Source organism: Uranotaenia lowii, chromosome 2 (assembly GCF_029784155.1).
Source record: "Uranotaenia lowii strain MFRU-FL chromosome 2, ASM2978415v1, whole genome shotgun sequence".
Classification (NCBI taxonomy): domain Eukaryota; kingdom Metazoa; phylum Arthropoda; class Insecta; order Diptera; family Culicidae; genus Uranotaenia; species Uranotaenia lowii.
Window position 1 is genome coordinate 178,098,387 of NC_073692.1, and position 533,757 is coordinate 178,632,143.

General features: G+C 34.0%; 5 protein-coding genes across 7 annotated transcripts; 3 read left to right on the top strand and 2 right to left on the bottom strand.

Moving 5' to 3' along the window:
• Positions 1-4,900: 4,900 nt before the first annotated feature.
• LOC129742336 (uncharacterized) lies at positions 4,901-395,721 on the bottom strand. 3 transcript variants are annotated; one of them, XM_055734228.1, is made up of 7 exons: positions 393,819-395,721; positions 251,796-252,091; positions 223,425-223,541; positions 198,985-199,006; positions 41,365-41,892; positions 20,299-20,545; positions 4,901-6,676 (listed from the first exon to the last, which is right to left on the bottom strand). In XM_055734228.1, the coding sequence occupies exons 5-7, from the start codon at positions 41,890-41,892 to the stop codon at positions 6,372-6,374; spliced, it is 1,080 nt and encodes a 359-aa protein (XP_055590203.1). In that variant the 5' UTR covers positions 198,985-199,006; positions 223,425-223,541; positions 251,796-252,091; positions 393,819-395,721; the 3' UTR covers positions 4,901-6,371. The 3 variants fall into 3 exon arrangements, with proteins under 3 accessions (XP_055590203.1, XP_055590204.1, XP_055590202.1); XM_055734229.1 differs by lacking the exon at positions 198,985-199,006; XM_055734227.1 differs by lacking the exons at positions 198,985-199,006; positions 223,425-223,541; positions 251,796-252,091; positions 393,819-395,721 and adding an exon at positions 42,035-42,226.
• On the top strand, positions 293,654-298,957 carry LOC129742123 (uncharacterized). The gene has a single exon (XM_055733968.1). The coding sequence runs from the start codon at positions 293,654-293,656 to the stop codon at positions 298,955-298,957; it is 5,304 nt and encodes a 1,767-aa protein (XP_055589943.1).
• LOC129742125 (uncharacterized) lies at positions 304,107-328,839 on the bottom strand. Its single transcript, XM_055733969.1, has 2 exons — positions 325,093-328,839; positions 304,107-304,241 (listed from the first exon to the last, which is right to left on the bottom strand). The coding sequence occupies exons 1-2, from the start codon at positions 328,837-328,839 to the stop codon at positions 304,107-304,109; spliced, it is 3,882 nt and encodes a 1,293-aa protein (XP_055589944.1).
• Positions 395,722-425,832: 30,111 nt separating the features above from the next.
• Positions 425,833-438,634, top strand: LOC129741000 (uncharacterized). The gene is made up of 3 exons (XM_055732686.1): positions 425,833-426,307; positions 437,856-438,055; positions 438,118-438,634. The coding sequence occupies exons 1-3, from the start codon at positions 426,176-426,178 to the stop codon at positions 438,179-438,181; spliced, it is 396 nt and encodes a 131-aa protein (XP_055588661.1). The 5' UTR covers positions 425,833-426,175; the 3' UTR covers positions 438,182-438,634.
• A 9,142-nt stretch (positions 438,635-447,776) lies between these two features.
• LOC129742126 (uncharacterized) lies at positions 447,777-453,125 on the top strand. Its single transcript, XM_055733970.1, has one exon. The coding sequence runs from the start codon at positions 447,777-447,779 to the stop codon at positions 453,123-453,125; it is 5,349 nt and encodes a 1,782-aa protein (XP_055589945.1).
• The last annotated feature ends 80,632 nt before the right edge of the window (positions 453,126-533,757 follow it).

The following is a 533,757-nucleotide window of genomic DNA, read 5'->3' on the forward strand; positions in this document are numbered from 1 at the left end:
ATCTGTACCTGTGGCTTGAAAAGCAGCATTTTCTTAGCTTCCGGAACTGTCAACCAAGAAATTTACGTGAAAAAGTGTTTGAATAAACGTCTGCTGCCTTTCCTGAAGAAACACAGTTGTTCCGGCCGAAGTTTTGGCCGGATTTGGCATCTTGCCATTACGGTAAAAAAGCCATGGAGTGCCAACAACGTGCAGGTGGTTCCCAAGGACAACAACCCTCCCAACACGCCAGAGCTCCGCCCAATTGAGACATACAGGGCTATTGTCAAGCGGAACCTAAAGAAGACCAAAAAAACTGCTAAGCACGAGCAGCAGTTCAAGGCAAACTTTCTTTCTGCGGCGAAGAAGGTGGCTGTACAAAATCTGATGGCAGGGGTTAAGCGTAAGGCCCGGCAATTCGGATTTGGAAAAGTGGAAACCTAACTGAATATTTTTCCTGAATTTTATACTAGATTAACTTGAAAAGGAAATTTAATTTGATTTTTTAAGTAAACGATTTCACCGATTTACGCGCGTTTTACCTTGACCAAATTTTGACCGTATCACCCTTTAGAAATATAGAAAAGGTTTCGTATGGAGTAGAGTGTAAAAATCTTAATTTAAAATTTTTCCCTGAATCCCGAGAATTCCCACGAAAAGGATCGCCAAATTTCCCGATCCCCTGGAATGCTAAAATGGACACTCTCTCCCCTTAAGTTAAATTAGAGTGAAACTTCTCTAGATCTGATTTCACAGAGGCACCCTGAACTGTTCTATTCACGTTTTAATTTCGATTTTCTAGTTTCAATCTCCTTTCCCATTTCCCATCTAGGACCCTCTTTATCCGGCCTTGGGACTAGCAGTAGATAAGTATCCATTAAAATAAAATCACTTATAATACAAATTAGAGATGTACCGAATAGTGGTATTCGGCGAACGGCCGAATACCGATTATTGGCCTTTTCAACTATTCGGCCAAACGAATATTCGGTCCAATATTCTATTGAGTTTTTAATAAAAAAAAAACTAAGGCAATTATTTCAATGCTTTCTATTTCTTCCATATCAATGCCCCTCATGTTTTTTGTCGATTATTTTCAACCAGATGTTATTATCGGATGATGTGTTACAAGATATTTTTTAAGAAGGGGTCTTTCTGATTTTTAAAATGTCACCAATAACTGAAAAGACATCAGATGACTAGTCGCTTTTAGGGCGTTTATCACCAAAGATATTGCGTCCCTGTGAAATCTGGGATAAAATATGTCGAAACAGGTGCCAAGCTATTTCAAATTGCTTCTCTGACATTGAAATAGATAAAGGTCGAATTCGAGCAAAATATCTTCGTATAGTTGTTGAAAAGATAGATAACCCAAGCAACCAAAAGACTCATATCTACTCAAACTCGTGTCTTCAAAGTTCGAATTTCGCTGAACAAAGGTTCCAAAGGGAATTGGTACCGAATTTTCTCAAATGTGAACATGAAAGTTACAAAAGGTTCCTCAAATAGCCTTCTATGGACTTGAAGTTCCAAAAAGTTCCTCAAATAGCTTTTTTTTGAGACATGTCAAACGCATCCACACAGTATAAAAGTTACAAATTAGGTCTCAAATAGTCTTCTGTGAACTTCAAGTTAAAAGAAGTTCCTCAAATAGCCTTCTGTGAACTTCAAGTTCCAAAAAGTTACTCAAATAGCCTTTTTTGAGACATGTCCGCCATTTCATGAATTTGAAATGTGAACGAACATCACAAAAGGGCATATACTAAATAAATTATTTTTTGGAGCTTGGAAATAGTTGAAATGTATAATTTATTTTGAAACTTCAACTCAGAACAACTTAAAGCTAACTTGCAAATGATTTTTTTTTAATAGAGTAAATATTTTGACATTATAAAATTTCGTCCAACTATATTTACTTACTACGAATTTATCACACGTAGTAAGTCAGTTGAAGCAATTCATTAATTAAATATCAAGATAAACTCAAGAATTTGTATAATTTTATGTTTAACAGTTATAAACATGAAATTCCATTTTTTTTAAACCGTTATTGTTTTAACGGATGATTGATTTATATGCCATTTCGTAATGTTTATAAGTACGATAATCAACATGCGTCTTTGCTGCTGGCCGCTGGCTGCCCTTGCGGGTATTCTAGGAAGCTTATAACCACTTCGAATTTTAGCTGCTGACAAGGCAACATCTAGGCGTGGGGTCGTGGCAGCGTGTTTGGCTATCATCTCGGAGGATCGGGTTCAAATCTGGTAATGGTTTTTCCATTAGGTTGTTTGATTGCTTGAGTAAGCGAATCAAATATTTGTATAGCAGAACTGGCAGTACGCACGTATCGGCATGTATCGAAGATAGTTAAAACAAAGCAATTAAGAAAGATCAATTGTGGAAGGTGATGGGAAGAAAAAAGATGGATGCCGAGAAACCGGCAGCACCACATGGGCTGGTTGGTGGTGACCAAAGTAAGAGAGGAGAGGAGCATTTTTTTTGTTTTTGCTGATTAAACGTTTACTTGTGGGCTGAATAGAAGGACGTTCAAATTTGTAATGGAACTTCAAAGTTTCAATGAGAACTTAAATTTTGAGCTGAATAAAACGAACTTCAGCACATTGATTATGCTGATTAAGCTGTGTTCGACCTTTTTAACGAGACTTTTGGTAGCTGGGGAATCTTTAACCTTAACTTAAGGTCCTTAAGCATACCATACTTTCAACCACACGTATCCACACGGTCTACACGGAATTTGCTCTGCGACGTAGTTCCACCTCCCCGTAGTGCAGAGTGGAAACGTGTCTGCAAGTCCGGCGTATTGCAGATGTACGGCCAAGAGAACTACACCAAACCCACTAGAGGCCATCGACGGGTCAGCCAAACCCGCGCGGAAGAAGTGGTGCACCCGGGTACTTAGGTACCAGTACTTGGGTGTGTGCGTGATGGTCCAACACGCTTTCGGGGGGTCATGACCCTGATATGCGGATGCCACCGGAGGGAGAGCGATCGCCAACTTGTTTTGCGCTTCGGTGGGTATAGACCCGACTCGCAAAATGAGTAGATGCGCAAAGTGGTGGCCAATGGTGGGCCGATCACTTAGGGACGTGTTTACACGTCAGTGTCCGAGAGGCACATTTTGCCGGAGGTGTCAGGGTTCGACACGCGTTTCGGAAATTGATGCGCCTGAACCGCGAGTGTGACCTGAGTGATGAGGGCGTTCTATAGCTCGATTTGCGCTTCGGGTGGTCAAGCGCCCGACTTGAAGATCGGGTAGTTGCGCTGAGTGGTGACTTAAGTCAACAATATTTGAGAGTTCGGAGGAGTCTGAGTCCTACACGTGGCTTAGGGGGCTTACTCCTCCTACCCGCGTGTTTGAACAGAGAAAGTGTCGTCGACAACTCGCTTTGTGTTTCTGGATCTTGGACTGGATTCACAAAGTTAGTAGTTGCGCTGTGTGGGGACCTCATTCACACGATGAGACGTCGGATCCTAACTCGTCAGAGGAGGGATTGAGCATCGAGTTGTGTTAGAATGAGGCATTGCTGGTAGAGGATTCGGAAACGAGTATTGCCTTGGAGCGCACTAGCGCGAATTGACCTCCCACTATTGAAGTAAAGTGTGTCAAACAGTTCGAGGTGGGAACAAAGGTCAGTGGCCCCAGGTGGACTTTATGGCGTAGGGGGTACAGTGTTCCTTAGCATTGTATCATGAGTCGTCCAATTGCACCCATGGACCCAGAGTAGCAAACTGGGGGGACGCGGTGGCTCGCCGTGCCTTGGAATGCAATCCGTAAATTGGATTTACCACCTGGGTTAACAACTAATAAAAAAGGCATCTAGGACGACAAAACGGCAAAATTAATGTATACACATTTTGAAATTTTTGAAAAATCGTTATTGAACGCAAAATCTAAAAAAAAATTGAAAGAGGAATTAGGGTTGATTTTGCAAATAATCTGAATAAACCCGAGCAAAACTCGGGACGTTTTAAACAATATCTGGACATCCCGGCAAGATTTGACTTATCTTAATACTTAATTGGATTTATGGGCCAGCCTGAATATTTATATCCAGAAAATCTGGAATAGACTATGATCAAAGTATTAAGCGATACCGTTCAGCATTCTCCTGAACGATCTACAGTGAAAGATATGTGGATACACCTTAGATGTTTTGCTGAAACCATAAGTTTTAATGATTGTGTAGCATCTACAACATTTCTTTTGGATATTTTATGAACTATCCAAAATTATTTGAAAAAAATTACAACTGTATAGTAAATATTCGGCTTATTTGGCCGAATACTTAGCTCATCTATTCGGTGAGCAGAGTATTCGGCTTAACAGTTTTTCGACGGTATTCGGCGCCGAATATTTGGCCTACCGGTACATCTCTAATACAAATACAATCAATCAACCAAATTAACTGACGTTAAGCTGCCGACGTTAATTTGTGTTTTGAAATTTTACCGAAACATTTTTCAATTTTAAAATCCAAAATACAGGTACATTTCAATAACATTCCATAATCGCCTCGAACAAACGTTTGGGAGAAAACGCTCAACTGGTACTGCGCTCTGCCGGTCACTAGGTGTACTAACATCGTACAAGCTCTGGCTTGGATGCAAGCAACCGTTACGCTGTCAGCCGCCATTGGAAAATGCTGGAAAACGTAGCTAGTAGAAGAAATTTATCAAATGAGACATTAGGGATTTTCTTTAGCAGTAAATGTTTCATGATTAAAATATTTATGAAGAATGTTTCAGGAAACTTTTTCTTTACATCCAATAAACAGCGATGTGATAAAGCTATTAAAAACGCAAACAAGATGAACCAAAAACGGAATGGGAAAATTTATGCACAGATTCAATCGAGAAAATCCTTTAGTTGCTTGTGATATCTATGATTTGATGTTCTTCATTTGGTTCACATATTTTTCTTTATTTCAGAATTGATCAACTTACATGAGGAAAACGGTTATTTACACGTGTGTTTTGTTGTTGTTGGGGTAGTGAGGGTGTAAGACCAAATTTATAGGCTAACGTTAAAACTTGCGAATTTGTTGTGGCTTTATGTTTTTTTAGTTAAACTTAAATAAGAACCATTTTGAGTCGACTTATGACGTACAAATAGCTTTCTTCCTTAAACTCTACTCATCGTTTAGATGACTGTTCATTTTTTTTCTTCTTGATGCATACGAAACTTCAACATTCAATCCTCGGATTTCACTAATGTTTTGAAAATGTGCTCTGTTCCGACAAAAGTTAAAAAAAAACTTTTGTTACCTATCGGTGTGAAAATAAATAACATAGATTGAAAATGTTTCAGTTTTTAACGCATTTATTTGCTTTTCAATTATGAATTGACATCCTCACTTCTACTGGTTTCTTCCAACGTTGCTGAAGAATCCCTTTCATCAGTCATTATAATATTTATTTGTTTGAGGATACAGGTTAAACTTCAATGAAGTGTAACACACTACTGCTAAAAGGGAGTGAAAGTGCAATTTTATGAAGGAAATAGTTAAAACTCACAATTGAAGATTTTTTTTGTGGTCATATTTTTGACAATGAATTTGATTGATAATATTTTATCTACGAAAAGTGAGAATGGGATCTGAACGAGTTAGCTTCGGCTGATTCGTTTATACTCTTTTGATTTAGCTATTAGTGATGTTTGTGATTTGTGTAAACTTTTGTTCATATCTTCCAATTTATCATTATCACAGACACAATATTTACAATTTGTTGTATTTCAATTCATTCTTCTGTCGTCATTAAATCGAAACCATTTGAAGAGTCGAAAATAAAAGTTGTAATTTGGATTTTTGATTCAATTCATATTCTTGAAAAATTTGTTAAAGGTTTACATTTCTTCAAGGTTAAATAAAAATGGACATTTGATATTAAATAAAAGTTTGGATCGCATTATGTTGATATTCGTTGTTTCATTTACAATGTGAATAAAATATTGTTGGGAAGATCTGTAACTTCCAAGTTATTTTTTATTTATGACACTCACCCTTTGAAACAAATTTCTTAAAATCACGTCCTATTTTTCCATTTATTCTTCGGACGGTAACATTTTCATCAGCTTCTAACAATGTTAATTACCTTCATATTTATGACAATTCTTTATATTAAAATCATAAATTAAATAAAGATTCAATATTTTTGGAAACATTAATCAGTGATGCTTCTTATCTAACGCATTGCATTCGCTAAATCTACTATTTCTTGGAATCATTTCCAGAGACCTGATTGTTCTTAAAATCTACAGCTTTAAAACCACGCTCTCTCTCTCTTCTTTTCACAGACTTTCCACGTGCTCCCATTTGAATCCATCAACCATTTCCGTTGGGATCGCCCCGCCATTGGGATGGCCACCACCCTCAGGGAGCCGGAATCGGACGTTTTACGGGTGGAGCCACAAACGCTTGGAGGCTGAAGTATCGCTCCGTATCGTCTGCCGTAACACTGGTCACGTGGTGGAACTGACAGGGCTGGGAGATCTGAGACTTCGGAGGAAGTACCAGCGGTTTCTGTTTGGTGGATTTCTTCTTCTTGGATTTCCGCTTCCGGCCCGGCGCTGACAGGGCAATGTTTTCCGGATTGCTGATCAGCTCTTCGACCCGGACCCACATCTCCCGGGCGGCCTGGTTCGAGTCGAAGCTGAAGCCGATCACCTTGCGGTGGTCTGAAATGGAAGAATTTCATGCTATTGGTTAGTCTGTTTAAACCATAATTTTATTTCTAGGAAGAAATGATAAATGAAGTTGTTCAAATGTGAGTTTAAAAAAATCAAAACTGTCCCGTTGAAGGTTTTCAAGGATAATGAAGTTTGATTTCATAATAAATTCAAATAGAAGACATTTCAGCTTTTCCGTAGAACAGATGATTCTTATCGCTTAGTTATACTTTTTCGTTAAATTCTAATAATTTTTTTTCTTATATTTGATTCACTTAGATTTTTTTTTTCAGTGCTTATATGCTAATCGTTAACAAGTCCGCTAATTTTCGATTTTTTTTTTCATTGAGTTTTGGTGAACTTATAGATAAACAAACTCCACGACCGGAAGTAAAGTAGATTCGACTATTTCGGGGGCACATTAGTTTTGCGAAACTGTGGAAAATTCCCAACAAACATTATATCGTATTACAAATGCTACTTCAAGTCGTAAAAATAGTTATTTGAAATCGGAAGCTCATCATGCAATATTGAAGTTGTATGTGTATCGTAAAAGTATCCCTAAATGAAATGTTTTGTATTTGTATAACGATTTCCTTAGTACATTCGTAAAAGAGTTCGGATAGTGGAAAATAGAATCGCAAATAGTAATATTATGATTTCATCGTGTATATCGGTTCGTAATTGCCTGTCATAGATCGTAATCAATTGAAAACATAGCACTCTTTTCACGAGATAGGCGCACATCAACCGTTTGAATAAATTTAAAGGTAAATTTATCAAAATCTTCGAAAAAAGTTCCTGAAAAATATTATTGGATATGTTTTTACTGTTATAAATATTGTGGATATGTTCTCGAACGCTGATTTATTGAAAAGAAGTGCCATAATTAAAATAATGAAAAGTGGAACATACAGTCACTTACTGAAAAAATATAGCGAAATCTGGAATGCCAGTGATTCTGCGGAGCTGACGACCCCGGCCAATACGGACTCAATATCAGATGATCGAAATGAAAACAACATCCCGGTCCCATTTTGTGTCGCTTCAAACGAAACCGCTGTGGTTCTCAAGTTGAAAAGTGTTCCAAGTAAGTAACACATTACAATACGGTACCATATAGCACGTAAAAAGTCTGACTTTTGAATCTTCCAGACGGACAACATCCCCTAGCTAGTTCTCTCCGTGAGTGGGCGATTCACCATAGAATAACCCAAGCAGCTCTGAAACCTTTGGTGTCTATTCTGAATTTGAATTTGAATTTTCATCAATATATACATGAAATAATGAAAATTGTTATCGAACAGCAAAAATTTTTGTTCTTGAATGTAAACTTCCATTAACATTTGGAGTTAAAAAACATGTTCGAATTGTTTGGGTTTCACTTAATAAAGTATTAATTAAATTCAACAACTTAATAAAGAATGAAATCATTAACTTAATCGTTACGATGTAAAATTTGGCAACCAACTCAAGAAGTTGCCAGGTACGTGATGATGTACGATCGGGTTCCAAAATATACGATATTATATAGGCAATCTAGAATCATAATGGCGTGTTGAAGAAATACCGAAACTATACCGTTTATTATGCTATACATCGTAATATTGTACGAGTAACTTGATAAATTGTTCGTAGATAAGACGAAATACTTTATTTACGATTTTATTGAATGATTTACGAGGCAAATAACTTAATATACGATACAGTCGAATGGTTTTAAATCATTCGACACTATAGCACAATTGGTCAAGTTATATGTACACTGTGCCATGATTTCTATAGAGAATGCTGTATATTGTGAAATAATGGATTTGAACTAACGAAAAAGTATGTATATTGCCTCCACTTTTATGGCTATATGACCTTTTTTAAACTTATATACGACTATTTTTGATGGTATATATATTTGAATACGTCTTTTGAGTCTCTTATATTCCAACTGAAATGTTTGCTGGGTTACTAATAGGGCAGAGAGCGAGGTTGACGAAGGCCCTCTCGAGGACCATTGGAATACCATCAAGACATCCATCAACAGCGTTGCGGAGAACGTCATCGGGAGTGTGGAACGATCTCGATGGAACGACTGGTTCGACGAGGAGTGTAGGAGGGTGATGGACGAAGAACGCCTCGTCAGCTGCAGTAGTGCAAAGAAGCACCCGTCAAAACGTGGAAAACCACCGACAGCGGAAGAGGCAGTAAGTCCGAATTTTCCAGGAGAAAAAGCACCGCCTGGAGGAGGAGGAGCTCAAAGAGGCAGCTACATCGTTCCCAAGAAACACGAAAGTACTATCAGAAACTTAACGCATCCCGCAAAGGCTTCGTGCCGTAAGCCGAAATGTGCCGGAATAAGGACTGAGGCAGCCTGACGGACAATCTTGAGGTTATCAAAAGGTGAAAGCAGCACTTTGATGAACACCTGAACGGCGCACAAGCAGGAGACCAAGACGGTGACCGGTTGATGGTCCGGATCTGGGACATAGAACATCTACTGGAGGAGTGGAAAGAGGGAGTAAGCCTCGTCTACAGGATGGGCGAAATATAGATTGTGAGAACTACCGAGCGATCACTGCACTCAATGTCGCCTAAACATATTCGTGGAAATTCATCAGGCTGGCTTTGGCGAGGGACGGTCCACTGGGGACCAGATCTTCGCTTTACGGCAAACCCTCCAAAAATGCCGTGAACATCAAGTCCACCGTCTTTTCATCGACTTCAAAGTCGCATACGACACGATTGACCGTGACGAGCTATGGAAAATCATGGATGAGAACGGCTTTTCCGGGAAGCTGACCAAACTGATCAAGGCGACGGTGGATGGAACGCAATTCTGTGTGCGGATTTCGGGTGAATTGTCGAGTTCATTCAAAGTACGCAGAGGGCTTCGACAGGCGATGATCTATCCTGCATTATGTTCAACAAGGCCCTAGAAGGTGTTATTCATCGAGCGATTTTCTTCAGATCCAGTAAACTTATCTGCTTTGCCGATGAACGTAGTCGGCACATGATCTGCGGCGGTAGAGGAGATCTACCGCAAACTTAAACGCGAAGCAGGAATGATTGGGTTAATGATCAGTACGTCTAAGACGAAGTATATGCTGGTCTTGCTCTGAGCTGGTAGTTCCACCTCCTCGTGGTCCATGGCGGAAACGTGTCTGCAAGTCCGGCGTATTGCAGATGTACGGCCAAGAGAACTATCACTAAACCCACTAGAGGCCGTCGACGGGTCTTCCAAATCCACTGCAACGGGAGGCAGTTGGGCGTGGGAGTAATCAAGGTGCTAAGCGGATGATTTAGATGCGCCACTCCGAAGAGACCATCCCCCTGTTTAGTGCTTGCCCGGCCAAGAGACCCATCAATAGGGTGGGTGTATTTTGTTTGGCCCTGGATTACCGATCACCCCACTGTTCCTCAAACCGTCGACTCCAACGAAAGACCTCTGAACAAGCTACTTGGAAAATAATAACAACTTCGAAGATAAGGTCTTTGTTGGTCACAAAAATACTAACGCAAATTCCTTAGAACCGCTTAGGAGGGAGAATTGGGGGCTGAAAAACATCGGAAGTAAACCCAATCTTCCAGTAAAAACAACGAAACCCGAAAAAAAAAACGAAATCTTCAACTCATAAATAAAAGCTACTGCAACAAAGTTTCATTTGACTTGTAGATCTATTGTATTAAGCCATCAGAATAGTTTGGTGGTTAGTGGGTGGGTTTACATTTCAGATTTTCGATTTTCCAACTGCTAGCTGCTACATTTTATTTGGGTGTTTCCCCCTAACTCTAAGCGCTCGCAAGCGCTTCCTGGCTTATTTAATTTCCCTCAGAATTAACGGTGGTAGAGTGCTATTTTCAGAATGGCCAATCTAAGAATTTTTCCTAGGAAATTCTCATAGTGCGATTTTTGGGGTTTGGTTTTGGTGGGTTCAATTAATTAACGATCGTTATGTCATCATCAAATTTACATCCGGATCGATCTCAGATCCGCTCAAACGAGTTTGGTGGAGTTGCAAAGCAACACAAAAAAAATGGTAATTCAACGGGATTCGAACTCGTGATCTCACGATTGCTGGGTTCGAATACTGCAGCGACCCAACCGACTGAGCTATCGCAGTTCGTTGATCACTTGATGACCTAGATAGGTAGAAGAAAATGCGGCGGTTGATTTCGATAATGAGTACTCACTCGTTTGTCAGTTGCTCAAACCTTATTTTTACCCGGAAGAAGCTCGGTTTCCGGGAAAATCCTGGTCGTGGGTTCTCTTGGCGATAGGTCGGTTCACTAAGCTGCCAAGTTGCCGTCTCGCGTATGCCGCTTCGCCGAACCTACGGTGTTCTTGTCGGTCGAAACGTTCCACGTGTTGTTGGGTGGCTCTCGCAAGTCGGTATCGCTTTCCTGTGAACTGCTCGTACGGAATTGCAGGACAATCGGCACCTCCGGTGATCTGAGAATACAATTAATTGAACCACTACGCACTTTCATCTAAATTAAAAACCAATTACCCTTTCTTCAAATTCTGATCGCACTTAAAAACTAGCACTAATATGGGATGCACTCGGAGGGAAAACTGAGGGAAAAAAGTAACTTTTAATACTTGTTGAAGACCTAGTTTTTAAATTAGTACCTTTTTGTACTAATGCACGCGCGAATATCCAAATTATTTCCGATCCTTCCTGCTTCACAGTCCAAAGAAAAGTGGACGAGAAAAGAATCAGCCCTCAGATCAAACTGGTTATTGATCTTCGTGTTCGGGTGGAGCGATATCGACAAGCAGGTTCACCACTACATTCATACTATCCCCGTGCTGGGGTTGTTAACCGGGCGCCTACCAACCAGTTGGTGACAACAGGCTTCACCTAAACCATACGCTAGCGCTCACACCCCAGTTGCTAAAAATATCTCATTCCAAAATTCCTGCATGACGTCATAGATGGAATTCCCTCGGAAGGAGGGTTGACGCCGTCGAGTGCCTCGGTAGGCAGCACTCTCGTGAGTTCCTTGAGTTGGAGACCTCTCTCTGAAGCAGAACTCGCAATCTAATTTTAGATTGAGTAAAACGGGGTTGCTCAAGTAAAATATGTTCTTTGAAGTCGATATTTATCGAAATGAAATCGGGATGTTCAAGAAGAATATTTTTAGCAAAGTCGATACTGTTACACCACGCAGTGGTGCACCCGGGTACTTAGCTACCAGTACTCGGGTGTGAGGGTGAGGGTTCAACACGCGTTCGGGGGGTCATGGCCCTGAAATGCGGACGTGACCGGAGGGAGAGCGATCGCCAACTCGTTTTGAGCTTCGGTGGGTATAAACCCGACTCGCAAAATAAGTAGATGCGCAAAGGTGGGCCGATCACTTAGGGACGTGTTTTGCACGTCAGTGTCAGAGAGGCACAGTTTTATGCCGGAGGTGTCAGAGTTCAACACGCGTTTCGGGAATTGATGCGTCCGAACCGCAAAGGGCGGTCTACAGCTCGATCTGCGCTTCGGGTGAGTAAAGCACCCGACTTGAAGATTGAGTAGTTGCTCTGAGTGGTGACTTAGGTCAACACTATTTGTGAGTTCGGAGGAGTTTGAGTCGTACACGTGGCTTAGGAGGCTTTCCCCCCTGATCCGCGTGACCAAACAGAGAAAGTGTCGTCGACAACTCGCTTTGTGTTTCTGGACTTCCTGGACTAGATCCACAAAATTAGTAGTTGCGCCATATGGGGACCTCATTTACACGATGAGATGTCGGGTCCTAACTCGTCAAAGGAGGGGTTGCGCATCGAGTTGTGTAAGAATGAGGTATTGCTGACAGAGGATTCGGAAACGAGTATTGCCTTGGAGCGCACTAGCGTGAATTGACCTCCTACTATTGAAGCAAAGTGTGTCAAACAGTTCGAGGTGGGAACAAAGGTCAGTGGCCCCTGGTGGACTTTATGGCGTAGGGAGTACAGTGTTCTTTAGTATTGTATCATAATTGTATCATATCCAATTGCACCCATGGACCCAGTGTAGCAAACTGGGTGGACGCGGTGGCTCGTCGTGCCTTGGAATGGAGTCCGTAAATGGATTAACCACCTGGGTTAGCAACTAATAAAAAAAATATGCTGGTCTACGGATCTGTGACCGACCGAACCCGCTTGTTCAGTAATGAAAAAAGTCACGATCGACGGCGACGAGCTGGACATAGTCAAAGACTTAGTTTTTCTCGGCTTACTGGTGACTGCAGACAATAACATCAGCCGTGAGACCCGACAGCGATTGATAAGCGGAAGTCGAGCCTACTACGGACTCCACAAGCAATTGCGGTCAGAATTAACCCTCGCACGAAGTGTAACCTGTACATGACGCTCATTAGATCGGTTGTCCTCTAGGGGCAATACACGTTGATATCGCTCGAAAAGGACCTGCGCACACTCGGAGTATTCGAGTGACGAGTGTTTAAAACCACCTTGGTGGCCTGCAAAAGAACGGAGTGTGGAGGCTAAGGATGAAGGTGGTGAAGGCTGGCCGGATACGCTGTTGTGAGAATGCCGGACAACTGTCCTGAAAAACAGGTGCTCTCTGCAAATCCTGTGTAAACGAGAGGAGCAGGGGTTAGATAAAGTGGAGTGGGTATCTGGCTGTTGCGGGTATCCGTCGATGCTGCCGAACACTACCGTGCTGAAACTAGCTGCCGTGGTATCACGTGGACTCGGCTGGCAAGATTTGCCTGGTTGTCCGGGATAGTGGACGCCCTGGTGCGTGGTTGTATTTCTTGCCTGCCTTAAGCTTCAAGGTTTAGCCTCGGATTCCTTCCGACTCTTGAAGAGTTTTGCTATGAGAACCGCAGTCTCAATGGTTTCCTGAACCGTTTGTTGTCGTGGTTCAGGAAATGTACTCGCCTTCTTGGGACGCGGGCAGCTTTTAATGGATACTGTATCTTGCACTTAACGCACTTATTGATACAACCAAGGTCCAAATTCGAACCGACTACCGAAACTACCGAGCGAAAATCGGACACGTTCCCAAAGGATAAGCGGACGGTTTGACGTAACAGCAGAAAATTGGAGGCGTGTTGCAAAAATACTCAATCTGTTTTCGAGATGATTAATCTGATCTTTCAGATATAATTTGTTTTCATTTAATCACGTTGCAATTATAATCAGTTTATCTCAAGAAGTATTGATCGTATCATTCAAGAACGATATTTTATCCGTTTGAGCAAAAGCACATTGGGTGGTATGAAAAAAACTTAGTAATTGCTTTTGCTAAACTGAATCTAGCAGTCGAGCAGTCGCTTAAAGCAATTGCTTCGGTTGTTATGAATAAAGTTTATTTGACAGCTGTTTTCTCAGTCAGGAGCTTTTACTTTTAGAACAAGCTAGTTTGGTATGAATAAAGCTAAAATCTGAAGCAATTGCTCGACAAATCTCATAGCAATTGCTTTATTTTCTAAGCATGCTCGGTAGCAGACTTTTCCAATAAAAAATTCTTCAATAACGTCATGAACTTATCAAATTAGCAATATTTCACTTCAAAACAATTCAAAAAGGTATTTTCGACATGGATAAAGAAAAGTCGAAGTGATAACCCAACTTTTTTCATATTCTTGTCGTTATAAAATCCGTATAAAATCATTCGTCTAAGATGACAATAAACAAATCAATTAGGAAATATTTCAAATTAAAAAAAAAATCCGGCTATAGTGGAAGAAGTCCCAATTGGCTCAAAGTAAGAAATAAATTGTAATAATTTAAAACATTATACAGATCTCTCATTTTATATAATTTTTTATAATCCTAAGATTTAAAAAAAAATCTAAATTAAAATGCGCGCCTATTGCCTATTTTTTTATACATCGGATTATCCCGATCCGAATACATGTGGGAGAGCTTATGATAAATATTAAATTTAGGCCATTTTTTGTTTGACAATATTCGAATATGTATTCATTTTTCTTTAAACATCAACATACGAGCACGCATTAACAAAAAATTCCGGTCGTTCTTACACCCACCACCCGCTTCGTCGACTTCAAGGCTGCTTTAGCCGTACTTTTCAATTTTCTGATCGTCTTCTTTCATTTTACTTTAGAAAACTTCAGATTCTGCTGGTTGGATAGCTCTATTATTCGAAGCAAAAGCTATGTTCTAAGACTTTAGTACACATCCGCTAAGCAAATATTTATTCATACCAAACTAAGCAAATGCTTTGGACTTTTGCTTTGATTGATTTCGAGCTAAGTAAAAGCTACCAAAGCAATTGCTAAACCTTATTCATACCACTAATTGAGCCAAGACGAAACGTGAAACAATAAGATAAATGTTATCAGGAAGGAATAATATTGAAGATTCAGCCTATCATATTTTACTATGCGGGAACCTACACTGAAAAAAATCAATGAAAAAATTGAAAAATATTTCAATTTCAAAGCCCAATTTTATATATATTTTTATTGTACTTTATATAATTTCAAATATTTACTGTGTGTAAATTAACATTTACTGACATTAAGTATTCAGGACAAAACTACCACCGAAATGCCCAAAACAACAGTTGTAACCGAGTACGAGGTTACAATACAGCCCTGCTCATTCCAAATGACGTTTAAACAGCTGATTTTTGCTGGGTGTTGTTGTTTACAGTTTAACTTAAAACTCTGTGTATCGTAAGGTCCACTGTCCAAATTTTCGTGATAATGAGAAGCATATTCCTGGAGAAGAGCAAAAATATCGTGTACAAATGGTGTATTATCCCCAATATTTCTCTAATTCAGTTGGCGAAAATGGAAGAAGTAAGCATTAGAGAGGTCTGAAATTCAATTTCGGAACCATGGATAGAAAAGAAAATTCGTGAACAAAAAAAATTGGGTAGAAACTGAGTCCCGTGGACAAAACTTTAGACCGGAAGGTCATGGGTAATTCCGCCAGTAAGAAAACTGCCTCAGTTCAGGATGTGCGATCAATCGTGCCAAGGTAAGATTGGGAAGCAGAAGAAGCCGAAGCAGAGTCAAAAACAAGCTGCTTCCGTCATACCTAGAGCTCGTAAATTACATGATCAACTGTTGTTTGAAGAATTGGTGTACATTATCATCGATTATTACAAACCCTTTCCGGGTGACCAGTAAAGAGTGTTCGGAATCAAATTGCGACACACGAAAATTTTCGGCAAAATTCACCCGTTCAACCAAACACCTTCAAACTTTCAGGGGGTAAAGAAATGGTTTTATTCAATTTCAATTCCATATCCAACTGCACAAACCTTCTTCTCTACACTACTCATAAAGTCCTGTACAACATTTAGACCAACTTTTTTTTGCGTTGCAATCCATGTTTTCTTCATATCTTCTTCCAATTTCACTTCCTTAGGATGCTTCCAAAATGTCTGCTTCATGATGGCCCAGTACTTTTCAATTGGCCGCAGTTCCGGTGCGTTCGGGAGGTTGAGATGCTTCGGCACATCTGCCCATTGACCGTTCCAGTTGTTACGAATGGGGTGCTCTGCTTTGCACAAAACAAATTGCTGGCCAAATTATGTATTTTTTGCAAACTTTGGCATCTTCTGCTTTCTAACGTCCTCAGGGACATCGAACTTATGAAGAACGGTGGAAAACTGGAGCCCAGGAAGCTACCGGTAGTCTGCTTTTATTATCCATAACGAGGCAATGTGGTTTCGACAACATCTGGGTGTAGAACTTCCGTGCACTTGTTTACCTAACATATTCTGCCGTTCATCTCGATTAGGCGCCTTTTGGACTTTGTACGTGTGTAGTCCTTTACGTTTGTCGCATCTTGCATGAAAGTTTTGGTTAGATTCAGTTTCTTCGCCACATCTCGAACTGAACTGTTGGGATTCCTCTTGAAAGCCTGAACTACCCGCTTGTGATCCTTAACATTATACGGAGGTCCCTTTTTTTTTTTACTTTTTTCCTTTCCAATCGAAGGTCAAACGTTCGTGGTACCGATTTAAAACACAAGACACCGTGGGATGTAACATTCCCAGATTCTTTCAGATGGCACGATGAGAAAGATCCGGATTTTCGAGGTACGTGCGCAAAATTTCTTTGCGCTGCTGCTGTTCTTCCGACTTCATCTTCGCAACGACTGCACATCTGCTAGTGAAACTTACACAGCATAAACAAATACACATTGAACTAATTCCACCCAAAATTTCAATTGAAAATACTCAATGGGTAAAAAGTAACAGCTATTTGAAAGCACTGAAAATCGAAAATACCCAAACTTGAGAACTGCCACCCGCCAAACCTAAGTTCAAGATTGACAACTTAAGTTTGTGAAAAACTCACAGCTTGCCAATACGCCAAACTTGTCCTTCAAGCGGAGAACTGTTTTTTTGGGGGGGTTTTGTTGTAAGCGCATCTTATTCTGTTACCTCCATCGTGGCAGATTTTGGTTTGGGGGGTAAGTTCAAAGCGAAGAACTGTTTTTTTTGGGGGATAACTTTTATTCCCGCTTCATTCGCAGAAAGTTTCGCATATACGATGATGCAGCTGCCTCTCTCAACAACTCTTCGGTGGTCGAGCGGTTAGCATCCTGAGATGGTAATCGCAGAGCCATTGCAGGTATGGGTGTGATTCCCGTACCTGCAGTAATTTTTTTTATTTTGATTTCCATTTTATTGCGGTGTCAGATTTTGGGGGATGAGTTCTCCTTTAAAAGCTTAACTTTGGGTTATGCCACCAATAGCCAAACCTGTAGGGAGGGAGTTTCATTCGGGTTGGCGGAGAAAGTTCTCAAGTTTGGGTATTTTTGAGGTTCAGTGAGTGATGCAATTTAATTCCGTACATTCTTTACTACACTGTTCGGGATGGCCATAGTATTGACGAGACGGAGACTTCAATTTTCACCGAAGAATTTGGTATAAAGGCAATGGTTTGTCAAGCCATATGTTAGTGAGGCATGCTTTCTGAGCCTTTCGTGACCACTGATGCAATGAATACAGCTGTTTTCGTTCGAAAGTGCCTAAACCACCGCCTGCTCCCCTAATCCGCAAGCGTGATGACCTAGTTAAGTCTGTTTCACATAGAATCTGGTCGCATCTTTTCATTTACTGCAGCGCCCCTAGTTGTCACATCGCAAATCTATTGACATGATCCGGTTGGTTTGTTTACTTAGTGGTGAAAATTTCATCAAGATTGAAGCAGTTAGTCAAAAGTTATCGACGACGGAACGCGAAAGGCGAGAGAAAATTCTGCACACACACGTAGAGAAACCGACGTGGTCAGGGGTAAAGATCGCGAAATTCCTGAAATGTCCAAAATCGACTGTGAATTCGCTGCTGCAACGTTACCGGGAGACCCTTACGGTGGATCGAGCAAAACAAACCAGGCGTAAAAGTGGAACATATGACCGGAAGCTGCGAGCAAAGGTAATTCTATCAGTTCACAATAATCCTGGAATCTCCTTGCGTGATTTGGCGAAAAAGTTCAAGACGAACCACAGTATGTACAGCTCGACGAATTTGTTTGTGAGAAGGCTTGCGGTCGTATCTTGCAAGCAAACACCCCAACAGGACGCTGAAACAAAACCTGGTTGCCAAAACCAGGGCAAGAAAGTTGTACGAGAAAGTGTTGACCAAGTACAACGGATGCATTTTGATGGACGACGAAACTAACGTCAAAATGGATTTTGGACAAATACCCGGTATCAAATTTTACCTTGCGAAGCATAAAGGGAATGTTGCGGGTAGATTCAAGTTTGTTTTTGCAGATAAATTTGCTCGAAAGTTGATGATTTGGCAAGGGATCTGTAGTTGTGGGAAGAAGACTAAGATTTTCATCACTAGGGACACAATGAATGGAAATGTTTACAAAGAAGAATGTCTCCAGAAGAGGGTTTTGCCATTCATTCGGTTCCACAAAGGTCCGGTGAAGTTCTGGCCGGACCTGGCAAGCTGCCTCTACAGCCGGGATGTCGTTAAGTGGTATAAGGAGAACAAGATCGATTTTGTTGAAAAAAGTATCAATCCACCAAACTGTCCGGATTTTCGTCCCATCGAGAAATATTGGGCGATAGTTAAGGGCAAACTAAAAAAATGTGGCTGAACCATGAAAAAACCTGCTCAAATGGAAAAGTGGTGGAACAAGATGGCGAATGAGGTTACTAGCAGTACTGTGCAGAAAAAGATGGGTGGAATCACAAAAAAAGTTCGAAAATCCGAATCCGAAAAGCGGATGAAGATTTTAATGTTTTTTTTTCCTTAAAGTGCAATAAAAACCCTTCAAAATGACATTTTTACTTTTGTTGTGCGTTATTTCTTTGCGGTGAAATTATCTATTTTAATCGACCAGATTCAATGTGAAACAGACATTAGCCAATTCATTAATCGAGTACGCCAGTCTAGATTGTTTAGTGTTACCTAATTGCTTATTATAGATCCTTATATCAAATTCATTCAAAAAAATATGTTCGATGAATAAAACTTAATAAGAATATTTTTTTTTTCCAAGACACGAACGCCACAAATGTGTCTATAATTATGGATTTTTTTTTTAATTATAGAGATTGGCAGGAAATTTGAAAATAAATCAAAGTTTGTGAAACGTTGTATAAGTCTTTACTTGTTTTTTTTCGGTGTGGAGGGGAGATGTGTAGCCAATAATTATTGGTATTCTTGACCCTAAAGTTCAAAAAGCGAAAAACAACAGCCTTTTCAAATGACAATTGTCGATTTTGCGGAATTCGTATAGTTTCTGAGTTGTGCATGGCTTCAGTACGTTGATGCTGAACTGTTAGTAGTATTGTTCTTGAAGTTACACTCAAAAATAACAGTACAGGAGAAATTTTCAAGATTTTTCTTTGCTGTAGGATTTTTCTGCTGGATCTCGTTGATGTTGAGGAAATCAACATCATTTTTGGTTCTTCTGTGGAACCAAGCCAGCTAACAGTTGTGGTGCCAATTTATAAATTCTCTTAATGAAAATACCGATTAACATTTTTAACGAAGACTGTAACTTCGTATCTTATTAGGCAAAAAAAATATTAGCGGATTAACAGGGGTATGTCTTTTAGCATTGAAAATCTTTAAATTCAATTGACATCACCGCTGAGGCTTCGCGAATATTCCACGCAAAATAGTCATGCAATACCTCGCAACCAGCAGTGATGTCAATTGAATTTATAGTTAAACGATGTCAAAAGACATACCTATCTTAAACAGGCAATAATGCTTTGCCTAATAAGATACGAAGATACGATCTACGACAAAGTTGTTCAGCAAAAATTTGCATGAGAGAATTTATAAATTTGCACCAAAACCATTAGCAGGCTCGATCGGTTCCACAGAAGAAACGAAAATGATGTTGATTTTTTATTATAAAATATTCAATTTTCCCATACACAAAAAAGTTCAAATTTACTCATGAAAACGTAGATTCTGCAAATAAACCATGCATGATTTTTGAACCAATACGAAGCTTTTTAGACCCCAGGGTTTGAGAAATTCAAAAATGACCCCAAATCGGCTTAGTCTAATATGTGATGGCTTTTTTTTGTAACAGGGTTTAAAGTGTCTTGAACTGATAATAAGAATTTCACATTAATTACAGCTAATGTTTGGAATTGCTGAAAAGGCACAACAAAGCTGAAATCTTTCTAAAAAGGCTAATGCGTTCTGAATGAATGAGCTCCTTAACAATGCAACACTTACCTGCCGAGAGATACATGGTGTGAAATGCGGCCGCCGCCACCTTGTAGTCCGACAGGTTGTCGATGGTGTCCTTCCAGAGGGCAAAACAGGTCCCACGTTCGGCCAGAACGAAGCTTACCCGGGGCGTACACCGGGACCGGGTACATCCCTTGTCGTGCAGCAGCACCGGAATCCCTGTGTAGATTAGGCGCCAGTCATCCTTGCCCAGACTCTCGTACAGATTCGCCAGCGATGTGCTCACGTAGACCTGCGAGGTGGAATTAATGAGATATTTGTTAAAGGAGTTTAGTTTATCAAGTATTTTATAAGCGTTTTAAAAAATTTCTACAAGAGAATGATTCACCCAAAAATAAAAACCGACTTTCAGAAAATTCAATTCAGTTTTTCATTGCGTTCAAAATTCAAAAAGTGAAATTTTATCACATGAAACAAGAAAAGCTGTTATCAAAGAGCATTTCCTGTACTTGCTTTCATACCCTAACACACTTTTCGCGAATCGGAAACTGTTGGGATTCATCTTTCAAAAAGTGATGTTCGTTGTTTTTCTCGGTAATTGACGAGTGTTTCAGTAAACAACTTCCCCATCACATCTGAGCTGTTTGGATGACATCAGATTTCAATCGAATGGGCGACAATTGATGATGTGATATAGGGGATAGATTTTTTCCGATGATTTGTCTATTTTCGGATGATAATCATTTAAACATGCACAAAATCTGTACAAAGTTTAGCTAACGTTTTGTTCCCAAGAAACGAGAAGGATTGATCAAACTGATTGGATAATTGAATCTTAATTTGCAAATTATACACTCATCAAGTTGCGATTTTAATTGAATTCATCTGTGCAGCAAGCAGCCAATCTACATAGCTTTGATCTCTACCCGGCAACCAATTGGGTCCGCACTGTTTGTGATTTGAATGTCGTCCTCGCCCCGGGTTCATTCATCAGATTTCCAGACAACCTAGAGCTGCAGTTAAGTCATCAGTTCAGACTGATGACGGGGTCACGCCGCCGCCCGGAATAATCTTTCCGTAATGAGACACGTGACAAAATGCGCAATACTCTTGAAGACGGTGTTTTTTTTCTTCAAAGACTTGACAGTGGTTAAGAGTTTTATGTCAATGAATGGTTCTTACTTATTTGAACTTAAAATTTCAACTTCTTTTAAGATACACAATTGCTCTGGTACAAAAAAAAAACACAACGTATAGTTTTCTTCTAATACTATTTTGAATGAGACTAAGTTCCATCGAGAGACAATGAAGTAACAGAACAATTCTAATTAACGCTTTCATTGTTTTGTTCTGGCAGAAATTGTTTGCCCACCCAGAGGGTGTAGTTTTTCTCCAAGACGTAGCGCTTAGTTCTGTACTAGCATGAGCGATATGACTTTTGTGGCACGTGTTTCAGCGAGATTGTGCAAATTAGAAACGGTACTGTTACGCTAATTCACATATCGTTTCGTTGCATTTGAAAACATGTGACTTAACACGTTCGTCGCCAAGCGTCACCCACATAAAAAATGTCTGACTTTGAGCCAAATCATCATCAGGGAATACCGTTTCGGCTTCAAATTTTTGATAGGGAACAGTTAAGGATGTGCTTATAATCCTAGATAGTTTTGGCTAAAAAAAATCCATATTGGTGATTTGACTTTTCAAATTTGGACGTAGGTACTTTACGTCACTCACTCTTGTCGACAAAGGTGTTAAATGATGCAGGTGAGCTTTTGAATAACGTATGTTGATTGGATTGACCCATACGCACTTGAAAAACATTCTCGAAAATGTATTTTTAAGTGTAAAATGTTCAATTATTGGTCTATATTTTTCAAACTCAATGTACATAGGTACAACCCCGCAATTTTCAAATCTCTAAATATTGATTCCATTCGTATATTTACAAACTCGATGTTGGAATAACTTCAACTTCAACTTCGTTGGAGTGTTGTTTTCACATTGAGCTTTTCTATATATCTGAAATAATTTTAATAAAATTAAATAGATTTTTATACATTTTAAACCTTTTTTTTCTAATCATTTTATACGCCTGTTTTCATACGGGTTCTCGCAATCAGAACGATTATGAGGGCAGTTTCGTAAAGTTTCCAATTACTGGGCAAAAATTTTCATTTTAGTTTTACTTGTTACGAAGAATAAATCGTCCATTTTCATGAAAGTTTTTTGACAAATTTAAGCAATGTTTTGAACACTTTTAAAACCTTGCTTGTTTTGTTTATAATGTGTTCCACTTTTGTCGAACGTTTCATTTTTTTATTCCATTTGAAGTTTTTTTTGTCATTTTTTTTTACCCATGATGATTTAATCTCACGCGGATAATTAAGAACGTTTTTTCGGAATGAATAAGTTGATTTCACATATCAGAAACATTTTTTATGGATAAGAAAATGCAGAAAATAAATATAGTTTTTTTATGAATAATATAAAAATTGGATTTCTTATTCAGCGTTTAATATTACGATTGTTTGTTAATGATTCGGCCACCGGTAAAAACGACGAAATGGCTGAGAGAGCGCAGAATTTTAAGGCTGCAGCTACGAAAAACGATAACGATATTTATTCAGGCCGAGCTTATTCAAGCAAAATGTGTTTGAAAGAGTTTTGAGCCACTCAAAATCGAACAGTTTCGTGAAATACGCTTGATAAAAATATTCAAACTGAGACGAGTAAGATTGGAAAAACTAAGAAAAAATAGCTGTTTTCGAACACCTTTAGCTTTCTAGTTCGGATGATTTCGGGTAATTTTTTGGTTGCATTAGAATCAGGTAGGTTTCAACGTTATAAAAACATGGAGTTTACAATGGTAAGTTGTTTCTTTTGTAGCTTTATAAATTATTAAAGTTAGCTATTTTAAAGGAATTTAGAGGAATTTTTTTTGCAATTAAAATTAGCTTACCTAAAAACAAACACGTCAAATATATTGTATTCTAAGTGATAAGATAGATTGTAAGGTTCGTCAATAGAGTCTAATGAATGACATATACGAGCAAGAAAATGAATTGAAAAGTTTCGCCAAAATAAAAACGGTTGGCAATTATCAGTTTAAATAAACTTGGAATTCGCTTCAGATTCCTTGAAAATAGGTAACTTTAATCGTTTAAAAAGCTACAAAATAAAAAACTTATCATTGCAAACGCCATATTTTTATAATGTTAAAACTTGCTTAATTCTAATTCAGAAAAAAAAAACCGAACTCATCCGAACTTCACAGATACAGGTGTTCGATAACAGCTATTTTTTCTTAGTTTTTCCAATCTAAATTGTTTCAGTCTGAATATTTTTTTTAAGCGTGTTCCACAATACTGTTCGATTTTGAGTGACTCAAAACTCCTTCAAACATATTTTGCTTGAATAAGTTCAGCCTGGGAAAACCTCGGCGTTAAAATACTGAAAATTTTGATTAAAACATTTTTTTTATATTTTGAACCCTTCTTACTTTTTTGGGTTAGCTTCTACGATGTTGACGTATTGAAAAAATTGCTACATTTTTACAATCTAAAAACTTGTCAAAAACATAAGTGCTCTAATATGAAAAATACAAAAAAATATTTTTCTTTCGCACTGCAAAGTGATTCAATCATTTTTATCAATAGCTCATTGTAAAGTGCTTTAAATGTAGGTAAAATGTCCCGAAGACACTTTGAGTCTAAAACGATCCGTTTTGGCACAATCAATTTTGATCACCTTTTTACATAGTTTTCCCCTGTGCGCACCGTTAAAAAAGCGGATTGGCTCAAGGAGCGCAGATTTTCAAGGCTGCTGCTACGATTGTTTGTTTATGTTCCGGCTCTGGTAAACAAATTCAGACCAAGCAAACGTGAAATTGTTTCAGAAATCATAACTTGAGTCGTTTAAAGTGGTGCTACGAATCGCAATTCCAACTGTATAGTGAAAAGATCGTATAAAATGTTATTTGAAGTCAGTTTAAATCGGATATGATACAAAGTCCGTCATTCTTGTAAAATTTAAAATGATTTTGCGCCTGCGCCAAGTGAAAAAATCATCATTATGTTCTCTCTACAACCAGCAGTGCATCCAGATGGCTTAAAATCAGATGGGAATTGAGTAATATTGACCATTGAGAGAACTTGAGAATATTGTCGCTGGCAACGATTTGAAGGTAATAAGAGAAAAATCTTGCGCTCTCTTGCGTTCTTTCGATTAGTACGAATAAGATAGCGGATAGCACCCAATTGGTGTAGTTTTCTTCGCTTTTGGAAGAAATGAAATTTATGTATGTTTTTTGCCTCCACTTTGGTAGGTAAATGCTATTTTTTCAACTTTCATAAGATCGTTCTATAATGTATATGAAATGTTTATCAAAATAGCAGAAGAATATAGCTTAAAAAATGTTTGCTGAGGAGCGGCAAAAAGTGCAGATTGGAATGGCTGTTGCAAAAATGTTACTTCTATTTTTCCGGCTCTGGTAAACAAAGACAGAGCGGCTGGTTAGCAGATTAGAATGGCTGTTGCTGAGAATGTTTTCAGATTATTTCAACTTTGGTAAAAAAAAAGACAGAGTGGCCGAAAAAGTACAGATTTGAAAGGTTTTTGCTGAAAATTGGATGTAGAAATAAGATGAAGAATAATTGGGAAAATAAACAGCAGTTTTTGCTAAGAATGGAATATGAAATTAAGATGAAGTGTATTTGAAAAATTGAAATTTTGTTTTAAACTTCTATGGCAATTAAAACGAAGTCATTCATTGATCTATTCTTGTGAGCAACAGACGTGTCTGAGTTAATATCAAAATTGAGATTAGTAAGAATCTTAAAATCATGACAATTTTGTCAACTCACTCGAACGTAGATACTCGATAGAACCTGAATTGCCGTTAGTAGACCGTCCGGAATATTCGAAACGATTGAAGAAGGGAACAATGTAACTCCAGGAAAGGACCAGATATTCACATCTCATGTTTCAAGTCGTATATTTCACAACCCCTTCTTTTTTTTATATAACACTATAGCTGACCCTGCATGTTTTGCTGACCATTCCATGGTAAAATAAGGTTCGTTAAAATTACTATGGGTGAAATATACTCTGTTTTAAATTTTTTCGACATTATTCAAAAGCAAACTTTTTTTCTTGGCATCTGAGTTTCAAGATTGTCTTGAGTTTTAACGTGACTTAAAGCACAGAGAACAGACGTACAAGCTAGCCCACGAAACTTGTGTAAAATTTCCAACGAACATTTGGAACCAATTTTTGTTTTTTGGCTGGGCCACCAGATGTCTCAGAACATGCCAAAGAGAACCGTCAGAACAAAACTGAGAAAAATGTACAATATTTTGGTCAGTTTTGAACAGGTCGTATGAATTCTTCGGCATGTTACGAGAAAATCGTTGATGAAGTTCCGTAACACTTTCGTCACGTTGCATAATAAAAAAATATCTTAAAAGTTAATCGCTATTCCCTTCAAGCTAGAAGTACTAAATTATGAACAATTATGATATTTACTTGGAAATAATCCGCTTCGAGATGTCATCAGTTCTGATGGGTGAGACTGATCGTCAAAAATGTTCCTAATTGACTGGATATAGTCGATTCGTTCTCTGACCGTTCATGAAGTGCAGAAACTTATTCCATAACTTTTCGTTATTTTGATTGCCTCAGTAGTGCAAAAAAAAAGGAAGTGAAATTCCATCCAGTCAAAAGCAACTCTTATTGCATTTAACTAGCAATAAATTTGACCTGTCTATTATAGAGCGGCATTATTTAATTTATTATTGAGTTCATATACGATTACGCCTTTTCGATAACTGAGCTCTTAGAAATTTGATCTGTAACTTTTGAACGGCGCAACAGATGGCACTGTATCAAGTCAATTTTCAACGTATTTTTAGGTGTCAGCATTTGAAATTTTACACACTTTTTTGAAGATTTTTTGTTCGAGCTTGTACGTCTGTTTTCTGTGCCTAAAGGTTGAAGGTTGAAGCACCAGCCCTTTAGAAATAAAATTGATGGATCTTCCACCTTTAAATTGAAAAAAAAAATCGCCTCTATTGAAGCGAGAAGAGTATTCAAATGCAAGCAAATTTTTACATAATCAATAAGTGTGCCAAAATTCACGAAAACACAAAGACATTGGATTTGTGAATAAAATTTATGTTAAATTTAATAAATATGAGAGTCTTCATTAGTTAAAATGGGAAGCGTCTATCAGTACAATATCTCATAAAATTTTGTTTAAACTTATGAGTCAATTAAAAAAATCATCTCATTATGTCAAAACGCTTACGTTCATCAATTTTTAACACAAATTCTTCGTTAAAATTTTGTTTTTTTTTCTTGAGAATTTGTAATTTTCCTTATTGGATTCGGAGGGATTTGAATGTATTATAGAAACTTTTCCCGGTCTTAAACACGCCAAATTCCGCGTTTATCGGTTCATTAGTTTCCAAAAATTGTTTTAAACGTTTTAATTTTTTGTTAATTTTGTATGAAAGCCCTACCCTCATTTTTTCCCGAGATGTTTTATAGTGTTATAGACACCTTTCCTGGTCTTGAAAAAGACTAGACACCAAATTCACGTTTATCGGTTCAGAAGTTTCCGGAAACTGTTCGAATTTGTCATATTTTTATAAATTTGGAATGGTAGCCTCCCTTCTTTCAAGTTGAAGCGGTTTGAAAGCATTTTAGAAACCATCTCTGATTTAAAAAATCAAACAAACCATATTTCAAATTGATCGGTTCAGTAGTTTTCGCGTTGATAAGGACAAACATTTATTTTTATCTATATAGATACATTCTCATTTCTTCAGTTTCACGTCTTCGATCTCACATCACTCCTTCTCACATTTCACTTTTAACTCTCACATATTATACTCACACCTTGCTTCTTTTTGTCACATCTTTCGTTTCTCATCTTAAATCATATCTGGTTTAATCACGTCTCACGATTTCACATCTTTTGTCTCACATCTAACGCCTTGGGTTCCACGTTTCACAACTCACCTTTCAAGACTTACAAACATCTTGTTTTACACATCTAACGTCTCACATGCGCGTCTCACATCTCACGATTCGTGTCTCATATTTTTACGTCTCACAACGATTGGAAAAAAGAAATGCTGAAATTTTATCAGTCAGCGCAGTCTGGTTTGACATTAAACTTTAAATGTAAATCATGAAAAATTACAAAATACTAACTTTCACCTAAGAAATGATAGAGAAGCTCGTTTGCCGCAACAAAAATGGAGAAAAACAACATTCGTAGCTATAAGTAGGCGTATTTTTGAAAAATAATAGCATGGACCATTAGGCTGAGTTGATTTGTGGTCATTTTTGAAGTTCTCGAACCCTGGGGCCTAAAAAGCTTCTTCTTGGTTCAAAACTCATCCATGAATTTAAGCAGATTTTTTAAGTAACGTTTACACGAACAAATTTAAACTTTTAGGTTTGTATGAAAAAATTGAATATTTTTTTCTGAAAAATTATCATCATTCTTGTTTCTTTTGTGGAACCAAGCCAGATGATGGTTTTTGTGCCAATTTATAATTTTCCTGAAGGAAATTTTCGCTGAACAACTTTGTTGAAGACCGTAGCTTCGTATCTTATTTGGCAAAACAGGTTTTAGCTGTTTAACAGGGGTATGTCTTTTCGCATTGATAAAAAATAAATTCAATTGACATCACTGCTTGAGCCTCGCGAAGTATTGGATGAAAAGTAGTCATTCCGCGGGAGCGTCTTGTATAGGTTTTACCCTACGATTAACGAACATGCTTTGATTTCAATACAGCAGTTACTCATACAAGCCAACAATAAACTTCACCGTCACCCTCCCAATTAATTTAGGATCGAATCACCATGCTATGGCTTGAAAAGTTTTTTCAAGACAAAGATTAAACTTACTCGAAAAATACACTTTAATTAGCCTTTTAAATTCAGATTATCACCCAATGCTGTTCATCTTCTGAGTTTCCAGGATGAACATTTCCGTCTTCAGTTTTATGCAGAAAGCAAGCAACAAAAAACTTCTCTACATCCACTGGCTCAGCACATTTCGAAGATGTCTGAAAAGTTTCCCTCCGGGTTGCAGCTGACCGTTTTCCGTTTATCTGACAAGTTGCTCTTTCCTTGTTCGGACAGTTTTTCCTTTTGGGAAGCCGAAAGGAGCTTTCAAATATTTAATAATTTGGTATCGCAGTTTGTGGCCTAAGGTTATCGAGCTTCATTGACTTACACACTTGATTCTACTCAGGGAAAGTTTAGTTTTGCATATCCTTGCCGAATTTTTCCCAGGAGGAAACATATGGGATCGAAGGTTCAACAAAATTGTCTTTCTTCTACCTCGGTGTTCTATCTTGATGTTCGATTAGCTACGATAAAATAGTAACGAGAAAGTCCCAATTTGTTTGACACGTCTGAAAATTTTCACCATTAAAGGGGAAAATGTGAATACTGATGTTAAGAAAAGAAAACTAATAATTCAACAGAAAAATTAATATAAATATAAATATGTTTGAATTCATTTTAAACTGTGCATCGTTTATAGAATTTTTTTTTCATGTGAAGCCAATGCAAAGTTATGCTTCTATTGAAGACACAATAATATAGATGAGTCAACAGAGTTGTGAGAGCTGATAGGTTCAAGCTTGATTTCTAAAGCTGAAAACATGGATGTATAAGAATAATATGAGAATTAGGCATTCATAGTCAGATGGGTATGAATGCATAAAAACTGTTTTCGAGGAAACGAGCTCTAAAGTTTTCACTTTGCTCATTTTTCATACATTATCCGGAAAGCCGAAGTTTTGTTCGACCAGAAAAATATGAAAATCAAATTTTCAAAATCTGAAACATTAAATTTAGATTGAAGTTTAGAGAATCGTTTTAATGTGTCAACTCCAATTTTTATATTTTTGCACTAACACTCCTACATCTCCAAATACCTCTCTTCTGGAGAACTTATACTGATCCTCAAAAACCCAAGGAAGAACATTTCATTATTGTTTTTTGTCCAGGAAATCTAAGATAGATAGTTTTTTACTCTATTTTGCATTTTCATGAAAAGTTCATTTCAGTCCTAAACATGTACTGAACTATACTTACCCATTAAATTACTGTAACCTACAGATTCCAAAAAATCCATAATTGTAAAGAACTTTTTCAAAAGCCTTGTTGGAAAATCACTTAAAAATTGGAAGAACTCTTGAAGTTTATCAAAAAAATTTAAGTTAGCAGAAAATCAAACTTTAAGTTAGTAAATGCTGTAAAGCTAATATAAATCAGCTCAATTGTATAGATAGTACAGATACTAGCTATGGCGTTTTCACCCCTTTTTGCAACCTTGAGTATTATTGTAAGTTAAACATGGTAAATGTGAATACAGATCTCTTGTAGCTATGGCCACTTCATCTAACAACCTATGTTTCAAAAGTTGACTTCAAAATTCAAACATATCAATGCTTAAAAAATGACTTCTGTTCAAATGAAATCAATACTTGAAAAATCTTAACCCTAACACAAATCAGCATGAAACTAACCCAAGTAACCATAAGCACTAAAACAAAGCCCATAAGCAACACTATATTCCCATATATAAGTTCGAATTAATGCTTGTTTTGCACTATATGCTTATATAATGCAGAATTATTGCTAAAAATGCGAAATAGCGAGCTGAATAAATGCTATCACAACATAGCCTTTAATAAGCAATACAAATGCTAAATAAGAGCACCATAAAAACGTCATTTTTCGCCAGCCGTATAAAAGCGTTTACAGTACATACTAAGAACACCTTTTAAATTTTTAATTGATTGATCATGATTGATGTAAAACGGAAATTCAAAATGAGAAATTGTTCTTTGATTAATTAAAATGAACAAAAATTAAAAAAAATAAGATCATTATCTTCAACATTAATCGACCTGCTGAATGAAGGGTTCTATGAAATGAGAAGTATAATCACTTCTCATTTCATAGAACCCTTCATTCAGCAGGTCGATTGATGTTGAAGATTTGAATTATGAATTACCTTTGATGAGTCTCGAACCGAGGATCCCGTAGCAGCCTTTATATCTCTCCTTGCGCCTTAACCATTTCGACCAATCTGGATGCTGATAAGGTAGGTTAAAAAACCCGTACTTCAAGTACTGTTCGGGTCACTCATAAGATTTAAAGCTTAATAAAAGCTTAATATAAGCATTAACAGGAAGTTTTAGTGCTACAGTCTTAATGCTTGTAAAATTTATATAGTTCCTCTATATGTGCATATCGTTCTTTCATTAGTGTTAATTTTGTTTATTGCTTCTATGCATTAATAATGCTTATTCAAAACTAAAAAGCATTATGAATGTTGATGTAATGCTAACTAGCATAAGAAATGTTGATTTAATGCTGATTCAGGGTTATGGCTTAATGCTTATGGTTACTTGGGAAAGACAATCACATGTTGAAATTACTTTTGCTCTTAATGTTTCAAACCATGTTCCTCTTACAATCTATACTAATAGTTCCTAATTGAGAAGCAGTTGTAAAAATTAAAGCTAAGTGAAGCCCTAAATTGTAAGAAAACTGGCTACTGCCCTATTTTTTTGAAAAATTATCTATTTGGAGTCGTCAGAAAAATTATTGGCAGTTAGTTTTTAGAGATAAAGTCATATTGGATTGATTTTTCAAAAAAAAAAAACACATTTATTGCTAAATAAAGTAATGAAAAATTAAAAAAAAATTAACAAGATTTTCAACTTTTTTGTTAAAATATATTCAACACTTTATTTGTACATCCTGAAAGTGAGCAAGAAAGCCCAAGGTTTGGTCTCTATGCATGCCAACCTTTGCCAGCGACCTATATTTGCTGCTTCTCTCATTGGACAGTTTTTCAGCTAGATGCATCTGATTTTTAGCAATCTGGTTGCACTGCTTATTGCAGACAGAACAACAAGGTTTATTTTTCTCATTTTAACCCTGTGCGGGAGAACAAATTTGCAAACTTGGCGGACTGTTTATCATATCCCATTTATGCCGACTTTAAGCAACAATTTTTACGATCGTTTACTTAATTGGTAGGAATTGCAATTTGTACTATCATTATAAACGATTTGAGCTACCATTTTTAATGCGATTTCATGATTGCTGGGTTTCTGCATCTTCAATTAAATAATACGTAAATATTACAAGTGGAACTGAAATATACCGTCAAACGGGGCATCATGCAAAAGCAGGGTTAGATGCAACATTTCTATACCACAAGATTCATTCAATTTTTATTTCAATATACTGTAATAAAGTTATCATTGAAGGATAACAAATTGATGATGGCATAGCTTTTAACATCGTGAAAGAGTTTTTTAAGGTTTTTGATTCTCATAAAAAATTTAAAATATCAAGCAAAAGATGCACAAATTTTTACATTTTTCGATGCCGTAGAAAAACTTTACTCAGTATGCCGGATTGGCTTAATAATATCCCCTACAAACTTTATATTGCTTGCATTATCCTATACCAACACTGTTGGTGTAAAAATGCTTTTTAAACAATCACCAATATTTTTCAAATATATATATTTATAATATACTTACCTGTTTGGGGAAAAATGCAACAAAATGAAAATCAGAACTAAAACTCATAAATTTCGTTTCCATATGCTGTTATATGATTGTTTTGCATTATGCGTTTATTAACATTCAAATTTCATTCATCCTAAGAATCATTTCCATGATTTAAGATAATAGAATATTTGTAGTTTTTTAACCCCTAAATTTATCAAAAACTATAAATTTTCAAACGTTTTCATTTGATTTTTCATTAATAATAGAGTATGTTGCAACTTACCTCTTTTTCATAGTAGGGTGAATATCGCATGATTTTGAAAATTTAATAATAAACTGGTAAAACCAATATTTTTTCTGACTTCTTAAATTGGGTGTCCCATCAAACTTAAAACTTTTGATGTACTAGAGGTATGATCATTCGTAGACATTAAGATTTTAGAAGCTATTGAAGTTGAAAAGTGTTGCATGATTCCCCAGTTGAAGGTACCGTTTTATTTTGACTGTTTGTGACGTTATTTTTCACTTATCACAATCTAAAATAAAAATGATAATGCAACGGATTGTGCGAACTTTCATTTTACAAAAAAAATTTCTAGCTCTCAGTAAAATCCGGATTATTTCAAAGTATGTCCAAATTGAATGGAATTATTCGCAGTTTTCTTTTAAAAAAAGCACTTTTTAGAAATGGAAGATTTAAGCTAAATTTGTCAACAGACTTTTTTTAAATTTTCCTTCCGATTGTTTTTTATCATGATTTTAGTAATTAGTATGTAAGATACATGTTTTTTTTTCATGTAACAACTAAAAGAAGCTTATGTCCACATCAGTTAGGAACACTATTTTCAATGTTTTTCTAATTATCTACAAAGTAAAAGTCATATAATATCAAAGTCATATAATGTATTTGAAATGAATATGATTTACGTAAAGTTATTGAAACAAATTGTGTCCTAACTTTATTTTCAACGAACTGTTAAAATAAACTGTTGAGTTAAAACATGATTTTTTTTACTCAAGTGTATTTAGAAACTAAAAATGTTGAAATCATGTTTTTGCCAGGTTGTAAAGAACGCACTCCACGTGACTGAAAAGGATACCATCAAGTCACAGAGAGCTTTACAACGAGAACATAGTTGAAATGAACAATTTAAAATAAAATTCTAAGTAAAATACGTTGTGTACCGTCACCTGGGGCTTCATGCAACACTTTTCAACTTCAATAGCTTCATCAGTTATTTTTAAATTAACAAAACCATGCGGTTTTCGCCCAACTAAAAGAAAGGGTTGCAACAACTTTTGTTTTTAATAAAAAATCAAATGAAATAGTTTGAAAATTTATAGTCTTTGATATAATTTCGATTTGATTACGCATAAAGCATCATCTTCAGGTATTTTTGATTTTGTTCGAATTAAATTTTATATTTTTTGTGTCAACAATTTTTTTTAGGAGAAAGCATAAGGGTGTTGTATACATTTAGGGGTAAAAAATACAACAAAAAATTTAGTACCTGACTGTCACATCCGTCTGACATCATAAAAATATATGTTTGTATGGATGAAATTTTGAAATTAACAAACGCGTGGTGCAAAACAATCATATTCCAGCATTTTGAAACAAGATTTAAACGGTGAATCATTAATTTGCATGTTGATGCATTTAGAACAGACTGGTAACGGAATTTAAAAAATGATGGTCCGAAAAATATTTTTACACCAAGAGTGTTGATATAGGATATTAAAAGCAATATAAATTTTGTTGGTGATTTAGCCAATCCGTCATACTGCGTAAAGTTTTTTATGGCATCGAGAAATGTAAAAAATTGTACATCTAATGCTCGATTTTTTTTAAATTTTCTATGAGAAACAAAAACTTTAAAAAACTATCTCACAATATGAGAAACTACGTTACATCGTTTTGTTATCAATAAATGATAACTTGATTACATTATATTAAAACAAGAATTGGAAAAGTGTTGTGGTACTCAAATGTTTCATGAACGGTGAGGACCAGTCACCACACTTGCTGGAAATGATATGCGCCATTAAGAACCTTACGATCTCACTCGTTACTATCAAACCGAGTCCACCGAACATCCTACGGCTATAATAAGCCATTGAGTGCGATGATGCGAGTATTCCAGGACGCTGAACATCTGCACCAGTTCAATGAACCAGCTAGTCGTTTTATTCGTCGTGTTCTCCAGTCCAGTCTATTTAATTCTATCTGATTGATGTTTGTTCTACATTCTAATTCATTTAAACAAAATGTTCGATGAATAAATATAATAATAATAATAATAATAATAATAATAATAATAATAATAATAATCCAACCATGCTGTTGCATGATGCCCTGTTTGACGGTATTTATTTGTAACCATGACATTGAATTTTCTACATTTTGAAACTGTTCAGTACAATATGTCATCCACAATAAACTACATTTAAATACGTTAAGAGCAAAAAAATCTGTATAACTGGCAACACTGGTAGTCATTCGTCGCTATCATCAGCACTTCATGTTAGACTCAACTCTCTTCTTCCTTGAACCTTCGACCTGTACACACGAACTTAACATTTGGTCCTTCGAGCCGGATTAGTGGTGAAAGTGGTAATTATATTTCAAATATTTAATTTATTTCTTCAATATAGGTAATACAGGTGTTAAACGATTCGTGGATAATGTAAACAGAAGCTATTTCAAACATTTTCTATCAATTCAGCATTTTTCCAAATCATCCAATATGGCGGATCCTTTTGGAAAAAGTGCGAAAGCACGTTTGTGTTGCGCCATCTTGGAAAAAATCGGGAATTGATACAGAATATTGAGAAAAGAAAACTAATTAAATATCATTTGGAGAACATAGATTACGCGGGTCGGTATGTGAATATCGACAGCCGTAAATGATTGCCTTACCGGTTCATACGTATAATTACATGGAGAACACTCGTTAGAGCATTTGATGACTAAATAAGGAGAACATAACCTCAAACAAAGTTCGTCTATTCAACAGCGCAATGTCCGATTAAATTCAGGAAGTTCAATCACAATTACTTGAACCCGAACAACTGGTACAACCAGAAATGGAGAACTTGATTGAAGAAGGGGATCGATTGGTGGAAGCAGCAGCACCGACTGGCAACCCAACCCAACAAGTTTATGTGTTGCAATCTGAGTTTGACCGCTTGCTAAGTCAACGGAATCATGCAAGTACACGGATCGAGCATATAATAGAAACCATCAACGTATTCCAGGATGATTCAATTTTACTGGAAACCCGGCGAGACATGCTCAAGAAATGCTACGGCACGTTTGACACCGCTCAAAGTGCGTTGGAACAACTCAATCCTGATGAACATCAATCAAGAGACGCTATCGAGATAAAATATATAGCTGGTTTAGCTGCGTTCGAAAAGGCCATCATAAATAAACGCAAATCAAACGTAGCCAACCAACCCCAACCTGAGTTTTCTAGATTACCGAAAATGGAACTACCGATATTCCAGGGAGCAAGTGGACAATGGCTGGAGTGGATCGGTAAATTCAATTCAATGATTCACCACAAACCACTCCCAGCCATCCAGAAGTTGGAATATTTAAAGGCATCATTACGGGGAGCAGCACTAGGTGTTATCGATTCACTCCCAACAACAGATTCAAACTACGATATTGCCTATGAATTATTGAACCGTCGCTTTAACAACTCGAAGTTGCTAATACAACAGCACACGAGGGATTTGTTTGAACTCAAATCGATCGACGTCGAATCGGCATCTGCTTTAAGGGAATTGTTTGATAACGCAAGAAAGCATTTGCGGTGTTTAGAAATACTCAAACAACCAATTCAGGCATGGGACGCCATATTGGTACACCTGCTCTCAAACAAACTGGACAACAGCACCCGCAGACAATGGGAAACCACCGCCTCAGGTAGCACACCAGCTACATACGAGCAGTTGGAAAATTTCGTCTTAGACAGACGTCAGGTCTTGGACGCAGTTCCCACCAAACGAAAAATTCCAGTTGAAAGTGGACCGCCTGCAAAGAAAATTAAAACGGAGTCTCGATCATTTGTAGCTAGGTCGGACAGCAACAAGTGCCCGGTCTGCGATGGGAACCACTATGTAGCAACGTGCCAAGGTTATAGGATGAAATCCGTTGACGAAAAACTTCAAACAATAAGAAGATATTCACTGTGCTACAACTGCTTATCTGCCAACCACAATGCGGAAAAGTGTCGCAGCAGCGGATGCCGAAAATGCAACAAAAAACACCACACATCTATCCACAAGGATAATCGTCGTGAGTAAATTTGTTTATATTGTATTGTTTTTTCTTATTTTTCTTGTTCAATAATAAATCTTACAGAAAAGCCAACAGGGTGTAGTCATTCACAAACAGATGTTATGATCCCTACTGCCACTATATTGGTACTAATCGGAAATAAAACCGTACAAGGCAGAGTCTTACTGGACACTGGATCACAATCCAATTTTGCTACAAAGTCTTTCGTGTTACGTGCTGGAATAACTACCACACCAGCTCATATGACAGTAAAAGGGTTCGGTCAAACAGGCAGCTTGATACGGGAAAAGGCCACAATCAGTTTTAAAAGCAGATTCGCTAATTACTGCCAATCAATCTCGGTGTTTATTACCAACTCGATAACAGATCCAATCCCACAGACCGACATTCGAACGGACGATTGGGATCTATCTGACGTAAATTTAGGAGATCCCGAGTTCAATGTATCTGCACCAATTGATATTTTATTTTGAGTCTCCATGGTGATGAATGTTCTGCAAAACGGTAGTAAACAAATAGGTACCAACCTTCCACTTCTGCAAAAAACTCGTCTAGGATGGATTGTGGGCGGATCTACTTCAAGAATGGTTGCCCATCAACAAGTATCTGAGTTTATCAGTAATACTGCAACCGCCCTCACAAGATCGTGGAGTGAAGAGGAAATGGCTGTCGAAAGCTTATTTGCCAGTACAACATTCAGAGATCCAAGTGGCAGGTTTGCAGTGAGATTACCACTAAGAGAATCGAAAATACGCCTAGGTGATTCTCGAACATTTGCTTTAGACAAATACCTGAAACTAGAAGAAAGATTTCAAAGGGATCCAAAATTACATCAGCAATACAATACCTTTATGCAAACATATCTCGATCTAGGCCATATGGAAAGGATTGATAAGAAAGACATTAGCCACGATAGTCCTCATTTCTATTTTCCGCACCATCCTGTGTTTAAACTCGACAGCAGCACCACCAAAATGCGGACCGTTTTCAATGGATCTGCAGTCACTTCTAGCGGTCTCTCTTTAAATGATGTTTTGCAAACGGGTCCCACAATTCAAAGTGACTTAAGCAGCATACTTTTGAGATTTAGATGTCAGGCATATGTTTTAACTGGCAACATCCAAAAAATGTTCCGCCAAATAATAGTCAACGAAGAAGACCGTAAATTTCAGCTTATATACTGGCGATTCTCATTGGTCGAAAGGGTCGAAACATACCGACTGAATACGGTCACTTACGGTACTTGTTCTGCTCCGTATACCGCTGCGAGGTGCTTGCAGCAACTTGCCATTGAATTTCAAAACAAATACCCGGAAACTTCCCAAGCTCTACTCAAAGATTGTTATATGGACGACATATTGACTGGTCACAACAGCGAAAGTAAATTAATACAAATTAGAAATCAGCTGACTACGATTTTGGCTAGTGGTGGATTCGAACTTCACAAATGGGCATCCAACAAACAGGCGGTAGTCGAAAACACTGCAGAAAATATACAAACAAAAATTCTGGGAATAAATTGGAATACACTGAAAGACAACTTCACATTCAATTGCCAAGTTAATGTGGATACTATACCAACAAAAAGATTAGTGCTGTCGGAGGTGCAGAAAATATTCGATCCCCTCGGATTACTGAGTCCAATCGTTATTGTTGGAAAAATCCTTATGCAAGACATATGGTCAGAAAAGTTAAATTGGGATGATAAATTGCCAGATTCTATAATTTTTGAATGGAAAAGATTTTGCCACCAACTTGTCAACATAAGTTCCATTTCAATTCCAAGGTACATTCGCTCCTCTGGGAAGTTTATTGAGTTGCACGGATTTTCGGATGCTGCCAAGCGAGCATATGGATCAGCTATTTATATTCGAGCTACCACCGAAATCGGAACACAGATTGGACTCCTAAGTGCTAAGTCAAGAGTCACACCAAGCGGTAAAAAATGCAAACCAGAAGATGTTACCATACCACGTTCAGAGCTAAGAGCTGCTACGTTACTAATGGAACACATGGACAAAGTTTTAAGCGAGTTAAATTTTGAAGTTCAAAGTGTCCACTATTGGACAGACTCAATGGTAGTGCTGGAATGGATCAATAACCCAGTGAAACAATGGCCAGCGTTCATTATGAACCGTGTTACAAAGATAAGAGACAAATCTAGACCTGTAAAATGGCATCACGTAAGATCAAAAGATAATCCGGCAGATTTAATCTCGAGAGGGACGTCTGTTTCAAAATTATTGCAAACACCTATTTGGTGGACAGGTCCAACATTCCTCAAAGATCACAATAATGCTTGGCCGTATGAATTATCAACGTACGCTGCCCCTTCCATCACTACTGATGTACAAGATGTGAAACAAGAATCTGATATTTTCGGTATTAAGAACTATTCGAGTATCAATAAACTAAAACGAGTCGTCGCATATGTTCTTAGATTTGCTCAGAACTGCAAACGTAAACCAGAGGAACGCATTATAGGCCATTTAAATGTACAAGAGGTCACTAATTTATCATTTTTAAATTTGTGTTTACTAATTCAGTCCTTTTTGTATTGTAGATAAGACAAGCTGTTAACAATATCATTAAGGTGGTTCAAAATGAGCATTTCAGCAAGGAATTGCGTTGTTTAAAATTAAACAAACAAGTTACTACTCACAGCTCTTTGCTTACTTTAGACCCGTTCCTCGATAAATTAGGTATCATAAGAGTTGGAGGACGCATACAAGCTGCAGGAGTATCATACGACCAACGGCACCCTATTATACTTCCGTCAAAATCCAACCTTTCTACAATGCTAGTGAGAGATTACCATGTATCTACCTTGCATGCTGGCCCACAGGCATTACTTTATACAGTTCGTTTGAGATATTGGATTCTGAACGGGAAAAGTTTTGTGCGTAAGATCATCCATCAGTGCGTAACTTGTTTCCGTAGCAATCCCAAACCGGTCAAACAAATCATGGGTCGAATTCCCGAGGACCGAATTAATCCCGGTAGACCTTTTAAAGTATATGGAGTAGATTTCGGGGGACCGTTCAACATCAAAGAAAACTTCGTACGTACGCAGAAGACCATCAAGGCATATTTCGCACTCTTCATTTGTCTCCGAACTCGTGCAATACATTTAGAACTCGTAACCGGCTTGTCGAGCGCATCCTTTATAGCCGCATTAAGAAGATTTGCAGGAGTGCGTGGTCGCTGTTCCACCATATACTGTGACAATGCAACAAACTTCACCGGGTCCAAAACTGAAATTAAAGAGTTAATGAGAACATTCCGTGAACAAGTAGAACCCGATATCCAATCTTATTGCACCATGGAGGAAATCGAATGGAAATTTATTCCTCCGCGTTCACCCTCGTTTGGTGGCATTTGGGAAGCAGGGATAAAAAGTGTTGAATTTCACATCAAAAGAGTTTTGGGAGCCACGACACCAACTTATGAAGAAATGCTAACACTTTTGAAACAAATTGAAGGATGTCTCAATTCGAGGCCGATCTCCCCTATGTCTATGGATATTCAGGATCCGTGTCCATTGACACCGGGACATTTTCTCATCGGGGAACCAATGATATCAATGCCTGACGAAGATTTTTTATTGGCTCCGTCGAAACCATTATCCAGATTACAACTTATACAGAAAAATGTACAACTATTTTGGCGCCGATGGAGACAAGAGTATCTTAACAATCTACAACAGCGTACTAAAAGGATGGCGAATCAAGAACCTGATCTTCTAGTCGGGCAGTTATGTTTGATCAAGGAAGATAATCTTCCTCCATGTGTATGGCTCACTGGTCGTATAACTGAGGTTTATCCTGGACCAGATGGTCGAGTGAGAGTTGTTGCTCTCAAAACTATAAAAGGTTTAACTAAAAGATCTATTGCTAAGTTATGCCTTCTTCCTATAGAGCAGTAAACATTCGCGCGGGGGGAGTATGTTCAGTACAATATGTCATCCACAATAAACTACATTTAAATACGTTAAGAGCAAAAAAATCAGTATAACTGGCAACACTGGTAGTCATTCGTCGCTATCATCAGCACTTCATGTTAGACTCAACTCTCTTCTTCCTTGAACCTTCGACCTGTACACACGAACTTAACAGAAACATAATAAATGTATCCATTGGAAAAGGTAAAGTTTGATTTTTAATAAGCTCAACATCCAATACTTTCTTCAAAACTAGCGTAAAAGAATATTATGAAGGGTTTTAATAGTCCTCATTTCTCTATTAATATTCCTTAAACGTTATAAAAGTTATTAAAAGGTATTCAGTTTTGAGATTATTCTCATTAAATTATAAAAAAAAACAGACCCATTCGCAAAATCAGGAGCAAATAGTGTAATATTGTGTACGTGGATACATTGTTCCTCATATGTTAACATTAGAAACAATTAGTGCCAAATTAGGAACATCGACACACTTTAAAAAATTGATATTTTTCGTAGATTTAAGTTTGAAATGATTTTTTTAAACCATAAAAGAGTTCAGAAAAAAAGGGTGGAACTTAGTTGCTAAAAAATTGTATGTCTAAGAATTAAAGATTTGGCCTACTTATATCAAATCTAAAAACCTTTCACAAAATATAGCAAAATTAGGTTCACCCACCCTACTTTTCAATGGATTCAGATTTGTCAACATGAAGTGGTTATAACTTGGTTGCATGAAATACTGAGCTACTTCTTATACAAGCAGAACAGGAAGCTTAAGAATAAGCAAAACCTATAGCTAGAGGAAAAATTTATTTCAAGTTTGTTTGGATTTCCTACATGATTCAATATGCAATATTTTTTTCTTCCATGCAAGAAAACCTATGGAAGTCAATTTTTGCAGCGGTTTACACGGTCTGTACAATATTTTAGTACCTTACCCCCTGTGGTTTCATAATATTTCCAGAACAATCCGAAAATTTATCCTCAACGATATAGTTTTTTGTAGAACAAAAGTTGTTTGTGATAATGAATTGAAGTTTTTGTTAACTATTCAGCAATGGTGAATGATTTATAGGCACCTGCTGGTTTTACTGTTTGTATTGAACGTCACCCTGCTTATTGTATTCAACCCGTTTAATTAAGTAATAACGGATGATTTCATGCTGTTCCCAAGAACCCATTCAGCCAGCACGATTTACTCCAAGCGTGCATTGTATCTTCTGACTCATATTCTCACTTGTACTTAGTTTAAGTTAGTAAGACAGCTAATAAGAACAATACAGAGCCATTAAACTCACCTGCGTTCCCAGTCCGCTGAAGAAGCTTTCCACCTGAGCTCGCTCGTATTCGGTTATCATGCCGTTGTCCAGGCTAATCACATCGAGCTTCCCGGGTCCTCCTCCCCCGCTCACTACATAGTCTACCTGGTCCAATCCCCCAGGCCCGGTATCGTCTTCGTCGTCATCTTCGTTGATAAAGTTCCCGTTGTTGGCCAGTTGCTGCTGAATCTGATGCTGCCGCTGCTGGTGCAGACTTTGGTGCAGATGATGATGATGATGATGGTGATGGTGGTGATGACTATGACTATGACTGTTACTGCTGGTCGAGCTACTTCCGCTGCTACTGCTACTACTTCCGGAACTGCTGCCACTGCCGGAATTCTGACTCGGCAACGAGTGTGATTCCGAATTGTCCAGGGACCACTCCTGGATGACTTCGCATATTTCCGAGGCCGATCCGTCCGAGCTGTCCGATTTGTGTGATGGTCCACTGCAATGGTCGCTCATGGATTCCAACCGGTGCCGGTACTGCTGGAGGTGTGCCATCTGCAAAACATTAACAAGAAAAAACAATCATTGGTTAGCCAAAGAGTGAGAAATCAGTGTGTTTATATTTCTATCCGACGACGCCATGCCGTCGTTGTCAAGGTTTTATCTCTCTCTTAGCTTTCGCACTAATAACACTAACATGTTTGGGTCGAGGCACTAGTTTTCGCATTATCACGGTTGTCTAATTAGCCCCAAGCCTCGAAATGGAACAGGAACTGGATCAGGTCACGGCCGGAAGGGCGGAATGGGAACCCCGAAAAATAAACCTAATAAAAATGGATACCACCCAGACTGAGTAGTGTCAATGATTTCCCGCCGATTCGTACGGAAAGCGAGCACTCTATCTACTAATGGAGTGACCTTTTTCTGCCAATTGATAACCGAAGCTAGCAAGGTTTGCTTTCAATGAACGCTATTCCAAGTGGGGTGTGAGCATGTTTCGGCGTCGTATCGTATAGATAAGCTTCAACAGAGATAGTCAGACGATTGTGTAGAATGTGTCGCTGCAATCCGTTAAATCATACCCTCGAAGTTTCATTCTTGAAGGAACCAAGCTTGTATTAGTATTTTCCCAGAAAATTACGTTCGGAAATGTTGATTTAGTGTAGGGCATGGAGCCGATGGAGCGTTGTTTTGGTATGACTAAGAGTGCGGAAATGGATAAAATTTTCCATTGAATCTATGATAAACATTCGTAGGTATCAGTTTTGACATTGAGCAATTGAGACATTGAAAACCAAAAATCCAAATATGATACAGATTCTTCGGTCTCGGTGATGAATTTTTATCTTAGTTTGTATTCTCTGTTTGCTTTTTTAAGATTAAGAATAAACATTATTTTTCAGACCTTATGATCCGCATACATATAAAGCTTAGTTCCTGTCCTTAGCAGCCTGTCAAGAGTATTTAATGGTTAAGGAAAAGAATATTTACGTGGAAATGATTTTGGCAAAAAATGGGGTTTTTCGACGATTCGTATTAAAATATGGTATTGTTATTGCCATGACAAAAATCTCTATTTAAATGTTTATAATTAATGAATTTTTTAAAATAGTTCATGTTTACAAAGCGTTTTCGAAGTGCCAGTGCTCCAAAAAGAAATAAAAGGCTAACAATAAATGTCCATTTACTCTGATAATGGACTTGGATTTATGCCTTAGACACTTGTGACATATCTTTAAGTTTCCGAAAAACATATAAAAAAAACTAAACAAAAAAAGTGATAAAAATATGTTCGGACGACAGCATTTTGACAGCTCCAGATCAAAATTTTGAAAGGGCACAAATAGATTTTTTTTTATTAACAGAAACATGTATGCAATAGAATTGGTTTTATCTTCTTAATCTAAACCAAAAAATAAAAAAAATCTTTCGATTCTAAATGAATAATCGGAATGCGATATATTTCCCCGATATAACATTCCCTTTTCATTATTTTTTTTGCCTTTCTTTCAGAAAGGTTTAGTTATCGGTCGATTTGGGAGATCATTTATTGTGGGTCTTAGATATATCTTTATAGGTACCTATCGAATCAGCTTGACGAGTTTTGTCGATGTCAGTGTGTATTAGTGTGATTTTTTGTGAACTTTGTCCACGCGTTTTTGCGAAACTGGGCAGTACAATAAAAATGATTTTTATCTCAAAAAATGGATTTTTTTCCCTCTTCAATGTATAAAAGAAAGGAAAAAAACAAAATAGTTAGAAAAATAAATTTTCATAGTAATTATCATCAAATCATCACTCAAAAAAACGTGTCAATTTGGCTTGCTAGCCACAACCAGCGACCACTAAAATCAAGATTATCGTATATATGACGTCAAATTATACATGACGTCATATACACGATGGGCGCGCTCGCTGTGATAGTGGTAAAAGTTACAACCTTCACTCCCAGTCATGATGTCTTGATGACGACAAAACCGAGCGAGAGGAAGGAGTAGAAGAGTTTTATAAAATTTCTAGCATTGAATTTAAATTTATCTTTTGTATCAGATCAGTGTTAAGCGAACCGGTTTAAAAAAAATTAGAGCCGAGGTTCCAAAACTATATAATGTTAATATGGATTTTCTTAAAGAGGTACAACCCCGAACTTACCATATTCAATCGATGGGTGTAGCGTTCAACACCGCATTCTTCTGCAGCGATGGCTGGCTTTGATACTACAACGCAAGCGGGAATCTGTCAGATAGTTTTGTAGTAAGTTTGAAAAAGGGCGAACGCGCCAAATGTAAACAAACCTAGCGTAACATTTCATAAAAACGAAACTATCAGTTAGCTCGGAACAAAAAAAAAACGCTTTTGAAATTTCGGAACATCTTATCAAATCCTATTTAAAAAATTGACGCTATCTATTGGCCCTACTCAAATAAAAAAAAACCTGTTCCAACGAAAATGCATCAACAAAAGGTTTCACCCAATTTAATTTTATCAACTGTTTTAAAGTTAAAAGTGATTTTTTTGTACAGACGCGTTAATTTCAAGATGTTGAATTCTCTGGACTTTTAAGTATTTCTGATTTAAAACTTAATTTTGAAAAAATCGGGTCTTATAGTGAGTTTTAAAATTCAAATCAAAATCCAAAAATTTAGATGCAATCCAGCGCTAGACGATTTACAAAACAAATTTACAAAACTGAAATAATTGACAAAAATGACAAAATAGTCAATTACAACAAAAATGACATAATTGTTTAAATTTTCTTAAATTACAAAGTGGACCAAATTTACACAATTGACAAAATTGATAAAAATTACAAAATTCACAACATTTACAAACTTTTATCATGTTTTAACAAACCTGATAAATTTCGCAAATATGGCAAAAATTGACAAAAATTTGCTTAAATTGAACAATTTTGAATGGCTTGACATAAATGATAACATTTACAAATTTGGCAAAACTGGATAGATAAAATGAATATAAATCAAACAACTGAAAAAGTTTTCAAAATATGCAAAATTGACAGAATCAATATAGAAAAAAATTATACAAATTTACAAAACTGACATAATTTACAAACATTTCAAAATAGTCTATAATTACAAAAATGACATGATTGTTAAAATCGTCAAAAATTACAAATTGGACGAAACTTACATAGTTGACAAAACTGATAAAAAATACAAAATAAAAATGACAACATTCACAAACTTGATAAATTTTACAAACCTGACAAATTTTGCAAATATGGCAAAAAATGTGCCCTTTTCAAAAATCGACCTTTCGTTGCGCGTCAATCGTTGGCATACCCAGTATCTCATTATTTTCTTCCAATAAGATTCTATGTTCCCTATTTTCTCGAAACAGCTTTCGCCCTTTACAAAAATGAACCAACATAGAAATCAAAGTTTTTAGCATAACTATCAGGGGCAATCTTACTGGTAGACATTTAAGGGGCAATTGGGTTGAGCTAGTTACCAAAAATTTTTATGTTTGGCTTGCAAACAAAGTGATCCGTGATTCAAACAGCAATTTCACTGTTATCAAGCGCACACATAATATTTTAATGCATTTTGATGATTATTGATTTAAATTTTACATTTTCGTCAGTTTTGTCATTTTTGTCATTTTTTTCAATTTTGTTATTTTTTTTATTTTTTGCCAATTTTGTATAATCATTTTATTAAGTTTTCTTTTTCATCAATATTGACAATATGTTTTATCAATTTTGTCAATTTGGCCAAAATTGTCAATTTGGATGGTTTTTTTTTCTGTTTCATCAATTTGACCCTATTAATAAAATTGAAATAAATTGACAAAGTTGACAAAATTGAAAAATTGGCATAATTGAAAAATTGAGATAATTGAAAAAATTGACCAAATTTACAGAACATATTGGCCAAATTGATGAAACAGAAAAAAAACTGTCCAAATTGACCATTTTGGCCAAATTGACAAGATTGGACAAAATTGAATAAACAAAATTGATAAAACATATTGTCAATATTGATGAATTAGAAAATTGAAAAACTTGATTATACAGAATTGGCAAAAAAAACAAAATTGAAAAAAAATTAAAAATTGACAAAAATGATAAAAATGACAGAAATCACAAAATTTTAGCGTACCTCTCAGGGACATTCTTACTAGTATACAAGTAAGAATGCCCCTGAAAGGTATGCTAAAAACTTTGATTTCTATGTTGATTCATTTTAGTAAAGGGCGAAAGCTGTTTTGAGAAAATCGCGTTGAAAGTAATTAGGTTTAAAATATAGGTCTTCAAACAGTACTTTTTCACCCAGCTGATAATTCGATTTCTTAACATTTGGCCGCACGCCCTTTCGAAAAAAAAATGATACCACTGTTGCTCTCATGCTGGGTAGGGAAAATAGAATCTTATTGGAAAAAATAATGTGATACTAGGATCAACTCATCTAGCAGTAGCATTTATCCTGACAAGTTAAAGACAAAAATCAAAAATAAATATTTTAAATATTGTGGAGTATAAGTTTTTGCATCATTCAATTCCACTTTCCGTTCCAAATGTCCTTTTCCTATGAAATAACTGACATATAATCGTTTTTCAATTCAATTGGATAATGTCATCATCATTACAATTATTAATCTCTTTGTCTATAATTTAATATCTTTTATTAGATAGCATTTCATATAAAGTTTAATACTGACAAATTACGATAGAAAAAAATGAGACAAATGAAAAAGTAGATAGACATAATTGACAAAATTGACAAAAATTTCAAAATTGACTATACGTCAGAAATGAAAAAAAAATCTATGTTGACAAAGTTGCGAAATTGACAAAATTGACAAAATTGCAAAATTGTCCAAATATAGACAATTGACAAAATTGATTTAACTGACTAAATTGACTGAATTTACTAAATTTACTAAATTGATTACCTAGGCTAAATTGACAAAATAGCCTAGATTGACTTAATTTACAAAATTGACAAAACTATCCAAATGGACAAAATGGTCAAAATTTACAAAATTTATAAAATCTATAAAATTTATAAAATTTATAAAATTTACAAAATTTTTAAAATTTATAAAATTTATAAAATTTATAAAATTTATAAAATTTATAAAATTTATAAAATTTACAAAATTTATAAAATTTATAAAATTTATAAAATTTATAAAATTTATAAAATTTATTAAATTTATAAAATTTATAAAATTTATAAAATTTAGAAAATTTATAAAATTTATAAAATTTATAAAATTTATAAAATTTATAAAATTTATTAAATTTAAAAAATTTATTAAATTAATAAAATTTATTAAATTTTTAAAATTTATAACATTTATAAAATTTATAAAATTTATAAAATTTATAAAATTTATAAAATTTATAAAATTTATAAAATTTATAAAATTTATAAAATTTATAAAATTTATAAAATTTATAAAATTTATAAAATTTATAAAATTTATTAAATTTATAAAATTTATAAAATTTATAAAATTTATTAAATTTATAAAATTTATAAAATTTATAAAATTTATAAAATTTATAAAATTTATAAAATTTATAAAATTTATAAAATTTATAAAATTTATAAAATTTATAAAATTTATAAAATTTATAAAATTTATAAAATTTATAAAATTTATAAAATTTATAAAATTTATAAAATTTATAAAATTTATATAATTCATAAAATTTATAAAATTTATAAAATTTATAAAATTCATAAAATTTATAAAATTTATAAAATTTATAAAATTTATAAAATTTATAAAATTTATAAAAATTTATAAAATTTATAAAATTTATAAAATTTATAAAATTTATAAAATTTATAAAATTTATAAAATTTATAAAATTTATAAAATTTATAAAATTTATAAAATTTATAAAATTTATAAAATTTATAAAATTTATAAAATTTATAAAATTTATAAAATTTATAAAATTTATAAAATTTATGAAATTTATAAAATTTATAAAATTTATAAAATTTATAAAATTTATAAAATTTATAAAATTTATAAAATTTATAAAATTTATAAAATTTATAAAATTTATAAAATTTATAAAATTTATAAAATTTATAAAATTTATAAAATTTATAAAATTTATAAAATTTATAAAATTTATAAAATTTATAAAATTTATAAAATTTATAAAATTTATAAAATTTATAAAATTTATAAAATTTATAAAATTTATAAAATTTATAAAATTTATATATCTGTGCATCGCTTTCCACAGGGCTATTTTGTTGATATAAGAACCGGAAAATCGCGTTTATCAGGCACCCTGCTCAAAAACGGCCGAGGCCTCCTGTTAAGGTGGTGTTCGTGCAGAACTGTCAATATATTCTAATAGCCGGTATCGAGGCTATGAGACAGATGATTTATGATGGACGACAAAACTAATGAGAAACCCTATTACAAACAAATTTCAGTGTTTGAATCCTATTATGTGTCTGCTAGTGCAAGGTCCATAGCATATTGAAGTTAACCAGCGAATACCCAGTGAACATTTTGGTGTGTATATTTCAGTTGTTCCTAAGATATACATTCTTTTGTACAACCTGAAAAAGTTGTATAGAATATTCTATATGAGCCTGTACGTACCAAAGTGGAGGCAATATACGGACCAAATTTTGCTAACCTTGAAAATATACTTTGGATTGCGTTTTCAACAATTTGCAACTTTGCTTTGCACAAAATCTTCGGATTGTACAACTTTAAACTTTCTATTGCCTGTCTTACAATTTGATTACAATGATCTTTTTGCAGGTAGCCTGAGGTTTGTACAACTTTCTTCACCATTTTATACAATTTATTGTTACTGTATCCCAAAGCAATTATATTTTTTCCTTATTACGCTTTTACTATGAATCGCCGTGAACATAAATACAATAGAATTTAATGTTTACTGCGAAAACAAATTGAACCATATACAACTTGATGTGTCTCTTTTTCCCTCAGTCTCGAACTCACAACGTTCCGATCCCTGTCCTTCGATACTTCCTCTGCGCCATTTCATGTTGATACAATCAAACAAATTTGTTCATGTACATTTTAGAGTTCCGTTTAAAAATCAGTTGATCGTATAAAATACCACTGACTCCATCATTTCGGACTCCAAATCTATTTAAAGATGCCGTTTTTTGATTTACAACTTTAAAGAATCTCATAGACGATTCTATTATAACCAATAATAGTATTCAGCGCTGTGCGATTTTAACTAGCTATTTACTGTATCGTTAAACGATTCGACAATCTGCAATACATAGATGCCATGGAACACTAGACTGAGTCGATTTGGGGTCATTTTTGAATTTCTCAAACCCTGGGGTCTTAAAAGCTCCGTTTGGGTCCAACAATCAACCATGAATTTTTGCAGAATTTTTAAGTAACGTTTACAAGAGTAAATTTGAACTTTTAGGTTTTTATGGGAAAATTTAATATGCTTATGCTTATGCTTATGGTTTTCGTGCCAATTTATAAATTCTTGTAAGGAAATTTTTCGCTGAACAACTTTGTTGAATAACATAACTTCGTATCTCTTTAGACAAAAAAGCTATTAGCTGTTTAACAGGTGTATGTCTTTTGGCATTGATAAACAGTAAATTCAATTGACACCACTGCTGGGTGCCTAGCGAGATATTGCATGACCACTTTTCATGCAGTACCTCGCCAGGCGGCGGCAACGCTATTCAAACCGTATGGAGCACATCCCTCAGATTTCCCCTCAGATTTCCCCTTTTTTGACAGATTTAAGCTTTTTTCTTCAGATTTGAGCTTTCATCTCCTATGCCCTCAAGGCAAAAAAAGCATAAATCTGAGGAAAAAAAAGCTTAAAAACGAGAATCACCAAGACTTGTTTAAAAGATGTTGGTCACACGATACATAGACAAATCGTGTAACGTTGCCGCCGCCTGTACCTCGCGTGGCACAAGCAGTGTTATAAATTGAATTTATTGTTTATCAATGTCAAAAGACATACACCTGTTAAACAGCTAATAACTTTTCCGTCTAAAAAGATTCGAAGTTATGATTTTCGACAAAGTTGTTCAGCGAAAAATTTCCTTACAAGAATTCATAAATTGGCACGAAAACCATAAGCAGGCTTGGTTCCACAGAAGAAACAAAAACGATGTTGATTTTTCAGTACGAAAAAATCAATTTTCCCATACAACCCTAAAATTTCTAATTTACTCATGTAAACGATACTCAAAAATTCTGCAAAAAATCATGGATGAGTTTTGGACCAAAACGAAGCTTTTCAGACCCCAGGGTTTGAGAAATTCAAAAATAACCCCAAATCAACTCAGTTTAATAGGACACTTCGTGGGGCAATAGTAAATCTTTTTCTGTCGGAGATGTCTAATAAGCAGCATATGATTTTATGGATTCGTTTATCACAGAACCGGATTTTTTGAAGCGTCGCCAATTTTTTTGCAAACGCCGACTGCATGTGCCACTTGTTTCATTTTTATTCTTAATCAAAACAGCCTTTATTTTTGCAACAAAATTCGTCAAGAATTTCCAATTTTTGCAATTGTTGACATAAGCTGATTACGATATTACTTAGCATAGGAATGGCATCATTAACAATTATTTACCGATTAAGTTTATCTCAATAAGCGACTTTGAATGACAAGTACGAATAGATTGTTTAAATTCCATTATACGATATTCTTACAATTACTGTACGACCTTTCATGTAAATAATATGTCATCATAGATCGCAAGCATGAAAGATTGCTTGTACAGTGGGATTGAATATTGAGCTTTACACAATTCTACTGCGATTCAAAACAACTTTATTGATCTTTCTATTCGATTTACAAAATGTTATTGTATATAATGAACTATACAAACCATAAACGATTAAATATAACTTGGTTAAGGGAGGGGGAGGGGGGGGTAGGGTCTAACGGTTAAAAAAAAACACCATTTTCACGATTTTTTTCTAGAGCTATCGTTTAAACAAATGTATTAAATTTTTTTGCATTATACAAAGCATTGTTAAAAGAACATTTAGTAATTTTTTCGTAGAAAAATATTGAAAAATGAGCCGGTGACAGAGCACTTTCGAGGATGCCTTTAAGAAAACAGGATTTGCGGTGGACACTTTATTTCAGCGCAGAATCATCTGAAATCAAAAAATCCGAGCAAGATCCGCCATTTTTTATCTGTAAAATCTCCCCAAAGTAAAAAAAAAAGAAAGGCGTTGGGGTCTGGTATTTTATATGTAGAAAATATGTTCCAAATTTGAAAAGAATCGGATAAGTAGTTTTCAAATGACGATGTCCACGGACTTTAAAAATGTGCTTTCGAGAAAAACGCGTTTGAAGTTTCTGCTCTTGCTTTCTTGCAGTATTAGATAGGAGGAGATAAAGACCTATAATTTCTACAGTTTTGCTTCAATTGACTTGAAAATTTGACACAACATTGTTGAATTTTTTTACAATAAGAAAATAAAAAAATTAAAAAATCGATTTTTTGAAAGTGTTAGACGCTACTCCCCCCCCCCTTAACGAAGTAATGCTTGTTTTATTGCTGGGTAAGAAAGGGCAAATAACACATATTTAAAACGACTCCGGTCAAGTGTGATAGCAGATTCGAATTTCCGAGAAAATATCTCATAATGTATTTCAGGTCACTATAACTGCGTCTTCGAAATTTTCGGGGTTATTATTAAATATTTTCCCATTGTTCAATGTATTGACACAAACTTTATGTTGCTTATACTTGCCCTAACAGTTTGTTTAATTATTTGAACTAACTTTATCAGAGAACCCAGTTGGGGAAAACCATTCAAGAAGCATCAATTGGTTTCCCCGATAAGCTCTTATCTAACGAATCTTAGCAATGCAAACATGATTGAAAATAAGTAGTAGGTACACAATTGATTGATTGAATTTGTCTCGAGTTTCTCGCAATCTATCATCGTTTTCGATATCTTCTAATTTCATTATCAGAAGCTTTGATGTTTTTATTAACATTTTGAGAAAAACAAATACATACCTTTATAAAGATAGTTTAAAAACGACGAAAATTCGTTGAGATTGACAACTTGAGAAATCGGCAAAATTAACACGAGATATTCAATAAGAGTCGGTGGACAAGGATGTAAGTCAAATCAAATAAGTAAATAAAGAATTTCACATCTTTCCATATTCTTGATGAAAATATAAACAGTAAAAACCCTTCATTGAACGAACAGTTCGTCTTTGACATAAAAGTATTTAGAAACGTGACAGAATGCTGTTCCGAGATAAGAACGGATTCGATAAGTGCAAAGCTGATTGAAGCTTACCTTCCTACTTCACAAGTTTTCTGTCCGCAGAATCCGTCCGACGGAAAGGGGATGTAAAGTTTGTGTTCTTTTCAAATGTTACAACAACGCAATTTCCTAGCAAGCACTCTGCTTGTTCTGTTGAAGATTTTGAAGGACCTGGCTGTGTCTACAACGTCATCCTAGCTAGACTGTGGCTGACAAATGCAGTCAATGGAAGCTCAGACAGAGCAGATGCACATCCATCATCTTCATCTCCTTCGTTAGCCGGCGAAATGTGCTATTTCATCAAACGACACTGGCAAAATGACAAAGAGGTTTTGTGGAATAAAAGTAAGAGAGACATTAATGATAGAAAAAAAAGTTACCTTCTAGGTAGGTTTGAAACTTTATTTCAATTCTGTCGGTGGCAGTAGCGAGCATTCTCGACGACTTTCCACTTCATCGAAGATTGAAGTGATCACTCAACGGGGCGTTTTGAGAAGCTTTTCGAGAAGGGTTTGGCTGCCCTGAGACGGGAAGCATTTTAAAATTACTAAATGAAGTGCTCTCGGTGGCTTGCGATCTTTGAACATTCAACACTAACTAAACGTATTGGGAAAAAATATCTTCTACTACAGGTTTTTTGATGGTTTTGCCACTAAGTATGATCCAAATGAATAAATTAAATATATCTTGTTCAGAGATACTCATCTTGAATGTTTCTATGCAAATCGGAGGTCGTCAGCAAAGAACCTGTTATCAAAGCGTTGAAATGTACTTTTTCAAATCTTCCACACATATTTCTCACACGGGAACGTGCTTCCGAAATTTCTTCGCTTTTCCACATTTTCCACATTCTCCACCATCCCAAAGGCTTAAAGTCAACCGAAGAAACTTTCGCTTCCTTCAACTATCCAAACGGACCCCTGGCCATTGCATCGGAAGAAGTTGCCTCAATTTGCTCGGTAAATTATCCTACTTGAGAGCAACTCGGGGCAAGAATAATGGCCCCGAAAGTGTGAAGGAAATCATTCCCGGTGCAAACGTGTGCGGAAAATTTATCGTTGAATGATAGAAAAAAGGGAAAAAAAGTTCAAATTATGACCGGGTAATGAAAATTAATCCAAGTTTCATGATAATTAAGTTCGTTCGGAAGAAAACTTGCTCAGTTGTAGTTGTCCGCTTACTGAAGATGTCATGAGAGTTTACTGTAGATTTTAGTTCATCTTTTAAGTCCTGTTGTTGATACAAGAAGAAAAAAACTGCTGTAAACATTGTTTTGAAGTTATATCATGAAATTTTTTATTTCTCGAATTAATAATTCTTTTTTACCTGTTCTGCACTTATCTTGAAAATAAAAACTGCATTTTTAGTTAAACGTTCACGTTTTTCTTTTCTAATAATGGGTGATCATGTATTCAGAAGATATGGAAGCTAGGAAATACCGAAATTTAGCAATCTAAGTTTCAGAAACCGCTGGACTTAATTTTACAAATTTAGTATCTTTGAGTTAATAAAAAGTGATGCGTTCAATTTTGTAGAATAAAATTTCATTAACAAATTTATAACATTTGAGTGTAACACAATAGCGGCGAACGAAAAAACAAGACATGTTTCTCTTTTTGAACCGCGATGTGTTAAATTATATCAAGCTTCGAAGGATGAGACATTGAATGCTGACTGATTGGAATTTCATGTTCAGTTATGACTTTTTTTTATATCTGCCTGTCTTTTTAGGATTTCTGCGAATTTTATGCTGCAGCTCTGAAAAACCTAATACCTTTAGTTACAGTGGTGTTCGAAATAATGGCGCTGCAAGTCCTAATGTAAAATGCTATAAAGTTTAATTAATTTATTCCATAATCATAAAAAATATTACGGATGTGTGTATTCGAAAATGCAAAATATAGGTAATGGATTTTTTTAACCCTTTCATGCATAGTGTTGATCAAAAACAACAGTAATCAAAATCCAAATATCTCGGAAACGCGTGGATTTTTTTGAGTGATGAATTGACAAAAATGTTTTAGAGATTAAAAGGAATTACCCTATGACATTTTTATTACCATATTTCAATTTTCATTCAAGATATCGAACAAAGTATGCGAAAAAATAGCAATTTACTTACTTACTTAATGATCCCGCGCCGATCCTCCGGTGCATAGGGCCGTGGTAAAAGACCTCCACTGTTGACGATCCGGAGCCAGCGTCTTCACCTGGTCCCAGTCAAGATTCTCGTCGACAGTTCGGATTTCAGCGGCTAGGCTTCGCCGCCACGAGTTTCTGGGCCTGCCTCTTCTTCGATGACCTTCTGGATTCCAGTCAAGCGCCTCTCTGCAAATCTCGTTTTCATCTTTTCGCAGCGTGTGCCCAATCCATCTCCACTTTCGTTCCCGAATCTCGATTTCTAGCGCCCTTTGATGACACCGGCGATGTAGTTCCTCATTCGAGATCCAGTTGCCAGGCCACCAAGCGCGGATGATGTTCCGCAGGCAGCGGTTTACAAATACTTGCAGTTTTCGCGTCGTCACCGCATATGTGCACCAAGTTTCGCACCCGTACAGCAATACGGATTTGACGTTTGAGTTGAAGATTCGGATTTTCGTTCGTAGAGAGATCTGGCGTGACCGCCAGATGTTTCGGAGACTCGCAAACGCAAATCGGGCCTTTCTGATCCGGGTTTCGATGTCTTTCCTGGTACCACCATCAGGCGTTATCTGGCTACCAAGATACTGGAAGCACTCCACTTTCTCAACTTGTTGCCCAGCTACCATGAAACTGGAGGGATTTCCTGTGTTGATCTCCATCGACTTGGTCTTTCCGACATTGACTTTGAGACCTGCTGCCTTGGAGCTTTCGGTGAGGTTGTCGAGTTTGCTCTGCATGTCCGGTTGTGTTTGGGCGAGCAAAACAATATCGTCAGCCAGGTCAAGGTCGTTCAGTTGCTCCATTGTTAAAGGATTCCACGGCAATCCTCGGTTCGGTGCACAGTCGATCGATCCAGTCAGAATCTCATCCATTACGATGAGGAAAAGTAGCGGTGATAAGATACATCCTTGTCTCACTCCAGCAGTTTTGGTTCGGGATGCGGGATTGGTTCGGACAAGACACCATCGTGCAAGACCTTGCACGAAAATGCCTCGTATTGTGCTTCGATGAGATGGACTAGTTTCTCTGGGACCCCTCGTCGCCTTAGAGCTGCCCAGATGTTTTCATGATTAAGTCGGTCGAATGCTTTTTCGAAATCAACGAACACCAGCAGAAGAGAGTCCTGGAATTCGTTGATTTGTTCCAGTATGATTCGTAGCGTTGTGATGTGGTCCACACATGATCGTCCGGATCGGAATCCAGCTTGTTGCCGTCGGAGTGTAGCGTCGATTTTCTCCTGGATCCTGTTCAGGATCACTTTGCAGAGTACTTTGAGGGTTGTACAGATCAACGTTATGCCTCGCCAGTTACCGCACTCTGTCAGGTCTCCTTTCTTCGGGACCTTAACGAGGATACCCTGCATCCAGTCGGCCGGGAATGTTGCAGTATCCCAGATGTCAGCGAAAAGACGGTGCAACATTTGTGCTGAAAGGGCAGGGTCGGCTTTCAGCATTTCAGCAGGGATGCAATCGATCCCAGGTGCTTTGTTGGATTTCATGTTTTTGATTGCAAAATAGCAATAATCTAATTTATTTATTTTGTTGAAAGAAGTAGTTTTTGGATAATTGCTGTTTCTCTTCAGATTTGGAAATTCTATCACATTTTTTAAACTCAATCAATCATAAACACGTTGCTGAACCAAATTGCTATGGATTGGAAGAAACTAGTAAAATCGTATTGAAATGAATTAAGATTTTCACAAATTATTTTTCAACTTTGATGGGCAATAACTTTTATAATGCTGACAATAACGACTTCAAATCTGTTCTGTTGTGGTATTCGAATTAAAATGTTATTATTTCACTTAGAAATGTTTATTTCACACCAATATTTTACTTTAATCAAGAAGAAAATGTGAAAATGGTTTAATCAAGCAAAAATTAATTCATTCCAAAAATCATAAACGTTGAACTACGCAAAAATATTGTACATTTCTCACTATCGTCACATACATCAAAGAAAATAGATATAATTCCCAACTCACAACATTTTCCAAATATATTTCAACAGACATTCTTTGCACAAACATCAGCACCACTTTCTGAGGGAAAAGGTAAACATTCCTTACAAATTGTGTAAAATAATGGAAACATAAACGTTCACAATGTTCTTAAGTTGATAATGTATTTCAACAAAAAAAGTGTAGGAAGTTATTTATAATTGAAAAAAAAAAATATTAGACCCTAGGTGAGGCAAATGGAAATTTGTTGCAGCATTTTTTTCATTTTTTGACAACAGATTGAGCAGTTTTTTTTAAATGTTTTAACCGTTTAAGATAAAAGTTCATGCCCAAATCAAACAAAACTAATTAAACTATGGTTTTATTTATTAAGAATGCTCAGTTTGATGAAATTTGCAAAAAAAATTTAATGAAAAACTACCTGATAGACTTAAAAAGAGTTTTTATAGTAATCAACTTCAAGAAATAAAATTCGCTACTCATTCACTGGTTGGTGATTTAATCAGAGCAATATGACATTTGGGCGTTTTTTTCTGTTTTCCATCCCTGCATTAAAGCAATTTACGACCAAAACTCATTCGTGGTAAAGCTTCTCGCGGTACATTCAGAAGAAAATGAATAATCTTATTTTGTCAAAAACACAATAAAAAACTAAACATTTTGGGTTTCGAACATGGTGGAATCGACGAGGACTAGTGGAAAGTTAATTTTGAGCCAGTCTAATGTTGAAAATACTTAAAAATGTTTTTTTTTCGATTCTCTCGATATGCTAACATGTCCGCGGTGAAAATCGGGGTAATCGATATTTAAATATTTTAGGAGGTTTTAAAACTCTGAGACATGTTCAAAGTTCATCTTTTAACTACTCCACATTGATTCCATTATGTTACAAAACAAAATTGTTTCGTTTTTTTTTGAGTTATTGGCGGAAGAAGATATGCCATTTTCTCCTGAGGTGTACCGTAGCCTTTCTTCTGTTAAATTTGTACATAATAATTCGAAGCGTTGAACTAAAATTGAGAAATAAACTAAGCTAACTGCAAGAAAATCAGGATAGAAAAAATCTTAAAACCGGAATATGATACAAACCGCTGGACCAAATCACACAAATATGGTATTTGAGGTTTGTTAAATTTTGAAGAAGATTATTTCATTATAAATTTTGAAAATTTTGAGCGTTCTTTAAAGTGTAATAATCACGCTGAGATTGGAAATTTAAAATCAAAAGAGTCGCATAGAAAATAGGGTTTTGATACTTTGATCTTTTGAAGTCAAAATAAGCGGTTCGCGTGTAGAAAAATAAGAAAAGTTATATTGAATAAAATATTGATTTGACAATCGCACAAATGCCACAATCGCACTGCGCATGAAAAAATGGGCACCCTCACGCTAGTTTTAATTTAACCATATTTGGTTGAAAAATAACCATATTTTACCAATAAAATGACTTATGGGAGAGAAGTTCAAATATGGTTATTTTCTAACCATCAGAAATTTTGGAGAAGAAGCTGAAATATGGTTATTTTTTAATCAAAAGAAATTAAGGAGATGCTGGAACGGTTATTCGAAAAAATGGGATTTATAAGAAAATTTTCGAGGATTGAGTCGTTTTGGGAGATAATTTGTTTTAGTTTATTTTATTATGCTTTTTTTTAACGTGAAAATGTCTTTCCTTGGTCGCTCTTACCCCGACAAGAGTCGTGTCGGTGTCGATCGGATCCGAATTTAAAGATTCTAAATCCAACCCTTCATTTTTTTCCGGGCTGCCGTGGGGTTGGACTTTATCAGGTAAATGTTTTTGCTTCATTCCGTAGATGGTTCAAGATTCCTTACTCTCGCTGTTTGGTCGGCATCGAGCAGAGTTCGTTACAGAGCTTCTGCATTTGCTGGAAATTATTTCGTTCATCCACGGAAACGGAAAATTCGGTAAAACTATCCGATTCCTGCAAATAGCTTCAATTTTTAAAGTTTACTGTTTTTAAATAGAATGTTAGAAAATGATAACTTTCCTTGTGCGATAATAATTGCATCAATTTAGTCTTTTGGAAATAACTGTTAACACAAAATTATAAAATATTGGTTTAAATGTGGCTTCAAGAACATCGATTGTGAAAAGCGGACAATGTTTTTTTCGGTTCTGTTTCTCGATTGATGTTAAATTTTCATTCTTTTTTCGGTTAATACCCGAAAACTAGAAATATGGTTATAATAGTTCCTTAAAATTTTGATGAAAAATAACGATATTCGCAGTTCTGCAAAAAAAAAACCAGAAAATGGTTATTTTTCATTCAAAAATGGTTAAATAAAAATGAGCGTGCTCATTTCTGACACGAAAGATTTTTTAATGCAGAAATGAGTTATTGATAATGAGGCTATTGATTGCTGTGCTTAAACACTTTCAATTGAGTATATGTTTCCCACCGTGTGATAAAAACTGCTGTACATAAGTTTTCTCTGCTAACAGTGTTTACTTTGTTTCAGTTGCATTTCTGTCATCATATTTGATGATGGTGCTTATTATTTTTTGTGTCTCCTGGTTTTCATAAGAGTTGGGAATCTCTATATAAACCATTTTTGCATACATGGTACAAGATCCTTTCGGCTTCCCTGGAATTTTGGCAACGTCACACTAGCTCCAACTCAGGGTTAACGGGTTGGGGTTCAATCTCTAGATTTAAGACTTCTCACGCGCACTCGTGCACCAGTGCAGTTTACTTTACCGTGAACAATATAAAAACAATCATGGTGTGAGTGAAAAGATGTTTGATTTCCAAAGTTTTAGTGCGATGATGTGCTTTTACTCGAAAATCGAATGCAAAGCTGAATGTTTGAGAAGAAAGCTGAAAAGCTTAGATTCCATACTGCAGGTCAGCAGTACCATAAACATTGCTCACTATCTTGATCCTTAGAGATCTTTAATGGTACTGTACTGTTCTTAAAAATGATTGTTTAATTTATTCCATTCTAAATGTGAACCTTTAAAATTTATTTTATTTTATACTATCATATCTTATACCAATGTTCGGAGAATCGCTCAAGAAAAGCAATCAGGATTCGTTTCAAGCTAGAATACTTTTCCCTTCGAGTGCTTTGATAGGCACGTGGTGAACGTATCCGTTAAATATTTGTCGAACATCAACACTAACTTGATACACAAAAATATACCATGCCCCATCGGGGGCTAACGTTGCTTTTCGTCACGTGGCTAATCAACAGTGATCGACATACTTGATGATACATTTTGAACGTCGCTCTCACTATCAATCGCTAACACCTGTACTTCAATCATTGTTGATAATGATAGACGATCATGAATCTCTCAGAAGGAAAATCTGAAGAAATACCAGGACCACATGTTGAAAAAAGCCGTAGCACATGCAGGACAGTTCATTGCGATTATTTAGTAATGATTTTGTTCTTCTACGCAAAGCGAAAAACTAAAAATCATAGTGTAACCTCTACACATCTCTCAGAACTGATACATATCAGTTGTGATCCTACAAGGTTAAAAACCATCAAGGAAGGCAATCACCATCGAGGCGTTCGTTGCTGATAGTCTGCGTCCTTCTTTACCACATCATGTTTTGCGGGAATGTATCAAATACAGCAGCGTCGTTGTCATGCATGATTGTTTATATGATTTTGTTGCAGAGAAAAAATTGACTGCTTCGATTTTTTGGCTCTGAATGCAGTAAAGCATGGCTGATCGAAAATTATTGATTTTCGGAACATTGTCTTATACAATCTTATATATAAAAATGGAGGCGCTATCTTTATGATAACATCACGTATGAACGGGCGGTCGGAATGAAGTGAAACTTGGTATCCGAGGGTTTTTGGGGCCAGAGATGGTTTGTATAATAGTTTCAAGAATCTCACTATTTATAGAAGGGGGGCTCCCATACAAAATCAAATTGAAACGGGACATAACTTGAACAATTAAAATGCGATTTTCATAAAAATTGGTTCACGAGATCGAAAAGACACAAGAAGTTGATTCATTATGCAGACTGCAATTGCTCGCTTTTAAAACGTGGGGCTGTGAAAAAATATATGCAACCCATACAATTCACATGGGATATTCATGAAATTGTGTACACATGCATGTTTTGATGTGGAAAAACAATCTATTTTACTAAATAACACATCCTACCTTTAAAACCAGAGGCTCCCATACAAAATCAACGTGAGTTATAACATAACTTAAACAATTGCCAAGCGATTTTGCTTAAACGAGTCAGGCAGCCATGTTTTGACAGTAAAATATGATTTATTGTAATAAATAACGCTTTCTCCATAACCCCCCCCCCCCCCCCCCCATTTTTGAACTAAAGGTGAGAGGAGGGGAGAGAATCTTATATATAAAAATGGAGGCATTTTCTTTGTAACAACATCACGTATGAATGGTCGGTCGGAATGAGGTTAAATTTGGTATCCGAGGGTTTTTTGGGTCAGAGATGGTTTGTATAATAGTTTCGAGAATCTCACTTTTGATGAAAGGGGGGTCCCCATACAAAATTATCTCTTCACATCTTATATATAAAAGTGGAGGCATTTTCTTTGTAACAACATCACGTATGAATGGTCGGTCGGAATGAAGTGAAATTTGGTATCCGAGGGGTTTTTGGGTCAGATATGGTTTGTATAATAATTTCAAGGATCTCACTTTTTATGAAAGGTTTTCCCAATACAAATTCAACTTTATTTGTTACGATTTTCATAAGATTCTATTCGCGAGAACGATGCAGTTAAGGACGTGTAGATAAAATTAATCATTTATTACGATTTATACTTAAGAAGGTAAAACGAAGTTTACCGGGTCAGCTAGTCATTTCATAAAAACATAAGTTTAATAGTACCAAAAATTGTAATAAAAGTGAGAAATATGCCTGTGGCTTGTCGAAATAGTCCCAACAATGGGCAGAGGAAGTCCCATAAGGGCAGAAGTTGTCGTTAAGTTCCAGCCCATAGGCAGCGTCTCCAATTTTAACACTCACAACACAAAAGTTTGTCAAACGAAAGGCAATGGCTTACTACAGAAAGTTTGTTTGTGATATTTTCAGTTGAAATTCGACGGTGTTTCAAATGATGATGACATTAATGATTTTCAAAGTGCACCTGATGATTTTCAAATGAAAATCACGACATTCAATTTCAAACAAAAATGAAAATTGTTATTTTTGTGTGTTTTTTTTTTTTGGATTAAAAACTATTTCAGAGAGGAACTAAGCTAACAAACTTGAAATTCATTTTATTTATTTTATTTTTGATTCAAGTTAGAGGAATCGATTTTACAAGCAACAAAAACCTCAAAAATAGTTTTGACAGCTTGATTCTGTAAAAAACGATCTAATAATTTAAATGTTTCTACTGATTTGATGATCTTCAACAAGGCACGAAAATGAAAGCAATCATTTTCAATCGAATTTTTTTTTCTTTCATTTGACTGTGATGCGGACCAGTCTGAAAGTTTTGTTTACTGACTTTCATAGCAACCTGAAACCTATAAGTTTTCTTTTGGCGGAAAAAAAAATTATTCGATTATGAACATACAAAGCAGTCCTGTTTCAAATGATTAAACGAAAATTGGAGACTAAAGAGTGATACGGTCATAATTTGGTCAAGGGAAAAAGGGGGTAAATCGGTGAAATCGTTTATTTAAAAAATCAAACTAAATTTCTTTTTCAAGTTTCATTAAATATGCCCATAGGTAGGGGTTTTTGTAAAGTCCCAATAGTGGACAGAGATGTGTAATAATTGCCACCGACCGTGGTCTGGAGGATAGTGTTGAAGTCTCCTAAACCAGAGGTCATGAGATCGAGTCTCGGTCGCGGCATACATAGTACCCTTTCTGTGGGCTGGTGGTGTTACCATTAGTACGATGCTAGCCATTAAACCCTTGAAAGATGTACGCTTTAGTCTTAAGAAGAATTTAGATCTCTTCAAAGAAACATGAAGTTTCACTGAGATCCTACATATATGTGTGTTCGTTTTTCCAAAAAATGCTCCGAAGAGGGCAAGCGAGATTTATTAATTCCCTAGAAGCGTTAATGCGGTGTGATAGCCAAAAGGTCATAATTAATGCTTAATAATAAATTAATATAAAACTAAATAAAACATATAGCCAGGTTTAGCCCATGGCAATATATCAAATTGAATAGGCGGGTTCGGCATGGTAATCGACTTCATCCGGATTTCAGCCCTTGGCGATCAACTGTAAGTCGGGTTTTAGCCCATGGCCTTCGATGATAATGCAAAAATAATAACAAAATAAAGAAATAACATAAGGAAATATCAAATTTGAAAAAGTAGATATTGTGGCATCCTAGATATGCCTCTTGTTCTAGCAGATATACGGGTGCGTATGAGAGACAAACTCTCGTTATTAGCAATAGCAATTCCTGATCAGGAATTCCCGGAAATAGAAAAAAACATTCGGAAATTCCTGAATCACGAGAAACGCTAAAATATCTCGGCAACTACCGAAGCCAATAAATTTGCCAACTTACTAAAAAAATACACAATATAAATCGGAAAGATGAATCAGTTTAAACAAGGAAACTGATTGTTTTTTTTTGACATTTGACTTCGACTTATTTTTTTTTTCAAAGACTTGTTAATGCACACATGTTTACAAAAAAAAAACATTGATTTTTATAAACAAAAAATTTTTCGTTGCAAACCCGTTCCAAACAAAAACAACTCTAATAAAAAACGCTTAGGGCAAGTTCACTGGTGTTGGGAAAAAGTTTTAGATTGTTTTTTGTTGTAAAAAAATACAACGCCCAAAGATCTCGAAAACATTTTTGCATGGTAAAAATTTCAAAATGTTAAAATTTCTACCACTTTTTTCCAACACCAGTGAACTTGCTCTTAGAATGTTCTATTTTGCAACACTTATCATTAAGAACTTCCGTTTTGAAAACTGTTGACAGTAGCAAAACCATCGACACAGAAATGATATATTTTGAAACAAAATAATTTTCATCTGAAAATATTCAAGATCTGATAAAATGCTTTGCAATACTACAACCCAATATTTTAAAAATACCGCATAGATAAGGTTTTGTATGCAGTAGTGCGTCAAAATCTTCATTTTCATTTTTTCTGGGATCCCAAGAATTTCCGGGAAAAGGATCGTCAGATTTTCCGATTCCCGGGAACGCTAAAATGGTCGGGAAAAGGACACCCTACTTTCAATAGTTTATATAAAATTCACTCACTGTGGATAGCCCTGTAATCTAAGCTTAATAATCCCTACACTCAAATAAACAAGAGAAGCAGTTTAGTTAGACCCGGTCAATGTAGCAAAGATTCCAATATAGCACAGAACATATAGGAACATTCGATTGAATCCTGATCGTAATCATATCAAGTTGATGTCGCTTTCCCTTGCGAGCCTTGCATTATTACTTATTCAAAACTAGCGAGTGAGCGTCTATCCGGTTATCGGATTTCCGGATGCCCATCTCCCCCAGGGATCAATCTCGCCACACCTACTATTGCTTCCAGCTGGCGTGGGCAATCGAATTTCAACTAAAGCATTTCCTGTTCCGAGTTTTTCCCAGAATATCCCAAGTATGCACTGTCTGTACACTAAGCACTAATCCGGCACATGTCCGATATGCATGCAATATTCTCAACTCGAACGGGCAATCACAAATCCGTGTAGTATCGTAGCGTTTCGAAGCTAACTTACTAGGTATATGGAAATGTGCTTGAACGTGTAAAAAGATTGGGGAGGGGGGCAAAGCCCTTTTGGGATTAGAGGGGAAAGCTTGTTGCAACGATTTTATGCTGGCTAAATATTGGAGATAGAGGAGGAAGAGATGAGGTGTTTTGTTTGGTACCATCTCATTGCCAACGCTGGCCATTTTAATCCACCGGTAAAGCTTATCAGTCGGTGTTAGTTTCTAATATTGTTGCACCGACACGGCAATTTGTGCAATTTATCGATGGTCTGACAATGAACAAAGGGCCACAGAAAGGATGTGTAACTTCGTTTTCCAGGAATTTTTCCCGGACGTATCTGGATTCACTTTAAAATCTGGCCAAATCTGGGCATCTGAATTCAAAATTTTCAATTCAAAAGCCTGACGAAATTTGTCAAAACCACGGAATTTTTAAACCAAAAATCGTGACGAAAACATTATAATTTTTTTCATCACATATAGGCTTCCAACGAATACAGAATTCCTAATATTGAATCCTCTTACATGAAATACAAACTAAAAAAGAGCAAAACTACGACAAAAGTTGACTTAAGCGTTTCTCTTTTTAATTTTAAATTTAAAGTGCATGACAGCTAATTTCGAGAAAACATACTTTTGAAAGTATGTAAAAAAAATCTTGACATCTCCCAAACAAAGTTTTGAATATGAAGAATAATTTGGCATTGTAAACTCAAAATCGACCTTGTTATCTCTTTTACCCCCTTTTGGTTCTAAGGGCCTCATTTCATCTACGGTATTTATTTACTTTCCTCTTGTTGTTGTTGCTTGTTTGTTACGGGACTTTAACCTTTAAGGTTATTCGTCCCTGTTTTACTTTCCTCCTTTTTTCATAAATATTTTAAGGCTTAACATTTAGAAAGCTGTAACTAGTCAAAAAATATAGCGATTGTCAAAGTTTGAACATATACAATAATTTGGCGTTTGAAGGACTGCATTTTACTGTAAATAAACATAACTCCAAGATTCGTGGAAAAACTTCTTTGAATTTTCATTCTTTTGATAAATGTTTAATGATTTTGCCAACAAAGCAGTTTTGGTTCCAAATATTCTAACCTAGTGTATCTATATAGAGAACTATTTATGGAATATAAATTGCTTCTCAATTTTGACATCCAGCTTAAAATTTTATCTTTTAATATTTACACCATGTAATTACATGAAGTCTCAAAATTTACTGTCTTTTTTCGGATAAACAAAATTATTTTGAACTGGATATGAAAATGTTTTTGGTAAAGGATTAACTGTAAAATTTTAAGAAACCTGCTCAATGGTATTTGAAATCCCTTAGTGTAAAATGCGAAATCAGTCGTTTTTTTAAATCTTTAATCAAGAAAATTTTTCCAATTTTTTTTTTAAAACTAAAAATTTCAACTAATTAACTTCTTTTAGAGACATGAGATCTGTAATTACATATCCAAGATCGTAATCCTAGTGATTAAACTCCTATCAAAAAGAAAAAAAAAAAGTAATCCTAGTGAAATACTAGATTGAAAATAAAAAATCATTTCTCAAAATCAAAAATTTTTGCGTCTAGTCTTGATATTGAACTTTAAAATTTTGAAACTTTTAAACTTTAAGTTTTGAATTATAAGTCCAAATTCTCTTATCAGAATTCACAATACAGAAACTTAAATTTGAAATTTCATTTTGAAATTTAAAACCTTTAATCGAAAATGAAGGTTGAAATCCAAAATCAGATACTATATTTTGGATTTTACTATCTTCTACAAATTTCAAATTCTTAACTCCAGGTAGGCCTGTGTGAAGGACTCGTCTTCAAATTTAGCTAGAAAAAATTACAATTCCAGAATAAATAAGAAAATTGATATTCAAAATCATTTTTCTACCCATGACCATCTCACAAACTATAAATAAAGCTAAATTTTACAGATATGATTCCAAATAAATCAGATTCAAAATTTCAAATAAATGTTATTTCCGTTAAGCCGATTAAAAAAATTATTCAAAGACATGATCCTTTTAACCAGAAATTGTCTTTGAAAATAAATTTTAAGCAGTCTAGTTAATTAATTTTAAACCAATATCCACGAAACACAAGAAAACGAAAACGAATAAAAAATTAGAATGAATCCCGAATGGTCGATAGAAAAATTCTGCGGAATTATCTTGAATTTGAAAATAAAATCACAATTTAAAATGTGAATTTTGGATTGAGAAAAAAAATTAAACTTAAGATTTTTCAAACAAGAAACTGATTAAAATAAAAATCAAAATGAAGAATTTTATAAATTTTGTATGTAAATATTCAGTGTACAAAGCAAACACATGTTAAGTTCAAATTGCGTTTTAAAATTGAACTTGAAAGATAATTCATCGAATTTTTTTTAAACTTTTCATAAATCAATTGAAAAACAAAGATCATCGGAAAAGATGATTCAAATGAAAATAAAATAGGTCAAACTTACAAAATTTAAAAGCTCATGTTTCATAGTTTGATAGCTCAGAATCTTTTGTCACCGTTAATTAAAAAACAGAAAAGCAATGTTTATTCATTTTTAATTTTGATCTATTGGCTTCAAAGGAAACTCTATTTTTAAAACTAAGAAAAAAAAACATTATTGAATAACATAGACAAACTCACTGAAATTTTTTTTCAACTCGATTAACTTATTATGACTTTTAACTCTAAAAATCATTTTATTTATTTGAAGAACTAGTTTTGTTTACATTATCGAAGGAATTCCTTCCAATAAAAACATTTTTCCATTTTAAAACTTATTTATAGAAATTAAATGATAATTCAAGGGAGCAAAATTATTCGTGACTATGTTTTAATTATTTAATTGGAAAAAATTGTACTCAAATTTTATTTTTATCAGGGTTTGTCTATCACTTCTTGTTCTGATAATATGTTTTTTGGAATGAATCAAATTTGAATAATTACAATCATTGATAACTGTGGAATTTACAAACCTACATTATAGAGAAAAACTGAGTCTGAATTTGTTTATTATACTTCATACAATCAAGGAAAAATATGAAATATTTTGGCCATAGGTACAGTAGGAAGATACACATCTATAAAAATGTATAAAAAGATACAAATCTGAAAAAATATAATTTACATTTTTTTTTCATCTTGTATGTTTATTATAACAAGAAGTTCTGACAATACTTAAAAATGTTAAGTTTCATTTATCGAATTTGTTTAACCCTGCAAATTTATTCGATTTTTGCTTTACAAAGTAATTTTTTTGGCTTTATAATTTGTTTTTTTTTAAATCGTTAAAAAGCCCGCGTTTTACAGAAAGTAGGAAAAGTAAACATAAAGAAATTTTCCATAGCCTTTTTAACATAAGTTAAAATTATTTGCAGCCTTTGGAACAATTTGCTTCTTTTACAATTCTGTCAAAAGTGAGCAGAAATCTATTAAATGATTAATTTTTAAAAAGCTGATGAGTGATGAGTTAAAATTTAATAATTTTGATTTAATCCTAGATTTATCAAAGAACGCAATATTCAAACTCAATTTAGATTTTATTATCTAAATTTGTGAAAAGTGTTTCAAACTGACTCTTATTGAATATACAATGGAAAAACGAATAATCATTTTTTTCATTTAAACTTCCTACTAAATCTAAATTTGATTTTTAAATTCTAATTCCGAATATGTATTTTGCATTTAGAATCTGAATCAAAATTTTGAGTCCCTGGATTGAAATCGATCTCTGAATCTTAATTCCAGATAAAAAAAAAATCCTAAAATTTATAATTCAAATGACGAATTTTGCACAAGAATCGTTAACTAGAAGTTTATTATTTCAATTTAAAATTTTTAGTTATCAATTTGAATTATTTTGTCAATTATTAATTCGTTTTTTAACCAGTGAATTTGAATGCAAATCCCGAATGATGAAACTGTTTTTGGTATTTCCAATTGGAATCACCAATTTGGAGTTTTTTCAAGTTTATAATCTGCATTAGAATTTGGGAAACTCAAAATTGAAATTATAAAAAATGGTTTGTAATTTTAAATATGTTCTTTTCATATCTCGTTTGTCTTAATTTTAATTGAAATGCGAAATCTAGATTCGTATCAAGATTTGGTCCCAATGATGATCCGAATTCAAAATCAAGCATTATAAACTGGGAACAGGATCCAAAATCCGATCACAGGCAACGAATTTCAAGTATATAAACAAATTTAGAACCAGAACATTCGGAAAGATTACATCCTAAACTAGTTAGATATTAAACCGCACTTATCCGAGCCGCGAAAACTTGAAGCTAACAGATTGTCATGTTATCCTACATACGTTAGCAACACACCAATTTCAGAAAATTCCATTTGCGCAATCCAAATTTGTTCACAATAGAATTTGAAGAATGAGTTTTGAGTACAGTTCTTAAATATCTAAAAAGGATTTTAAAATTTTAAGTTCAGAAAAGAACACTCAACCCCGAACCAGCCTCTCACCCCTCTTTACTATAGCCATGTGAAAAGTTATACTTACGATTTTGAAAAGTATGGAGATTTTTTACCTGAAAAGAGATGAAAAGGAAAAAACGATTTTTATTAAAACTCGAAGTTAAAATATAATAATGAGAAAAATAGACACGAGCTCATATAAACATTATATTTAGTCAGCTAATTATGCTACAACTTTCGAAGAAACAATTCATTCAGCTGAAAACAAGAAAAAGTTAAAAATATTTTTTTTCATCAACTTTTTGGATCAAAATTATGGAAACATTTTTAAATCCTATTCAATGATTTGGTCAATAATACCAATAAAATACATACATTGTTTCTTTATAGCTTTTAACATCTACAATTACTATTTCCAGGAAAAAAATTAAATCAATTTTTTTCAATAACTTCGTTTTATTATTCCACCCCACCCAAGTAACAATTTTAGCTTTATTATGGTCGGCAAAATATCGTTTGGACTATCGCATTAATCTTCATAAAAAGCTAAAGCGCATTCTATAACATCACCTGGACTCTAATAAAGCCAAAATCAGGCTATTTGGCCCTACCCTAGAAACGTCATCAAGACATATTATTGTTGGTCATCAATATTGGTAACCAAAGCTTTTAAAAAGCTATTATAAAAATAAATGCGCCTCGTTAAATCTGATGGTCAATCATGATGGAATTGATGGAAAAAGGCCTGAAAAAATATTTTCCAATGCTTGCATTGTGAATCCATCAACATGGCGTCATTTTGTGCCCTTCGATTTTGCAACCAACATGGCGTGAGTCAATTCATAGTTTTATTATGGTTTAATGATGACCCCAAAAAAAGCTACGATTTGACGTTTCTCTCGCAAGCCAACCAATTACACGCTAAGGTTGAGTTCCTCATTTCTGAGTTGTTAATCATTAGTACAGTAAATGAGGACAGACTTTTTGAATGAAAAGGGATTGGTTTTGAATGACCCGTGGAATAAATCATGAGTTGAAGTCAAATTTCGGTGTCTGACGCCATCTTGAAATCCAAGATGGCGGCTTCCGCTGAACTTTAAAATGGTGTAAATGACTTGAAATCGCATGAAACCCCAACAAAATGGGTATCGTCTGAAAGCGCTAAACGAGTAGAAGTTGAATTTCGCTATCAGTAGCCATCATGAAATCCAAGATGGCGGCATCCGCTCAACTTTTAATGCTTAATGCTGACAAAAAGTCGCATTAAACCACCACTATACGGGTATTGGGTGAAAGGGCTAAACTAGAAGTCGATTTTTTTCTTTCCGACGCCATCTTGAAATCCAAGATGGCAGCTTCCACTGAATTTGAAATATTGTTAATCAATGAAAATCGCTTGAACACAACTTTTTTCACGTAATACTACATTAAAACTACTATTTTAAGACAATTTAGATAATTTTAAATCACTTTTATTATTTTTTCATTATGTTTCTAATGCATTTAGCACTTTTCTTGTTTTGTTTATAGTTTTTGATTTTTTTGCCATTTATGTAATTCTATTATTCCTATCATGCTATTATGTTTAAATTGTATTGGTCTTATTCTAGCGAAAACTATAAGGTTATGTTGTTTCTGTTTACCGTCTGATTTAGGCACATGTGCCAAATTCGATGTTGCCAAAATCGAATGTTGCCAAAAACGAATGGGGTCTGTATTGTGGTGGTTTTTGTGGGATTATCAGTCACTTATAGATTTTCAGAGAAACGCGAAAAGAGATATTTGACTTCTATCATTTAGCCTTAGCACCCAATACAGTATATTTGGGAGTTTCATGCTATTTTCATTCATTTACAGTATTTTTAAGTTCAGCTGAAGCCACCATCTTGGATTTCAAGATAGCGACAGAATGCAAAAATAAACTTTTTGTAGCTTATCTCAATTGACAAACACCCATATTTTGGAGGTTTCATGCGATATTCAATGATTTAGAGCATTTTTAAAGTTTATAGAAAGCTGCCATCTTGGATTTCAAGATGGCGTAAGATAGCAATATTCGACTTCTACTCGTTAAGCCCTTCCACCCACTACCACCTGGGTTTCATGTCGTTTTAAGTAATTTACTACATTTTAAAGTTTAGCGGAAGCCACCATCTTGGATTTCAATATGGCGTCAGATAGCGAAATTCAACTTCTACCGGTTGATTTCTTTCAACTTATACCCCTATAATATAGGTTTTATGCGATTTTCAGTCATTTACAGTATTTTCAAGTTGAGTGGTAGCCGCCATCTTGGATTTAAGATGGCGACGGGCAACGAAATTTGACTTCTACTCGTTTATTACTTTCACCTAATAACCATATTGTGAAGGTTTCACGATATTTTCATTAATTTACAGCTTTGAAAATAAAAGCGGAAACCGCCATCTTGAATTAATGATTGCGTCAAGCAACAATTTTTTTCCTACTATTTGGGCCCTTTCACTCAATACTCATATTGTAAAGATATTCATACAACTTTCGGTGATTTCAAGTTTTCAAAGATGTATTTTTTTTAATTTTAACTCAAAACCAACACGCATAACTTACCAAAAAATGTGTAAAAATGGGAGTTCCAATTCAAATATGTGCTATCTAATCTGAGCGTGTCCTGTTTTGACATCTTGATCGAGAACTGTCACTAAGTTTTATGGCGGTTTAATAATCATGCACTGAGTGCTATTATAGAACATGCAAAAGAAAGCTTGGAGCAAACTTCTAGGTTTGTGTTTTATTATAGTTTAAAAAAAGCATTCACAACTCTTTCAAAATAACTAAAACAGCATGTTTAATAAAAGTTTTATCAGCGTTTTTAAAACCATCTAAAAACATATGGTCGAAAAAAAATTATAAGCATTCTGCATGACCATAATAAAACCGTCATAAAACGAGCTGCCATAATTAAACCATAATAAAACTTCCTAATGCTAGTTGGCATAATCTGTGTTACTTGGGCAATGAACCTACTGGATAAATAGAGATTGTAGTCTATCAATAAGTATTTTTTGATATATTTTCCGTCTATATTCAATGATGATTTTCGATCAACTAAATTAATGAAATATTCAACTTTATTTGTATGATTGGTTTTATAAATCAAACTATTAATATGATGTGTTCAACTTCATTTGAATGATTGATTAATTTGTAAATCCAATTCAAGTGTAATATAATGATCTGTGTTGGACGTTCAATGAATCAATTATACTCCTATAATATAATTGTATGTGATCAACTCTATATTAACAAAAGTTTTTTTCCGTAGTTTTCCAACATTAATTTATGTTTTCATTTTTGTTTCATGCATATTTTGTTTATTTGTGAAGATTTGAAAGCACAAAAAAATAATTGTAACAAAGAATAATATTTTATTAAGGGGGGGTAGGGTCTAACACTTTCAAAAAATCGATTTTTTTTATTTTTTTATCTTCTTATTGTAAAACATTTCAAGAATGTTGTGTCAAATTTTCAAGTCAATTGAAGCAAAACTGTAGAAGTTATAGGCCTTTATCTCCTCCTATCTAATACTGCAAGAAAGCAAGAGCAGAAACTTCAAATGCGTTTTTCTCGAAAGCACATTTTTAAAGTCCGTGGACATCGTCATTTGAAAACTACTTATCCGAGTCTTTTCAAATTTGGAACATATTTTCTACATATAAAATACCAGACCCCAACGTTTTTCTTTTTTGATTTTATTACTTTGAAGATATTTTAGAGGTGAAAAATGGCGGATTTTTTCGTGAAAAATTGTAGTTTTTACTTCAAACAGCCACAAAAGTTTCATAAAAATATTTTTAAATTAAATAAAATCGTTGGGGTCCAGAAAAACATCTATTAAAAATATTTTGCTCTGATTTTTAGACTTCAGATGATTCTGTGCTGAGATACAGTGTCCACCGCAAATCCTGTTTTCTAAAAGGCATCTTCGAAAATGCTCCGTCACCGGCTCATTATTCAATATTTTTCTACGAAAAAAATACTAAATGTTCTTTTAACAATGCTTTGTATAATGCAAAAAATTTGAATACATTTGTTTGAACGATAGCTCTAGAAAAAAATCGTGAAAATGGTGTTTTTTATACCCGTTAGACCCTACCCCCCCCCCCCCCCTTTAATGTTTTCTTAGCAGTCATTTTGTCACAAGTTTTTCCAACAAGCTATCATATGAATCTGTTATATTAACAGTTCAATCAATTATACCAAAACAGTTGAATCTATCATATTTATAGTTTAAAGCGAGATCAATCAGAAATGTATAGTTGAACCTATCTTTAAGGCATATATGAATGCCTTAAATCAAGCATACATATATAGTTGAATCAAGCATATTTTCAGATGATTCCATTATTTCATTTAAGTTTAATGTATCATATCTATAAAGCTATGACCATTTAGTATCCGGACACTTTATTTCGGTGATGGCTACGTTACTGGAGCTTAGATATGCAAAATTTCAATATCGTTGTGATGGTAATGAAAAGGACTATCTTGCCTATTTTTTTTTAAAGATTTTTAAGATAACGTGTTTTTTGAGATATTTACGATGCAAAAAGACATGATAAAAATAATTTTGCACAATCGCCTCGAAAATTCTTCATTGTCGACTTGAAAGCTCATGAATTGTTGAATTTTTTTCTGAATTTTTTTTATGCTCTCATAGTTAAGAAGCATAAGTATCCACTCTAGGATGCTCACGAAGTTCAAACTAAGCATCGGAGTGGGATCCTTGATCTCAAATATGGGTCAAAAGACTATGGTTATTGAGAATATCTGAAAGTAGACCCCTTAACTTTGCAGTAAACCCGTTTCCGGCAGGTAAAAAGTGTTTCCTGACAAATAGATACCCAGTAAAATACTAATAATAAGCAGTTTCTTAGATCGCAATTTGTGCAACCGGTTTTTACGCAATGTGACAAATGTGTTCTGATGGACGAAGAAATTTATGTGAAAACCGAATTTGAGAGGTCAAATTTTTTGAGATGCCTTTTTATGAAAAGGTTCGAACCAGATTCCAATTAGTTTTTCGATGTGAATTTGTGTAACATATCATGATTTTGCAAAGGTTTTGCTTCGGTGGAAAAAATAATAGATAAATACTGAACTAAAAAAAGTGTGCAAAGATAAAAAAGGATTTTATAATAAAGTCAGAGTATTTCTTGAAATCAACAATAAATTACCTTTTTTATATTTTTACATTAAATATCATATTAACACCTTCATTTCCTTCATAGAAAGTTTTGCGATCAAATGAATAGTTAAAAAAAACACGTTTGTAACAGCCCGGATTCTAAATGATCATAGCCTTATTTACAGTTGAATCGATTATACAATTGTTGTTGAATCTATTATCACCTATTAAATTCATAGTTGATTGCTTAAGGTCATTCAGCAGTTTGTATTTGAATCTATTATATTGATAGTTGGATGCGAAAAAACTCCACTTCGATGATTGGTGTTACCAGCTAAAATTATTAGAACAACAATCGTCTTTTTTCTCCGTGTACCCACAGCCAGAACCAACTAACCTAGGCGTTGAATCGAAGTTTAGAGCTCTGTTTACCGCTTTTAGATATTTGTTCGGCAGGCGGCTTTCACATGGTTTGCGAGCAAATGGACAAATAAAATGCACCACCAAGTGCGCTGCTAATGAGTTTTCGAATGCATTTGTGGAATTTTGTTTGAACAAGGTTCAAATTGAAAACGGCAACAACAATATGACACATTGAATTTGATAATTTGTATTCAAGTGTGCCTTTGGTGGGTGAAGGTAAATATTCATTCATGGTTATAATTTTAAAAGGCGAAATTCGTATACTTAATTAATTATCTAGCAGAACAATAAAATTTTGCCGAAAAAAATATTTTGTTGGGACTTTTTTCAATATTCTGGCTGAAACAGGAAACTTCAAACCAGTAATTTATCACATTTGATGATAACTTTTTGTGTCCGTTAATTTCCTGTTTCACGTTTTTTTTTGCTCTCGCCCGGTTGATAATTCAATTTGAAACAACAAAATGGCGCGCAAACAGCATGTACGTGACATTCGGTCCGCCTCGACTGGTGTGATGCCTGTTGATGTGTGTCGCTAACATTAAGCTGGATTTATCCTCTCCGGCACGTGTGAATTCACACATCACATCCGATCCCATCCCATCCCATCCCATTGCATTCATTCGTTGAACCCTTTTGCGATTTTTTGCATGGAGAATTGAGCAAATGTGACATATAATTTTGTTGCCGTTGTTTTAATCATCTCCAGAAAACGACTGTCCAACTCTTTTTTTCTGTTTCTCATTCAGTTAAGCCACATAATTCCGGCTCCTCATTCCGGGACAAATTGTTGAATTCTTTCATGGATGAGATAGCGCCGAAAATGATGATCATTTGGGACTTTTAAAGTACTGTTCTGTTGAATGCGTGTCTTTTGATTCCTGGAATGAGTAAGGGTAAGAACGTTCAACATTTTAGCGGAACGCAATTGCAAAGTCACGCCTTGTGCGGTTTCTCATGACGAAGTATAATATTTGCTTGGAATGATATCTTACTAAGACATCTTGAGTAAATGGATTTTAACTCAAGGTGATTAGAAAATTGATTACTTTCTGAATTATTGTGGGAATCACAATCTTTTCGGTTCAACAGCTGTTTCATCCGCCTCCAAAACAATCAATTTGATTTGATTGTTTTTAATATTTAGTTGAAAAAGATGTTACTGTCACTCCAATAAAGCTCCTGTACTTTTTAAAAATAGTCACAATTTTCAAATTGAATCAACTAAACAACTTATACCTTGTTTGGAATCTTGGCTTCCAGGTTCCCGAGCAGACTTTTATGGCAAAATTATAGCAAATTTAGCTATCACGCCCTGAGGGCCGAATTTGCTCTCATTTTGCTTGACATAAGGTGGTACACAGCAAAAATGAGAGCAAAGATTTCCATACTTGGTTAGCAAAGTGATACCAAATTTTGCTTAAATTGAGACCACAACCACACCTCATTTTTTGAGAGCTTGGAGAGCACAACGATGCTTATATAAGGCATCACATAACTTTCAATGAAAGCAAAATTTGGCCCCATTATACTCTCAAAAATTACAAAAAAACGGGGTATCGTTTGGGTCTTCAAAAAAGCAAAATTTTGCATCACTTTGCTAACCATGTATGATAACTTTTGCTGTGTACCGCCTTATGTCAAGCAAATTTGACTTTCAAGGCGTGATAGCAAATTAAAACATAGCAATTTGTTGTGAAATACCAAATTTGTTTCCATAACGAAAACGTTAACGTTGTTGTTAAAAGTTTAAGTGCAAAATGCGTTATTTTATCAATCGAAATATCTTCTCGGTTATTGGTTATTTTTTTTTGTAAAATACCGTTATGATTTAGAATAGGGCGATTCACATCCGCCTTGACAGTTAACATTATGTCATTTTTCCCAAATTCGGATGTTGCTGGAGAAAATCTTTTAAGAGCATCCTTAATTACTAACGTTACTTACATTTGTCTTGATACACCGCAGTGCTTTAGGTGATTGCCTCGTTCGTAATTAGCATAACTTCACCACCAGCATGTGAACGCCAAACGTCTGCCGTTTCATTGAGCGTCTGAACATTGTAAAAGAAAAAAAAAAGTTACCATTATTCTTTATGGTATTTTTATCATTACCAAACCTTCTAATGCATCGATTGTAATATCTGGTCTTCCGGAACAAAGGCCACGAGCAGCTTATCGAGTAAGGCCTGAAGATCGTTGGTGTATTTTGCTTTTCCCAAAGCCTCAGGGGCCAATCGACTTGAAAATGTTAGTCAATCGAACCGCTGTGATGCGGTTGATACTGGACGATCCAGGTTTTGATCTCCGGATTTGCACTCGGACTTGATCGCAGCCTTGCGATCCGGAACGATGTTCAGGATGAACTTGTAGAACAATGAAATGGTCAGGTACGCACGGTACTCGTGTGAATCGTTCGTAAGAATCCAGTTTGGCTTCAGTTTGCTGCTAAGCGTTTTGAGATCCGTTTGAGTAGTAGCGTTGTCGAAGATTTTTTTCTCAATTTCAATTGCGTGGGTGGACTTAAAAAAAAACTTTACTGAAAACTATAACAACTCTTAAAAAAAATCCTACCCTTTTCATTAATACCTCCGGAGCAGATGGAAATCGACTCGACGGCTGACTCGGAATTGAATTTGAACTGCAAGGCTCCGTTAACATAGGTGTGAGCTTCTTTTTTCACGTCCTTGGCAACGAGTTGATGGTGCTTTCTTGCCTGCGGATTCCACTGAAATTGAATTGGATAAGAATCAGTTGGTTTCGAGACGACACTTAAAAAGAAGAAGCGTTATCGAGGAAAAAATCGGAAAAATACTCACTATCTTCACCCGCTGATGGCGTTTCAAAACAACAATGTTTTTGTTTTTTTGTTTTCTCTGCATTTGATACACGGTTACAAAATTATACTCAATATTAAGTTAAAGAGACCTCAAAAAAATGTTTCATTCCATGAAAATAAAATTAATCACTTTGACTGATATGATCACAACAAATACAACATTTTGAAATTGTATTTGACTGTTTGATCACAAATTTCTTTTTATAGGAATTTTATATGTTAAGCCATTACATCGTCAAATTAGAAGATTATCCGTTTCCCGTGTACATTCTACTCAGCAAACGTCATACATATAAATAAAATAGTATTTCGGATAATTTTCTTTTTGATAGAGAATATACATATCAAACCATTTTAAAAATTATTAGGTATACCGGGTTTTAAGTTTTCACAAAAAACGAAAATATTTATTTGTTCTGAGAAGTTGTACTTTAGTTTTTGCGAAAAGTACCATTACTCCAATTTGAGAAAGAGATCATTACTCTTTGATGAAGATGTGCGAATTTCGTGAATCTGTTTTAATGGCGTCTCAAAACTGAGTATTCGAGAGTCAGCCTGTTGTCCATGCTAGTACTTCTCAAATCAAGTGTCAAAAAAAAAACAGAAACAACAAAATTCATAATTTAAGCGCATCTGAAAGAAACATCTTTTTGAAAGGTAAGCAAAATAATTGAATACTATAATACATATGAAAACATTTTTATCTTATTCGATTTAGATTTGAAACAAATGGAATCTTGTAAAATGATTTTCTCATCCGAAGAAACTGTGAAAGAAAATATAACCTTAAATTCTTGGAAACAAGTAAGTAAATCAGATAAATTATTTTTTCTCAATAACAAATTTTGTTATAATACAATTATTTAACGCCTTTGGATATGCCACGCATGTAACAGACTGCAAATATTTCGAATGAAGTACTAGAACAAAAGTTGTTATGCCTATTCATAGACATTGCGTTTCGAAACGCTTTGATTTTGAACTTGAAAATTTAATATAATTTGTTGAATATGTTTTGTTCGTTTACGTTGTCTTTACAAAGGCGTTTAAAATTTTAACGACATAACGTAATGTGTTCGTAAAATCACTCTTAAAAACAAAATTTGTAAATCGGAGATGATCCATAAAAAAGTGAGCCAATGTAGGTACTTTTGTGATCACTTTTCATGTTGGTGTTATTTTATATAAAAAATTTAGCCACTTTAATGATACTTAAAAATGCTATCATTTAGCTCTCAACACCTCATTATGGTCTAATATTGCTGTAACATGAAAACCTGATGATAGCTTGAGGATGCGTAGTTTTGCTATCATGAATATTTTGCTATCAGTTTGCTGTCGATACCTCATACTGGTTTCAGTTTGCTATCGGTTTAGGCATCAAAGTCGGCTCGGGATTACACTTAAAAAAAATACAAAAAATTTTCAGGGGCATCTTAGGCACACCTTCGAACATTTTATCAGTAATTGGAACATTTATTTGTCGGGAATTTTTTGTAAAATATTCAGTTCAAAAAATGAATCTACAGTAGTATTAAGAAATTACTTGATCGCAAAAGGCGTTGAAAAATAAATGTTTAAAAAACATGTCAGAAAATAGGCTCGCCTCTGCCGGATTTTGGAACTTAATCACTCAAGGTCTTAGACGATTAATTTTAAGACACCATATGATGTTTCCACATTGATACTAATTATTTAATTGAAATATTTTGGTATGCAATTTAACAAACCTATTGCAACTCAAATCTTGACACAAAAAAGAACCTTTCTTGTCTTTGGAATGAGTTTTTGAATTAAGAAGTGCATCCAAAGAAGTTCAGAATATGAAGCCAACCAATATTATAAATATTCATTTAAAATTTTCTAGTAATTTAAAATATTCTTCAAAATAAAAACCAATTCCAGCCCCAATTTTATATTTTGTTTCTTGTTTTTCTTAATGCACAACTCTCATTCATAAGGGTTATGAAAAATTACACAAGGTAAAAAAATGTACAGTTTTCCGACGTGTAAAGAACTTTAGAGCTAACTTTTATTATATTCGGTACCATATTTGGAATTTGTTCTAAGGTTAACAAAATTAAAGACAATTTTGCAGTTTTTTGACAAATCTTTAAAGTTTTACAAAAAAAAATTAAAATAGAAGTTTTCATTAAGTGAGAAAAATTTCTATTTGTTTGCTTTTTTTTCATCCTTCAAAATAAAGGAATATCGGCGATTTCAAAAAAATTTCAATCCAATTTAAGGGGGGGGGGGGTGGGGTAGGGTCTAACACTTTCAAAAAATCGATTTTTTTTTATTTTTTATTTTCTTATTGTAAAACATTTCAAGAATGTTGTGTCAAATTTTCAAGTCAATTGAAGCAAAACTGTAGAAATGATAGGCCTTTATCTCCTCCTATCTAATACTGCAAGAAAGCAAGAGCAGAAACTTCAAACGTGTTTTTCTCGAAAGCACACTTTTAAAGTCCGTGGACATCGTCATTTGAAAACAACTTATCCGATTCTTTTCAAATTTGGAACATATTTTCTACATATATAATACCAGACCCCAACGTTTTTTTTTTTTTTTTTACTTTGGGGAGATTGTACAGATAAAAAATGGCGGATTTTTTCGTGAAAAATCGTAGTTTTTACTTCAAACATCCACAAAAATTTCATAAAATTTTTTTGAGGTTAAATAAAAGCGTTGGGGTCCAGAAAAACATCTATTAAAAATATTTTGCTCTGATTTTTGACTGATCATTCATCCTCATCACGATCAGAATATTTTTTCTTATCAAATCAAGTATAATAAACAAATTCAGAGTTCGATTATTCTTTATTGTAGATTTGTTAGTTCAACAAAAATTAATGATCGAATTTACTCAACTTTGATTCATTTTTAAACTTGTAAACTCTATATCATCAAAACAGGAGGCGATAGTCAAAATCTGTGGAAAAAATCGAGTTCGAGGCGTTAAAGACGGATGAATGACATCCTTGTGTTAAAATCCTTCTGATAAAAAAATGGCGTCAAAATTTACCAAATTTAAACAGGCACGAAAATGATGCATTCTTAAGTAATCAATAATAATCAAATAAGTTTTAAATAAGAAAAGAAGTTGAAATGGTAAAATTATCATCTAAAAATGATGAAAAAAAAACTATTTTTCAAGCTTCATATTTTGTTTGTATTTTCAAATTAATTTTTCAAACTTTAAGGTATAGTTTTTTTAAATTTTCAAATGAATTATCCGGATTTTATGGACAAACTATTTTAACTTTTCAATTAATTTTAAAAACTTTATCATCGTTTTTTAAATTCTGAATTTTTGCTCTCTGAAAACATTATCTTCTTTGAAGATTAATTTGAAATACACAGTTTCTACCTGTTGTCACTGTCAAGACCCAACATTTCAATTGACGGCGAAAAAATACTCTGAGTTTGAAATTTAAAGCAAAATATCATGCACTTGATAGCTTGTAATCGTTTTACTTATCTCTACTTTTTAAAATAATCTTTTTTGAATCGATCATAATTTATAAGTTTATCTATGAAAAGTCTCAAACATTTTTTTAAGTAGCAACTTTACGGCTTAGTTTCAACGCCTTTAAATGCTCTCTTAATGTTTAAACAAAACATGGAATTCCTTTTTTCTACTACTATCAGTTTCTTATTTACCATTCAAGAAATCACTCGTTTCGCAACCTGAACTTTTTCAAAAAAAAAAACCTTCAATGTCGATTTGATAATCTAGAGTTAAAAATAAATAAAGTTTTCATTGTGAAATCAAAAAATCAACTGACTTTCATCACTGGCACTCTTGAAATAAATTTTAATTTTTTTCAATTCAATTAAGTCATCAGCTCTGTGTTTTGAATAATTTCTATTGTTCAAAATGGATTTTAAATTTTATTCAATCAAATTCAATCATCAGCTCTATATTATGAATAGTTTCTCTTTTTCAAAATGGATTTTTTCCTCGAGAATTAAGATTTCAAATTATGGTTAGCAAGTTTTTTCGAAATCCAAGATGTTCCAGTGAAACTCATCAAACAAAATTAAAAAAACAAGTTTGATCATTTTGCTTAATCTTTAATTATAGTTTATTACTGAACTGCTCTGAAGTTCATTTTAGGCTTCGGATTGAGTTTCTTTTGAAATCTGGTAATATTGTTTGAGTTCTATTTCTGTGCACTGATTCTTTTGTCAGAAACTTTATATTAAATCAAATTACTTGTTCAGAAAAAGCAACGTAATTTGAAATATTTTTTTTATGACTTAACGAATTTATTGTACATTTTTGGTATTGTTATTAAGCCAGAACAAATATCAATTTCTTGTTTTGTCAAACGGCCCCCACCCCCTTCGAAATTTGATCGACAAAAAACCCGAATGGGGAAATAAATAAAGTTTGAAGTATTTTACTAAAATTTCGAGGCGTTTATCAAATATTCGAAACATTACAAAAGCAAAAAAACACATTGTGGAAGATGGGTGTTTTAAAACCTTTTGTATTCTTGATTTTATTGAATTTTTCCATAAATAATAACTTGATTTATTGGTTTTGTGCAATTATATAATATGCAATTTTGTTGCATAAAAGGTTTCGTGCAATTGATTCCATTGTATTAGTTTTTTGCATTATTTTTTTATTATCTCTCCCCCTCGCGATGTTAAAACTCCAAGTGACAAAAGAAGAATTTGAAATTTGTCCCAGCCTTATTTCTAGCTAAATTTGAATTTGTAGAACCGGGGTTTTGTGCACGGGCCTGTTTGGAATGCAAAATTTTTTTTCGGATTTTGTCGATCAACCAAACTTTTATCCATCATTGAATAAAGAATTCAGATCTTGATATTCATGATTCAGGAGTACAGCGATGATGAAAAAACTAAATTTCTACAATTATTGTAAATTTTACAAGATAATATTTCTACTTTTCTTCAAATTATTCCAGAAAATTATTGAGTATTTAATATTGCAGGTTTGGTTTTATTTAAAAACTGCAAAACGATTAAATTAATGATTTTGAAAATATTAAAGATTCATTTTTTTTCAATTTTAACAAAATTCTCGTTTTTTTTTTGTACATTTGGAATAAAATATCAAAAAGAGAATTTCTGAACTCTCAGAACCTTCAGAAGTCAAAATTACTCGTGGTTTTCGGAAATGTTGATCAATGAATAAAAACTTTTGATTTTGAAAATTTCATAAATAGAACATTATTAACTTTTCCAAAAAAGTGCGCAAATTTTCGAAATCAATAGCTGATATAGATAAAAAAAACCAAATATATGGAATCAGCGCCCCAAAATTAGTCATAACTAGCTCTATACTTTTTGCACCTCGAAAAACTGTTATATTTGTTAGCTTGTGTTATTTTTGATCCTTACCCTTATCCTGATATACATACTGGTCGTGATCCTGTTCATGATTCAAAAACTGATAATCATCCTGATCCTGACTCAACTCTTGATACTAATTTTTCTTTATTCTGAACTTAATCCTGACCTTATTTTGGGTTCTGATCGACTCCACTTTGATCCTGAAACTGCTTGATCTTAGTTCAACAAGATGTTGATCATAAATGATGAATGAATGATGATGAACTTAAAATGGATTCCGAACCTGGTTCCAATTCTAATTTTTTTTATTCTGTCCTAGATAACTGATTCCTGTTCTTATCCTGATTCTGGATCAGGACTTCTGATAAGTTTAAAAAAATGTAACGGTAATCCTACTTCTAACCGAACTACGATCGAAATCCAAAAATAACCAAAATTGCTTTTTGAATGGATGTTTGTGTGTTAAACAACCGTATAAATAGCTACTTTTAACACAAAAACTAAGGAAGCTTTTTCAATGTTCGCTGAGTCAATCAACGATTAAAAGTCTCCGACATTTTAATGTCAGATTGATTGATATTCACCTGTTTTTGATGATTTATAAAACAAAATAATGTTTTTAATTTTATTGTAAATTTAAATTTTCTGGGGAAAATTTGGAAAAAACACACTGTATTCGGATGTGGCAAACCACATAATTATAAAAAAAAAACAATCCGTTCTTTTTTATAAAAATCCAACTCTTTGTGATAATTTTTCCTCGTTAAAAATCTTACTACGCAAAAATTGCATAAAAAATTGTTGTGATCGACGAATTTCCAGAAAATCATTAAGTTGTTTTGATTTTAATGTTTATCAGTGTCTTACACCCTCTACTGTTTATAAGCCAAAAAAAATGAGTTTGAATTTTTAAATTTTTTTTTGCATAATTCAGTACTGTTAAACATTTAAGCGCCGATGTGGTCTAGCGGATAGGCTGGCGCGAGTCTGGTATTGGGATGCCAGGCGTACTGGGTTCGATTCCCGGTATCGGCAAGAAAAAACTTTGGGGGTTCGATTCCCTTAAGTTGCCGGCAGGTAAGATGTGTTTCATTCTATAACTGACTATATAATAGGAATGTTCAATCAGTTGCCAGCTGGTCAGGTATATACACGGATGCCGGAATACCTGTAAGTAAACTAGCCCACCTGATTGATTCGTTCTTCCAAAATATACCTACATCAACACAATACATTCACTCCATAACAGTTCATACGAAGCCATGGGGTCCGGGTATGATGGCGCGCTGCATTGGAGATTTGTCGAACATAATAATCTAAAGAATGCATGTGAGCACATACTTTGGCAGAAACTGCGGTGAATCCGTGCACCCATGGTGGATTACCAACATACATACATACATACAATTCAGTACTGTTAAACATTTCAAACTATTTTAATGCATCAAAAGCACAATGATCAATTATGAATCTCATCAACAACGTAAGAATTTTTTTTATCTCACTTCTCAATGATGTGAGATGAAATTATCATCAAAACTTAACAATGAATGCGAGCCTTTGAAAAATAAATACATTTAAATTGGTGGCACATACAAATGTATGAGACACTTTTTATTGGTTTATAAATCATTCAAACCGATCGTCTGCAAGTTAGTCGATAAGTTAATGAAAGTATTATATATTTTTGGTTTAAAATTCGTTTGCAAATTAATTTTTTAGTTATTATACAACTTTAACATTGATTGAAATTTCCAATCATTATTCTGGATAAAAATGTGGAACATCCACATGCAATTGTCCAGTTTTTTTTAAATCGCCAAATCGAAGAGCGAAGACCACAACGAAGCCAAGTTATTTCCATTCAGGAGTCCTGATTGTGAACCCAAGAAGCATCCTGACCCAATTTCGAAACCGTCGTCATCATCAGTAACGTGAACATTTTTTTCCGCAAATGATTCCGGTTTGGTGTGATTGATGTCTCCCGGTTTCCGGGTAACGTTTTTGCGCAATTTTGGGACACGTTACTCCCACACACTGGGACTTGGGAAATTGATCTTGGTCACAAAATGTAAAATATATTTTAACCTTTAAAAATTTGAAAACTTAAGGTACAGAAGCAAATTTGACTTCTCATTAATTGGTGAAAAACCAAAAAAATGGGTCCAATGTGAATGCTACTACTGACTAGTGCACTTGAACCAGGTTTGCATATCGTCGTCCTACTGTGCTAGAGCGAAAATTGGTCTAGTTCCATCCTGAATCTGCATACCGGTGGATGTGCGAATGGTAAATATTCGATGACAACGATTCACCTGACACGTTGATTAACATTCCGAGATTATGCTATGCAACGAGTGGATCAACGACAGATTCTCACTTTGCCGGTGGTTTCCGTTGATGTTTTCTGTTCGCGCAACGGAGTGTGCACATTTTGTGAATATTTTAGATTTTCAACCGTTTTGGCACATTTGAGTACCATAGACTTTTGTTTATCAAGAGCATGTTTTGAGGACAGATATGATTTGAAATGAATATTTTTTAAAATACATCAGATCCATATAGTTTCAATAAAAGCAACCATTTCCATGTACTGCAAGGTTGTTTTTTATTTTCAAAACAAAAGTCATGCACAAAAAGTTTCACTTTACAGTTCACATACGGCTTCATGTCATCAGTTTTTGCCATTTCAATTATGTTGATGCACTATGGCTTCATCTGGCGGTATCGATAGCAATGCTGAAAAATATTTTTTATCTTCTTTAACAATCCAACCTAATATTTTATGGCTAATTTAGGTTTAGGATAGTTTTGAACGCGTTCAGTTCTACTGTGACTGGTGAGTGGGATTCGTTATTTCAGCATTTTCATAATTGATTTTTTTTTTTCGATAAGATAATCATTTTTGTGTAATGTTTACGCTGAATCTGACAGTCAATGTTTTCAATTAACAGATTCATTTTTCCTCTTAATAACTAACGGAATTCTTAACGTGAAGAAGATTTGATTTCGCTCGTGTATATCAAAATTTTAATTTTTTTTTCCAATTGTTCTAAGGAAAACATGAGTAAATCATTTCTTTTGTTGTTGTAATTTTAACGCTTTTTAAGAAAGAAGTTCGTGAGCTAGAATTCAATAATACTATATGTTAAATTTGATAGTGCAACTGTTTTTGTTTTTCTGTCATATTTAAAAAATAAAGCATTCAATATCGAATAGTAACGTGCTGACGTAGATGATAATGAGTAGTAATCTCATTGCTCTCATTGGCATTGGGAAATGAGTAGTTTCCCATATAGGGAATACAAGTATAGTATAGTGACATGAAGGCTATCGCTTATATAATGAATACTATTATAGTGACTTGACGAACAAACTTGAATAAAGATAACTCTATTCTACAACTGAAACCTGCGTTTAAACTTTTACTTTATCTAAAAATACCTTTTAAATAGCAACCAATTCTACACAAAATAATAAATTCAACAATCGTCCTAAACAATAGTCTATCTGTTTGCTTATGGATTATTAGACGAAGTTTCTTTAACTGTTCTGATGTAATTTAAATAATTCTTTTCAACACAAACAAAATCACAACTTTGTTAACATATTAAATCAATAGAGGACAAAATAGCCACTTTTAAGCTTATATTGATAGTATGCTCATCTTATTTGAATTTTGAATTAATTCAAAAAAATCTGCATTCGAAGGTTTCAAATTTGTTCCATGAAACCTGTAAACAAAACTAGCACAAAATTATTAATATCGAAGAAAAGCAAAACACATTATTTTCTCATTGAAAGGGGCTGAAATGTTAACCTGAAAAGAATAACGAAAAATCGCAGTTACAGTTGAACCTGGAAAAGTAAGAGTCCAAGGTCCCGTTTTTTTTCTTGCGTAAAAAAGTTTCTTATTTATCTAGATTTTTTTTTATAGACGGTCATAAACACACCAATTAATTAAACGGATCTAGAAAAGTAACAATTTAATATTTATTTGATGGAAGTAGACTGACTGAAAAATTCATATTGTCCTTTTGGTACCAAAATTTCAGTACGATCAAGGCCGTGCGAACGGGGGGGGTTTTAGGGGTTTAACCCCCCCCATGAAGATTTTTTCCATGTAAAATTTTCGAAGTGGAATAGAGAAATTACTCGATTTTTAAAGATGTTAAATAAATGTTAACAAGAAAATTAGAAATTTTCCTCGCCTCCGGCGGAAATTAGTCTTAAATCTCCCTGGGCTTGAGACTTTTTATTTTACGACATAACATACAGTTTCACTCAAAGATAGGATTCCAGAAGAGGAAAGATCTGGAATTTACGAAATTCCATGTAAGAGTTGTCCATCAATTTACATCGGCCAAACCCGCCGTAAATTTAAAGTGCGGCTCAAAGAGCATAAGAATGCCGTTGAAAACAAAAGGATCAATGAATCGAGCGTGGCCGCCCACACAACAGAATTTGACCATTCCATTGACTGGGAAAAGGTCAAATTTAAAAAATGCGTACGCAAACCTGGACACCTTAACGCTTGGGAGTCTATGTTCATCAGCACGGCCGAGAAACCGTTGATGAACGAAGATGACCCGCCGATTATATCTCCACTTTTCAACCTGATCAACCAAAAGTTCGCATGATGCGACACCCTTTCGACGAATACATCAGCAGTGTAGGAAATTGGTTACGTTAACCGTCTTCAAGTAATGAGTCGGACATCGTCCTGTAGATGGGCAACATCGAGCCCGAAACCGGTCGACAAAAAAGGTAATTTTAAACCCTTTTTCCGTTAAGTAAGAACGTTAAGTGTCGTGTCCTGTAATACGTCGTGTGTTTTTGTGTCTAGTAAAAGTTCTTACGTGAGCACATATCATTTAAAATGAGTGCATGCATAGAATTGAAACTATCTTTTAATTGTAAATTTAGGCTTGAAATTCCATCAACCTTTCGCCTTTAAACTCTAAACTTGACATACAAAAACCCTACCTCGCCTTAAGAAAGGGTTTTTATTCAGAAGTGTAACCAAACAAATTCAGAACTTTTTGAAATATTCTTCTTCAAACTAATTTCAGACTCTATTTTGTTGTTCTTGTTCTTCTAAATGCTTAACTTTACATTCAAAAACGTTTTGATAAATTACACAAGGACGCAAAATTAACATCCTTCGAGGTGCAAAGAATTTAAAAGCTAATTTTGATTAATTTGGGTGCCGTGGATCTAAATATGCAATTTTTCTAACATCATAAAATAAAATTCTGCATTTTTTGACAAATTTTTAGAACAAAAAAACAACATTTAAAATTAAGGTTTAAATCAATTATCAACTTTCCATAAGACTCCGAGTTCTACGAAAAAAGTTATAGAGGTTTTCAATTTGTGTACTTTTTCCCATAGTTAAAACTAAGGTTTAATCCAAACTGAATTTAAGCTATTTTTGAAGCAAAAATCTAATCGTTTTGCTAGTTTGAACATTTTTTTCTAATGAATTCCATTTTTTTTTTTGACGTAGAATTACGTCTTACGGCAACACTATAGGGGGGCAAATTGAAATTTGCGAACAGATCTCGCGTCACGAAAACTTTCCATCTCACAGACATCCTATCTAAAGGATTATGACGTCATCACCAACGCCTGCTTTGATGGGTTTTGTTTTTCCCTACCTACGAAAGGTATAAAACAAAGGGCCCGTCGGTCGACTCGGTTTCTTTCTCTGTTTGCCGTCAAGCTGAACAGACCGTTGCTGCGCTTCGATCTGAGTGTGGACCCCACCAGTGGTAATCCGACTCAGATATCGATTTGCAGTAGTTCAGTGGCAACCGTGGACCAGTGAGCAACGATGACGGTGAGCAGCGATGACGGCCACCACACCAGTGTAGACAGCCAGCGGCGGAGGCGTTCAGTGGCGGAGGACTCCAGTGGCAGTGGCAGGAATCCTACAGGTCATCGCAAGCGGCGTTGCATGGTCTAATAACTTAAAACTTAACCTAAAGTTATAACATTTTCATAAAATCGCACTCAATATTCAAAGCCGATCATCTCGGGATAGGGTGGACCAAATCTCAAAATTTGAGTGGCATTAGAATTCCTGTTCTTTACTTCTCAAAACACAATCAAAAAATTTTTTGAAAAAATTCAAAAACGTATTTTTAATTAATAAAATAGACACTTGAGTTGTCGTCCAAAAGTTTGGGATCACCTCTTTGTATGGTGAGTTTATGATCATTCTTATAAAAACATGCAAATTTATTTTATTCATATCTTTCTCATCTAACATCGTATTGCAGATCTGAAAGGTTCATTTGGAAGCTAAGGAATTGTTATTTTTTAATAAATTCATTCAAAAATTATATTTTGAAGTGATAACCATAAAAAAATCACCTGAAATTTATTGTTTTTTTGAAAGTTCCCAGATTTTTTTTATAGTTCTCACCTTAAAATATAATTTTTGAATGAATTTATTAAAAAACAACAATTCCTAAGCTTCCAAATGAACACTTCAGATCTGCAATACGATGTTAGATGAGAAAGATATTAATAAAATAAATTTGCATGTTTTTATAAGAATGATCCCAAACTCACCATACAAAGAGGTGATCCCAAACTTTTGGACGACAACTCAAGTGTCTATTTTATTAATTAAAAATACGTTTTTGAATTTTTTCAAAAATTTTTTTGATTGTGTTTTGAGAAGTAAAGAACAGGAATTCTAATGCCACTCAAATTTTGAGATTTGGTCCACCCTATCCCGAGATGATCGGCTTTGAATATTGAGTGCGATTTTTTGAAAATGTTATAACTTTAGGTTAAGTTTTAAGTTCAAAACTAAAACATTACATTTGGGCAAAATACCTCCGAGATATCTATTGCTCATTATCTTTCAAATGAGATCAGAAGATTTTCAATATGTCCTAAGACGGCTGAGATATGAACGATCAAAATTTGCATGTTTTTTAGTGGGTGATCCCAAACTTTTGGCCGGCAGTGTATGTCACATGGTCGATTATGTCACATAGTCCGATTATGTTGCATGGTTAGATTTCGTCACATGGTCGATTTATATTGCATGGTCGGATTGTGTCACATGGTCCGATTATGTTGCGTGATCGATTTATATCACATGGTCGATAATGTTGCATGGTCGGATTATGTCACATGGTCCGATTATGTTGCATGGTCGGATTATGTCACATGGTCTGATTATGTTGCATGGTTGGATTATGTTGCATGGTCGGATTATGTCACATTGTCCATTTATGTTGCATGGGCGATTATGTCACATGGTCCGATTACGTTGCATGATCGATTTATGTCACATGGTCGATAATGTTGCATGGTCAGATTATGTCACAGGGTCCATTTAAGTTGCATGGACGATTATGTCACATAGTCCGATTATGTTGCATGATCGGATTATGTCTCATGGTCGGATTATGTCACATGGTCCGATTATGTTGCATGATCGATTTATGTCACATGGTCGAAAATGTTGCATGAGCGATTATGTCACATGGTCCGATTATGTCGCATGGTTTAATTTTGTCACATGGTCCGATTATGTTGCATGGTCGATTATGTCACATGGTACGATTATGTTGCATGGTTAGAATTCGTCACATGGTCGGATTATGCAGCATAGTCGGATTATGTTACATGGTCAAATTATGTCACATGGTCCGATTATGTTGCATGGTCGGATTATGTTGCATGGGAGATTATGTTGCATAGATAGATTTTGTTACATGGTCGGGTTATGTTGCATGGTCGGATTATGTTGCATGATTCGATTATGTTGCATGATTGATTTATGTAACGTGGTTGATAATGTTGCATGGTCAGATTTTGTCACAGGGTCTATTTATGTTGCATGAGCGATTATGTCACATGGTCCGATTATGTTGCATGATCGGATTATGTCTCATGGTCGGATTATGTTGCATGATCGGATTATGTCACATGGTCCGATTATGTTGCATGATTCGATTATGTTGCATAATCGATTTATGTTACATGATCGATAATGTTGCATGGTCGGATTTTGGCACAGGGTCCATTTATGTTGCATGATCGATTATGTCACATAGTTCGATGATGTTGCATGATCGGATTATGTCTCATGGTCGGATTATGTTGCATGATCGGATTATGTCACATGGTCCGATTATTTTGCATGATCGATTTATGTCACATGGTCGATAATGTTGCATGGGCGATTATGTCACATGGTCTGATTCTGTTGCATAGTTTAATTTTGTCACATGGTCGGATTATGTTGCATGATCAGATTATGTCACATGGTCCGATCATGTTGCATGGTCGGATTATGTCACATGGTCGATTATGTCACATGGTCCCATTATGTTGCATGGTTGGATTTCGTCACATGGTCGGATTTTGTTGCATGGTCGGATTATGTCACATGGTCTATTTCTGTTGCATGGGCAATTATGTCACATGGTCTGATTATGTTGCATGATCCGATTATGTTGCATGGTTAGATTTTGTCACATGGTCAGATTATGTTGCATGGTCGGATTATGTCACATGGTCCGATTTTGTTGAATGGTCGGATTATATCAAATGGTCCGATTTTGTCGCATGGTCGGATTATGTTGCATGATCAGATTCTGTCACATGGTCCGATTATGTTGCATGGTCCGATTATGTTGCATGGTCGGATTATGTTGCATGATTCGATTATGTCACATGGTCGACTTTGTTGCATGATCGAATTATGTCACATGGTCGATTATGTTCATGGTCGGATTATTTCACATGGTCGATAATGTTGCATGGTTGGAATATGTCACATGGTCCGGTTTTGTTACATAATCGGATTATGTCACATGGTCTGGTTATCTTGCATGATCCGATTATGTCACATGGTCCGATTATGTCACATGGTCGGATTATGTCACATATTTGTTGCATGGTCGATTATGTCACAGGATCGGATTAAGTCACATGGTCCGATTATGTTGCATGATTCGATTATGTTGAATGGTTGGATTTTGTCACATGGTCGGATTATGTTGCATGATCGAGTTATGTAGCATGGTCGGATTTTGTTACATGGTCAAAATGTGTTGCATGGTCGAAAATGTTACATGATCAGATAATGTCACATCTTCGATTTAACTGCATGATCGGATATTGTCACATGGTTGATTATATTGCATAATCAGATTGTGCCACATGGTCGATTATGTTGCATGGTCGGATTATCTCAGATGGTCGATTTTATTGCATAGTTGAATTAGGTCACCTGGTCGAATTATGTTACATGATCTGATTATGTTGCATGATCCGATTATGTCACATGTACTGCATGCTCAGATTATTTCTGGCGATAGGTTTATGTCACATGGTTAAATTCTGTTAAATGATTGAAATTTGTCTCGTCATATTGCCATTTTGACACTCATTTGTTGGTCATTTCAAAAATGCACTATAAGTTCTGTTATTCTATACATTGACAAAAATCAATTGCGTAATTCTACGTTTAGCGGTCGTAGCCAAATTACTACCTCCCCCACTTTTTTGTTTAGAATATTCGACCTAAGAGAAAAAAGGTATAAGGCATTAAAGGAAGGTATTTCTGGAGAAATTATAAGCTAATTTTATCGCTATCAGTCTCATATAGAAATGCTCTCATCATTGCTCTCTTGCGATCAATTTCATAGTCAACTGAATTTTTTATTTGTTCTCATTGTAGTTAGAAACTTTCAGTTTGAAATTAACTGAAATTTCTTCATATAATTTTGAATTAAAATTGTTTTCAAAGCCATTATTCATCTCCATTGAAATTGATAGTTACCGATTTCTATCCAATTTAGGCTAAGCAACATCGATTTGCTTTTTTTTATTGTGGACGAAGAAAAAGATTTAAAAGAATACAAATATAAAATTTAATTTGATAAAATTGATCTTGAGGGAGCAAAGATGAGAGCATCTCTATATGAGACAAATAGCAATCAATTTAGCTCATACTTTCTTTGAAAATAGTTTTCTTTTAAGCTCAATACATTTTTTCTCTTAGGTCGGCACTTTTCAACGAACTTGTTCAAAATCACGTTTAGATTCAGTCATTCCGATTTGTATAATTCTTTACGTTTACACACATCTTTATAGTTATTTGTATAGTTCTATTTTGAAAATAAAGGTGTCAAAATGTCATACGAATTTGGGCTTTGTTCAAATATCCCTTAAAGTTGACCAAATCAGTTTAAAATTTGTAGGGGTCCTCTAGAAATGTCAATTTGCAATTCAATATACCATTTTTTTTAATCTGGTAAACGTAGTATTTTTTAACAGCAACTCTGACGGACAACTGAAGAATCACTCAGTACTATGTACAAAAAATGCCTCTGAAAATTTATTCAATTTTTAATACCTTGGAAACAAGACATGTCGTACTGTGATTTTAATTGGTCCTCTCGTAAAATTGTTCCAAAAACACGATGCAATCATAAAATTGAAACTCTTTGAGAAAACAAGTTCTAATTTTAGATCGATAATTTGTTTTTCAAAACATCAATACAATTAATTAATAGATTTTTATAAAATCTGTACAACTAGCTTTTTTTTATTAATTTTCAATGGCTTCAGAGTTCGGAGATATTACATTTTGAAAATGATGTCTTTTTTAAAATCATGGAAAAAAGGACGGAGGGTCCAAGATTTCAGTATACAGACCCCGTTCGTTTTTGGCAGCATCCGATTTTGGCGAACGATTTTTTGGAACGACATTACCAAATAGTTTTGGCTGGAATAGGACCAGTATAATTTAGACAGACATCATAAATACGTTTCAACGTTCTTGAATAGTGATTTAATTTAACAACAATACAAAGAATTTTGAAAAAAATATAAAGCACTCAAAAATTACGAAAAACATTAAAAAATTAAAAAAAAAGGCTAAAAACAAATTCAAACAAAAGAATATAACTGTCAAGAAAATCTAAAAAGAAAATGCAAAACGACAAAAATAACAATTATCAATTATGATAAAAATAACATACACTCTTAACATAACAAAAAAAAGTTCAAAATGTGTCTAAACATGATAAAACATAATGACTAAAAATTATCAAAAAATTATGAAAAGTTGAGTTAATAATGAAGACAATGGTTTTTTTTTTATTTAAAGGTTAAGGAAAAGTTGACGAAATAACCCGTTTGATTTTGGCACGGTTCTATTTTAGCAACACAAAATTCTCGAGAGTGTTGCCAAAACGAAAGGGGCCTGTATTTGTATTATAGACCTCAGCAAGTCTATCGGCCAAATTTAACGAATATCGGAAAAGATTTATTTTTTCGCTATGCACTCTTGACATGAAACATGAAACGACCAATATGTATGATTCAAAGGATCGTTTTCTCTACTTGAATGTTAGCTGAAAGTTGCGTCCAGCCTTTTCCATAGTGGCGTTTCAAATGTCTGTCCTGCATTTTATGGTAGTGAAGTTTTACAATGTAATGGACATTCAGTGTTACCATCAATTGAAACAGATCAATCATGGCATGGTTGTATGATAAAAAAAAATCGACAAACGATTTGTTTGCTTGTTAATATATGAATGTTATCCAAAAAATAGTTGGGAAACTATTTGTGATCAAAGAAATAAAAAAATTTATACAAAAAAAATTGAAACTTTTTCAACGTAAGAGCATTACTCTGAACGCGTATTAATGTCAAAAGTTTATTGGGAATCCGTACCTCCGACTTTTGAAAACAATAGGTATAGTTTGAGAATTATTTTTATGGTCATTCTATGATAATTTTTGGATATTTAAAAAAAGCATTCTCTATGAGAAAGCCTGTATAGAAGGAATGGCTAAAACCTAGTAAATTGTTAAGTTTGAATAAAAAATGAACAAAGGAACAGTCTGAAGATCTAATAAATTGCATGGAGATAAAATTTTATTTGTTTTTGAGGCAAAAAAATATTGAGAAATGTTAATAATTTTTGCCCCTAAATGTATGCAGCAAAATTGTCCATCTTTTGAGTATATTTGTATTTGAAAGAAAACGTTGAAACATTCAATTGAGCACAAACAGAAAAAATACTGCTATTGATGTTTTAAGCCTTAAATGCGAATTGATATTAACACAATAATTTTGGAGATGTTGAGGTACAATAAAACCATAGTGATGAAAGTTACCTCGAAACATGAAATCTGGTTTTGTAACAAACATTTAGTTATAGCCACTAATGTCGTTTGAATGTTCTGCTATCAATGATCATGTTTCATACTCCTTACCTCAGTTAATACTTTAAAACTTTTAAGCATTACAAAATTGTATCCCATCCTAATTATTCGAAAATGAAATAGTGATCAATTATCCCCCAGTTTACAGTACGGTACGGAATTTAAAAAAAATTGAAAAAGATTGTTTTAGTAAAACATTTTGAACAATCTTTTTGTTTGAACGAATTTTTCAAAAATCGGTATGAAATCGGTAGGTTTTGCCAGAAATTAATGTTCTGTATATACCGATTCTTGGTCAAAATTTTTGTAAAAAATCGGTATAAATACCGGAAAATCGGTATGTGTGGCATCTGTGCTGACTACCTGATGCTTCTGGAAGTTGTATTTATAATTTTTCAAACAGAAATTCGTATTTACGCTTTATTTGTATTGGTGTACCAACAAACAGCAGATCAACAATGGTGCAAAATATGTACTTTTACTGGAAAGTTTTCATGACGCGAGGTCCATTCAATACTTCCAATTTGTCTCCCATTAGTGTTGCCGTAAGACGTTATTTTACGCAAAAAAAAAACATTTTAGAATATCCAATCTTCTTGTATTGCAATTATTAGTTCACGTAACATATCTTTTTGTTAAGATATCGACATTTTTTTTTTAAATGTAAATCAAATAAATTTTAATTAAAATAATTTTCACACATTTAATTCAGGTAATGTTCAACATTAAACTATTTTTTCTTAAAAAATCGAAGATTACACCACTATGATTTCAACTGCTAATCGAAAAATTCAGTGCTACAGATAACCTTGTAACTTCAAGCAAAAAAATCGTGTTTTCAAATTCAAACCATATGTTCAGTATTGTCTTCCACATTTAGATTTATCATGTTTATTTACTATTTCTGCAGTTTTTTCCCTCCCGAAGCCTTGACACACATTTGCTCGGTGGACCCGCGCGGTCATAAATGGTGCACAGATTCAAATTTGGGAGAACAAAATCGTAAACTAACATCGAGAGGAGTCGTAAACTATTATAGCTTCGTAGCATAAACCAAACAACATGCAACTGATTGGTAAAAGTTACCATATGGGGCTGCTGGCAAACAAAGACAAAGTCCATAAACATTTTTTCTCTCTCTCTCTCTCTCTCTCTCTCTCTCTCTCTTTGTATGTTTATTTCTTTTTGGGATAGTACACACAAAACTTTCGAGGCTCCACTTAGCAAAAATACTGTGTTACTTTCGATTAGCAAAAAGGGTTGTTTAACTAACACGATAGTAAAAAGGTTATTTTGCTTGATTTTAGCGAAAACTAATTTTGTTAGCCGCGGTTTTTTTGGAAAGCAGCCGTCTTCCCCGCCGCAAAGAAAATAAAACGTGCAGTTACGAACATTTTAAGAAGAGGATGCTTTTGGTGAACAAGCAGACGACGGAATGGTGGCCTGATCTACACAGGAAGCATACAGGTAAGAGTCCATCTGGACACTGATGGATTTTACGGGTTTTCAAGTGTTTTTTTTTTCTACCAGGTTGCCGTTACCAGCGGATATAACACCAATGCCCGGGAGTCGCCAGAGAAGTTGCAAAGTCCTGACAGGATGGAACTTTGTTGATTCCGGTAAGACGACGATAGAAACATCCGCGAAACCACCGGTAAAAATCCTACCCACATCCGGAGCATCTCAGTCCAGGCGCCGGAAGAAAATCAAAGTAAAAAAAGTGTTGTGTTGTGAAATTAAGCGGAAATCCAAAATAAAGTATAAAAGGGAAAAAAAAATGTTTTTTTTTGTGTAAAATCTGATGCCCTCCCTGCGTTTCGAAAGAAAAAAAAATAAATTTTGTAAATAAAAATCTGCCCGGTATTTTTCACGCGGTTTTTGCTAAAATTTCAGTAAAATTTTCCGGCGGCTTATTTTGCCCTTGTTTGCTAAAATTTTAGCAGAAAAAAATTGCTAAATTGATTGCTCAATTTCTAGCTGGTCAAATTTGAGCAAAATTTTGCTAAAATCTGGCCTCAGAAATTTTGTGTGTAGTAAACTTTTATTTCGGCAATATTTATCGAGAGTTTTTTCACTTATTGACTTTACTGTTTGGATTGCTCATTCTTGAATGCTTCAACATTTTCTAGGTCGGATTTTTTTTTCAAACACAATCCTGTTTTGAAAGATAATTACTTTCGGGTTGAACTAATTAAAAACACCCTGGAGAAAAAACTTCCGTCTCCAAAAGCTCAAGATGACTGCTTTTTAAATTGGGAAAATCTAGTAAGTTAACCTAATTTTCTTGCCAGGATGGCTGCTCAAGTGCCAAGTTTTGACCGGTTCTTGAAGAGGTTAAAAGCAGACTTTAAAGGGACACGAATGAAAAGTTTTTTTTCTTCCTTCTTTTGAAGAAGGGTGAAAGCTGTGTGGTGGCGGCTTATAGAATACTACCACTGGGATACTGGTCCACGTCGTAAAAGGCGACTTATCCAGTACTTCCCATATGCGTTAGTCATTCTTCAAATGCGACTATCACATTGGGAGGGGGGAACCTTGGCTTGGTTCCAAGCCAAGTTTCTTCAGGGAGGATTCACCAATTGTGCTTATTGCTATTAATGCGCATGCACGAGTTGTATTCTCCTAAATTTTGTAAACACCCGCTTCAAGGTGGTTCTGTGCCTGCGGGCCCCAAAGTGGGGGTAGGAGGGTGTATAATAATCCTATCTTAAGCAGAACGTTGTTAAGGTCAGCACTATAGCCAGGCACTGGTGCAAAGGGCCGTATTTTTCCTGGCAACTCGTGGGATTCAGATTATACACACGATTTTTAAATTTTCATCCTGTATGGGATACCCCGCTTCATGCGTTGATATGAAGGTGCAGTGGTTCTTGTGTGTGATGGAAATATGTGTGGAATTCTTTGATAGAAATGCTTTCTATTAAGGTTGCACAGATAAATCTGCAGCACAAAAGAACCGCTACACTTAACTTATGTCGTTTAATCCTTAATGGAACTGCATCAATCGCCTTGGTCCAAGAACCCTATTTCCGAAATGGAACTTTTTACTTAGGGAATTTGCTCAAACCAAACTTTACTGTGTTCAGTGTAATTGGAATGACTAGTGCCCGAATAATGCCTCGTGCATGTATATTGATAAACAATTCTTTAAATGCAACACTTATACCCAATCTAACAACAAGAGACATTTGCGTCGTTCAGGTTTCACTGCCTGATAGAAAATACATCTACTGTTCAGCATACTCACCATATGAACAACCATCCCCTACGGATGATTTAAAAAATGTCATTTCATTCTGTGAATCACAAAATATACCTCTTGTAATTGGCTGTGATGCCAATGCCCATCATTTTGTATGGGGTAGCTCAGATATCAATCTGAGAGGCTTAAATTTAATGGAATATTTAACCAGCACTGATTTAGAAATTCTAAATGTAGGAAATAAACCAACTTTTGTTAGGTGTGACAGAGATGAGGTGATTGACATCACACTTTGTTCTAGAACAATTTCTCAGGAAATTTCAAATTGGCATGTGCCTAACGAAGAATCGATTTCTGACCACAGGTTTATCTATTTTGAACACTCAGGTGAGTTTTTAGAAACAATTACATTCAGAAACCCAAGAACAACTAATTGGGACCTATATTTGGAGCATATTGCTATTAAATTTCATGGATATACACCTGAAATTACTACTCCTTCTGAGTTGGATGAAGTGGTTGCAAAAACCACCGAAATTATTTTAAATTCTTATGAAGAAGCGTGTCCCGTACGAACGTTGAAATTCAACAAAAACAGTACACCATGGTGGAACTCAAATCTCAGTAAATTACGAAAAAACTGCAGACGCTCTTGGAACCGAAGGCGCACGGAAGGTTTTGATGCCTTCAAGTTGGCTCGCAGAGCTTACCGGAAAGCAACAAGAGCTGCCGAACGCTCAAGTTGGCAGAACTACTGCACAAACATTTCAAGCTTGCACGAAGCAAGTAGGTTAAATAAAGTCTTAGCCAAATCAAAAGATTATCAGGTTTCATACCTTAAAACCCCTAGTGGTGATTATACATCAAACGACGAAGAAACATTAAGTTGTCTATTCAATACTCACTTTCCAGGATGTGTTGATCAAGATTCATCGATAGAGCCTGAGTTCTTTTCTGGAAGTCTAGATTCCTTGCATTTTGCTCGGAAAATAGTTACTACAGAATCGATCAAATGGGCAATCGATGGTTTTGCTCAATACAAATCTCCTGGAAGTGACGGTTTATTTCCAGTTTTGCTTCAAAAAGGTTTCGATCATTTCAAACACGCATTAAGAAAAATAATGATAAGCAGTTTTGCTCATGGATATATTCCTAAACTTTGGCGGCAGATAGCCGTGAAATTCATCCCTAAAGGGGGACGATCATCATACGACGAAGCCAAAAGCTTTCGTCCTATTAGTCTAAGTTCATTTCTATTAAAAGCACTTGAACGTTTAATTGATCATCATATCAGGCAAGAATGCCTTGTCCAACATCCGCTTAATGCGACACAACATGCATACCAAACAGGAAAATCAACATTAACTCTTCTGCACAACGTAGTACATAATATTGAAAATAGTTTTTCACAGAAAGAATCATGTCTAGGAGCATTTCTAGACATAGAAGGAGCATTTGATAATGTCTCGTTTACATCAATAATGGATGCGGCACTACTTCATGGAGTGCCTAGTGTTATAACTAACTGGATTAGCGCAATGCTAAGTAACAGGAATCTTCATTCGTATTTAAGACAGGCTTCAATAACAAAAGTTAGCACACGTGGTTGCCCACAGGTAGGTGTACTATCACCTTTTTTGTGGAACCTAGATGCAGACGGTTTGTTGAGAAAACTCAATGACCGTGGAATACCAACCTATGGATTCGCAGATGATTATCTTCTGCTGGTAAGAGGTTTGTGCATAAGCACATTACTTGATATAATGCAACAAGCTCTGCGCTCTGTTGAACGATGGTGTTCTCATGTAGAACTATCAGTTAATCCTCTAAAAACTAATATTGTTTTATTTACTAAAAAACGTATCACCCGCGGGGTGCGCCCTCTGCTGTTTTATGGTTCCGAAATCACCGTGTCTGATCAAGTTAAATATTTGGGTGTCATTCTTGACTCCAAATTAAACTGGTCTGATCACATCGAATTCAGAATCAAAAAACCATGCATGGCCTTCGGTCAATGCCGACGTGCAATCGGAAAAAACTGGGGACTCAAACCCAAACATATTCACTGGATTTACTCCACAATAGTAAGACCAATTCTGGCCTATGGGTGTCTAGTGTGGTGGCAGAAAGGAGAAGTTGCAACAGTTCGGACTAAACTAAATCACCTTCAAAGAATGTGTCTTTTGGGGATGTCCGGATCGTTCACTACAACTCCTACTGCAGCACTAGAGGCTCTGTTTTCTATCAAACCTCTACACTTGTTCCTAAAACAGGAAGCCTTCTCATGTGCTTTTCGTCTACAGGCAGTTGGTCTCTGGCTGTCAGGAAATATCGAAAGATCATCGAGTCATACAAATGTGTGGCCTGAATTAGTTAGATTAAACAAGTTTAATCTAGCGCCAAACGATTTAACACTCTCGAGTAGTTTTCCCTACATGGGGTTTAAAGTCAAATTTCCTTCTCCTCAAGAATGGTTATCAGGTTTCGTAGAGGACCAAATGTCCTCTCATATTGTATTCTATACTGACGGTTCATTATCAAACGGCCGTGCAGGTGCAGGAATTTACTGTCACGAGTTGAACATAGAATATGCTCAACCTCTAGGAAAATATTGTACAGTCTTTCAGGCTGAGCTATATGCTATTATGTATGGAGTGCAAATTGCACTTCAAAAGAAGATTATGTTCAGAACAATTTATTTCTGTTCAGATAGCCAAGCAGCTATCAAATCACTCAGTGCTTCCAGTTCTAGATCAAAACTGGTAATCGCATGCCGGAAAGCAATCGAAGAACTTGCTGAAGGCAATGGATTAAACCTTCTATGGGTACCCGGACATAAGGGAATTTTTGGAAACGAATGCGCCGACGAACTCGCTAGAGCTGGGTCGGAAAAGGAATTTTACGGACCAGAGCCGGCTGTCCCAATATCACCATGTTGGTTCAGAAACCAAATTCAAACTTGGTCCTCTAACCAGCATGAACGATACTGGGAAGAGTTGGACACTTGTCGTCAAACTAAATTATTTTTAGAAAAACCATCTCCAATCATATCGAGTTACTTATTAACTTTAAATAAATCTCATTGCAGCATCTTGATCAGAGCACTCTCCGGTCATTGTAAACTCAACTATCACATGCACAACATTCAGCGTGCTGAATCTCCAGTATGTGTTAGTTGTGAATCAGATGTGGAAGATCCCTTCCATCTTATATGTAACTGTCCCTCATTTGCCAGACTACGTTTTCGTACTCTGGGATCTTACGCTTTAAGCGAATCTGAGTTTAAGAAATTAAACTTAAAAAACATTCTATCATTCCTTACCGAATGTAGAAAAGAGCTTTAATGCTAATAATCCCTAGTGGAAAGGCTTTATGCCATCTTAAATAGATTGAATTTATTTCTTCCTTTTATAGGTTTTTCAGGTTTCTCAGGTAAATGATGAAATCTTGGATAAAAAAAGGCTAGGCACAATTTTCCCGTATGTTTGGATAACGTGTCGCTATTAAGCCTACCCCCATTCTGATACCTGATACCCAGATTAACGTGATCAAAATTTTCCTACTTGTAAAGGGAGAAAATCACCAAGGGGTGGGTCTGATTTATTAGATTCGGAGTGGGGATGAGCTTGCCACATTCAAAAACTTATTTTTTTTAAATTTTTTATGTTTTTTTTCTTCTTATCGAAGTTTGTTAACTTTATCACTGAACTTATTTTTGAAAAAAAAAAATGAGAAAATATCACTTTTTGCATAAATTTTCCATCATTGCAGGTCATCAAACTTGACGCGAATCCATTTTTCTTTTCGTCTCAGAAGCAGTAATTTATTTGCAAACAAGTTTGGAAGCGCTCGCAGGAAGGGTTGATTCCTTTGCTGATTATGTGCTTGCAAACGGAAGCCAGGATTAGCATGGTAAGTAATTTAATTTCAGGTGAAAATTCACAAAATTTGCGGCTTTCAGACAGCTGCAATAAGGGAATTTATAAAAAGCGCATTTCGTTAGTTAGTTTCTTAAAATATTCGGGGGAACATTAAGAGTTCCCTTACCCGAATAACCCGGGTGGTAAAAAGGTCTCAAATAAAAAAAAAATTAGAATTCCGTCAAATGCAATAACATAGTGATAAAGTCTATGATTATATATAAAAAATAGTTGATTTTATCCTAATTATAAGTTCCCTTCCATCTGTTACAAATAGCAACAAACGTGAACGAAAAAAAAAATCAACAGCCTCCGGACAGTGTAAAACCAAATGGCGATTTTCAGCTCGTGACAGCATGTTCTGGTCGTTTTTTTTCTTCTTTTGCGATTCCCCATCTCCCACTTGAGGCTGTTGCTTTCTTTCGTTTAATTTTCTGGTAATTTAGATTTTATGTTTATTGGCATCATTTTCCATTACGACTTGGCTGATACACTGGCGACAATGCTGTTGCTGTATCGAGCGAGAAATTTTCCGGATTCGCGAATGGGGTGGCCGACTGCTTCTGCTTTGCGCGAGGTCAACGAAAAAAAAAAATAACGCAAAGAAACCTTTTGAATGACACTTTGCTTCGCGGAAAAGTCGAGTGGAAATTTCCTTCCGTTCGTATCGATGGATATTATAAAAAAGACTATGCCATTATATAAAGGACCTTAAATTTGCTGAACGTGTTTAAAAAAAAAGCTTAAAGACTCTTAGAGAACCTTGTCATATAAAATGTTATACATTTGAAAACACTCAAATTAAAAAATAAATTTAGCATTTGCAACTTTAATAAAAAAAAAATAACAACTGTTTACATTTAAAGTGAAAATTTCAGTTTTAAGATCCTCAAAAATTAGATCTGAACAATGTTTCGCTTTGATTATTTACAACGTTGAATCTAAATTGGAAACTTAGATTCAAGTCACTGATCAGTGATTCAAAATAAGGGAATTCAACGTATTTTATAGATATTTTTTCAAATTTTGGTTTCAAAAATTTGTCACCTAGATGTATGAGGGTTAAACGTACCTTAAATTCTGCTTCAAACATTTTACATGCAAAAGTTGTGTTCACGAAAGTAAGTGTACAACTAATTTTTGTGGTAACAATTAAGTTTTTGAAAAAAAAAACAAAAACTAAGTTTGAAATATTGTAATGAAGTGTGCATTTCACAATTAAGTTTTTGAAAAAAAAAACTAAGTTTGAAATATTGTAATGAAGTGTGCATTTCATCAAATATATGAGAATTCAGAGCACGCCTTGTATGAAGAGCGTTCGTGAATATTTTTTGATACTGTAAATTTTTTATTGTTTATTGTATTTTTTGATTGTGACGAGAAAATAGAGTAATTTTAGTCAAAAATGACACTCTTGTATTTTTGACTAAATTTTCTCGTTTTTTTCATGATGCTGGCATCTGTAACATGATTCTCAAGACGAATATCGATTACAAACCAGTGCCTTTCAATGTGTCGCAGTTGGAGATATTTTGATGTATTTCGGTATTTCTCGATAAAATTTACTTACTCTTGGTTCAGCCAGTAAACTTTATTAGTAGTATTTAAGCCATTAGACTAAAAATCGGCAAATGCAATTAGAAATTTCTCAGTTTACTAAAACGAGCCAGAAATAATATGATATATAAATTTTTCCAATAAGTCTATTCATATATTCTGACCAATAATGTAAAAAATTCAGAGCGCCTCAAGCCGTAAATACAGTTTTTGAATCCCACTCATGCTAAAATTTTATTTTTATTAAGAAAATGCATTGTAGGTCGTCAGAAATGTTCTTTTTTTAAACAATGTTAAGACATTGCATTTGTATCAAATTCAATGAAAGTTTAATCGTCCTTCAGAAGTCACAATTTCAAAAAAAATTAGTTAAAAATAATAACAATACTAAAAATGCACAGTGAATAAGAAAATTAGTTGCTAAAACTATTTTCCTACTTATGAGCTGGACACTGACTTGAGTGAATAATAAATTTTACTGTTACTATTCAAAAGAAATTAGCATCAAATATTCAAAGCACTTCTTTTTTTTTTTGCTGAATATGATAATTGTTCAAATAGATGTTCCTTATTCTGAATTATAAATGTGCTTAATCATAAATTTTAAGCATTATCTAATATATAAAGATGAGTTGGACTATATATGTTTGTTTGTTTGTATGCACCTTATACAAATCGACACCGCTTAACCGATCAGCCTGAAATTTGGTTCAGAGATGTATTTGGACCAGGGTAAGGTTTTAGTGATAATTCTGAGCCCCTCCCACCTAAGAAAAGGGACCCTCCCATACAACTTTCGTTTTTATTCCCACAAATTAAAAGTCATGGCACCCATTTGGCAGCCGATTTTCGTTTCCTTTGGCGGGTTGTTTTCACCATCACCATGGGCCGGGCGTAAGAAACGACTATCCAGAGTTCACGTGTACTGGAAAGCAAATCAATGCTTGCTGAGAGTTAAAGATTTGAAAGGGGAAATTTTCGCGGGTGTTTTTTGTACCTTTTACTGCTGAAAGCACGTGGTATCGGTAGATACAAGAATTTTGGATGCAATAATGAGTTAACATTTCGGATTGAAAAGTGCAACTAACCTGTAAAGTATGTATTGACTTGAAATATAGTGGTTTTCAAAGTACTCCCTACCACTGCTGTAGGGCTTTGGGGTCTATAAGAATATACAGTGTGTGAATGATTGAATGTGAATGTGAATGCAATGATTTATCTTCATTATGAATTTGGATTGAGTGCTGAAAACATATTAAGCTATTTTCTTAAAATCAAGCTTTTTAGAACCAATCATTTTCGTATTTTTAGAATTCCTCATAGAGAAAAATGAAATAATTAAATTCAGAGTTATAAGTTGAATGCTTTGATTTCAACGTTTTGAATGCCGCCGAGAAATCTAAATGGAGGACTCAAAAATTGAACGTGCATTATTTGGAAAAACTAAATCCAACGCAAGAAAGTTTTATAAAATTTAATTTTATCGGTCAATCTAAAACTTTCGTATAAATGTTCTATTCTGTGTTCTATTTTACAATCCAATTATGCGAATACGTTAACGGTTTAACGTTGAGTACTGCGAATTCCAACAAATTATTTCCAAGAATTTTTACTTTATCACTCTTCACAATAATAAATGAGATTATTTTTACCAAGGATGGAAAAATTGAAAAAAAAATTCTTTTGTCATAACATCATAAAATGGGCGATTTGGGTTCCGAGATAATTTGTTTAAGATCACTTCAAAAAACTATTAGTGCAACTTGTAACACTGAAGAAAAACTAATCATAAAACGGTGCGGGAAAAACAAGGAAAAGTACACAAAAAAGAAGGCCAAAGCTATTCAAGCTTCCTTTAAAAAATGGTGGGTATAAAATGTTTTTCGTCAAGAAATAAAAAAGCATTCATGGGAAATTATTTTTAATTTCTATGAATACGAACCTCATAACTATAAGTGTTTTAAAAATTATGAAAAAGGGAAACACCACTGTATATATTCTCATTCAAAACTTTCAAAACACTAACAAAATTTCCAAAGTATACATACATGGAACAACATGGGTAAAATTTTCTCATAATATTGAATACAAAGCTACAAAAATTTCATAGAGTCAAACGACTAATTTTGATTTATAATTTATGCAAACCCGAGCAAGGCCGGGTATATCAGCTAGTAGTTTATAAATTTAAAATAAAAATTTGCGAAACACAAGGAAATGAATACGAATTAAAATGTAGATAAATGAAGAATTTTAATATTTGGACATAAAAACCAGTTCAGAAATAGATAAAATTAAAAATGAAACCAGATTGTAAAAAAAATTGAATCCAAATTCCGAAATCAATTTGAGATAATGTCAGAAATAAAACCTCAATTTAGAAAAATAAAATCACTTATTCCCGATTTCAAGAAATATCCCTTACGAATTAAAAAAAACACATATCTTGTTGCTAATTTTTATCAATTCGACAAAACAATGAATATGTATATTAAATTTTGTTTCAAAAAGGCCAGTGCTCAAATCTCTGACTTTGATTCTTCCAGTTATCAAAATGAAAGGTCATGTCTTTACAGTTCACAATATTGACTTTAAATGTTTATAATAAAACATGGTCAATTCATCATTGAAAACTAATATGTAGGGGAGAATGAGGATACTTGATCCCTGGGGATACTTGATTCCTTAGCTATATCTCGAAACTGGAATGTCTTACAAAGATCAAATGTTCTAGAAAAATGTGCCAAAATGAGCAAAGAACAATGTTTGTAGTTTAAAAAATTTTAACAAAATAATTGTTTGAGTAATTGAACTTTGTTTGAAAAATTTCACAAAATGTAACTTGAAGATCTTTTTTCATCACTTTAAAATGTTCCATACTTGGGAAAATTATTAAAAAAATATTTGTTACAATGTATCAATCGCTCGAGCGTAAAATGAACTTCATAATGCCATATTTTCAAAGTTATGGAAAACTCTCAACCTTTTTTCAGAAAAAGTTTTCTAAAATGTTGATTATGGGTACAATTGATCCCCTAGAGTTGGGTACAATTGATCCCCCTTCCAAACGGCATATTCTTCTTCTGAATTGATCGTTATGATTGCTGATTACGAAATTACTAATATTTATCCAAAAACTAATATTTATCAAACAATTGTCTGAGGAAAAGAGCAATAATAATTAATTTTCTCTTAATTATAAAAAATAGCGCCTTTAAGTATGCAATGTTATTAGCGTTGAGGCAAAGTTATAGAATTTTCTTCTTATGTCTGCCATAAATTGTGAAATGAGAACAAACATGACCAAAATAGTCAATTAACATTCTATCTTGGGGTTTTGTTTGATTTTTATACAAGGATTAGGGCTTCCTGAATAAAAGATCAAGTCTCCTTCAATAGGGGATCAAGTCTCCCCTATCTTCAGAAAAATCGCAATTTTCTTACTCCCACGAAAATGCTTCTAGTTTATCAACGGGTTCAAGTATCGATCTAATTTTTGGAGCATAGAAACTTGAAGTTACAAGCTGTCAGAAAATGTCAAAGACGGCAAGTTGCTAAATTTGTCCAGAAAGATATGGTGAAAATAAGAAAAGAGGATCAAGTATCCCCACTCTCCCCTACTGATTGAGTTTAGGTTGGGAATCGATTTCTTCAACGATCATTAAGAAACTGATAATAATAAAAATATTCAATTCTAAGTAATTATTTTAAATGCTGTAAATACAAAACAAATACTTACTAAGTAAGTATTGTGCATTAATACTTAGCTTTAGTGGTGTAACTTCGAAATACTTTTCGAACTTTTCATAATAAAATAAAAATTTAAGATTTGTATATGTTTTCGCCATCAATTTCAATAATGGGTCAAGAACAAATGATACAAACAATGTTTTTTTCTTTTTAAAAATCGTTTGAATGGTTTCTTAGAAAATTATGTTTTCAGAACACTAAAATTCAGGAAACTTAAAAAAAAAATCAAAAGTTTAAATAGTGGGATCGTCAATTGTGAAAGTTTGTTTGGAAATCCATAAACATAATATAAATGGAAAGAATAAGTTTTTAGAAGGACATTTTTACAAGAAAAACGTCTTACCATTTTGAAATCTATATTATAAAATTTTATAGAATTTTATGTGCTTATGTTCTAATGACTATGATTTGATAAATTTTAGTTTCCTTAGCTCGAAGCTTGTGTCAGACTTTGTTTTTCAAATCTAGATCTGAATTAAATCTATCTGATAAACTTACAAAGAAATATGAAAGACATAAACTGATTTAGGATTTGTTTGATTTCCTTCATTCAATCAATAGTTATATTTAACCAAACTTCAAAGGAAAAATTAATTTAGAAAGATAGATTCTACAATTTTTAGAAATTCGAAAACTTATAATTAAATTTTTTTTTTGACATTTTTGAATTTCTTACATTTTATTACATTTAACAAATTTTTTAAAGACTGAAAATTCTTTAAAAATATCCGAAATTCAATTTGGTTTATAATTGCTTTTAAAAATCGCTTGCTTTAAAAATTTTTCTCGTATTTTACAGAATAGATCTAAAGAATACTTCTTTTCTTTTGTCGCAGAAGTCAAAATTTCTAGCGGGCTTCTAAAAAGTTTATCATTGTTTGAAATCTTTATTTTGAAATTTTTGTAACGTTTTACAGTTTTGACATTTTTTTACATGATTTCTTCCTACATTAAAAACAATATTTAAAAAACGAAAGCTTATAGAAAAATCTTACAATTGGAATTTGGATTCAGGGCAACTAAATTAAAAAAAAAATAGCTCTTAAATTCTGTGCACTTCAGAATAACGTTAATTTAATGGCCTTGTGTAATCAAAACTCTTTCGAATGTTAAAATAAATATTAAGAAGGATCACAGAACAAAATAGAGGCAAATTTTTTTTCTTAAAGAATTTTTCATATCAGCATTGAATTTGTAATGAAGTACAAGATTTTTAAATAGTCAAAGTGATAAGCTTTTTGATGAGCTGAATAAGTATTTGATGAATGTTTAACATTAAATAATGTTAAAATGCTTGGTTTCAAATTATGAACTTGTTAAGTTACAGTTCTTAAAGAAACCTCACTTCAAAGTGGAGGTAGTGTTTTTGAATGTCAAGATTTAAGTTTCGATACTAAAAGTTTGTGGAATTTCAATTCGAAATTTACAATAAAATTCAGTTTCAATTTGTGAACGCATATTGTGACTTAAAATTGAATATCTTAGTCTAAAAGTGATATAGGATGTTTAAATTCCGCCGGAGGCGAGCGAATTTTCTATTTGCAGGTCTTGCTCAAGATTTCATACATTTTATTTTAAGACGTTTTCAAATTAATACTAAATTTTAATTGTGAATTTCAAATTAACTCAAAATATTTAAAACCGTTTTGTTAAATTACACAAGACCAGAAAATTCATATTTTCCAAGGTGCAAGGTACTTTAAAGATTATTTAAATTTAAATATAGGAATTTAAATTAACAGTTAGTTTTTTTGTATTCTATCAGCTTAAAATGTTTAGTAAAATTAAAAAAATGTGAGAAAATTCTAGAAGAAAATTCGGAACAAAAATACTAAACGTTACAATAAAAAGATAATCCGTGCTTGAAACAAAGTAAGGTTTATGATAAAAATGCATTTTCAACACTTTTATTTTTTCCAATCTCCATCCATACTTTTATTTATAATTTCCAATTTTTGAAATGTTTTCACTATAAGAAAATAACTTTCATCGATATAGCCGTTAAAATTTCACTATTTTTACGAAAATTTTGATTAAAGGTTTTAATAACCTATTTTTTTAAGACCACATGAAATTTTGACTTCTGTAAAAAAAGGTTAAACAAGTTTACTTTGAGTTAACGTTTCCGCATTTTGTTAAATAAGGAAATTAAAACGAATTTTTAAAGAAATTTCAACCAAAATTGAATTTTCGATATTTTTTAAAGCAAAGTTTAAATCAATGCGGTCTTCAACAAATAGGTTTAGTTAATAAAAGATTTTCTTAAACTTTCTTCTGTAATGTCAGCAATATTTGTTATGATATCTTTTCAATTTAGAAACTGAAGTTTTTTTTTATTAGATTATTCATCATCATCAAGATCAAAATATTTTAACTTAATCAAATTTTAACTAATTAAATTCACCTATTATAATGAAAATATTTCAAGCCACAATTAAAATCTTTCTCCATTTGCTCCATCTTAAGTAGATAATTAAAAAATAAGAATCAGTTTTATTTCTCGTTCATGAAGATTTGGTAGTTAATCAGTTATCAATGATTGATTTCATTCAACGCTGATTTATTTTTAAAATAAAAACTTTATATCACCAAAACTAGAGGCGATAGACAATATCTGTGTAAAGATTCCAGAAAGGAAATTTTAGGAAAATTCAAAATCTACCAAATTAACAAAGGCACCAAAATACTATTTTCTTTAGTTATCAATTGGATTTTATGAATAAATTTTCAAAATGTTAAAAAAAATTATTGATCAATTTTCTTCTTAAAACTAATCATTTTGATTTTCATATTTTGTTTGTATTTTATTGTTTGGGGTTTTGAAATTTACAAATGAATTAAAAGCAATTCGAGTTTTTTGAGATATTTGATAATAAATTCGTCTTTGTTTTTTAAATTCTGAGTTTTTGTTTGCTGTAAACAAATTCTTCTTTATATTATAATAAGAAAAACGAAGTTTCTATCATATGTCCTTGTCAGGGTCCAATATTTTAATAAGTAGCAAAAAATATTCAGATCTTGATTTTTCAAAATTTCGAAAATTTAAAATCGAATCTATGGAAAATTTCAAAACTGATAACAAGTATCGACATTAAAGCATAATATCAAAGCTTTACACCGCCCATAACTTTTTTTTATTTTATTTTTTTGCCAAAATAGCAATAATAATTATGGAAGCGATCCATTCTGTACTGAATTAGCGCAACGAGTTTTCATTTTGTATGGAAATTTGTATGGGAAAACAAATATTTTCATTAAAAAATCACCAGAGGTGTACTGGAAGTTCCAAAAAATATATCTTTGTATGAAACATATTCCTTGATTCTTGCAATTCAATTCATGTTAACAAAGCACAAATATTACTTGTACCCCAGAAAAGATATTCGATGTCATAAATTTTTTTTCAAAATATTTTTTTAAAAGTTTTATTGTTTTTGACTACTTATATGAAAGCTGTGTAACCGCGGGATGAGAATAAAAAATCTCAAAAAACTGCTTTGCATAGCTAGGGAATTTATTGATTTATATATCCTCTTCTTTATATGTAAATTTCCTTACAAAATTGAAAAGCGTTGTGCTAACTCAGGAATCAACCAAATCATCTCAAATTTTACAGTGACGCTTTGTGACCGATGAGACATCGAAAAAAACTCATGGTAGCAAAAAATCAGGCCGTTATGGGAGCAGTCTGAGCAGGCTCGGCTTCACAGATTCAATTTTCCCATTCACTCCTAAGTTCAAATTTACTCATGTAAACGTTACTCAAATATTCTGCAATAAATCAAGGATGTGAACCAAAACAAAGCTTTTATGACCCCAGGATTTAAGAACTTCTAAAATGACCAAAAATCGACTCAGTCTATTGATGCATGCAACCATAAAGGTGGAGAGCTGTAGTTTTCTTTCTTCATCGTATCATATTAAGGGTGTCTTTAAATGTTTGATAACGCCTCAAAAGTTCGTAGTTGGTTGTTATATGTAGCTGTCATGTGCCCCATATCTAAATATGTTCCAATAATTTTAAGCCAGAATTTCTTGCAAAGAACACGAATGCCATGTTAGATTAATGTGAAAAAAAAAAATGGAGTGAAAATTTGGAGAGGGAAATTTAGTTGGTACATTTTTTTCTATTAGTTGTTTTTCTTTATCAACAGATTTCAACTGTTTGGCCTGATTCAAAATTAATAATATTTTTGTTGCACAATTAAAAATAATCGAATTGCAATGAAAATAATTGCAGTCATAATTTCAAAATTTTGTTTTAAAATTAAAACAAATCAAAGGTTTTGAATTGCGATTATAGCAAAACTTACTTATATTTCTTTCCTTGATTGCTCATTCTCTCGTTTTCCTCAAATAGTGCTCCAAACTACAATTTTCTTAAATTGGCTGATTTTTTATTCAAATTAATAGCGAACACATTTCAGTGACTTTTATGCTGTCGTTGAATGACCAATAAAGCCCATAAAACCCATTCATTTAAATATCGTTTGGGAACTTTTCCGTCTCACCAACTTTGACCATAACGATTTCGTCGGAAGATGACGACCAAGAAGACGACGACGCGACAACAATTTTTGGAGCCGATTCATGAATAACCAAGGTCAGTTGAGATTTCCGAGGCTGGGTCACGGAAATCATTAGGAAAACCTAGTTCAACAAAATGGTACAAAGCGCAAAAGTGTAGTGGGAGGAGGGCGCCAAAAAAATCTCCTCCAGGCACCACCAACGAAATCTTACTCGCCGCTTTTAATAGCCATCTTCAGGGTGGACTTTACGACCTTCATTGGAGGCCCAAGATAGCCGAAATCATAAAAAGAAAGCGGAAGATGGAGAAAAAAAAAGTCAAAAGAAGCAACAACAAGACCGGTGCGGAAACCAAGTACCAAACTGCCATTCCATTAACTGAAACAAAAGTGCTAACCAAAATTACCGGAGCAGGAAAACACATCTAAACCGAAATCTGGGCATTTGTTTCAATTGCCTTGGTTGGAGGAACTTGGTTTCATGTTGCAATTTTGTGTAAGCGGTTTTACCGATTTTTTTAAATTTTTATTAGGAAGCCTTCAAAACAACAGAAGCCAAAAATAAGAACATAATACTTTAACGTCTGGAAATTATCCAAATTTCTGAAAATTTGCCACATTATAGAAGATTCTTTTCCCTTTCCAACACACCTTTCACGAAAAAAAAATTGATCAACAAAATCAAACCGTGTATATCAATTGATATTTTAACTGATTCTAATATTTTCGTTTCTCAACATCTGACTCATTTTTTTTTGTATTTTAAAGGAAGTTGATAAGACAGAAGAAATAAAGGAAATCTTGAGAAACTTTTACATTTTTGTATGTCCTTTTTTTTAAATGGCATTTGCTTTTATTCCAGCCAAGAAAATATTCAACGATATTCAACCACCTTCCGAACTCTGACGGCCGCTTAGATGGCGTGAATGTTTTTGAGATAGCCAGGTTATCATCTATATATATAAAAATGAATGTTTGTCTGTCTGTCTGTTCCCTATAGACTCGGAAACTACTGAACAGATCATCGTCAAAACTGGCATCTAAGGGTTTTTGAGGCCGGGGATGGTTTCTGTAATAGTCAAAACTCCATCCGACTTAAGGGAGGGGGTGCTTCCATACAAAATTTGTAGTTTTTCGAAACAAATTAAAGTCATGACATCCATTTTCTTGAGATTTTTTTTTCCTTTGGGCGGTTTGTTTTTCGTCTCTATGGTCGAGGCGTCGCAAAAGGAAAGTAACCCAGGCATAGCATACTAATCAGTAGGAATATTTTGGCGCGTATTTCTCAACCTGGGGTTTGTTTTTCGTCTCCATGGGCGAGCAAACGTCGACGCATGAGGATAGTAACCAAAGCACACTGTTCATTGATTGCTGGAAAATTTAACAATAAGACGCCTGTTTCTCAAACACGTGGGGCGATATGCAATCTAGATGTGTGTTTTTTCTTGCTTATTTGATTTGTACACAGCACGTGGTAATAAATGACGCCTAGATGTGACACGGATTGATATTTTATCAATCGAATCAAAACCAATTGAAAGATGTTAATGTAGGTAGCATTCGACTTTTCATTCAAGGAACATTAGAACATGTTCAAACGTTCAACTTTTTCTGTTAAAAAAAATTAAAAATTATGTTTTCTTCTAGAAATTGTTACTTCGGCCCAAATACACAACTGAAACGAATTTAGAAATGAAAATGGGTGCTTTTTATTTTAAATAATTCTTAAAAAATCATCGCACTTTTTACTTACATACCAATTCAAGTACGTACTTAACATGAAAAGTGTTTTTGTGTTACATGGCTGCATAAAAGACACTTTTGATCCGCTTCGTTTTTTAAAAGCGAGACTTTAGAACTGATATTCAACTGGACGCAAAATTTTTAAGAGAAATTTTTAGTTTATCATTAAAGTGTTAAAAACAATATTCCCTTCTGTCAACTTACACGGTGGAGCAAGGGCAAACGTCGAACTTTTAAGAAATTCATCTTCAAAATGATTCAATATGTTGGAAAGACCAGAAGGGGTATTCCGAATGTTGAAACTGCAGCGGATATTGAAAATTCTTAAATGTCTTTGTAAATGAAGGTCATTCCCTTTGAACAGCATTCGTTAAAAGTGGAGTAACAAACATAAATTTATATTGCAGGAGTACTGCAGATATATCAGTGAAACTTGATAGAACAAAACACAGGAATTCGTATTAAATCCATTTAAAAGCCATTACTCTGACGCATCTGTAAATAAGGTTTGCATTGACACTTGCCCCAATATACGGGACAAATGTAAACTTAGAAATTTGTTTTTGCCTACATTTTTGAGTATTTGACTTTCAAAGAGAAAATTTAAAAAAAACGCTGAGAACTTATTTAGTGATGCAAATGATATTTTTTTAAATATTTATATGTTTACCGTAGTAAATTTATTTAAAAAAAAGAAATTTGCACAGTATTTAATACAAAACTAATTTAATATATTTTTCATTACCATGATAAGTGCTGTTTGGGTATCGAGCCGGTTTGCCTACCTTCTTCAAGCAGTGGGGGACAAAATAGAAAAAGATGGGAGAGCTCCCATTTAAATTTAAGATAAAGAGCTTTTCAAAGAAGGGACTATATTTAAAAAGGTTTTTTTTTGGGTACAGCGTACAAATTTCAGATCTTGAAAAACGAGTTTAGAGATCAGTAAATAGTATATACCATCTTTGAATTGCTATTCAGAACTGCAGCTGCAGCTCTCATTTCAAAGTTGTTGGTTCTGAAGTATGATGAGGTTTGATTTAAAACAATGCTCTCTAAAATCTAATTTTAATAAATTTTTACAAATTACATTTATTTCCGGAAGGTGTAGCAAAGCACAACGGGTCAGCTAGTTCAATATAAAAAAAAACAACAATGGTATTGAGTAAGAGTTTCTATGTCTGGAATGAAGAACTTTTTCACTATTTATAATTTTTACGGCGAATTTGCTGTCAATCCGTGCACCCATGTTGGAAAAACATTTTAATTTTTCAGTTTCACAATTTATGTCTTTAAATATAAGATCATGTTGAAATAAATTTATGAAGACATATTGCGGTAGTTCATAACTATTTTACTCATACTACATACTAGAATTGATGTTTATCACCTAAAATTACTCAAATTACTCAGATGAACATGTATTAAATTTAACATAACTTTCACAAATCTTGATAATAATTCACCAAATTTTGATGGAATGTTCGATGATGATTGGGCAACATAGTAAAATTATAAAATTGGGAATCAAGTGCATGGAGCGCCACACAAATCCAAAAACTTTTGATACTTAATACTTCATGACTTCGCTTTGAAAATCAATAATTTTATAACGACTTACACTCTTCTGCTCACCAAAAATCCACTAGGGCTCATCGGATTTCTTGTTTGAGTTCAAGGTCTGTGAATTTTTGATGATTTTCTCGAGAAGTATACAAAAGATTACCGACGGGACTAGAACCCGCAGTGACCTCTCACCTGATTGGCAGAATTAAGTACCTGAAAAGAAAAAAAGAAATAGGTTTAAGATTTTCCATTCCATAAAGTTTTGAAATATTAAGTGAAAGCGTCAGCAACAGTCACAGTCGAAATACTGATTAAAATCACATAAACCCTTTAAATATTCCTTTTTTTTTTAATTCTTAATGCCGTAGAATGAGGTGAATCGGTTTAGTTTTTGACTATTTTATAAAAAACTTCTGTCGAATTCAACAACTTGTTGAAGATGATTTTAAATATTTTAAAAATTGACAAATAAAAAGAACGTTTATATCTAGTGATTGATAGTGATGATTTAATATTTTCAGAATTCTGAAAGTGTGATGGAGAGAGGAAAGATGCTGCTGCACACTGCTTCTTTTCCTCAAATTTGAACTCTTTGAACTAAATTCTAGGTATTTTGAAAGAAAAATTAGAGAACTAAATTTGAACATTTTAGACCATTTCTTATTGAAACTGTTTGCGGTATTATTAATTTTCCTGAGAGTAAATGTTGATTAAAGTTTATTTTCGTTTTTTGTAAAAAAAAACAATTAAAAAAGTTTGTTTCTTATGAGCCCATTTAGAAATCTCTCGTTATAAATGTCATTTAATAAATGGAATGTTGTTGAATTGAAGAAAATTTGAGGAACAAAAATTAAGAATTATCTATTTTCCTGAGTTTCTTCATATAAGTGCACAGTGGTGCAGAACATCAATCTTGCTGTACGAAATTAATAGCGCCCAGGGATAAAGCGAAATAGACATTTGATATTTTCAGCAAAATTGTTCAGTTTTATATGGATCATATTTTGGTTTAAAAAAACTTTCCAAGGGGTCCACCGATAGCGAGATAAAAATGCTTACTTTTTTGTTATCCAAATGAGAGCTTTGATATCTTAAACAAAGTTGTTTATCTGATCAAAATACATAAAATACATTTGTTCAATATGTCAAAGTCCTTTTATATTACGCTCAGGAGTTACAGTCAAAGTAAAAAAATACCTTATAAAAACATTTTTTTGAATTTGGCACGTCTAGAATGAATAAAATTTACCTATTTACCCGAAAACCGTTGCCAAGAATGAAAAATCCCCAGAATTTCAATCGCTAGAAAGAACCATTCCCCAGAAATTTTTTCACCAGAATGAATCATTTACCAGAATTTTTTTCGCCAGAAGAACCATTTCCCAGAAAAATGAAAACATTTATCCTTACTAAAAATTATAAAAAAAAAGGAATTTTTACAAAAAATGGGATTGCATAACTTAATTCTTTTGCGGCAAAGCCGCAACCAACGAGGATGAAGGGGTTGAATTAATTCAAGTACCCAAACCACAAAACATAATATCGGTTCTTAAATAATTTTAGTTGGAAACTTTCTAACAATTGGTTTCATTTAAAAAATCATTTTTAAAAATTTAATTTCAGATCATATGAAATTTACAAGAATTCATTAGATTTAACAGCACAAAAATAAAAAAAAATAAATACAAGAGGAAATAATCGGGGATTTGTGTCATTCTGGGAAATGATCTATTCTGGGGAAAAAATTCTGGGAAATGTTCCATTCTGGGAAACAAATTTCTGGTAAATGGTGCATTCTGGGGAAATTTTTTCTGGGAAATGGTTCATTCTGGGGTTTGATTTCGGGTATTTGTCATTCTGGGGAAAAGTCATTCTGGGCAATAGTTTTCGGGTAAATTGGATACAATCAGAATATCGTTTATGATAATAATAATAGTTATTTTGTAAAAATAGTTGAAAAAAAGTTAAGAAAAAAAACTGTTCGATTTTGGCAACATTCGATTTGAGCAACATAAAATGTACGGGCGTGTTGCCAAAATCGAACGGGGTCTGTATTTGAAAACTTGAAATTCAATTTATTTAGGTAATTTCTATAGAATAAAGAATATTTTCTAAAATTCAAAGCTCTGTCCTATTTTCCCATTAATTTAAAATGGAAATGGGTTAAATAATTAAAAAATGGTGATGTGCGAAAATCTGCAGTTTTTGATGGACGAGCTTTCCAAAAATACACTAAATGCTCTCTTTAGAGCTTCAGCAACTTCTAAAACTATCATAATGTTTGAAACAATTGTAGATCTGGGCTTGTTGCAACTTTTTTTTGAAGACAGCGAACCATTTCATCCAATCTACAGCGTGTCAGTTTCAAAAAACTGTTTTCAAGGTATATTTTTAACTTTGACTGTAACTCCTCTAATAGCACTTTGACATATTTGTCAAGTTTGTGTATTATGATCAGATAAACAACCTTGTTGGAGACGTCAAAGCCCTAATTTGAATAACGAAAAAGTTAACATTTTTATCTGGCTATTGGTGGACCCCTCGGCATTTTTTTTTTCAATACAAAGATTTTTTTTTTTACAATGTATTTATTTCAAACGGCTCATACACTGGGTTTAAAGGAGCCAAAATCAGTTTTTATCACGTTTTATAGTTATTCTCTAGTAAATACTATTGTACATAGCAGATAGAAAAGTAAAAGTATTAAAGACGTAGATCGATAGATTTAAAGAATAGGTAAAGTTCAGACATATATACTAAGTCCATCGCGGCCAACACATCTCTTACCGGTACATAAGGTTGTTTTTCCCGGGCCTTAAGGGAATCAATTAAACTCGTTCTGGCAATAATATGAATCTCACATGACCAAACCACATGTTCAATGTCTTCGTAACCTTGGCCACAGTTACAGAGATTGCTGCTAGCCAGATTTACACGATAGAGTAAAGCGTTCAAGGAGCAGTGATTGGACATGAGTCGTGAAAATGTTCGTATAAAATCACGACTCAAGTTCAAACACTTGAACCATGGTTTAAGGCTTACCTGTGGGATAATTGAGTGGAGCCACCGACCCAACTCACCTTCTCTCCATTTGCGCTGCCAGTTGGCGAGAACATTTATGCGGACTAAAGAGAAAAATTCATCGAAGGCAATTTCACGTTGATAAACTTCACCCTCAAGCGCGCCTATCTTCGCCAAAGCGTCAGCTTTCTCATTTCCAATTATGAAGAAATGTGAAGGGACCCAAACAAAGGTGATGTAAAAGCCGCGTCTACATAAATTACTCAAACAATTTTGTATTTTTCCTAGAAAGAATGGAGAGTGTTTCCCTGGTCTTAAAGAACGAATGGCTTCAACAGAACTGAGGCTGTCTGTTACAATATAGTAATGTTCAATGGGACGTAGAGCGACGTTCTCCAGTGCCCAATGAATTGCCCCTAATTCCGCAATATACACTGAGCACGGAGACTGAAGACTATAAGATGCTTTCGAAATTTCATTGAACACTCCAAATCCTGTAGAGTCATTCATCAATGATCCATCAGTAAAGTACACTTTTTCAGAGTTGATGTGTCCATACTTAGCACTGAAAATTCTAGGAACAACAATCGGACGAAGTTGATCCGGAATTTCACGAATTTCCTGCTGCATGGACAAATCAAACTGGACAGAGAAATTGTCATAGTCAGGGGAAAAAACACGAGTAGGGGAATACGAAGAAGGATTTAATTGCAAAGACATGAATTCATGATATATAGTCATATATCTTGTTTGAAGATTTTGCTCAAGCAGCTGTTCAAAATTTGCAATCACCAATGGGTTCATGACCTCACACCTGATGAGGAACCGCAGAGATAGTAAATTGAATCGATCTTTCAGTGGGAGTATGCCTGCCAAAACTTCAAGACTCGTGTTATGCGTTGAAGGCATACAACCCAAAGCGATGCGAAGACAACGATATTGAATCCGTTCGAGTTTGATGAGGTGTGTTTTGACAGCTGATTTAAAACAGAAACTACCATACTCCATCACTGAAAGGATAGTAGTTCGATACAACTTAATTAGATCTTCTGGATGGGCTCCCCACCAGGTGCCGGTAATTGTTCGGAGAAAATTAATCCTTTTTTGACATTTTCCTTTCAGATACTCAATGTGAGCTTTCCAGGTGCACTTGGAATCAAACCAAACCCCAAGATACTTGAAACACCTCGATTGAGTGATCGTTCTACCTAGGAGTTGAAGCTTAGGTTGAGCAGGTCGATGTTTCTTAGAAAAAACCACCAGCTCCGATTTCTCTGAAGAGAACTCAATCCCAAGCCCCAACGCTCAGGAAGATAATCTGTCTAAAGTATCTTGTAAAGGCCTGTGCAGATGAGACTCTGTAGAACCTGTTACAGATACTACGCTGTCATCTGCAAGTTGTCTTAGAGTGCAGCCTTCAGAGAGACAACTATCGATGTCACTCACGTAAAAATTGTACAAAAGAGGACTCAAACATGAACCCTGGGGTAGGCCCATATACGAAATCCTCCTTATCGCAATATCTCCGTGAGCAAAGTTCAGATGTTTCTCACAAAGTAAGCTGTATAAGATGTTGTTTAACAGAGGAGGCAGACCACGGGAATGCAATTTGTCTGACAACACCTCGATTGAAACTGCATCAAAAGCCCCCTTTATGTCTAGAAACACTGAAGCCATTTGCTCCCGTTTTGCATATGCCATTTGTATCTCTGAAGATAGCAAACCAAGACAATCGTTTGTTCCTTTGCCCCTGCGAAATCCAAACTGAGTATCTGAAAGGAGGCCATTTGTTTCTACCCACTTATCCAAACGAAACAGGATCATTTTCTCCATCAACTTCCGTATACAAGACAACATCGCTATAGGACGATAGGAATTGAAATCGGACGCAGGTTTTCCGGGCTTTTGGATAGCTATAACTCTCACTTGTCTCCAATCTTCGGGAACAATGTTATGCTCCAAGAATTGATTAAATAAATTTAACAAGCGAATTTTTGCGGCATCCGGAAGGTTTTTCAACAAGTTAAATTTTATTTTATCAACTCCCGGAGCTGAATTGTTGCAAGAGAGGAGAGCAAGTGAGAATTCAACTATCGAAAAGTTAGAATCCAAATCACTCCTATGTGGTGGCACATCACGAATAATTTTTTGCACAGGTGTGAAATCAGGGCATATTTTACGTGCAAAGTTAAAGATCCATTTGTGAGAATGCTCTTCGCTTTCGTTCGACCGAGATCTATTGCGCATACTGCGTGCCACTTTCCACAAAGTATTCATGGACGTTTCGCGTGACAGCCCACCCACAAAATTACGCCAGTAAGCCTGCTTTTTGCCTTTGATCAATTTTTTAAATTGGTTTTCCAGGGATACATACACCTGAAAATTTCCGATGGTTCCATGCTTTCGAAATGCTTTGAACGCTTTGGATTTATCCGCATACAGTTCAGAACATTGGCTGTCCCACCAAGGGTTAGGAGGCCTTCGATTAATGGATGACGTTGGAATGGGTTTCGTTTGAGAGCGAATAGCACAATCGTAAATCAAGCCTGACAGAAAATTATATTCCTCTAATGGAGGTAGATCATCTACAGAATTAATCGCTGTTACGATTGCGTCTGAATATTTTTTCCAGTCAATGTGTTTTGTGAGATCGTATGTCAAAGTTGTAGGATTTGAAGAATTGACCCCATTGGTGATTGTAATTTCGATAGGCAAATGATCACTACCATTGCACAGTGGTGCAGAACATCAATCTAGCTGTACGAAATTAATAGCGCCGAGGGATGAAGAGATAGACATTCGGTGTCTTTGGCAACATTGTTCAGTTTTACATGGAGCATATCCTAGTATCAAAATTTTTGCCGAGGGGTCCACCAATAGCGAGATAAAAATGCTAACTTTTTTGTTTTTCAAATTAGGGCTTTGGTGTCTTCGACAAAGTTGTTTATCTGATCAAAATACATAAGTATGTTGAATATGTCAAAGTCCTATCACATCACCCTCAGAAGTTACAGTCAAAGTAAAAAAATTCTCATGAAAAAACAGTTTTTTGAACCTGACGCGTTGTAGGTTGGATGAAATGGTTCGCTGTCTCTGAAACAAAGTTGTAACAAGCCACGATCTACAATTGTCTCATACATTATGATGAGTTTAAAAGTTGCTGAAGCTCTATAGAAAGCATTTAGTGTATTTTATTGGCAATTTTGGAAGGCTCCTCCATCGAAAAGTGCACATTTTCGCAATACCCCCTTTTTTGTGATTATTTTTGATGATAAGCGGAACCATTTCCATTTGAAATTAGCGGGGAAATCGGTGGAACTAGTAGAGATTTGAATGATTGAAAATACACTTTTTGTATAAAAATTACCTATTTTACTTATAGAAAAACCGTTGAAAACATTCAATTTATTAATAAATTGTTGCAGTTTTCCATTATATAGTTTGTTTTATTGAAAGACATTAAAATTCTTTTTTTTTTTGATAATTTAAACTCCAAAAACATTAATGGAACTAATTTGTTAAATTTGGTAGAGCACTAAATAAGTATTTGATATCATATAAATGAATAATAGATCCGGTTTTGCTAGTACAATTACCGTGCCCGGGGTAAGCAAACTGGCACGGTAGAATTTGGCAAAAAAAAACCCTTCCAGGGAAAAAATGCGCCGATTTTTTGGACTGTCCTGGTAATTGTTGTCCAGCTTCGGTTGTCCTTATTCAGTAGTCGCCTCGAGAAAATTCCTCGGTCACCCGGTTGCGGGAAACAATCTCGTATATATCGGATGTCCAGTTCCTTCCTAGCCGTCCTGGCGGTGCACAATAACCGGATGGTTCGAACTGCTAGGCACAAAAGGCTTGTTCTCGATAATTTTGGTAATTATTCACTTGCTAAAACTTATTTTTCTTTATTTTTTAGCAAAACTTTTACGGAGCAAAAAAAGCACACGTGGTGACAATTCAGCATAAGCCTACTAGATGAGCCACCAAACTATTTCTCTTCAATACAAAGATATGCTCCATATAAAATTGAACAATTTTGCAGAAGACATTAAATGTCTGTCTTTTTGTCCCTGAGCGCTATTAATTTTGTACAGCAAGATTGATGATCTGCACCACTGTGCAGCGCATGGTAATCAAATCGAAATATTGATTATTCTCATTTTGCATATATTCGTTTATAAAAAATTATTTTGAAAATGTTTTTGATTACAATTGCTATGAATTTAAAACTGATTTTTTAACACTGATATACTGTTACATTATTCAGAATATTGATTCGAAAATATAATATTGATTTATAAATTCTTAAATTCATTTATTTTTGTGAATAGTGGTACCATAGTTTTATTTCAAAATCTAAATTAATTCTGATTGAAAAAACGGAAATATCTTTTTTTTTAAACTTTATCTTATCCAAAACGAATGAAATTTGATTTGAATCATATGATGAGAATAGTTGGAAAAGTTAAAAATTGATTTTTATTATTCGAAAAGTACAATATTTAAAATCTTTTTAAACGATTTTTTCAAAATAATAAAACAAATTTAAAAAGAAAGGTCGATTTCTGATAGCACAAGGCATCATTTGTATTTTAGAGGTGTTGAAAAATTTGTGCCTTTGGAGTTTTTGGGAATAACTGTATAATTTAAAAAAAGAAAAAATGCAGATTTTGATCAAATGATCAACTTTCTCGATGATTGCAAGTAATTTTTGCATCTGAGAATTTCATTGAAATTTAAATCCAAAATAAGTCAACATCGTTTTGCAGTCTTCTATAAAGATTTTAAATAAATTGAAATTTTCAATTAAAAAAAATCAACGCCTTTTTATGATGTCAGACATAAAAAAGTTATTTCGTTTTCAATTGAATTTAAAAAAAATCATTTACTTTCATTTATTTTTTTTTTCCTTTTAGAATTTTATACTTCACCGACATGGCATTATTTATGTAACTAAAATATTTTTTTTACTATAATCTTCTTAGACTTGAAATACCAAAATTTTGAAAGTTCTTAGTAAAAGCAATCAAAAATTTTCTTTGGATTTAGTCTAGGTTTTTACCTTCCAATGACACCTCTGCTAAAAACAGTCGCGAAATTCCCCATGCCAAGACAAAAACCCAACTAATGAATAAGTTGATATGTGTGTATGAGCCAGTGAATTGCCAGTTTTAGCGATATTATAGGTGCCCCTGCTCACTTTTCAAAGTAGGAACCGCCCGAGGAACTCACCCGGAAAGTCCTCCTCTCTTACTTCTGTCAGTGGCAAGCGCCAGAGATTCGGGAACGCGTGGTTTTACGGTCATTAAATTTTCACATTCCAGCGTCTGCTGGGGCCAGGAGATTTGGCTGAACCACACCACGACACGGTGCCAAATTTTCGGCTTACGGTTAAGAAGAGTCAAATATTTTGAAAGAAGACGATAAAACCAAGGTAGGTTTCACACCAGCCAGTCAAACTTAGGCAAATGAGTAAAAGATGTGGTGTTCCCATGACGAGGGCTTCGTGGAATGTTGGTAGAACGTGTTGATTTCATCGATTGCATACTTTACATGGATGTCTTTCATACCCAAATTATCATGTGAACTTCCAAACATTTTTGTTCTATCATGATGAAACTTTCACAAACAACTTCACAACTTAAACAAACTAAACTGAAAAGTAAACAACATTTTTAACTATTTTAGCAGCTTCACATAGACAAGTGCTAGCTTCAAACCACAGCACCATAAAACATTCTTTTCACACCTCGGAAGTAATGTACATCAAAGATTAAATATTCGTTGGCTCCAAAATTGGGCTACAAATGGCTGTCAAAGCTATTCAAGCGTTTAGAATTTAATACTTCACCGAACTGCCATTAATCATTAAATTCAATATCAAGTCTAAGAAGGCAAAACATTTGCTTCCAATATGCGTGAGATGTTATTTTCTATTGTTTTGATATTTTATGATAATTTGAATGTAATGCCTAATCAAGTTCTTAACTACAATAAACAACACTGCTTAATAATATGTGAAATTCAAGGCCATTTTAAAGGAGGGGGGCAATGGGAGCAATTTCCCCGGGTCCCTGATTCAGGTGAGGCCCCAAGTAAAATTTACAAATTTTTCAACATAAAATTCTGACAAATCCAAGCAGAATTCAGTAATAATTCAAAACATGTCTGCAGCGTCCAAATCTCTTTTCAAACTCCCCCCCCCCCCCCATAAAAAAATATCACAGTAAAATTGAATCTTATTTAGACCTGAAATTGCTTTATATATCCACTTTACTTTGGAAATCCGGGCATGTTCGAATAAATCCTGGAATTGTTACATTGTATAAGTTTTGAAAGTAACAACATACGTAGAATGAGAAACACTGATAAGCAGTATACATAATCGAACGAACACTGTACCGCTCAAAGCAACGTACTGAGCATAGCCGCTCTACTGCGATGGCCTCTACTGTTCTCCGACTGAATTTTCACTCCCAGTTCCGCCCAAAAAGCAAGTGCAAGACAATCCTCAACTGAAGATCACCCATCAAAACCATCTAGCAGTGGATTTCGATTCCGTCAGAATTCGATTTGATTCCGTCAGAATATTAGTGATCCAACTATTTGCTGACGAACCGTAAGTAAAACCCAGCACTAAAGATCGACGCTTTCGTAAAGCAAGAACTCTGCATTGTAGGCACAAGCAACACGAGATCAAGACATTCGTCTCACGCTGAAAAGACGAGAATCACACTGCACCCAATTGAGCTTGGAATTCAACGAACAGAACTAGCCAATAACTCCAGTTGAGGAAAAGAACTGCCGAGAAAACATCGAACTCGCGTTGAATCATCGAGCCATAGGTAAATTGAACTACGAATCACTCGTTGGAGGTTCTTAACCTCATTCATGTATCCGCAGAGAAAAATCAATCCCGTCAATCCGGAAAACCACACCTCTATTCTAGTGTGTCGAAAATCTGGCTGCGAACTTAAACCCAGGCAATCTAAGCATGTATGGATGTCACTGGGAATCATGCATGCTGAAAAAGTAGGGATCGTATGAGAAAAGAAACATCAACCACAAAACACAGGTAAAGTTGATCCCTCTCGTTCTATTCGACCAAATTAATTATATGTAAACATTCCACGCGCATACAGATTGCTCTTCGTGAAGACACAACATCGACACAGTGTGGTAGGAAGAAAAACCCTACATAAAAGCTACCAGTGGGGTAGAGAAGCGGGCACCTGATTTCCATAGCCTTGATTGAATTGGTGAACACATCGATCAGAAGAAGGTCCTCGTCGAAGACGAAGGTATGATTCTTTTACACTAATGCGCCAAAATTCAAGCGAACTAAATGAATGATTTTTAGGGCCTTTTTTAAATCGATTCTGATTCCCTCTGGGAAGATAGAAACGCGGCGTCAATATTGCATGCGACGCTTGAAGCCCGATCAGCTGATCGCTAGTCTTCACCCCTCTGAATGTGTATAAAATTCATATCGCGTTGTGCTCGATATTCTTTCGGGAGAGGAGAACTGAGGCGGATAACTTTGACAACCAGCCTTGCCAGATCTACGGATTTCTCCGTAGTTCTACGGATTTTCAGCATTTCTACGGATCTACGGATCGATGCTCGAAATCTACGGATTTTTAGCATTTCCTACGGATTTGCTACGGATTATCAAAAAAATTCAAGGGATTCTGCGGATATCTGAAAATTCTACCTGACGACCAAAAAAAAGGTCACCAAGTTTTATTTTGCCGAAATCAGTACATTTTTCGATTTTCCTAAAATCTACGGACTTGAGCGGTTTTCAATCTGGCAACGCTGTTGACAACGACGGCGACTACCGTGCTCGTCGAGAGAGAAACTTGCATGTGTGCTTATCAAGGAAGGAACCGCCAAAACAACACCGATTTTGAAGCCGTGGGAGAACATTTCTGCATGTGTGCATGCCTAGGAAGGAGTATCGACGGAGAATCATCTCAACTGCGAAAATAACAACAATCGTGTCGCCGTGGGAGAACATTTCTGCATGTGTGCATGCCTAAGGAGAGTATCGACGGAGGATCCTCTCAACAGCGAGAATAACAATAATCGTGTCGCCGAGGGAGAACGAGTTGCATGTGTGCATGCCAGCGAGGAGAGGAACATAACAGAAAGTCTCGGATGCTGGTTTAGACTTTCGGATGACCGCAGCATAAACTAGGAACCGTGATAGTGGTAGTGTCAATACACTTGCATGCATGCGAAAGGAAAACGTGAGGAGTAAATGCATGCGAGCATAGTAGTGTTTGATCCGAGGTCCCGTCGATGATCTGCAGCAGCGATGAATTTGTTGACAGCGGTACAGGTTAGATTTAGCTTATAAGTATTCATAATACCAGTAGAGTTTCCAGAATGAAACTAATTATATCGTGCCATTATTAATTATTGAGATGTTTAGGCCAAGTGCCAAATGATTTGTAGAGCTTATTTATGCGCTTCTCGATCAGAAAACTTAACGCTTGCCGACTCAATGTCCGGCCTATTAAGCTGAATAAAATTCTTGTTTCATCAAACACAAATTATTGCGTGTTGAGTTTTATGCACTCCGGGTAAGGCTAAGTCGTAACAGAATGCATACCTTGCAATAAATAATACATCACTTTCTGTTATATATTGATTAAAGTCATATTTTAGGAGTTTCCAGCGAATCAAGCATTATTTTCTGATAAGGAAGTGTATTCTCCTCATTTAAAAAATAAATAAATAATATGATATTTGAAGTCTTAATCCACTACACATTTTTAATTTCAAAACATCACAAGAACACAATTATTCATTAATTTTAAAGATATCAAAGAAAAACAAACATTTGGATTAAATTTGAAATTTTCAAATTCCTGCTTTACTTCCTACATAACTTTCAATAATCTTTTTTAAATCGATCATGATTTTTTTTAAACTACTGAAAAGTTCGAAAAAATATTCAAAGCAGCAACTTTAAGGCTAATTTTTAATGCCCAACGTCAATCAACAAACAGATCCTCGAAATTTTTATTTTTAATTTATCAGTTCATCATTCTCGAAAGCATCAATTTTCCAACCTGTACTTTGTCAGTATAAGCTTTCTATGATTTATTGTACATGTTGTTTTATAAATGTATGAAGTTATAATTGATTACTTTAAAAATGAATTTTTTAGTCTTTTATTTTGATAACTGGAAGAATATGAAAATAAAAACTTATTTCAACTCTGATTTTGATCACTGGCACCCTTGACATAAAATTTAGTTTCTTTTGTGCAGCAATTAAAATTCTATCGTCAAATTTGTATTTTGGATAAATCCGCTCAAGATCAATATGGATTTTTCTCTTAATCAAGAGTTCACTATAAAAAATCTTTTTTAAATATATTTTGTAATTCAAAATATAACAGTAGAATTTCTTAAAAATTTTCAAAAAGGCCAATTTTTATTCATGATTTTTTTCTTACCTGATCTGAAATTAATTTTGGAGTTCGTCTTAAGTTTCTTTCTACACCCAAAATTCAGCCTCTGTGCCAATGGCGTGTAGTCAATTACATAGCATCATTGGTACAAGAAGATAACGCGATCGGTGCTGATTCGATTTGCTCCCACCGGCATTAATCTCCCAAGTTAACCGAATTGCGTATGTCTGAAAGAAACAAAATAAAAACGCTTTCACGTCCCTCCCTATCGCATCACAAGACGAAGAAGGATGGAAATAAATACCGGCAAACACCAGGCAGCCAGCGAACCGAGCACTGTGCGTGTGAATGTAGCAAAAGCAACAACAAAAACATCCTTCTAATTCAATCCAATGGCACCGGCAAACCACGGCCGAGCTGTGCGTGTGTATACAGTAAAAGCAACATAAAAAAAAAACATTCCTTCAATTCAATTCGCCGGCAAACAACCACGGCTAAGCTGTGCGTGTGTATGTAGCAAAAGCAACAAGAATATATTCCTTCAATTCACCGGCAAACAAGCACCGGCCAAGCTGCCCGGCTTTAGCAGCTGTGTATATGTAGCGTGTGTATGTAATAGCAGGCAGTAAGCAAAGCACAGTTCTCATTCAATGGGTTTCCCGTTTCCTCCACTCCCGTTCCCTTTCCCGTTTCCATCGCAAGACAAATGAATACCTTGAAAGGAGGCCAAACGCCGGGAAGCCACTGTCGTGCGTTTCTTTTGTGATTGATCGGTGGCAGAATGCCTATGACAAATATCCCTCTTCCTGCATGAAGCTCAAATAGTACACTGGTTAAGATGTCGGTCTGACAAGACCATTTAGTTAGTGATTGGAGTTCGATTCTCCCTACGGGCGCTATGGTTTATATTTTTATTTTCTTGTTTCTGGGATGAATTATCCAATAGGAACGAAATCCCATAAAATGTTTATCTTGTTTTGCTTGAAGTAGTGGTCATGCATCATTTTAGTTGGGAGCCGAGTCCTTATGCCAGTTACGGTTTTTCAAAGATATCATCTTCGGCACAGTGCACATTTCAACGCATTATCGGCACAGAGATGTGCTAAATAGACATTGGATTTTTGCAACCTCTTCTATGGGTGTATATCTGGCTTATAATTAACGTTTTTTTTGTGATTCTTATGTCCGAAGCTTAAAATTCTGGTTTTATTTTGGTATTTTGAAAAAAGGGGATGAGTTTTTCGAATATATTTTTTTAAAAGAAACTCATATAAGAAGTGTATTCGAAAAAAATGCAACACTTTGTTCTGTAAATAACTTCTGAATGCATGGATGGAAATTGATTAAATTTTCAATGAAGCTGAAGGAATGAAGGAATTTTCAATGAAGGAATTTTTTTTGACGATCTTACAAGTAGTTTTTGAGATAGTTTTAAATGAAGAAACCCATTGACATATTTGTTAGGGCAGGATTGTCGAAAATCCAGGTAAATCACAATTAAAAACCTTAAAACTGCTAGAAATCAAAATTCTTATGGTCAATTGTGTATCGAGACGAATTTAATCTAACAGTGACCTTAAATTTGAAAAAAAAAAGTTAAAGATGATTGATTCCTTGATTTTAAGCATTGCAATGCATTGTGAGGGTATTTATCAAGGGTTTTCTAAAAATGTCTAAAGAGTAGTGATAAGAAAGATTTTTCAAATTTATTCGTCGAGCTGGCTGAAAAACAAGCTTGACAACATTTCTACAAGGTAAAAAAGCTGCCGGCCGGTAAAATAAACAAAATACGGTGGTCAAACTGTACGCAAAATATTTGAACCGGATGTGGGGAGATATTTTTAAAAAGTTCGCGATGGACAACAAAACAAGTTTTTTAACGGCACCTGGCAGGTTTCCAACCAAAAACTTTCCATTGACAAGTATCGCCTGGATGTTCCGGAGAAACAATTTAAAAAATTATGTCTAGTACTCGAGAAGGTTGACGATCTGTAAAGCTTCAAATCAGTCAGTATTTCATGACGATTGACACGATAAATGGCTTAATATACAAATAAGTCTCCTTCCAACAATGATCATTTAGTCTAACAAAGTTGATACTTTGTTTTGGTCAGACCTAGAATCATTCCATTATGTAAAAATTTTGGTAAAGTGATGACATGTCAAATATAGGGAAGATGGGGGCATAATGGCCACCTTAAGGAAAACGCTTATTTAACCATAGAGAACAGCTGTAATATGTGAATTACATCATTGTTTCGTGTTCAGACACTCAAATAGTCTATTGCCTAATTGGAAGAAACTTGAAAAAGTAGATAAAAACGTTTAAAAATGCATTTAAAAAAATTTTGCCGAAAGCTGAAAACCAGTCACTGTAGAGGCATAATGAGAAACCCCCCGAGGCAGTATGAGCACAATTATTGAAGGCATAATGAGCGTTTTCTGCAGGGGATTCTAGCAGCAAATTCGACTCGATGAAGTCAACTGACTAATAGAGCTACAGCTTGACTTGTATCGTCTGATGATTTGGCCTATTGGTAAGATGTCGGAGAGGTAATCAGTAGGTTCGAGTTCGATTCCTGGTCGAGGTGATTTTTTTTGCCATCAAATCATCAAAAATTTTGCAGTGATGCTTGTTGAGCCCACAGGAAGAGTACTATTTTTGCCAAGATCGCGATTCGATCTCACAACCGCTGGCTAATAAGACTTGAACGCTTTCCTTCTATCCGATTACTAGTAAGTCAAAAAACAAAGTTTCTCTAACATTGTTGCATTTTTGTTATTGTTTTAAAAATACAACTAAAACCATGAATAACAACTTTGAAATTGCTCATTCTAACACGAACGCCTCTGCCAGGGAACCCAAACAAGGCTCTAACATCAACCGCACATTACGGAACTCATTATCATTTATGTTTCCCGAGGGAGTGATGCTGCCTGTGGCTGTTTGCGTTTGTTTGCGGGGGTGTTGCTTCTCTTAGAGTTCCGCCTTCAGGAAGAACCTGACAATGGAAACGTGTTCCAAGTCAAACCTTTTTACCCGGTGCGGAAACTTTTCGTTGTGTTTTTTTTTCTTGTGTTATTACCTTTTTATATCCAAGTTCTCTCAAATGAACAAGGGAGGGACATAAAGGGTTTACTATCGCGCGGTGTGTTTTATTATTGCCATTTAAATGGTACGGGTTGATGATTTATTAGCCATTGACTCTCAAAAGCACGAACAAAGTTTGTTTGCGAAGGTGAGGGTGATAGTAATTTGTATTCAATATGGAGGTCGGATCGGGTCAAACAGGGTTTGTGGTTTTTTTGGAAAGACAAATACTTTCAAGTACCTATACCTAATTCTTTTTGGCTCAATTGTTCCATCTAAATTGACAGAACATAGAGAAAAAAATTGAACTTTTTCGTTCCTTATTTACGCTGACAGTTTATTTTCAATCTATTTTTCGTTCACTTCGAAATGCAAAAACACTAATGGTTTTCGATATCAGGAAAAAATACCCATTTGAGATTCACAGCTGATCTGCAACTAATGACTCGACCAGAAGGATAATTAACCAGTCGAAGTGGAAGAAAAACATGCATCGATTTGCATTTTTACACAAAATTATGAAAGGAGAAAAAAAAATTTACCGCACCCAATTCCATACCAAATTCCAAAGTCTGTGCTGCTGCAGTGCGGACTATGCTTAATTCCCGGGAGATTATTTATGAATTTATGAGTTGGTGGGCAGTTGGGCACTGATTAAAGATTGGGATCACTGAAAATGACCGACATTGGCGCCCAGCATCAGCAAAAATAAAAATGGATCGATGCAGCTTTTGCGTAATTAAATTGGGACGCCAATTGACCGAATTTCGTTTTCGCAGTTTGCTGGTTGTGATGCAGCTGCTGGTTTCAGTTACACTTCAAAATTTAATAGTCCTGGTATTTCAGGGATCAAACAGATACAGCTCAATCCATTTTCTCACGCTTGTAACATAACAGGGTGAACAAGATAAGTGATATAGGGAAACATTATTTGAAGCCGTAAAATGATCGATTTTGAATGTATTTAGAATCCAAAATTCAACACACATTTGGAGTGTTCATGTTAATCGTTTACTTAATTGTGTGTGTTTCTGACTTCAGATGTAAAATAAGAATAATTTTGTTTCATTATGTATCATTAAATATTTTTTATTTTCAAAAATTTAAATCTGCCAACCGAAGACATCTGGCAAAGTTGTTGTTTGGTCCTCGTTGCTCAAAGAACAATATAAACTAAAACATTTAAATTTTATTTTAAATTTAGCAAAGACTGGCAACAATCACTGATTTCATTAAAAATAGATCAATTTTATATTTTTGAAAAGTTATATCGCAAAACCACAAGATCTGTGAACATGATGCAATTCTATCTAATTGAAGATTGACATGACATAAATTGTTAAAAAAGAAACAAAATTACAGATCTTGAATGCAGAAAAATAGAAAAAATCATGATCTCTTGAAGCAAAATAAACCAGAATTGTCTCTAGAATAAAATAGAGTTTGAAAGAAGATAATAAAAAATTGACAATTTACATCACTCATAAAAGCAAAGAATCTCATAGAAGAGTAGTGCATTAGACTGAGTCAATTTGGGGTCATTTTTGAATTTCTCAAACCCTGCAGACTTAAAAGCTTCGTTTTGATACAAAACTCATCCATGATTTTTTGCAGATTTTTTATGTAATGGTCACATGAGTGAATTTGAACCTTTAGGAAAATTGAATATTTTGTGGAAACGTTACGTTGAACAGTAAAAATTTTCCTTTTCGGAATATATAAATTGTCTAAAAACCATCAGGCTCGATTCCACAGAAGAAACAAAAATGGTGTTTATTTTTTAGTACTGGGTTTGAGAAATTCAAAAATGAACCCAAATCGATTCAGTCTAGTGAATAATGAAATTTCACTATGTCAGCCAAACTTTGACTGATTTAAAGTTCTGTATACAGGTATAAAATTTATTTGGTTTCTGATGTTATATGTCATGAATAGAAATACAAGAATAGATGGAAAATCATTGGTTTTCTTTTTGAAGACTATTGTTTATTTATTGAATAATTGGCTTATTATTTTAAAACTGGGCCAAAAAATATTTAATCTATGAAAACATGAAAACTAATGGAAACTAACTAAATTTTAATTTTTGTGATATTTTTGACACTTCAAGAATCACGAATATTTCAACTTAAAAATGGATTAAATTTGCTTTAAAATTCTTGAGTTAACTGAATTTCCGTATTCGATTTCGTAAAATATTATTTAAAAATTATATTTAACATTCTAGGGTAGTTGTGTCCAGGGTAATAAATTATCTACACTTCATCCATGAAAAAAAAAGTTTTCTACTTGTTTTTTGTTAAATAAAATATGCAATTTGTATAGAAAAAAAAGATTATCTTCGATCATCAAAAACTCTGATAGTTCTTCCGATTTCCGCACTTATTTCAGATGGAAATTGTTTTTTTTATCATCAATGATAATCACACAAAAGCTGTTGGTGCGATAATGTCCACTTTTTGAGGAACGCGCCTTCGAAATTTGCTAGTAAAACATACTAAATGCTTCTTATAGATCTTAAGAAATTCCTAAAACCATCTCAATGTTTGAAGAAATAGTAGTTTTCGGCTTGCTCCAACATTTTTTTTTAAGACGACTAACCGTTTCATCCAATCTATATCGTTTAAGATATGAAAAACTGATTTTAAGGTATTTTAATTTATTTCGACTGTTACTCTTGAGGGCTTGTGATATAGCTCAGTTGGCAAATCATTTGCTTCCTGAGACGATGTCCGTAAGTTCGAGCCCAAGAGGAAACCACAGAAAACATCGAATACAGTTGTACCGGATAAGTTTTTCAAGAAATGTCCGCCAACTGCAATGTTTCTATGAAGTCGCGAATGCCATAAAGATGGTAAAACGACTATAATCGGAACAAAAATAAAAACTTTCACTCCTAAGGGTGGTGTAACAGGACATTGGCATATTTGACAAATTTTCGTATTTTGATAAGATAAACAACTTTGTCGAAGACATCAAAGTACTTATTTCATAAACCAAGAAGTTAGCATTTTTTTTATCTCGCTATTGGTGGACTCTTCGGCAATAAAATTATATATAAAAAAACACTCAACAATGTTCGGTGTGTTCCAATGGCTATTCTGGAGATCAGCACAAATCAAAGCGGCGTAAGTAGAAGAATACACTTTTAATTGAGATTAAGAATCTACGATCGTAAGTCATTCGTAAAACAAAGTGTTTTATCATTTTTCGAAAACATTCTCTAGCGTCAAATTTCCAGACCACCACTTTAAACTCAAGACTATGAAGCTACAGTAGTAGGGGAAAAAAGTTTTAAAGTCGCTAATTTAAATGAAAAGAATCCAGTAACTTCATCAGATTGCCAGATACAAATCGCTCAACGCAAGGTAGAAAGATTATGCTATTAACAAATTTTTACAAATAGAAGAGACGATATTTTTTTGATTCATCTCTGTTTCGAAGCAGTATTTTATCTGTGAAATTTGAAGAATTTTCTTATTTTAATTGAAACAACCAAAAGAGAATTTTTAGTTTCACTGCGAATAAAAGCCAAAAGCTTTGTAGAGACTGTTGTTCTTAAAGAATATTTGTTTTTGGAATTGAAATTCGCTTGAAGCATTGAGTGTAGTGAAAGTAACATGTTAGAAGATTTCGACCTATATCATAAATTTTTTAATTATTAATCAAAATCGTGTTTTTTTCTGGGTTTAACCTTATCTTATTTATTATTTTCTTAACCCTCATTCGTCCCAGAAATTTCTATTCGTTAGATTTCCTAATGTGTTAATTTAACATTTCTGATTAAAAACACCTTATCTTATGTTTCCTTATCGATTTTTAAAAATTTTTTAATTTTGGTAACCCCGTTATGTATCTCAAATATGTTGTCAAGTTATTTGTGTAAAGTATTGCAGCGCTAATATAATTACACCCCTAGAATTGGTTTGAATTTCCTTTTTGGCGAAAATTCGTCAAAACTTCTGTGTTTCGTATTTTGAAAATTTAAAGATGCGAAAATGTGCCAAATTACGTCAACTTTCTATTAGCTTATTCAAAATTTATCTGGTATGACTTGAACAATTTTGATTGTGTTTAAGTTCGTTGATTGAAAAGCATGGTTTTTACATCCCAGCAAATATGAAATCGTATCAGAAATGATAACTTCCCAAGCAACCAAAAGTCAGTTTTGCCCAATTCTCATGAGTGAACTATACCCGATCAGAAGAGCATATCAGAATCGTTACTCAAACCTATTTCAGCGAGATATTTATATTTGATTCAGTTATAGTTTTGAAATGAGATTTGTAGTTTGTGATTTTTCTTAAACAGAACTATATTTACTTTTGATAAAAACAATTTTTTTCAAACGCACTTTTTCAAGCTTTAAGACGAAATTAATCGATTACCTATATGAATGAAAATAATCATTTTTGAGGCATCGTTGATCTGCCTGCATGCTTTAAAAGCTGCTATTGGATTTTCGGAGCCTTCATTTCAGTAGGTACTTTTAGTATTTCTTCTCAAATTCTGATAATCCTATTCCAATTCATTCTAATTTCAATGCATCAGGTAAACTTTCAATGTATTTCATTCATCTGAACGACACTCGAAGTCGACTGCCTGCCCGTCCGCACGCATCCCTTTTAAAATTCCAACAGTCCGATTCCAATTCTACAAGTAAACGTATAGAAATTCCCATTGTCCAGTTTGAATTCACTCAAACGGCTGCCTGATTCCCGTGCGCACGCTTTCCTTTGAGAATTCCAATAGTCCGATCCCGATCGGGCCGATCCTTCAAAATTCCAATACATCAGGTACACTTATATGAATTCCCATTGGCCAATTCTATGGAACCCAAAAGGCAGCCTGTCTTTGCGCTGGCCCCAAACAAGCAGCCGAGCAGGATCGAGCTATGCAGGATCAGTACGAAAATAAACACCCACCTTCTATGAAGCGCAGGTAGAGTAGTAAGCAAGGATACACAGCTGGTGGGATGGATGGCATTGGAAAAATGGTGAGTTTGAGTCTCATCTCTTATCGCCATCTTTTTTTTGCATACAAGTCCTATAAGATTTTTAGTTTATATATCCTATCTGGATGAGTTATAATTTTGTTTAAATTCTAACAACGGCTGATATGAATTAGTTATGGTTGCATGGACTTTTTGAAATAATTTGAGATATTTTAACATCCTACGAGTACTAAATTATAACTCATCCAGATAGGAAAAAATTGAATATCAGAATATCTCATCTTGATATAATTTGAACTTGAAAATTGCAAAAGTGATTTATTTGTACGTTATACGGGAATTAAGTCACATAAAGGGCACAAAAATGCTCAAAACGGGATTTGATGAGCCACAAAAAGTGCACTGATGTGCTTTCAAAATCAAATCACCACTTCGAGTTTTAGTTTCAGTTAGAACAACATCTAGGCGTGGTCTTGTGGTAGCGCGTTCGATTCTCACCGCGAAGGTCGGGGTTCGATTCCCAAGCCGGGCAAGTTGTTTTCAAAAAGTAATTTGGTAATTGAGTGACCATTCTGATGCGATATATGTAGGAAATCTATGAGCAATTTGTTGAGTTTGCAATCCGACGCCTGGCATCATGGCAGCACCATGTACAGAACATAGTAAATAATCAAGAGAAGGTGATAGGAACAGAAGCCTAGGATAAAGTTGTGTGATAGAGAGAGATTTTTTGCTCATTTTGCGATTTTTTGGAGGCTGAATTGAAAGGCCGCTGGAAGCTGAATAGAAGATCATTAAGACTTGTTTTGGAACTTGACAGTATCGATAAGAACTTACATTTTGAGCTGCATAGAACGTACTTCATATCAATGAGGGGGCTGAGTAAAGGGTGATACGGTAAAAATTTGGTCAAGAGAAAACGCTTGTAAATCGGGGAAAGCGTTTATTTAAAAAATCAAATTAAATTTCTTTTTCAAGTTTGATTAGTATAAAATTCAGGAAAAATATTCAGTTAGGTTTTCGCTTTTCCAAATTCGAATTGTCGGGCCTTACGCTTAACCCCTGCCATCAGATTTTGTACAGCCACCTTGTCCACCTTCTTCGCCGCAGAAAGCCTGTTTGCCTTGAACTGCTAGCTGCTCGTTCTTAGCAGTTTTTTTGGTCTTCTTTTGGTTCCGCTTGACAATAGCTCAGTATTTCTCAATTGAGCGGAGCTCTGGCGTGTTCGGAGGGTTCTTGTCCTTGGGAACCACCTGCACGCTGTTGGCGGCGTTCCACTCCATGGCCTTTTTACCGTAATGGCAAGAGGCAAAATCCGACCAAAACAGTACGGAACAAACGTGTTTCTTCAGGAAAGGCAGCAGACGTTTATTCAAACACTCTTTCACGTAAATTTCTTGGTTGGCATTCCCGGAAGCTATGAAAATGGTGCGTTTTCAAGCCACAGGTACAGATGGCTTGCCAAACCAGATATTCCTTCGTGAACTTTGACAGTTTCATGTGCTTGAAAATACCTGCTACCTTTCCCCTTCCTTTTGCTGTATAAAACTACTGTCCCGGAAGCTGCTTGTAGTCGGCTTTGACGTAGGTTTCGTCGTCCATTACCACGCAGTCAAACAGCACCACGCAGCATCGTCGTGTACAACCACCGGGATCGCGCTTTGGCCGTCTTATTTTGTTTATCATCGCGATTTGGAGTCACTACCTTCTTGTAATTCGATAGTCCGGCTCGTTTTTTGGCACGATGCACGGTTGTAGACGATACACCCAGCTTATTATCAGCATCTCGGAGAGAGAGGTTAGGATTTCGCTTGAAACTACCGGCAACTCTCTTTGTCGTCTCAGCGGCTTCCGGTTTTCGATTTCCCCCGATCCAGACTTCCTGTCTGTCGACAAACGTTCCCCAAACACTTTAATTACATTTGTTACGGTTGATTTGGCAACTTTTAGCTTGGATTTTCGCGATGCGCGAGCAAAATTTTGATACGCTGCTTTTCTTCCTTGGACGGCATTTTGACAACTGAAGAGTGAATTCCAAAATCAAAATAGGAGCAACATTCTACACACACACACACACACACACACACAAAATGAGAGGTGTTCAGGTTTTTTAAATGCAAAATTGAAAGAAACACGTCAAGTTGATATTGACCAAATTTTGACCGTATCACGTATGTTTGGTTTCAACGCGTCTTTGCTAAAAAATACATTTCTGGTACATTTTTATCATTTAATATTTACTGTATTTTAAATATTACTGTATTTGATTTAGAAATTTTCAAAAATATTGGATTTTCTTCAAATTTTGCTAAAAATTCATCAGGCACGAAAAAACACGTGCTGGCGTTTCAGCACACGTCTACTAGGTACATTTTATTTATTTAATTGTTTATTTATTTATATAAAGTTAAACAATTTTAAATTGAAGTCCCGAGCAGACTTTTATGGCAAAATTATAGCAAAATTTGCTATCACGCTGTAAGAGGCGAATTTGCTCTCATTTTGCTTGACACAGCAAAAATGAGAGCAAAAATGTTCATACTTGGTTAGCAAAGTGATACCAAATTTTGCTAAAACTGAGACACATTGCTATCAAATTCAAAACTATGACATCACATGAGCTATCACAGAAAATCCAACAGTAAATAATGCTTTCAGTTTGCTCTTGATACCATATTAAAGTCTCAGTTTGCTATCCGTTTTGGCATCAAAGTCTGCGCGGGGTTTGTTTTTTATTATTGGTTTTCTGGTATCCTGCAGCTGCATTTTTTGCAAACATGCGAAAAAACTAAGTATTTATGAATCAATGGAAAAGTGTTTAAAAATGGTAAACTTTGCTAGCTAGATCTTTTAATAATTCCTAGAAGTGGTTTTGACAAGGTCATATAATTCAACAAAAATGTGCAAAGCAGTTTTTTGAAATTTTCATTATCATCTTGCGATTAAACTACTTTCATATTAGCTGTAAAAAATGCTTAAAATAATAAAAAAAACGAATATTGATACTATAACCAAATAACTAATTTGAGGTACAAGAAAGGTTTGTGGTTTGTTCACATGTAATTAACGGCAAAAACGAAGGAATATTTGTAATCCAAAATTATATGTTTGTTTACTTTCAGTACATCTCTGAAAAATATTGAATGAAAATTTAGGTTTTCCATACATTTCTATACAAAGTTAAAACTCGTTGTGCTAATTTAGAGCTGAATGAAAAGATTTCAACATTTCTATTGATATTTCTGAATCATAACCCAGAAAGTAATGAAAGTTGTAAAAGTTTATAAATTTCAATTTTCCATTTTATGCTTCAGCGGTCAAATGGAGCATACTGGAAGTCGTCTGTCTACAACTATGAGGAAGACTGTAAAATTGTAAAAGTTATTTAAGAAAAAAAGTTATAACATTGAAAAAAGAGCAACAGAATCTAATATCTCTGTTATATTACCAAAAGTAAATCGTCCCATGTTCAGAACTATTCTTCTTAGGGAAATAATATTGATTTTAGACTCTTGAAATGTTCAGATGACTTGATCTGCTTATCATTTTGATCTGCATGCAATTTTCTTTCTTTGACGAAAATTTGTTTTGAGATAATCATAAAATTCGATTCACCAGATATTATGATTTTTTAAAAATTCTAGATAAATTAGGTTTAATTGTTGTTTTTGCATCAAATGTTTCCTACGAATTCTCACTAAAAGTTTTGCTAAAATAATAAGTATGCTGAACACAAATAATAAGATTTGTTAACCATAAGTGCTTTTATGTTGGTGAGAAAAATTATGATTAGGCTGTTCTGATTTTTCCACTTTATAATAGAAATTACGTAATTTTTATCTAGTTCAAGTTTTACTGCCAAACTCCTGTTTAAAATTTTAATTTTCAATGGGTATTATGGAACTCGAAAAAATCGAGTTTCGTTCGATTTGACCGATTTTGGCATTGCCGATCTTGAACGAGCTCGATTCGAATGGAACGTTTCGAGATGATTTACTACCCGGTTTACTCGAAATCTAGTACGTTAAAATTTAGAACTTGAACGAGATACGTAAAACGATTCTAATTCGATTCGAGTTGAAACTCGAAACGAGTATCTCGAATCGAATAGGATTCATAATTTCACCCATATGTGAAAAAAATTCGAAAACGATTCACATCACAAGATATAATATTAGAAATTAAGAATTCAAAATTTGTTGGAGACAAGTGTAAAAAAAGTGACAGATTCTTTTTTGAATATTTTTGTTATTCAATTATAACAAAAAAAAATTCTAAAATTTGTAAGTTTTAATCAGTGCATTATCTTTTAACTTTTCCCATGAAATTTCAGGCTATTGGACGATGGTTTGATTGAGACAGTTCTCTGAAATATTATCAAAATCCAAATTATATAATGATAATTGATTCAAAATATGCGGAAATATTCAGCAAAGCAAAAGTGTTCTCAACTAAAGCAGTACCGTTCAAGAGTAGAACAGAAGCATGGGGCAAATGCCCCTACGAGTGGCACTTGACGTTCGACTCCACAAGTAGACATAATCCACTTATTTTATGACCACCGTTTCGTCGGTATGTTTATGCGAAAAACATAATTGCAGTTCCCACGGGTTAGTTTTTATACCGACTTATAAGTACATATCTTTCCAGTTTAAGTTCGTTTCTATCCACTTTACTCAATGGGGGGCGGGATTCGAATTATCTTTTAACTGTGCGCGGTTAGGTTTATGCATGATGACTGGTTGTACAGTTTCATTAAAGAACTAGCTGGCAACAAACGGTTGAATGGGATCTCGTTTGATGCTGAATGGTAGAAAAAATACAACTTTTACGAGAGCAACCAATTAGGGACGACTAAATAGTGTGTAGAGACTAATTTTTCTGAGGGGTACTTAAACTGTTTGTTCTTATTTAAACACGCAAGAGGGGAACGATCGTTTTGTTTTAGATTTTGTTTTGTTCATTGAAAAAAGCTTGACTATGAATGCTTAAACATTCTATGTTGAAAGATTCCCAACAGGCGTTATGATTAGATAGTATTTTAACACAATGACAAGGAGGTAACATTTCAACATAAAAATTGGAAACAGTGTAATCACTTTTTTAAACATAAGTATAATTAAATTTGAATTAATGGGAATCTTTCGATTGCTTTGATTTGAAAGAATTATTCAACCAAGTAGGCTCACAACACATGTTCGAGAGAAAATTCCCATGTTTGTTTAAAATGCATTTCATTCTTTACCCAACAATCTGACCTACCTTAAAGCAGCTGAATCCTCAAATCAACCGTCCCATAAATCGGTTTACTTTCACAGATCCTAAGTAATGCGGCTTTGAGTCAGGTTACTTTTACACGTGTTTGCTAAAATGTGAAGCCACATGATGGAAAAAAAATAACAAGCAAGGAAAACGGGTATATTTTTCCTGCCACGAAAACAAAACCTCTTGGTCTTCATCATTTGCTGGAGCTGTATCAATTAAACCCTTTTCTGTGACACTAGAATAATCCACCAAACAAAATTCTACCGTTGTTTTAGGAATTATGTTCGCCAAGTTATGTCGTGAGACGGAATACTACGGAAATAAATTAAAAATAGATAAATGTATCGTTGATTTTTTTTTCAATTATTTTAACTTCAAAGCTGAACCAACAGAAATCCTTGTTGAAGTACGTCTCGGTGGTCGAGTGGTTAGCGTGGTACGACGGTAATCGCTGGTCCACTGATGGCATGGGTTCGATTCCCATTTCGGTACTGGGTATTAAATGTTAATCTTAAGTTGTTCACGTCATTTATTCAGTCTGTAAAGCCTAAATCGGCTAAGACGGTGTATGTCTTTCAAAAAAAAAGGTTTTGGTGACAATCTCCCAGAAATGTATGTAAAAAAACGAAATAACATCAATTAATATGGCTTAGTTATCTTTTCTAAAAGAAAAAAAATCAGATTATCTCTTAAATTACTTAATAAAAAATGTTGAAATTCAACTGAAAATTTTTATTAAAAATAATGAACCACTCCAAACTCCAGCAAGCTTTGGCTCAATTCCGGGAGGTAGATTTTGCGGGCCATTTTTTGTTTTGTTTTTACTCGTATCCTCCCGTAAAACACGCTGCAGCATCTCAAATTTCGCGGTTTGGTGTGATTCCTCAACGTTCTAATGTTTGTGCAAAAGTGTGTGGTTGGCTGGCGGTAAGAATGCAATCTTGTTAGAAATGGGACTGGCAGGCAGCTGAGAATTCTCATCATGCTGGTTGATGGTTTATTCAAACTCGTGCGGAATATTTTGTTCTTTTTCCCAAACCATCGCATCCATCAGTCCAAATCACGTGTTTGGTTCTCTCTTTTTCTTTGCTGCTACGTTACTTCTACTGGTTGCAAGTAAGTTCGCATTTTTGTTGTTTCATCTGCCGAATTTTTGCTCCAGCATTTTTTTTTTGCAAGTTCCGGGAGCCAGCCGGATGTGCAAGAAGTGAAGTATTTGATATATTTGTAATGGAACAAAGTGGAATTCATTTTTTTGCCAGTGAAATATAAATGTAGCATAGATAAGGAAAACCTGATAGCGTTGTATCAGTCACGAATCATTTAAATTTATCAACTTACTATTTTTATAAAAGTTTATCAAATCGATTAATGATAAAAATTAAAAAAAAAACCCGATCAAATTATTTCTTAAAAATCGTTCATTTCTAATCAAAAAGATAATTGAAAATAACGAAAACGCGAAACCTGAAGAATTGATCTTTCGAATGCATTTAGCATTTTTTGCAAATATTTGCAACATTATTTGTGCTATAATAGATATGTTTTGAAATAAAAAATACTTATTTTGATTACGATATACAGCATAAAGCTTGCAAACTTTACCAAGTTCATAGGAACATAAATGTAAAAAAAAAACTTTTAATTTTGACAAATACTCAAAAAAAATGTCTCGGTTTTCTCGAAAAATGTCCATATGTTTCATTTTTTTCAGGATAAGGTTTCAAGGTTTTATCAACTGGATATAGGATTCTGTATCTTAAATCTTATAAAGAATAGAATTGAAATTTAGGTGGAGGTTTTGTTATCTTTTCCTAAACTTATCCAAAACTTTATGAAAGAATCTTTTTTTATATCATCTTTTAAAATTTTGATGAACGACTAAAATGATTCAATCTCGAAAATCTCGACTTCGAACTAAAGCCAAAATCCCGAAATCTTATCCCAGGACGATTATTCTACTACAGTGTTTCAAAAAATTCCCAATCTGTTGATAGAAATTTAGTTCCGAATATCGGAATACAATAACATTAGACTACGCGTGCCAGATTGACCATATTTTGCTTTAATTTTTGTAGGTACATTATTTGCAAAATTTAACTAAAATTTCAATTTAGTCACTTTAAAATGCATTTTTCAACGAAATTAAAATAAACGATTTTTTAAAGCTTTAAATATGATTTTCAATTGACTGATGTGTTTCGATAAATAAAAGTTATGCATTTTTTATCAAGATTTTTATTTAATAATGCTTAAAATACTTACGGAAAAATATCTGGAAAGTTTAGTTTACCTAAATTACGGGTTTGGTGGTTCCAAATTTGCCAATCAACATGAAAATTCGATGTTTGTGATAAGAATTCTGAATCTATATCTCGTTTATTGTTACTGAATTTCATTTTGGATCATCATTGGGAAAAAAATTTGATTTGAATCTGTTTTGCATTTCAAACTTCTATATTCGAAACTTATCATTTCGGAATATGAGAAACATATTTAAAATTGTAATTGTTACTCCGGTAATATCAAGTTACTAATGAAAAAACGAGAGCGGTAATACAAACAAAACAAAAACTATAGAAAAAACAGAAAGAGAAAGACAACACAGCTCTAGTTGAACAAATAATAGAGAAAGGACACACTTTTTACATAGAAAAAACAAATATCATAGACTCATGTTTCATCAATAACACTCTCAATTTCCTCGAAATGTGCCATATTTCCAATACCAAAAAACAGTCAACCAGAGAACTGATGTCAAGAAAACAACGCAAGAGAAAACTTTTCTAAACAAATCTTCGTAAATGTTCTAATTTGTGATCAGTGTTAGAAAATTTAAAATTTCAAATTTTAATGTTAGTCGAACTTTGTATCGCATAAGGCAGTGGTTTTCAAACTTTTTTCGTTCACTGCCCTTTTTTGCTAAATCTTTGAGCACAACGCCCCCCTATATTTTTATGAAAAATCTTTAGAAAATTGGTAATTGGCATTGCTTTTGAAATTTATTGAATTGTAATTTGAAACGTTCAGTGAAGCACATTTAAAATTGCTATAATTGACTTGAGAAGATCGAAAGGCCAATGCATAACCATCAATTGTAGCAAGACAAAAGTCAAAATTCATTTAAAATCAATTTGCTTACATTTTTCAGGACAAATACTTCAACTTGAAAATAAAAAAAATCATAAATGAATAGTAAAAATCTATCGACTTGTTGGGTAATGAATAAATTGATTTTCGACGATTTCAGTCACATGACTGAAATCGTCGAAAATCAAATTATTCTCCAAAAAAAATCTTCAATCAATCCATCTATCTAAATTTTGATAAATTTAGACTTTAGACAATTTAAGTTTCGACTTTAACTAAAAAAATTTGCCTTTTATTATTCACAAAATATTTACTGTTTATTCGATGAAAAAGCATAAAAAGTTTAATACATATTATTATTTCTTGATAAAATAAACTTCAAACTTTTATTTATGACAATTAAAGACTAAAGTTGAATACTGGTTATTTCACGGGTCTTAAAATTTAACATATGTTCTACCAACTTAATTCCGACAATTTAGTGAAAATCTAACAACTGTTAATGTTTTATCATGAAAAATCGCCAACTTTATTTTTTTTATAGATTAAATTAAAGATCCACGATTGAAATAAAAATCAACAAAAAACTTTCATTGGTTTGTTGGCATTCTTCTTTTTCATTCCAAAAATCAATTACCAAATCTGTGAGGCCTTTAAACATATATTCTATTCAAATGATTTTTTTTCTTCTTTTTTTAGGATAACATGTTTTCAAGATTTTCAGGCTATTTATTTTCAACCTGTCTACAATTTGGTTTTCAAAGTTCTTTGAAGTCGTTCGATTGTGGGACATTGGACGTACTCGTTGTCATTTCAATTCAATGTTGATTCATAATTTGTGAAAATGTGAATCTAAAAATGTCCTCATATCGCCATCCTGAGCCCTTCCAACGCCCCCCAAATTTCAAAGTTGAGCTCACTGCCCCCCTAAAAGCTCTCAACGCCTACAATGGGGCGGTAGGGACCACTTTGAAAACCCCTGGTATAAGGCAACCAAAAACATTATTTTACAAATTCACAGTGAAACTTCACCACAGCACATCCGGGATTTCTTAGTTTCTAACGTTACATACAAAATAGTCGATTTCGAATTAGTAAAAGCGTATTACTAATTCGAAATCGACTATTTTGTATGTAACGTTAGAAACTAAGAAATCAACACACATTATACACTTAACTAATTGTTAAAAATAAACTACACATTACTCACAGAATCCCTGATGAAGGTGTTAACCAACACCGAAACGTTGGATCAAAAATAAAAGTTTTTGGATTCAATAAAATTTCACTGATTTGCCGTTAATTTAAAGTACTTGTTATTTATGTTGAAGAAAAAATACAACTGAAAACATGATTTAAGGGGTTTTTGTTTAACATTATTTAAATTTCAAATTTCAATGTCTCAAATTATCATTCTTGTGGTTTAAAAGAATAAGCTTGTTACATATTTTCTAATTAAGGTGAATAAAAAAGTTTTTTTTTAAACCAAATCTTAAAATCCCTTTTTTATTTGATAATACTTCTTAAAAAAATTGACAACTTTAAGGACTTATTTTTGAAAATAAGAATTTTAAGTAAATCTTTCATATGAAAATAAAATTAAGGTATTTTCCTTGTAACGCCATTACGTATAAAGATGGTTTGTATAAAAGTTTGAAGATTTCCACAATTCATGAAAGGGGAGTCGCTATACAAAATCAAATTAAAATACACTAAACTCGAAACATTGTAGGACGATTTTCAAAAAAAAAACAATCGGAAGCACGAAATAATTAAGGACGAGTAGATGAAGTTAATATTAATGCCAAATAATTCAAATCTGAATGATTATTCATCAAGAAATAAACTAATTGAATTCAGAGTATTTATTTTATTTTTTTTACTATTTTAAGTATGCATTCTTCAAGCAAAAATGTTATAGGCAAAAAAAAACTCACCAAATAAACGCCCCCTCCCCAACCCAGGAACTTTTTCTTCCAACGGCCCTGGTTCAGACTTAAGGTTGTTTAAAATTTCTCGAAATTTTTTTTAAAAAATATTATTGGTGAGGTGGAACACGAACATATTGAAACAATTTTTTCGAAACAAAGGAAACAAATCAGTTTTAAAACATTCTCAACTTAACGAAATTTCGCGAACATTGTAAGCATTTGATTTGATGAAACTTATTTTTTGTTCCAAGTTTAAATTTTTGTGGAAGTTGTTACAAATTTGGAGAATAACAAAAACTTCAAATTAATTTTAATGGGAAAACATGAATGAATGAAAAATAAATGAACATTGGATATAGAATTTAACTTCCCATTTAAAAAAATTATTTGTTGTCGATATCGAATTTAATTACTTATGTAAAAGCTTTTGAATAGGAAGCTCTGAATTTCAATTGGAAATCTGAACCAGCAAAAAAAAATAGATAAAAGCCTAAAATTGAAATAAAGAACTTATTATTTGATAGAATAGGTTCATAAAAATAGAAATGAGGTTCATACGAATTGAAGAAAAAAAAGCACTTACTAAGATCTCAAAACAAGTGTTCAAATTAAGATTGCTGATAAATTTTTTATTCTGATAAATTTAAATTTAGATGAAAACCGTTTGACATTACACGTACATTATTTAAAAAAAAAAATAATGCCCAGCTAACATAAAATCGCATTAAAAATGATAACTCAAGTCATTTAACAGGTAACTGCGAATCGTAATTCCATTTAACGCTAGAAACAGGTCGTAAAATCGTTACTTGAAGTCGGACTAAATGGTTTAAGTCGAAAAGAGGGTGATACGGTCAAAATTTGGTCAAGGGAAAACGCGTGTAAATCGATGAAATCGTTTATTTAAAAAATCAAATTAAATTTCTTTTTCAAGTTTAACTAGTACAAAATTCAGGAAAAATATTCAGTAAGGCTTCCGCTTTTCCAAATTCGAATTGCCGGGTCTTACGCTTAACCCCTGCCATCAGTTTTTGTACAGCCACCTTGTCCACCTTCTTCGCCGCAGAAAGCCAGTTTGCCTTGAACTGCTGCTCGTCCTTAGCAGTTTTTTTTTTTTGGTCTTCTTTAGGTTCCAGTTGACAATAGCCCAGTATTTCTCAATTGGGCGAGCTGTGGCGTGTTGGTAGGGTTCTTGTCCTTGGGAACCACCTGCACGTTTTTGGCGACGTACCCCTCCATGGCCTTTTTACCGTAATGGCAAGATGCCAAATCCGGCCAAAACAGTACGGAACAACCGTGTTTCTTCAGAAAAGGCAGCAGACGTTTATTCAAACACTCTTTCACGTAAATTTCTTGGTTGACAGTCCCGGAAGCCATGAAAATGCTGCTTTTCAAGCCACAGGTACAGATGGCTTGCCAAACCAGATATTTCTTCGTGAACTTTGACAGTTTCATGTGCTTGAAAATATCAACTACCTTTCCCCTTCCTTTTGCCGTATAAAACTCCTGTCCCGGAAGCTGTTTGTAGTCGGCTTTGACGTAGGTTTCGTCGTCCATTACCACGCAGTCAAACTTCATCAGCATCGTCGTGTACAGCCTTCGGGATCGCACTTTGGCCGTCGTATTTTGTTTATCATCGCAATTTGGAGTCACTACCTTCTTGTAAGTCGATAGTCTGGCTCTTTTTTGGCTCGATGCACGGTTGTAGACGATACACCCAGCTTATTTGCAGCATCTCGGAGAGAGAAGTTAGGGTTTCGCTTGAAACTACCGGCAACTCTCTTTGTCGTCTCAGCGGCTTCCGGTTTTCGATTTCCCCCCGATCCAGACTTCCTGGCTGTCGACAAACGTTCCCCAAACACTTTAATTACATTTGTAACGGTTGATTTGGCAACTTTTAGCAATTTTGCCAGCTTTGCGTACGAGTAGCTTGGATTTTCGCGATGGGCGAGCAAAATTTTGATACGCTGCTCTTCTTCTTTGGACGGGATTTTGACAACTGAAGAGTGGATTCCAAAATCAAAATAGGAGCAACATTCTACACAGACACACACACCTTCAAAATGAGGGGTGTTCAGGTTTTTTAAATGCAAAATTGAAAAAAAAATACGTCAAGTGATATTGACCAAATTTTAACCGTATCACTCTTTATGATAAAAAGTCCGCTATGTTTGCAGATTTTGACGACGATTTCGTATATTTTTTCCCCCCGCGTGGGTCAAGTGAGGGAACAGTTTTTTGCTTAAAATTAGATAGTGTATTTGTAAGTAGTTGTCTTTTAGTATGTATAAATAAGGTGTCGAATATCGTCCAATTCGTTTACTCTTATCGCTTTAGCCGAAACTTGAAAATATGTATGTACATATATTGCCTCCACTTTGGTAGGTAAATGCTGTTTTTCGAGTTTCATACGATGATTCTATAATGTATATGAAACGAATAACAAAGTTTTTGAGAAATAAACCTACAAATATGTTTGCTGGGTGAATAATAACCTCACACAATAACTCCCGAACTGAGAAAAAATTATTAGTTATGCTTGAACCACTTCCGTATGACAATTTTTACAAACAACCGAAATTTCCATAATTTCTGTTATTATCAACCAAATTCTCTAAATAAATAATAGGTATACTATGAAATCGAAGCAATAAGTGTATTCACGAACCTGGAATTTAACAAAATGAAAACTTCGAAATTCTTTTATCAGGGAAATATATTTTTTTAATAAATTTTTATAAAGCTCCATCGGATTGCTTTTAAAACCAAATTTTTGTTAACAGTGGCAAATTGATGCTTGGCAGTTTGAGTTGGAATTCTATGAAGAAAGTTTATTTAAAAAACTTATCTATCTATATATATAAAAAGCAATTATCTGTATGTTTGTTTGTTTGTTTGTTTGTTTGTTTGTCCTCTATAGACTCAGCCGTCTTAAGAGCTAGAGATCTGAAATTTGGCATGGATGCTCATTAGGACCAGGAATGATGAAAAATGTTTTTAGATTTTTGGACGACCCCTTCTGAAGGGGGTCGTCCATACAAGACAAATATTGTTTTCACGTTATTGGCGATATTTTCCGTCGGATTGTGATGAAAATTTGCACATGAGTGTTTTCAGAGACGAGCAATCGATTACAGTTATCAAATTTAGGGTCAGGGGTCGGCCAAAGGGGTCGTCCATATCAACTGATTAATGTTTTTGCGATATTGGCGTTATTACACACCGGATTGTGATGAAAATTTGCACATGAGTGTTTTGAGAGACGAACAATCGATTACAGTTATCAAATTTAAGTTCAGGGTTGGCCAAAGGGGTCGTCCACAATCACTGATTAATGTTTTTGCGATATTGGCGTTATTATACATCGGATTGTGATGAAAATTTGCACATGAGTGTTTTGAGAGACGAGCAATCGATTACAGTTATCAAATTTATGTTCAGGGGTTGGCCAAAGGGGTCGTCCATAATCACTGATTAATGTTTTTGCGATATTGGCGTTATTATACACCGGATTGTGATGAAAATTTGCACATGAGTGTTTTGAGAGACGAACAATCGATTACAGTTATCAAATTTAAGTTCAGGGTTGGCCAAAGGGGTCGTCCATATCAACTGGTTAATGTTTTTGCGATATTGGCGTTATTATACACCGGATTGTGATGAAAATTTGCACATGAGTGTTTTGAGAGACGAACAATCGATTACAGTTATCAAATTTAAGTTCAGGGTTGGCCAAAGGGGTCGTCCATAATCACTGATTAATGTTTTTGCGATATTGGCGTTATTATACACCGGATTGTGATGAAAATTTGCACATGAGTGTTTTGAGAGACGAGCAATCGATTACAGTTATCAAATTTAAGTTTAGGGTTGGCCAAAGGGGTCGTCCATAATCACTGATTAATGTTTTTGCGATATTGGCGTTATTATACATCGGATTGTGATGAAAATTTGCACATCAGTGTTTTGAGAGACGAGCAATCGATTACAGTTATCAAATTTAGGGTCAGGGGTCGGCCAAAGGGGTCGTCCATATTCACTGATTAATGTTTTTGCGATATTGGTGTTATTCTACATTGGATTGTGATGAAAATTTGCACATGAGTGTTTTGAAAGACGAGCAATCGATTTCAAGTTTCGAATTGCGGATCAGAAGTCGGCTGAAGGAGTCGTCCATATCCAACTTTAATGTTTTTGCGATTTTGACGTTATTATTTTGACGTTGTTATTGAGATGAAAATTTCCGCATAGGAGTTTTGAGGGACGCTCTTTTGCTTTCAGGTTTCAAATCTTGACTCAGGGGTCGGCAAAAGGGGTTATTATCTGTTCACTGTTTTTACGATACTCTCTTGATTGAGCATAGAATTGTAATGAAAATTGACACATGGGAGTTTAACAGAAAAGATAATTGATTTCAGGTGTCAAGTTTTGAATCGTGGTCAAAAAAAAAGGCCGTCCATGTCAGTTGCTCACTGTTTTCGCGATATTGTCGTGATCATGCATCGGATTGAGATGAAAATGTTCAGATGATGGTTATAAACTATGAGCAATTGACTCCAGGTAGCATGTTCCGTGTCAAGGGTCGGCGAAAGGGGCGTCTATATTCACTGATCACTGTTTTCAAGTTCCTGACGTTATTTTACATATAATTTCAAAAGAAAAAATGGCACAAGGGAGTTTTGAGGAACGTAAAATTGGTTTCAATTATCGAATTTCGGGCCATAGGACAGAAAAAAAGGGTTTCATTGAAAGTTCAGTGTTTTGTGCAATAATTTTGTTGGAGGCAGTTAATTGATACTAATTTAAGTGTGAAGGTCAAGCAAAAGAGTCGTGCACACAAACAAATAGTACATGTTTCTGCCATAATGTCTAGATTTTGCAACCGATCGAGAAGAAAACACTCTCACATAAATTTTAATAAAAAGCCAATCAACCGTTTAATTTGAACTTCAAGTAATAGTAATAGTAGCGACTTTAAACACTGTTGAATTTTTACCCCAAAATTGTCGAAAGAATGATTCGAATTCATTTTCTAAACTCATTTTGACGTACCAATGATTTAAAGCGAAACGAAGTTCGTACGGGATCAGCTAGTACTTGATAAATGCTGATTCGAACAAAGAATTACAATTTCCGTTTTAAAGTTTTCATTTTTAAAATCATTAAGTCGCAAATTCAGCCTACGGACAACGTTAATAAAATAATTAAAAGTCATGCATTTGATATTTCAGCCGTCCAGAACAGCACCATCAGTGAAACTTAAGCCACTCTTCTTCTGGTCAAAATCTCCAGTAGCGCTCCAGATTAGTTAGTTACTTCTGTATACCTTCTCAATGAAATTGTTCGAGGGAAACCGCAAATAAGAATCCCAAAGCAGTTGCTGTTTACGTTCGTTTGTTCGGATTTAAATGAGTCTCATTAGATCCCCACTGGGTCGATGGCATGGCTGGAAGCAACTGGAACGAAACAGTTGTAATTCCCGGAAGAAAAGGGCGGACTTTGTCTCTAGCTACTTGCTTAATATGGAAGGTACCTGACTAGCCGCTGCTGCAGCTGCTTTTACTTCCAGAACTTGAGAGTTGGCCGGACGGAAATTTCATCCAGAGTAAAAATAAGATGCCGCAGTGCAGGTCGAAATTAATGGCCTTTCGCTACTAAATAGCAGCAAGCAAGCAAGCAGCAGCAGGTGCCGAATGGAAATTCTGGCTCATTTTCTTTCCTAAGAAAGACTAAGAATTGTTCAAATTAGAAACGAGGGCTTAATTGTTTTCGTTCCATTTTTTTTGTTTTGGATTTTTTAAGACTTGTGGGAAATGAGATGTTGTTTGTAGTCTGGCTACAAAACTGTACTAGCTGTACAAGCCCATAATAAAATGGAACACAAAGAGTAAGAGATTTACTCCTACGCGTGTTTGTAACGGTATCTATATATATAAAAAGCAATTATCTGTATGTTTGTTTGTTTGTTTGTTTGTTTGTTTGTCCTCTATAGACTCAGCCGTCTTAAGAGCTAGAGATCTGAAATTTGACATGGATGCTCATTAGGACCAGGAATGATGAAAAATGTTTTTAGATTTTTGGACGACCCCTTCTGAAGGGGGTCGTCCATACAAGACAAATATTGTTTTCACGTTATTGACGATATTTTCCGTCGGATTGTGATGAAAATTTGCACATGAGTGTTTTCAGAGACGAGCAATCGATTACAGTTATCAAATTTAGGGTCAGGGGTCGGCCAAAGGGGTCGTCCATATCAACTGATTAATGTTTTTGCGATATTGGCGTTATTATACACCGGATTGTGATGAAAATTTGCACATGAGTGTTTTGAGAGACGAACAATCGATTACAGTTATCAAATTTAAGTTCAGGGTTGGCCAAAGGGGTCGTCCACAATCACCGATTAATGTTTTTGCGATATTGGCGTTATTATACATCGGATTGTGATGAAAATTTGCACATGAGTGTTTTGAGAGACGAGCAATCGATTACAGTTATCAAATTTATGTTCAGGGGTTGGCCAAAGGGGTCGTCCATAATCACTGATTAATGTTTTTGCGATATTGGCGTTATTATACACCGGATTGTGATGAAAATTTGCACATGAGTGTTTTGAGAGACGAACAATCGATTACAGTTATCAAATTTAAGTTCAGGGTTGGCCAAAGGGGTCGTCCATATCAACTGATTAATGTTTTTGCGATATTGGCGTTATTATACACCGGATTGTGATGAAAATTTGCACATGAGTGTTTTGAGAGACGAACAATCGATTACAGTTATCAAATTTAAGTTCAGGGTTGGCCAAAGGGGTCGTCCATAATCACTGATTAATGTTTTTGCGATATTGGCGTTATTATACACCGGATTGTGATGAAAATTTGCACATGAGTGTTTTGAGAGACGAGCAATCGATTACAGTTATCAAATTTAAGTTTAGGGTTGGCCAAAGGGGTCGTCCATAATCACTGATTAATGTTTTTGCGATATTGGCGTTATTATACATCGGATTGTGATGAAAATTTGCACATCAGTGTTTTGAGAGACGAGCAATCGATTACAGTTATCAAATTTAGGGTCAGGGGTCGGCCAAAGGGGTCGTCCATATTCACTGATTAATGTTTTTGCGATATTGGTGTTATTCTACATTGGATTGTGATGAAAATTTGCACATGAGTGTTTTGAAAGACGAGCAATCGATTTCAAGTTTCGAATTGCGGATCAGAAGTCGGCTGAAGGAGTCGTCCATATCCAACTTTAATGTTTTTGCGATTTTGACGTTATTATTTTGACGTTGTTATTGAGATGAAAATTTCCGCATAGGAGTTTTGAGGGACGCTCTTTTGCTTTCAGGTTTCAAATCTTGACTCAGGGGTCGGCAAAAGGGGTTATTATCTGTTCACTGTTTTTACGATACTCTCTTGATTGAGCATAGAATTGTAATGAAAATTGACACATGGGAGTTTAACAGAAAAGATAATTGATTTCAGGTGTCAAGTTTTGAATCGTGGTCAAAAAAAAGGCCGTCCATGTCAGTTGCTCACTGTTTTCGCGATATTGTCGTGATCATGCATCGGATTGAGATGAAAATGTTCAGATGATGGTTATAAACTATGAGCAATTGACTCCAGGTAGCATGTTCCGTGTCAAGGGTCGGCGAAAGGGGCGTCTATATTCACTGATCACTGTTTTCAAGTTCCTGACGTTATTTTACATATAATTTCAAAAGAAAAAATGGCACAAGGGAGTTTTGAGGAACGTAAAATTGGTTTCAATTATCGAATTTCGGGCCATAGGACAGAAAAAAAGGGTTTCATTGAAAGTTCAGTGTTTTGTGCAATAATTTTGTTGGAGGCAGTTAATTGATACTAATTTAAGTGTGAAGGTCAAGCAAAAGAGTCGTGCACACAAACAAATAGTACATGTTTCTGCCATAATGTCTAGATTTTGCAACCGATCGAGAAGAAAACACTCTCACATAAATTTTAATAAAAAGCCAATCAACCGTTTAATTTGAACTTCAAGTAATAGTAATAGTAGCGACTTTAAACACTGTTGAATTTTTACCCCAAAATTGTCGAAAGAATGATTCGAATTCATTTTCTAAACTCATTTTGACGTACCAATGATTTAAAGCGAAACGAAGTTCGTACGGGATCAGCTAGTATTTTAATAAAAGTCACCCAATTAAAAAGATTTGCATGCATGAACTTATGTGAAAAACCTCACAAATTTATTGAAATAAATTAAATGTTGATTCTTTAAAAATGGACTCAGTAAACCTCATATCGGTGATGATGACGAGTCTAAAATGATCCAATTCAATGATTTGAACTTGCATTTCATGAAATTTTCCAAATGTCGTAAGACAGATTAACTTGAATATGCAATCTTAGCTCATTCAACATTATTGGGATGTTTTGAATCCAGCAATTTACATTTTTTGAAATTCTAGGTGTCGGCCTGAATTTTAACGTAGGATTCGCTTTTTAACAAAGCTAAAATATTGGACAAACTACTCCCTTTCGCTTTTAAATTTCCTTGTTTTCAATTTTTTAGGAAAGTTATTGGCCCAAATAAATCTTAAAATCGTTTGGAAATATTTATGTGACACTTTCTAAATCAAAAATATTAACATAGAGATTATAAGCCTGAGTTGTTTTAACTATGAAAAAAACTTTTGAAATCAATTTACAGCGTTAATGTATATGAACTACACATGGCTATAGGAACAGGTGATTTTAGGAGTTAAACCTCCCCCCATGAGGGTCCAACAATGTCAAGCAAAATGTTCTTTCAAAAAAATCAAAATTATCAGTTTCTTTTATCAATTTCGATGAACGACTAAAGTGAATCAAGAGAAACAATCTCGAAACATAACTAATGACACATTCCACCGTGACGTGAAACCGCTTTTCCTGACTTTTCTGCACTATTATCATTCTAAAAGTCAACCAATTAACTTGAAAATGAAAAAAATTGTAGCAAACGATCGCAAATTGAATTTCCTTCAAAATGAATACAATTTGGTCATTTTAAAATTTAAGTTGTTTTTGTTGTGATCGATTCCGTGACGTGATTTCACGCTAGAACTGACCATTTTTGACTTTAGTACATACAACTTTGATTTCCTGTTAAGAGGACGAATGACCAAGTTGGTTAATATCCTCTATAAATACAAAATATAGAATCGAAAAGAGCCTTCAAGAATCTTTAGAGCCTTCAAGTTTTATGTGCACTTTCAAAAATAATACTTTGTTGTTCCAACTTTTACAATTTTAAATTTCCAGTTTCGGCACCTAACTTTTTCCTTATTTTGATTGACACTTGAATGGCAACAAATTGAGGAATCATACGTTAAAATTACTACTGTCTTCATTTAGAGATTCACCAAAACAATTTTTTTTTTCAATCTTTTTGTATTTTTATTTGAAAATAATGAACTTTTTTAAAAATCAACTAAATTATGCTCGATTTGTAAAAATCCGACCATCTGGAGGATCAAAACTGCTTTCATAGCATATTTTTCATATAAATATTTACAATCAATTTTGTGACGTGAATTCACTCATTCGCGCCGTTTTAACTCAGCAGGATTCCTACCGATTTCTATAAAAATTTAGTGCTCTAGAATCTTATCATGTTCATTGAAGATCTCATTTTTTATGTAAGAAAATGTCCAAGTTTTCTTGTAAAATCAAAAAGTTCCCTTTTTTGTGACGTGAATTCACTTATTTGCGACTGTTTTTGTTCGCTTTTCAAAACAACTATATTATAAACAAATGATATGAACAAATTCTTTTTTTTTTTTACAAAATGAAGCAGTGTTTTTCGGCTTCAAAACGTACTAAAAAAACTCCCAAAACAAATTCATCCATTTATTTTAATTAACTATTTTGTAAAAATTGTCAAAATAACCACTTTTTTCAACAAAAAAATTGAATTTTAAACCATGTAAAATATGTGTAAAATTTTTTTCTCTTTTTTCTTTTGATTTTGTGTGATTTGAATTATCAAAACTATAGACAAATTTGAGATTTTTTGATACGCGAACGGATAAAAATCACTTTTGAGCGGTACAAGCGCGTGGAATGTGTCTAAGGCTGAAACATCGAAATCTTATCCAAGGTCCATAGTTTAGTAGTTTTCGAAAAAAAAACTTTCACTTCTTGCTAGATTTGTAAGAATGTACTTGAAAAACGCTATCAAAAACTATTCACAAAAAATGTTGGTGCATGAATTTTGGTTGCAGTTCTTAGTCTGAAATTTCAAATTCTATTCGAATAATAAGAAATTGAATAATTCGATATGACTTACAAAAGTTGACAGATTGCCCGGATTTTGCCCAAATGTTCTCACTTTATTTGCAAAATCAAAGAAAAGTTTAATTTGTGTTAGCACAATTATGTATTTTGCGTAAAAACAAATTTCTGAGCCAATTCTATTCAAATTAACTGGCTGAGGTTTTTCGATAAAAAAAAAACTATTTTTTATTTGAATTGAAAAATTCCTAAATTTGCCTAGATATTGCTCAGATTCAAGGTTGTCAACTTTGCAATCGAATGCCCGGATTTTGCAAAGTTTTAAAATAAAATAGTCCAGATTTGCCCTGCCTAGAAAAATATCTAGTAGGCTAAGGTGTGATTTTTTTCTATGTTCTGGTTCCAAATTGAAAAAAAAACTAAATGTATTGCCTGTGTAACTGGGTTCTGGATTATGTACCCAGTTTAGTTTTCTAGATTTTCAGTTTGGTTCATCATTGGGACATAATCCCGGTTCGAATCCTGGTTTTGAATTTGAAACTAAAATTTGATTCATATTCCAAGTTCGAAACTCATCTTTACCGGATCATTGATAGAAAATATTTAAAATTATAAACCATCTTTAAGATTTGGACTTGAAATGTTTGTTCTTAATTCAAGAATTGAAATATTGAAGTTCCATCACTCGGAATTCAGATTTCATTACGAATAAATAATTGAAAAAAGAATTCATAAACAAAACCACAGATTCATTGTTCAAATAAGAGATTTCTGGTTGAGGATTCTGATATGAAATGCCATTTTTCGGTTTAAAATTTTTGGAAAATTCGATTCAGAAATCGATTTCAAATTAGGAATTAATTTTTATGAAATGAATTTGCGGCTTTATCGGTGAGGGTTAAAGAGTTGAAATGAAAGACGGATAGAAGATCAGAAGAAAATTCTAAGGTGGTGAAAAGAGCGAAGAGCATTTGAAATAGAAGCTTGACCACATACTAAATTCTTTGTCCCACACCAATTAACTGTATTGAAGAAGTAGTACCCAATAGAGAAGGCACTACATTTTTCGATACAGTTAATTATGGATGGTTCGACCGCCATGTGAGGCGGTCGAACACATGGCGGTCGAACCATCCATAATTAACTGTATCGAAAAATGTAGTGCCTTCTCTATTGGGTACTACTTCTTCAATACAGTTAATTGGTGTGGGACAAAGAATTTAGTATGTGGTCAAGCTTCTATTTCAAATGCTCTTCGCTCTTTTCACCACCTTAGAATTTTCTTCTGATCTTCTATCCGTCTTTCATTTCAACTCTTTAACCCTCACCGATAAAGCCGCAAATTCATTTCATAAAAACAAATTCACGGTGATTTCTCCTCTTAAAATTAGGAATTAAGAATTTCCCTTCAGGTTGAAAATGCAGAATTCAAATTCGGAACTAAAATTCAAAATTTCGAGAAAAAAAACAAGTTAAACCACTTTTATAAAAAAGATCTGAACTCATTCTCAAGATGGCGTTTTTTTCGTAGGATTAATTATTAATGATAACCTTTTGTTGATAAGAAAAACTTGTATTTTCTAAATTTTCAGGTTCAGGAAAATTCAGCGGAAAATATATTTTGTTCGTTCGTCGTTTAACTTTATTTATTTTGAAGATACTTCAAAACAAAGTTTTGCACTAAAATCTGAATGTATCGAGAGTTCAAAATAACTCTTATTTAAACCCCACACCTAATATTTCACGTTTATTTCATACTACGTTACACATTTTTACCAAAGTTTTTCTTCCAATGGAAACCTTCAAGATCCCTTATTAATTTTTAAAGCTTCGAATAAAAACTTTAAACAACTTATTTTTGAAAGAAATGCGATAAAGTGAAAAAATTTTGATAGAAAAAAACTTAACAACTCCCAGCTAACATTTTAGGAAGACATATTTACGAATTTACTGAACTGCTATACGACTAAACTATTTTTGGGCTTGTCGTAAATGAATGATAAAAAATCACTCAATACCAACTTGATTACAATGGTTATTGAAAATGTCTTTATATTAGATTTGGATAATCATTTCTCTTACGATTTCATGTTATCTGGGCTATAACTAATTATAATTTTGTGATTACTCAAGCAAATATGTTATCGGCAAAAATTTATCACCAAAACCCATCCTATGAGGCAGTTCTTCTTACGGCCCCAAACGATCATGGAAATTTTTTTCACATGCTTCGTCCAGTTCACATTTATAAACTTAAAGTTTTGATTTTAGATTAAGCATATAGCTAATTATTTTAAAATTTTATTTCTAACAAGAACTGAATAGAACATTTTATATAAACTGAAATAAAAAAAACTAACAATAATAATTAGAAAAAAAAATTAAAAAAAATTTCAAGGGTTAATTTAGCACTATAAAAAGCATCGCATTCCAGAAACTTCTTTTGAGTTTTCATTTTTATATTTCTTATTTTATGTAATGATTTTCTTGAAGGTTTAGGTGAAGCCGAAAACGACGATCATTTGAGTAGCGAAGCAAAAATCTTAAATTGATATAAGATATATTGAGAAGATATAATTGACAGAAACAGAAACGAAACATTTTTGAGTAGGTGATGAAAAAATTCTTCCATACTTGTCAAAATTTGAGCTCTGTCCCAAACTAACTAATCAAAGAGAAGCTGTGAAACCAAAACTGAAAAAAACATAATTTCGATCAGTTTTGAGCAGGTCGTACGAGTTTCATGGAGAAAAAAGACGACTGTTGTTCAATTTTTTTCGGCTGGTTATATCAATTATCAAAATGTAGTTGGTATTTAAGCCTTCCATTTGAAATGTAATAGATTGAACTACATATAAACTCATAATTGAAATTATGCAATCAACTATCAATATAATAGTTTCAATTATAACAGTATAATTGTTTTGACTATAGATATGATCGATTCAAATGCAATTTGATGATTGTCTTTAGGCACTCAACTATAAATATAATTCATTCAACTAAAAACTGCTGATTGACCTTACGCAATCAACTATGAATATAATAGATGCAACTGCAATGGTATAATCGATTCCACTGTAAATATGATTAATTCAACTACTATTGTATGATTGATTTTAAATATAAATGTATAAATTTAGTACATTCAACTATGTTTTTTAATTGACTGCGATTCATTTAGATAGGTCTAACAAAAAAAAAAATTGTTTCCTTGAATTAGCGACCACAAAGCGATGACGAATAAATTTAATTCTTTTCAATTGTTCCTTTTTCTTATCTCAGGATAAATCTACTCTCTTAAGATTTCAGTGGGCATTCCGACAGAAGCAACTTCATCGAAATTTCTGTTTTCTTGCGCAATAAATCGAGTTTGGTGGATGTAACCAAAGAACTGTTGGCAAAGCTTACGAAGTTCCGGGAAGATTTGACCTTTACCAATCAGGTCTTATGGTGTCGATTACTGATTCAATGGAGGCGCATACCAGTACATCGAAAATCGTGATGGAATCAACACAGGTTCAGATTCAACGCTTAAGTTGACACCTGCAGCCATTACATAAAACGTCATCTATCCGAAAGAGAGCGAAGTGCAGTCACTCAGCAGGAAGCTAAGGAAGCTTTCGTTGCGTAGAGTTTAAATTGTTTTCATAAAATAAAATTACTTCATTATTTCAACTTTCATAATGATGGAGAAGAGAAAAGGCTGCGCTAAGCAAGCAAGACTACAAACCATCTTATGGCACAAACGACTGGATCCAAAGACGTTCAGAAAAAAAAACTAGTTAACTCGATCGACCGGATGGGGGTGATTCCTATTTTCAGTTACATAAATGCTTTAAATCTGTATAAACTATTTGTAATAAATAAATTTTAAATGGCAAAATCAAATAATCTATTGTAATTTATAAATAAAGCATACACCTTACTATAAAAGTATAGTTGAAAGTGCAGAAAATCAATTATTAACATATAGTTAATTCAACTGTATCTATAGTTCATTCAACTGAATGTTTAATTTATTGCATAAAATCAATTGAAAAAAAAAAGTTGATTCAACTGCATATAGATATGTTTGATTGCATAGAATCAACTACAAAAATGTAGTTAAATGAACAATATCTTGGGTTGAACTCACAATGTCAATCATAAAATATATTTGAATCTTATATATTTATAGTTGAAGGTGAAAAAACAACCATAGAAGTATAGTTCAATCAACTATTTTTATAGTTGAAGGCAATAATCTAATCAGATGACCTACCATACATTCTGGTAAATGTTTAGTATTTATAATTTGTCGAGAATTAACTGTAAATATAGTTCAATATGTGTGGAATATTGTAGGGAATACTTTTTTCTCCGTGTATGCACTTTGTATGTTTCAAGAAAATTGCAGATGAATTTCATCATGTTGCATAATGAAAAATATCTAAAGACTAATTCACTGTTTCCTTCAAACTTACTGAACAATAATCATTCTGACAGGTTTGTGAAGCTTTCTAGCACCCGTAAAATTTACATTTGTGTTATATCCATGGTCGTAGGAACGGGAGAGAGGGTTGTTTCGGGTTCAACACCAGAAGAAGAGAACAAACTTTAAACAAAAAAAATTCTATTCTGAGTCTGATTCTTCCATAGAGTGATTCTGATGACTTTCATTTATTTTGGCCTTGTTGTGCTGAAGATTCTGAGCTTGCATTTTAATAGCTTCTTTTGGCAAACCCGAAATGTTAGATCCGAAAAGAGTCATAAATTTTCAGAATATTTGAACAATCAGAGCTGTTCAAAAATTATTTAAATAAATAGATTATCGTAAATTGTGAAATTTCTTTACTTTTTCTTCAACAACTACGACATTCAAATTGTGGTTAAAACTTTTTTTCCAATATGAAGCTGCTAAGCTTTGTAGAAAAGTTCGTCTTCGCGAATGAGTGTCATAATATGGCACTACATTTAAGTCGAGAGGCAGATGAAGGAAATTTAGTTCCTCACATTCCACCGAAACCGTCGAAGGCATCGTACCGGAAGAAAGTTATCACCTTTGCAGACCGACACACATATGGTGGGTATTAATTAATAAAACAGCGATTTTTGGCCTAGGCCCTGGTTGGATGATTCGGGAAATGTTGGTCGGTCATCTGCTTGTTGCGTTGCATGAATGAATGAATGAATGAGCTAGCGGTAGGATGGATAGCTACATTATGGATATGATGAAGCCTTCCTCGGAATTATCAAAACGAGATGGTGAACGGAGGTCTACGAAGGTAGATTAGATGGAAATCTCTCGTTGCGTCACCCTGATGATGGCAGTGTGTCACACTTGTTGCGCGAGGTCCATGTTGCTGGATTATGCAAGAGGCTTTTGCGAGTTATGTCAGGCTTAGATATATTCTTGATATCAGGTAACTCTAACAAGAAAAGTCGCAGCGTTAGTGAAAGATAGGGTCTTATCGGGTGGTTTCCGAGAAATGGTAATCAAGTAAGTTTGAGTGATGCAATCTAGGAGTTGGAGGCTGGGGACAGTGAGTTAGCATAAAAATCGAAATGACGATGACGGAACTTACTCGGTCTTTCGAACTTAGATGGGCTCGTTGAAATACCTGAAAGAGAATGAAGAAAGATTTTTTTAATGAAGTTTCGGAATTGAACGAAATACAAAAGAAAAAAAATTAAAAAATGACAAAAATGACCACATAGGCAAAAATGACAAAAATGACAAAAATGACAAAAATGACAAAAATGACAAAGATGATAAAAATGACAAAAATGACAAAAATGACAAAAATGACAAAAATGACAAAAATGACAAAAATGACAAAAATGACAAAAATGACAAAATGACAAAAATGACAAAAATGACAAAAATGACAAAAATGACAAAAATGACAAAAATGAAAAAAATGACAAAAATGACAAAAATGACAAAAATGACAAAAATGACAAAAATGACAAAAATGACAAAAATGACAAAAATGACAAAAATGACAAAAATGACAAAAATGACAAAAATGACAAAAATGACAAAAATGACAAAAATGACAAAAATGACAAAAATGACAAAAATGACAAAAATGACAAAAATGACAAAAATGACAAAAATGACAAAAATGACAAAAATGACAAAAATGACAAAAATGACAAAAATGACAAAAATGACAAAAATGACAAAAATGACAAAAATGACAAAAATGACAAAAATGACAAAAATGACAAAAATGACAAAAATGACAAAAATGACAAAAATGACAAAAATGACAAAAATGACAAAAATGACAAAAATGACAAAAATGACAAAAATGACAAAAATGACAAAAATGACAAAAATGACAAAAATGACAAAAATGACAAAAATGACAAAATTGACAAAAATGACAAAAATGACAAAAATGACAAAAATGACAAAATGACAAAATGACAAAAATGACAAAATTGACAAAAACGACAAAAATGACAAAAATGACAAAAATGACAAAAATGACAAAAATGACAAAAATGACAAAAATGACAAAAATGACAAAAATGACAAAAATGACAAAAATGACAAAAATGACAAAAATGACAAAAATGACAAAAATGACAAAAATGACAAAAATGACAAAAATGACAAAAATGACAAAAATGACAAAAATGACAAAAATGACAAAAATGACAAAAATGACAAAAATGACAAAAATGACAAAAATGACAAAAATGACAAAAATGACAAAAATGACAAAAATGGCAAAAATGACAAAAATGACAAAAATGACAAAAATGACAAAAATGACAAAAATGACAAAAATGACAAAAATGACAAAAATGACAAAAATGACAAAAATGACAAAAATGACAAAAATGACAAAAATGACAAAAATGACAAAAATGACAAAAATGACAAAAATGACAAAAATGACAAAAATGACAAAAATGACAAAAATGACAAAAATGACAAAAATGACAAAAATGACAAAAATGACAAAAATGACAAAAATGACAAAATTGACAAAAATGACAAAAATGACAAAAATGACAAAAATGACAAAATGACAAAAATGACAAAAATGACAAAAATGACAAAAATGACAAAAATGACAAAAATGACAAAAATGACAAAAATGACAAAAATGACAAAAATGACAAAAATGACAAAAATGACAAAAATGACAAAAATGACAAAAATGACAAAAATGACAAAAATGACAAAAATGACAAAAATGACAAAAATGACAAAAATGACAAAAATGACAAAAATGACAAAAATGACAAAAATGACAAAAATGACAAAAATGACAAAAATGACAAAAATGACAAAAATGACAAAAATGACAAAAATGACAAAAATGACAAAAATGACAAAAATGACAAAACTGACAAAAATGACAAAAATGACAAAAATGACAAAAATGACAAAAATGACAAAAATGACAAAAATGACAAAAATGACAAAAATGACAAAAATGACAAAAATGACAAAAATGACAAAAATGACAAAAATGACAAAAATGACAAAATTGACAAAAATGACAAAAATGACAAAATTGACAAAAATGACAAAATTGACAAAAATGACAAAAATGACAAAAATGACAAAAATGACAAAAATGACAAAAATGACAAAAATGACAAAAATGACAAAAATGACAAAAATGACAAAAATGACAAAAATGACAAAAATGACAAAAATGACAACAATGACAAAAATGACAAAAATGACAAAAATGACAAAAATGACAAAAATGACAAAAATGACAAAAATGACAAAAATGACAAAAATGACAAAAATGACAAAAATGACAAAAATGACAAAAATGACAAAAATGACAAAAATGACAAAAATGACAAAAATGACAAAAATGACAAAAATGACAAAAATGACAAAAATGACAAAAATGACAAAAATGACAAAAATGACAAAAATGACAAAAATGACAAAAATGACAAAAATGACAAAAATGACAAAAATGACAAAAATGACAAAAATGACAAAAATGACAAAAATGACAAAAATGACAAAAATGACAAAAATGACAAAAATGACAAAAATGACAAAAATGACAAAAATGACAAAAATGACAAAAATGACAAAAATGACAAAAATGACAAAAATGACAAAAATGACAAAAATGACAAAAATGACAAAAATGACAAAATTGACAAAAATGACAAAAATGACAAAAATGACAAAAATGACAAAAATGACAAAAATGACAAAAATGACAAAAATGACAAAATTGACAAAAATGACAAAAATGACAAAAATGACAAAAATGACAAAAATGACAAAAATGACAAAAATGACAAAAATGACAAAAATGACAAAAATGACAAAAATGACAAAAATGACAAAAATGACAAAAATGACAAAAATGACAAAAATGACAAAAATGACAAAAATGACAAAAATGACAAAAATGACAAAAATGACAAAAATGACAAAAATGACAAAAATGACAAAAATGACAAAAATGACAAAAATGACAAAAATGACAAAAATGACAAAAATGACAAAAATGACAAAAATGACAAAAATGACAAAAATGACAAAAATGACAAAAATGACAAAAATGACAAAAATGACAAAAATGACAAAAATGACAAAAATGACAAAAATGACAAAAATGACAAAAATGACAAAAATGACAAAAATGACAAAAATGACAAAAATGACAAAAATGACAAAAATGACAAAAATGACAAAAATGACAAAAATGACAAAAATGACAAAAATGACAAAAATGACATAAATGACAAAAATGACAAAAATGACAAAAATGACAAAAATGACAAAAATGACAAAAATGACAAAAATGACAAAAATGACAAAAATGACAAAAATGACAAAAATGACAAAAATGACAAAAATGACAAAAATGACAAAAATGACAAAAATGACAAAAATGACAAAAATGACAAAAATGACAAAAATGACAAAAATGACAAAAATGACAAAAATGACAAAAATGACAAAAATGACAAAAATGACAAAAATGACAAAAATGACAAAAATGACAAAAATGACAAAAATGACAAAAATGACAAAAATGACAAAAATGACAAAAATGACAAAAATGATAAAAATGACAAAAATGACAAAAATGACAAAAATGACAAAAATGACAAAAATGACAAAAATGACAAAAATGACAAAAATGACAAAAATGACAAAAATGACAAAAATGACAAAAATGACAAAAATGACAAAAATGACAAAAATGACAAAAATGACAAAAATGACAAAAATGACAAAAATGACAAAAATGACAAAAATGACAAAAATGACAAAAATGACAAAAATGACAAAAATGACAAAAATGACAAAAATGACAAAAATGACAAAAATGACAAAAATGACAAAATTGACAAAATTGACAAAAATGACAAAAATGACAAAAATGACAAAAATGACAAAAATGACAAAAATGACAAAAATGACAAAAATGACAAAAATGACAAAAATGACAAAAATGACAAAAATGACAAAAATGACAAAAATGACAAAAATGACAAAAATGACAAAAATGACAAAAATGACAAAAATGACAAAAATGACAAAAATGACAAAAATGACAAAAATGACAAAAATGACAAAAATGACAAAAATGACAAAAATGACAAAAATGACAAAAATGACAAAAATGACAAAAATGACAAAAATGACAAAAATGACAAAAATGACAAAAATGACAAAAATGACAAAAATGACAAAAATGACAAAAATGACAAAAATGACAAAAATGACAAAAATGACAAAAATGACAAAAATGACAAAAATGACAAAAATGACAAAAATGACAAAAATGACAAAAATGACAAAAATGACAAAAATGACAAAAATGACAAAAATGACAAAAATGACAAAAATGACAAAAATGACAAAAATGACAAAAATGACAAAAATGACAAAAATGACAAAAATGACAAAAATGACAAAAATGACAAAAATGACAAAAATGACAAAAATGACAAAAATGACAAAAATGACAAAAATGACAAAAATGACAAAAATGACAAAAATGACAAAAATGACAAAAATGACAAAAATGACAAAAATGACAAAAATGACAAAAATGACAAAAATGACAAAAATAACAAAAATGACAAAAATGACAAAAATGACAAAAATGACAAAAATGACAAAAATGACAAAAATGACAAAAATGACAAAAATGACAAAAATGACAAAAATGACAAAAATGACAAAAATGACAAAAATGACAAAAATGACAAAAATGACAAAAATGACAAAAATGACAAAAATGACAAAAATGACAAAAATGACAAAAATGACAAAAATGACAAAAATGACAAAAATGACAAAAATGACAAAAATGACAAAAATGACAAAAGTGACAAAAGTGACAAAAGTGACAAAAATGACAAAAATGACAAAAATGACAAAAAAGACAAAAATGACAAAAATGACAAAAATGACAAAAATTACAAAAATGACAAAAATGACAAAAATTACAAAAATTACAAAAATGACAAAAAAGGACAAAAATGACAAAAATGACAAAAATGACAAAAATTGATGAAATTGACAAAATTGGCAAAATTGACAAATTGACAAAATTGACGAAATTGACAAAATTGACAAAATTGACAAAATTGACAAAATTGACAAAATTGACAAAATTGACAAAATTGACAAAATTGACAAAATTGACAAAATTGACAAAATTGACAAAATTGACAAAATTGACAAAATTGACAAAATTGACAAAATTGACAAAATTGACAAAATTGACAAAATTGACAAAATTGACAAAATTGACAAAATTGACAAAATTGACAAAACTGACAAAAATGACAAAATTGACAAAATTGACAAAATTGACAAGATTGACAAAATTGACAAAATTGACAAAATTGACAAAATTGACAAAATTGACAAAATTGACAAAATTGACAAAATTGACAAAATTGACAAAATTGACAAAATTGACAAAATTGACAAAATTGACAAAATTGACAAAATTGACAAAATTGACAAAATTGACAAAATTGACAAAATTGACAAAATTGACAAAATTGACAAAATTGACAAAATTGACAAAATTTACAAAATTGACAAAATTGACAAAATTGACAAAATTGACAAAATTGACAAAATTGACAAAATTGACAAAATTGACAAAGTTGACAAAATTGACAAAATTGACAAATTTGACAAAATCAACAAATTTGACAAAATTGACAAAATTGACAAAATTGACAAAATTGACAAAATTGACAAAGTTGACAAAATTGACAAAATTGAAAAATTTGACAAAATTGACAAAATTGACAAAATTGACAAAATTGACAAAATTGACAAAATTGTCAAAATTGTCAAAATTGACAAAATTGACAAAATTGACAAAAATGACAAAATTGACAAAATTGACGAAATTGACAAAATTGACAAAATTGACAAAATTGACAAAATTGACAAAATTGACAAAATTGACAAAATTGACAAAATTGACAAAATTGACAAAATTGACAAAATTTACAAAATTGACAAAATTGACAAAATTGACAAAATTGACAAAATTGACAAAATTGACAAAATTGACAAAATTGACAAAATTGACAAAATTGACAAAATTGACAAAATTGACAAAATTGACAAAATTGACAAAATTGACAAAATTGACAAAATGGACAAAATCGACAAAATTGACAAAATTGACAAAATTGACAAAATTGACAAAATCTACAAAATTGACAAAATTGACAAAATTGACAAAATTGACAAAATTGACAAAATTGACAAAATTGACAAAATTGACAAAATTTACAAAATTGACAAAATTGACAAAATTGACAAAATCGACAAAATTGACAAAATTTACAAAATTGACAAAATTGACAAAATTGACAAAATTGACAAAATTGACAAAATTGACAAAATTGACAAAATTGACAAAATTGACAAAATTGACAAAATTGACAAAATTGACAAAATTGACAAAATTAACAAAATTGACAAAATTGACAAAATTGACAAAATTGACAAAATTGACAAAATTGACAAAATTGACTAAATTGACAAAATTGACAAAAATGACAAAATTGACAAAATTGACAAAATTAACAAAATTGACAAAATTTATAAATTTGACAAAAATTGACAAAATTGGCAACATTGACAAAATTGACAAAATTGACAAAAAAAGACAAGAATTGCGGAAATTACAAAACTATTTTCAAATTTTACTTTTCATGAACGTTTGCATTCGTTTTACGCCTGAATCATTTTTCACAATGATTTGAAAGTTTATTAATTTGAATTCTAGAAAAGTTAAAATTTATTGGTACCTGCAAAGCGATAAAGTCTTCATTGAACAGTGGTTTTTAAATCACACGCCATGCGATCGCGAACGAAAATCGGTTCCACTTTGTTGCTTCCATTGTCGCAACGGTTAGTTGCAAATCATAATTTTCCGCATTTCCTCCTGCTATCCTACTTTGTTTTGCATGTGTATCTATTTTCACTTGAAAGCTTCCACCTTTCATGACACTTTTTTTTCTTTATTTTCAAACTAGATTAAAATCGCACGTCTCCTTTCCGTGAGTTATGGATAATGAGCATTAAGTTGTGTCAATGAACCCCCACAGCACCTTCGCTGTCTCTAAGTTTATTTTAACGCAGGCTGAGACAGACTCATCGCTTAGTTAAACTTCAATTGAAAAAAAATCTACAACCCATTTCCATTACCTTGCAAGTGGCGAAGAGTTTTCCTAAATTTTCCACTTGAACAAACGCGTGTGGTTGCGGTTCTTTTTTGCATTGTTTGCTCAAATTGAATTCCATTTGTCGACTGTTGTTAGGTATCTATATTAGTAATAAAATATATTGAAGGCAAGGGCGAAACAAGGCCGCAAAAGATGGTTTCGATAAAATAACTCCCTCGTGTGGCTAGACGGGAAATGGCATAATGGGGCAAGCAAAACAACGACTTCCACTTAATGTGTTTAGCGAGTGGCGGGAAGGAAATGATTGCTATTGATTTCGAAAGTGAAAATTTTGAAACCATAAAATTGATCCTACATCTTGGAGTGATGATTTAAAATAGAGTGTATTATGTTGAAGCACTTAAAGATATAGTTAAAGATTTTCTATGCGCATTTCCACAAACAAAAAATTAAATTTTATTGATGACCCTCCTTATCAGTCACCGTATATTATCTCAGCCATGTAAACAGAAAAAATCGGCAGCTTTGAAAATCTGCCACACTACAGACTGACTGTTCAATGTTTATCGCATAATTAACGATAAAAAATTCTTCGAGAGGCTAAGATTATTTTTTTTTTGAGTGTAGACAGGATAATATTTTTGATGAGCCCAAATATAAATTAAAATAAAAAAAAACAAAATCTGAAATGTTTAAGATTTCATTCAACAATAAGGTCCTAATAAGAAGCAAAAATTTGCCATTTTATAAGAAATTTTTGTACAAACTGTATAAATTTTATATTAATAACAATTAACGAATCCAGAGACACACCGTAAAAATCACTGTAATGCCGGTGAGTTCCCTTAGTCTAATTATATAAAGTACAGAATTTAATTTTGTGTACATAAATGAAGGTTATAACTTATTGTTTAACATAATTTTAAATTCTTGCCTGGATTACATTGGATTACAGGTGTCAACGTAAAAATGATACACTTTTTTAATTGTAAAGTGATGTTATTTCTCTTGAGAAATTATTTCAACAGCATCTACAAGAACCTAGTAAAATTTAAAAAAAACAACTACTTGAGTGCACGATAAGTTGTTCACTCAGGACGCACAACGAACGAGAAAAATGACCGTGTTTATAGAGCATGTTTTCGTGATTTAAAAAAGTAGTAGAGCGATGTCGAAATACATTTGATGTTATGGTTTGGAAAGGAATATCGAAGAATGGAAAATTACTGGAGTAGTAAATTGACAGGCGTGTGAAAAAAAAACAATGAGTATTACTTTCATCCCATTTTCAAAGGTCATTTGCATCCTTATGTTGAAATGCTTTTGTCATAGACAGTTTTAGCTTTCAACAGTATTCAGCACCATATACCGTATAAGGCATTTATCGCTCGGCAATGGTGAGAACAGATTTTGGTTGTAACCATTTTATCTGATTGGGTTGCTCCGTTACCGGACTTCAATACGTGACATGTTGAAAGAAGTTAAACATTTGAAGTCGAACCCATTTGAAAACGTTTGGTAAAAATTTAGGACGTAATGCCGGACTGAATTTTGGATTCACAATAAAAACAATTTTATAAGAATGATATTTATAATTTTATTGTTTTGCCAGAAACTGTTAGGGACACACAGACCCCTTTCAATTTTTGGCAACATCCGGTTTTCGCAACATCTGATTTTGGAACATGTGCTGAAATCTAACAGTTATTTCAAACGACATTACCTTATAGTAGAAGGACTAATGCAATTTAGACAAATCCCATAAATACTTATTTATGTTCAAATATCAATAGAATACAACTTCAAAAACAAAAATTTAAAAAAAATATATAAAGTACTAAAAAAAAACAAAAATGATGAAAATTTGATAAAATTTAAAAAAAATACAATTCAAATACAAAAAATGATAAAAAATAACTTGAAAATGATAGAGAAAGAGAAAAAAGGCAAATATGACAAAAAAACAAATATTTTCAATAAATCAAGTGAAGTGATGAAAAGATGAAAATAATCATAAAAAAATTATTTAAAATGATACAAAAATTAATAAAATACTGTTACTAAAAATAGTAATATTTTTATTGTAGAAATAAGTGAAAAATGGATAAAAACCTTTCGATTTTGGCAGCACAAAATGTTCGGGCGTGTTGCCAAATCAAATGGAGTCTGTTTATCGAGAATTTTTAAATTTTTTATTTTAATTTATTTTTCGAAACTTGTTCTGTCCTGTCATAACTTCCTTTACAAATGTTCACATATGATGAAATTAAAAATGCATTTAAAAGTTTTATTGGTGATTATTTATTCTTAAAACTATTCAATATTTCGGAAATTTTTGTAGTCTATTTGAAAGGGTGTAAATTTTTTGACTTAACATAAATTGGTTTTTTTTTTTAATGGAATCTAACATTTACCAATTTGTTTTTGATGTTAAATTCACAGAATTTGAATTTTGTGATTGCAAACAACTTTTGTTCTTCAATAAACCGTATTGATAGTTTTTTATTTCATCACTTTTAACCAACTACGCTTTTTTTGTTTAAAAAAATAATCCAACACCTTTTTTTAAGACTAAATTTTCAAATATTTTTTTAGCACGATATACTTTGTCAAAATTTATGTGATTTTCACTTGTTGACATTTTTCGGTGGCTGTTTTTAATTTAGGTTATGTTTTGGGTTACTTTTCTTTGCCCATCATCAGAGGTCTAAAAAAATAATTTTATACGAAACCTTGTAACTTTTTAAATTAAATAACATTGTTCAAAATAACAACACTTCACATCACTTACAAAGAGTACAGCAATACCGTTCTACTCCACTCGGCTACTTGTTGATCTATTTTTTTTTATTTAAATTAATTTTTTTTTAAATTTTGTTTAGTCCATTTTGAATCAGACATTCAGGACGATTTTTGAAAACATAGTTAAAAAAGGGCAAAATTTATGTATATTTAGAAATGTTTGAAAATCCGTTATTGAACACAAAATCTAAAAAAAAAATTAAAAAGGAATTTAAGTTTTTTAATTGATTTAGAAAACAATCCTAATAAACCCGAGCAAAACTCGGAAAGTTTAAAACAATATCTGGAAATCCCGGTCAGATTTGACTTATCTGGATTCTTCACTGGATTTATTTGCAAGCCTGAATATATCCATGAAATTTGGAAAAAAAACTATAATCAAAGTATATAGCAATACCGTTCAGCATTCTCCTGTACGATCTACAGTGAAAAATACACCTACACCTTAGATGTAACCATAACCATAAGTTTTTGATGATTGTGTAGCTTTCACAACATTATTTTAATATATTTTATGAATTATCCAAAGTTACATATTTAAAAAATTTACAAGTCTGTAGTAGATGTTCGGCCGAATACTTGGCTCAACTATTCCGTGAGCCGAATATTCGGCTTAGCTGTTTTTTGGCGGTATTCGGCGCCGAATATTCGGTACATCTCTATTATTTAAGTGTATGGCAAATCTGCAAAATATAATTCTAATTAGAGAGTAAATAAGACAGAAATCAATATTGATAGGTGGAAACGTTGAAAAATTAGGAACTAAGAAAAGTGTGCACTCACTTTAAATAGTATTCGGTATGAAGAATTCAATAAAATACTAAATGACAATAGTGTTTGAAGCGAATAACACAATATGGCTACAGAGGACTGTATCCTTAACAGAAAATATAGTATTTTGAAATCGCGATACTTCGTCAATGACAAAACGCTTATCAGACTTTTATGGAGCCTGACTAATGATTGATGCGAAGATTATTAACAGATGCTCAATTTTCATATGAGAAAAGTGAAATAAAAAAAAGGTTGAATTCTTTTTAAAGTTTCACCAATAATTACTATGAACAGATTTCAACTAAATTTTTAATTAAAAAACAACTCAAAAAGCCAGCATATGAACAAATTTTTGATACTGAATCAAAACAAATAATGAATTAAATAGTAAAAAAAATAAAACAGAGGAAAAGCACATCATGGATCTTAAGACAAGTTGGTTATCAAAACTATAAATATTTACTGGTGCTGTTGCAATGCTGAAATCGTTTGCTAATTGAATGGAGCAAACCGTTCATGGTAATTCGTCCTCCCACATATTGAATGAGCTAAACAACATTGATATTTTTATACCGAATGCCAATACCGATTTTTATGTGGCAACACTGGTTATAGGTAGCTAGTTAACATTCTTCGGTTTGTTGATTAGCTGTTGTTCGCTGTTTTCTTCTTACTGGGATGCAGCGTTGCCAGATTGCAAACCGCTAAAATCCGTAGGTTTGACGAACGAAACTTGATGGCCTTTTTTTTGGGCTTCGGATAAAATTTTCGTTAATCCTCAGAATTCCTACAATTATTTTTAATAATCCGTACAAAATCGGTAGGAAATGTTTGATAACCGTAGATTTCGCCCACGTTAAGGAGAATTTTTCATAACTCTCATATGAAGAATGCAATCCGGTTAGTTCGAAAATAGTTTTGAAAGGGGAACTGATCTTCACCAAAAACATATAAACAGAAACCAAACCAATAAAATACGTCTTAATCGTTAAATTTTGAAAGGCTTTCATAAGTCTAATTTCCATTTTGTTAGGGGCAAAGTGCCTATGTAAGTGCGCCAATTAACGTTAAACACGTTCGTCGCCACGCTCATTTTGGTAGTTTTACTAGAAATTCTCGGAGCGAGAAAATAAAAGGGAAGAACTTCTTAATTTGCAACGTGTGGCTAAACTGAGCGGATAACTTGAGTAAGAGAGCGTCACACCCTTTTTGATGTGACGGGACCCCCAGGAAATACCTACACCCGTCACACGAATATGGGTCTCATGGCGACGACAGGTCCCGGCAACGATACAGGATTTGTCTGTGTATCGTGTGACCAACATCTTTTAACTAAGTGTTGGTGAATCTCGTTTTTAAGGTTTTTTTTCCTCAGATTTAAGCTTTTTTTTGCCTTGAGAGCATAGGAGATGAAAGCTCAAATCTGAAGAAAAAAGCTTAAATCTGTCAAAAAAGGGAAATCTGAGGGGAAATTTGAGAGATGTGCTCCATACGGTTTGTATAACATTGCCGGGAAGTGTGCGACGAACGTGTTATTTGTAGACTCAAATGCCCACGAAAGTGTTTGCCTGGTAAAAACATTTCTATTTTACTTCAGAGATGAAAAAATGTGTTGCTGTGCTACGCATAGTGCTGCCAGATGTAATAACATTTTTGTGAACAGTTAATTAAATTTATATGACATTTTAAAAAAATTCAAATGTTTTTGCTTATATTTAAGTGATGTTTTCCAATCCTACATAAAGTTTCAATTAAAGTGTTGTAATGTAAACTGCACATAAATTTAAACAAATATGACACAGTAGACTTGCCCAAAATGGTATAGGATGAATTTTACAACATTTTTTTCAACAAGGCACCCTCAAGATTGGTGCGTTTAGGTGAACAAATTACTTTCTGAAAGTTTCAGGTCATTTGGCAGATACACGAGCTGGCGCAAAGGACTCGAAATTCTTATGGAGATATATTTTTAAAAGACATACACCGTCTTAGCCGATTGAGGCTTTACAGACTGAATAAATGACGTGGACAACTTGAGATTAACATTTAACACCGAGTACCGAGGTGGGAATCGAAGCCATGCCTTCAGTGGGATAGAGATTAACGTCTTACCACGCTAACCACTCAACTACCGAGACGTACATCATATCAAAGAAATGCGAAAAAAACACACATTCCATTGCGGATAACTCGTCACAGTCAACTCGTATCGCGTCACAATCTTCTACAAAATTGTTTGTAATTGTTTGAACTACAATTCCTGACATTCTGAGCTTTCTAGCATACTGGAAACATATTTTAGAACACAAACAGTGAAAATATGTCGATTTTCCATACATTTTGCCGAAAATCTCCATACCAATTCCAAGACTTTGCGCCAGCTCGTCCTTCTGCCAAATGACCTGAAACTTTCAGAAGTCATTTTTTTTGCACCTAAAGGCACCAACCTAGAGGGTGTCACGTTGAATATAAGGTTTTTTTCTTGTTATGGGCCAGTCTAATAACACATGCTTATAGATGAACAGAAATTTTTCACTTCGTTGTGAATGTAAAGACCAATGTTTCCTGCCTTAAGATTCCGCTACTTTTTACGAGAAAAGTAAAAAAAAATGCAAGAAAAACTACTATTTTTTGTTTTGTTTTCGTTTTTCGTCAAATAAACGTAATATAGAAAACTTCAAATTTCCACAAATGTTAATACTGGCATAAAAGTGTGAATTGAAAAAACTGGCATTTTCAGAAATGTTGAAAAATGTTTGTTTTGTGAAATACTGATGGTGGCGCATCTTGCCTGCTCTGCATTTTTTTCAATTTGTCCTGATTTATTATTCTTGACCCCTGGCACCCTTAAATGTACACTAGATCTTGGCAATCTTTGCATGGGATGAAACAGACAACAATTCGTTGTTCTTCTTTCGGAACAGCGTCTTTAGTTTTTGTGAAAACTTCGTGATTTTTCGTGTTTCGGTGTGTTAGCTAGTGTCATATCATGTTTGACTAGTATTTTTAGCTGTTTTCACTTAGACATGGTACATATAAGGTCGAAACATATGAATCTCTTAAATCCATTTCCTATATTGTTTTGTAAAGTGTTGCAATATTCGTATACCCTTTCCTTGAAGAATGAATCAGTAAAATGTGTCGGGTAGATGATTTAATTCAAAATGTTTTTTTTTTTTATTTTTTTTTATCATCTGTGGTCTATTCTTCGCATCTGTTAATGTTTTTAGCACGATCGATTAAATCAATGACTGAATTTCGTTTGTGAGTGTATGAACTTTCTGCTTCAAAATCCAAATATCGGCCAAAATTTTGGTATACAGGGTAACAAAAAAGTCCGGTCACACAGAAAAATCTCAATATTTCAAAGAACAAGAAGAAAATCAGAATCTGACTTTCATAGCTTTATTCAGTAACTCATCAGCATACTTCACAGACGATATCTCGGAATTACACCACCTTTTTTGATCAAACCAGCTTCAGACGTCGCGGAAAGTCGTCGCAAGCGGCGCGCACGTCTGGTCTCGTATAATCTTTTTCAACCTTGGAGTTCTCACAGACCTTGGTCGTCCAGATCGTGTCTTGTCCTCGGTTCCTCTGGTCTCTACACGAATTTCCGGTTGATTACGAGCGGTCTTAGGTGTTTGAATATGTTGAATATGTGTCCGGGTTTGTACCCTCTCACATATTCAGCGATAACAGCTGCTCTCAACTCTGCCACTCACAACTTAATGTACACAAACTGCACAGAAACGAAACTCTGCCACTGTGGGCAGCAAAGTTAGCACTTTCATTTGACATATAGATGGCACCAGAGAGATACAACGTATAGGCTACAGGCGACCCCAAAAAAAGTGTGACAGAACTTTTTTGTCACCCTGTAGAAGCCAAGTTTTTTTTTGTATTTTGCCATTATTTCTTGTTAGTTGCATATCAAGAAATTTTATTTTTCCGTCACTTTCCAATTCGATCGTTAATTGATGCTTGTTATGGAAATCGTTTTAAGTTTCTTGGATCACTGGTATTTGCTCACTCAGACCAGCGCAATAACAGTCTCCTACATTACTGTGGTAAAAAGTCTTGTCGATTTTTCTTCCTGAAGTTTTCGTAGGCATTGATTCTCAGGCCCATGCAGTTCTGTTCAACCCGTGTGGAGCACATCTCTTAGATTTAAGCTTTTTTTCTTAGATTTAAGCTTTCATCTCCAATGCTACTAAGGCAGAAAGCTTAAATCAGATGAAAAGAGATTAAAAACGAAACGAAATACAGTGTTCCGAGTGTTACACTATCTGACGTTATTTTTATTCCTCGGAAATATCATATCGTAAAAATTTATAATAGTTCAGCCTTTTCTTTCGGAATGTTCACCGGAGAATTTTCCAATATTGGATTCTCCTGTCCCTGAATAGTGTTGTCGTAAAAGTATGTGCATTTGTTTACAGCTTCCGGTCAAAATAACACAAAAATTTTTCGGACAATCGATTCGGCACATTCGAATTCTTCAGAATTTTCCACATTTGGACATTCGATGGGATTTTGTGTTTCAAGTAGAGACACTTTTCCAGAATATTCAATGCAAAAAGGGTTGGACCAGAACAAATGTGTTGAAGAAGGGTTTTGAAAACATGTTGAAACATTTTAATAAACAAACCTCCTTTTCGAAATTTTTCAAAATTTTCAATTTTCTGTTCATTTCCAGAGAAATAAACATAAGAAACCAAAAAATGCGCCTAATTTAATTCACAAAATGGAACTTGGTTTTTTGCTATCCTTAAACTGAGTTTTGAGTTAAATTTTTTGACCGTACAGCTACACGAAAAATTTCGCCGCACCCCATTTCTCGTTCGTAAAATTTTGTAAACAGGACGTTTGAACTGCCACCACAAAAGGGAGCTACGTCATAGTGAATCGACCCATTTTGATTGCTTTGTTGCGTTTGTTTATCTTTAACCCATAGAATAGCTGAGACTTGAGCTTGCTTTTTCATTTAAGCACACTGCTAGTCAAGCCACTTCACCGTGCTTTCCTCGCCTACTTACTGTAAAAGTCAGATAACATTTGATGACCTTGACCATTCTTACGTTACTAAACAAATGTCAAACAAACTAACAGCTGTCACCATTACGGAATTTTAGAACAATATCCTTTTTAATCATTTAGCGGAAAAATATGTAAAAATAAATATTCGTTGCGATTTTATGATAATAAAGATTAAAAAAAACGGGGTTGGGCACTATAGGGTTAATTAAACATTTAGTAAAACTTTTCAACATTTGGATTATAAAAAAACTGATTCGTCTTTGGCAACTTTAAAATATATTTCATTTAAAAACTGATAGAAGTTATATGTGATATTATTTTTAACAGCACATTTTAAAATAAATCAATTCTAAGAAAATATGATGTTTATTTCATAAAAAAAATTATATTCAAATTGAAGTATCCATATAGAAATGTATATTAAAAACATCGATAAACTTGTAATGGACTATAACCTTTCTTTTGTAAAAAAGCATAGCTTCAAATATTGTTCTTTTCTCCAAAACATTAGATTTTTTATCAGTCTTAGATGATTGACAGTTGTTTAATTTTTCAGTATAATATTGTAGCTGAACGACTTTCATTCAACTAACTCACAACGCTTAGTTAGGCGTTATATAGACCATTTAAAAGTTTAGAAATCCAACCAAGTATCAACTAAATATTTCAAACCTGTTTGAGGTTAAAGGTGTAAAATGTTGGGATTTATGTTTTAGAAAATATCAATTTAAATAAGCAGAGAAATAAAAACGTAAAATCGAATTTCTCTAACCTTTTCCAGAGAAGTTGAAACAATTTTAATACTGTGACTGAAACATCTCTAGCAGTTGAATTATTAAAAAGTACGGGTTGTTCAATTTAATGCTTTTGTTATTTTATTTTCAATTTGATGTTAAAGTTTCATTACTTTTTCAACACACCAACATTTTTTAAGGCGTTAATGCAGAAAATTTATGTTTCAACTTGAAAATACTCTAAATTCCTTCTTTAATGTAATCACTTTTAAAGCAATTTCATTAACCGAAGCACGCATCTTCTATATCCCAGGAAACCGTCGTCAGCTTCATGCTGCAGAAGGTAAAGTTATCAGCATCAGTAGTGCCCACCTTGAATTTCCCTTCTCAAGTGGAAACTCATTTCATTCAGTCAAATGAACAACACAGTTTGTCTAGAGTAACCAGTAGCTTATACGTAGCTCAACGAATCATCTTTTTGAAGTAGATTTTAAGGTTTTAAAGTAAGCGTAGAGCTTTTACAATAGACTTATGAGTAATATATTTGAAACGTTTTTTTCTGAAGGATAGATACTTTAATTTGATTAATAAAAATTTTGGTAACCCAAACTAACCCACGGGCGTGCATCACGTGTGTACGGCCCGGTTTGTTAGAAGTTTGCCTCATTAGCATCACAAAAGGAAAAGGTGCATCGAAGCGATTGGTCCTCGCCGAGAAAGGCAGTCACAAACTTGCACGTCCAACTTTGAAAGTTCGTTGAAACCATAAAGTGCCATTGATAAGTGCACACACTCGAATCTTCAGTGTTTTAACTCAAACTTCCCTAGCCCAGTCAATCGTTAATTCTCTTTGATAGGTGTCGGTAATTGACGCCCACTCACATATGCGTGCGACTTCAAGTGTCTCAATTTGGTTTTTTTCCGATTCCAAATAGGTTGCACCCAACTGTGTAATCGTTTAATTTTCGACTCTCGCGGCGGCTTTCAATTACCTTCCATCGACATTCAGCCGGATGAGATGGTAATCGATTATGGGCTCTTGTGCAATTGTGTGTGGATTTTTTTTTTCATTTCCTTCATTTTGTTTTGTTGGCCACCGGTAGTTTCTCTGTTTAAAAAACAACAAAACAAAAAATCAACATAGACCGAAGATACGCCTAACTTTTTTTGCAGCCGATATTTGTGTTCGGTCATGTTAAACAGCTCACAGTTTTGGTTAATGATATGCGGCATTTTGCATCCTATTATGATGGGCTCAGTGGAGCGAACACGATCACTTCATTTCCTTTGACAGCTCCGTGAATGAATGGATTGCAATAAATCACACCGGATTTAATTATTACCGAATGCAGTTTTTGGTCAACCGGTGACCGGAATTAAGATATTGGCAATAAGCAGAGCAGGTGATAGATTGTAGAAAAAAACAGTATTAAGAATTAATTTTGAGAAACATGTTTGATCGGGATTTTTGTTCCAACAAATTGAGAAATTTATATTTATTTATAGTCAATTGATTTGTATCGAATGGAAACGTTTTGAAAATTAGCTAGCACCCCGTGATATATAAAACTTTTAGCCCTCGGCTTAACGATATCTAATTTTCAAAATACTTTCTCATATAATCATATAAATAACTACCAAGTTCGTTCCTTTTTGAATTCATAAGACAAATTGTGTGGATCAAAACCAAAAATGTACTCTGTTCCAATAGGTTTGAATATGAAAGGAAAATTTGAGATTAAATAAATACTTTATTGTTATTCCTCACTAAAAACTGTTCAGGTTGGAAATTGAAAACTTGATTTTGAAGGGTATTATGCGGTATTGCAAAAAAAAGTGTATGGAACTCCTTGAAAAACTAGTTTTTTTAAGCACTCGACGTAATTATCTAACTCGGGAAGCTTCGTTGGATATATGTACGACTCGTTCTGCAAAAAATCTTTTTTTTTTGTAAATTGTTGCATAAACAGCTATTTTTCAATTTTGTACTTAAATTATTGTTATGCAATTCAAAGATTGGTTTTAAAAAAGTATGCTTTTTCTACTGAAAAAAAACGGCATTAAAACATAGTTTTTTCGAAACAGTTCCAAAAAGTGCTATTTTTCGACACTGTATTGATTACGAAGGAAAGTACGTCTCGGTGGTCGAGTGGTTAGCGTGGTAAGACGGTAATCGCTAGGTCCACTGACGGCATGGGTTCGATTCCCATCTCGGTACTGGGTGTTAAATGTTAATCTTAAGTTGTCCACGTCATTTATTCAGTCTGTAAAGCCTAAATCGGCTAAGACGGTACATGTTTTTTTTTTTGAAACACCATAAACCGTCTGGTCAAACAAATTGGTTTTCAAAGGTATTTTTCGACATAACAAAAAATGTGGATCGTTGCTAAACTCGATTTTTTCTATACTTACTTGGCGTATTCACCCAATTAGGCGATTATTAAATGAAAAATTGATTTTTTTTTTTAAATTTCAAATCTTTCGAATTTGTTTGATTTCCAATTTTATCTGTCATTTCTCTAAGATTAAACTTGTATATAACGTGTGATTATATTTGTGAAAATTGCAGAAAAATCCCATAAAACAATTGTAAAACAATTGTTTTTCTACAGTTCGTCCTCTGCCTCCGTCGATAGCAGATGTGTTTTCTATCTCGTTATTGTGACAAAAGGCAAATGATCGATTTATTCTTCAAGTGGTGTTAAATTACCAAAGTGCTCGCGATGAGCCCATCGCCCGGGGATTTCCCCGGTAGAACTGTTCCGGAATGGTTAGACCGAGAGAACATATGTGGCCGTTTATACTATTTAACCCTGAAAGCTAAAGACGGATACGAGCTTCCAAAAAATCCCTTCGTGATATCGCGATTTATTGCGGACCATGTTGGGACTATCGAAGGAGGTTTTATAGAGCGCAAAAATAATTGGTACGTGTTAAAAATTAGAAACAAAGATCAAGTGAGGTTGCTCGCTAAGATAACTCAACTCAGTGGCATTCCTATTGTTGTTGGCCGTCATCCCCAACTAAACCAACGGAAGTTCGTCGTTACGTGTAGAGATGTGGACAGTATGTCGGATGAAGTACTTCTAACAGAGTTGAACCCGCAAAAAATTATAGATGTCAGGCGTATCACGAAAAAAACGACTTCAGGAATTGTAGGCACATCGACTCTTGTGCTTACCATCAACAGCACTACTATTCCAGAGTTTATAAATTTTGGTTTTTTAAAAGTTCGCACCCGTCCGTACTATTCACAACCCCTTCTTTGTCGGCAATGTTTAAAGTACGGTCATCCCAAAATAAAATGCCAGCAGCAGACACGTACGTGTAAAAATTGCTCAAAATCACACGAAAGCGAAGAAGAAAATTGTACTTTACCTAGCTTTTGCCACAATTGCTCAGGAAAGCACGGACCCATCGATAGATGCTGCCCTTTGTGGATAGCTGAAACAGCGGCGATAAAAATCAGCACGGATCAAAATTTACCAATAGCCACAGCCCGAAGAATGATTCAAGCAAACAACAGCAGCACGAGCTACGCGAACGTAGCTAAACAGAACGCAACACAGCCGACCGACCAAAAACGAAAAGAAATTCTACCGACGCACCATCTGAAACAACAGCAGCAGCAGCAACAACAAGAACAACAACAACACCAAGAAAACCAACAGCAGACTAGCCAACAAAAACGCACGAGATTGGAAAACATGACACCACCTCAACGACCATCAGCTGAAGCTTCAAAGCCGAATCAAAATGTGGACCTCGAATCGCCCCCCAGGAAACGAAACCCCATCGCTCAGACCCCACCTCCCGCGCCATCAAACCGTGAAGGAGCGAGTGATGTTGAGGTATTTACTGAGCCCAATTGTATTCCCCCAAGAGGAACTCGATCATCACGAAGTCGATCACGCATCGACACAAATAAGTGATCTTTTCTTCCTCCCCTTTCCCACTTCCTTTTTCCTTACTTTGTACCCTAATTTTAATTAATGTTAATTGGACTCCTCGGCACAAAAATACTTTAAGAAGTAACGGCCTTAATAAATAGTTTTACTAAATAAAAAAAAAAAAATTGTTTTTCTAAAAATATTGTTGAATGGGTTGAACCTGAAATTGTTTAGAATCAACTGTATGGTTGATATATCTAACTGAATTTTAAGCAAATATAAAACAAGACAATCTATATACTTCGGTGGCCAGAATTTTTCAGCTCGTATTCGGGCCGGACAAATCTGGGAAATTTTATTCAAAAATCTCGCATAATACGGACATTTGATTTCGATATTTGAAAAATATCCGGTCAAATTTTGGCAAAGCCCAAAAATTACTCAACAAAAATCAAGAAAAAAAAATTTAAATAAATTTTTCATCTAGAACCATCGACAAATTTTAAATCGTATTTTAGGCTTCCAAAAAAGCTTTTGTGGTTATTTTTGCTAAACTTGCTCAAAAAATTTCGTGTTGTTGATATAAAAAAAATTAAAACACAATTTGTATTTTTTTTGTTTGCTTCTTCAAATTAAGTGAATAAATATTGTATTTAATATTCTGGCAAACCCGGATAAACCTAGGCAATCTGGACCAAAACTTTAACCCTTATAATACTGAACAACGATATGTTAAGCAATTTTTACTGATGCTTGCCGTACACACTTTCGTTGCATCAATGAGTGTCATTATGACACTTTTGCATGTTTAAACCCTTCGTTTCATAAAGTAACAAATTTGCAGAAAAAAGAATTTGTTTATATCCAATGTGGTTGTTTTGAAACGAGTTGCAAATGAGTGAATTCACGTCACAAAAAAGGGAACTTTTTAATTTTAAGAGAAAACTTGGACGTTTTCTAACATGAAAACATGAGATCTTCTTTGAAAATGATAATACCATTCTAAAACACTGAATTTCATTAAAAAATCGGATGGAATCTAGCTGAGTAACAACAGAACGAATGAGTGAGTTCACGTCACAAATTTTAATTTTTTGTAAAATTTCGTAAGGGTAATAAGCTTTAAAAGCTGTTCTGATCCTCCAGATGGACGGGTTTTTTTTTTTAAATCGAGCAAAGTATTGTTTTTGTTTTCAAAAGGTTCGTTATTTTGAAATGAAAATACAAAAACATTGAAAAAAAATTAAAAATCGGAGTGATCACCCCCCAAGCGGGAAAAATTCGATAAAAAAATGAAAATGCTTGAACTTCATAAAAATTTAGAACTCTTCCTAGTTGGTATACCCTTGAAAATTCAAAATTTTCCACTCCGTGGGAGCGTTTCTCATACAAATTGGAGTAAATTTTTTTTATTGGGGTGATCAATTTTCCAATAGGAACTTCAGAAGCGTTGGACTTTAACTGGCAGCCTTACTTTCATATATTTCTATAAACATTGTCACTATTATTTAATGTAAAAACTCCTCATCTAAATTTTTTTCGCAGGAAAAAATAAAAGAAGTTTAGTTATGATTACTTATTACTTTAGTTCTACGAATAACTTTATCCTTTAGGAAACCATTTTTACATTTTTCTTTAAAAATTGCAGAGCTTCATGGGCTTAATGACTTAATTTGAATATCTACTTTTTCGGTTGCAACCATTTAACATATTTGTTGATGTAATGTGGTTTTTTTATTCGAACCCCGCCATAAGATGTGTTTTATATTTCTCTTTTTCAAGGTACATTTCCAGTTTCTTCATGTTAAGAGTATCTTAGATGTAGCTTTTGATAACTGCTTGTCATACAGTTGCCATTAGTATGGATTGCTAGTTTATCACATTGTGAATCATTCTGCGCAGAAAGTTAATTAAAATTAGTATAGGGGAGATGAGGGCATAACGAGCACCCGAGGCATAATGAGAACTAAGCTTTTCTACGAAAGTGCGTATTTTCTTAAATAAATTTTCATGAGGATTTGTTTCGTACTTCCTATAGTATTAATTTTTCACAAAAAAAGGAATCTCCTTATCATCTTTACAGAGATATTTTAAAAAAACTAGCTTGGTTCTCAAGTTACGAAAATATTATAATTTTTGAGCACCATGAAATAAGCTCTTATGATCTTAAAATAACCTTGATCTATAATGTACGCACTGCAACATGATGTACACATTGTTTCTCAATTTTTACCATCATAAATTTTTTGATTTTTCACTTTTATCAATTTTAAAACACGTTTTTACCTAAATTTGTTGACTAGGGGCATATAGAGCACCATATTATCGAGGCATAATGAGCATTTTCTGCCGTAGAATCTAGCAGCGAATTAAAATTGATTTATAGCGCCACACCTTGACTGGTATTCATCCGACGATTTAGCCTATTGGTAAGGTGTCGGAGAAGTAATCAAAAGACTAGAGTTAGATTTCTGTTCGAGGTGATTTTTTTCCATTTACAATTCATGATCGATTTTTTTATTGTTACATTATACGGCTAGTAGCATCATCCTCCGAACAAAGCACATAATGTATGAGCGTGCGTGAATTGTTTGTATTCTACAAACAGACCTAGATTATTTTGTTATTGCTTTGTTTGATGAATCTACGACTCACCTGACTTCATCGAATTGAATTCGCTGCTAGATTCCCCGGCAAAAACGCACATCTTGCTCTGATTAATGGTGCTCATACTGCCTCAGGGGGGGTTCTCATTATGCCTCCACAGTGGTTGGTTTTCAGCTTTTGGCAAAATTTTTTAAAATGCATTTTTTAACGTTTTCATCTAGTTTTTCACGTTTCAGCCCGTAAGGGAATAGGCTTTTCAAGTGTCTGAACACGAAACAATAATGTAACCTCCAAATTATAGCTATTTTCTATCGTTAAATAACCGTTTTCCTTAAGGTGGCCATTATGCCCCCATCTCCCCTAGGCTTGGCTTTAATGACAATTGTAGTCAACTCCGTGTACAAGCCGGTTTAGAGGGTTAATAAAATTCAATTTAAGATATTTTTTTTTCATAAAGTTAGGGGAGGAGCGGGCTATATGCGCCTATTAAGCAGAACACTGATTTAATCAAATATCACATCGAATATGTGTACAAAAACTATATACACGTGTGCAGGCATCTGTTTTCTATACATTGGAGTAATTTTTATGTTAAAAATTTCTTCTGTTTCCAAGAAAATGATTTTATTATAAATGTTGTCTAAAATGACGAACCACAAACCGTGCGGGCTTAATGCGCCTATTTATGTTTTGAACAAAATTTCTGTTTTTTGGGCAGTATTTCCGTATAATTTCATTGAAACTGCTAGAAAGTAATAATTTTCATACGAAAAAGCTGAAGTTTTATAAATATCTATGTATATTAAAATTTTATGGAATAAATAAAAAATTAGGGTTGCCATACTATGGAGGCAGTTCATCCATGAGAAAAACTTTATCAAATCTGTTTTTAGATCTTCAATTCTCTCTTAAGATGTTACTCAGAGCTTAGATTTGAAGGTTCAATGATAAAAATCATTTATTTATTCTATTTAACATGTTATTTTACGATGAAGGCATTTTACAAACATGATGGGGGCAAACAAAAACACTCTATTATTCCATTATATAATCATTTTTAAACCTCCACAAAAGCTGAAATATGTTTAATTTCTTTATTTCATTTGAGTAAGAAACAAAAACCATCCTAGTTTTAGTTTTAAGCTTCTTTACGAATAATTTTTAAAAGTCGAAATATTACATCAAAATGTATCAAAACCTTGTATGATTTTTTAAATTTTTTTGAGTTTGTAAATTCATAATATTCTTTCTTGCCTTATGTTCTAAGCGTATCACCCTCAAAATGCATTGGTCAGATAAGCTGTCTAGTCAGCCATTTCATCAAACTGCCGTAGGGTCATTTAACCCGATAGGCCCATTTAGGAAACCTTTCCCCTACAACTCGAAAACAGACATGTAAAACATAGAAAGGCAACAATTTTTTTTTTCAATTATTTAACCATTGGCTGTGAAACATGATTTAAATAAAAAATTTAAAACTTTTAATAAAAGGGTATCAATTTTTTTTCTTTTGATAACTTTTTCAAACCTTTTTTTTTAATTTCATCAAAATCATTAAAATACTTTTTTAACAGGAAGTCTCCATTTTGACAGAAAGAATAATCAAGACAAATAATTAGAGTAGATAATTTCAATTAAGAAGATGCATTTAAACTTTAGAATCACACATGAAGTTTGAAGATGTCCACAACAAAAAAGTCTTAACTCCTATTTTACACTTACTCTTCGATTGCTTTCCTCCTTCCGTTTTCATTTCTATTTAAGGCTCATTCCACGGTGACGCCACAAATTTATTTGAGCAATGTTCCATTTAATGGTTCATAAAAGATAATTTAAATAGCGTATCAATCTAAATGGTGTAACAATTGATTCAGAATTTAAAGCATTACATTTTGATATTAGAAATTTATTTCTCGATAAAATAGTTAATGAAGACGTTAGGCGTACGCCACAACTTGCCCATTTTAGATTTCTCGAAAATGTCACGTTTCCTACTTATGATTGAAAGTTATGTTTGAAAAATTACTTTAAAAAGAGTGTATTTTTTAGAAAATTTTGAAAAATAAGAACTGCCGAAATGCTTAGTGGCCACCTGGAATGGGTACTAACTCGAATTATTCGATCTTTAGGAAAAGATCGATCTCCAAAATTGATTCAGATGGGCGGTTGTAGGATCGATTCACCTTAAAATCGATGCTTGAGGATCGATTTCTAATAGATCGATCTAATCCATTTAACAAGAAAGAAAACATTTTGTTATAATATGTGTCTGATTTTTCAGGATTAACCTGGTTTTTGGAGGCCCAGCCAGATAACCTGATAAGCCCGCGATTTTCACTGATTTGGCAGGTTTTGGCAAAAATAAATGTTTAACACGTTCGTCGCCACGCTCATTTTGGTAGTTTTGCTAGCCGGGCCCAAAGAAATTTTCAGAGAGAGAAAGCAAAGAGGGAGAACTCCCATATTTGAAACGTGTGGCGAAGCTGAGCGGTAAACTCAAGTAAGAGAGCGTCACCTGCTTTTTGATGTGACGGGGCCCCCCAGGAAATACTCCCGTCTGCCGAATATGGGTGACGTGGCGACGAACGTGTTAAATATAATTACTGCGAACAACTGCTAAAGATTTGTGTTCTTTTTATTCGATGAAAACGGACTCTCATGCTTACAGAATATTAAAAAAAAAAAATTCATGAGAATCGGTTGAGCCATTTCGGAGGAGAAGTCAGACTAACACCATTTCACGACAATTTTATATAATAGAAGATTATATTATTGATATGGATTTCCGGATATCTATAATTAAGCTTGAATGTTTTTATGCAATTTTGTACTGCATTGCTTATTTTCACTAATCACTAATCACTAATCGTACTTCCACAGCCAGAACTTATGTCTGAGTCCCAAAGAATAATAAATGTGAGTTACTATTCTTCTTGTCTTTGTTCATGCTTTTTATCATTTTAACATAAAAACATTAAAATAATGAAAAACATAAAATGGTTGGGCCTACCATGGAGCAGAGAACGCAGAGACATCTGGAACACAGGAGCAGAAGAAACGTGGACCACCAGTACCATACGTTTCGAAGTTGTACTGCATTGCTTATTTTCAACATCATAATTGTTAAATGTTAAAAACAATAGCAAGTTTGTTCCGAAATTGAAATTACAATGTAATAAATTGACTTAATATTTAGAATCATTTTTGTTTGTTTTTCAAACATATTTTTTTCTCAAAATTGAAACATGAAAAACTCCTCCAACTGTACAACAAAGTGACGAAAACTCGTCACACCTTGATTGTGGCATAGATAATTGAAAATTCCTGGCCCCAATTTTCATCTACCCCAGAATCGAAACAACCACAACAGCAACAAAATACGATCCCCAAAACTGGGTGTGCGACAACTCGGTGGAAAATTTATGTGCAACTGAACACAACATGTTTGTAAACTATCTAAGCTGTTCCGATGAGCATAAACAGATCCTGTGGAAATGAGCCGGGTTGAAGAAGGGTTGGGCCGGATGATTTTCCTAGTCTTGCTCCAGGGGCCGGGGAAATTCATTCCGTTATTAATGAAGGGTGGCCAACGAATGTCGGACAGAAAACTCTCCAAGGATGAAACTGTTTTTCTTGTTCCAGAGTGAGGGTTGTGCTCTTATCGTTGTCTTTCCTCATTTTCCAGTTCCGGGGGTTGAACGAATTATTTTGCACCATAATCTCTTGAGGACCGGGAACCCTGAAACCAGGACTTGGATCGGATCGCCTCCGGGGGGGAATTTGCTGTTAATTAAATGCAGTTTATGCCGGTTCACGCTCGGCCCCTGTCAAGTTGTGGCGTGTGATTTTGATTGCCTCTTGCTTGCTTGTTGTAGGGCGAGGAAAACCATCGAACGATACATATTGGATGTTTTCAGGCAGCAACTGGTACCATTTTAGGCAACCGTTCAATATTTATGCTAGGAACGTTGGGAATTTCGCCAGTTGGGTTTGGTTAGGTTGTTAGATCAATTCGTGCGTAACTGGGTTTCTAATGAGATAGTTACTAGGGATTTCCTAGGAATACATTTTTTGTTCAAAATTCAGCGCAGATGTGTTTTTATACCAAAAACAAAATAAAGTACACCGAGGTAAATGGGAATGATGGCTATTGAAGTAATACTGTGTTTTTCAAACTTTTAATACAGAATGTTAAATTTTCTTTTGAACTATGCAAGAACTGTAAAAAAGATACGATTCCGGCAATAACGGATGTTTACAGCAACTTTTTGGAAATTTTCTATTTTCAACTGCGATGTCGAGTTCAAGTGCATCTTTTTCAATTGCAAATTTTTCGTAAACTAGCTGGCTCTTGAAGACAAACTCTACATCGAAAAAATCCTGCCATTCGAAATATCAAGTTAAAAGTAGAAGAAACGACGGTTGAACATTAAGAAAAAAGAGATTTATTTTAAAAAAATGTCTCTAAACCTTACCTGGGGTAAGTGGGAAAGATCCAGACTTGCTTTTAACACATTTTTTCAATTTTCTTTCTATCATCCAATACAATTTAGCTATACTTAGCATTCGGGCGATAAAAGTTAGTAGAAGTATTTAGTGTTTCAAACGACACAAACAAATAAATACAGCATACTGATTAAAAAATGTGAGTTTCTTGCATTTGTCAGTTACAAATTGAAAAAAGGGATTAAGGCGCCATTTGCTCCAATTTTAAAGTTAAGAATTCAATTTAGGGTATAAAATAATGACATGAATGATCAGAATGTTAAATTTACTTGTAATCTATCCAATAACTGTAAAAGAGATACGGTTCCGGCAATAACAGATGTTTACGGTGACTTTCGTTAATTTTCTATTTTTCACTACGAGTTGAAGTGCATCTTTTTCAATCGCAAACTGCTCGTAAATTAGCTGGCTCTTGACTAAAAACTCTACATTGAAACAATCCTTACAAAAAAGTAGTTGTTTTTCCTAGAATAAGTATATATATATAGAATAAGTATATATATATAATAGTACCATAAACTTTATTCAAAATTTTGGGTGGATCGAGCAATAAAATAACGTATTCAACTAAGAAAACAGAAATTTGTTAAAAATTTCCGGAGAAATCAAAGGGAAAATCTACCGTCCCCACTTACCCCATAAGGCGGGGTAAGTGAAGACACATACAGTCCATTTACAAATTACGTGATTACTTCTTCTAACTTCTAAGCTCATCTCTTCAGCATTTGTAAACAACATGTTTTGTATCACATTGAACGCAATTTTTTCAAATTGATCCACTGCTGATTTTTTAATGATTTTTAAGTTGAACAATACGAAAATCCGTCCCCACTTTCCGCGGTGTACCTTATATAGTTTTCACAAAACTTGACGCTAAACCATTTGTCAATTGATTGAATAAAAATGAATTTTATCTCATTTTCCGACTATTTTGTATGAGCACAGTACCTCCCTTAAATGGGAAAGACTTAAAACTTCACAGGAACACTTGTTACTCGAAACACTACTCTACTCCATGCCATATTTCACATCAATCGATCTAGTAGTTTCTGAGATCTTGAAGAAAACTGATACAAATTCTCTCTTTTTTTAAAAGGATTTTTACGATTATTATTAAACTTAAAATGACATGGATATTGCTCGAGGAGGACCTGCGTTCACTCGGGGTATTCGAGCGACGAGTGTTAAGAACCATCTTTGGCGGCGTACAGGAGAACGGAGTGTGGAGGCGAAGGATGAACCACAAGCTCGCGCGACTCTACGGCGAACCCAGTATCCAGAAGGTGGTGAAAGCTGGCCGGATACGCTGGGCGGGACATGTTGCGAGAATGCCGGACGACTGTCCTGCAAAACAGGTGTTCGCTACGAATCCGGTAGGAACAAGACGAGCGGGGGCGCAACGAGTGAGGTGGTTAGACCAAGTGATGCGTGATCTAGCGAACGTGGGGTGCCCGAGGAATGGGAGAACGGTTGCCATGGACCGAGTGAATTTTAGGAATTATGTTCGTCAAGTTATGTCGTGAGACGGAATACTATGTAATTAAAAAAAAAAATTAAACCTAAAATGACGATTTAACGCTTTAAACAGAAATCATACCATATTGGGTTTATTTGTTGTTTACAAATTGGGTTTATTTGTGTAAAAACATCAACGGACCACATGTTGATCCTAATGATAACTTAATAAAATAATGAGTTAAAAACTAGTTAAATCTACAAAGTTCTCGAAACCATTAAAATTTTTCTTCGGAAAGTAGTCCTTGAAGCGTCGAAGTCGAAGTACTCGGCGAAGCGATTGAAAGTTCTCAAAATCCCAATAAGAGCGCTGTTGGCTCCGTAGTTATTCAGCCGGATGGGAACATAGAGCTGTAGATTTTGGTTCCTTAATCCTCGGGGTCGCACACTGAGAGGAATAGCCTCCAGCAGCATGGGAGCGTCAATCCTCGACGCAAGGAGATCCGCTACGACTAGAGCACGTGCAGCGTTACGACGAATTTGAAGCGTGTCTAAATCAATTAGGCGGCAACGGTTTTCGTAACTGGGTAAACGAAACGGATCTAACCAGTTCAAGTGTCGCAGGGCATAACGTATGAAACGCCGCTGGATAGCCTCTATTCGTTCAGCTCCGTTCTGGTAAAATGGGCACCAAACTGCAGATGCATATTCAAGCGTTGAGCGAACTATGCTGCAATACAAACTTTTTAGGCAGTAAACATCTTTAAACTCCTTTGTTACGCGAAATAAGAAGCCAAGACTTCTAGACGCTTTATCGACGATATAATTCGTATGAGTCTTAAACTCCAGCCGGTGGTCTAGGATAACGCCCAGATCGTTGATGTGGTCCACCCGGGCGTTGATTTCGTTCCCAAGAGTGTACTCTGCGTGAAGAGGGTTCCGCTTGCGAGAAAAAGAAATGACCGCACATTTGCTGTGGTTCAGAGGCAAGCAGTTGGTGTCACACCAGTGAGCGAAGGTGTTGAACTGCCTTTGCAAGAGATCGATATCGTCTTGGCCATTGATGGTGTGGAAAAGTTTGAGGTCGTCGGCATACGCAAGTTTTGGGCCGTCCAATAGAGTGAGAACATCGTTAAAATAGATGACAAAAATTATCGGTCCCAAGTGGCTTCCCTGGGGCACACCTGAACAAGCAGAGAATTGTCTTGAAAAGTAATTTCCAGTTTGCACAGATAACCTTCGTCCCGTTAAATAGCTTCGAAACCAGTCCAGTAGGGAACCACAGAATCCTAAGCGTTCGAGTTTAGCAATAGCAATATCGTGATTTACTTTATCGAAAGCAGCAGACAGATCAGTATAGATGGCGTCGGTTTGTGACTTCATGGTGAAGCTATCTTGCACGAACGATGTAAAAGTCAGCAAATTTGTTGTCGTGGATCGTTTCGGCATAAATCCGTGCTGATCATTGGAAATGTATTGTTTTGAGGACGAGAAAATCGGATCCAGAACAACCAATTCGAACAGTTTGGCTATCGAACAAAGAGCTGATATTCCGCGGTAGTTGTTCACATCTTTCTTATTTCACTTTTTGTGAACAGGGAACATGTAAGCTTCTTTCCAGAGCGAGGGAAAGGTTGCGAAGTCCAGCGAAGCTCGAAAAATATGTCTGATGGGAGTCAGCAAGTGTTGCATGAAACGTTTCAAGAAGATAGCTGGTATCCCGTCCGGACCCGTAGATGATGAATTTTTAAGCTTTGCTGTCGCCCTTAAAATGGTTGCGTCATCGAAGGCAATACCGTTTAAGGAAGAGTCTAGAGGTGTAATATTTCCTACAGCCATATCCAGTTGCTCTGAGGAAATGGACCCAGTTGTGAAAACGCTAGAAAATTTCTCAGCAAAGAGGTTGCATATTTCAAGATCGGTGTTCGCTGTGTGGCCGTTCAAAAACATTTGAGATGCAAGCCCAGATTCTTTCCGCTGATTTTTAACGTACTTCCAGAAAGATCTCGGGTTGGTCCTAAAATTACGCTGTAGTCGGTGGAGATAGTTCTGGTAGCAGCGCCTACTACTTTTTTTGTACGCCGTGTTCAGCTTGCGGTATTCTTCCTTTGTGCAGAAGGATTTGTGCTTGCTGAAGTTTCGAAGAGCACCGTTTTTTGCCGTCTTCAGTTGTCGCAGTCTATTAGTGACCCAGGGAGCTCGAGGGTTGGAGGGTAAGCTACGTTTCGGAACATGGCGGTCAATTATATAATTCAGTATATTTGAAAAAGTCGCAGCGGCTGCATCGGGATTAGACATATCGAGCTCGTTCTCCCATTCGATAGAATCCAGGACAAGTGATATAGCTTCGTAGTCGACGTTTTTGAAGTCCTGGTAGAAGGGAGCGGTTTCCTCTATAGGAGCGTTAACTCTAGTGACATCGAGTGAGACCACTAAAGCTGGGTGATGGGAAACAACTTTAACAAGAGGAGCAGGAGCTAAATCAATAGTCGGATTCCTGAAGCCTTCGTTTATGAAGCAGAGGTCTAGCATACGCCCGTTTTCGTTTTCAAAGCTGTTGATCTGGCGAAGAGTCGCGGTGCTCAAAGAGTCCAGGAAGATGTTGGAAGGAGTCGAGAAATATGAGCGCATAGGATCTGGGAACAAAAAGCCGCCATCGGAAGGACACCATTTCAAGCCAGGCATGTTGAAATCACCGATGACAAGTATGTCATCTTCGGGAAAGCAGATTGAGCTTACAAGTGTTGTAATACAAATTTATAAATGCAATCAACGATATATTTTTTTATCTTTCTCCATTTGGAGTTATCGTAGCTCTAAAAGAGTCATTTTCAATACAATTTGCTTTAAAATTTCAAAACAAAAACAAATTTCGGTAATCCATTTGTATGTATGTATGTATGTATGGTTCCCCCATCGGTAGCAAGGTCCAGCCTATGACTGTGTGGTTTGGCCGTCGAATTGCTTCTCAGGCTTCCACGGCCGATGGTTCGTCGAGGGAAGGCATCCAACCTTCAGAGACCTACAATGGTTGGCAATCCACTCCGCTTGCAAAAGTCTCTTCAGATTATCCCCAGATGCATTCCCTCTGAAATATATGATTATTTTACAATGAAACACATCTTACCTGTCGGCAACTTATGAGATTCGAACCCAAAAGTTTTTCTTGCCGATACCGGGAATCGAACCCAGTACGCCTGGGTTACCAGACTCGCGCCAGCCTATCCACTAGACCACATCAGCGCTCAAAACAAGTTTTGGTAATCCATTTTCACAGAAAATGAAAAAAATTTTGGTAATCCATTTTCACAAAAGATGCGCATGATGATTATCTAAAATCATGTCGATCAAATATTTATGATAAAATATCACCCTGAAAAGATATAACAAAAACATTGTTTTTTTTTTGTAGGGCACCCTTACCTCATGATAACGAATTGCTATAAAAACTTTTAATTCAAGAGATTGTTGATGTTTTCAAACAAAATTTCATTGATAATTATGTTCTACAATATTGCAGAATCCCTGAATCTCTGAAACTTCATGAACCACCCTCAAACTATTTAATTCAAAATGACCGCCTTAAGTTGTTGTAAAAGCTTGTCTAAAACATTAAATGCATCAAACTCAAGAGAAAGACGCCAATAATTGTCCCCTCAAAATTTCATTTTAGGAACACTGTGCATTGGTTTCATGTTTAAATAAAATTTATGATTAATTAGCTCAGTTTTATAAATATTAAAATACAATGGTTTTCAAGAAGAAAAACCATGACTGTTCAGCTTTTCTTCTTTTTCATTTATGGCATGTGATATCGGAAACCAAAAACTTTTTTTTTCTTGAAATTAATCTTTTTGATTGCCAAAATTTAGCTGACATAGTGAAACCTGTTCAAAAATAACTTATTTTTAAATTTGTTGTCTTTCTTCTCATTTTTTTCGATACCAACAAAATTTTAAATAGATAGTGAACATATTGACGATTCCAAGTGGGTAAATTATTTTTTTAAATTGGTTCAGTTGTTTTGAAAATACAGCCAAAAGAGTAGTCCGGATCTTTATGACCCTGCCTGACTAATTTTTTTAACCATCAAGGAAAGTTATATCAAGCAAACCTATTAATGAAAACTTTTTCATATTTTTTAGTTAATCTGGAGATTTCATTATTGATATTTAAGAGCCTTGAGAATTTTTACAGATAAAAAACTGATAGTTCCGACAACACAAATCCGATGTTCTTCGCCCAAAATGGCAGTTTCACCATAAAAAAAAAATCTCAAATCAATCAAGAAAAGAAGATAATTTAAACTGTTTTATTTTCTCCAACAATTGTGCCACACACTAAACACATTCATTAGTGAAAAACTTTTGAGCGGATGAATTAAAATTGATGAAATTTTCAGTAAAACTATTTAGTAATATAATGTTCACATGTGCAAGATTTTGTGGCGATCTCTCAAGTGATTTTTGTGATAGCGTGTAATGAATTAGTTTATTGACTTAAGGGGGGGGGGGGTTAGGGTCTAACGGGTAGAAAAACACCAATTTCACGATTTTTTTCTAGAGCTATCGTTCAAACAAATGTATTCAAATTTTTTGCATTATACAAAGCATTGTTAAAAGAACATTTAGTTATTTTTTCGTAGAAAAATATTGAAAAACGAGCCGGTGACGGAGCACTTTCGAGGATGCCTTTTAGAAAACATGATTTGCGGTGGACACTGTATCTCAGCACAGAATCATCTGAAGTCAAAAAATCAGAGCAAAATATTTTTAATAGATGTTTTTCTGGACCCCAACGTTTTTATTTAACTTAAAAAAATTTTTTTTATGAAATTTTTGTGGCTGTTTGAAGTAAAAACTACTGTTTTTCACGAAAAAATCCGCCATTTTTTATCTGTAAAATCTCCCCAAATTAAAAAAAAAAGAAAAACGTTGGGGTCTGGTATTTTATATGTAGAAAATATGTTCCAAATTTGAAAAGAATCGGATAAGTAGTTTTCAAATGACGATGTCCACGGACTTTAAAAATGTGCTTTCGAGAAAAACGCATTTGAAGTTTCTGCTCTTGCTTACTTGCAGAATTAGATAGGAGTAGATAAAGGCCTATAATTTCTACAGTTTTGCTTCAATTGACTTAAAAAATTTGACACAACATTCTTGAAATGTTTAACAATAAGAAAATAAAAAAATGAAAAAAAATCGATTTTTTGAAAGTGTTAGACCCTCCCACACCCCCCCCCCCTTAAATGTTTGGGCAACATATGCGCCATTAGAAATTTCAAATGTTTAAATTTTTACACCTCCCATAACTTTTTTGGTTGTTTCTGGTGCAATAAATGGAAATAAAAATTTTGGAAGCGATCCATCCAGTCCTGAATTAGCGCAACGATTTTTAATTTTGTAGGGAAATTTGTATGAGAAGACAAAATTTTTCATTCAAAAATCGCCAGAGCTGTACTGAAAGTTCCGAAAAATATAACTTTGAATAGAAAATATTCCTTGATTCTTGCAGTACTATTCATGTGAACAAACTACAAACCTAATTTTTACCTCAGAAAAAATATTCAATGTTATACAAAATTTTGGTTTTCATTTTTTTTTTAATTTTAGCGTTTTTAACTGCTTGCTTGAAAGCTGTGAAACCGTAGAATGAGAATAAAACATCTCAAAAAACTGCTTTGCATAGCCAGGAAATCTATTGATTTGTATAACATTTGCAAAAACGTGAAATTATCAAAAGCTCTAGCAAGCAAAGTCTGTTATTTTCAAATACTTTTCAATGGATTAATTTTTTTTTTTTAAATTTTGAAATGGTAATAACTTTTTTCATGACATTCTTAGCTGCTTGTCAAGTTAGCTTAAAATTAAGCTTGAAAATAGCCAAAACTAAAAATCAAAGACCGATTTCATTTCAAGCTTATTTGAATTTTCTGGATGATGTAATTTGCAAAAATTTCTTTTTCCAAACAAATTTCCATACAAAATTTAACGGCTAACTCAGGAATCAACCAAATCATCTCAAATTTTACACTGATGCTTGGTGATCCAAAAGGCATCGAAAAAACAAATGGGAGCAAAAAGTTATTTTTTGCAGCGGTCTAATGCGTTATCTTCATTGCACACTTTAAACCACCGTTTTTCTAAATCAAGGCTATTTTTGTTGACGTCCTTCATTTCCTGGAGTTCGACCTTCACAATAACTTTTTTTTATTTCATCGAAGCTATGACAAGTTAAGCAGATTTTCCACCTTCTGTAAGAAATCAAAATAATCGACTTTTTATCACTCCATCATTGTTTTTGTTTAATAGCAGGAATCCAGAATCCAAAGTAGTAACTTTTAGAAACCTTTAAAAGTGCCATGGATACTTGGTATATTGGCTGTTAATTTTACCAATTGTTATGTAGTTACCACTTGTTGATTTCATCTTCCACAGATATATTTTAAAAAAAAAATTTTTTTTCGTCCTTCTCCGGAACATTCAAAAGAAGCTTTTCAATGAAAAACTTCAGACAGGAGATCCACTAAGTGGCCGCTGAAAATTTTGTTTTGATTTCCTTCACGAAATTTTCCATAATTTCTCCCAGCTAACGGGTTTACCATTTTGTGCGCGGTTTAACCACCGTATTTTGATTATATTTTCGGTGTTTGGTTTGTTTTTTGGTTTGTTGGGTGAATCAGACAGAAAAATTGACCTGCTTTACCACTTCTCCAATTAAAAGGTTCGGATCGCGCTTTATTGAACCTCTCACGTCCTATGCCTTCATGGAATTAATCATTCTTACTTTTATTCTAGTTTCAGCTCACTGTTATATCCTCTAGAACTTCTAGAACGATTTACCACATGAATTTTGATCGCACAGTTGATTTCCAGCTGTTTTGGGGTCTCTCAATGGGACTTCTGGATTTTTTACGACCATGCCCAAAAATTTTGGTCAATGAATTTATTCATTAGAGGCTATCTCAAAAACTACTTGACAGATTGCCACAAAATTTACCACATTATATTACAAGGTAGTATCACTAAAAATTTTATCAATTTTTATCTATCTGCAAAAAAGTTATTCACAAATGAATGTGTTGCATTTTTTCTCGGATACAGTCCTCGATAGACTGTAAGGTCACTGAAAATCCAACCAGAACCCTGCAGGGTATTGCATGACTCCTTTTCATGCAATACTTCGCGAGGCAGCAGTAGTGATTTCAATTGAATTTACTGTTTTCAAATCCCAAAAGACATACCCCTGTTAAGCAGCTGATAACTTTTTTGCCTAATGAGAAACGAAGTAACGGTCTTCAACAAAGTTGTGCAGTGGAAAATATCCTTTAGAGAATTCATATATTGGCAGGTTTGCAGGTTCGGTTCCACAGATGAAGAAAAAGGATGTTAATTTTCAGTACAAAGTATTACATTTTCCCATACAAATATAAAAGTTCAAAGTTAATCATGTAAACGTTACTTAAATATTCTGAAAAAAATCATGGATGAGTTTTGATCCAAAACGAAGCTTTTAAGAAATTCAGAAACGACCCCAAATTGACTCCGCCTAGCATCATATGCAGATTTTGTTTAGCTGACTAAAATATGTTAAACTGCTTTTTTACTCAAGCGTCCGCAAATTGCATCAGTGGGGAAACAAAATGTTCAATGTTTGTATGTTTGTGATCATAGTTTTATTTTGCACTTTCACAATAAATAGAATTTTTTTTATGAAATAGCAAAGTTGTTATGGAAAATATTCAAGCAAATCATTTTTATCAAATGCGTTAGAGACGGAAAAAAAATCTATCGAAACAGTCGTTTTAAAAGAGATTACAAAAACTTTTCAGTTTCATAGTGTCGCATTTTACCTGAAAATAACATCTGATTTCAATTTCAACCACTTTTTTAAAATTTAAACTGTTTCAAAAATTAAATTCTTCTTCCCTTGCTTTGCAAACGCTCGTGGGATGATTTCTGATATTCTGAACCATATACCTACCTACATGAATAGTTTTTCGATTGAAATCTCAAATATTTGCCCTCCAGAGAAAAGCTCTAAATGTAGCTGGCTAAAAATGTTAGAATTTCAATTTGTCGAAACTATTAGCCTGAATTCTTCGTTCCAATCCAGCTCACTCTAAAAGGCTAGATCCAATCTCCCCGAACAAAGGAAGCTGAAAATTTAATTTTCCGGATAGTTGTTGCTAGGTGTGATCAAAATTTCCCGGAAGCTGCTCAGCATCGGAGGAGGTGAAAATATTTTCGGCATTGTGCTAATTTCTGGAAAAGACTGACTTGTTCATCGATGAGAAGCGTTTTATTGAAGTTTTCTCTTGATCAAATTTCAAATACTTAGTCTTGTTCTTCAAGCTCGATTGACTCAAGACAACTTTTCGATACTGAATCAAACCGTTCCTAATTCAAAAAAAAAAAATATGCTTCCAAAAACGTAATCAATATGTGTTCATATTTTTTATTCATCCCGTCACGTTTCCAAAAGTGAAGCCCGAAATAGATGCCAAGGAAAAGCTTCCCGGAAAATGGCCTTTTGTTTCTCGTGGAACCTCTTATACCTACTTGTTAGTAGTGATAAAATTGTGCCGAAAGAGATTGGCGTGGCGTGGCGTGGGTGGATGAGGTCGATTCAAAATTCTACTCCCGTGCTCTTGATATTGAGCATCGATTCAGAGGTGTGGAAATGTTTGATCGATATTGACTTCATGCTTTCGGGATGTACTCAGCACGTCAGTTGGAATGGGAAATCGTGAGTCGAAAATAGAACTGTTATAAAGAAGGGCCTATTGTTTCCATTCAAATGCTGCCCGCTGAGTGTCAATGTCAGTAAAGTGATTCAATGAATGGCATCGGGGCATTGCGTGTTTTACTCCTAAAGATAGGATGGACGTTGATTTCCAGTGACAGCTTCTATCTTACCTTTTATGATTGTTATGTGAATCTGAAATCAAAAGAAAATTATTGTTATTTTTTAACAAATAATTATTTCAATAGTCTTTTTGTGGTAACACAATTAATGAATCGATGATTTTGATACGTGATTATAACGAACCACATAAAGTATATCTTAGAATGCTTTATGTAAATACTCTCCATAATATGGTTTGAGACCCCTCTCTCTCACTTGAAGGAGGGAGGGGATCTTTCTGCTCGAGAACTGATCAAGCGAAATGTACCAAAATTGGCATGGGAGCATAATTGGGCATGAGAAATGTTTCTACGAAAATTTGGTACCCTTCCCTCATTTCAATGAGGAGAAAAGAAGGAGATAGGGGGTCTCCATTACAATTTTACATAACTCGAAAACAGCTCAAGCTTATGGTACCAAAATTAGACTAGGGAGAGTATTTGAAAGCATAAAATTCCATTTCATTTTTATTACATAGCCCGAGATGTATTCTTGCGAATGGAACCAAATTAAGAGGGCATTTGTGTACGGGAAATCTATGGATATTTTATACCCCTTTATTCTTCCATGGAGGCAAAAACGGGGGAAATGGGCGCCTTTACAATTTATCGCATAACTCTAGAATTGATCGAGCAAATTGAACCAAATATGGATAGGAGGTTCAAATTTGAGAAATGGTTATCGGATATATTTTTGAGACTCTTATACATTTTTTAGGGAAGGGGGGTTCCTCTACGATTTTTTGCTTAACAGAAAAATTAATCGAGTGAATGGAACGTAATTTGACATGGAAGAGTATTTGGGTACGACAAATGATTTGATGATTATTTGAGACCGCTCAATTTATCCAAAAGGGAAATGAGAAGAGGGAAGTGAGACTTCCATACCACTCTTTCGTGTAATATGGCATGAGAGAGTATCAGGGTACGGTAAATGTTTCTTTAAATTATTGATACCTATCCCTTCTCTCAGTGGGAGAAAAAGTACTTAACAGGCTTTTTTTTACATAATTAAAAAACTATTTAAAAAAAAATTAAAACCGAATTTTGCATGTAAACTCCCTCGGTTATGACAGTACTCAAATTAGGTCGATAAGAGAGTGAGAAAAGAAAGCTGAAATTAAGCTGGAAGGCAAGGAGCAAAACGTAGACAAAAAGTAAACAAACAAGAAACATTCTCGAAAGTTGAATTCTAGTGGTGTTTGAACGATAGCTTAAATCTACGTTAATGCTCTATTAGAAAAAAGACCTACTTCAAATTTACGCTCTTAGGTGAGGTTTTGAGTGTAAGAAGTAATTTTGTTTTGAAATTTAACTTAAAGTTACTTAATCTAGGCAAATAACTTAACCGAATAAGTACGCAAGTACCGGTGGAGTTTCTTATGCAAGCTAAAGCCAAAGTTATCTGGAAGTGCGAAACTGTACAATTTGGAGTAGGCATCATCGAGCAGGTGAGAAAGTAGTTGCGAACCTATAGAATTTATTGTGAAATCGTACTAATTAATTAAAAGTGATGCCTCATAGCGAGTTCAAAGGCTGGAATCTAAACAGAAAGAGAAAGATCACTAAACGTAAGCTGAAAGTGTTATCCTAATATGTTCACGTTACTATTATTAGAATTGTTATCGTAGGATTTTAAAACGTTCCACAGACTTCGAACGGATTAAAGGAGCGTTTACGAATTCGGAATTAAATCTTTTTCTGTTACCAGCGATCCGCGAGTAACCAGAATCAATAGGACACTATTGGAAGTTTAACGGTTTGCTTCTAAAATATTTGCTTCTTAACAACATGTTTACGAACAAACTTATCATTTTTCCGATTAAACTTGTTTTTGAGAAAAACTTGTCTTAAATATATCATAACAAATGACTCATGATAAACATTTATACGATGGTAAACAATGTTTATAATCAATTTAAATTACCATTTCCAAAAAGATTCCATTTCAGCTCAATCTTATCATCGTAGTCATTTGAATCAAATTGTTGTTTTTTTTTTCATCGAAATCTTAAGTACTGTTTTTCTTAAGAACTTTTTTCATGTTTTGTACAGATGGTTTGGGTGACTGTAGCAAGGTTGCCGTAATCATTGAAAAATCTATATTTTCACAGTATTTTGTGCACGTTTTCATCACAGAATCTGAGTAACAGATCAAAAAAAATTTTAAATAATCACTTATTTCACCAATTTTTTAAATTTGGTCCTTTATTTTTAAAATTATAATGATTTATGTCTGTAAAATTTTTAAAATTTATTACTTAGAATTGAAAAAAAAATTAAAGATTGTAAATGTAATTGATTTTTCTGAACCAAAATGTAAAAAATCATAAAATTTGTCATGATTTTTAAATGAAATAAATGGGAATAACATCACAGGAAAACATCACAAAATTTTTAGGTTCAATCACAGAAAGTCAGAACAATTTTTCATAAAAACACATTTTTTTTTCGACAACCTTGGACTGAAGTCGGGATGTATAAAAGATCAACAGAAGAATTTTACACAACATTTTTTTTGCTAGTACATAGTCATAAAAACTATTAAAATATACAAGGTGTGTTCAAAAACGGTTTTTAAAAGATAAACGACAGTAACTCTATTTTTTCAGAAATGGAAACTTTAGCCTTTTCTGATTAATTTTATGACAAAGTTGATATATTTGGTCGATGAGCTTTTTTTTTAAGATTAGCAGTCCACAATTAAAAATTTTCATATTTAAAATTTTTGCCTACAATGTTGTAGTGTAACTTTTTTTTATAAATTCTTATTCAAGTTCTTGTCTTTCTGAAACATGATAAAAAACCAAAGCCTGGCAAGATTAGTGATTTAAACTTCCTGAAAAACTTATTTTCACATTAAAATCTTATTTAAAATGTATTATTTGGAATATTTTTGTTATAGTTGGTTTCATCAAATTGTAACATGAATTTCAATTCATATATGTTAAGGTTGCCAGAATTTTTTCAGCACGTGTCCGGGCCAGACAGACTGGGCAATTTTTATCTGAAAACCTGGCAAAATCCGGGCATTCGATTTCAAATTGAAGACCGAAAATCCGGGCAATGTCCGGGCAAATTTTGTCAAAACTCAAAAATTCCTCAACAAAAATCAAGATAAAAAAATTAAAAATTTTTTTTTTATCAAAACTCATCGATATATTTTGAACCGTATTTTAGGCTTTCAAAAAAACCATTCAAGACTATTTTTATAAAACTTGCTCAAAAACTTTCGTTTTGGAGGTTTTGTTGTTTTTCTTTTGTTTAATTTGCCAAAAAAGTGAATAAATCCAGGCAAAATCCGGGCAACCGAGCCGGGCCGGACTGTTCTTAAATTTAGTATTAAATATCCGGGCAAACCCGGATAAAACCGCGCAATCTGGCAACCTTAATATATGAATATCTTGGAAATCAAATTCTGGTTAAATAGAATTTAAAAATACATGAATAACAACAGTCCAACATCCTTTGATTGATTTTCAACGAAATATAAAAATTCTTTCAATTTTTTTAGACTTGTTCTTTGAAATTATGCCACAATATTTGTATGCTCAGATACATACAGTAGTTTTTCGATTTTATCACGGTCAAAAAAAATTTCACCGTGAATATGGCGAAACCGTGAATTTGGCGAAACTTAGAATTTAAGTAAAAAAAAGTATTTTCACTGTCTTTAATCAATAATTTATAATGTTTTCAGTTGTGGAAACGTTTTGTATCAATAAATTTTGATCATAAGGCGTAGTTATCAAAGATTACTAAACAAAAAGGATCGTTTTCAATTGAAATAATTGTTCTCTAAAGCAAATTTTAAGGTTTTTTCTTGAAATAAAACCATGTTGTATATTTATTTGATAGTCTACATCTAATTAAAGTGAATTATTTTGTTTTGATGGAAATTTAACAGTCGTTATCACTTATTTCGATTTTGAAAAAAGTTCAAAGAAATTAGCATCAAAAAATTTGTTTCTGCTAATTTCATATTTCAATATTTTAATCTTAACACCTTTGATGAACTAAACAGTATATTTATTCGCAAAATCTTTTAAAATTTTCTCAACATGGACTTTTACAGTGTGTTTCTCGAAATTTGCTTTATGGGCAGATAATCTATTGTCTTTATATGTAGAAAAACAAAAATCTTAGTCATATTTTCAGACAAAGCTAGCAGAATTTCATTTTGGTCTTCCAAAATTATCCATTCAGACAATACTAAAGGCTATCCAATAAGGATTACGCACGCCACTCTTTAAAATAAACAAGTTCAACAAAAAAAAATCAGAGACACTTGTCTCTTTGCATAAACGCTTGAATTCTCCCACATTTTTATATGATTCGCATAACCAAAAAAAGTTAAATTTTTTAAGGCGACTAACCAACACAAGTAACAACACTAGCATCAGCGTGACGTTAAAATACTTGTGTACTTGTGTTAAAATACAAGTGTTTTTAAAATTCAAATGACGATTTGAAACACTATACAGAAAAAATAAGCAGTTCAATAACATTTTCATATTATTGGATACCTATATACTATAACATAAACCATAAAAAAATATCATAAACAAAGACGCTATATGCTTTTGAATGAAAATTAAGGACCTGGAAATGGTTTCTGAATGATTCCTTAAAAAGCGTGATAAAATCGAAACATTAACCGTGATAAAATCGAGCGTGAACTTTACGAGTATTGATAATATCGAATAGTGATAAAATCGAGAAACTTCTTTATATATGTACACACTTTTGAAATAAGTCAATTTTTTTATTATACCGCTCATTTTTGGCATTTTTTAAATTTTGTTTGCCTCATATTAAATAAAAAAAAAATCTTAGCAGACCAGTTTTCAATAGAATTTTAAATATAAAATATAGTTAAAAATAAAAGTACACTGAGGATTTTCACGCGGTTTTATTACGCGACTTTTTTTACGTGGATTTTTTAATTAACGCGGATTTTCAAATAAACACGGTTTTTGAGAGAAAAAATTCTAACACTTAGATTTTTTTTTGAAGTTGGGAAAATCTTGACTCTGAAACTAAGAACGTGATACATGAAATCTGAAACCTGAGACCTGAGGCTTGGGACCTGAAACATTAAACCTGAAAATTGAGACACGAGACATGAGAGCTGAGACATGAGACCTGAGACTTGAGACCTGAGACTTGAGACCTGAGACTTGAGACCTGAGACTTGAGACCTGAGACTTGAGACAAATATGAGACTCGAGATCTGAGACACGAGACATGAGACATGAGACCTGAGCCATGAGACATGAGACAAGAGACATGAGACTTGAGCCATGAGGCATGAAACGATCTGAATTCCACACTGTCAAATAAACCTCACTATATTCTACTTTTCTATTTATCTAATTGATTTCTTAAAAATAAACCATCATTGTACGCAAATATTTATACAATCATGGTTCTTAAGCGTTTTCTTTTTAATTAAAATGGATTTTTTACGGGGATTTCCGAATTATGAAGTTGTTTCTATGCGGGTTTTCGAATGAACGCGGTTTTTTTACGCGGATTTTTTTTACGCGGTACGAAACCCCTGCGAAAAAAACCTCAGTGTACTACTGCAAGATTGTAATTTGTACATCACTGGCTACATCAATTTCAGTTTTCTTTTTTTCACAATGAAAGCCCCCCCCTCTTATTATCTCCTCACTGGAAAGAGGGAGGGGTCTCAAACAATCATAGAAATATTGTTCGTATTCAAATACCCTCCCATGCCAAATTTGGTTCCATTTGCTTTATCAGTTTTTGATTTATGTAAAAAAAATTAAAAGAAGCCCCTCCCTCTTTCTACTGGAAAGAGAGAGAGACCTCAAATAATCATAGAAATACTTTTCGTATCCAAATGCCTTCATATGCCAAATTTGGTTTTTAATATCTTGATTAAATTTCGAGTTATATGAAAAATTGTAAGGTAGCCCCCCCTCCCCCCTTCGTATCACCACACTGAAAGGAGGGAGGGGTACCTTATATTCTTAGAAATATTCCTCGTTCCCAAATACCACCCCATGCCAACTCGAGTTATGCGAAAAATTGTCTTTTGTTTGGGAGGCCCCTCCCCCCTTTCATGAGAGAGGGAGGGGTCTCAAACCATAATAGGAACCTTCCCCGGCCTCCAATACCCCCACCTGCCAAGTTTCAAGCAAATCGGTTCAGTAGTTTCCGAGTCTACAGGGAACAGACAGACAGACAGACAGACATACAGAAATTCATTTTTATATATATAGATGAGGTTTTTCTTCATTGAAATTGGAAGCGTCTATCAATACAATATATCATCTAATTTGGTTAAAATTCAGAAGATCGTCTCTTAAAGTCGAAACGCTTACGTTTAAAATTTTTTAACAAAAATCATTCGAGGGTTGTTAAGATTTTGACATTTTTTTTTATTATTTTGTATGAGAGCACCCCTTTCTTGGATTTGGAGGGGTTTTAAACTGTTAAAAAAACCATTTTCGGTCTCCGGGCCAAATTTCACGTTGATCGGTTCAGAAGTGTCCCTTAATTGTTCAAATCGTTTCAAACTATTATTAATTTTGTAAGGGAGCTCACCTTCTTTGAATTTGGAGGGGTTTTAAAGTATTATAGAATCTATTCCCAGTCTCGAAAATAGCTACACATCAAAATTAACGTTAATCGGTTCAGTAGTTTAGGAAAACTGTTCGAATTGTGTATAATTTTCGTTAATTTTGTATGGGAACCCCCATTTTTGGATTTGTAGGGGTTTAAAGTATTATAAAAACTATTCCCGGTCTTGAAAATAGCTACACATCAAATTTCACGTTGTTCGGTTCAGTAATTTACGAAAATTGTCCGAATTGTGTAAAATTTTTGTTAATTTTGTATGAGAACCCCCCTTTTGGATTCGGAGGGGTTTTATAGCATTTTGAAAAACATTCCAGTCTTAAAAATGGCTACACGAAAAGTTTCATGTTGATCGGTTCAGTTGTTTCTGAAAATTGTTCGATTGATGTCATATTTTTTATAATTTGTATGGGAGCCCTCCTTCCTATAAGTCGGAGCCGTTTGAAAGTATTTTAGGAGCCATCTCCGGCCCCAAAAGCCTTTTCATACCAATTTTCACACTGATTGGTTCAGTAGTTTCCGAGTTTATAGGGAACTGACAGACAGACAAACATTCATTTTTCCATATGTAGATAAGGATTTTAACACCAGGATGTCATTCATCCCTCAGACTATCAGAAAATCTACAGATATTGGATTCAAATTTCAAATATTATTCTAGATATTTTAAATAGTTTTGGATAATTAGACCTTCTCAGACTGCTGACAGGATTAACCATTCAGTTTTTTTAAACATAGAATAAGAAGATATTTCTCAAGCAATTTTCTTTATTTAAAAGCTTTGTAACTAGTTTGAAATAATTTTGAAATTTAAATTGAATTAGGTTTCACCAATCAAATCGGGAAAGCTGTACTTTCTGGCTATGCAAAAATTAGAGTTATTGTTTTTTTTCTTAAAGTCCTTCTACAAAACACACTCTGTATGTTTAGAAAATCTTATCAATTAGACACTTTGAACTATTTCGGAAAATTTAAACTGGAATTGAAAGTTATGCATCGTGACTTCTTCTGATTTTTTTAAAATAACTTTAGAAAAATTGAAGATAAAGTTTTTGATCAAGATTTGAAAGTTGAGTAAACTTGAACAAAAATATTAAGCTTCATTGCCTAAATTTGTTTGTTCAATAATTTGTTCACTTTATTTTTAGATAATCAAGTCTAATGAAGGCAAAAAACGCAATTTCTTTTAAACATTATTTCATTTTAGATTTTTTTTTTTCAAAAAGGCGGTCAACAAGCAGATCAAAGACTCTCCAATGTAGACATTCTAAAAAACATAAACATGGGAGAAAATATTCAAAACTAAATAACAAATTACTGGCAATTTGAGCAATGACAATTTTTTATGAATTTCAAACACTAAAACTATTTTTGTAAGGTAAAATGTTTGTATTTTGTAAAATTTAGTGATGAAAAAATGAGATTGAAAAAAAAATCATATGCACATACTTAAAAACTAAACTGTTTTGATATTTAAACTTTTGAAAAGGAAAATGTAGATATATTTCAAAAACGCACGTTGCATATTCATTCGCCGTGAATTTAGGCCACCGGAATCATTGACCTCTGCGGTAGTTTCGAGCAATTCTTCTGAGGGTCATGTATACAATCATGAAAAATGCAAAGGAGCAAAAAACCTCAATAATCGTTCCCTCTGGATAAAAACACCTTAACCAGATACAGTATGACCCATAAGAAAATGTGAAAATTTTGAGCACTGTGTTTAGGGTCGTTTTTAATGATTTTTTTTAGCAATTTTTTTGTGAGTGTATTAGATGTAACCTGTGTAACTGTCAATTGACGTAAACAATGCAGTAGTCCATTATACGTCCTCTAGGTAATTAAAGGTTGCCGAAATCGAAAGTCGTTTTTTTTATTTGGACGGATCCAGAAGCAAATCCGGAATAAACAAATAAAAAAAAAATAAACACTCTCAAACGAAATTTTTTGAGCAAGTTTTATAAAAGTAATCATGAAAGGTTTTTTGGAAGCCTAAAATACGGTTCAAAATCTATCGATGAGTTTTGATGAAAAAAATTTTGTTTTTCATTTTTTTTGCTTGGTTTTTGTTGAGAAATTACTAAGTTTTAACAAAATTTGCCCGGATATCGCCCGGATTTATAGTCGTCAATTTAATATCGAATATCCGGATATTGCTAGGTTTTTATGAAAAACTGCCCGGTTTTGCCAGCCCGGATACGTGCTTAAAAAATTCTGGAAACCTTAAGGTAATTTGCTTCTCAACAAGAAAAATCAACATAATTTTTCTTTCTTGCCGATTTATGAATTTTCTATTGGAAATTTTCCGCTGAACAAGTTTAATGAAGATCGTTACTTCGTATCTTATTAGGCAAAAAAGTTATCAGCTGTTTAAAAGGGGTATGTTTTTTCGCATTGATAATCTATAAATTCAATTGACATCACTGCTGGGGCCTCGCAAAGTGTTGCATGAAAAGTAGTCATGCAATATCTAACTAAGGCACCCCACAGTAATGTCAATGAAATTTATTTTTTTTTATTGTGAATAGACATACCCCCGATCAACACCTAAAAACTTTTTTGTCTAATAAGATGCGAAGTTACAGTTTTCGACAAAATTGTTTAGCGGAAAATTTTCTTTAGAGAGTTATTAAATTGGCACAAAACCATGAGCAAGCTCGGTTCCACAGATTGATTGTTGATTTTTCAGTAAAAAATACAAAACTTTTCCATACAAACCAAAAAGTTGAAATTTACTTAAGTAAACGTTACTTAACAAGGCTGAAAAAAATCATGGATGAGTTTTGAACCAAAACGAAGCATTTTAGACCCCAGGGTTTGAGAAATTCAAAAATGACCCCAAATCGACCCCAGTCTAATGTCAGACTTATAATACGAAGGTACGCTCCTGATACAGACCTTGCCTGGAGTGACTAGTTGAGAACGAAAGTGGACACCCCTAGTTATTGTTTCTAAATATGTTTATCAACATGCCAGTATGATTAGCCCTTCGTTTCATAAGTAACAAATTTGCAACAATTAATTAAAGCTGTTGTAAATTATGCAGAAATTCAAACAGTCAACTTTTTTCTTCACGGCAATCATATTTCTAACTTCAAGATACCATTCAATTAAAAAAAATGACTTTCCGAGTATATATGTACAAACTATGATGATAAAAAACTAAATGATAAAATAGGCTTATTTTTCAGAATTTTGACCTAGTCCAATTCGCACCGAGGAAAAAAAATTTGACTGGAAAAAATATTTTCGCATTTTTAGTAATGCAATTAACACAATTGAGTACAATTTGAAGATTTTTTTAAATTTTTGTCTGATATAATTGCCTTTTATTAATTGTTGCAAATTTGCAACATCATGCAACGGTAGCACCTTTAGGTACGTATATGGGCTACAAAGTGTGTTTTCGAAAGTTTCATCGTTTAAACGGTGTATTTGTTTCCCGATGATAGTATTTTTGTTTTAATGTTATATTATCATGTTATCGAGATATTTTTAAAAATAATGCAGATGCATTAGCCTCTCATTGAACAAAATGGCTACCAACTGTAGAAATATGAAAAAAAAACAGTAAAAAATCCCTTTGACTAGATCATCAACCATTCGTATCATAAAGTAAAATAAAAAGGCATTAATTACGAAACCTCGTTAGAAATCCTGCATAAAAGTTGAAAAATTTTATTTTCAAAGGGCCACATATGTATGTATGTTGTATGTTGGTTATCAACCATGGGTGCACGTATTCACCGTAGTTTCTGCTTAAGTATGTTTTCAAATGTATTCTCATATTATTAAGTTCGATAATATATTTCCAAAGGGTCATATTTAGTACAAATTTGTGACTTTGAGTAGTTGAAGTATTTGTAGTAATAGTTTAAATCTTTAATTTTTCAAATACAACAAGCGCTGTGTTTCTATGATTTTAAATATTATATTGTGATCCCCGGGAAAGATTTGTGGGTTCGGAATAAATATTTTCGCATTTTAGTAAATTAATTCTTAACATACTTTTTTCCATACTAGTACATCGAATTTTGAACGAATGTGATAAGGAAACGGTGCATGATGGTGAAATAGCAGTTTCATTTTAGTTCTACTTATAATTCCGTTAACTCTTCGGAATGTGTACCATCGGAAAATCGTTTTCGATATTGAACCCTAAACGTTCCCCTTCCCTCTTCCAAATTAGAATCAAAGCTAACAGTTGAGTCACCGCAACTATTACGGCTCCTTCTTCTATTAACATGGATTAAATATTGATCCATTCGGCAAAATGAAACTTATAAGTGAAATGCCTTAAGAAATAAACTTATGATAAAAAAAATCAACAAAAGTTATATGAGTGCATTTTGAAGGTTTTTTATCCATCGGTTTTTTTTATTAAGGAATATTGAAAATATTGTTTTTTGTTCTTTTTTTTAATAATTGGTGTTTCAATAAACAATGCAAATTGTTTCTACCACAATTTGTATTCCCTGATTTTCAAGTAACTTGGTTCTTTGCAAATAAGTATACCATATACAACAATCACTTTTTCTGTTTAAATGGTTTTATAGTTCGATTATGTCAGCCGGGAATGAACTTTTTTTTTTTAGATTGTTGTATATTGCGCTAAAGAACCATGAACACGAAGATCATAAAACCACATAAAATCTTTCACAAAAAGTGAAGTTACTGAAAAAGAACTGGAGATTTGTCGATCTAATTAATCTCAATAATGCATGTGAGCACATACTTGGGTAGGAACTGCGGTGAATCCGTGAACCCATGGTGGATAACCAGCATACATAGGTTTTACCCCGATCTAAATAGTGTCCAGACACTAGGTTTACGAAGTTTTTGAGTTAAAACTATGGTTAGTGCAAGATAAACTAAGAGTAAACATTTATATCTAGCTGTCTTGTGTGAGGAACAAAAAGTTATAACCATTTCATGTTGTTGCAAATTTGCAACAATTAATATTTTGGCTAAATACTCGAAATGTGTGAAAATTATATTTTTTCATTATTTTTCCCATCATGTACTCATCATTGTGCACTATTGAGAATTTTTTCAAGAAAAAATAAAAAATCATGAAATGAAGGGTTAGGGATCTTGTTTGTAACAAGAAAAGTGTTTTCGTACCAGGATAACAAATTTTCGAATTTTTTTATGGGTCATAATGTACATGAAGGAAGGAACCTGCCAATGATGATTTTGCTGAACCACAGAATGGCAAGATGCATAAAAAGAAACCCATAGTAGGTATCAAACTTTGTTGAGAGAAAAAAGAACCTCAGAGTCTGTTTGCCGAATGCGGTTTTTGTGGCTCAACCTGCCCAATATGACTCGGACAATTTTTTTCCCTCTTTCTGCTCATGTTGTCTGTCTTTTATTTTCCCTCAAAAGTCCTCCTTTTTCGAGGCGAGCCTGGTGCGATGTAAATGAAGGAGTGCCCAGGCGAAGCATAAAGAGTCTCGTAGAGGTTTTTTTTTCATCTGCTTTTTACGTGCCAATTTTTCGCGTTATTCAACGTCTAGCAATTTTTTTTTGCTCTTTTCTCACAACACACAGCTTCTGCGGCTTTGATTCGTCCGCAGCAAAGGTGTCAGTTGGAGTTTTGTCTTCGAAAAATTCCAGCTGCTTCTGATGGGGGGAACAGCTTTTTTTGCACTCACTTGGCATCCTCTCCAATTCGGTTAGTTTATGTGACTGCAGCATGTGTCCAGCTCTCCAGACCAATCCCTTTCATGTTCCAAGAACTTTTGAGTCATAATTTTCACGGATTTACGCCAAAAGTTTAACGGTCGGAGGCAAACAAAAAAAAAACGTCTGTCGCAATCAAAATTTGTTTTAATTTGTTCCGAATGGCTCCAGCAGTTGAATTGAGTGCAACTTTGAAGTTAGCTAAAAAAAAGTACACCTGTTATCTAAAAATTGTTCGATTTAAGTAGTAATTTTGTTTATGGAAACATACTTTTTGCGTCTTATCGTAAAACAAACAATTCTTTATTTTTGGCAATGACTATAAGTGAAAACAAATAAAATCTTAAGTTTGTAGTTATATCAGCTTTAGGCATGGCTGCTTAAAATGTTTGAAACGAACTGTGATATGGGATTTTTTTTATCTGATGTGTTTGCGCCGGGGGTCTTCGGATCTTCCCCAAAATTGAAAATTTGTATAATGTTTACAAAAAAACACGTTTTTTCCAAATTCTAACTTTTTGTCATCCGAGTAAGGACCGGATGAGCTTTTGAAAAAATAAAATAAAACCATAATTTCTAAGTAACCTAATCTGTTATTTTTTAACGGAAATTGTAAAACAGTACATTAAAACAAATTAAAATTTTATCAGCTTTTCAAAAAAAAAAAATACTTCAAAATTCTTAAGTAGTGACCTTTAACAAAAAAAATTGTAAATAAACTTCAAACGGTGTCTAAAAGTATCCTCTGCTTCATAGAATATTCTGCAAAAATATCATTGTAGAGCCCAATTTATGATGCAACCTTCATCTGAAGATACCAAAGTGAACCAACAATTTTTTGAAGAGTTATGATAGATATAATAACAATAAATCTTTCACCGACCGTGCCCTAGAGGATAGTGTACAATTCTTAAACGCCAGAGGTCATGGCATCGAATCTCAGTCACGGCATACATAGTACTCTTCAAGTGGGTTTGTGGTTTTAGCATTTGTAAGATGCTAGCCAGCATGTCCTTGAAATATGTAGGGGAGAGTGGGGTATCGTGGGCCATGGGGAAACGTGGGCCACTTTTAATATCTCCGATGTATTTTGAGATAAAAATCTCAAACCAACTGCCATCGTCGTCGCTTTCCGTGAGCAAACATTCCTATATGTTGTTGACTGAAATACGCATCATATGCTTCTTTTATTTATCAAGCTAAAAAAAGTTAGAAAAACTTACTTATATTTAAAAAAAAAAACACCCGCTAATTTCATCGATGGGGAACCTAAAGTGCATAACAAAAATATGCTCACACGCTTATGATCTTAGTGTTTTCATGATCTTTCACGTGGAAAAGAAATGTTTGATGAAACATCGATAAGTCACACAAACGCTACCAATTTGCAAATCATAGCTTGTGAGGAATCGTGGGCCACACATCTTGAATCACCTATATTTTTATGTTTTTATACACATTCAGAACTTAAAATACGTTTTTCCTATCTGCAAAGTTTTCTTATGCCAAATGAAAAGTTATGAAAATTTTTTGTCCATCCTATATAGAAATTTTGCCAAAACGTTCGCGAGCCAGGTTTTGGAATCTATGCGATCATACACAGCTCTCTTTTATATTTCATCATCTGCAATTGCTTTAAAATAATGAAATGAATTAGAAAATCACAGTTTTGGGTCAACTCATAAACTTTGCATGTTATTTGGTCAATTTGGATTTGGTGGCCCACGATTCCCCAGCATTTTTCAAAATCCAAAAAATATTGCTTTTTTTCAAACAGTCAGAATTTGAGGAAAATAACTCTTTAAACATTTAGAAAAAAATATCTTATGATACATTGAAAATGTAGAAAACCATATCATTTTTTATTTTCATTTTAGAAAGTAATTCATAAAAAAATGTTTAGTGATACGTTAAAAATGTAGAAAACCCATACCATTTTTTTTAATTAAAAAAGTTATGGAGCAAAGAAAAAGAAATGGACCATGATACCCCAATCTCCCAAAGTATAATCAATAAGCAATGTTCTTGCAGATTCTAGATACAATTTTCTTTTTATGAAACGTTAAAACTTCATCAATTCTTCAGTCAAGATTTGAGTTTGAAAAAAGCAAAATATTCGAACTGTTGTATTGCTATTTCAGATTCTTGCGTTTTGCTTCAAATCAAAATTCTAACATAAATTCATAGTTTTTTAAAAAGGAAAAGAAATCTCAAAAGAAGAATTTTCAATTCTGATAATTTGCATAAAATATATTTGAGCGCTTGATAAAATTTTGGTACAGCTGTAATAAGTTTCATGAAACCATTTTTAAGACGTTTTCAAGTTTAGATTGATGAAGTTGATAAAAACAAATCGAATTTAAATAAATACGTATCTCGGAATCTGTATGATGTCATTTTAAATTAAGTAAGTTTATTTCAAAATACAATGTCTTTTTCGGTTAATGAATTGAACATCTTCGAAAAATATGATTTCATCCTGAATGAATAATCTTGAATTGTTTTTCAAAGTTATTTTAATTTTCAAGCAAACAAATAATTTTGTTTTTTCGGAAAACAGAATTTGAAATTTATATTGCAAAAATTCAATTATACATTCGAAAGAAAATGGATTTTAATAATTCAACAGTTTTGATAATTTACCTCATTATGTTTTTTTTTTAATATGAGGGTTGGTTTAAGAATTTTTGTAAAACATTTTATTTCCAGGAGTCAGTTGAATTTAAAACTGTTTTTCAGATACTAATTGAAATAACAAAATAAACCTTTTAAATAAACCTTGTAAATAAACTTCTTTATTTTATCAAAAACTTCGGAGTCAATTAAACAATTGAGAGTCTTAAAATTTATGTTAAGGAAAGCTTATTTATTCAAATTATTATATTCGAAGTCGAATAATAAATGAAGATAAACAATCATGATTAAGAATAAAAAGGTAAACTTGAAGTACTAAAAAGCAAAGAACAACACTATAGAAAACACGCTTAAAGTATTCGTTTCGCGCTTTTTTTTTTCAAAAGAAGTTTTAACTATCGTTCAAATAAAGAAAATTAACATTCTTAAAATTGCTTCATATAAGTTAAAAATGTAGTTCCACGGAGTTTGAAATGTGGAGTACTTTCTAGAATTAAAAACTCAAAATTGAAATTAGACGGCTTGAAATAACTCGAATATTAATGCATTTAAAAATAAAAAAAAGTTCAAATTTGCAAAAAGTTTGTTCATCCATATTACACATTTGATGAGAAACATGTAGATAGTTGTTTGAGGTTTATTTTAGAGAACTTGATAAGCATATTGAATTAACGTGGATTCAAAACTACGTTAATACAAATTTTATGCGTGGTAAAAAAAGGGAGAATTTGAAATAAAGTAAGTTTAGTTAAGTAAAGGGAGAATTTGAAGTAAATAAGAGAAATATTCAAAGTAAGGAGAAGTTAGAATTTTTGAAAGACTGTTCAGGTATCTACGAAGTATAAGGTACAGAAAAAATATATGATAAAAGTATAAGTTGATTGATTCCACTAACTGTTGTAAATTATAGCACATAAAACATACGTACAAGCCCACGAAACTTGTGTCAAATTTCAAACGTTCGTTTTGAATCAATTTTTGATTTTTGGCTGGCCGCCAGATGTCTCCTAACACACAAAAGAGAACTCTCAAAACCAAACTGAGAAAAAAATTTGGTCAGTTTTGAACAGGTCGTATATGAACTGTTTAGCATGTTTCAAGAAAAATTGTTTCAGTTAAGTTTTCGTAAACTTTCGTTTGATTACATAATTGAAAAATATCTAACAAGTTAATCGCTATTTCATTCAAGCTAGAAGTGTTAAATTATGCAAAAGTGATACTTGAAAAAAACTCGCTTTGAGATGTCTAGAATCAGTTCTGATGGGTAGTAGTGATCGTCAAGGTTGTTCCTAATTGATTGGATATAGCTGATTCGTCCTCTGACGATAACCATTCAAGAAATGCGAAAACGTCTTTTAAATCTGTTACATTGTTATTTCGACTGTCTCAGTATTGCCGAAATAAAGAAATGAATAAAAGTTTAACACCGGTACTTGTATGGTTTTTAATTTTCGACTTTTTTCGGTAAATGAAACAACTTTTTTATTATTTTTAAATTTACGTAACGTTTCGGGCTACTCTGGAAAACATCTGATGATGGATTGAGAAAAGTATCCCAAAACTCTACGTAATTAAAAAAAAGTTATTTCACTCACCAAAAAAGTCAATAATCAAAAACCGTAAAAGATAAACCCAGCAAACATAAAATGAATTCGTATGAGAAATGATAACTTAAGTCGTTTACAATTATGTTGCGAATCGCAATCCCAACTGCAAAGTGTAAAGATCGTACAAAATGTCGTCTAAAGTCAGTTTAAATCGGTTTTGCTCTAGCGCGGGCTTAAAGTGAGAAAATCATCGGCATTTTCTCTCTGCAACCAGCAGATGGCTAGATGAGATGATAATTAGATGGGAATAGAGTGAAATTAACCGATGAGAGAACTGGAAAATATTGTCGCTGACAACGATTCGAAGACTATGAGAGCAAAATCTTACGCTCTCTTGCATTCTTCTCAGAGCAAGTTCACTAGTGTTGGGAAAAAGTGGTAAGGTGTCGGATAACGCCCGATTGGTGTAGTTTTCGTCGCTCTAGAAAAGAATGAAATTCATGTATGTATATTGCCTCCACATTGATAGGTAAAGGCTGTTTTTTCAAATTTAAAACTATCATTCTATAATGTATATGGAATGTATATGTATTGATACAATCAGCATAAGAATATAGCTTCAAAAATGTTTGCTGGCAAAGGAATTGAAAATCTGTCCAGTCAAAAATAAACAAAATAATAATTTTGGAGCCTCAGTAGTTTAATAATGAGTTCATATAGGATTACGCATTTTCGAAAACAGGGCATTTGAAAATTTGATTTGTAACTTTTGAACGGCGCTATAGATGGCACAGTTTCAGGTCAATTTTAAACGTATTTTTTAGACGACAGTATTTGAAATTTTACACACTTTTATGAAAATTGTTTCTACGAGCTTGTATGTCTGTTTTCTGTTTCTATTTTAGTTCTATTCATAAATATAAATTTTTTTTAAAATTTAAATTGAACTGCATTGAACTCAAATTTAATGTCGAGCTAGTTTTATCTAGTCTACTTTTCAAAAGAAATTTTCGAAGCACTTCGATTTATAAATCTGAGTTTAATACTTTTTCTTTTATCTTGAGGTTGCCAGATTTTTTTAGCACGTATCTTAGCCGGACGAATGGTGCAATATTATTTAAAACCTGTCAAAATCCGGGCATTAGTTTTCAAAAGTGACTACCATAATTTTTTCAAAACTCAGAAATTACTCTACGAAAATAAAAAAAAACTAAAAAAAAATTTTTTTCATCGAAACTCATTGACAGATTTTGAATCGTATTTAAGGCTTAAAAAAACCTTTGCTGATTACATCGCATTTTTTAACTAAATAAACTGAAGATCACTTTCAACGTGACATCGGGCGCTGAATCCAAGAATAAAATTTAAACAAATCTCAGTAGAACAGTTTTTGAGTTATGCTCCAAATATGAAATTTTGAAAAAATAAAAAAGAACTTGTACTCAAATTCAAATATATCTGACTGCATAACGTGAACTCAAAATCTCTTTTTTGCTTATTAAAGGTGACTAAATTTGCTATCGATCATGTAGGGGAGGAGCGGGCTATATGCGCCTATTAAGCAGAATACTCGTTTAATCAAATACTACATCGAATATGTGTACAAAAGCTATATACACATGAGCAGACATCTGTTTTCTATACATTGGAGAAATTTTTTTGTTGAAATCTCTTTCCGCTTTTGAGAAATTGATTTTATTATAACTGTTGTCAAAATTGCCGAACCGCGAACCGTGTGGGCTTTTTAGAATTTAGGTAAAATTTCTGTTTTTTAGCAATTTTTTCGTATAATTTCATTGGAAATGCTAGCAACTGATAACTTTCATACGGCGAAGCTGAAGTTTTATAAAAATCTATGTCTTTTATAACTTTATGGAATGCACAAAATTTAGAGTTGCCATCATATGGAGGAAATTCATTCCTAAGATTAATTTTATCAACTCTGTTTTGAGATCTTCGATTTGCTGTTTAGATATTATTCAGAGCTGAGATTTGAAGTTTTAATGATAAAAATCATATGTTTTTTCTATTTAACCTGTTATTTGATGGCAGCGGCATTTTACAAACATGATAAGGGCATACAAAAACAATCTCTTATTCCACTTTCTCATCATTATAAAACCATCATAAAAGCTTAAATCCGTTTTACTTCTAAGGTTCATTTGATTAAGAAACAAAAACCACCCAACTTTTTGTTTTGAGTTTCTTTACGTATAATTTTTAAGAGTCAAAATATTACATCAAAAGGTATCAAAACCTTTTTTGAGTTGGTTTATTCGTAAAATTCATTCTAGCCTTATGTTCAAAGCGTATCACCCTCAAAATGCATTGATTTGATATGTTGTCTTGTCAGCCATTTCGTCAAATGGCCGTAAGGGTCATTAAACCCGATAGGCCCATTTAGGAAACGTTTTCTCGATACTTTATTTTAGCGTATGATCAACAGTATTGTTAATATTAATCTATATATATAAAAATGAATTTCTGTCTGTCTGTCTGTCTGTCTGTCTGTCTGTCTGTCTGTCTGTCTGTCTGTCTGTTCCCTATAGACTCGGAAACTACTGAACCGATTTGCGTGAAACTTAGCAGGTGAGGGTATTGAAGGCCGGGGAAGGTTCCTATTATGGTTTGAGACCCCTCCCTCTCTCATGAAGGAGGGGAGGGGCCTCCCAAACAAAAGACAATTTTGTGCATAACTCGGGAACCAATCGAGCAAATGGTAACAAATTTAGCATGGGTGGGTACTGGGGTACGAGGAATATTTCTAAGAATATTTGGTACCCCTCCCTCCTTCCAGTTGGGAGATAGAAAGGAGGGAGGGGGCCTACCTTACAATTTTTTACATAACTAGAGCTAATGGAACAAAATTTGGCATGGGAGGGTAGTGGAATACGAAAAATGGTTCTATGATTATTTCAATCCCCTCCCTTCTTCCATTGGAGATACAGGAAGAAGGGGAGGGGGGCCTTTAACTACTTTTTTATTGCGTAGCTTGATAACTATTCGAGCAAATGAAACCAAATTTGCCTAGGAAGGGTATATGGATACGATAAATAGTTCTATGAATATTTGGTACCCCTCCCTCCTTCCAGTGAGGATATAGAAAGTGGGGAGGGTGCTCCTTTACAATTTTCAGCATAACTGGATAAATAATCAAGCAAATGGCACCCAATTTGGCGTGGGAAGGTATTTGATTACGATAAATGTTTCTATGATATTTTGAGAACCCTTCGTCCTTCAAGTCGGAAAATCTTAAGGAAAGAGGGTCCTCCCATATAATTTTTAAATCCCTCGGGAACTTACTCAGCATGTGGGGTGATATGAAGGAGAGAGGAGGGCTCCTTTACAATTTTTCGCATTACTCGAGAACTAATCCAGCAAATGAAAACAACTTTGGCATGGGAAAGCATTTGGATACGTAAAATGGTTATTAGCTTATTTGAGACTTCTTTCTCCTTCAATTGAGAATACAGTTAGGGAAGACGGAAGCTCATATATGTAAGCGGCTCCGATACAAATTTTATAGCATAACTCAACAAATAATAAATCAAACGAAACCAAATTTGGCATGAGAGGGTATTCGAGCACAAGATATGTTTTTTTTCCGGTAGTTTAGCATCACTTCCATTAATCAGTGGAACGGGAGCGCCGATGTGGTCTAGTGGATAGGCTGGCGCGAGTCTGGTATTGGTACGCCAGGCGTACTGGGTTCGATTCCCGGTATCGGCAAGAAAAACTTTTGGGTTCGAATCCCATAAGCGGGCCGACAGGTAAGATGTGTTTCATTATATAACTGACTATATAATTGGAATGTTCAATCAGTTGCCAACTGGCCAGGTATATACACGGATGCCGGAATACCTGTAAGTAAACTAGCCCACCTGATTGATTCGTTCTTCCAAAAATATACCTACATCAACACACGCAATACATTCACCACATAACAGTTCATACGAAGCCATGGGGTCCGGGTATGGTGGCTCGCTGCATTGGAGATTTGTCGAACCTAATAATCTAAGGATGTAATGTGAACCCATTCTTTGGCAGAAACTGCGGTGAATCCGTGCACCCATGGTGGATTACCAACATACATACATATACTTCCATTAATCAGTGGAACGATATAGAGGGAAAAAAGGGTATTGATACAATTTGTTTAATATTTCGAGAACGAATAGGTAAAATAAATGTCCCATGATGTTATTTTGTTACTAAAAATGTTTATATGATAGTTTGAGATAGTTTCATATTTATATAAAAAATATTTTGGCATAAGTTTTAAACTTATGAAGCAAAGAAATTCAGAGTCATAAAAAGGATTGAAACAAGGATTAAAAAAATAATTAGGATTTCAAAATTAAAAAAGTTGCAAATTCATTTTGAAAAAAACATTTTAATGATTTTGAAATTGAAATTATTTTTTTTTGCAAATAAATAAAAAGTTAAATAACTAGGTACCCCAAGTTTCAATAATTTTTGGAAGGTGTAGCAAAGCACACCGGGTCAGCTAGTGGTTTAATAAAAAAAAATATAAAAAACTATTTTTTTTTAGGAAAAAATTTGTTTTAGCTTAAGGTTTAGACTCAAAAGTGTTATTAAAAAAATGCGATTTTCTTTTGTACCTGAATATAGATTTCAAGTGGTTATTTTTCAAAATCAGTTGAAAATTGAAGAAGTTATGGTTACTTTACCATAACAGTAATTTTTGCATCGTTGAATAATTTAACGATGCGGGGTGTACTTATCATAGTATAGGAAGAATTCAACATAATAAATCTTACTCGCTGCAAGTCAAAATAAATAATTAGCTTACCAGAAGGTCACATGACAAATTTCACAACGATTTGACCATGTGGGGGAGGGGGGATTTGCTTGTGTCTCAAACATAATTAGGATTTTATGGTATTTTTATCGGGGTGAACAACAAATACAACTTTTTCATTAAAACTTTTTTCTTTACTAGCCTATTACTTTAATTTTCTAAAAGTTTAAGTTTAGACAAATATTTCATTCGAAGACTGCAATACGAATGAACTTAAAACAAAAATGTTATTTAGGTTCAAAAATTGTATTTTGGCAAAAAATTGTCGTCTAACACACAATGATTACTTTTTACGCATTGTTTTATATGCAAGATTTGATGCTTTATTGCAATCAGAGATATTTGAATTTAAGTACAAGTACATGTTTTAATATTCCATAATTTCATATTTGGAGCATAACTCAATCACTGTTCTACTGAGATTTTTTTGAGTTAGATTTACGAATATCGCGCCCGATTTAACATTAAATGATTTACAGTTTACTTAGTTCAAAAATGCTGTAAACTTGTGTAATTAAAAAATGGATTGTCTTTGCAAATTGAATTTGTTCACAAGATTCTTCCAGCTTTGCACTTGCTTCTGCTTTATACTAAAAAATAATTTGTATAAGAAAAAAATTAATCAGATTAAAATGATCAGACTTAAGTAAAATGTGAAAATGTATACGCTGCTTCAAGAATAAATCCTGGGTTCCTGGAAAGCCATCAATAAGCTCTTGACGTTAAATTTTTTTGTAGTACCTATGTTTTGTTTTTTCAATTTTGTTAAATATAAAAGTCCTGAAGTCCAATCAATTTAATATGAGGCTGCAAATTTCAGAAGTTATTATAATTGAATTTTTAAAATGTCACATCAATCCGAAAGCTTCAAATTTCAAAATGGAAAACGATCAATTGAAACTTTCATTTTACTTCAACATCCAGAGCTTAATAGGAAATCAATTTTCAGGTTAGGCTTTTCTTCATAAGATTCAGATTCCGAAATCAGGTTAGTTTCAATAATATCTTTGCTTCACAATTTTATGGTTTAATATGTTTATCATTTTTACCTACGCATTTGCTGTAAATATATTACCAAATTTGTATTAATAGTATTAACTTCATACAAACACATTTTGGTGGCGATGGATGCATGGAAAATATTTCATGTTCGGCCTAAAAAAATTGACCTGTGCAAAATTTGAGCTCAATTGGACTTGATTAAGGGGTGCCTCAAAGCGGTCAAAGTTTCGATTTTTATAACCCTCAAAAATTACCGAAAAAAAATAGGAAAAATCAAAATTTTAAAGTTGATGCCAAAGCCTTTAAAGTGATTTTTAAAATTATGAGGTCAATTTTTGACAATTTTTTTTTCGATTTAACATAACACCAAATTTCGAGTTTTATGAATTTTCAAGTCATTTGACATCAAAACTGAAATTTCATTTTCTCCGATTACCTTTGGTCCACCTTTTGATTATTTTTGAGGGTAATAAAACCGAAAGCTGAAATTTTACACGGGTCAGTTTTAAGGGCCGATCTCTAAAATGTAAGTGGTCGGTTTGCAAAATTAGACATGACTCATTTGGCTTCCACCCATTAATTACTATAAGTAATTTTTTATGCACTGCTAATAAAATAAAAGGCACACAAAACCGACCATCAAGCTCAATTCGAAAAACCAGTATACCAATCTTTTAGACGTGACCAAAATTTCAAACAAAATCGACTTTAAATTCAGTTATTGGATTCTAAAATTTGAAGTTTTTTATAGTAGAAATTGATAGTAAAACTCGAGTGCTTCAAAATACTCCTGACGTGCGTCGTATAATTGTATTTTTTAAGATTACCAAATAAAAAAACAAATTAAAATTGCCTCTGTTTGGGTAAGATTTATCACATGATAAACTTTATTTAACGGTCTTTTAATTGAAAATACATTGTTGCACACGTGGAGCCTTTTTTTTGAGAAAGGTCAACAATCTGTGAACGATGCAGGAACACTCCAAAAAGGCCCAAGATGCAGATGGAAAGAATACCTCAAGCATGTGTACCTTTTATGAAGATATGGAGATGCACCGAAAGGCAATTATCGTGCCTCTTTATTTGGTGATATTCTTTAGAAAACCTTTTGCAGCAGAAATAAAAACCAACTCCGGAGATGCACTTTTTTGCATACAGTTTGTCTTTTAAAGTCAATCAGGTCACATAAACACACCCCCTTAAACAAGTTTTCAAAATAATTTTCTTTTTTTTGGTATCCAAAGACTTACTAGGAATATAATAATAATAAATATATGACAGAGTTTACTACATTTTTGAATGTATTAAAAAATTCGACAACCACAAAACGACCTGTTTTTCAAAATAAAAGAGAAAAGCAAACCACCCACCAAAAATCAAATATTCACGACATTCTTCATCTGAATCTTTCTCAATGTGACCCCATCGTCTTCGGAGGAGAAAATTGGTCACAGCTAAGTATTAACTCATCGACTGTTTTTCGGTTAAGGGTTATTGCTTTTGACGCCGGAGGGCAAAAGAGCTGGTTTCTTTTAACTTCTTCAATGGTGTGGTTTTTTTCCTTCCTTTCTTTTTTTCCATTTTCATCGAAATGCATCGGGTTGCGAAAGATGATAACAATCAATTGCAATGTTTTTTGACATTATGTTTAGCTTTATAGTTTTCCCGCGCAAACCTTACTGCTGACATCTGGAGCCGGGAGAGTCAAAATTACATATTCAACTTCGTTTAGTCGATACCTTAGCAGAAGTGTTAGGTAACGATCGGACAATTATTAATTTTGGAATACAATTTCTTGTTCACGATCATTTAAATCACCGCAGGATGTAATTATTCGGGATTTCTTTTGTTGGTTTTGTCGGTGATGTTTTTAAAAAATTTGCTAGTTTTACGTTTCAGTCTACTTTTATTCGACGATCCTAAAAATAGCAATTTTTACGTCTTCCTCTTTGCTCTAGTAAGAGCAAAGAGACAGCCCAAGCAGGCGGAAAAATTACTTTTTTTCTGAGGATGGTCAAATAAAAGTAGACTGAAACGTAGAATTAACAATTTTTTTTTAAAAAACATAACCGAACAGAATCAACAAAAGAAACCCCAAAAAAAGAAAACAGTTTACCTAGAAAAGTAAGTTTGATGACATAAGATGATCTTACCTTAATAACAAGCTACGGAAGTATCGGTTTGAAGTTTGAGTCACAAGAAAAATCGAATTTTCTCAATCCGATTACGTGCACTCATCAGTTGAATGTAGAATTATTTGAGGACTAGATCTGAAAATAAACAAGAGAAGAACAAAATTTAAGCAAGATACAGTCTTTTTTTTTAAAATAATTTCGCAATTCAAAACAAATTCCGTCAAGCTCTGATTTTTATTTCCAATTCCTTCTGTTTTTATTACTAAGATCATTGGGAGTGATAAAGTTCTTCAAATAAAGTAGCTACAAAGCTCAAGTCAAGCATAGCTAGGATTTCTTAAACAAAATAGCAAAAAAAGCCACCAGGAAAACCCGACAAAAATGCAATCACTAGAAGATAAACAAGCTTGCTCAATTCTTCAACCCAGCAGCAACAAACGAAAAAGTAATCGAAAGTGGCAGATATGCTGGCTTCCGACTATTTCAACAATTCTTGAGAGTAGGGAAAGGAACAAAAGTGTTTTTTCTTTTTTATCCTCAAGTGAAACAAAATTTGCACTTCCCGAATGGAAGGACTTCATTGTTGCAGCTGATTTTATTGTGACACTAAGTTTTTCAACAAAGACAGTTCCTTCAGTTCCAACTTGATTCTTTCAATATTTGGTAGTTTGGAAACTTATTCAACATCAAACATATTGGATTACTTTTATTGCAATTTCACATATCTTCGAGAAAAAAAACCATGACATCGATTTGGAAATGAAGAGGTTCCTACTTTCGAAAGTAACTATGCATTCAAATGGAAAACTTTTTCAGCAAATGACACAATTTTCCTTTCGAAAAACTTCAACGCATCAAATGGTCTGAAAAACTCGTCAAAAAGTTTGTCTTGCTGTGAAAAGTATGAGCCTTCTGGAGGAAATAAAAATACCCAGAAAAAAAACTGGAGCTTCTTCCCGATGCTTTTGCATAACTTTGAGGAACTTGTTGCAGGCTGTGAATAAACTTTGGGAGCATGAAAGAAGAAATTTTATTGGCTTTGAGAATGGTTTTGCATGTTGTAATAAAAAAAAAAAATCAAACATCACAGGGCGCAAGTTGATAAGAAATGGTACTTGAAACAAAGAATTCGATTTGAGAATGTGGAAACAGAGTGATAGCTTTTTTGAGTAAAACGCTATGCCTGAAATTATTTCACCTTAGAAAGCTGCATTTTTTAGGGAACAACCCCTAAATTAGGATTTGGTACGCTTCACTTAATTAAGATGTTCCGTATGATTCATTTTGCCCTGATTCTTTTTTTACTTAGGAAATGCAAATTTTTTTTTGAAAAAGGGACTAGTTTTTTAATAAATTTGTTCCTAAAAAAATCAGTACCTATATTTCAACCTTACTCTGCTTGATTTTTTAAAAAAAATTTATTACATTTTTGAAGTAGAAAAGCCTATTAGGCTGTAACAAATGTTTAAAAAAAACTATTGATCCTTCAATTTTAATAATTTTTTTTGTAGTATAAAACAATTTCACAATTTCATTTCTTTAATTCTAGCCTTGTATTACCCAAGTAACACTGATTGTTTTATAAGATTCTCCAGGCCTCTTATGAAACTTAAAATTGGTCTTGTAGCCAATTATAAAACCTGAAATGTTACTTGGGTTATTTTGATGAATCAAACCAGTTAAATTTGAGGGATAAAAATTGACCCTCTAAAGCCCAACTCCTCGTTTAGACGGGGTTTACTAAAATTGTCATAAAACCACATTGAATAGTTGGTTTTACAATTTTTGTTCGCTAAATGATTCAAAATATGTTGATTTGCAGGACCCTAGGAAGAACCGCCTCATGGGGGGAGGGGGGGGGGTGGATGTCAAATGACTTATTTTTTCAATGATGTTTATGCCTTAATAATGCTTGAATTTTAAATAAAAAACCGGATAGTTATTTGTATATGATTTTTTTTGAATTTCTGTCATTAAAAGATGTTTTTTGTGTTATATAGTTCCTTGTAAAAGACGCCCTTGAATCTTTAAAATGGTAATCTAAATTTGTAAACTATAGCAATTTAAAAGTAATTAATAATAATTTTGAAGTAATTTAAGAAGCAGAAACTTTCATTGATGGTTTTAGGCTTTGAATAAGCTCAAGAGTCTGGATGATTAAGGCTTTTGATTTGAGCAATAGAAAGTTTTTTCTAGAAAGCCTTCAATTCCTTTAAAATAATGAACTTATTATATGCTCATATATAATAGCTAAATATACCAAAGTCAACAACAAAATGTTTGAACAAATTCAAACACTTCACCTATCTATAAAAATAAATATATTTTCAAAAAAAAAAAAAAAAAATGAGAGCTAAAGGTTTGGCGGTTCAAACTTTTTTTTTTTTTGAAAAATTGATTAATGTTTAAGATTTTAGTTTGGAGCTGACTTTTAGAAAAAAATGCAATATTTATAAAGTTCAGCAATACATCGAAGAAATAAAGCATTCCCTGTATTTTTACCCTGAAAATTTCAGGTTTCTTTGTCAGCCAAATTAAAAAAAAATTTATCAATTAAATAAAAATGAAAGAAACGGGTATTTTTATGAAACAACACTTGAAAATAAGTGCATAATTCTTCTCAAACTTTATGATTCTAAGCTAAGGTTCGTATACAAATTGATTCGGATAAAAAATTAGCAATTTTGAATTTGAATTTACAATCAATATAATAAATCTGCAAGCTCTGGCGATTTAAATTACTCAATGAAATAATCATCTTGATATTCTGAGCTTGATTGCATAACTCATTTCCGAGCCAATTTGAATCTTGATTTTTAATATAAAACTCTTCAACTTAAATTTGAACCTGGATGCAAGTTTTAATGTAGGATCAGTTTTTGAATTTCATTATTTTTAAATTTCAGTTCAGAATTTAAAAGATGAACCAACAAGCGAATTTTGTTTCCAAAATCGACTCAAATATGATCGAGCATTTAGTAAATTATACAAATTTGAGGTATTTGAGGTATTCAGTTTTAAAAACGTTCAAAAAAATTTTTAAAATTATTTCATCAAAATAAACCATTTTTCCGGATACCATTAACGAACTAAATACTGCAAATGTGCTTCGAAAAATAAATATAATTTCAAATATTTTTTTTGGAAAATTTTCTTTAGTTTATTTTAGATCATGGCCTGGAATTTACTCAGATTTGCCCGGATATTGTCTGGGTTATGATATGTTTAATTTCAATCAGGTAGATAATGGTTTTTTCAAGGTAATTAATAAAAATTGCTCCAAATTTTCCACCCTGGCTGAATTTTGGAAAGACCAAATTTTTAAGTTTTTGGTATCAATCTGAACTCATAATTTCAATTATTTTTTATATTCCGACTTGGACAACTGAATATAAAAATAAATACCATGATCCTGAGTTTTCAATTCAAGATCGCTATTTTGAAGCTCTGTTTTATTTGATCTCTGCAAAAGAACTAAGTTTTAAAACTTCGAAACTGAAGAAGAAACAAAAATTAAGGATGGTTTCTTTTATTATTTTTATCATATTTGAAAACTATCATCCAAATTTTTTGAAATGCCTATGAGTTTCAAAAATCATGAATCAAATTTTGTATGAATCGAAATTCAAATTTGAGTCGAGATTTCAATTAAAATTTTCATTTCTAATTTTTAATGATGAATCCAACTGATAATCAAGAATTTAAAATAGGAAACTGTATCAGAAATATCAAAACAGAAGTATAATTTTGAATCTGAACCTCTGAAAGGAAGTAAATCTAATTGAAAATTCAGTATTAAGATTAAGAACTTAATTTATATCAGCAAGTGTTTTTTTTAAACTGACTAGCAGTTTTTAAAAGCTACATCAAAAAGAAGCTGTGAGCATGAGAAATTTTTTATTTCAAAAAATTATCAATAAGGTTGTCTCAGAAATCCTTGATCAACGTGTTTTCGATATAAACACAAGAGATACCACTATTCTGGATTGATTTTTTTTTAAGTTCTTAAGTTATAAAAGAGTGATCAAACATAATCCTTGTCTAGAGGCGGGGCTGAGAAATTACGACAACAATTCGGGAAATATGCACAACATTTCATCTATTAAGTTTTTCGAAGAACAAAAGGTTTTGTTATCATGAAATCGAGCTTCTGTTAATTTGCAAGCGAAATAAAATTGGGTTTTAAATGGTTAAATAAGTCGTTTATAATGTGGCGTCATTTGCAATAGAGGATCAAATGATGAAACTAAGAGATGAAACTCAAAAAAAAAAAAAATTAAAATTAAGAATATTAAAAATATACATCTATACCAAAAAATTGTAGCAATCTACCTGTGCAACATTTCAAACTCTCACTTGAAATAACTTAGCTAACATGGAGTGACTCAGATTTTAAAACTTGTTAAAAAAATTATGCTAAAAACAGTCGTTGTTCCCCGTTTATCATATGCTTGGAAACCCTTCAAGTTTATGATGAAAGGTGCACTGCAGAATTTTAATTAAATTTTCAAAATATGTCAAGGATTATCTTTCTTATTTTTTTTTGTTATAATATATGATTTTAAAGACATTTTTAACTGAATATATTGAAAATTTTTTTTTCAATCCCCTTTTCTCTATAGTTTTGGAAAACATATCTTAAATTCATCGAATATTCAAAAGGGATTTTACAAAGTTTTTGCAAATGGTTTTAAAACAGGTGAAACTTAAAAGGGCAGTGACTATCCCTCAGTTTAGAGAATGGAAAAAATAATCAGAGTTTCAGCGTTAAAAGAAATGGGACTCAAGTTTATTTTTTAACTTAATGTTACACACTACACATTTTTCAGTGAATTTAAAATAATGCTCAATAAATTTGTTTCACTATGGTGAATTTGAATGCATTTTAAGAGGTTCTTAAAAATTAAAATTCAGTGTTTAGCATGTATTTAGAAATCTATGTTAATTTTTCGATAAAAAGAAACAACTTAAGATTTGTATTGAATCTTTGTTTTGATGAAAAATTAATTTACTCAAAGTAAAGCATTATTTATTTGACCATAATTATTCGGAAATAAATAATCATTTCAATTTCAATTTTTTTTAAATTAAAAGTATTGTTACAATAAAAAAGATTTAAGTATTGTTTTTTGATTAATCGGCTTTATCGATGAAAAGTGATGTCTTTATGGTGATTGATCTCTTCATAAAATTTTGAAACATTTTATAAAAGAAATTATCTGGACCAGAAATTTGCATTTATTTGTTATTGTTTTATTCAAAAATTACATTTTCAATTGACTACTGACAGCTGAATTTTCTCAAAAACATTCGAAAATAATTTGGCATTTTGAACGAAAATTAATAAGAAATAGAAAAATTGAGTTTTATTTTAATCAACAGGATCTTAAAAAAATGGAATTTTCGATTTTAAAACTAAATTTGACGTCAAAACTTTGAAAAGAAAAATAGGTAGAGAAATTTGTGCAAAAATATCCAACTGAAGAATTTCTAAATTTAAAATCTACTTATTTTGACCATGTAATGTAAGTTATGATAAGGAAAATGCGAGTAAGAGCCACCATCTACTTTTAAGCATTGAGATTTTAAAAGAATATGCCCAGTGGGTAACATTTAACCCAAAGTCTAAAAAAAATCAAAGTGACAAGAAAGAATAGTCAGCTCACAAGGTTTTCTCAAAAATTAAAATCTGTCTTCTGATTGGACCGAAGACATCTGAATGAAGTATTTATGGCTCTCATCACCTAGGAATAAATCTGTCTTATCTTGGTGAAACTGAATTTTGTCAAAAAAGTTTACAGCAGAAATGTTTTTTGGAAACATTATAGTGTGTATAGTGTGAAAGTTTCATGAAAATTGTTGAGAATTTTTACAGAACCCAGCAAACATGAAATCGCATTACAAATGATAACTCAAGTCATTAAAAACGTTACTGCGAATCGTAATTCCAACTAACGCAAGTAAAATGTCGTAAAAATCGTTACTCGAAGTTTAAATCGGATATGATAAAAAGTCCGCCATGTTTGCGGAATTTGAAGACGATTTCGTTTCTTTTTTTCTCCCGCGTGGGTCAAAAGAGAGAAAAGCTTTGTTGTTCTCTTTGCGACCAGCAGTGCAACCAGATTGCTAAAAATCAGATGGTGTATTTGCAAGAATTGCCCAATGACAGAGGCAGCAAATATTGTCGCTGGCAGCAGTTCGCATGCGTTGAGAGAAAAAAAACTTGTGCTCTCTTGCATTTTTTCAGTATGTATGAATATGGTGTCGAAATCGTATACTCTTATCGCTTTAGCCAAAAGTTGAAAATTTGTATGTATATTGCCTCCACTTTGGTAGGTAAATGCTGTTTTTTCGTGTTTCATACGATCATTCTATAATGTATATGAAACGTATAACAAAGTTGTTTAGAAATATACCTACAAAAATGTTTGCTGGGAAGTTACATGCATTACATATAATACCACTTTCATAAAGTACGCTATTTTTTTCAATTAACTTTTTGAAAATGTAAATTCTCATCCAAAACTGGATATCTTTTGCATACATTTTTCGATCAATCTTAAATTTCGAGAATTATTGAGTAAATTTTGAATCATCAATTAAATGTTAATTTTGTTATAAACGATCAAGGTTCAAGTGAGTTTTTATGCCATTGTTTAAAAAATCTTATATTTCATAGGGGTGAAGGGAGTAGTTTGGAGCTTGTAAGACTTGCTAAAAAAAATTAAGAATAAAAAGGAAACCATTTCAGTGTTTTAATTAGAAAACAGATATTGAAATCTTCAAAAAAGTCATAGCCAATATTAGAATTATCCAATCATTTTAATTGAATTTAAGTTTTTAGTTGTTCAATTGCTTCAATATCTCCGATAGGAGCCTCAAGTGAACATTACTTTTTTCAGGAAAAATTGATTGGATTTGACGAGTTTCGTTTATCTAAGAGTATGTTTCGTTGTTCTTTATTTTTCTTTTAATATTTTTTTTTTGATGAATCGAATTTCAAAATTGTTTTTGAGCTATCCAGAAAATCAAAAACAGAGTCCAATAAATTTTAATTGGTATCCAAAATATTTCCTTTTTCCAAAAATATTACTGAACTTAAAGTTTCTACATGAATTGGTTCAACTAAGCTTTTTGAGTGAATCCTGAAAAAAAATTCTAACCTGAGTAAGCAATCTCATATTGTTGATTAAAAGTTTGTTAAAATGTTTCATTTTTAAAAGCAATTGTAAAATATGCATGTGGGCATCTTTGATAAACAAAAATCTTTTAACGATATAGGCAATCTTACAATTTCTCTAATTTTGTATCAACGTGTAACAAGACGAAATTTCTATAAATACTTCTTAAAATTTATATTCCTTTTTTTAATGATCACAACATTGAAATATTTCAATTTTCCAGTAGTTCTAGTATTGATATAAATTTTATGAAAAAATAAATAAAAAAATGAATGAAAATAATAAAACAAAAATCAATATGAATTATTTAAACTAAAAGTTTATTTTCCACCTTTTTTATCCAGTTTTAAAGATAACTGTTTTAACAAAAAGCTTATACTTTAAACCAGAATGATTCAAAGAAACTTTAAGATCAGACAAATTAGAAAATTACACATTTTTCCGTGATGCAAAGAGTTAACTTGAGCCAATTTGAGAACGATTAATCCAAATTTTTCATTAGGTAGATATATCTCCATTAGCTTTCGTTTTTAAGGGATTTTATGGCAAAACGGAAAAATTCGTACAAGAATGAAATTCGCGTAATTTTTTGACAAAACTGCAGGACATACAAGTACAGTCGAACCTGGATAAGCGAGAGTTCTAGAGACTGAACTTTTTTTTAGCTTGAAAAGGTTTCTCACTTTTACAGCCAGGTTTTCTTTTGAAGGGAGTTGGAAACACATAAATGCATTAATGTGATGCAGAAAAACAACGATTAAATCCACCAATTCGAACTTCTCTTGACCAAGTTTAGATGAGGAGCAATAGATTTTTGTCAAATATTACTCCTAATGTAGGCTTGCAAGTTGAATTAAAAAAAAAGCGGGACATTTATAAAAAAAAAGCAGGACACAGCCAAAATAAGCAGGACATTTAAAATGAGTTAAAAATAGCCATGATATGTATGTATGTTTATATGTTCCGCATTACAAATTATTTTCTATTTTTAAAAATTAAAAAAATCAAATGTTCATCATACTTGCTTTTGAAGGCCAATACAAAACAAATGCTTGGTAAAGCTTCCATTTTCGTAATATAGTGATAGATGAAGATAGTGAACACCTCAAAATTATAGAATTTTTTATTATTATAAAATAAATTCATTTCAGTGCAAAGTGGAGTCAGTGGGTCATTATTTCAGCTGTCTTCCACATTAAATCTTTTTGACAATATTTTTTAGTTTACTGCAAAGCTACAAATTTTGCATGCAGGAAAAATAGCAAGTTGCCATCGAAAAGCTTCTCGACCTCACGCTTTCTAAATAAAGACTAGTTTGCCATTTCAAAGGTTATTCAATGTTTAAATTTATATTTACAGTTATGTCATGAGGCGGAAAACTTTGTAAATCTATATATATAAAAATGAATTTCTGTCTGTCTGCCTGTCTGTCTGTCTGTTCCCTATAGACTCGGAAACTACTAAGCCGATTTGCGTGAAACTTGGCAGGTGGGGGTATTGGAGCCAGGGGAAGGTTCCTATTATGGTTTGAGACCCCTCCCTCTCTCAGGAAGGGGAGGAGCGGCCTCCCAAACAAAAACAATTTTTCGCATAACTCAAGAACCCAACAAGCAAATGGTATTAAACTGGACATGAGGTGGTATTTGGGAACGAGGAATATTTTTATGAATATAAGGTACCCCTCCCACCACTCAGTGGGGAGAAAGGAAGGAGGGAGGGGGATTATCTTACTATTTTTCATATAACTCGGAAACTAATGAAGATATTGGAACCAAATTTGGCATGGGAAGGTATTTGGATACGAAAAATATTTCAATGATTATTTGAGACCCCTCCCTCTTTCCAGTAGGGAGATATAAAGGAGGGAGGGGCCCTCTTTTATTATTTTTTTATAGCTCAAAAACTAATAATGCAAATGGAAACAAATTTGGCATGGGCGGGTATTTGGGAACGATTGTAATGATTGTTTTAGACCCCTTCCTTCTTCTAGCGGAGAGAAAGGAAAGAGGGAAGGGAGTTTCATACAATTTTTACTGCATAACTCAAGAATAACAACAGTAAATGAAACCAAATTTGACATGGAACGATATTTGGGTACGAGAAATGCTTCTATGAATATTTGGTATCCCTCACTCCTTCAAAGAGGTAGATGAAAAGGGGTAGGAGAGGTCTTCCATACATTTTTTTTGCATAACAATAACTCGAGAATTAATCGAGCAAATCAAACCAAATTTGGCATCAAAAAGTATTTGAGTACGAAAAATACTTTTTCTATTTGAAACAATTCCTTTCTTGCAGTAGGATGATAGAATTGGGAATATAGGAAGAGAAGAGGAGGCTTACATTTAACCTCTTTTTTTTTTCAAAATTCGAGAAATGGACAAAATTTAACTTGAAAAATCATTTTTGTATGATTCTATGATTATCTGACAAACCATCCTCCTTTCAGGGAGTAGATATATAGGAGTAGCGAGGTAAGCGCAATACAATTTTGTTAGCATAAGTTCTCAATTTATGCTAACGAAGCCAACAAATGGAAACAAATATGGCATGGAAAGGTACATGGTTACGAGATATGTTTCTACGATTGTTATAGACCCTTACGTTTTACAATGTAGAGAGGGGAAGAAAGGAGGAGGCTCCATTTACATTTTGTTGTAAAGCTTTAAAACTTATTAACCAATGGAACTATATTTGATATAAGAGGATTTTGGGAACCAAAAAAAAAAAGGGTTTGATTATTAAAGATCACGATCTCTATTCAGCAGGAAGTGAAGGGAAGGACAGGTAGGGCTCACTTATCAGTTTTATAGCATAAATCCAAGCATAAATATCAAGCAAAAACAACCATATTTTATAAGTTAGATTGTTTGCGTAAGATTAATTTGAGACCCTCCAGACAGATTAAAATTATCCGATCTTTAACACAAATTTTTAGAGCAAGATTCAGAATATTAGTTTAAGTTATCTTGCAATTGAAAATGTTGCAATTCAAAATTCCAGCTGCAACTCTCATTTTATAGCGGTTGCTTATGAATTATGTTATAATTTGATTTGAAATAATGCCAATAAAACAATAAAAATTTAAATAATTTTTGAAAGTATGATTTGATTTTGAAAGGTGTAGCAAAGCACATCGGGTCAGCTAGTAAATTAATAAATATTTATGTCATTTTTATTCTAGAACATTATTTTGAACAAAAAAAATGTTGATTTGTCAATTTTCAACAGATTCGAAAATAGGAAAACAGTAAACACTAAATTGGATATATGAAATATGGAAATTGGCAAAAAAATTAAACTTTAAAAATATTATATCAAATGAAACATTTTTAAATTGCGTTCAGTTTTACATACAACTTAAAAAGCAGCCCATATAGTTAGATGAATTGAAATCAGTTGGAGTCATGAGTTCGATATGAGAAACATTTTTATTCTTGAACGCAATTAAAAATGTTTTATACATATTTATCTGCGCACGTATCCTGACCAGGAGAATCCGGTCTATTTGTCTAAGAACCTTGCAAAATCCGGGCATTCGATGTCAAAATTTGCAGTTCAAAGTCCGGGAAATTTGCAGACAAATTTGGTTAAATGTCAGGGTTAGCTCAACAAAAATGAATTGAATAATGATTTCAAATCGTATGTCAGGCTTCAAGAAAACGGTCCATAAAAATTTTGACAAAACTTGCTCAAAAATTTCGTTGTGGACCCGAAAATAAAAATTTTTATTAATTTTTTTGAAGTTGATTGTCAAATAAAATAAAAACATTCGGGCAAAATCCAAACTGTTTTTCAGCAAAATTTTTGAAGAATTTATATTTCTACAGAATCAAATCTCATGGGATTTCATGATATTGGAAGACGACACATATTCTCAGCTAAGGTTACCAGAATTTTCCCTGAACGTATCCGAACCGGGCAAATCCCGGCAATTTTATCTTTAAACCTGGTAAAATTCGGGCTTGATTTCAAAATTTTCAATCCAAAATTCGGACAAATTTGGTCAAAATCATGGTATATTCAATAAAAGTCAAGAAAATTACTTCAATTTTTTTCCCATCAAAACTCATCGGGAGATATTAAATCGTACTTTAGGCTTCCAAAAAATTGTTCATGAATATTTAGATGAAACTAGCTAAAAAATCGGTTTTAAACGCAAACATAAAAATAAATCGTTGATTTTTTTTTTGCTAGGTTTTGCAAATTCAGTGAATAAATCCGGGCAAAAGCCCGGCTTTGTTTCGAAATTCAATATCAAATAACCGGGCAAGTCCAGATTAAACCAGGCCATCAGACAAACTTATTTCAAGCACTCTAACGAATTGCTTAAATGTGACTTGCATCACAAAATTTAAGAATAAAATTTTCAAAGTGATAAAAAAGGCAGAAATCTTACTTGTCTTTTGTGAAGTTTGGATAAAACAATTTCATCATCTACCCTAATAACTATTTGTTGAAAAACGCAGGTTTCAGTGGTGGAATAGAGTTATCTTTATTCATGTTTCGTCTATGATGTCACTAGATTTCAACTACATTAATTAGCGATAGCTAATTGTCACTTCCACATCTTATATTCCCTAACCGGGAAAGTACTCATTTCTCAATGAGTACTTTGATATTCTTACCCAGAATATCTGGCAACACTGTTGTGTTACCACGAACCCAATTTGTGTTGTCTCGCTTGACCGTGTGATGATGTACACATTTATACCGTGTTTACCATCACCAGCTGTCATCTTCAATCATCACCGCTATTGTTTCAATTGCGAATTGACTCAAAGCATGCGGAACCAAAACAAACTGTTTTGGTTCTGCTCGTGGGAGCAGAAGTTGCTGCTTGCTGCTAGCAAAGAAAACCGTAAGTTTCAACACCTCCCCTCAATTCGCAGATTGAGAATGCTGAACAGCTTCACGTGCCTCGCCCTTGGTAACGCCTTCGTGAACGCATCAGCTGGCTGATCCTCAGTAGAGATGTGTCGCAAAGATAGCTGACCGCTTCTTATGATGTCGCTGATGAGTCCGCGCCTTTTCCAGATACTGGATGCAAGGGATGTTGTCTTCCATTAACGTGAAAGGAGTGCTAACCACACCCAATTCACCAAGGAAGTTTGTTAACCACAAACCTTCCTTGGCCGCATGGCAAAGGGCTCCTATCTCAGCTTCGGTCGACGACAGACTGACCGTCTGCTGACGTTTCGTTGACCACGAAGTAAGATTCCCGATGTTTATTCGTGTTCGCGTATCTGCGGTATACCATCGCCATATCGGTCATACTTCGAAGGTACCGCAGAACATGCTTCAGGTCTAGCCAATGCCTATCCGCCGGGCTGGCCTGGTATTTGCTAAGTACGCTAGCCGCAGCACTGATATTCTGATGACTGTATACAACCGATCAAATCGTTGAACGGCTGCTTGGTGATAACCTCACCATTGTTCAGCTGCGTCCATCGAAAATTCGTCTCAGACAGACAATGTGTTTCCTGTAACCTGGGTTCAGCTAACTGCTTCCCAAATCTCGCTCTCATCTAGGGCTGCTCGATAGCTGCTTAGTACGCTAACCGCAGCACTGATGTTCGGCCTCGAAAACAGCAAACAACCGATCAAATCGTAGAACGGCTGCTCAGTGATAACCTCACTTCGTTCAGCCCGAATCTCGTTCTCTTTCATGGCTGCGGTGGTCTTCCGGAAAAAGCAGTCCCTCTGGCCCATAAGCTTGCTGACGATTCGAAGTTGCTCTTCTTCATCATCAGCGGCTACGTTAGCCACGTAGCGTTGATTAGCTTCTCCTGTTCGCTGGCTGCGTCTCTTGGCCGGTTCGGGATTGACGGAATCTTGATCATCATCGTCATCTTCGCCATCGTTACTCTCGTAGTCGCTCTCGTCTCGCGCCATATGCTGGCTGGCACCGGATCCGACGCTTCGTTGATTCCAGTGGCTGATAACCTCAGCACGCGAACGAAAAGCATGTTGCTTTCTCGAACGTTGTTTTCTGGTAGCCTCAGATAAACAACCTCTTTCCGCGTTCTTCGCATTCCCTCTCAAAGCCTTCATTTCGCGATGACTTCGAGAATCTGCACTCTCGGCAGGAATCCGCAGAAAGAACTGGTTGACTTCGCTAGCGACAAACCGTCGCCGAAACCACCTCCTCCGAAGCACCCGAAACATCAACCATCCGCCGAAAACAAGCTCGCGCATGCTAACCGCAGCGCAGCTACTAAGTACGAGAATAATCCTCTCGACTTGCAGCTTCATGGCTTTTCGCTTCGTTGTTTCATCGCTTCGAGCGCTCCATAAAACCGGAGAGCAACGTTCAGCAGCATTAGCCCGATCTGGTTCTGATGCGTTGCTGAAGTTGCTGGCAACTAACCGACGCCTAAAACATCTCCTAAGCCACAGAAAAATCGAACTGTAGGCTTGTATGATCTCTAATACTGCTAATTCTCGATGCCTCCGAGAATAAGCAAGACTTCGTCCGGCAGCACCCGTCCATAATGCCTCAGAAATCAAGGAGTGGTTGAAATCCCTGGTGACTAACCGTCGCCCAAACCATCTCCTTCGATGCACCCGGAACAACTTCCAACCGTCGAATAAAAGCTTGCGCATGCTAACCGCAGCGCAGCTACCAAGCACGAGAATAATTTTCTCGAACTGCAGCTTCATAGACTTTCGTTCCGCTGCTTCAACGCTTCGAGCGCTCCAAAAAGCCGGAGAGCAACGTTCAGCAGCATGAGCCCGATCTGGTTCTGATACGTTGCTGACAACTAACCGTCGCCCGAAACATCGCCTCCAAAGCCACAGAAAAAATAAACTTCTGGCTTGGATGAGATCTGAGATACTGACTGCAGCATAGCTCCACATCTCGAGAGTAACCCTCTCAAACCTCTTTGTGGACATTCGTCCCGTTACATCAACGCTTTGACCACTTTGGAAATCTGGGAGGCAACATTCAGCAGCATGCGACCCATCTGGATCTAATGCATTGCTGAGGTTGCTGGCAACTAACTGTCGCCCAAACCATCTCCTACAACGCGCTCGAAATTCTTTCCAACAAACGATGATGAACACTAGACCGCTGCAAGCTTTGTATGAAAATTTCAAATTCTTAAATATTTACACCTCCCATAACTTTTTTTGGTTGTTTTTGCTGCCAGAAATAGCAATAATTTTTTTTTAAGCGATCCATCCAGTCCTGAATTAGCGCAACGAGTTTTAATTTTGTTTGGAAATTTGTATGGAAAATCGAAATTTTTCATTCAAAAATCGCCAGAGCTGTACTGAAAGTTCCAAAAAATATAACTTTGAATGAAAAATATTCCTTGATTCTTACAGTACAATTCATGTGAACAAACCACAAACCTAACTTTTACTCCAGAAAAGATATACAATGTTATGCAAAATTTTTGTATTCAAAATTATTTTTTTAATTTTAGCGTTTTTGACTGCTTATTTGAAAGCTGTGAAGCCGTAGGATGAGAATAAAAAATCTCAAAAAACTGCTTTGCATAGCCAGAAAATATATTGATTTGTATAACAGTTGCAAAAATATTTCATGAAATTATTAAAAATTCTAGCAAGCAAAGCCTGCTATTTTTAAATACTGTTCAATGGATTCAGATTTTGTATTTTGAAATGGTTATAACTTGTTTCATGAAATTCTTAGCTGCTTGTAAAGTTAGCAAAAAATGAAGCTTAAGAATAGTCAAAACCAAAAATTAAAGACCGATTTCATTTCAAGCTTATTTGAATTTTCTGGATGATTTAATGTGCAAAAATTTCTTCTTCCATACAAATTTCCATACAAAATTGAAACGCGTTGCGCTAACTCAGGAATCAACCAAATCATCTCAAATTTTACACTGATGCTTGGTGACCCAAAAGGCATCGAAAAAACATATGGGAGCAAAAAGTCATTTTTTGCAGCGGTCTAATGAACACACGCATGCTAACCGCAGCGCAGCTCCAAATCACGAGAGTATCCCTCTCGGCAAACAGCTTCTTCCAACCTCCAATCGTGGCTAATACTCCATCTGGAGCATTCGGACCTGACCAATCTAGGTTACAGATCCCGAGAGTCCTCCTCCCGGCCGTGGGAAATAAAATCACGCTGCTCTCCGCAGCGCGACTTGTGTCGGCATCGAGAGTAGCCCTTTCAGAACCCGACACAGCCTCGAACTCCAATGACACCTTCTGGTTGACCTGGAGCATCTCGTGGCCTCTGTGATGATGGTCTTCTGCGCTGATGGTCCTCTGCGCATGGATCAGCTCATAACTGCTGATAATAGCGCACAACAAAAGCACGAGAGTAACCCTCTCGGCTATCAGCACCACCCAATTAATCCGAGGTGTTGCTGCAGCTGGACCTGCCCTTCTCTGCGCAGCCCGGTTGCGGATCCTGAGACTCCTCCCGGCCGTCGGACGTGAGCTCACGTTTGCTAACCGCAGCGTGGCTCGTGACGGCATCGAGAGTAACCCTCTCGGTCCACGAACCTCCCCGGACTCGACCTCTGACGGAACCTCTCGGCTGGCCTCGGACATCTCGCTGGCTGGTCTCTGAGCTGGCGGTCCTTCATCAGCTGGCTGGCCTTCTGCGGTGATCCTCTGGCTGGTGGCTGGCCCCTCGACCCGGCTGGTCCTACTGCGCTGGCTGCTGAAGCACTTGCTAACCGCAAGTCTGGTAAACTTGAGAGTACCCCTCTCACTAACTCGTATTTCCAAAAATCCAGACGTATCTGGGCCCATAACCTGTTGAAAAACGCAGGTTTCAGTGGTGGAATAGAGTTATCTTTATTCATGTTTCGTCTATGATGTCACTAGATTTCAACTACATTAATTAGCGATAGCTAATTGTCACTTCCACATCTTATATTCCCTAACCGGGAAAGTACTCATTTCTCAATGAGTACTTTGATATTCTTACCCAGAATATCTGGCAACACTGTTGTGTTACCACGAACCCAATTTGTGTTGTCTCGCTTGACCGTGTGATGATGTACACATTTATACCGTGTTTATCATCACCAGCTGTCATCTTCAATCATCACCGCTATTGTTTCAATTGCGAATTGACTCAAAGCATGCGGAACCAAAACAAACTGTTTTGGTTCTGCTCGTGGGAGCAGAAGTTGCTGCTTGCTGCTAGCAAAGAAAACCGTAAGTTTCAACACTATTTTTCAGATTTTTTAGTGATACATTAATGTCATTTTTATAGCAAAACTCAAGAAAGAAAATGAGTTTTTTTGTGATTTTCTTGGTTTATTTAGCTGAGAAAATTTGAGACAAGGACTCTCGCTTATAGAGGTTTTACTTTCTTACTTGAAGAACCTTCGTACTATAATAATTTTTGGACTTTCTCTCACTTATAGGGGTGTCTTGCTTATCCATGATCGACTGTATTTAAAATGTGATTTTTTTTAATTCAATGATAAACTTTTCCCAAGACTACGGATAATTTTACCCTTCTGAGAAAAATGTAATGGAGTTTTTGTTTGTGTTAATTTGTCTCAATACTCAAAAACTTCATTCAATGATGTCAGAAAACGTTGTAGATCTTATCATTCAAATTTAAAAAAAACTGATAAATTAAATTTTTTGAAGCACATCTGAATTAAAAATATCTGGGCAACATTGACTGAATTATGGATAGCAAAAAGATTCAAATTCAGGTTTAGTTTTTCTTAAAGCGTTCAATGATTGATTTAACTCAAAATTGATAAATTCACGACTCGACATCAAGAGATGTTAAACAAAACTTGACGAAAGATTTGTGTACAGGATGCCAAATAACTTTCAGAATCAGTTTTTTAAACGTATCCACCAAAAAGCTGATCTCCTGTGTAATTTCTTACAAAATTTTAATGCATTACACAGTTCTAAGCTTACTGTGAAGTAAATATTTTAAGTTTTGCTTCATGAACCATTTCATCAAAAGATACTTTTACCATTTAGATATGGAAGGGATTCATCTTTTATAAATAAAAAAAACTGCAATAATATCCATTTTAATGAGCTTATATATGTGTAATTGTTTAAAAGAAATTTCAAAAATAATTTACCTAAATATAATTAATTGTTCGTAAATCTTATGTTTGCAACCAGAATAGTTTGGAAGAAGCTGTAAACATTATTTATTCTTAACAGATGATAAAATCCAGAAATTTTTTTTAAGAGGATGTTTGGCAGTGTTTGATTGAAATATTCAACACCAAGTCGTTGGATTCTTCGTAATTATTCGAGTAATAATTTTTTTTAGAAAAAAAACTAAGAATAAACTCCTCATAACGATGGTACGTCTCAAATTTCTGCTCCATATTGTGTCCCGCTAGGGCAGCAATTTAATTTGGTCCCCTCATAAAATGAAAAGCCACTTAAGGTTAGAGGCTAAATTCTAGGAGCACCTTGTTGCTTTAACCATTTTTCCGAGCAACGATAGGAAGATAGAGAGAGAGAGAGAAAAAAACTCAACCTTGTAAATCGCCTCATAAATTTCAACAACCAAAGCTGATTTCCATTTCACCCCACGAAAAAGTTAGGAAGCCCGGTAACGAAAAATAACATCGTCTTGTCTATTCCACCAATCCTCAAACCAAACCAGGCCGACGAAATAAAGTAACAACCCAGGTAATCTGCTCGTTTTCTTATCGGATTACAGCCCCATGACAAATTGATGGAGCCCTAGGATCAGGACTAGGACAAGACCCGAAACGGACAGAAGCATCTTTTCGAAGATCCAAACGAGGTGGGATCTAGTTTGTCCAAATCGAATCGTTTGAAAGCGAAAGTGGGTATAAATTTACAAACTCTACCGGTAAAACACGGGGAAAGAGAAGAACCTGGAAAAACTCAAATTCTTCTTCCCGGCCGCTGCCTGCCTGGAGGAAGTCAACAAGGTAGTATCGGTAAAGTACATGCTAAGACGATGATTTCCCTTCCACTTTTTTCTTCAAGCGTAAAAATGCGAACCTAACCAACTCGAGGTGACTTCAAGTTCATGGCTGTCGAAAAACAGGGAGCTTCATAATATTTCAGCTCGAGCAACCTCTAGGCTCAATTCGATTTCCGCCGAACTCCGTGGCCTGTGTCGAATGCTCTCATGTTGATTAAAAAGCTGGAGCGATTGGAACAATTCCGTGAAAAAATGAAATGAATCGACAATAAATTGATCCGAGAGAACAGTGGGAGACTAAGCAAAATTACTAAGGAAAAAATTTGCAAGTTTTTTAAAGAGATCACAAAATTCTAGATAATGGATATTTTAGTAGACCCGGATGATACATATATTGAAACAAAATTCAATCTGAAAAAATAATAGGATAATTATTACTGATATTGCAGATGATTCTAATTTTCCATACTGCTAGCATCATTATGAGGAAATTTTGATAAAAATCTTATCCACTCATGATTAAGACATAATTTTTCGCTTATCCAAAGATCAAAAATTTGTTCGATTATTGAAAAATATAGACTTGAACAAAACAAACAATTGACCGTTATATTTCGGAAAAAATTCAAAAAAAACCGACCAATTGATAGTCTGTCCAAATAAATTAACATTCTTAGCAGTAATATTAAAAAATCCCTTTCAAATTAACAGTCTCAAGCATGGAGCGTAGAGGTTAAAATTGTGGAGCACCCTAAATAAAGAAGATTCATTCAAGCTTTTTAACATCAAATAAAAGTTAACTGAACCCAGTAGGATTTTTTTTTGGATCCAGAATCTAGGATAAGAATCCAAAATACGGGATAACCCTTTTTGAACCCATTTCTTCTCGCTGAAAAATTTACAGAAGCTTAATTTCATGATTCCAAACATTTTTGTTCTACGAAAATCTTCATGGATCATGATTTTTTCACAATTTTTCCAACAATTGCATAACTCAGGAATGTATTCGAAAAACATGCTACACTTTGATTTTTGAATAACGTATGAATGCATGGATAGGTATCAGATGAATGGACGAAATCTTAAACAGGCTCAGGATTAGGACTTTTGTTTTGTTTCAGGACAGACCAGAGTTAGGATGAGTTTATCCCAAATATTTTATGTGAGCGAATTATTTTTTCAAATTTTATAATATGGTTAATAAAATAAAGTTGAATAAAGATGAATAAAGTGAAAGAAGTTTTGTGGCACTATCGTAAGGTTAAAGTGTTATTCCACTTTAACTGAAATTTACTCCAATATCAAAAAAAATTTTTTTAACTAAACGGAATATGAGCTAAAAAGCGTATCAACCAACAGCGAAGAAATTCAATATCTTCCGTCCAACATAAACTAAACCAATGAAAGAAAAACTTAGCAGAAGAGAAAATGTCCAGAAAGTCGATTGGACATACTCTCAAATGGAAAAACCCCAATTCTCCTATAATTTGTAAAAAAATCCTCTAAAAAACTAACTTGGATTATGAACTTTAAACAAAAACAGTCTAACCGTGTGTGATTTTCCCCGAGGAATCGAATGCACGCTTCGGAAGATGGAGTTATATCTGATTTTGCCCTCAATTCCCTAATATTTTTCTGTAAATGTAGAAAAAAGCATATTGTGTACATTGTGCTTTAAAACATCAAAGGACAGCTATTTGAGGAACCGCATGCTTTAAAAAAATGGATTTATGTTTAACTGTTCCTCTATTTCCCTACATTTTTTCAAATAGTTCGAAAAAGGCATGTTCGGACTTATAAATTTCGAATCAAATGCAACCTATCTTGGTTGATTTTTTACGTGAGATCAAACGAAAGCTGGTTGAGCGGCTTCGAAAAAAGAAGTCATGACTGATTTACTCATAGTTCCCCTATATTTTTCAAATAGTTCGGGAAAAGCATGTGCAAACTTGCAAATTTAGAAGCAAATGTGACATTTTTGTGGAAATTTTGTTCAAGAAATCGACTGAAGCCTATTTGAACCACCAGGCGCTTCAGAAAATGGAGTTATGGCTGTTTTATTATCAAATCCCGAACATTTTTAAATTGTTAAGAAAAAGTTTCGTCTTCAGTTTTGAAAATATTGAAACAAATGAGACGAATCTTGTGTGATTTTTTTTTTCGAGGAATCGAATGATGGCTGTTTGAAGCAGGAGAATAGAGCTAAAGCTATTTTACCAGAGATTCCCCTTCATTTGTCAATTCATTTTGAGAAAAGCATGTTCGCACTTAGAATTTTTGAATCGAATGATATGGAATTATGGTAAAACAGCCAAACCTCCATTTCCGATGGATGCGGTACCTGAAACAGTTCTCTTTTTTTGTAATTTTTTTAATTGAAACGGCTCAGCATGGTAGGCCTAATTTAGTTCAAAATGTTTGAGTTTGGAAATTGATTTTTCTTAATTAATTTATTGATAAATGTAGAAGAATTGTAGGAAAAAACATCCATAACTTCATTTTCCTATGTGTACGTTGCCAGAAAAAAATATATATACAAGACACAAGCTTTAGTTTTGAAAATTTTACAATCCGGACATGTTTCTTTCTGAATTCATCGAAATATGAAGAGGAATCGGCTATTACACAATTTTCAATGCGCTCGATGGATACAACAGCCATCATTCGCTTTCTCAGAAAAATATCACAAGGTTTGTTTGATTTTGTTTGAAATTTTCTAGTCCTCACATTATTTTTCGGAATGAATTTGAAAAAGGTAGATAAATTGAGGGCAAAAACAGCCATAACTCCATTTTCCATAGCGGTTACTCGGGGAAAATCACATGCGATTGGTTTATAATTGTTTAAAATTTTCAAGTCTAAGTTAACATTTTCATATGTGATGAAAGAAATTAGAGAAACATGAACTATCAAAGAACGAAAGAACATAAGCCGTAAATATCATGAAAATTTCGAAAAAGATACAACGGCTCACCGACAGGACTTGAACCTGCAATCTCCGCTTCGGTACAACGGCGCGTTAGCCAATTCCACCACGGTGAACGTGATGGAACCGGCGAACACGAGCAATCGAGCTCTGCCGATCAACTGCTGGACCTTCTATCGAAACACCATGTATATCCCGCATGTGATCTTTCCCTCTATTGATCTCTATTGATCTGTGAAAGATCACATGCGGGATATACATGGTGTTTCGATAGAAGGTCCAGCAGTTGATCGGCAGAGCTCGATTGCTCGTGTTCGCCGGTTCCATCACGTTCACCGTGGTGGAATTGGCTAACGCGCCGTTGTACCGAAGCGGAGATTGCAGGTTCAAGTCCTGTCGGTGAGCCGTTGTATCTTTTTCGAAATTTTCATGATATTTACGGCTTATGTTCTTTCGTTCTTTGATAGTTCATGTTTCTCTAATTTCTTTCATCACATATGAAAATGTGATCATTTTCAGGTACAAAGATGTACCAAGCGATTTCATAACATCAGTATTGAAGTCTAAGTTAACTTTTTTCAAGATTTTCTACAAAATAAAGATGAATCAGGGGTTAATTAGACATTATATCTTCAATTTTCCGAACATTTCACTTTAGATAAGAATTTTGTCACTGATATTGTAATGCCTTTCAATCAAAATTTACATATGATAAAGATATTTGAATAAATACTCGAAATGTATGAAAGATAATCATAAAATTGTTACTAGTTTTCTATATACCGGAGTCAATTTCATTTAAAAACTAGCTGACCAGGTGTATTTTGCTACACCTTCCAAAAATAAATGACATTAGTTCTATTTCGTAGGCAGTATTTTAGTTCAAATTTCAACATACATAATTTAGGAGCAACCGCTTTTAAAAAAGAGCTGCAACTAAGGTTGTCAAAAAAAAAATTTTATGTTTTTTGCGAAATACAATTCTGACTTTTTGGGATTTTACCCGAAAATTCTATGATGGTTTTCTGTGATGATTTTTCCTTTAATTAGATTGAATAGTCATCAAAAATTTCAAATTAAATTCACTTCAGATTGATTCAAATTTTTGAGCTCTCCTTCTTTATTTTCTCACTTCGAGAATTTGTCTAGTACCCGGCTAGTAAAACTACCAAAATGAGCGTGGCAACGAACGTGTTAAATAAATTCTACCCGCTCATTTTGACCATCGTTCGTTTCTTATAACTTTTTCTCTGTAAATTTTTTTTTATAATTTTATGAGTTTCTTACTTTAAAAGACATCACTTTTCTCTGATAAGGTCAAAAAATTAAGCATCAATCATAAATTACGGTGATTAATCTCTCATTATAAGTTGTTTGAAATTTTCGAGAAAATCATCAAAAGTTCATCATTGGATTTGTATTTCAGTCAGGAAAATGGTACGTCACAACCAGGGCCGTAGGAAGAACCGACTCATGGGGGGGGTTTTGGTGACTGACTTTTACCTTTAAACTCTTTTGCAAGTTCCAAGTTTCTCACTTTTGATGAAAATAAATAAAATTTTCCCAACAGACAGTAAGAGATAAAAAATCGGATGAAATTTGCTTGATGTAAACTTGAACTTAAATTATGTTTTAATTTTGAAACTTGGCTTTTAAAAAACTGCAATATTAATAATGTTAAAAATACACCGTGAAAATATTAGAAAAATACAGCGAGAAAATATAGAATTTTGTGCAAATATTTTACGTGAAGATCAGGTACACATTTTCTTAACAGCAAATATTTTTCATAAAGAATCAATTCCATTATGAAAATCGTGTGGATGATTTTTTTTTAAATATTATTTGAGATTTTTTGCATAAAACAAAACTTAGAAAATTAACTCAATTTCTACCTTATATTTACGATCTTTTTTTATAGATGTTTCTCGGTGATCATTAGTAAAAAAATAAAAGGAAGGAAAAGGATCATTAGGAAGTGCGGTGATCAAAACAAACAAAAATAAACATTATACCTAATTGTGATTTTATGATGATTAAAAAACTCATTCATAAGCTAAATCTTTTTTTTAAATTTTAAACCTGAATTCTGAACCTGATTTAAAAATTGAATCTATTTCCGAATTTCTGTACGATTTCTGAAATGTACAAAAAATACGTTTCCGAATCTTTATTACAGATCAGAATTTTTTGAGCCATTTTAAAAGCACTCATTCATGAATCTTTTATTTAAACTCTGTTGAGCACATTTAATCTTCATTCATTATTTCAATTATTTATTTTTAATCTGTTTTGTGAATCTAAATAAGAATGTGAATTTCAAATGATGAATCTAAATCTAAGTTTTCAATTTCGGATCGCCACTTAAGAGCTTTAAAAACTTCAAATTTGAATGTAAAACAATTTTTGTTTTCATATTCGGAAATCTATTATCTAAACATTGAAAATGTATACGATTTTCAACATGATTCAAATTTGATATGAAATGCAAAACCAAATTTGAACCAGGATTTAAAAACAGCTTTTCATTCCCAATTTCTTATGATTATTCGAACTGAAAATCAAGAATCCTAAAATTGATAAAGAATCCGAAATACGAAAATATGTATAAATACAATTTTGGCTGTGGGGATATGAAACCAGAGCCTCAAAAATAGAAAATGGGTTCAATTTAAAATTTAGTATTCAGACCTGAATTTCTAAGACAAGGTTGCCAGATTGGCCAGTTTCAATCGGGTTGGCCTGGATGATTAATATAAAATTAGGGAAAAGTCCGGTTCGACCCGGTTTCCCGGATCACATTAGAAAAGTTCGGATTTGGCCCGGCTTAAATCTCATTCTCATTCTCAAATCAAATAAATAAAAACAAATTGTGTTTTAATTTTTTCCATTTATGCGTTCAAATTTTTAATTTCTTCATCTTTTTCTTTCTTCTTGATTTTTGATGAGTAATTCCTAGGTTTTGTCCAAAATTGCCCGGATATTGCTCGGATTTTGGTCGACAATTTTTCAATCCACTACCCGGATTTTGCAAGGTTTTTATATAAACTAGCCCGGATTTATCTGGCCCTAATACGTGATGAAAAACCTGGCAACCTATGAACAAGTGAGAAAGTTTTGGGAAACTGTTGCTGAATTTTGAACTTGGGATGGGTTTTTGAGGTTTTGGCTATAGGCTTTAGTCTAGATTGTTTCTCTTGAAAAACTTAGCGATATTATTATAATTGGTAATTATTTGTAATTTGGAGTGTAGAGTGTAATACCTCGCTTGTTTTTTGGACGCTCATGGGGGGGGGTTTAACCCCCAAAACCCCCCCCGTTCCTACGGCCATGGTCACAACACACATTTTTAAATAGAAAAATCCATTGAAAACCAATGAAAATTGAAAATTTTTGCCAGATTTGCAAGGCCAGAAATGCCATATGGCTTGTACACCAATTTCAGATGTTTGATGATTTTGTACGTTTTCTGTTCCCAAATCTGATATAAGAAAAAAGGAATAAAGATATTTAAGAGTTTTAAAGTGGGATGAAATAGTTGTCAAAGTTTAGGCTTTAAAAAAACTTGTTTTCAAAAAAAAATCGGCCGAAGGAGACCAGAATCTATATATATAAAAATGAATGTTTTTCTGTCTGTCTGTTCCCTATAGACTCGGAAACTACTGAACCGATCATCGTCAAAATTGGCATCTGAGGGTTTTTGGGGCCGGAGATGGTTTCTATAATAGTTAAAACCCCATCCGACTGAAGGGAGGGAGGGCTCCCATACAAAGTTTGTAGTTTTTCGAACCAGATTAAAGTCATGACATCCATTTTCTCGAGATTTTTTTTCCTTTGGGCGGTTTGTTTTTCGTCTCCATGGTCGAGGCGTCGCGCGCCAACGTCGCGAGAGGATAGTAACCATGTCATAGCATACTGATCAGTGGGAATATTTTGGCGCGTATTTCTCAGCCAAGCATATTTTTAATGCAAGGGATGGCCACATGAAGCCTTGATGTGATTTTTTTTCTACTTGATTCCTAGCTCATTTGTACAGCACATGGTTATGAATGACGCCTAGATGTGACCCAGATTGACATTTTGCCGATCGAATAAAACATATACTTTTTTTTTGCCAAAATCTTAAATTGAAAAGGCATGGCATTCATTTTTAGAGATTTTCTTTTCTTTGAGGGGTTTATTTTTCGTCTCTATGGTCAAGCAAATGTCGTCGCAAGTGGATAGTAACCAAAGCATAGTAACATACCAAACCATGTTCATTGATCGCTGGAAAAATTTCACAATTAGGCGCCTGTTTCTCAACCAAGTACCTACCTATATTTCTTATGCACGTGGGGGCGATATGCAACCTAGATGTGTTTTTTCTTGCTTAATTGTACCTGCATAGCACGTGGAAATAAATGACGCCTAGATGTGACACGGATTGGTATTTTATCAATCGAATCAAAAGCAATTGAAAGATTTGCAAAAATACTTCCATATTTGTTGTCCAGATAGCATTTGTTGTCTAAAAAATATAAATTTAGTTCTGATGCTAATGAAATAATGGTATGACACTTTGCGGACAGTTGAAAAAAAAAACTGAAAGTAATGAATGTACATACAATTTTTTAACCCATTTTTCGTACAAGTTTATTTTTGAATCATATTGATAACAGAAATATGAATAAGATGTTTTCTACAGAGGTAGATCGGAATGTTGAACATGTAAAAATGTATTTAACTGAAAAAGAAGATCAAAAAATGCTATCCGAAACATGAACTGATCAAGAGCCTTTTCTTTAAATTAGATAAGATAGGACTGACGTGTTCATTAGTGAAAGGTATCAGTGAAATAAACTGATTTTTATTGACCAAAAGTGAGGGAATTCATTTTTCAAAAGAATTTTCACTCAAGGAACACTAGAGCATGTTCAAACGTTCAACTTTTCTCTGTTACAAAAAAATAAAAAATTATGTTTTCTTCTCTAAATTGTTACTTCGGCCCAAATACACAACTGAAACGAATTTAGAAATGAAAAAGGAACCTTTTAATTTTAAATAATCCTGAAAAAAAACATCGTTGTTTTTGCTTATACATACCAATTCAAGTACGTACTTAACATGAAAGTGTTTTTGTGTTACATGGCTGCATAAAAGAGACTTTTGATCCGCCTCTTTTTTGAAAAATGAGACTTAAGAACTGATATTCAACTGAAAGCAAAATTTTTATGAGAAATTTTTAGCATACTTTTGAAGTGTTTAAAACAATATTCCCTCCTGTCAACTTACACGGTGGGGCAAGGGCAAACGTCGAACTTTTATGAAATTCATCTTCAAAATGATTCAATATGTTGGAGAGACCAGAAGGGGTATTCCGAATGTTGAAACTGAAGCGGATATTTAAAATTCTTGAATGTCTTTGTAAATGAAGGTTATTTGCTTTAAACAGCAATCGTTAAAAGTGGAATAACAAACATAAATTTATACTGCTGGAATACTGCAGATATATCTATGAAACTTGATAAAACAAACAAACAGATATACGTATTAAACCCATTTTGAAGCCATTACTTTGACGCATCTAAAAATAAGCTTTGCATTTACACTTACCCCAATATACGGGACAAATGTTAACTTAGAAATTTGTTTTTGCCAACATTTTTGAATATTTGACTTTTAAAGAGAAAATAAAAAACGCGGAGAAATTATTACTGCTGCAACTGATATTTTTTGCTTTAATAAATTTATAAAAAAAATTGCACTGTATAAAATCGATAATTCTCAAACCATGATAAGTGTTGTTAACTCAAAAATAGATGTAACAAATGTTTTTATGGAAGTTCGTAACTTCCCACTTTGGGAAAAAGGTGGAAAATCCATAAATATTGACATTATTTGAGTCATTATGAAGCTATAAGAACAGAGTACAAATTTCAGATCTTGAAAAACAAGTTTAGGGATTTTTTCAGTAAATAATATATACCATCTTTGAATTGCAATACGGAGCTCCAGCTGTAGCTCTCATTTCGAAGTTGTTGGTTCTAAACCATGATGAGGTTTAATTTAAAAAAAAAATTCATACAAAAATCTAAATTTTAATAAATCTTCACAAATTACATTTATTTTTGCAAGGTGTAGCAATGCGCACCGGGTCAGCTAGTTATTGATAAAAAATAAGATTTTTATGTTCCTCCCGAACAAAATGTCTTAAAATTGCATACAAACTTCAGGCTCGTTGAGTGACCCTTTCCCGTGATCTGATCAGGCCCAAATTTTGCATGAGGCTTTGTAAAAGGCCTAGGATCAATTTAAGCCTGCAGCGCATAGCATTTAACAAGCTTGAGATTTCTCATACAAAAAGTGGGGGCAGCCTAAGGTACTCATTTCAGAAAAATTCAGTTAAAATTTAAAATATTCAAAGTATGTTTGCCAATGATAGTATGTTAAAGATGGAAAACTTTCGAACGCTTCGTAAAGAACCAATTTTTAATTTGAACACCATTTTTTTAAATCGGTTATTTTAATTTAATAATAACACGCTAAGCTATTCAATATTTTTAAGAATATTCAATTTAAAAACTTTAATATTGATGTGATGAAAAAAAAAAACATTTTCATTCTTTAACTTAAAATAATTATTGTTCCTCCCAGTGTTTTCGAAGGTTTTATTTAGAAATAACATTGGACAAATTTTCCTTTCTCTCGACGGAAATTGAATTTTATCAATACACTTTCACACAGCCAGCCCGCGGTAGAGGCTTGTATGTAGATGGGAGTGAGGAGTTTTCCTTTCGGGGCTGCTAGCAAGAAACAGTGAAAATTGATCCGGGTGTAGGGAAATGAAATCATTAGATTATCCAGCCCTGCAGGTTCCAGGATTTCGATCGGCTCCAATTTAGACAAAACAAGTGGGTTGTTGAATTGGCGTAAGTCTAAGAAGCTAAGACTGAGAGAGCCAAGAAAAAAAATCCGAAATAAGTTTACTCGCATTTCTTTGGTAACAAAAAGATGCCTCAATCGGCGCCACAGGGAGAATGCTGATTTTCATTTCCGAAGAAACAATCTGTTGAAGAATTCATGGGAAGCTTTCCGGGTGGAATTGAATTTAATCAATTAGTTTTGTGGTTTTGTTTTCTTTTATTTTCGAAAATTTTACCAGAAACGGACAATTTTTGTACACTTGCCATCACAAACCAACTTTGTTTATACACCCATTTTTTTTCAGCTTTTAATTCATTCTCTAAAAAGTGGAAGAATCAATTGATGAACAGCTAAAATAGCCATTAAATTTGCATACTGACAGCATCAATTGTCGATGAAGTTCCTAACCGAGTAATTCCCTAACGAAAAATAGAAATTTCGATCGGAACAAAACAGAGACAGTCAAATCGTCCAAGATAATCCACATAATTTACCTTTATGGTTATTGTCGATCTGCTGTTGTTGTAGTTGTTGCTGTTCTCTTCTCTCGCTGAGCTCCTTTCTCGTTCACACTTGCCCCAGATAGTCAGACCGACTAAGTCAATTTCGGTACAATAGTAAAATTGTCTAGCGTCGTACCTATTCTTTTTAGATGGAATTAGAATTTTACGATCCACCTATGGATTAGTTTCAGTTCAGTTGCCACCTTTTTTGTGGCTTTCCTTCATTTTTATTGCCACTGTTGGGGACGTTTTTTATGCTGGGATTTGTGACAGTTTCGTTCGGAACTCTGAAATGGAGAGAAAAAAAAATGAAACATTAGCATTGGTCTTTTGGGAAGAAATAAACTATTTAACATTATATATTAGTTTAGAAGTTTAAACTATTGCAATCCTAAATTAAATTAATTTTTTTCGTGTTCTATCATGTCTTCGTGTGATTGTTGTAGAGAAAAAGTTTTTTTTAAATTGACATGCTGCTCATTTTCTAATTTCTAATTTCAAACTATTTTATCGAGGATCCTTTAAACATGTTATTAAAACGAATTATTTGAAATCACTTCTGAAGCTTAGTTTATTTAGAAGTAGGACACTATCTCTGGTGATAACTAAGTTTCTACTGATTAGACATGCAACATTGGCCAGTAAAAAGTACTTTTCTGCCTATATATGTCAAAATTTAATACTAACGCATTTCCAAGATATTCAAGATACAAAAATAATGTTGTACAGTTTCCTTCAAAATCCATCATTATACAGCGACAGCTGATAAATCCGTTGTTGTACCAATAATTCCTATGCGTAAGTGGAAAAAAAGTAAAAAAACACTGTCAATAATGTCTAAAAAATTAAAACTAAGTGTTGGAGTGAAGCACATGATCGAAAAACACGAATTAGATGTGTAGATTGCTGAAATGTCCAGTGAATTTGTCTCTGAGAGGCTAGAAGTATTGTCCAGAAATCAGTCATATAAACTGAACTTCAAACAACAAATTTTTGCTACGTCCAGAGCTCGTAAAATTTTAAGCCAGTGCCGTATTAATGCAACCATCAGTGGACGACAGAACTTATGCAAAATAACAATTTTGTACAAACTACGGCGGTTGAATCCTGCAATATCTCTTCTTGTTTCATAAATATTTAAGTCACGTTCAATAAGAAACAGCTGGATCAACCAAATTGTTTCCAGTTTCTGTCAAATTTGAAGTATTGGTCAAAGTAGAAGAAATTCAAGAAAAAGGATTTCAGGTGAAATACATATTTGTCGAAGTATCAGTAATAAAAAGTGATCAAAAGTAGATAAAGTGCCAATATTTCCTACAAAAGTTTGTAAAAAAAATCATTATTTTTCTTGAATTTTTTTTATTTCTTTAATTATAAGATAATTTTCATTTCCTTTTCAGCCTGTTTTTCGATCAAATGAATATTTTTGCCATTTTTGTCATGTTTGTCATTTTTGTCATTTTTGTCATTTTTGTCATTTTTGTCATTTTTGTCATTTTTGTCATTTTTGTCATTTTTGTCATTTTTGTCATTTTTGTCATTTTTGTCATTTTTGTCATTTTTGTCAATTCTAGAATTTTATGTCAATGTTTTGAAAATTGTTTAAAAATAGCTCTGAATGAAACGTTCATAAAACGTTCCTGAAAACATTTTTTAAATTTTTCGAATTCGTTTCGAACATCAATTAATAAGCATTAATCGATATTTTGAATAACTTCAAGAATTTTTAAACTAAATTAAAATCGAAATTATGATAAAAATAGGACTTTTCGAGAAGTTTTGGAATAATTTTTGAAATATTTTTTTAACAATTTAACAACTTTTTTAACCAAAAAAAGATAAATTTCAAAAAACTGATTCTTTAAATTTTTAAGAATATCAAACAATCTATAGAATCTTTAAGATATTTTCTTCTTTTTTTCATATTTTGTCACTAAACTTTTAAACACTTTTTTTACTTTTGAGTTGATTTAAGATTTTTTTAAGATTACTTAAGACTGAGTTAAAAATAAAATGTTTCTGAAACGTTGTTGAATTTATTTTCGTTCTTTTGGAATAATATTTGAAAATTTAATGAAAATTTTGGGAATGTTTAGGAACCTGTTGTTAAAAGTTAATAGTTTTTTTTTATTGTTTTCAAATCCTTTTTAAGCCCATGAAAATCCTTTTGTAAATCTTGTTATTTTTGTGAGTTTTATCGAATATTCATATATGTTTGTATATGGACAATATGTTTAGAATTTATTCAGAATATTTTTTTAATCTTTTTTAAAAGAAGAGTAAATTACCGTCAATTTATATTCTTTGAGATAGAATATAAAAGGCCCCTGAGGAACAAAAAGATTAAATGTGATGAAAAATTTTTCAAATTAAAATTATCCTTCCGCTCATTTTCAACCCCTTTTACCTTATTCTTATCTTCTATTCGTCTATAATCTTTCGATTCTCAAATATTCTTTCTCAAAGGATATAAAATTCCACCGATATATTCAATATGATAAATCCATTAAATATTTATTTCAATCTTTTGAGCATTTTTAATCTGAGATGAAACTTTTGAAAACTCTGAAAAATTGAAAAACAATTTAGGAAATTTTTTGAAAAATTAAATGAAAGAATGTTTAAAAATAAACTAGGAGTACTCTTTTCAGATTATTCAAACATTTTTTTTTGATAATTTTAGGTAATCTTTTGATGTTTCTTCTGAATCTTTTAAAAGTTTGTTATAGATTATTAGAAAAATCTTTTCATAATTTTACAGGACCTTCTGGATAACGTATATTTATATATTATTAATTCTTATGGGAATTTAATGGAATACGTTTTGCTGCAACATTTTTGCAGCAATACGAATCCTAGACACAACCAAAGCGAATCTACAAAAACTATTTTTATTTGAAAAGTTTTAAAAAAGTAATTGAGAAAATTTAATTTCTATTGAGATTGGTTCGTCAAAAAGTATCGCTTTTTTCTATCGCAAACTGATAAATTTATTATTTAAAAAAAATTTTACCACTACCAAAGGCCATAAACATAATCTAACGCCAGTGTTTAAGCAAAAACACGAAACATTTTCAAACTCATTTTCAATGAGTTCTCACGATCGATTTTAATCCAAAGGATCCTCTTTGGGGTGCTCACAAAAGAAAATGTACACCTTTTTGAAAGTAAAAGTTAAGTTAAAAAAAATTATCAAAAACTCACTTTGAACTATCATAAAAAACGTGTACATTTATAAAATTTTTTGAAAATTCAAAACCTTTTGTTTAGAGCAATCTTGAATTTAAAAAATATATATTTTGTTAAATTTTGCACAACTTTTATTGTGACCTCAACTGCCAAATTTAATCAAATTTGCATGATTTTTAAATGGTCTTGGCTTCTGTACCATATTTTTTCAAGGAGTGTCTCGATAAAAGTTTGAGACATTTTGGTTCAGCTATTTTTTATTAAGTTTACTTTTTCTTGTTTTAGTCAATAAACGGCATAAATAGTAAAGTGATTAGACCTTAAATCGGGCAGAAGCACAATGAAATTCTTCAGTTAATTAAAATGGGCCAGAAAAAATCCACTTTATTATTTTTTCCAGTAAGTCTTTTCCTTTAAATGTGACCAATATAAAAAAGCAGAGCACTTTAAGCCGTGACTACAATGTTTGTATTCTTCTCACACTTATATTTATGATTTTGTAATCAAATGCATTGTAGTCATCATCATATTAAAACTACGTTAAAAATGAATACTTTAATGCCAGCTCGTGTACAGTTCGGAAAATTTCCATGGTTTTCCAGAGAAACAAGAAAAAGTTTTACAATATTTCTTCTAAGGGTTCAAATCCGTTAAGGATTTTTTTAAATATAGTGATGACTATGAGCAATTTTTTTTTGGGTAATTTCTTCGAAAAACACGCTTTTCTATAATGAAAGCAGCAAGTGGCAGCTTCTTCTTTATTTCCGTTTCCCGATTTGATTTTTCATTCTGATTTCAGTAGATCTTTAGAAACGAGACTTAATTATTTTCAACACCGAAAACTTCGAATTGTTTAAACTTTTAACCCAGTTACGGAAGATAAGGTTTTCGCACATCATTTGTGAAGAATTGATTCGCCCAACGATGGGTCAACCACAACTTTGCCAGCATCAATTCAACTTGCTCAGTATTTTTTTACGAGCTTAAGGCAGTGTTTAATAAACAGTTGATCATAATTTCACAGTTTTATCTAGTATTCTGTCTGTCTGTCTTTCTGTCTGTCTGTTGAAACTTGGCAAGTGGGTGCTTAAAAGGCATTAAAAGGTTCCTTTAATAGCTTGAGAACCCTCCCTTCAATGGATGGGAGGAGGGGGTCTCTCAAAGAAAAGACAAATGTTTGCATAACTTGAGAACTGATCAAGCAAATCAAACCACTTTTAGCATGGTGGGATATTTTGGTACAAGAATTGTTTCTATGGATATTTGGTATCCCTCCTTTCTCGGTGTGGGAAATAGGAAGGGAGGAGGAGGCTATCTTTCTCAAGAGCTAATAATGTTAACGTCCTAGCTTCGGCTGGACATAAACTAAAATTGGAACGATAATAATGCTAATGGAACCAAATTCAGCATGGAAGGGTTTTGAAATACGAAAAATGATTTTATGATTATATAAGACCCCTCCCTTCAACCACAAGAGATAAAAAAAGGGAAGAGAGGGCTTCTATACATTTTTTATTATTATTATGTTTGAAAGGGTATTTGGGTACGGAGAAGATTTTATGAATATTTGGTGGCCTTTCATTCTTCAATTGGGGATATAGAAAGAAGGAGGGGGCTCCTTTACAATTTTCAGCCAAACTGGAAACCTAATCAATCAAATGGAACCAAATTTCGTATGGGAAGGTATTCAAATACAAAAAAAATGTAACTATATAATATTTTGTGAACCCTTTGTTCTTCAAGTGGAGAAATTTAAAGGAAAGAGGATGCTCCCATGTTTACTATTTTTACCATTACTCAAGAACATATTCAGCAAATGAAACCAAAGGGTCTTTGATAACGAGGATACTTTACAATTTTTCGCATTAATTTAGAGCTTATCGAGGAAATGGAACCAAATTTGGCATGGAAGAGCATTTTGGATACGAGAGAAGATTATATGCTTATTTGAGTCTTCTTTCTTCATCAATTGGAGATAAAGTTATTGAAAAAGGAGGCTCCCATACAGTTGTTGTACGTATGTATGTATGTATGTTGGTAATCCACCATGGGTGCATGGATTCACCGCAGTTTCTGCCAAAGTATGGGTTCACATGCATTCCTTAGATTATATTAGGTTCGACAAATCTCCAATGCAGCGCGCCACCATACCCGGACCCCATGGCTTTGTACGAACTGTTATGTAGTGAATGTATTGCGTGTGTTGATGTAGGTATATTTTGTTATCTTTTTAAGTTGATATTTTTCGGTGATTGTTGAGCCAAATAATAACAATTTCTTAACGTTTCGGCCTACTGGACACTTTCAGCCATCTTCAGAAAAACTGTATTCAGGTAAAAAATATACAAAATTTTAAATTAACACACTTAATTTTCACAATATGTCTTAAAATTACTTCACTTTTCTGCACTTACAAATTGTATCGCCGCGTGCTTCCGTTACGGCTGTCTGATTTAATTTGAATCCAAAACTTTAACCGCTTCTAACAGCTGGTGTCCAGCATTCTCGGCGTCGGGAATGCTGGACACCAGCTGTTAGAAGCGGTTAAAGTTTTGGATTCAAATTAAATCAGACAGCCGTAACGGAAGCAAAAATATCAACTTAAAAAGATAACAACAACTGGCGGTGATCAAAACTCGTAAACATAGGTATATTTTGGAAGAACGAATCAATCAGGTTGGCTAATATACTTACAGGTATTCCGGCATCCGTGTACATACCTGGCCAGCTGGCAACTGATTGAACATATAATGAAACACATCTTACCTGTCGGCTGCTTATGGGATTCGAACCCAAAAGTTTTTCTTGCCGATACCGGGAATCGAACCCAGTACGTCTGGCGTACCAATACCAGACTCGCGCCAGCCTATCCACTAGACCACATCGGCGCTCAGGAGGCTCCCATACAATTGTTTTCCATAAACCAAGAACTTATCTAATAAATGGAATCAAATACGACATGGGAAATCATTTGGGTACGAAAAATTGTTTAATGAATATTTGAAACAACACTCTTCTTCCAGCGAGTACACAGGAAGTGGGGATAAATAATATTTTGTTGGTTTAACTAGAGAAGTAATTAAGCAAATAGAATCGAATTTGACATGGTAAGGTATATAGAAATATGTTTCTATGAATGTAACAGACCCTTTTGCCTGGCAGTGTGAAAAACGGTATCTTTTGATGACGAAAAAATGAGATCCCTAACTATTTCCAGCAGTTAAAGATCGGAAGGTGAAAGAGGGGCTTCCCAACCTGTTTTTGGCATATATCGAGTACTTATTAAGCAATAGAAACCATGTAATATAAAAGAGGTTGTTTGCGTACGAATAATTTGAGACCCTCTCTTTAATCTCGAAAACTTATCAGACAAATGAAGCGAAATATGACGCTATTTAGATACCGTAATCCGTGGTAATATCGATCACTTTTTTCAATATTTCTCGATTATTTTTTCTGTTAAGGGGATTGTGGCGTGTTTCATATTTTCAAAACCAGTACCGGACTCCTATGAACGTAAAACATGGATGCAGAAATTTATTTGACCCCTTTAAATTTGATTTAAAAATCGTTTCCGGCTCTGTTCAGAATTTGATGCTTTGGGGTGACATTGGTCAGTTTCTATTCTGACGGTTTTAACGAGTTTTCTTGATCAAAAAGGATACAAAACACCTTCATAATTGTTTACAAATTCTAATTTATCAATTTTACCTTGCTTTTTGACGTTTTCTTTTAAAAACATTTATAATCGTAAAAAATCAATGATGCTGCATACATCTAGGGGCAAAAATTATAATAATTGCTTAATAGATTGAGCTTCAAAATACAAATAAAACTTAACAATCACACATTCCTGTAGATTCTCCTACTATTTCCGTTTTCATTTTTTCTTCAAAGTTAATCATTTGATAGGATTCCTATCCATTTGTCCAATATGGGCTTTCTCTTGAAAATGCCCTTACTTTTGAAATATAACAAATTTACCATTATATGAATATAAAAATAGCACTATAACTATACATATACAAAAAAAAAGTTGAACTTTCACTTTTAACCACCCGTTTGCTTATAAATGGTTTTTGGTATCATCAAATACAAACCAAATTATTTATTGATACTCAATTAATAGGCTTTCAAACGTAGAAAACAGTTTTCAAAAATTGAAACTATAGGCTGAGTTATTGATTATAATGTGGAAAAATTTATTGTTGGTCAAAGTTACCCCTGATCAAAGCTACCTCGTTTTACGGTACTTAAAATGTGTCTATATAAAGCAGTTCGTGAGGCTTTCCCGCATTGGGAGGGGGAAAGGGGTAAGGAATTCATACCAGTAAATCATTAATTTTGTTATAGTTAAAGAATCAATTTGAAGTTTATGAAAACAGAGCAAAATTTGCAGATCTTTGAAAACTAACTTAGAGATCAAGTTTCAGAAAATATGTTTAAATCATCTCTGTAGCGCTATTCAAATCTTCAGTTCCAGCTCTTATTTTGAGCGGTTGCTTCTGAATAATATTGAAATTTAATTTTAAATTATGTCAACAAAAAAAAAAACCAATTTCCTTAAATTTCATTTTCATTTATTTTTGGAAGGAGTAGCAAAGCACATCGGGTCTGTTAGTTAGAAAAAAGAGTCCACTTTATATCGAGAACAGACCTAATTCTTAAACCCATTCCACAAAGCAATTTAAAAACTTGACTCAAAAAACTTTAATTCAATTAGTGGTTTGCCTGATTAAATAACGATACTGATCTTAACACTTTTTATATGGAATTGATAGGTTATTTTTGAGCAACAAATTTTTTTGGTTGAAAGAATAATTAACTTAAGTAGTTTTGATTAGTGTCAGTATTCAGTGATACGGTCAAAATTTGGTCAATAACAACTAGACGAATTTCTTTCAATTTTGCATTTAAAAAACCTGAACACCCCTCATTTTGAAGGTGTGTGTGTGTGTGTGAAAAATGTTCTACTTTGATTTTGGAATTCACTCTTCACTTGTCAAAATGCCGTCCAAGGAAGAAGAGCAGCGTATCAAAATTTTGCTCGCACATCGCGAAAATCAGAGCTACTTGCACGCAAAGCTGGCAGAATCGCTAAAAGTTGCCAAATCAACCGTTACAAATGTAATTAAAGTGTTTGGGGAACGTTTGGCGACATCCAGGAAGTCTGGATCGGGGGGAAATCCGGAACCGCCGAGAAGACAAAGAGAGTTGCCGGTAGTTTCAAGCGAAACCCTAACCTCTCTCTCCGAGATGCCGCAAATAAGCTGGGTGCATTGTCTACAACCGTGCATCGAGCCAAAAAAACGAGCCGGTCTATCGACTTACAAGAAGGTTGTGACTCCAAATCGCGATGATAAACAAAATACGACGGCCAAAGCGCGATCCCGGAGACTGGCTGTACACGACGATGCTGATGAAGTTTGACTGCGTGGTAATGGACGACGAAACCTACTTTCAAGCATATGAAACTGTCAAAGTTCGCGAAGAAATATCTGGTTTGGCAAGCCATCTGTACCTGTGGCTTGAAAAGCAGCATTTTCATAGCTTCCGGGACTGTGAACTAAGAAATTTACGTGAAAGAGTGTTTGAATAAACGTCTGCTGCCTTTCCTGAAGAAACACGGTTGTTCCGTACTGTTTTGGCCGGATTTGGCCGGATTTGGCATCTTGCCATTACGGTAAAAAGGCCATGGAGTGGTACGTCGCCAACAACGTGTAGGTGGTTCCCAAGGACAAGAACCCTCCCAACACGCCAGAGCTCCGCCCAATTGAGAAATACTGGGCTATTGTCAAGCGGAACATAAAGAAGACCAAAACAACTGCTAAGGACGAGCAGCAGTTCAAGGCAAACTGGTTTTCTGCGGCGAAGAAGGTGGACAAGGTGGCTGTACAAAATCTGATGGCAGGGGTTAAGCGTAAGGCCCGGCAATTCGGATTTGGAAAAGCGGAAACCTAACTGAATATTTTTCCTGAATTTTATACTAATTGGACTTGAAAAAGAAATTTAATTTGATTTTTTAAATAAACGATTTCACCGATTTACACGCGTTTTCCCTTGACCAAATTTTGACCGTTTCCCCCTTAGTCGTTTTACCATTCGTTTACCTTTATGGCATTCGCGACTCTATCAACGTTGCAGTTGGCGGATCGTTATTGAAAAACTTATCCGGTACAACTGTGTTCGATGTTTACTCTTAGACTCGAACTCACGGACATCGGCTCATGAAGCAACAGACTTGCCAACTGAGCTATATTACAAGCCCGTTTTCACATTATGTAAATTACTCTTTGTTCAATACTTTTTCTCAAACGTGAAAATTAATTGGTAAAACACAAAAAAAAATAATTGGTTGTTACTCGCTTAACAATGCAAAGGTTCAACTAAATGAACTTTGAAAAAAAATCGTAAAAAGAAAACATATAAAATAACCTCATGAGCTCAAAGAAGTAAAAATTTAAGAAAAATAGAGAACTAAGAGTAAAAATTGAACAATTTGAACAGTTCTTTTAAAATCATTACTAAAGAGATTTTCAGACACATGTTAGAACTGTTGTTTGTGAAATATAATCTAGAAAAGAAACAAAACTTAATCCTTCGAAGTGTTTTTTTTTTTATCAATTATAATTATAGTAAAAAGAAAATCAATTAAAATTGATAATTTTTTTAAAGTTAAAAAAATGAATCATCCTTGAAACTTTTCCCAAATAAACCTTGTCTTGTTTCCAGTGACTCTAAGTGATAGTACCTCTCACACCGATTTGATAAACTTTGTTCTGGGAGCTCCCACTGCAGTATATTTATTTGTGTACTTTTTCTTCAACATCCTAGCAGCTTTTAGCTACTCAATCCAGCTCCAGTTACAGGAACCGGAAGCTAACCCATAGCACCGGGCGTAAGTCTCAAACACAAACATACAACCGAAACCTTTCTCAGACCTCAGCCTTTCTTCCTCCTTTCCAGTGGGTCGGCACCGGAAAAGAAAATTGATGGCCGCAAGGTGGCAATTGTTTCGTACCTTCAAGGGATTTTTCCAGGTTTCACGCCAAACTGTTGGCAATCCAAGTTTAAAAAGTGATTACTCGGTGTAATATCACTGGAAGGAAGTTTCAAATAAGAGGGCTGTAAAATCTTTCCGGTTGAAGGAAAGAGCAAAAAAAAAGAAATCTCTTCGTGTTAGAAACTCATTAAATTTTCACTTGCTCTGACGTTTAATTTAAGTTGGGTTTTGAACACCAGGGAGTTTGGATTTGAGTTTACGAGGCGAAAGTTCAAATATTTGAACATTGTACAATAAGAAAACTTCAAAAGGAGGTGTTGTGCAGAGATTTGAAAATACTCGCCTATCTACGAATTTTTGTTTCACTATTTGGATGTGGAACTGGTGAAAAATATTGTTAGACAATCCAATTGAAACTACAACAACATTTCATGTTCTGATGGTAGAAAAACATACTCATCCCCACATCAAGGGCTATAAATCCGTCTACTTCTAATAACAAATCCATCATCGACCACCAACTGCCCCATCTACCACTTAAGTGGAGCCGACAGTAAAAATAACATCCATTTCAACAGTGTCAACATCTGACAGTGATGCCCTATAGAGAGTGACAAATGGCCAAAGATGTCCTAGTTTCATCCCCCCATTTTTATGATAGGGTGGTTTATTCTCAAATCAGACTTAAGTAGAGAAAAGTTAGTTAAGAAATAACATTTAAAGAGAAACAAATTGGGTCACAAATGTTCTAAGCTTATTAAGGTTCACAATAGACTTTCCAAAACTCTATACTAAATACAAAATTTGTGACATAGATACGTCACCCTACTCTATCTCTGTTTTACGGGATCCATTTATGCCGTCTGTCATGTACCAAAAACTAAACTAGAAAAAAAACCAACCCAAAAGTAAGTGCTAAAGTCCCGGAACCCGAAATCTAGATCGGCACAAATAATCTTTCGATTTCGGTGATTGATATATTTTCGAGAGAACACGTTTTTGTCGGTAGAGTGCTGGCTGCTCAAATTAGGAATCAATCGAAAGCACAACAACACGATATATAGGGCATCATTTCATGTGCTGAGAAGCGTCTAAATCCACTTAAAGAGAGCCAGTCGTCGGTCCAGATATGAAATTGATTCTCGAAAAACCGGTAAGGCAAAACAATCTCAACCAGAATTGAAGGGTAACGGTGTTTCGATTTGTGTGATGAATTCAATCATAAACGTTTTAAGGCGTCAAACAAGTTTATGTAGAGAGAAAAACATTAATAAAAAACAAAAACAATCTAAAATGCTTGAATTCAGAGAGTTGAAGTGCAATTTTTACGAACCCTTATTTTTTTTTAAATTTTATTTACAATTTTCCCGAATGTTTGAATAAAGTACTTTTTCAGTTTAAGATACGGATACATTTATACAGCAGAATTGAAATTGCCTTTTTGCCGTTTTGCCGTTGCTCCATTTTAATGTTTTTCCGATTTTCCGTTTTCCGTTTTTTCATTTTTCCATTTTTCCATTTTCCATTTTTCTATTTTTATTTTTCTTCAATTTTTCAATTTTTCATTTTTTCATTTTCTCATTTTTCCGTTTTTCCAATTTTCCATTTTTCCATTTTTCCATTTCTCCATTTTTCCATTTTTTCCATTTTTCCATTTTTCCATTTTTCCATTTTTCCATTTTTCCATTTTTCCATTTTTCCATTTTTCCATTTTTCCATTTTCCATTTTTTCATTTTTACATTTTTCCATTTATCCAATATTCCATTTTTTCATTTTTCCATTTTTCCATTTTTCCTTTTTTCTCATTTTTCCATTTTTCCATTTTAACAAGTTTTCATCTTTCCATTTTTCCAGTTTTCCATTTTTCCATTTTTCCATTTTGCCTTTTTCCCATTTTTCCGTTTTTCCATTTTTCCATTTATCCATTTTTTTTTCAAAATTATTCAATTTTTCGATTTTTCAATTTTTAATTTTTTCAATTTTTCAATTTTTTATTTTTAATTTTTTTTGATTTTTCAATTTTTCCATTTTTCAATTTTTTAATTTTTCAATTTTTCAATTTTTCAATTTTTCAATTTTTCAATTTTTCAATATTTCAATTTTTCAATTTTTCAATTTTTCAATTTTTCAATTTTTCAATTTTTCAATTTTTCAATTTTTTAATTTTTTAATCTTTCAATTTTTCAATTTTTAAATTTTTCAATTTTTCAATTTTTTGATTTTTCAATTTTTTAATTTTTCAATTTTTCAATTTTTCAATTTTTCAATTTTTCAATTTTTTAATTTTTCAATTTTTCAAATTTTCAATTTTTCAATTTTTCAATTTTTCAATTTTTCAATTTTTCAATTTTTTCATTTTTCAATTTTTCAATTTTTCAATTTTTCAATTTTTCAATTTTTCAATTTTTCAATTTTTCAATTTTTCAATTTTTCAATTTTTCAATTTTTTAATTTTTCAGTTTTTCAATTTTTTAATTTTTCAATTTTTCAATTTTTCAATTTTTCAATTTTTCAATTTTTTAATTTTTTTATTTTTCAATTTTTCAATTTTTCAATTTTCCAATTTTCCAATTTTTCAATTTTTCAATTTTTCAATTTTTCAATTTTTCAATTCTTCAATTTTTCAATTTTTCAATTTTTCAATTTTCCAATTTTTCAATTTTTCAATTTTTCAATTTTTCATTTTTCATTTTTCATTTTTTCAATTTTTCAATTTTTCAATTTTTCCATTTTTCAATTTTTTAATTTTTCAATTTTTCAATTTTTCAATTTTTCAATTTTTCAATTTTTCAATTTTTCAATTTTTCAATTTTTCAATTTTTCAATTTTTCAATTTTTCAATTTTTCAATTTTTCAATTTTTCAATTTTTCAATTTTTTAATTTTTAAATTTTCAATTTTTCAATTTTTCAATTTTTCAATTTTTCAATTTTTCAATTTTTCAATTTTTCAATTTTTCAATTTTTCAATTTTTCAATTTTTCAATTTTTCAATTTTTCAATTTTTCAATTTTTCAATTTTTCAATTTTTCAATTTTTCAATTTTTCAATTTTTCAATTTTTCAATTTTTCAATTTTTCAATTTTTCAATTTTTCAATTTTTCAATTTTTCAATTTTTCAATTTTTCAATTTTTCAATTTTTCAATTTTTCAATTTTTTAATTTTTCAATTTTTCAATTTTTCAATTTTTCAATTTTTCAATTTTTCAATTTTTCAATTTTTCAATTTTTCAATTTTTCAATTTTTCAATTTTTCAATTTTTCAATTTTTCAATTTTTCAATTTTTCAATTTTTCAATTTTTCAATTTTTCAATTTTTCAATTTTTCAATTTTTCAATTTTTCAATTTTTCAATTTTTCAATTTTTCAATTTTTTAATTTTTAATTTTTCAATTTTTCAATTTTTCAATTTTTCAATTTTTCAATTTTTCAATTTTTCAATTTTTCAATTTTTCAATTTTTCAATTTTTCAATTTTTCAATTTTTCAATTTTTCAATTTTTCAATTTTTCAATTTTTCAATTTTTCAATTTTTCAATTTTTCAATTTTTCAATTTTTCAATTTTTCAATTTTTCAATTTTTCAATTTTTCAATTTTTCAATTTTTCAATTTTTCAATTTTTCAATTTTTCAATTTTTCAATTTTTCAATTTTTCAATTTTTCAATTTTTCAATTTTTCAATTTTTCAATTTTTCAATTTTTCAATTTTTCAATTTTTCAATTTTTCAATTTTTCAATTTTTCAATTTTTCAATTTTTCAATTTTTCCATTTTCCATTATTCCATTTTTCATTTTTGTCATTTTACATTTTGCTTTTTTTCTTTTGCCTTTGCCTTTTGCCTTTTGTCTTTTGCCTTTTGCCGTTTGCCGTTTGCTGTTTGCCGTTTGCCTTTTGGCGTTTGCCGTTTGCTGTTCGCCGTTTGTCTTTTGCCTTTTGCCGTTTGCCGTTTGCCGTTGGCCATTTGCCGTTTGCCGTTTTCCGTTTTCCGTTTGCCATTTGCCGTTTGCCGTTTGCCGTTTGCCGTTTGCCGTTTGCCGTTTGCCGTTTGCCGTTTGCCGTTTGCCGTTTGCCGTTTGCCGTTTGCCGTTTGCCGTTTGCCGTTTGCCGTTTGCCGTTTGCCGTTTGCCGTTTGCCGTTTGCCGTTTGCCGTTTGCCGTTTGCCGTTTGCCGTTTGCCGTTTGCCGTTTGCCGTTTGCCGTTTGCCGTTTGCCGTTTGCCGTTTGCCGTTTGCCGTTTGCCGTTTGCCGTTTGCCGTTTGCCGTTTGCCGTTTGCCGTTTGCCGTTTGCCGTTTGCCGTTTGCCGTTTGCCGTTTGCCGTTTGCCGTTTGCCGTTTGCCGTTTGCCGTTTGCCGTTTGCCGTTTGCCGTTTGCCGTTTGCCGTTTGCCGTTTGCCGTTTGCCGTTTGCCGTTTGCCGTTTGCCGTTTGCCGTTTGCCGTTTGCCTTTGCCTTTGCCTTTGCCTTTGCCTTTGCCTTTGCCTTTGCCTTTGCCTTTGCCTTTGCCTTTGCCTTTGCCTTTGCCTTTGCCTTTGCCTTTGCCTTTGCCTTTGCCTTTGCCTATACCTTTGCCTTCTGCCTTTTGCCGTTTTGCCGATTTGCCTTTTGCCGTTTTGCCTTTTGCCGTTTTGCCTTTTGCCGTTTTACCTTTTGCCGTTTTGCCTTTTGCCGTTTTGTCGTTTTGCCTTTTGCCGTTTTGCCTTTTGCCGTTTTGCCGTTTTGCCGTTTTGCCTTTTGCCGTTTTACCTTTTGCCGTTTTGCCTTTTGCCGTTTTGTCCTTTTGCCTTTTGCCGATGTAAGATTCAAAAATTTCCTCTTTCAACTGAAATCGGATTGCCATTCTTTACTGTAACAAAGATTCCATTTAATCGAGAGAAAAAATCTTATTTCAAGGTTGTGAACAAAAACTACAACCTGAAACGAGTTATGAATCAGAATTATGACTTTTGGGCAGGTTTACACCATTTGGGTTCCCCAAAAAAGCAAAAGAATGTGAAGAGAGCCCCCCAAAACTTTACAAAGAGGCAGGTAAAATTGTTCAGTTGTTCTGCTGTCTTGTTTTTTTCCCTTCAACCAGACAGCCTGTTCACTTCATGGTAATAAAGGTTTTTTTTTTCCTGTTGATGAATTACCTTCGGAAACAAAAATTTGTTTAACGTCGTTAGTCACGCTCACGAAGCTGGGGATGGAGGAAAACATTTGAGGAAATGCGTGTAAGCAAGAAGTGGTGAAAAAATTACACCAAACAACACTGAATGCTTCATGCCAAGTTATGGTGTGTTGCTTTTTTTTTCAACTCTCGCGTCTTCAATTTCGTATCGAGTAAAGACTGTTGCTTTGAAGAAAACAAAACACTTGTGTTTGCGTTGGTTTTTTGTTTGCTGATAGCTTTTTAAGAGCAACTGTGGGCAAAAATAAAAGGAACGTTTAAAAAAAACTCACAATTTTTGAAAATTAAAGTTTTAATTTTTGTTAATGTAAAAATAATAAGACAATGATCAATTTTTTTTTTTAAAAATATTCCAAAATATTGGAATGAATTCAAAATGAAATCGATATCACTGTTCCAAAAAACACTAACCGAGTGTCTCATTCTTTGAAGCAGTGGTTTTTTTAGGCAGTTTCGCAAATTCTCATCAACTGAACAAGTTTGTCTTTAAATTGCATATTTATTGCCGCCAAATTCTAAGGAAGTGCTGCTGAGTTGGCATATTGCAAATTTGGGTTTGGGCAATGTTTGTTCATTTGTTGGTTCAAATTTTTATTCATCATCGTCATCTCGTCTCATTTGTTGTGAACTTGAGATCTTTTATAGTATTTAGGTCCCCCTACTGCGTCGTTAGCAAGTACGTGAGAACGTTCATCAATGACAGAAGATTTGCATGGAGGCTGCGCTGTCAAATGAAGCATCAACCTCAGTCATGAGGTCACACTTTCAAAAGATGAGGGACGTCAGAAATATGGGGTTTGTCAAAACGACGATATTCAATGATTTAGCACTTTGGTATCAGCTATAGTAATAATATTTTCATTAAATAATTAACTTTTATTTAACCAATTGTAAGATTTCTATTTACACGGCATCAGAAACTGATCAACTTTGTACTTCTATTGCTCAGTTTTTTTTTATTTTCCATGAGAATAAAAAAATATGAAAAATTAGCTCAAAATTTTTTAAATTATGTCATCATCATTTTGTAACCATTTTACGAAATGTCGATTACATTATATTTAAATGAAAATTTAATAAGTGTTGTGATGCATATTGCATCTAACCCAGCTGTTGCATGATGCCCCGTTTGGCAGTACTTTTTAAATATCTTCAAGTTGGGAAAACTTCTGACTTTGTCTGAACATCCATGTAAAAATGCAAACTGTAAATGTAAACAATTTCTTTGCAGGTTCGGTGTGTTTCATTTACCCAATTTCGGAATCATTCTAACGTCAACGTTGCTCGTTTGCTCGTCGATATTTGCCAATTTCAGCACTTCCGCCTGGCTGACGCACTCGATGGAATTGATCAACTTTTAGACGAAAATGCGAAATGGAAATTAAATTGAATTTTCCCACTCCCCTTGGCGGGGGCGTCTCGTCGTTGCCTTCCGTGTCGTTTTATTTTTCCGTGTTTTCATTTTTTGAAGATAACCGCCAAGTAAAAACTTTTCACTCAATTCGATTGAGCTGAATCGAGGGATAGATCTTCCCTGCCTTGCGCCAGGATGTTGGCAGTAGTTTTGAGGATAGTGTACAGGAGAAGAAAGAGAAAAAAAAACACACACCGAAAACCATTTCTATTCCTGAGGTGGATATTTCACCTTTCGGGCACGCGTTCCCCATTTCGATCAAGGGGAATGTGAGTTTGATAGAACGAAGGACAGGTATCATCGTCATATCACCGGGCAGGATCCTATCAGCGATTTCAGCCCCGATATGGTAGGGGGATTTCAGCTGAGCCATGGCATGGCAGAGGATATGATAGCTTCGCAAAGATACGTTCAATCAATGCAAACAGAAGGATCTCGAAGGCACGTGTCTTGCGTGGGTTTCGGAAATTGGCATTTTCATTCTGCATGGTTTTGACATTCTGGCACTTTCGGCAAACTGTGACGTTTTGCATTTATTGGATAACAAAACGATGAATTTGTTTGAATAGAAAATTCTGGGTTTATAAATAAATAAAAGGGTTCAACATATGTGAGTAGAAACAAAACTCTCTGTAACAAATTTTAAATTTAGAAAAATGAGCAGGATTTTTTCTATTATTTATAACTAATTGTACGTTGTCAACAATGATGTAATTTCTCAATATTTTAACGCATTGAATATGGCTTTTGAGTGGTAAAACTTTTTTTTCATATTTATTCAGTGGAATTTACATACTAATGCCAAAGAAAAACAAGTTCATTAGAGGCCCTCAGAGCCAAAGGGTTAAAGTGCAAAGAATATACTTTCAAGATAACAAGCTTTGAAGCATTCAAACATGCTTCCTTCCGGGATATTACCAACGAATTCGTGGGAGCCGTTGTTGTGTTAGTGAGACACATTTATTCTTGAGGGGACCAATTTAAGGAACTCAGAAAGGGCCACAATTTGGAGCGGGGCCACAATAAGGAGCATTTCAATCATAGTTTGATCGGATTTTTCTCAAGTTATTCACAGCTTTGAAGTTAGGACATATTTTTACTGCATTTTAAGCTAGTAAGCAATCCTTTTTGTCGAAAAAGATTCGAAGGTAGGGGAGATGGGGGCATAATGGCCACCTTAAGGAAAACGGTTATTTAACCATAGAAAATAGTTATAATATGGAGGTTACATTATTGTTTCGTGTTCAGACACTTGAAAAGCCTATTCCCTAACGGGCTGAAACGTGAAAAACTAGATGAAAACGTTTAAAAATGCCTTTTAAAATTTTTTTCCAAAAGCTGAAAACCAGCCACTGTGGAGGCATAATGAGAACCCCCCCTGAGGCAGTATGAGCACCATCAATCAGGGCAAGATGTGGGGCAATCTAGCAGCGAATTCAATTCGATGAAGTCAGGTGAGTCGTAGATTCATCAAAAAAAGCAATAACAAAATAATCTAGGTCTGTTTGTAGAATACAAACAATTCACGCACGCTCATACATTATGTGCTTTGTTCGGAGGATGATGCTACTAGCCGTATAATGTAACAATAAAAAAAATCGATCATGAATTGTAAATGGAAAAAATCACCTCGAACAGAAATCTAACTCTAGTCTTTTGATTACTTCTCCGACTCCTTACCAATAGGCTAAATCGTCGGATGAAAACTAGTCAAGGTGTGGCGCTATAAATCAATTTTAATTCGCTGCTAGATTCTACGGCAGAAAATGCTCATTATGCCTCGATAATATGGTGCTCTATATGCCCCTAGTCAACAAATTTAAGTAAAAACGTGATTTAAAATTGATAAATGTGAAAAATCAAAAATTTTATGATGGTAAAAATTGAGAAACAATGTGTACATCATGTTGCAGTGCGTACATTATAGATCAAGATTATTTTAAGATCATAAGAGCTTATTTCGTGGTGCTCAAAAATTATAATATTTTCGTAACTTGAGAACCAAGCTAGTTTTTTTTTAAATATCTCTGTAAAGATGATAAGGAGATTCCTTTTTTTGTGAAAAATTAATACTATAGGAAGTACGAAACAAATCCTCATGAAAATTTATTTAAGAAAATACGTACTTTCGTAGAAAAGAGTAGTGCTCATTATGCCTCGGGTGCTCGTTATGCCCTCATCTCCCCTACACATAACAGGAAGGTTACAATCATGGGTAATCTAGTAAACTATGCCTTAGGGGCCAAGTTCGGGTACATTTACCCTATTCATGTTTTTGCAAAGGTGAAGTTTACATTCAAACTAATAGATGTAGAGATAAAATTTAAAAAAAAAAAAGTTTGGATTATAGAAAAAAACATTTAACATTAATCACTTAAAATGGACAATTTTCGAACTTTGAACCGTTTGATCATTTATCTAAATTATGGTGAGCTAGCTTCGTCGGTCAATGGACAATCATTAATTATGTATACTTGAAAGCTTAAATCAACCAAATTGTCAAAGTAAAATTTTCTAATTTAAAGAAACAGCAAAAAAAAAAGAAATTTCAGATGAATTTTTAAACTTATATCCTGAATTGCAAGTTGGGAAAAATAAGAAACATTTAAAAGGATTTACGATTGAATAACAAATGTTATTTCTCTACGTAACTTTTATATAAGAGAATTTAGTAATGAAGGCATGTGGGCCACTGGCTATGAGTAATATAGAAAATAAGATGAAATCATTTTCAAAATACCAGTCAATAGAACAGGTTTGCTTGAGATGACTGAAATGGTAAAAAAAATCTTTAGCAATAAAGAATATTGGAAAGATCTTTTCAAATTTGTTAAAAATAACGAGCACTGCAAATAACCTTGATGAAGAAATCAAATTGCAAGATTTTGGTTAGGTATAGCATTATTGAAGAAATAACTCCAAACACAAAAATGTTTTGCCTTCGGCAGATATCAGTTCAAACTTTAAATAAATAAAACTTGAAATAGAATAATGTGTCAAAAAATGGGTAATGGTCAGTTACTTGGAAAATACCTACAGTGAGCGAACCAAGAATAGTACCACTATGTGTATTGACTGTTAAAATATGAATCACTAAAATTCTCTCCTACAATTTGTTTTAAATTGTTCAACGGATAAATCAAGCAAAAGTTGACTTCTTTTGGATGAAACAATTGGCGTTGGGGACCAAGAATATGAAGTGCGATAAAAATAGTACCAGTGATTTTTTTTTCTACGCATGAAGATTATTTCTTAAAAATAACTGTGTAATTGTAGGTAATAATAATATTTCTACAAACTATTTGTAGAGATTCCTGAATTTTCAGCCGTTTTTCAGCAATCCAAAGGTTTTAAAGAGGTTTTTAAGCGATGGTCCTCTAGTACTAAGAAATTTGATATTTGAGCTGTAATACTCTACAAAGCTGCTTACTTTCTTCAGTAACATGACGTTAAAAGATGAAACAAACTTTTTTGTTAAATTTTGAATCAGATAAAAACAGGTTGGATTGCAAAATCTTAAATTTTTTATAGTAAATTAAACTTTTGCCAGTTTCAAGTCGTAGCTCAGTCTTTCAGTTAAAACCAAATTAGGTCTCAACATTGATCTTCCAGGTTTGTTAATTCCCATTATCATCATTTCGAGGTAGTTTTATAACAAAGTTTTCAACACCAGCATATACAACCGTCGAAGTTTCTGCTCTTCTCAACTCCCAATTAAATTGCAAATCATACCAATAATACTGCTAACCGCTTGGTCCATCAAGCTCCATCGGAAAGTAAAACATTATTCCCATTATTGGTCCAAGGAATTCACTTTTTATGACCTTGATGCAATTCTAATTTTTTTTATTTAATTATCATAGAATTTCAAAGGCGTTCACAAAGTATCAGGTATTTATTTCTTGACCAAAATCATCCAGAACACCTAAATTAATCTGGGATAGTCGGAAAAGAGTCTCATTTCCGTTTAATAGCATGATAGTGCTGCCATCCATGACATGAAATTGGAGAAATAGTGTTTGAGTGTTTAGAAACATCACAAGTGGTACTCTTCTTATTTCGCATCCTTTAACATATTTTAGTCCTCAACACCAATCACTCCGTCCAAAAAAGAAAACTTATGCTTGATTTATCCGTTTAGAATTTATTTAATCAAACGGATGATAATCCTCCACTTTTGCTTGCGTTCCAGTTTTTTTTTCATTGTTTCAAACCAAGCAACACAGGTTAAGCCAACTAGCATTAGCAAGTTTTATTATGGTTTTTTAATTTTTTGTGCAGCTCGTTTTATGATGGTTTAATAATGGTCATGCAAAATGCTTAAATTCTTGTTTCGATCATATTTTTTCAAATAGTTTTGAAATCGCTGTTAGAACTAATATTAAAAACACTGTTTTAGTTCTTTTGAAACAGTTATGAATGCTGTATGTATGTATGTTTGTTGGTTATCCACCATGGGTGCACGGATTCACCGCAGTTTCTGCCAAAGTATGTGCTCACACGCATTCTTTAGATTATTAATAAGTTCGACAAATCTCCAATGCAACGCGTACATCATACCCGGACCCATGGCTTCGTATGAACTGTTATGGAGTGAATGTATTGCGTGTGTTGATGTAGGTTTATTTTTGGAAGAACGAGTCAATCAGGTGGGCTAGTTTACTTACAGGTATTCCGGCATCCGTGTATATACCTGACCAGCTTACAACTGATTGAACATTCCAATTATATAGTCAGTTATATAATGAAACACATCTTACCTGTCGGCCACTTATGGGATTCGAACCCAAAAGATTTCTTGCCGATACCGGGAATCGTACCCAGTACGCCTGGCATACTAAAACCAGACTCGCACCAGCCTATCCACTAGACCACATTGGCGCTATCTTTTGAAACAGTTATGAATGCTCTGTTTAAACTATAATAAAACACAAACTTCGAAGTTTGCTCCAAGCTTTCTTTTGCATGTTTAATAATAGCACTCAGTGCTTGATTGTAAAATCGCCATAGAACTTAGTGACAGATCTAGATCAAGATGTCAAAACAAGACACGCTTAAGCTAGATAGCACATATTTGAACAGGAATTCCCATTTTTACCCATTTTGATAAGTTATGCGGGTTGGTTTTAAGTTGAAATAGTAAAATAGTAAAAATCTTTGAAAACTTCAAATTACCGGAAGTGGGACCTAATAGTAGGAAAAACATTGTTGCTTGATGCCATCACTAACCCAAGATAACGGCTTCCGCTTTTATTTTCAAAGCTATAAATCACTGAAAATATCATGAAACTTTCACAATATGGTTATTAGGTAAAAGTGATAAACGAGTAGAAATCGAATTTCGCTATCTGACGCCATCTTCAAATCAAAGATGGCGGATTTCGATTAACTTTAAAAATGCTATGAATCATTGAATATCGCATGAAACCTAGAAAATAGTTTGTTGAGATTAGCTAGAAGAAGTTGATATTCGCTTTCTTACGCCATCTTGAAATCCAAAATGGGGGCTTCAGATGAACTAAAAATGCTGTAAATGATTGAAAATAGCATGAAACCCTCAAAATATGGGTATTGGGTAAAAGGGCTAAACAAATAGAACTCGAATTACTCTTTTCGCTTTACTCTGAAATGCTTTAAGTGACTGAAAATCGCATCAAACAACCTCAATACAGACCCCGTTCGTTTTTGGCAACATTCGATTTTGGAAACATCCAATTTTGGCACAAGTGCCTAAATTGAACGTTCAACAAAAACAACGTCACCTTATAGTTTTTGCTAGAATAAGACCAATGCAATTTAAACATAATAGCATGATAGAAATAATAGAATGACATAAATAGCAAATATTGCAAAAAAAAAACAAAAACTATAAACCAAGCTACAAAAGTGATAAATGCATCAGAAACATGAAACAAATAAAAAACAAAAATAATCGGAAATTTAAAAAAAAAACGCAAAATAAAAGAACTTTTATGTAGCACTTAGTAAAAAAATGTTGAGAAAAAAGTCGTTCGATTTTGGCAACACTCGATTTTGACAACAAAAAATGTTCGGGCGTGTTGCCAAAAACAAACGAAAATACCAATATTGTAAAGCTTCCGTGGGATTTTTAGTCATTTACAGATTTTTAAAGTTCAGTGGAAGCCGTCATCTTGGATTTCAAGATGAAATCAGAAAGAGGGATTCAACTTCTTCTAGTTTAGCCCTTTAGCCAATACCCATTTTGTGGAGGTTTCATGCGATTTTTAGTTATTTACAGCATTTTAAGATCCAGCGAAAGTTGCCATCTTGGACTCCAAGATGGCGTCAGATAGCTTTTTTTTTGTTTTGTTTTTGTTCCGATTACAGTCGTTTTACCATCTATATGGCATTCGCGACTTAAAGTCACATAGCGAAATTCGACTTTTACTCGTTTAGCCCTTTCACCCAATACCAATATTGTTGGGGTTTCATGCGATTTTAAGATTCATGCCATCAATTCCATTAAGATTGATCATCAGATTTTTTATTTCATATACATTTTATTTCATTACATTTTACCTAAAATCTTGACTGCAATCAAGGTTGCCGAGATCACAGAGAAATCTGTAATTCCACAGAATTTTGAGCTAATTTTCATCACAGAATCTGTGTCACAGAACACAGAATTTTGAAATATTCACTGATTCACAGAATTTTGAAATATTCACAGATTTTACAGAATTTTGAACTTTGAATAGATTTTCAAAATAATATTTTTTTTTGGCCAATATAAATTAAAGATTTCTTACTTTGAATTCGAAAAGTATGATAAGGGGGCATCCATAAATTACGTAACGCTCTTAGGGGGGGGGGGGAGTAAGCTCTAGCGTTACGAATTGTGACATAGGGGAGGGGGGGAGGTATGCTCATCGTTACGTAACGATTTTGTTCCTTAAAAATTTCAGTTTTATTGTAGCTTTTTTGATATCATGTAATTTTTGCTGAATGATTTGCAAACCACAATCAGCTTAAAATTTGTAAGCTTTAACAAGATTGAAACTGATTTGTAACCATTCCTATTTAAAGATTCTAAGATAGACTAAATATGTCTTGGATATCCGTGAATTAACCGTTGGAAAACCGAATATAAGGTACATTTACTCCCAAGAACTCAATCCATCCTTAAGATGGAAATTTTCTCAATTGATTTTGATTATTCTGTTCAGCTATTTTATTTATTCCGACGAATATTACCAAATGGAGTATATTTTGCATAACAAGTTATGCTCCTTGAACAAAATAAAGTATACAAGGTAGATCACCAGTTAACAAGCACAGAACAACTCGTAATAAGACATTTACTTTACTTTATTAGAGAGTTATCATCAATGAATACTAAAGAAGCGAATTGGATGGACAACAATTCCGTTTTAAAGAACATTAAAAAAATTATCGAACACTGCGAAAATCAGTGTTTAAAATCAATAGAAGATGGGGGGGGGTAATTGTCAGCGTTACGTAATTTTTATAGGGGGGTATGTCGAAGCGTTACGATTTGTGACATACGGGGGGGAGGGGGTAAAAAAAGTGCATTTTTTGCGTTACGTAATTTATGGATGCCGCCTAAGATCGGTTATGTTAATTAAATTTACACAACTAAAACGAAAAAGACACAAATTATCATGAATTTTCAATTGAATTAGAGGAAATAGCATCACAGAAAACTATCACAGAATTTTTGGCTAGAATCACGAAAACTCAGATTTTTTTTTGCTCAGAAACACAGAATTTTTTTTCGGCAAACCTTGCTGGCAAGATGGTCAAAATATGGTTAAAACATTGGTGTTTTGGCTATTAATTTCACCATATCATGTCTCGGTCTCACCATATCATGTATGGCGATTATCATTTATCAACCATCATGGTGGCTGGAAAAAATAAAAAAAAAGTCGAGAGCTCACAGAATCGAAAAAAACAAAAATTGCTTACATGTTTAATAATGGCTTTTCTTAAAGCAAAATGATTTTAAAAAATTAATCATGATGACGTTTCTAGGATCGGGCCAAAAAGCCAGATTTTAGCTTTATTAGAGTTCTGTAATGTCAGGAAGAAAATACTTTTAATTCTTAGATTCCGAAAAATTTTCAAATCGCTTGCTTTATCCTAAACCTCCCTAGAATGTCAATATAACACTTTAAAAAGTTTGATGGCTTGTAACTGTTTTCAAACGTATTCAAACATAACTTTCTTCGGATCAACAAAAGTATTCGACTCATGCTTACACATCGCATTTATTTCAATTTGAAGTAGCCCAAAACATGAGTTATATATGCAATTTTTTTAGTTGCAAAGTATCTGGGGAATGTTTTCTGTCTAAGGGCTTCCATAAGAAAGGGAGAAGATGTTAACACTACGAAAATTTCAACAAAACACTTAAAGTGTCACTACTTAGACCGGAACAAATATCAATTTCTTCTTTTGTAACCACCCCCTTCGAATTTTCCGAAATATCCGTAGGGGGAAATAAATAAAGTTTGATGAATTTAATGAAAATTATTAAATATTCGAACGATTACATGAGCAAAAACAGATTGTGGAAGATGGGGGTTTTATCACCTTATGTTTTCTTGATTTTATTGAATTTTTCGATTAAAAATTACTTGATTTGTTCAATGATATAGTATGCAATGCAGTTGCATACAATCTTTCGTGCAATTTATTCCAATTTATTTGATTTTCGCATCATTTTTTATTATCCCCACATCGCGATGTTCCAACTCCGAGTGACAAACGAAGGATTTGAAATTTGTTCCGGCCTTATGTCCATCAGAGCGTAGGTCCTTCCTTAAAAATTGAAGGAGATTTTTAACTTTGCTTCCTTTTTATGACTGTTCCTTAAAACGAACACCTAAAACCACTCTTTAAAAAATTAAAGAATTATCTACGTGTTTACGGGTCACAAACCCGGAAGTAGGTGTAATTTTGAAATTAAGTCCACTTTTTTAGCATTCAAAATATGACTCGACGTTAATTTTTTTTCGAGAATTCTTTCAAAAAGATCTCTGTATATTTTTACACTCAGAAATAAAAAAAAGTTTTCTTGGGCGTTTTGAAACAAAAGGTGAACGCAGAGCCCGTCCTAAATTTAATATTTCACATACCTGTAAGAAAGGGAAATCAAATGTAAGATATTTAACAATAATTTGAAAACCATTTCCAAGGCATTTTGAGATAAACTAAGAAGCATAAGGATATTCGATTTTATCTTCATGAACAATTATGATTTCAATTTGACATCAAATCACACTGAAGCTTTCCAAGAAAGTTGTATTGTCCAGCAAACTTGGCTTCAACCCTAGTACCTATGTAGGTAAATAAATTCTTTCTAATAACTTATTAAATAAAATTCTTAAAACCTCAAGCTATGCGTCAAATTAAAAACACCATACTCTTCCGTTCTTCAGATCATCGGTCAATTTCGTCTATCTGTGAAGTTCCTTGAGTTGCTCTACATTCCAGGACACATCTTCCGAGAAAGCTTGTCGAAACAAAACGAATATATCTTGAGTAACCACTTGTCATCCTGCAGCCGGACAACCACTGAAAAATCCTTGCTTCTATTATGGAAAAGTCCCACCGAAACAGCTTCTTCCAGCAAGCAGTCAAGATTTTGCTTCTCTGCTGCTCCATTTAGGATGTGTCTCCTCAAAATTCTTCCAACAACGGCTTGAGCTAGCTGTGGAGGTGCTTCTTCCTGAGTTGTTAACAAAAGATGCTACAGCACTTCCGGTCAACTGACTGACTCGACGGTTTTCCTTCTTTGCTCTCTTCACATGAAGCGAACTTTCGACCCGATTCGTTTCGAGTTTCGAAGAAAAAAACTCCTCACAAGAATCTTACCATCTTCATTCGGGGAGAAGCTGTTGAAATGGAAGCTCCTTCTGCTTTCCTTTATTTATTGGTCCTGGAGCAAAGCACGATAAAAAAGTAAGAAAACCAAACGTCAGAAAAGAACATCACAGAAGCACCCGTCTGGCTTCTAGCTTGACTCGCCACAGTCATAAGTCACACATAAACATGTGAAAGCAGTCGGAAAAAGCTCTTCGAAGGATTTCTCACATATATGAAGTGGAAAACTGAGCGAACAGTAACAATAACAATAACAACAAACAGCAACAATGAGAAAAAGCAATCACTGTATTGTAAGAAAGAAAGCTGGTACATAGTAGTGAACGACGTACTTGAGAATCGCAAACGCGATGGATACATTTCCCGATTCGTTGAGCAAGTATGAGTGTGCAATGTGTATAAGAGGGCATAGAAACCCCCATCATCACTTTTCACGATCCATTGGGCACTGATGGCGTTTGAAATCGATACATTTCTGTGGGGAGAGGGGAGCCTAGAAGGCAGAACACCAGTCATCACTCGTTGTTGGTCCTAGATCAATGGCTAGATTCTGCTGATGTCGCTAGTCCTTGTGGAAAGGGGGGATGAATGGGTCCACAGTAAGTTGGCACTTAGGAAAGGGACCAACAATGAATGGATGGCAGCATATTGCTGCTTGCTGGCTGGCTGGGTAATGGGAGGTCATTTATAACTGCTGCTTGTCCCCTTTTGGATTGTTGTGCTGTGTGTGTGACCCAAAAACGGATATAGGTTTTCAGGGATTTATAAATCCCTGGGCCGGCTTAATTTGTAACCATGACATGTTTGCTGTCATTAACTTAATTCAGGTTACGAATATCACCAAAAATATGATTACATGCTTATCAAATGTTGACAAAATTGTTAAAATCTAGCCTTTAACAAAAATTTGGAACGCTAGAAAAACTTTTCAATACATTTACATAATTTCGATTTGACTTCATAATTTTATGGGAATTTCGAAAGATGTTTTCGAAGTATAAAAGAAATTCAAAACATTCGTCGTCATAGTCACCGAGTACAAAATTTCGAGATGTAAAAGTTATCTGAGATCCTTGTCAATCAATCCTTGACTGCTATTAAGCCTTAAATTTAAGCTGAAACGACATCTACCAATTGAGGTTATAGCTTTTCGAAACCCTGCCGATTAAGTACAAACCTCTTTAATGAAATTTGATGACATACGCAGAAATCATACAAAAAAAATCACAGTAATTTTAAACCTTTAGTAAATATTCTAATACATAAAAGTTTATTTTAAACGTGGGAAAAATTACAAACGAATAAAGAAGTGCTTTGATGTTGATAATGTAAAATCTTAAGCATAAATAATGATTTTGGTTCCGAACTTTGAAACTGCGACCACCAATTCGCTTATCAAAGCCTTTTTGTGGATTCGCAGATTCGTGACTTAAATAAATTTTACCATTAGGTTTTTTCATGACAATTATTTTTTTATTTAAATAAAATTTATTAGGCCATTTACGTTTTGGTAGAAGTTTTTGTGGGCCGAGGGTCAGGGGTTTTCTTAAGACTAGAGGGAGGTTGGAAGGGGTAAGGAGAGGGAAGAGATCGATGGGAGGGAGGAGGAGATTTTAACACTAATTGTTCCCTTGATCGGGTAATGGGGGATCCATTTGCGATTCCGCGATCATCTGCCTCATCCGACGATTGCGCTGGGGAGGGTTGAGGGGTTATCCGTTTCCGAGGTGGAGAGGCTGGTTTAAGGTGAGTAATTGGTTGGTTCGAACGCTTCTGTTGTATTGGGTGCTGCTGTTTTTTGTCTTCCTTCTGTTTAAGTTCTGCTGGTAGTTGCGGTTGTCTATTGTCTGTGGGTTTCGATTGGTTTTTGTCGACCTTGACGACATTGGCGAATGTAAGAGTGCTGTTGCTTTGTAGGATCAATTTACGGGCTGCTGCTATCGGCATATTACGGTCGGTACTGAGCTTGATAGCTGTTGTTTCGGCAATCCATGTTGGGCACGATCTGTTTATCGGAGAGTGGCCTTCTTTCTGGTAATTCCCGCAGAATAGATGATTTTTAAATGCTTGACTATCGTGGTCTGAAGAGCTGCATTTGCTGCACGAGAGCGGGCTATCGCACTTCTTTTTGGTGTGTCCTTATTTCAGGCAATTTGTACACAACAAAGGTAGCGGATAATATAGTCGCGTTTTTATGCGGAGAAATCCAAAATTGAAAACCTCCGGTATTACCGTCCCGTTAATTGTTAGAATCAACGTAGAAGTGCCAACAATTCCGGTGGGTGTTTTTTTGTGATCCTACGAACGTCGATCACATTTTGAGACGACAGTTCCGAAAGAAGATCCTTTTCATCCATTTGGTCCACTTCACGATACGTTACAACGCATTTTCTCTGGTTCAAACTCGGGCAGCGTCCGATAACGATCGGCGTACCATCAATTAGATTTGTTAACTTGTCCAGTTCACTTATCTGTTCTTTGCTTCTGGATTTGATAACATACCACTTATTCTTCTCCTCGTAGAAACCATCTATTTTTCCGGTTTTTTCCACAGATCTCCCAATGATAAAGGGGTTTTGCGAAAGATTGTGTCCGTCTGCTGCTTTCAATGTCAAATAACATAGGCGTCCATGCAGGTTATGGGGGTCCATCCATTCCGGTAAAGTCCTATCCGGGGGTTCACCCGGCGACGGACTTATCGCACTAGTTTTTCACGTCACACCGTTCAAGTTCGAAAAAAATCAATAGCCTTTATCTTGCGGGGACCGATTACTAAAAGCGACCGATCTCGCTCGAGGCTGAAGAGGAACTCCTCTAATGACAATTGAAGGATCATTAAAAATATTCTATTGATTTTATTGAATACGATGAAGACAAACATTAATCCTTTATTTGGAATCCATCAAAACGATGCCGAGCCAGGTTTTTTATTGTCACACTTGAAATTTCTTTAATATGACTTAACGAATAATGTTATTACTGTTTCGAGGAAACTTAATTTTTGAAATCAAAAAAATTTCTTTAACATAAATTAAATTGCCAAATGATTCATTACAAACGAAAAATACCGTTACTTTTTATTTTTATTTTATTAAGAAGTTACCGAGCAAATTTAAAAAAAACGTCTCGGTGGTCGAGTGGTTGACGTGGTCAGACGGTAATCGCTGGTCCACTGGCGATGTTTGTCTTTTTAAAACAATACCTCACAATCCCCTTAAAAATATTTTTATTTTGCACATAATCTGATTCCTGCACAATATAATAAGCAATTGCAGTGTATGGTACAGCATTTTTTTACGGAACATATCGTTTCCAAATTCCAAGTTCCAAGCAAAGGAAGGCAGAATGCAATTCCAGCATCTTCTAGGACGATACCTCGTTCAGAGGGCAACAAACATCAATTCAACTAAATTTAATATAACAGATTAACTTCGTTCAAGAATAAGACGTCATGTTTGCTGTGATCAATAATGAAGCAATGTTGAAGGACGAGTGCAATGAATCGCAATGATTTTTTATTTTATAATGGTGTTCATTCATGCGCGGTCCTATGGGGGGGGGGGGGGGGGTGATCAGGGTGATCACTCCCCCCCCCCCCCCCCAATCGGGAAAAAACCGTTAAAAATGACGAAAATGCTCAAAAGTCAGAACTTTTCCTAGTTGGTTTACCCTTCAATTCAATATAACTCCCTCTGAGTAGGAGAAAAATATTCATCGCCCAGAGCTCCTGGCGCCAACTAGCTTATCATTCCCTAAGCTTCGTTTCCCAATATTGTAATGATACCAATAGCTTAATTTCGATTTTTTCGTAAATCATTCAATTTTCATTTGACAATTTGAAAACATATATAATGAAGAGTTATGCCACTAAGATAGTTTTAATTTTTATTTCAATGAATCGGATCAACTCCATTCTTATTGAAAAAGAGTCTTTTAAAAATTTTATCCAAAAGGGAATTTTTAAGAAACTTCAGATGATCTGAAAAGTATGTTCTCTAATGAAATGCCTAGACTAAATCGTTCACCAGAAGATTCTTTATTAGAGAATTGCGATTTTATGGTCAATAAGATAAAGAACATTTTCGTTTTGAAAGTTTTCAAATTTATAACTTTTATTCATTTGCTAAAATCAATTCGTAAAATCTGCTCGACATTAATTCAATTATATAATGAAATTATTTTTTAAATTTTTATATTCTATTATTTGGAATAGTTTTTTTTTTTAATATGAATAATTGATATTCATATGTAGGAACGTTTCAAATTTTGTTCCTCAAATTTCAAATCTCAGTGAATCTAGTACATTTCAACCAAATCGGGGACCTTTTTTTACTGGGAGGAATACATAAAACAAATTGAACGCCATAGCAACTTATACTTTTGCACGCAGAAAAATTGAAGCAGGCTAAAAATGTTGAATAATGAATAATTTTTGAATGCTAGCGCCCCATCACAACCAGTGTATTAATCACTTACTAAGCTGTTAAGACACGAACCTTTGGTTGATGGAAACGTGGTGCAGAGTTAAATCAGTTTATCGGTTGTCAAACTTGTTGTCAAGTTTATCGGTTGTCAAACGATCAATTTTCCACACGGCACTTCAGAAGCGTAGAACTTCTACTGGCAGCCTTACTTTCTTATCTTTCTTTAAACATTGTAAATATAATTTAATGTTAAACCTCTTAACACCAATTTTTATAGTAGAAAAAATCAAAGAAGTTTAGTTATGATTACATACCACTTTAGTTCTACGAGTAACTATATCGTTTAGGAAACAGTTTATACTTTTCTCTCCAAAGTTTGCAAAGCTACAAAACTTAAGCTAAAGACGAATTTTATATTTCTCCTTTTCAAGATCCATTTCCAGTTTTTTCATGTTAAGGGTTTCTATGATGTAGCTTTTAACAACTGCTTGTCATACAGTTACCATTACTATGGATTAATAGTTTAACATATTTTGAATTATTCTGCGCATAAATAAATTATAAAATTAAGATATAGGCTTGGCTTTCATGCCGATTGTATTAAACTCCGTCTAAAAGCAATTTTAGAGATTCAATTTAAGATTTTTTTTTCCTTAAAGTTACCAATAGAAAACGGACATGTATAACATAGAAAGACAACAATTTTTTTTTCAATTGTTTCACCGTTATTTGTGGAACATGTTTTAAATATAAAATTAGAAACTTTGAAATAAAGGGTATCAATTTGTTTTTTTTTCTCTTTTGAATACCTTTAAATAAAATTCTATTTCGAATTTTCTTTATTTTGAGAGGATTTTAACCATGGCAGTAATACTTCCTCTGTAATTTAACTTCAATTCTAATGATTTTGATGCTCTTTTAATAGCAAGTCCCGATTTTGACAGAAAGCATAAAAAAGACAATTGAACTACGTAGATAGTTTCAATAAGAAGATGCATTTAAATTTTAGAATCGCACAAGAATTTCAAAAATATCCACAATACAAAAGTTTTAGCTTGCATTTGACACTAACTTTTCGATTTCTATGCTCCTTCCATATTCATTTCTATCTAAGACCCATTCCACGGTGACGTCACAAACTTGTTTGAGCAATTTTTCAGTAAAACGTGTATAAAATATAATTCAAAAAGCGTACCAAACTAAACGGTATATCGATTTATTCAGAGTTTTAAGCATTTTATTTTGATATTTAAAGTTTATTTCTCGATAAAATAATTAATGAAGTGGTTATACTACAACACGCCCATTTTTTTTATCTGGAAATTTCACTTTTCCTTTTTATGATTAAAAATTATGATTGGAAAATTAATTTTTAAACAGTGTAATTTTTTTAGAAAATAATGAAAAATAAGAGCTGCCGAAATGCTCAGTGATCGCTTGGAATGGGTCCAAACTAAAATTATTCGATCTTTAGGAAAAAATCGCTCTCCAAGATTGCTTCAGATGTTCATACTTTGAGTTTTGTTTACGAACTCGGCTGAGTTTTAAGATTCACACCATTCCAGATCATTCGCACAATGATAATTTAAATTAAAAGTTATTATCGAATTTCATATTTGACAAAACTTGATTATTGAAAAGAGAACAGCTATTTTAGTGCATATGTTGTAATCACTGTTTCGAGAGATTTTGGCGTCATGAATTCGAATATTCCGTCAGATTTTGTCAATCGCCTTAGTTTTGAATCTATGGCTCGTATAATTCTAAAACTTTGCAGTTTTTACTGAATTACAGCTCAAAGAAATAAAAATCCTACATAAACCCTAGAAACCGTTTTTAAATATATATTTATTATCCTTTATTCTATAAAGGATCCAGATTTTGCCTAGATTTTCGAATTCCAGAGAAACAATGCTTTAGTTAGAGAAAATTAAGTTATTTGAAAATTTATAATTTTAATTAAATTTAATTTAAAATGACATGGCTATTTCATTTATGACATCACGAAAGGGTGTTTTAATTTTTTTGATATTGATTATTCTAATTTATTTCATATTTATGTAGAAGACTGGTAAACATTTTGTTTTCAAAAAAATCTGAGATTAATTTTGTTTTAAAATTGCTTTGAATTTTGGTCAAATTTCTGCATTTTCGTAAAACTGTAAAAAAATTGAAGAGAAAACTTATGGAACTTTTTTTGAGAAGTCAAGATTATTCAAACATTTTATTTGCAGTCATCAATAAAGTTGTACATTTTATCAAAACCTTTATTTTAATGTGTATGTAGCATTTAACAGTTTTTATTCAAAAATATAGGTGAATTTTTCAATACTTCCAAATCAGATAAAAGCATATAATTTTTTTCAATTATTTTTTGAACATCGAAGAACAAGGAAAATGAAGATCTAAAATAAAGATACTTTTTTTTATTTCAGAATAGTAAACATATTAGAAATGAAATTCATGAACCATAATTCATAATAAGAAATGAATTCAAGAATCGAACCATACCATTTTTTATCTTTTATAACAAAGAAGTTATGGAACAACGAAAAAAAAGCGGCACATGATTCCCCACTCTCCTACATGTTTTTACTTTGAAAGATTTAGTTTATAAACGCAAAAAGAAACCTTCTTCGGATATCACCCACCAGAGAGAGAAAATCGTGTGAATTTTAACTAGGGAGCGAAAACAACCAGTGATGCTAGAGTGCCAATTTGTGAATATTCGCCATATAACAACATGAAAATGATAAATAAAATCTTTCTTTTTTACACGGATTAAAAAAAGCGAACTGTGAAGAGAACCTTACCTTTGCAAGTTTGGAGGACAGCAAAGAAGAACAGCAAACTGGGAGGACAGCTGTTGTAAAAAGGCAATTCGGAGGAAAGTGAATTGAAAAACACATATTGAGAAGACAAGATATGACTTGTTTCGAAGGCAGCCAAATAACTGCGAGTAAGGAGGATCGCATAAGTAAATCCAGCGTGAAGAGGAAAAATTAATTAAAATAAATAGTGAATTACAAGGCCAGGTAACTATTCGCGAGTTGGGAGGATCGCAGGAATACAATTTCGCGTTGAGTCGACCGCTGATTTTATATAAGTTTAAATTAAGGGATTTTAAAGATTGAAAAAAATTTAAGAAACGGTTAAATGAAAAATGAGGATACAATTTGAATATTTAATGAGATGGTGATAGATTAAAAATGAAATAATAAATTAATGCCACGTCAGAGAGATAAATAAGGTAAACATAAAAAAAGGAAGTAAAATATAATGAAGAAATAAACAAAAGATAAAGAATACACGCTTTCTATGAAAAATATGAAAAAAAAAACAACAAGGAAATTGAAATGCAATATTCAAATAAGTGATCAAGAAATTAAAACTAAGCAATGTTTTTATTCGTTGGCTAACCAAGGATTGAAAACTCAATAAAAACAAATCAAAGATTATCATAATCCTTTTGGTGAAAATGAAGGATGTAGTATTCTGAATAAAGAAACCTAAATGATTAAAAAAAACTATAAAAGAAGAGTTTAGAAAACATTGAATAAAGAGAATAAAAAAGAGAATAATAATAAGAGAATAAATAATCATAAGATTTGTAATAATTTAAATACCTAGCTTGAAGTATTCAAAGTTTTGTAAATTTCTATTAGTTTCGTTATTTTATTCGTTAGAAAGAGGAAAAAAAATGCTGAGTAAAACTATGGAAGAAACAAAAAATTATAACGATGAATCGAATAAATACAACGGGCACACAGTAGTCGAAACGTCAGAAAAGCTGACAGAAAGTCGATTTTTGAAGCGCTCAATATCATCTATCCAAATATTTCATCATGTTCTGGCATTTTCAGGCTCCATGAAACCGTGAAAATGATGGTCATAAGTTTTCTCGTTTAGGAGTTCTTAAAGAAATGCTTAGAAAAGTTTGAATATTTTTTTAAAATTTCACAAACACTTGGTTACATTAAATGATAAATACATAATAAAATTGTGAATTTATTTTGTTTTATAATTCTTTGCATATTTTGGTTAGCCATCATTTACATCTAATGAAATAAAAATTTGTGTTTTGAAATGAAGTTACAATTTATTATATTGAATCTAGTTGCAAAACACGATAAATATTTAAGGTTTTCAAACTTCAGCTAGAGATTAAAAAAAAAATCCCATAACCCCACTGTTACTTTACGTTGGAAAGATTTCTGGACTACAAAATATTGCAAATTGCTGCTTCTTTTTGCCATTTTTAGAGATCTATTTCGAAGAGTTGATCTACTTTTTTTTCAAATTACTTCCGTGATCATGAACTATTTGATATTTAATTGGATCTTTAGGTTCAGTTTAAAAATAAATCCATTCACAAAACATCCATTACATATTTAACCTTCCCATGCCGTTCGCAAAATATCCGTTTCGGGGAAATTTGAGTTGTAGTTTGATTTCGTTCTCCTGGCTGTAAATGTTAACCGATTTTGATGATATTATGTTCATTGTGTAGGTAATTTGTTCTTATTACTCAAAATTTTAAAATAAAGTCGATATGTATTACCAAGTTATCAGAAACTGGTTCAGAAAGTAAAAAGTCCGAAAAATCAATTTTATTTTTAAAATGCTCATAACTTTTGACAGCTTTTCTGTATTTAAGTGTTTCATTGATGTTTGAAATCGTCAAGAATCCATCTATTCGACAGTGTATAGATATGTTGGGGTCCAATGAAAGTTTTGACCGCTATCTCAGATCTTCCGGTAGAAAAAAATCTAACTTTAAAAAAACGATATCCATTTTTTGCTTTGCATAGCTGTATTTCATTTCCCAATGAACCGATTTTCAAAACTCAAATTTCAATTTTTTGACGTTAATTTGATCATTATTTTTATAGAACATACTTGGTCTGTCAAAATTCATAGTTCTTCACTATATTGGAATGATGATAAAGAGAGTTTAAATGTGCGCTTCGGGTCATATTGACCCGAACGGCATGGGAAGGTTAAGGAACTATAAGTAGGATTTTCTCTTATTTTTTCTTTTTGAATGAGGAATAACTCCCAGAACATAATTAAAATACGTTTTCTCAAATATTCTTCTGATTATTGACCAAGTCAAACCACCTTTTTGCTGAGCAAAATTCGCGAGAACCACTTGTAACTTGAAAAATAGTAAAAACCTTAATGGTATTATTTTAAGAATTTGAAATAAATAATAACTCCAAATCGAGAGTCAAATAAAAAAAATAGAAATTATGAAACATAAAGTGTCTTTTTCTCGTGTAAAATGTAAATGAAGTGTTTGAGTTTAAAATCAAAACAACCATTGATAGAATGAATGATCATGAATGAATGATCAAAAAACCTTTCTACCATAAAGTCAAAACTTTCATAAGTATTTGCGAAATTGTTAAATAATGCTCATTTATCATAAAATATCAGTATTGATTCGGTCCCGAGCAGACTTTTATGGCAAAATTATAGCAAATTTTGCTATCACGCCCTGAGAGCCAAATGTGCTCTCATTTTGCTTGACATAAGGTGGTACACAGCAAAAATGAGAGCACAAATTTCCATACATGGTTAGCAAAGTGATGCCTAATTTTGCTAAAACTGAGACCCTAACTACACCTCATTTTCCGAGAGCTTGGAGAGCCTAATGATGCCAGTATAAGGCATCACTTAATTCTTGTTTATAGCATAAGTTGACATCAATAAGCTATCAACAATTTCGAAAAATGAAAGCAGCAGGAGGTTCAGTTAAGGCTTCAATAAAAGCAAAATTTGGCATTACTGTGCTATCCTTTTAATTAATATTTTGCTTTTAATTTACTGTGTTCATCTACCTTAAGTCAAACGGAATGTAAGCTAATTTGGCATTCAAGGCGTGATAGCAAAATTTGATGTTATGTTGCCTTTAGTTGCCTTAAATTATGTAACGAGTTAACACTTAATACTAATATTAAAATATGTGCTGTAGGTTGATAATACCTAGTTGTGTCGGCATATGGTATAGGATTTGGTTGTCGCTTATAAATACGCAGGAGTTTTCTGGTTCAATCAACCGAAAGATGCTCCGACACCACACCTCAAAAACGGCGAATTCGGTCCATTTTCGGATCCGATCCAGAAAATCGACGATTTCCACTAAAAAATGTGTTGTATGTATTTTCTCCATCATATGGTTTTGTCCGACACAGGCAACCTAAAAAAACTTCAATTTAGTATTTTTCAAAACATTGTTAAGTCACGCTTTGTTAAATATAAAATATTAAAATTTATAGAAACCTTGATTCAAAACTTAGAGACAGCTGAAATTACAAAAATATGCAATCCGAACGAATATCAATCTTATAACTATTTCACTTTTAAAAAAACTGTCTAAAATATCCAAAAGTTTAGTTTACCATACTGCCACTACTTGAAAAAAAAGTTGATAAAGATTTATGTATTCATTTTTTTTTTTGCATAGTACTTAACGATATAATTTAATAAAAATAGTTTGCTCTAGTCATTTCTTAAAAAAATCAACTTGTCATATAGCCGCATAAGTGTCCAATATGTCAAACATCATGACATTACTGCCTAAGATTTTGTCAAATTACAATATTTGCTACCATGGCTTTAAGGTAAATTTATGTATCATTTTGCCCTTATAACGGTGGTAAAATGCTAAAATTTGAGTTTCGTTTAGAAAGAATGTCCGTTTTTAAACTGTAGTTGATCATTAATTTATTAGACTGACTGACTTAAAAAATGTTCCAACGTTCGGAGTACATTTTATATTCTAATGAAACATGCGTAGAAGATGAATATATAGAAAACCGCCTTAAATTATGCAACAACAAAGAACATAACAATTTTCGTTACATGTCTGAACCATGAATATTAATCCACTTTTTTGCATAATTAAAGGCGATTTCCTATGTATATATATACTTATTCTACTTCTATGCATTTTTATTAGTATATAATATGTACTCCGAACGTTACTACATTTTTGTTCAGTCTAATGAATTAATAATTAACTACAGTTTGAAAACGGACATCACCACAGAAAGCAACAATTCGCATTACTATGCGAACAGCAAATGAAAATAAAAGCCAAATTTTGGCAACGTTCAATTTTTTTTTTTCAAGAAAATTTACAGCAAGCTGAAATTCTTCCCAAGGCAGCGTTCCATCATAATTCGGAAAAATAATATCACATTTGTATGAGACATCTTTTCATGTTTTAAAATAGCGCCTTTTTCATGAAATGGTCTAAAGCTAGTTCATGGAATTTGATTTTCCTAGGCATAATTATAAGAATACTTATGCTAAAAGAACGAATTGAGGTTAAAAATTTATCAAGTTGTTGTATGTGAATAAATCCTTTCTGTAAATAATAAAAGCTCTGATAACTGGTAATACAAAACAATAAATTGTGATTGAGAAATTAAAAAAAAAAAGTTTCTCAGAACAGTTCTAAAACCGCATGAGATTTGATTTTTGATCAAGATTTTTAAATTCCAGAAACCTTCCTTGTTTCCCTGCTTGTTCGTTGTGATTTCAAAAGGTAATCGATGAATAGTTTCGTGATTGTTTATCTATCAATGATTGTTGTTTTCACCTCAAAATTGACAAATGCCCTAAAGTAGATATATGTAATTGATTTTGACACTTTGATTGCAGTTGGTTCAAAACATAGCCTTACTGAGGGAGCTTCATACAAATGTTTTAGTTCTTGAGCAGGTGTAAAGTAATGTTTACTTTTTGTTATTTTTTTTTTAAACCTTTTTACAGATGCTTTCATATTTTTCTATTCTTGAATTCGTTTTAAGTTGAAGCTACCGAAGCGGTTGATTTTTACATACTTTTTCATATCACTTATTAGGTGGTATGTGCCTTGTATACCTTGTCTAAGCTCGAATTCAAGAATGGCAAAATTTGGAAGTATTTGTTTAACTAGGTATGAAAAAGTTTGAAGAAGCAAATACATTACACCTGCTCCAGAATTAGAATAACGTTGCTAATCTTAGTATTTGACTAACAAAACTGCTCAAAAATAACAACAGCAATTGCTTTCACCTATTGAGGCTGTCTCAACAGCAACAGACAACGAAAGTCGTGTCAACAACATAGCCTTAGTCGACTAGGCTTAAGTACACATCTAGCCCTATTCTTACTAAATAGAATTATAAGAGATATGCCTTCTTGAATTTGATACCTTCTAAACGCGAATTGCAAATGTTAGGTATGGTTCAACACAAGAAGTGCAAAATGGCTGGGTGTGAACCATGAATGCTAGTTCCTAAATGCTTATACAATTTATCCACAGTTGGGAAAAATGAGGATACTTGATTCCTCACCTATATCTAGAAACTGGAATGTCTTTTAAAGATCAAATGTTCAAGAAAATTTGCCAAACAGAACTAAACAAACAATTTCTAAATTAAATATTTCCACTAGAGGAAACCAAACTTACCAAATATTCAGTGAGCAAGAAAATCTCTTTATTGGTTTCCACCGGAATATTAACTTGATTCCGCTTCCAAAAAACAGTTCGTCCCGCAATGTTATGATCTATGAAATCACTTTTCCTGAACAGGAAGCTGGGATTTATCAACAGGAACATGAAGTACTTTGCCAAATCCTTTGCCCTCGGTTCTAATCGCAGAATTTCAATCCGACTTAGGAGCCCCATCGCTTTGAAGTGCGTTAAATCCATTCCGGGAGATCCAACAGCAATCAGGTCGAAGAAACTAAATAGTACATTAACGTTAAGATTTTTTGTTGAAGAATTATAAACTTACTGTTATTACCTACCTACAGAAATGAACAAAACTGCGAAACTGCCATAAAACTGTCAATTTTCTAATTCTGTTTATTACAGCCACAGCTGCTACCGGAAATTTGTTTACTTTTCACCTCTTTTCACAGTTTGTTTTGTCCACGGTTGGATCAGTGACATCGATTATATGTCTTGGAATAATTCCGTTTGCATCAGAAAAGTAAATTATTTTTTTCTTCTAAAAGAAAGCAAGATGAAGTGAAACTTTATGAAATTTGATACACAATTTAAAAACAGCTGTTGGAGTCAAAAAGCGATCACCTCACCCTGATTGATTATCCCCCAAATGGTTTTGGAAATTGTGCTGCGTAGATACAAACCTGTCGTGGTCAGCTAGCGATGGCAGTTACAAACAATCGTTTTAGTGGGAGCAATTTTTCTCCCTCCCAAATAGTGGATCAAATTTCGAGAGGATCATCATTATTACCGTCAGTAACGATCAATTGGAGCCATCAATGATGCCGCGGGCTCTCAAGGCTCTTGCTACGGGAGAATTTCTGGCAAAGGTTACATAAGAGGGAGCAGTGAGTGGTCAAATGGGGATTCTAGCGTAGGCTTAGTTGTAGAGTCAGTACTCGTTCGATCACCAATTAGCACGGTCATGTATATTCATGTTTAGTTTAAGTAAACTCCATGTAATATAAGTTCAAAGTCAATATACTTGTTTTAATTAAAGTTGTGTTTTTGGAACCAAACCATACGCGTTTATCTGTTCTGTGCATGCGAAAGAAGAAGGACCATTGAAGCCCACCGATTACTTGCCTAGACCATAGTTGGGATTGTGGAACGCGAAATAGTCTATCGAAGGAATTAAAAATCTTAGGCCACCTCCCAACATTGGTCCTTCGAACCGGATATGAGGAACCACGGGGCAGTAAATTGACGTGCCAATACCTTATACCAAGGGCCATTGTGGTTTTGTTGGAACTTGGCGCCATTACGTTTGGAGTTGGAGGGAAGGCTCGCCATTGCATGCCGGCGTCCTAATTAGCCATCTTGCACGAACCACATTTCCACATCATTGTTAGAAATTTACAAAATCGATTGGATGGACGAAGCTGATTATCGAAATACTGGATAGGCATCGTGTTACTTTTGTCAGGTAAAATATAAGACACAGATTACCAGTATATGTTCAGCCACAGTTCAGGACCCCGCTAACACATTATTCTTTTGCGTGCACGTGGTTCAAACTACTCGAGGAACGATTTTCCGGATAACCGCAGAAACCATTGTTTCTGGGTTCTGGGTTCGAACGAATACATCCTAATCACAATACGGAGGAACGTAGAGGACTAACTTGGCAGAACCAAATACTGACAGGCCGGCCGCCTGTTTTTCCAGGTAAATTTAAGCAACAGATTCACAGTATATGTTCAGCCAATAGTTAGCAACATCCTAACACCCCTTTGGATCTTCAACTCATCTCTCTTCGAGCTCGGTTAACGCATCGGACTACAAGGAAAATCACAAATCGGTTTTGGCAAAATTCCGACCACACAACACCGGTACCATACGAAAAAAGGATTATCTACCAATCACCAAGAAGTCGACCACATTAGAAGAGGAGGCAGCGCAGGAAAAGGTTTCTCAGGTAAATAACCTTAGAATAGTGTATGTTCTACCGTCGCTTGGGCACAGTTAATACACCCCTTTTAAATAAAAATTTGTATCCTCTTCGAATTACTACCTACGCATTCCCTGAGAATCAACCGTTCGCCAGAACGACTATCTCAATTTGCGACATTTCACCTCGGAGACGTTCTGTCTTTTGGGCGTTTGGACATTGAGTATCACCATAAGTGAAGCATTGCGGATAACAACAACCTGAAGTGCCCCTGATTTTTTTGTTGAGGTAAATTACTGCAGTATATGTTTGGCCGAAGCTGGACGTATTTAGTGGCTTACTACATCCCTACCCATCTCTACTACTGCATTACGGTTACGCAACGTCATGCCGGGCTCAAGAACTACGAAGAAGGAAGACCCATCACTGAGGCACCTGACGGTGAAATGTTCCAACATCCAGGCATCCCTACAGGACATTTTCCGATTTGTGGAGGATTTTACGGACGATACCATGACGGAGATGATCGAGGTGCGGCTTACAAGGTTGGACGAGCTGTGGGAAGGTTTCGAAAATGTGATGATAGATATTCAATCACACGAGGAACATGTTGAGGAAGATAATCCAAATATTGAGCGGAAAAGACGAGAGTTTAGTAATCTTTATTATCAAGCAAAGGCTTTCATGTTGAGCAAGGTTAAGGATCGTACCGTACCGAATAGTTCTGGACAGTTGCCTAGGGGATTAGATTCGACAATTCAAGAAACACATGACCATATTAGACTACCTCAAATCAAGTTACCTTCCTTCTCAGGTGATATTGATGAATGGCTCGGGTTTAGAGATCTGTTTATTTCCTTAATTCATGTTAAACCAGAACTTCCAGATATTGAAAAGTTCTATTATCTGAAAGGATGCTTGCAAGGAGAAGCCAGGGCCCTACTAGATCCTATTCAAGTATCACAAGCTAATTATCAGGTAGCATGGGACACACTCGTCAATCGGTACAGTAATAGTAAGCTATTAAAGAGAAGACAGATTAGCTCCCTGTTTGGCCTACCCACGATGCACAAGGAATCGGTGACGGAGCTCCAGTCCCTTTTAGATGGATTCGAGAGAATAGTTCACACTCTTGACCAGGTGGTTCATGTTAACGATTATAAAGATTTGTTGTTGGTTAATTTCCTCACTGCACGTCTGGATCATGTAACTCGTCGATCTTGGGAAGAGCATTCCTCAACAGAAGAACAGGATACCATAGAAGATTTAATCAGTTTTCTCCATCGACGTATTAGGATCCTGGAATCGCTTCCGCCGAAAGTGATAGAATCTAAAGGAGTTAATCAAAATTCTACAAATAGATCAAGGCCCACTTTACTTAGAACGAGTTACGCTACTGCACAGTCAATTGGAATTCAATGTGCGTTATGTAAGGAGGATCATCTTTTGCATCAATGCTCCGATTTTAGACATCTTCCAGTAAACGAACGAGATGCGTTTTTGAAAAGTCATTCGTTGTGCCGGAATTGCTTTAGAATTGGTCACCATGCTAAGGAATGCCAGTCAAGATTCTCGTGTAGAATCTGTAAAGGGCGACACCATACGCTCGTATGCTTCAAAACCAACCGGCAGGATGGAGTTCTGGAGGATTCCCAGGTTAGGATCAGCAACACGTCATCAGCTACGGAGGAGGCTGAAGAATCAAACCCGTCTTTTGAAGTGACTACCACGGCGACTACAAGCACTACCGTTTCTAATTGCAACGCTTATAACACTTCACGAATTTTATTAGCGACTGCAGTGGTGTTGATTGAGGATGACATAGGCTGTCAGGTTCCGGCTCGAGCGCTCCTGGATTCGGGTTCGGAAAGTAACTTCATTACAGAAACATTAAGTCAAAGGATTAACTTGTCACGCGAAAGGGTTCAAATTTCCGTGTCTGGAATTGGTCAAGCCTCTTTAAAGGTGAAGCAAAGAGTGCACGCTGTTATCAAGTCTAAAAACTCTAACTTCAACAAGCCAATGAGTTTTCTTGTGCTTCCAAGGGTAACAGCGAATCTACCAACTACTACAATCAACACAAGGGAATGGAAAATACCAGACGGATTTAAACTGGCAGATCCGTCATTTTTCGAATCCAAGTCGGTCGACATCGTTCTTGGAATCGAGGCATTTTTTGAATATTTTGAGACTGGCCGTAGAATTTCCTTAGGGGATGGCATGCCGGCACTTACAGAGTCTGTATTTGGATGGATCGTTAGTGGAGGGCTCGCGGATCCAAGTCAATCACTAAAACTTAATTGCCACGTTTCTATGGAAGCGAAATTGGAAGAAATTCTCACACGATTCTGGGCTGCAGAAGAAGTTGGAACCAGCCGGAAATACTCACCAGAGGAACAACGTTGTGAAGATATGTTCCGGGAATCCATAAAGCGTAATGGAGAGGGCCGTTATATAGTGTCACTTCCAAAAATTACCAACATTTGGGGCCAATTAGGAAGCTCGAAGGATATTGCCTTGAGACGTTTACATTCCACCGAGAGACGATTAGCAAGAAACGAAGAACTTCGAAAACAATATCTTTTGTTTATGGCCGAATACGAAATGTTAGGGCATATGCAAGAAATTATTCCCCAGGAGGTTAGTTCAGTTAAGCGATGTTATTTACCACACCACCCTGTTATTAAAGAGGACAGCACAACTACCCGATTAAGAGTTGTTTTTGATGCATCCTGCAAAACTTCTTCAGGATGTTCACTGAACGATCTTCTACTTACTGGCCCTGTCATTCAGGATGATTTAAGAGAAATTATACTCCGATGCCGAACGAAACAGATATTAGTAGTAGCAGACGTGGAGAAAATGTTTCGACAGGTGCTGGTCAACCCTAAGGATAGGCCGTTGCAAACCATTCTATGGCGCGCCTCTCCATTAAACGAAGTTAAAACGTATGAACTGAACACAATTACTTACGGGACGAAGGCCGCGCCCTTCCTGGCAACAAGGGTTCTGAAGCAATTGGCGTTAGATGAAAGGCATCGATTTCCGTTGGCAGCGAAAGCATATTTGGAGGATACTTACATGGATGACGTTATTACGGGGGCGGACGACGCTGAGACAGCACTCGAGCTGAGGATTCAGCTGGAAAAAGCTGCTACTTGCGGTGGATTCCGTCTCCGAAAATTCGCTTCGAACGCTAAACAAATTTTGGAGAGTGTGTCTAAGGAAAACCTGGCAATTTTGGATTCATCGATACATCTCGACGCAGATCCATCGGTGAAAACTCTTGGGTTATCTTGGCTACCCAACTCAGATGTTCTCATGTTTCGTTTCAATGTACCTGTGCTTCCTGAACACGAAACTTTAACCAAACGTCGTATTTTATCGGTTATTGCCACGCTTTTTGACCCATTGGGATTACTTGGTGCAGCAATAACCAAGGCAAAGATATTGATGCAGCAGCTCTGGACTCTTAAAGATGAATGCGGAAATAGGTTGGGCTGGGATCAACCTGTGCCTTCTACGGTGGGTGAGATTTGGAGGAACTACTACTATCAGCTACCTGTTTTCAATCAGATCCAGGTGAACCGTTGCGTTATTTTGCCTAATGCAATTACAGTGGAATTTCATTGCTTTTCGGACGCGTCAGAGCGAGCGTTCGGTGGTTGTATTTATGTTCGGAGTTTCGATGCCCAAGGCGCGGTTAAAATTCAGTTGTTGTCGTCTAAATCAAAGGTAGCACCATTAAAATGCCAGAGCATTCCGCGCTTAGAGCTATGTGGAGCGCTGCTAGTTGCTGAACTCGAGGAGAAGGTGAGAAAGGCGGTAAAAATCCAAACCATCGGCACTATTTTTTGGACAGACTCGACCTGCGTGTTGAGATGGATTCAAGCTCCACCACTGACGTGGACTACCTTTGTAGCCAACAGAGTATCAAAAATTCAAACTCTAACAAACGGATGTGAATGGCGACATGTATCAGGCTTAGACAATCCGGCAGATCTAATCTCAAGAGGAATATCACCTACAAACATAGAGGATAATCATTTCTGGTGGAACGGACCAGCATGGTTGAAGGAAAACAGGGAACAGTGGCCAACTTCATCAGATGATATTCCAGCAGACGTTGGAAATGACGAGCTACGACGCACAACAGTTGCTGCAACAGGATCGAGCTACGCTGACTTCAATGAATGGTTTTTTGGGAAATTCTCTAGTTATTTTGAAATGATTAGGAAAACGGCATATTTATTACGCTTTATGAAACTGATTCAAAAAAAATTAGAAGGTGAACCTAATGCATTTCTGTCCAGCGCTGAAATAAAAGAAGCTGAAAGAGTTTTGATTCATCGAGTTCAACAGGAAACGTTTGCGGCGGAAATTACAGCACTAAGGAAAAACGAAGATGTCTCCTCAAAATCTCCGTTGAAATGGTTTCGCCCGTTTTTAGACGAGGATGGATTGGTTCGTTTAGGTGGTCGTTTGAAAAATTCTTCCGAAATTGCCGGTTTCAAAAATCCAGTGATCCTACCTGCAAGACATATCATCACCCGATTAATTTTTGAGCATTATCATCTTCGCCTTATGCATGCCGGACCTCAGCTCCTTCTTGCATCGGTTCGCCAAAAATTCTGGCCACTAGGCGGCAGAAGCGTTGCCAAGCAAATAGTGCATAAATGCATCAAGTGTTTCCGGTCAAGGCCTACGCCCATTCAACAGCTGATGGGAGACTTACCAGCGGTCCGTGTAACGGAGTCCCGACCATTCGCAAATACAGGTGTGGACTATTTTGGGCCAATGTACACTAGACCAGCTCCCCGTCGCCCAGCGGTCAAGGCCTACGTAGCTATCTTTATATGCATGTGCACAAAGGCTGTCCACATGGAGCTCGTGACGGATCTGTCTACCGATTGTTTCATTAAGGCTTTGCAACGGTTCATTTCTAGGCGCGGATTTTGTTCACAAATCTTTTCAGATAATGGAACCAATTTTGTTGGCGCAAGAAACAAATTTGTAGAGTTGCAGCGTCTGTTAAAAAATAAAACGCATCATGAAAAGGTTTCCAAGGAATGCTCAAGGCTGATGATTCAGTGGCACTTTAGTCCTCCTGCCTCTCCGCATTTTGGGGGGCTTTGGGAGGCTGCGGTTCGGTCGGCAAAGAAACATTTGTTGATTGTGATTGGCGAAACCCCTCCTCCACCAGAAGATTTATCAACACTCGTAATTCAAGCTGAAGCTTGCCTAAACTCACGCCCGATTATGCCGTTGAAGGATGATCCGACTGATTTGGAACCGCTAACTCCGGCTCACTTTATCATTGGTACTAGTTTGCAGGATTTGCCCGAAGAAGATATGGAAGCATGCCCTGATAATCGTCTCAGCCATTTTCAGTTGATATGTAAAAAGAAACAGTTATTTTGGAAACGATGGCATCACGAATATCTTAGCCTGCTGCAAGGAAGAAACAAACGTTGGAAGTCTCCTGTAAAGGTCGAAGTTGGACGGTTAGTTGTTGTTTGTGATGAGCGTACTGCGCCCTGCAACTGGAGGATGGGCAGGATAGAAGAGGTGTACCCTGGGTCCGATGGCACTGTACGTGTGGTGAAATTAAAAACGGCATCTGGATCAATTACACGAGAGGCCGAGAAGGTTTGCGTTTTACCAATCTACAGTGATAGTGAATCCCAATAATTTCAACAATTCAAAAATATCAAATTGTACGTCGAAGAGGATATTTTGTTTCTTTTCAGAAATTTCTGGAAATTTCAGGGTGGGTGAGAATGTTGGAGTCAAAAAGCGATCACCTCACCCTGATTGATTATCCCCCAAATGGTTTTGGAAATTGTGCTGCGTAGATACAAACCTGTCGTGGTCAGCTAGCGATGGCAGTTACAAACAATCGTTTTAGTGGGAGCAATTTTTCTCCCTCCCAAATAGTGGATCAAATTTCGAGAGGATCATCATTATTACCGTCAGTAACGATCAATTGGAGCCATCAATGATGCCGCGGGCTCTCAAGGCTCTTGCTACGGGAGAATTTCTGGCAAAGGTTACATAAGAGGGAGCAGTGAGTGGTCAAATGGGGATTCTAGCGTAGGCTTAGTTGTAGAGTCAGTACTCGTTCGATCACCAATTAGCACGGTCATGTATATTCATGTTTAGTTTAAGTAAACTCCATGTAATATAAGTTCAAAGTCAATATACTTGTTTTAATTAAAGTTGTGTTTTTGGAACCAAACCATACGCGTTTATCTGTTCTGTGCATGCGAAAGAAGAAGGACCATTGAAGCCCACCGATTACTTGCCTAGACCATAGTTGGGATTGTGGAACGCGAAATAGTCTATCGAAGGAATTAAAAATCTTAGGCCACCTCCCAACAACAGCTCTGTTAAATTTTATGACTCGTTCTATTTTCATGGTTTCGTTTGAAAAATAATGATTAATACGTTTTGCTCGCATTGGCTCGATCCTTCAGCCGGGATGGATTTGATTTCTTTTTTTTCGTTTCAGAATATTTCAAATGTATGAAGTAAATCATACTTTTACATTTAATTCGAAGTTAAACTGTTATGACAGATCGTATAAAAATATTTATATAAATAACATTATTTATATACATAAAACGATGAAAAACGGTACTTTCAGCTTTAAAAAATTATTATTAAAATAAATCTTCTTTCAAATTTGTTAAATTTTATTATGATAGTTCATTTTTCTAATGAACTTATAATAAACAATGTTTTGGTATTTGACTTAACGTAAGTTTGTATTCAAGTCAAAATAACAAAATAAAAATAAAATTTATTTATTTTATTAAATTTTCCAGAGAAAAAGAGTTTGTTAGTTTTAAACTCCCAATCCTTCATATAAGTGTTAGTATTGGGGAGAGTGGGGTAACGTGGGCCATGGGGAAACATGGGCCACTCTAAATATCTCAGCTGTGTGTTAAAAATCTCAATCCAACTGCCGTCGTCGTCGCTTTGCGCAAGCTGGTTTTCCCCGCAAAATTGCATTCGTGTGAGAACTAAAGTACATGACAAAAATATACTCATACGCTTATGATCTGGGTTTTGTCATGTTCTTTCACGTGGAAAAGGAACTTTTGATAAAACATCTTTGTCCATCATGTTTTGTCCATCTTTTCTAATGCGATAGAGATGAACAAAAATGCTACATAAGGAATTTTGCCGAAACGTTCGCAAGCCAGGTTTTAGGAACTATTCGATCATAAACAACTCTCTTTTTTATTTCCTCATCTGGAATTGTTTTAAAATAACTAAATGAATTATGAAATTCCAGTTTACGGTCAACTCATATACTTTGCACGTTATCTTGTCAATTTGGATTTGGTGGCCCACGTTTCCCCACAGTTTTTCTAATCCAAAAAAATGACATTTTAAGACAGTCAGAACTCGGGAAATTAATGTATTTGAAAAAAAAAACAAAAAATTCCTAATAATACCTTAAATATGTAGAAAACCTTTCCATTTATTTTTTTTTTTTCAAATGTTTTATAATAAAGAAGTTATGAAGCAAAGCAAAAAAGTGGCCCATAGTACCCCACTCTCCCCTACTTAAAAAAAATCTCCCATAATTTGAAAGCTAAATTTCGTGCAATGTTTTCTGTTGCAGTTATTCGTACCTAAATAGTAGAGCCTCATTTTACTTGAAATTGATGATTGAAAATTAATTATTGGTGTGGTAGGGTAGTTTTAATGTAACAAGGGTAGATGAGTAAGTAGTTTTCAGTTTGTATTTTTGAAATTGAGGACTTTAAAGTAATATTTATTCCTTAATATTCAAATAAGTTATGCCTAATAATTTTTTCTGGAATTTGAAAATTAAACATTTAAACTTGAAAAATTTCTGATTTTTTTTTGTATTTTTATGAATTCGGCTGCATTTGTTGGGTGCTTTTACTTACATACAAAAATTAACACCTTTATGGAATTGATTAAGTCATTTTAGAATATCCAAAACCACTAAAGCCTTAATCCTTATTTGTAGTTACATAAATTGTTCATGAAAATTTATGATATTTTCCTAATGCCTTATTTTACTATATCGTAAAATTCGAAGCATAAGGTGTTATCACTGTTAATATTTTGCTATTGATGCCAAATTCTGATATAACAATTTCATTTAGAGAGTCCATTTCCCGATACATACATTGTACAATGTTTGAATAAATAATTTTTCTACACCTTGATCATGTTTTTAAATTACCTTATAGATTATGTATAATTTTGATTCCAGATTCGGGTTTTTTCTTTGCTAAATAAATGAAGGATACTTCAATAACACCTTATTTTGCCAATGGGTAATTGACAGCATATAATGCTATAACTTTGGTCTCCGGTTAGTTTTTTATGTTAATATTGTATACCTCAATGATTGCTAATTTTGCTATCAGTACAAATTCTACACCAAACTTTGCTTGAACTTTGCTGTTGAAGCCTAAATTTGGTCTTAGTTTGCTGTCAGAAAAATATTTTCGAGGCCTTTATGCCTGTTTTTGCTCTCCAGAAAAATTCGACACCAAAAAATGCTATCAGTTTGCTGTTGACACCATATGAAGGTCTCAGTTTACTATCGATTTGGGCATCATAGTCTGCTCGGGGTCAGTTATAAAAAATAAAAAACAAGCACCATAGCGTTGTCATGTCAATCTACATTGATTTAATTTTTTTCGAAGGCAATTCTGAGAAAATTTTCGATTCAATGAACCTTCTAGGATGTGAAAGATTTTGTAGCAATCTGTTAAGAATTCAACAACATGGCTAATTTCTTGAGCTATTTAAATTTTTTAAGTTTAAAGGTTAAAATAAACAAAAATTTAAAAAAAAAATAGTAAAAAAAAGTAAAATGTGATACTTATAAATGGTTTTTAGTGAAATTTTTATTATCAAACAATTTAAATTGTTGAAAACAGACCTCTTGCCAGGTTTTTTGAGAATTGGACTACTGTGTAGCGGGCTTAATGCGCTTACATCCGTTTGATGAAACGGCTGGCAAAACAGCATATCTAATAAAAACATTTTGAGAGTAATAGAATTTTAAACGAAAAAATAATTTAAAGAATTCACAAACTCAAAAATTAAGAAAATTCTAGGAATCTTTTGATATTTTTTATGTTATATTTTGAACTTTATAAATTCTGCGTAAAGGAGCCCAAAAAAAGTTGTGGGTTGTTTATGATTTTTGTTTAGATTAAAATCAAATAGGTTTTTAAAGGTTTATTTTTTAAAGGTTTTTTCATTGATTAGAAAGTGTTTGTAAAATGCCACTATTCTAAAAAAACAAGTGAAAAAAGATTAATTTTAAGGTTTTTTATAATTAAAACTTCGAATCTGAGCTCTTATCATCAAATCAAAAGAGAATTGAAGACCTCAAAGCAGAATTGATAGTGAATAAATTGAGAATGAACTGATTCTATAAATAAAAAAAAGGATTTCATGAAATTACAGCTCTGTCGTAGGCTAGTTATCAGCATCGAGCATTTTTGATTAAATTATTTAAAAAATAAATCAGAGAAACTGAAATTTTGCCTCAAACCCAAATAGGCGCATTAAACTAACGCGTTTTTAAACTCGGCAATTTAGACAACCTTTAAAATAAGATCATTTTATTAAAACTTGATGGAAATTTCAACATAAAATTACAACAATCTATAGAACACAGATGTCTGTCTGTTCATGTGTTTATAGTTTTAGAAGTTATTCACTCCGTCCCTCACTTTGAGATTTTATTTTATTGGTTCATACCCTAAAAATGTCTTTCTCCATCATGATGAATTAAATTTTTTTTAAATTACCTCAAAAAACATCTATTTTTTTTCAATTAGTGCTAATCAATTTCCATCCATCAATACAAGATTTAGATATGTATAAATGCTTCTGGAATCTTTATGAAATTTCTTAATCACTATCTTTGATTGAATTGAAGGCAGAAAATGTGCTCAGGTAAAGCCAGAAAGCAATTTCGTTCGATTGCATTACAAATGTAACGCAAGTTTTACTTTCATCTGACAAAAATTATGCACATTAAAATAAATGAACAACATTTCCGACGAACATATTCCAAACGCCCTCAAATACAAAGTACCTATCTGTGTATCATATATGTTGAGTATGTTTTCACGCTATTATGTAATGTAATCATACCTTTTCATACACTAATCATCTTACACTAATAGCTCCGAGTCCGATGGGCGTTGGATCTATTACAGTAATTCAGCATCGCCGCTAGGTGTGAGCTATGGAATGGAAATCAGGGCGACCAGTTTTTAGTTATGTATGTTCTTCTCTACAATTAGTATGACTCTTTATAGCATACTTGGAAGGAACATTTATCAAAATAAATTATTTAATACTTCTTTTTCTCGACTTTTTAAGTTCAAACAGCTTTTAGAAACTTCTAGCAAAATCGGCTCTCTTTAAGTCGATATGCCAATTATATCTTCATCAAAACCATCAACTGGAAACCTGATCAGGCAGTCAAGACATGTTCACTCTCGCCTGATAAAGCAAAAAAAAAAACACTATAACAACATCAAACATAATGTTCCTTTTTCTCTGAAGCACTCGGATTAACATCATCGAACCCTTTCATTTCCATGACTCATAAATCGAAGAACAGTCGAAGTAACAGACGCGCAACAACAACAATGAAAATGTGCGTTCCCAAAAAAGATGCGGGTCATTAAATTCATCATCATTGTCGAATCCATCATATTGTCGAATTGATTCCGAGGCGTGACTTTGGTATTTCATCCTTCGAATCGCCAACTTCGACAGCCCATGGCTTAGTTTTTTCTTGGTCTGTTTTTAGCCGAAAGATTTAGGACTGTGCCTTTTCCAGTATGTTGTCCACCCCAAACTTCTCCCTCTTGTTGTTGTTCTTCTCGTCGTTGTTGTTGTTTTTGTGACTTTTGACCGAATTACAGCAGTCAGTTGGTTTGGTTGATGATTTTGGCTGGTGTTGATTGATCGATGATTGATTGCCGCCACTGGGCGATTTCAGTGGTGCCTTTTATTCATCTTCGTATTTTTGATTCAGCTGATGGCTTTGTGGGAGTTGTGCAACGTCACGAACAGATAAAGTGACCCTCTTTTTAGAGTTGCAGAAATGTTAAACGTATTGTTGTAGCATTTGTGCTATTTGTAAATTTGAACAAGTGGAAAATTGCAGCTTGGAATGTTTCATAAGAGCACTTGAAAGTTTTTGCAACTTGAGGACAAAATACAGTAAAAAAATATGATTATAATTTTTCATTGTGTTCCCTAATATTATTCACACGTTCTTTTGCATATCCACATATTTATTTCAATTTTTATTTACTAATCCAATAACTCACAAAAGCAAAATCATAATAAGTTTAAGTCATGTCAAGAAATGTGAGCATTGATTATGGAAGATGACCAGCAAACATTTCTTTCGTGGCATAATTTGATTGAGATCGTGATATTTTTTTTCATATCAATAAGTGTATTGAGCATTCTCAAACTATTATCTGCTGTCATGTTTCGGCCATTAAATCCTGAAATTTACGGAACCATCACAAGAGATATATAATTTCATGCTTGGTTATTCGAGAAATTCATTGATTTTTTCAGCATACATTCCTTCCAAAATAAAATTTCAGAGAACGAAGGAGTGACAGTTTTCAACCTTTCAAAATTAAGAGTTATTTGTTAATATTTTTTTAAACTTCTCCGGAGCCTGTCTAATTATATGATAAGCTGATGTGAGCTAATGCAGGTATCAGCACGTGTTAAAAGGATAAAAAGTGCTATCAAGTATTCAGTACCATTTTGTGATCTTTGCTAAGATTTAAACTGATAAAGTTTCAAAAAAATATATATTTAGGTTAAAACAAATTTTTTCACATGTGTATTTAAAGCAGTTCCGATTCAACAAAAACTGCCCTTAATCTTAAATTAGTTCGATTGAGAAATGCATTCGACGCCTTTGAAAAATTGTCAGTTTACTCCATTACAATGAAATGAAAACATAGAATTTTGGATCAAGGAAGAGAATTTTAATCCAGCCATATCTTTATGAATAGAGCTGAATCTATAAAACCATAACTCATATAGATCCAAAAATTGAATTTACGTCTTATGGAAACTTTCATCAAAATAGAAAAAATTAGAAAAAAATTAAAAAATATAAGCTCAGAGAACAAGAAACTTGTTCTCTTCCTTTGAACAAAAATAGAGTTTGGATGATACCTTAAAAACGCTTTACTTCGATTTTCATTAACCCTCATCCGTCGCAGAAACTTTTTCCCATTACAGTCCCTGAAGTGTCAATTTGACACTCCTGACAAACCCTAATATATCTCTATTGTTTCTCAACCGATTTTCTACAGAATTTTTAGTTAAGGAAACCTCGTGATGTAATTAAAATATATAAATTCAAATATACTTCGGAAAAAAGACTATAGATCAGCTATGGAATGCTCAAAAAAAATTTTTCTAGGTGTCCAAGAAAACTGTAGTTGGAAGCTGTACATTGCACATTATGCATATATTTTTATTTGTAATTTGTTAAGATCATGATCACAAAAAATGTAAAAAAGAGGTTCAAAACCGAACTTTTCAATCAATGAACCGTCAACATGATATAAGTCACACCAGATAAATTTGAAAAGAGGATCAGAAACGTAATTGACGTAATTACAGCACATTTTATTTATTTAATGTCTTCGAAGGATAATTTCACACAGACTTATTGAGGTAAAAATTGTCTTAACCTATTTTTATACACTTGTTTTGAAATGCTAAAATTAAAAATACTGGCACACTCACTGAAGTAACGGCTGCACGTGTCCATTGGGTTGAAGTATCCATACGTTGTTCGGTGAGCGGGAATCCAAAGGAGCTGTTGAGTTCGAAGTGGGTGTGTAGGGGCGAATAGATGGACATTTTGTAACAACTCACTATTTTCGATGTTGCCACTTGTGATAAGACACCCTTCTACCCTTCCTTCTACGGGACAGCGTTTCCAAGTGTATTAGGTTACATCGGTGTTCGTAAGGTGTTGCAATTTCTGGATTCCATCCTGTTTGCCGTAGAGCGAAGCGAATAAAGGCTCGCTGGACACCTTCGATGGAGTGTTTCGACGAAGAAAGCCAAGCATTGCGTACGCCTTTGCGATTGTGGTGGCAACGTGTGTGTGGAATCTCATCTGACTGTCAAAAATTACACCTAGGTCCTTAATTGTGTCGACCCTTTCCAAAGAGCAATCATTCATAACGAAATAATGGCGGAGCAAGTTGCGTGATCTTGAGAAACTCACTAGTTTACACTTTTCCACATTGACCAACATCCCGTTCAACTTGCACCACCTTAGAACAGCGTCAAGATCATTCTGCAGTAAAATACAGTCAAATGGTGTCGTGATTTGGCGAAAAAGCTTAAAATCGTCTGCGTAAAATAGCTTTTGTGAAGTCAGCTGATAGCACAAATCGTTCACGAACATGATAAATATAAGTGGCCCAAGACCCCCCCACACCAGAAGGTATCACGAAGTTCACAGAACAGACGGAGTTTACTCGGACGTAAGCTGAGCGGGAGTTTAGATACGACTCAAGCCACTTAATAATCCCCAGAAGAAGTCCCAAGTGTCTGAGTTTCTCTATCACAAGTTTACGAGGCACTCGGTCAATGGCTTTAGAGAAATCTATGTAAGCTACATCAACTTGCTGACGTTTTCCGAGCTTTGGCAAAACAAGATTAGTGAATGACATCAGATTGGAGGTGGTTGACCGTTTTCTTATAAATCCGTGTTGAGCATCGTCAATTAATTTAGCGTTGTTTAGGTAATTTGGCACATTTTTGTGTTTTAAGATTTTGAAAATACGAAACACAGAGTTTTTAACAAATTTTAATTTTGTAAAGTATCGCAACGCTTAAGTTATTACAGTACTAGAGTCGGTATGAAATTGACTATCAGGTTAATATAAATATAATACACTAAATCCAGTGCAAAGTTGAATTTGAGTGCAAGCAAATCTGAAAAATAGCAAATTAACAAAAAGTTCAAAAAACAGTTATCTTTGAAAATTCGAAAAAAAATCTGTGTTTCATATAAAGAAATATATATATGATGAAATGTACCAAACTGCATCAACATTCCAATCCTCTTTTCAAAATTTATCTGGTATGACTTAAAAAATTCAGGCTGTTCATTGATTGAAAAATAAAGTGTTTATACCACTTTTCACATTTTTTGTGATTATGGTCTTAAAAATTGAAGAAAACTATATCCTTGTGAACAATGTATAGTTTATTACTTCAGCTTTCTTGGAAACTGAGTGAATTTTCTTACATCAAGACTTACATCAAGATTCCATCAGGTATCCAAAACTATAGATTTTGTAAAAATCGGTTGAGAAATGAGATAGATATGGCGGTTTTGAGCGAAAAGTTACAATAAAGTCTGATTAATGAGATTTTTTCATGGACTTTCAGGGTGCGTCCATAAAAACCAGCAAACATAAAATCGTATTAGAAATGATTGTTCAAATCGTCAACAATGTTAATGCTAACCGCATTTTCTACCAAGTAAGTAAACTATCGTAAAAATAGTTACATAGAGTCGGTATAAATCGGATAAGATATTAAGTCCGCCATGTTTGCAAATTTGCTCTCTCGTGCGGGATACAAATGAGAGAACAACCTTGTTGTATTCTCTGCGACAATGAGAGAAGCAGCAAATATCGTCGTTTGCAATGGTTTGCATGCATTGGGAGCAAAACTTGCGCTATCTCGCATACTTTCGTGATGTACGAATAAGGTGTTGAATATCGTCCAATTTGTATAATTCTTATCGATTTAGTCAGAAGTTAAAAATATATTTTAATAATGCCTTCACTTGGGTAGGTAATTGCTGTTTTTTAGAGTTTACTGTGATGATTCTATAATGTATATGATGCGTATAACAAAGTTTGTTGTGTTAACTGTGATATTAAAAAATTGCGAAACAAATAAATGGTGATGAATTGAATACCAAGAATACTAACGGTGAAATAACTGTCAGCTTCCACAATTTGTGTTTTGTTCTTGTAAACATTCGGATATTTGATTTTTTTCGAAATGACAATAAACTTTTTCGAACTTTATTTATTCCGTTCTTAGGGATTCTTGGAAATTTCAAAGGGGGAGGGAGTGGGGGATGGGGGGGGGGGGGAGGTTGACAAAAGAATAAATTGATATTTGTTCCAGCCTAATCATCCAAAATAAAACACACACTCAATAAACATTTTGTGATAAGTCAATCATCAACGAATGATTTACTAAGCCCTAGTTTTACATGAACGGTAATAAGGCCGGAACAAATATCAATTTCTTCTTATACCACCCTGTGAGGCCAGGCTGGGTCTGGGGAATGGCCCGTGAGAAATCCGGTCGCTTACCTAACGTAAATCCTCACGCGTCACGAAGGATACCGTTTCCACTAGCACCACGCTACACTGCACTGCGCGGACGACTGGACTGGACTGCTGGAGACGGAGTGAGAAGATGTGATCGAAAGAGACGAATACTTTCGTTGGCGCTTCACCGAGGGTTTTTTTTGATGGCATTACAGACGCATTGTGTAATAGCTTATTTACATAAATTCTATGGTATCAATTTTATGTATCCCACACACCCGACCACCCCCCCCCCCCCCCCCACCCCCTATTCGAAATTTTCATAAAACATGATGGGAGAAACAAATTAAGCATGAAGTATTTCATGAAAATTTCAAGAAATTTATCAAATATTCGAAAAATTACACGAGCAAAATACAACTTGTGAAATATTTGAGTTTTATCACCTTTTGAATCCTTGGTTAAATTGAATTTTTCGATAAAAAATAACTTGATTTATAAGTTTTGTGCAATAATATAGTATACAATTTAGTTGCATACAAGCTTTCGTGAAATTTAATCAAATATATTGAACTTTTTAATTTTTTGGTTATCCCCCACCCTCTCGCGATGCTACAACTCCAAGTGACAATTGAATGATAAATAATTTGTTCCAGGCATGTGTAGGCATCATAATGGTATCTAAATGCTAGGGGTTAGGTTCTTAATATTAGTTAATCAAACATTTTACATTTACCACACTTTGGTTTCTTCAGTGTCTGTTACCATGAAAAACACTTTGCAGCTGCTGTTTAGACATAAAATCTATGTTCTCCTAATTTTTATTATAATTGTGCATAAGCCTATTCATTGGACTATTTTTTCCTTAATATGTTTAAACAGAGATTTAAACAGATTTTTGTTTTCAACAGGCAACATGGAAATTTAATTGATTTAGTAGATAAGCAGACAAAAACAGGCTGATTAATTGTGTCGTTTACAAAAAAGATTGCGGCACATAATGATTTTATATTTCTAACTAAACTTGACTAATACTAGCTTGATACTCGACCCTGAGACCATCCTAGATTTCGTAAAGCAAATAGAACAAATTCTCTCTGAACGGATTCTAAACGGTTTTATGGGAAATTTGAAATGAGGGCTACACAACGCTGCAGTCCTCGAGTATAGATCGGACAAAAGCTGTGTACAATGATAACTTTAACGTTTTATAATGCCAAGCATACTATTTAATTTCGGAATTACTGAGTCATAGTGATCTTCAAAGGTAAGTTTTGAGTCCAATATAATACCAAGATCTCTGATTTTATTGGTTCTCTTCACAGGCCCATTTTCTATGGCAACAATTTCCTATGATGCATATTTTTCCCTTGTAAATTAATGTTGCCAGATTGCCCGATTTTATCCGGGTTTGCTCGGATATTTCATACGGAAGTTGGGAAAAGTCCGTTTCGGCCCGGTTGCCCGCATTCCATTAAAAAAAAGCCCGGATTTTGCCCGTAATTTATTCACTGTATGTGCCAAATTATAAAAAAAATCAAATTTTATTGTAAACAATATTTATTTATACGTAAAATTGAAACTTTCCGTATTATATACGGTTTGTTAAATAGGATTAAATCCCTTTCTGCAGATGTGGACTGAATCCATTTACATAAACAGTGACCGAAACAAGAATAGTATGTATGTCAAAGTATGAATGATTGAAAACACTCATAAGTGGTACCGTCAAACGGGGCATCATGCAACAGCGGGGTTCGATGCAACATTTATATAACACTACATTGAATCAATTTTTAATTTAATTTATTGTAATAAAGTTATCTTTTAATGATAACAAAATGATGATGACATAATTTCTCGCATCTTAAGCTAGTTGTCTTAAGTTTTTTTTATTTTTATGTAAAATTAGAAAAATCGAGCAATAAATGTACAAATTTTAACATTTTTTGATGCCGAAAAAAACTTTACCCAGTATGACGGATCGGCTTGATAAAATTACCTACAAACTTCTTACAGGTTTCCTCATGTTATACCAACATTGTTGGTGTAAAAATATTTTTCGAACAATCACCCAATTTTTTTAAATGAATATTTTTAAAATTCAGTTAGGTGTCTGGGGTTAAATGCAACAAAATGCAAATCAAAGAAATACCTTGTAAATCTCGTTTCCATGTGCTGGAATATGAATGTTTTGCATCACGCGTTTGTAAACATTTAAATTTCATTCATCCAAACATTTATTTTCATGATTTCAGCTTGTAGAATTTTTCGTAGCATTATTTAACCCCTAAATGTATGCAGCATCCTTATTTTCAGAAAAAAATGTGAAAATTTGTTTTCACAGACCCAAAAACTACTGCAATTGGTGTTGTCATGCGTAATGGTCTTTAAGGCATCGCAAATATATTAAAAACTATGAATTTTCGTACGTGTTCATAAGATTTTTCATTAAAAACAAAGTTTGTTGCAAGTTACCCCATTTTCTAAGGAGTGTGAAAATCGCATGTTTTTTAAAAATTAAAAAGAACTGAGGAAACCAATAATTTTTTTAACTACGTAAATTTGATACCCCAGCATCCTTAAAACTTTTGATGCATAAAGGATACGATTAACTGTGAACATAAGTTTTTTAGAAGCCATTGAAGTTGAAAATTGTTGCATGTTGCCCCAGTTGACGGTACTATTCTTATTTCGCACTTTTTCCATATTTTTGGTCTTCAACGCTTAATAAAAAAGTAAACTTATTTCTGGTTTATCCGTTGAATAATTTAAAAAAGTTGCAGAAGAAAGTTTTGATGATTTTCAATCATTCAAATTTTAACAAGGAAAACACATAATGGTGCTATACTTGTTTCGCTCACTGTACGTAGTTTAAAAATCAACATGTGGTTGTGAATTCTGTCAAAAGCTTTGCTGAAGCCCGTGTATAAAACTTGGGCAGAATTATGACAGACGCGATCAATAGAAATGATATAATAGGTAACAATTCAAGTGAATAGAGCGTCCTATAACAATTCTTTGTTACTTTTCCGCTATGGGTGTTTTAATTTGATTGTATATTTTTTCATTCACTTTAGCTTCGAAGCGTTTTGGAATGCACGATAAAATGGCTATGCCTCTGTAATTTTTTATATAAGATTTTCCTCCGATTTATATATGAGCACAAGAAATTATTAATTTTATACTGCAGGAAAAATACCTGATTTCAATTATGAGTTAAATAAAAGAAATAATGGCATTCTCATCTCATCTACTAGATTTTTTAATAGAAATGTGAGAGATGTAGATTGAAATTTCGCTCATTTTCAACAAATTTCACTTTATTCTAAGCTTCTATACGTCTATATCTATCTTTCAATTCTTAAATTCTTCTTTCTCAAATAGTATAAAATTTCACCGATATACGGAGATTAACTCCTTTTCAAAAATTTGAAAAATTTATCATTAATGAACTGAATATTTGGTTGATTAAAGTCTCCAGGACGATGACTCATGTTCAAAGCTTGTGAACATTTTGGTAATTTCCGATAAAAGATTTTGGAAATTTTGTTCACTGGCATATTTTCTCGTGCAGTAAACCTACCTAAAAATATGTGTTTCACCAAAGATGCGGTGTAGGTATGGTTCCCTAACGAAAGAACTTGTATTTAACTGGTTCCATAGAATAATTGGAACATAATTGAAGGAGCATAGCTTTGAAAATAAAATTTGCCTTTCCTGAGATCAATTGATATATTAATAATTAGTGGAAAGTGATTGTGATTTTTAAAAACATGATATTTGAAAAACAAGATTTTATAAAACACCTTTGAAACAATTTTACCATCATTTCTTTTAAGAACTTCATTACAATTCTGTATTACGGATTAAAAAAAACGTTCCTACGTGTTCTTAATTTCTATGAATTTAAAAAGTATAATACGTTGAAAACTGAATAAAAAGAAAACAAAAACCAGAAATGTCGTAGAACTGCATTACATAGAAAAATAAAAAAGATTCGAATGCTTGAAAATAGAACAGCTTTTTCCAAATAAAATTAATAACACTTAGAAAAAAACACTTGAACAAACTTTACTTTTAGAATACTGATAAAAGGCTAAAAGATAAATTTGTGCAAAAAAATTAGAATCATTAAAATTGATCAATTATCAATATATTTATATGAGACTTACATATGTGAAGTCTTCATATCAATTATCTATATTTTTTTCAAATTTGTTTCGTACTATTTTTATCGTCAGCTTTTCCTTTCAAAAGTCCTGCTTTTCAATTCTTTAATCCAGTAAGACAAACCAAACCTTCAACCAACAAACAGCATCTAAACAAGGAATCTTAAAAACTCAATCTTTTCCGGTTACGTTTAATTGTGATTAATCGTTGTGCAACGGAAAAGAAACATATGTGGAGCAATATATTAGCCGGAGAAAAATGTTGCTTGTAGCAAAGGAAAAACATCAAAGCTTAATCGAGCTTGGGTGTGGCGCGCGTTTTTCTTCATTATCACAATAATAAAGATGGGACGCATTAGTCGAGGAAGCTCGTTTGGTTTGTTTTGGTTGATTTCTTGTTGCTTTTGAGGGCTTCCGAATTCGTGTATGGATCCAGACAAGTATCCTTCAGACTTTCTGAAGCTAGATTTTGCGGAAAGAACGAGGAATGAAAAATGGCGTGTGAATGAACGACCATTCGAATCAAATAAATAGTTGATGAAATTTAAGAGCAATATAACTGATAATCCAAGTGCTAAGTAAGGAAACTCAAAAATTTAATTCTTCTACCTTGCTATCAATAACATTAGAGTTTAAGTTTCATAACAAAGTTGATTTCTTGGTAAGACGTTACATCGAGAAAACTTTTCCTAGATTTGATATATTTTAAAAACAGCTGACCTCCAATAAATTTGACTCTCAAGAGTAAAGTTTGAACACGCCATCCTCAAACCAGAAAGTTTTCCAAACTTCCTATCTTGTAACATAACAACTTTAAAAATGAAGTCGAACAACGACTCGATAGAATCATGGCAAAGGAAATGTTTTTCCATCCATTGGAAGAAACTTTCCTCCTTGGAGGATTTCTTTCAGGAAAACAGTCGACTGAAAAAAAAAATAAATGAAAAGAACCACACTTCCTGAGGAATTCGTCGAAAAAGATCCCTCGGTATAAATCTTTTCCACATCGCTCGCAATTGTTCTCCCCGGTCGGCTTTGTGTGGAGCCCTTTCTTACTTTCTTGATCCCCATAGCTGGTGGCGTTTGTTTTTGAATGGAAAAGCTGATTTCCGAACACAGGAAAAGTAACAGGACCAAGTTCATTTGAGAGCAGAATGGCGAAAGGATTTCAATGGAGGAAGGAGCAAGACTAAGGAAGCTTTCAACACTTTCGGGATTACCTTCAGACTGAACACAATGGGGCTTTTATTATGAGGTATGGAGTTGGGAAAGCAAAAAATAAGCTGAACGTTACCTCCGGGTTTATTTTATGACTTTATTCGGTGGGTTAGGAATAATAAATCTTGGGGTCAATTGGTTGAGCTTCTTACCATCCCGGATGCTGCTGGTTTAGAAGATTGGAAGAAATTTAATCTCTTTATAAACAACACTTCACGTTTTACATCCCTAGAATTATTGAAGAGATAGAGGTTATAAGAAAACTTTAAGTCGAAATTAAATCTTGTTTCAAAAGCTATGCAATAGCTTTAATCATAAAATGATGGAAAGAGCAGTTTCGAAACAAACGTTTGAAGTAAGGTTGCCAGAATTTTTTCAGCACGTTTCCGAGCCGGACAAATCCGGCCAAGTCCAAATAAAAATCTGGCAAAATCCAGGCATTAAATTCAAAATTTCAAACAAAAATCCGGGTAATATCCGGGAAAATTTTGACAAAACACAGAAATAACTCAACAAAAATCAAGAAAAAAACTAAAAAATATTTTTTTCATCAAAACTTATCGACAGATTTTAAATCGTATTTTAGGCTTCCAAAAAATATTTCATGATTATTCTAATCAGTTTTCAACATTTTCGGTTTAAAATTTTCAATTTGTGAAAGCCCAGCACCGCTTAAAACGATTTTGATAAACTTCGCCTGTTTAAAGATAAATCATTTTGGCATCTTTTGACTTAATTCCAGTTTTACAACAAAAAATACAGTGAATATTGTGGAGCAATTTAAAATTTCTTGTAGCTGTATCTTTTCTTCAGTCATTGTACACTTTTTTTTTTTTTTTTAAATATGTCTTTATTTGTATCAAATCATCATTACACTTATATTACATTATTGCATTAAACTAGGTGTTCAGCTCAATAATGAACTGTTCATAGCCCTATAAGTAACTAGATTATAAAAATTTATTTATAAGATTTAAATTTGCTGAGCGCAATCAAGTTTTTAATGTAGGAGAACATCCTGTAATAGCAAAAATATTTTATAATTAAAACTAAACACTATCTTAAAATAAAACTAAACATAAAGAGAACGAATCTCTGCGATGGAAGACTGCATCGATTTGCCTCTGAAGTTGAAGATGATTTTGTTGGCCATCTCTTCGATCGATTCAATGCCCGCAATCCGATGAAGATCTTCGGTGCTGTGCCAAGGTGGAAGCCGCAAAATCATTTTCAGAACTTTGTTCTGAATCCTCTGGATGGCTTTCTTCCTCGTCGCGCAGCAGCTAGACCAAATCGGAACTGCATACATGATCGCTGGTCGGAAAACTTGTTTGTAGATGAGCATCTTATTTCGCAGACACAACCGGGATTTCCTGTTGATGAGAGAATAAAGAGATTTAGTGTATTTATTACATTTCGATTGAATATCTTCAATGTGATTTTTAAAAGTAAGATTCCGATCAAGTGTAAGTCCCAAGTACTTCACGTGATCAGACCATTCTAATGAAACCCCATTAAAAGTTATGGAATGATTTTCATTAGGTTTTAAAAAATTTGCTCTTGGTTTATGGGGAAATAAAATAAGTTGAGTTTTGGAAGCGTTAGGAGAAATTTTCCACTTTTTCAAGTAATTCAAAAAGGAATTTAAATTTTGTTGCAATCTACTGCGTACCACCCGTAAATTTCGACCTTTGGCTGAAAGCAAAGTGTCATCAGCAAATAATCTTCTACCTTTTCCTTCTGGTACATCAGGAAGATCAGAAGTAAAAATATTATATAAAATTGGCCCAAGTATACTACCCTGAGGGACACCAGCTCTAATGGGTGTCCTTTCAGAGCATGAATTTTGATAGCTTACTTGTAAGGTTCGGCTAGTCAAATAATTTTGAATAATTTTGGTGAGATATACAGGAAAATCAAATCGAGCTAATTTAGCTACTAAACCTTTGTGCCAAACACTGTCAAAAGCTTTTTCAATATCAAGAAGAGCAACGCCAGTTGAATAACCCTCATATTTGCTAGCGTTAATCATATTAGTTACACTCAAAAGTTGATGTGTAGTAGAATGTCCATGACGAAAACCAAATTGTTCATCAGGGAAAATAGAATTCTGATTAATGTGAATCATCATTCTATTCAAAATAACTCTCTCAAATAGTTTACTTAAAGATGGAAGCAAACTAATTGGTCGATAACTTGAAGGCTCTGAAGCACTTTTTCCAGGTTTTAAAATTGGAGTTACTTTGGCATTTTTCCATTTATTGGGAAAATAAGCCAAGTGAAAACATTTATTGAAGATTTTAACTAAAAAATTTAAAGTGCTTTCAGGCAACTTTTTAATAAGAATATAGAAAATCCCATCTTCCCCTGGGGCTTTCATATTTTTAAATTTTTTGCAAATCAATTTAAGTTCATCAATATTTGTCTCACAAGAACTTTCAAATACATTTTGTTTAGAAAGAATATCATCAAATTCAAGGGAAATTTGAGCATCAATTGGACTTACAACGTTTAAATTAAAATCATGAGCAGACTCAAATTGTTGGGCCAATTTTTGAGCTTTTTCTGCATTCGTTAAAAGAAGTTTATCCCCGTCTTTCAAAGTAGGAATTGGCTTCTGGGGCTTTTTCAAAATTTTAGTTAATTTCCAAAATGGCTTTGAGTAGGGTTTTATATCCTCTACTGCTTTAGCAAAATTTTCATTACGAATGAAATTTAAACGACGTTTGATCTCTTTTTGAAGGTCGCAATAAATTAATTTCAAATAAGGATCCCTAGTACGTTGGTGAGTTTTTGTAAATCTCCCTTCAAAAAATTTTTCTGTTCACCGCTACATTGGAAAGGCAAATATGCGGCAACAATTATAATTTTCCCCATAGAAGTTTCTAATTCAATTCCAATTGTTTCTAAGACTTTTGTATTGAAAGAAGGAAGAAGTCTAAATTTGAGACGACTATTGATGACAATAGCTACACCCCCACCTTGTCGATCAAGTCGATCATTTCGTAAAATTTTAAAGAAAGCATTGCTTTTCAAGTTATTGTCTGGCTTTAAAAAAGTTTCAGTGATGGCAGCAATATGTATGTTTTGAGTTTTCAAAAATAAAAAGAATTCATCTTGGTTAGCCAGCAAAGATCTAGCATTCCAATTCATAATATTTAAACATCTATTTGGATCCATGAGGGAATCGTAAAGTCATAATAATTTTGTTAGCATAATTAAAAGAAGTTTGGAAAGCTTCAAACATTGAATTTGCTTTCAACATAAGTTGCATCATTTCCATTAAATTTTGATGCAAAAATTTTAATTTTTCCTCAGTAATCTCACCCAAATCAACAAAATTGTTAGGATCAGAAAATGAAGGAGAAGAACAAGTATTTGAATTTCGGGGATTTTCCCAAGCCTTCGCATGAACGTTGAGACTTGGTTTTTTCCCATTTTTATTAGTTAAACTTGAAGAGGGAATCCTATTTTCAACCACCTCTGAGAACGATAAACAACGAGTCTGGGGCGCAAATTCAGCACAGGTAACATTAAAATCACTTCGGGTATTACCCAGCCGTGATTCCAATGTCGGCCGAGGCTGACCGCGAACAGGCAGGTTGTTTGCCGGCCCGACGTGTGAAGACGAAAAAGAGGAAGGAGGAGAAGAAACTTTTCTGGAAACTTTGGGATTTTTCCTAGAAGCAATAATTTTTGCCCTGATGGGACAATCTAGCGAATTCGAGGAGTGATTACCTGTGCAATTCGCACACTTAAAAAATTCTGTTTTTGGCTTATCACCACCAAAAAGGCATTTAGATTTTTCATGATCGAATGAGCCGCAAAACATGCATCTGGCATTCATTCTACAATTTTTAGTGCCATGACAAAAAGCTTGACAACGACGACATTGCGTAATGTTTTGTAAAAAATTGGTAGAAGATTTACGAAAAGGTTCGAATTTGACTCGACAATGAAACATAAGACGAGCCTTTTCAAGAATTTGCAAATTATTAACCTGATCCTTTTTAAAATGGATCAAATAAAGTTCAGGAGCAAAACCAGCACTACTGGTATTATTCGTGTTGGTTCTTTTCCTCATTTGAATTACTTGAATTGGAGAAAAACCTAACAAAGAATTTAATTCAGCTGTGATCTCATCCGGTGTCTGATCGCCAGTGAGACCACGAAGTACAACTTTAAATGGACGATCACTTCTAGTGTCGTACGTAAAAAATTGGTGTTTTTTATTATTCAAACTAGCTGACCCGGTGTGCTTTGCTACACCTTTCAAAAACGAATGATATTTTCAGAATTAACTCAAATTTTCATTGTTTTGTTGGCATTATTTTAAATCAAATTGTAACATAATTCATAAGCAACCGCTATAAAATGAGAGCTGCAGCTGGAGTATCGGATTGCAATCCAAAAATAACTTAAACTAATATTCTGAATCTTGATCTATAAATTTGTGTTAAAGATCTGATAATTTTAATCTGTTTCCTTAAGCTTCGCCCTAAAAAGGAGGGTCTCAAATAAATCGCACGCAAACAATCCAACTGTTAAAATATGGTTGTTTTTGCCTGATATATTCTGGATTTATGCTAAAAACTGATAAGAGAGCCCCCTCCTGTCCTTCCCTCCTCCCCCCTGCTGAATGAGGGGGGGGGGGGGTGATTTTTAATAATCATACCCATTTTATTCATTCCCAAAAATCTTCTTGTTTCATATATTGTTCCATTGGTTGATAAGTTCTTAAGCTTTACAACAAAATTTATATGGAACCCCCTCCGTTCTTCTCCTCTCTACACTGTTAAGCGTAAGGGTCTATAACAATCGTAGAAACATATTTTGTAATCAAGTACCTTTCCATGCCATATTTGTCTCCATTTGTTGACTTCGTTAGCATTAATTTAGAACTAATGCTAACAAAATTGTATTGGGCTCAATTTGCTCGATCAGCTCTCCAGTTATACTGAAAATTGTAAGGAAGACCGCTTCTCCCCATTTTCATCCACCTTTTCGAAGGATACGAAATATTCATAGAAGCATTTCTCGTACCCAAATATCATTCCATGCCAAATTTGGTTCCATTTGTTGTTGTAGTTCTTGTGCTATGCAATAAAAATTGTATGAAACTTCCCTCCCTCTTTCCTTTCTCCCCGCTGGAAGAAAGAAGGGGTTTCAAACAATCATTAGAACATGTCACGCTCCCAAATAACCGCCCATGCCAAATTTGGTTCCATTTGCTTGATTAGTTTTTGAGTTATGTAAAAAGTTAAAAAGAGAGCCCCTCCCCCCTTTATATCTCCCTACTGGAAAGAGGGAGGGTTCTCAAATAATCATAGAAATATTTCTCGTATCCAAATACCTTCCCATGCCAAATTTGGTTCCATTTGCTTAATTAGTTTATGAGTTATGTAAAAAAATATGAAAGAGACCCCTCCCCCTTTCAACTGTAAAGAGGGAGAGGTCTCAAATAATCATTGACATTTTTTTCGTATAAATATACCTTCCCATGCCAAATTTGGTTCCAATATCTTGAATAGTTTTCGAGTTATATGAAAAATTGTAAGGTAGCCCCCCTCCCCCCTTTCTATCGCCCCACTGAGAGGAGGGAGGGGTACCTTATATTCATTGAAATATTCTCCGTTCCCACATACCGCCTCATGCCAAATTTGATACCATTTGCTTGATTGGTTCTCGAGTTATGCCAAAAGTTGTCTTAATTTTGGGAGGCCCCTCCCTCCCTTCATGAGAGAGGGAGGGGTCTCAAACCACAATAGGAACCTTCCCCGGCCTCCAATACCCCCACCTGCCAAGTTTCACGCAAATCGGTTCAGTAGTTTCCGAGTCTATAGGGAACAGACAGACAGACAGACAGACAGACAGACAGACAGACAGACAGAAATTCATTTTTATATATATAGATAATTTAAAACCTTTTGAAAATCATTAAAAGATTCCGCCAATATACGAGCAGTTCCCCTTCGACCGATCTGAAAAGAAATCTTCACATCCTTGACGGAAGTGACGATTTCTTTTCGAAAGGAATTGAAGTCAGGAATCGTGACCGTTATTGGTGGAATCTTTTCGTTTTTAAGAGTATAAGAAGAAGAAGGTTTCTTAGTACTCTTATCAGAATTAAATATGAATATTTCCTCATCAACGATGTTATGAAGGACATCGAATGAATTGGAAATTTCAACTTTTTTGGCAGATGGCCCTGGATTAGGTTCAGCAATCCGTTTTCTTCCGGCCCTTGAGCCGGCCGAAGACTTCCCCATGCTGGAAAGAAAAGAGAAAATATGAATAAAAGAAAATGAAAATAATTTTAGCACTGAAAAGTGCTGATTGAAATACAGGTAAGGAAAAAATAAATAATGTAAAATGTTCCTGCAGGTACACAGCAACGATACGATGCTCCGGCGTACGTGTTGACGGCTCAACGGTACAGATGGAAGTGGTCATTGTACACTTGTACAGTCTTTAGATATAGTGGAGCGTTAGTTCGATAGCGGAATTGAAATGTGTACAGTTTCATGAAAAAATAACATCAAAAAGAGAGATGGCAGCTTGTCAATGCTCTTTTGAACGCCACTATAGCTTTATTCCAAAAAGTTACATCGACAAGTTTTAGCAATAATCAAACCTCACATAAACATTGCAGTTAAATTTATTGAGCTAAATATTGAAGCTGATTGAACAAAATTGAAGTATTTGTACCCATACATTTTTGGTAAAAAAAAACAGCTGTGTCAATTTTATTTCAATGCCAAGGAACAATGAAAAATTTACCGGAAATACCGGTTTTTCACCGTCTCAATAGCCGGTATTTCCGGTTTTGAAAAATGAAGCGTTTTACCGGTTTCGGTAAAAAAAAGACCACCCTACATGTACGTCATTAACAGGTTGGATTTAGGATACATTAATTATTTAATGATTTAATTATTGGAACAAAAATTTTCCAATTGATCTGAGAAACCATTAAGCACATTAGGAAAAAAATGAGGAAGGATTTTGAATGAATTGAAAATACGCTTACCAAGTTCTCGAAGCTTTCTATCAGGCAGCGGAAAAAAAGCTCTACAATACCCAATTCTTAAATGCTTTGTTTTGATTCAAAACTCATCAATGATATTTTGTTTTCAGAATTTTTAGTATTGTTTACTTGAGTCAATTTGAACTTTCAGGTTTGTATGGGAAAATTGAATATTTGGAACTTAAAAAATCATGTTTGTTTCTTTTGTGGAACCGAGCCTGGAAATGATTTTTGAGCCAATTTATAAATTATTTAAAGAAAAAAATTCAATTGACATCACTGCTGGTGTCTTGCGAAGTTTTGCATAAGTTGTAGTCCTACAATACTTCGCTAGGCACCCAGAAGTGATGTCAAATGAATTTATTGTTTTTCAATGCCAAAAAACTGTTAAACGGCTAATAACTTTTTTGCCTTATAAGATACGAAGTTACGGTCTTGAACAAAGTTGTTCAGCGGAAATTTTCTTTAAATAATTTATTTTTCGCTAAAAAATCATCTGCAGGCTCGGTTCCACAATAGAAACAAAAATGATTTTTCAAGTAAAAAATATTCAATTTTCCCTTACAAACACAAATGCTTATATTTACTCATGTAAACGTTGCTTAAAAATTTTGAAAAAAAATCATGGACGAGTTTTGAAACAAAACGAAGCTTTTTAAATTGAAGAGATTGAGAAATTCAATTTTACTTCAAATAATAATAAGACTCTGTCTTATACCCAAGGACCTTCAAAATACGATTCTTTAGAATTTTATGTCTTGAATTTAATCAATATTCAACCCATCTTGCAACAGTAAAAAGTCCCGAAGAATGAAAAACTAATGTTTTCAAAACTTTGAAATTTATAAAAAAAAATTGATTCATCAAATGATTTACGATTGTAGAATTGAAAAAAAGATTTTCATACAAAATGTTATAGGGTTTTATTATAAAAAAAATGTTTCCCACTTTTCTTTAAAATATAATCATTTATATTTCAAGCTTACTTAGTGTAAAAAATTCATGAGCCAATATTTGGAAAATTTTCAAGCTCCTAAAATTTTTCGAATATTTTCTATATTGTTTCAAAAGTTTTCAAGAGTATTGAAAAACAATCAAATATTTAAGCGCTTTTGAGTTTGTGGACATATCAACAAGGGAAAGGAGAATGAACTATTTAAAAATCAAGTGTATCAAGTGAATAATCAATAATGGAGTAATATGGTCCGGATTCTTTCAACTCTAAGAAAATAAAATAGTCTGATTGCTGATTCCAGTGGAGGATCGTTGATTCCACAGTGAAAAATATCCAAGCTAAGTATTCTTTTTCATTAAATGTTTCAATTTGAACTGCAAATTTAAAGAAACTGTCTATTTTTATCTTTAATCGAATAATATTCATCCTTTTAAAATTGCATATTAAAGCAGGTTTACTTTTCATCGAATTTTTTCGGTATATCGTTGCGTTTGGGGTGCAATTTGTTTCCCTTTTTCAGTACTGCCTTTTTCAAAAACAATTTTGAGAAATTAAAAAGCTATCATAGATGAATCCTCATTACAATCCTCATTTTAAATTTCTAGAAATTTATAAAATACAGTTCATTTTTCAAAAATCGTGAAAAACTTAAACTATTTTGTATCAAAATTACTAGTTATTGTTGATAGAGAACGATACTTTGAAATTGCTAAATATTCCAAGCGAGTGTTTTCAGCCTTTACTTACTTCATATGATGTGAAGATAGCACAAGGCAACAAATTTTACATTTTTCCGAGGTGCAAAGAACTTAAGAACTGAATAATGACGAATTTGCAATCAGTTTTTTCGTAGCAGCTCTTTCAAAATAACTTTGAAAAATGGGTACAAATTCATTTAATCAACAAGTGCACTTTTTTCGTAAAATACGGCAATTTCAATAAAAAATTTCACAAATTTTGACCCAATTAAATCTTTAATATTTCTTAAACCGTATGTCCAATCGTTTTGTTGTCTTCAACAAACTTCTAAATGGATTAAAATCATTAATAATGGATAATCGAAGACTTTCAGCAGCGGTGTCAGAAATAGTTGCAATGCTTACTTTCTGAAAATACTAGAATTTATTATTTTCAAATTTGTAGGTAAAGCAAAACAAATTTTAATAACTTTGAGTTTGACTGTTCAATTTTTAAAATTAATGCAAACGCTGAATATATTAACTTGAATTGCCGGAAAAATCGAAAATGTGTTAAAAAGTATTGATTATTCAAAACATTACGTTGTGCTCTTTAAACAATAAAGTTCTGAAGATTTTTTTAAATGTGAGGGTAAGGACAGCAAAGAATCAAAGAGTTTTCGAAAAGGCAAGAATCATAGAAAAACAATTTGGAAAAAAATGTGTCAAAATATTATAATATATTTCATTTATATTTTAAATTAAATTCCGTCTTCAACCATTTAAGACCTTTTGCAAATTCCTTGCTACAACAAGGATCACGGTTAGGAAAAGAGCTAGGTTATCAAGGGAGAAATTTGAATGGTACTGATTTGCCTTCAATATTTTACTCGATCCATTTTTATTGGACATTTATCAAATACCTCATATGTATAGAAGTTTCCTTAGGAAATGTCTAGGAGCATAGGGGGAGTGTAAGAAAATCATGATCGTACCATTTACCAAAATGGATCCTGATTTCTACCTTTCACAAACTAACACAACTCCTTCACGACAAACATAGTACATACACTTTCTGTGGATTGGTGGTTTTAGCATTTGTAAGATGCTAGTTATCATATCCTCGAAAGATGTATGCTTAGAGTTATGAAAAATGAATCTCTTCGAGGAAAAATCAAGATCCTGTATGTGTTTGTGTTCGTTATTTGATCGTGGAACTTGTTCTGCTTATGTTCCGAGTTGTTTGTAGGGGAGGAGGGGAAAAAGACACCGGTCTTGATAGCAAAGCAGCTTCAAGCTGTAATTTATTGAGTTTTGGTTAGATGACATAATTTTAGTTTATATAATAATAATTTGACTTACAAAATCAGTGTTTCGAATCAATTTCCCTACAACCGGAACGATTCTAGGCAAAGCTGACCAAGGCTGCTAATGAAAGAAAGCGTTAGCATGAACCGTTTTGCATGCAACGGGAGTTGCTAACCTGATAGTGTAACACGGCTTGATAGAGCAAAGTTTGCGGAACTTGGCTGGAGGAGCCGGAACTATTCACGAGCTGTTACTCGGACGCGGCTTGAGAAGGCTAAGTTCGATAAACTTGGCTGGATGAGCCGAAACGATTCACGAGCTGCTGAGAAGGATAAAAGTTAGCAGTTAGCATGATCGTTCAGCATGTAGCGACATTCTAGTTAACCTGTTACTCGGATGCGGCTTGAGAAGGCTAAGTTCTATGAACTAGGCTGGAAGAGCCGGAACAATATTCGAGCTAGAAGGCGCTGGATGGAACACTTTGTTGCTTAGCACAGTACTATACTATGCTCTACACTTGGCCGGATGGATCCGAAAAGGAATTACTGAAAACTAGCTAGTGATGCGTAGAAAGATTGAGGTTAGCACAACACAACATTTTCGTGTAGGGCAGGATTCACAAACCTGTTTACGTGCCACTATCTGGTTATTGTTCGTTTGTTTCACTGCACTTGGTTCGGCACTAGTTTTAGCTTAGGTTAGGTAGTTTTCTCCAATTGTAATTTAAATAGGTAGGTATAGTTTTAATCGCGAAAGATAGAAATAAAGCTATCTGTTTGACTCTTCTTGAATGGATGGTGTAAGTTTTTTCCCGGAACTCGTAGCTGTCAAACGGGAAAGCGTCACGGCTGGCCGCTGAACTGAAGTTTTATTTTTGGCGTCAAAAATGTCGCGCCGCTTCAAAGTTGGCAGTGCTCCCAGTTGCCAACAGCCTCCCCCCCGTAACACTGGTCAGGATGATCCCGGGTTACCCTTAGTCGCAACTTCAAATACAGCTAACTTTGAGACCTCAGCCCCAACGTCAAGTACAGCTAACTTAGAGACCGATTGCCTAGTGAGCCCCCTATGAGTTTGAACAATCGCCTTTCTTACACGCCCATCTTGCCCTGGAATGACCTCATTAACACGTCCGCGGACCCAACCATTTCTTCTAGCCTCATCCACAATGATCACCAAGTCTCCTACGCAAATCGGTCGAGTTTCACTCTGCCATTTTGTACGCCGAGTCAAATCCGGCAAGTATTCACGAATCCATCGACGCCAGAAAGTGTCCACTTGAGTTTGTATTTGGTGCCAAGTATTTTTCAGCGCCAATTTTTCGTCTACTTGCTCTACAGTCGGCTGCTTGATACCGTTGGAGCTTCCGATTAACAGATGGTTAGGAGTAAGAGCTTCTTGTTCCGCTGCCTCAATCGGGAGGTACGTAAGCGGTCTGGAATTCACTATTCCTTCAGCCTCGACTGCTAGAGTCCACAGACCCTCATCGCTCAGTTTTCGACACGCGTTCACGCTCGTCTCCATCGCCTTCTTCACCGAACGAACCATGCGCTCCCAAGCGCCGCCCATGTGTGGTGTGCCGGGTGGTATAAACACCCATTTCGTTGCAGTGTTGGTGAACGTAGATGCCAGTCCTTCTTCGATGTTGGAAACTTGTCTCTGCAGCACATTGTCGGCTCCCCGGAAGTTTGTGCCGTTGTCTGAATAGAATTCTAATGGTGATCCTCGCCTACCAACAAACCTCCGGACCGCCATAATACACGACTCCGTACTTAGGTTGAATACTACTTCGACGTGGACAGCGCGCACTGTCAAACAGGTAAATAGCGCGATCCACCGTTTAACCGAGCTCCTACCAACTTTAACCTGGAGTGGACCAAACAGGTCCAACCCGACGAAAGTGAACGGTCGTGTGCACGTTGCTAATCTCGCCGCTGGTAAAGGAGCCATCCTTGGAATTTGAGGTCGAGCGTTGTTGATTTTGCAGAACTGACAACGCTTCACAATCTGCTTCACGCGGGATCGTACTTGTGGTATATGGTAAACCTGACGTAATTCGTTCACCACGGTTTCAAAATTAGCGTGATGGAACTTGCGGTGATAAAAATCGATGATCAAATCGCTGACACGGTGTTGTTTTGATAGAATCACTGGATACTTAATGCAGTTGTCCACATTAGCCGCCGCTCCAATCCGCCCGTCGACTCGTAGAACTTGGTGTTCGTCCAGGTAAGGTGACAACTTGTAAAGTTTGCTGCCTCTTCCTACGGCGACCTGCTTTTCATTCGGCTCGCTGATTCGTGCCAGTAGCTGGTGTACCTCGTCTGGAAAAGCTTCTCTTTGAACCATTCGGAATAGGTAATCTTCGGCGAGCCTCAACTCGGATTGCGTGGGATACAAACTGCTGACCTTGCAACGTGTTTTCTTACAGTTATTGAAATATCGGAATACGTAGGCCATTGCTCTGGTCAGTCTCTCCCATTTAGAAAATCTGGATACATCAACCAGCGGCTCTGGAATTTCTAAACTTTGATGGACCCCACAGATTTTTTGTTCTTCTACCGTAGGTTGTATTGACTTGGGATGCGGCCACCCTGTTTCTTCCATTTTCAAGAATTCCGGTCCGTTGAACCATGGACCATCCACGTCCAGTTGGCCACCTTGTCCCCATTTTGTGGCCAGGTCAGCAACGTTCATCTTCGTTGAGATCCATCGCCAATCAGCGATAGAAGTGGTAGATAATATTTCAGATACTCGACATGCCACAAACGACGAATATCTTCGATGGTCCGAGCGTATCCAGGCTAGTACTGTACTCGAATCCGACCAAAATACCGTACGATGTATTTGCAATGTATGGCCTTCTTTAATAAATGTTTCTAGTCGCGCAGCTAATACAGCAGCTTGGAGTTCAAGCCGGGGAATCGACCAATGTCGTAGAGGAGCTACCTTTGTCTTTGACGCAACTAAAGTGCACTTATATTCCTTGCTATTGATGGAAATACGAAAATACGCTACGGCTGCGTAAGCATCTTCGCTTGCGTCGGCAAATATATGCAGTTCAAGATTATTGTAGAGTGTTTCAGTAGCATCTAGATAGTAGCATCTTGGAACCTGGAGGACTGCTATAAGTGGGAACTGATCTATCCATCTGGTCCATTTTTCGAATACTTGGTCGTCGATTTCTTCATCCCATTGAGTACCGGCTCTCCAAATATCTTGGAGAAGTATTTTGCCTTGAACGACAAAGGCCGCTAGAAGACCGAGAGGGTCGAATACACTCATTAAGCACTTCAGTACTTGTCGTTTCGTTGGCCGCATTCTGTTTGAAATTATGTCGTTTATTTGTGGCTGAAAGTTGGTGGAATATGCCAGAGTATCTTCATTGGGAAGCCAGTGCATTCCAAGAACCCTCTCGATGATGCCGTGCTGTGTGTTTAGTTCTTTGGGATTAGGATCTGTTGCCTCTCCAAGTCCTTGGAGTATTTTCACGCTATTGGATCTCCAACCACGAATGTTGAAACCTCCTCGCGCGTGAATGGCCTTGACTTCTCGAGCAACTCGTTGAGCTTCTTCCTCTGTCCCAAAGCTATCGACGTAGTCGTCCACGTAATGGCAGTCGATGATTCCTTCAACAGCTCGAGGATAGACATCCGCAAACTCTCGTGCGTTCTTATTCTTTATGAATTGAGCAGATGCTGGGGAGCAAGTTGAACCGAAAGTGGCCACCTGCATAACAAAAACGTCGAAAACTTTATTTGGATTGGTCCGCCAGAGAAAACGCTGAGCTTGCTGATCTTCTGGACGAATACAGATTTGGTGGAACATCTCGGATATATCACCAGAGACTGCCACAGCATATTGTCGGAAACGGAAGAGGACCCAGGGTAGTGTTGTTAGTTGATCTGGTCCTTTCAAAAGCATGCTGTTCAACGAGACACCTTTAACCGTAGCAGCTGCGTCCCACACCATGCGAATCTTCTCCGGCTTTTTGGGGTTTACTACAACGCCGAGTGGTAGGTACCAGGTTTTCCGAGGATCCGAGTTTCTGATTTCACCTTCGGTGGCGAGACGGGCATATCCTTTCATCTGGTATTCTTCTATTTGCTTAGTAACGTTTTCCATCATCTTTGGGTTTCGTTTAAGCTTACGTTCTAAACACTCGAAACGTTTTTCAGCCATAAAACGGCTGTCAGGAAACTCATAATAATCGGACTTCCAAAGTAAGGCAGTTTGGAATCTATCACCTTGGCGACTTGTGTGCTCTTCAAGGATTCTCTTGGCCCGTTTATCGTTCTCAGATTCTAGAATGGCTGTCCCGGTTATCCCCACGTCTTCTAAAGCAAAATAGTTCCGAACAGCTGTGTGCAATGCATCATCACCAGAGCAACTACAACGGTGCACGTACAAAGATGTATCTTGGTATCCTGTTCCTCCGTAGACACACCATCCCAACCTTGTTTTAGTAGCTATTGGGTCTTGCGGCTGACCTTCTTTTGTACGAAGCGGAACGGTCAAATGAAGGTTGTTAACCCCTATCAAAACACGAGGAACTGCATTCCTGTAGCTCGCTATCGGAAGTCCTCGTAGATGCCGAAATGAAGCCGACAATGTCCCAAAGTCTAGTGTTTGTGGGGTAAGAGCTAATTCTTTGACTGTGCGAGTATCTAGTAGTTTATGATGCCGTTGATCGGTTCCGGATATCTGAAGCTCAATCACCTTGGAGCCATGTTCCGTTCTCGTCTTATTGCCCGTCCATTTCAAACAGAGTGTTCGTGGTTGTCCTTGCAAACCGAGTTCATCAAAGCAGTTAGCACTACGCAGCGCTACGGCAGCGATCATGGAATTCGAAATGTATAGTTTGAAATCAAATGAAAAAAAAAAAAAAGTTTTTATAGAATCTTCGAGAAATTCGAAAAAATGCACAAAAGCTTGCATACAACAAACTGATAATCGAGATAATTTTGATCGAAAACTTGAAAATAAAATCGTTATCAGCATGTTTTTATCATCCACAGTTTGGCTTCCGCTATTTCTACTGATTGAATTTTTGAAGAAATGGTCGAGTTTTTGTTCAAAATTCGTTAAACTTTTTATGTTCTTCGATATTTTAACACTCTACAATCAATAACTAAGTTGGTAGAATACTATTTCTGGTCTTGGTACAATCAGTGATGAGAAGTTTTATTAGATTTTTCAAATGAAATAATTATCACTCTGTTTGCGACATAAAAACTCTGTTCTCTCAATTTGTATCACTTTGATATTGTAGCCAGGAAAATTTCATATTAGATCATGATATTGAAATATGGAGTTGGATTATCGCTAAAGATATGACATACGTTTTCAGAATGATTAGTGATTTGGAAAAACTATTAAAACGTTTTTAAACTCTTCCTTCAAAAATAAATTGTTTTAGAATTTATTTAAAATTTTGGTTCAAATGAAAAGAAAAGTTCCAGCTTTCGAAAGGTTTTAAAAATTAGTGATGCTTATTTTCGAAAAATAACTTCACTTCAGATAAATTTTATTGCATGGTGCATTCGAACAGTTTTTTTTTTACATATAAGGTACACCGGGGCAAGAGCAAACGGTTTTCACCATAGCTCAACTTTCACATGTCATAGAAAAATATGTAAATCTTCAAAAATTATCAATTATCGTTCGTTGGATCACTTAAATAGTTCTCAACATATTCCCGTTGAAAGTGAAAAATTTGAAAATGTTGGTAAAAAGCAACGGCACTTTTGTGAAAAAAAACTTAGTTTGCACTTGCCGTACTTGTTATTTATGGGGGAAAGTGCAAACGCAATGCTTTTTCCAAAATTATTCAAAGATGCGTCAGTGTATCGTTACTAAAACGAATTTTACCCATCATTTCATAAAGTAACAAATTTGCAACAATTAATGTATAAAAAAATGGAAAAATCGTATTTTATATTAATTTTGTTTCTTGATGTACACATCAATTTCAACTGTTAAAAATGATTTTTAAGGAAAAATAAAAAATAATGAAACGAAGGGTTAATACATGTTCCCGTATGTTTTATAAACTACTCGCTGTTTTTCTGCAATATTAATTACTTTTTGGAACTCCAGTTTTGCTGACTGTTGTTTGAAGCAAAAGACCTTTATTTGCCAAGGCATTACGAAATTTCAAATATGCGCTTCAGATACAACACTTTGGATAACCCCTTTTAGCCATTCTAATATAATGCTGAACCATTTTTGAGATGAATTTTTTTTAATGTCTGATGTTACATGGCTTAAATATGCGTTTGCACTTACCCCGCAGTGTGGTTTGACAAGAGTGAATATTATTTCCGCAATTTTTAGGGTGTACTGGAAATTTATCATAAATTTTCTACTTTCACTTGAAGAGCAGTCCCAAACACTCATATTTCAACGAAAAAACGGATTTGACAGCCCTTTTTTGTAGCCAAAAAAGCAAAACAAAAACACATTTTGCATGTCTAGTACGTACTTGAATTCAAGCGTAATCAAACAGTACCGTGTTTTTAGTGAACAATCAAAAGAAAGTTTAGTTTATCTATGCCAGATTGTTTGTTTGGGTGTAATCAACAACTTCTAGAAGAAGAAATAATTTTTTATTTTTTTTTTGTAACAGAGGAAAGTTGATCGTTTGCACTTGTCACGAGTGTACCTTATGAAATTAAACATTTGCGTTTTGGATGTGTTCAGATCTATTCAAATATTTATGATGAAATTTTCCATGTTCCTTGAAAATTCCATCAAAAATAGATATTAACTACTAAAACTAAAAATTATTATTAACTTTTTTCATAGATTTTCAGAGAAAAAGGTATTTGTATTGAGTGTTGAACCAGAATTTAAATACATGCTTAAGGTAGGGTAATTGAATTTTGTTTTTCTCTGAAGAACAAAATACACCCTGTTGAATTATATGTATAAATGTTGTTGAATTAATTGATTTTTTACGCATTTATATCAAACTTTGTCTAATAACTTTCGATATACCCTTTTTTAAGTTGTTCCTAATCGCAACGACTGAATGAAACTAGAGAGCTCAGCACGTTTAAAATTCTCAGCATCCGGAACCGACCAAGTTCATTGTCAACCACAAACAGGTGATGTGTCGTCGACTCGACACACTGAGCTCATTTCCGTGTAACGTTTCCGATACAATGCGATAAGCCGGGAAGGTACGCTTTAAGCATCCACGTGCTTACTTAGGTGCGAAACAGGTATGTGACTGTCCTCAACTTGTGCGCATTCATTCATTCATTTAGTCGCTAAGCGGCGCATATGTTTATTCCCATTTTCACGCACCTCCATTTACTGGCTAAAACTGTTGAAAGGGGCTTTCAAGAATAAGGCGAAGAATAAGATGATGTCATTTTATTCCTACGAGGGTAAAGTACTTTTAACCTTATCCGTAGAATGAACTCTAAAATTGATTTTTTTTTTAATATTTCAGTAATAACTTGATCTTTTTGCTTATAGTTAAATCTTCATATAGTTGAACTGGATTCAACTATTTTCAACAATTTGAAATTTTATTCCGATACCATTCAATTAAAGCGACCTCAAAACAGAAAACCCAAGAAAGAGCACAGCACCGGGCAGATCACTCTCACTTCGCCCAGATAAAAATGCGTGAAAGTGAGCTTAACATGAAAAGAAAAGTTAATAAAATCTGACTCGACCTCTTGGGGCCTTAGGCTTAAGACAACTCGGATTGTTACTGCTGCAACCAGCAAAACTAACTAACTTGCGTACTGACAGCAGACTGTAACTAGCCCATTAACTGAGACACAAGGCAGGAATGACACAGTTCACACGATGAGGTTTGAAGCATTTTGTTTGGCGTTTTTTTTTGCCGCTGACAAGAAGAGAGAAGCTTTGAACAACGCCGTTTGCTGCTAAGCCATTCGCAGAAGTGTAGAAGGTCAACCTAAGATTTCGAACAATGGGCTCCCATATGAATACATGAATGAGATGTGAGCCAAAGTGAGTAACCTCAAATTGACGCGGTGGCTTTGTGTTTAGGTGTGTTCTGCAACCTCACATGTGGGGCTCGATTTGAGTTAATAAAGTAGATAGAAACTTTTTGTTGAGCCACTTTTGGACGATTTGAAGTCTGAGATGAATTAAGGATATCGTTTAAATGAAAATATTTATCATCGAACTTTTTACCCTGTGCTTTTTTTTTCAACCATCTGCAGGAACTAGTAGCTTTTTTTAAATCACAAGGCAAGAGAAGTATCTTTTTAGGTTATTTTCACTGATTATTATTATTTTATAATTTTAATAAATTCTTGTGAACAATAAATTCAACAAAAAACAATCTGGATAAAAAAACACTATAATAAAGACCAATTCATTCAGCACGCATAAAATGTTGTTGTTCCAAATTCTACTTAAGTTCCATATGATTTTAAATTACAAACTCAACAAAGTTTATTCCAATTTGATACAAGTTTGCAAGAGTTTTCTAGTAATTTAAGTTAAATAATCTTTTAATTTTTAAAATTCAAATAAATCTCATAGTCCAAGAAGCTTGATTAAGCAGAATTATTATTTGACGTGAATTTGGTGAATCCATGAATTAAGCGAATATGTAAAAAAATTATATATCTTTCAGGTCTGAAATCGTAGCTAATACTTTCGATAGCTATGGAAACAGCTTCCAACTTTCAGTTTTCATCTTTAAGAATAATAAGATAGGGTTTCCATTCTTCCCGCTTTTTTATTGAATGTTTCGCCGTCCATATTTTCCTCAAAATGTTTCGGTTTTTTTTTGGAAAACTTTTACAAACTTCACTTACTTACACTTTAAAAAAAAAATAAAACTTTTGCTTACATTTCAATTCGTTGGTTCAGCACAGAAAATCTTTAAAATACGTCTTTCTTCTCAAAACAAGCTGCATTTTTTATAGTTTCTGTATGACAATAAAAAAAAACACTAAAGTTCTTAGAGCACGTTACGGCCGACGCACACTTTTTCAGTCATGCTTTTGATCAGTTTTTCAAACTTATACTTAACTTATATTGATAACGAAGTAAAACCATCATGAAATTGCAATTTAAGTATAATCAGTTAGTATAGATCGTAAGTTGCTAAGGGTAATTCTGTACTCTGACGAAAAAAATTTTTGACTTTCTGTGATTTTACCCTAAAGTCTGTGACGGTTTTCTGTGAAGCTTTTTTTCTTAATTTCATTCAAAAGTCATGGCAAATAGCATCTTTCTTAAATTCTTCTTGAAAAAAAACTGAAATTAAATTACCAATTTTAATACATTTATTCTTTTAAAAGATAATTATCTAAAATTTATAATGACATAAAAATTATATTTTGAAAAAACCTTTTTTAGAATTCTGTGAAACCTGTGAATATTTTCAAAATTCTGTGTTCTGTGAAACAGATTCTGAGATGAAAATTGGCTCAAAATTCAGTGAAATAAATGATTTTTTCTGTGATTTTGGCAACCTTGGTACATACAACATTACACTTTTTATGGTTTAAAAAAACAGAGAAAAACCAAAGTTTCCGTCTTGCAAATTTTTGTTTTTTTTTTCACACGTGTGGAATCTTGGCAAATCGTTATATTTTATACAAAACAACCAGCAAATAAATACCGTAAAACGGGGTAACATTGATCACCGGGGAAGCTTTGATCAACATGATTTTTTTCCACTTAACCATCAATAACGAAGTCCAATGTAAAAATAACTTTAAAAAAATGTCTACGTTTAAAAACCAACATGTTGAGTTTCAAATCGGGAATAACTTGGTTTGTTTTTGAAAATTTCAAATGTAAGTAAAAATGTTATTTCAAAATCTTTAAATATATATTTTTTCAAAGGCTCGCAAACAAACACTCTTCCTGACGAAATCAAAGCGTTCAGAAGCAGAAGGTTGATTTATGTGGCAGTTGAACAGTTACCCTTAGTAAATTTTTTGTCTTGGTGTAGTATTTGTTGTATTTTGAGGTAAATTTTTGATATTTAAAAAATAGGGACGTTTCCCAAGAGTAAGCCAGTTAAGGGCGAAAGGCCAGAAACCCTCTCAAATGTTGAAAAAAAATAAAAGAAAAATAGTGCGAGGATCTAAAGAATTGAATGAAGGCAAAATTTCATTTTTTTTTTTGTAATTAAAATTTTATAAGTAATGTTAAAAATTTTGCCCCTCAATGTATGCAGCATCATGGTCCATCTTTCGATTTTAATTGTTGTTCGGCCTTAACTCACGAACTGCATTAGTTTATCGATAACTAGCATTTATAAATATTATAAAGCTGTTTTGTTCCCTTTTTGATTAAGAAAACTCGTTAAGAGCGTCAACATAGAGACTGATCAATGTTACCCCGAAGCATCAAATTCTAAACCAAGTCTTATAAATTTCTGCAACCATATTTTACGTTCAAAGGTGTCCAGTACTGGTTTTAAAAATATGAAACATGCCACATTCTCCTTAACAGAAAAAATAATCGAGAAATATTGAAAAAGGTGATCAATCATACCCCGTTTTACGGTACCTACTATAATATGCTAGAAACCTTGCCATAAACAGACATGGTATAGAATTCAAAGACTGGAATTTGTCAGCTTATCGAAGAGAATTTTTTTGGACATTCCAGCGATCTAAGGCTATGATCATTTAGTATCCGGGCAGTTACAAACGATTGTATTTTAAAAACTATTCATTTGATCGAAAAACTTTCTATGGAGGAAATGAAGGTGTTAATATGACATTTTATATAAAAATATAAAAAAATACATTTATAAATGATTTCAAGAAATACTCAAACTTTTTCATAAAATCTCTTTTTTATCTTTGCACACTTTTTTCAGTCATGTATTCATGTAGCAAAACCTTTGCAAAATCATGATGTTTTACACAAACTCACCTGGAAAAAGCAATTGGAATCTGGTTGGAACCTTTTCATTAGTAGGCATCTCGAAGAATTTGATCTCTTAAATCCGGTTTTAACATAAATTTCTTCGTCCATCAGGACACATCTGTCGCATTGCTTAAAAACCGGTTGCACATATTGCAATCTAAGGAACTGTTCACTATTAGTTATTTACTAGGTGTCTACTAGTCGAAAAACCACTTTTTGACTGACGGAAGTGGATTAATTGAATTATTTAAGGGGCCTGCATTCAGTTATCCCCAATAACCATAGACTTTTTACCATATTTAAGATCAAGGGTTCCATTCCAATGCTTGATTCGAACTTCGTGTGGATTCTAGAGTGGCTCCTTATACTTCTTAACGATTCGGGCCAAAAAAGAATCAGAAAAAAATCAACAATTTATGAGTTTTCAAGTCAAAAATGAAGAACTTCTGAGGCGCAAAATGCGCAAAAGGTGCAAATTTGTGCAAAATTATTTTTACCATGTCTTTTTGCATCGTAAATATCTCAAACACACATTAACTTAAAAATGTGACAAAAATAGGCAAGATAGTCCTTTTCATAACCAACACAACGCTGCTAAAGTTTTGCATATCCGAGCTCTTATAACGTAGCTATCACCGTAATAAAGTGCCCGGATACTAAATGATCATAGCCTTATACTTAGTTTTTCGCTTATTCAAAACTAAAAACGCTGGTATGAGACTTGACTTTCCTGATGACTCTTAATCGTTGTTGTCGATCATGTGCTTCACTTCAATGCCTGATTTGAACTTTGTTCTACATTTTTGACAGTGTTTTTATAATTTTCCACCACCCAGACTCAGTAATTCTTAGAATAATCAACGGTTTTGTCAGCTATCGATTTGATAATGACGGATTTGAAGGAAACTGTACACATTTTTTTTATTTTCTCTTTTATCGGAAATATCTAAAAAACGCGTGAATTCAAAATTTTGGAAGTATAGAAAATAGAAAAATAGATCTAAAAGTATTTTTCACAGGCAGCAAAATGCTGTTAATAATTTGAAATTCCGATTACTTGTTAATGAGCTATTAGCAATAGAAAGTGTCTAGTTTAAAAAAAAACTAAGCTTCATTAGGAATGTTAAGGTTTTTTGCGCAGTATCAAATCCGCCGTTTATATGTAGAGCTTGAAATATTGTATCTCAAATAAATTCACCAGAACCGCAATATATAACCGTGCTGTTGGCTAAAAACCGTGTAAATAGAAGACATGTAAAAAAACTGAGAAAAATCAACCCACGTAAAGAAAAAGTTTGTGTTCTTCTATGAACAATTTTGGCTGACGATATATCTAGAGTTTGTTTTGATTAGGTCGTATGAGCCACTTGATGTGTTTCGAGAAAATCGCTGTTGAAATTATGAATGGTAATTTTAATTCTAATTTTATGAATGTTGATAGAATTCGTCTGAAAATTCGTAAATCCATGTAGAACAGGAAGGAAAACATGTAGCTGTACTAAAAAGTTGCGTTACTTTAGATCTAATTAATGAAAATGTACTTACGACCTATTGCATTTTTCGTTTTGCGCAAACGTCCTTTTCGTCAATCAATTAGTTTGATTAAAAAACTTATTCCTTTTGCCCAAATCTCTGCTATTTTCATTCGGAATTGCTAAAAGAAGTGTTTGTACTATACTCCTGTTCAATGAATACATAAAAGCTTCCGCTGAAGCGCATCCGAATTTATGTCTCTGTGGGACTTCCAATAGGGACTTTACCTGGACGTTTCCGGTCATCACCCTTGACGGCACTGGCTGTTCAACGAGTGCGAAAAGGTATCCTGCGCTTTCCATAATTTTGGCTGCCTCTATTATTAGAAAGTCAAATCTGACTATGTACACAGGAAATTAAAGTTTCTTTGTACTCACCCAACAGCAATTTGCAGCCATTCATTTAGCTAGCAAAGCTATGATCTGTCCTACAGACGGTTTTTATCCTTTTTACACGAATTTCTATCGAGTTTTGAAGAACTTTTCACAACAGTTTTCACGACGATGCATAACGTCGTACAAACCAACTCGCCGAAATGTTTTTTGTGTCCTTTTGCATGCACGGCAAAACACGGCAACGCAAAATTACGCAAAAACCAAATTGCACTCAAAAATGTGAAAGTCATTATACGTCCTAAATTCAAATCAACTTGGTAAAGTTATTCATTGATCAAATGAAACCAAATTTTTACCTATTATAGAATGAATCTTTATCAATAATTTGCTGTTAATAACTCAGTATTGTTTATATTGGTTCATACGACCTAATCAAAAGAAACTCTAGATATGTATGTAGGTATAAGTTTGATTATACCATTAAGCCTCTTTAAAGAGTTTCTTAAATGTTCCACTCTTATCGGCTGTGTCCCGCTTTTTTCTGAAAGTATATTACAAGTCTATGACCGATATATTTATCATTATATTTTTTCCTTAGCAATTTCAGAATTATTTGCATCAATTTCTACGAATATTTTCAAAAAAGTAAAATTGTCGAACTTATATTCCAATTTTTCAGTTCTGTTGTCGTCCACCTCTTCATTTTTGTTTTCCTGTGAATGCATTCAATCGATTTTGTTCCACTTTTTTTTTCTACAATACCTTCAACTATGTTTTGAGAGTCATTATCACATAATTGAAGACTTCTTTGGAGCCTTCTTTGGAGCAAACTTCATGTGCAATACTGTACTTACGTATTCGTGAAATAACTGTTCAAAAATGTGTCCATACCTGAAAATGAAAAAAAAAACATATATCAATTCAATTCGTCTTTTGAGAATTATTCAAAAAAAATGTTTTTTGGAAACAAACAAAAAATTGCAAAAAAAACTTCAGAGGTGGTAAACTATATTTCACAAAAACAATATTGATGTGAAATGCAAAGAACTGAGTTACACATTGTGGACCAAATACGAGGTATCTCGTTTTTTCACTTGCTGCAAAAATGCTACATTCAAAAGCATAACTCAATTGTTACAAATTTAATAATGAAACTATATTGTACAAATTTAAAAACATCACTTTAGGCAACTCAAAAATACTGATTATGTGGAATTTGGACTAGATATTTCCGAGATATAGAATGTCGAATATCGGTGTTTTCCGGCTGAGATTTCTTCGCGATCCTTGTGTTAAAAAGCTATCACATATTGAAAGAGTGTATTCGAAAAAAAAAATGCAAAATATTGCACAATGGGAAAATGTGGATCTAAAATCCCAAAAAAACGAAGCCGCAGATTAAATGTCCTTAAATAATATTTAACGTATGTGACATTTTCTCAGGAGTTTAACCGGAGACAGTTGAGTGATGTGTTATTAAACCTTTATTACTCGGCAAAACAAAACAAACAACATCGTAAAAATAAATTCGAGAATAAAATTTTTTAGTAAAACAATTTTTGGGAAACGTGATGTTTAAATTTCATGAAGATATATGAAGTGTTACAGAAGTTATAAGCCGAAGTTATAAAACCTGTCTTATAAAAAAGAGAATTTTGGTCAATTGATTAGTTGAAGCGCTAAATTTTAATACAAAACTGAATTATTTTAGCATGTATTAGTCAATTGATCCGTTATTTTCAGCGTTGTTTAATGCATTTTTAAGCTTTAACTTCAAATTCATTTTGTTGAAATCGATTCACACCCACGTGAGATATGAACCAATTATTTTATAAAATGGACATTATCTTCATAGAAGTAAAAAGGGGCAGAACAGATAGCTCATTGAGATGTCCTCGAGTCATCTACATCCGTTTAAGATAAATTTAAGTATTCTTAAACCGTTCAGCTCGTTTTTAATATAACAAAAGCTTAAAATTTCATGTTGCTTTGATAAGTAATTTAAGAAAAGTAGCCTATTTCTAGGTAAAAAAGATCAAATAACACCTAAAAGAGATATCTCCGGCACAATTCGACGGCAAATTTGAATTTCTGAGAGAATGGACATTTTTTCAGGTCTATAAATTGGGATTTTGGGGTCAAATTTTCCCATTGTGCATTGTTAAACAACTTTTGAATGCATAGATGGAAGTTGATGAAATTATCAGTGAAACTATTTTGTAATGAAATTTTTAACCACATTTTGAGACGATCTATAAGGTGGGTTTTTAGATAGCATTGAATGAAGAAATGCATCGACTTTGATTTTTGGACGCCTTGTTTGTTATCTGAGTTTCAAACTCTGAACCATCCCGAAATAAAAAATTTCGAGTACAAGGCTTTTTGGTTTACGTTCTCTATTTTCTGGAGCTTGTCCTAAAATTGACTAAAAATTTGTTTCTATTAAGTGCATGATTTGACCACCATATTTTGTTTATTTTATCGGTGGACAACTTTTATAACAAGCAGACATAAAACTCGACATGATTTTTTTTACAACTTCTACAATTTGAATGTTTGGATTGCACTTGGTCAAATCTTTTTAGATAAATTAACATCCTTTACTTCCATGGAATCATTGAAAATTCACCATTAATCAAACTTTACCTTATTGTTAGATTCCCTAAGACGCTTAGAAAGATTTATTATATGTATGAACTTTCCCACTGTTTTGGGGTTTCTCAAAGGCACTTTACTGGTTTTTTCACAATCCCACCAAAAACTTTCGGTCAATGAATTTATGCATTGAACGCTATCTTAACGCATTAAGGACCGTAGAGAAATTTATGATAAGAAAAAACGAAATTCGGCCTTCTATATCTCAAAACTCGCTGGACCCAATTTTGAAAATTTAATACTTACATAAAATACCCTATTTTAAAAATTTAATACTTTTATAATACTTAACATAAAAGCTGTATCAGTGTTATAGAATAGAGTTGCATTATTAAATTGCTATGATAAAAGTTATGCTTCTTGGAGTAGCACATTCATGGCAACCGAAAAAACGAAAATTTTCGTATTTGGTCCGGAATGTGATAGAAACCACTTGACAGATCGAGATGTTTATTTCTCGAATATACTCTTTACAAATCCTGTAGGTTATCTTCTTTTTGATTTGCCCTTATAAGTCATCTTTAGTAGGGTATTTTTTGTCATGAAAGGTTTTCTGTGAAGTTTATGAAACAAAGCGCTCAGATAATTTCAACTAACTATTACACCTCACAAAAACAATAAAATTACATTTACCGTAAATTGGGGGAACTATGATCACTTTTTTCGTTCATTTGTGAATATTTTGGAAGGGGTTGCTTTTTTGTAATACCTGAAAGTTTTAAAACACTTACTGAAGCGATAAGTATAAAACATGATATTTGATGACAGTAAATTCATACAACATTGGTGATAATTATTAATTGTTTGTTACAAAACCAGATTTCGAGTTTGTAACTCAATTTATAGGCTTTCAAACGTTGTAAACAGTTTTCAGATGTATTGACTTTTTACTTAGTTAATGATGATTATCTGTCAAAATTTCATGTTGATCAAAGTTCCCCCAGTTTATGAAGGTTTTCGAATGATTGGAAAGTGGGATATGGAAGTGTTTTTGTATGCCCACATCATGTTTGTAAAATGCCCCTACCCAAAAATAACAGGTTAAATAGAATAAATTTATGATTTTTATCATTAAAACTTCCAAGCTCTGATTGACATCTTAAGAGAGAATTGAAGATCTCAAAACAGATTTGATTGCCTCCATAATATGACAACCCTAAATTTTGTTTTATACCGTAAAATTTAAAAGTCTTTGATTTCTGTAAAACTTCAGTTTTGTCGTATGAACAGGTTTTAGCATTTTCAATGAAATTATACGAATACATTTCCAAAAATACAGAAATTTCGCCTAAATGATAAATAGGCGCATTGAGCCCGCTCGTTTTGAGGTTCGGCAATTAAGACAAGAGGTATACTAAAATAGTTTTCACGGAAACTGAAGGACACTACAATATAAAAATTACTCCAATGTATAGAAAACAAATGCCTACTCACAAGGCCGGATTAAGGGGGGGGGGGGCAAAGGGGCCAATTGACCCGGGCCCCCCGAGCCAAGGGGGCCCCCCTGGAGCCCCAATGATTTTTTTACCAATGAAAAAAAAAATAAATTAACGTATACATTATGTATTTATATTCATATATTTTGATTTAGTTCAAGAATTAAAAGTTGAGATTGAAGTTTATACAAATAATAATAGCTTAGCTTAGCTTGATTGACTACTCACATCCACCCTAAATCATTGAACTCGAAATGCAATCTGAAACATATTCAAGACCAGTATTTTTAATGAGCTTTGTAATCTTCGTTGATGTTTTTTTTTTAATGATGGGAATCTTTTTAAAACAAGCACATTTTGAATTCCATGATCGCAGGCGTGGCTCAGTAGAATGAATTCCACATCGCCAATGGTTGCTTCTCCGTGATTGACCGAGGCCATCAATTTTGCCCAGAGGTCAAAAGAATGGTGTCTGGGATTGGCAGCACATTCACAATGAACAAAATTGATGCACTCTCTTTAAACATCAATAACGGCGCCGGCCACGTCCTAGTATTCAATAGATATAGATATAGATATAGATAGATTGAAGTTAATCATCAAAAAGTAAGATGCGAGATTTTTTTTGTTCTACTTCGTTGACATTGAAAACAATTGTGGGCCCCCTGGAAGTACAAGTGGGATGCAGCTAAAATATTACCCAACTTTTGGCAGATCTACGGGAAAGGAGAAAAAAAAGATCTATAAGCACAAACACATGCTTGGAAACGAGAGTTAGAGAAAAATAACAAAACCCTAGCCATGGCAGGATCTTTATTTTTATCTAAGCAGCAAAAGAGAAACATGTTGAGAGCTTACGCTTACGCCTACTCTTTTTGCTTTTTGCTTTCGATTTCGCTTTACTGGGTTACTCTCACGCACACGGTTAAACATTTGAAAAGCATTGTCGGTTTTACATCGTTGATAACCTGAGTCAAGGTACAAAATTTAATTTCTGTTGAAAAACGTATAGCTTATAATTCTTTTTATACTCAGGTGTTTTAACACACAGATGCCACGTAAAAATCTTCTTTCCGGAGCTTTGAAGCGGAAAATCGCCAGAGAACGCGATGAAAGACTGGCGAAAGTTGTTTTGAAAACAATTTCTATAACGACTTATTTTGCTAATCCATTGGATTCCACTAAACCGGAAGATGTGGCTCCTAGTACCTCACAGGAAATTCAACAATCCAACACATCCCTTCAAATAGTACCTGAAATTGAAAGTACATCTAGCAAATCTGATGAATTTCCGTTAACATCCGAAAATGTTAATATACATGAAAAACAGGACACTGTTGAAGATTCTATGGATGAACAATTTAACTTTGAAGGTAATCATTCTGGTACATCTCTTAATCTCTGAAGTCTGATTTTATGCTTTGATTTCAAATAGATCCAGCAACGTGGTTTCCTGTTCGGGATAAACATTTGACCTTCTGATCAATCCGGAAGGAAATTTGCAACAACAATTAAAATGAAGCCGATCTCTATCCAGAATCAAAACGCGTTTTCAAAATTGGTGAAACTTCGTACAATCGGTTCTTTAACAGCTCTATGTTTAACTTGAAGCACGAAAATGGAGAACTGCACCTGCGGAAGTGGCTAATCTACAGCAAATCTAAGGGTAGCGTGTACTGCTTTTACTGCGTCTTAATGGTGAGTACACAATCAGTCTTTTCATCAGAGAATGGATTTAGTAACTGGAAGAAAGCTGAAGATAAACTCAAATCCCATGAACGCAGTGATGAACATCGACAATCGGTGTTGAAATTTAATTGTCGATGCACTGAATCATGTCAAGTGGATTTGAAGTTTGAAAAAGATATGGAAGAAACAAGAAAGTACTGGCAGAAAGTTTTACGCAGGGTTGTTGAAGTCGTTCGTTTTTTAGCCGAAAGAGGCTTGGCTTTTAGAGGAAATGGCGAAATAGTTGGATCTGCAAGAAATGGAAATTTTTTAGGAATTATCGAACTTTTGGCAAAGTTTGACCCTTTTCTGGCAGAACATTTGCAAAATCACGCTAATCCAGGAAAAGGAAAGCAATCCTATTTATCTTCTACGATATACGAGGAACTGATTCAGATCATGTCTAACGAAGTTAAACAGAGAATAAATGAGGAAATCAAAGCGGCCAAATATTTTTCGGTGTCAGTGGATTCAACTCCTGACTTAGGTCACACAGATCAGCTAACTGTGATAATTCGTTACGTTTTTTGCCTTTCTTTCAGAAAGGTATAGTTATCGGTCGATTTGGGAGATCATTAATTATGGGTCTTAGATATACCTTTATAGGTACCTATCGAATCAGCTCGTCGAGTTCAGACGATGTCTGTGTATTTGTGTGTATTGGTGTGATTTTTTGTAAACTTATTTTGCACGTTTTTGCGAAACTGGGCAGTACAATAAAAATGATTTTTAGCTTAAAAAATTTGATTTTTTTTCTTCTTCGTCCTATAAAAGAAAGAAAAAAAAAACAAAATAGTTTGAAAAATAAATTTTCATAGTAATTATCATCAAATCATCACTCCAAAAAACGTGTCAATTTGGCTTGCTAGCCTCAACCAGCAATCACTAAAATCAAGATTATCGTGTCTATGACGTCAAATTATACGTGACGTCATAGATAGGCGCATGCTATCTACAAGTATGGATCTGTCGATGTGTGGAAGGGAGAACAGACAGGCTTCACTCCCACTCAGGTTTGATGTCACCGTGACAAAAACCGTGTGGGAGGAAGACGACAGTTTAAATTTTCCCGGCCAACGGATGTAATTAATTCATTTTAATGGTTCAGTTTGAAACCGAAACATTCCAAAAAAAAACTGATGTCCCATATATAAACATAAAAATGGTTTTCACCAAGGGGTACGACCCCGAAATTTATGAAGTCGTTGATGAGTACGTCATGCCCACACTGCATGGTACGAAAGTGATTGTAACTTTGAGACTTAAGCACGAACGACAGGAGAGAATTTCGCCCGTGGAAGCAAATTGAATCCAATAAGACAAAGGCTTCTCAATCCTCTCGAGCTTTAAGCTCTCGGGCTGGTTTTTTTGTTCCCTTTTCTCTTTCCTCTTAGATCTAACGTTGCGCGATGAAAGCTTTTCGTTCGCATTTAAAAACCCTGTGCAATTGTTGCGTTGCTGTTGTTGGGGTTGGTGTCTAGGGATAGCGGCTTGGGAGTCAATCCGAACTCTCACTTGCTGAAGTCAATGGAAGATATTAACCTAACAGTAGCGCCACCAAGTCCTCCATAGTAGAGTTTAAAGCATTTGGGATTGATGACCAAAAACAAAATTGACGAAATTGACAAAATTGATAAAATTGACGAGATAACAAAATCGACAAAATTGACAAAATCGACAAAATTCACAAAATGGGAAGAATTGACAAAATTGAAAAAACTAACAAAATTGACAAAATTTACAAGATTTACAAAATTGACAAAACTAACCAAATAGCCAAAATTTACAAGATTGACAAAATTGACAAAACTAACCAAATAGACAAGATTCACAAACATGGCAAAATTGACGAAACTGACAAAATAACCAAAAGTGACAAAATTGGCAAAACTGACAAAATTCCCAAAATGGACAAGATTGAAAAAAAAATGACAAAAAAGACAAAACTGAAAAAATTGAAAGCAGTGACAGAATTGACCAAACTGACAGATCTCACAAAATTGACAAGATTGACAAAACTGTCATAATATACAAAATTTACAAAATCTACAATTTCAGTAAAATTGACAAAATTGAAAAAATTGACAAGATTGACATAATTGACACATTGACAAAATTGCAAAATTGACAAGATTGAAAAAATTGACAAAATTGACTAGATGAACATAATTGACAAAATTGGGAAAATTGACAAAATTAACAATCTTCACAAAATTGAAAAATTGACAAATCGGACAAAATTGACAAAAAAGATAAAATAGACGAAAATTACAAAAATGACAAAATAAACTAAATTGACAAAACTGACAAAAATTATAAGAGTGATAATGATGACAAAAATGATAAAATGGACCAAACTTACAAACTTGATAAGATTGAAAAAAAAAATGGAAAAAATTGACAAAACTGACTCATTCGACAAAATTGACGAAATTGCCCAAATTGACAGAAGTTGACAAAACTGAAAAGATAAATAAAATCGACAAAATAGAAAAAAATCACAAAAAGACAAAATTGACAAAACAGACAAAATTTAAAAAATAGACACAACTAACCAAAATTGACAAATATTACAAAACTGACAAAATTGGCAGAATTGAAAAAAATTACAATATTGATAAGATTAAAAAAATTAAAAAAAAACTGACAAAGTAAATAAGATTGACAAAATTGACAAGAATAACAAAACTGACAAAACTGACCAAATCGAAAAATTGACGCATTTCACAAAAATTACAAAACGAAAAAAAATTAACAAAATGGACAAAAGTAACAAACATGAAAAAATTGACAAAATCCACAAATTCATTGATTAAGATAGATTAAACATAGAAATTTAACAAAATTAACAAGATTGACAAAATTGAAAAGTTTGACAATATTGACAAATTCAAACAAAAATGACAAATTCGGCAAAATTGACAAATCTGACAGAATTGATGAAATTGACAAGATTAGCAAGATTGACAACTTCACTAAATTTAGAAGATTTACAAAATTGAGAAAATTGACAAAACTGATAAAATTGACTAAATTGTTAAAATTGGCAAGATTGTGAAAGCTGACAAAAGTTATAGAAATGACAAAATTGATAAAATATAAAACCGTCAGAATACATAAAATTGACAAATTTGAAAAAAATTACTATTTTGACAAATCTTCCCAACTTGACAAAAATTAAAACTGACAATTTGACCGAATTTGACGAATTAGGCAAATCATTCCTATCATTAGGCAGTGATGGCAAAATTGGCCAGGGAATTTTTATCCAGTCCAACCATTGTTCGAACCGAAAACTAAATAATTCAAGCATAGATTAATTCAAGCATAGGGACCTGACCCTCACATCGTCAATTTCGATAGTGGTAGCAAGTCCCACCCTGCGCCCAACGGTAGATTCTCAATCACAAATGATCTCTTTTTTTCCTAAGCACGAACGACAGGAGAGAATTTCGCTCGTGGAAGCAAATTGAATCCAATAAGACAAAGGCTTCTCAATCCTCTCGAGCTTTAAGCTCTAGGGCTGGTTTTTTTGTTCCCTTTTCTCTTTCCTCTTAGATCTAACGTTGCGCGATGAAAGCTTTTCGTTCGCATTTAAAAACCCTGTGCAATTGTTGCGTTGTTGTTGTTGGGGTTGGGGTCTGAAGCCAATGGAAGATAATAACCTAACAGTAGCGCCACCAAGTCCTCCATAGTAGAGTTTAAAGCATTCGGGATTTTTTTTGGAATATGCATATAAATCCGAATGAACCATTTTAACCAGGATGACCAAAAACAAAATTGACAAAATTGACGAAATTGACAAAATTGACAAAATCGACAAAATTGACTAAATCGACAGAATTGACCTAATTGACAAAATCGACAAAATTCACAAAATTGGCAAAATTGACAAAATTGAAAAAAATAACAAAATTGACTAAATTTACAAGATCGACAAAATTGTAAAACCCGATTTAATACACTTAACAGTGGATTGTAGCCTTTCTTACAGTTTATCAATTATATTTGGATACACATGACACAAAGTAGGTAATAAATAAATGATAGATTTATAAATTCTGAGTAATGATTTAAGTATTTCGAACGTAGTAAATCCTAAATGAATTTAAGAAATTAAGATTCAAAATTTTTCAAAGGATAAAGTATTTTGAAATAATTATAATTTTCTCATAAAGAATAACATAATTTTAAACTAATTGATTATTTTTGAATGATTGAATTCTGGCATATCTGGTATGATCCCGTTTCTATGACATTATAATATTTGAATTAATTCAAAGGAGACCAGTATATGCAACAGCAAATGGAACTGAATTTTATTCAACTATGGCAAGATTGACAATTTTTTATTTTTCAAAAATTAATAAATTTCCATTTATTTATTTTTGAAAAAGAAAAACTGACCAAAGCGACATAATCGACAAAAATTAAAATTATACTCTTAATTTTTAGACCTCTTCTAATTTATAGATATAAGATCACAATGTTTTAAAAACCGGATCATAAAAGATATTCCAGAATTCAATCATTCAAAAATATTCAATTAGTTTACAATTATGCTATTTTTTATGTGAAAATTATAATAATTTTAAAATACTTTTATCTTATAAAAAATTTTCAATCTTAATTTCTTAAATTCATCAAGAATTTACTACGTTCGAAAAACTTAAATCATTACTCAGAATTTATAAATCTATCATTTATTTATTATTTTGTGTCATGTGTATCCATATATAGTTAATAAACTGTAAGAAAGGCTACAATCCACTGTACAGTCTATTAAACCGGGTTTTTTTTTTGGTAAACCAGTAGAAAGATTCCTCATATTTTTGCAACCCGGTTCTCATAAGACTGCGGACCTTTCAAATGCTTTGCTCAACTATCTAAAAACTGAAAATATCGATTTTGCAAACTGTAGAGGTCAATCTTATGACAATGCTCACAATATGGCTGGAAAATACTCCGGAATGCAAGCGAGACTATTGGATATAAACTAGAGATGTACCGAATAGTGGTATTCGGCGAACGGCCGAATACCGAATAGTGACCTTTTCAACTATTCGGCCAAACGAATATTCGGCCGAATATTCGGTCAAATACTCTATTGAGTTTTTAATGGAAAAACATAAGCGATTATTTAAATTTTTTTCTATTCCTTCCATTTTAATGCCCCTCATGTTTTTCAGTCGATTAACTTCAACCAGATAACATTTCCAGATGATGTAATAAAAGGTCTTTCTCAAGTAGGGATCTTCGATTTTCAAAATTTAGATTAGTCATCTGTTTAACTGAAAGGACATCAGATTGCAGGGAATATAGATGAGGAAGCGGAAAGTAAATTGTTCAATAGAACATGTCATCCATATGCATTCAATGCAGTAAAGGTTCCGATCGAAAAATCCTCTCTTTTATCTCTTTTAATCCAGAGAGAAATAACCCATAGATTTAGCTCCGCCCATTTCTCTGACGCTCGGATATTTGACGCTATAAAAAGAGCGTACCCAGCTCGTTTGGGCTCATTCGTTTAACGATTCTTGTAGTGAGAGCATCACCAGGATGGATAGGCAGACGGTTCCTCCACCATCAAAGAAGACGGTTCCTTCAACATCCAAGAAGACGGCAAAAACGAGTTTGGTCTAGATTGGTTCAGCAGTTTTCACTGCTGCCAATCATAAAAAGAGTTAATCTTGAATTCATTTTGAAAAGAATTGGAAAATTACGACAATGGCACAGTCGGTACGGTGAAGTGACCGTGTGAGATATTTCCTTTTGAGAAAGGAAAAAAAACGAAATTTATGCGTTAGTCTCCGATGGGAAGGCTTGAATGCGCTGGTTGAACTTTTGAGTTCACCACGTAACCAAGGATGATTTGGTTAAGTTGCACTAGTCACCGATGCGAAGGCGGATGGCTTGAAAGTGCTGGAAAAAGCTGGTTTCCGATGAGAAGGCGGATAACCTGGTCGCATAGAAAAAAGCGAGTGAATTATAGAAATGCGTTAGTCTCCGATGAAAAGGCGGTTGACTTGTATGCGCTGATGGAACAAATAAAAGAGAGAATCCAATGAAGTATGCAGAATACATGTATCCTGATATAAGATACTGTTATCTAAAAAAAAAAAAAAATTTATTTAAAAGCGCTATGATGTATTGGAACAAGTGAAAGGTTAATTAAAGTTTTTTCATGGTTCAATCTCATTGCATTTTGGACCATTCGAAATTGAAGTGGATAGTTGGAGCTATTGGACCAAGAAAAACAATAAGAATTACCTCAGGATGGGCCATAAGTCGAATCTTACTTTTGTTCAAAGAGAATGAAAATTGTGAGAAACATTGGAAACAAACAAGGCCCATGAATTTTGAGAACCAAGCAGATGCACATGTCCCTCTAGTTGATTTGAACGCGCTATTTGAACTTTTAAGTATATGCATCGATTGGAAAAGCACTAGAAGAAGTCGTTAAAGCAAACAGTAGTGTGGGAAATTAAAAAAAAAAAATTCAAATTGATGCGGAAAAAATCGTCTATACAGTTGAAGACAGAATATTTTTAAGTTGAAAGAAAGATTTTCCTATCGACTGGACATTATGAAACAAGAACCAAAAATTGTGACAAAAACTGAAAATATAGCAGAAAAAATTGGAAAGAGAAGAAAATATGCGGTTTTTACGTATAAAGAGTAGAGGTAAATAGTAATGCAGGGAATATAGATGAGGAAGCGGAAAGTAAATTGTTCAATAGAACATGTCATCCATATGCATTCAATGCAGTAAAGGTTCCGATCAAAAAATCCTCTCTTTTATCTCTTTTAATCCAGAGAGAAATAACCCATAGATTTAGCTCCGCCCATTTCTCTGACGCTCGGATATTTGACGCTATAAAAAGAGCGTACCCAGCTCGTTTGGGCTCATTCGTTTAACGATTCTTGTAGTGAGAGCATCACCAGGATGGATAGGCAGACGGTTCCTCCACCATCAAAGAAGACGGTTCCTTCAACATCCAAGAAGACGGCAAAAACGAGTTTGGTCTAGATTGGTTCAGCAGTTTTCACTGCTGCCAATCATAAAAAGAGTTAATCTTGAATTCATTTTGAAAAGAATTGGAAAATTACGACACAGATGACTTGTCGCTTTTAGGGTGGTTATCATCAAATAAATTGGGTACCTGTGAAAATTTGGACAAAATATGTCGAAACAGGTGCCAATGAACTTGAAATTGCTTATTTGATATCGAAATAGATGAATCCGAATGAATGAACAACCACATGTATCCCCATGGTCGGGCAATTCCGGATAATTTTTGAATAAAATTGTAAAAAAGGGGGGAGGAGAGGAATCTGAACAAAATCTAGCATTATTTTAAAACATACAAGGTAATAAAATTACATAGAATGTAAAGCTTTCATTGAATCACAGTAGCATTAAAATTGTATTTAAGGATTCAACGAAAATTTATGTTAATTAAACAGTCGTTCTTAAACATAAAATCTAAAAAATTTCTATGAGAAATTTGAGTTTTTTATTTGATTTAGAACCCGGGTAAAGTCCGGGTAGCTTTTAACAATACCTGGGCATCAAGTCCAGATTTGGCTTATTTTAAATTCTTTATTTGATTTATGGGCAAGTCTGTATATATCAAGAAAATCTGGAACAAATGATGAACAAAGGATGAAGTGATACTTCTTCTGTACGATCTACAGTAAAAAATAACCGGATACAACAAGGATATTTTACTGAAACCATAAGTTTTTGATGATTATGTAGATTTTTTAATATTACTTTGTACATTACTATGTAGATTTTTTAATATTACTTTGGAATATTTAGTTAATTATCCAAATTAATTTAAATAAAAATTGACAAATTTGTTGTTGTATACATTTTAAAAATAAATATTCGGCCTATTCGGCCTATTCGGCCGAATACTTAGCTCAACTATTCGGTGAGCCGAATATTCGGCTTAACGGTTTTTAGGCGGTATTCGGCGCCGAATATTCGGCCAACCGAATATTCGGTACATCTCTAATATAAACCATCTGGCAACGTTCATCCCATGTGCAGCCCACTCATTCAACTTGGTAGGTGAATCGACCGCAAGCTCATGTTCTGCAGTAGTTAGATTCTTTAGTTTCATCCAGAGATTGTACGCATTTTTCGCTAATTCGACTGATCGCTGGCAAATTTTTTTGAGCACATTTAACAACGAAAAACAGTTGACATTAAAATCTTTGTCTGACACACGCTGGTCTGCTCGTGCCGATGCCGTCGAAGCTTTTCACAAAGGATATAAAAAATACAAACAGCGCTAAGGATTCTCGAAAACACCGAAGATAAGGCCCCGTTAGTTCGACACGAAGCAATGTGTCTAGCTTAAGGTTGCCAGAATTTTTTCCAGTACCATCCGGGCCTAGCAATTCCGGGCATTTTTTCAAAAAAACCTGGCAAAATCCGGGCATGGATTTCATTTGTTCAAATCCAAAAACCGGGCAAAAACCGGGCAAAATTTAGGTGTTATTATATATAAAAGCAAAGAAGAAATGCAAAAAAAAATGAAATTCATATTTTTTTTATGTAATTGCAGAATTCCAAAAACTTTTTTGAACACTTAAATATTTAAAGGTTTATAAAAGTAAATCAGCAAAACTATTTGAAACAACTATTGAAAATTTCCATACCGTTAATCGATTTTGCTGAAACTTACTCAAAAACTTTGATTTTTTTTTATTTCTTTGTGAAAATTGTGAAAAAATCCGGGCAATATCTGGACTTTTTTCACGATATCCGGGCAACCGGGCCGGACCGGACTTTCTCGAAATTTTGCATCAAATATCCGGGTAAACCCGGATAAAACCGGGCAATCTGGCAAGCTTAGTCTAGCTAATAAAATGGACGATTTCGAGAACGCTTTACTAACCGAAATTTGGGTAAAAATTCTTATACGATTTAATCTCTCAAGCAAGGCGCTTCAGGGATCAAACGTGGATTTGTTGAAAATTGTCAACATATACGACTCTCTTGACGGATTTTTGATTTCTTTACAAGCAAGATTCGAAGAGCTGGAGCTTAAAGCCATGCAGTTAGTTGATGAAAAAAAATATAATGAAAAGAAATCAAGAAAATTAGCTGGTTCCGTTGATACAACAGTTTCGGAAGAAAGGTTCAAAAATGATGTCTTTTTGGCGCTCTTGAATAACATCCAACAAGCTTTGAAAAAAGACACGACGCTTATGAATCTGTCTACAAGAGGTTTTCTGCTTTGATAAACCTTTGTTCTTTAACAGAAAGTGAAATACGCTCTGAGGCTGAAGAACTTATTAGTTTTTATCCGAACGATTTGAATAACTATCTCCAAGACGAAATGATCCAGTTTGCTGAGTTTGCTAAAGCGAGATCGTGTTTAACACCAGCGGAACAGGCGTTGTGCATACATAAATTAGATTTGGCAGATACTTTCCCAAACGTAAATGTTGCTCTTCGAATATATCTTAGCATGATGATGACAAATTGCTCCGGAGAACGTAGCTTTAGTAAGCTAGCCATAATAAAAAATAGACTTCGAACTGCCACTACGGATGAACGTTTGAGTGCTTTGGCATTGCTGAGCATTGAAAGTGAATTACTGAGGGAAATTTATTTTAATGATCTGATAGAACTGTTTGCAGATGCAAAATCCAGAAAACAAAACCTTTGTTAACCTCTTATTCAGTTTGTTACAAATAAAACTCTTTCTTTAAATGATTACTTTGTATTTCGTTTTATTGGATTTTCTCTGATTATTTGAAATGACAAAAAAACACTACCTATAGAAGGGCCCCCCCAGCTATATTTGCCCCGGGCCCCCCGAGGTCTTAATCCGGCCCTGCCTACTCATGTGTATATAGTTTTTGTACACATATTCCATGTTATATTTGATGAAATCAATAATTTTGCCTCGGCAAAATTTTTCAACGTGTTTCTTTACTTTAATTTTACAGATTAGACTACCATATTTCAAACACTATATCAATCTAATATTTACTTTATTTCTGTGGGTTAAAACATTATAATAAAAATGCGTTTTCGAAAAATCAATGTGCCATAGGCAAGTTTCTCTTATATTGTCTAACCTGTCTTTTGCCTTTCAAAGTCTACATAAAGTGTTTTTGTTTTCTGTATAAAAAAATATTTATAATTAAACAGTTATAATATACCTTACAGGCTCGAATATTCACAATCTCCGAATATGATAAATAAGTTATTTTCCTAAACACGAATTGAAACTTCCAGCTTCCAGGATATTCTGTTTCTGTTCCATGTTTTCATTACATCATTAGTTCACCGGTATTATATCAACCTTTTAGCATTGAGGCCTTCGTCGTCATTGGTATTCAGCTTCCGCTAGGCAAGGTGAAACTTTGAATATTTTGATTCAATTTAGTAACCCCCAACCCGTTCACCTCTGGCTCGAAATTCCATCACAGCTGTAGTGGTTTCGATCCGAAAACGAAATAGGAAGGCATTAGCCGTCACTAGAGGATCTAAAACTAAATATCTATACCAAATTTTATCTCGTCTCCGGTAGACGATAGATAGACAGACCGTTTTCGACGAAGGGGAAATAAAAATAACAAATGTTTGTTGCTATTCGTCATTTGCATCGAGGATGTTTTTTTTTCTGCTAAGGCAACGGTTTCTCTCTTACAACCAACTAGGGGTAGATTCCATGGGTTTATCATCTGGGGAACACCTTTGTGGGCGCTCGCCTCCCTTGTTCATGCTTCAATCTTTCGTCGTCACACCCAGTCTATCGCGTGAATAAAACATCGATCAACTTCTTTCGACGGTGAAGAAGGAGTAAAGTGAATGGGGGAAGATATTTATCTTACATAAGCTTAGCCGGGTAGAAGCAAAAACCTGTTCCTTGCTAGCCATAAGTGAACGGTGGAATACCTTAAAGGCTTTGATAGAGTTTGTATCTGGCTAGTTACGTTTTGGCGATCAGGCTCAGCTGGGATGATGATGGGCACAATAGGGTGTTCCAACAGGTTGCTGCATTCCTGCTTACCGGTCGTTTAGTTTTTTTTATAAGATTTGCTTTATTTTTAGATGGCAAACACGTGCTCGAAAGATAATACATGCAACTCAATGTGTCAATTCATCTTTTGATGTCTATTCCGAACTCAAAAACAAATATTTTCAATGGAAAAAATATAAATATTATTTGGACTTGTATCGAATAGTTTTTTTAATTCCTGTATCAAATACAGTATGACCCATAAAAAATGCGAGAATTGTTAACAGTCTGTTTTGGGTTGTTTTCGACAATTTTAAGGATAGTTGTTGCTATGTGTAGTAGACTGAGTCGATTTGGGGTCGTTTTTGAATTTCTCAAACCCTGAGGTCTTAAAAGCTACGTTTTAGTTCAAAACTCATCCATGGTTTTTGCAAAATTAAAAAAAACGTTTACATGAGTAAATTTGAACTATTAGGTTAGTATGGGAAATTTTATTATCGTGTACTGAAAAATTAACATAATTTTTGTTTCTTCTGTGGAGTCGAGCCTATGCCTATGGTTTTTGTGCCAATTCATAATTCCTCCAAAGGAAATTTCTCGTTGAACAACTTTGTCCAAGATTGTTACTTCGTATCTAATGAGGCAAAAAAGTTATTAGCTGTTTAACAGGGGCATGTTATTTGGCATTGATAAACAATAAAATCAATTGACATCACTGCTGGGTGTTTTGCGAGGTATTGCATGAAAATTAGTAATCTAAATGACGTGCCCATGTTAAACAGCTTATAACTTTTTTGCATAATAAGGTTCAAAGTTATGGTCTTCTACAAAGTTGTTCAACGGAAAATTTCCTTTGAAAAATTAATAAATTGGCACAAAAACCATAAGCATAATAAGGCTGGATTCCACAGAAGAAACAGAAATGATGTTGATTTATCAGTACAAAAGATTCAATTTTCCCATACCAACCTTAAAGTTCAAATTTACTCATGTAAACGTTACTTAAACATTCAACAAAAAATCATGGATGAGGTTTGGTTCAAAACGAAGCTTTTTAGGCCCCAGGATTTGAGAAATTCAAAAATGACCCCAAATTGGCTTAGTCTAATATGTATGTGTGTTAGCTCTAACCTTCATCTATCAATGGATCACTGGAGAAAGCTTATTTTCGAGAAGAGCCGCCTGTCAAATCTCATGAATAAAATAGCAGAGAAAACACAAAAAAATCAACAAAGCAAATGACACTGTGTTGCTTTTTGAGAGATCACGCGGACAAAAATCGAAAAAAAAATAAATTATTTTTTAATAGAAACTTGACATTGCAAAGTGGATCACTGAAAACAAAAATTCATGCGTACAATTTAATGTTGTAAACGTTAATTTCTATAAAAATATAGTGTTTGATGGCATCAGAGCCACTTACGCATGAGAAAATGAAGAAAATCAGATAAAATGAGATAATCAAAGTTCTAGGACGAGATCATTAGGTCCGGCTGATTGTTTTTTTCAAGTTTTACGTGAACATTCTAGCAAATTCTTGAGAGTTCAGTTCCGATTTAATGATTTCAAGTTTTTTGAGGATTTCACTAATGTCAAATTTTTGGATACTCCTTCTTTGAAAAGTAGTTATTAAACTAGCAGATCAGCTTTTCATTCAGCTCACCCGTCTTTAACTTTGAAACTAGGCACTCTTATGGGCTACCTATATTTTCCAAACTTTTAAAATGTGTTTTTTTTTTTTCATAAGAGCTGGCTAGAAGTGTTAAAAAAATGAATGGAAACCACCGAAAGGATAGGGGCCTAAATTACTCACATATACATGTATGATATCCCCCCTTTTTTATAAAAATATGTGCGCCATATAAGCCACTTCCAAAAAAGGAGCCATAATTTGTCTGCTTAGAGCAAGTTCACTGGTGTTGGGAAAATGTGGTAGAAATTTTGTCACTTTTTGTACATTTTGAAAATTTTGCCATGCCAAAACATTTTCAAGATCTTTGGCCTTCATGTTTTTTACAACATGTATTTTTTCCCGCATGCTGTGATGCCAAAATAGCAATATTTCTATCACATACGGCTAAAATAGAAACATTGCTGTGAAAAAATACAACGCCCAAAGATCTTGAAAACATTTTTGGTAAAATGGTAAATGTTTCAAAATGTGCTACAAGTGTCAAATTCTCTACCACTTTTTCCCAACAAGAGTGAACTTGCTCTTCGCGATCGTAAAGTTGAAAATATTTTGTATATGTGTTTGTCCACTTGCTTGTTTGACAATCTCTCATAGTGTGTAACCCTAGTTACCATAATTACCACAGGAATTGTTTTATTTTCATAATATAAAAGTGTGAGCGCAAAGAAAAGGCATGAAGAAAACATGAAAAAATAAGCTGGCAGATTTCATGAGGTTTTAATTCAAATTAAAATTCTTTTTTTTTTCGCAACAAAGTAAAAATAATTATCTGATGAAGCCATTCTATGTGTGTGCTCATCTATGTGAATCGAGTGCGAATAGTCCTTAAAACGATGGGATTCTTTATTCCAGAAATTTTCCAACCCGTTTTCGGGCCTGGCAATGGATGGCCAAGATTTTCCCAAAATTGCCTTATTTTGAAGCAAGAGGTTACAGCAATTGATTTCTTTATGAAGATTGCGCATCATGACTCCGCCTTTTAACTCTTTTTGTACTCTGCATACAAATATTTGGTATGGGACGGTATTAGGGTACGAGAAATGGTTAAATGCGTATTTGGCACCTATTCCACCTTCAATGGGAAAATAAAAAGGGGAAGGGGGGTTCCCTTACAATTTTGTGTGCATAATTGGAAAACTAAGCGAGCGAATGGAACCAAATTTGGCATGGTAGGAATAATAAATGTTTTTATAATAATTTGGAAGCCCTCCCTCCTTCCAATGAGGAAAAAGCAAAGAGGAGGGAGTCCTCCATATAACTTTTTGTATAATTGAAGATCAAATCGAGCAAATTTTGCAAGAGATGGTATCAGGGTAGGATAATTGTTACTCTGAATCTTCGGTATCCCTTTACCCTACCAGTGGGATAATAGGGACAGGAAGTAGGGCTCCTGTATTTTTTTTACATAATTGAAAAATTTTTCATGCATACACTGCCGGCCAAAAGTTTGGGATCACCCACTAAAAAACATGCAAATTTTGATCGTTCATATCTCAGCCGTCTTAGGACATATTGCAGATCTTCTGATCTCATTTGAAAGATAATGAGCAATAGGTATCTCGGAGGTATTTTGCCCAAATATAATGTTTTAGTTTTGAACTTAAAACTTAACCTAAAGTTATAACATTTTCAAAAAATCGCACTCAATATTCAAAGCCGATCATCTCGGGATAGGGTGGACCAAATCTCAAAATTTGAGTGGCATTAGAATCCCTATTCTTTACTTCTCAAAACACAATCAAAAAATTTTGTGAAAAAATTCAAGAATGTATTTTTAATAAATAAAATAGACACTTGAGTTATCGTCCAAAAGTTTGGGATCACCTCTTTGTATGGTGAGTTTGGGATCATTCTTATAAAAACATGCAAATTTATTTTATTCATATCTTTCACATCTAACATCGTATTGCATATCTGAAGGGTTCATTTGGAAGCTTAGGAATTGTTGTTTTTTAATAAATTCATTCAAAAATTATATTTTGAGGTGAGAACTATAAAAAAAAATCTGGGAACTTTCAAAAAAACAATTAATTTCAGGTGATTTTTTTATGGTTATCACTTCAAAATATAATTTTTGAATGAATTTATTAAAAAACAACAATTCCTTAGCTTCCAAATGAACCCTTTAGATCTGCAATACGATGTTAGATGAGAAAGATATGAATAAAATAAGTTTGCATGTTTTTATAAGAATGATCCCAAACTCACGATACAAAGAGGTGATCCCAAACTTTTGGACGAGAACTCAAGTGTCTATTTTATTGATTAAAAATACATTCTTGAATTTTTTCACAAACTTTTTTGATTGTGTTTTGAGAAGTAAAGAACAGGAATTCTAATGCCACTCAAATTTTGAGATTTGGTCCACCCCATCCCGAGATGATCGGCTTTGAATATTGAGTGCGATTTTTTGAAAATGTTCTAACTTTAGGTTAAGTTTTAAGTTCAAAACTAAAACATGATATTTGGGCAAAATACCTCTGAGATAGCTATTGCTCATTATCTTTCAAATGAGATCAGAAGATTTGCAATATGTCCTAAGACGGCTGAGATATGAACGATCAAAATTTGCATGTTTTTTAGTGGGTGATCCCAAACTTTTGGCCGGCAGTGTAAGTAATACGAGGAATATTTCTATGATATTTTGAGATCATTCTCTTCTTCCTTGTGAACATAGGAAGGAAGGAGGCTCCTATACATTTTTTTGCCCAATTTGAGAACTTATCTTAGTAATGGAGGGTTTTAGGGTACGAAAAATCGGTATGAATATTAGAGACGCCTATTAATCAACAGTTCCATCAATTATAAGAGAGATTGTTTGCGTACGAATTATTTTGGACCCCCTTTTTTAAGGGTAGAGTAGGAAAGGAGACAAGTTATTTTTCGTATTTTATTTGGCATAACTCGAAAACTTATCAATCAATTGGAGCCAAATGTGGCATGTGACGTTATCAAGATAATAAAAATGTCTATGGTAAAATCGTGGCCCGCGGGCCATATTTGGCCCGCGAATGCTAATTTGTGGCCCACGAAGCTTGAATCAGTTTCGATGTTATTAAATGAGAATATATTTATAAATAGAGCAAAGTCAAAATATTTGTTGACTCCTTATTAAATTGCAATTAAAAAAAAAACTCTTGGTATATTTTGCTCTTTGAAATTTGTCTCTAATAACGTTTCGTTAATTTGGAGGCAGTAAAAAGTCGCTTCAGTGCACACTGGTATAGAACATCAACCTAGCGGAACTAAATTAATAGCGCCCATGGATGAAAAGATAGACTTTTGATGTCTTCGACAGTATTGTATAATTTTATAAGGCGCATATTTTGAAATAAAATATAGAGTCGAGGGGTCCACCAATAGCTAGATAAAAATGCTAACTATTTTGTTAAGCATTTTAGAGCTTTGGTTTCTTCTACAAAGTTGTTTATCTTAACAAAATACATAACTTTGCTGAACAAGTCAAAGTTCTACAATTTCATTCTAAGGAGATACAATGCAATTAAAAATAAAACCTTGAAAAAAACAGTTTTTTAAATCTGGATCGTTGTAGGTAAGGCAAAACCATTTTCAGTCTTCGAAACAAAGTTGAAAAAAGTTAAGATCTACAATCTTTTAGTACATTACGATGTGTTTTGAAATTGCTGAAGCGCTGTAGAAAGCATTTAGTGAAATATATTAACGATTTTCAAAGAGAAGTTTATCAAATTGCGCAAATTTTCGCACCATCAGCCAATGTGGATTTTATTTTTGGTCTTAAGAGGAATCATTTACATATAAAACTAGCGTGGAACTCGGTGGAACTCGAAGCAATTTTAAGATTCACAATCTAGTATTTTTTTCACAAATATCACTTTTTTTAGACACTTTATTAGTTTCTTAGTTTATTTGGTGCAATGAACTTGCAGAATTTGAGAATAAGAAATAATTAGATGATTTAACCGGATTTTCGTTTCGAATTTATCAATAGAATCTGTTCTAGTACATCATTATATAAATGATATCTGTAACACGTGAAAGTGATTTAACTCCAAAAGTAAAGTAGCTTTCAGCTTTCAGTAGCTGATGGCAGGCCAATTTTTGCTCTATTTAACGAAAAAAACACTTTTGAGATAATAAGTTTTCGTTGGATTACAAACTCAATTTGAGTAAAGGATCTAGACCATTTTGAAACCAGAGCTGTCAACACGTTGATATACACCATATACTCCTGACCGAAGCAAATGTTGTAAAAACAAGTGTCTAAAAAAGTGATATTTGTGAACAAAATACTAGATTTTGAATCTTAAAACTGCTCCGAGTTCCACCGAGTTCCACGCTAGTTTTATATGGTAATGATTCCTCTTAATACCAAAAATAAAATCCACATTGGCTGATGGTGCGAAAATTTGCGCAATTTGATAAACTTCTCTTTGAAAATCGTTAATATATTTCACTAAATGCTTTCTACAGCGTTTCAGCAATTTCAAAACTCATCGTAATGTACTAAAAGATTGTAGATCTTAACTTTTTTCAACTTTGTTTCGAAGACTGAAAATGGTTTTGCCTTACCTACAACGATCCAGATTTAAAAACTGTTTTTTCAAGGTTTTATTTTTAGTTTCATTGTTTCTCCTTAGAATGAAATTGTAGAACTTTGACTTGTTCAGCAAAGTTATGTATTTTGTTAAGATAAACAACTTTGTAGAAGAAACCAAAGCTCTAAAATGCTTAACAAAATAGTTAGCATTTTTATCTAGCTATTGGTGGACCCCTCGACTCTATATTTTATTTCAAAATATGCGCCTTATAAAATTATACAATACTGTCGAAGACATCAAAAGTCAATCTTTTCATCCATGGGCGCTATTAATTTAGTTCCGCTAGATCGATGTTTTATACCAGTGTGCAGTGGTCTTAAAAATTCGTGGAAAAGTTTCAACGTTTAAGTTTATTCAACAGTTTGACACAAAAGTCAGACACAAACAAAATGATAAATACGATGAGTTGATATTGGATTTCGTCCCCTTTTTAATATATTTTACAACACTTTTTCCGTTAACGTAAGCTTTTTGGAAGGACATTACAAATGGAACATCGTGAAATGAGCTGTGATACCCAGTTAACTCTCTGAAAGCCATCCTTTATTTTCGCTCGAAAATTTAGACCAGCATACAAATTAAAACTTTTGTTCTACGAAAAACTTCAAACATGAGGAAAAATTTTGACAAATTTGTCATAAAGGGCACAGCCACATATGGCTTAAAAACTTTACCTTCAGAGCTTCTTTGGTTGTAATTTTTGCCCAATTCAACCATGTTTTCGTAAATTTCGAAACCAATTAAGACGGACTCAATGCTTTATTTTTAAAAGTTTTTGTTAAATAATACCACAAATATTTAACTGAGATATTTCAGCGTTTTTTCTTCCTAACTTAGGATCAATTCTTTTTCTGAGAAAATCGATCCAAAATACCAGTAATTTTCTTTAGATCGAAATCGTTTTGAAAATCATTTTTGTAGATCGACACAAGGACCAAGAATTTCTAAGACTACCACCAAGATAATTTTTAGAAAAATCCATTTCCAATGCTCTCATGTTTTTAAGGTTTTTCAGCTTTACTTTTAGACAACTGCTTGTTCAACTATTTTTATAAATAAGAATTGTTTAATCAACATAATTTGGAACAATTTTTTGCAAACTAAATTAAAATATTGATTGGGTTTGGTTTAATGACGATTTTGGTGGACCCCATCTAAAAGCGGGATTAAGTGTTAAAGGGTTGATGGAAAATGTCATCAGATTTCTTTTGACATACAGAGTGCGCCATCAGGATGTATCCAATTTCAACGTCAAATAACTCCCCAAATTTTCAGCCGATTTAAAATAATAAACAAGCTCCTGTCAGGATATTTCAAGCCACTTATGCCAAACCAGTTTTAGAAAACAACGTCGATTAAATGACCTCCCCCAATTTATAAGCAAAAAGCAGCTCTTTTGCGGGCATTCTGCAAACCATTGGCCAAAATTTCGGGCTCTGAGTGGTTATTCCAGATCGTAGACTAGCTTGAAGTTCGTCAATATTTTCGATGTGCTGGCGTAAATTTCAATTTTTAAATATGTACACAGAAAAAAATATAGTACCGTAAAATTCTGAAATCAAAGAGAACTATATTTCACCGATATGCCGAAAAATAAATTTACAGAAATCAAGGAGGACAGTTCAAATCGCCTTTTTTCTTCGGGACAATAATTTTAACGGCAAACACGCACAGTAGGGTGTCCCAAAATTGCATAATTTCTGGGAATCTGGGGGCTCACCCTCCGAATGGTAGATTATTATGTTGAGAACAAACTTTTGTATGGGGCCGACTAAAAAAAATCATGTTTAGAGGTTCCGCAAGGACGATCTATGAAAAAAGTCTACTTTCAAAATATTTTATTTTAAATAAATTCTTGGTCCAAAAATTTTCACAAAATTATTATATTTTAGATTTTTTTTATTTTGTTTGGGTTAAATACTGCACGTAAAAAATTAGAAGTGAACCAAATTCTTATCAAAATTGAAAATAAGCAAGCCATTTTGAAGAAAAAAAAATTTTTGATTCTAAAATTTTGTATTCAACTGACCAAAATGTGTACCTTACGTTAGATGTTTTTAATATCATTGCCAGCAAAAGATGCAAATTTTTGTGCATTTAAACTTTACTGAACAAAGCATGTTGTTTGTATCATCGTGTGTAGAGCTATCCACGGTTTAATCCTTAACAAAAATCACAATTTGAGATATTTATCAGTTAATTTATCAAATTCGTCTTTATAAATACCTACTTCAAAATCAAAACACTTGCAAAAAAAGCTTTGATGTTTTAATGAAATCATCAGAAGGCCATAATCTAAATTTGAGCTGAATCTGATAACGGGAAGGGGCTGCACTGAATCTAAAGTGTGAAAGGGATTCTGGGACATTGTGTTATGAAGAAGCAACTGGTTTTTCATCAAATACTTTTTCTTTACAAATCGATTGCTTATTTATGAGTATTTTATTAAAATTTTAATTAAGACTAACATTTCATCTGAAGACTGCAACACGATTGGACTTCAAATAATAAAGTTATGGTGGTTTAAAGAATGTGTCATGGTCGCAAATTGTCAAATGAAACGCAATGAGTAAAATGTACTCATTGCATGTGAAACGACAAATTGAGACCAAAACTCAATCTTTGAACCGCCATAACTTTTTTGTTTTAAGTCCAATCGAGTTGCAGTCTTCAAATGAAATGTTAGTCTTAGTTAAAATTTTACTAGAATCAACATAAATGAGCAATCGATAGGTAAAGATAAAATTTTTTGATGATAAACCAGCTTTTTTAGCTTCTTCAGAACACAATGTCTCAGAAACCTTTTCATTCTTGAGATTCAATGCAGCCCCTTCTCGTTATCAGATTTTGCTCAATTTCGAATGTGGCATTTTAATAATTTCTTTAAAACATCTAAGCTTTTTTTTGCAAGTGTTTTGATTTTGAAGTAGGTATTTATAAAGACGAATTTGATAAATTAGCTAAAAAATATCCTAATTTGTGATTTTTAATAAGGATTGATCCGTAAATATCTTTTCATAAAATTATACAAACAACATATTTTTTTCAACAAAATTTTAGTGCTCAAAAAATCCGCATCATTTGCTGGCATTTATATTTAAAAAAATCACGCTAGGTACAAATTTTGGTCAGTTGGATACAAAATTTATGACCAAAAAAATTTTTTTTCTCTGGAAAAAAGCTTGTGGATTTTGAGTTTTGATACAAATTTGGTTCGTTTTTTATTTTTTACGTGTAGTATTTTATCCAAACAATATTTAAAAAATTTGAAATATATAAATTTCGTGAAAATTTAAGGACCCACAATTTATTTTAAATCAAATCTTTGAAAAGTGGACTCTTATCAACAAAAAAAAATGCGTTTGCGGAACCAACATGTTTTTTTTTTAGTTGGCCCCATATAAAAATTTGTTCCCCACATCCTAATCTACGATTCCCAGAAATTATGTAATTTTGAGACACCCTAACGCAAAGTTTTCACAACTGAACGATCTTGTTCGATGTAAAGCACAAGAATTTCAACGCGTTCTTTTGGTCTGTATCGACTCATATTTTAAATGGCACTAAATAACGATTCGAAATTGCATTTTTGCTTCGAAATTGACAAAACAAACGCGGAGTAATTCGACATTCAAATCAGATTGATATGAACAAATTTAAAGCTCATCTAAGCTGAAACATAATTTTTGAAATTGTTTTTTTATTTATGTGGGTACTATTTAAAAATATCAACTAAGGATGGTTCATTAAGTGCTGGACGATGTTTTTAGATTATGAATAGTTTAATTATTGATTACAAAATTTGCAGAAATTATAGCGATTAAAAAAAACATATTTTTTTCAGAAAAAAAGTTTTTTTTTTATTTTTCTGCATATCTACTCTGGTTTATCATACAAACAATGAAATAATGTAAACAAATACCATATGTCCTTTTAAAATCTAGTTTTTTAAATTATTTATAGATGTGTTTAAGTTATTTTAAATAAAGAAATATCTTTAAAAAACTATTTTTAATATATTAATTAAAAATACATACTAACAAAATTTGTTGGCCCGCAAACAAATCTGATGTCTGGAATTTGGCCCGTTGGCTGGAAATGTTGACCCCGCATGGTCTAAATAAAGTTTGAAAGCCATCCCAGCCAACAAAAACCAAAAAAAAAGCTTGTGAGCCGCTCCCCACTTTGGAAGAAGAAGAGGTTGGAGAAACAATACCAACAAAACATAAATCATGGAATAATTGAGGAACTAATGAAAACTTGGGAAACAAATTAAAATTCGTGTCTGTATCATATTAAATATATCCGCATAAGAGTCCCATATTAGAAATATTACAAATTAACTTTTTAAGGTTTATTTTCGGTGGAAATAGAAATACTTTCCCCTACTTGTCATCGAAAGATCCAAGCGAAAATCATGTTTCACTGAGATTTTTATGTGCCTTTCAATTTAATAAGAGTATAAATGCCAAAAATCTTCATCTTATGAAACGATTTTTTCATAATTTCCCAACGTATAGTTTAATTTCTGATAAAAACTAATAGCACAATCGATAGTTTTTTTTATTGAGAAAATTGGATAAGTTGATCATGATTGTATAGATCTGTCATTTGCTGCCTTAAAGTGACTACGGTGGATGCGGATAACTCAAAGGATTTAAAATTTATTCCGGTAAATAAGTGTGTGAAGGTTACTCTTATATAAAAATCTAGATTGTTTATATTTTTTCTAATATGTTATTGATTATTTTATATTATCAGCGAAGAAATGATAGCAACAAATCCAATTAACTGTTTAAATGCATTTTTGCGGTTTTTGAGGAAAACAATTTCAACCAATTTACCATTTTAAACTTCTCGATACTAATTACAAATAAATATTTACGATCCACTCTAATAAAATCCCCTTTTTCTGACATCGTCGTTAGCGGATCCATCCTTTTCCGTGAAGCTCCAGCTATCCAATCAATCCTTAAGCTAAGAAGAAGAGTCTTCACATCTCCTTCCCCAGTAGGAATCAACATAGCCAAGCAGAGAAGCAAACAAAACAAAGCACATGCACACCTGACACATTCACACGGTTTTTGTACGAGTTTCGATGCTGTTGCTGGTTGTTGTTGTTTTTTTTTATTGTCCCCATCTCGTTATTGATGAACTTTACCTATAGGTACCTCACCTTAGCTATTTGATTCCGAACGAAGGAAGAGCTATGAACTGCAACCTATGGAAACCAATCGGCTAACCACGAGGTCATCTCTAAACTTTAGACACCAGGTGTGGGGGGAAGACCGCAAAGGGGGGCCCATTCAGATGAGAGAATCATGACTCGATTGAGTCCGCACGCTTTGAGAGACGATGTTCGATCCGAGTTCAAGGAATATCGCCTCGGAGGGTTCAATCGCGGAAATAACAAGGTTGATTGAATCGATGAGTAATGCCTTAAGGGTGAAACTATGTTGAAAAAGTTAATACCGATTATTATATGCAAATCGAAGCGGCTGAATGTTCTATGAAGTGTGTAAATAGCAAAAATCTATATGTTTGTTTATCTATCATAACAAGATATAGAAAAATTTAAATATTAATTCAGAAAATGAGATTAAAGCTTAATGATCATTGAATCTTTAATTCAAAAAATGTGTGGAATAGAAATATAAGGTTAAAAAGGAAAGAAAAATAATAAAAAAATGGCTTCAGCGTAAAAGAACAAGCTCAAAATTCAAAAATTTTCAAATTTAAGTCATTTTCGTCATTTTTGTATTTTTTGTTATTTTTGTAATTTTTATAATTCATTAATTATTTTTGTCATTTCTGTATTTTTTTTTTCATTTTTGTCATTTCTGTAATTTTTGTCATTTTTGTCATTTTTGTCATTTTTGTCATTTTTGTCATTTTTGTCATTTTTGTCATTTTTGTCATTTTTGTCATTTTTGTCATTTTTGTCATTTTTGTCATTTTTGTCATTTTTGTCATTTTTGTCATTTTTGTCATTTTTGTCATTTTTGTCATTTTTGTCATTTTTGTCATTTTTGTCATTTTTGTCATTTTTGTCATTTTTGTCATTTTTGTCATTTTTGTCATTTTTGTCATTTTTGTCATTTTTGTCATTTTTGTCATTTTTGTCATTTTTGTCATTTTTGTCATTTTTGTCATTTTTGTCATTTTTGTCATTTTTGTCATTTTTGTCATTTTTGTCATTTTTGTCATTTTTGTCATTTTTGTCATTTTTGTCATTTTTGTCATTTTTGTCATTTTTGTCATTTTTGTCATTTTTGTCATTTTTGTCATTTTTGTCATTTTTGTCATTTTTGTCATTTTTGTCATTTTTGTCATTTTTGTCATTTTTGTCATTTTTGTCATTTTTGTCATTTTTGTCATTTTTGTCATTTTTGTCATTTTTGTCATTTTTGTCATTTTTGTCATTTTTGTCATTTTTGTCATTTTTGTCATTTTTGTCATTTTTGTCATTTTTGTCATTTTTGTCATTTTTGTCATTTTTGGCATTTTTGTCATTTTTGTCATTTTTTTATTTGTAAGCCAGCAAGGTTGATTCAGTATTTCACATTGCAAAAATCCAACGTCCTGCTAAAGTGAGAATTAAAATTACGTATTGCTTTTAATTATCAATTCATTTTTAAACGGTCTTGATTGAATTTGCAAAAAAAAAATATATATATATATACTCTTCATCATAAAAACCAATTTTCCATTGTCCATGCTCAGCAGATCATTCATCAGTTAATTGCTGTTCCTGTGGTGTATTAAAAATTGACTATCAATTAAAGCGCCGTCCCCATTGCATTGGACTGAATGGGGCAAAAGCGCGATCAATCGCTAGAAATTAATGACATATTCCGATGGTGGGACTCCATCAACGACGGTCTGACTGTTGCCGAACGCCGCTCATGTAAGGGAATGAAAATGATGAAAAGCTTCACCGATGAACAAAATGTTGCAAAATGAATTAATTCCAAACGACATCTAAGGGACCAGCTTACATGCTATGGAGCGATTACCCAGGTTTAGTCGTCCATGGTGGGCACTTCCTAGATTGAGTCATAATTTTAAACGAACGACTAATCGACGATCAAGCAAGACTTAGCGGTTTTTTTGCTTACATGTGCGTTTTTTTTGTGAGAGCAGGTTGATATGATACACTAGACTGAGTATGCCCGATTGCCCGGTTTTATTCGAATTTGCCCGGATATTTAATACAAAATTTGAGAACAGTACGGCCCAGCCTGGGTGCCTGGATTTCATTGAAAAATGCCCGTTATTTATTCACTTTATTTGGCAAATCAAACAAAAAAAAAGAAATTGTATTGAAAAAACGTTCTATTTATGCGTCAAAATCAAAATTTTTTTTGAGTATTTAAAGCAACTGAATGAATTTATGGAATCAAAAACCATAAGCATTTGTAGAAAACACTTTTCTTCAATGAGTACACCCGTTTTTACACAAAATGTAAGTTGAGTACATTGGAAATCGCTTAGGTGGGGCATAATAGAGCATGTTCCCCTAGTAGAACATCACTGAAAAGAAAATTTGTTTCCTCAACAATATTTTTTTTATTCTCAATAGGTATTGGTTTTTTTTTAATAAATTCGTAGATAAAATTATAAAATTATTTTTTATTTGAATTTTAATTCATTACTCGTAACCGTTTCATTTTGAGTCCAATTTTAAGCTGGAACTCCAAATGTTTTAAAATATTCTTTACTAGCTGACCCGGTAAACTTCGTTTTACCCGTTACTTAATAAATCGATGGAAAATGTTTACGGTTCTTAAACTTTTTCGTTCTCGTGAATCAGTTTTAATAAAATTCGTCTTCAAGTTGTTCGAGTTTAACCCTGTTTCTAGTTGATTTTGTATAGGAGCCCCCCTTCCATAAGAAGTAATAATCTCGAAACTATTATACAAATCATCTCTGACCCGAAAAACTCTCGGATACCAAATTTCAATTAATTCCGACCGACCATTCATACGTGATGTTGTTACAAAGAAAACCCCTCCATTTTTATATATGAGATGTTTGGATAAATAATTGCCAAGAACGAACCAAATTATTTTTCAAAGAATTGCTCTTTTATCTTATAGAGGCTAAGCAAACACCCCAAAACGCTATTACAGGGTACTCATGTCAGCTGAAATTTGATCTCCTGAGCATTCTAATCAGTCATAAAACTCGCACTATAAAAACATCACCGATCATCGAGAATTGTCACCGTCGCGCCGCCGTTCCTGCCAGTCATCAAGCTGGAGTCGGGCGGCTTGGGGTCAAATTTAATTATTTATTTTGAACCATCTCGGTGACGTGCTCGGCGAGTAGAAAAAGACCAACTGAGAAAGAGAGCGCAAATAAACAACAACAACAACCGGCAATAAAGCTAGACAAATTAAAACAATCACGTGTTTGGAGCGTCTCCCCCGACGACAACCGGCTCCGTTTCAGTTTGTTTGTTTAATTTAATCGTCTGTTATGTTTTTATTTCTCTTTGTTTTTTTTTGTTTTGTTTTCGTATAACGGAGTTGGAATCGGTTGAAGCTTCGTGCCGCGATATGTTTTTCATTCGATTGAAAATTGCTGACTACAGCCATTTATGAGTGCAAAGGTCGTAGACCATAGGTCGGCAACCTGCGGCTCGCGAGCCACATGCGACTTTTTTTATGTAAAGCTACGGCTCTTTAGTTAACAGCGCTAATATAATACCTATATATTTTTGAATAAAATATTTATAAGATCGTGCTGAAGTGATAATTAAGTCTTATGACCTGGAACACGGATTTTCATAGGTTCAGAATAGAATTAAAAAAATGCATCCGCTGTTGGAACAAGCGGACCAAATGGCAAAATAGCATTTTAGAAGCCTTATTTAACAATTTCTTTGCTTTTTACTGTTTTGAAGCATCAGCGTAGAAATCAAGAATCCTAAAACAAAACAAACACTGATTTTGAAAATGCATATGCGTTGTGAAATTTATGGATCCAATTTTGTATGAACCTGAATTTCCAAACTTTATCTTTCTATCAAAAATTTCCAATAATTATTCAAGTTTCAAATAAAAAATTTTAAACTCGATACAGAAAACAAAATATAAAAAAAGAAATGCAATACTGATTTTGACAGTTTGGAACCTAAATTTATATAAAGAACTGAGTTTCAATCAACAAGTGAGAAAATTTTGAATAACTGTTGCAGAACTTTGAACCTGGGATTAGTGTGAGTTGACTTGTCTTGAATAAGAACTGATGCTTAAGTTCTAAGTCAAGTTTGCTACTTGAGTAACCTTACACAATCATCAAAATTTTATTGATAACCAAAAATTGAATGTTGAGTAAAAAACCTCGCTTGCTTTTCTTGGACCCTCATGGAAGAGGGTTAAGCCCTCAAAACGCCCCCCGTTCTTACGGACATTAGCATTCCAATTTATCGCTTCATCCGTGGCTTGCCCAGAATTTCAAAATTTGATGATGCCTGGCCCGGTCTGGTTGCCGTATATCGAGGAAAAAAGCCCGGTTTTTCAGGATTCTTCACAATTTTGTTTATGAAATTCCAAATTTTCCACTAGTTTTCCAAAAGAAATTCGAATGCATTTTTTGAAATTGGTAAATAAGATTTGAACGCCTCTGATGTGCCTTGGTAAAGAAAACCATTTTTCGTGTGTTTACTTTTCAGTTTTTTCTTGTCTTTTTCGAAAAATACATTGATTTCGGCTGGATTTGCCCGGATATTAACCGGTTTTGAGTTTTAAATTTTGAAACCCAATTCCCGGATTTGCCCGGCCTGGATACTTACAGAAAAGTTCTGGAAAGCCTGTTCAATAAATAACGGATTAAAAAAAGTGAATAGATATCTACGTAAAATTGAAATACAAAATTCCAAAACTATGAATTGAGAATCACAAATTAAAATTTGACAGCTTTTCAAACTCAAATCATCATTTAGAATAAATAGTAATTACAATTCGGAGAAACTATTTGAAAATTTTACAACAAGTTAAATATTTGTTTCCAATAACTTAATTGACATTTTCGCCCTGAAGAAGTTGTTTTTAATAATTTAATAGTATGTATTGAAAAAAAAGTAAAACTTTGAGTCTTTGAACATAAATATCGAAAATTTTAGGTGTGATCCGTGCAGCCAATATGCACAAAAAGCACACAAATTTTGAACAAATTTGCAGTAAAGGATTTTTTTCATTTGCGATTGAGAGTTAACCATCGTTGAATTATTTTTATTAATTTTTTAAAAACATTAAAAATATTGATAAAAACTGATTTTTGACAGTTCAAATGTATTTTTTTATGATTTGTCACGATTTTTACATGAAAGCAACATAATTTTATTTTTTTAGAGATTTATACAGGTGAAACAACATTTCACTCCAACAAACTAAGCTTTGACAAGCATTGATGAAGAAAATACAATGTACCAATTTGTATTTTTTATCGAATTTGACGAACAATACTGAAGAATCACATGTGACATGAAATGAGATTTTTGAATTTTCCAGATGCATAGAATTCTGAAGACTCGTTCGCTTGATGTCATGAATATTTAAAATTCTACCAGTTGTCAGGAGCATAATTTTTGAAGATTAAAATTTTCGATTTAAAAAATTTTTGGTTGATTTTCACCTCATACTTCTAGATTTAGGAAAGTATTTATTAAATCTGGAGAGTGTCTTAAAATAGCTTTTCAATATAAAAAAATATTTCTCTTTACTTCGTTATTTTAAAACCTTGTCTTTGCCGAAAAAATTATAAACATTCTGCTTTTGTGAGTTTTAATCCTTCGCATTATGCAAAGTATTCATATAAGCTTTATATGCACTTAAAACTTTCTTGACTCAATTTTGCCAACGTATTAAAATTGATATACATTCAAACGATGTAAGAAGAGTTGACGATCCAGATGAAAATCCATGTTCTTAAAGATAATCAGAAACAGAATGAAAAGAAAAATCCAAGAGTTGGAAAAAAACTCTAACGCATCATTCATTTATTATGATTTTTTAATTAAAAAAATCTTTCATGTGGCTCTTTCAGACTCCAAAATTTTAAAAATTTGAGGTTTTTGGCTCTTCCGACTCAAAAGGTTGCCTACCACTGTCGAAGACTCATGTCTTATGTTTGCATTTTCATGTTTACACAAATTTATTTTTTGGAAGTTCAGAAAACAATAATTCTGGAAGATTTCCAAAACAAATTCTAATTTCTAACAAAAAATAATACATTACACGATAAAAATCAATAAGGCTGTTGAAAAAATTATCAGGAATAGAATAAGCTTGGGTGGTTAACGAGAAAAATCGATCATCGTGTATTTTATAGTAAACTAGCTGATTTTACCCGGCCTTGCTCGGGTTCACTTAAATTTTTTTGAAATCTTTTTGAAACTTTTTAAAATTTTGATAGCTTTTTGTTCATCACCTTAACAAATTGGACCATGTTTGACCATGTGAGCTTTGTAAGTTTTGTTCGTCTTCTTAAAATTTTAATTGGGATTATTAGCAAAGTTTATCGTTTTCATATTATTGAATAACTAATAGTTTTTAGGTTTGCTAATAGAAATTTGAAATAATTTCCCTTAAATCCTTATCCATTCTATCACGAAAAACATTTCAATCTAAGGTTGCCAGGTTCCCCGGATTTATCCAAATTTGCTATAATATTAGAATCAAAATTTGAGGTAAGTCCGGTCTGGCTCGGTTTCCCGGATTTTGTTGCAAAAAGCCCGGATTTTTTCCGGATTTATTGACATCATTATTAAAACGTAACATAAACCGAGATTTTTTCATTTTTATGTTCAAAACGAAGTTTTAAATGGCAAGTTTTAGTAATAATCATGACTCGTGTTTGGAAGCTTGATATATAATTTAAAATCTGCTGATGTGGTTTGTCGAAAAAAAATATTGCAAGTATATTTTTCGTTATTTTTACTAAATAATTCCGTGGTTTTGACCAAGTTTGCCCGGATATTGCCCGAATATCGGTTTGAACATTTTGAAATGAAATGCTGGATTTGGCCAAGTTTTTCGGTAAAATTGACTGGATTTGTTCGGTCCAGATACGTCTAGAAAAAATTCTGGCAACCTTGTTTTACACCCACCATTTTTAAGGAAACTTGAATTTAAGACACAATCTCGATTTGCCATTGGTCGTGTAGCTACTGACGGTGTGTAAGATTTTTGGAACCATGATTACGTATGAGGCTCTCAATGCAAGAGGTGTACAAGAGTAAAATTTATCAATTATACAGTAAGTTACAAAAAAACTCAGCCCCGCCTATTGATTAAGGTTTCTAGACACTTTAAATAGAGTACACTCTCAGATCTCCTTAACTGTTGTTTTTTAGTTTTCCATTCTGTAACATGACCTGCAACTTTTGGTGAACAAATTGTGTTTTCATGAGGTAAATCCTTCCTATATGATAGTGAAGCCGAGAAAATCGCTCTATTTTGTACGAGAGTCAATACTGTATAACTACCCTAAACGCCTCAAAATACCGCCAAATTGTCAAATATCAACTCCATGGAGAATTTCAGAAGGAGGTTAAGAGTCTTCCGAAAAAACCAACATTTTCAGGAACAATGGAAACGGTAAGACAGCAGTTGAGGAGATCTTAGAGTATACCCTATTTACAGTGCCCATATACCTAAATTAATAGACGCCACGACGCTCACACGTAATCGAGAATACTAAAAATGGTAGATGTAATAATATGTTCTGACCTGTTTCACTTTTGAATTTTGATGAATTCATCTTTTTTTTCCTTGTATGGTTACTTACTTTTGTCCTATTTAATGGGTTTAACATTTGTTAATTTTTTTTTCCGAAAATAAATTAATGGTAGCCTGAAAGGACTGATCGTGATTGATGTGAAATGGAAATTCAAAAAATAAATCATTATCTACAACATCAATCAACCTGATGAATGAAGGATTATGCCTGCTTAATGAAGGGTTCTATGAAATGAGAAGTGATTATAATTGAATTATGAATCACATTTAATGAGTCTCAAACCGAGGATCCCGCAGCAGCCTTTATCTTTCCTTGTGCCTTTACCATTTCGACCACCCTTGATACTGATGAAGTGGGTGAAAAAACTCGTACTTCAAGTACTGTTTGGGTCACACCACTTTTTTAATTGCATTAATAATGCTGATTTAAAACTAAAAAGCATTATGAATGTTAATATAATGCTAACTTGCATTAGAAATGTTGATTTAATGCTGATTAAGGGTAATGGCTTAATGCTTATGGTTACTTGGGCTAGTAAGTAAACACAAAAAAGTTTCAGCTATTGTTATGCTTAAGGTTGCCAGAATTTTTTTCACTACCATCCGGGCCTAGCAATTCCGGGCATTTTTTCAAAAAAACCTGGCAAAATCCGGGCATGGCAATGGCAGAATCCGGGCAAAAACCGGGCAAAATTTCGGTGTTATTATACATAAAAGCAAAAAAAAATGCAAAAAAATCGAAATTAATATTTTAATAATGTAATAGCAGATTTCCAACAGCTTTTTGGAACACTTATTTAAAGTAAATAAGCGAAATTATTTGAAACAACCGTTGAAAATTTCCATACCGATAATCGATTTAGTTGAAACTTATTCAAAAACTTTGATTTTTTTTGGTTACTTTGTGAAAATTGTGAAAAAATCCGGGCAATATCCGGAGTTTTTTCACGATATCTGGGCAACCGGGCCGGACCGGACTTTCTCGAAATTTCAAATATCCGGGCAAACCCGGATAAAACCGGGCAATCTGGCAAGCTTAGTTATGCTGATAGAGTTGACGGGGAGTGGATTTGTTTGATTTATTCATAACAGAAAGTTTACTTTTTTGATTGTTAAAAAGCTGTAATACTTTTTTATGATAATATCTGATTGAAGTTTACCTTTTTTATGAATATACTAGCTGACCCCATACGAACTCCGTTTCGCATTCAACTTGGAATATGTCATGAACAGTTTGTATGAAATCAATTGCAAGCATTTTCCAGATGCACTTCTGAAGTCATTGCTAAGTAATAATTGCAAAAATATTAGACGATCATTTTGCCTGTCGTCTGATACTAAATTTGAAATCAGGAATCAATTGACCGTGCCCAATAACCCCGTGTACAAATTTCGACTCAGTCGTTGCATTGCAACGCAATTATTCCCAAAAATCCAAACCCCTCTTCGGTGGCCTCTTATACGATCTTTGATATCTGAAATCGATTGCCCTTCCCTCAAAACTTCCGTGTGCCCATTTTTAAAGGAATCCATTGTATAAAAACGTCAATTTTGCTTAACACAGTCAAAAATTAATTTATGTGGATGACCCCTTTCGTCGACCCCTGGCAAAACATTCTACATCTGAAATCGATTTCTCGTCTCTGAAAACTACAGTGTGCAAATTTTCATTCCAATCCGATGTATAATAACGACGATATTGCAAAAATATTGAAAGGTTAATATGGACGACCCCCTTTGTCGGCCCCTTGCACTGAATTTAATATCTGAAATCCATTGCTCGTCTCTCAAAACTCTCGTGTACCAGTTTTCGTCTGAATCCGATGTATAATAACGACAATATCGCATAAACAGATAAAACTTAATATGGACGACCCCTTTGGCTGACCCCTGATTTTAGTTGGGATAAGTGAAATCAGTTGTTTGTCCCTAATAACTCCTATGTGTAAATTCTCATCCCAATCAGATTTATGAAAACGTCCATATCACTAAGATACTGAAAATTTAATATGGACGAACCCTTTTGCCGGCCCCTTACACTGAATTTGATACCTTAAATCGATTGCACGCCACTCAAAACTATCGAGTACCAATTTTCATCTGAATACGATGTATAATAACGTCAATATCGCAAAAACAGTGAACAGTTAATATGGACGACCCTTTTGGCTGACTCCTTACACAAAATTTGACACCTGAAATCGATTGCTCGTCTTCCAAAACACTCATGTGCAAATTTTCAACACGATCTGACGAAAAATAACGTCAATGTCGTGAAAACAATATTTGTCTTCTATGGACGACCCCTTCTGAAGGGGTCATCCGGAAATCTAAAAACATTTTTCATCCTTCCTGGTCCTAATGAGCATCCATGCCAAATTTCAGACCTCTAGCTCTTAAGACGGCTGAGTCTATAGTGGACAAACAAACAAACAAACAAACAAACAAACAAACAAACAAACAAACAAACAAACAAACAAACAAACAAACAAACAAACAAACAAACAAACAAACAAACAAACAAACAAACAAACAAACAAACAAACAAACAAACAAACAAACAAACAAACAAACAAACAAACAAACAAACAAACAAACAAACAAACAAACAAACAAACAAACAAACAAACAAACAAACAAACAAACAAACAAACAAACAAACAAACAAACAAACAAACAAACAAACAAACAAACAAACAAACAAACAAACAAACAAACAAACAAACAAACAAACAAACAAACAAACAAACAAACAAACAAACAAACAAACAAACAAACAAACAAACAAACAAACAAACAAACAAACAAACAAACAAACAAACAAACAAACAAACAAACAAACAAACAAACAAACAAACAAACAAACAAACAAACAAACAAACAAACAAACAAACAAACAAACAAACAAACAAACAAACAAACAAACAAACAAACAAACAAACAAACAAACAAACAAACAAACAAACAAACAAACAAACAAACAAACAAACAAACAAACAAACAAACAAACAAACAAACAAACAAACAAACAAACAAACAAACAAACAAACAAACAAACAAACAAACAAACAAACAAACAAACAAACAAACAAACAAACAAACAAACAGACAAACAAACAAACAAACAAACAAACAAACAAACAAACAAACAAACAAACAAACAAACAAACAAACAAACCCACAGAAATTGCTTTTTTTATATAAATAGATTTTCGAAAAATCATACTTATAATAGGAGTTTAAGTGCTAGGTCCAATGAAAGTACCAGTTTAGTACCAAAATAGGAGCCTTTAGGTTCAAAATTGGAAATTCTTATCATCCATATTCTTGAAAATCTTTCAATAACAGTGAAACCTATGTGAAAATTTCCATTGAAACTTGCAGATAAACTACAAATAAATTTCCTGAAAGATTTAATACTCCCGTCCATTTTTAGGAAATATGATTTTTTAAAGACCTCCATTTAATGGGTCCAAAGTAGGGAAACTAACCCTATCTCTCTTGTTTCCCAAACAAAATTTATCGTTTTTGAAACCTCGTAATGGAACGTAATCATTTATCTCAGACATTTTTCACCTACAACACTTCAGTTTTCCGTTATTCAAAGTTTAAGAAAAAAAATCCGAAAAAAGCTCCTAAATTGAGCTTTCTTGAGTGAAATTATTTTAACTGATCTACAATCCTTTTTTCGAAGCATGTTTTTCGGATTTTTTTTTCTTAGACTTTGAATAACGGAATCTTGGAGTGTTGTAGATGTACGAGGTTTCTTAGTGATTAAAAAATGCCGAGTCAAGAGTGAGCATCGAACTCATATCAACTCTCTCAACTCGTCTTGCCAGTCGCATCACTTTGCCATGTATTCTACCTGAGCCAGTCGAAAAAACCGGTGTTTGTTTACGTAGTTTTTTGTCACGGTCAATCACGAATTGAATCCTACCGGTCTAAAACACACACACTACGCTCAGTCGATTTATTTAATCGAAGTGATTCTTGCCAGGCAACTTGTTTGTCTTGTGATGGGCCACAGAAAGACGTGAAAATGTTCATTTTTTGTTTCATTCAGGCATACGCAGTGCGGTTGCGCTGTGAGGACTAATCCAACGGTTCCATAGCTTGTTATCGTCAATAGTGTGCGAATATCTGTAATAAGTAGATCTTGACCTATCGGTGTATTTCAAGCAGTTCAAGTTAAGAAGAAATGTCTTGCGCGTTTTTACGGGTCATCTTTACCCTTCGTGGTGGTTCGAGAGAAGAAAAAAGAAGGCTGAAGCCACGATAGCGTAAAAATATATCGGCCAGACAGATGGAGTTTTCGAAATGTACCTACATACGAATACTCATGCAACACTTGGCAGTGCCATTCCCTTGCTCACACCGGAACAAGAACCACAACATCTCGAAAATTTCAAGTCTGGATTGTATTAAGTCTGAAAGTGGAAACATATTCGACATAAAACAGAATGTTAATTTTTTTTTCTCGTTACCATAAAGTCAGTTTTGAACTTAAGTTCAGCAAAGTTTATCATAAAATTTGTGTGGTCTTTTAAAACAATTACTCTTGCTTATAAACGCTGCTTACATATACTTGGCTTTTCGCTGAATCGGTTCTAACTTATTCTGGGGTCATGTCCTACGGAAGTCTCTGCCAAAACTAAAATGTTATCAATCGACATTTAAACCAAATTCTCATTTTATTAAATTTACTTTGCTCGATTTTGGGTCCTAAATTCAGGACCCTACACTTACACGAAATTTCATGGAGCACTGACTTATTGTACTAAAACGCATCGGTTTTGCTTGCAGCAGCATGAAAACATTCAACATTGAATCATTCAAGCAGTATGTAAACAATGATCGATTATAAACCCGTCAACAACGATTAAAAAATTTCTCTCGTACATCAACAACAACTTCCCAATGCAGTTCTATAACCTTTAAGTTCATATAAAGTAATTCACATCAGCTGCAAATTCCCTCACACTCGCAGCCTCTTCTCCAGCTCTACAACTGCAACATCAACTGCAACCATCACCAAGCCAACCAGTCATCATCTGTGGACTTGAAGGAAGCCGCACCGAACCAACAACAGTTTATTTATGCATCGCTGGAAAGCGTGTGAACCTCCACCCCCGCACGGTTGCTTGCTTTTGAATGGATGATGATGTGTGTACGACCTCAGCCCTGCCTGCGTGCCGTTTACATTCGATTGCTCGGCAACTAACAAACTGGTCCAGCCGAGTTAAGCCGCCAGCTAAGCCAAGTGAAAGACCTCGCCGAGTTGACCTCTCCCGGCCGGCTGGTTGGTAATTTTTCTTTTCTCTCTGTTGAATAAAACAACAGCCCCCATTTCAGTTTTGCAGTGCATCGGCTGCTTGCAGTTCCGTCCCAATTTTTAATCTTGTGCGACATCGACGCACTAGCGAGGCTGCGGGTGTGGATTTTTCGCGAATGAAGTTCGGCAAGCCGCGGCGAAAACTAATTGGATTCGACGAAATGGAGCATCAAACGCTATACCCCTGGAGCTAGGCCATGCAACTTGTAGCCCTTGCTACTAAAGCCTACATTCATGCAAAAAGCGGCCTGGAAACTTTTGTGCCGGTTTTTTTGTCTCTGTTGCTTTTTTTTCGACAAATTATTACTCTGCCGACAGCTTCGACCATTTGCGTGCTCTCGGTTTATTGCTCCGAGATGTGTGCCAAAGTTCATTTAATTTATTGTGTATATTTGGTTTTGCTGTTGCTTTGGAGGTCGTTTATGTTTTCAGCATGAGAGTCTCTAAGAAGACAGATATAGTTATGACCAGTATCAGCCTCTACACCACACGGTTCATGTTTGGGATATGAGAAGAATGAACTACCGGAACTTAACGAGAGGTTTCGGTAGAGCTGCCAAGAGATCACTGGGTTAAGTGACTCATCAGCAATAGGGGAAACTATGATATAAGCTATTGATGTTCTCTTCGAAATGATATACATATATACATATATATCATACAACCAGCAGGTTTTAACCTGTTTTATACGTATACGATGATTTACCAAACTATCCTTGAAGTAAAGCATACTTTTTCTCTTCATATAACACTTTTAAAGGTTGCTTAAAACCTTTTGAAAACTGTTTACTACTGTTTTGAGTTTTTGAAATGATTTTTGAAATTTTTTTCAACAGTTTACTACATTTAAAGTGAAAGGCCTGCAATCTTCACAAATATAAGCTTCAAATTAAAGCTCTGTATACGAGCTTTGTGATAATTTTTTAATCATTGAAGGCATTTTAAAAATTCTGAACTGATTATTATTTTGACCTATTGAGGTACAATTTATTGATTCAAATCTTCAATTGTTTTTTTTTTAGATTCGTGTTGTTCTACGAAATTTTCATTTTTTTGTAGTTCCCATGGACCAAACAACTTTTTCATATGTATGTATGTATGTATATAAGTATTTTTACCACCCAGCTAGCAAGGCACAGCCAGTGGGCAACTTTTGTACCGAACATAATTTTTATGCAGTTCATAAATTATAATTACGACAGAGTTGCAGAACGGCTATCTAGCTCGGTAGTCAATTTCAATGTTTACTTTTTCAATTTTATCAACTCAGAAGACATAAATTTAGGACTTCAACAACTAAATTACAAATTCGAAGTTTATCATCGACACTTTGAATTGAAAGGATTACAAACCTTTCCGAAAATTGCTGAATTTTGGTCGAACAGTTAAAAAAACGATACAAAAACTATCCAGCGAATTTCAGTCTTTGTCCCCTAGAACTAGACTAGCGGAAGTCTGGGGCGATTCTGGTTTTGGTATGCCAAGGGTACTGGGTTCGGTTCCCGATATCTGCAAAAAATCCCCAAGGGGCCGACAGGTAAGATGTGTTTCCTCATATAACTAACTATGTATTAAGAATGTTCAAACAGTTGCCAGCAAACCAGGTATATTCAAGGATGCCGGAATATCTGAAGTAAACTAGCCCACCTGATGGACTCGTTCTTTCAAAATTTACTTACATCAACACACGCAATACATTCACATATACAGTTCATACGAAGCCATGGGGCCATGGTATAGTGTAAGCTGCACTGGAGATTTGTCGAACTTAATATTTTAAGAATGCATGTGGGCAAACTTAGGCAGAAACTGCGGTGAATCCGTGCACCCATGATGGATAACCAATATGCATATTTACATACTTACAGAGTCGTCTTGTACTACGATATCTAGACCTTTTTGATAATAAGTTTAATTCATGCTTGATAATACATTTTTAGACGTTCAACATGGTTTGATTTTCAGATAAACTGCTTGAGATTGAAATAGTTTTTTTTATTTAACGTGCCAGCCAAATCATTAGATTGTGTATCATTAGACTGACTCGATCATTTTCGAGTTTCCAAAACTCTGAGGCCTAAAACTGCTTTTTTGATTCAAAGCTAGTTCATATATTTTTTTAATCGTATGTATGTTTAATTACAGTTGTTTACAAAATTTTAAAAAATCCTTAACTTCATTGACTGACCCCAATTTTTAATATAAAATTCGGAGCTGAATCCAAAAATGAAATTCAAAAATATTTCAGTAGAACAGATTTTGAGATATACTGAAAAAATTAAATCTCAGAAAAATAAAAAAAGAGGTTGTACTTCTATTCAAATATCTCGGACTGCAGAACATTAATTCGAAATCTCTTTTTTGTATATTGAAGGTGAATAAATTTTCTATTGATCATCTAAACTCAATTTTTGCGTTTGATCAAAAGTATTGTTGTAATTAGTGAAGCTGTGATAAAAAAAATAATAAAAAACGCGTTTTTTTTTAGAAAATTTCGTATTATCGACAATTTAAGACTCAGTGGTAGCATTTTAACAATCTGATTTTCTATGAAACGTGAATGTCATTTCAAAACAAAAATTTCAAGTGGTAGTTTATCAATAACGGTTGAAAATTGAAGAAGTTATGGATATTCTACTAAAACAAGAATACAGTGTACTTATCTTCATATAAGAATAACTAACAATGATGAATGTGACTCGCTTCAAGTTTAAATTGAACATTAATTAATTCAAAGGTCACATGCCAAGTTTCAGTAAGATCTGACCATGGGGAGGGTTGCTTGAGTCTCAAGCGTGAATGGGATTTTAAGGTAGTTTGCTCGAGAGAAGCCAAAAAATACTGATTTTTCATAGTTAACTTTTTTCTGCATGGGCTGATTGCTTTTTAAGAATATTTCTCTCAAAGCTTTAATCAAGACAATTTTTTACCCGTAAATTGCAAAACGATTGGACTGGAAACAAAAAAGCCGCCCGTGGCGTAGAGGATACCCTTCATGTCTTCTAAGCCAGGGGGTATTAGATCGAATCCCGGTCACGGCATACATAGTACACTTTCGGTGGGTTGGTGGTTTTAGCATTTGTAAGATGCTAGCCATCATATCCTCGAAAGATGTACGCTTAGAGTTAAGGAAAAAGGAATCTCTTCGAGGAAACTTCATGTTTCATTGAGATCCTGTATGTGTTTGTGTTTGTTTAAAAAAAAAATAAGGCTGTATCATCGGCGAATAGACGAGTTATACCAAGCTTCGGTAATTTGCTGAGCTCGTTTATGCTGCCTTGTGGGACACCAACTTCCAACCTTTCGGCGAACCGCATAAAAAAAATAGGTAATAGTAGGTTAAAGAGCTATACTATATTTTTAAAACAACAAATTTTTAAAAAAATCAAATCTGGAAAAGATAAATAACACAAATTGATTTACCTACTTGCATACACTTTTTTTTTAATTCAAAGTGATTTTATCAACCGAAATTGAATAGGTTCATCGCTAAACCTTGATCGTTTTTCATAATTTAATATTTTAATTGATTTGAAATTTTTGGGTTTTGAAAAAAAATTTTTTTGATTCCATTTTATTTATTAAAAACGAAAAATTTGGAAAGTCTGAAACCGTTTTTTGAGAAAACCCCTTTTCTTATTCGAACCGATGCAAAAATATGGTCTTCGTCATCCCTTCCATTTTAAAAATTTATGTAGCTTAATCATAGCGATTTTTTCTGTGCCCATTTTCGAAATGTTATTTCACGATTAGTTTGAATTTTAACGTGAAGCATCATTTTTTTGCTATAAACGGTTATTTTTGTTAATATGAAGTGCCGTCTGAAATCATTGCATTAAAATGTTGATCAATGTTTAAAATTCATACTTTCTCATATTTTTAACCAGATTTTAAAATGTTACAGTTAACATTTTTGATTTTAATTTTTTTTTACAGATTTAGAAAATTTTATTAATATAATTTAGATACCTCTGGGATAGGTATCCTAAGGCTGAGTCACGAAAATCTTACAACCTTGGCAATGTGTATTTTTAACTTTGAAGTAAAATCACTCAATTTAACTAATGTTTAGGCATGATATGCCTTTCAAATTTCAAATTCATAAAACAAGACAACAAAATTAACATTTTTCCGAGGTGCTAATTTTGGCTTATTCAGGGGCGCTGAATCTGAATATTCAATTAGTTTTTTTGCTCTAGTTTTCGAAATAACCTTAAAAACTAGGTAAAAATTAGCTATTTAATTTGTGTACTTGTTTGACAAAACTGTAACATACCAATATCTATAAATTCAATGATCAACTTTCTCTAAGACCGTGAGTAATTTTGAACTCTGAGAAAAAAAAGTTATTCAAGTTTTCTTTTTGTTAAAAATTGAATCTTTGATATTTTTTAATACCGTAAGTCAAATCATTTCGCAGTCTTCAACAAAGTTGTTGAAAAAATTAAAATATTTAATACATAATATATTGAATAATTTTCTTTTATAAAGTCAGCAGAAGTTGTAATCTTAATTTTTGGAATTTCTATAAATTGATAATTGATTTTTTTTGAAAACTATGTATCTTTGATTCTAGAATTTCTTAGCAATATCTGAGTCCTTGATTGAATGGAGGGTAGTAAATTGATGTAAAATCAACTTTTGGTTTTTTATGTATTATTGGTTTATCAGTTATCAAAGATCGGTTTTAACCAAAACTAATCAATTTGAAAATTTCCACATGCCATTTTTGGGTTGAATCATCGAATTACATATAATAAAAATAAAAATAAGAATTTGGCAGAGTTATGTCGATGAGAAATTTATAATCGTTCACCCAGTCTTTATTATGAAAATTTACTTATTTCCGTCTGGAATCAAAATCAAAAACGCTTCATTTCTCCATACAATTTTAACATTGCTAGGAAAAAGAAATAATAAATTAACTAACACCTACATTACGTTTTTCCAATTAATCATATTGCATCTACGCCTCTTAAAAAAAACTCAATAAAACACTTAAATCCTACATAAATGTCATCAATTAAGACGATCATGGGAAAACTTCAACTGCAAACAAGTGATGTAAGCATCCATTTGCATCTTATCTGCAAGCTTCATTTCCGTTATTAAAGGATTTGGAAAAATTTGGATGATCAAAATTTAGTTTATTTGCATAAAGTTGGCAAAATATGTTAGAAATGTTCAACACTGGATCTAAATTATGCCCTAATTGAAAATTTGCACAAATCAATAATTGTTGGTGTCGATATGAAGTTTTGATGATGTAAGTCTAAAAATGGAACATTGAATTCAAAAGTCTGCTATTTTTGGATCTTTTACAAATTTTCCGGGTTTTCCATTGATTTTCTTTAATTTTAGGGAAAATAGGTAGTATGGTGCATACCCAAGTAACATGGAAAGTTTTATAAGACTACTCTAGCCCCTTATAAAATTAAAGTTTTATCTAGTAGCCTGCTCAAAAACTTTACATGTTACTTGGGTATACTTCATAGGAAAAGTGTTTTCCTTTTAAACTTTGGCTTGGACAGCGAAAAAACGATTTTTTTCCTTACTCTTTCTAATTTCTCGAAACGCGCCCCACTTATTGAGCTGTCTGATTTACCACTGATAGAGAGGTACATTTTTAAAAAACGTTAAAAATTTTATCAAAAAGAGATTTTATGGCAAAAAATGGTATGGTAGAATTCAGGAAGAATAAGATGCATTGTGTGCATAGGAGTATCTTTATCCTCTGCTAGTAAAAATGAATTATTTATAATTTTTGGCAATTTAGGACTAAAGTAGCTTCTAGGCCTAAAGTAGGAGCACTCACAATATTATGTTTTTAGGTTTTTAGGGACTGTTAATTAATGATAACTAACAATCTTGAAACAAATTGTGAAATAAATGTAATTTGAGATAAGCTTCGCGGGCCGCACAAACATGTCTTGAGGGTCGCGGTTTGCTCATTCCTGATCTACGACATTAATTCTTCTTAAGAAGTTTCCAAATCTCTTATTCAATTAGGAGTAATTGATGATAGTTTATTTAAAAGTTATATTTTGTTTTCCATATCATGAGTGTCCATTGGAAACCTGATCACCTCAATCGGGAATTTTATAGAAATTTCGATTTTTTTTACTATTAATTCACACCCATTTTTCAACTATGTAAATCATATCCATTTTAAGATAACTTTTCTGAAAAAAAACGTTTGGCTAGTGGAACAAACACCACTTTCAAAAAGTAACAGTATCAATGACTAATGTTCATATTGTTTTTTTTTTAATATCTAATGCTTCATCTTAACAAAATTTGTTTGAGATGGCAACGATCTTTTGCTTGAACGATGTTTTGCCCAACCTCGCCCAGCCATCAAGATGATTCTATGAACAACTGTTCATGGCCAAAGTCAACTAACTGTCCGGGAGGCGGTCGTGTGGATAATTTTCATCATTAATACAGGCCCGGCCAAGTGGCCATCAGAAGCTATGTATGAAGTCCCGCCGGAGAGTTCACAATCATTCAGGAGTTATTGAACCGATGATGCTGGACCCATACAGCAGCGTCTCGTCGTACAATCTGCACATCTTCCCAGGCATCCAAGTATCTGCTAGAATCGAAAGGGACAAAAAAACAACTCAAGCCGTCTGTAGCAGCCCCAAAGCTTTATGTCTGCTAATGGTACTTTCAGCAGAATGAAGTATAGGACAAAACCACATCGAGCATACCATTCGCATATTAGCATAAAAAGAGCTGACCACACACTTGCACATGACAAGAAGAGAAGAGTCATGCAATGTTGATGATGATGACTTCGACTATGGCCGAATGGCGGATCGTTCCGAGTTTGGCGCTTTAGGGACCAACCACGGATTGGGGATCGATGTGAATGGATGGAGAGACGAACAGATGGACAGAACCAGAGATGCCGCGTTCTTAATTAAAACTCATCAGCATAAGCATACTCATGGGAGACCCTTGAGCTCTGCTCGGGACTGGCCAGGATTATGGGAAAGGAAGCTCGTCGTTACAAATTATGAGGGAAAATTTGAATGAAGAATGGATGATTGAAAATTTCTGGATTAAATGTTTAATAATATTTCGATTGAGTTGTTGGCCTCTTGTATAAAATTTTCGTCTCCAAAGGGGATTTTATTTTGTAAACCAAAAGTTGTGAGGAAAAAGTTGATTTGGAACGTTGAAAAACCATTTGAAGAGAATAAGGCTGGAACAAATATCAATTTCTTCTTTTGTCTCCCCCCCCCCTTCGAAATTTCCAAAAACCCGAAGGGGGAAATAAATAAAGTTTCAAGTATTTCATGGAAATTTTGATAAAAAATTCAAGTATCCGAAAGATTACAAGACCAAAAAGAAATTTTGGAAGATGGGAGTAATTTCACCATGTGTATTCTTGATTTTATTGAATTTTTCAATAAAAAATTACATTATTTTATAGGTTTTGTGCAATGATATAGCATGCAATTTTTTGCATGCAAGATTTTGTGCAATTTATTCCAATTTATTTGTTTTTCGCATTATTTTTTATTGTCCCCCCCCTCGCGATGTTCCAACTCTGAGTGACAAAAGAAGGATTTGAAATTTGTTCCGGCCTAATAAAAAGCCAATAAGGAACCATTCTATGGTTCATCAGCGCCAATTGTCTGTACATCTTGTTACGTCAGTGGTAAATTTATGCATATTTAAACAACGAATGCATCATCATTCCAATGCAGCACGACGACGTCGTAACGAGTAGCTTCTAGACTCGACTAATGGGTACAGAATTTCATTACATGGGAACTTTGCTAGGGAGCTTACAAAGTGCCGCACAAGTCAGAATTCTCCGGAGATCGGTTGTCGTGAGGATTTTCGTATTCGCTGCACTCCATCAACATGTCCGGGGAGGAATGTTTCTAGTCTTTCATACGAATGGGCCGCTGACAGACGCTCTGCGCTCATACGAGGGATGTGATTTATGGAAATTCATAAGAGTTATAAAATTTTGATGCCGTAATCGCAGATGAAAGTATAGTTGTGGAAACACCGAGCTTTTATTTTGTGATCAAATATTAAGCTGCGGGATTCTTCCACCGTAGAACTTTGCATACCTCCTGCGTAGAATAAAAACGGACAGTTAAAAATGATTGCTGGATCCGTAAAGTTGGAAGTTTAATGGAGGGACTTGGATCATTGAACAATTTAATGAAGCAAAATTATTCCTATACAAGAGTGCTGACACTACAGTGCACTGGCTGTACATGAGGTGGCTTACACAAAGATCAATTGTACTTGTGGTGAAGAGAAACACGATGCCACAAATCTGCGGTTATTCGTTCTTTGATAATATGGGTTTAAGAGACAAATAAAACAATTATTGAGGGTTTTACCATATTGAGCCGAATTCTAAATCTCATTAGAGTGAAACACTAGACCACTAGCTATGTGTGGAATTTTTAATTTATGAATTTTTACGCTTCTCATTCACTGCCACCAATAGCAAATCAATTTTGGAAGGAATTCACACAGTCCTGAATTAGCGCAGTGATTTTTAACTTTGTATGAAAAACCATATTTTCCATTTCTAAATCACAGCAGAGGTACTGATGGTTTGAAAAAATATAAGTCAGTTACCTCCTGAGCCGATGTCCGCGAGTTCGGGTTCAAGTGCAAATAAAATAAAATATAAAATAATAAAAAAAAGTGTAAACATCGAACACAGTTGTACCGAAAAAGTTTTTCAAGAACTGTCAGCATTGTTGCGATAAAGTCGCGAATGCCATCAAGATAGTAGAGAGAACTTTAATCGAAAAAAAAGTTTAACCGTAGGATGAAAATAAAAATTCTCATTAAACTGTTTTGTATAGTCAATGAGTTTTTATGTTCATATAACCTTGGCAAGAATTTCTTGAAATTAAAGCAAGCTCTAGCAAACAAAGCCTGCCGGTTTTAAAACATTGTTAAAAGATTCAGATTTTATTTTGAAATGTTTTTAACTTTTTTAATATGCTAGCAAAAAGTGAGGTTTAAAAATTGGCTAGATCAATAATTAAACACAAACTTCAATTCAAGCTTGTTTGAATTTTTTGGATGGTTTCAAATGCAAAAATTTCGACTTCCATACAAAATTGAAACGCGTATTGCTTGTTTAGGAATCAACCAAATCATCTCAAACTTTCCACCGATGCTTGGTGACCCAAAAGGCATCGAAAAAAAAATGGAAGACAGAAGGTAACTTTTTCAGCAGTCTAGTTATACACACTTAAGGGAATAAGCATTGGATGTCATTTACATACATACATTAGGGTGGCAATGAAAGTATGGAAAAAAAATCATGATTCTATTTCGAAAACCGACCGTTTGTTGATTTTCCCAAGAAAAACCGACCTGTGCAAAATTTTAGCTTAATAGGACTTGATTAAGGGTGCCTCAACTTGCTTAAAGTTTCGGTTTTTATACCCTCAAAAATCACGTAAGGGGGGACCAAAGGAAATTCGAGAAATTGAAAATTTAATTTTGATGCCAAATGATTTAAAAATGCACGAAACGTCGAGATCTGGTATTTTCTCGAAAAAAAATTTTGTCCGAACAAAGACTTTCTGGGATCTAGCCGTTTTTTTCGGAAAACCGCCCGATCTTCTAAAAACCGAAAGTTCCTGAAATAAGCTTTTTGGCCAAACATTTCTTTTTCGAGGTTACATCAAATCTCAACGTTTCATGCATTTCTAAGTCATTTGGCATAAAAATAGAAATTCCGATTTTCCTAATTTCCTTTGGTCCCTTTGGTGATTCTTGAAATTCTTGAGTCGATTTTGATATTTTGATGCATTTTTAAGTCATTTGGCATAAAAATTAAAATATCGATTTTTCTGATTTCCTTTGGTCTCCCCTTTAGCGATTTTTGAGGGTCGAAAACCGAAACTTAAACAATTCGAGGCACTCTTTAATCAAGTCCGTTTGAGCTTAAATTTTGCACAGGTCAGTTTCTTGGGCCAATCTACAAAATGTATATGGTCGGTTTCCGAAACTCGACATGACCTGTCTGTCTGTCTGTTCCCTATAAACTCGGTAAATATTGAACAAATGTAAAGCATGACAGGTGAGTGTATTGAAGGCCAGGGCAGGTTCATATAATGGTTCGAGACTCCTCCGCCTCAATTGAAAGGAGGAGAGGTGTCCCGAGCAAAAGACATATGTTTGCATAACTCGAGAACCGATCAAGAAAATGAAACCAAATTTGACACGGTAGAATATTTGGACACGAGAAATATTTCTACAATTATTAAAGACCCCTTCTTCTTTTCAAAAGGAAGATATGTGGGGAAGATTGAGGCTTTCTTACAATTTTTCACATAACTTTAAAATTAATCAAACAAATAAGAATTAAATTTGGCATGGGATGGTATAAGGGTACAAGAAATGGTTTTTTTTAATTTTTTTAAATTTTTTTTTATTTTTTTCGATTCAATTGATATTTGGCATCCTTTCCTTCTTCCAGTGTACTGTGGCCCAAAATGACCGAAAGTGGGACTATTTTCCCAGAATTTTTGTTTTCATTTCCGCAGTTAGGTGTCTTCAGAACATCACCTTCTTACTTAGACCGTTCCTCATAACGTGAAAGTATCAAAAATTAGCCACAACCTTCTTCGATAAAAATAAAAACTCTAACTTTCACTTTTTGATAAGATAGAGAAATTTTTTTTTTCTACATAGTTTTAAATATCATCAAAATATATCAATATATGAAACTTTTTTGAAATAATGAGGGCTCTATCTCAATCCAGTGCAGAGTTAAAAAGTGTTTAGTTTAAAACATACTTAAAATTTGTTTTTTTTTATACTGATTTATTTTAATTAATTTTTGAAATAATATAAATGTGACAACATTTATTGATACACTCAAACCCAGGGCCGCATTAAGCCATCGATGAGCCCGGGGTAATTTTCTGGGGGGCCCCTATGAATCGATTATTTTTCAATATGCCATCTCAGAAAATAAACATAGTTATTTCTATCAATTGCTTTTTGAAAAGTTCCTCACAAATAATGTTAGTTTAAAGTTTTCTTGAAGTTTTACATGATGTTTTCACTTTTAAAATGAGAAGTTCTTTTTTGTACTATATCTTCTTTCTCTCTCTTTCTTATTAAAATTTTGACTAAGCTTAGGAAAATCATTCCAGCAACTGTAAAATCCGTAACCTTTTTTTAAAGTGAAAAAAATATCTCAAAATCCAACCTTATGTTTAATTAGCTGGAACCTTCAATTATAATCCTAATTCAATAATTAGAAGAAAGCGGAGTAATATTTATTGATGGGTAAGCAATCCAAATTCCTCGAATTTTTTTCAACATGCCCAGGTTTTCAAAATAAAGTGAACAAGTAAAGCTATCAACAATTTCCAGAATATTGTAAAAAAGTTCGTATTTTGCTGCATTTATTCACATTGAAAAAAAAAAAACAGAAAACTAAAATTGTGCTAATTTTTTAACTAGGTGTCAGTAATTAAGTTTTATCTTAATTATTGTTCTCGGGAGTTTGAAAAACAATTTGAAAACTACTGACGAGTTCGATGAAAAACGAAAACCCAAGCCGGTTTTTTCTTAATTTCTTCTTGAATTATCTTCGATTTTTCTTTGGAATCAGCTTGAATTTCGTGGTTTTTTGCATTGTTTTTGCAATGATTATTCTAGAGGCCCCTTAACTTATATAACAGTAAAATTATTCGAGATATTGTAACAGGGGGCCCTTCTAGTGTTCTTATCTAATTCCAATTATCTAGTTTTGTTTTCCTTGACTTCTAGAGCATTAAGTAGTTTGATTAAAGAAATGTTAAACTTTTTTAAGTCTCATGCGCATATTTTGCACCATAGATTTTAAGTCTCTACAACCTTTCATTCTGAAGTTATCGCAATTTCAAGATTTATTTTTCCTTAATTTTTTGAACCTCTAGGGTAAAACGATGAAAATTGATCCAAATATCACATGTTGAAAATTGATTCAAATACTTCAAAAACAGTTACGATCAATTTGTCTCCACGCATCAGTTCTTGAGTACGATTGACATAAATTTGTTGAATTCTTAGTATTTACGAGAGAAAATTTAGTGTGGTAATTTTCATCGTAGTTCGCTGTTACCAATTTTTTTTAAATATATTTTTTTATTTGGCATAACTCGGAAACTTATCAGACAAATTGAACCAATGTGACATGTGACACTTTCCAAAAACTACTTTGAAAAAATAAGATAAAATGATTTTTGCAATTTTTTTGCATACTTTATTTGATATTTTCTTCTTTGATTAAAATAACAATGAAAATTCTATGGGCTAATTTTATATCTAAAAAATATGTATGTTAACACATAACTTAAAAATGTTCACGCGATTCCGAAATATTTAGATTTTAATAAGTGTTGTTTTAAAACAACGCTATACATTGAAGGGTAAAATTTTGACACACTATAAGCGACTAAACAGATAACAATGAAATATTCCATTACAAAGTCCTTCATTTAACATATTCAAGATATAAATTAGATCAACTCATTATTCGATCCAACACTAAGTATCAGAAGTCAAAAACAGGCATTTGAATCAATAACATTTTCGAATACAAGAACTTGGAATAAATAAATTGAATTTTATGAAAATTTTTATCCATAATCAAAACAAATTGTGATAGATTGGAACCAGATATCTGATTATAATAAAAAAAATAAAATTAAGATATAATTGGTTAACACATTAATCTTCTTATATATAAAAATGGAGGCGTTTTCTTTGTGATAACATCACGTATGAATGGTCGGTCGGAATGAAGTGAAATTTGGTATCCGAGGGTTTTTTGGGTCAGAGATGGTTTGTATAATACTTTCAAGAATCTCACTTTTTATGAAAGGGGGGTCCCCATACAAAATTATCTCTTCACATCTTATATATAAAAATGGAGGCGTTTTCTTTGTGATAACATCACGTATGAATGGTCGGTCGGAATGAAGTGAAATTTGGTATCCGAGGGTTTTTTGGGTCAGAGATGGTTTGTATAATAGTTTCAAGGATCTCACTTTTGATGATAGGGGGTCCCAATACAAATTAAACTTTATTTGTTACGATTTCCATAAGAATCTATTGGCGAGCACAATGCAGTTAACGACGTGTAGATGAAATTAAACATTTATTACGATTTATACTTTAGGTAAAACGAAGTTTACCGGGTCAGCTAGTGATAGATATAATGATAAATGATTCAGATTTGCAAAGAAAATTTTTGAATTGAATTTTTGATTTTGAACGCAATATCACAATTGAAATCAAACTGTTGAATCAACATAAACAAAGTTTAAACATATTCCTAGAGCCATTGATTAGAAATAGCGACAAAAATTTAAATAAAGTTTTACAATTTTGAATTAATTTTTTATTCTACTATAATAATTTTTTTTTATTATTTTAAGCTCAGAGAGAAATTAAAAAAGAAATTAATAGAAGAACAACGAAAAAAATCTAAGTCTACAAATTTATTAACATACTATGAAATCGCGTACCTTTATTCTCTATGAAAATACCTTTATTCTCTACGTAAATTTAGTGTCTGAAATGTAAAAATATTCAAAACCCATTGATTTGAAGTTGTTGTGAATCATACTTCGATTTGAATTTTAAGTTTAATGCTATTTGTTCGAATTAAGAATATTTTTATAAATATCATTAGATGTAAATCGAAAAGATGATCATATAATTGCAGGTAGAGAATGAAATGCAATCCAAGACATGGAATGAGCACGAAAAAAAAATTATTTGAAGTATAAAAAATCGCAAAATTTGATAGGTACCATAAGAAGAGTTTTTTTTTATCACTGTTAATAGTGATGAGCCATGTCCGCAAATTTGGTTTACGGTGAAGAATACTTCTACTTTGGTGAAAAAAGAAAGACAACTGATCAAAACTGCTGTCAATAAAACATTTTTGATGTACTTTCTTTGGGATTAATCGAAAATGGACAAAACAGCATCCAGGGTCTTCTGTTATCAAAGAAAATATTTAAAGGAAAACGGAAAAAAATTTGTGATTTCATCTCAGAAGATATTCGCTTTCAGGTTTCGCTGGAAATCAATAAATAAAAACTGAACAATAACTTTTTTTTTAACTGCGACCCAGAGATGGGTCTTGAATCAAACATTCAGTCAGCGAAACTTTTTTTTTTGTAGAGAAATGAATCCAACTGTGTTAGTTGAAATTTCAGGGACTAGACAATGCGAACATGCGAAAAAATTCACCTTGTCTCCCGGTAGGACTTGAACCCAAGGCGCAAGATGTGGGTTCAAGTTCTACCGAGAGACAAGGCGAATTTTTTAAATACAACGCACTAATAGATTGCACTGATGGAAGCTCAACCTTGATTTAAAGGCCAATGTTCACCCCATTTGGTAAACAAAAATAGTTGTTTAAAAATGGATAATAATAAATCCTGACATCTTTTTTTTTTGACTGAGTTTTGTTAAAGTCCACTTAGCATAATTTGACATAAATATTTCGAAAATAGTCCAGAAACTGTCCACTCCATTATACAGTACCAATTCAGTTTCATGAACTTTCATGAACATTATCTTTCGTGAAAATTCAAAGGCTCAACAAAGTTTTCCGAGTCACCTAGTTTTCCATAAAATACTGCAAAAATTGAATAGGGTGACAACAGAAAAAAAATATTTTTGTCGGCCTGATCAATCAAATTTGAATTTTTATACAAATTTCTTACTTACATTTATAAACGATGTTTTGAATCATAATTTGATAATTTGTAGATTGATTCGAAACTTGAATTAATACTTTCATTCATTTTGTGTGTTTTAATTTTTTTTACTGTAGTTTACTTTCATTTTTCTGAACTTGTTTGTAAATGTAGATTCTTTTCAGTGTGGTCATGAAGTTAATGATAAAGATAAAGAAAAAGATGTATTTTTCGAATTTATATGATAATCATTAGTTGGGAAATAGTATTGGAAATTAAATCCTTATTCACAAGTTTACAAGCTATCAATAAAAAGTCATTATCCCTGATCATACTACATAGTGGATGCACACAAATATCTGTTCAAAAATTGATTGTTAAAAATCTAAACTACAGTATTGTTCAGTATACTCATTTTTTGAAAATTATTTTAAAGGGTGTGCCACGTCAAATTGCATCAAAGTAAAAACGCTGATAAAAATTACCTAGTTGACCGATTCTTTTTAAACTGTCAGACTTACAACTTTAAACTATTTGTGATCTTTTGGTATTTTAAATTAATTTTTGTTGAGCACCATATTCGTACAATCGAACTTCAGGCCAAACTCTACTCAAAAGATTTTGTACAACACCTGAATACAGCTTCTACTCTACACAAACCAACTTTTTCGTATTTTTTCCTCAAAAATGAACTGTTAAACATGCTCACTGAATTCCTGAGCTATTTCGAAACAGAAACTCAGTGAGCATCTTAGAAGGGTCATTTTTGAGGAAAAAATACGAAAAAATTGGTTTGTGTAAAGAAGAAGCTGAATTCAGATGTTGTACAAAACCTTTTGGTTAGAGTTTGGCCTGATGTTCGATTGTACGAATATGGTGTGCAACAAAAATTAATTAAAAATACCAAAAGATCACAAATAGTTTAAAGTTAATAGTCTGACAACTTGAAAAAAATTGGTCAACTAGGTATTTTTTTTCAGCGTTTTTACTGTGATGCAATTTGATGTGGCACACCCTTTAAGTTGTGTCCACAAAGTACATCATTTCATGCAAATAATAGGCTAATCATTTATTGGGGCTTTAAAACAAGCTCGTTCTTAAACTAAAAGAGCGGCAGCATTTCACAGAAAACTAGTTAGAAAAGGGGTTGGGTTTGCTGCTTAAAATTTTTCAAAAATATTTCATTTAACTTACCTTGAAATCAACAGATCCAAATTCCTAGGTGTATATTTTTTCAGCAAAATCTTCGCGGAAGAACAACTGACAGCTTCCGGTGTTCAGTTTTTATTTTTCACCACCACTTTTTTTTTGTTTCACTTCATCCGAGCCGCCTCTTACTGAGCCCATTCAAAAACGAAAAAAAAAAACAAATAGAAACCATTCACTACGGTGTGTTGTTATTTTTTTAGTAGCAGCAGGAGCAGCAGGAAACAAGTGCACAAGTTATGTTCTTTTTGGAGCAAATACAACAGGCTTAAGCCGAATCACTAACTATGTATGTATGAACTAGCCACTAGGGAGATAGGTTGTTGTCGGCAATAACTATGCTTCTTGCATACGACTGAGTTGCATATAGTTAGTTGTAATGGATGTTGTTTCGGGGTTTTTGTTACCAGTTGAAAATCTGCCAAACGAGCGTGCTCCTTTTACTATACACACTTGTTTTGTTGAATGATTTTTTTTAACAAGTGTTATGGCTTTTTCCTCGACCAAAATTTCAATTGAAAAGTTGCTTTTAGCTTGATTTTTTTGTTGGTCACTGGGTTTCACTTCGGGGTGAGAGGTATTTTTCTTTTCGCTTAGAAAAATTGCTGAAATATTTTATTCGATGGCACTTTGGAGCATTCTTCGAAACTCGTTTTTTTCACTTATGGTTTTTTATTAGAATTTTCTCCTTATAGGGTGATCGACGACACTTTCTCGGGTTGTAAATCGAATTTCAAACTCTCAAGTGGCACATCACTTTGGCGAACCGGCCAATTTTATTCCTATCAGAGGCACTCGTAATTCCAAATTTATTCTTTTTGCGCTCGAAAACACTCGGTGCTTCTTTTTTTGGAGCAAGAAAGACGCTCCCAACTTTACACGAAAAAACGGTAGTAGAAAAAAACGCCAGAAGATTACATTATTCCGCCAAACAATTCGGTTGACAACGACGCATAAATCTTTCACTTTGCCGCTGCCTTTAGCTTCTGTTAATGCACGAAAAATTTCACATTCGAAAGCTTTTTGCTCTCGTCCTCCCCGGGAAAATAAATCTAAATTCCGCACGTTAATTCAACTTTTTTTGCACCTTCTTCTTGTTTTGGCGACGTTCTGCCTCACCTTGGATGCTGGATGCTGGAAAAGTTTTGCTCTGTTGAACGTTGTTTATCTTCAACGCGCGTCTTTTCTCGAACTTACAGCAACTGGTGACAGTAGAATTTTTAAATTTTCATCCAACGCCTCACGGAAACGTGTCTCGCCTAGTGAACAAATTTGGCAAATCACTTTACAATCTGTGCCGGGATCCAACAAATTTTCAATTCGGTAACCGTTTTTACGGGCCAACTTTTCTGGTGGGAGGAAAACCTAGCAAATATTATTTTTTTCCACTTGGCCAAACTCAATTAAACTCACTTTTTTCCTTGGTCAAATCCCAAAACACCCACTAATGCTACTAAATCGCAAAAGGATTTCCGGTTACACAGTTTGACCTCCTTTTCTCACCCAATGGGCAATTCATCAGGATACTAATCTTCGGGAAGTTCCAGGAAGCGGGAGAAAAGTTGAACCACAGACAAACACAATTAACACTCTCCCTCCAAGGGACTTCAATGAGAAACTTTATTATTCTTTTCCAGCCACATACATCTGATGCTCACGTGCACCGTTGATAGAATCAGGAAGCCCCAACGAATTTTCAATTCACTCAGCACTTGTATTTATTCCACAACAATTCAAAAAAAAAAAATCCAAAGCATCACTTTATCCAAAAACAAAATCACCCAAAAGACAATGAAGAATTCCTTAAAACCACACGCAACCGGTTATTAAGGAGTAGTTCCCTCAAAAAACACAGCCGAATCCGAAACCGGGAAACAACCGTCTTAGACCAAGTCTCGAACGAGAATGAGTCGCCTTCCATGGGTTTGGGGGGAATCGCGAAAAATCCCACGAGAGAGAAACCCCCTTGCCGAGGTTGCTGGGTTGAATGGATTGCAGAAGCATAACAACAACAAACCTCACACTTGCTCTCTGAAGTTTCCTCTCAAGAAAAAGAAGAGAGCGAGCTTTTTGGTCGTCACCGGGTGTGGAGCATGAGCTTTCTGGGGCTATGCTGAGAAAATATGCTCAATCAAAAAGAGGGGACAAAACATGAGAATCATAATAAAAAAGTATTCTGATGGGTTGAGGCCGGCGTTGTTTTGCCTTCGATGTGTGTGACGTACCTAACGGTTTTTCTTTTTTTTATGTTTGATGTTTATGATTGATGTTTGATTCGGTTGACAAACTCTCGGAGTCATCAGTTCAATAATGCTGACGAATCATGATAATTAGGCACACAGCAATCATATAAAAATATGAGTTACAGATTTGACATTATTTGACATTATTTATGAATCATTCGAAAAAAGTATGGGAGAGTGGGGAATCATGGGCCACTTTTTTTCATTGTTCCATAACTTCTTTGTTATAAAAGATTAAATAAAATTAAAAAATGGTATGGTTTTCTACATTTTCAAGGTATTATAAAGTATTTTTTTAAATTTTACTAAGTTATTTTCCCCAAGTTCTGACTGTTTGAAAAAATGCAATATTTTTTGGATTTTGAAAAATGGTGGGGAATCGTGGGCCACCAAATCCAAATTGACCAAATAACATGCAAAGTTTATGGGTTGACCCAAAACTGTGATTTCCTAATTCATTTCGTTGTTTTAAAGCAATTTCAGATGATGAAATAAAAATGGGAGCTGTGTATGATCGCATAGATTCCAAAACCTTGCTCGCGAACGTTTTGGCATTTTTTTATATAGGATAGACAAAATATTTTTCATAACTCTTCATTTGGCATAAGAAAACTTTGCAGATAGGTAAAACGTATTTTAAGATCTGAATGTGTATAAAAACATAAAATATAGGTGATTCAAGATGTGTGGCCCACGATTCCCCACAAGCTATGATTTGCAAATAGGTTGCGTTTGTGTGATTTATTGATGTTTCATCAAAAATTCCTTTTCCATGTGAAAGACCATGACAAAACTATGATCATAAGCGTATGAGCATATTTTTGTTATGCACTTTAGGTTCCCCATCAATGAAATTAGCGGGTGTTATTTTAATAATGGAAGTAAATTTTGTTAGCTTTTTTTAGCTTGATAATAAAAAGAAGCATATGATGCGTATTCCAGTCAACAACATATAGAAATATATGCTCACGTAAAGCGACGACGATAACAGTTGGTTTGAGATTTTTATCTCAACACACATCTAAGATATTAAAAGTGGCCCACGTTTCCCCATGGCCCACGTTACCCTACTCTCCCCTAACTAAAATAATAATATAAATATGTTCAAGTAGTAGTAAGAATGCTGTATTCAAGTGCCTGCCAGTATGAAAATAATCCGGTGAACAAATAATATGATCCATAGAACAAAAAAAAAACTTATCATTCTTAGCCAGTTTGAGTGATTAAACTATAATTAGTTGGGGGAGTGTTCCTAAATGCGCATATTGGGTAATATGCGCATACAGCTGATTGGCGAAATTGTCGATAGCTCAACAAATCTAATCAGTCATTTTGAGAGTAATCCGCTTTTGACACAAGGCATGAGAAAATTTTATTGTCGTATGAAGTCAAACAAATAAAGAAAATCAAACAAGATTTTTGTCAGTTTTGTTAAAATATATTGAACTTTAATACTCGTGCGTACAAAATCTGTAAACAAAAAATGTTAGAAGTTTTTCTTCCAATTTCATCTGAAAATTATAAATTTCACAAATTGAAGCTTTATACAAAGTTATAAATTATAACCCAAGCAACCAAAAGTACCATAAAACAGGGACGAAAACTCTTACTCAGCCCCATCATTGATATGAAGTACGTTTTATGCAGCTCAAAATTTAAGTTCTTATTGATACTTTCAAGTTCAAAAAACAGTCTTAATGATCTTCTATTCAGCTTCCAGTGGCATCTTAATTCAGCTTCCAAATTATCGCAAAATGAGCCAAAAATCTCTCTCTATCTCAACTGATCCCTTGGCTTCGGTACTTATTGAAAAAACACTTGCCCGGCTTGGGGATCCAACCCCGACCTTCGTGGTGAGAATCGAACACGCTACCACAAGACCACGCCTAGATGTTGTTCTAACAGAAACTAAAACTCGAAGTGGTGATTTGATGTTGAAAGCACAGCAATGCACTTTTTGTGACTTACCAAATCCTGTTTTGAGCACTTTTGTGCACTTTATGTGACTCAAGACCCATATAACGTACGTATAGATCACTTTTGCAACTTTCAAATTCATTAATGAGTTCATAAAGTGCACTAAAGGGAATTGGGCAGTCGATTCTCTTTGTCAGCCAATATGTAACTTTCAATGCCTTCTTTCAAGTAAATTTGTGACTTTTGGTTACTTGGTTTCGAATACCCATATCATGCAAGTAAAATGCCTGTAAAAAGAAATAATAGATTAGCCTTGTTAAATTACAATTACAATTACGATAACAATTACAATTATAGAATGAAAATAGAAGAGCTAAATATTAATCTGCTGAAAGTATGATTTGAACATAATGTTACCATAAAATATGGTCATTAGACCGCTGCAAGCTTTGAACGGAAATTTTAAATTCTTAAATTTTTACACCTCTCATAACTTTTTTCATTGGTTTTGCTGCCAGAAATAGCAATAAAATTTTTGGAATTCAGTTCTGAATTAGCGCAAAGAGTTTGATTTTGTATAGAAATTTGTAAGCGAAAACAAACATATTCATTCAAAAATCGCCAGAAATGTTCTGAAAGTTGCAAAAAATTCAACTTTGGATGAAAATATTCCTTTATTCTTGCAGTACAATTCATGTGAACAAAACACAAACCTTACTTGAACCCCAGAAAAGTTATTCAATGTTATCGAAAAAATAAGTTCTAAATTATTTTCTAAACTTTTGCGTTTTTGTCAGCATACAGTGTGCGAAATAAAAATAGCACCACTATGTGTTTTGCTTGTTAAAATATGAATGATTGAAAATTACGAAAATTTTCTTCCACAGTTTGGTCTGAATTGCTTAACGGATAAATAAAGCATAAGTTCACTTTTTTTGGACGTAGCAATTGGCGTTGAGGACCAAACATGTGAAAAAGGGGTGCGAAATAAGAATAGTACCACTTGAGTTTTTCAACAAAAACAAGATTATTTTTAAAAATTTACTATGAAAAAGTGAATAATAATGCTTCTACGAATTATTTGAATAGATAACTGCATTTTAGGAGTTTTCCAGAAGTCAAAAAGTTTTCAAAGGTTTTAAAAGGAGGTTTTAAGAGATTCTCCTCTAGCGTTAAGGAATTTGATATTTGAGCTATAAAACTTTATCTAACTGCTTGATTTCTTCATTAACATTCATAAGTATGATGCAAAATGATGAAACATAGATTTTAGGCTGAGTTTGAATCCAAAAAGTAGGTTGGAATTCAAAAATACTAATGTTATTCAATAGTCAAACACTATTTCTCTAGTTTTAAGTCATAGATGGCAGCACTATCCTGCCATTTAACCAAATTCATGCCCATTTTCGAATATCTGGGATTAATTAGGAAGTGCTGGATGATTTTGGTCAAGAAATAAATATATATACCGTGTGAACGCTTTGGAAATTTTAAGATCAATAAATAAAAAAAAAAAAAAATAGAATTGCATCAAGGCCACTAAAAGTGAATTTTTTGGATCAATTATCAGTATAAAGTTATACTTTGCGATGGAGTTTGATGGACTAGACGGCTAGTAGTATTATTAGTATGATTCGCAATTGAATCGGAAGTTGAGATGAGCAGGAATTTTGGAAGTTGTACAATTTTGTGCTGGTCATTATTTTGCAATTCCGGAAAAGCTTTCTGCAGCGTGAACCTTCACAAAACTGTGATGGGAAAATACCTCAAAATGATGAATATGGGCCTAAATATACCTGGAAATCAATATTGAGACTAAATTTGGTTTCAAATGCATGGTAGTGCTGCCATCTACGATTTGAAACTGGAAATAGTGTGGTTTACTGAACAAAATCAAAGTTTTTTATTTTCAAGTTATATTATCTGTTTCAAAACTAATCCCGAATGTTTATTTCATCATTTCACGTCATTTGAATGAAAAAAGTAAGTAGTTTGGTAAAGAATTACAGCTCAAAGATCAAATTTCTTAACGCCAGAGGAGCATCTCTTAAAACCCCCTTTTTAATACCTTTGAAAACCTTTGGAATTCTGGAAAACTCCTGAAAATGCAGTTATCTATTCAAATAATTTGTAAACGCATTATTATTCACTTTTACACAGTAAATTTTTAAAAATATTCTTGTATTTGTTGAAAAACTCAAGTGGTGCTATTCTTATTTCGCACCCCTTTTTCACATTTTTGATCCTCAACGCCAATTGCTACGTCCAAAAAAAAGTAAACTTATGCTTGATTTATCCGTTAGGCAATTTAGAACAAACTGTGGACAAAAATTATCGTAATTTATAATCATTCATATTTTGACAAGCAAAACACATAGTGGTGCTATTATTATTTCGCTCACTGTATTTGAAAGTTGTGTAACCGCAGGATGAAAATAAAAAATCTTAAAAACTACTTCGCATTTCCAGAGAACTTATTGATTTATAACATTTGCAAAAACATTTCATGCAATTATTTACAGCTGTTGCAAAAAGAATCTGTCATTTTTAAATACTTTTCAATCGTTTCAGATTTTTTTATTTTTAAATGGTTATAACTTTTTTTCATGAAATTCTTAGCTGCTTGTCATGCTAAAAAAATTAAAGCTTAAGAATAGTCAAAACTAAAAATCCAAAACCGACTTCATTTCAAGCTTATTTAAATTTTCTTAATGATGTAATGTGCAAAAATTTCTTCTTCTATACAAATTTCCATACAAAATTGAAACGCGTTACGCTGACTAACGCTGATGCTTGGTGACCCAAAAGGCATCGAAAAAACATATGGGAGCATAACGTCATTTTTTGCTGCGTTCTGATGGCCATATGGCATCCCTTACTATGGTTTATGCAAAATAACAAGTGATATTTTAAATTTCGCCAAAATTTCAACCTTGACGCATCAGTTTCTACCATTTACAATTGAAAAAATATCAAAATATTGCAAGTGTAATTGAAATTTAGCAAAAAACATAAATATGCGCATTCAGCCCGCCTGGTTTTGGAAATCGGCTATTTTGACTACTTTTATTTTAAAATTATTTTCCTTAAAACTGTAAAAGATTTTAACAGAAAAATAACTCTTACGTATATAAAACAGTTGTGCGCTCATGTGCATAAAGTTTTCAGACTCCTATCTATTTGAATATGGGAGAAAAAGAGTATTTTTTTTAAAGTATATGTGCATTTAGCCCCTAAAAGGTTCTTTCTGGCTTTGTAGTCTAAAGAAAAATACGCTTCGTCAATGTATAGTTAAAAGATATCTGAGAGTTAGTAACAGAACCCAAAGAAGCTGGAGTTAAGCATAGACTCTTGTAGATTTATTAATTCTTTCGCAGAGGGTAATCATTTTCTTAGCAAAAAAGTAGGAAAAAATTAAGTAGTTTTTGAAGTTTCTTTGAAATTTTACTTTGGATTTCAAATTTTTGATAACAAAATGAAATTTCCGAGATGATCACAAAGTTTTGAATTATTTTGAACGTGTTTTCTCAAAAAATCCAAATGATCAAGTATTTTTCAAAAATATAATTTTAATGAAAATTCCAATACATTTTTGATAAGACAGCATTACAGTGTGATATTCGTCCACCAGACTCTGGTTTAGAACTGTGGAGGGATGCAATTTTACATATAACGACCTCAGAAATATTCCTGATTTTTTTCATAGAATGCAGACTGAGCACTAGACTGGTCAGAGGTGGGCCAATAAAAGTCTCAAACGGTTTCCGGTTCCTTTTGGGCCCAACAACAACACATGATTTTTTTTAAAAGCATTTGTGTTCTTATACGATTTTTTCAAGTCGGTTAGGTTTTAAAACAGGCAAATAAATAACTTGTCGTAGCGTCTATAAATCGTTCAAAAGGTATAAAAACTCTTATAGACTAAATGGGTTTCATAAAAGTTATTCGGTCGAATAATCAGTTCACAAAAGGTAGTCGTCATGCACTAACCAAAATATCAACAATAGAATGCTTTCGGTAGATAAACAAATGCAAAAATCCGTATTCATGCATCTTTTGGGAACAGCAAAGAAAGAAATACATCTTTTCAATCATCAGGAACGGTATGCTCAGATGCGGTTCTAAAGCTTTTAGGAGAGAGACGGAGGTGCTGGGAACGAAAGAAGTGGGAGGGGTGGCGGGAGGGGGTAGGGTCATTTGCAAATTAGTCTCCAATATAAAAAGCGCTTTGCTTCCCCTCCTCTACCTGAATTTCATTGAATATAGTCAGATACATTTCGAAAAATATTTAATGAGAGAAGAAAATGATATCTTCTAACATATTATTTCCAATTGAATACTCATTTCAATATTCTTCCACATAACGTTTACATCCATTTAGACAACAATCAGCGAATTTGTAATAATCACTGCGAAAAACTGCTGATAAAAATAAAATTGTCGTGATTTGTATACCTGGAAGTTTAAATAATTTTTTCTTATAAATGTCATTTTACAAATGAAATAAAACACATGTTGTTGAGAGATGAAAATGTAGAGTAAAATACTACAATAATTCTAGAAGTCATCTTTTTTCAGACTTCTGAAAATCAGCGCTAGGCTCAAAACCAATTTTAAGGATTTTCATTTTGCAACTATACGTTTGGAAAAGTAAACATTAGAGATAATGAGAGTGTTAGATAATTATTGCTATGAATTTCAAACTGATTGTAACGGGCCGTAGTAGGTAAAATTGTAATGTCCGTAGTATTTCCAAATCATAAAAAGAACATGTATCATGTCAGTCTTACGGAGAATTAATCACTGTGTACTGAAGTGAAAATTTTCAGTAAAATGGAAATTCCACCTTTACCTACTGCAGCAGCTTTACCTACTGAAATAAAGACCATCAACAACCGTTCCATGTTTAAAGTCAAAGTAGTACAGTTATTAAAAGAAAAATTGAATCGTTCAAAAAGTCGATCAACAACCAGTTTTTTTTAATCAAATTTTGTTTGTTTTTGTAGCATCGTAGTTTTCGTTTGTCGTACTTTTAACTATTAATAAGTAAACTTAAGTAAATCTAGCATAATATTTGATAAGTTAACATTATTTAAAAAAAAAAGAAATGGATCTCTTTAAAGGAAATTTTTTTCCATTGAGATCCTTATCGTAATCTTGTTTAATTATAGCATACATTTCCTCGCAGTAAATAATAAACTTTTGTGTTCTCATCATGATAAAAATTTTGTTCGCGTTGAAGTTTCTTTGTTTTGCTGCCAGACGTGCTGAGAACAGTAGCGTCCATTACCAGGGGGCTCAATTGAGCCTTTTGGTGTGGGGGAGTGTGGTGGGCCGCTACAAAAAAAAATGTTCCTTATGGTGGACGAAACTGGTCATTTTTTTTTCTATAAAATTAAATTTTAAAAATTAATTTTACCCTGTGCAAAAACTGTTTTTTCTTTGTTTGATTGATAAACCATGCACTGTATTAAATCATACATATAGTTAATTTACTATTCAAAGCTACCTTTCAAGAACCATCAGTAACAAAAAAAAGCTTTAAACTTTTGAACACTATAAACTCGATTGTTTTTATTAGTTATTTTGAAGTGTAGAAAAAGTGCTGCTTTATAGTCTGTTTAATTAAATAAGATAAGTTTAATCAATTTTTTCAGATCGTCGAAAGGTATGAGTTTAAAAATCTTTTTTTATTTCAACATCGTGTAGATCATGCAGACAAGCACATGGATAACTCATTTCATGTTATTTATGTCAAAGGTTGTGATATCTTTATTTGTATCCAGCTCTGTGGTGCGAATTTTAAATGTTGAATTATCTTATTTACTGCTACTTTAATCGGAAGATGACCGGATCTTTTGAGAAATATGTATTTGAAGAATCACTCATCACGGAAACTTTCATGCGTGTTTTTTCAAAATAGCTTGTACCTCTTTGTCTCTAAGAGATGGATATATTTATATTTAGCTTACTGAACGAAAAAAGAGTTGTGGGCGAAATTGAATATAATAGAAAGCTATAGCTACATTTTTAACAAATTAAGGCACATTCAAAATTAAAATGGTCTAAAATTGTTTTTGAGTCAATCCTAGTAGTTTGATCATTAAACTGTAATATTTGTTATGGGAGATTGTTGAATGATAAGTAGTTGAAAGATGAACTTTATGAAGTTCGTAAAAAACTGTAATAATGTAATGGGATAAGCTCTGTGAGGTTTATGTAGCTAAGCAGCTCCCTGGAATTAACGGAAAAAGGTGTTTTTGATGATTTTGGGGATTCATGCGCCAGAATTGATGGTGTGGTCAATTTCCCACGCATTTTAAGAATCGTAGCTTTGATTCTTTAATAAAGTATTCAAAATAAAACTTTCGAGTATTTATTTTGTACCAAAAGCAGGGGAAGCTTTGAATGGTCATCAGACATACAGAATAAGACAAAAATAGGAACAAAAAGTTGGATGTTTGTAATGAATTGAATAATGTAGGAATCAGGAATTGTGCAGGGTGAGTACTTCATGTTAATTGAAATATTGATAACACGGTTAATATATTCGAATTCCGTGGTCTTCGATTATGTGTTGTTTAATGGTCTCTGAAACGTTTTTTCGAAATAAATGCAAACATTTTTTTTGCATCTTTTTTTTGGTTGTTTTTTAGATCATTCGAATTGTTAAGACAATGCCCTACAATCCTAAAATTTTCACTCGAAATAAGAAGCAATACGAAACAAGAATTTTCAGAGTCCCTTTAAAGTAAATTTTTCTCTCTATTAAATTTAACATACTCATGCCTCTTTATGAACTGAAAGCTTTCAATAGGAACAAATAGAAGTTAAAGAAAATTTTTTATGGTTCACCGTTACACTAGTCAAAAGTGTCTCCCAATCAATTCCTTCAACCCCTCTCCCAACCAAAAATATTTTGCTAGGATGCAGAGGTGACCTCGGTCCTAAAGCACAAAATAGATCTTTCATCCTTTTCTCTTTCTTCCAATCTATCCATTGACTACTAGGACGTGGCCGGCGCCGTTATTTACGTGAAAAAAAAAAATGAGAGCATCAGTTTTGTGTAGTGTGAATGAGTTGCTAAACCCAAGCACCATTCATTCGACCACTGATCAAAATTGATGGCCTCGGTCAATCACGGAGTAGCAACCATTGGCGATGTAGAACTTGTTCTACTGAGAAACGCCAGCGATCGTGGAACTCGAAGTGATTGTTATCATAATATGTTTTTGGAACAAGCAATCTATACATTTTCTACAACCATGTATTTCGGGTTTTAAGGTTTAAGGTGGATATGAGTAGTTAATCAAGCTAAGCTAAGCTTAAATGACACGTCCGTTAACACGTTCGTCGTCACGCTCATTTTGGTAGTTTTACTAGTCGGGGAAGAAAAATTCTCAGAGCGAGGAAGCAAAGAGGGAGATCTCTAAGATTTGAAACATGTGGCTAAACTGAGCGGCTAACTGGAGTAAGAGAGCGTCACACTTTTTTTTATGTAACGGAGTCTCCCAGGAAATACACCCGTCATCCGAATATGGGTCCCATGCCGACAAACATGTTAATGGTCCCGCATCGATTCTCCGGAGCATAGAGCCGTGGTAAAAGACCTCCACTGTTGACGATCTAGAGACAGCGTATTCACTTGGTCCCAGTCGAGACTCTCGTCGACAGTTCGTATTTCGGTGGCTAGGCTCCGCCGTCACGAGTTTCTGGGTTTTTGGGTTTCTGGGTTTCTGCCTCTTCTTCGATGCCTTTCTGGATGCCATTCAAGCGCCTCTATGCAAATCTCGTTCTCATCTTTTTCCTTATTTGAGATCCAGTTGCCAAGCCACCAAGCGCGGATGATATTCCGCAGGCAGCGATTAACAAATACTTGCATCGTTACCGCACATGTGCACCAAGTTTCGCACCCATACTGCAATACGGATTTGACGTTTGAGTTAAAGAATAGAATTTTTGTTCGTAGAGATATCTAACATGAGCGCGAGATATTACGGAGGCTCGCAAATGCAAATCGAGCTTTTTTTATCCAGGTTTCGATGTTTTACTTAGTACCACCATCAGGCGTTATCTGGCTACCAAGATACTGGAAGCACTCCACTTTCTCAACTTGTTGGCCAGCTACCATGAACTGGAGGGATTTCCTGTGTTGGTCTCCATCAATTTGGTCTTTTCGACATTGACTTTGAGAACTGCTGCCTCGGAGCTTTCGATGAGGTAGTGGAGCAATTGTGTTTGGGCAAGCAAAACATTATTGTCAGCCAGTCGCTCACCTTCTCAGTCTGCATGCGACCAAAGCATCCACCGGGGTTGGATACCCGATCTCCGCTTAGGTTACTCGCATCCCAGCCGGTAATACGGGGAGGTTGAGATAGGAGTTGTGAATAAGAGGTAATAGGACTCCTGTGGGGCCTAAGGTTGCACATTATCCAACATTTGCCTGCCAAATGGTCAAAATAGAAAATCAAGCACTCTCTAAACAGCTAGGTACTATGTTGAGCTATTTTTTTATAAAACTACCCGATCAGGAGAGCATATCAAAATAATAACTCAAACGTATCTCACCAAGATATTTACATCTGATTCAGTTATAATTAAGTACTCCAAATTTTCGATTTAAAGTTCCTCCAATCTGAATTATATCTTATTTTGATTGACAAACTTGAATGAGGTTGAGCTCATATTCAATTATCAAAATTTTTTTCGGATTGTCCTAAAATAAAATGATTATATCTTATTTTGATATACGTACAACTTTTTCTGAAACACGGACATCGAAGTCAACGGCTCAAACCGTACATTAACGAGTTTCGCTCAACAGATTCATAAAATTGAATCAAATTTTTAGGAAACCAAAAATGGGGCATGGTTTTAACAAACAATGTGGTTTATTGACCTTCCACTAGAAAATTTTCTCGAAGCACTCATATCTTGATAAGTTATAATTTTGATATAATTTGTTCTGTCCAATATCAAATTATGCTATCTGAACGAGATATAATCTTGATAGGAGCATATCAAAAACTGATATAATTTAGCTATGATCGTATTGATTTTTTGATATAATTTGAGATATGTTAACATCCTACGAGTACTGAATTATAACTCATTTAGATATAAAAAAAATAAGTATCAAAATATCTCATTTTGATATAATTTTGTTTTTCCCTCCTGATCGGGTATTGTCCAATTCAATGTTTTGGTTTTGTTTCGTCAGAAGAACGTATACTTTTCTTAGTTGAAAATGCTCTTTTGATGTTGTGGAAATCGGATTCTTCCACATGGCTCCACAAGCAGTCATTAGTCAAAGCAAAGGAGGGAAATTTCAAAACAGAGCGAACACATTCACATGTTTCCTATCGCGTGCCAGCCAAGTCTGAGAACTGTAAGCTAACCGACCATGTTTTGAGAATTGTGTCTCGCAACCTCCCACCGTCGCCATCGCGGAACAGTGAATCGGAACTTTAAATGGCTTGGAAATCGATGACGTCACTATGCTGCAAAAATGCTGTCTACTCTTTAGGATTTAAACTTTTTTCTCTGAGCATGAAAATGATAAATCTCAAATGAGTAAAACAACTGTTGAGAGTAGAGAAGCATATTTTTGAGACCGGTCTTTTTTATGCTCCCTCCCCAAGCATCGGAGCATGTTTTCTGCTCATATGGCGTTTATCAGTTGGGTATAAACAAAAAGTGCGTTGAGCTTTTGGCTGCCGATTTCGTGGAAAAACCAGTTGGACGGCCTGGGCAACATAGGCATATATTTTTATGAGCACTTGCTGCTCCCTTCTCTGCATGTGGCTGGTCATAGTATCAATCTGCCGCATTTGGTGAACTCCACGCAAACGACGACAGTTGGTTTTTGTTCGTCAGAAAGGGCTCCAACTATTTTTTTTCTGAACGTTAAGAAGTTTAGGTTTTTTTTTGTGGTTGGTTGGATTCATGATTTTGCATCAAAGGAAATCAACGTATTTGTTGGATGGAATATTTTAAATTATTTTTAATTGGAAGAATATGGCAAATACCGTTTGTTACATGTAAAGGATAAAGTAGAGTATTTAATTTCAATATTCAACCAGGTTTATTCAATGCAGCAACTGCGACCCAGTGACTTTCCCAATCCTGGATATTCCCACACTCGCCACTAATTAATGATTACATCCGGCTTCACTTAGAGGTTACATAAACATCTATTATGCAAATTATCCTTCCTTCTGGACCTCTCAGCTCGAGTGAAGATGATCAATCAATTAGTGCCACACGGTACACAACAGCTTGTCGATAGAAGCAACACTCATTCTCTGCTACTACAGCACTCCCTTGTCGGGACCAGTAAATGTGAACGAATATCACCTGCGGTATCACTCAGTGCTCCTAAAGTAATCGATAGATACGTACGACACCCTTGAGAACACCAATCATCGTTCAATCCACGCCGAATTGTATGCTAGCAGCAGGTCGTGTTGTCACAATTTGCGTCATGTCTCGGAAATACTTACATATCTACTTTTGCTTGTCGTCGTTGTCGTCTTGCGGTTGTTTAGTGGCTTGCTGTTATACCACATTTATTGGATCTTGAAAATTTACTGACTACTGGACATTTGTGCTAACAGCATCCATTAGTAATGATCATCTCTAGAAATAACTAAACAGCAAATTGGTACTGTTTCACATAAAATCATTTTGTATTTATTCCAAATTGAGTCCTTAATTTGTGTGTATGTACTTTAGAGTTGCAACCAAAATGGCCATATCGAATTTCAAAAACTGTCCATGTGCATTTTGTAGATTGGCTCAAAAAACTGACCTGTGCAAATGCGGTGATAGTTTCGATAATAGAGCTCTGATGTGCAAAACTTTAGTAGCGTTGTGTTGGTTATGAAAAGGACTATCTTGCTTTTTTTTCAGATTTTTAAATTAGCGTGAGTTTGAGATGTAAAATGACATGGTAAAAATAATTTTGCACAATCACCTAGGAAATACTTCATTGTCGACTTCAAAACTCAAGTACTAATGATTTTTTTTTTTGAATTTTTTTTGGCCTAAATGGTTATGACTAAATGGTGTGACCGTTTCAAAATACTTGCAAACGCTGAAATTTCCATAAAATCTTTTCCTAGCAGAAGTACTTATGAATTTTCAATTTTATCCACTCCGGGGGGGTGTCTATTAAATAAAAGAATATATTTATCACTTAAAGGCTTAAGATTGGAAAACAGTCGGTCTGCCAAACTAAAACAGCTGCAACTAGCAATTCCCTGGACCGATTATCTTGTATTTGTATGTGTATGTGTATTTGTATTTGTATTTGTATTTGTATTTGTATTTGTATTTGTATTTGTATTTGTATTCGTATTTGTATTTGTATTTGTATTTGTATTTGTATTTGTATTTGTATTTGTATTTGTATTTGTATTTGTATTTGTATTTGTATTTGTATTTGTATTTGTATTTGTATTTGTATTTGTATTTGTATTCGTATTTGTATTTGTATTTGTATTTGTATTTGTATTTGTATTTGTATTTGTATTTGTATTTGTATTTGTATTTGTATTTGTATTTGTATTTGTATTTGTATTTGTATTTGTATTTGTATTTGTATTTGTATTTGTATTTGTATTTGTATTTGTATTTGTATTTGTATTTGTATTTGTATTTGTATTTGTATTTGTATTTGTATTTGTATTTGTATTTGTATTTGTATTTGTATTTGTATTTGTATTTGTATTTGTATTTGTATTTGTATTTGTATTTGTATTTGTATTTGTATTTGTATTTGTATTTGTATTTGTATTTGTATTTGTATTTGTATTTGTATTTGTATTTGTATTTGTATTTGTATTTGTATTTGTATTTGTATTTGTATTTGTATTTGTATTTGTATTTGTATTTGTATTTGTATTTGTATTTGTATTTGTATTTGTATTTGTATTTGTATTTGTATTTGTATTTGTATTTGTATTTGTATTTGTATTTGTATTTGTATTTGTATTTGTATTTGTATTTGTATTTGTATTTGTATTTGTATTTGTATTTGTATTTGTATTTGTATTTGTATTTGTATTTGTATTTGTATTTGTATTTGTATTTGTATTTGTATTTGTATTTGTATTTGTATTTGTATTTGTATTTGTATTTGTATTTGTATTTGTATTTGTATTTGTATTTGTATTTGTATTTGTATTTGTATTTGTATTTGTATTTGTATTTGTATTTGTATTTGTATTTGTATTTGTATTTGTATTTGTATTTGTATTTGTATTTGTATTTGTATTTGTATTTGTATTTGTATTTGTATTTGTATTTGTATTTGTATTTGTATTTGTATTTGTATTTGTATTTGTATTTGTATTTGTATTTGTATTTGTATTTGTATTTGTATTTGTATTTGTATTTGTATTTGTATTTGTATTTGTATTTGTATTTGTATTTGTATTTGTATTTGTATTTGTATTTGTATTTGTATTTGTATTTGTATTTGTATTTGTATTTGTATTTGTATTTGTATTTGTATTTGTATTTGTATTTGTATTTGTATTTGTATTTGTATTTGTATTTGTATTTGTATTTGTATTTGTATTTGTATTTGTATTTGTATTTGTATTTGTATTTGTATTTGTATTTGTATTTGTATTTGTATTTGTATTTGTATTTGTATTTGTATTTGTATTTGTATTTGTATTTGTATTTGTATTTGTATTTGTATTTGTATTTGTATTTGTATTTGTATTTGTATTTGTATTTGGATTTGTATTTGGATTTCATCGGACAATGTTGTCTACTTAAATTTCAAAACTACCTCTAAGCTTTGTTAGTTTTCATTATACTAACAAAACTTTCATCAATCAAATAATCATTAGGTTAGTTAACTGACCGCTTTTCCTAATTTTTGTCTAAAACACGTTGGTTGACATACGAAATTCAAATTGGTTATAAATCGTTGAGGTACCTAGAGTGTTGAATTCGGATTTGCTGACCATATATGTACAGTGAGGGGCAAAATAAAGTGTCCAAATTATTTTTTTTCAATTTCTTTTATTTTTCTGGTTAAAATTCAACGAAAACACATCGTAATCATTTTTAAAATATTGTTTATTATGTTCTTTTCAATTTTTGTTAATGTTGCGCTGGAAAAAAAAGAAAGTTTTTCTGGCAGATAAAAAACAGTTAATATTCCAAAAAAAAACAGGGGCAAAATAAAGTGTCCAGATCAGTACAGCTTCAAATAATTCAAACTGAAGGCAAACAAGAACGATTCAATAATGGGTATGGCCTCCTTCAGCCTTCAACACCTCCTGCAAGCGCTTCGGCACACTTTCAACAAGGTTGTGCAAGTGTTGTGGGTCGAGTTCTTCCCACGCATGCTCCAGGGCATCAAAATAAGTTCTTTTATTTGTCACACCAGTCTTATCAATCGGAGCATCGAGGATGGCCCACAGATTTTCGATGGGGTTCAGATCAGGACTTTGTGAAGGCCATTCAAGGGGTTTGATGTGGCAGGAACGGGAAAATGACGTCATCAGATTGGCCGTATGCTTCGGATCGTTATTCTGCTGTAAAACGAAGCGCTCTCCGAGGCCCGTCTTGATGAGGGAGACCTCGAGGTTTTCCGGCAGGATATTGCAATATGACTCAGCTGTCATGATTCCGTCAATTTTTACCAAATTGCCCACCCCACCCCAAGAAAAGCACACCCACACCATCACGTTACATCCTCCGTTGCTCCGTGCTCGATACCAATCGAAAACGCTTACTGAAGAAGATAGTAAGTTGCTATCGAAATACCGGTATCTGAATTTTTCATTTACCGTGGTTGAGTTAAAAGGAATCTTTCGATTGCTTTGATTCAGAGGAAAACATTGTTGTGGGCCGACGAATCCAAATTTGAGCTATTCAACCGGAAGAAGCGGGATCATATGTGGCGCAAGTCGGGTGAGGAGCTCCAAGACCGCCATATCCAAGGAACAGTCAAGCACGGAGGAAGTAACGTGATGGTGTGGGGGTGCTTTTCTTGGGGTGGGGTGGGCAATTTGGTAAAAATTGACGGAATCATGACAGCTGAGTCATATTGCAATATCCTGCCGGAAAACCTCGAGGTCTCTCTCATCAAGACGGGTCTCGGAGAGCGCTTCGTTTTACAGCAGAATAACGATCCGAAGCATACGGCCAATCTGATGAAGTCATTTTCCCGTTCCTGCCACATCAAACCCCTTGAATGGCCTTCACAAAGTCCTGATTTGAACCCCATCGAAAATCTGTGGGCCATCCTCGATGCTCTGATTGATAAGACTGGTGTGACAAATAAAAGAACTTATTTTGATGCCCTGGAGCATGCGTGGGAAGAACTCGACCCACAACACTTGCACAACCTTGTTGAAAGTGTGCCGAAGCGCTTGCAGGAGGTGTTGAAGGCTGAAGGAGGCCATACCCATTATTAAATCGTTCTTGTTTGCCTTCAGTTTGAATTATTTGAAGCTGTACTGATCTGGACACTTTATTTTGCCCCTGTTTTTTTTTTGGAATATTAACTGTTTTTTATCTATCAGAAAAACTTTCTTTTTTTTCCAGCGCAACATTAACAAAAATTGAAAAGAACATAATAAACAATATTTTAAAAATTATTACGATGTGTTTTCGTTGAATTTTAACCAGAAAAATAAAAGAAATTGAAAAAAAAATAATTTGGACACTTTATTTTGCCCCTCACATGTATGTTTCATACATTTGAGCTTCATAAAAAAATGTAGAGGCAACTCAAAATAAATCACTTATTTGCCCTCAAATGCCTTAATTTACACGAGCAAATGGTTGTGCATTTTGTGTTTGACCAATTTTTGGGCTAATAGTTCTTCATTTTTGTTGATACTTACGATTTTCTGGACTCGAAAACCGATTGTTTTGGTTTCATTCTCTTTCGTCAATTCGCATATTGAGAACAATAGCGGTTGACGGTTGATGATGATGACAACAATATAAATGTTGTCATCATGCACGCAAAACTCAGCCAACGCAGCTAGTGGTTATGAGTTACCCTGCAGTGTTGGCAATTTATTCTGGGTGGTTAGCCCAGAATGTGATAGTATTTAAGGAATGGTTCTGAGTTGAGAATCACCTAGGTTAAGCGACAAGATTGTTATCGCTATATGTCTAAGTTAGCTTATAAGGACTTGACGAAGGAAATAAACAATGTTTAACTCAATTCCAAAACAAACCTGCGTTATTCTCTCATACTTTAACAATTTTCTATTAAATTTCAATAGAATGACACATTTGAAAAAGTCAATTACAAAAGTGATTATGGTTATTAGAAATACTTACTTAAAATATTTTTTTCTCTTTTAACTTTCTGTTAAAGAACAATTTGAAAAATATGAAAATATCTAAATTGCAATTGATTTTTAGTGCTCATTCAAAAGAGGGAAGCGCTGGGATGCTTGATTCTTCAGCCACATCTCGTATTCATATGTTGAAAAATTGTAAGCCTATACATAATATAGTTTAACGTGGTTTAACATAAAACTGGAAAATTTAAGTTTGTTAGTGATAAATAAACAAAATTGAACACTCCAGCGAATATTTTTATGTGTAATTTCAATAATTTAGTGCCCTTTTCAACCTCATATATGAATTTTGAGCCGTTATCAAAATTAAACAATTTAAATAATGATTAACAGTTTAAAAAAAACATTTTCTATGCTCTAAAAACTTGCCTTTGTTTTAACTATACCGTCATCACTCGACTTTCTCTGAAAAAGGCAATCGCTCAATTTGAACATTAGGAAGATGTTTGTCTAACTGTGATCAACACGGCTGAATTTCTAGATTAATACCAATTATATCGCCATTAGTGCTTTTAATTCATCCACACAAAAATGATTAAAATTTTAAGCAGAAATCCAGCTTAAAAATTATATTCACCCTGTTTATTTTATTAATAAATAGTATTAACTATTAGAAATAAACATTTTATTCAATATTTTTAATTTAAAATCAATTTTAAAATATACAAAAAGTTTGGAAATATTTAAGGTTTTTTTTGTGAAAATTGAATATTTTGGCCTTACACAAATTTTGCCTAACCCACAATGAGTACTTTTTACGCATTGAGAATTTTCGGCCAAAATACAATCTTTGATCAGCAATAACTGTTTTGTTTCAAGTCAAACCGTGTTGCAGTCTTTAAGTGACATATTTGTTCTTATCTAGGCTTTAATTAAATTTATAATAAAAATGAATCGGCGTGTGATGAAAAATATAATTTAAGAAAAACCAGTATTTTTTTTTCTTCCGAGCACAATACCTTAAAATCAAATTCACGTTTCAGACTCAAATAACCCCTACCCATGCTCAGATCTTTCTGGAATTTGGCATGTGACCTTCTGGTAAGCTGATAAATAATTTTGAATTGAAGCGAGTGAGATATTCCATGTTTAATTCTTCTTATACTATGATTAGTACAGTGCGGTTCGTTGAATTATTCAATAATGAAAAAAATACTATTATGGTAAAGTAACCATAACTCCTTCAATTTCCAATCAAACTTGATAAATAACTACTTAAAATCTTTGTTTAAAATGGTATTGAAACAAAAAAAATTCTAAAAAAAATGCGTTTTTTTTAATTTTTTCTATCATAAAGTCATGAATATCAACAATACTGTTGATTATACGAAAAAATAAAGTTCAAATGATCGATATGAAATTTATTCACTTTTTATATTCAAAAAAGAGATTTCAAGTTACTGTTATGCAGTCCGAGATATTTTAATCCAAGTAAAAGTACTTTTTTTTCAAATTTTCATATTTGGAGCATAACTTAAAAACTGCTCTACTGAAAATTTTTTTGAATTTCATTTTCGGATTCAGCGCCCGATTTCACATTAAAAATCACCTTCAGTTTACTTAGTTCAAAAATGCTGTAAACTAATAACAAACACTTTTCTCAAATAAATCTTTGGATTTCCTAACGTATTGTACCAAAATGAGAATTATTAATAATTCGGTGAAAGTCTTGCGCTAATATGAAGATGCTCAGAAAAAATATTGTTGATAACTTGAAGATTTTTTTCTACATTTTCTTCTACCAAAATGTATGTTTTTTCTATCAGTTGGGTTTATTTTGAAATTTATATCAAAAGATTCTTCGAAGAGTTCTTTAAGTGATAATTTTTAAACTATCAAATAAACAAATGACGAAAATTATCTTTTTATCAGTATTTTATCGCAGTGAATACAAAAAAAAAATTGCAGATTGTTTTTTAAAAGGATGTATGAAGTTATATAAAAGGAATTTAAAAAAAAAAAGTATGTCGAGAAAATTTGTTAAAAATTTTCACTGTTCTTCTTCAATTTAGATTTTTCAAAATACACATCTCTTATTTTGTGACATGTTCTTTAAGGGAAGACAAGTAAGGAACAGTGTGCAGCAAATGTGAAAGTCTCATTGCAATTGCACCCCTCCTTCTCTCAAGTGCATGCTCTAGGACCGTGCCTGCTGTCAGCTAAACTTTTACTGATTTAAAGATTCATTTAAAATAAATAAATGTTTTTGGTTTCCTATGTCATCTGACATATGAATGGAAAAATAACATAAAAATGAAAAATCATTGATTTTCTGCTTGAAAATCTTTGTTTTTTTTTACAGAATAACATACCATGTATGTTTCATCATATTAAGAACCGAAAAAAAAACATACAACGAGAGATTTCTGAAATTATTTCAACATAAAATGTCTTAAATGAGCAGATTTAAAATTCTTGAGTCAATTGACGTGTCGAATTTGATTCCTGATAGTATTATTTTAAAAAAAAATTTAATATTCCGAAGTAGTTATGCTGAGGTTAGCAAAAAGTGTAAAGTAAAAGTTGATATACCTCAGATTTGGTCCTCGATTAGTCACCCTATCATTCTGTTAGTAATTAATACATCGCTAGCGGTTGGAAATTAACAGAACGGCAACTTTTTGCATCAAATTCCTTGATCTTCATGAAAATATAGTTATAAAATCATTTAAAAATTATTTTTTCACATTTTTTCTAATAACCAGCTGTGGTCTGTAAAACCAAGCAATTTAATTATTTCAATATGAGCTCTAAATCTATCTGAATTCATATCAATCAAAAGTTTTTCAATACGACCTCAACAAAAATTATATATCTTTGTTGCAAAACACCCAAATTTTCAGGTGTTTTTGGTCGATTGATGAAGACTATAAAAATTAAAACGTAAATAATCCGGCTAATTGTCCTTTTTGTACTGGGTGACTCCGGTAACCCTTTTCAGAAATCTTAAAATGAGAAATTATAGAGCTCCTCATTTAAAAAAAAGTCAGAAAATTTCATGTAGATATCTAGCTTTAACCGTTCCTGAGATAACGCATCGAGAAAGTACAGTTCGGGTCATATAGAACCTAACCGCAAAGGAAAGTTAAATTACTCTTTGTTTGGACCAAAAAGGACAATAAACGAGAATAAAAACAAAACAAATGAAAAAAAATCAAAACAATGGAAATTTAAAAGCAAGTTTAATGGAAATAATTTTAAGTCACTTTTGTAATGTTAAGCAATTTTAAGTTTTGTCGTTATTATTATTTAGTGTTTTCTCATATTGATTATATAAATTTTGTTTATTGAGTCAGCGTTTTTTATTTGTCCTTTTTTTCATTTTGTATTGGAATGTGTTCATAGTCGTTTTTTTTTTTAATTTGGGTCAATTCATGTCATTTCAGTGGATTTTTTTTTTCAGAAATATCATTTCATTTTTTTACAAATCATTTCCGTCAAGTTTGACAATGGTATTTTATAGCATTTCTATAATTTTTGTTATTTTTATTTATTTCATTAATTTTATCAATTACTAGGTGACCCGGTGTACTTTGCTACACCCTCCTAAAATCAATAAATTGTGTAAAAATAAATTTATTATACATAAATTTTCGATATTTTTACAATGATAGCTCTTTCACATCAAATGATTATTGGAATACAAAAAAGATTAGATTCTCTGAAATGATTTTTTTATAACTTGATCTGAAACTGACAGCGCGTAATTTCAAGTTTAAATGCTCCAAAAGTTGGAACTAAAGTCTGCTTCATTTAATATTGGAACAAATTCTTTTGCTCATTGTGGCGCTCCTAGTGGACGGATTTAAAAACTTTTTTCACCCACGTGTCGGGAAATTCATTACCTTTCACCATGTATTTATGTCATAACACCAAACGATAGCATTTTGTAAACAACCGCCATGGAAGCCGAACGGAGAGATCAAATTGTGCACAGTTTTCTTGAAAATCCATTGTTGTCGGCATCGAAGCTAGCTAAACAGCTTAAAATGCCCAGAAATACCGTATGGCGTGTTATCAAGCAGTACAAGGAAACATTGACGACGGCTCGGAAGCCGCATTCGAAGCGTCGGAGTGGAACTGTCGACCGGAAACTGCGTGGGAAAGTCATCAAGGCCGTCAAGAGGAATCCCAATCTTTCAGACCGCGATTTGGCCAATAAGTTCCAGGCCGCTCACAGTACGGTGCGACGAATTCGTCTCCGGGAAGGAATAAGGTCATTCCGAGCCAGCAAACAGCCAAATCGGACGCTGAAGCAGAACAATGTGGCCAGAATCCGTGCTCGAAAGCTGTACGACCAAGTGCTGACCAAGTTCGACGGATGTATTCTGATGGACGATGAGACCTACGTGAAGGCGGACTTTGGGCAAATCCCAGGTCAAAAATTTTATTTGGCGACGGCTCGGGGGGATGTACCTGCAAAATTTAAGTTCGTGTTTGCGGATAAATTCGCCCGCAAGTACATGATTTGGCAGGGGATATGTAGTTGTGGACAGAAAACCAAAGCCTTTCTCACTGACAAGACAATGACATCAGAAGTCTACAAAAAAGAGTGCCTACAGAAACGGATTCTGCCGTTTATTCGTGCCCACGACCGTCCAGTAATGTTTTGGCCGGACCTCGCAAGCTGCCATTACAGCAAAACGGTTATGGAATGGTACGCAACAAACGGGGTCAGCGTAATACCGAAGGACCTCAACCCCCCAAACTGCCCCCAGTTCCGGCCGATAGAGAAATACTGGGCAATCACGAAGCGGAGGCTTAAGGCAAAGGGAAAACTTGTTAGGAACATGACTCAAATGAAGAACTGGTGGAATCAAATCGCCAAAACGGTGGACGAAAAGGGTGTGCGCCGCCTAATGTGCCGTATTACGGGAAAAGTACGAGAATTTCTTCGAAACAGCAATGAATAATTTTTTTAATTTTTTTTTATGAAAGAGTAAAGAAAATGCTACATTTGTATGAAAAACAAATTATGAATTCGTTAATAAATGACTGAACTACACGCAATTGTTTGTGTTCCAATATTATTGCGGAAATTGCACCTATTTAGACTCCTGTGCAAATAATTTCCACGCAGAAATATTTTCGCACTGACGCACACATAGACAACCTGTGTCAGTTTTTTAATTCAGCCGTTGCTCGCTTCTGATTTTCGAATCACATTTCCAAACGGCATAATCGTTATTGTTTTGGCGAAAATTATTATGAAATGCGAACCAAGGAGTTTAATATCGAAAATTTACCGATCAACAAATGAAAAGAAACGAACAGAAAACAGATTGCATTCTGTACATTCGGGTACAAGAATGTAAGTGGAACAAATAAATCATGCATTTCGGGCGTTTTTCGAATTGCTGAAAAATTAGCCAAAAAATTATGGATTCCCTGACAATTTTTACTGACACACCAGTCGCAATTGTTTTAATTCAATTTTATCCAAAGATGTAAAGAATATCGATATATGTCATTGTCTATGTATAGGTCTGGGAGCAGATTTTACTGCGCGCAAATTATTTGCACGGGGGTCTAAATAGGTGCAATCTGCGCAGTTTCTTAAAGGCGGCAACTGTGCGTATGAAAGTTGATTTTTTGGTAGAAATAATTTGAAGTAACTGAACTCTGATGTTGGTCCTTTTTTCATATAGTCCCTTGTTAACTTTTATTACATGATAGTTTATATAAAGAATGTGATGGTGTTAGTGAGTGCGGAATTGTCATCTGTCAAATCAGATTCTCTCAATAGTCTAAAAATTCATGCAATTGACAATAAATGAAGCAGACTTTATTTCCTATTTCAGACATATTAAAATACATCAAACCCACCGTGCAGCGTCAAACGTCAAAATAATAAACAAAACAGTCCAGAGTGCCGATAGTGCGCAATCGACTGTAATTTTTCGCAAGTGGAATTTAAGATTTAATTCGGGAAAAAAGCTCTAAATCCGTTGTTGTTGAACTGCAGTTGGTATCTTCCCTTGATTCGAGTTGAATTGAGTTAAATCTTTAAAGCGGTACTTGTTGTGGAGGTAAAACCATAACTCTTTGAGTGGGGTAAGCCCGACCTAGTTTATGGATAGCTAGGTGTTACTCAAATATATTTTCTCCTATTTTAGATGCCTTGCAAGTACCAAAGGAAAATGACACGTGGTAATTGGACCCAAGAGAGCCTTACCCTTGCGAAAGAGGCTATCGCTGGTGGGGTTTCTGTCAAAAGTGCCTCCAAGAATTTTGGAATCCTCAGGACCACATTACAGAATTATATGTCGAGGAAGGTGGCAAGCTCGAAACTAGTGAGTAGAGGTGTCACATGAAAAGTAATAAATTAATTCAGAAAACTGGCCATCCCATTTGTTTATGTTTAAAGACAATAGAAATTCTATGTATTCAAGATAATGGCAATTTAGAAACTTTCCTATTAAATGGTCTAGTTCACTTTTCGGCTTTCTTGAAGATCGAAGCCAGGCTCATATGGGTTGTTCCGCATGCTTTTTCAAGTATTTCTGCCAAATTGGAGTGAGTTTTTTGTGAAAAAAGTCTATTTTTCTTGAAAATTTTCTAATTAGAGTCCTAGCAAGCCACTGTAAATATAAAACGATAATTTTATGATGCAAAGTGATTTTAAGATGCATTTTTATGGATCTATTTGAGCCAATGGTTCAAAACGAACAGAAACAATTTAAAAAATCATGAACTATCTACTTGCGCAGGAATTTTACTTACAGTTGAATGTTACAAATCTGCAGTAAATCCGAAAAAAATATTCTTCACAAAAGTTTTTCTTGTAATGATAGCCCTGTTTAAAACCATTCATTTGATGTTTAAAATGAAACTTTCGCCAGAATAGGAGTAAAGTTATTCAAATATTTAGGCACGAGTTTATAAATCATAATTTCTATTCTAGATTTAGCTTCATGCAACCTAAAAAACGCGGCATCAAGTGGACTTGCTTTCAACTTGATCTAAGCGCGCACTTCTTTTTAACTCTTGGTTAAGTCCTTGGGTACTTGATTTAATAAAATGTCTTTGCTTGTGCACAAGTTGGTGAGGAGAAAACCTGATCGAAAAATATCCTGTAATACATCTGTAAATTACTTGACCGCTATATATCCTATTTGTAAATTTATTACATCAATTAAAAGGTTATAAAAAAGGATAGCTTTACAAGAAAAGCTTTTTAAAAAATATTTTTTTCTGATTTACTGCAGATTTTTACTTTTCAACTTGTGCGTAATATTTCTGGAAAAGTTGATTGTATAAGCTTTTAAAATTTTTCCGTTTGTTTTAAGGGGGGGGGGGGGGGGCTTTCAAAAAATCGATTTTTTTATTTTTTTTATTTCCTTATTGTAAAACATTTCAAGAATGTTGTATCAAATTTACAAGTCAATTGAAGCAAAACTTTAGAAATTATAGGCCTTTATCTCCTCCTTTCTAAAACTGCAAGAAAGCAAGAGCAGAAATTTCAAACGCGTTTTTCTCGAAAGCACATTTTTAAAGTGAGTGGACATCGTCATTTGAAAACTACTTCACCGATTCTTTTCTAATGTGGAACATATTTTCTACATATAAAATACCAAACCCCAACGATTTTCTTTTTTTTTTACTTTGGGGAGACTTTACAGATAAAAAATGGCGGATTTTTTCTTGAAAAATCGTAGTGTTTACTTCAAACAGCCACAACAATTTCATTGAAAAAAATTAAGTTAAATAAAATCGTTGGGGTCCAGAAAAACATCTATTAAAAATATTTTGCTCTGATTTTTTGACTTCAGATGATTCTGTGCTGAGATACAGTGTCCACCGGAAATCCTGTTTTCTAAAAGGCATCCTCGAAGGTGTTCCGTCACCTGCTCATTTTTCAATATTTTTCTACGAAAAAATTACTAGGGGGAAGTCGTCTACTACCGGACACTTAAGGTTTTTAAGCAATAACTTCAAAAATAGATTTTTGTAAATATTGGTTCCCCTACTGATTTGAAGAGTATCAATATTATGATCACTTAACTATATTAGAAAAAAATTAATTTACAACATATTCATGTGGTAAGAGAAATTATTTCATGTTAGTTTTTACTCATTTCCAAAAGTGTTGTCTATGGCCGGACACTACGAATTACTTCACCAAAGTTGTCACCAATGGCACAAAAACGTAGCAAAACGACTGAAATCACTTGCACAGGTCTTGTGAATATGTGTTTTCCAATACTGAACTTTCTATGAAGCCAGTCATAAAAGTTTTTTTGACAAACCAGAATGAAACACTTGTTTCGAAAAAACTAGAGAAAAATTGTCTATGACCGGACAGCAAAATCTTAAGTTTCTCAGAGGACCAAAATAGTTTCGTTATTGAATCCTTATCTTCTGCTAACCATTTCAGGGTGCTATAGAGATGAAAAAAATAAAAGTTTCAAGTTGAAATCATCTATAATTTTTAATATTTTCTTGTCCGGTCATAGACAACAACTTGGTGTCCGGTCATAGACAAATCGCATTTTTTTTTATTTTCCTAAAATTTTGTTTGAACTTTCGTTTTATTATCTTATATCTACTGTAGTCGAAAGATAACCAATCAACGATGTCGTTCATGTGCAGTTAAAATTTTACAAGCCGAAAAAACTGACCACAATACAAATGCAAAGTTTAGGCGATCTTCTCCGCAATACTAGGCAAAAGCTTTAGATGCCTAACATTGGTTTACCTTTTCAGATTGGATTACCATATTTCTAACACCATATTAGGCTACTATCTACTTTATTTTCATTGTGTTAAAACATTATAAGGATATTGTGTTTTCGAAAAATCTATGTTGTCCGGCCATAGGCGATGTCCGGTCATAGACGACTTCCCCCTAAATGTTCTTTTAACATTGCTTTGTATAATGCAAAAAATTTTAATTCATTCGTTTGAACGATAGCTTTAAAAAAAATTCGTGAAATGGTATTTTTTACTTGTTAGACCCTACTCCCCCCTTAAGATAAATTATGAGAACTTAATGATTTAAAAAAAAACTGGACAGAACAAGAGCAAATAAGAAGATGATTAAACATGTTACCGTTTGTAACAATTGTCTTCGTGTACGTTGAGATTTGTTTCTTTTCTTGTTCAATGTTAACTGTTTAATTTATTTATTTAATGAATGTCTAGGTTAAGCAATTTATTTCAAATTTGAATCCAATTAATGGCTTAGTAAATAGGGCGAAAACAGTAGTCTACACAATAAACATCACAAATATGACATCACACTTAAACGTCAAGGCGAAATACAGTTCAGTGGATGGGATGACATAAACAATTTCCAGACAAATATCTCAACTAAGTTGAGTTTAAATACCTCAAAATTTTTTTCTACGTTTAAATATCTATAAGATGAGTTTCAAATTGAGAATAATTTTGTTTGTTTTTGAAATTTTCAAATGTGAGTAAAAATGTAATTTCAAAATGATGAACTATCTATTTTTTCGAAGGCTCGCAAACAAACACCGTACCTGATGAAATCAAAGCGTTTAGAAGCAAACAGGTTGATTTATGTGAGAGGTCCACTATTTTTTTTAGTAGTTAAATGTATAGTTCTGGTGTAGTTTTTGTAGTAGTTTGAGGTAAATTTTTGATATTGAAAACATTGACATTTTTCAAGAGTAAGCCATTCTAGAACAAAGAGCTAGACACTCTTTCAAATAGTAAAGTTTGAAGGAAAAAATAAAAGTGGAATAGAGCGAGGGCCTAGGGACTTGAATGAAGGCCAAATTTCATTTGTATTTGAAGTTCAAATTTTATTAGTAATGTTAAACAATTAAGCCTCATAATTTGTGCAGCATCATAATAATAACATCTTTCGATTTGAATTGTCTTTCGGCCACATTAAGGACTGCGATATTGAAATCTAAGGACTGCGAAGAAATCTTAACCAAGTAACATGGAAATTCAGAAGGTGTTTTGTATCCCAAAACATTAAATTCTAAACCAAAAAGAAATTGATTTTTAAATCAAATTTAAAGTAGTAGTCTAATAAACTTCTGCAACCATGTTTTGCGTTCATAGCAGTCCAGTACTTGTTTTATTCATTTAATACATTTAATAAATAATCCAAAAATATTGAAAAAAGTTATCAATCTTACCCCGGATCACAATATTTTTCATTTCAATTGCTTGATTTCTCATGGTTTTTCCTAAATTTGTCCAGAAGTTTCCATGATTTAAAATTGGATATTTAAAAATCAAGTGCTCAGAATCTGCCAGTTTTAAAATAAAAATTTCCTGTATAATCTCTTCACGGATACGTGCGAAAAAATTTCTGGTAACCTTACCTTAACGTAACCTTAAATTAACCTTAATTTTGGTATTAGAAAAACAAAAACTGTTTTTACAGGGCTGTGCTGTTTTTTTTTTTTTTTATCTTAAACTGCATCGTTATTTTAAAATGTTTCATTTCTTCGCGCTCTATTGAAAATTTATTCCGTTCTTAAGGTTAGTCATATGAATTTTTATTGATCCAGCGCATAATCGATCATAGGGAAAGAGGAAGAAAAAAACTGATTATACACATACATTTATTTTTGAAGTGTATCTTTGGGTTAGAAAACCAAAACATTTTTTTTCGATGCGACATAGATTTTTTTTTGTGGAAAAAAATTATGTAGGGAAGCAAGCTGGTCCAAAATATAACTGAATAAGCACCTTGTCTCGATTTTCTCTTTTTAATTAATTATTCCTGCCCAAATTCCAAATAAAATGAAAAATATAGAGAAAAAATTGTTTCAATATGCATTTTACTATCCCGTTCAATAAATTTTGGACGAATGATCAACATGACAGAAAATTGACATCTTCAAGAGACAGTGGCTGCCTCAGAAAATTAGTATAAAGTGCCAGTTTGTCCAAATCACAGAAAGACATCTTTCATGAGAGAAACTAATTAAGTGTTGTTGACAGTTGGGAATATGGGAGAAGATACATGTATCAACCATCACAATATGATATGAACACATGTTTTGTAAACTGAAAAGTGACAGGTATGTAGGTTTCAATTGTGTGAAATCCCTTATGATACACTTACCCATATGCAAGTTGAACAAAAGTTGCAGAAAAGATGACCGTTTATTAATGCTTGCTAGAAACAAGTGGTTGTTGACTAACTTCATTGATACTGTCAAGAGAGAAGGGCTGTCTTTGCGTGTTTGATTATGGTTGATATAGATGCTCAGACAGCAAAAATATGTTTCTGATGTCTTTTACATGTGTTTGAAGTGCTAGATATACAAACATACATATGCATTGCCTAAGTGAAAGACACTAAATAATAAAAGGCATTGCATATTCCTTTTACTTTTGACCCGAAAAATTATTTAAATCGGTATACCATCAACTCAAAATGTCTTTTGCTCAGATCGCTGGATGGTCTTTAAATTCTACTTTATTCAAAACGTTGACATAACGAGAATCCAAACAGAAAAACTCAAAACTGCAACCAATTATCCGAATGCGGTCGAACTGGCTGGGGTCAATGTGTAGTTATCAAATCGGATGCTGGTAATAATTTCAAATCAATATTCTACCAAACAGGTCAGCTTCGGGACCGCTGTAAATTAATTTTCGCAATAAGGTGATGCGGTGGTGCTCCACAAATGTTAGTTTGCGTGAAACCTTTGGCATCGATTCAATAATCATAATTTCAAATTCGATTCAAGTGGGAGATGAGGTCAGAAGATTTTTTTTGTTTTGATTGTATTGGCCTTTAAAAGTTGTACCTACTGTTCTAAATATTCTAGGAACCGATGTTTATCAAACCGTTATGGTACCGAAATTTGTTTAAATTCAAACTAAATTTTGGTTCCAATTCCCATGAAAGAGAATGTCTTTGATCCAGACGATGGATACTATTTCGCAAAACGCAACATTGTTTTTCAGCAAGCTAGCAGCCAGACTTTCTGTCAGACGATCCAGAGATAGTGGTGCTTTGGGCCCTTTCGATTTGTCTCTCCCAAAATACACCCCCGTAGATATATAGGTAGTGAATGGGAATGTTGTTTTAGCTTTCTGTTAGAAATGTTGGGATCGTTACAGAACGTGGGTGATAAATTTCATCATCTTCGGTGAGAAAGTCACCCTCCATATCGTGGCCCATCATGAATGGGGAGACGAAAAAAAAAGAGCCAACCCGGTTTGCATGAATATCACACACAATGGCATTTATGACTTTGTTGTTCTCGATTGGATTTGCTCGATGTCAAACTGTTCTTCTATCTAAGAAGGAAAGCAACAACGTAGCATTGCACCTAGTTGTGACAAAGAGACGTGAGCAGTTTTATGATCATGTAGAAATGCTATTCGATATGCCATTCTTGGCTTCGTTTTTGTAAGCGATGCAATTCCATTTGTCTTCAGAACAAAAGCTTGAAAATATACTCAGAAAATATGAATACAGTTGTCTTTACAAAAATCAATCCAAGCAATCCGACAAAACAGAAATGCGTAGTTGTTCACCAAAATGTCTAACGGAAAACCAGCGATTCCATCTGATGTCACACTAGAAGAATCAAAACAAAAACCAAAAACTGATGAAAGATGTCCCATCTTCTCCTGGTCGGCGAAAACACCGGATCCGAGACGGTTTAAACAGGATCGCATTCCTATTAGAAGAAAATTAGTGAAACAGTTCATTGAAGACAAATTGGAAGCAACAAATCAAATCATAACACAGTCAGGCGATGGAGACAACCTCAACAAAATCTTAAAAAATGTTCAAAATTCAAACTCAAGCGAAGGGGTCAAAGAAATTACGTTTCGGGAAAAAGTTCAAATTTTGGGCGACATTGAAAGTCAAGTGGCACAGCTGGTATCCCATATGGAGGAATTGGAAGCCGAAAATGAAACATTGAAACAGTGCAATTGTGAGCATTTGTTAACGTCATTGGATGCATTTTTGGTGTGTTTGAATATGCTACAAAATTCCGACGATGGTCTAGTGACAGCACAGGTATGTTTGTTCTATTATCACTATTCTTTATTAATTCCCGCATCAAGGACGAAATACGGAGTCTTTATCTCGACCGACATTGAACAAGTTTAACACTATTTGTACCGGAGGGGGTCAAATGACATTTTTGGAACTTCAAATGACTATAACTCCTATTATAATTGTTTTTTCGCTAATTTTTCTTCAGGACTATTTTTATTTTCGAAATGCACGTATTTTGTCATTTAAATTTTTTTTTTTTAAGTTTGTAGATTTTGAAATACGTATGTGGTAATACCAATGGTAATTTCTGAAAACTCTTCAGCTATACTATTGATTTCTTCTAAATGCTTGTTTGTTTATTTTTTTGAATACTTAGCCATTTCTCTGAGAAATAAATAAAGACTTCAACACTATATTTACATTTTCTTTTGAGGATGTTCTTACCTTTTTGTGCAGGACTTTTTGAATTTGATTTCTTTTTCCAAATATTTCTTTCTTTATTAAAATTTATCCACTGAATTGAACTCACTGCGCAACAGCTTTCGGAAAAACTAAAACTCACTGGGCTATTACGGTGATTACAACAAGTATGTTCTAACGTCCACTTGGAATAAAATTATTTCCGAGGAAAATTTCAAACGTTATCAGCACTTTTCATTAACATTCACCTCAAAAACGCATTTATTTGTATTAATTGTGATGTAATAACATTAGCGCTGCAATGCTAAACAAAATTGTGATACCTAAATAAAAATGTACAGTGCTTTTTGAATTTTGAAAAGTTACATATTGGCTGACAAAGAGATTGCCTGACGGGATTTAGTAAGTCACATAAAGGGCACAAAAGTGCTCAAACGGGATTTTATAAGTCACAAAAAGTGCATTGATGTGCTTTCAAAATCAAATCACTTCTTCGAGTTTTAATTTCAGTTAGAACAACATCTAGGCGTAGTCTCGTGGTAGTGTGTTCGATTCTCACCACGGGGTTCGATCCCCAAGCCGGGCAATTTTTTTTCAATTAGTAATTTTGTACTTGAGTGACCATTCCGATGCGATATATGTAGGAAATGTAGGAAAGAGGCAATTGAGCAATTTGTCGAGTTTGAAATCCGGCGCGTAGCATCATGGCGGCACCGGTACAGAACACATTAAATAATAGAGGAGGTGATATGAACCGAAGCCAACGGTTCAGTTGAGATAGAGAGAGATTTTTTGCTAATTTTGCGATTTTTCGGAAGCTGAATTAAGAGGCCGCTGTAAGCTGAATAGAAGATCATTAAGACTTGTTTTGAAACTTGAAAGTATCAATAAGAACTTAAATTTTGAGCTGCATAGAACGTACTTTATATCAATGATGGGGCTGAGTATGCGTGTTTGTACCTGTTTTATGGGACTTTTGGTTGCTTGGGTAATCTCTCAAAGTCATTTCGCACACGACGCATCGCGACGGGTGAAAGAAAACGAAAAACATGCAAGCAGCCGCGCAAATTTTCTGGTTTTGCTTTTAGTAATTTATTTATAATATTTTATTAAGCATTGCATCACCAAAAAAAATACATCACTAGAACTGGCATAAAATTTCCTTTCTTGAGCATATAATATTATTGTCAAAATCATGCGCTAAGGTACTCAAAATTCAATGCAAAGGTTAATTTAGGTGTTGAAATAATCTGAAAAACTTTAGATTGACAAAAAGCTCGATAAACAGCTAACTTTGAAAAATCGTCAAAAAATCCGTGTTAGTTATTTCAAAAACCTAATGACGCCAAAATATGTGAAATTACGTCAACTTTCCAAAACATTTTTCCAAAAATTTCTACTTTGACTGGAACAGCTTTGGCGGTTGATTCATTAAAAAGTACGATTTTTACACCACTTTTTTACATTTTTTATGGTCATGATCTTAAAAAAATTAAAAAAAAAATCCATGTGTTCAACATATAGTTTCTAACTTCAGCTTTTATATGCACCAAGTGAATTTCTTTTAAAACTCCTAATAACTCACTTACAGTCGTTTTGCCGAAGCATGTTTTTCGGATTTTTTTTTCTTAGACTTCGTATAACTTTGAAATGGATGATTTTAGCTGAATATTCTGAGAATCTGAGTTCTGAGTCTGAGAATCATATTTGAGTCACGCTACAAGCTTTTCAAAACTATAATTGTTGTAAAAATCGGTTGAGAAGCAAGAGAGTTTTAGCGAAAAAGGTGTTAGGAGTCATTTGACCCCCGCCGGTATAAATAGGTAGGGGAGAATGAGGATACTTGATCCCTGGGGATACTTGATTCCTTAACTATATCTCGAAACTGGAACGTCTTACAAAGATCAAATGTTCTAGAAAAATGTGCCAAAATGAGCAAAATAACAAAGCTAGTAGTTTAAAAATTTTTAACAAAATAATTGTTTGAGTAATTGATCTTTGTTTGAAAAATTTCACAAAATGTAACTTGAAGATCTTTTTTCATCACTTTAAAATGTTCCTTACATGGGAAAATTATGAAAATAATATTTGTTCCAATATATCAATCGTTTAAGTGTAAAATGAACTTCATAATGCCATATTTTCAAAGCAATGGAAAACTCTCAACTTTTTTCAGAAAAAGTTTTCAAAAATGTTGATTATGGGTACAATTGATCCCCTAGAGTTGGGTACAATTGATCCCCCTTTTAAACGGCATATTCTTCTTCTGAATTGATCGTTATGATTGCTGATTACGAAATTACTAATATTTATCTAGAAAACTAACATTTATCAAACAATTGTCTGAAGAAAAGAGAAAAAATAAATAATTTTCCCTTAATTATAAAAGTAGCGCCTTTAAGTATGCAATGTTATTAGCGTTGAGACAAAGTTATAGAGTTTTCTTCTTATGTCTGCTATAAATTGTGAAATGTGAACAAACATGACCAAAATAGTCAATTAACATTCTATCTTGGGGATTTGTTTGATTTTTATACAAGGATTAGGGCTTCCTGAATAAAGGATCAAGTCTTCTTCAATAGGGGATCATGTCTCCCCTAACTTCAGAAAAATCGCAATTTTTTTACTCCCACGAAAATGCTTCTAGTTCATCAACGGGTTCAAGTATCGTTCTAATTTTTGTAGCATAGAAACTTGAAGTTACAAGCTGTCAGAAAATGTCAAAGACGGCGAGTTGCTGAATTTTTCCAAAAAGATGTAGTGAAAATAAGAAAAGGGGATCAAGTATCCCCACTCTCCCCTATATACAGAATGCCGGTATGTTTAGTGTTAAAAAAAAATTATATTCTTGAAAATTCAAATGAATTTTTATTATTAATTTTAAAAAAAATCTTTGGGAACACCTATTAAATTTAAATAGTCTTTAATTTTGCATCATTTTTTTTATGGACGTTTCCTGAAAGCCCCTACAAAAAAAGTTGCCTAGTTAGATCTAGAGTGACAATTTGACTATCTTCGCTCAAAATCGTTAGGGGAGAGTGGGGATACTTGATCCCCTTTTCTTATTTTCACCATATCTTTTTGGAAAAATTTAGCAACTCGCCTTCTTTGACATTTTCTGACAGCTTGTAACTTCAAGTTTCTATGCTCCAAAAATTAGAACGATACTTGAACCCGTTTATGAACTAGAAGCATTTTCGTGGGAGTAAAAAAATTGCGATTTTTCCGAAGTTAGGGGAGACTTGATCCCCTATTGAAGGAGACTTGATCTTTTATTCAGGAAGCCCGAATCCTTGTATAAAAATCAAACAAAACCCCAAGATAGAATGTTAATTGACTATTTTGGTCATGTTTGTTCTCATTTCACAACTTATAGCAGACATAAGAAGAAAATTCTATAACGTTGTCTCAACGCTAATAACATTGCATACTTAAAGGCGCTATTTTTTATAATTAAGAGAAAATTAATTATTTTTGCTCTTTTCTTCAGACAATTGTTTGATAAATATTAGTATTTGGATAAATATTAGTAATTTAGTGATCAGCAATCATAACGATCAATTTTCAGAAGAAGAATATGCCGTTTGGGAGGGGGATCAATTGTACCCAACTCTAGGGGATCAATTATACCCATAATCAACATTTTAGAAAACTTTTTCTGAAAAAAGTTGAGGGTTTTCCATTGCTTTGAAAATATGGCATTATGAAGTTCATTTTACGCTCGAACTATTGATACATTGGAACAAATATTTTTTTCATAATTTTCTCATGTAACGAACATTTTAAAGTGATGAAAAAAGATCTTCAAGTTACATTTTGTGAAATTTTTCAAACAAAGTTCAATTGCTCAAACAATTATTTTGTTAAAATTTTTTAAACTACAAGCATTGTTATTTTACTCATTTTGGCACATTTTTCTAGAACATTTGATCTTTGTAAGACATTCCAGTTTCGAGATATAGCTAAGGAATCAAGTATCCCCAGGGATCAAGTATCCTCATTCTCCCCTATACATCGCTCGTCCCTTAATGTATAAGATAAATCACAGAAAAGAAAAAAAACTCACAAGTACATGTTCTTGTATTGTAACTCAATTTTGATTCTCGGACAATATTAAGCATCAATAATTTATTTAGCGTTATTCAAAGACTTAATTTTAAAAAAATCTTGAAAATAACTGTAAATTAGTTATCAAGTGCTTAAAAAATACATTTATTGCCAAAGTAAACTAAAATTGGAAATTGTATGTTGCACATAGGCTCTTTAAAAGTTTGTCATGTTTAATTTTTATTTTATTTTTCTTGTGATACCAAGATTAGTCAAATAACATCAACTTCCCAATCCACCTTCAAAAAAATATTTGGTCTGTCTCCAACAACTTTGACGATTGATTGATTGAAAAATACGGTTTTTAAGTATTTTTTCAAATATGTTGGGGCCATGATTAAAAAAATCAATCCATATTTGCAACAATTAGCTCATAACTTCAGCTTACTTAAACAAGTACATGGTGAAATTAATATTCGGAGCACAAGGCAACTGATCTACACACAAAATTTCCAAGGCCGGAATTTAGCAAAATTTTGCTCTTATTGGACCTATTTAGCAATTTATTTAAACTATAGTTTAAGTTACAAAAAAGAGCCCTGAATAAATGTTTACTTATTTTATAGTACAAAAAAAAATCATTATTTGCTAACATTTTAGCAAACAAGTTTCAACAGCAAAAAATTACTAGAGTTTAAGTAAATTATCAATTTTAAAGGTGTCGTTGGTTTTGTTTTTTTTGAAAATTGGATTGTGATATTAGACTGAGTCGATTTGGGGTCATTTTTGAATTTCTCTAACCCTGGGGCTTGAAAAGCTTCGTCTTGGTTCAAAACTCATTCAAAATTTTTGGCATATTTTTTTAAGTAACGTTTACATGAGTAAATTTGGACTTTTAGGTTTGTATGGAAAATTTGAATACTTTGTACTGAAAAATCAACCTAATGTTTGTTTCTTCTGTGGAACCGAACCGATACGAAGTTATGATTTTCGACAAAGTTGTTCAGCGGAAAATTTCATTTGAACAACTTATATATTGGCACAAAATCCATGAGGAGGTTCAGTTCTATAGGAGAAAAAAAATTGATGTTGATTTTTCAATACAAAATATTGATTTTTCCCTTACAAACCTAAAAGTTCAAATTTACTCATATAAACATTACTTAAAAATTATCATGGATGATTTTTGAACCAAGACGAAGCTTTTTAGACCCAGAGTTTGAGAAATTCATAAATGACCTCAAATCGATTCAGACTATTGTGATGTTTATTTGAAAATGGAAAAAGTTTAGTTGTCACGTTTTTTAATTTATTTCCTATCTCTTAACTCCAAAGTTCATCATGTCCGAAAATGGGACCAGAGCGAAACATTTTTTGCTTCCGCCGCTTATCACAAGGGATAGTCAGGTTCTTCATTAGAATCCAGAGGTGGTCGATGCATGTTGCCGAAGTATAAAATGATATTCTTGTTTGAATTGTCCTGCATGTATGCGTTGGGTGAGGGAAGCTGAGAATCGAAACAAAAAATTGATGTGAATAATGCCTCTATAAATTAAAAAAAAATCTTAAAAACAAAATAAAAATATTAAAAACAGATTTTTATAGTTTAAAAAGGCGCAACTTTAATTGCACAGAGTAAAATCTTCACAGCTTTAATCAGTGCAAAATATCAAAGTGTAAAATTTATGAAAATAAAGTGATTTTGATCATAGACTGCACCGTGAAAAGGAGTTTTATAGATTTTTATCATTGGTTTACAAGGTTGTACGTACTATTTTGAAATAGTTGATTGTTTTTCGATTCGAAAATTTGAATAACAATCGATTCTTTAAATTTAATTTTCGACTTTGAATTCATTTTTTATTTTTCAAATATATTATGAAAAAGTTTCTCCTATAACATGTTTGCTTTAACAATGCATACATTAAAAATAGTAGGTAAAAAAAGGTTCTTAAAAATTAATTTGGTTTGAGTTATTTTACATTAATAGTAAGGTATGAATTTAAAATTTCTAACTTTTCAAAATATTTATAGTAATTGCCAATTTTTATTCAATATTTTGTTAAAAAATAATTGAGTATTTGAAGATTTCATTTAAAAAAAATTGTTTATGTTTACTTAAATTTGAAAGTATTATGCTTATTTAGGCATTGGTAAAAATTTATCAAATATTGAGAAATAAAATTAAAAGATTGAGTTTGCGATTCAAATCAGATTTATTTTCTACTCTTGTTAAATCAAAAAGTAAGTTAGTTTAGTTTAAAGCTTTATTTGAGAAGAATCTGCAATATAAATTATGTTAAACAAGAAAACAGTAAAATATATTCTCAGTTGACTCTCAGTCCACAAGTTCAAGTACATACAAGTACAAGTTTTTTGGCAAAAAAAAATTATTAATCATTTACTATATATGTGTGATTTTTATATAAGTGTTCCAAACTTACTCTGATTGAAAATAAAAAAATAGTTTTGTAACTAGATGTAATACTTATAAATTGCATTCACATGTAATCTGAATCCTTAATGAAATTCTCACAAAGATATTTTATTCTTGATAATAAAACTTAACTTGAAGCTGAATTTGAATTTTTAATTTTGATACCGAATTTACTGCCTTTAGAGCCTGAGCTCGAAATCTGAACTCCGAATTTCAAATGATTTTTGAATCTAAGTTCCAAATAATAATTTTACGAACTATGAGCCAAAAAGCGAAATTTGGTACAGAATTTCACACTGAATTATCTCACTTGAATTCTGAATTTTTGACTTTCAATGTGAATTTATTCGAAATTCAACTTGTGAATCTGAATGAAAATTGGGAATGATGAAACTGTTTCGGATTTTACAATTCTGGATCACCATTATTAAACATTCTTTAGTTTTAATTCTGCATAAGAATCAAAAGTTCAAATTTCAAATCTTCAAAATGGTTTGTAATTTTGAGTATTCTCTTTTCATTTTTCGAAATGATGAATTTCTAATAAGGAAGTTTGAAATGCAAAACAAAGATTCGAATATCGTTTTTTCCCAAAGATGATCCAAATGGAAGTTTATTTAAAATAAACTGGATTCAGAATCCGAATTCTTATTACAGACATCAAATTTAATGTTAATATGTAAATTTGGAACCACCATATCCGGAATTGTTCTAACTTTACTTAGGCTGCCTAAGCTTTCCAAATGTTTTTCAACAAGTATCAGGGCCATGCCAATCCGGGACCAACATCAAATTAATTAGATTAAATCAAGAAGAAAAACACTTGAATTAATCACTTTATCGAAATGCATCAGTCGATTTTAAACCATGGTCAATAGACCGCTGCAAGCTTTGTATGGAAATTTCAAATTCTTAAATTTTTACATCTCCCATAACTTATTTTGGTTGTTTTTGCTGCCTGAAATAGCAATAAAATTTTTGGAAGCGATTCATCCAGTCCTGAATTAGCGCAACGAGTTTTGATTTTGTATGAAAATTTGTATGGGAAAACAAAACTTTTCATTCAAAAATCGCCAGAGATGTTCTGAAAGTTTCAAAAAATATAACTTTGGATTAAAAATGTTCCTTGGTTCTTGCAGTACATTTCAAGTGATGGAATGAATAAGCCTATCTTGTTCCCCAGAAAAGTTATTAAATGTTTTATAAATTTTTTTTCAAAATTCATTTTTTTTAATTATATCGTTTTTGACTGCTTGTTTGAAAGCTGTGTAACAGTAGGATGGAAACGAAAAATCTCAAAAAACTGCTTTGCATTGCCAGAGAATTTTTTGACTTATAAAGCCTTTGCAAAAACATTTCATGCAATTATTAACAGCTCTAGCAAGCAGTCTGCCATTTTTGAATATTTTTCAATGGATTTAGATTTTTTATTTTGAAATGCTTATAACTCTTTTCATAAAATTCTTAGCTGCTTGTCATGCAAGCAAAAAATAAAGCTTAAGAAGAGTCAAAACTAAAAATTAAAGACCGACTTCATTCCAAGCTTATTTGAATTTTCTGGATGATTTAATGTGCAAAAATTTCTTCTTCCATACAAATTTCCATACAAATTTCCATACAAAATTGAAACGCGTTGCGCTAACCCAGGAATCAGCCAAATCATCTCAAATTTTACACTGATGCTTGGTGACCCAATAGGCATCGAAAAAACATATGGGAGCAAAAAGTCATTTTTTGCAGCGGTCTAATGGTCATTAGACCGCGGCAAAAAAATAACTTTTTGCTCCCATATAGTTTTTCGATGAATTTTGGGTCACCAAGCATCAGTGTAAAATTTGAGATGATTTGGTTGATTCCTGAGTTAGCGCAACGCGTTTCAATTTTGTATGGAGCTGTTAATAATTGCATGACATGTTTTTGCAAAGACTACGAAAATCAATAAATTCTCTGGCAATGTAAAGCCGTTTTTTGAGATTTTTTATTTTCACCCTACTGTTACACAGCTTGCAAATAAGCAGTCAAAAACGATTAAATTAAAAAAAAATTTGGAAACAAAAATTTTATTTAAAATGAAATATCTTTTCTGGCAAAAAATTAAGGTTTGTGCTTTGTTCACATGAAATGTACTGCAAGAATCAAGAAACATTCTTCATCCAAAGTTATATTATTTGGAACTTTCAGAACATCTCTGGTGATTTTTGAATGAAAAATTTTGTTTTCCCATACAAATTTCCATACAAAATTAAAACCCGTTGCTCTAATTCAGGACTGGATGGATCGCTTCCAAAAATTTTATTGCTATTTCTGGCAGCAAAAACAACCTAAAAAAGTTATGGAAAGTGTAAAAATTTAAGATTATAATGATGGATCTTGAATGAAACTGTGCATAACTATTTTGTTTCTTTTTCTCTTGCATCGTTAAAACGCGTTGATTTTAAAATATATAAAAAATATATTGGATAGAACTTTTTACAGGCATTAGAAAGCAATAAATAAAAAAATTGTATATCCTATAACTAGGAAATAAGCTATCAGCAAAAGAAAGTGCCCATTTCTAAATGAGCTAAGCTTTACAAAAAAAAAAGATTTCTGTATGTCTGTCTGTCTGTTACCTACCAATTTCGAAACTACAGAACCGATTGAATTGAAACTTGGCGGAGGGGTGGTTTTGATGCCTGGGAAGGTTCCTTTTATGGTTTAAGACCCGTCCCTCTTACTGGAAAGACAAGTTTTTGTTGAGCTCGAGAATTGATCAAGCAAATAAATCCAATTATGGGGACTATTTTGGTACTATAAATGTTTCTATAAATATTTGGTACCTCTCCCTCCTTCCAGTTAGGAGATAAAAAGGGAGAGAGGTCTAGCTTACAATTTTTTACATAACTTGAGAACTCATGAAGTTTATTGAACCAAATTTGGCATGGGAGACTATTATTCTATGATGGGAGAAATAATTCTATGATTATGTAAGACTCCACCCTTTATCTAGTGGGGATATATAAAGGAAGGAAGGGTGGCTTTCATATCTTTATTATTGCATAACTTGAGAACTTTTTGAGTAAATTCAATCAAAATTTGGCTTGACAGGTTGTTTGAATACAAGAATTGGTTCTATGAACATTTACTGCTCCTCCATTCTTACAGTAGGGAGATCTAAAGGGTAAAGGAAGCTCCTTTAAAATTTTCAGCTTAACTGGAAAACTAATCAAGTAAATGAAGCCAAATTTTTTATGAGAAGGAATTCGAAGATGCTCCCAAATTTTTTTTCACAATACTTGAGAATCGAGAACTTATCCAGCGGATGATAAGTTAAGGTTATTCTCCCATAAAATTGTTTCACATAAAACAAGAATTTCTCTAACAAATGAACTCAAATCTGACATGGGAAACCATCTGGGTCCGAGAAATGGTTCTATGATCATTTGAATCACTTTTCTTCTTAGATTTTCTTCTACCGGGAAGCACACAAAGACTGGGGTCCAGTACAATTTTGTTGGTATAACTGGAGAAGCAATTAAGCAAATATAATCAAATTTGACATGCACTGAAAATAAAAAATACCCAAACTTGAGAACTGCCACCCACCAAACCCGAGTTCGATATTGACAACTCAAGATTGTGAAGAATCAATTAGCCAAACTTGTTCTTCAAGCGGAGAACTGTTTTTTTGAGGGGTTCATTAGCAGAAAGTCTCGCATATACGATGATGTAGCTGCTTCTCTCAATAATTCCTCGGTGGTCGAGCGGTTAGCATCCTTAGTTGGTAATAGCAGTGCCATTGCAGGTATGGCTGTGATTCCCGTACCTAGAGTATTTTTTTTTTATATTTTGATTTCCATTTTATTGCGGTATCAGATTTTGGGGCATAAGTTCTCCTTTAAGAGCTTAACTTTGGGCTATGCCACAAATAGCCAAACATGTAGGGAAGAGGTTGGTGGGGAAAGTTCTCAAGTTTGGGTATTTTCGAGGTTCAGTGTGGGAAGGTATTTAAATACGAGATATGTTCCGAAGAATGTTACAGAGGAACGGATGAAGGAAATGGAGCAAAATGCAACGTTGTTTAGATACTAAAAATGTGTCTATAGTATGTCTTCCCGCATAATTCAACATAATTAAAGAATCAATGTGCAACTTATAAAAAAGTGCAAACAAAATCAGACCTTTGAAAACTATATTAGAGATCAAGTTGCAGAAAATTAGATTAAATCATCTTAAGTGCAATTTGAAACTCCAGTTGAAGTTCTAATTTCAAAGCGGTTTCTGTTAATGTTGAAAATTGACTAAAAATGATATCAAAAATGACCATATTTAAATAATATTCTAAACTTTCATTTATTTTTGGGAGGTGAAGCTAAGCACATCGGGTCAGCTAGTTAAACAATAAATTCAACACCTTTGGAAAAAATTTGGCAAGTCTGTTATTGTATAAATTTTAAGAATAAATAGGTAATTGGCACTATTTGGGGCGCCGAATACTAGGCATAACGTTTTTTGGGAGGTCATTTGGCCAGAAAAGTATTCTGTTTTTCTCTCAGATAAGTATTTGAAATTAAATTTGAGAGCTTTTTAATCATAAATACCTTCTACTAAAAATTGAACTGAGATAAAGTAACTTTTTAAGCTTGGATCTTGGTAATGTTATATACATCTTATCCCTTTCAGCCCTCTCAGCATTCATCACAGGAGGAAACGTTTCGAAACATTCTGGCAACGATTGGACAGTTAGATTTCCGAAGCCAACAACAACAAAAAATGATCAATATTTTAACACAACGTCAAACTCGCTATCAAGCTCAGCTTAAACAACTTCAGATCCAAATTCAACGTTACGTTGAAAAGAATTCAACACTTAAAATGCATTTGTAAGATTTTTGATTAATGGTTTTTTTTATCCAACCGTTTTAACTTCAATCATTGATTTCAGAAGCAGCAGTAAAAATTCTAGTTTAAGACAAAAATTTAACAAATTTTTCAAAATGAGCAGTTGATGATTATATGAAACTCAATTCAGCCAAAAATATTTCCCAAAAACCTGTTGAAAAGCTCGTGTGGGGCCCTCGAATTCGCCAAGAAAGGACCATTGACCTCTTCGCAGTCGTCGAAGCGTAAGGGGGCGGTGTGAATGAAACTATTCCTCAACGCAGTCGTCGTCGAATCTTATCGCAAGGCGGCATCACCCCAGGGCATCTCTCAGATCCACACAACCTTACATCAACAAACAGTTCCCTGACAGACTCAAGACCGAAGAAAAACCTGCCCTGGGTCCAACCGAAACGCGTGGAATTTGCTGCAGACGACAGACGGCCTCTCGGATTGCAGCCAGCAAAGTTTACTTCCCCAAAACATAATCGACTAAACGTGACCGGCATGCGAAAATAAAAGTCGGCTGAGAAATGCTTGTTCGATGGTGCTGCCGAAAGTTGAAAAGAAAAGGGGAGGGGAATGTTTCTTTTGCGAAAACGTTGTTTCTTTTCTTCCACTCATCGACATTTCAGACTAAATTAAGTTTACACGTGAGATTAAATGCTAAGAATTAAATCCTACCGTTAAATTGATTTTAAATGAATCTGGGAAACGCAAAATTATCGTATGCATTTATTAAACTAAACACCGTAAAACCCAAATTACTTTTCGCAGAAAATTCTCAGAAGCTTAGTTTTATGATTACTAACAACTATGATAGTTTAGTTAATTGCATAGCAACAGGGGCTAAGGAACTTAACTTTCAGTACTTTTAGTACTTTGAAGATTCTACACACTTCAACCATTATTCCCTATAATTTAAAATATATTAGCACGAACTCATAAGTAGATTTCAATTTTAATAAAGTTTCAATTATTCTGCAAATAACTGAGATATTTAAACTTGTAATAAAAGTAGAGGATATTTTTTTCATAAAGTATCAATCAGAATGGCTGCATTTCTTAGATCTAAATGCAAGTGATTTTTAAGATCGAAAAACACATGGACCAGGATTTCTGACTTTGTGAGGCTATCAAAATGATATTTTTTCCAAAAAAAATCCATTTCCAGTTTTCTCAGGTTTAAAACCTTCTCTTAGACCAGGCCCACCAATGGTTGCTAAACCTCGAATCGAGTACATTCAGCAACATATCTATCAACCCATCATCGCACCAACAGTCGCTAACTTGATTCGAGAAATAGCATTCGAGCAGTAGGTTGTTACAGGATACGTTTATGTAGCAACCCGGTAGCAACACAGCCGGTCGTTGCTATCAGAAAATAAACAAACACAAATACCAACCTGGATCGCAACAATGGGTGCGAGAATCAGTAAGTAGATAAAAACGCAACCAATCAAAACATCTAAAATACCAACCGAAATAGCAACTTGCGGTGGGCTTGGTCTTAGCTGAATCTTTTGACAACAGCTTGTCAATCAGTTTTCATTCATACGGTTTGTAAGATGGAAATATTTTGAAAAAATTTTCACAAAAAGTTTGTTGGTAAGTTATGCCGATTTTTGTAAGCCCCATTTAAATGTGGTTTCAGATGGTCAAAATGAAGCTTGTGTATTTGTTGTCGCATGTCTTTGTCCGTAGCATTTCAATTTTGAAAAATAAAAAAACATTATAAAAGTAAGAGTAGTAGTTCTTGCAAAAAAAAAAATTCGACGGTACTAGTTTTTAATGTACCTGCACAATTGAATTCAGGTTTAAATTATATTTTATTAAATATAATGTATTTTTATGGGCTTGTCGTGAAATAACAATTTGACAATTTTGATGAATCGATTATTTTTTGTTTGTTTATTTGTCCTTTTTATTGTATGAACAATTCAAGGATTAACAGCATGCTGAACGTATATATTGTGTTATATTTGTTTCCAGACAGTTGAAATTTATTGTTAAGTAAAATCTTAAGTTCCCAACGTTGAACATGTGATTCAAAATTAAATGATAATAAGACAAATAAATCATAACACAATAATTATCTGTTAGTATTTTTAAGAAGCTCCTCTCTTCAGATTTGGGGTGCAACAACTTATGAGCATATTTCGAAATTTTTCAAAACCACGACCACCAATCAGAAAGTTTATTCAAGTTGTTTTTTACGTATACGAGCGAGACATAGTAAGGCAATACATTCATCTTATCTTAGCTAACTGCGGGGGAATTTTTTTTATTTCTCCAACTCAATATCCTAACAAATCATGGAAAATCAGGGCAATTTTCACATGTTTTTAAGAAGAGAAAAATTAAAAGTAGCGGAGAATGGGTATCCTATCCCCTTTTCTTATTTTATCATATCTTTTGAGGAGAATTTAGCAACTTGCCGTCTTTTGCATATTCTGACAGCGTGTAATTTCAACTCGTGGATCAGCTAGAAGCATTTTCGTGAGACTAAAAAAAATGTGATATTTTTTAAAATAAGGAGACTTGATCCTTTAGTAAAAGAGACTTGATCCTTAATTCAGGGTAGCCTGACCCTAGGCAAAAATCGAATAAAATGCGAAGAAAAAAGGTCCTTTGACTGTTTTCCGCCATTTTAGTTTTTATTTCACAGTTTTTAAGTATCAGACAAAGCGGATTTCTAAATCGACGGACGTAGATTTCCATTCGTCGCGCTTGCTCTATCGGTTCCACCCAAGTGCAGAAAATACACATTGCATGAATGGCGGAATTGCGGTCGTTTCGCGGTGTAAATTATTGCGATATTGACCATTTTTTGAAGAAAAAGTAAAAATTTTTGGGATGTTGCTCAAATTTACAAGGAAGAGTGTCTTAATTGCCATGTGATTATGGTGTAGATGGTTAAGTGAAAGTGAAAATAGTATTCCAAATAAATGAAACATCAGTAGAATAATCTGCAAACGTGTGTCTGCTTGGAAATAGGGAAGAAAAAATTTAAATAAACTGATGGAGTAGTTAAATTGCAGAGTTATCCAAGAATCTGTTCGAGTTCTGGGAAGCTCTGGGAAAAATGTGTTTTCAATTATGCTAATTAAAATGTGTTTCGACTGGATGGTTTCACGTCGTTCGGCCTTTCTGTTGGAACTTGTTCGATGCATTTTATATTGCATTTTAGTGCCCAATGTGTGAAAATCTTGAAAGCTTGAGGTAAATGATAAAATATGGACATCCAAATGTGTTTGGTGCAAATGAAATTGGAACTGCAAAAGGTTATTGCCACGTTAAAAAACGCGGGTTTTAACTAGTCGGCATCGTTTAGTTCTTTTCCTCCTGTTGTGACGTGTTTGTGCATGAGCCGAATTTCCCCAGCTTGCTGCGATTGATTGTAATGATTGAGCTTGCTGGCTAGTGAGAAATAACTGTAATATTAAAAAAAGAATGTGTTTTTGGTTCAGTATTAAATGTTAAAAAGCTCGGGCCAGTGATAGTGGGTCTTGTGTATCCCTTGTGTGGCCCTATTCGAAAATTAGCAAAATTTAAAGTGATAAATCACGAGAAGTGAGAGCAGGTAGAATGTTGTTGGTTTTTGTCGGCTGGATGCAGTTGTGTAGTGGAATTTTTGCTTAGTGATTGTTTGTTTAAATGAAGAGCATGATAGGACACGAATCCAGAACTGTCATCTGATGCTAAAGAAGGAATATACAGTGAGCGAAATAAGAATAGCACCACTATGTGTTTTGCTTGTTAAAATATGAATGTTTGAATATCACCAAAATTTTCTTATATAAGTTGTTTTGAATTTTTTAACGGATAAATCAAGCATAAGTTTACTTTTTTTGGACGTTGCAATTGGCGTTGAGGACCAAAACTATGGAAAAAGGGTGCGAAATAAGAATAGAACCACTTGTGTTATTTCAACAAAAACAAGATTATTTCTAAAAATTTACTGTGTAAAAATGAATAATAATGCTTCTACGAATTATTTGAATAGATAACTGCATTTTAAGGAATTTTCTAGAATTACACAGATTTTCGAAGGTTTTAAAATGGTGTTTTTAGAGATGCTCTTCTAGAACTAAGGAATTTGATATTTGAGCTGTAATTCTTTACCAAACTACTTACTTTCTTCATTTAAATGACGTGAAATGATGAATCAAACATTTTTGGTTTATTTTAAATCAGAAAAAACAGGTTGGTATTCATAAACTTAGATTTTTTTTCAATAAACATCACTTTTTCCAGTTTCAAGTCATAGATGGCAGCACTATCTTGCCGTTAATACCAAATTAAGTCTCAATATTGATTTTTCAGGTTTATTTAGGCCCATATTCATCATTTCGATGTAGTTTTCCAAAACAGTTTTGTTGGAGTTCACGCTGCAGAAACCTTTTCCGGGTTTGCAAAAAAAAAACACCAGCACAAGAATATAACACCGCCAAAATTCCTGCACATCTCAACTTCCGATTCAATTTCAAATCATACCAATAATACTGCTTGTTATCTGGTCCATCAAGCTCCATCGGAAAGTTCAAAATTATTATGATTATCGGTCCAAGAAATTCACTTTTATGGGTTCATGATGAAATTCTTATTTTTTGATATTGTGATCTTAGAATTTCCAAGGCGGTCACACGGTACCAGGTACTTATTTCTTGACCAAAATCATCCAGCACACCTGATTTAATCCCAGATATCTGAAAATGGGCATCAATTCGGTTTAATTGCAAGATAGTGCTGCCATCTATGACTTGAAACTAGAGAAATAGCGTTTGACTATTTAAAAACATTAGGATTTTTGAATTTGAAGCCTGTTTTTTTATTCAAATTCAGCATTAAATCTATGTTTCGTCAATTTGCATCATACTTATGAATGATGCTGAAGAAATAAAGCAGTTTGATAAAGTATTATGACTCAAATATCAAATTCTTAAACGCTAAAGGAGCATCTCTTGGAACCCCTTTTTAAAACCTTCGAAAATCTTTGAAATTTTAGAAAACTCCTTAAAATACAGTTATCTATTCAGATAATTCGTAGAAGCATTGTTTTTCACTTTTACACAGAAAATTTTTAGAAATAATCTTGTTTTTGTTGAAATAACACAAGTGGTTCTATTCTTATTTCGCACCCTTTTTCCATAGTTTTGGTCCTCAACGCCAATTGCAACGTCCAAAAAAAGTAAACTTATGCTTGTTTTATCCGTTAAACAATTCAAAACAATTTATAGAACAAAATTTTGGTGATATTCGATCATTCATATTTTAACAAGCAAAACACATAGTGGTGCTATTCTTATTTCGCTCACTGTAGATTGGCTTGTGCAGAAAACTGTTGGCTTCAAGTTAAAACAGTTTCCTATCAGAAAACGCATCCCTCGCAAGGAAAAAAATAGGAATTAATTCCTACCACTTGGTGAGATTGTTCTTTTTTTACTTTCTTTCTTTGATATTTTGATTTCAACTGAATAATTTTTAACTTTCAATCAGATGCCAGCTGGCCAGGTATATACACGGATGCCGGAATACCTGTAGTAAATGTATAGTATTGAACATGTTATACATTTTGAACTGGTTGCGTACCTGGTCGAATTGTTCTTCCAAAAGTATACTTACATCGACACATAAAACATACACTTCATAACAGTTCACACGAAGCCATGGTGCCGGGTATGGAATCTCAGGGTCATATAATAATAAATTTTAATCAATACTTTGGTCAAACTGCGGTGAATCCGTGCACCCATGATGGATTATCAACATATCAACATACATACATCAGACAAAGCGGATTTCTAAAAGTTTGTCTACTACCCTAGAGTCATTGCATATTTTAAGGCGCAGTTTTCAAGTTTTTAGATAAATACAGTATTTTAGTCCTTTTTAACAGATAACTACTGGATAAACATTAGTTATTGAACAGATATAAGTTATTTAATGATAACATTTGATCATGATCCATTCCGTACCCTGGGTTCCCATGGGTCACGGCGGCGGTGTGCATGCTTGTGATAATGATGGTTTACTATCATTGTCCTGAGAGGGTCGTTGCACACATCTTGTCAAGCATGGATCATAATATGACTCAAATTAGAAGGCGTGATGGACACCTTTATTTAAATTAAATTAGCGGTAGATTCAATGGTGTCCCAATTTTTCATGATCCATGCTGATAAGATGAATGGAAGTTAAAACCTCCCTTCCGTTGAACAATGGGAAAATTTTGTAGTGAAAATATCACATTTTGCCGTCATAAAGTGATACTTTTCAATAGGGCATAATCTGTTTGGTAAGGTAGTTATTTAGTTTAGTTTCATAGAATTAGGATGTTTCAAGTATTGCTAGGTTAGCTATAGGTAATGGTATTCGCCTCCCCAATGCTCTAGAAAGTGTGCATTTGCGGTTTATGAATTTCGTTGGCTTATTCTTAAATCAACCATTTTACAAGAACTAGGGGTTCGTTGGGCGGGAATGCTGTTTTGACAAATATGATATTTCAGTTTGTAAGACACTTTCGAATTTTTTTTTTTTTTTATTTACTTTTGGTAGATCTATACATTTTTCGGTTAGGATTGAAATTCATAAATCGAAGTTTAAAATAGAAAATATGATTTCGATAAGCAAGAATGAGTAGATAGTTCAGATCATTCGTTTCGGGCATTTAAAAACAGGCACACGGTTTATTTGAATTGAGCCCCTATCGTGTAGATTGAGTATTAAAGTTTATTTGAGAAGTTGACCACAGTTAGTGATAAGGTTTTAAAGAACAGCACTGTTATTTTCCTGTTCCGTTGATAAGTTGACGATAACAATAAAGCTATTGCTATTTAAGCTTACAGTTCATTGTTGATGAGTTTAAGAGACACCTTTTCTAGATTCTGTTTCTGTGATATCCTAATTGAGTTATTGAATAACCGCGTAGTCGCGTAGAATCAATCACTTGAATATATCTTTTACTTAGCAAATCTATAGTTATTTCTAAATCAAACTAGGAAGAATCCAAATTTATGGAAACGAGTAAGGTAGATGACAGGTAGGGAAAATTCAACTACGGTAAGATAGTGAACCCTTCTGACAACGATATCGAGGCGTTAGCATATGATACCATATTATTTGATACCATACTGCTATTGCTCGGTTGAATTGAAGGTTGGGTTAACTCGAAGTTCATATGGGGCCCACCAACCGTCCTAGTCCGTCGAGCACTATCTTAACGCTTCCCTTAACTGGTGCTTCAGAACCCTCGGGCTCTGTTGCCGCTATCCTTTTCTAAGCTATTCTACTCTCATTTAAAATTTTCCTCTTCTGTCCCCGTTCTGTTTTTCCTTTCCGGGTCATCCAGGCGCTCATAAACCCATGTACAAAACAAAACATTTGATCACGATCCATTCAGAAGAAAACAATTTTTTGGACTCTAGGGATCATTTATACCCTAAACATACATTCTGGAAAACTTTCGCTTGAAAAAATTGAGAATTTACTATTACTTTGGAAATATGCATACAAAAAAAAATTGACGTTACACTCTAGCGATTGAAAATTCGGAAAAATATTTTTTATTATATTTTCTCATTTCAATCCCGTTTTGGTAAATTTTTTGAACAAAGTTTAAAAACTTAAATAATAAAATTTTAAAAATTTGTTGAGGTAACAGCATTGATGTTTTTTTCTTTTGGGACATTTTTCTAGAACATTTGATATTTTAAAGACATTCCTGTTTCGAGATATAGCGAAGGAATCAAGTATCCCCAGGGATCAAGTATCCTCATTCTCCCCTTTAGCGTATAGTGAAGTTTATATTTTTTGTGTTCTTAGTATTAAGGACTTAAATAAAAATGTTGATCATTTTTTTAAACTGAAGAACTTAAATGGAGTATTTTTGTAATATTGCAAATAATGTGATGAATCTGGATGAAATCCAAAATTTTTCCTTAATATCCGGATAACCAGGCAGGGCCGGACCAGACTCTCCAGCCTTGATGAAAGCGTGCAATAAAGAATGGTTGATAGTAAGGAGTAAGGGACCATTATTTTTGGTTCAGAATAGTTAATTATCACAAAATTTGAAACCTGTTTTCCGAATAACCAAACTTGCAAAATTCCGTTGAAGATACAAATGCTTTTGCTAGTTTTTGAACTTAGTTTTGCTTAGCATATTAGTGAAATGTATGTTGAAAATATACAATAAAGTTAAACGAAATACTTGAAAATTTAACCTTCCATTATGGTTAAAAAAAGGATAACGAGCCGGCTAGGCTCATAAAGACCCGGATTACTATTTTGGATTTACTGTCAAAAACACTGAATTGATTTTCACAAACTATAGCATTTTGGAATCATCTACATTTCCACTATCTATTTATGAAGAAAAAAGATTATTATAATTTCCATGGTCTCTGAAACTTGAGCTGAAAGACAAAATGTTCAAAAAAAGATGGCGTTTTTTAACAGAGATCGTGACCATCTCAGTTGTTTAATGACATTTCACTATAACAGCTAATCTTTGGCTTATTCAAAAAAAGTTTTTTGTTTCCGAAGTCATATGTCATGAATAAAAATATAATAAAAATGAAAAATTATTGATTTTCTTCTTGAAAACCATTTTTTATTACTTAACTCACTGTTAGGATTCGAGCAGTTTATCTCCCCAGAAAACACTGACATCCCTAGTATTGTTAGCCATAATTATATCAACACAACACATACACACTGTACAGATCAACGCCAGCTGTCATGTATAGAGAGTAAGAATGATTTGAATAAAGTTAGTTAGGACGCAATCGTTACTCAGTAAGGTTCGTTTCCAAGTAATAAAGTTCGTTTCCAATTACCGGTGTGTTTTATCTGAGCCCCTCGAAAAGTGTTCACAACCAAGTTTGGTTGTCGCCTCAGCTGAGCTAGCCCGCCATCTGGTACGGAAGTTTAACGTTAAAACCGTCGCACGTCGTAAACCTGGAACGTTTAGGAATCACACAACGTCGGGGTCCAACATATTTTGGTGCCGTGACCAGGATTGTGCCGCCAAATTTCCGTCCAGATTCCCTATGAAGCTCAGACCGCCATTTTGTATGCCTATGCCATCATTGTTTGCTTTCAATACGGGTTATTAATACCTATTGTAAAGCCGCCATCATTGTACTGAGCGCGCCAAGCAGAAATTATTTGAATACAAGGCCTTTGAAAATAAGGCATCAGGTAATTATCTGTCCAATGCCTTTCCTGATTTACTCAGGTACCCTTTAGATCCGTTTCCTTTCTTTCGAGAGCTGCTGCTATTACACCGATACGAACCAACCCGGACCAGAAGTTCAAATGGACATACTCTACGCCCCAACGTGTGAAAAGATTTAAATCATACAAGGCCTATTTAATTTAGGCTTCAGGTAATTTCCTGTCCAATGCCTTTAACGCGTCCAACGGATGCCCTTTAGATCTTTTCTTTCTTTCGAGCGAATATTCATCGTCGTTGGAAATATCACCACCAAACGTGCTGCCACGCGCCGCATATTTTCGACGTTGTATCATACTATACTACGCTACATAATCGCCACGCCATCGGTAGAAGGAGCTTAAATTATATATTTCAAGGCATAATTTGCTTTGAGACAGGTACGTACCTCTCCAAGCTTCTTAATTTCAATAGTCAGGTCTACCTGGTCTCAATATTTGGCAGATTTCGACCTACCCTTTGGTATCCTGAATTGCGAGATAGAGATGGAGGAAGCGAATAAGAAGGAACGTGCCACACTACGACGTTCAACACTGGTTGCCTCATTAGGAAGAGCTGACAAGTTCCTGGCCGAGTTCATCGAGGAGCGGGACAAGCTTGAGGTCGCAGTGCGCTTAGAGGATTTGGACAACCTGCGGCAACAGTTCGAAACTGTTCAGACGACGCTTGAGGAACTTGAGAGAACCGAAGCAGGTATGGCACGCAATCTGATATCTCGATCGTCCTTTGAAAAGCTTTTCTTTAAAATAAAAGCTGGGCTGCTTTCAAAAATTCCTAGCACCAACTTACCAAACGCGCATCTCCCTCTCCACAATTTCCCTCAGAATGGTTCTGGTCTTAGGGGTTTGAAGTTGCCGACAATTTCTTTACCTGAGTTCTCCGGCGATTACAAGGATTGGCGTGGTTTCTATGACACATTTTTTGCCCTGATTCACAATAATCCCGATGTCCCTGATATCCAAAAATTCCACTATCTCAAAGCAGCAGTTAAAGGTGAAGCATCTCAGTTGATCGAATCCATTGATATCAGCGCAGCAGACTACCAGTCTACGTGGGAAGCTCTAGTTGATCGATATTCGAATGACTACGTGATGAAGAAGAAGCGGTTACAAGAGCTGTTCGATGTTCCAAAAATGAAAGTTGAAACTGCCGATTCGCTGCATAGAATTGTAGACATTTTTGAAAGACACGTGAAGGCATTGAATCAAATGGGAGAGCCTACTGAACAATGGAGCACTATTTTAGAGCATATGCTTTGCAACCGTTTGCACGATGAAACTTTGAAGGCGTGGGAAGATTTTGCGTCAAATTTGACCCAACCGACATACTCAGGGCTGATAGAATTTTTGCATAGGCGAAATCGTGTATTAGAATCGATAACCGTTAATCATTCTCCTCCTTCGCAACGCTCCGCTGTGTGTAATCAAATTTCCGCTCCTATGCGATATAACTCCGGGGTTTATGCAGGCACCAATTCACTTAAATGTCATGCATGTGATCAGAGTCATCCCCTGATGAAATGTCCAACCTTTGTGAGGATGTCTCTTGAGGAAAAATTGAACGTGGTGAATTCCAAACGTCTCTGTTTCAACTGTTTTCGTCGTACCCATCAAGTGAGAAACTGTCCCAACCATGAAAGTTGTCGAATATGTCACGGCCGCCACCACTCAATGTTACATCCAGGTTATGTTAGCGAAACCGGTGAGTCTCGTCCGGCGAGAAACGTCCACTCTGTCAACATCACGAATGGCGAAGAAGAAATTGCTTCAGAGACGTCATCATGCTTGCACGTTAATGTTGCTGGGAAATGTATCTTCATGCCTACTGCGATTGTAACTATCGTTGATTGCTATGGGAGAGAACATATGGCTCGAGCAGTTCTTGACTGTGCATCTCAAGTCAATTTGATAAGTAGTAAGCTGGCCCAAACCCTTTGCCTGCAAAGAAAATATGTTAATTTGATTGTAAAAGGTGTTGGAGACCAACCTAAAAGAGCCAAGCATAGTGTCGCTACACAAATACGATCTCTGAAGGAAGATTTTCAAATTGACGTTGACTTTGTAATTCTTGAAAAGCTAACACCAAAACTACCGTCGCATGACATATCAGTAGATCGATGGAACGTTCCCTGCCACATACAATTAGCCGACCCACAGTTCTTCAAAAGCAAAGAGATTGATGTTTTGATAAGCAACGAACATTTCTTTTCATTATTCAAAACCACCGATAGAATTGTTCTTGGTCCATCTTTGCCAATGTTGGTCGACAGCGTATTCGGTTGGTTAGTGTGTGGAGCAGCGAATCTGGAAACGGAATCAAACTTGAAAACAGCATGTCACGTCGAGGTTATGTCACTTATTTCACTGGAGCAAGCATTGGAAAAATTTTGGATGTTAGAAGAGCCGATTGTTCGATCGAATCTCACTGCCCAAGAGAAAACATGTGAAACGCATTACACCAATCATGTTTCCCGCAAAGCAGATGGAAGGTATGTTGTACGAATGCCACGACATGATGATTTCGACAACATGATAGGGGAGTCCCGGACCAATGCCATGAAACGATTTTTTGCTACAGAAAGGCGCTTAGAGGCTGATGAAAATTTGAAAACGGCATATCATGAATTCATGCGAGAATATATTGGTTTAGGACACATGCAACAAGTAAATCCAAACTCTCCTCAATCAAACAACGTATTCTACCTCCCACACCACCCAGTTTTCAAAGAAGACAGTACCACAACGAAAACAAGAGTTGTCTTTGACGGTTCAGCAAAATCTTCATCCGGTTACTCCCTTAACGACGCTTTGTTAGTGGGTCCTGTGATACAAGATGACCTCATATCATTAATCTTACGATTTAGAACCTATCCGTTTGTTATCGTTGCCGATATAGAGAAAATGTACCGTCAAGTTCTAATCCATCCTGATGAAACTTCCCTGCAAAGAATTTTTTGGAGATTTGATAAAAATGCACCATTACAAGAATTTGAACTGTCGACTGTTACTTATGGTTTAAGCCCATCGTCTTTCCTCGCAACACGCACTCTTTTGCAATTAGCAAATGAAGATGGTCATCGATACCCTTTGGGAAAAGCTGCGCTGACCAAAGGCTTCTACATAGATGATTGTATTTATGGAGCTGAAACAATAGCTGAGACTTTGCAAACACGAGATGAGCTCATCCATCTACTAGAGAAGGGAAAATTCACTTTGCGAAAATTTGCTTCAAACAATTTCAAAATTTTAGAAGGTTTATCACCTGATAAGCTTGGCACTCGTCCCACACATCAATTTGATACGAGTGTGAAAACTTTGGGCATAGTTTGGAAGCCGGAAAAGGATATTCTGTGTTTTGATTCCCGTTTGAAACCGACTGCAGGAACGGTGACGAAACGTGCAATTCTTTCTTCGATTTCTCAGTTGTTCGATCCGCTAGGACTTGTGGCACCAATAGTCGTACGAGGCAAAATGATAATGCAGCAAATTTTTCTACTTTCTTGTGGTTGGGACGACGAAGTTTCCGAATCGATCAAAGAAAAGTGGCAGCAATATGTAGATGAACTTCCCAAACTGCAGCAATTCCATCTGAACCGATTAGTTTTACTTCCTGGCTCTGAAATCCAATTACACACCTTCACCGATGCTTCAGAGATGGCGTATGGATGCTGCATTTATGTGAGATCAACTGATTCCAAAGGAAATGTATCTGTTCATTTAATAGCTGCTAAATCCCGACTAGCTCCACTACGAAGGGTAACACTCCCACGATTAGAGTTATGTGCTGCTGAAACCGGTGCACATCTATTTACAGCTGTGAAAAGGGCCTTGGCAATTCAGATATCGGAATCCTTCTTTTGGTCAGACTCCATGGTAACTCTGCAGTGGCTCAGGGCACCTCCCAACACTTGGAAGACTTTTGTGGCCAACAGAGTTTCAGAGATCCAAACTGAAACTCAGGGTTCACGTTGGGATCACGTTCCTGGAAAAACTAACCCGGCTGACCTAGTATCGAGAGGTCAAAACATTGATAAATTCATCGAAAGTTCACTGTGGAAATATGGTCCTCATTGGCTCACATTATCTAGAGACAAATGGCCGATATCGAGCATTCCTGAGTATCCAGAAAACGGAACCGAACGTAGAAAGCAGTTTGTAGTTGCCACTGTTAATTGTTCTACCTCTTACACTCCAATCTTCACCAACTTCAAAAGTCTGAACCGACTCACACGAGTAGTAACTTACTGTTTCCGCTTTTTCCGAAATACAAAAAATAAAACTCGCACACAACCAGATCCCCACGCTTCACAAGACCAACAGCTTCTTCCTGACGAATTAGCAGCAACACGTCTTCGTCTTTTGCATCTAGCTCAATCAGATGGATTCCGCGACGAAATAAAGGAGCTCCAATCTGGTAGAACCCTATCGAAACATTCCAAAATTCGAAAACTCAGCCCCTTTGTTGATGAAGATGGAGTACTTCGCGTGGGAGGGAGATTGCGCTTATCAGATTTGCCATACCATTTTAAACACCCCGCACTTTTACCCAACTTTCACCCTTATACGATCATGATTGCCAAATTCTATCACCTGAAACTTGTACATGGTGGAATCCGAGTTACTCTGGCTGCAATGCGTGAAAAATACTGGCCGATCAACGGAAGAAGAACGATTCGGAATGTGATGCGAAACTGCTTTAGATGCGCCCGAGCTAGTCCCGCTCCAGAGAATCAACAAACTGGCCAACTACCCGCACATCGAGTGACACCGCAGAGACCTTTTGCAGTGACAGGAGTGGATTTTGCCGGCCCGGTCTACCTAAAACCTGCGCATAAACGAGCGGCTGCGACTAAGGCGTACATATGTATCTTCGTATGTTTCGTAACAAAGGCGGTACACATCGAGCTAGTAAGCAACTTGGCATCATCTGGTTTCCTGGCTACATTTCGTCGATTCGTTGGCCGTCGTGGCCCACCAGCGCACGTTTATTCCGATAATGGCAGGAACTTCTTAGGAGTCAAAAATGAACTGGAGGCCATTCAAAAACTAAACGCGACCGACACAGAATCATTTTTTGATTACTGTGCAACGGAAGGTATAAGCTGGCATCTCAACCCACCTAAAGCAGCACACTTTGGTGGTCTCTGGGAAGCTGCAGTAAAGGTATGCAAGAAGCAGATGTACCGACAGTTAGGTGATTCCAAACTAAGCTTCGAAGATCTAACAACCGTTTTGGTGCAAATCGAGGCCAGTATGAATTCCCGTCCATTAGTCCAAATGTCCGAGGATCCTAACGATTTTGCTTGTTTGACCCCTGGGCATTTTCTCATCGGCGACCTTATGGGATCTGTTCCAGAATTTGATATTCGTGATGTTCCGATTAATCTCCTTGACCATAACCAACACCTGCAGCGGATGTATCAGAACTTTTGGCACAACTGGAGAACCGAGTATCTTCAAGAGATGCAGCGTGAAACGAAAACTTGTGATCCTAACACAAATTTGCAGCCTGGGCGTCTGGTGGCCATTGTCGACGAGTTTCAGATTCCTGTGAAATGGCCACTTGGAAGAATCGTTTCCGTACATCCCGGCGAAGATGGATTGATTCGAGTTGTTACTCTCAAAACAGCCAAGGGTTTTGTGAAACGTCCTGTGACGAAGGTATGCTTGCTTCCACAAGAAACCCCTGAAGAAGCTTCCGCACTGAACGCAAACGTCGCACCAGGGAAAGAGAATCCAGCCAACGGAGAAATCCCGCCATCCAACGAAGAAATCCAGCCATCCAACGAAGAAAATCCAGCCGACAACGATGCAGCAGCCAAAGATGTCCAGTAGAGTGAAATGCGATGTTCATTTGTTTATGTTTTCAATTCTTGTATTAGTGAAATAAGTTTTATGGCAGCAGTTCACATTGAATGTAATTCATTGAACTAGGTAGGCTAAAATATTGAAATGATGTATTTCAAGGTGGGGACGATGTTAGGATTCGAGCAGTTTATCTCCCCAGAAAACACTGACATCCCTAGTATTGTTAGCCATAATTATATCAACACAACACATACACACTGTACAGATCAACGCCAGCTGTCATGTATAGAGAGTAAGAATGATTTGAATAAAGTTAGTTAGGACGCAATCGTTACTCAGTAAGGTTCGTTTCCAAGTAATAAAGTTCGTTTCCAATTACCGGTGTGTTTTATCTGAGCCCCTCGAAAAGTGTTCACAACCAAGTTTGGTTGTCGCCTCAGCTGAGCTAGCCCGCCATCTGGTACGGAAGTTTAACGTTAAAACCGTCGCACGTCGTAAACCTGGAACGTTTAGGAATCACACAACGTCGGGGTCCAACACTCACATTTACAAAAATGGTCTGACAAATTATATCTATACACTGCCGGCCAAAAGTTTGGGATCACCCGCTAAAAAACATGCAAATTTTGATCGTTCATATCTCAGCCGTCTTAGGACATATTGCAAATCTTCTGATCTCATTTGAAAGATAATGAGCAATAGCTGTTTCGGAGGTATTTTCCCATAAAAAATGTTTTAGTTTTGCACCTAAAACTTAACCTAAAGTCAGAACATTTTAAAAAAAATCGCACTCAATAATCAAAGCCAATCATCTCGCGATAGGGTGAACCAAATTTCAAAATTTGAGTTGCATTAGAATCCTTATTCTGTACTTCTCAAAACACAATCAAAAAATTGTGTGCAAAAATTTAAGAATGTACTTTTAATTAATAAAATATACACTTAAGTTATCGTCCAAAAGTTTGGGATCACCCCTCAGTATGGTGTATCGGCCAAAAACATGCAAATTTATCTCATTCATATCTTTCTCATCTAACATCGTATTGCAGATCTGAAGGGTGCATTTGAAAGCTTAGGAATTGTTGTTTTTTCATAAATTCACACAAAAATTATATTTCAAAGTGATAACCATAAAAAATTTACTTGAAATTAATTGTTTTTTGAAAATTCACAATAATGATTGTAAATTTTTTATGGTTATGGATTTAAAATATAATTTTTCAATGAATTTATGAAAAAACAACAATTCCTAAGCTTTCAAATGCACCCTTCAGATCTGCAATACGATGTTAGATGAGAAAGATATGAATGAGATAAATTTGCATGTTTTTAAAAGAATGATCCCAAACTTTTGGACGATACTTAATTGTCTATTTTATTAATTAATAATACATTCTTAAATTTTTGCACACAATTTTTGGATTGTGTTTTGAGAAGTATACAATAAGGGCAACTCAAATTTTGAAATTTGGTCCACCCTATCCCGAGATGATCGGCTTTGAATATTGAGTGCGATTTTTTGAAAATGTTCTGACTTTAGGTTAAGTTTTAGCTTGAGCTTGAGCTTAGATAAACCGTACATTTCAGTAGTTGCTTCTCCGTGATTGACAAGAACCATCAAAATTGTACATAGATCCAAATAAATGGGGCTTGGGATTAGCTTACCATTTTCTGTGTACACGTTTCGAAGGTTCCTTATCTTATATGGTCAATAACGGCGCCGGCCACGTCCTTACGGTTCATCGGGGAAAGGGAAGGATTGTTAGTTCGACTTCCGTTGCTACTAGAGACCGAATACACCTCTAAATCTCCACGGTCGTCACAGGAAGGGTGGTTTGTTAGTGGGGAAGGTAAATTAGATCTGGATTCCCTTTGGGAAAGGATGTGATCAAAGCAAAGTTAAATATTTAATGTTCGTCGCGTCGCACACTATCGAGTTCACCGCGTTTTTATTTAGAGCAAATACATCCTAACGTGGCATTGTCATACACATACAATGTACTTAGCACCGGTGCAACTCACCGAATTTTACCGCGCGTTTATGACGAGGAGAGCAAAACGTCCTAACGTGGCATTGTCATACACGTATGGCACCGGAGCAACTCACCGAAGATTATCGCGCGCTCAAAACTAGAAGAGCAAAAACGTCCTAACGTGGCATTGTCATACACGTATAACGCACTTTTCTGACTTTAGGTTAAGTTTTAGGTGCAAAACTAAAACACCATTTATGGGCAAAATATCAATAGCTATTGCTCATTATCTTTCAAATGAGATCAGAAGATTTGCAATATGTCCTAAGACGGCTGAGATATGAATGATCAAAACTTGCATGTTTTTAGCGGGTGATCCCAAACTTTTGGCCGGCAGTGTATACATATGTATATAAAAATGAATTTCTGTCTGTCTGTCTGTTCCCTATAGACTTGGAAACTTCTGAACCAATTTGTGTGAAACTTGACAGGCCGGGGAGGGTTCCTATAATAGTTTGAATGGAACCAAATTTGATATGGGAGTGTATTTTGTTACGAAAAATATATTTCAAATGGTTTGATGCCCCACCCTTCTTACGATGGGGAAAATGGAAGCTGGTAGGGGTGCTTCCACCATTTTAAAGATGGTTTGAGACCCCTCCCTCTTTCCAGTGTGTAGATAGAAAAGGAGAAGTGGCCTCCCATTTTTTTTTTCAAAATTCGAGAACTAATCAAGCAAATGGAGCCAAATTTGACATGGGTGATTATTTGGATACGAGAAAGGTTTCTATGATTATTTGGGACTCCACCCTCTTCGATTAAGGGGATACAAAGGAGGAGGAGAGGATCTTCCATACAATTTAATGCATTATTCGATAACTAATCATGCAAATGAATCCAAATTTCACATCGGTAGGTATAAGGCTCCGAATCAAGTTTCTTAGATGTTTGAGGCCCATCTATCTTCCCCTGAGGCGATAAGAATCCTTTTTATGCGCAGCTCGAGAACTAATCGAACAAAAAAAAAATTAAATTTATCATGGAAGTATAATCGTGTACAAGAAATGTTTTTCATTTTGTGTTTCGAGACCCCTCTCTCTCTTCAACGGGAAAAGAGGAAGGAGGAGGGAGGTTTTCATACAATATTTCTGGATCACTCGAGAACTTTTTATTCAAATAATATAGCAGCCAGCATTTGATAAGATTATTTTTCTATGATTGTTTGAGGCTTCTTCCTTCTTTCACTGATTCGATAGGAAAGAGGAAGGGAAGCTTCCAAACATTTTTTTTATTAACTCAAATGCTTATCTTTCATATGGTTACAAATTGAGAAGAATTTTTAGATACAAGAAATATTTTTTAGATGGTTTGGTTCTCCTCACTAGATAGGAAAAAAAAGAAAGGTGTCATTCGTTTGATTTGATAAATTCAAGTGCTCTTCAAATAAATTTAACTAAATTTTACAGGAAAAACTGTAAGGGTACAAGAAATGATTCTATGGTTGTTAAAAAACTCTTTTTGCCTTCCAGTAGGGAAAGAGAGAGGGAAAAGGAGTTCCAAACAGTTTTGTACAACTTGAGAACTTATCCAACGTATTCGAGTACGAAAAGTGTTTCAAATTTTTAGGGAGAAATTTCATACAGTACAGAGCCGGAAAAAGGGGAGGTTTTATCACATAATTTTCGAAACTTTTCAAGCTATAGAAACCATATTTTACATGAAAAGATTTTTTTGAGATTTAAGACCTCTCCTTCTTCCTGAGGTGAAACGGGAAGAAGTGGAGTATGTCTAGCTCGAAAACTTATCAAGCAAATAGAGCTATATGTGAAATATGATGTTATTTGGTTACGGAAAATGCTGTTATGGCAGTTAGTGTACCCTTCCCACACTGCAGGGGAGAAAAGAAAATAAAAACAAGATTTTAACAATCAAATGAAAACCATCATTGAAAAACAATTTCAGATCAAAGATTTTGTGTTTGGCGCTGAGTTTCTAATAGGTGCTCCTTTGACTATAATAAACCGATTAAAAATTGCTCTACATTGTTGGATTCGTTTTGTATATAATCTTTCTCGCTATCACGGAGTGAGTCACCATCAATCACATATACCGGGCACTTCGTTTAATAATTTTTACAAATTAAGATCTAGTATTTTCTTCTATAAGATTATTCAATCGAGATGTCCTTCTTATATTTTTAATAAACTTATCCGCCTCAGAAGTAATCTTATATTCCATTATACAATTCCGCCACATTACACTGAAAGCTATAGCAAAACTATTATTGTCAGGGGCTTTGCTGTTTGAAATCAACTTCCAAACAGTATTAAAAATTTTAAACTCACTAAATGTGTTAAGACGGGAGTTTCATTTCTTTTTCAATGGGGGGACCAATAAATTTTTTTTCTCACAAAGTAACATAAGAGAATTATAGATTAAGATAGATCTGTTTCTTTAACTACTAAATACTAAGTGGAGTGATTTGAAAAGGCATTGACATACTACATGTTGGAAATAAATAAAGGAAATAATTAAAATTAAAAAAAAATATTTCAGATAATCTAATCTTCTTCGTATCCCAATAATAATTTGATGTGAACGCTCTTATTATAAAGATATCGAAGGGTCTACGGAATGAATCATCCAATCGGATGAAAATCCCCGAAAAAATAAAATAAAGATATCGAAATTTAAATTATTTTCACGCAAATAATTGATTTTAAGAAGGTGTAGCAAAGCACACCGAGTCTGCTAGTAGTGTATTAAAACATGAAAACCAATGGAAACTATAATTTTTTTTGTGATATTTATTATATGAAGAACCGCGAAAAACATTCTACGAGGGATTTCGGAAATTCTCTGAGTCGTATTCCAACATAAAATGGATTTAATGTGAAGATTTCATATTCTTGAGTGAAATGTAGTGTATTTGATTTCTTAAAGTATTATTAAAAAATTAAATTTAACATTTCAGAGAAGTGGAGCTCGAGGTAAAAAAAAGTGTTAAGTAAATTTCGATATACATATTTAGCTCAGATTTGATCCTAAATTTGTCGAAATTCTATGATTTACTACAATTGGTCACCCTATCAGTCTCTTCATTATTAATTCATCACTATTGGTTGGAAACGAATGTCATTGAACAGAACGCAATTTGTTTCATCAGAATTTTTCTAAATTTTCATGAAAATGTAGTTGTAAAATCATAGAATTTTTTTTAATAAAGTTTCTCAAATTTCCTGCTGCGGTCTTAAAATCAAGCACTTTTATTATTTCAATATGAGCTCTCAATCTATCTGAATTCATCTCTGAAACTGAAATATAATCATTTGCCAAGATTCCGCTCCTGTGGCAAAAAAAAAAATTTAATACGAAAACTTTGGTTTTCGCTGATTTAAAAGCCTTAAAATAATAATCTTTTATGTACTCTACGCAACCTACGATCTTTACTAACCAATTACATTTTAAGTTAAATCTCTTGATGGTTTTACTTCCTTTTTGTCAGATTTTGCCAGGAGCAGAAATTCCATTGAAAACGCTTTAAAAGGGCTCAAAAATAATCAAGTTTTGTCAATTGCAAAACAGCTGTATCCAAGTGAATTGCCCTCAGTTTCTTTTAAAACAGAATTGTTAGACAGCAGAAATTGAAGAAAGAGGATGCAGCCACCTGAAATACAGTTTTAACGAAGTATTAGTTTAAAAAAACTGATCAAAATCATGACATAAAAGTGTGTGCGCCGGCCGATAGGAGGTAAAAGGAATAAAGTTTAAAATAATTCTTTTAAAAATCGATAATTTTTTTTAAGTTTTTCATGAATTATCATTAGATTACCTTCCTTACTTTCAAAGAATGTATTTCGGTCAAACGAATGGTATTTGAGATACAAGTATTCGTAACTGTTCCACTTCTTAAAGAGCTTAGCTTTAGTGTCAAAATTTCTACCACATTTTCCTAACACGAGTGAACTTGGTCTAATTTATTAGACTTAGATCTGTATAGTTATTAAGCACAATTGGCACAGCAAACCTAAATAAACTAGTGAAGATCTGAAATCAATTTATAATCATTAAACAAAAAATGTTTTTTTTGTAAGAATTTTTAGCCTTCAGAATATCAAATATTAATAAGGTTGGTAAGTGTCTAGGTATTTAATTTTTTTTGTTGATTTTGATTTCCAAAGATAAGGAAAAAAATTAAACCTGAAATTTAAAATAAAACGGGAAAATAATTTAATGTGTCATTAATCTAATTCGAACCCTCCCACAGCTCAAAACGCTGCACATTCACGTGAATCATATGTTATTGGAAGTTCAAATAAAAAATCCCCCATCTTTTGCCGAACGGATTTGATTGATGCACAACTAGGCGTTGTTTACAAACTCAGTTCAAACAATTTTTTTAGCAAGATAATCAGTCACATGTGCAGTTGGACTAGAGTTTGTTGATCGTTATTTAATAACCAAACATCTAGCAAGTCCAGTAGGGCATCCAGTATTTTTGTTTTCATTTGCTCTAGCTCCTCTGCCGCCATCAATCGAATTCACACTAACATTGGGTCTGGGTCAAATCCCGCCCGGCTACAAACAGCTGCAATTGATCAATTCGTTTCCAGATTCAGGCTGTTCCGAGGTTGCGGTTGAAATAAAGACTTTTTTGTTTACAATTTTCTAACTGCTCTGAGGGTTAGGAATTTTTATAATGATTCAGCATGAAAAACAATAATTGATGGAAAATTTCATACTAATTCATACTGAAAGAATGCACAAATCAGAAACAAAAAATTTACTAACCCACTCACAAGGCGTCAAAATGTCAATTGATGAGACACAATTTACCCCTCGAGTGAACTTGAATTTCAATTAAATGTTTGATTTGATGATATGGGCAGCTGCCCGTCGTTGTCGTTGCTCATCTACCGGTCAGTTAGAATTACAAACTTGTGCACATGAACTTCTGATGTTCATTGATTGGTAGCATGACATTTTGAATGGTTTCGTTCGATTGAAGCTGGGTGTGAATCAATACAAGAGTGGGAAGAAGCTCGAACTCGAGAGTGATCTAATTGTAATTTGTGGTCGGCAAGCGATAAATCACTTTGATGAATTTGATTTCGGAATTGCTATTAGTCGGTGATTTAATAGTCGCTGCTGTGGACTGCAGCTTCCGAGCAGCTGATTTATGTGGGGCAAATTTACTTTGACCATTATTTAGACGCTAAGCTAGATCAGTGCGACTTTAATAGCTCCATTATGGTAGAAAAATTGATGATCGTTTTGTAATTTTTTTCTGTAAAAAAAACAAAACTTATTCTGAAAACTCCAAATTTTGAAAGTTGGAAGACGAAGGATGACTTTGCTACATTGACGTTGTTAACACACTGGAAGACTCAAAGCAACAAAAAAAAACTTGAAACTAAGTTGGTTTTGCATAGTTTAGAAGATTGAGTTTGCAAAATCGTTACTTACGTAAGATTTTCGGAAACCCCCCTTGTTTTCTTGTAAGAAAACGTAAGCAATTGTGAAACCCGCGCTGCTACAATATTAGCTTTCGTACCTAATAATTAAACGGCGCAGAATTTAATTGTGTAACGTTCATCGATTTAGGGTATTTCCGGGAAATCTGCACCTGCCAACTGAAATAGCCAAGTATACAGAAAGCATCCAAAATGTTTTTTTAATGTTAATCTTAAAATAAAACTTCGATTATGTACAAACGCTTCTTGAAGCTACGGTTTCAAACATTGAATGATAAACGCCCCAGTTTGGACTTATGATGCTCCGAGAATTGCATCAAAACGACACAATTCTCACAGTAAACCAAATTAATTCTGTTAATACTAATGACACATTTGACTGGGTCTATTTGGGGTCATTTTGAATTTCTCAAACCCTAGGGTCTAAAATGCTACGTTTTGGTTAAAAACAGAGCCATGATTTTTTGCACAATTTTTCAGTAACGTTTAAATAAGTAAATTTGAACTTCTAGGTTTGTGTGGGAAAATTTAATATTTTGTAATGAAAAATCAATATCATTTTTTTTTCTTCTGTGGAACCAAGCTCGTTAACGATTTTTGTGCCAATTTTAAATTCTCTAAATTAAATTTTTGTTGAACCCGTATTTTCAAACCAGGAGTTATTGGTACCTGTGGATTCTACGAAAGGTTTGGGCAGGATGGGATCCCAACGTTCGTTGGTCTCGAGAATAGCTGTATCACTTGCCATGTCACTTAGCATGATTTTTAATCTATCGATATAGGAAGGTGTCTTTTCTGTGCTTTGGAAAATGGCATCTATTTCTCCAATTCATAAACGCTTGTAGCGTGGAAAATTATCGACCAATATCCATTCTTTGCAGCTTCTCAAAAGTAATTGAAGTCCTGGTATACGTAAGATTGTTTACCGAAGCTGTCCCGTTACTCACTGAGGTCCAGTAGGGGAGAGGCGGGCTATATGCGCATATTAAGGAAAGCACTCATTTTCTCCCATATTCTAATAGGTAGAAGTCTGAAAACTGTATACACATGAGCGGACATCTGTTTTACATACGTTAGACCATTTTTTCTGTTAAAATATCTTACAGGTTTTGTGAAAATAATTTTATGATAAAAGAAGTCAAAATAGCCGATTTCCGAAACTGGCAGGCTAAATGCGCATATTTATGTTTTTAGCTATATTTCATTAACACTTGCAATATTTCAATATTATTTAATTGAAAATGGTGGAAATGGATGTTAGGCATACGTCAAGGCTGAAATTTGGGTGAAATTTTTTAAATCACTGACTCTTTTGTATGAAACATAGTTAAGTATACTAAATAGCCATATTCAATGGTAATATTTTGTTCATATCGTATTTTTATCGGATCAGTTTGAAGTTTTTCTTTTTTCGCTTTAAGATCGTGATTTGAGCGTAGATTAAATGTTTAAATGATAAAAAGTAAAAAAATTATAAGACTTATCTATTTTTCTTGATATAGGCATTTAACCTGCCTTGACATGGACATTCAGAACCTGTCTCTTATTCCAATATTTTATCATTTACAACTTTGCCAAAAGCTTCAATTTGTTGAATTTCCGATTTCCAGATGAATAAGAAAGAAAAACCATTAAAATTTTTGTTCGCAGAATCTGTACGCACGATAATTTAAGTTCAATATATTTTAACAAAACTGACAAAAATCTTGTTTGAATTATTAAATTTTTTTGACTTAATAAAACAATTAAATTTTTCATGCCATGTGTTAAAAGCGTATTATCATCAAACTGCACTGATTAGATATGATGAATCTCCAGCCATATCGTCAATCGGCGGTATGCGCATATTACCCAACATGCGCATTTAGGAACTCTTTCCCCTAAGGCTTTGTCAAGAAAAGGTCAAAGTTGACAAACTTAATGTGCGATTCGCATGCCGCACTCATACAAGAAACTGCTAGTGGACTCAATAGACATTGACTTCGCTAAGGCCTCTGACATAGTTCCACACACAATAAATAGTCATAGAAAAACTAACTCGCTAAGGCTTTCCTGTAGGGGAAACCAAATGGTCGTACCTGCTTAATGGTCGAGGATTTATCAACATTCGTGGTACTCACTCTATTGTGTTCAACATGCCGTCTAGTGTATCGCAGGGCAGCCACTTGGGACCGCTTATCTTCGTGGGGTTTATAAACGATTTATCAACATTCCTTCAATCACCGAAACTACTTATGATTTGAAAATCTATCCAACCATAGATTCAATAGTGGATTGCGCTGCGTTTCAAGATGACATCGACAGATTACTGGCATGGTGCAATATACATGGAATGGAAGTTTGGAATTGGAACGTCATAATTTAGTTGCTATAAAACAAGAGCCACCCTAGCGACTGAGCATGAAAGTGAGTTCTCTCTTGAGAACTCACTCTCTGCGACCGATCGTGTTCGTGGTAAATATGAGTACGATTTGTTTACCCAGCATAGGAAAATAATGTCAGTTCGCAGCAACTCCGTACAGTGAATATCGTCGCCTCAAATTTATTACCCGTCCGTCGAAACGCAAAGTAACGGTGGTAATAAAATTAAAGTTTCCCAAATCGGCCGTTCTTTATTCAGTGGAAAAAATCAATCCTCAGTTATTATATCACTACACCTCAAGCCACCAGAAAGAGGTCAATTGGATAGCCGTCATTGCGCCAACGGAACATCGGTAAAACAGTTGTGTCGTTTGTGAAGTGTTCCCCCAGATCATTTTAGAGTGTTACAATCCACTCGATGAACCTTTTCGTAGATTTGGGACGATCCGGCTCGAAGGACCATGTTCAGGTTCGCCCCTGTGATGGCATTGATCGCTGCATCAGACCTTCCTTTGTAGTGTAAAAACGCACTCTTTTCGAAACATTACAAACTTAGTGGACTATATTTTATGAAAACTCAAACTAATAACAATCTCTTTTCCCGACCAACCACCAACAAAGACGGATCACGTTAACAATTAAGAGGGCTAGTATGGCCAAAGTTAGAGGCATAAGTGGCCAGTGTCAGAAAAAGAATGGTCATAGTTGTGGTAACCTTCCTTCCATATTTTCTTTTTTTTTTAGATTTCACCTTTTTTTTTGTTTTAACTTTACACTTTTCCGTCTCTACAACTTCTGCTGTAAAGGTATTCGTGCTGTCGTCATCAAAATCGAATCTAGAATGACATCACACCATTCATCAGCGAATCTTTTCCGCTTGGCAGTTTAGCTGTCAACAGCTGGCCATAAAGAGGAATCTTTTCCGCTCAGTCTTCAGTTCACTCTCCGCGTTCATTCCTCTACGCTTTTCTCTCACAGATCACTCAAATCGCGTGAATGAGTCGATTATATTTTACACTGTTAACTTAAAACAATCAGCTTCGATAATATAACTTCATTTTCGGATGCGGTCATAAAAGTCAAATGAATAATCTTGAACCATTGATATCTAAATTTTTCTAAGCTTTTTCATTATCAGTATGATTCTATTATTCAAATTTAGGCTTTTGATATTTCATATTTTTATAGAGTCAGGACATATCCACCACAATAGTCAGAGGCCCAGAGAGGCAAGAGTTTTGTTTGTTTGAATTAAAGTAATTGTAATTTGTTTAAGTTTGGTAGAAATACAGCCAGCTAAAGAATAAATCTTCTTAAACCTGGACGCACTATTTATTATACCATAGCACTCCTAGTTGTCGGATCTGCACTGTTTTGACAGTTCTTTGTTCGGAAATGTTTCCTCTATCAGTGCTAAAAATTTCATTACGATTGTTTTGTTTAAAAAAAAATTACAGTTCGGGTTCAAAAATCGCGAAATCTGTAAAGATGGTGAAATCGACCGTGTGCAGCATCCTCAAACGTTTCCGTGAGATGCAAACTATCGATTGGCATACCAAGCGTTGACCTAAGGATCGGAAGCTGCACTTGAAGATGATGAGAATGATCAAGGTAAACCCAGGGCAGTCGGACTATGACATCGCCAAGAAATTCAACGCTGACCGGTGCACCGCCAGAAGGATACGTCTGCCCGAAGGAATACGATCTTATCGGGCAAGTAAGCAACCAAACCGGACATTGAGAAAGAATCCAGAAGCCAAAGGACGAGCCCGGAAGTCATACAACAAGGTTCTAACGAAGTACGACAGATGTATCCTCATGGATGACGAAACGTACGTGAAGATGGATTTTTCGGGGCTTCCTGGCCAAAAATTTTACAAAAATACTGGTCGGAGTGATATTCCCGCCAAGTTCAAATTCGTTTTTGCCGATAAGTTGGCAAGAAAGTGTTTGATCTGGCAAGGTATTTGTAGCTGCGAACGAAAACCCCAGTTTTTGTGAACAACAAGACCATGGATACGAAAACGTTTCTCCTTATATTAGGTCCAGTAAAGTTTTCGCTAGATTTGGCAAGCTGCCACTACAGCAAAAAGGTACTACAGTGGTATCGGGCCAACGGGTGGATTTTGTCGAAAAGGACATCAACTCACCCAACTGCCCTCAATTCCTTCCCGTCGAAAAATGTTGGGCAATTGTCGAGCAGAAGATGAAGAAGAATGCTTGGTAGACTCGGGATGCAACAGAGATGAAGAGATTGTGGAACAAAATGGCCGCTGAAGTCAGCGAATAGGGTTTCTCGACTAGCTCCGAGATAGACCCGTTTTTATGCGTCTAGATTTATCGTGATCCATGCTTTAAACTCGATTTTGAGAAAATCGAGTTCGAAGTTTATAGCCCTACCAATTGATACCATTTCATCAGATTTTTAATTTAATCATTTTACCATCTCATTTAGACTCTTATAAAGCCGTGGAGGTTATAAGTATTGATCGATTTCTGATTACACATTAAGCAGAAAACTGATTTTTAATAGCATTATGTTTGCACCCAGTTCACTCTGGTCGATCAAAAATGTTTGAAAAATTACCATGCACTAACATTTGACTGGGTTATTTGCTCTAAACGTAGGAGCCTACTAATAGGCGCTTTACGAGCAGCATTCCAACGAGTATGGCTGATGCTTGAAAAATGTTTTTTTTTTGTTGAGCCAGAGTGAACCGAGCCATATGAATTTCGCACTTTTGAATTGCAGAAAAGCTGCGATGTTAAGATACCGGTTGCATCCTAAACAACAGTAAACAATGAAATAAAGCATCTTTTATCGTTTAATGTGAAAAATCTTAACATTCTCTTAAGTTAATTGGAAAATAAAACTCAAGGGATTTGGTTCAGTCTGGCTGAACGAGATTTTAACAAATGTTAACTATCCGCAAGATAACGGTTTAAGCCACTTAAACGTTATCATTTCATTCATCAGATTTTAGTTCTTGACGAGCCAAAGAGCTGTTTTGAATAAAAAAAAATCAACACACATGACCACAAAATCAGTTTTCATTACCAAAACATTCTTTTCAGCTATAGATACCTCAAAGGCGGCTCTCAGTTCACTTTGGCGCAACGCATTTTTGCTATTTCCACTGTCTGCAACATTGAAATTTTTTTCGAAATTCGAATCCCGACCAGTTATAATAATCTCTGTTCTCGAAAATTGGGAGATTTCAACCAAAATAACACTCAAATGTATGGAAAACAGAAGCCTGCTCATGTGTCGATATAGGTAGATATAGTTTTTGAATTCGATGTCATATTTGATCAAATCAGTATTCTGCTTTATAGGCGCATATAGACTGCTTCTCCCCTATACATCATTTTGATAATGGATTTGTTTTCAAAGAAAACTGCACTTCATAACCTAGAGTTAAATACGTGGTTTTGTTTACAGCTTACCTAACAGCAGCTTGAGAGAAGGGCGTTTTGTTCTAAATTTGATGAGGGCATTTTGATATGATACCTACATATGTATATAAATCTCAATAAATATGAGCCGGTGACGGAGCACTTTCGAGGATGCTCTCGGATTAGACCGGAAAGTGGGGACGAACACTTCGGACATTAATTTATCAAACTCGCGACTTAGAAGCAAAACAATAACTTTATTAAAAAACTATCTAACTCGAGAAACGTTTATTAATCGACGGAGTATCGAGTGTAAAAACCATGCGCGCGCGATCGACAATGATTGTATACTATTGCTTCCCCACACCCATAGAAGAGGTTGCAAAAATCCAATGCCTATTTAGCACATCTCTGTGCCGATTATGCGCTGAAATGTGCACTGTGCCGAAAACGTAATGTTTGAAAAACCGTAAATGGCATAAGGACTCGGCTCCCAACCAATAAGATCATGACCACTACATTCAAGCGAAATAAGAAAAACATATTATGACATTTCTTTCCTATTGGATAATCCATCCCAGAAACAAGCACATAAAACAACCACGGCGCCGTAAGGGAGTCGAACTCAAATCACCAATTATATCGTCTTGCCAGTCCGTCATCTTAACCAGTGTACTATTTGAGCTTCATGCTGAAAGAGGGATATTTGTCAAAGGCTTTCTGCCATTGATCAATCACAAAATAAACGCGCAACGGTGGCTTACCGGCGTTTGGCCTCCTTTCAAGGTAGTCTTTTGTCTTGCGATGAAATTGGGAAAGGGAACGGGAGTGAAGGCAACAGGAAACCCATTGAATGAGAACTGTGCTTTGCTTACTGCCTGCTATTACATACACACGCTACATATAGGGTATTTCGGGGGAAAATGCACCTGCTAAGGGAAATGACCGAGTGTGCGGAATACTTAAGCTGTTCACCTGAATAAATTGCAACATGTGCTTCGTAGCTCTATCTTCTACTCATATTCTGACAATAATATTACTTTTTATTGTAAAAACTATGAAAATATTCGATATTTTACAAACGCCTTAAAAGCAACCTTTGAAATCATTGGATGTTAAACGCCCCAGTGTAGGCAAATTATGCTCTAAAACATTGGATCAAAACGACTCAAAAACAACACAATATTCACAGTGAAAATAAATTAATTCTGTTATTTGATTCGGAAAAAATTGGAAAAAAATTTTTTTTTCCAAGTTTATCTACACATAAAAACAAGTGGTTTGTTAACATTTCCCAGAGAAAAAATGAATTTTTTGAAAATTTTTGACTTTATTTTGAACTGTGTCAGTTTCAACCAAATTTTTCTGCTGCTTTTGGCGACAAATTTAGTAAACCGATTCGATTTTCAGTGCACGTTTTTTACTCAAATCCGATCGAAAGTTATAATTATTATGCATCCTAATGATAATTTAGGACTAAGCAAAGAAGAAGATCGATATATTATTTCGATAATCAGTCTGTATTCATGGAAAACTGCACTCCAAAATTTAGAATAAAACACGTGGTTTTGTTTACATCTTACCGAACAGCACCTTGAGGGGAGGGCGATTTGTCCATAAATTGATGGGGGCAATTTGATCGGATATTTAAAATTTTATATATCTTCAGTTTACCATAAAACAACAATTTACCACAGTTTTTCATCAATTGATACTTCAAATATATAATTTGAACAATCAATCAAATTAGTGGTGAAGATGTTTTAGGCAATCATCTTGGTGTAAAAGCCTATTTCATTTGATCTCTTTTTACAACTTGATTGGTGGATAGTCACCACAAAATTAATTTTGATTGTTATTCGTGCTTAAATGAATATCTGGTAATCATTATTTCAAAATTACAAGGTATTGGTTTTAAGAACACATTTGTGTAAAAATTATACACTAAATGCATCGCAAATCTCCAAAATTTATCAAAATATAGTCGCTGGCGTTTTACCCCGCAAGGGCATTATGGACAGAAGTACCCTACACAGCTGCTAAAGCCGGGCAGCTTGGCCGATGATTCTAAGGAATGTTTGTGTTGTTGCTTTTGCTGCATACACACGCACAGCTTGGCCGTGGTTATTTGCTGGTGGATTGAATTAGAAGGATGTTTTTGTTGTTGCTTTTGCTACATTCACACGCACAGTGCTCGGTTCGCCGGCTGCCTGGTGTTGGCCGGTATTTATTTCCATCCTTCTTCGTCTTGTGATGCGATAGGGAGGGACGTGAAAGCGTTTTTATTTTGTTTCTTTCAGACATACGCAATTCGGTTAACTTGGGAGATTAATGCCGGTGGGAGCAAATCAAATCAGCACCGGTCGCGTTATCTTCTTGTACCAATGATGCTATGTAATTGACTACACGCCATTGGCACAGAGGCTGAATTTTGGGTGCAGTATAAAGCCAGATCCCTGCAACGTTACACGATTTGTCTATGTATCGTGTGACCAACATCTTTTAAATATATCTGGCTTGTGATATAGCTGAGTTGGCAAGTCTGTTGTCTCCTGAGCCGATGTCCGCGAGTTCGATCCCAAGAGTAAACATCGAACACAGTTGTACCGGATAAGTTTTTCAATAACGATCCGCCAACTGTAACGTTGATAAAGTCGCGAATGCCATAAAGATGGTAAAACGACTATAATCGAAACAAAAAAAAATCTTTCAAATATGTGTTCGTGAATCTCGTTTTAAGCTTTTTTTCCTCAGATTTAAGCTTTTTTGCCTTGAGAGCATAGGAAATGAAAGCTCAAATCTGAAGAAAAAAGCTTAAATCTGTCAAAAAAGGGGAAATCTGAGGGGAAATTTGAGAGATGTGCTCCATACGGTTTGTATAGCATTGCCGGGAAGTGTATAAAGCACGATACTGAGGGTTAGTGGTGAGTATAAAACCAATCGAAAACTATCGTATTGTTTCTACAGAGCTACTGAGAAATGTAGTAGATCGCGAGAGAAGAACTTATGTCGGGTGGTAACATAGAAAGTGGTGCCAGTTCTCCTGAACAGATTCCTTTTAGAAAACAGGATTTGCGGTGGACACTGTATCACAGCACAGAATCATCTGAAGTCAAAAAATCAGAGCAAAATATTTTTAATATATGTTTTTTTGGACCCCAACGATTTTATTTAACTTTAAAAAATTGTTTCTGAAATTTTTGTGGCTGTTTGAAGTAAATAGTACGATTTTTCACGAAAAAATCCGCCACTTTTCATCTGTCAAATCTCCCCAAAGTAAAAAAAAAAAAGAAAATCGTTGGGGTTTGGTATTTTATATGTAGAAAGTATGTTCCAAATTGTAAAAGAATCGGTGAAGTAGTTTTCAAATGACGATGTCCACTGACTTTAAAAAGGTGCTTTCGAGAAAAACGCGTTTGAAGTTTCTGCTCTAAAAATGAAAGAAACAACTTATTTTTCCAACACACACTGAATCGTCGATTCCAGCATTGGATTGAGATGAAAATTTGCAGACAGGGATTTTAAAGAACGGACAATCGATTCCAGTTATCAAATTTTGTAGAAGGGGTCGGCAAAAGGGGTCGTCCATATCAACTGTTCAATATTTTTGCAATATTGGCGTTATTATAGTTTTGATTTTGATGACAATTTGCACAAGAGTATTTTGAGAAACGGTCCATCGATTCCAGGTTTTAAATTCGGGTTCAAGGGTAACACTGTTTTTTGCGATATTAATGCTTGGATACATTGGATTAAGATGGCAACTTGGTACGTGAGAGTTTCATAAATCGAGTAAATGATTTCAGGAGTCGAATTTTAATTCAGAGGTCTGCGGAAGGGGTGGTCCATATAAACTGTTCAATGTTTTTGCGGTATTGACGTTATTATGCATTGGATAGAGATCAAAATTTCCACATAGAAGTTTTGAGGGACGCTAAATTGTATCAGATTTCAAATTTCGAGTCAGGGGTCGGCAAAAATGGTCGTCCATATTATTTTGTCAGTGTTTTTATTATATTGGGGGTTATTCTGTGAATCAAGTGACGTGCCTCACAAATTTCACTTCTTTCTCCTGACTCCAGAAAAGAATTTATGAATTAAAATTTTTAATCAGACGACAGAAAAGCGACCGTTAATATTACCTTTAAATATATAAGACATAATTTTGTTGTTATGTATCGAAAAAGAAAAAACTTCGTACACGGGTGTTCTTTTCGACAGTCAATCAATTTATTACTTTAAATTTCCGTTTGGTAGACAAGCAAATAGGTCGCTTGCAAATTCTGTTTAGTATTTAAAGAAATTTTTTGGTGAAAATTCGTCTCAATTACCAACCAAATACAAAATCATCAGCTTTAAATTTCAATGCGAAACGAAGTTCGAACGGGATCAGCTAGTTAAAAGATATTTTTATGAACACGTTTTTGAAAGAAGAAGTCACTAAAAATGTTTCCATAGGAAAATCATATTCTCTGTTTAAAAACCAGTAAATCTATTTCAACCGAAAAATCACAACATTATCGCGAGTTTCTGATTTCAAAACACAAATGGATCATTTATTCCATTTTTTCTTTTCTTCATTGCATTTGCCAGACATTTTTTGTCTGATTGGTGGAGGAAACGATATTGTTCTCATGAATCGTCCAAAATTCTATAGAAATCGCAATTTAAGGTTCATGCCTGAAATATTGCACCTCGCGTAGCTTTTGATCTCATCGATAGAACTTTTCGAAAACTTCAGACATGCTAGCTTTATATTTCAACAACCACTGTGAAAAATTTCAATAAAGAATGTAGCGTTGTTTCTGAGATACTGCAGTTTGAATGAGAAAAGTCCAAAAAGTCCGATTTTCGTAGAATTACTGTATCTCAGACCACACAAACTCCAGAAAACTCAAATTGATATAATAATGTGATAGTTGATCTATCAAACGCAAAAAAATTGATAAAAAAATATCATCAGAGTAAAAAGTTATGGAAGTTCAAAGTCGAAGTGACAGTGCGCGTGCTTCCAATTTCTATACAATTATGAACGGTACTGTACCTCTTGACGAAAGCTTTCCGAATATTTCTTCCCCGACAGTTTTAAAAAGAACGGTCGTACGCTGTACAACGATGCCTTGTTCTACTTCATGCGAAAGTTTGTTCGTACTTTTCGGAAGCCTGGTTCTTACACATTACACACTAAACAGGTATCCCATAGTTTAGCGGAACAACAACACACTACACAGGAGACGGGTCCTTTAGTGTTAACAGGCAATGGTTCGAGGCTCGAGGTACAAGTTATGGCTAAATTAATATTGACCCTTTTAGGAAGCTAACTTCAATTATACTGGGGGCTCGACCATTAATTCTTATGATTCAAAATAATCATTCTCTCAAGGATAATATTTGACAGGAACGTGAAACCTTACTTTTTGGCAACACTCGCATACAATCTTTATGTTTTTATGACAGTTTTATGTATTGATATGTGGCACCACGAAAAAATTGGCAACGAATAAATTAATGTGTTTATGATTACACCACAGACAATGAGAAGTCTACAATGTTTACTTCATTGGCACAATGGATAGATAATGTGTTAAAATAATATTTTATGAAAGCCTTAATTTTCAATTAAACGGAGATTCATTAATACTTTTTTTTAATCTAAATTTTCAACAGTTTCATTCAACTGTTTGTGATAGCGACGCTCATCAAACAAAAAAGGACAACGAGTATATCACCCGCAAGAACCCAGGCGCGGTCCTATGGGGGGGGTGATCGGGGTGTACTTCAGAAAAATAAAAAAATATTCAATTTCAAATTCAAAGCAATTGTTAACACTTTCTCATTTCTCAAACATTTAGGATTTTCAAAGGAATTGTTGCAAAACGCAAATTTCGGTGATATATAGATACTCAAGAAAAATATTGCAGATAAGTTGAGATTTTTTTTTCACCATTCCTTCTATAAAAATGTGTGTATTTTTTCATTTGTAAAATTACATTTATACAGGAATTTTCAAAGAGATCTTGCATTGATAATTTTAAAATTGCTCAATATACAAATGACAAAAATTATCTTTTTAACAATGATTGTTTGCAATGAGTATTAAAGATTTGCAGATTATTTTATTAAAGGATGTTTAAGTTGTTTAAAAAAATAATAAAATTGGTATGTAGAGAAAGTTTGTTAAACTTCTGTAATATCATTTTTTTAAATACAAACCTCTAATTTAGTTAAATGAAATTTGAAGGGAAGAGAAGAAGCAGTGTGCATCAGAGTCGTGTAATATTGTTTTTTTTTAAGAAGTGTTCATCCATTACTTTGATGATTTATCACTAACATAAAACATCGTTTGAAATTTTTTGCTGATATGAAATATTTGTTCAAGAACCCAATTTAAGCCTCTGTTTTTTATCTAAATGTTCAACTCCACATTCAAAAGGGAATTCATAAATTCACATGGCCTCAGTTGATGCCCTAAATTATTTTCCAAAAGGTTAAAAATTATTTAAGAAAATTCTGCACATTTCTGACAAAATTTTTAAACATTACAATTATAACTTGAAATAAGGTTTCATATCACATTTCTTTCCCCAAGGACGCAAGTAATTCTTCTGTGAAAAAAAAATTAAGTTTTCTGTTTGTTTACTGTTCCCAATTCTGTAAAATAATAGACTTTTAACAAATGTTTAAAGATGTAATGACTACATTGAATTTAAGATACCTCTCAAAGCAGAAACTAAATCGTTTTTCAGACTTCACCAAATTTTTTTGATAAAATAAAATCTTTGTTATTAAAAACTTTCTTTAGTAATGTCAGAAATACTTGTCTTTCCGAATTATAAAAAAAAATTGTAGATTATTTTAGATCATTCATCATTATAAAAGTATTATTCCTTAGAGTAAAGTGGGGCAAGAGTACGCACTTAGTTGTGTACTTATTGTATCTCTTTAAAGAAAAAAGTATCGATCATAGTAATTAAACCAAATTAAAGTAAGGCTCTTTACCTTGATTGTATGACGCAAAAAGTTTTGATAACGTTTGTAAACATTGATAAAAAATCAAATTTTTCAAAAACTACCAAAGCGTACTCTTACCCCACCAGTGGGGCAAGAGTACGCATGAGGTGGGGCAAGAGTACGCATAAAATAAGCCCATTGTATTTCATTCTGGTCCGGTATAAGTGAGGTCTTGAATCATTATAATCGTCTATTAAACAAAACAAAACCTTTATTTCACAAACAACAGTTAAAATAAAACAGTGAATTCATATTCCATGGGTTAAAAACTGAAAATCATAAGGATTTCTTATAAAATCAAATCGAAGGAAAAAAAAACAAACAGAAGTAAAAGAGCTTTAAGCAGGCTTTGCCTTTCGTGGTCTCTTTGCTCCTTTTGGAGCCTCAGAGCCTTTAGGAGGCTTTTCCTTCATTGTCGTGTTGGTTCCTTTTGCAGTGTCTGTCTCAGTTGCAAGTTTGTGTTGCGCCGGCGGTTTTGCTTTTTTTCTGTTGAAGATTGGATTCCAATTTTTGCTTAACGGGAGTGCTCGTAATGATTTCAGACTTTTGACCTTTCTTCCGTCTTTGTTGAGGGTCCTTACGCTTCGGAAGTGGTCGAATCTCTGCAAGAGTCACATATGATCGTTTAGATAGATTCAGTGGTTCTTCATACTCAATGGATTCCACTTGCCCTGAAATTGAAGGCAGTGGATCGGGAGCTTCATAACGCTTCGGTTCGACCTGCTGTTTCGGCTTTCAACCGCTTCCTGGCGTTTTCCAGCATCTCCGGAGAGAAAATCTTCCTGCTGGTTTTCCTTTTGTACGTCCTGATTATTGAAAACATGATAATTCTTTGGGTAAGCTTTCCAAATGCTATCAAAAAGACGAAGGAAACCAACGCGTACTCTTGCCCCACCAATCCTGCGTACTCTTGCCCCCTACGACCATTTGTGAAAAAAGCTAAAAGTGCTAAATATACCGATCTTATCCTGGCATGAGTGTTCCACAGATTTATTCTATATTAATTATGTGTCCTTTGTCACGTATACAGATTTGATTAGCGAATTTCCACAAAGCGTAATAATGTTTTCAAATACGCATAAAATTACATAAAAATTGGAAAAACTAGAAATTAACACATTTCTCCGACGTGCGCGAACCAAACGACAAACAAAAACACGTATGATCAGCTGACTCGATGACCTGTCAAACCGGTACAGTGTTGCTAGTTTCAGTGTTGTCGTTTACTGTAAAATCCTAGTGCGTACTCTTTCCGCCTGCGTACACTTGCCCCACTTTACTCTAATGAATAAAGTACAGTGAGCATTCTATACAAGCAACTAATCTGAACCAATTTTTTCAAAAAAGTTTCTTATGTAGAAAAAGTTGCTTATATAGAAAAAAGGAGTATAAATTTTAGGAAAAATCAGTTTTGTGATTTATAGATAAATAAGCAGTTTAATATTTTATTACATAGTTAAAATAATATTAATTAAGTCTTTTAAGAACTGCTTTTTCTCGAATTCGTCGAATATTTTTAAGAGCTGAGACCATGTCGTTATTGCCGTTTACACATAACGCCAAGAGTGTTGACAGAAGGTGCGTTCGATACCATTGCTTCAGGAATTTTATGACATTTTGGTCAGGTGGTTGCAACAAGGGTGTATTGTTGGGAGGAAATAAAATAACCTTAAAGTTTTCATCATAGGAAAAAGTGTTTGCTATCCCATGACAGGTGGCATTATCGACCAATAAAATTGCTTTTACTGGTAAGCCTTTAGCTTCTAAGTGACGAGAAACTTCAGGGATGAATAAATCGTTGTACCACTCCTTAAAAAGCGCAGAAGTTTGCCAAGCATTTTAGGATGATTTGTAATACAGTGGTAAATTTACATTTTTAAAACACCGAGTATTTTTAGATTTTCCAATCATCATCAAATCGAGTTTATGCGTCATAGTTGCATTTACACAAGGCATAATGGTGACCCTTTCCTTCATGGATTTCCGTCCTACAGCAGTTTTTTAGAAAATGGTAGCGTTTGTTTTCTTACGCAAACCTTTGTAAACCGGTTTCGTCACAATTATAGATCTGTTCCGGTAAAAACCCCATTTTCGGCAATAAACTTTTTGAAATCGCTTGTAAATGTTGCAGCACTCTCAGCATTGCAGTAAAGTTTTTAACCGGAAACCACCAAAATTCTTATGTCGTGGCGTTTTTTTTTTTAATTTATCAATTCAGCCATCACTGGCTAAATATTCTTCGTGTCCATTGAGTGACCTTTTTACATCTAGTGCTTTAACTTTGAGCATCTCGTTTGAACTCAATTCGTTTGCTTCTCTCCGTAGTAAAAACCATGCGTATAGTTTATAATCAAGATCAGGATTTTTTTGATGGCTTCATTCGCTTGATTTTTTTTGATTAACATACGTTTTTTAGGCGAATTCTTCCAAGTTTTTTTTATTATTTTTTATCCTCGTTAAAGTCGACTTATGGATGTTGTAGCTTCTGCAGATCTCTGTCGGTGTCTTGCCATCTCGGAGTTAATTTGAAATTAATAATTTTGTTTTCAAAGAAATTGATACTCTGCCTTTCTTCTCCATTTTTACGGAAGAATGAAAATTAAAATGAAAAATAAAACTATGGTTGCTTGTACAGAAATTTTGGAATAAAAAAAGTTGCTTATGCAGAGGTTGCTTCAATAGAATGTTGCTTGTGTAAAGGTTGCTTATAAAGAATGCTCACTGTATAATAAACAAATTCAGAATCAGTTTTTTTATGTTAATTTGTAAGTTCATCAGTTATCAATGATTGATTTCACTACGTTTTTATTAGAATAAATCTTTTTCAAATGTTAAAAACTAATTTTTTTTATCTTTATTTTATATTTTGATTTATGAAGAGTTTAATCACTGTGATTTTGTTTGTTAATTTAATTTATCGTCCTTTACGGTGAATATTACAAGAACATAACTTAGAACATTTCAACATATTTTTTTTTAATTTTTTTTCTGAGATTTTCATCCAGTTGGATGATTCATCCCTATATCCAACATTATGAAAATTCTTGTCAAATAGAAAGATAGAAGAAATGTGGATATTGAAAATGAGAGAGTATAATTTTATAAGAAGCATTTTAATCATATGTCATCAATTCTTTCCACGAAGTAAAAAAAAATTAACAAATAAATAAATAAATAAATAAAAGGGAACAAATTTTCATATTCATTGAATTGAAATAAATGTGTCGTGAATAAAGAAAAAAAAAATATCTTGAAATGGGCTTGTGATATGGCTCTGTTGGTAAGACAGTTGCATAATTAGCCGATGTCCGTTGACTCATTTTCATGCTTGCTCATCCAATCTATCCGTCTATAATTTCTTTTACTTTCATTTGATTCCTATTATCAATTATTTCATTATCATTATTTCACCGAATTTCCATTTATCATTCAATTATTTTTTTTCTTTTCTGAAACATCATCCTCTTGGGAGAATATAAATCGAAGTTTTGAATGAGAAAAAACTAAGTTTCTTTGCCTTTTCCAGGGCTGAATATTCCAATGGACGGCGAAAATATATTCAGAGCTTGAAATTTGAAACTATAACTTCGCTTGAAAAATTAAAAGAGATTCGCTAATTTTTATTATTATAATCTTTTTCCAATCGATCATGATTTTTATTTAATCTGTGAAAAAAAAATCGAAAATACGATTCGCAGTAGCAACTTTCAAGAATAATTTTAAGCGCAATGTTATTTTAATTAGTATTTGCTTTGTTTTTTCAATATTTATAACAAAACTTGAAACTCCGTGTTTTTTTTTTGTAATTTTGGTATTGTAATTATCTCTAACGAAATTTTAAATTCGAAACCCCCCACCCATGGACGCGTCCTTCGCACGGGTCTGGTGTGCAGCAAATATTAAAGTCTCATTTGAAACTGCACACTTCTACCACCCCTCCCCCCAAATCCCCCCACTCGCACTCTCCAAATGAACGTTTTTTTGCCATATATTTACGTTATTGACTGATTTTTGAAAATTTGGAAAATCACCCCCCCCCCCCCCAAGAGCCATCTCTAGGACCGCCCCTGCAAGAACCAAACACAATTCGCAAGTCGATGGGGCGGAGTGCGTTTTGTATGGATGATTTATGCATGGGAGCATAAATTACCGGAATCGACGATCCACTGGAATATGTACAAGGGTTTGGGGAGTCTGTCCAAGTGAACAAGTACAAATGGGTTGTTATTTTAAGGGCGCTCAGATAGGTGCAGCAAGTTGTACAGACAAATTTGAATTTATTGCACCACACGCTGAGAGTTAGTAAAAGAAACCCAGATTAGATACATGACCACTGGAGTTTGGACTCAACTAAGGCCAATTAATTGCAGCATGTAAGGTTACAGAGCACTTGATTTTATGACTGCTAAAATAAATAAAACTTTTTCTGTTCTAATGGGCATAAATTTCGTATGCACTTGATTGCAAAACCCAAAGAAAGACGAATTCATGCCTCATTGAAAACTTCTCTCCAAAGTCAACTTGTGAATCCACTTAGAAAGAAGAAGGTCAAGCCCAGCAGGGCCTTCTCATAAATTTCAGATTTATTGCACACATGTAAGATGCAAATCACTTCTGAGCTGAGAGCTGTCGTTGTTTTTGCTTTTTGCCGGTACTTGGACTAAGTTGAAAGCCGGAGATTTACCCATTCCTGGTGCTGCCGTTGGACCGGTTCGAATAAACTGATGATGATTCAGCCCCAGAGCTAAAGTCTCTTTGCATATGGATGAACTTTTGACCCTAAAAAAGCTAGAGGTTCTGGTGTGTGTGCGTATGCATTTATAATCGGCAGCATAAAGTACAAAGAAATGATTCTAATTGCAATGGTAGACTTAACAATCGTCTGCAGGTTTTATGGCTCATAAACTGCAGTCATATGCAGTTTAGAAAATGTACATACATCATTTGGTTTCATTAGGAAAACGTAGAAACTTTTCTAATCTAGACATTAACAAAACGAATTTAAAAAATACTATATTATTGGTAGGTAATTGCGTCAAATATTACATTATTTCCTTATGATCTATTTTTTAAAACTGACTCTTTTTATGTGTGAAATACAAAGTCTTTTAAGCAAGTATGAGCACATTTAAAATCTCGCGGTCATGAGTTGAAATCGCTTATTCCTTATAGTAGGTTCAATGAGTTTTTAGATACGCTAGGAATAAAGTTGATATTCCCACTTCCGAAGCATTTTTAGTATTATATCTATCAATATCACTTTCTCTGATTATACGGTTACTTAAATACAAAGGCAATTTGTTATTTACTATTTTGTAAATGAACACCCTTGTCAAATATTTGACTCTTTGTTTAATAGACAACTATTGTGGAGCATCCAGCATGAAACGAGAGGAAATATCTCGACTACATTTTAAAATCAAACGCATTATTTTATTCTGTAATCGTGATAATTTGGTTTCATTAGCTAGAAAAAAGCAAATTAACTGTTCAATATCTTAGTGATATTGACGTTTTTAATACATCGGATTGGGATGAAAATTTGCACATAGGAGTTATAAGGGGCAAACAATTGATTTCACTTATCCAAATTTTAGTTAGGGGTCGGCCAAAGGGGTCGTCCATATCATTTGTTCAATATTAATGCGATAATTACGTTATTATTCATTGGATTCAGATGAAAGTTGTTACACGAGAGTTTTGAGGGACGGGCAATCGATTTCAGGTATTGAATTTTGTGTAAGGGGCCGGCAAAGGGGTCGTCCATACAAACCCTTCAATATTTTTGCAATATCGACGTTATCATACATAGAATTGTTTTGCCAGAGGTTTAGCTCGGTGTATTTATTTATTACAAATCAACGGAACCCATATTGGTCTAAATGATGACTTAAAATAATATAAAAAGAGTACTAAGTCTAATTACAGGGTTCTCAATACAATTAAAACATTACTACGGAAAACATCTCTCGAAACGTCGAAGTCGAAGTGCTCAGAAAAACGGTTGACTGTTTTATTACACCGAAAAGAGCGCTATTAGCTCCATAATTGTTCAAACGAATGGGAATATACAATCGCAGATCTTGGTTTCTAAGTCCACGGAGTCGCACACTTAGAGGAATGGCTTCTAGGAGCGTGGGGCAGTCAATTCGCGATGTCAAGAGATCGGCGACGGAGGAAGCTTGTGTTGCGTTCCTACGGGCTTGAAGAGTGTCTATGTCTATGAGACGGCATTGATGTTCATAGCTTGGCAAGTGAATCGGGTATTGCCAAGGCAGGTGTCTAAGGGCGAATAGCAAGAAGCACCACTGTATAGCTTCGATCCGTTCGGCCCCATTCTGGTAGTAGGGAAACCAAACAGCTGATGCATATTCAAGGATAGAGCGAACCATACTGCAATACAAACTTTTCAGGCAATACACATCCTTGAAGTCCTTGGACACTCGGAATAAGAATCCAAGACTTCTCGAGCCTTTGTCGACAACGTAGTTTGTGTGTGTCCTGAATTCCAGCTTCCGGTCTAGAATAACACCCAGATCATTGATGTGTTCTAAGCGTGCGATTGGCTCATCTCCGAGGAAGTATTCAGAGGAAAAAGGCTGCCGCGGAGAGCGCATCGTTGAAGTAGATTAAGAAGATAATCGGCCCTAAATGGCTTCCCTGAGGCACACCAGAAGAAGCAGAGAATTGTTTGGAGAAAGAGTCCTCCGTGCGAACTGTTAATTTACGTCCTGATAGGTAGCTCCGGAACCAGTCAAGGAGAGTTCCACAGAAACCCAGGCGTTTGAGCTTTCCAATGGCAATATCGTGGTTGACTTTGTCGAATGCCGCAGACAAATCGGTGTAAATAGCGTCGCAGAAAAACTTTCATGTACATAAGAATGAAAAAATCGGATCCAAGACCACTTATTCGAATAGTTTGGCTACTGCGCATATTGCCGAGATTCCTCGGTAGTTGTTGACATCTCTCCTGTTACCTTTTTCATACACCGGAAACATGTAATCCTCCTTCCACAGTGAGGGGAAAGTAGCCCTGTCATGCGAAGCTTGGAAAATAAGCCTAACAGGAGCCAGCAAAACAGGCATGAAACGTTTAATAAAAGTAGCAGGTATTCCGTCCGGACCCGTAAAGAAAGAATTTTTGAGCTTAGCTGCTGCTTTTGAGATGACTGCATCCTCAACCACAATGTTTTGTATAGAGAAACCCAGTGGCGCAATATTCCTGACTGCACTATCCAGATTTTCAGGGGATGTCGATGCTGTATTGTAGATAGACGAGAATTTTTCGGCAAAGAGATCACAGATTCCACGATCAGAGTTCGCCGTATTGTCATCCAGAAACATTTGGTTTGGCAGACCAGGTTCGTTCCGCTGACTTTTAACATGTTTCCAGAACGATTTTGGTCTGGACTTGAGATCACGCTGAACTCGAGCTAGATAGTTTTGGTGACAACGTTTGCTGACTTTTTTGTAAACAGAATTTAGTCTACGATAAATATCCTTAGAATAGGAGGATCTTGATTTGTTAAAATTTCTAAGGGCACATCTCTTTGCCGTCTTTAGTCGTCGTAGTTCAGTCGTGAACCAAGGAGTCCGTATATTCTTTTCAGTAGTGTGTTTTGGTACGTGACGATCGATAACGTAACTCAAGATGTGCAAGAAGGTTTCGGCCGCAGCGTTGGGATTAGATAAGTCGAGCTCAGATTCCCAATCGATGGAAACTAGGGTACGAGAAATCTCGTCAAAGTCGGCGTTCTTGAAGTCAAGATAGAAGGGTGCTAATTTTGCGACAGGAGCAAGCCTAGTCACATCGAGCGAAACCAATAAAGCAGGATGATGGTGTACCGAATTAACGTACGGAGCGGGAGCCAAACCAACGGACGGTACTCGAGTCCCATCGCTGGCAAAGCAGAGATCCAACATACGACCGTTTTCGTTTGTCACGCTGTCAATCTGCCACAAAGTCGCTGTACTCAGGGGGTCTAGTATGACGTTCGATAGCGTTGAAAAAGTTGAGCGTACTGGGTCCGGATGGAAAAAGTTACTATGGTTGGAGCACCACTTCAAACCGGGCAAATTGACCAATCAATAGAATGTCATCTTCGGGTGCACAGAGAGAGCTAACTTTAGATAAATAGCGCGAAAAAACTCAGTTAGGGCAACATCTCTCGTGCGATCAGGAGGCATATACAGTACGCAGGCATAAAGTTTACGGTCACCAAGATCAATGCGGATCAATACAAGTTCCAGATCACTCCAGGAACTGTCTTCGATGATTAACGCTGAGAAATCTGACTTAACGGCAATCAGCACTCCGCCACCGATGGTCTTTTTGCAATTACGTGGACTGCGATCGCAACGAAACACTAAATAGTCAGGTCAAAATATCTGGCTCGAAAGAGTACGGTCGTTCAGCCATGTTTCCGTGAAGGCGACAATGTCGTAACAACAACATGAGCTTGCGAGTTCATACCTCCGACGTTCTGGTAGCACAAGGTTATTGAGTCGAAAGTTTCCGAAGCAGAGCTAGATCCCTAAACATTGGAAAAGAGAGTACCATCAGGCGGGGGAAACCGGTCAGGAGTGCCATACTTGCCTGAGTCCACAGGCTGGAGAACCCCTGCGCCACAGACAAACTCAGGGCCGGGACGACTGAAAACGCCGCGCTGGCAGGAAACAGCGCGACTGAGTCGAAGGGCAAAGGGGTCTCCGTTAGACCTGATATGTTGCGTCCCGGTGCTGAAGGCCTTGTACAAGTTGCTACATTTTTGAATTTCGGAAAAGAGCGTGCCGAAGAACTAGCGAGCGTAGCACGGTGAAACCGATTGGAATTTCCAGGAACTTATTTGGACTCACTTAGCGAAGGTAATAAATACAAAATTAGTTACTAAAGCTCTTATTAACACATTAAAATCAACGAATGAAATTGACGATAAAAAAAGCACGACTTGTGTACAAACAACAAAAATGCCATATTTGGGGTTTGTTGTCAATTAAAAATTCATTAATCATTATCAGTAATGGATCTATTTTTCTTTTCTAGGTCAATTCCCGTTTTCCACATAAATCTATTATATTTACAGTGAAATCAATTATACCAGCATAGTTGAATTGACTATATTTATAATTGAATGCAGAACATTAATCATACGATAATAGTGGAATCTATTATATTTATAGTTAAATGCATAAAGTCAACCATGCAATTACATGGAATATATTATATGTTATGTTGAACGCAAAATATAGTCTAAATATTCAGATTTATAGTTGGTCGAGAATCAATCAGAAATATAATAGCATATAGGTGGAATATTGTTGGAAAAACTATACTTTTTTTCTTCGTGATGTCTCTGAATTTTGTAAAAAAAAAGGCAACCCTGATCACAAGAAAAAGCCATCAGTTCTTTCTTTCCTTGGATGTGGACCAGTAGTGCGACCAGTAGTTGATCAATTGTGGTAATTAGGGTAAGTTTGCCCTATTTCGGCATGGTCCTTATCTTGGCATGCCAACATGCCTTTTCAGGTTTTTCAGGTCTAAATTGAGCTAAAAAAATTTTGAATATATTTTAATTGCGTAGAGAATAATTTGTTTCAAATCTGTGCATACCGAGTTTTTTAATTGTTTGTACTTCATTAAAGTAGTTAATTTTTTTCGATCTCTATCCGAGGCAATTATGTTGGAAACCACCGTATGAAAATCAGAAGAACTTACCTTTCTAGTGCAACTGTTAAATTCACATGCGATTTCAAACGCGGGCATTCATTTGAAAAATTTGCAATAAATACTCATGCCTACAGTTAAACTCGGCAAAAAATAAAAAACTACTAGAAAGTCAAAAAAATTAATATTTGTTTAGGTTTTGAATTAAAATTTAAAACTAATTTTGTTCCTATTCTTGTCATGCAACTTCAATCGAAATACACCACCAGTATTGGAAGCTGGAAAAAATACATGTTCATTAAAGAGGTATTTTTGGGCTGATGTTTCCAAAAAAAATTCATTTAAAACTACGCACAAATGTTTTTATACTAATTGGGTTGTATAATAAGATCGGGGTAGGCTGTGGCCGAGTGAGGAGGACGCTTTTTTTCTGTCATCGAAAAATTGAAGAGAATTTCAAAGTCCGGAAAATTGACTGAACTAACCAATCAAGCAATGTAAACGGAATTTTCGGAAAAACCCACCCCCCTCCCCCAAAGATTGAAGCCGCTGTTTTGGTGAACCACGGACTCCTCTACATCCATAGATTCGATTGGATTGACAATTGATTTAGCATTTTTGGTGAGCCCGTTCCTTTATTTTACCTCATTTATAGTTTATACTTTTTATATATACTTTAGTCATAGCTTTGCCGTGTAGATCCAATTGAGTATTTTTTCGTTTTTACTTATTTTTTTTTGCGGTCGTTATCAAAAATACAAATACATACCTGCTGATGTGAATTTTTTGGCAAAAACTTGACGTAACTTTTCTAAGCGTTTGACTACATGTCATAAAAATGAGGGTGCTTTTAAAAAACGACGATGGCTGTTATTTATCTTAAATGTCGCTTTTAATGCAAGGTTTTGCTTATTACAAACGATAGTTTATCCAATAGATTCAATGCAGGTTAAATGTGGCCAGCGTATAGGGACTAAAATACTAGAAATCTTTTGACATACGGTGGCAACCTTGAATGTTTGTTATTTTATGCTCAAGTGATCGATAATCACAATTTTTGTTGTTGTTTGTAACCAGGTTGGGCTAGGATTTTTTTTTATAGATAATCTTTGAGTGGTGCTTCAGGAAAGCTTCAAATTTCAGAAAATATTTCAAATTGTTGCGGTGAAGTTTCTTTATGACTTAAAATAGTAGCGGACTTGAAAAAACGATAAAGTAATGTAATGTGAAAGTTAGCCATAGGTTGAAAACAGTTCCCTCTGTTACATTAAAAAAAACAAGATTTTTGTACAAATGTTGAAAATTTCATTTATCTTTAAAGTGCTCCAAAATGTTGCAGATAATAGCGATGAGTTCTTATATTCAAACGATGCGTTCAAATCTTATCTAAGTTAATTTGTTAGAAGTGATTTATTTAGGTAAAGTATAAAAAAAATGAGTTAAAAGCTTGCAATTTACACAAAAATTAGGAGTACAAGAGAATATATGGTTTATTCATTAAGATCACAACACAGTCAAAAGTGTCTCCAGATCATATCCTTTTACCCAATCTCCTTAACAAAATTATTTGCTAGGATGCAGAGGTGACCTCGGTCCTAAAGCGCAAATTTATGTCTTTCATCCCTTTCTCTATTTTCCTAACTATCCATTGACTACTAGGACGTGGCCGGCGCCGTTATTGATGTTCAAAGAGAGAGCATCAGTTTTGTACATTGAGAATGGGCTAATCCCAAGTACCATTCTTTTGACCCTTGTACAAAATTGATGGCCTCGGTCAATCACGGAGTAGCAACCATTGGCGATGTGGATTTCGTTCTACTGAGCCACACCAGCGATCGTGGAGTTCAAAATGCTATATGTAATTTATTGTTCTTTGAATATTACCGTTTTTCCTTAATTGAAAACTCAATTCAACTAAACATGTAAAGTTTCAACAAATCTAACATTTTTTTCTCACACAAACATCTTTATAGTAGAACAGCATTTTGGATTTTACGATTTAAGGTGGATGTGAGTAGTCAATCAAGCTAAGCTAAGCTAAGCTAATTGGGTTTTAAATGCAAAAATCGCTATTTGGGAACCATGAATGGAAGGTACATTAGCATGCGTGCCAACAGCATTTGCATTGCAGTCTGCCGAACCGAGACCACGTGGTCTCCTACAGAACACAGTGGTTCGAAATAAAAAAAAAACACTTAGTGAAATGAAGTAACTCACAAGACTTAAGATGTTTTTCTTATCAAAAACTGTTAGATCGATGGCAATTTATGACTTTAATATATAAAATATATAATTAATTGAGTTTTGGGATCGTTTTCTATCGTTTGGGAACCATATACTCAGATTTAATGTTTTGGATTTTTGTTCTAGTTTTTTTCTTGGAAACAGAAGTTGGAAATTCAGGAAAATATCGTTTCCAATTAATCCTTAAAATATTGGATGTGAGTCGAATTAAAAAATGTTTTAGCAAGGTTTACATTCTAAAATCTATTTGGCGTGTCAAACCACTGCGCAACGCGTCGGGCATTCGAGATGGCTCTTGCTAGAAGCTCATAATCTCAGCTAACAAATTCAAAAGGGCAAATTTTTAAAATACCATTCAAAGAATTTTTCAATTTCTTACTTTATGAAGCCAAATTCCACAATATAAAGATAGTTGTTTGGTAGTGAAAATGACCCTAATAATCATATGGTCTATAAAAAATCAAAAGAAATAATTTAAACAATGATTTATAAATGACAACATGACAAGTCAGGAAATTCTCCAAAAAAAAAAATTGAGAAAATCTAAGTAATTTTTTCAATATTTTGAAAAATGTAATCGATGAGAAAAGTTCAAAATAAGATATTTCAATCCAACGTTACAATACCACTTTCACAACAACCACGTTCAAGTCGTTTTTTCAAATAATTCGTTTATTTGACACGGCTCAAACCTTTCAGTATAACTCCCATTCAAGTCATATTTGATTTTTAATTTGATGAAATTGTCTCAACAAACTTCGCAAAAATGATAAACTGTGAAATCTTTTTAAAAAAAGGAATGTGTAATGAGGAATGTGGATCAATCGGTGCCAGATACGGATATTTTACCTCAATATTCTGGCAGCTGGACCACACCAACTTGTTTTTTGAACTCTACGTTGAAAACCTGGACTAGTCTGGATAAGCCCATGCCATCTGAAATACTTTTCCTAGATTGATTGGCTTTATTCAGATTTTATAAGTCCTTCATTAGTAACTTACTGTATACATATTGGAGAAATTTTTTGAAGGGTTTAGTATAAAAAGTTTGCTAACAAAATATGTAAGTTTAGATTTCATCGAAGGGATTTAATGTTCATAAAGAAGAGAAAGTTCAAACCACTCGCGGACATAATTCGTTTCTGAATCGGTCCATCTGATGAAGGTTTGGTTGTCATTCAAAAACCAATGATTCTTGTTCATACACAAATATTCTGCAACAACCTCAAGTGTAAATAATCATCACTTTGTTTAAATGAGAAAAAAGTTTAAAGTTTTAAAAATTAAAAAAACAAAATTGCGGAAATTCTGGACTTCCGACTTTTTGAAATGAAAGCTTATTTTGTGCTTCCCTTTCATCCAAATTTCATCAATGTTTTCAAAAGCCTTTTTGTTGTATGATTGAAGCCCGGTGTTCCATCGTCGCATAGAACTTTACGCTCAGCTGACGTCATTCTGTCAGTGGCCTTATATTCAGAATAGCCAACGATTCTGTTAACTGTCAATTGAGCATTGTTGGTAAAGATCAATTGCACATTGCTGGTGGCCAAGAATCGGATCATGGAAACGGCAAACTATTGGTACGGCGGCCAAGTAATTGGAGCACCGCAGTGAGTACTTTGCATACATTTTGCTCACATTACTGAAAGTTCCATAGAGAAAACATATTTTTGTTGAACTCTAAGCAAGTTAGCAAGTAAATTCTTCAAAGGATGTTCTATGGTGCACTCAACAGGAAGGTTGGAATCTTTAAAAAAAAAGGGAAAGCCGTGCCTTAGGAGCCAAGGTCGTGTACATTTACCCTACTCCGCGTTACTATATCCAATCAGTGCTTATCAAAGTTCCGAGCAGATCAGTTACCAGCTCGGCTAAAATCCCGAGTCGATGGGTTGTGATAGAGAAACAACAGAGAGAGATCAAAAGTGGGCAAATAACACATGTATTGAACCGGGAATTGCGGTGTCCCGTCGGTGTACTTTTGTATCTTTTTCGAAAAATTTACGATATTTTTGGCTTATGGTTTTTTCTTCCTTTGATATTTCATATTTCTCTTATATTTCCCGTCACCTTTAAAAAAACAGAAAATGTTTTAGAGTGAATGTAGGAATGGAACTGAAAATCAAGGGGTCCGAAAACTCGTCCCAATATTTTCAAATTTTAACACTCCCTAACATCATGATTGTGTCTTTATCATGTGCCTTTGACCTAAAATACAGTTTATCTACTATGAAGGAATGAGTTCATAAACCGAAGCCTCAAAGTCCTTGCTAGTTTGCAAAGCCTTCGCCACAACATGGCACAAAGAACCAAATCTATCATGTTTCCTCCGTTTGTCCCAGTCAACCCAGTGCAGATGGTGGTTTGGATTCGGATTTCTGAACCACACTGCTAGTTTCCAAGCCTAGTTTCGAAGTCACATTCCCTAGCGCATCGGGTTCTGTGATATGGCGAAGCACAAGATGACTCCAAAACCAAACCCAAAGTCAGAGCCAGAGCCCTTGCTTCTTCTTCTTCTTTTAGTGAGGCATAGGAAAACAGAATTCTCGTGACGATGTTGATGATGATGGTGATACGCCATCCAGCAATAAATTTGCATATAATGAAGTGGTTGTTTCCCGGGCGGGCGGCGGCGTTTCATTCTTGTGGGTTTTCAGTGAGTACCCCATGCAGCTTTCAGTCATCATAGCTAGTCGTTGACCATCACACAATGCGGAGGAATTTTGCATTCTTTGATTGAGAATTGCTATCGGACATGACCTCCGATGGGTTTTGTGTTGTGGTCGTTCGGGTCCCAGATTCAATTTATCGTGCGTTCAATGTCCCCCTTTCGGATGGATGAATATTCATCATTGTAATTGAATGATGCTTGTTCCACAAAGGATGAGCTTCGATAAAAGCTGAAGAAAGAGCAACAAAAAATTTAAATTCATCATTGAGCTTTTTCCGGAATAAAGGTGCCCTATAAATAAAACATAATATCCGACTAAGGTGTAAAACGATTACAGCTCAAGTTTTTTATTTGGGGGATGTATAAATAATTGAATTTGATTATCCAAAGTTGCACGTCATAACTCAAAGCTCCGGAACCCCCTAATCTGTCACAATCCCGCCAGCAAGTCTCATATTGCGTACACATGTAATATTTATGCAAAATTTGCTCTATACCATGCGGCAGCCTATATTTACAAATCCCTACACGAGCTTTTCCTATACCTAAGTACATACACGTATGCATGTGTGCAGGAATGTGATTGTGTATGTTCGAATGACTTGCCGCGAAAAGTAGCACCATACCACACCACACTTGATGCAGTTATCACATATCATGAAAATTTATGCTCACGCTTTGGAACATTATTTTCTAGCCTAGCCGGAACAGCCGTGGCTCTTGGTCCGATTTTTCCGCGCCAAGACTGGAGGAGAGCGCGAAACGCCTCGATGTTTGCGATGAATGTCGGCAGCTGCTGTTACGCTGCTTTGGTTCCAGGAAAGTTCGGTGCAATCTGTGTGACATTACAGAGACACTTTTGATAGGATGAGTCGATGTTTGTCTGAGAATTCAAAAACTAAACACATCAAAATCAAAATTCAAACTTTTCCAAACATTATGTGAGCAAATTAAATGGATTTTTTTCTGTCAAAATTTTTGTAATAGAAACTGCATTATGAAAATTACCTTTGAAGGAATTACTTTCAGTTACATTAGGGAACAGCATTTTTGGTCCTTATGATTTAATATCTGTTTTTGGGAAGATTTTGGCTTACTGAATTCGAATCATTTGAAAAATTTTGTCTACCAGCTCTTGTTTGAGTGATATGATGTGTGGAAATTTTGAAATCGATCGATTTTGAGTAAAATCGATTATTTATAACTGATGATCAAACAAATCTACATGAAAAACAAAAATTGATTTTGAGTCTTTTTTTTATTCTCCATTCAATCAAGGATTCAGATTTTGCCTAGATTGTATAAACTCAGAGATCTAAAGCTTAAAATATAGTAAATTTTACAATTTTGAAAAATTTAAATAGATAACTTCACAACTTTTTCTGACTCAGCTGAAGAAAGTCTTCGAGTGCTTGAAATTAAATATTGAAATTTAAAACGATTTGACTTACGGTTCAAGAAAATATCTTAGAACCAATTTGAGGTGAAATTTCACAAAAATTTCGTTAAAATTGTTGTATTTTTCAAAATTGAGAAAAAATAAGAAAACTCGAATAACTTTTTTTTCAGAAATCAAAATTACTCGCAATCTTAAGGATAATGGACATATTTAGATCAGCTCCCCCAAATTAGTCTAAATTGGTACTTTAGTTCATTGCACTTTTGAAAAATGTTAATTTTGCTGTATTCGGTAGGTTGGTCGGCCAAATATTCGGCGCCGAATAACGCCACAACACCCTTCAGCCGAATATTCGGTTAACCGAATAGTTGAGCATACTATTCGGCCGAATATTTATTATTTTAATTTATATAATAACAGATTTGTCAAATTTTTTAAATGATTTATGATAATTTATGAAATATCCAAAAGTATTGTTGGAAGAGCTACACAATCATCAAAAACTTATGGTTCAGCAAAGTATTTTAGGTGTATCTATCTGTAAACCTTTCAACGTAGATCGCACAGGAGAATGCAGAGAAGTATCGCTTTATACTTTGATTATCGTTTATTTCAGATTTTTTTCGACATATCCAGGCTTTCCCATAAATCCAAAAGAGAATTCGAGATGAGTTAAATTTGACCGGATTGCCCAAATATTGTTTTAAACTTTACGGATTTTGCCCGGGTCTATTCAAATTATTTGCAAAATCAAATAAGATATTCAAATTTTTCTCGTTGAAGATTTTTAAGATTTTGTATTCAAAAACGTTTTTTAGTAAACTCCAAAATTAACATATATTTTTTTTATCCTTCGATACGATGTTTACACTGCTGCTGAGATTCAATGAAATCATTAAATTCTGAGAAGTTTTCTTTCTTTTTCCTCTTTTATGCTTTGATTTTATTCAGATTTGTTCTTTTTTAATTTTTTTCAGAAATCTTTCTTAATTTCCCGATTATGTAGTGGTTGAAGTATGGCATGGCTAAAGACATTGTTGTTTTTAACAACTCTTTTGAAAATATCTTACCGAAATTCGACCTTCATATAAAACGGCACATGTTTTGACATGTTTTGTCTCAGATTTCACAGGAACCCAATATATTTGTTGATAAACCCTCTGGAAGCGACAAGCATTAGATGTCCTGGTTGAAGAAAATCGACTAAAAACACTTTTTTTATGATCAAAACTTTGTTTAATTCTCTCGATTTTCTCTCAAATGTTTTGATTTGCTAAAGCAACAATTATCTAGATTTTCTTGCAATGACTTTTATATATACTAGATTTTAAGATGTTCTCATCAATTTTTACTTCAAATGTTTTAATAGCTGTTTTTGGTTTTCGTAATTTCCTTCATGTACTTTCTTGATTTTTGAATTTTTTCAATGTTCGATTTTCTGAAAAAATCGAACATTGAAAAAAATTTAAAAAAAAATCGAGCGGGGGCGCAACGAGCGAGGTGGTTAGACCAAGTGGAGCGTGATCTGGCGAATGTGGGATGCCCGAGAAATTGAAGAACGGTTGCCATGAACCGTGTGAATTTTAGGAATTATGTTCGTCAAGTTATGTCGTGAGACAGAATACTATGTAAATAAAATAAAAATAATGTTCGATTTCCTGGGGTTTTTTTAAGCTTTTCTTAATTTGTACGACTTTTCCAATTCTTTAAATATTTTTTAAATTTGTCTTTGGTATTTTTTTCGTTTGTTTTTCAAATTTATTGATGTTTGGAAAAAAATGGTTATTCCAGTACATTTTCGAAATTTTCATGATTTTTTTTGAATTTTATTGGTTTTTCTTCATTTTCTAGATTTATTTAATTTTTCGTGATTTTCGTCATTTTCTAGATTTTATTATTTTTTTCGGTTTTCTTAATTTTTCATATTTTGTTGATTTTCTTGATTTTTTATATTATGTTGATTTTTTTTGAGTAAGAATTTTTTTTTTTGATTTCCTTGGTTTCATAGGTTTTTTAAGTTTTCTCGAGTTTCTTGTTTTATTTTTTATATTTTTAGTTTTCTTTACTTTTTTCCATTAATTTTTTTTGATTTTCCTAAACAATTTGATTCCCTCGATTTTCTTGATTTTATAAATTTTCTATATTTTGTAAGTTTTCTTAATTTTCTTTATTTCCTTGATTCGTTTGATTTTCTTAATTTCCTTGATTTTCTTGATTTATTTGGTTATATTTTTTTCTTGATGTTCTTGGCTTTCTTGATTTTCTTGAAATTATATTAATTTTTTTTCATTTCTTTGATTTGTTATTAGGTTCTTGATGTTTCTGATTTTCTCGATTTGTTATTAATTTCTACGTGATTTGTTTCTTTCTTGGTTTGTTAAATTTTCATGAATATCGTTATTTTCATGATTTTCTCGACTTTTGTGTTTTTGTTTGTTAACATTTGTTTTTCTGGTTTTTTAACCTAATTAATTTAACTTATTTTCGTAATATCTTAGTTTTCTTGTTTTTTTTTCATAAATGTTTATCCTAATTTGTAATTTTTTTGATTGATTCGAATAATTCTCTTAATTTTCTTGTTTTTCCAAAAAAAAATCGATTTTTCCGATTTCCTTATTTTTTTGATTTTCTTGATTCTTTTTATTTTCTTGATTTTTATTTATTTTTCTTTATTTCTTTGATTCTCATAAATTTCTTCATTTTCTTAATATTCTTTAATTTCTTGATTTTCTTGATTTACTTTATTTTCTTGATTTTCTTGATTTTTTTGGTTTTTTTGATTTTCTTGATTTTCATGGTTTTCTTGATTTTTTTTTCATGATTTTCTTGATTTTATTAGCTTTATCAATTTAATTGATTTTATTAATATTGTTGATTTTCTTGATTTTCTTTTGTGAAATTATTTTATCGGCTATTTCGGTGAAATTTTATATTCTTTGAGAAAAAATATTTAAGAATTGAAAGATTATAGACGGATAGAAGATTAGAATTAGATGAAAGATGTTGAAAATGAGCGGAAGGGTAATTTCACATCTTTCACCTAATTCTAATCTTCTATCCGTCTATCATCTTTCAATTCTTAAATATTCTTCTCAAAGAATATAAAATTTCACCGAGAAAGACGATAAAATAATTTCACAAAAAAAAATTTAAGGTGATAACTTCTCATCTTTTTAATGTTTATGATTTTATTGATTCTCTTGATATTTTTGATTTTCTTTATTTTCTAGATTATCTTGATTGTCTTGATTTTGTTGATTTTTTTCACTGTCATGGTTAACTTGATTTTACTGATTTTCTTGATTTTCTTGATTTTATAAATTTTCTTAATTTTCCAGATTTTCTTGATTTTCTTGATTTTTAAAATTTTCTAGACTTATTTGATTTTTTGATTTGCTTAGTTTGCATAATTTTCTTGATTTTTTTTTATTTTCATGATTTTATTCATATTTTAATTTTTTTTTTAAATGTGATGTTTTTTTTTATTATTTTGTAAGTTTTAAAGATTTTCTTGATTTATTTGAAACAAATGGAAAATAAAGAAGGAAAATTGAAATAATCGCTTTTGTTTTATTCATAATAACAAAATGGAATATTCGACTATTTTTTATCAATGTACTTTTTTTAACCAATCGAGTGCTATTCGTGTTAATGTTATTAAAATTATAATTGAGAAAAACATTCAACCTGAAGATTGTATCACGATTAGAAACATAAAAAAAAGTTATTGCGGTTCAAAGATTGCAGATTTAGCACGTTCGTCGCCACGCTTAATTTGGTTGTTTTACTTGCCGGGCCCAAAGAAAATCTCGGAGCAAGAAAGCAACCAGGGAGAACTCCACTATTTGTAGCGTGTGGCTAAACTGAGCGACTAACTTGAGTGAGAGAGCGTCACATGCATGATGAAATCATGATGGCTCTAGTATGGTGATCTCATATGCCAAATCGCCATTCCGCCATATTGAAAAAAGTTTTGACAGCTGGCTGTAGTGTTTACGAAAAAAGGGGTCCAGAGATGCCAGGTGTTAGAGATAAAAAGTCAGATGGCAAAAAAAGTGTGTGTATGTGCACAAGCCAATCGTGAACGAAAGATCAAAAGATTTAAAACCGTACTGGGGTTTAGTTTATTTTATTATATTTAAATTGAGTTTTCGGAAAAAAGCAATGATATGAGTATATTCAATGAATTAATTTGCATTCTAAACACTTTTTTATAATAAAATCAGAATACAGTTTGGTCTATCCGTATGTTCCGAAAAAGAAAAACTTTTCATTGACCGTTATGATAGAAAGCATCTTATTATTCTTGTTACCTTATCCAAAGAGCTATTTTGTTTCCCTCCAATCGAAAAGTGTTGGATGAAAATAAAAGTAAATCGGTTCTGCTGAAGGAATGCTATAAATTCTGCTATTGATAATTTTCATGATTAAATGATAAACGATTTTATGGTTCGAATTTTTTTTTTTTCAAATAACTGTTGCATCATGTAAATACTGCTTAAGCCTTTTTCAATATTAACATATTCAGTTAATGTACCTTCACCACCACCCACGAGCAGCGCTGAGCTGGAGCTTTGCTGCACTTGAGGATGACTAGCAATTGGACAGCATCACCTGCAGAATCCTTCAGGGGCTCAATCCATTCCGGACAATCAACTGTCTGCAGTGGATCAAACTGATTCCCTAACCCACTCATCGGACTTATCGTCATGCTGCTCAGGCGCCTAACGTTGCGCCTATGTTCCTATTTCAGCTCATTCCAATACTCGATTGGATCTTCTGGAGCAGCGATGGCAACAGACGGGGGTCCTCCTGAAGCAGCTTTTTCATCTCGATGAAGATCGGATGTTCCTGCAGGAGGGCGCTTCTCGGACGATGGAATGTAACACCTCGCCATGTTACCATCCGATTCGATGACTTTCTGCTGCTTCTAGATAGCTCTTGAAAGAAAAAAGTGTTGAATAAGCATAAATTTGTCATAAGTAATGCAAAATTAATGTTACTCACCGCTACCGACAAAGCTGGCACCGTCGTTTATAGGTCCAACTTCTTCCAGCTTTGCTTACCAGCTCGGAGCTCAGTCGGAAGATTTTGTTTCGATTCTACGAATTATATTTGCAAAAATGAAGGCGAAATCTTTGTCTAAGCAATATCTTGGTGATTGGCAAAACTTCGTGTTTTACAAAAAATCAGATTACCTGGCATCCCAGCCAGCCAGCAGCCAGCCGAACAGCCAGCTGCCAAATTTCGACTCCTCCTCCGCATCCAACCCTCGTCTACTTTTTGCCAAAGTGAGACCACCATATCTAGAGGCATCATGGATGAAATCTAGATATGGTGATCTCACTTTGGCAAAAAGTAGACGAGGGTTGGATGCGAAGGAGCGGGAGAAACGCAGCCGAAATTTGACAGCTGGCTGTTTGGCTGGCTGCTGGTTGGCTGGGATGCCAGGTGCTCTGATTTTTTGTAATATTTTTTGTAATTTTTTCGCCTTGAATTTTGCAAATATAATTCAAAGAATCGAAACAAAATCTTCCGGCTGAGCTCCGGGCTGGTAAGCAAAGCTGAAAGATGTTGGACCTATAAACGACGGTGCCAGCTTTGTCGGTAGCGGTGAGTAACATTAATTTTGCATTACTTATGACAAATTTATGCTTATTCAACACTTTTTTCTTTCAAGAGCTATCTAGAAGCAGCAGAAAGTCATCGAATCGGTAACATGGCGAGGCGTTACAATCCATCGTCCGAAAAGCGGCTGGCCCTCCTGCAGGAACATCCGATCTTCATCGAGATGAAGAAGCTGCTTCAGGAGGACCCCCGTCTGTTGCCATCGCTGCTCCAGAAGATCCAATCAAGTTATCCGGATCTGATGGGTAGCATTTGGGAAAACCAGATGAAGTTTTTGGCACTTTTGAACGAGGGAACCGATGAGCTGAAATAGGAAAATAGGCGCAACGTTAGGCGCATGAACAGCATGACGATAAGTCCGATGAGTGGGTTGGAGAATCAGTTCGATCCACTGCCGACTGTTGATTGTCCGGAATGGATTGAGCCCCTGAAGGCTTCCTGCAGTCCAATTGCTAGTTATCCTCGAGTGCAGCAAAGCTTCAGCTCAGCGCTGCTGGTGGGTGGTAGTGAAGGTAGATTAATTGAATATTTTAATATTAAAAAAGGCTTGAGCAGTATTTACATGGTGCAACAGTTATTTGAAAATAAAATTTCGAATCCTAAAATCGTTTATCATTTAATCATGAAAATTATAAATAGCAGAATTGATATCATTATTTTAGCAGAACCGATTTATTTTTATTTTCATCCAACACTTTTCGATTTGAGGGAAACAAAATAGCTCTTTGGATAAGATAACAAGGATAAGGAGCAAGCAACATCCGGTTTAGAGTTTTGGTTGTTTGTTCCAACATTTAAGATCCTTTCTATCATAACGGTCAATGACAAGTTTTTCTTTTTCGGAACATACGAAAAGACCGAACTGTATTGTAATTTTATTAAAAAAGAAGTGTTTAGAATACTAATTAATTCATTGAATATACTCATATCATTGCTTTATTTCCGATCTCTATTTAAATATAATAAAATAAACTAAACCCCAGTACGGTTTTGAATCTTTTGATCTTTCGTTTACGATTAGCTTGTTCACATCCACACACATTTTTTGCCATCTGATTTTTTATCTATAACACCTGGCATCCCTGGACACCTTTTTTTGTAAACACTACAGCCAGCTGACAAAACTTTTTTCAATATGGCTGAATGGCAATTTGGCATATGAGATCACCATCCTAGATGCATCATGGTCACATGCTTTTTGATGTGATGTGATGGAAATACACCCGTTACCCGAATATGAGTGCCTTGGCAACGAACGTGTTAAAGTATTATCTGATACGGTATTAGTATATATTACGCAAAATTAACATAAATACACTCGATTGATTAAAAAAATGGATTAAAACCATTTTTTCATGCTCCATCATAACACGATGTTTTAGAATCTTTTTCAAACTTAAGAATCAGTGCAACCCCTTCACGTCATCTGACTTAGCTCAAATTTAGCAAATGGCCTTTTGAAAATTTTTAAAAGTAATCTTAGTCTTTTTGCCAGTAGAAATTATCAAATAATTCTGCAATTTCAAGTGAATTTGTGAACATTAAATTTCACTGAACCGTTACACCATGTCTTTTCTTTTTCTATTCTTGTTCATTGTTAGAACTTTGAATTTATTATTGTGATGCTTGTTTGAAAGTTGATATTCGTTGAATTTTATGTTTGTTTTTTTTGCGATGGTATCGTTTAAAAATAAATGTTTCTAGAATTATTATCCACAACCCTTCTGAAACAGCATATTTAAAAAAAAAATCGACAGAGCCTAGTTTCCAAACATTTGAGGGTAATTTTGAAGCTTGATTTTTTTAATGGAAGTTTATAAGTTATATTTATATTTATCGGAAAAATCATGTAATTTAGAAAAAACCTGAATTTGATTCTGATATGACCTATCCTTAGAAGAAGTTACTATTATAAGTCGATTATCAGAACTTCTACCCTTGGCGCTTATTCAAATATGTTAATCCGAAGCCGATGGTGTTCTTTTTCACACCAAAGCATGGTTGCTGTTGTTTAGCTAGCTTTTATGACTTTAGCAGTGTCTGCGGGAGAAAAAAAAACATAGGCCGGCGGAAACCTAACTTAAGTTGGTCAACAATAACGGAGGGCTAGTAGATGGTAAAGGGGGAATGAATTTTCCGACCAAAACATAGGGCTCAAAGCAAACAAACATTAACGTACACACTCAACATCGTCCTGGTACTTTGACTATGAGTTAGTGGCATATGTGTTGAATTTTCCCTCGGAAATAGGAACTTTAAAAGACCTGATGAATTTCACATCGATTTTTCAGTTCAAACATAAAAAATATGAAATATATATATAAAACTTGTAAATAAAAAAAAACAGTTTTTTCTACTCGAAAACACCTTCCGTGATATAGTTTTCGAGAAAACTAATTATAGCCAACTTTACTGCTTTTTATTAATTTTGAAACCTTTAAAAATCTTGTTCTTTTTTTCAATTTCCCAACACGATTAAAAACAGGGTCTTTGTGGTCTTCATTTGTCGCGGAAATCAGATCATCGTTTACTCTTGTTATACTTAGAGCTAGAACAAGCCAAGTTGAGCTGATGGTAACATTTGCACATAATTTCCGAGCCACTTTGTTCCAAACGTACGTCCTGTGTGGTGTGTTGCTGAGAATTTTCCTAGCATAAAGAGCAGCAAATTGTTCGAGAACCATGGATGAAACAATATCAAACAGGTAAGTAGCTACGGAACATGTAAAGTTTATCTTTTTTCACATGCTCGTTTTGTGAGGTTGGATGGCGGTTAATCAGAACGGTGCAGTTATCTTTTGTTGAGACTCACGATGTAAACTTTATCTGGATTGCCGTTAACAAATGGTTCTTGCATACTGAAAAAGTACAACAACATAATTACAGCATCAGTAACAGGTACGAAAAAAAATGTATTTCTGTTTTACAATACACACATATACCAAGCTCGTACATAAAAAAACTTGATACAATGTTTTGAGTCTAAACAAAAAATATTTTCTAATCAAATCGTAGACATACTTTAACTAATTATTATACTTGTACATATACAGACCTCTTTGGTTCTGGCAACACTTATACTTATACTTATACTTATACTTATACTTATACTTATACTTATACTTATACTTATACTTATACTTATACTTATACTTATACTTATACTTATACTTATACTTATACTTATACTTATACTTATACTTATACTTATACTTATACTTATACTTATACTTATACTTATACTTATACTTATACTTATACTTATACTTATACTTATACTTATACTTATACTTATACTTATACTTCTGCTGCCATCAAAGACGGGATTATGTCAAATTCATAAGAAAAAAATGCGACTAGCGACTCGTTCTTTTCCTCATATGTCGTTGTTTTAAGATTTTTTATTAAATACATAGTACATGACTTATCTTTTTTCTTTGGAAAAGTGTTCCAAAATAAATACTCACATTCTTGTGACATGAATGGAAAACTGAATGCCTGGCTGCAATGAACCCAGAAGATCTAAATTTAACGCCTAAACTACTGAGTTACATGTCTCGCTATAAAAGATTTACCAATTCACTTTAATTCAAACCAATTTAATTCAAACAATTGCAAATCTTTTCAAAAATTTCTGATTTTTTACCGAACAGTTTAAAAAAACGATACAAAAACGATTTAACGAATTTCAACGAATTCAGAAATCACGATGAAAAAAGGATTTTATTAAACGTTGTACCGTAAAACGGGGTAAAATTAATCACCGGGGTAACTTTGATCGACATGAAATTTTTCCACATAATCATCAACAACTACAAAGTTAAAAAAGCTCAAAATATTTTTATATGTTTTAAAACCTTTAAGTTGAGTTTCAAATTGGGAAAAACTTGGTTCGTTTCCAAAAAATTCAAATGTAAGTAAAAAAGTTATTTCAAAATCTTGAAATACCTCTTTTTTCGAAGGCTCTCAAAAACCACACTTCCTGATGAAATCAAAGCGTTTTGAAGCAGCAAGTTGGTTGATGTGAGAGTTCAACTTTTTTTCTTAGTAAATGTATAGTTTTGGTGTAGCTTTTGTAGCAAAACCGTCAAAATTGAGACTGATCAATGTTACCATTAAATTCTAAACAATGACGAAATCGATTTTTAATCAAATTTTATATAGGGTAATAAATTTCTGCAACCATATTTTACGTTCATAGAAGTCCAATACTGGTTTTAAATATATGAAACATGCCACATACCCCTTAACAGAAAAAAATTGAAAAATATTGAAAAAAATTATCAATCTTACCCCGGATTATGGTAATATTTTTCAGAGTTTTCCTCATGCGTGTGACAACATTCAATGCTCTTAAAAGAAAAAAATAATATAAAAAATTAATATTATTTAAAATAATATTGAAGCTCTATTGAAACTGGAAATTCGATGTGGAAAGATATCCAAATTGTTTCATCATGATAAAATAGAATTTTCCGCAATCAAACAATGCACACATTCAATGATTATTGAAATAAATAGTTTCCTATTTTTTTCTAAAACCACTCATACCTAGTATAGTTTTTCAAAGTTCAAATAAATCCTTTAGGGGGAACATATAGTTTTGAATACACCTTGAGTATTGTGCTCTTGTTGTTTTGCAACATTGTTGCCACATGATTTGAAAGCCAATTCAAGATTATTTTTCCAGTATTTTCAATTTTTTCCGAAATTTATCAATTTTGACAAAATTTTTGATGAATAAATTCTTTTCTAAATTTTTGAAGTTATTATTTATGGATACAAAACACCTTCTCTTCATATTCTGACATTTCGTTCTTTATTTCAACTTTTTCACAGGAATAGAAAATTGTGTTTCTTCATCTGGAGGATCAATTCCAATTAAATTCGCATACACTAATTTGACACTTTTTACCATTAAATATTAAAGAAAAATCTCAATAACTCAGAAACAACAAACACTTTGATCACTAGCTTATGGCACTACCGAAGTGATATATTTATATATTTATTTTTGAAGGAATCATACAAATCTTTCTTCAAGAATGTAAAATTTGAAATAATCTTTCCATGAAACTTGAAATTTTTTCTTGTATGTTTTGTTCGAAATGCTTTTAAAAAAAGTTGTTCAAGACTCTCCGATAGATTATTTTCTAAAATAGTGCGTTGTATAGAGTAGAGTCTCCTCTATATTGTGGTACATTTTAAGGGGTGTTGTTTTTTTTTTTGCTGAAATTGTTCTTAAAAAGACGCATAGGAGTAGAAGTGTAGAGAATAGTCCTATTCGACCAACAATCGAAAAATGAAAGATTGTTATTCTTGATATTCAGCGACACGAACACTAGCTCGAGTATTTAAAGAAATAAAAAAACGATTTCCACCAGTTTGTGTTAGAAATGAAACATTGTTATGTATTTTTTATGAAGAACTTTTAGCACAGTTAGTTATGTTTGTGAGCAAACTTATTGGTACTATTGGTGAAAATAATATTCTTTTTAGTAAGAAAATTTAAAGATTTGGAATCTTTTGCACGGATAAAAATTAAAAAGAAATTGAAGATGATGAAAATGAGGGAGAAGAATTTTTTTTAACAACATTTTTAAAGACAAGTGTAGTTTTATGTTTTTTTTTTAAATAAAAGCTGATTGACACATATAGGATTGGATCAACCTCAAAATATATGTGCGATTATTTAAGATAAAATCACTTGAAATTAATTTTTCTTAATTTTTTATTTCGAGTTCAACAACTTTTTGTCACTTTTTCAACGAACTCCACATAGAACTCATAGGAGTTGACTGTGTTAACATTTTAATTTGAGTTTTGTTCGATAGTTATTAATAGACATCTGCAATGCAGGAACATATTTTATGTTTATATTTGATAAATATACTCATTCAAACGAGTTTTGACAAAAAAATTCTTCGGTTTTCAAATTATTCCGTAATAAATTCTTCTGGAAAAATAAGATAAGACTTTTAAAAACAAGATGGGTTCTTACAAGTTTTCATTGTTTTTTTCCGCTGCACAGTGGTTTAAAACTCGAAAATGTGATCATGGGCTTTTTGAAAGCTTAAATGTCAAAATAGCTTTATGGTATGTTCTACAGTATTTCATCATTTTTGAATGCGCATATTTTATAGTAAATTTTTTCTTGATCAATTCATCTTTAAGTGAGATAATTTCTCTATTTTTTGTATTAATCATTTTACCACTATGACGTCTTCAGAAAAGTTTTAGATCATCAAATTTTAAGAAACTTCGTTGAGGACGTCAAAGCTCTTTTTTTTTTAAACAACATGTTTAAAGATGTTTTTTCAAAAACATACCCCAAAACACGAAAAATTCGTATATTTTATTTCGGAGCGAGTTTTGAGACAAACTTTGTATGAGAGAGTTGTGACAATTGTAAAACTTAACAACTTTATTGAAGGAGTCAAGTCACTATTTTGAAGTTTAAAGGTACTTTTTGGGAGATTTTTTTTAAATGGCATGTTTTTATTGTTCAATATCTCTAAAAGTCTAAAAGTACGCAAAATATGCGCATTTAAAAATGATGAAACATTTTAGAACAGACCATAAAGCTATTTTGACAATTATGCCTTCAAAAACCTCAAGATCAAGATGTTCGAGTTTTAAACCACTGTGGACTGATACTAAAAAAATTACCTTTCAAGTTTGTTGTACAGCAAACATAACTTTTCATCCAATAACTCATGCAAATAACAATTTTTTGTAGGTAATTGTCGTAGTTTAACGATTTTTATGAATCTCAATTCAGGAACTCACTCAGACACGTGTCGGTTACTCACAAGAATAGATCGACTGACTTTGTTTTGTTCGTTTTGCCCAGTGTTGCCACAAAATTTTATTTAGCAATTATCCTTAATTTTTATTCCATATTCCACATCTTTATTCTCCATCCTACAAATTTTATTTCATTTCTGCATATCCCTAATCTCATCTCTATATTCCTTTTCAATTCTATTTGCAATAGATTTTTTTATTTACAGACTTTTGCGTTTAATAAAATACAAAATTTTATATTCCAAGTATACCTCTTCTCAATTCTACATTCCATTCTCAGTTAAAGCTTTCAAATCTACATTTTCTGCATATCCTTCTTTCAATCCGAAAATATTCATCACTAAAGCCTTCCCAATCTGCGCTAATTCTATTGATCTATTTTTGTTAACCAGAGCCGGAATAATCCGAAAACATTCTTAGCAACAGTTTTCTCAAACTGTGCTTTTCCTGTCACTCTTTCTTTGTTTACGAGAACCGGAATAGTTCGATAGTATTCTTAGGAACAGCTTTTCCAACCAGAAGTCAATTCAAAACCAACAATCAGCAGCAGTAGCTTTAAAAATCCAAATCTATATGAAAAAATCAGCATCAGCAGCAGCTTTAAAAATCTACGCTTCCTAAGCCAATTCCGTCTTTTTTAACCGGAAAGCCAAATCAAAACAAACAACCCCCAACAGCAGCCTTTAAAATCTGTACTTCCCTAGCCAATTCCGTTTTTTTATCGGATGGTCAAATCAAAACAAACAACCAACAACCGCAGCCTTAAAAATTTGCACTTCCTAAGCCAATTCCGTCTTTTTCCACCGGAGAGCCAAATCAAAGTAAACAATCAAAAGAAGCAGCTTTAAAAATCTGCGCTTCCTGAGCCAATTTCGCCTTTTTCCATCGGAAGGCCAATTCGAAGCAAACAATCAACTGAAACAGCCTTTATAACCTGCGTTTCCTAAGCTCATTCCGTCTTTTGCTACCGGAAAGCCAAATCAACACAAACAATCAGCAACAGCAGCCTTGAAGATCGGCGCTTCCTAAGCCAATTCCGTCTTTTTCCACCGGAAAGCCGAATCAAAGTGAACAATCAGCAAAAGCAGCCTTAAAAATTTGTACTTCCTGAGCCAAATCCGTCTTTTTCCACCGATCTGTAACATTTTAGTAAACAATAAGCAGTAGCTGCCAGAAAATCTGTGCTTCTTTAGCAAATTCCGTCTTTATTCACCGTAAAGCCAAACCAAAACAAAGAAACAAACAGCAGCAGCAGTATTAAAAATCTGCGCTTCCAAAGCCATTCCGGCTTTATCCACTGGAAGACCCAATCAAAACAAACAATCAGCAGAAGCTGCCTTAAAAATTCCGTCTTTTTCCGGGAGCAGAATCAGAAACAATTTTGTTCATAGCAGGCAGCCTGAAATATCTGTGCTCCCTGTGCCAATCTTTCATTCTACCGGAGGTCAAATCAAAAACCTTTTTTTCTTTCGTAGCAGCAGCTTTAAAAATCTGTGCTTCCTGTGTCAATTCGTCTTTCTACCAGAGGGCGAATCAGAACTAATTATTCGTTGCAGCAGCCTTGCCAATCTGAGCTCCTTGTCCTTATTCTACCAATCACGCCATTGTTGTGATTTAACGATTATTATGGAGCTCAATCCAGAGATTTACTCAGATAAAGGGTGAAACGGTCAAAATTTGGTCAATATCAACTTGACGTATTTCTTTCAATTTTGCATTAAAAAAACCTGAACACCCCACATTTTGAAAGTGTGTGTGTGTAGAATGTTGCTCCTATTTTAATTTTGGAATTCACTCTTCAGTTGTCAAAATGCCGTCCAAGGAAGAAAAGCAGCATATCAAAATTTTGCTCGCGCTTCGCGAAAATCTGAGCTACTCGCACGCAAAGCTGGCAAAATTGTTAAAAGTTGCCAAATCAACCGTTACAAATGTAATTAAAGTGTTTGGGGAACGTTTGTCGACAGCCAGGAAGTCTGGATCTGGGAAAAATCGAAAACCGGAAGCCGCTGAGACGACAAAGAGAGTTACCGGTAGTTTCAAGCGAAACCCTAACCTCTCTCCTCGAGATGCCGCAAATAAGATGAGTGTATCGTCTACAACCGTGCATCGAGCCAATACTCGAGCCGGACTATCGACTTACAAGAAGGTAGTGACTCCAAATCGCGAGGCTGTACACGCTGCTGACGAAGTTTGATTGCGTGGTAATGGACGACGAAATCTACGTCAAAGCCGACTACAAGCAGCTTTCGGGACAGGAGTTTTATGCGGCAAAAGGAAGGGGAAAGGTATCAAATATTTTCAAGCACATGAAACTTTCAAAGTTCACGAAGAAACATCTGGTTTGGCAAGCCATCTGTACCTGTGACTTGAAAAGCAGCATTTTCATAGCTTCCGGGACTGTCAACCAAGAAATTTACGTGAAAGAGTGTTTAAATAAACGTCTGCTGCCTTTCCTGAAGAAACACGGTTGTTCCGTACTGTTTTGGCTGGATTTGGCATCTTGCCATTACGGTAAAGAGGCCAAGGAGTGGTACGCAGGGGTTAAACGCAAGGCCCGGCGATTCGGATTTGGAAAAGCGGAAGCCTAACTGAATATTTTTCCTGAATTTTAAACTAAATAAACTTGAAAAAGAAATTTAATTTGATTTTTTAAATAAACGATTTCACCGATTTACAAGCGTTTTCCCTTGACCGAATTTTGACCGTATCACCTTTATCTATCCTTTAACAAATATTTTGAAAGTTCCGTTTTTATCATTCTAAGAGATAATAATATCGTATCCTAAAGCTTTAAGTGATGGTATCATTTGTAAAACAAAATAAGAGTCAATATGGTGCAGCCACCTAATTTTCGATTACAACCGACAACATTTGTCGGTGTTGCATTAATGCATCGTTAAATATTTATCATGTTGTTGTCAATTTCGTTCTCGGACAATTTTTTCTTCAACCAACCAACCATCACCTTCTAATGCAGTTGCTGCAAAATTGAAAATTCAATCAAGTCCAAGAATCTTAGCGACAGACAACTTGGCTCCAAAACCAGACCAATGCAACAAGTGAATATTTAATGCAATCATTCAGTATGCTGTTCGAATTTTTTTTATCTCTTCTTTCCTACTGCATGAAAAGGTAGGTGTTTCCAACTCACATAGTGACTCGATTCTGGTCCCCAGGTGAAAGTTTTACGTAACGTAATGTTGCCCGTTTTCCATTTTTGGGTTCACGTAACTTGTTGCACTTTCGCTTAACGCCATTGCTTTTTTGTGCTTCGTCATAGTTTCTTATCAGCTTGGCCCAGTCCCTTTTGGGGACTGGAGACTAAGTGACCAATATTTTTCCTCGGGCGAATATTTTTCTCAAGGAATCAATCATTTACAAATTATGGGGGTCATTTCGAAAACAACACGTTTTCAATCGTCTTCTTAGATAAACGTTAAAGTCAATGGATTACCGAAATTAATACTCCATCAACAAACTGATTCTATCTTCGGGCATTGCCAAATGGACTGGAGGCAGTCAGTGCACAAATAAAAAAAAAATGAACATTGTGTTTAATTTGGTGTAGCATCGCGCATTCTCTTTTAATTTATGTTTTCCACTTAAACCAGCCATTAAAGCCATTATTGGCTATCTTTCTCCTCATTTTTCTTTTACCCGGCTCCAGGTCATAATCATAATCACCCACGATCTCTGCGACTTTTTTTGCCTTTGCAAGGAGATATGGCCCAGGGTCAGATGATTTACACGAAACTCTGGGTTGCTTTTTTCTATCTGCATTCTCTCAGCTGTTCATCTTCAAGGAATGGAGATCGTCTTCGGTGAAGCATAGACCAAACCAAGAAAAAAAAAGCTCAGTCAAGTGAATCGTAAAGAGTAGCACTAAATTGTACCATTTGCGGATGAAAATCTTCCGGCACGTTTTTCACGTCTCTGGTTGAGCAGAGCTTGGAACGAAAACAGAACCTCGAGAGGGAAGCTTCTTTCTTCTGTCTGCTTCTGGGAGCTTGGCTGGGGTGATGGAAAAGGAAAATAGAAGTGTTAATGATTTTCGAGCGTGTCATCGAGTCTAATCTGAGCGGGGGTAATCTGTTGAGGTAGCGCAAAAAAACGATGCGATTGAATTCAACTTCGAACACCTTGACTGGAAGATTTATTCGCTTTCTTTTATTTGGAATTCATTTTTCCAGTAGCAGTATTTAATGGTCATTTTCCATTTTTCATAATTCAAAAACGTTGTCGCCTCTCCTTAGAAAAAGGATACGATGTAAATGTGCTGTTTATTAATCATTATTTTATTTGACTGGAATTGCCAATCCAAAAATCTCCGATTTTTTCATAACTGAACTAAAATTTTACTATTTTTTTTTTCCTGTATTTGAAAATAAAGAAAAAGACCAATCAAAGAGCAGTGGGGTAAATTAGTTTTGCGCAAACTTGCGCAAAAATGCTAAACTCTTTCATCGAGACGTCCGAAAATAACTTGTAGTCATAGTCGGTGTGATCCTATAGGGATGGTGGTGAGGCGTTGGGGAGTGATTTTAAACAATTTCAAAAACCTGCCAATAAAAACAACTTTAATATTTAGCGAAAAAAGGTAAGTTTTGAAAGAGTTGGGAAGGAGTTGGTGTTCTGCAAACTGCCCCTTCTCGGTCAATTTGAACTCATTGAACTAAACCAGAAGTACCGTAATCCGGGGTAATATTGATCATTTTTTTCAATATATTTCGATTGTTTTTTCTGTTAAAGGGAATGTGGCATGTTTCATATTTTTAAAACCAGTACTGGACTCCTATGAACATAACACATGAATGCAGAAATTTATTAGGCCACTTTGAATTTGATTAAAAAATCAATTTCGTCTTCGTTCAGAATTTGATGCTTTGGGGTGACATTGATCAGTCTCTATTCTGACGATTTTAACAAGTTTTCTTGATCATTAAGTATACAAAATACCTTCATAATATTGACAAATACCAGTTTATCAATTTAACCTTGATTTGCAACGTTTTATTTTAAAAATATTTATAATCTAAAAAAGAACTATGATGCTGCCTACATTTAGGGGCAAAAATAATTATAATTGCTTATTAGTTTGAGCTTCAAAATACAAATGGAATTTTACCTTCACACATTCCCCTTGGCCCTCCCAAAATTTCCATTTTCATTTTTTCTTCAAAGTTAACGATTTGATAGGGTTCCTATCCATTTGTCCAATGTGGGCTTACTCTTGGAAAGGGTTCTTATTTTTTAAATATCAAAAATACTTTGAAAAGTTTCAAAATGAGAGAAAATGTATAACTTTTTTATTCCATTTTCAATACATACATAATTCGATATATTTTGATACAACTTCATTCAGCGAATAAATCATTTTCAACGAGAGAAAATGTTGAATAAAAGATTATTCAGAATTATTGCTTCGTGAGATCAATACACTTGTTGTTGAAAAAAGGAAACTTCAATAAAAATTTCAATAATTTCTTTTTCCTGACCTTTTTTATATCAGCGCAAGGTCAAAATAATGAAATATTTATGATTCTTATTAAATCTTTGCGTTTGAGAGATAATTAATTTGTAATAGAAAATATTTTTAAAACTTTTTTATTTTATTACATGCTAAATTTTTTTGGATAGGTATTTGAAAATTCATTTCTCATCGTGAATTGTGATCGAAGAGTCTTGTTCCTCAATCGCAATTCAATTCTGAAATAAAATAAACAATGTAATTCTGTAGCATTGTGAACCCTACTTTCATTTGTTTGCCCTAGAATTTTAAGCTCTCATACAAACTATTTATCTTATTCAAATCTGAAACGAATGAAATGAAATTGAAGACCTCCGTTTCGAAAAGTTACAAATTTGCAATAAAAAATTGAATGAATACAGTGAAAAATGTTTTTTTATTCCTTGGTAGATATATAATTTCAATTTCTTTAAATGATAAAAAATTTAAAAAAATTGCATAAATTTCATAACACTTTTCCAATTCAAAATAAAGGTTTAACAATTTTTTAGAGGACTGTGAGTAATTTTGACTTCTAAAAATGAAACCTAACTTTTTTTCCTGTAAGGAATAATTCATCTGCATAGGATAAAAATCCCAGAAATGGTAAAGAACAAAATATTTTTATACAGTTCTTCAAAAATTTAGAAATTTGATAAAATTTCAAAGCCATTTCAAAACAAAATAAATCTTATATTTTCGAAAGCAAACGCTTTGCAGTCTTCAACAAATTTGTTAAATTAACTAAAATCTTTAATTCAAAAATGAAAAAAGCCCTTTTATGATGACAGAAATACATACCTTTTTTTCAATTAAATATTTTAAAATTGAGAAAATTTAATTTTTTTCTTTAGTATCGTCGAACGGGGCGCAACAGCGCGGTTGGATACAACATTTATATAACACCACACTGAATCAATGTTTAACTTAATAGTTTTTTTTAAGTTTATTATTTTTATATAAAATTTGAAAAATCGACATTTTTTATGCTTTACCCAGTATGACGGATTGGCTTGAAAATATTGCCTACAAACTTTTTAATGGTTTCCTCATGCTATATCAACACTGTTGGTGTAAAAATATTTTTCGAACAATCAACCAATTTTTTTTTAAAAATAAATCATGCATCACGCGTTTGTATACATTGAAATTTCATTCACCCAAACATTTATTTTTATGATTTCAGCTTGTAGAATTTTCCATAGGATTATTCAACCCCTAAATGTATGCAGCATTTTTATTTTCAGAAAATTAGTTTTTACCTACAGACCAAAAAATTACTGTAATTGGTGTTGTCATGCGAAATGGTCTTCAAGGCATCGCAAATATATACAAAAAACTATAAATTTTCATACGTGTTCTTGAGTTTTCAAAATCAAAACAGCTTTGAAAAATTATACAAGTCACAAAATTCACATTTTTCTGAGGTGCAAAGAATTTAAGCGCTTATTTAGATTAATTTTGGTGCGCTAAAATTTGTGAAAATAGTAAAAAAACGAAAAAAAAATTGTTTAGGAGTTTTTCTTGCAATTTTTCAACTTTTCTCGAAAGGAATTATGCAAACTAAAAGCAAAAAACCACCTGTCATCTGTTGTAATGATAAACATGTGTTTTTACATTCATCAAAAAACAAAATATTTCCTAGTTCATAATTATTTATATTAGTTAAGCGAATTTAATTAAAAATGTCGAGGCGGGGCAAAGCGCGTCATGTCTTTAAGCATGTTTCATATTGGCTTAAATTTATGTACAATGTTACTTTGATTTATCGGCCTAGCGGTGAAAAGTGATGTCCTTTTTAGTAGGGACATCTAAAGATTATGAAATTTTTTTTATATAGATGGATAGAAGGTTAGAAGAAATGAAAGATGGTGAAAATGAGCGGGTAGAATTTGTCTAGAAGCATTACCATCACATACCAAATTTTTGTTCCTCACGAGCCTACTACTATGAAGTGGTAGATACAGATAGAGTTGCATCTACCACCACACATTAGTAGGCTTAGCGTGGTCCGCCCCACAAGCGAGAACTTGTAGTGCGGACGAACAAAAAGATGATATGTGATCGCTCAGATAAGCTCCCTTTAACTCAGAAACGCATCTATCGATGTTTAAGTCTTCTCAGTTTGTTATCTTCGCATTCGTTACATGCGGGGTTTGCATGCGAAACGGTACGGTCGATAGTCTGATAGTGACCAACCACCGATGCTATGATGTCGTGTTTTTGTTTCTTTTTGGCCAAAGTTATTTAATTTTATGAAGAGATTAACCACCGTAATTTTTGTTTGTTACTTTGATTTATCGGCATGTAACGAATGCGAAGATAACAAACTGAGAAGACTTAAACATCGATAGATGCGTTTCTGAGTTAAAGGGAGCTTATCTGAGCGATCACATATCATCTTTTTGTTCGTCCGCACTACAAGTTCTCGCTTGTGGGGCGGACCACGCTAAGCCTACTAATGTGTGGTGGTAGATGCAACTCTATCTGTATCTACCACTTCATAGTAGTAGGCTCGTGAGGAACAAAAATTTGGTATGTGATGGTAATGCTTCTAGACAAATTCTACCCGCTCATTTTCACCATCTTTCATTTCTTCTAACCTTCTATCCATCTATATAAAAAAAATTTCATAATCTTTAGATGTCCCTACTAAAAAGGACATCACTTTTCACCGCTAGGCCGATAAATCAAAGTAACAAACAAAAATTACGGTGGTTAATCTCTTCATAAAATTTATGTACAATTTTAAACACATTCCTTTAAAAGAAATTTGTGAATTAAATTGGAAAACATAACTTTCATATAAACGGAAAACTTTGAAATTTCTGAATTTCATAAAGATTTATTTAATTTTTCACAAGAATGACAGTATATCTGGCAACACTGTGCGTAGCAATACATTTTTCAATCTGTGAAGTAAAATACAAATCTTCAAAACTGTCATACACTTTCGGGGGCACTTTAATCAATACACACTTAATAAACTTTAAATGGCGCGATTGAGTACACAGATATGCGCATTATACCCCTACTGAATCTGAAATCCAATTTTCAACTAACTCTTCAAACTTCATTAAATGTGTGGCCTTTTTTGACCTTCTAGTTATTCTAACTGTCAGATTTAGACAAGAAATAGACCAAACTGCTAAACACAATCGAAAATTAAAGTTGATCTTTTCAAATTTACTCTAAACCAAGGGTTTCCTCTTAACGTGGGCATTCTGCCCCCTCTTCCCCTACTACCTACATTCACTGATTTTTTTTATGAAATGTTCTTAAGCTTGAAATTTCTGGATTGTGAAAAGAGTTTCATTATATTTATTAGCATATCTTTTTAATCACTGTAAAAGTCACAGAAACTTCGTTTCAAGATGGAGAAGATTTCAAAATTATAAAAATCAAATGAAACATTCTCCAGAATCATCATTATTTAGCAATCTGCCACTAGCATTACCCAAAATGAGATCTTTATGGTAATACTGATCTAAGTACTGAAAAACTATAAGTTTCGCCATGTTACAAATAATTATTTATGCGACAAGTTGCAAAAAGTAGATTTCTCAGCGCGAGTCGTAAATTTATCCAACGAGAGTTGCCGAGTCGCATAATTTAAACGAAACGAACACAAACACATACAGGATCTCAATGAAACTTGATGTTTCCTCGAAGAGATACCTTTTTCTTAATTCTAAGCTAACATCTTTCGAGAATATGATGGCTAGCATCTTACAAACGCTAAAACCACCAACCCACAGAAAGTGTACTATGTATGCCGTGACCGGGATTCGATCTCATGCCCGCTGGCTTAAAAGACTTGAAGACTATCCTCTACGCCACGGGCTGCGGCTAAATTACGTCAAGTGCTAAAAAATCGAGCTAACGAGTTGTATACACAATTTTATGCAAATTCGAGAAATTCCTTTGAAAATTTACCTACAAGAAGCGCATTTCAACAAACAACAACATGTGGTCGATGCCAACAACTAAAAATTTATGATCAAGTAGGACGTGGAGTTTTCCTTCCGACACTGAATTCAGTGCTGAAATGAAGCACTTTTCGACACTTTAAAAAGTGTCCAAATGTTTGCTATTCAACACTGAATTGCATAAACGTTATTTTGAATAAAGAAAGTGCTTTTTAACATTGATTTGCATCTGATTTTCACCAGTTTCAAAAACAGAAAAATAATATGAGTGATATGGCGTGTCACAATGTCACACTGTCACGTACTCAAATGGAGCTTGACAAAGAAAAAATGCTTAACAAATGACATTAATTCGATTAAAAACCAGTTTTGCTTACAACTTTAAATGTAATGTCATGTTTGATTGGTTGAAATGTGACAATAATAGGAATTGCAAAGAAAAAATTTAAAAGATCATTCTCAAAAAAATAAGGGATCAAAGAAAAAGCAAGCAACTTTTTTGGGTTTTGATAAAGCAAAATAAATCAAACGTTGGAAAATTTGATTTTTCAATTGAAAACTTTGTTGAAAAAAGGCGATACATTTTGAGTAAAAAGCAGGACGGCGGAACATTAGCCAAAAAAGCACGACATGTCTCGCTTTTGCGGGACGGATGGCAACCCTACTTTATTCAGATTTTATCAATACAGCATAACCCAGACAATCAGTTGGTGGGTATTTTGAATTTGCAACACAAATATACGTGAAAATATATGTACGTGTAAACATATCGTATATAATGCAGCAAAACCAGTACATACGTATCATTTTGGAGGCCATATAGGTACATTAGCACACATATTCTTAAATTGGATTGTATTGTCGTAATAAAATCATGCAATGCATTTAAATACGATAAAGGATATGCATGAGCCGCACATTGTAGGTGCAGATATACAAAAATGAATTTAAATAACATTCTATACGATATCATCTGTTAAATAACATACGACTTCTGGTTGTCTGGGAAGTACATAACTGTACACATATTGGAGAAATTTGTTAAAGTGTTCATTATAAAAGATTAGCTTAAATGTTTTTCAGTTTGATTCCATCAAAGGATTTTGATATCAATAAAAAAAGAGAAAGTCCCAGAGACTCTCGAACATAATTAATTTCTAAATCGGTCCACCTGATGAAGGTTGATGAAGGTTTTGTTGTCTTACATAAACCAATGCATTGATTCATATTCACAAATATTCTGAAACAATCTGAGGTGTCTAAAAAACGCTGTATCTAATGTTGCAAAAAACTTGTCAACCATGCCTTAGGTGCCAAGGTCGGGTGCATTTACCCTACACAGTTATGAGAACCAACAGAAGAAGATTAGGAATTCTAATGTTAATTCTATCCGTAGTTATCACCTTCTAATGAGAGAGTACAGTTTAAGGTGAAATGTGGAATTGGATTGATTAAAGGGTTAAACAAGTTTTTTAAACAGGGATGGGCTTAAATGAAAGGGGAAAGTTCCAGTTTGCCAATAATGGTGCAAAGTTGTTCCTTCTAGATACTCTGTGATTTATTGATAAAACTTTGTTCCTTTTGGAGTTCAAAACTACCTGATCAATGTTATTCTTAAATGGGTGATAATGAAGTTGATCCTTCAATGTAAGATCGTAAACCGTTTTGATGATTTTTATCGGTTCAGTAAATTTTTAAGGACAGCTCAATATTCTTCTGGAATCACCAAAATATATCGATCAGATTATACATTTTATACAACCCAAAATCATCACTTCGTTTCGATCGAACCTGGGGAAATATATTTTCATTCGTTGCTGCATCTTAAGCACTTCACAAATTTACAATCGACAACAGGCACTCTGGATTTGTTTCGAATATAAAGCTGTTATTCCAAATCTTTCGATTTATGTTTTCCATTGAGGGCTACCGGTTTCCAATGGGCATATCATGCTCGAGCGAGGGGGCCTGAAAATCCAGCCAGATGCATATTGGATGTAAATTGCCAAAAGGATAACAACCTTTGAATATTTCAGGCACCGGTTATTTGCTTCCATAAATTTTTCGGACCAGCAATGGGGTTTGCTCGTAAGAAGAATGTGGCTGGGGCTGGCTAAGAAGAAAGTTCGACTTTAGACCAGTGCCATACATCTGGGTCCCCATTTTTCTGATCCCAGGGACGACCCAAAGTTTATAGTCCAGAACATCGACACGATTTGCTAATAAATAAGATACATTTGGAAGACAGACATTATTCGGCAGTGTCGTTCATTGCACGTGGCTGTCAGGCAATAACGGTTGACTTATTAGCATTGGATATTGGCTTATAGCTGAAAGCTCGTACAGCTAAGTAAATAAAATGAATCTCCTCAAAAACGAAGAACGAGCCCATTATAGTATCGATGTGTTTTTTAACTTATTTTTGAATTGATTGAATTATCAGTATTTCAAATCATTCCAAACTATTTTAAGGCATTAAAATACAAGAACTGATTTTAAGCGCCGATGGTCTAGCGGATTCCCGGTATCGGCAAGAAAACTTTTGGATTCGAATCCCATAAGTGGCGGCTAATCCGCGCACCCATGGTGGGTGGGATTTTCCTCTGATGAGGGTGAGTATGGTTTAACAAATTTTCAAAAATCGACCAATAGAAAAACCTTTGAAATCTAATGAATAAACGTTCATTTTGGAGGGGTGAAGAGAGGGGTGGGTTTGGTTCTATTCACCATATATTGTTGTTGTTTTATGCGATTTTTAGTTATTTATAGCATTTAAGAGCTAAGCGAAAGCCGCTATCTTGGATTTCAAGATCGCGACAGGTAGCGAAATTCGACTTCTTCTCGTTTAGCACTTTCACACAAAACCCAAACTTTGGGGGTTTCATGCGATTTTCAGTCATATACAGCATTTTTAAGTTCAGCGAAAGCCACCATCTTGAATTTCAAGATGACGTCGAACAACAAAACTCGATTTCTACTCGAGTAGCCCTTTCACCCCTTTCACCTTCACCTTTTATAGTAGATTTTTCGTGAGTTTTTCAGCAATTTACAGTTTTGAAAAGAAGCCGCCGTCTTGGATTAGTGATGGCGTCAAATAGCGAAATTCGACTTGTACTCGTTTAGCCCTTTCAACAAATACCCATATTGTGGGGGGTTTATGCTATTTTCAGTCATTGGCAGTATGTTCAAGTTGAGTGGAAGTCACCATCTTGGAATTCAAGATGGGTTAGAACAACGAAATTCGACTTCTATTCTTCAGCCCTTTCACTTAATACCCATATTGCGGATGATTCAGAAGATTTCCAGTAATTTACAGCTTTGAAAGTTGGGCCCTTTCACAGAATACTCATATTATATATTCATACCACTGCTGGGGATTTAAGTTCAAAGATTTTTATATTTTTTTATTTAACTCAAAAACAACACAAAGAACTTATCAAATATGTGAATCTCACCCCAAATATGTGCAATCCGACCTGAGCGTGTCCTATTTTGACATCTTGATCGAGAACTGTCACTAAGTGTTATGGCGATATTATAATCGAGCATTGAGTGCTATTATGAAAGATGCAAAAGAAAGCTTCTGTTAAAAAATGATCCTATTTAACGCAGAAAATAAGAGATATAATACACGCATAATGATAGGGTTTGGAAAAACAATACCGAATCGACAAATATGTTTTATGATCGCAAAAAATTAAGTCCTACGCTTCTGATTATAATAAGTCATAAATAAGTCTTACGCTTCTGAAGCACCTGTTGGAAAATTGTTCACCCCAATGGAAAATTTAACTTTTTTGGGAAATATAACTCCCCCAGAGTCGACAATTTTGAAAATTCAAAGTTATAACTACTGGAAAAAGTTTTGAATTTTTTATGATATTCGAGCGTTTTCGTTTATTTTTAAACGAGTTTTCCCGCTGTGTAGATGGGGTGATCAAACCCCCTCCTCCCTCAATTGGACCGCGCAATAGACCGAGTCGACTTGAGGTCATTTTTGAATTTTTCAAACCCTCGGATCTAAAAAGCTTCGTTTTGGTTCAAAACTCATCCTTAATTTTTTGCAGAATTTATAAGTAACGTTTACATGAGTAAATTTGGACTTTTATTCTGTACTGAAAAATCAACATCATTTTAGTTTCTTCTGTGGAACCGAGCCTTTTTATGGTTTTTGTGCAAATTTATGAATTTTCCAAGGGAAATTTTCGGCTGCACAACTTTGTTGAAGATTGTAATTTCATATCGGTCGTAGCTAATGGTCTCAGGGTGTCGAAAAACCACAATTATTAACCATCTTCAAATTTTGGGACTATCATCTGATAAAATCTTTTGCAAACTGAATCTCCAGCAAATATCGTTTTACATATGTCCCTTTCTTTCTATCTCTCTTTCTCTTTCTCGTACGCACTCATAAAAGTATTCGAGATATTAACCAAACAGTAGCGCTACGAAGTGCTCCATACAAAAGTTCAGAGAATTTGGGAAGCTTTCAGGAACAGGCATATATTAGCTCCTACTGTTATTTTTTTTATAATTATTGGGCAAAATTCTGTCATGAAAAGGTACTTGCCAGACACGCCGACAGAAATACATTCGATTTTTTTACAAAATTTTTCGAAAAATGTGCAAACAGCTCTCACATAAGAGCAGACATTCCAAAAATGCATTTTTCATAAATGAAATATCACTCTTAAATAAATCTATAAAAAAAATCTAAATCATTTTAAATCTTCTTCCAGTACAAAAAACAACTCAAACACTCCATTGCATTCCAGAAAAAACCATCAAATTTGTTACTTTGATTAACAGAAAACAGGATAAAATTCCAGTTTTTTCTACCAGATTTTTTCCTTGTTAGAATGCTTTCCAAAACAGAACTCTCGTAAATTCAGTCAGAGTTATATTTCTTTATCCCTCCAGTTTCCTCTCTTTTTATCATTGACATGTCTTGCACTGATTTAAATCATCAAATTGTTTGTTATTCAGAATGCCAGACATATTTTTGATTCCAATATAATTGTTTATATTCACTACAGTATCTTATAAGGCAAAAAAGGTTATTAGCTGTTTAACAGAGATATATCTTTTGGCATTGAAAAACAATAAATTCAATTGACACCACTGCTGGGTGACTAGCAAAGTATTGCATGACTATTTTGTGCAATACTTCGCGACCCAAGCCACCATAAGCATAAATCCATAACTCTTAATCAGCATTAAATCAAAATTTCTAATGCAAGTTAGCATTATATCAACATTCATAATGCTTATATACATAAAAGCATTATTAATGGATAGAAACAATAAAAAAAATTGGCACTGATGTTTGCACGATATGCACTTGTAGAGCTTCTATATAAAGTTAACAAGCATTAAGACTGTAGCACTAAAACTTACTGTTAATGCTTATATTAAGCTTCTATAAAGCTTTAAATCCCGAACAGTACTTAAAGTATGGGTTTTTTACCTACCTTATCAGCATCTAGAGTGGTCGAAATGGTAAACGCGCAAGGAAAGATAAAGGCTGCTGTGGAATCCTTGGTTCGAGACTCTCAAAGGTAATTCATAATTCAATTATAATCACTTCTTATTTCACAGAACCCTTCAGGTTGATTGATGTTGCAGATTTTAAATTTTTTTAAACTTTTGTTCATTTAAATTAATCAAAGAATAATTTCCCATTTTAAATTTCCGTTTCACATCAATTATGATCAATGAATTTAATAATTCAAAGGTGTTCTGAGTATGCATTGTAAATGCTTTTATACGGCTGGCGAAAAATGACGTTTTGATGGTGCTCTAATTCAGCATTTGTATTGCTTATTAAAGGCTATGTTGTGTTATGTAACGGGGGGGAAGGTAGTAGGAGGCAATTCCTTAACGATCCTCCACTTCATGCGCCAGGTACCCGAGAGTACCGTGGAGTAGCAATTTGTCCCTATAGAAATACCCGTACCCAGCCAGAGACCTCAGGGCAGGCCTTAATCGCAAGAACACGTTCTAGACGAAAGAGAAGACAAACCCAAACCTAACGAATGATCCTACAACAAACAGCAACATCCAACAGGGTAGCGAGGTGTCCTTTGTAGGTTTTCCTCGCTAGAGCCTATACTACACGGATCCCGAAATACGCGGAACAAGGAAATCTCGAGTTTAAAATTGACCACTAGAGCGAAATCCTTTTAACTTTTTAATTGAGTGATGGTGGGGGAGGTTAGTAATTACAAATTTCATTGGTGTCTTATGTCTACCTAACCTTATTCTGGAGCAAGCGCTTGCGGTGGTGCTGTCGATATCGGAAGTTGTTTTTTTCTTTACCCGGCTCGTACAGGGTTGATTCGATGATGTTGCCAGGGACCGTCAGAGGGCGGTCCAATCGCAAACGGTTTCATGCGACGTTTACGATGGTTCTTGTACCGGCTTCGAACGATTGCCGATTGAGTGGGTGAAAGGGGAAATTATGTTGTTCACCTCAATCGATGACCACGATGTTTAGTCGCGACCACAACCCAACTTTTCGACTTCGGTCGGGGTTGCACGGCCAGATTTCGACTACGGTGCCTTCCAACGAGGGATGCTCACTTAGCTGTTGATGACCCGGGTTGGGTACTCCCTTCTCGAAGGGAAACCTTCGAGAGCACGGAAAAAAACAACTTGTAAAACATGTGCGACCATAGGTCCAGTCACAAATAGTTACCTTGATTTTTCTTTTATGCACTATCAAAACCTTTTAATAATCGCGTTTCTAAATAGTGAATGAGCCTAAATAAAATGTATACAATATTTAATACTAAACTCACTTTAAACTGCTCTGTAACTTACAGTTTGGCTCTACACGACTTAAGCACGTTTTTTACACTTTTCTGTTTTCGCACCGTGATAACACTCGTATGGTCAGTTTCTAAATGAACGAGGCCTACTTGTAATGGGACTCTTAACCCCAAGAATACGATCACGACCCGAGGACTATCGGTAGGTCCGTTTTGTTTCCTCTTTCTTTAAGTCCGTCATTTATTGACGGCCCCAAACTTGATCGCATTCTCGCTACCAAGTTACTCTGCGTCTCTAGCTGAGTCAGTTTCAGAGACCAGGAACGATAGGGAGTTGCCTTAAGGTAGTGTTTATGCACGGAGAAAACATGTTACATCGTTACACTTCCTCCCACCAACGGTAAAAAAATAAATGAAGTATCTGAATTTATTTTTTTTTAATCAAAAACAAAGCAGCTTATCATTTTTTTTTATGATTCTTTTTTATGTAATTCTCGAAACAATTTAAAATCATACCAAAATAAGATTGTGGATTTTCTAAAGACCATCACCATTTATGCCATATCAATATACTGTAAACTAATAAGCTAAATAAGCTAACCCAAAAACATCCATTTCGGAACCTCCCATCTTTTGGAGCAGATAACTGCGATAACTTCGCCAAAGACTTTCTTTGAAGTCTGTCCTGAGAAAACTTTCTCACATATTCCAACAAAAAAAACTAATGATTCTTCTCGAAACTTTTCGAGCATATTCCAATTTAGTTCAAAGATAATTTCAGTGTGCAACATTTATTTAAATTATTTTCCGTGTGCCTGCAACATTGAGGCCGGTTTGCACTGAAACGTAATTATGGCATGGTGAATTTCTATTCTGTCAACGAAACGATAAGTTGCGAATTCAAAACAATGAAAGCAACTCCTAAAATGAGCTAAAATGATGATTGGAAGACGATTTCTGATCTATTTTGGACAAAAGAAACTATTGGAAACCTACTTGGATGAAAAATTATTAATTATTTTATGGGTTGGTAAGTATTTGAGTAATCCGGACTGAAAAAAGGTAAGTTCTTTTAAATGTGAAAACAATGTGAGATGGAAAAAAATATGTTTTTTTGTTTGCAGTGATGATTTAATGTAATCTCTTTTTTTGTTTGTTTTATGTACCTAAGTACATAAACGATAAGCTACAGCATAATCAAACAAAAAGTCTACCACAGGCTATTAAAGAGGACGGTATTTATGATTGCAAATTTATGAACTGGGAATCATTGAAAATTGAGAAATGCTATTTAATGAATTGAAGGTGGTGAGTATAAGTTTTGCTATGGAGGTAAGTCGACAAATTACAATTTATGCATGACTATTACTTGGGCTATTGCGATGTTATTCTGTTTAAATTGGTTTATTTCTATTTTGAAGCTAAAGGGCGATGGAAAACTGGACTGATAGTGGTAAGTATGGTATACAAATCTGAAACTAACGAATTAATCTATTTGAGAATGGAACGTTGATGACTGGTGAATGGTGGATCAAACTGTTGTTGTTCTATATTATGTTGCATGAATAAATATCTGACCTGTGTTTTACTATTTTCTTACATTTATAATAACTTCTTCTCTTTACAGGTATTTTATCTAAGAATTTTTTTTCGAACCGAATTTGCTGTTTTAATTTGACGAACTTTAGATCATTTTCCTTTCTGAAATTGGGTATTTCCAAGCAGGAAGTGCTTGTGTTTTTTTTAATGATTTAGTTATTGTGCGATTCGCAACAAAACATAGCTGGTGGAAAATCTATTTTTTCATTAAGTCTGATGCGTGAAAGACACCTATACGATTGCCTCGAAGGTCTTCAAGATCGTAGCATGAAGACCCAATTTTACCTATAACTTTTGCTGGAGAAAAAGTATCGGCTAATTTAGCTGAAAACTTCTTAAGTTTATTAGATTGAACAAAATTTTTCTTCATTACTATTTCGTCTATGCCAAATTCTTCGAGTTTTTTGTTAGAACGTAGATTGTAGTGTTTCGAATAACGATCGTAAGCTTTCTTAAGATTTGATTTAACATTCTCATAGATATTTTTCATATTCGCATTAGCTTCTAGCGGTTCGTAATCTACGTCGTTTCCAGCATCGCGAAGTTCTTTGTGAACTTTACCCGAATCTACAAAGTTGCGACCGAAGTTTATGAAATACGGGGTGAACGATGTGGACTCATGGACAGCCGTACGGATTGCCATGGCCACTTTTTGAATATCCGCGTCCCAGTTTTGATGATCGCCTTTAATATGAGCTCTAATAGCTGATCCTATCACTTTGTTAACCCTTTCCGTTGGGTTGTTGCAAGGATGGTAGTTTGCATTACGCCAATGTGTAACATGGTATTTACCAAGAAATTTTTCAAATTCTTTAGACATAAATTGAACTCCATTATCGGAGATGAGAATTTCTGGCACTCCAAAGAGTAAAAATATCATATCTTCGAGGAACTTAATCAAGGGAATCGTTTTTGCTTCTCTTAACGCGTGTATCAAAACGAATTTTGAAAATAGATCAGTTACTACAACGAGAACTGTGTTTCCTTTGCGCGATCTTGGAAATGGTCCAACGAAATCTACCGAGATAGTTTGCCACGGAACTGAAGCTAGTTTTTGCTTACCCATCGGGGGTTTTCTATTTATATTAGGATGTTTCGTTCTCTTACATATCTCACAACCATTGCAGTAACGTTTCACTTCTGCTTCCATGGCAGGCCAATAATATCTTTCCTGCAGTCTTTTTAAGGTTTTATGTTGCCCGAAATGATCCCTATCATGTGTCTCTTGTAAAATAGTAAGTCTTTCTGATTTTGGGGGAACATATTTCCATTCAAAACGTGCATCAGCGAGTGGTGAAGAAACTAATTTGTAAACTCGACTTCTACTGACTCTAAAGTTTTTGTATTTTACATTATCTTTTAAAATATTATTTTTCAGCGTTTCATAATCGGGATCTAGGATGTCTATACTATTAACTGCTCTCGATAAAGCATCTGCGGTGATGTTGAGAGATCCTTTACGGTATATTAGGTCAAAATTATATTGTTGCAGCTTAAGTGCCCATCGAATCAATTTAGCAGAACCGCCTTCTGCACTTATTTTGCTCAACCAGATTAAACTTTGCGCGTCTGTAATAACCGAAAACTTCGAACCTTCGACAAAATGCCTAAACTTTTCGATCGCGAGTATTACACCAAGACATTCTTTCTCGGTTGGTGCGTATTTCTTCTGCGTAGCGGATAGTTTTTTAGAAAAGAAAGCTATTGGTCTTCTAACACCTGCCTGAATTTGAACAAGGACGGCGCCAATGGCCACATCAGAGGCGTCGGACTCTATGATGAAGGGTATACTAAAATCAGGGTTAGCAAGAATATTAGGAGATGTTAAAACCGATTTAATCTTAAGAAACGCGTCTTCAGATTCTTTATTCCAAACTGTTTTGCCTTTAGATTTTTTTAGAAGATCTGTAATCGGAGCTGTTAGGTCACTGAAACGATCTATGAATTGTTTGTAGAAGCTAACCATTCCTATGAATCTTCGAATCTCTTTTGGAGTTTTGGGTCTGGGATAATCTAAGATTGGTTCAACTTTCGAGCTGTCAATTGCCAAGCCCTGTGCAGATAAAGTATATCCCAAATAGCTTATTCTTTTTTGACAAAACTTAGATTTATCAAGGCTGATTGTAAGATTTGCTTTCGTAAGACGTTCGGAAATAGTTCTAAGTAGTTTTATGTGCTCAGCGAAAGTTTTAGACACTATAATAATATCGTCTAGATAAACGTAGACGTTTGGTTCTAAGTCAAATCCTAATACGATGTTCATACACTTAGTTTGTGTGATTGGGGCACCTTTAAGACCGAACGCGGTTACTTTGAATCGAAACAGTTGTTTGCCTGCCCTGAAAGATGTAAAATCTCGACTAGATTCTTCTAGCGGAATCTGCCAGTATGCTTTGGAGAGATCGATCACTGAAAAGAAGTTAGATTTTTCTATCCTACCTAGGATACCTATCATGTCGGGAAAAGGGTAAGCTTCGTTTTTGGTAACTTCGTTAATACGCCTACAATCAAGACAAATGCGCCATTCACCGGACGACTTCTTCACAGGCAATAATGGATTGCACCACGCTGAGTGAGATTCTTCTATTATGTCAAGTTCAAGCATACGTTCAATCTCTTTATCGATTTCCTTTTGAATATGTGGGGAACACCTATATTGAGGGGGTTTTTTCGGTTGAGCTCCTTCGTTCAAAACTATTTTATGAGAAATCACATTCGTCCTGCCTAGTTTTCCACCGTTTATGCTTTTCAATGACTTAATAACTGATTCGAGTTCATTTTTCTCTTGTTGAGTTAAATTATGCTCAGTGATAATTGCGCTAAATTTATCATTTTCGGGGTGTTCTGGGAAAGGAAGTTCTAAAGTCGAATCTTCTATGTTTTCTGTTTCTCTAATCTCCGGTCCAGTTGGTTCTATGGTAAGTAAAATTTCATCTTTGTTATTCGTGAAGTAATTTTCTAAAAAATTTATTTCAGCGCTACTAGATATTTCTTCAAGATTACCGTCTTTTGAAATGGCTGGTCTTATTTGAAATGCGGACCAGAAATCTATACCGAGGATGAGTGGTTTAGATATTTGAGGAACCAGAAGGGTAGGAACAACATTTGTTTGCTTGTTAAAAGTATACGGAATAAATACAACGCCTTCACATTTGTGAGACGATGAATCTGCTGTTCTAATTCTTAGATTGATTGGATGGATTTGTAAAGTGTGTTTAGCAATTAATTCAGGTGAATTCAATATACTGACTGAAGCTCCGGAGTCTAATAATCCTTCTATTGATGAACCTAAAATCTCGACTACAATGCAAGGACATTTATGAGGTTTTGTATGAATTTGAAACGACTTAGAAAATTTAGAAAAATCATTTTGAGGGCAATTTTTTAATGAATCAGAAAGAGAACCCTCTACTGTCTTTCTGAGAATTGGTTTTCCTGTCTCGAGGTGGGAAATAAATGATTATTAGGGCAATTAGTTGTGATAACGTTCATATAACCACAGAAGTGGCAGAAAATTTTCTTTGGTTGCCTACAGCTTTTCCAGAAGTGTCCAAACTGGCGACAATTCCAGCATAAAATATTTTCCGCGGAAGTTTTCGGTATTGCTCCCGTGAGCTCGGGGTTAGATTGTGTCGGTTTTTCAACGGGTTTAGCTTTGAAATTCGTTCTGTTAATAGCATTAATTTCTTGATAGTCCTCCTCATGAGTTTCGATAAGTTCATCTTCTACATTGTTCACTTGATTTGGTCTAAATCTAGGAATTTGAGCATATGTTCTGTACATAGACTTGTCTAACGCGTGGCAAATTGTAACCAAATCATCAATGTGATCGATTCTATAAAATGTCAAGAATGGTTTGTAGTCATCTTTCAAATTTTCTAATATAATTTCAAGCTTACGAGATTCGGGCATAGGTTTTGTTAATTGCTGAGCTAATTTTTCAAATACCATGACAAACGCGCTAAATGTTTCGTTCGGGTGTTGTCTTCTATCAAGAATTTGTCTTTCAATTACAACGTCTTTGTTAGGCTGTTCAAATCGTAACCGAAGCTGGTGTTTGAATGAAGTCCAATCATTAAACTTATGACGGAAAGTATAGTACCATTCTTCAGCCTGTGATCCTTCTCTAAAGAAAAATAACGCCTGATTAAGCAAATCTTGTTCAGATACTCTATTGCTGTTTGCGAGAATTTCGACTCTGTTAATAAATTGAGTTACAGTGGGGCCTTTAGAATCACCACTAAACTGAACTCTCCATTTCGAAATGGGAACCTGCCATTGATTCGTTTCTCCCATTGATACGCGATAATTTCTTGAGTAATCATTCTCTCTGAATGGAGTCTGAGGCTGAAAAGGTCTTGGTGGAATCGGAGGGGGTCTATTTATCGGTGAGGGTGATCTGGCTAACTGCGGTGGCGGTCTTAACGGAACATTGTAGAACGTTTCTACCGGCGACGGAGTTTCTACGCGTTGTTGCTCAAATATTGGCAACATTTTAGCCATCATTTCGGTCATTTGAGATGCTAACGTTTGCTGAATGAAATGGCTTATGTCGTTTTTGATAACTTCCATCTGCGGACCGAAATCGAAAGTAGTTGCTTCGTTTTGTTGAGTCAAATTTTGTGTATTCGGGATATTCGTTCGATCTTGCCTAATGCTAGGTTCCTCCCACGCACGATTAAGCTGAATTGCTTGAGGGACCTGAGCATTTTTATCTCTCTCGAGATGATCTTTTCTACGCGGTAGCAAAACTTCTTTGGAGTAAAACGGAAAATTCAAATTTGGTTCTAGATTCGCGGGGGGAATATTGGTTTCATTTTCAGTCGGTTCTGTGCCTCCAATAGCTTCATCGAGAAGTCCTTCTTCTAAATCTTGCGGTAAAGGATGAAAAGATAATCTTTTCTCGGTTCGCGGTAAATTTGAAGTGGTAGGAGTTTCCGGTTTTTTCTTTTTCGCGGTCGACATATCCGAAAGGCTAAACGTAAATTGATTCATTTTCTCTTCGAAACTACGCGAGAAGTCCTGTGAATAGTTCAATTGAGGACCCGCCGAGGGCAAACTTTCTCTACGATCACTCGGTTTACCGTATCGCTCTAATAAAATTTCTATATCAGATATCAATTCTTCTTTAAGCCGTTGTTGCTCACGAGTTGAGGGATGCGCGCGAATTGCTCTTAGTCGGCAGTGACATAACCGTGAAATGTAACGTGAATCGGGATAAGTTTCAAGTAAATGCTTCAAATCTTTTGTTTTTGTTTGAATCGTTCTAAACTCTTGACCAATATATGTTTTGGCAAAAGATGTTTTTGGTTTTAGAATTTCCTCTAATTGAGCTTTTCGTAGTTCAGATCTGTTCTGAGGTGCTTCAACCGAAATTGGCAAATTCCTAATGCTTAATTCAAATTTCACCTCGTCTTCCAGCAAATCGTTCGGATTTATGTACGATTCGAGTTGTTTTTTAATATTAGAATTCATTGAAAATAACTTAGTCCAGTTCCAAAATCGAAATTAATGTAAAAATTAAATTTGATAAAGAAAATAAAATAATTAAGAAAAAATGCAAAAAATACTAAATTAAAGAAAAAAAAACCAGTCCATATAAAACAAATCATCCACTGCGTTTCTGAAAGTAGCCGTTAATTGAGAAATACCTGTTCACGTCGTCCAATCAAAATTGAGAAAAAAAAAATGCTAGAGAAAAAAAATATATGTGTTAAAGTTAAATACTAAATCAGTAGAAATCCCACAATCTTAAATATACTATCATACATGAACTTATTACTGAGAAAAGATCTAAAATACAAAAATGTACTAATTCAGATACACCGTTAGTTGGGCGCCAAATGTAACGGGGGGGGAAGGTAGTAGGAGGCAATTCCTTAACGATCCTCCACTTCATGCGCCAGGTACCCGAGAGTACCGTGGAGTAGCAATTTGTCCCTATAGAAATACCCGTACCCAGCCAGAGACCTCAGGGCAGGCCTTAATCGCAAGAACACGTTCTAGACGAAAGAGAAGACAAACCCAAACCTAACGAATGATCCTACAACAAACAGCAACATCCAACAGGGTAGCGAGGTGTCCTTTGTAGGTTTTCCTCGCTAGAGCCTATACTACACGGATCCCGAAATACGCGGAACAAGGAAATCTCGAGTTTAAAATTGACCACTAGAGCGAAATCCTTTTAACTTTTTAATTGAGTGATGGTGGGGGAGGTTAGTAATTACAAATTTCATTGGTGTCTTATGTCTACCTAACCTTATTCTGGAGCAAGCGCTTGCGGTGGTGCTGTCGATATCGGAAGTTGTTTTTTTCTTTACCCGGCTCGTACAGGGTTGATTCGATGATGTTGCCAGGGACCGTCAGAGGGCGGTCCAATCGCAAACGGTTTCATGCGACGTTTACGATGGTTCTTGTACCGGCTTCGAACGATTGCCGATTGAGTGGGTGAAAGGGGAAATTATGTTGTTCACCTCAATCGATGACCACGATGTTTAGTCGCGACCACAACCCAACTTTTCGACTTCGGTCGGGGTTGCACGGCCAGATTTCGACTACGGTGCCTTCCAACGAGGGATGCTCACTTAGCTGTTGATGACCCGGGTTGGGTACTCCCTTCTCGAAGGGAAACCTTCGAGAGCACGGAAAAAAACAACTTGTAAAACATGTGCGACCATAGGTCCAGTCACAAATAGTTACCTTGATTTTTCTTTTATGCACTATCAAAACCTTTTAATAATCGCGTTTCTAAATAGTGAATGAGCCTAAATAAAATGTATACAATATTTAATACTAAACTCACTTTAAACTGCTCTGTAACTTACAGTTTGGCTCTACACGACTTAAGCACGTTTTTTACACTTTTCTGTTTTCGCACCGTGATAACACTCGTATGGTCAGTTTCTAAATGAACGAGGCCTACTTGTAATGGGACTCTTAACCCCAAGAATACGATCACGACCCGAGGACTATCGGTAGGTCCGTTTTGTTTCCTCTTTCTTTAAGTCCGTCATTTATTGACGGCCCCAAACTTGATCGCATTCTCGCTACCAAGTTACTCTGCGTCTCTAGCTGAGTCAGTTTCAGAGACCAGGAACGATAGGGAGTTGCCTTAAGGTAGTGTTTATGCACGGAGAAAACATGTTACATCGTTACAGTTAGCATTTATTCAACCCGCTAGTTCGTCTTTTTAGCATTAATTCTGCGTTATATAAGCATATACAGGTAGTGCAAAACAAGCAATAATTCAGAGTTATATAAAGGAATGTAGTGTTGCTTAAGGGCTATGTTTTAGTGCTTATGGTTACTTGGGGAGGTACAAGCAGTGATGTCAATTGAATTTATTGTTTTTCAATGCCAAAAGAAATATCCTTGTTAAAAAGCTTATAACTTTGTTTGCCTAATAAGAAACGAAGTTACGATCTGCAAAAAAGTTGTACAGCGGAAAATTTCTTTTAGAGAAATTATAAATTGGCACAAAACCATAAGCAGCCTTATTTCCACAGAATAAAACAAAAATTATGTTGACTTTTCAATACAAAATATTGAATTTTCCTAACAAAAAAACTTAAAGTTTAAATTTACTTATGTAAACGTTACTTAAAAATTCTGCCAAAAAAAAATCATGGAAGAGTTTTGAACCAAAACGATAGTTTCAAGTCGCTAGGGTTTGAAAAATTCAAAAATGACACCAAATCGACTCAGTTACCGCGCATGTAGTTAATGCAGTACAAGGTGAACATTATTTATATAAATATCAAATTATGTTGATCTTGTTAAAGATTTTTAAATCGCTATTGGTTTTGAAGCATTTTAAGTTAAACACTCTTCTAGACAGCTGAATATTGGTTATTTGAATTTTTTTAAATGCAAGTTTTACAAGCTCTGCGTTTTTAGAAGCTTTCATTTCTCTATTATTTTGAGCAAAACTTTAAAGATCTAACTAGAAGTACATGTCCCTGATATGAATAGAAAGTATAGATAATAACTTTAAAACGATTATAAAACTTGATTCCAGTACAAGGTTCCATTACACATAGCTCATTCAACCTGCATCATTCCGCACAATCGTCTCGAAGCTCGATGCATAAATCACTTGTCGAGAAAATCTTCATCGCACTCCAATCTTGGGACAATCATCGTCTCCTCCACCGATTCCATTCCGGTTTCTTTAAGCAATATGGAATCGATACCATGTAAAAAGACCGTTCCGAATGGTCAAAAGGATCACAACCGTCTGTCAACCGAAATGGATTGGAAGAGCGCCGATGGGGTCAATTTTCTTCAATTCATCCACCGAAATGCCGCTTACTTGAAGTTGTAATGACGAATCGAACTGCAACACACAAAGAAAGTGAATTTCTCCATTCGTCTCCAATTTGGCCCGAAAGTGAAAAGGTCATTTGCGACAAGCCAGCGCACTTGAGCGAGGGGTGTTTTATTATTTTGCAATTGCACTTTCGGCTAATGGCTCGGACAGGTTCGGATTAATGGCTGTCTGCCTTGTTGGCTTTGTTTACGTTTTATTTATTTTTCTAAACAGCGGTAAATCAGCCATGGTCAATCCGATGTAAATCTGGCATTGGCATTTGGCTGACCACTCACTGGCTAAGCATATACATAGTTAACTTCAATGGAGGTAATTAATTTAGATTTATTATTGTTATTAGGTTAGTACATTTCACTGTTTTCGGTTCATTGATGGAGGCTAATGAGTGCTTTTTCGTGCTGCTTTGAAAAATTCAAAACTTATTCATACCAAATACACAGATTAATTGCATTGGTGAAGGAAGATGCTGCTAATTTCAATGTTTTAAAATAATTCTTCAATGAAATTCTATGTTTCGTTTCAGAAGAATACTAAATGGATTAATTAAGAAAAAGTACAATATTATGAAAACTTTTTTGGCCGCTTTAATGAAATGTTGAAAAAGGCAATAACTTAAAAAAAAATATCGCAAAGAATAGCTGTACTAGGAAAATTTCACAGGAATTCAAATCTGCCAATCGGTGTGTTTAAGATGTTCCTTGACCTTAATGCATGTATAATCTTTAGAAAACAGACATTTTAGTTTAATGCTAATCAATAAAAGAATTCGAAAAGTTATGGAAACTTAGTAGTGTATTCTAAAAAAAAATGCAACACTTTGATTTGTGAATCACTATAGAATGCATGAATGGTGAGTGAGTGAGTGAGAAAATTTTTAATGAAGCTACCTAGTAATGTAAAGTGTACGTGTTCAAAATTTGGTGACAATATGTTAAAAGTTTTTTGAGATAGCGTTCACTACAGAAGCTCATAGCCAAACAGATGCAAAAGTTACGAATACAAACCATGAAATCTGGAACGAATTCAGCATGAATGTAGCAAATACGTGTAGAGATAAGATGAAAGTTACGCAGAAAAAAATCCAATTTGATAAAAAATAAAATAAAATTTTATGAAGGGTTAATCACCGTAATTTACATTTGTAGATTTTAATTTATCGGCCTAGCGGTGAAAAGTGATGTCCTTTTTAATAGGGACATCTAAAGATTATGATTTTTTTTATATAGGTGGATAAAAGATTAGATGAAATGAAAGATGTTGAAAATGAGCGGGTAGAATTTATTTAGAAGCATTATTTATTTATTTACATAGTATTCCGTCTCACGACATAACTTGACGAACATAATTCCTAAAATTCACTCGGTCCATGGCAACCGTTCTCTAATTTCTCGGACACCCCACGTTCGCCAGATCACGCTCCACTTGGTCTAACCACCTCGCTCGTTGCGCCCCCGCTCGTCTTGTTCCTACCGGATTAGTAGCGAACACCTGTTTTGCAGGACAGTCGTCCGGCATTCTCGCAACATGTCCCGCCCAGCGTATCCGGCCAGCCTTCACCACCTTCTGGATACTGGGTTCGCCGTAGAGTCACGCGAGTTCGTGGTTCATCCTTCGCCTCCACAATCCGTTCTCCTGTACGCCACCAAAGATGGTTCTTAACACTCGTCGCTCGAATACTCCGAGTGTACGCAGGTCCTCCTCGAGCAATATCTATGTCTCGTGCCCGTAGAGAACAACCGGTCTAATGAGCGTCATATACAGGTTACACTTCGTGCGAGGGCTAAGTCTTCTCGACCGCAGTTGCTTGTGGAGTCCATAGTAAGCACGAATTCCGCTGATAATTCGCCTCCGGATCTCACGGCTGGTGTCATTGTCTGCGGTCACCAGACCTTGTTATTACTGGACAAGCGGGTTCGGTCTGCCAACTATGTCAATGTCATCGGCAAAGCAGATAAGTTGACTGGATCTGTTGAAAATCGTGCCCCGCATTTCGCCCACCACTCGTCGAATAACACCTTCTAGCGCCACGTTGAACATCATGCAGGATAGACCATCACCTTGTCGAAGCCACCTGCGCGATTCGAATGAACTCGACAATTCACCCGAAATCCGCACACAGCACTGCGTTCCATCCATCGTCGCCTTGATCAGTCTGATCAGCTCGTCCAGCCGTTCTCGTCCATGATTTTCCATAGCTCGTTACGGTCGATCGTGTCGTATGCGGCTTTGAAGTCGATGAATAAATGGTGCGAAGGGACTTGGTGTTCCCGGCATTTTTAGAGGATTTGCCGTAATGTGAATATCTGGTCCGTCGTTGACCGTCCCTCAATGAAGCCGGCCTGAAGACTTCCCAAGAAACTGTTTCCTTGTGGCGTTAGGCGGCGGAGTAGGATTCGGGACAACACTTTGTAGGCGGCATTGAGGACAGTGATCGCTCGGTAGTTCTCACAGTCCAATTTGTTGCGCTTCTTGTAGATGAGGCATATTACCCCCTCCTCCCACTCCTCCGGTAGCTGTTCTATGTCCCAGATCCGGACTATCAACCGGTGTAGGCAATCGGCCAACTTGTCCGGGCCCATTTTGATGAGTTCAGCTGCGATATCATCCTTTCCAGCCGACTTGTTTCTATTCAGCTGGCGAATGGCTTCCTTAACTTCACTCATCGTTGGGAGTGGCTCCTCTACGTCGTTGGCTACGCTGGCGATGTACCTTCCCCCACCGTCTTGATCTCCTGCATGTGCGCCGTTCAGGTGTTCATCGAAGTGCTGCTTCCACCTTTTGATCACCTCACGATTGTCCGTCAGGATGCCTACGTCCTTATCCCGGCACATTTCAGCTTGCGGCACGAAGCCTTTGCGGGATGCGTTTAGTTTCTGATAGAACTTTCGTGTTTCTTGGGAACGATGCAGCTGCTCCAGCTCCTCGAGCTCCTCCTCCTCCAGGCGGCGCTTTTTCTCCTGGAAAATTCGAACTTGCTGCCTCTTCCGCTGTCGGTGATTTTCCACATTTCGACGGGTGCCTCTTTGCACTACTGCCGCCCGCGCGGCATTCTCTTCGTCCATCACCCTCCTACACTCCTCGTCGAACCAGTCGTTCCGTCGAGTTCGCTCCACATAACCGATGATGTTCTCCGCAGCACTGTTGATGGCTGTCTTGATGGTATCCCAACAGTTCTCGAGAGGGGCTTCGTCAAGCTCGCCCTCTGCCGGCAGCTCTGCTTCGACCGATTGCGCGTAATCTGCCGCGACCTCAGGTTTCTTCAATCGTGCGATATTTAACCGAGGCGGGCGCCGGTTTCGTGTGTTGTTCACTGTAAAATCTTCGACTTGTCCGCGAAGTGGTCCAATCCAGACCGGCTCCGTGTAGCTTGGCTAGTTACCCAGTAGTCTAATCGCTCTCACTCTGTGTAGACTTTCTCATGCTTTCACGCTTAGCTGAACCTAACTTAGTTGATGTGAATAATACATTAATTGTAGGATGCCACATCCTCCCCATGCCACATGATTAAGAAGTAAGAATAACTGATTTAACATTTTGGGGCAGTGTTTCATTTTGCTGCTAGTAAATACGATAACGGTAATAATAATAATAACGGTAACGATATTGTTATTTTTTTCCAATGGCATACAATGCTTTCTGCATCTTAAATCTTCTATAAAATCTAGCTATTCTTTTTTTAACAGTGATTCTTATGTTTTTTAGAACATGTTTATTTTGAACCTTTTTTTTTTCAATGTACATTATTTCCGTATTTGAAGTGTATGTATTTCTATTGTAATAGTTCCGTTGTTTACTTAAACGAAGCACTTAATCTATCTGAGAATTATACATCACCACATTAAATGTAGCATCATCCTTCATCCTCCGCTTACAAAAAAGTGATTCGAAATGCTTTTATTAACATTAAACTCATTCAGGGTTCAGCGCTTGATATCGTTTTCTAAATTTTTAGTTTTATCATTTGTTTTACTAAGATTCTTGCTATCCAAACACTGCTATTTTTTTCTTATTTTTTTTTTTTTTTTTATTTATATGTGAACACTGCCATGAGCTGAAACTCGGCTGTTGTGTTTGTTTTTTTTTTCTTTTTAAGTGACACTGCCATAATCTGAAAATCTGCTGAAGTGTTTGATTTTCTTTTCTTTTTTTTCATTTACCGGAACACTGCCATGAGCCTAAACTCGGCTGATGTGTTCGTTGTTTTTTTAATTAAATTTTATTTCAACACTGCCATGAGCTGAAACTCGGCTGTTGTGTTTGTTTTTTGCTTTTAACGTGACACTGCCATGATCTAAAAATCGGCTGAAGTGTTTGATTTTTTTTTTCTTTTTTTTTTTTATTTACCGGAACACTGCCATGATCTGAAACTCGGCTGATGTGTTCGTTGTTTTTTTTTTTTTTTAATTTTATTTCAACACTGCCATGAGCTGAAACTCGGCTGTTGTGTTTTTTTTCCTTTTTATTTACCGGAACACTGCCATGAGCTGAAACTCGGCTGATGTGTTCGTTTTTTTTTTTTTAATTTTATTTCAACACTGCCATGAGCTGAAACTCGGCTGTTGTGTTTTTTTTTCTTTTATGTGTTTGTGCCATGATCTGAAAATCGGCTGAATTGTTTGAATTTTTTTTCTTTTTTTTTCATTTACCGGAACACTGCCATGAGCTGAAACTCGGCTGATGTGTTCGTTTTTTTTTAAATTTTAATTAAACACTGCCATGAGCTGAAACTCGGCTGTTGTGTTTTTTTAATTTGATTTTAATTTTATTCAATTTTAATTTCAATTTAATTTCAATTTAATTTAATTTTAATTTAATTTTAATTTAATTTTAATTCAATTTTAATTCAATTTTAATTTAATTTTAATTTAATTTTAATTGAATTTTAATTGAATTTAATTGAATTTTAATTTAATTTTAATTTAATTTTAATTTAATTTTAATTTAATTTTAATTTAATTTTAATTTAATTTTAATTTAATTTTAATTTAATTTTAATTTAATTTTAATTTAATTTTAATTTAATTTTAATTTAATTTTAATTTAATTTTAATTTAATTTTAATTTAATTTTAATTTAATTTTAATTTAATTTTAATTTAATTTTAATTTAATTTTAATTTAATTTTAATTTAATTTTAATTTAATTTTAATTTAATTTTAATTTAATTTTAATTTAATTTTAATTTAATTTTAATTTAATTTTAATTTAATTTTAATTTAATTTTAATTTAATTTTAATTTAATTTTAATTTAATTTTAATTTAATTTTAATTTAATTTTAATTTAATTTTAATTTAATTTTAATTTAATTTTAAATTAATTTTAATTTAATTTTAATTTAATTTTAATTTAATTTTAATTTAATTTTAATTTAATTTTAATTTAATTTTAATTTAATTTTAATTTAATTTTAATTTAATTTTAATTTAATTTTAATTTAATTTTAATTTAATTTTAATTTAATTTTAATTTAATTTTAATTTAATTTTAATTTAATTTTAATTTAATTTTAATTTAATTTTAATTTAATTTTAATTTAATTTTAATTTAATTTTAATTTAATTTTAATTTAATTTTAATTTAATTTTAATTTAATTTTAATTTAATTTTAATTTAATTTTAATTTAATTTTAATTTAATTTTAATTTAATTTTAATTTAATTTTAATTTAATTTTAATTTAATTTTAATTTAATTTTAATTTAATTTTAATTTAATTTTAATTTAATTTTAATTTAATTTTAATTTAATTTTAATTTAATTTTAATTTAATTTTAATTTAATTTTAATTTAATTTTAATTTAATTTTAATTTAATTTTAATTTAATTTTAATTTAATTTTAATTTAATTTTAATTTAATTTTAATTTAATTTTAATTTAATTTTAATTTAATTTTAATTTA

What these genes read in the sequence shown, in the direction of transcription:
- LOC129741000 (XM_055732686.1), top strand. Translation starts at nt 426,176, where the DNA reads ATGGAGGAATTGGAAGCCGAAAATGAAACATTGAAACAGTGCAATTGT. An exon ending in ATGGTCTAGTGACAGCACAG is followed by an intron (nt 426,308 to 437,855) that starts GTATGTTTGTTC and finishes TATCCCTTTCAG; the next exon opens with CCCTCTCAGCATTCATCACA. An exon ending in TCAACACTTAAAATGCATTT is followed by an intron (nt 438,056 to 438,117) that starts GTAAGATTTTTG and finishes CATTGATTTCAG; the next exon opens with AAGCAGCAGTAAAAATTCTA.
- LOC129742336 (XM_055734227.1), bottom strand. Translation starts at nt 42,064, where the DNA reads ATGCGAAAACTAGTGCCTCGACCCAAACAT. An exon ending in TAGTGCCTCGACCCAAACAT is followed by an intron (nt 41,893 to 42,034) that starts GTTAGTGTTATT and finishes AATGTTTTGCAG; the next exon opens with ATGGCACACCTCCAGCAGTA. An exon ending in CACCATGTATCTCTCGGCAG is followed by an intron (nt 6,677 to 20,298) that starts GTAAGTGTTGCA and finishes CTTCCATTTCAG; the next exon opens with ACCACCGCAAGGTGATCGGC.
- LOC129742126 (XM_055733970.1), top strand. Translation starts at nt 447,777, where the DNA reads ATGGAGGAAGCGAATAAGAAGGAACGTGCCACACTACGACGTTCAACA.
- LOC129742125 (XM_055733969.1), bottom strand. Translation starts at nt 328,839, where the DNA reads ATGATCGCTGCCGTAGCGCTGCGTAGTGCTAACTGCTTTGATGAACTC. An exon ending in TTCCAGGGCAAGATGGGCGT is followed by an intron (nt 304,242 to 325,092) that starts GTAAGAAAGGCG and finishes AATCAACACCAG; the next exon opens with CCAAAATCATCAACCAAACC.
- LOC129742123 (XM_055733968.1), top strand. Translation starts at nt 293,654, where the DNA reads ATGCCGGGCTCAAGAACTACGAAGAAGGAAGACCCATCACTGAGGCAC.